The sequence below is a fragment of the Schistocerca gregaria genome, chromosome 1 (assembly GCF_023897955.1).
Source record: "Schistocerca gregaria isolate iqSchGreg1 chromosome 1, iqSchGreg1.2, whole genome shotgun sequence".
Lineage (NCBI taxonomy): Eukaryota > Metazoa > Arthropoda > Insecta > Orthoptera > Acrididae > Schistocerca > Schistocerca gregaria.
In genome coordinates this window covers 542,973,888-543,450,019 of record NC_064920.1, presented here as the reverse complement: position 1 = coordinate 543,450,019, position 476,132 = coordinate 542,973,888, and the positions used below count along the sequence as shown (strand labels likewise).

Below are 476,132 nucleotides of genomic sequence, written 5' to 3'. Positions count from 1 at the left end.
TTTCGATGGCCTGCCCATAATTAATCTGGAATTGAAGATGTGACTACACATCATAACGAAGGCAAAATTGTAAATAGTGTTCATGAGTTTGCCACCGGATCATGTTGTGCTCGTTCCACAATATTTCCTCGGAGCAATTGTCCGACGCCTTCAGGTAGGTCAGCCTTGCTGGTGACTTGTCATTTGCATGTGAGTAATGAAAGACGTGATTTTATTTCATTATGTTGTGCAATAATGTTTATTATGCTGAAATATTTTATTACCTTGAGTTAAAGTAAACCTGATGTTTTAATAAATAAAAGATTACAACTAAATATAAGGCCAGTGTTTAATTGGTAACAACATAGAACTGTTATCTAGAGCTCATCGGTTCAGAAAATGATCCTGGAGTAGACAACTACATAGTTTCGACATTGATGAGAAAAATGTGAATAAGCTAAGTAATTCTGAAATACTCAGCTTTCTCATAAAGTCAGAGATTGTTGCGCTAACCTTGCATAAGGAATGATGGCCCATGCTAATTCCAGTTGAGATTTCCAAGTGTCCTTTCAGCCTTCAGTGCTCACCACAGAGATAAAGTAACATCTTTGTCCCCTTCTCTTATGAATTTACATCTATGCATTCAGAATGCAGCTCATCATTTGTAGTCATCTTATTTCACACAATACTTGTGATCAGCACATCATTCTAGCAATTAATATGTCTGTCAGCAAAACGTTCATGGTAGAATTGCTGAATATTCCAGGTTTCATCTAAATACCAAAAGTTTAGTACGAAAACTAAGGAAAGATTAGTGCTAAAATGTCTGTCAATATCAGGGTTACTGAGGATGAAAAAACTGGAAGGGTAGGAGTAATTGTCTGTGGTGCAATTGAAGGAATCATAAAGGTAGGAAGCCTCCTGAAACTATCAGAATAGCAATCCAGAAGAACAATGGGAAATTAAAATCAAGATCACAGCAGTGATTTAGATCCTGTTCCTACTCAATATGAGTAATCACTGCACCATTCCACTCTGTAAGGATTCTCATCTTCATAAAAACTAACTGACATTGATTTAATCCAATACTTTCAAAGAAGTTATCATAAAACTTATAGCATAAAAAACAGAAAGAAACATTTATTGAAAAAATGATCATTTTACATATTTGGTAATATAAAAGTAGCCTCTTTAGAACCCAGTCTTAAATAAAAATAAATAACAACAAACATAGTGATTCATTTCTCTAACAGATACAAAGATCTGACATCTGGTTGTTCAAGAATTGAACATACATAAAAACTTAGTTTAAAAATCACAAATATCACATAAATTATATTTCAATAAGTTAATGATTAATTGTTCCATAGCTATGAACAATGGCAAGTACAAAGTGTTGCCTCTTAGTGTCAACTTAATATTCAAGACATATCTAGTACAAAGTACAGCTACAAAATAACCTATCTGCATTTATTTCCTGAGAACTGGCAAAAATGTCAAATGATATGACTGTCAGTGTGATATTTATCTATACTACTTTTCCACCATTTTTTTAGTTTCACAGTGCAGTTGATTATGCAGTGTTTGGAAGACAGGCATTTATATATAGAGGATATGCATTACAAATGTGGAACCCATATGCACATACTACTATTGAAACTTATCTTGATCACTGAGATTCCTACTTATTAAGTTGTATAAGCTACAAGGCTTCAAAACAAAGCTTCAGAACATTAGTGTTTTGTGTCAAGCCACTGCCAATCTTACATATCTAATAGTAGCAGTACTGTGTTTGTAACATCGTAGGAGAATGAAATGTATGTTGTGCTATGTTGTCAGTTTGTTTGTTTAAAAATGAGAGATGAAACAATTTCAGGTCCACGTGGGCACCACTTACAACTCTTTTGAGAAGAGGGTTATAGTAATTAGTGAAACATAGGTTAACTTCTGTTTTTGTAGGTGCTTAGCACAAAGTACAAATTGACAGTTTATGTGATGGGTGCAATTACTTTCTCTGGTTACCCTAGCTCCTTTGAAAGAAATCAATAAAAATGCAACAAACACCTAAATAATCAAGTCTATGGGCTCTCATGACACAAATCAAGGCAATGTTTAAAATTTAGAGCAACACCTATTTCACTGTCAACAACACGCACAGCTTAAATTTTCATCTTGCATCATGTAACACCTTTTGTTACATATATTGCTTAGATGATGGATCCTTATACTCTTTCATGCTGAAAGAGTTTGCACTAACAAGCAAAAGTTATGATTAGATACCTGTACAATTTTCTTTTAAATACAGAATTAAATGTTATATATACTATGCATGTTCCTGTAAACTGAGTCTGATTGATCGGATGAAAAAATTTCAAATATATTTCGCTATGACTCAAAGTGTCATATTTAGTAAGGGAAATGTAGTATAGAGGTGAGCAGAACAATTACATTAAAACCATGGGAAGAAAGGTAACTTCGCTTTTGTTATCAATTTATGGAACACTGAGTTGGAGATTTGTGTGAAAAACCTAGATTGTACCTCTTCTTCTATTTGCTGCATTACAATCACACGATGTAAAAATGCAGCCCAGCAAACAAACACCATGGTACTCCAACAACAAAAATTACAAAGGTGATACAGAAACTAGAAGATGCACTTGCAGAGCTAAAGGCCTTTCAAGGGCGCTTGCTAGAATCCTAAGAGGAGAAGGCATGGCTGTTACCAGGGCTTATCACAAAAGAAGTCCACTACAGAGATATTATCTGTAATGTGGAATGAATCCATAAATCCATTTTTAAATGATGTGCATGGTTACATCCATCCTCACTTTGCAGTAAACAAAATGGTTATGATCTAAAAAACTCTTCTGAAATGCTGATGAATAGCTGTTACATCACTTCAGAGAAGTTCTGCGGGAATGAAAGTTAGTGTAAAGGGCTGCACTTATGGCTCACTACTAAGTTAAAAACTTATTTCTGTAGGTGCAGTCTAGTATGTCAGCATGATTAAAGGCCTCGGCCTTTATTACATGAAAACAATCTGGCATTTTTCTTTTCTTAAAACTGAATTAAATATGCCTCACAACCACAGTACAAAAATTGTATTCTTTTCCCAAATTATTACGATTTCTGTACTAACATATGCTGCTTATTACCTAAGAAGATGAAAATGTGGACATTTTTAATTGACATACAGCTGTTAGTTAAATCACAAGATTTCCTTTGGTGACAAAGTTTCGTATGAAAGTATTATAATAAATTTCTTGTGATAATGAATCACTGTTTCCATGGGCCAAGATCTAGCTTTGGAATTGCTGGACTATCACATGGTTTCAGTGGGTTCCTGCAAAAATACAAACGTCATGATAACACAAAGTTACACACTAAAACTGGGTGACTAACATGAAAGACAACATAAAATACTGCAAATATAAAGAATAATGCTAACTTTACAGATAATTAAGTTGCAGAAGACAAATAAAAGCAAAAGAACTGTTCAATCCTTTCAAAATATTTACCAATAACTCAAAAAACTTCAAATTCTCTAAAAAACGGCCAGGGGGTACAAAACAATAGGAAGGGAGCCCCAAGAATAAAAACAGTCACATTATTGGAATACGAAGTGATACACCACTACAACAAAAGAGAGGCCTATTAAGCAGACAGAATTCTACATTATTCAGAGAAATACAACTTACTTATCAGAAACAAGGCGGAAAGCATCAGGTTGAACCATAGTGATATTGTCACCATTGTCGCATAACATCCGAGAAAGTGATGCTTTACGTATCTGCTTCAATTGGGCTGCAACATACAGACAATTACATAAGCTCATGTTGCTCAGAAACAAATTGACAAAAGAATACATTGTGAGATAATCCACAGCTCAACCTGCTAGAGCATAGACGAGAGAAGTTCTTGTAGGCACTATTGTATAGGCATATCTTACTACAATCTTTCTAATGTATTTCAGTCTGTAATCCACTTTTCCCACATGCATACTTGATCACTTTCCATCCTTTACCAGTTTTCCTATCCATAAACATTTAATTGGTTTGAGACTACTACAATTTAATTCATGCCTTTTTTCTTCAATATATACATATTACTCGAGATTTACTTGTGCTCAATAAAACATTATATTTCCTTATTTTCAAATGTTTCTGAGTGATTTTGGATTTTAGTCTCAGTTTACCACAATAGTACATATAAAACAGTCAGGATAAGGAGATGCAGCAATGAGTGCTAGCCTCTTAATGGAAACATTAGTAACTGTAATTTACTCAGGCACTTACATGGATGTTTTGAGTGCTTCCAACGTGTGCTGATAAGCCTACCAAAATAACTGAATACCAGATATTCAGTGATAAACTGAACAACTTGTAATGGGGAAAACTGCAGGATATGTTTGCTCACATTTCCTTCATACACAATTAAATCATCCTGCACTTGTGAACTCAGTGTTAGAGAGCCCTATTTTATTGAACCTATTTCAGATTGGTTAAGGAAGTAGACTAGGTGTTTCTTTCACGATTCTTTTACGGTTTTGGGTGGGAGAGAGCGAAGCTTTAAGTTTTTGTGGTGGCCCTAACTCATTCCTGGACCGATTCCTTAAATAGACCATGCTTGCTTCGTTTCCTGGTCCAGCATGTACTCTAACATCACTGACGTAAGTGTCAATGAGGTGCTGAACTCCAGTTTCTTCCTCACTGTTGATACACATTTTTCACATGCATGAGCTTTAAAGCAGTATCTCCTAATGTCAACACCTGGTATTAGACCTTGTAAGCGCAACACACAACACTGAGTTCTCTCCTGTATAAGGCAATTGTCACTCTGGAACAAGAACTGGAAGGGAGACTCATGTCTCCCTTTCAGCTTATCACTGAATCCATGAGAATTGTTCAGGCTATGCACACTGTTGTCAAATTCATTATTTTAATTCCTAAGGGTCTACAAGAAGTTCGAAAATCACATGAGCTACAGTCTATCTACCTGTACATATTGTTATTAGTCATAGTTACAATATTATTATTTATTTGGTAATGGAAAGTCCTTAGTGAAATATAAATTTTAGAAGTAGTGTTGAATAAGTGTTGAGGTGTGGATTCATTGACAAGGACAAAGACACCGATATTATCCTACAATGCCTCTCTCAGGAAAATTCCCGACGTATAGAACTGGTCATGAATGCCTGCGTCAGATATATCTGTGACGTTCGACTTTTTGATCACATTTCACCAGCATATGCAAAATTGTCCTGGCTGCGTGCAGACAAACGCAGAGATTTCCATACACTCTGTCTCATCTACTGCCTTATAAATGTACACTGTCCCTCATATTTCTCCTCGTCCCTAACGCTCATGTCGAAACAACATGACAGAAACACACGTTCCCATTATAATAAAATCCTCTCCGTTCCACTGCATCGCTCAGTCACATTCTCCAAGTCCTTTACAATAGCTGGAACCCGACTCTGGAATAACCTCCCTCGTTATGTTAGAGAACTTAAAAACATGTCCAGCTTCAAAAAACAGTTAATGACGTATCTACTTAAGCAACAGCAATGCCTTCCTCTGTACATGAATGCACTTCACCTCATTACTTCCCTCTTTCCTCCTCCTTAAATCTCCATTCCCCAATACACGCTATACTAATAAACATCTACTTTACACACCAAGATATTATGTACATCTGCACAAACCTTCATTACTATTGCCAATCCTTCTCATGTTTGTCATTATTATTTGATTTTTTAACTGTTATTATTATTGCTTTTATCATAATCTGTATGTATAGCACCTGTTGTGAAAGTACTGTCAGCATTTACTTTATTAGATCTTAGTCATGTGTATCATTATATATTTTTTACTGTTATTATTATTGCTTTTATCATAATCTGTATGTATACCACCTGTCGTAAAAATACTGCCGCATTTACTTTATTAGTTCTTAGTCGCTACTCTTTATTCATACTGTCACTAGAGTGACCTAATTTTCTCATTTAAACTATGATCATGATGTAACTCTGATGTGTGAAATTCTGCATGTGTGGAACACTGGTCCGATGTAAGAGAGGGCCTGAAGGCCCTAATCTGATCAGGTTAAATAAATAAATAAATACACACCACTGAATACCTTTTCAGTTTTCGGCTGAATCCTAATTCAGCGCCATAAGGTACACGTAAATACATACATACACATGCACAGCTACATTGTCCAGCTACCTACATTGTGCATTCACTGCAGCTCACGTTTGAAACAGTTCAGTTTCTTTTCCTGCAGGTGTGTAAAACATCTGGTGTAATACATTCGTGAGACAGAGCTGGAAACTGGAGCCCCCTGCCCACCTGAACTGCTGATTGGGGTAACAGATTGATCTGATATGAAACTTCCTGGCAGATTAAAACTGTGTGCCAGACGGACACTCGATCTTGGCACCTTTGCCTTCTACAGGCAAGTGCTCCACCGACCGAGTTATCCAATCACGAGTCACGAGCCGTTCCTGCAGCTTCAGTTCCGCCAGTACCTCGTCTCCTACCTTCCAAACTTCAAAGAAGCTCTCCTGCGAAGAGTGCAGAACTAACACTCTGGGAAGAAAGGATATTGCAGAGCTCAGGGCCCGAGATCAAGTTTCGGTCCGGCACACAGTTTTAATCTGCCAGGAAATTTCATGTCAGTGTACACTCCCCTACACAGCGAAAATTTCATTCAAGAAACATGCCCCGGGCTGTGGCTGAGCCATGTCTCCGCAGTATCCTTTGTTCCAGGACTGCTATTTCTGCTACTCCTGTGAAGTTTGGAAGGTAGGAGATCCTTTATTCTAGGATTGCTATTTTTGTTACGTTCGCAGGAGAGGTCCTGTGAAGTTTGAAAGGTGGGAGATGAGGTACTGCTGGAGTTGAAAGCGTAGTGACGGGTCGTGAGTTGTGCTTGGGTATCTCACTCCTTGGAGCACTTGCCTGCCAAAGGCAAAGCTCTCGAGTTCGAGTCTCGGTCCAGCACACAGTTTTATTCTGCAAGTTTGTTTCAGATTGATCCGTAGTAAAGGGCGAGATCTACGTTTTGTTGAAAGGCGATAATTTGGTTGTAAGTTGGTGAAGCGAATGAAAGCGAACGCAAAATAAAGGTTGCAGTTTGGGACTGAGTGAAAGCATAGCCTAACGTCTACGTTAGGACCATCTTTAAATTCACTTTGTCTTATTTTATGCACTTTTCGTCATGAAAATTAAAACTTCAAGGGAAATTCAATTCATTTATCATATTTTGGATACGTCTCCGACGAGTATTTTGATGCATATTATATACATACGTCCTACATAGTCAACAAAAAATTACAGGGCGGGGGGGGGGGGGGGGGGGGGGGGAGGGGTACTAGGTAACTTTTATCCATTCATGATCGTGGAGACCGTACAAAAGTTCTTTTTCTTCTAGAGATACTTCACTTTTAAACTAACTATGAAAGCTATTACGTATGAAAATGCTTAAGTGTGTGAGTAAGCAGAAAATATTAATGGTAGAGCAGACAGTGACAACGTGTAACCCTCCTTCCTGAAACGAAACGTCGATCACCTCCTGCTCAGGCAGCTGCTGTTCAGCCAGAGGTCACACAGCCAGTCAGGTGTCGATGAGTGGTTTGGCGTTACCTGGGCTGAAGGAGTGCGGCATCTGTCCCATCTCGTAGTAGAAGCGGTCTCCGCGCTTCCAGCGGTGAAACTGCTCGGCCACCAGACAGCGGAACGTGGGCCCCAGCAGGCTGCCGGCCACTGGAGGCTCCAGCAGGCCGCCCACAAACACGTCCACGTCCCGAGGACTGTCGTACAGCTGCGACAGCCGCCGCGCCGACTGTGGAAAACCACGCAAAAACTTGTAACACGCTCTTACATCTTACATTGCACTCTTAATTTATTCACTGTCTTTCAAAGTCTCTGGGATATCTTAAGGTCGGTCCACACTTTACGCAGCCATCAAAACACTTCACAATGCATTTAAAATGGTGGCATTCACACAAGCTGTTAAGGGCAGGTGATAGGACGGGACGGCACAGAATGGGATGTCAGTATCACGGTTGCGAGCCATAAACACTTTCGCACAATGAAGTGTAGTTCAGGCGTGTCTGGAAGTATTCATTACAGGCTTAAGTCGCGTAAAGTGACTGAAGATAACACCACGCTGAAGACACACTGACCTACTCATCCAGTACGACCTGAGGAACTGAATCAGGTATGACGAACTACAAGTATTACATAACAGTTCGGAAGGACACATAACGAAACATCCGTTTTCCACCTAAGCACATTAGTTTGTATTAACACTTAAACATTATGTATTTACATTATTCCAAATCAAAAACGAACCCAGTATATTCTACGTACAAACAGCACTGGTGCACTACAACAGCGGTTACATGTGGCGACCATCAACGTTGTTACAGACTTTGTACCTACGAAGCATGTTCTGTACACATTCTCCATCATACCTGAGGTCTCCTGCATTTCTTGTACAGCGACGAGAATTCGTGCCAGCGTATCTTCCTCTGACGCTGCAGCAGTCTCGCAAATTACACTTTGTATACGAGCCCAATTATGACACTTTTCTCTTTTCCCCCAGCAGGAGCGGGCGCGTTGAACACCTGAATTGAAACCTTCGTAGAATGGAAACGGTACGTTTGCGGACATGTGGACTCCCATTCAAAATATTATGTACTCACACCCCACTACAAGTCCTAGAAGTTTGTAACAGGAATTTTTGAACACCTTATACACAACAAAGAGTTGAGGATGTATAAGTGCTACTCTGAAATCAAGAGACTGCCACAGCAAATGACATTGTGGTGAGATGCAACAAACCAGTCAGAAGGCGGGTAACCAAACTGTAGCGCCTAGAACCGCTCGGTCAGCCCGGTCGGCACTTCAATCACACTTGGTACACGTGTCCCTTATTGTTAAGCGACAAACGCTGTCGGGGCTGGCTGGTTCGGGGGAAGGGACCGGACAGCGAGGTCATCGGTTTCATTGGATGAGGGAGGGATGGGGAACGAAGTCGGCCGTGGCCTTTCAGAGGAACCGTCCCAGCATTTGCCTGAAGCGATTGAGGGAAATCACGTAAAACCTACAGCAGGATGGCCGGACACGGGTTTGGACCGTCGTCCCTCCGAATGCAGACCGAGCGAGGTGGCGCAGTGGTTAGCGCACTGGACACGCATTCGGGAGGACGATGGTTCAATCCCGCTTCCGGCCATCCTGATTTAGGTTTCCCGTGATTTCCCTAGATCACTTCAGGCAAATGCCGGGATGGTTCCTTAGAAAGGGCACGGCCGATTTCCTTCCCCATCCTTTCCTAATCCGAGCTTGTGCTCCGTCTCTAATGACCTCGTTGACGACGGCACGTTAAACAGTAATCTCCTCCCTCCTCCCCTCCGGATGCGAGTCCAGTGTGCTAACCACTGCGCCACCTAGCTCCGTCACTGTGGGGGTAAGGACCACTTACCTATCACAGTTTAGGAGATATGACATCATAAACAATGAAATGTGTGAAAAGCTACCGCTTCATGCATGACGGTTAAATTTATTACTAACTCTTATTAGTATTAAATTTGGCTGACGGTATCCACATATGCTGCTAAATGCACCTACAAAATTATGTCATGACGCCACACATATTTCAGGAGATATGACATCGTAAAAACTCAGATGCGTGAAAAACTACCGTATTGCGCATCACGTTTAAATGTATTACTTCTTTGCTACCAACTCTAGTGGCAACACATATTGCAGACAGTATTCACATATGCTGCTATGTGTACTTACAAAATCATACCATAGTATGACACATAGATCAGGAGACATGACATCATAATCAGAGACGGTTGAGAAAATACTGCATCAAGCATGAAGTTTCAATACATTTATCTTTATTACTAAGACACTCCTGTCATCGAGTCAGTCTAAGAAAATCCCTGACACGTTGCAGCGCTTTATACAGCTCTCAACTGCGAAGCGCAAACGCCTGCAGGCGAAAACAATAGCCGTCTATAGAGCTAAGAAGGGGTGTTACCCTAGAGGCACTGTAGACAAGCGGAACAGCTGCTCCCAGAATACAGAAACTGTTTCACAGTTTAAAAGATTTTTCACCAATGCATGGAAATGAAATTCTTTCGATATTCCACTACAAAAAAGTTAATTTTTTCATTTCTAATACAAAATTGGCAAAATGACTACATGGCAACGCCGAGTCTGTCAGCCAATATTTAACGAAGGTCCTAACTGCACAATGCCCTACACTTATCACGAGGAAAGGAAACTCTATGTCGCTACGAAATACAGCCAAGTTCAATACAGTAACACAACAGTCAACAATGGCTGCCATACACAGCGCTTTCGGATCAGCTAACCAAAAATAAATGACTATTGGTCGAACCCTTCCAACTTCTTCCGATTTTTACCTATTCACTATTAGGGAGATGATCGGTCAACTTAAAGTTGTATGAATTAGTTCACTTTTTAGTTGTTTATCACTTTGTTCTAAGATGATATTTAAGAATCATTGTTTAACACGTTGAGCGAGAAGCCGATTTTATTGGGCTTTCCATTGAGGCAGCAGTCTCGCGTGCCGGCGACCACTTGACATGTGTTGAGCTAAACGATCGCGTAATGGTGCGCCTGCAGGCCTGCAACCCGTCTTACGAACACGCAGTATATGCCACCTGGCACACAGGCGTTACCGTCTAAAAAATTCATTAGGCAGCTGCCGCGGAACACGGCAAGTAAACGAAATGTAAGTGCACCACTCGACGATCCATGGGCTGGAGTATAAACGAGCGTGGCATGGTAATAAGACAACCTCCAAGGGACGTCCAGTTTGAGAAAGCCACGACTGTATAAGGAGGGACCAGTTCACATCGATTACTTTCAAAAAGCTTTGTTGCTCGTAAAAGCAAAAATATCGCAAAGAGGATACAGTGATTAATCGAATGCGTTATTTTTAGCATGTAAACGTCACCGTGTAATGCAATTGCCATCATCCTAAAGTGAGAATTCAGCTGGTGATTCAATAAGTGATCAAAGTATGTGGTTTGACCGTCGAGGCAACAAGCCGAACCTTGTGCGTTTTATGAGTGCCGAACGTGCCAAATTGATGAAAATGTGTAGAAACAAAGTTGAAGATTTTTATGGAACTTTTGTCACATGAAATATTTCAGCATATCAATGGACAAACAAGTATTAATGATGCAAAAACGCCAATGGTTTCCAAACGCTTGAATCAATGGATGCCGATAACCAAGGACGGAATAAAGGGTTGTTTGGATTGATTTTGTGGATGTGATTGGTGAAACTCCGACGCATACATTTCTACTGGTCCTACGATCCACCATTTTTCGAACATTCCTGCAAAAGGTAATGAGCAGAGATCGTTCTGAAATTACGTAGAGAATGCAGCACTTCACAGACAGTTCAAGAGTTGATGCTTTAATTCATCTCTCAAAAGTTCAATTCATCATCGACGAGCTCAATGAAATGTTTAAAAAAAAGTTATGATCTTGCCGAAACACTATGTATTGACGAGTCTCTAATATTATATCATTCCGAGGACGAATTATATTCAGGCAATATATGAAACAAGAGAGACGCTATTATTCCATCAGAATGCTTAAATTGTGCTGTAATAGTAGATGCTCTACATTTTCCGAATTTACAGTAGCAAAGTACTTGATGACGAAATGTCACCCGTACAAACGTTGAAAATAATTTGTGTCAAATTGTATGCAATGAAGTCCATACGTCATGATCGATAACTCGTATAACAATGTAGATCTCTCAAGAACTCCGTTGTTGAACATGAGCGAACTGTGTTGGCGGGAGCCTTATGGACCAAACGCACTGTTGTCTCATAAACCATGTTGGTGGTAGAAGTCTGCTCGGTAGTAGTCATTTCTTTATTACGCTACTTGGACGAAATGACACTGTGCATTTCCATCGTGCGCCGAGCGTAAAGGTTCTTCTAGTAGGCTTTTCTTTCTTGATTGTATTTTTCAGTCAGTTTTTGCGTCCCCTCTGTCGCTGGACCTTCACCGGGGGCCAATATCTCGCCCTGCCAGCGATATGGTACTGCTTACGTCATTGGAATATCGATTTTTTGTGAATATTTTCTAACTGTATTTCGTAAGATATTTCTTACTCTGTGTGTAATAATGTGACGATAGAATTTCAGGTTGCTGAATATGAAAAGATTGTATACAATATTGAAATATGCAAACCATTCAGGTATCAAAGTGATACATCGTAAAATTACTCAATGGATAGTTATCCTCCGGTGGAGATACAGAAAACGGTCTAAGTGTACTTTTTTTCATAAAACGCGTCTTCAGTGCTATTGTGTTCTTGGTAGTCTGTTGTATGTCCCTGTACTTGATGTAGGGCTAAATCATGAAGAAAGTGTTTGAGACATGCGTTAGTAGATGGCACATGGTATGCGTGTCAAAATGTGCGTCCATCTGCAGCTCCAAAACTTAAGATATATGAGAAGTGGTGTTTGTTGATTACAGTTCTGCTAGTTAAAAACCAAATGTTACGTTTCTGTACACGTATCATCACAAATAAAGAATTGTGCCTCAGTATTAATGGAATTTGGAGCAAAAACTTTCTTCCAGCTATTTGGTCGAAAAATGACGTTTTTTGAGACAGTTGCTGTATATAAAATACAAGTTGGTCGTTGCAAAGAAGAAAACAGCAACCAGCCACCGTTAATAATGGTATTTATTCGTACAAATAGCACTGTTACCTGTTTCGCACCGATGGCTGTTCACGTTTATATTACATCTGATGTTGTTTACGTTAGTTGTTGGAAAAATCAGTCAACAACTAATGTAAACAACAACAAATCTAATACACAGTCCTCTGATGATGAACCTAACGGTACGAAACTGGTCTGAGCGGCTGCTCCCGGCGGAAGTTCGAGTCCTCCGTCGGGCATGGGTGTGTGTGTTTGTCCTTAGGATAATTTACGTTAAGTAGTGTGTAAGCTTAGAGACTGATGTCCTTAGCAGTTAAGTCCCATAAGATTTCACACAGATTTACCATTTAACGAAACTGGTAACGGCGCTGTTTGTGTAAATAAATAAAATTACTAACAATGGCTGGTTGCTGTTTTCTTCTCTTCGAGAATCAACTTCTAAACACTTTTCTATTGTCACTTAAAACTAGTCAATTTCCTGGTATGGCGATTAGAATGTTCTTAATAAACTTTTTATTTTCTAATTTTTCTCATTACATTTTGGTTCAAAAGGCTCTGGTCGCTATGGGACATAACATCTGAGGTCATCAGTCCCCTAGAACTACTTAAACCTAAGAACGTCACACACACCCTTCCCCGAGGCAGGATTCGAACCTGCGACTGTAGCCATTATATTTTGCAATGACGCAGTGAGCAGCATTATGCTGTGGTATCACAACATCTTCTCAGTTTTTTGGATGCAAATCAGTTACGTACAGACAGATATTCATTGAAACTTCCTGGTGGATTAAAACTATATACCGTGCAGGGACTCGAATCTGGGACCTTTGTCTCTTACGGGCGAGCAGTCTACCGGCTTATTTTGTCTTCTTTCTTTCAATTTCTTTGTTCGTCGTTTCTTCGGCAGTGGTTCTATGTGAAAGTCACACGACATCTTCCAAATTCAATCGATGACAACGTCATCCAGAGTTGTCATTACACCGGGCTACCAGTCCCCTGACCTAACACGCTAAGCTACAGTGCCGGCCGGCTATGTTACTTAAGCACGACTGACGACCCGTACTCATAACTATACATCAGCCAGTACCTCTTCTCCTACATTCCAAATTTCACAGATGTTCTCCTGCATAGCTTGTACTAGAACACCAGAAAGAAAGGATATTACGGACATGTGTTAGCCACAGCCTTGGGGATGTTTGCAGGATGAACATCCTTTCTTCCGTGAGAGCCGCTCCTGCAATTTACGCTGGAGAACTTCTGTGAAATTTGGAAGATAGATGAGCTACTGGCTGGAGTAAAGCTGTCAGGACGGGTTGTGAGTCGTGCTGAAGTAGCTCAGACGGCAGTTTGCTCTTGTCTGTGGTGAGACGCGGACGTCTTGTTTGCGTCCCGACAGCGTAACTGTGCGCGAACAGTTGTTTACTTCATAGCTGTTGCGAGTTGGTAGACACACGTTCTAAATATCTCGCACTCTTATAGACAGGCCACAATCAAAATCACTTTTCACCAGGATTACGCTAGACCACGCGCATATGAGGTTGAACGATTCTTACCAGATGGTCTACATCTGGATCCCCTGCACTTCGTGGGCATTCACTTCAGCCAGTGTCGTTTACGGCAAGGTGATAAATTCTGAAGTGTGGACGACTGTGGTGACCAAATTCGCGAATTAAGTTCAAACAGTCCTATGGTCACATCGGATCGGTTGCAGTGGTCCACGCTGGCCTGGCTTGCGCACCCTTACAGTCCTTCATTTACATCTACATCTACATCTAAATAGCTATTCTGCAAATCACACTTAAGTGCTTGGAAGAGGGATCATCGAACCACCTTCACAATAATTCTTTGTTATTCCACTTTCAACAGCAGACAATCTTCCGGGCATCCTGATAGCAGATGTGGCCCCACACACGCTCTGCCCACCAGTACCTGTTGGACATATTAGGATGTTTTTCGTGGAACACAGCTGTATGTTGGGAGCTACACCGGAGACACGAAATCAGACAGCAAAGATTTATTACAGTGTTCTCCAACGCTGGAATCCGGCTAACGATATTGTACGACACCACCCCAAGGTCGACTGGACGCGGGTGTGGCGAGCCATCGACGTGCCTTTCCTGTCCACTTTAGTACGGTCGACGTAGTATGTGGTCACTAACGAGAAATTTCCGACCCGACAAAGGCTACATGACATTCACCAAACAGACGATGCTATATGCCTCCGTAGTGTGATGATAGATAACGGACGAACACAGACTGAATTGTGTCCCCACACGCGAATGCTGGAAACGGATCCGCCAGATACTGGCTTTCCGCCCTTTGTTTCGATTGTGCCCCTGGATTTCTTTCATCCCGACGCCGTCTATTTCCCAGTGACCTGGATGAATGTAGTCAGTTGGGTACGAGGAATGGCGATATATTACATGTACCGCGACGGCGAAAAGGAAGTCCGCAAGTTGTGGCAATACATGATCGAAGAGTTCCTGGTCTTAACGAAGAGAGCGCAATACCGGAACCTATTTGTTAATTATTTGGGATCGTCATTCATGGACCCACCTCTCAGCTGGGGTGTGCCTGGTGTGAGCAGAAGTTGAATTTCAGGCGTGATTTTCCACGATTCCCATACTGTAGTAGAAACAGTCAGACTGTGTGCAGCGGCCCCGGACAGTCTACAACTACATCTACATCTACGTGATTACTCTGCTATTCACAATAAAGTGCCTGGCAGAGGTATCAATGAACCACCTTCATGCTGTCTCTCTACAGTTTCAATCTTGAACGGCACGCGGGAAAAACGAGCACTTAAAATTTCCGACGGTTGACGAATGGTGAAGCCCATCGAAATTACGACCGCCTCTTACTGGTCACCCGCTTCGATAAGGCGATCCCAGCGGGCAACATGGCCCGATTTCGTTCACCTTATTGTCATAATTTTTGGCATATGGCTTCATTGTATTTACTGATTATATATATCTTAAAAAACAAGGAAAAAATTTGATGGCGCGCTTCGTTGGTAGGGGGAGGGAGACATTGTTGCGTCAGGCCTCGGAATTTGACCCTTCTCGGGAAATGTATTTGTTTTACTGTTCATTTTCCGTTAGCAAGAGGTAGAAGAATTGCCGTTCTCATTTCTTGCTACCAAGCAAAGTTAAAAGCGAAAAAAGTAAAAAAAAAGCCTAGACTATCAACTTACCCACTCGGGTTCTCGGGTTGAATTCTTGCTCATTCCAGCTCTTTCCTCATTTTATATTAATCATCGAAAAAAATATGGTAAAGTGACCAAAAAACAGTCGGTAAAAGAGAAAACAAAAAAGGCGATAAATATACAAAAAAAATAGTAAGGTGGCCGCTCGCGATATGTGGGAAACCCAGGATCGATTCCCGGTCCGGCACAGATTTTCATTGTTCTCATTTCAGTCTACAGCTGCTGGTTGTGTATGTTCGTAATTGCGAATGCATTTAATGTACTTCGGTAGATCAGTTGCATTTTGTAAGCGATCTGTCAATAAAACGCAGTCTTTTGTTCGCTTTCCCCACAGTATTTTCTATGTGTTCTTTCCAATTTAAGTTGTTCATAATTGTAGCTCCTAGGTATTTAATTGAATACAAGCACTTTAAATTTGATTGATTTATCGTGAAACCGAAGTTTAAATGATTCGTTTTACACTGAAGAGCCAAAGAAACTGGTGCACCTCCCTAATATCGTGTAGGGCCCCCGTGAGCACGCAGAAGTGCCGCTCACGACGTGGCATGGACTCGACCAATGTCTGAAGTAGTGCTGGAGCGAACTGAAAGCATGAATCCAGCAGGGCTGTCCGTAAATCCGTAAGAGTACGAGGGGGTGGACATCTCTTCCGAACAACACGTTTCCAAGCCATCGGAGATATGCTCAGTAATGTTCGTGACGGGAGTGTGGTGGCCAGCGGAAGTGTTTAATCTCAGAAGAGTGTTCCTGGAGCCACGACGTAGCAATTCGGGATGTGTGGGGTCTTGCATTGTCCTGCTGGAATTTGCCAAAATCCGTCGGAATGCACACTGGACATGAATGGACGCAGGTGATCAGACAGAATTCTCATGTGCGAGTCACCTGTCAGAGTGGTATCTAGATGTATCAAGGGTCCTGCGCGCGCCTCACACCATTAAAGAGCCTCCACCAGCTTGAACAGTCCCATGCTGACATGGAGGGTCCGTGGATTCATGAGGTTGTCTCCATACCTATACACGTCCATCCATTCGATGTAATTTGAAACAAGACTCATCTGACCAGGCAACATGTTTCCAATCATCAACAGTCTAATGTCAGTGTTGACGGGCCCAGGCGAAATTAATGCTTTGTGTCGTGCAGTCATCAAGGGTACACGGGAGAGCCTTCGGCTCCGAAAGCCCATATCGATGAAGTGTCATTGACTGGTTCTCACACGGACACTTGTTGACTACCCAGCATTGAAATCTTCAGCAATTTGCGGAAGGGTTGCACTTCCGTCACGTTCTCCTCAGTCGTCGTTCGTCCCGTTCTTCCAGGATCTTTTTCCGGCCACCGCGATGACGGAGATTTGATGATTAACCGGATTACTGATATTCACGGTACACTCGTGAAATGATAGTACGGGAAAATCCGCACTTACTCGCTACTTCGGAGATGCTGTGTCCCATCGCTCGTGCACCGACTATAACATCACGTTCTAACTCAATTAAATCTTGATAACCTGACATTGTAGCAGCAGTAACCGATCTAACAACTGCGCCACACACTTGATCCCTTGTATAGGCGTTGCCGAGCGCAGCGCCATATTCTGTATTTGAATACGCATGCCTGTATAGTATTTTTGGTTGGATTGGGTTGGGTTTTTTGTGGAAGGAGAGCAGACATAATCGGATTAGGGAAGGACGAAGAAGGAAGTCGGCCGTGCCCTTTCAAAGGTACCATCCCGGAATTTGTCTGGAGCGATTTAAGGATATCACGGAAAACCTAAATCAGGCTGACCGGACGCGGGATTGAACCGTCGTCCTCCCGAATGCGCGTCCAATATGCTAAGTATTTTTGGTCCTTCAGTGAAACACGCATCATCACACTTTTCATTATTTACGGTCAATTCCGATGTTCGCATCATATAGATATGTTTTCTAACTCGTTTTGTAATTCGTTTTGGTCTTCTACGACTTTAATAGACGATAAACGACGCCATTATTTACAGACAACCTAGAACGACGGCTCAGATTGTCTGCTAAATAGTTTACACAGATAAGGAACATTAACATTATCTTGGGGAACGTCAGAAATTGCTTCTGTTTTACACGATGACTTTCCGATAATTACTATGAATTGTGATCTCTCTGACACGAAATCACGAATCCAGTCGCATAACTGAGAAGATATTCCTAAGCAGACTATTTGATTACAAGCCGCTTTTGAGATAGGTGTCAAAAGCCTTCTAGAAATATAGAAATACGGAATCAATTCGAAATCCTTTGTCGATAGCCCTCAACACTTTGCGAAAGTAAAGAGCTAGTTGTGTTTCAAAATAATGCTTTTTTTTTCTAAAGCCTTGTTGACTTTGCGTTAATAGATCGTTCTCTTCGACGTGATTCGCAATGTCCGAACAAAACATATGTTCCAAAATCCTGCTGCATATCGACATTAATTCTATGGGCCTGCAATTTAGTAGACTACTCCTAATGCCTTGCTTGAATATTGGTGTGACCTTTGCAACTTTCCAGTCTTCGGATATGGATGTTTCGTCGAGTGAGCGGTTGTATATGATTGTTAAGTATGGGTTACTTCATCAGCATGCACCAAAAGGAACCTAACTGATAAACAGTCTGGACTGGAAAACTTGCTTTTATTAAGCGATTTAAGTTGCTTCGATCTCCGGGGATATCTACTCCTAAGTTACACATGCCGGCAGCTGTTTTTGATTTGCGGTGCAATGGCCGACGTCGGAACTGCGGCCTTCCGATCGTATGAAAACGCCATCAGTCGTATGACTGAGAAATGGCAGACGTTTGAGACCTATAAGGTGTACAATTGCGGACGCCAAATAAAAATCGAACGGACAAATTACGTACCGTTCTCCTGGTCATCAGCGGTTGTCGTGCGATAGTAATGTACGATGGTCTGGCTGTGGCCAGGAAGGTCATGTCAGGTCGGAGTGTATTCAACGTGACTGACCCAAACGGCGCCTCGGGCGGCAGCGACGAACCTCCCCCTCACCTACGCCAAAGGCGCGAAGACATTCTCCGTGGACGAAGAAACCATCGATCACATGCGGATGCCAACGTCCTGCGAATCCTACAAGGACATGACCCAGGTGATGCAGCCACCCCAGACGACGGCAACCCCGCAACACCCCCAACTACAGTCGCTGGGTGGACCTGAAGAAAATACGGGCGTCGACAACAGGGCCGTGCCGACATTGGCCTTCTTTACTGAGGGAGCGATGGCGAACTATCAGCACACAGACTCCAACATGGAAATCGATGCCCGTGAGCAAAGATCACCTCACTAACATAAAAAGCGACAGCACATGACTCCCGACGATTGTCTCCTCCTCACGACGGAGCAGGAAACTGATGGCGCCGCGGAGGGCATGGAGGACGGACCCGCCGCGGAGGTTGGCCGACCTGACACCTTCCACTTCCTCTAGACCTGTTTGCTACTACGCCAAAGGAAGCTGACCGTCCATCCGCTGCCCTTTGGAAAGAGATATGGGATCCGAACTTTGGCAGTTCTACACATCAGCAGCTGGCAACTTGCGGCCCGTGAACAGACGGCGACGATGTATATGACGCAGTGACAGAAGAAAGGGAGGAAAATAGGGGTGGTACACAGCGTGCCCTTACCGTTCCAGCGACTAAGTAAGTGTCAGTGTCAGCAGCGTCTCCGGCGCCCTAGTAAGCGGCAGTGTCATCAGCGTTTAGGGGATAATATCCAGTTCTGTCGTCGTCCATGACGACACCACATGAAGTGGAGACAAGGCAACAAACTTTTCGGCTAACAACAATCAACATCAACACGGCAGAACGCTCCGTAAATACTTCATGTTGCAAGACATGCTCAATGCTGCGGACATTGACATCGCTCTCCTGCAAGATGTTCACGTAGCTAGCTTTCCCGACTTCTTCGGTCACACAGCTAAAGTCTCCCACGCTTCGCCCAACGGCAGCGGCGCCGTAGTTCTACTTAGAGACGACCCGGTAACAGGCAAAGTTCGATGACTCCCCAACGCACTGGACATGGCCGCCACGGTAAACGGAGTATGACTCATTAATGTCTCACCCCTTCCGATACAGATGGACGGCGGGAATGCCCCAGCTTTTTTGCAGTGGACATTACACTGCTCCGCCGGAGTCGACTAGACGGGCTGGTGACTGGCAGGGAACACATTCATCCGTAATCTTCAGCTGGCGAACACATGGCACCACATCCACAGCGACAGACACGATTAGATTCTGCAGTCACTCGTACAGCCGACTCGACCGGATTTGTGTCACTCGCTCACTCCAGACAGCGATATGCGATGAGGAGCTATGGTCAATAGCTTTTCCGGATCACTTGGTCTGCATCTGTGCCAAAGATCTAAGTCTTCTCAGGGTATGGCAATGCAGAAGCCCGCGGAAGCTCAAAACCGGCCACTTAACCACCCTGGTCTGTCGAATAGCTGTGGAAGATATACGGAATAAGTATGCCCGTGTTGCGTCTTTATCCCACAGCCCTAGGAAGGCGGATTGACTGCGCAAAATCGGCCCTCAGATGAATCTTCATAGCGTGCGGTAGAGAAGTAGCTGCGTGGCGCAGACACACAATGGACTTTTACTATGCCATCTTCAGAGAATGTTCAGAACAGCAGCCCTCGCCGGACAGACACTTGTTAGTCAACCACGACAACACAAAGATCGTTTCTCCCACGCGTCTGCATTTGGCAGGAGCCGTGGTACGCGAGCACGCACAAGACAGACTTCGGTGTCTCACATACTCACGAACTGTAAAAGGCGGCGATGAGTCCTAGTCCGTATTATCGACGCGGAAGACGGCAGACGTCTCAACGAACGACGCGATGTAGCAAAGGCTTTTTATTACCATTATGCTCCATTGTATTCGGCACAGCAACCGGATCCGGCTGTCGTTAAGTAAGTCTCAGGGTTGATCTACGGCCCCATAACGCAGGCATAGGATCTGGAATGGGTAGGGGACGTGACAGAAGACGACGTCACGGATGCTACCGACAGAGGAGCAGCCAACGAGACCCCGGGACCAGACGGCCTCCCTTTGGAGTTTTATCAGGCCTTAAAGCAGCTATTGTTGCCGTGTTGGACCGAGACATACCAAGAACAGATGTCTCCAGACGTAACGCTGCCTGTAACCTTCTTAGAAGGACTGATAGTGCCTGTTCATAAATTGAATGGTGGGTCCCATGACCACAATTTCCGCCTATTGACGCTGCTGAGTACTGACATGAAATTTTTCACCAGATTGACGGCTACACGTTTCAAGAGCACAATACAGAACGTTCGCAGGTTCGAGCATCGTTGGCGGTTTCCCAAAACATACGTGTAGCTCTCTGTCGATAAATGGACGCAATAACGCTGGCCATGGTTCGATGCATACAAAGTGCGCAGGCATCCACCAATTTCATCAATCATTTGACCTAGTTGATTACTCATTCTTCAATGCCATTCTCCGGAGCATGTGGTACGTGGACCGCTTTATCGAAGTGGTGATCCGCCTACTTTGCGATGTGTCATCGAGGGTGCTCTTGCCATACAGCCTTTTAAATCCGAGCACTTCGTTCTTCGTCGTTAACTCTTATTACTCTTTCTTGACTCTTGTATATACTGTGTATTACCCGTCTCTCCCTATAGGTTACCCCTATTTTTCTCAGAATTTCGAACATCTTGCACCACTGTATATAGTCGTACGCTTTTTCCAAGTCGGCAGATCCTATGAACGTTCTCTAAACCATAACTAAAAGACTTCAGAACATTAACAGGCCTGATGGTACCTTGTAAGTACAAAGTCCGACATTTCTCGTCATAGACGTAGTGTCAGATGGCCAAGACCAATGCCGTCACGAGGATCCGAGGCCACGCAGCCTATTACTTATTCAGTGACAGTCGAAAGAATGTACTCGATTTTTGAAACTACATGCAGGAACGGCATTGCGCGATAGTTAGGAACCACAAATATAGACAATATTTTTCGAAGTACATCTGGAGTGCACTACACAACCCGCTACGCAGCTGCATCACCCATGGCGGGAGACGATGAACATGCTGTAACGCAGATGACTTTAGAAGGAATAACAGTAACCCACCAAAAGACACTAGAATGATGTGGCAACGCGAGGACTCTACTTGGCAACCACTAGTAGAGTGAATGTTTATTTTAGTCAACCGGAGGGCGGACCTCTCTTTCCTTTTCTTTCTTCATGGCACAACGTGACGTTGTATACATGTAAATAAAATAAATAAAAAATTCCTGCTTCTGGGTAGCGTTTAGCTTGATCTTTTTATCCTGAACCCACCTTTCCCTCCTTTTTCCCTTCGGTGTGAAGTCACCGTTGCAAGGCCTCGAGACAACCCCTGCACATTCTGCCCTCCGACCTAATCCTTTCACAAAAAAGTCGGTAGAGCACTTTCCCGTGAAGGGTAAAGGTCTCGTGTTAGAGTCCCGGTCCAGCACACAGTTTTAATGTCCCACGAAGTTTCATACAAGCACACACTCCGTTGCGCAAGGAAAAATTCATTCTGCGATTATATTGTTTATCATTATGCTGACAAATGTCGGATTTGACACTGTTAAGGGGACCATCAGACCTGTTAATCACTGATTCTGTAGAGTCTTAGTTATGTTGTAGAGGACCTTTGCAGTACCTGGGAAGTGGCTTTTCGTGCCAAGGCCCCCAGTTTCCGAGAAAATCGATTCTGAAATCTTATGCGCGTCTCCTATGTGTGCTGCTTTGGTCTTGTTTCTACCAAGCGAGCGTAGAAAAAAATGGTTCAAATGGCTCTGAGCAGTATGGGACTTAACAGCTATGGTCATCAGTCCCCTAGAACTTAGAACTACTTAAACCTAGCTAACCGAAGGACATCACACAACACCCAGTCATCACGAGGCAGAGAAAATCCCTGACCCCGCCGGGAATCGAACTAGCGTAGAGCAGCGAATAAGTTTCATGGCTACCATGCTGGCGATAAGGCTTCAATTCCTGCCCCATATATTTTCTTTTTCAAGTTCACCGTAAAGAATATCATCAAATACTATACGTCATGCAAAATTATTCAATAATAACCATTTTCGCTGTAGTATTTTCATTAACGCTTCCTTCTAGTGTGTACTCCGTTTCTAGTTCTTAGTTACAATTCCAAATACTTGGATAACGTTCGTTTACCACGTTTCCTCGCCTGATGTTCTCTCTTCCCCACGGGCCACTACGGATTTCCTTGGCGGTGTAAACTGCCACCAGGCGTTTATCATCAGCATCAGATGTTCGCAGTGCATCGTCAGTGCAATGCGTGTCAAAACAGTACAGTGAATGGAAGAAGCAAGCGTTTCTACAGAAAAATAGCAACTAGAAAATCCGTCAGAAGTAGAGATGTGTGACGATCAATCCAAGGGCGAACTCATTAACGTCGTCAGATGCACCGATCTAAGTGACATATTGTACTGTATTGTATGTTAACCGGTGACCTAGAAACGACGGAGAGGCTCTGTCCCCGCCGCAGCCGCAGTGGTCCACAACGCCACGACGACTACCGCAGTTCACTTCACCCTCCGCCGCTCCACGCCGAACCCAGGGTTATTGTGCGGTTCGGCCCCCGGTGGACCCCCCAGGGAACATCTCACACCAGACGAGTGTAACCCCTATGTTTGCGTGGTAGAGTAGTGGTGGTGTAGGCGTACGTGGAGAACTTGTTTGCGCAGCAATCGCCGACATAGTGTAACTGAGGCGGAATAAGGGGAAGCAGCCGGCATTCGCCGAGGCAGATGGAAAACCGTCTAAAAACCATCCACAGACTGGCCGGTTCACCGGATCTCGACACAAATCCGCCGGGCGGATTCGTGCCGGGGACCAGGCGCTCCGTCCCGCCGGGAAAGCCGTGCGTTAGACCGCACGGCCAACTGGGTGGGCCTACGTGACATATACTGTATAACGATATTCTCTACGATTAAACTGAAACAAAAGTACTTGGTTAGGATTTGAACCTGTACCGTCAGCATAGTAGCCATTTGCTTTAGCCACTGCGCTTTGCGGTTACACAACATGCACACGAAACTTCAATATAGATTTCCTCAGAAACTAGAGACCGTGGGATGAAAAGCAGGTCCATGTACAGCATCATGAAAATCCGTCTGATGGTCCTCTCGTTGGAACATTTTCCACTTGCCCTCTTCAGATGTTCGACGCTTAAAATATACTGGAGAGAATGGGCCAGGAACTGAGATGGGGAAAACAGCTCGGCAAGACTACTCACGCTGTGGCCCAGCGTGTTGGCGAGGTCCCTCCAGGTGTCGGCGGGTGGCAGGCCGCACAGCTCGCGGAAGGCGGGGTACGGCGGCAGCCCGTGGTCTCGTCCGCGCGTGATGTCCAGGCTCTCGCCGTCCATGCCGAACGCAGCGTCCTCGGCGCGGAACAGCTGCTGCGTCACCTGCACACGCCCTCAACTCACCACTGTCCAGACACCAGCACTCGAGCTCTACCGCGGGTAGACACGACACTACACCGTAGGCTACTCCCACACTAGAGGCACAGCAAATAGTGTCTCGGGTAGATGGATCATCACCATACTCTGTTACATGACTGCATTTTCCAAACTGCCCCGTAACTTATTCAAAAACTGATAACAGAGATGAAATGTGATTCTAATAAATTAATCGTCGCCGGATAATGAACTGTGAATCAGTACCAGAGATTGCGAATACTTAACTACACTATTGGCCATTAAAATTGCTACACCAAGAAGAAAGCAGATGATAAACGGGTATTCATTGGACACATATATTATATTAGAACTGTCATGTGCTTACATTTTGACGCAATTTGGGTACATACATCCTGAGAAATCAGTACCCAGAACAACCACCTCTGGCAGTGATAACGGTCTTGATACGCCTATTCATTGAGTCAAACAGAGCTTGGACAGCGTGTACAGGTACAGCTACCCATGCAGCTTCAACACGATACACAGTTCATCAAGAGTAGTGAGTGACGTATTGTCACGAGCCTGTTGCTCGGCCACCATTGACCAGACGTTTTCAATTGCTGAGAGATCTGGAGACTGTGCTGGCCAGGGCATCAGTCGAACATTTTCTGTATCCAGAAAGGCCCGTACAGGACCTGCAACATGCGGTCGTGCATTATCCTGCTGAAATGTAGGGTTCGCAGGGGTTGAATGAAGGGTAGAGCCACAGGTCGTAACATTTTTTGTGTCCAGAAAGGCCCATACAGGACCTGCAACATACGGTCGTGCATTATCCTGCTGAAATGTAGGGTTTTGCAGGGATCGAATGTAGGGTAGAGGCACGGATGGTAACACATCTGAAATGTCCACTGTTCAAAGTTTCGTCAATGCTAACAAGAGGTGACCGAGACGTGTAACCAATGGCACCCCATACCATCACGCTGGGTGATACACCAGTATGGCGATGACGAATATACGCTTCCAATGTGCGTTCACCGCGATATTGTCAAACACGGATGCCACCACTATGATGCTGTAAACAGAAACCGGATTCGTTTTGCCATTCGTGCACCCAGGTTCATCGTTGCGTACACCATCCCAGGCGCTCCTGTTTGTGATGCAGCGTCAAGGGTAACAGCAGCCGTGGTCTCCGAGCTGATAGTGCATGCTGCTACAAACGTCGTGGAACTGTTCGTGCAGATGGTTGTTGTCTTGCAAACGTCCCCATCTGTTGACTCAGGGATAGAGACGTGGCTGCACGATCCGTTACAGCCATTCGCCTAAGATGCGTGTCATATCGACTGCTAGTGATACGAGGCCTTTGGGATCCAGAACGGCGTTCCGTATTACCCTCCTGAACCCACTCCGTATTACCATCCTGAACCCACCGATTCCATATTCTGCTAACAGTCACTGGATCTCGACCAACGCGAGCAGCAATGTCGCGATACGATAAACCGCAATGGCGATAGGATACAATCCGACCTTTATCAAAGTCGGAATCGTGATGGTACGCATTTCGCCTCCTTACACGAGGCATCACAACAACGTTTCACCAGGTAACACCGGCCAACTGCTGTTTGTGTATGAGAAGTCGGTTGGAAACTTTCCTCACGTCAGCAAGTTGTAGCTGTCGCCACTCGCCAACCTTGTGTGAATGCTCTGGAAAGCTAATCATTTGCATATCACAGCATCTTCTTCCTGTCGGTTAAATTTCGCGTCTGTAGCACGTCATCTACGTGGTGTAGCAATTTTAATGGCCAGTAGTGAACTTCGATTACAATTTCCTGTTTAAATTGGATCCACAGGTAAATGAGAAGTCATTATGAAAGCAAGATGGACTCCGCAGAGAACGTGGAACCCGCAGTAGAGGCCTAAACTGTAGGGAGACAGTCCCCCACCCCTGTTCACAGAACAGGCATTGGCCCCCGTGCTGCGTAACACGCCAGGCAGGTACAGACACAGTCCGGGTTGTGTTTGAAAGCAGGCCGCCCTGGCACCGACAGTCCGAAGTCACGCAGTTCACACTACATCTCCAGTACATGCAGGGACAACAGAGATTGCTTTAAGCAAGCTGTGTAGTCATAGGATGGATGCCGCTTAATGGCAGAATCCAGGAAGAACTGCCATTGGCGAGAGTAACAGCAGGCAAAATTCGCTGAAAAACTCGAGATGTTAAGGTAACATCTTAGAAAGAGGTGTAAGAACAGAAAGTTTAGGGCCACTTTGAAGGCCAACACTGCGTCCAGATGCCACCAAACCAAATTATTAAGGAAAGTAAAAATAGTTTTTTGTAATGACAGGTTCAATCTGCTTTCAAATCCGACAATAGATGCACACACCTATTCTTCTGCATTATTTTCTGTCTCTATGCACTAATCATCAGCAATCACATTACGACTCTCGCAAATGTAAATGTTTTGTCCAGATAGGCTTTCAGTAGAATCACATTCAAGATCTCCTATCCAGTTAGCAAGTTATTAGTCTTCTCACTTTTAACGTTCATTCCATTTCTTTATTATCGATTTAATTGTGTACATGTGTAATTTTATTACACAATTATTGAGGTCTTTGTCTGATTTCAAAGTCATACGAATTCCTTTATGAGTGTTTTGATGTAATGATTTTCTTGTGTAACATATAAAGGGCGAAATTGAGACATTTAATTAAAGAATCCAATTAAGGTGCTCCACCCACGCTTCCACGATAGGGCATAAACTGGCAGCTGCAGCCACAGTATATGTGAGGGTCCATCTACGTCTTCATCTACATGGATACTCTGCAAATCACATTTAAGTGCCTGGCAGAGGGTTCACCTTCACCTTCACAATTTCTATTATTCCAATCTCGTATAGCGCGCGGAAAGAATGAACACCTATATCTTTCCGTACGAGCTCTGATTTCCCTTATTTTATCTTGGTGATCGTTCCTCCCTATGTAGGTCGGTGTCAACAATATATTTTCGCATTCGGAGGAGAAAGTTGGTGATTGGAGTTTCGTGAGAAGATTCCGTCGCAACGAAAAACGCCTTTCTCTTAATGATTTCCAGCCCAAATCCTGTATCATTTCTGTGACACTCTCTCCCATATTTCGCGATAATACAAAACGTGCTGCCTTTCTTTCAACTTTTTCGATGTACTCCGTCAGTCCTATCTGGTAAGGATCCCATACCGCGCAGCAGTATTCTAAAAGAGGCCGGACAAGTGTAGTGTAGGCAGTCTCCTTAGTAGGTCTGTTACATTTTCTAAGTGTCCTGGCAGTAAAACGCAGCCTTTGATTAGCCTTCCCCACAACATTTTCTATGTGTTCCTTCCAATTTAAGTTGTTCGTAATTGTAATACCTAGGTATTTAGTTTAATTTACGGCTTTTAGATTGGGTAGTCATAAAGTTCCGTCGCTTTGAAAAATCAAGTTGTCATCTTGATAGAGTTACTTCTCCACAAACTCGCCGCTCAATTTAATGCATTTCTCCCAATGATGGATGACGCTACAGATGAATAATGAAGATTAGGTATGTAGATAACGTAACTAATGAGGACGTAATTAATAGAACTGTGGAGGAAAGAAATACATGGTGCAACCTGACTAGAAGAAATCGGTTGACACATTTGATGGTTGAAATGGCTCTCAGCACTATGTGACTTAACATCTGACGTCGTTAGCCCCCTTGACTTAGAACTACTTAAACCTAACTAACCTAAGGACATCACACACATCCATGCCCGAGACAGGATTCGAACCTGCGACCGTAGCAGCAGCGCGGTTCCGGACTGAAGCGCCTAGAACCGCTCGGCCACAACGGCCGGCTACACATTTTGAGACATGAAGGGATTACCAGTTAGTACTGGAGGCAAGTGTGGGAGGGGTAAAATAGGGGAAAGAGAGTAAGAGATATGAATATACCAAGGAGATTTAGAAGGATGTGAGTAGCAGTAGCTAATCGCGGATGAACATGATGATGATGTTTGGTTTGTTGGGCGCTCAACTGCGCGGTTATCAGCGCCCATACAAATTCCCAACCGTTGCTCAGTCCAATCTCGCCACTTTCATTAATGATGATGGAACGATGAGGACGACACAAACACCCAGACATCTCGAGGCAGGTGAAAATCCCTGACCCCGCCGGGAATCGAACCCGGGACCCCGTTCTCGGGAAGTGAGAACACGACCGCGAGACCACGAGCTGCGCAGCGCAGATGAAGAGGCTTGCATAGGACAGAGTAGCTTGGAGAGCAGCATTAAACCAGTCTTCGGAATGGAGACCTGGAGACCGCAACAACAAAATGGATGACCTGAAAGAGACATCGGTTTTACAAATATCCCTCTTAGCCAAAACATATTCCATCTCGAGCACATTTTGTCGACACTTTTTTACCACGTTAGGAGAATACGGGGTGGACGGAAGAGGGTGATGGAGGCGGTGAGGTAAAATTTGACAGCCCAAAAAAGCAGCACGTGTGACTGCCCTGTGCGGAATGAGCTGGGGCGTTGTCGTAGATCAAAAGGACTCTCTTTGTACGGATTCTGCATCCTTCCAGGTCAATATATTTGTAATTTTTGTTACATTTGATCGCAAACATATCGATTTCCTTCATCGCAGACTGTATACTATGTTACATTAACTAGCACTGGTTTAGCCGAAGCCAGAATTCTAGGGTAATCGCTGCCCGCTGCAAATGCTTGGGATAGTGTGGTTATTGTTGCTTGGCGCGAGCGCTTACCGTGGCGGTCAGTCTGCAGTCTGCGGTAGAGTTGAGCTGAGTTGAGACGATGTGTGTGTCGGCATTGTTCAGATGTACTTACTAATTCGCTTTTTGCACGATTAATCGCGCAGCGGACTGTGCGCTGTTGGGTTTCATTGTTAAACGATCAGTGTCGTTTTATGCCATATGGAATATTGCTAAACTGAGCGTATTTAAAAGCGTTTGACTTGAGTAACGTTTTCAGTAATAAACCGTACGGTTTGTGATCTGCTAATAACCTGTATTCTTATTCGATCCTGCCGTTATCCGTTTCCTCAAATTATTAGTAAATGAAATAAATGTATCGTTAACTTGGAGTGCAGAGAGGCAACAGCGTCGTAATATAGCACACAAGGAGGTCGTGTTATACCTTGGACAGATCACGCGATGCTTCGTACTGAAAGCCTCCAGTACCCTTGTCAGGACGTTTCGGAAGTAACCTCCTGTGATGGTTTGGCATTTACGATCATTTGCTCGCACTACATCATGACAGTCCCAAAAAATATTCAGCACCACCTTGCTCTACGATGGTTCGGTCTTCGACTATCAGCGGTGGTGAATCCAAATATTTCTACAACTTGCTTTGCTGCTTTGCCTCCGGGAGTCGCAGTTCTACACCGAGCAATCGTCCATGGAGGTCAGGCGACTAAAGAAGCCACCTGGATTAGTCTGACACGGCTTCAACATTTGCGCTGCTGCTTCCGGTCGGTGGGCTTTCTGAATAGGTATGAGCCGTCACGACGGAACCCAACTGACGGCAACATTTGTCATGTTCAAAATGTCGTGCAAGATATTGATATCTGAGCCATCACGACAGCACAGCAACTTCTACACTGGGAAATATAATTCTTGAAGTACTGCCAGTATTGGAACTTACAAAAAATGGTTCAAATGGCTCTCAGCACTGTGGGGCTTAACGTCTGAGGTCATAAGTCCCCTAGAATTTAGAACTAGTTAAATCTAACTAACCTAAGGACAGCACACACATCCATGCCCGAGAGGCGGTCGCGCGGTTCCAGACTGTAGCGCCTAGAACAGCTCGGCCACTCGGGCCGGCTCGGAACTTACAATCAGATAGCAAAAGTGTATGGAAATGTAATCAACGAAGGTTCATTTACTAGATGAACGAATATTCTTGAATAATCAGATCGACCATCGGCTGAAAGAGTGATGAAAAAATTCAAAATTTAACTATTCATACACTGACCTTGTGCTCCCTTAAAATTCCATGATCAGTTCTTTATGAAATTATTGGTGAATATTTCGGCTATATAAAAGTGTGGATTTCTCCTCTTTTAACAGGAGAACACAAAAAACTACGAATGGAAACTCCGCTACCTTGTCTCACTCGGTACGACAACAATGGCGAGCATTTCGTGAACTACATTGTTACTGACGATGAGACTTGGGTTTGGGACCGATGACCGTAGCAGTCTGGTCCCTTCAATCTTACAAACCAACCAACCAGACCTGGATTTCCCCATAAAAGTACTGAAATAAAGCGCCAGTCACTGGAATGACATCATTATGCCCAACAAAATCGAAAAGAGCCAAACAAATTCTGAGCACCAAAAAGGTTATGGCCATAGTGTTTTAGAATCGAAAGGACATCTTACTTATCGGCTTTGCACCTGCAGGAGAGACCATAACGCGGTGGTGACCTGCGTAGCGTCATTAAAAAAAAAGGCATTAGCCTTGTTCACCATAACGCTCGCCTGCATTCTACTGCGTTGACGGCAGTTTTCTTCGACAGTTTAATGAGACATTTTTGAACATCCACCTTATAGCCCCGATTTAGCTCCGAGTGATTACCATGTTACTTCCCAAACTTCGCTTTTTTGAACGAAAGTGACAACGAACTGAAAGAGGGCATTAGTGACTGGCTCAAAAACTTCGTATCAACTTAGTATGGACGAGGCACAGGAAAATTTGTTGAATGGTACGACAGATGTTTGAATCTGAACTACGATTCCGTAGAAAAATTGCCAAGATATCAATATACACTCCTGGAAATTGAAATAGGAACACCGTGAATTCATTGTCCCAGGAAGGGGAAACTTTATTTACACATTCCTGGGGGCAGATATACGACATGATCACACTGACAGAACCACAGGCACATAGACACAGGCAACAGAGCATGCACAATGTCGGCACTAGTACAGTGTATATCCACCTTTCGCAGCAATGCAGGCTGCTATTCTCCCATGGAGACGATCGTAGAGACGCTGGATGTAGTCCTGTGGAACGGCTTGCCATGCCATTTCCACCTGGCGCCTCAGTTGGACCAACGTTCGTGCTGGACGTGAGACGACGCTTCATCCAGTCCCAAACATGCACAATGGGGGACAGATCCGGAGATCTTGCTGGCCAGGGTAGTTGACTTGCACCTTCTAGAGCACGTTGGGTGGCACGGGATACATGCGGACGTGCATTGTTCTGTTGGAACAGCATGTTCCCTTGCCGGTCTAGGAATGATATAACGATGGGTTCGATGACGGTTTGGATGTACCGTGCACTATTCAGTGTCCCCTCGACGTTCACCAGAGGTGTACGGCCAGTGTAGGAGATCGCTCCCCACACCATGATGCCGGGTGTTGGCCCTGTGTGCCTCGGTCGTATGCAGTCCTGATTGTGGCGCTCACCTGCACAGCGCCAAACACGCATACGACCATCATTGGCACCAAGGCAGAAGCGACTCTCATCGCTGAAGACGACACGTCTCCATTCGTCCCTCCATTCACGCCTGTCGCGACACCACTGGAGGCGGGCTGCACGATGTTGGGGCGTGAGCGGAAGACGGCCTAACGGTGTGCGGGACCGTAGCCCAGCTTCATGGAGACGGTTGCGAATGCTCCTCGCCGATACCCCAGGAGCAACAGTGTCCCTAATTTGCTGGGAAGTGGCGGTGCGGTCCCCTACGGCACTGCGTAGGATCCTACGGTCTTGGCGTGCATCCGTGCGTCGCTGCGGTCCGGTCCCAGGTCGACGGGCACGTGCACCTTCCGCCGACCACTGGCGACAACATCGATGTACTGTGGCGATCTCACGCCCCCCTGTTGAGCAATTCGGAGGTACGTCCACTCGGCCTCCCGCATGGCCACTATACGCCCTCGCTCAAAGTCCGTCAACTGCACATACGGTTCACGTGCACGCTGTCGCGGCATGCTACCAGTGTTAAAGACTGCGATGGAGCTCCGTATGCCACGGCAAACTGGCTGACACTGACGGCGGCGGTGCACAAATGCTGCGCAGCTAGCGCCATTCGACGGCCAACACCGCGGTTCCTGGTGTGTCCGCTGTGCCGTGCGTGTGATCATTGCTTGTACAGCCCTCTCGCAGTGTCCGGAGCAAGTATGGTGGGTCTGACATACCGGTGTCAATGTGTTCTTTTTTCCATTTGCAGGAGTGTATGTTGTAGAATAACTTTTCTTACCATATCTTAAAAGTCCGGAGTAACGAACGTTCTTTACTGCTCAGAGTCACTGTCGCTGGGGGATTAGAGCGGATGGCTGGGGTTACCTCGGTGGTGAAGGAGTCGTCGAGCTTCTGCGCCGGCTGGTGGGCCATTCCGTTGAGCAGCAGGTCCAGGGTGTCGTCTCGCTGTACGGCCGCCGGCCGGAAGTAACCGTCGCTGTACCGGTAGTGACGGACCGGGCACCGCGCCCCGTCCACCAGCCTGTGGGCAGACCCCGCCACTCGTCACTAGGCGCCGCACTGATGTGCATTAAGAACATACAAGCTTTGCATACATTAATGCACTAAAAACACCAGGTTTGCATTAGAGTCCTACAAACCTGAACTGCAGTATAGAAAGTACGGCTACCCGCGGGCGTGCATTTCACCCGCGGGGGTGCATTCGAAATGGCAGTCTACTACATATAGGTTGTTTCATATTCAACGAAAGCACGGTCTTCGGCGTTGAGAGGGAAACTGTACTCCCATAAACCGGCACCAAACAGCACATGATGCTCTGACCCGTTGCTCAGACAGTGTGGCAGGTGGTATATCGATTTCAACCAAATGTAAACTAAACTACACTACTGGCCATCAAAATTGCTACGGCAAGAAAAAATGCAGATGATAAACGGGTATTTATTCGACAAATATGTTATAATAGAACTGACATGTGATTAGATTTTCACGCAATTTCAGTGCATAGATCCTGAGAAATCAGTACCAAGAACAAACACATCTGACCGTAATAACGGCCTCGATACGCCTAGCCAAACAGAGCTTGGAAAGCGTGTACAGGTACAGCTGCCCATGCAGCTTCAACACGATACCGCAGTTCATCAAGTGTAGTGACTGGTGTATTGTGACAAGCCAGTTGCTCGGCCACCATTGACCAGACGTTTCAGTTGGTGAGAGATCTGGAAAGGAATAACGTACGAGGACAAGAACAATCAGAAACAGAGATTTTAAGCAACCAGTTTTAAAACTGGAAGGATTCAGTGCCAAGAGGGGAAAGAGAAACTGGCGCGAAGTGATCTGAGGACAGGAAAGAAGATTATAGGAATACTGGAAGAAAAGGAAAGAACAACACAGGATTAAGAACTGAAATTGGGACATGATTCGTAGAAGGCCTTAACACAGAAAAAGAAGAAGAAGAAAAAGAAGAAGAGTGGAGTAATTACAAATAATAGACAGTATCTATTCCAACATCTTTATCAAAGAGCGTATCGATGTCTCTAAATATCGATACTACTATTTCGATATATTTATGAGCCCGACACCTCTTACGATACCTCTCATGAATAAGGATCGATACTTATCGTTCGATACCGTGTCACTAGTCCCAACCACGCTTCACGCAAATTTGTCGGTGGTTGGCCCTAGCAACTTTGATATGTGGGAAGATGTGCGTACTCACGTGAGGTTGCCCTCGATCATGCTGTGGAAGGCTCGGAAGGCGGCGGCGTTGAAGCCGTTGATGGTGGCGGGGTGCAGCGACACGTCGTAGTCGTACGTGTAGCCCTGGCGCTGAGGGCGCAGGCCCAGCTGCCGCATCGCGCGTTCTCCTGCAACACAAAGCCCTCCGTGTACAGAAACATGAACTGCAGGGTATAACAGACATACACCGACACACTTTGACGAGTTTAGAGAATTTCTTGAGGAACAAAATGAGGTTAGGGTCTACGGTATCTTACCAAAAGGACCTGGACACCCTTCGGAATGGAAAGCAATGTGGTTGGAAGCCGCATGTGAGGAGTAATATCAAAAGCCTTTTTGGAACTCTATAAATACGGAATCAATTTGAGAGCCCTTGTACTCTGTACGTCTTGCAAAAAAAGTGTCAGCTGTCGCTCACAGGAGTGATGCTTTTCAAATCCAAGTTGGTTTGATGTCGATAGGTAAAGTGTTTTGGGATATTTCACAACGTTGAAACAGAGTATTTGTTCACGTGTCCTGCTAAATGTCGCCGTCAATAAAATGGATCTGAACTCAGTGGATTACGTTTGTTTTGAGTGTGTTTGGTGGCCTGATGATAGGGCCTCATTTCTAGCAACCTGCAAGTTGGTGGTGTGTGCAACTTTCCATCCCCTTGCCTCATCATAAATACTAGAAAAGTCCTCATTTCATGATATGAAAAGTAATTAAGCAGCTGCATCATTGATGCACAAGATGCATTTCTAAATTGTTAGCCCACTAAAGAAAGACATTGGTGTAGAACCATAATCGTCCTACCACGACTACGATAGGATCGTGATTACATAGTGGAACGTTTCTGGTGGCGATGTGATAGTTTTGCTAATTCCTGGAATGACAGAGACTTAGCTCGCAAGATTCACTTGATATATTCGTGATATACCAATCAAAGGTTCTGAATGATTTCCACTCAAATTGGTTCAAATGCCTCTGAGCACCACGGGACTTAACATCTGAGGTCATCAGTCCCCTAGAACTTAGAACTACTTACACCTAACTAACCTAAGGACATCACACACATCCATGCCCGAGGCAGGATTCGAACCTGCGATCGTAGCGGTCGCGCGGTTCCAGACTGAAGCGCCAAGAACCGCTCGGCCGCCAGCGGCCGGCGATTTCCACTCAGATTGGTGTGTCAGCGACTTACCAAATATATGTTTACAGACAGGGGAGATTACTTTCATGTGGCAACTGTAACTAGTCGCGTTGTCTACATTGTGAATTATCTGACAGGGCAATGAGGGGGCGATCCCGGTAGCTAAGTGGACGCCGGCACGGTAGCTGAGCGTGTTCGGTCAGAGGGCTGCGTGCTCTCTGTGATTTAAAAAAAAAAAAAAAAAAAAAAAAAAAAAAAACTGAGTCACGGAATCAAGGATCAACTTGAACGGATGTCTCGTGTCGTCCGCCGAGACCAAAAGCAACGAACTATATCGAACCAAAAAAAAAGAAAAAAAAAGTGGAAAGTGGTCAGCGCGACAGACTGTCAATCTTACGGGCCCGGGTTCGATTCCCGGCTGGGCTGGAGATTTTTCTCCGATCAGGGACTGTCTGTTGTGTTGTCCTAATCATCCTCATTTCATCCCCATCGACGCCGAAGTGGCGTCAAATCGGAAGGCTTGCACCCAGCGAACGGTCGACCCGGCGGGAAGCCCTACTGACACGTCATTTACATCCCCAGCATGTCGTGTGACATTCTTTGTATGAAGCTATTTTACGGCCGCATTGCAATTCGCTGAGCCAAGATTGAATATCTTGTCTGCTTACTGTGGAGAGAACAGAATACCTAGATTACATCCGTTCCAACTCAAGAGCTAAGAAAATTGTATTGCATTGTTTATTTGCATTGGGAATTTTATCAGTTTATTTCACAGGGCCATAGAGCTCGGTGCCCACGAGACTGAGTAAATTTCAGAGGTATTAATTTCTTTATTGACATTACATACTGGTTTTCCAGATTAAGTTGTTTAATTTTTCCTTGGAGAACACCATTGGCTCAACAACACATTACACAGCAAATTTGAACAACACAAAGTTATATTCTTAAAGAAAGTTACAAGTTTGATCAATGAGGGAGTTTCGTAATCCCTTTTAGGGTCCCGTCAATGAAATAATGAGTAATGAGTGATGTCGACAGGAAAGCTTCAGCTGATTCCATTTCTTCTAGGTTTCCAGAAGTTTTTGACACCACAGAGTGTCGTCTTATTTGTGCGAGTGGGAGTGGATTCGCGATTTTCTGTCACAAAGGTCACACTTCGGAGTAACGGGCTGGAAGTCATCTACTGAAACGAACATGAGGTCTGGGGTTCTCCAAGAGGGTATTATAGGCCATATGCTATTCTTGATCCACGAGGTACGTCTGAAAAGTTCGGTGAATGGTTACAGAAAATAAAACAATGCTTACAGACAAGCTACATTTACTGACCTTCAAAGTAATCACCATGAGCTGCAACAAACTTCTGACTTCGGTTGTAACGGTGTTCGAAACTCTCTGCGAACCACGCTTGTGGAATCGCTCGTCGTCGCGCATTGCTGGAGATCGGCATCACTACAGGAGACGAGACGGGGTGCTACGAATACGATATGGAGTCCAATCGTCAGTCAGTGGTACAGTGTTCATCGTATTCCTAACTTTCCTCGGATAGAAATTCAACTGTGGTTAAGCCCTTGTTGTCGAAAACGACACTAAAAAAAAACACTCCATAAGTGGCCCATCGGGACCATCCGACCGCTGTGTCATCATCAGGTGAGGATGCGGATAGGAGGGGCATGTGGTCAGCACACCGCACTCCCGGTCGTTATGAGGGTTTTCTTTGACCGGAGCCGTTACTATTCGAGAAGCTCCTCAGTTGGCATCACGAGGCTGAGTACACCCCGAAAAACGGCAACAGTGCCGGGCGGCCCGGATGGTCACCCATCCAAGTGCCAGCCATGCCCGACAGCGCTTAACTTCGGTGATCTGACGGGAACCGGAGAAAGACAATCAACATCGTCTTAAATTTGAATTTTGTGAGCCGTCTTTTTATGAGAGGCAGGGAAGACGATGAACACCAAGCCACTTACTGTCGCTTGGTCGCCAGATCGTGTTAGTAGCACCCAGTCTCATTTCTTGTAATAACGCTGATATTTCACAATGTGTGGCCGCGGTGCTTCGAGCGATTGGACGGAAAGCGTTTTGCTAACAGTCTGCAACAGCCTTACAATCGATGTCAGAAGTGTGCCGTTGTAAGTAGGCTGTTTAGGTTTTTTTATTTGTAACACCACCTCTGTATGAACACCACCTCTGTATAAAAATCACTGGCTGTGCTGTGTGCAGTATGTGGCTAGTTTGCATTGTTGTCTGCCATTGTAGTGTTGGTTTGTTGGCTGTTAACAGCGCGTAGCGTTGCGCAGTTGGAGGTGAGCCGCCAGCAGTGGTGAATGTGAGGAGAGAGATGCCGGAGTTTTGAAATTTGTAAGAATGGATGTCATGAACTGCTATATATATTATGACTATTAAGGTAAATACATTGTTTGTTCTCTATTAATATCTTTCATTTGTTAACTATACCTATCAGCAGTTAGTGCCTTCCGTAGTTTGAATCCTTTATTTAGCTGGCAGTAGTGGTGCTTGCTGTATTGCAGTAGTTCGAGTAACCAGGGTTTTTGTGAGGTAAGTGATATGTGAAACGTATTGGTTAATGTTAGTCAGGGCCATTCTTTTGTAGGGATTTTTGAAAGTCAGATTGCGTTGCGCTAAAAATATTGTGTGTCAGTTTAAGCACAGTTTCGTATAATTTTTCAAAGGGGACGTTTCACTGTCATTAACGGTGTTTGTTTTGAAGACCACTAAAGGTATTTTGTTTGTAGCTTTTGGTTCCTTTATTTTCTGAGACCACCTACGAAACTTTTCAGACACACCTTGTATACACATGATTTATGGGAAGATACGAGCAACCCTCTAAGATTGTTTACAGATAATGCTATCGTTTACCGCCAAGAAATTCGTCAGAATATCGATAGGAATTACAAAATGGTTTACACAAGACATATGAATGGTTTGAAAAGTGCTAACTGACGCTGAGCGATAAAAAGTCAGATGTGCTCCACACCAGTACTAAAAACAATAACAATTTTAGATTATACGAAAATTCACGCGAATTTAAAGGCCGATTCCACTAAATACCTAGGGATTACAATTATGGACAACTGAAGTTGGAACGATCACATATATAATGTTGTGGAGCAGGCGAACCAAAGACTGAGTTTTATTAGCAGATCGCTCTGAAGATGCAACAAAAAATGGTTCAAATGTCTCTGAGCACTATGGGACTTAACTTCTGAGGTCATCAGTCCCCTAGACCTTAGAACTACTTAAACCTAACTAACCTAAGGACATCACACACATCCATGTCCGAGGCAGGATTCGAACCTGCGACCGTAGCTGTCGCGCGGTTCCAGACTGTAGCGCCTAGAAGCGCTCGGCCACCCTGGCGGGTGAAGATGCAGCAGTTCTATTAAAGGAACTAGCCTTTGCTAGAGTATTGCTGCGTAGTGTTGTGGGCTCCTCACAGATAGGAGCGACGAAGCACACTGACAAACTTCAAAGAAGGGCAACTCGTTCTGTGCTATAGCGAAATAGGGGTGAGAGTGTTTCGGATATGATACGCGATTTTGAGTGGCTGTCATTAAAAGAAAAGCGTATTTCGCTGCAGCCAGATCTTTTCACGAAATTTCAATTACCAGCTTTCTACCCAGAATGAAAATATTTCTCTGACTCCCACCTACATAGAGAGAAGTGATCATGGACGTAAGGGAAAACAGAGCTCCTACGGAAAAAAATTAGGTGCTATTTGAGAGTATAGCAGTCATGAAACAGCCTGAAAGTGGTTCAATGGACCTTGTAATGTAGGTACCTCTCCAAGGAGCTAGGATTTTAACTGCGTCGTCACAATACATATATTAGCCGTGAGGTCTAACGGGCGGCTTTCCGGACTGGGAAGAAGCACCTGGTCCACGGCACGGACCCACCTGCCGGACTAGTGTCGAGGTCCGATGAGATGGCCAGTCTGTGGATGGTCTTCAGGCGGTTTTCCATCTGCCTCGGTGAATGGTTCCCCTTATTCCGCCTCAGTTACACTATGCCGGCGATTGCTGCGCAAACAAGTTCTCTACGTACGCGTACACCAACATTACTCTACCACGCAAACATAGGAGTTACACTCGTCTGGTATGAGACGTTCCCTGGGGGGGGGGGGGGGGGGTCCACCGGGGGCCCCACAGTAACACTGAAAGAGTGGTTCGGTGTGGAGAGGCGGAAGGGTGAAGTGGACTGCGGTAGCCGTCATGGGGTTGTGGACCACTGTGGCTGCGGCGGGGACGGAGCCTCTCCGTCGTTTGTAAGCCCCCGGTTAACATACAATACAGTACATAGATTGCAATAAAGTTCATCATATGACAATTTAAGAGAGAACAGTGGGGGCCGTAAATACTACTCAAGAAGGAACAATAACTTTCACTACCCACTATTAAATCTGTCAGTGGTTCAGCAACTGGTTCACTTTCCAGCCCAGTAACAAAAAACTTCAAATGCAACCTCACATAAAATCATTTGTCCTGCTGAATTGCTTCTACTCCGTGGACGAATTTCGATTTAAAAACTGTTGGCGCTCTTTTTGTTTTCTAAAAAAGAGAGAGAGAGATCGAGAAAAGAGAGCCGGCCGGTGTGGCCCTGCGATTCTAGGCGCTTCAGTCTGGAACCGCGCGACCGCTACGGTCGCAGGTTAGAATCCTACCTAGGGCATGGATGTGTGTGATGTCCTTAGGTTAGTTAGGCTTAAGTATTTCTAAGTTCTAGGGGACTGATGACGACAGATGTTAAGTCCCATAGTGCTCAGAGCCATTTGTACCATTTTTGAGAAAAGAGATAGAGACCAAGAGAGAGATACAAGTAGAGAAAGAAAGGAGCTAGTTTTTAGTTTTGTTGCTTGAGTAGAACTAAAAAATGACATGTTTTTATTAATGTTGGCACTAACCACATGTACATATTTTGTAAACTGACTCGTTCCACGTAGTTTCGATAAAAGAATCGTGGAAACGATGTATGGAACATATATATAACTAACTAATCTTCTCCAAGCACTTAAAGGTGAAATGCAAAGTACAGTAGAACCCCTCTAACCCGACCTTGGAATGTCCGCCTATTCTCAGGCTCGCGAGCCTGTGCCAACTTGTCACTAACTGGACGCCTGTCGGGCCATTGTTGCGGTGTCTACCGCTGTGCATATTGTTATACTGTACGTTATTATGCTATTTTATCCTCTGTTGGGATTAAACTTCGCTGTTTGCTTTATTCCGTGTTCTCTACTGTAGATTCACTGCGTGTACAGTTGTCTGTTTTTGAACGTGTCTGGATTCGAACGTAAAATCGTACCTCTTTCACTAAATGAAAAATTAGCAGTGCTACAAAGACTGGACGAAGGAGATTCGCTCCAAAAAATTGCAAAGGAACTGAATGAAGGTGTTACGACAATTATGGATTGGAGGAAGAATTGGAAAGACATTCACTCCTATACAGTTACGATTGATGGTAAAAACACTCTGAAGAATCGCAAAACATTAAAAAAGCCTAACTTGAACTGCTTGATAACGCTTTGTGGATATGGTTTTGTCAAGAAAGAAGGAAAGGAACTCCAATATCTGGGCCAATTCTCAAAGAAAAAGTGATAGTTTTGCACAAAAAACTGGAAGCCGAAAGTAAATTTGCTGCCAGTGAAGGCTGGATTGATCCTTGGAAAACTTGTCAAAAATGTATCCCTGACTTTTTTTCCAAGTAATTTGTTTTCGCTTTTACTGTAAAAACAATGCATACAGTATAATCATTTCTTAGTTTATACATACAGTAGTTTGTTTCTTTGAAAAATTACTTTTTTTTTTAAATACAGTGCCATAAAAATTTTTTAGTTTACAGTATATATATCGTTTATACGTTATTACGTACAGTATAGTGCTTGTCGTTTTTCCTTTTAAAACCAATACATATTATAGTGTGTGTAGACGTTTTTTAGTTAATATACTGTTTAACACTGTGTAAAAAACATCTGTTTGTATTACTATAGACATCTTTTAGTTCTTAAATCGTTTAATTTTTGTCACTTAATGTCTTTTTATATTTTCTGCAATAAATATTAGATTTTTCGGATAATCCGACCTTTTTCTCGTTCCTACCATAGTCCCGGTCCCGAAGGTGACGGATTAGAGGGGTTCTACTGTAGTCATGTAGATGTGATAGTGTAGAGCTGCAGTAGACAGCTGTGTGGCTGGCAGCTGCGGCACGTGTTGCTACGCACCCAGTATGGGCGGCAGGTAGTGGCCGTACGAGATGTGCTGGTACTGGGCGATGAGTATGCGGCGGGCCTCCTGGAAGAGCCTCTCGTCGTCCCAGCGCGGGTTCAGCTCAGCCAGCCCCCTGGCCAGGCGGTTGTGCTCGCGGATCAGCACCGTGTGCAGCGACGCCAGCTGCACGTTCTGGTTCAGCCGCAGGTCCGCTGCAACACGCGCGCACACACCAGCGCGTTACGCTCTCGCAGAAGCAAACCAGCTCGTCACACTTCCGGGCACACTAAAACATTGTGCCGCAGGCTGAACTCCAATTCATTCGGAAAACAATTTACACGAATTGCTTACCAAATAAATTAGAGGTAAATTTCGGATTGGAATCCGTGTGCGGCTCCATCACAGCGTTTCAGACTACAGGGTGTGCTAAAAAGAATGACCTGATTTTAACTTGTAATAATATTGAGACGACTGTCACTAGGTAACTGAAAAAGCGCATGGTCTAGAGTTTCAGAAAAAAATCCGCTAGATGTCGCTACGAGCGCTGACCCGGAGCGTGCAGCCAGTCTCGCGCAATATGGCGTCCGCGCAATGGAAGGCGTATTGTGTTATTGAATTTAGTCGTATTCAATCAGTGATCGCAGTTCAGCGGGCGTTTCATATTCGGTTTCGTGCTAAACCTTCCTCCCTTACCTCATGCCATTGGTGACATCAGCTGCTGTAGCTTCAGTGACAGAAGACACCTTACGCTCAGTTTGGCATGAATTCGGCTATCAGCTAGCTGTCGTCCTTGCAGCCAATCGAGGACATATTGAACATTTATGGTGGATTTTTATAAACTTCTGTCTCTTCTGAGTAATTTAGTAAGCAATTTGTTGGTCTTAAGTCAGTCTTCCTAATAAATAATTCTATTTAAAATTGGGTCATTCTTTTTGAGACACCCTGTCTTACGACTGCGCCATCGCAGACAGAACCGTGCACTCCGAGCCGCCTCTTCAATTTTTTCAGTGCCATATCTTCCAGTCGCTCTGTGAACTTAATGATGGATCAAAGCCAAAGCGTTCCCACACACTTGGAATGATTGTAGGGGAACAGATGCAGGAAAAGTGCATTGCCATCCTAGGCAACGTCATAATCGAAGTAGTTTGCCGTTGCCTTCCTCTGACTTGTGTGTCTGAGATTTGTGTCCTATGGATGACAGTGACGAATGGCTATACAGTGTAGGGTTGGGTTTTTATTGTCATGGATAAAGGGACAGGGTGAAACCGTGTACTGGCACACAAACTGTTCCTTTCGAATAGCACCAATAGGGCTGTCGAGCTTAATGTTGCCATCCGATGGACGATAACCATCAACTATGTCACATACTGAGGTGATTAAAGTCTTGGGACTGCGATATGCAGATATAGAGATGGCGGTAGTATCGCGTAAACAAAGCATAAAAGAACAGTCAACTGGTGGAGCTGTCATTTGCGCTCAGGTGGTTAATGTGTAAAGGTTTCCGAAATGATCACGACTGCACGACGGGAATTAACCAATTTTGAACGCAGAAGAATAGATGGAGATGTACTAGATGTGTGGAACATTCCATTTCGAAATCGCCAGGAAATTCGATATTCCAATGTCCATCAGCGTCAAGGGTGTGCCGAGAGTACCACATTTCAGGCATTACCTCTTACCACAGACAATGCAATAACCGATGACCTTCACTTAACGATCGAGAGCAGCGACGTTTGCGTTGAATTTTCAGTGCTAACAGACAAACAACAGTGCGAGAAATAACCACAGAAATTAATGTGGCACGTACGACTAAAATGGCTACGAAGTTTCCTCTATAGGGAGGATATAGCGCGCAGCGTTCGTCACCTGAAGAAGCTGCGCCAAAACAGTCTCAGTTGCTGAGCAATCTGGCTTTTTTACAACGCTGTCGTGACAAGGAGGTAGTACCAAAGTTTGCAGTCATCAAACACCACATCAGAACCGCTGCAGTAAACAGAATTTTACGAAAGACCAGCCGTGCGATTGTGAAAGACAGAATACGTCATACCAGGTATGAACTAGACATGAACGCTCGCCTGTTGTTTAGTTGCCATTTATTTCTGGTCGGAGGACTACGACGTAATAGGCCGATAAATTTGAGTGGCTTAACCGTCATCAAGGAACTACTGGATCCATCAGCATTCACATCACTGTTATCAACTTCTCTGACAAGGAACCTCATGAAGTTACCATCTCGGCTCTCAGTAAAGGATTGAACTTTGCCCCAGCTCCACGTAAGTTGAGATTATTAGTGGAGTGGAACAAGTAATTCGTCATCTTCCTCAAGAAGGACTGGATGACGTGCGGCTTGCTACTAGCCGGATTTTAGCGACATCCAAGCCGCCTAAGTCAAACATCTGCAGAGAGGAGAGACAAGGACTGAAATTGTTGCAGAAGGATGAAGATCTGGTTGTTTTACCTGCTGACAAGGGGAACACCACGGTAATCCTCAATGCTACAGATTACCACAAGAAAGTTGGATTATTACTGGAGGATAGCACATACCGGATTCTCAAGCGGGATCCCACATCGGCACTCAGCAGGAAGATAAGAGAGCTACTAAAAAACTCTGGCCTCTCCGACGACCTGGTGAAGTACTTACAGCCGAGAGCACCTAGGCCACCAAGACTGTACGGTTTGCCAAAGGTTCATAAGGAGAACGTCCCATTGACACCGATTGTTGGCGCTATTGGCTCTCCTACGTACATGCTTGCAAAACACTTAACTAAATTGTTGGCGCCTATAGTTGGTCACTGCCCACATCATATTAAGAATTCAAAAATGTTTGTTGATATCATAAAACAAATGAAGATAGACCCATGGTCAGCCTCGACGTGGTTTCTCTGTTCACCAAAGTGCCTGTGGGTGACACATTACAACTGTTGGCGGCTCATTTTTCCGCAGAAATTTTGAAGTTGTTCCCTGCATACCTTGACGACCACTTACTTCTTATACAGTGGAAATTGTTATGAAATGACGGATGGAACAGCCATGGGTTCGCCACTGTCACCAGCAATAGCGAATTTTTTCATGGAGGATTTTGAAGAACGAGCGTTGAGCAGTGCTCACCTCCGCCCATCATGCTTCTGCAGATACGTCGACGATACTTTTTTAATATGGCCACATGGCAATGACACGCTGCAGCAGTTCGTCGAACATTTAAATGGTGTACATGCAAACATAAAATTTACATTGGAGGTAGAGAAGGAAGGGAAGTTACCTTTTTTAGATGTGTTGGTGGAGTGAAAGCCGGATGGACGATTGGGCCATTCTGTGTACAGGAAGCCAACCCATACAGACTTATATATGCATAGCCACAGCTTCCATCATCCGTCTCAGAAGAGAGCTATGCTGAATACTTAAGTATACAGAGCCAGGACTATTTCCGACAAGGACCACCTCGGTCCCGAGATCAACCATTTGACGACTGTTTTCAAGAGGAGTGGTTATACTGCCGGGAAATTAAATCAGTATTGTCCAAGAAAGTAAGACACGATGCTGGCCACAGACAAGAAGAGGCCGAACACATAGCGTGGCTTCCTTTTTGCGGTGCTACAACAAGCAAGATAGGCAGAGTCCTGAAGAGGCAAGGAATAAAACAAGTTTTCCGACCACCTAGGAAAATTAAGGAAATGTTGAGACCAGTCAAAGATAGTCTCGGCTTAAGAGTGCCGGGAATTTATACTATTCCTCGCGAATGCGGCAAGAATTACGTGGGCCAGTCTGTAAGAACCGTTGCCGACCGCTGCATCGAGCACCAACGCTACCTGAAATACAGGTATTTGGAAAAATCTGCGGTGGCTGAACATAGCCTGCTTAACAAGCATAAGATTTTATTTGAAGAAACCAGAGTAAATAGCCCACACATCGAATTACTGGGACTCTGTGACCCGGGAAGCATTCGAAATCAGACTTATCGATAATAACTTTACCAGAGACAACGGCTATGCACTTAGCAACACTTGGAAGAGTGCACTGGATAAAGAAAAATCGCAGAGAAAAACTTCCCGCACTTTACCTAATGATTCAAGGTATGGCGCTGCAAGCAACGCGGGATAGAAACTACATCTACGGAAGTAGAGGGCACCACTCCACTACGCCCTATATCGCTGTTGCTATGACGTATTCCAGCCAATCAGAAGCCATCCTTTGCATATAAAAGTGAGAGCCTCGCTAGTTCACGACAGTCAGTTTTAGCCCTGACGACGACCATGGAGGTAGTGGTCGAAAGCTTGGAGTTTTATCCTGAATTGACGCGGCATGTACACCGAGAGATTTTTATTCAAGAGATACGTCGCGAAAGACTTCGTAGCTTTATTCATCACAGTCGCAGTGTTCCCCATCGATAATGGATAAAAGTTTTACTTTGTTATGTATCTGCAGATAATAATTAAGGATATGTGCACAATGCTGTATCCCAGAACACTGGTACCACCGTGGATTTAGGGCTGTCCGAATATACACAAAGAGGGAGGACCCCCCACGTCCGATAGTGTTGAACACTATACGTCTGTAGCGCCAAGACGACCCCACGACACCGGTGACAACATGGAAAGATTTCATCACGTTAATTAAACCAGATAATATTTTCGTAACATTTTTTGTTTTATGTGTTCCATCTTTTCATGTTAATATGTATTTTATACGTTTATAATATTTCGATTTAGCCTCTGACCATTTGTATTCCTAGTGCTCCTATTGTTTATCTTTTGTTTATTAACTTATGTTGCCAGAACAATTAACTCTGGTAAATAGCAGTGTAAAATTTTTACGTAGCATGTTCAAATCATTGTTAAATGCGTATGTGTATATTTATAGGAGTATTTGCTCCCCTACAACACAGATAATTGTTAATATTGTAATATTGTTCTTCTATTTTTTCCTTTAAATTACCAAAACCTATTCTAAAATATATTACGTGCATGTTAATCACAGTTAGCTTCTAAAGTCCTTTGTTATACTTGTAATGCTATTATGTGATCAATTTATGTTTTGTAATGTACATCAACTATTTGCCTTTTAAGCTGCTAAATGGCCGTAAGTTGGCGAGAACCAAATAATTAAATAATCTTAACAGTAACAGAGAGTGCGGAAAATGATATCAACCGGAATAGCAAAGCAGTACCCAACATCAGCCAGCTGCGATCAAATAAATCGTAATAGCACGTTCCGTTTCCATGTAAATAGAGCTCCATCACAGGTTCAAGAGAAGTCAAAACCTAGTTGGCAAACAAAATCTGAAAAATTGAATATGAGAGTAAGGAGAGCAATGAGAGAGGCGTCAAATGACTTTGAAAGTAAAACTTTGTCAGTCGATCTGACTAGAAACGCTAAGACGTTTTGGTTTTACGTAAAATCGAAACTGGTTCGCAGTCACCCCTTGCCACCGCAGTGGCACCGAAACGCAAGGTAAAAGCAGAAGACCCAAATACCGAATTCGGTTTTTCATCGCGGAAGATCTTAATACGGTCCCTTCGTTCAATAATTGTAGAAATGTCGAAATGGCTTATATTTAGATAATCGGTCACGGAATAGAAAATCAACTACAACCGCTTAGTAGTGGAAACGCATCAGTACCAGATGAGATACCTGTAAGATTCTACAAAGATTATGCGAAAGAACTCGCTGCCCTTCTGCCAGCAGTTTATCGTAGTTCGCTAGGACAGCGACGTGTGTCTAGCGACTGAAAAAAAGCGAAGGTCATTCCCGTTTTCAAGACAAGTCGTATGAGAGACGGACATATCTATAGGCCTATAGCGTTGACGTCAGTCTGTTGTAGAATTATGGAGCATGTTTTCTGCTCAAGAATTTGACAGTTTATGAGAACGAAAATCTCGTCTATAAATGTAAACATGGATACCGCAAACAGAGATTTTTGCGAAACTCAGCTCGCCCTATTCCTTCATGAGATCTGTGGCGCCGTAGACAAAGGCGCTCAGATTGATGCCGTGTTCCTTGTGTTCAGGAAGACATTTGACTGCCGTTCAGTGAAAAAATTACTAGCTTTTTCAGTATCGGTCCAGATTTGCGAGTAGATTCAAGACTTACTTGCAGACAGAACTCAACATATCGACCTTAACGGAACAAAATCAACAGACATATAGATAATTTCCAGGGCACCTCAAGAAATTCTGTAGAACTGTTACTGTTTACAGTGTTTTTAAATTATATAGTAGAAAGCTTCGAAAGCTCGTTAAGACTGTTCATATCTACATCTACATGGATACTCTGCAAATCACATTTAAGTGCCTGGCAGAGAGTTCATCGAACTACATTCACAATTCTCTATTATTCCAATCTCGTATAGCACGTGGAAAGAATGAACACCTATATCTTTCCGTACGAGCTCTGATTTCCGTTATTTTATCGTGGTATCGTTCCTCCCTATGTAGGTCGGTGTCAACAAAATATTTTCGCATTCTGAGGAGAAAGTTGGTGATTGGAATTTCGTGAGAAGATTCCGTCGCAACGAAAAACGCCAGCCCAAATCCTGTATCATTTCTGCCCCACTCCTTCCCATATTTCGCGATAACACAAAACGTGCTGCCTTTCTTTGAACTTTTTCGATGTACTCCGTCAGTCCTATCTGGTAAGGATCCCACACCGCGCAGCAGTATTCTAAAAGAGGATGGACAAACCTAGTGTAGACAGTCTCCTTAGTAGGTCTGTTACATTTTTTAAGTGTCCTGCCAATAAAACCTAGCCTTTGGCTAGCCTTGCCCACAACATTTTCTGTGTGTTCTTTCCAATTGAAGTTGTTGGTAATTGTAATACCTATGTACGTAGATGAACTTACGGCTTTTAGATTAATCTGATTTGTCGTGTAACCGAAGTTTAACGAGTTCCTTTTAGCACTGATGTGGATGACCTCACACTTTTCGTTATTTAGGGTCAACTGCCAATTTTTACACCATTCAGATATTTTTTCTAAATCGTTTTGCAATTTGTTTTGATCTTCTGATGGCTTTATTAGTCGATAAACGACAACGTAATCTGCAGACAACCTAAGACGGCTGCTCAGATTGTCTCGCAAATCGTTTATATTGATAAGGAACAGCATAGGGCCTATAACACTACCTTGTGGAACGCCTAAAATCACTTCTGTTTTACTCTATGTCTTTCCGTCAGTTACTACGAACTATGATCTCTCTGACAGGAAATCGCAAACCCAGTCACATAACTGAGACGATAATCCAGAAGCACGCAATTTCACTACGAGCCGCTTGTATGGTACAGTGTCAAAAGCCTTCCGGAAATCCAGGAATACGGATTCGATGTGAAACCCCTTGTCAATAGCACTGAGCGCTTCATTTGAATAAAGAGCTAGAACAGATGATATTATGGTACATAAGAAAGAAGCAACGCCAGAAGACAATATGAGTTTGTAACACGACCTGCAGAGGATTTATGAACGGCACAGGCTCCGGCTGTTGATCCTGAATGTAAACAAATGTAACGTACTAAGCTTACATAGAAAAAGAAATCCAGTAATGTACAAGTACACTATTGATGAAAAATTGCTGAGGACAGCACCTGCCGTAAAATATCTAGGAGCAACTATAGAGAGCGGCCTTATCAGGAATGACTACATACAACGAATAGTACGAAAAGCAGATGCCAGACGTAGAGTGATAGGAAGAAAAGGAAGAAAGGAAACGTAACTCATCCATTACAGAAGTGGCTTACAAGGCGCTTGTTCCACTGATTCTTGAGTGTTGTTCATCAATATGGGATCCTTACCAGTTAAGAGTGATATAAAGAAGATCCCTTGAAGAGCGGTGCGGTTCGTCACAGGATCGTTCGGTCGGCACGAGAGCGTTACAGAGATGCTCAAGATATTCCAGTGGCAGTTGTTACGAGAGAGTCGTTGTACATCACGAAGCGGTTTACTATTGAAATTCCGAGAGAGCAATTCACGGGAAGATTGGTGCAACATATTACTTCCTCCCACCTACATCTCGCGAAATAGTGACGACCAAAAGATTCAGAGGCTTACCGACAATCATTCTTCTCAGTTTCTATTCGCGACTGGAATAGGGTAGAGGGGATCAGTTAGCGGTACCACAAGTACCATCCGCCGCCCATCGTCAGGTGCTTTGCGGAGTATTGATGTAGATTGCCAGACAGCTGATAAAATCACCAAGTAATCGCACGTTGAGAAGTTGTTACCCTTCCTTCCAAAACAAAGATTGTCGCTACAAAAACGGGAAGTGATAACGGGCTGTCATTCTGTTGACCAGAATCCACGCGTAAACCTGCCAAAGTAGTCGAGAGCGTCTGAACGACTAGTGGTTAGATTCACGCGCACCTAGTCCCAACGGAGCGGACTCTCCGCAGCCTCCTCAAGGTGACCGCCGCGCTCTCTGTGGGAATGAAAGGGCGTCGCTGATCCGGCAAGGAAGGGCAGTCGTATTTACGGTCCGGGAAACTCGAGAATATACGGAGAGACCGGCGAGACTCGTGGTAATTCCCAGTGCTGGGATTACAACACGGAGCGCCCTGTTTACAGCTTTACGGGCTCCTTGAATGATGCCGAGTAATCAACAAAACCGTCAGGAGGTCACGATTTGCGTGAAGGTCCGACAATAAAGCGTTGGATCCAAGAAAGCGGTCTCGGTCGCTCAGTTTTGCCATCAATAACAGGCTGCGCTGCCTGTGGATAGCGACCACTGGTAGATTCTGCAGCGATATTTCCGGGCTTATAATTTTTCTTTGAAGTAGGTGAGTCTGCTCTAATAATACAACAGCTGCCAAAATGAATGAAGCATCCAGAAGCCATTGCCGGTCCTCAATATGACTACGATTTGCGGCAAGCAGAACGGCCACCAGATTGCGTTATTGTTGTTGATGTTTAGTGTAGTTTCCAGGACTGACAGGGCATAGAAGGAGCGGGAACAGCTTCAGATATTAAGTGATCACCGTGAAGAGCACAGATATGCTGCGTACTCGCGTCAGACAGCGTCATCAGTCCTGAGAGAGATTGAAACGGGCGCCATTGTGGGTCTCCATTTGACCGGTTGGTCGAATAGGGCAATATCCAAATTTATGGGGCATTCAGAAGTGACGATGACTCGATATTGGAATGTATGGGAATGTGAGAGCAGGCGTAGTCGTCGTCAAGATTCCGGTTAATCACATTGGACCATCACAAGGGTGGATCGCCTTACCTACAGAGACTATACAAGCCACCATGCGGTGTATGGCGGAGGGAACCGCGTACCAATACTATTCACTTCCTTTCCTGTTCCATTCGCAAACAGAGCGAGGGGAATGTCTAAAAGCTTTCGTACGAGCCCTGATTTCTCGCATCTTTACTTTGTGGTCCTTACGCGAAAAGTACGCTGGCAGCAGTAGAATCGTTCTGCAGTCGGCCTCAAATCCCGTTTTTCAAAATTCCTGCAAATAGTATCATGTGGAAAGAGCGTCGTCTTCCCACCAGCGTTTACCATTTGAGTTCACGAAGCGTATCCGGAATACTTGCTTGCTAATCGAACCTACTGGTAACAAATCTGCGTGCACACCTCTGAGTTACTTCGATGTTTTCCTTTAATCTTACTACAACAGTAGTCCCGAAAGGCTCGCACTAGCGTTCTATAAGCCATCTCTTACATGGGTGCGCTACATATCCGCAATATTCTTCCAATAAAACGAAGTCGAGCACTCATTTTCCCTAATACCAACCTGACGTGCTCATTGCGTTTCGTATCGCTTTGCAATGTTACGCCTAGAAATTTAACCGTCTGACTGTGTCAATCAGCACCGTACTAACGCTGTATTCGAATGTTACAGGTTTGGTTTCACTATTCATCTGAATTAACTTATTTTTTTTTAAATTTAGAGCTAGCTGTAATTTAGCAAACCAACTAGAAATGTCTTCACAAAAGAAGACGAAGTAAATATTCCAGAATTCGAATCGAGAACAGCTGGCAACATGAGTAACGTAGAAGTAAATATCCTCGGAGTAGTGAATCAACTTAAATGACTTACTAAAAAAAGTCTTCTAGTCCAGACTGTATATCAATTTGGTTTCTTTCAGAGTATTCTGATGAATTAGCTCCATACTTAACAATCATATACAACCGTTAGCTTGACGAAAGATCCGTCCCAAAAGACTGGAAAGTTGCACAGGTCACACCAATACTCAAGAAAGGTAGTAGGAGTAATCCACTAAATTACAGGCCCGTATCGTCAACGTCGATATGCAGCAGGATTTTAGAACATATATTGCGTTCAAACATTATGAATTACCTCGAAGAAAACTGTCTATTGACACATGGTCAACATGGGTTTAAGAAACACCGTTCTTGAGAAACCAACAAGCTCTTCATTCACACGAAGTGTTGACTGCTATTGACAAGGGATTTCAGATCGATTCCGTATTTCTGGATTTCCGGAAGGCTTTTGACACTGTACCACACAAGCGGCTCGTAGTCAAATTGCGTGCTTATGGAATATCGTCTCAGTTATGTGAATGGATTTGTGATTTCCTGTCAGAGAGGTCACAGTTCGTAGTGACTGACGGCAAGTCATCGAGTAAAATAGAAGTGATTTCTGGCATTCCCCAAGTTAGTGTTATAGGCCCTTAGCTGTCCCTTAACTATATAAACGATTTGGGAGACAATCAAAGCACCCGTCTTAGGTTGTTTGCACATTACGTTGTCGTTTATCGACTAATAAGGTCATCAGAAGATCAAAACAAATTGCAAAACGATTTAGAAAAGGTATCTGAATGGTGCGAAAATTGGTAATTGACCCTAAATAACGAAAAGTGTGAGATCATCCACATGAGTGCTAAAAGGAATTCGTTAAACTTCAGTTACACGACAAATCAGTCTAATCTAAAAGCCGTAAATTCAACTAAATACCTAGGCATTACAATTACGAACAACTTAAATTGAAAGGAACACATAGATAATGTTGTGGGAAAGGCTATCCAAAGACTGCGTTTTATTGGCAGGACACTTAGAAAATGTAACAGACCTACTAAGGAGACTGCCTACACTACGCTTGTCCGTCCTCTTTTAGAATACTGCTGCGCGGTGTGGGATCCTTACCAGATAGGACTGACGGAGCACATCGAAAAAGTTCAAAGAAGGGCTGCACGTTTTGTGTTATCGCGAAATATGGGAGAGAGTGTCACAGAAATGTTATAGGATTTACGATGGACATCATTAAAAGAAAGGTATTTTTCGTTGCAACGGAATCTTCTCACGCAATTCCAATCACCAACTTTCTCCTCAGAATGCGAAAATATTTTGTTGGTACCGATCTACATAGGGAGAAACGATCACCGAGATAAAATAAGGGAAATCAGAGCTCGTACGGAAAGATATAGGTGTTCGTTCTTTCTGCGCGCTATACGAGATTTGAATAATAGAGAGTTGTGAAGGTGGTTCGATGAACCCTCTGCCAGGCACTTAAATGTGTTTTGCAGAGGATACATGTAGATATAGAAATTTTTTTCTATGTCATCTTCTGTACTCTTTGAGACACTCGTCGACGACGCCTTCCTGTACACCACAGCTTTATCAGCAAACAGCAGCAGACTGCTGCCGCTTCGGCCCGTCAAATCATTTGTGTATACAGGGTGGATCTCCTAAAACGTGCACCTCAGATATTGCGGAAATGGAAAATGCTACTGATGTGAGGTTTTCACGGAATGGACTGCTAGTCAGGGCTCGTAATGTTAGCCAATAAATAGACCGAAATGATACTCAGAAAGTGCATTTTTTGTGCAATCACATACTTTTTAAATTGGAAAAATGCCTATTGACAATGACAAACTGAAAGTAGGGTAAATTAGGATGTGAGTGATGTTTCTTGCAGGACTCTAATGCGAGGCATTTACGAGATCTTGTATTTTGAAAAGTTCTCACGCTGACACTTGTACAATAGCTGTGGTAGCAGATACTAAAAAACAACGCAAGTGCATACTCTAGTTATGTGCAGTCTGATCAGTAACAAGACAATTGACCGGCGCAGGTTTTGTCCTGAATAAACACTTCCAGTATGGTATGGAACGACTGGCACATACGTGCTAGTATTGCAACGGAGATGTCCGAGCAGGCTGCAGTAGCATGTCATTGAATATCACAGGGTGCAGTTGGTGCGTCCTTTAAGAGAGCGTCTTTTAGCTTCTCCCACAGAAGAAAATCTAAAGGCCTCAAATTCGGGGAACGTGCCACCAAAGGTACGCGTCCTCTGTGTGCAATACAACGATTTAGAAATAATTCGTGAAGACACGCTGTAGAACCCCATGCACTATGCGGCTGTATAGCCATCATGTTGGTACAACAGGTTCCTCCTAGTATGCGGAGAAATGACTTCTAGCGTCTGTGGAAAATGATCGGTTAGGAGAACGCGATACTTGTGCACGTTCAGAGTTCCGTCTAGAAAAAAACGGGCCTATGAGCTGATGATTCACTATCCCACACCATATATTTACAGTAGATGAACGCTGAGGGTCCACCTGACGCAGCCAAAAGTGATTGTCAGCAGACCAGTAGCGCATGTTCCGGCAGTTTACCTGGCCATGACTGGTAAATGTGGTGTCATCACTAAACAAGATACATGATATATCTGGAGTATCTACATCTGCATCTAATTTTATAGTCCGCAAGCCACCCAACGGTGTGTGGCGGGGCACTTTATTTGCCACTGTCATTACCTCCCTTTTCTGTTCCAGTCGCGTACGGTTCGCGGGAAGAACGACTGCCGGAAAGCCTCCGTGAGTGCTCGAATCTCTCTAATTTTACATTTGCGATCTCCTCGGGAGGTAAAGTAGGGGGAAGCAATATATTCGATACCTCATCCAGAAACCCACCCTCTCGAAACCGGGACAGCAAGCTACACCGCGATGCAGAGAGCCTGCCTTGCAAAGTCTGCTAGTTGAGTTTGCTAAACATCTCCGTAACGCTATCACGCTTACCAAATAATCCTGTGATGAAACGCGCCGCTCTTCTTTGGACCTTCTCTACCTCCTCCGTCAACCCGGTCTGGTACGGATCCCACACTGATGAGCAATACTCAAGTATAGATCGAACGAGTGTTTTGTAAGCCACCTGTCTTAACGCCTATGGCAGAAGTTAACACTATTCTCATATACGTTTCGATGCGAATATCACAATAGCGAAATTAGAAAGGATATAAAATCTAGAGTAGCAACAGTAAGAGATAGACTTCAGAAAAACAGAAATTTGTTTACACCTAATATAAATATAAGTATAAGAAAGTCTATTCTGAAAAGTACTTGCATGAAGTGTAGCCTTGTACGGAAGTGAAGCGTGGACGATAAACTGTCCAGACAAACAGACAACAGTAGCTTTTGAAATGTGGTGCTACAGAAGAATCATGAAGATCAGATGGACACATCAATAAATAATGCGGGAGTAGTGAGTGGAACTGAAGAGAAAAGAAATTTATCTCATAACTTGCCTAAAGGAAGGAATTGGTTGATAGGGTACATACTGACGAATCAAGGACAATGGACGATGACGCAGTGAAATCTGTGCCTGGAGCGCGCGAAGCAGGGAGGTGAGTAAAAAATTGTAAGAGTGTGATGTAAATACTGGTCGCGCGGGGTAGCAGCGCGATCACAGGCGCCTTGCCACGGTCCGTGCGGCTCCACCCGTCGGAGTTTCGAGTCCTCCCTCGGTCATGGGTCTGTGTGTCGTCCATAGCGTAAGTTAGTTTAAGTTATACTAAGTAGTGCGTAAGCTTATGGGCCGATGACCTCAGCAATTTGGTTCCATTAGACCTTACCACAAATTTTCAACATGTAAATACTTCAAGCAGGTGAAAATAGATATAGGTTGCAGTAGCTATTCAGAAATGAACAGGCTTACACAAGATTCACCAGTGTGGAGGGCATCCGTCTTCGGTCTATAGATCACAACAAAAAGAACGCAATCAATAAATGCAGGGGATTTAAAAACTTTATCCGGTTTCACAATACTACCACTTCTAAACGAATGAAGATATGAGTTTTAACTTCCGCATAGAAACTAAAAGTTTAGCTTGGCCCTATTCCAAGTTGTCACTTCATTTGATTGCTGGTATAAGGATCCGAATGGTGCACCCAGCTCTTTCGCTCGTTCATTACCCATCGGAGGCCGAGTCGTGATGGCAATAACACAGCTCCGAAAGGTGTCTTACATTTTACATTTCAACAGATGCAGCTCAGATTCAGTTGCGCGACGTGATTTTCGTCTAGATTGCGGCACACTCGACGATGGCGCTGATTGCCACGTCAGTGCCTAAGGCCGTTTGACGTTATGACACGTTATTATTTATTGTCGGGGTTTGTGAAAGGCTTGGTCCATGTACCTCCCCTCCAAACAACTTTGGATGAACTGTGACGGCAAATAGCAACAATAATAAATGCACAGACTTCAGAAATGCTCCCAAAAGTAGGATACGATGGAAGACACATTGACCATTGAAAGGTAAGTGAAAACTTTGATTGTAATCAGAAATGGTTCAAATGGCTCTGAGCACTATGCGACTTACCTTCTGAGGTCATCAGTCGCCTAGAACTTAGAACTACTTAAACCTAACTAACCTAAGGATATCACACACATCCATGCCCGAGGCAGGATTCGAACCTGCGACCGTAGCGGTCTCGCGATTCCAGACTGAAGCGCCTAGAACCGCACGGCCACACCGGCCGGCTGATTGTAATCTTGATTGTATAAAGAATTCCATGGTTGTATGTTAATACGTGTAAAAGTTGTACCTTCTAAAATCGGATTGTTCTTTTGAAAATAAAATCTTTGGAGTCCTATCAGTAAGTTTAGTCCTAGTTTCTATCTTCCTTCAAAATAGTCTTCTCACATCGCATGAATCGTTTTGAGGTACCCCATATAATGTTTTATATCTTTTAACAGTGCCCATCTTAACTCCAGTTTTTTTTATATGCCTATACACATTCCTCAGTTAAAATAAACCGCTTCGTTTTTTTGTCTGCATCTGGAGACTAACGTCAGGAACTACTGAAGGGATTTTGATACGGTTTTGATTAGTAGATGGACTGAACCACGAGGACTTACGTATACGATCTGTTTTAATTATGGTTAATGATGAGTGAGTAATTTATATATTGTTATCTGTTCCATATTTAATTGGCATTTGGAGTGACATCTCGTGTCAGCGATGGGAGCTTCAAATTGGCCAACTACAGAGAAGGTAGTATCTGGCGGGGAAAGCAGTAAAGTAAACAGTCGCCGCAACTCTAGTAGAGAGCGACAATGGTAGACCGAAATCTATATACGTGGACGCCAACAGAAGTTTATCTGGCGGGGTGGAGGGAGTGGAAAACTTAAAACTGCAAACTGCAGCTTTTTATGTAAATGAGCTGGTCAGTCTCGAGCGATGTCGGCCCATAATAACTAAATTTTATAGATAAAACAAAAAACTGATTATATCCCAGAGGATTCTAGAAGTGAATAAGAATTTTGTAACGAATTTAATGAATAAAAACTCTGTATTCCAAATTCTAGTGGAGATAGTAAGCGTTCCCGCTTGTGGACTGCTATGCCTAAATATCTTTACATATCTACTTTAGATGTTATAAATTTAAGACCCCCGCCCTGTTTTGCTGTCTGTACGTGAAGCCTAATTTCTGGAACTACTCAAGGGATTCTGGTATGTTTTTCACCACTATATTAGAGTGATTCACAAGGCAGGTTAATGCCGCTACGTCATAGATGTCCGTCCATAGCTAGTACTACCCATGCAAAACTGGGGCGTGTTGCAAGTTGTATACTACGAGGAACATTTTATAAGCAGTGCAAAACTTTTTTCCAGACAGCAGGTTAGTTTTATTCAGGATTTCAATACACCATATCATTTTCCACGATTTTATGTGCCGCATTACTTATTGAACGGCCCTCGTAATTTAGGAACCCATGTGTGTTGCCCTTTGGCGACTTTTAGTTGCTTGTCATGTCATTTACTTGAATATAGTGTGGCGCACGAACATCCGGCTCCGAGTACAGACTGCTCGCCAATTACAGACGAATGGTTGTCCGCGACGAGCACATACAATAAAAAATAATAATTAGATTATAAAGGAATTACAAATAAGCTATTGCAAGCAACAACTTCGAAACGTTAGACGCCAGCTGACAGGCGACAGTGAGCAGTTTAATAATCGCGACTGATTTTTCGTGCGCCATCCTTTACCAGTTCCAGTACTACTCTGTATCAAATGTAATCATGTAGATTCTTTTCGCTTGTTTTTGAAATATCTGATGATGGGTTCCTCGATGTAAACCAGTAATAGAGTGAAGAAACATTTTTGCAACCAAAGACTTTTAAAAAATTTGAAATAATTGAAAGTTGTGACCCGCAATGTGATTATGTCACAACGCATCACGCTGCACACTAACTATAGCTATAGTTGTATGTAGCCTAGACGACTGATTGTTTCTTAGGGCAGTGACACTATCCGAAAGATTTCCGTGTGAACTTGGAAATGAGCGTACGGCATTGTGGGTCGGGAGTCCCCCATTCGGGTAAGTTCGGCCGCCGAGGGCAAGTACTTACTGCATTCGACGACACATTGGACGACTTGCGCGTCGGAGATGGGGATGAAATGATAATGAGGACAATACAACACCCAGTCCCTGAGTGGAGATAATCTCCTGCCCCAGTCGGGAATCGAACCCGGGCCCCTTGGCTTGGCATTCCGCTACGCTGACCACTCAGCTAACAGCGGCGAACTCCGTGTGAAAATAGGAGTCAACACGATGCACTTTCGCGTGAGCTTCCACCAGTCGACCATTTCCCAAATCGTAAACGGCCGAGCAGTGAAATGGCACAGTAAGCAGGATCTGGTGACGATGTGCCCTGTTAGCAGAGCAGCGGTCCCGTTACCGCCACACCTGGATCCGGCCGTCTGCTGGTGAATCAATTGCAGCCGTCGCGCCGGCATTTCCGCGACCGCTCTCGGCTACCCACAGCCTAGGCGAGGTAACGGGGCCTGACGGCGGCCGGTGTGGGAGGACTCGTGTTGCATGTCTTGGCGAGAGGACAATCGCGCTGCTCCCACCTCTGCTGGTGGCACCAACTCCGCACGTTGACCCTCACCCTTGGCAGACCCTGCAGGAACACAGCTAGACGACTCACAAACACAGCTCTTATGCTGGAGCAGTGGGGTTCATGTTACCATCGGACCACCTCGCTTTACGTTTCCCCTTCACTGCGAACGCTCAGAACCGCTCCGGAAGGCGTTCGGTACAAATCCGCACTGTCGCCTGATAAACAAAGTAAGATCCTACGGAATAGCAGACCAGCTGTGTGGCTGGGTTGAAGAGTTTTTACCAAACAGAACCCAGCATGTTGTTCTTAATGGAGAGACGTCTACAGAAGTTAAAGTAACCTCTGGTGTGCTACAGGGGAGTGTTATGGGACCATTGCTTTTCACAATATATATAAGCGACCTAGTAGAATACAGAGAAGTTGCAGCATAGAAAATTGTAGCGAAATGCAGGAAGATCTGCAGCGCATAGGCACTTGGTGCAGGGAGTGGCAACTGACCCTTAACATAGACAAATGTAATGTACTGCGAATACATAGAAAGAAGGTGGTGGTGGTTGGTGGTGGTGGTGGTTAGTGTTTAACGTCCCGTCAACAACGACGTCATGAGAGACGGAGCGCAAGCTCGGGTTAGGGAAGGATTGGGAGGGAAATCGGCCGTGCCCTTTCAAAGGAACCATCCCGGCATTTGCCTGAAACGATTTAGGGAAATCACGGAAAACCTAAATCAGGATGGCTGGAGACGGGATTGAACCGTCGTCCTCCCGAATGCGAGTCCAGTGTGCTAACCACTGTGCCACCTCGCTCTAGAAAGAAGGATCCTTTATTGTATGATTATATGATAGCGGAACAAACACTGGTAGCAGTTACTTCTGTAAAATATCTGGGAGTATGCGTGCGGACGATTTCAAGTGGAATGATCATATAAAATTAATAGTTGGTAAGGTGGGTACCAGGTTGAGATTCATTGGGAGATTCCTTAGAAACTGTAGTCCATCATCAAAGGAGGTGACTTACAAAACAGTCGTTCGACCTATACTTGAGTATTGCTCATCAGTGTGGGATCCGTACCAGATCGTGTTGACGGAGGAGATAGAGGAGATGCAAAGAAGAGCGGCGCGTTTCGTCACAGGGTTATTTGGTAAGTGTGATAGCGTTATGGAGATGTTTAGCAAACTCAAGTGCAGACTCTGCAAGAGAGGTGCTCTGCATCGCGGTGCAGCTTGCTGTTCAGGTTTCGAGAGGGTGCGTTTCTGGATGAGGTATAGAATATATTGCTTCCCCCTACTTATACCTCCCGAGGAGACCACGAATGTAAAATTAGAGAGATTCGAGCGCGCATGGAGGCTTTCCGGCAGTCGTTCTTCCCGCGAACCAAACGCGACTGGAACAGGAAAAGGAAGTAATGACAGTGGCACGTAAAGTGCCCTCCGCCACACACCGTTGGGTAGCTTGCGGAGTATAAATGTAGATGTAGATGCTCTGAACATATGTCGCTCATGACAAAGACAATGGTGTGAATAATTCACATATAACTGAGCGCCTGTATAAGATCTAAGAGAGGAACTTTGATAAGGCGAAGGAAAAAATATCGATATAATATGACGAAAAGCACACATTTTTTAACGTAACCAGCAACAAAGAAACCAACAGCTCTATTTTCTACTCTGATTTCTTCCAGAGGCAACATGTTTCGTTATTTCATTATTCCATCACCAGGCTCTATGAAAAACATAGTAACATCAGTGAAACACCTGAGGGGACATAAAGTTGTGGGTAAGAAAGTTCACATGAGTTGTATAGTAACTTTACACATAATTATATTAAGGCGAGTATTTCAAATTTGCTAACTTTATGACCCATTTTTTCAAGAAGTATATCACGCAACTTAATGAAATTTTGGAGGTTATTTATGCATGCTTTGTGTACATGTTTCCTCTAGCTTGCCCTAATATATATTCTAGGAGTTAGGATAGAACTTTTTTCTTTTGTATCTTGTTGTTACATTTTTTCCACATTTTTTGTGCATTATACTGGAAATATACTGGCAACATCTACCATTCTAGACATGTAGTATCACAAGTGTATTATAAATTAACTGAAAATAAAACCAGATGTCTAGTCCTATACTTCCGGAGAAAACGGATCATATGTCTAAGAAAATTTAGATTTTCGGAAATTGCAGTTACAAATCATCTTAAACTGAAATTTACATTTTAATAGAAACAACAATTAAAAAGCGGAATCACTGTAGTCTTCATCATCTAGGTTGTTGAAGACGTCCACTCCCCCCTCTTGTAAGATCTTGCCTCCATGGACACTTTTTGGGCTCGTAGCTCAGCTTTGGCAACTCACTCCCTGTCCAGTTCCTCCACTATGGTCTGCGTATTCCAAGCAGTCTTCACTTCCAGTTCCAAGACTTTCAGCCCAGCAGTACTATCATCATTAAATGTGATGACAGTATCATACACACCAAACCTCAATGTATGGAACTCCACAAACACGTTTTCAGGTGTTTTTGTCCACACTGCATTTCTGCATGACACATTCACATTTTTTATTTTCCTGCCAGGCATTTCTTCTCAATAAATCTGCATTTGCAATATGTCTGTAAACTCTAGTAGCCTCAAGTAAAGAGTTTTTGTGGGTAAGCTTCTGATTCAGATTTTTTTCACAAACTACTGGCAATTAAAATTGCTACACCACGAAGATGACGTGCTAACCGACAGGAAGAAGATGCTGTAATATGCAGATGATTAGCTTTTCAGAGCATTCACACAAGGTTGGCGCCGTTGGCGACACTTACAACGTGCTGACATGAGGAAAGTTTCCAAACGATTTCTCAAAAACGAACAGCAGTTGGCCGTCGTTGCCTGGTGAAACGTTGTTGTGATGCCTCATGTAAGGAGGAGAAATGCATACCATCACGTTTCTGACTTTGATAAAGGTCGGATTGTAGCCTATCGCGATTGCGGTTTATCGTATCGCGACATTGCTGCTCGCGTTGGTCGAGATTCAATGACTGTTAGCAAAATATGGAATCGGTGGGTTCAGGAGGGTAATATGGAACGCCGTGCTAGATCCCAACGGCCTCGTATCACTAGCAGTCGAAATGACAGGCATCTTATCCGCATGGCTGTAACGGAACGTGCAGCCACGTCTCGATCCCTGAGTCAACAGATGGGGACGTTTGCAAGACAACAACTATCTGCACGAACAGTTCGACGACGTTTGCAGCAGCATGGACTATCAGCTCGGAGACCATGGCTGCTGTTACCCTTGACGCTGCATCACAGACAGGAGCGCCTGCGATGGTGGATGCACGAATGGCTAATCGTCATTTTCTCGGATAAATCCAGGTGCTGTTTCGCATCCGTGTTTGGTGACATCGCGGTGAACGAACATTGGAAGCGTGTATTTGTCATCGCTAAACTGGCGTGTCACCCGGCGTGATGGTATGGGGTGCCATTGGTTACACGTCTCGGCCACCTCTTGTTCGCATTGATGGCAGTTTAAACAGTGGGCGTTACATTTCAGATGCGTTACGACCCGTGGCTCTACACTTAATTCGATCCCTGCGAAACCCTACATTTCAGCAGGATAATGCACGACCGCATGTTGCAGGTCCTGTATGAGCCTTTCTGGATACAGAAAATGTTCGACTGCTGCTCTGGCCAGCACATTCTCCAGATCTCTCACCAACTGAAGACATCTGGTCAATGGTGGCCGAGCAACTGGCTCGTCACATTGCGCCAGTTACTTCTCTTGATGAACTGTGGTATCGTGTTGAAGCTGCATGGGCAGCTGTACGTGTGCACGCCATCCAAGCTCTGTTTGATTTAATGCCCAGGCGTATCACGGCCGTAATTACGGCCAGAGGTGGTTGTTCTGGGTACTGATTTCTCAGAATCTATGCACCCAAATTGCGTGAAAATGTTATCAAATGTCAGTTCTAGTATAATATATTTGTCCAATGAATACCCATTTATCACCTGCTTTCTTCTTCTGCAGTTCCTCTTGGTTTAGCAATTTTAATGGCCAGTAGTGTATTGACAAGACTCGCCTGAACGAAGGTCGTGGATCGGCTTGTCATATCTTGCTATTTTACGGAAAAAAGGTAGCCTACTCAGCCTTCTTGATAGCATCTAGATTATTTTCGATGCTTCTTATGGCTTAAATTTAGTATTCTGATAGTTGATAGATAGTATTCTATAATAGATGACTCCCGATAGTCTTGCCGTCAGACAGCTCCGCTTCCTCAGATAGTGCATGCACGACGTAAACAAGAACCGTAGCTGTCATGACAGTCCTGAAAACTTATGCAGCTAGCTTTCCACTTGAATTTAAGTCATACCACACACTTCTAGACCTTAACGTTCTTGAGGTGCTAATTTTTAACTGTGCAATGGTTTATTAAATCCTAAAAAGATCTACACATCTACTTAATCTCAAAATAAAATATATTTAGAGTTGCATAATTAATTAGCAAATTTCCAAATAACGTTTTCACATAAAAAATTTAAATTTCTCAAGAATTTGGCTATTTATACTTACCTTAAGGACCCTAAAACTAAATCTAACAATCTGGGATAGTAAAATTTAGAAACAGTACTATACTTTACTGAAAGCAATAAAATAAGATATGAATAAAATAAAATTATCATCCTAAAATCTGGACCAATAAAGGCAGTGAAACAGAAAAAATTACTGTGTGAGTAACCAATAAGAGACATAGATTCACAACGACACGTAAGTCGTCGCTGAAAAAATAGAATATGGGGTGTGTGGCAGATAAAGATTCGTCTCAAATCTAATGTGTGGTGTCAAAGCAAAGAAGATCCTGATCGGATATACATTCTACCCGAGCACAAGAACCGCCCAAGAAAATTAATAGCACAAAAACAAACAAAGTCGCTTCTCAGTTCCGTCAACATTTGCTTATGTATGGGACGTAACATCTGCATCGAACAGTTTGCGACACTGCTCAGTATCATTAAGTAGCAGGCAGACGTAGTACGGAGTAAAAATCCCCATATCAAAAATTTTCAGAAACAATAGAAACACTATAAATACACTTATGAGCCAGAACATTACAACCACAGGTGGAAACACAAGCGGCCAAAGACACTGGTAGCTAGGGAATAGCCACCTATGGTAAACTAACATACGCAAACAGCGGCAAACGTCGGTAAGCCCCTGCACATCGGCAACACTGACTGGCAACTAGCAGCTGCTACTAGAGCCGATCAACAGGCCACAGCAGGGACACCGACCGAGCTCGCCCACAGGCGCACAAACAACCCGCCAACATTCCCTCACACTGTGTCCCCGGTATATGACCTATCGGACACAAGATCGATAACAAACCTAACTGTTGCAGGCTGCTGACGCTGAACGAGGACTCCGTACCAGCACCCAGCGCCAGCCGCCGAGCAGCACAACGCACAACGCCAAGGTATCGATAAGCATGATACCCACTACTAACAAAGCCTATCCTTGCACAACCTATCGCAGGCAGCAAGGAAACCGCTACTGCTCTTACCACCCGACCTCCCTATCGCAGAGGTTTTTTTCCCTTGGCTCTTGCCCTGGCACTTTTTTTCCTCTGCCCTTAGAACCGCTACCCTTCGTAAGATTTCGAACAATCTATCTCCAGATGAGCGCGTATTAATGGTTAATCCTAACCAGACGTACGCAAACATCGCAGTACCCACATCCAGCGACACCTTACTTTAGTGAATACTAACCCTTATGCAGAGATGGCAGTAGACCTTTTGTGTTGGCCATCATGCCGGTTTGGGCGTGGAGGGGCTCCACCTCTACTAAAAAAAAAGAACATTACGAACACCGACCTACTATCGATATAAATTGGTCCAGGCGCTAGCAGCGTCACTTGGCGAGGAATGACTGCAAATCAGACACACGCACAGTGCGTGTCCTGTCAGTAAGCGTGCTGTCCGCCTGTAGAATGGGGAAGGTGTGTGATTTGTCTCAGTTTGACCGAGCGATTGTGATGACCCGGAGGCTCAGTGCTTGTCGGGTGTTCGAGGAGTACTGTGACGAGAGGCCTCAACACCTGGCGAAACGAAGGTGAAAACATATCCAGGCGTCGTGGGGTTGGGTGGCCACCTTTCACTACAGATGTTGGACGTCGTAGGTTGGGCAGACTGGAAAAACGCAACAGGAGCCGAACAGTGGTGGAACTAACGTCAGACTTTAATGCTGGCCAGGTTACAAGAGTGTCTGAACACACAGTGCACCGAACACTCCTAACAATGGGCCTCCACAGCCGACGACCCATACATGTGCCAACGTTAATACCGCGACATCGGCAACTAAGACTGAGCGGTTCTATGCGCTTCAGTCTGGAACCGCGCGACCACTACGGTCGCTGGTTCGAATCCTGCCTTGGGCATGGATGTGTGTGCTGTCCTTAGGTTAGTTAGGTTTAAGTAGTTCTAAGGTCTAGGGGACTGATGACCTCAGATGTTAACTCCCATAGTGCACAGAGCCATTTTTTTTAATGGGCACGTGACCATCGACACTGGACACTGGTGCAAGCTGTGTCCCGCATGGCGCAGTGATCACGTGCCTAGTAGGCTGGAGATATCGGGTTCGAATCCCGGTCTGGTACACATTTTCGCTCTTCGTCGTTGATTCCGCTTAGTGCCCCCCATGCAGCTGATAGCAGTGGTCCCCCTTCAATTTACGTATAGTGTTTCACAGCAGCGGAATCTGCATATGTCTTTCTTAAGAAGGAATAGACACTCGGCTAGCATATTATGGACCACTGATCTACTGTCGATATAAACCCGTCCAGTCGATATCAGCGTCACCTGATGAGCAATGACTATTAGTCAGACACACGCACGGTGCATGTGGTACCAGCGAGTGTGCTGTCCGTGCGTAGAATGGGAAACCCGCGCGATCTATCTAGGGCAAATTGTGAAGGCCCCGAGGCTCGGCACGAGCATTTCGGAAACCGTACAACTTGTCGGGTGATCGAGGAGTGCTGTGGTGAGCGCCTTCAACTGGTGGTGAAACTAAGATGAAACCACGTACAGATGTTGTGGGGTTGGGTGGCCACCCGTCGAACGTGGTAGGCTGGGCAGACTGGCAAAACAGAGCAGGCGGCGAGCTGTGCTGGAACTAGCATCAGACGTCAGTGCTGGACAGAATACAGGCGTGTGTGAACACACAATGTACCGAGCACGGGTAACGATGGACCTTCGTAACCGACGACCCATGCATTTGCCAATGTTAACACCAAGACATCGGCATTGGACGTTGACGCAGTGGCAGATCATTGTATGGTCTGATGAATCCCGATATCTTCTTCATCATGCCGATTGGGGGGAGGGGAGGGGGGAGGGTGCCGAATTTGTAGCCTTCCAGGGACACAGCTCCATGATACCTGTACTGCGGGACGGAGACAAGCTGGCGGTGGCTCCATTACGCTGTGGGGAATACTCATGGGAGCATCCATGGGTCCAGTGGAGCTCGTGCAAGGCACCAGGAGAGCCGAGGAGTACCGTACACTGTTTGCAGAATACGTACACCCCTTCATGACGATCACGTTTCCCGACTGCAGCGGCATTTTTCAGCAAGGTAATGCGCCATGTCACAAGACCAGGAGTGTGAATGGAGTGTTTCGAGGAACATAGTGGCGAGTTCCAATTGATGTACTGGTTCCCCAACTCATCAGATCTGAACCTGATCGAACACATCTGGAATGTTATTGGACGTTGCGTCATAGCTCATGGCCCCCCACCCCCACCCCAGAATTTAGGGAATTAGGTGACTTGTGCACTCAGCTGCTGTGCCAACTCCCTTGAGCGACATACCAAGGTTCCAAGCGCGTCGGCGCTGTTGTCTCTGTTATAGGTGGACGTACCGGCTGTTCCGTAGTTGGTCATATTCTGGCCGGTCAGTGTATTTTATGGAGTAAAGGGACTAAGGACAAATCTGTCGATAATATTTGTATGTAGCCGCAAGCCACGATGTACATGCAGCCAAAATAATGTGTATAAAATAAACCCAGTACATCTGAGAATAAACAAGCTACTTTTTGTGGAATAATGTCACAGTCTCCTTAATGTAATTATGTATAATGATTTTGTAAAATCATATGAAGTTCGTTACCCACAATTTTATGCGTCCACAGGTGTTTCATTGCTGTTAACATGTCGTTTATCGGACCCTTTGTCTCTAGAATAAATCAGAGATGAGTATACAGCTGTTGGTTTGTTTATTATTGCTTATATTTATATCGGCTGTTGTGCTGGCTTCTCTGAGAGTAAGGATGGATGAACTGAAAACATGTTTTCATGTCAGGGCTTATAGAATGAACTTTCTGCAATGAAATACAAGCCTATGTTACCACATGCTTGGAAAATGCATGTTATGCTGGAACTTAGAAGTCACGTTGAATGCGAAAATGTTGCTTAAGTCAGTTGTGCACATTGTTCTGTTCCTCTTTGCTTTAAACACTGCATTGCAATGTCACACCTATACTTTGAAGACCTATGCTACTCTATCAGGACAACAGAAAAAAGTTGTCTGAATTTTCTCATTTTGAAAAAAGCTGAAGAGCGACCTATTTAATTGTTGAAAACCATTCAACAGTCAAGATCGCATAAATTATTTTTTTTTTTAATTTCAGACAGCCGGTTTCAACAGACTATCTTGTTATATCCAGGTCTTAAAATCATTTTGTTGTAAAACATGTTCATTTTACGCTGACTTCGTACACAAGATGTCAAGTGGATAAAAACATCTCATTACATCATTTAACTAATATTTTCCAATAATTTACAAATCAAGCGAGGATCTAATAACTTTTATTAAATAAGATATATTACATACTTCCTTTACAATTACTGTTTGCTATTAAAGCTTGAAAACCAGTCTCATTCTAAACAACATGCTTAAGGCCCACCCCTCCCCCCGGAACACTTGGTTTTATTTCCAACACCGCCTAGCAAAGCTACATAAATTGAGACAAATTAGCAGGAAAAATAAATAAATAAAGTTTTAACTTTGGCTTCTTATATCTCGTTGATTAGGGGCATGATAAACATGGAAGATTGAATACACGAACTAAGCAACTTTAGATTTTCTAACGTAAAATATCATTCACGTACTGATTTGCAAATTTTTAAAAAATCAGTTCAAATTTTATTTTCGTATAAATTCCGAAAAGAGATCACATTCAATTTGCTTTTACAAAATCTGTTTACCACAACAAATTTCAAACTAATCTCAGTCGGAAAGAGCACGTTTTCAAGCATCCAAAAATTCACGTTCGATTTTCCAACGTGCGTAAACAATATCTGAAAATGACGGACAAATTTGAGAAAATACTCCACAGCAACATGCTACATTGCGGCAATCTGTGGTCCGTGTTTCTTGGCATCTAGCGTTTATTGCCACCTAATATCTCAGTATATTGCGTTGGTTCATGGTGACGTTATCTCCACCACTTCAAGAAAATGAACCGGAAAATCCATCGCCATAGGGGTCAGGCAATGCCATCCATAGGTGGTTGTCTTCACCTAGATATTCAAGCCTGTAATTTGGTTTGGAGGAAATCCGTCAACAACTTTTCTATATTTTTTCTAACAACGTTTCCATTGCTGCATTAAATATATATTATATGTTATATACATTAAAATATATAACATACGTCTGCACTAATGTGCTTTGGGGTATAATGTAAAATTTTGAAGTAAATCTGTCAAGAACTTTTCGATACACTATGTGTGCCCAAAAGTTCATTACAGTATCGGGTAAAATTGGGAAGAAAACCGATCATGAACTTTTCGAGATTTTAGGAAAGAAGGTTATTCCTTCATGTATTACATATATTAAAATACTGTATATGGCCATCCGAAAGTTCATTGGAGTATCGTGTAAAAACTTAAAGTAAATCGGTCAAGAACTTTTCGACATTTTTGGTAACAACGTTAAAGAACGATTTGTCATTGTTTAGTAGTATAGATTTTGTATATGTATGTACTACATATACTAAAAGAAAATGTAGGCTTTGCTCATCTAGTTAGTACATTGTCTTGTAAAAATCTGAAGTATATCGATCACTAGGGCAAATTCTTTTCGAGATATTTGATAACAGCATTCCTTTATTATATATATACAAAAAATATATGTAACCCCTGTCTATCCAAACGTTCATTAGAGTACCGTGTAAAAAGCTCAAGAGAGTCGGTCAATAAGGATTCGAGTTTTTTGGAAGAACGTTAAACAACGACTTAAATTTATGTTGTAGAATAGATGTCAATGAATGTATACCACATCGTCACTCATTAAAAGAGACTGACAGAGCAAATTAATCGTATCTGAAGATGACAATCAGGTACTGAAATCGGTAATTTGAAGAATGTTATTTTTAAGCGATTTTGGACGTAATAAATTATTATATAATCCGTAGGTATTTAGATGAATTGACAACCGTTAAAATTGTGTTATTTATCATGATCGTCCCATTTCATGTCATTGGATATTAATACGAGGTGATATGTTCAAGATGTTCACTAGTAATCCTGTAATCAGACACTAAACGGTTCTGTTTCCTTTGATGAAGGCATTCTGCGAAGGAACGTCTTGTTTCGACAACGTTCGCACCTATACCATTAGAATGTGCGTAGCTGGCTGCCTACGACGGAGGAGGGAGCACTTCGCTAATGACGGGAGGGGGAGGTTGCGGTGCCAGCGAGCGGCAGCAACCTGCTAGGAAGTGCTCTTACAGGTTGTCCCGGCAGCTGACTCAGCGTTCTCGCGTGGCCCAGCTGTGGCAGCGGCCGTGACCTAGGAGAGCAGGGCGCGGTCACATGTCTTGGGCTGCAGTTCGCTAACCAGTCCGCCGGCTGGTCACACATTAGCATAACCTGCCCTGCTGACTACGTCCCGTTAGGGTGACCGACCTAGCGACGACCTCGCCCAAGGCTGCTCGTAAACAGACAGCTGGACGCCGGCACAGGGCACTCTAGTCCCCATATGAGATATTAACAACAGCGTAGCGAAGCTGAGGCTACTTGGTCAGTAAATGGTATTATTATGCACTGACAAAATTTTGATGGTATTGTGATTGCTTGCTAAGATTTAAAATACCTAACAACCACTCAACTAATGAAATGTGTAATTGTTTAGTGCCATTACCCGTTTCGAACAGTTAACTCATTATTGGATTAGGAAGGATGTAATCTTCCGCCCCTACTGTTCAATCTGTATATCTAAGAAGCAATGATGAAAATAAAAGAAAGATTCAGGAGTGGAATTAAAATTCAAGATGAAAGGATATCAGTGATACGATTCGCTGATGACATTGCTATCCTCAGTGAAAGTGAAGAAGAATCGTATAATCTGCTGAATGGAATAAACAGTCTAATGTGTACAGAATATGGATTGAGAGTAAATCGAAGAAAGACGAAGGTAATGAGAAGTAGAAGAAATGAGAACAGCGAGAAACTTAACTTTAGGACTGATGGTCACGAATTAGATGAACTTACAGAATTCTACTACTTACGCAGGAAAATAACTAACAAATGACGGTTGGAGCAAGGAGGACATCAAAAGCAGACTAGCATTGGCAAAAAGGGCATTCCTGGCCAAGAGAAGCCTACTAACATCAAACATAGGCCTTAATTTGAGGAAGAAATTTCTGATAATGTATTTGGAACAGAGCTTTGTATGATAATAAAACATGGACCGTGGGAAAACCGGAACAGAACAGAATCGAAGGATTTGAGATGTGGTGCTACAGACGAATGTTGAAAATTAGGTGGACTGATAAGATAAAGAATGAGGAATGAGGAGGTTCTGCAGAGAATCGAAGAGGAGAGGAATATATGTGGAATATACTGACAAGGAGATGGGATAGGATGATATGGCATCTGTTAAGACATCAGGGAATGACTTCCATGGTACTAGAGGAAGCTGTAGAGGGCAAAAACTGTAGAGGAAGACAGAGGATGGAATACGTCGAACAAATAATTGAGGACGTAGGTTCCAAGTTCTACTATGAGATGAAGAGGTTGGCACAGGAGAGGAATTTGTGGCGGGCAGCATCAAACCAGTCAGAAGACTAAAGGCTCAAAAAAATCATAATCTGATGGCTACACTGCATTTACAGGACAAACAATCCGCAAATACATCAAGACTCCACTAGCCGCCTTAAGATGTACCACAATGGATAGTTCATTTATCATTATTACCTCCATCTTTCTTGTTCCAGTAATGAATGCTGTGCAGAGGAACGATGTTGGTACGGTAGACAGAAATCGATTTCGATCAAGAAAATCATCCATGAAAACAGCCATGGATGGAACGGCATACTTTTCAGTTCAACTTAACAGACTCGTGAGAACGAGACTACATAGAGGCTTGACCTCCACATTGCCAGAACTTGTCCTGCATAATAAAGAATGCCCCTACACACGCGAGACAGATCAGAACATAGACAATGTTGAAGAGAATAGACACCAACCATGGCAGAAGCATGGACTCTCTTAGCACCTGGACTAAGACCCCTTCTCCAAAATGCAATTGTGGAGAACCCTTAAAACCGTACCTCACGTAGTTACACAATATCCCAACAGATGGCAACAAACGATATAATTGATTGTATATGTCATTGTTTATATTACGTTTAATATTTTACTGAAAAACCACACGATAAAGGAACAAATATTGTTGTTGTGGTCTCCAGCCAGAATACTGGTTTTCATTTATTTATTTATTTATTTACACGCCCAATTCTACAGGACCAAATTGAGGAGCAAATCTCCAAGGTCATGGAATGTGTCACTACATGAAATTAAAATATAAAAGTAATAACAAATAAAAATAAATGTTTACGAACCCGAAAAAGTCAATCATCAGGTTAAGTAAACGCAATCAACAAGACAACAAGAATCAGCTTAATTTTTTAAGGAACTCCTCAACAGAATAGAAGGAGTGAGCCATGAGGAAACTCTTCAGTTTCGATTTGAAAGTGCGTGGATTACTGCTAAGATTTTTGAATTCGAGTGGTAGTTTATTGAAAACGGATGCAGCAGTATATTGCACACCTTTCTACACAAGAGTTAAGGAAGTCCGATTCAATATTGGTTTGATTTCTGCCGTCTACTAACTGAGTGAAAGCTGCTTATTCTTGGGAACTGTTAACAAGAAATGACCATAAGGAATATATATATTAAGAGAGCAATGTCAAAATACGCAGACTCGTGAACAGGGGTCGAGAAGAGGTTCGTGGACTTACTCCACTTATTGCCCGAACAGCCCATTACTGAGTCAAAAATATCCTTTTAGAATGGGAAGAGTTACCCCAAAATATAATACCATACGACATAAGCGAATGAAAATAAGCGAAGTAAACTACTTTTCGCGTCGAACGATCACTTACTTCAGATTACGTTCGTACAGTAAAAATGGCAGCATTAAGCCTCTGAACAAGACCCCGAACGTGGGCTTTCCACGACAGCTTACTATTTATCTGAACACCTAGCAATTTGAACTCTTCAGTTTCACTAATCATATGACCATTTGTGAAATTAAAAGCCAGGTTTCGTCGAATTGTGTGTTAGGAACTGTAAAAACTAGTCGTACTGAGATTTAGCGTTAGTTTATTTTCTACAAGCCATGAATTTAGGTCATGAACTGCACTACTTGAAACAGAGCCAATGTTGCACACAACATCCTTTACTACCACGCTAATGTAATCAGCAAAAAGAAATGTTTTACAGTTACCTGTAGTACTAGAGGGTATAACTTTTATATAAATAAGGAACAAGAGTGGTCCCAACACTGATCCCTGGGGCACTCGCTATTTGACAGTACCCCACTCAGACTCCACATCACAGCCGTTCCCAACATTGTGCATAATGACGTTTTGCTGTCTGTTGCTAAACTAAGAGGTGAACCAATTGTGAGCTACTCCCCGTATTCCATAATGGTCCAACTACTGGAGCAATATTTTGTGATCAACAAAAAATGGCTTATTTAAATAAAAAATATACCAAGCATTCGAAACCTTTTGTTTAATCCATCCAGTACCTCACAGAGAAACGAGAATATGCCATTTTCAGTAGTTAAATCACTTCTAAAGCACAGCTGTACATTTGATAGCAAATCGTGTGATATAAAATGATCAATTATCCTTACATATACAGCCTTTTCAATAACCTTTGCAAACACTGATGGCATAGAAATAGGTCTAAAATTATCAACATTATCCCTTTCTCCCTTCTTATAAAGCGGCTTTACTTCTGAGTACTTTAATTGTTCAGAAACTGATCATTCCTAAAGGAAAAATTAAAAATGTGGCTAAATACAGGGCTAACATGTGCAGGACAGTACTTTAATATTCTGCTAGGCACTCCATCATAACCATGCGAGCCCTTAGTCTTCAGTGATATAATTATTGACTCAATCTCGCTCTTGCCTGTATCACAGAAGAGTATTTCGGACATCAATCTCGGAAAGTCATTTACCAAGAAAGTTATTTGATTCACTGTAGAAACTAAATTTTTATTTAATTCACCACCAGTGCTCAGAAAATAATTGTCAAATACTGTACATATATCTGACTTATCAGTAACAGAAATATTTTTACTGTGGACTGACTTTATATCGTCGACTTGTGCTGCCCAGACGCTTCCTTCACAACTGACCATATGGTTTTAGTTTTACCCTGTGAATTAGCTATTCTATTTGCACACCACATACTTTTTGCCTTCTTAATAACATTTTTAAGCACCTTACAAGACTGTTTGTAATGGGATACTGTACCTTGATTGTGACTACTTCTAACAGTTTGATATAATTCCCGCTTTGTTCTACAAGATATCCTTATCCCACTAGTCAACCACCCAGGCTGCCTATTACTACTAGTACCCCATTTCTAACGTTCTAATGGAAAGCAAGTCTCAAAGAGCATGAGAAATGTGTTAAGAAAAGAATTATATTTATCATCTGTGTTATCGGCACAATAAAATCCCTGCCTCCATTGTTCCTTGACAAGGTTTAAAAAACACTCTATTTCTGTTGGATTAACTTTCCTACATAGATTGTAATTAAATGTGACATTTGTTTGAGTACTAAAGCCTTTTAGTGTTAAAATTTGTGCATCATGGTCTGAAAGGCCATTCACCCTTTTACTAACAGAATGCCCATCTAGTAATGAAGAATGAATAAAAATATTGTCTATGGCTGTGCTACTGTTACCATATACCCTAGCTGGAAGAAACACAGTCTGCATCAGATCATATGAATTTATGATATCCACCAACATCCTTTTTCTTGCACAATCATGTAGAAAATCAATATTAAAGCCACCATGTATAATTAATTTCTGGTACTTCCTACAAAGTGAATCAAGAACCCTCTCTAGCTTTGCTCTGAAGTCAGAATTAGGGGGCCTGTAAACAACAACAATCAGCAGTTCAGTTTCACTAAATTCAATTGCCTCTGCACAACATTTAAATATCTGTTCAGTGAAGTGCCAGTGACACATCTACAGACTCAAATGGATACTGTTTTTTACGTGCATAGCCACTCCCCTACCCCTCAAGGACCTTGTTGAAAAACAGCCAGCTAATCTGTATCCTGTTACAGGAAGACTCTGAATTGTCAAATTATTTCAGTGGTGTTCTGAAATACCAATAATTTCAGAGTCAACATATATAAGCAGTTCACTAACTTCATCTCTAATACCTCTTATATTTTGATGAAATATGCTAATTCCTTCTCTACTTGGAAACATTACATCCTCAGAAGGCGAGCCCTTAGTTAGAGGGACTTCCTTTAAGCAGGCATACCTGTCAGCTGACTTCAATCTAAAAAAGGTACAGCTCTAACACCAACTACTACTGGAATTTTTCCCCAGCCCCATGTTAACGCGCCTAACAGCCGCATCAAGATGACGCCGACATGATGCTGAAACAGTTGCATGAAAAGCACATTTGCGCCACCATTTTGAGTAGCTATCTTTAGCAGGTCACCACCTACATCATATTTCCCGTCCCTATCAAGACTGTTCCTGCTCCACCCACTATCACTACTAATCCTAATTCGTAAAATTCCTACAAAACTCCCCTAAGCGGTCAGTCACTTGAGCCAACCCTGCACTAGACGTCACAATGCTGGTGACCTGGTACTCACTCTGATTCAGTTCTTTACACTACTCTATCCCATGCAATTTTCTCCATCTCTGTATAACTACTGTAGCCTGCATCCATTCGAATGTGCTTACTGTATTCAAGCCTTAGTTTCCGTCCACAGTTTTTACGTCCACACTTCCCTCCTCTACAGCACTGACGATCTTTTGATGCCTCATAATGACTATCAATCGAACGTTTCTTGTACTCAACTTGCGTAGTGTATTTCTCTTCTCCCAAATTCTACTTAGTGTCTCTTCGTTAGTTACCCCTCTCAATATTTTATCCAGCATTCTTCTATGGCACCACATTTCAGAAGCTTCAATTCTCTTCTTGTCTAAACTGTTTATCGTTCCCGATTCACTTCTGTATAACGCTACACCCTACACAAATATCCTCACACACTATACCCAAAAGCCAAAGAAACTGGTACATTTGCCGAATATAGTGTAGGGCACCCTCGAGCGCTAATAGAAAGCACAGAAGCTGAAATCGTTATAGGTACAGAAAGCTGGCTAAAGCCTGAAATAAGTTCTGCAGAAATTTTTCGAAGTCTCAGACGGTGTTCAGGAAAGATAGATTAGGCAGAATTGGTGGTGGAATGTTTGTGTCTGTCAGTAGTGGTTTATCTTGTAGTGAAGTCGAAGTAGATACTCAGTGCGAATCGGTATGAGTGGAGGTTATACATAACAGCCGAACTAAGTTAATAATTGGTTCCTTCTACCGACCCCCAGACTCTGATGATATAGTCGCTGAACAGTTCTGAGAAAATTTGAGTTTCGTAACAAATAAATACCCCACTCATACGGTTATAGTTGGTGGGAACTTCAACCTTCCCTCGATAGGTTGGCAAAAATACTTGTTCAAAACCGGCGGTAGGCATAAAACATCTTCCGAGATTGTCCTAAATGCTTTCTCCGAAAATTAATTCGAGCAGTTAGTCCACGAACCCACGCGAATTGTAAATGGTTGCGAAAACACACTTGACCTCTTAGCCATAAACAATCCAGAGCTAATCTACATCTACATGACTACTCTGCAATTCACATTTAAGTGCTTGGCAGAGGGTTCATCGAACCACAATCATACTATCTCTCTCCCATTCCACTCCCTAACAACGCGCGGGAAAAACGAACACCTAAACCTTTCTGTTAGAGCTCTGATTTCTCGTATTTTATTTTGATGATCATTCTTACCTATGTAGGTTGGGTTCAACAAAATGTTTTCGCATTCGGAAGAGAAAGTTGGTGACTGAAATTTCGTAAAAAGATCTCGCCGCGACGAAAAACGTCTTTGCTGTAATGACTTCCATCCCAATTCGCGTATCATATCTGCCATACTCTCTCCTCTATTACGTGATAATACAAAACGAGTTGCCCTTTTTTGCACCCTTTCGATGTCCTCCGTCAATCCCACCTGGTAAGGATCCCACACCGCGCAGCAATATTCTAACAGAGGACGAACGAGTGTAGTGTAAGCTGTCTATTTAATGGACTTGTTGCATCTTTCCGGCCGCAGCAATGTCGGAGATTTGATGTTTTGCCGAATTGTTGATATTCACGGTACTCTCGTGAAATGGTCGTACGGGAAAATCGCCACTTCATCGCTACTTCGGAGATGATGTGTCACATCACTCATGCGCCGACTATAACACCACATTCAAACTCACTTATATCATTATTACCTGCCATTGTAGCAGCAGCAGCCGATATAACAACCGCACCAGACACTTGTTATCTATTATAGGATTTGCCGACCGCAGCTCCGTATTCTGCGTGTTTACATATCTCTGTATTTGAATACGCGTGTTTATACCAGTTTCTTTGGCGTTTCAGTGTATTTTCAGACTCGTAAATTTATATTTGATATTAATAAATTTCCTGTTGTTAGAATCGTTCTCTTTACTACTGAGAGTCTTCGTTTTATATCCTCCCTACTTCGCCCATGGCCAGTTACTTTGCTGCCCAAATAATAAAATTCGTTTACTACTCTTAGTGTTTTATTCCGTAATCTAATTCTATCTTCATCACCTGATCTCGCTCAATTGCATTCCATTACCCTTGGTCCCATTTTGTTCATTTCCATTTCTTTTCAAGACACTATCCATTTCGTTCAGCTAATCTTCCAAGTAATTTGAAATTTCTGACAAAATTACTATGTCATTGACAAATCTCAATATTTTTATTTGTTTTCTCTGAACTTAAATTCCTTTTCCAAATTTGCCATTCGCTTCCTACTTGTTCAACGTGCAGACTGAATAACATCGCCTGTAGGTTACAATCCAGTTTCACTCCCTTCTCAGCCACTGCTTCCTTTTCATTAATAATCCTGATCATATTGAGCACCACAGCTGACAGATTTTAATGATTAATGAAAACCACTTCAGCTGTATAATTACACATTTATTACGCTAGAAACGGTTTCGTTCTTAGAACATCAATACAGATCTTCTAAGAACCAAAGTGGTCATGGGACAATAAACGTATAATTATACAAGTAAGGTGATTTTCATTAGTAATTACAATCCTTTTATGTCATTCGGCTCTCATAACTGCAGTGTGGTTTCTGTAGAAGCTGTAGGTAACATTCTTGAGGATGGAGCTCCTCTGTCCGCATTTCCTCTCAAATCGATTTTTTTTGGAGACGATCCGCTTTGAGCAAACCATAGTTTTTATCTGTTCTTTTATTTCACAGACATGTTTCGCTGAAGTTCCAGCATCGTCAGTGGTGTTTCACCATCTTTCTATAAAACCGAAGAAATGCTCATTACTACTTGAACGCACATAAATTTTTTAAAACAGTATTTACAAATTTGAAAAACAGACAAAGTTTTGTTTATATACCTTTTTATCACATGTTGTGGTTTTCCACCATTTTAATGTTTTTTATTGCAATTGTTTTCTTTCATAGTTTGTCGTCTGCAACAGTATAGCACTTAATGTAGAACAATAATTTACTTCGAAATTTTACGTCTGGGAGCTTTATGATTACGCCTAACATTAATAATTCTGTGTGGAAGACTGTGTGCATGTGTGTGTGTTTGCTATGTGTTTCACTTATTTTTTCTGTTTTTACGATTATCTTCTGTAAAAGGTACACAGTAAAGATAATGGGGAAACCAGAAAAAGTAAGTAAAATATACTGCAAAAACACACATAGAATTATTTAATGCTAGGCCTAACCATAACATTTCCTGTCATAAAATTTCGTAGTAAGCACTGTTATACGTTAAATTCTATGTGGTTGCAAAGGAAAAACTGTGAAAGAACACAACTGCACCAAAAAACATAAAAATCCAGAGAAACCACAACATGTGGTGAAAAGGTACACGTACAAAACTTCGTCCGTTTTTGAAATTTGTAAATAATGTCTTGAAAACCCAAATTTATGTGCGTACATGCAATGTTGCTGGTGCAGGATTTTGTGCGCGAACTGACGTCTCAGTCACGTCCCATTCGATCAAATTGTCCAGGTTGTTCTTCAAACCAATCGCTGACAATTGCCACTGCACTGTTCGTGGTGATTGGTGATACCTGAAATTTAGTATTCTCGGCACACTCTTGACATTGTGGATCTGAGAATATTGAATTCCCCAACGATTTCAGAAATGATATGTCCCATGCGCCTAGCTCCAACTACCACTACGCGTTCAAAGTCTGTTAATTCACGTCGTGAGGCCATAATAACGTCAGAAATCTTTTCACGTCAACTGCCCGAGAACAAATGACAGCTCTGCCGAAGCACTGTCCTTTTACACCTTGAGCACACAATACTACCGGCAACTACTGTATAGACGTGTATATCGCTTTTTGTCGCCTCAGTGTATTGGAAAGTCTTGCTCTGTTTTGGTGTTGGTGGCCTTTCAGGGGTTACAATCTATTTCAACTGCTGAACTGGACTTATTTCAGTCTGTAATGAATCAGAGTACTCGTGAAGTACTTCAAGTGCGAGTTGGGATGAGCCTCGCAACGAGGACTGAAGAGAACAATTTTAGAGGATCAATAAATTTTACATTATGACGGTTGTTGTACATTTTAGTAGCTTTGCTGCGTTGGTTTGGACAGTGACAGCCTGACTGTCAGACAGTCGATCCTCGAAACGCGCCGCTGTGTTACACGAATATCGCTTCAAGGGTGTTGAATGCCAGTAAACTATGTTTGAGAGAAGCGCTGTCGGCCAGTCGGCGGTACGTACAGGAGGTGTAGCAGGTGTCGTTCTGCGCCTGCAGGAAGCACTCCTGTTCGGGGCGCGCGCTCGGCGGCGGGAACTCACGGCCGCGGCCGTCTCGCTGTGACGTCAGGAGGCCGCCGCGACGCTGCCGCAGCCGCTGCCGCTGCGACGCCGCTTCGTCGGCGCCGTACATCATGGACAGGTCCAGGAACGAGCTCATCCGGTTCATCTGCCGGCCACACACGCCGCACCTTACTCACACCTCGTGTCGCTCCTCAATATCCCTTACACTATTAATAACATTTCATTAGTAACAATTAAAGCAAGGTACGAGGGTCGGTCAAAAAGTAATGCCTCCCATTTTTTTCCTACTTAAAAAAATTAAGTTAAGTGAAAATTTTGAATTTGGCGCCATTCCTCAAACCTTCTGCAAACCACTGCAGTAGTAACTTTCTGTGTCAACAGGTGGCAGCACAGCAGAAGTTTGTAAGATGGCCGACATCGATGTTCGTTTGAGACAGCGTTGTGTGATTGAATTCTTGAATGCAGAAGGTGAAACGCCCATACGCATTCATGAAAGACTGAAGAAGGTGTATGGTGTTGTGACAGTGGATGTCAGCACTGTTAGACGATGGGTTCGTCGTTGTAAGGAAGCTGAAGGGCAAACACCGTTGACTGACGAAAAGCGGAGCGGCAGGCCGGTGAGTGCAGTGACTCCACACAACATTCAGCAAGTTGATGACATCATTCGTGGTGACCGTCGGGTGACTGCAGATGAAGTGTGTCGCATTATTTCTCTTAGTAAAGGCAGTGTGATCACGATTATTAAACAACTGGGGTACTCAAAAGTTTGTGCACGGTGGGTTCCAAGAATGTTAACCGATCAGAATAAAGAGGCAAGGAAAACAATAGCCTCCCAACACTTGCAGCGCTTCCGTTTGGAGGGAGATGAGTTTCTGAAAAAAATTGTGACCGGGGACGAAACATGGGTGCATTTTTTTGAACCCGAATCAAAGAGGCAGTCAATGGAGTGGCGTCACACAAGCTCGCCGAGGAAGAAAAAATTCAAAACTGTGCGATCGGCAGGGAAAGTTATGGCAACAGTTTTCTGGGATACAGAGGGTGTGATTCTGGTTGATTGTTTGGAGCAGGGATGCACAATAAATTCTGTTCAATACGTCACAACCCTCAAAAAACTTAAAGCACGTCTTCAGCGAGTTCACCCAACAAAATCAATGGCAGATGTTCTTCTTTTGCATGACAATGCAAGACCACACACCAGTCGTCACACCACTGACGAGATTGTCAAAATTGGATGGGAAGTTTTGCCTCATCCCCCATACAGCCCTGACCTGGCACCATCAGACTTCCATCTGTTCGGGCCACTAAAAGAAGCTCATCGTGGGATTCATTTTGAAGATGAGGAGGCCGTCAAAACATCCGTGCGTCAATGGCTTAGGAAGCAGAGCTGTGATTTTTACCGTGCTGGGATACATGCCCTTGTTCAAAGATGGACCAAAACTGTAGAGATGGGCTGAGATTACATTGAAAAATGACAAAATGATCCTCAATGTTGTGGTTTTCAACCTATGTAATTTCATTTAAATTTCCTGGCAATTAAACGTAGAGAAAAAAATAGGAGGCATTACTTTTTGACTGACCCTCATAGTAACATAATTTTTATCTTAATATGCTGATTGGTTTACATTCATTAAAATTTTACAGTCAAATTTTATCTACATCTACATCTACATTTATAATTCGCAAGCCATCCAACGGCTTGTGGCGGAGGGCACTTAACGTGCCACTGTCATTACCTCCCTTTCCTGTTCCACTCGCGTATGGTTCGCGGGAAGAACGACTGCCGGAAAGCCTCCGTGCGCGCTCGAATCTCTCTAATTTTACATTCGTGATCTCCTCGGGAGGTATAAGTAGGGGGAAGCAATATATTCGATACCTCATCCAGAAACGCACCCTCTCGAAACCTGGACAGCAAGCTACACCGCGATGCAGATCGCCTCCCTTGCAGAGTCTGCCACTTGGATTTGCTAAACATCTCCGTAACGCTATCACGCTTACCAAATAACCCTGTGACGAAACGCGCCGCTCTTCTTTGGATCTTCTCTTATATGTTTAATTACGTATGACTGAGCAAGGAGAGGGATCAATAACGTCCCCAGGTTCAGGAGTCACTATACAGTTTGTACATTTTAAGTTGACAAACCAGAATAACTCGAAAAATAAGCTTCACACGAAAAAATGTGTAGAATCCAAAGCTGATTATTTTCGAGGGCGACATCTGCTCGTGCTGAAATTGGCACGCCAACCCAAACCCCTGGGGGTGGGGCGAGAAGCAACTTTAAAATTTCAAATGGGCACCTCATTTCTTATTGCAGAATCAGATTATACGTAAAAAACAACGCACATGTTGTCTCAAACATTTGTTTTGATTCTTGGTAGTTGGCGCTGTAATTCAAGAAAACCCATGTTCTCATTTTTGCGTGGAGAATGGTTACGTATAAATAAAAAATACTTATTTACTTCGTAAATTTTGATTCTCTAAAACTAAAACTCTCCCTCTCTCCCCATTTTACAAATATTGACCCAAACATGAAGTTGTGTGGCCTCATGACCAAGAAACAAACAAAACTTATCTGAATCTGCAGAAAAAATTAGTATTTGGCTCAACATTTGTAAAAGTCCAAGTCCTCTCACTCAAACGCTACCGTATGGGGAGAGAGGGAGAGTTTTAGTTTTAGCGAATCAAAATTCACGAACTAGATAAGTATTTTTCATTTATCCGTAACCATTTTTCACAAAAAAATGAGAACATGGATTTTATTGAATAACAGCGCCAACTACCAAGAATCAAAACAGATTTTTAAGACAAAATGTACATAATTTTTATGTATAATCTGATTCTGCAATGAAAAATGGGGGTTCCCATTTGATATTTTAAAGTTGCCTCCCGCCCCATCCCCACGGGCTAATTTTAGCACCAGATGTACCCCTCGAAAATAATCAACTTTGTATTCTACATATTTTTTCGTGTGAAGCTTGTTTTTCGAGTTATTCTGATTTGTCAACTTAAAATTTACACCCTGTATACAAGATTTCAGTTTGATAAAGTAGTCATTAATTATTTAATTAAAATCCACAAGATGGCGACTGATGAGAAGTAGCCGTTGCACACTTTGATCTCGGCTACTTGCAAGGAAAATTCACTATCGCACCACCCTCAGATTTAGTGGTAGAGTGCGTAGTGGATAGCCTGTCAAAATCTGAACAGAGATCAAGATATGAAAAGAGGAAGAAGGTGCACTTAACTGTGAAAAAAGTAGAAAGAGTGAACGGTCCGAGGACAAAAAGTGCAATATTGCGCAAACGGCAAGTGCAACGGTGTCGTGGTTAATTCCCCACCTGTGCTCCTAGTAAAGAAAAAAAAAAAAAAAACGATCACGGTATTGGACTCCCAAGCGGATGAGCTGTGTTCAAACCTCTGTTGTGTCACTTTTTCTCCCTGTTCGCTGAATTCAAATTTGTGTCTGTGTTGAGGTGTAACGTCCATTTGCAACACTAATATGCAAGGAAGAGATCCATATCGTTAGTTGATTCCGCACAGCTTCTCTATTAGCAGCCGTAAGCAAGTGGCTTTCGAATGGGAATCGCAAACGTTTGATGACAAGACGACGAGACAACCAGAAAACACGTCTGGTGGGTCACACATGGAATTAGTGACAGTACGTGTGTCATATGATAGGAGACTCCTACCGGCACACCTAAAATGGACGCCTCGTAAGTCAGTGAGATTTTGCGTCTTGCCCGATTGAGTTATTCATTAGAATGTGAATGTGACCACTACCAAGAATATGATGAAAACAAAATAGTGTGTCAATCAAGCTGCAACAAGTGTATGCAACAGTTTCACAATTAAATGTTTCTCTTTTTGGAAGTTCTAGGAATTACAATTACGAGCAACTTAAATTCGAAAGACCACGTAGATAATATTGTGGAGTGGGCGAAACAAAGACTGCGCTTTGTTCGCAGAATACTTAGAAGATGCGACAAACCCACTAAAGAGACAGCCTACATTACACTTGTCCGTCCTCTGCTGGAATATTGCTGTGCGGTGTGGGATCCTTACCAGGTAAGATTGATGGAGGACATCGAAAAAGTGCAAAGAAGGGCAGCTCGTTTCGTGTTATCGCGCAATAGGGGTGAGATTGTCCTTGATATGATAGGAGTGTTGGGGTGGCAGTCACTGAAACAAAGGCGGTTTTCTTTGCGGCGAAATCTGTCACCAACTTTCTCTTGTTGACGCCCACCTACGTAGGGAGAAATGTTCATCATAACAAAATAAGAGAAATCAGAGCTTGAACAAAAAGATTTACGTGTTCCTTTTTCCCACGCTCCACTCGAGCTTGGAACAGTAGAGAAGTAGTATGAAAATGGTTCGATGAACGCTCTGCCAGGCACTTAAGTGTGAATTGCAGAGTAACCAAGCAGATGTGGATGTATATGTAGACTTGAATCCTTTGTTGCAAGATAGTTCACTGGAGATACTGACAGGTTTCAGACATATTATATAATGGTAAGACAGAGATTTAGGAACCAGATTTTAAATTGTAAAACTATTTCCAGGGGCAGATGTGGACTCTGACCACAATCTATTGGTTATCAACTGTAGATTAAAACTGAAGAAACTGCAAAAAGGTGGGGACCTGGATAAACTGAAAGAACCAGAGGTTGTACAGAGTTTCAGGGAGAGCATAAGGGAACAATTGACAGGAATGGGGAAAGAAATACAGTAGAAGAAGATTGGGTAGCTTTGAGGAATGAAATAGTGAAGGCAGCAGAGGCTCAAGTAGGTAAAAAGACGAGGGCTAGTAGAAATCCTCAGGTAACAGAAGAAATATTGAATTTAATTGATGAAAGGAGAAAATATAAAAATGCAGCAAATGAAGCACGCAAAAAGGAATACAAACGTCTCAAAAATGAGATCGACAGGAAGTGCAAAATGGCGAAGCAGGCATGGCTAGAGGATAAATGTAAGGATGTAGAGGCTTATCTCATGAGGAGTAAGATAGATACTGCCTACAGGAAAATTAAAGAGACCTTTGGAGAAAAGAGAACCACTTGTATGAATATCAAGAGCTCAGATGGAATCCCAGTTCTAAGCAAAGAAGGGAGAGCAGAAAGGTGGAAGGAGTATATAGAGGGTCTATACAGGGGCCATGTTCTTGAGGACAGTATTATGGAAATGGAAGAGGAGGTAGATGAAGATGAAATGGGAGATATGATACTGCGTGAAGAGTTTCACAGAGCGCTAAAAGACCTAAGTCGAGACAAGGTCCCGGGAGTAGACAACATTCCATTAGAACTACTGACAGCCTTGAGAGAGCCAGTCCTGACAAAACTCTACCATCTAGTGAGCAAGAGACTGGCGAAATTCCCTCAGACTTCAAGAAGAATATAATAATTCCGATCCCAAAGAATGCAGGTGTTGACAGATGTGAAAATTACCGAACTATCAGATTAATAAGTCACAGCTGCAAAATACTAACGCGAATTCGTTACAGACGAGTGGAAAAACTGGTAGAAGCCGACCTCGGGGAAGTTCAGTTTGGATTCCGTACAAATATTGGAACACGTGAGGCAATACTGACCCTACGAATTATCTTAGAAGAAAGATTAAGGAAAGGCAAACCTACGTTTCTAGCATTTGCAGACTTAGAGAAAGCTTTTGACAATGTTGAAAGCAGGGTATAAGATGAACATCAACAAAAGCAAAACAAGGGTAATGGAATGTAGTCGAATTACATCGGGTGATGCTGAGGGAATTAGATTAGGAAATGAGACACTTAAAGTAGTAAAGGAGTTTTGCTATTTGGGGAGCAAAATAACTGATCATGGTCGAAGTAGTGGATATAAAATCTAGACTGTCAATGGCAAGGAAAGCGTTTCTGAAGAAGAGAAATTTGTTAACATGGAGTATAGATTTAAGCGTCAGGAAGTCGTTTCTGAAAGTATTTGTATGGAGTGTAGCCATGTATGAAAGTGAAACGTGGACGATATATAGTTTAAACAGGAAGAGAATAGAAGCTTTCGAAATGTGGAGCTACAGAAGAATGCTGAAGATTAGATGGGTAGATCACATAACTAATGAGGAGGTATTGAATAGAATTGGAGAGAAGAGAAATTTGTGGCACAACTTGACTAGAAGAAGAGATTGGTTGGTACGGCATATTCTGCGGCATCAAGGGATCATCAATTTAGTATTGGAAGGCAGCGTGGAGGGTAAAAATCGTAGAGTGAGACCAAGAGATGAATACAGTAAACAGATTCAGAAGGATGAAGATTGCAGTAGGTACTGGGAGATGAAGAAGCTTGCACAGGATAGAGTAGCATGGAGAGGTGCATCAAACCAGTCTCAGGTCTGAAGACCACAACAATCAGTTCACACCCGTTTATGTGTTATTTTCATTTCTTTGGGAAGTGTGTGTGGTATCTCGCCTGCTCGCACTTTCTGTCACTTTCATGTGTGACGGTAACGTATTATTACCACAGACTCATATTCTATAACCAATGTATAGTTTGCACCTGCCAAGACTATAGAAAGAGAGGAAACATTTCAGTGACCGGACGGACAGTTCATAATGTTGTGAAACAAAAAAAAAATAAGTAGCACTAGAGAGTTCTGAAAACAGCTCCTCCTCTTTGCTGCTCAGTCCCGAGACCACTTACCCATGACGCCGCGGCTGTTCGCGTTGCTCAGTGTTACTCTTCCGGAGCTCTGATCGTTCACTGTTTCTATTTTGCTTTTTTGCGTAGTTCAGTACACCGTTTCCCCGTTTTTTTCTATTTTTTTGGGTTACTTGATCCGTGTTGAGCTTTTGAGGGTCTATCTACTGTGCCATCTTACCACTAAATGTGAGGGGGGTTGCGATGGGGAATTTCCCCACTTAGGAGCTCCTCTCTACTAGGTACAACAGGTGCCTACTGATTGCCTATCCACCAGTTCCTCCCAGTTCCAGATGGTGCTTATAGGGGCGCGTCCATCGTCGCTAGAGGGTTGATAACAAGCAGCCATAAGCACTCATCCGTTTTTCAGAAATCGAACAAATAAAACGGCAAGCACACTCACCCTCACTCTGTTCCTGCTCTTCGTTCAGATCATATCTCACGCAGAGCAAAGAAGATGGACCGTTAGTTCAACAGCCGTTAGCCTGGGGCGTCCGTCTTGGTCTGTTTTCCTGTACAGACTTCAGCGCATGTCTGGCAAGTGTTGTGTAGCCCAGGAAGTGAAGCAATCCTCAATGCATTAAGCCGTGTTTTACCTAATTTTAATTTCGCCAACCGTGACGCGATGTTATTAGTGATCGACTGCCGCCCTACCTGCCGCATCGTCAGATATTGCCGCTTACTAGTCATAACTCGCACCCAAGACAGGTAAATAACCCGTGTCGGGAGCGCACATCTTCATAAGAGTTCTCATCCTTGCCATGCCTCCCTTGCTCTTCCCAACCATCTATCAGTACTTCGGGCTTGGATATTAATCTTAAGTTGTGTTCCTCATATCAGTAGTAGGCTTGGGCCACAACCAATGATGGCTATGTTCACTACCTTACTTGCGATATGGACAGACCCTATTTTAAACTGTCTTTAAAAATTTTCGCTAACGATTCCCATGAAACACTAAGCTGCAGTAGCTGCTTTGTGCAGTTGTCAGTACTGTATGTTGTCACTGCTACGGTCGCAGGTTCGAATCCTGCCTCGGGCATGGATGTGTGTGATGTCCTTAGGTTAGTTAGGTTTAAGTAGTTCTAAGTTCTAGGGGTCTGATGACCACAGCAGTTGAGTCCCATAGTGCGCAGAGCCATCTGAACCATTTTTTTGTATATTGTCAGCGACACCCTCTCTGCACAAATTTCATTATTTATTGAACACTTCAACATTGTTGTTTTCCACATGCCTGCCTTCTTATTACGTTATTTTGTTGAAACTGCTGTACTGGTGTTCTCTTATTTTTTGCCTTGCTTTCATTCCAGCCATTATCAACAAAACGGCCATGTATGTAAGTAAGTGAATGGATCCTATTGTTAATTGCTAACAGTTTTAACGAACAACCACAGCAGTCAGCTTACCTGTCACATATGCAATAATAGCAGCATTTATTCATGCTGTGCCAGTTCAACGATATCGGCTCCTTCCCGCATGTGCATGCATACTGGAAGCTCAGAAGTCTTGAGATAGGTAGATGACAAGGGAAATACCTTCACTACCTTAAATAGTTTTCTTCAAAATGGGATTAGGAACAAGACAGGTGGCATTGGCCGGCCGCTGTGGCCGAGCGGTTCTAAGTGCTTTAGTCTGGAACCGCGCGACCGCTACGGTCGCAGGTTCGAATCCTGCCTCGGGCATGGATATGTGTGATGTCGTTAGGTTAGTTAGGTTTAAGTAGTACTAAGTTCTAGGGGACTGATGACCTCTGACGTTAAGTCCCGTGGTGCTCAGAGCCATTTGAACCATTGTTTGACTGTTTTTTTTTTTTTTTTTTTTGAGCCATAAATTTTCTGACTGGTTTGATGCGATCTTCCGCGAATTCCTCTCTTGTGACAACACCTTCATCCCAGAGTAGCACTTACAACTTACGTTCTCAGTTGTTTACTGAACGTATTCCCATCTCCGTCTTTCTCTACAGCTTTTGCTCTCTACAGCTCCCTCTAGTACCACAGAAGTCATTCCCTCATGTCTTAACCGATGTCCTATCATCCTGTTCCTTCTTCTTGTCAGTGTTTTCCACATATTCTCTCCGATCCTCTGCAGAACCTCCTCATTCCTTATCTTATCAGCCCACCTACTTTTCAACATTCGTCTGCAGCACTACATCTCAAATGCCTCGATTCCGTTATGTTCCCGTTTTCCCACAGTCCATATTTCACTACCATACAAAGCCGTGTTCCAAATACATTCTCAGAAATTTCTTCCTCAAATTAAGGCCTATGTTTGAAACTTGTAAACGGCTAAAATGGCTCTGAGCACTATGGGACTTAACATCTGAGGTCATCAGTCCCCTAGAACTTGGAACTATTTAAACCTAACTGACCTAAGGACATCACACACATCCATGCCCGAGGCAGGATTCGAACCTGCGACCGTAGCGGTGGCGCGGTTCCAGGCTGAAGCGAATAGAACCGCTCGGCCATTCCGGACGGCTACTAGTAAACTTCTCTTGGGTAGGAATTCCCTTTTTCCCTGTGATAGTCTGCTTTTAATGTCCTCCTTGCTCCATCCGCCATTGGTTATTTGACTGCCTAGGTAGTAGAATTCCTTTACTTCGTGACCGACAGTCGTGGTATTAAGTTTCTCGCTGTTCTCATTTCTGCTATTTCTCATTACTTTCATCTTTCTTCTATTTACTCTCAGTCCACATTCTGTACTCATTAAACTGTTCATTCCCTTCAGCATATCCTTTAATTCTTCTTCACTTTTACTCAGGATTGCAATGTCAGCTGTGAATCGTATCATAGACAGCCTTTCATCTTGAATTTTAATCCTACCCTTGAACCTTCCTTTTATTTCCATCATTGGTTGTTTGATATACAGATTGAACAGTAAGGGTGGAAGACAACATCCCTACCTTACACCTTTTTTAATCCGAGCGCTTCGTTCTTGGTCGTCCATTGTTATTATTCCCTCTTGGCACTTGCACATATATTATATTATCTGTCTCTCCCTATACCTTATCCCTATTTTTGTCAGAATTTCGAACATCTTGCACCATTTTACATTGTCTAACGCTGTATCCAGGTCGACAAATCCTATGAACGTGTAATTCTTCTTTAGTCTTCCTTCCATTATCAACCGCAACGCCAGAATTGCCTCTCTGGTGCTTTCACCTTTCCTAAAGCCAAACTGATCGTCAGCCTATCGAGTAGGAATTGCAGAAAAATAAACCAATTTATTTTTTCAGGCCTGTAAAAGAAATTTAATAATGGTATCTGGCAGAAGCTAATCAGAATGCTGAAGAAAGCACGTGCAAAATACAAAAAAACATGAGGAAGTTACCTGGGTTCCACAAAGACGAAGTGTCTGTAACTAGGAATATTCGTAAGGAACAAGAATAAAAACATTAGAACAGGCTCCAGACACGGACGTGTTTGCCCTTCTCTTACATTCAATAACTATATCTATGAAACTATATACTAAGTGCGCGAAACGACTGAGACGAGTATCAAAATTAATAGACGGAAGATGGATTTACTGCCCTATGCAGAAGATAATCGTAGTCCTCTGGTAGCGGAGACGAAAGAAGTGCTAGAGAAGGATCTCAGAATAATGTGAGTGATTTCCCGTAAACAGTATGGCATGAGAATTAACAACAGAAAGGCTGGTGTGATGGTATGAAGTGCTGAAGAAGGAAGTGAATCTCTAAGAATAAGAATTGGAAGAGAGCAGTTAGAAGTACTGCAGGAATCTACCTATTTTGGAGGCAGGATGACAAGGAATGGTAAAAGCCAGAAGAAGAATTGTGAACAGAGTGCAGCAGACTAAAATTTCATTTAATTTGAGAATGAATTTACTAGCAACAGCATCAGCCTGGAAATCCAGAAACGAGCTATGAAAGCATTTAAATGGGGTGTGATCCCATGAGATTGTGAAATTGAGACAACAGGAAACAAGAGAGAACACGGCTAGAAGCCTTGGATATTTGGTTCCAAGAGATCAGAAAGAGAGTAAGAACTACCAGTGAAGATGTGCTGATAAGAATACAAGTAGCCAGATCTCTATAAATGCACACCCAAGTAAGGGAAGAAAAACTCATACATTATTACAACACTAGCAGATTTAGGAATCTCCAGGGACGACCGAGGATGACACACGCAGCGGAGTGTGATTGCTGTAGGTTGTGTAACGTACGAGGAAATCATGTGGAAGGAAGGTAGAAGATTTAATTGGGTTACTGATGCAAAACAACATCAAGGTCGAAGACTAAAGAAGAAAAAGAACAAAAACTTCGATAAAACTTTTCAGTTACGAAGGCGCGTAGTTATGTTGTTTTAGAGTCACTAAGAGACGTATTTGCTACTGGGCCAGTACCGCAAGTTCTTTCATGTTGCTCGCTCAGTCAGTCTGTCCGCCTCCACAGCTGACTAGTCAGCACAGCTCACTCACATGCGGAGGACCCGAGTTCGATTGCCGATACTGCCAGGGGATTTTTTGCTGGTGAGAAAGGCACTGGGTGCGCTCAGCCTCGTGATGTCAGTTGAGGAGCTGCGTGGTAGAGCAGTGGCGGCACCAGGTCACAAAAACTGACAACTGCCGGGAGAGCGGTGTGCTGACCCCACGCTCCTTCCTAGAACATCAAACTGGCAGAAGATGACACCGCGGTCGCTGAGTACCGATGGGCTGGCCACGACCTGTGGAGGGATTTTGCATGTACGTAGAGTCAGTTTGGCAAGAACGTCACTGATCCCGTTTTCTGTGAACTCTTAGATAACTTAATTCTTGTTTCAAGAATCGTGAAAGAAGGTTGTATACATGGAAGAGGCCTGGAGACATTGGAAGGTTTCAGATAGATTATATAATGGTAAGACTGAGATTTAGGAACCAGGTTTTAAATTGTAAGAAATTTCCAGGGGCAGATGTGGACTCTGACCACACTATTGGTTATGAACTGTAGATTAAAACTGAAGAAATTGCAGAAAGGCGGGAATTTAAGGAGATGGGACCTGGACAAACAGAAAGAACCAGAGGTAGTAGAGAGTCTCAGAGAGAGCATTAGGGAACGACTGACAAGAATGCAGGAAAGAAATACAGTAGAAGAAGAATGGGTAGCTTTGAGAGATGAAATAGTGAAGGCAGCAGAGGATCAAGTAGGTAAAAAGCGATGGCTAGTAGATATCTTTGGGTTACAGAAGAAATATTGAATTTAATTTATGAAAGGAGAAAATATAAAAGTGCAGTAAATGAAACAGACAAAAAGTAATACAAACGCCTCATAAATGAGAACGTCAGGAAGTGCAAAATGGCTAAACAGGGATGGCTAAAGGACAAATGTAAGGATGTAGAGTCTTATCTCGCTAGGGGTAAGATAACTACTGCCCACAGGAAAATTAAAGAGACCTGCATGAAAATCAAGTGCTCAGATACAAACCAAGTTTCAAGCAAAGAAGGAAAAGCAGAAAGGTGAAAAGAGCATATAGAGGGTCTATACAAGGGCAATGTACCCGAGGACAATATTATGAAGATGGAAGAGACGTAGATGAAGATGAAATGGGAGATATGATACTGCTTGAAGAGTTTGAAAGAGCACTGAAAGACCTGAGTCGAAACAAGGCCCCCGGAGTAGACGACATTCCATTAGAACTACTGACAGCCTTGGGACAGCCAGTCTTGACAAAACTCTACCGTCTGGTGAGCAAGATGTATGAGACAGGCGAAATACCCTCAGACTTCAAGAAGAATATAATAATTCCAATCCCAAAGAAAGCAGGTGTTGAAAGATGTGAAAATTACCCATCTATCAGTTTAATAAGTCACAGCTGCAAAATACTAACTCGAATTCGTTTTAGACGAATGGAAAAACTGGTAGAAGCCGACCTCGGGGGAGATCAGTTTGGATTCCGTAGAAATGTTGGAACACGTGAGGCAGTACTAACCCAACGAATTATCTTACAAGAAAGATTAAGGAAAGGCAAACCTACGTTTCTAGCATTTGTAGACTTAGAGAAAGCTTTTGACAATGTTGCTTGGAATATTCTCTTTCAAATTCTGAAGGTGCCAGGGGTAAAATACAGGGAGCGAAAGGCTATTTACAATTTGTACAGAAAGCAGATAGCAGTCATAAGAGTCGAGTTTTGATATTTGGGCAGCAAAATAACTGATGATGATCGAAGTAGAGAGGATGTAAAATGTAGACTGCCAATGGCAAGGAAGGCGTTTCAGAAGAAGAAAAATTTTTTAACATCGAGTATAGATTTAAATGTCAGGAAGTCATTTCTGAAAGTATTTGTATGGAGTGTAGCCATGTATGGAAGTGAAACGTGGACGTTAAATAGTTTAGACATGAAGAGAATAGAAGCATTCGAAATGTAGTGCTACAGAAGAATGCTGAAGATTAGATGGGTAGGTCACATAACTAATGAGGAAGTATTGAATAGAATTGGGAAGAAGAGGAGCTTGTGGCACAACTTGACTAGATGAAGGGATGGGTTGGTAGGACATGTTCTGAGACATCGAGAGATCACCAATTTAGTATTGGAGGGAAACGTGGAGGGTAAAAATCGTAGTGGGAGACCAAGAGATGAATACACTAAGCAGATTCAGAAGGATGTAGGTTGCAGTAGGTACTGGGAGATAAAGAAACTTGCACAGGATAGAGTAGCATGGAGAGCTGCATCAAACCAATCTCAGGACTGAGGACGACAACAACAACATTATGCCGTGGTCAAATGGATTTCATATTGAAGACCAACGTTTCGTCTCCGTCTGCGAAGGACATTTTTCAAGGGGTATCGCAACTTCTTCGAGTGTCCAATTCACAGCTTGGCCCGTTGCAGACTGCAGCAAAATTGCGTCTTAGCTCGATGCCACGCAGTGTCGTGACGTCACGTGTTTTGAATAGCCCAGAAAGTTTCATTCATTGTGAAAATGTTCACTGTTTTAGTTAACAGCCAGTACCTACTGCATCCTCATGATAGCACTCAGATGACAGGTCCTGATAAGAAACGAGATACTGAGAGGACTGAAATATATGTGATGTGAGCGCCATGTAACTTACGATTCAGTAACTTTGAATTTAGACCACTTTGTCAAGTTTCTTTTGACGAACTGAACCGCTAAGTGGCTTGGTTATCTATCATTTCTGTTTGTAACGACCACTCTACAGCTCTTATCTTACAAACCGAACGAGGTGGCGCAGTGGTTAGCACACTGCACTCGCATTCGGGAGGAAGATGGTTCAAAGCCGTGTTCGGCCGTCCAGATTTAGATTTTTCGTTATTTCCCTTAATCGCTTCAGCAAATGCCGGAATGGTTCCTTTGAGAGGGCACGGCCGACTTCCTTCCCTAATCCGATGGGACCGATGACCTCGCTGTTTGGTCTCCTCCCCCCCCCCCAAATCAACAAACAACAAAAATTCATCTTCTAAGTCTCAGCACGCCATAGTAACATGAAAGGGGGCGATAGCAGCACGTGAATTCGAACGGGGCAATAACGTGACTATCCAGCTAACGGCTTTGTCGTGCCGAGACATTTCAGGTCGTACAGAGCATGGAAATGGAAATGAGCGTTTGGCGTCATTGGCCTTGGTGCATGTCTTATTACATTCGACGCCACATTGGGCGACCTGCGCGCCGGACGGGGATGAAATGAGGATGAAGACAACACATCACCCAGTCCCTGAGCGGAGAAAATCCCCAACCCAGCCGGGAATCGAACCCGGGCCCCTCATGACGACAGTCCGTCACTCTGACCATTCAGCTAAGGGGCCGGACCGTATAGGATATGATACTAACTGAGAGACCTGAGTACGGTTTTCCACACAACATGTAGAGTAGAAAAAAAAAGAAAAAATATTATCACATTTTTGACAGGGAGACCCCCTGCTGCAAGCTTTTGTATTGGGCGCCAGTTGGGCGACCTGGATACGCAGCGCTGAGGACAGCCGCCAGCGGTGTTGCGTACCGACCTGGTCGGAGGGCGCCAGCGTGCAGTCGGCGGCGGTCAGCGTCCTCACGAGGGTCATGCAGCGGCGGCCGAACTGTGAGTAGAAGGCGTCGTCCCGCGGGATCCGGATGGCGATGCACGTGTCGGGCGGCTCCTCCAGCAGCTGGCCCGTCTCCGAGCAGCAGCTGATGGGCCGGCCCTGCTCTGTGGACACCACACGACAGCAGCTAGCGGCCACTAGCAAAATAGAAACCTTCACGGAGTCGAAAACAGGGTCCTCGACAAACAAAAACCAACTGATACGTGTGCAACAACTTTTAGGAGTGCGACCTGCTCCACTTCAATCGCGCATGTCGCTGAACTGGCAAGTTCTCCGAAGTACATTGCCTGATTAAAAAAGTGAAGCATCCTTAAGACAAGGTTGAATACCAATGTAACTCCGTTGACGTACTCACCATCAGCGGGTCTGTAAATGATTAGAGTTGGAATTCTCTGTGACAGGAAGACCGGTCACTAGAGCTCTTTAATGTTTTTCGTGTTCTGTGCAGTTACTGGTCTTGGTAGGGCACAAAAGGAGCGTGATTAGCGTCAGAAGTTTAGTAATTATAACTGTGACAGTATTATCAGCACCTGAAAGAAGACGGCCGCGGCGGCCGAGCGGTTCTAGGCTCTTCCGTCCGGAACCGCGCTGTTACTACGGTCGCAGGTTCGAATCCTGCCTCGGGCATGGATGTGTGTGATGTCCTTAGGTTGGTTAGGTTTAAGTAGTTCTAAGTCTAGGGGACTGATGACCTCCAGTGTTAAGTCCCCTAGTGCTTCGAGGCATTTGAACCATTTCAACCTGGCAGAATGTCAAGGGGGCCTCATTGTAAGTCTTCATTTGCCCGGTTGGTCCAGTCGTACAAATATCCAGATTTTGGGGCATTCCATTGTGACAACGGCCCACTGCTGGATTGCATGGCAGTGTGAGGGCAGGTATGCTCGTCATCAAGGTTCCGGTCGACCACGTCTGACTACCACAAGGGAGGATCGTAAATACATCGTAACCCCTTCAAATCTGCGTCTGAGATCAGAGAACAATTAATGGACTCTCTCAGAGATTCTGCTTTCAGACTATCAGCAGCCAGACTCCCATGTGTAGGCTGCCGCTAACAACACGACAAAAAAAAAACTGTATTCGGAATGGTGTCGTGACCAGGGAGCATGAATTGCTGCATAATGACGTCGAATTGTGTTCAACAACGAATTGCGGTTCTTCACTATCCCGGATCTTGGTCGTCGTTACTAAATATGGTGGCCACATGGGGAGAGGTCCCATTCTTCTAATGTTTTGGAGAGACACGGCGGTGTTTACTCCTGGCGTCATGTTGTCGGGACACATTGGGTATGACTTTGGGTTATGGCTGGTAGTGACTGAGTGAATTCTGACAGCACAACAGTCCAACGGGCATCTTGAGTTCACAGATGTTACCCCTCATCCGACAGTATCGTGTTGTCACTTTTCAGTAGTCCGACGTTCGTCCACACACGTCGCTACGAACTGCCGGGATATTGTTACGTACTCTTGCAGCGAGCAAGATCCACAGACCTGTCCTTGATAGAACTTGGCAGGACCAGGTTGGATCAAAACTCCATCCCACTGGCAAATCCAGGATATCAAGTACCATGTTCAACAACTATGGGTCAGTTTACATTAGGAGAGATTACAACAGCTCTACGATACTACAGATAACCGAATCAGTGATGCATCTAGGCTAGAGGGAGTCCAACTTCTTACAGATAAGTAGGCACCTTTTGTCAAGTTCTTTGTAAATTTCACTCGTAATTTTTATCACTCAAATAACAACAAACACTCTCTCAACCCGTAAAGTTTCATTCCATTTCGTCCTCCCCTTCTGAGTGCTTAACTTTTTTTTTTTTTTTTTTTTTTTTGACAGATGGTGAACACTCAGGCGACAAAAGTCATAGGACAGGGATATGCACATAGACAGATGGCTGTAGTATCATATACACAAGGTATACAAGGGAAGTGCATTGGCGGAGCTGTCATTTGTGTTCATGTGATTCATGTGAAAAGGTTTCCGATATGATTATGGACGTACGACAGGAATTAACAGACTCTGAACGCGGAATGGAAGCTGGAGCTATACGCATGAGACATTCCATTTCGAAAATCGTTACGAAATTCAATATTCCGAGATCTACAGTCTCAAGAATGTACGAGAATATCAAGTTTCAGGCATTAACTCTCACCACGGACAATGCAGTCGCCGACAGCCTTCTCTTAAATAATTGAGAGCAGCGGCGTTTGCGTAAAGTTGTCACTGCTAACAGACAGGCAAAACTGCGTGATTAGCAGCAGAAAGCAATTTGGAACGTACGAAGAACGTATCAGTAAGGAGAGTGCAGCGAAATTTCGCGTTAATGGGCTATGGCAGCAGATTGAGACGCGAGTGCCTTTGCTGACGAACGACATCGCCTGCAGCGCCTCTCTTGGGCTTTTGGCCATGTCGGTTGGACCCTAGACGCCTGGAAAACCGTGGCTTGGCTAGATGAGTCCTTGTTTCAAATGGTAAGAGCTTGTGGTAGGATTAGAGTGTGGCGCAGACCCCACGAATCCATGGACCCAGGTTGTCAACAAGGCACTGTGCTATCTAGTGGCGTCTCCAAAATGGTGTGGGCTGTGCTTCACATTGAATGGACTGCATCGTCTGGTGCAAGTGAACCGATCATTAACTGGAAACGGCTATGTTCGGCTACCTAAAGACCATCTGTGACAATTCATGGACTTCATATTCGCGAACTACGATGGAATTTTTATAGCTGACAATGCTCCAGGCCAGAACATGGTGGACAATTCGAGCGAATTGGCCACATTGATTGCCCAACTTGTATCTCATAGAACATTTATGGAACATAATCGAGAGCTCAGATCGTGCACAACATCCTGGATCGGCAAAACTTTTGCAAATAATGGATGGCTATAGAGGCAACATGGTTCAATATTTCTAAAGGGGCTTCCAACGATTTGTTGAGCCCATGTACATACACACATACATACATACATTAATGCTTGTCCCATAGATCATGAATACAAAATTTCGCAATGATGTGGAACGTGTCACTTTAAAATTATTTTCCTTTACATAAAATAATTAATTTTTTTACAGTGCTAGTTCATATCTAAGAATTGATCTATTGAGTAGAAGGAGTTGTCATTCAGAAATTATTTAATTTGCTTTTAGACGTTGGTTGACTATCAGTCAGACTTTTAATACTATTTGGCAAATGACCACAAATTTTTGTCGCAGCATAATTTACCCATTTCTGTGCCAAAGTGAGATTTAATCCAGAATAGTGAAGATCATTCTTTCTTCTAGTGTTATAACTATGCACTTCACGGTTATTTTTGAATTGGGATGGGTGTTAATGACAAAATTCGTAAGTGCACATATGTATTACGAGGGTACTGTGACTCTAGCTCAAAATACGCAGCTGGTTCTAAATGATCAAGTACAGTTGAGCAGATCCCCAGTCTTAAGCTTCACTTGATGCTATCAACCACCACATACATACAAACGCTCACAGTGACACATACTGATACACAAAACTAAAACATAACTTACTTTTCTATTCCTTACCCCACAGACTAAATCGATATAACCTGTAATACTTTAATATTGTATATTTCAAACATGTACTATGTTCAATATCGCCCATTGCATAAAAATGATATTTACAAAGTAAAACACATTTGTTTCTCAATATAAGTTGCTACTGCTCAGTTATGACGTCATAACCACATATCCTGTAATAATGTAGGACTCTGTGTTCTAATTAGTGTGTATAATAATGTCTATTCCCTAGAGTTTAGTTTACAGTGTAAAAAAAAACATGTTTGTTGCAAAACATAAATGAAAATTACTCAGTTAAACAGTATCTGAGAAAAAATCCATTTAATCTGTAATACTGTGTGGTTTAAATTTTATCGAGCTTAACATTATCCCTTGTGTAAAGTGTAATTTCAACATTAAGAAATATCTTTGATGCACAACAAGTTATACAAGTCTTTGTATCTTCACCTATAATGTTTGATTACCTAATAACCAGTGTCTCTTCCAGACACTAGTCAGTTGTCTCCCTAGTAAGCCGACAACTAGTTCGAAATAAACAAAAAATCAGTAGAATAAAAACAGTTTATTAGTTACTTAGCCTTAAAGAATGCGCAAAACACTCATAATCTTTATTTCTTGTTTTTAATCATATATGTTAAAGATATTAACTGTTTTAATTGTCTTTTGTAAATTATAACTGAATTTTCTGGATATGGTCCGAACAGATGGTTCAATACAAATATAACTGTTCTAAAGTAATCTATTTACACTGATGCCGTTGGGACACTCCATCCCATCATTAATTAATTCCAAATGCTGCACTCAACCACAACTATCTTTTATTAATAAATGTAATCAAGATGGGATTTAATAAAATTCCATCAGTATATTGCTTAACATTTTAGTCGGTCGGTGTATGAGCTTGTCACACACTGATGACCAAATCATTTTGACGATCTTCTTAACAGCCTGTTGGTTCATCTTTGGGACGCAATACAGCAGCGATTCTGCCAGCTGTGGATTGTAGGTATATGAAACAACTATCAGCTGCATAATTGAATAACGACAGTCAAAATTTGTGCCGGACCACTCGCATAAAGCGGGAAATCCGGGTTTGAGTCTCAGTCCGGCACAACTTTTCACTGTCGTCATTCCGTTACGCAGCTGATGGTTGTTGTACTCGCAAACATTTCATGTATTTCATAACGGCTGTACTCAGCACAGTCACAGGCACTGCAATATCGTGTTTTGTAGGTGCCTGGAGGGTCACGTGTATGGCAGCAGATATCTACGCACAGGTCACGCTGCTCCCATAGGTTTTAGGCTAAGCTGGCGCCCAATGGCGTCCTAGATGTGTTGTATCGGCGAATCTGGTGGCCAAGACAGCCACGTGAGTTCGTTATAATTCTCCTCAAACCACTGTAGCATGATTCTGGCCTTTCGACGCGCACAGTTATCCTGCTGGAAGATGCCATCGCCTTTGGGAGAGACATCGACTGTGGAGGGATTCAGGTGGTCCGCGATAATGTTGGCGTAGTCCACAACTGTCATGGTGCCTTCGATCATCAGCACAGCCCCATGGAACGCCACATGAATGCCCCCGACAGCATACTACCGCCCCCATTGGTCTGAGCCAGTGGCGTGGAGCGCATATCGAGAAGCCGTTCGCCTCGATAACACCAAACGCTGAAAGAACAAACGGAGTTGCAAATTTCGACCGCCTAAGATTATTGACGTAATACCTTGTACTTCTTTTACCTAGTTGCCTTTCTTTCCCGCCGGGCCTTTCCATTTCCTCTCCCTCTCCCCCCTTCACCTCCCTAACTCCTACGCACACCCTTAAAATCTTCCTTTCATGTTTGTTTTTAAAAATTTCTCAAGTTTTAACTGTACTTGAGAAGTATCAGAATTCACTACAATCTCGAAACCTTTTATTACGCAAAGTTTTTAAAAACGTGGAAAAAGTTTTTAAAACAATTTTACAAAACAATAATTTTTACGATTTCAAAGATTTTTAAAGTTTTCGGTTCCTTTGCCGTAAAACAATGACTACTGAATTCTACGGATTGCTTTTTAAAAGCAGTTTTTGTTCTTATTATTCCAATATTCCTTGTCACCATTCGTGCGTTCCCCCAAAAGATCACGGATCATTCGACTGAAACCGCATGTTAGCAGTGCATGTGCGAGCCACCTGTAGCCAAACTGTTTACTTTCATGCCACGAGTAAGACGAACACACGTGGTCGCGTTCCTTCTTCCTGGATTGCTTGTAGACCAGGGAAGCCGTAAAAATATTTTTCAGGTTCCCCTTTACAGTCAGCAACTATTTACTTGATGTATTTTATGAAGGTTACTTAGAATATCCCTCCATTTTGCTGCAACAAATCTTCGTTTTCTCATGATTGCCGCAAATAAGGTCTTAATAGAACGAAATTTTCGCTCCGCAGCGGAGTCTGCGCTGATATGAAACTTCCTGGCAGATTAAAACTGTGCGCCGGACTGAGACTTTTTTTCTATCTCATTTTGGTCGTTACTGTTGATTGCATTTGTTCGGGGTGCATGTCCCATGACACCGATGGAAGTTGATCGTTGATCCCTTCACTCTCTTCCTTTCTATTACAGAGTGCAGCGAATCCTGTAACAGAACTGACTGAGCTGCCGTGCCTGCACCGACTAGCTATCCAAGCACGACTCACAACTCATACCCACAACTTTAATTCTGCTGGTATCTCGTCTCCTACCTTCCAAACATCAGAGAAGCTCTCCTGTGAACCTTCATAGGTCTTGATAGTTTTTCGTGTGTTTTCTCCTTAGGAATCGATCACTATGGTATAATCTGATAAGGCCTCTCTATACGGGTTCGGAATTCAGGGACCCTGTTGTTATGTTCAATGAGATACCGCCTTTTAGCGATGTTTTGTTCGGCCGGACAAAGAATGTTGAGTACAAAAGTTCTGAGCTTTTAGATCTAATGTTTTAGTTATGTGGGCAAAAATATTCTAATATTTTTACATAAAAGTTTTCAGAAGTTTTTAAAAACTTTTTAAGATGTTAAAGTAATTTTAGGCAGTTAAAATATCAGTGGATAACTGAGAGTTGTTATTTATTCTTGCTTTATTGTTATGGAGATGTTCACCTGCAGACGTGCCTCTTAGTGCCATGAACCCGGTAGTGATCTACACTGAAGCGCCAAAGAAACTGGTACACGCAGGAGTATGCAAATACAGAGATAAGTAAGCAAGCAGAATACGGCGCTGCGGTCGGGAACGCCTATGTAAGACAAGTGTCTCGCGCAGTCGTCAGATCGGCTACTGCTGCTTCAATTGCAAAGTTATCAAGATTTCATTGACTTCGAACGTGGTGTTGTAGTCGGCGCACGAGGTAGCGATGAAGTGGGGATTCTCCCGCAATACCGTTTCACAAGTGTACCGTGATTATCGGGAATCCGGTAAAACATCAAATCTCCGACATTGCTGCGGCCGGAAAAAGATCTTGCAAGAACGGCACCAACGACTACTGAAGAGAATCGTGCAACATGGCAGAAGTGCACCCCTTCCTCAGATTGGTACAGACTTCAATACTGGGTCATCAACAAGTGTCAGCGTGCGAACCAGTCAACAAAACATCATCAATATGGGCTTTCGGAGCCGACGACTCACTCATGTACCCTTGATGACAGTACGACACAAAGCTTTACGCATCGTCTGGGCCCATCAACACCGACATTGGACTGTTGACGAATGGAAACATGTTGCCTGGTCCGACGAATGTCGTTTCAAATTGTATCGAGAGAATGGACGTCTACGGGTATGGATACAACTTCATGAATTCATGGTCCCTGCGTATCAGCAGGGTATTGTTGAAGCTAGTGGAGGCTCTGTAATGGTGTAGGGCGTGTGCAGGTGGAGTGGTATGGGACCCGTGATACGTCTAGGCACGACTCTAACAGGTGGAACGTATGTAAGCATCCTGTCTGATCACCTGCATCCGTTCATGTCCATTGTGCATTCCGACGGATTTGGGCAATTCCAGCAGGACAATGCGACCCCCCACACGTCCAGAATTGCTAGAGTGTGACCAGGAACATTCTTCTGAGTGTGTAGACTTCTGGTGGCCACAAGATTCCCCAGACATGAACATTATAGAGCATATCTGTGATTCCTTGCAACGGGCTGCTCTGAAGAGATCCCCCCCCCCCCCCCCCCCCCGTTCTGGTAATTATTTATGGACAGCACTGCACGATAACGGTGTTAATGTTCAGACATTAGTCGAGTCCATGTCACGTCGTGTTGCGGCACTTTTGCGTGCTCGCGGGGACCCTACACAGTATTAGGTAGGTGTACCAGTTTCGTTGGCTCTTCCGTGTAAAAATAAAGGACTAATTAGAGCTGAAACGGTTCATCAATATCCAAGATGTTTCGTGTAATCGCTTTTAGTGCTATAGGGTGCTGGGAGTGCGTGTTGGGGTCGGTACTCACCGTCGGCGGTGGGAATGGCGGAGAAGGCGGTGTCGTGGGCGAGCAGCTGCCCCCACTGCATGTGCGCCAGCGTCAGCACCTCGTCCCTGGACGCCGGGCCCGGCCGCTCGCGGAACAGCTGCGCGCTCAGCAGGCGCGCCGTGGGCAGCGGGCCGCCGCGAGCAGACTGCCGCGGCGCGTGCACCCCTGCAACACCGCCGCACGTTTAGCGTCCGAAGTTAAGACATTATCGCGACAAATACTATATCTAGACAGTGTCTGCAGTGAGAGACAATGACTCTATAGTCTCTTGACTCCAACAAACAACAGGTAAAAAATTTGAAAGTCATGTATAGTACTGTGCATGTCGGGATGTGGCTGAGGTGGAAGTGGGGTCTAAAAAAGAACAAGTTTTAATTTTTCAACTCCGGTCGGCAAATTGCCTCCCGTTTGTTGAGAAAACATTTACTGATTGACCTAGCCGGAGTACATTATGTGAGTTTAGCGGCCCTAAGGCGCAAATACATTGAGCCGGGGCTCGAAAAGTGCACGGAGGCAACCGGCCAATGTGTCTGATCTCGTCGGGGTCCTGTCAGTAAAAAAGAGGGCGATCCACCCGCCTCGTCCGTGCAGCTCGGCGCGGTGGGCGCTCACACGTGATCTCCTGGACCTTTCTGATTGGCTGCTGTAGGAGCTCTGCCTAGGCAAGTGACGCCCACCCCGTCAGCAGAACGGTTGTTTGTTCGTCGAACACGTGAACAAACCGTGGGAAAGCGGCACATACTGGAAAAATCTGATGTGTCGCCAACCCAGGGCCCGTGCACGGCTTTGTGAACATCCATTGGCATCCATAGCTCACGCATTAAAAAAAAAATCCTTTTCTTTTATCTGTCAGCACCTGTACAGTACATAGGGTGATTTTGCTAAAGCGGGATCAAACTGCACGAAATGACCCCTCAGAGGATAAGGAGGAGGAAATCTCGCACGGAAATGTTTGCAGAGGAGCTGCACCCATTAGAGGGTGGAGATGAAAGATCTCTGACAGTGCCCCGGCGTCGACAACAGTCACGTGGGCCGCCAGCATATGGTAAGCCAGACGACAGTGTGGAGCATTCACCACTACAACTGCCTCCTGTTTCATGTGGTATGTAAATAGAGTAGAGGACTGGACCCATTACGGAGCCTTGTGGCACTCCAGCCTCTATCTGTTTGATCGACCTGTTGGATCCTGGTACGTGCTCGTGCACACCAGTTGCAATGCGTGCAGGTCTTATTACCTACGGACAACCCTTCTGGCGACGGTTTTGTCGCTGGTTCGTCGCACAGGCCACTAAGGTGCTGAGATTTGTGCCATCCATCATATTCACAGATGAGGTTGACTTTACAAGGTGCGGTATCGCCAACCTTCACAGCATCCTCCCTTGCCGAATGAACAGTCGCCATAGTACGGTGGTAGCAAACCACGGGCACGCGTTCAGCCTCAATGTGTGCGCAGGCCTGATTGGTGGCCGACTCGTGGGACAAGTCATACTGCCACAATTCTTCACAGACGAGACATATCTGCACTTCCTGCACGTCAACTTGCCTCCCCTGCTAGGACACCTGCCTTCGGTGGCAAAACTTTGAATCTTAGTGTCTTCAGGTCTACGTTCATTGTAACTTCTGTCTGTTCCTAGGCAGTAGAAATAAGAGATTTTTTTCTATGCGTCGCCTATTGTGAAGTATGCCAACGACTCTGCCGCTGTGGTAACACCGCTTCCCGTCAAATCACCAAAGTTATACACTGTTGGGCTTGGCTAGCACTTGATCAGTCACCATCCAGGTCTGACAACTGCTGACAAGCAAAGTGCACCCAGGAACTGTCAGATTGAGAAGTAGCGGCTCTGGTCACGAAACTTGATAATGGATGGGAGAGTGGTGTGCTGATCACATGCCTCTCCATATCCGCACCCGGTGACGCCTCTCAGCGGAGGATGACATGGTGGTCAGTCGGTAGCGCTGGGCTTTCCGAGGCCTGTTCAGATGGAGCTAAGTTCAGTTTTTTCTGTTGTTAATTATCATTGAACAGACTTGGTATTTTCCCTGAAATGTCATCGCACTAGTACATGTGAACCAAAGCAAGTAACTATAGATCTTTACGAAAGTTATTCTTATTTCTAGTATTAATTCCATGAACTGAATTCTTGGCTCGAAAAAGAGTTTTATTATTTACCACATTTTTAATTAAGGAGTAAATATTGTGGGAAGCAACATACTTCACGCCAATGTCTTGAATTAAATTCCCAAACCATGTGCATGGTCTCGTGAAATGGGGATGTCGTAACACCCCAATTATAGAGCCCATAATGAACACCGTTTTGTTGCAAAAAGAAATAGAAAAATCAGTCATCCTGACAGCTACTGACAACAAAATTTAGTCTTGACTGTTTGATTAACAAGAATGTTATGTAAATACTAATGCTTATCATAAAGAAAGGACTGAATGAAATAATACCATATGATATGAAACAGAAATTTTAGAGAAAGAATTAAAAAAATTTTTATATACGAAGGTTAAATAAAGCCCAGACCATAAATTGACCAAAGATAACATTTATTCTAGAAGAGAGTTGTAGCCACATCGAGATGTATGTTCGCTGTGACTACAATTTAACTCGGTAATGGAGATGGTGACTTCACTTCTCTCTAGTACTCTTGCAATAGTAGTACGCATATTAAGCGCTAATACATTGTTTTAAAACCGATCTGCAGTTTAAAAGTCTTACGGCTGGAAGTATTAGTCAGAAGTGGACTGAAGTAAAATCATCTTCGCCGTTTAGACCGATAATGGGATAGTTGATATATCTGACAGAAAAATAACTCGTGTGATCGCTTATTTGTGATTGGACTTAGCCTTAGTGATACTTAATAGTCACGAACATCAAAGGACACAGAAAGAGACTGATCGCCGACATAAACTCAATTATTAGACTTTAGTAGGCAACAGATGAACACGAAGTACTTACAACTGCTTCGTGTTGTCAGAAGCTATCGTCAAAGTCAGAATTGCTGATTCTAACAGACGCTATTCCCTGAATGAAAAATCTGTGTGTGTGCTCAGTGTAGAATTACGAAGAACCATAAACTTTAATTTAACTTCAATTTTTCGTGTCACGTACATCATTTCTACATCTACATCTACATCTACATCCGTACTCCGCAAGCCACCAGACGGTGTGTGGCGGAGGGTACCCTGAGTACCTCTATCGGTTCTCCCTTCTATTCCAGTCTCGTATTGTACGTGGAAAGAAGGATTGTCGGTATGCTTCTGTGTGGGCTCTAATCTCTCTGATTTTATCCTCATGGTCTCTTCGCGAGATATACGCAGGAGGGAGCAATATACTGCTTGACTCTTCGGTGAAGGTATGTTCTCGAAACTTTAACAAAAGCCCGTACCGAGCTACTGAGCGTCTCTCCTGCAGAGTCTTCCACTGGAGTTTATCTATCATCTCCGTAACGCTTTCGCAATTACTAAATGATCCTGTAACGAAGCGCGCTGCTCTCCGTTGGATCTTCTCTATCTCTTCTATCAACCCTACCTGGTGCGGATCCCACACTGCTGAGCAGTATTCAAGCATTGGGCGAACAAGCGTACTGTAACCTACTTCCTTTGTTGTCGGATTGCATTTCCTTAGGATTCTTCCAATGAATCTCAGTCTGGTATCTGCTTTACCGACGATCAACTTCATATGATCATTCCATTTTAAATCACTCCTAATGCGTACTCCCAGATAATTTATGGAATTAACTGCTTCCACTTGCTGACCTGCTATTTTGTAGCTAAATGATAAGGGACCTATCTTTCTATGTATTCGCATCACATTACACTTCGCTACATTGAGATTCAATTGCCATTCCGTGCACCATGCGTCAATTCGCTGCAGATCCTCCTGCATTTCAGTACAATTTTCCATTGTTGCAACCTTTCGATACACCACAGCATCATCTGCAAAAAGCCTCAGTGAACTTCCGATGTCATCCACCAGGTCATTTATGTATATTGTGAATAGCAACGGTCCTATGACACTCCCCTGCGGCACACCTGAAATCACTCTTACTTCGGAAGACTTCTCTCCATTGAGAATGACGTGCTGCGTTCTGTTATCTAGGAACTCCTCAATCCAATCACACAATTGATCTGATAGTCCGTATGCTCTTACTTTGTTCATTAAACGACTGTGGGGAACTGTGTCAAACGGACCTTTAAAGTGTATTTGTGAAAATTCTTCGGATAACATAAAAGTGAAAAGTGATTTAGTGACAATTTAACTGTAAACATCAATAAGTTTACGCCGAAATTCGACGCATTCTGAACATTGCTCAAGGGTATGCTATTTCTGGAATTACGTTGTGTAGTTGTCGAATACAAGACGTAGTGACGCCTTGACGACGGAATAACAATTAACAGCTCAATATCCTCGCAAAAATCATAATGTTACATCAGCTTGGGTGATGGATTGATCATTCACGACGTTTTAATATCCATTCTCAAACTGAGCATAGGAACTACAGTCAGCAAGTTCGCGTAAACTGAAAAGTCTGACGCGAACACCCAACGGAGTTTTGATTATAATTTCAGATCAGGGGAGTCATCGCGTTATCGAGTGGCGCAGTCGCTATATTTATAAGTGGAGAAGACCGATAGTCATCAAACATCATTGGTTTAATTACAAACAAGGGCGGCGCACACACTCCGGCGTGCTGCTCCATCAAGACGTTGATATCAGTTTTGAGAGTCAGTATCTGAAAATTAACCAAACCGTGTGAGGAGTTTGTTTTTATAATATTTACAGGCTAGCATTGTCGTGATCGACGTGCACCGTTCCACGTCATCTCGGCTGGGACAACCATCACCATCGAACCGAGACAAAACGAGACGTCACAATGTGCAACACAGTGATATATGCTGGCACAGTGTTCCTTCTGTCATCATCATACAACACAAAAATGACATGTCGATACTCAATTGATACAACTATGAGACCACTTTGGCTCTTTCTAAAGGCAAAAAATCCCTTTTGAATTAGATGGCTGGATCTACCTATTGGGATTTCCCATCTATGAGAGAGAAGTCTTCCGAAGTAAGAGTGATTTCAGGTGTGCCACAGGGGAGTGTCATAGGAGCGTTGCTATTCACAATATACATAAATGACCTGGTGGATGACATCGGAAGTTCACTGAGGCTTTTTGTAGATGATGCTGTGGTGTATCGAGAGGTTGCAACAATGGAAAATTGTACTGAAATGCAGGAGGATCTGCAGCGAATTGACGCATGGTGCACGGAATGGCAATTGAATCTCAATGTAGACAAGTGTAATGTGATGCAAATACATAGAAAGATAGGTCCCTTATCATTTAGCTACAAAATAGCAGGTCAGCAACTGGAAGCAGTTAATTCCATAAATTAACTAGGAGTATTCATTAGGAGTGATTTAAAATGGAATGATCATATAAAGTTGATCGTCAGTAAAGCAGATGCCAGACTGAGATTCATTGGAAGAAGCCTAAGGAAATGCAATCTGACAACAAAGGATGTAGGTTACAGTACGCTTGTTCGCCCACTGCTTGAATACTGCTCAGCAGTGTGGGATCCGCAGCAGATAGGGTTGATAGAAGAGATAGAGAAGATCCAACGGAGAGCAGCGCGCTTCGTTACAGGATCATTTAGTAATCGCGAAAGCGTTACGGAGATGATAGATAAACTCCAGTGGAGGACTCTGCAGGAGAGACGCTCAGTAGCTCGGTACGAGCTTTTGTTAAAGTTTCGAGAACATACCTTCACCGAAGAGTCAAGCAGTATATTGCTCCCTCCTACGTATATCTCGCGAAGAGACCATGAGGATAAAATCAGAGAGATTAGAGCCCACACAGAAGCATACCGACAATCCTTCTTTCCACGTACAATACGAGACTGAAACAGAAGGGAGAACCGATAGAGGTACTCAGGGTACCCTCCGCCACACACCGTCAGGTGGCTTGCGGAGTATGGATGTAGATGTAGATATGAAGTCGATCAGTTGGGCTGTACAACAACTGTTAAGTACGCGGCCGAGTTGGTACTCACCGTCGCTGTAGACAGGCGGCAGGAGCCGCGTGTAGGGGGTGTTGGCGGCGCCCCAGACGGGGTTGAGCGGGTTGTTGCAGGTGCCGTCCAGCGTGCGGTAGCGGAGGCTGCGCCTGCAGCTGGGCCGGCGGTCGTACTGGCAGGCAGCGGCGGGCACGGAGCTCAGGTTGAGCGCCCCCAGCAGCGAGCCGGCCAGGGGCAGGGGCGCAGGCCACCTGCAACACACGGCACACCGCTCAAGGGGTAGGCGATGCGCGCTGCGCCACACCACGCGATCACACGGCGGGCGCCAGTTGCTAAAGCTACACTACTTATTGCGATACTTTAAACTATGGATCCCATTGTCTGTGGAATACAGCCACATTTACATTTACATCTACATCACAAGGCCGTTGCAGCATCCCTGAATATGGAAGATAATAGGAATATAAAAAATGGAGGAAGGTTTATCTGTTTAGCAAGAGTAATAGAAGGCAGGTTTCAGACTACCTAACAGATCAAAACGAAAATTTCTGTTCCGACACTGACAATGTTGAGCGTTTATGGAAAAAGTTTAAGGCAATTGTAAAATGCGTTCTAGACAGGTACGTGTCGAGTAAAACTGTGAGGGACGAGAAAAACCCATCGTGGTTCAACAACAAAGTTAGGAAACTACTGCGAAAGCAAAGAGAGCTTCACTGCAAGTTTAAACGCAGCCAAAACCTCTCAGACCAACAGAAGGTAAACGATGTCAAAGTTAGCGTAAGAAAGGCTATGCGTGAAGCGTTCAGTGAATTCGAAGGTAAAATTCTATGTACCGACTTGACAGAAAATCCTAGGAAGTTCTGGTCTTACGTTAAATCAGTAAGTCGCTCGAAACAACATATCCAGACACTCTGGGATGATGATGGCATTGAAACAGAGGATGACACGCTTAAAGCTGATATACTAAACACCGTTTTCCAAAGCTGTTTCACAGAGGAAGACCGCAATGCAGTTCCTTCTCTAAATCCTCGCACGAACGAAAAAATGGTTGACATCGAAATAAGTGTCCAAGGAATAGAAAAGCAACTGGAATCACTCAACAGAGGAAAGTCCACTGGACCTGACGGGATACCAATTCGTTTCTACACAGAGTACGCGAAAGGACTTCTAACAGCCGTGTACCGCAAGTCTCTAGAGGAACGGAAGGTTCCAAATGATTGGAAAAGAGCACAGGTATTCCCAGTCTTTAAGAAGGGTCGTCAAGCAGATGCGCAAAACTATAGACCTATATCTCTGACGTAGATCTGTTGTAGAATTTTAGAACATGTTTTTTGCTCGAGTATCATGTCGTTTTTGGAAACCCAGAATCTACTCTCTAGGAATCAACATGGATTCCGGAAACAGCGATCGTGTAAGACCCAACTCGCTTTATTTGTTCATGAGACCCAGGTAGATGCCATTTTCCTTGACTTCCGGAAGACGTTCGATACAGTTCTGCACTGTCGTCTGATAAACAAAGTAAGAGCCTACGGAATATCAGACCAGCTGTGTGGCTGGATTGAAGAGTTTTTAGCAAACAGAACACAGCATGTTGTTATCAATGAAGAGACGTCTACAGACGTTAAAGTGACCTCTGGCGTGCCACAGGGGAGACTTATGGGACCATTGCTCTTCACAATATATATAAATGACCTAGTAGATAGTGTCGGAAGTTCCATGCGGCTTTTCGCGGATGATGCTGTAGTATATAGAGAAGTTGCAGCATTAGAAAATTCTAGCGAAATGCAGGAAGATCTGCAGCGGATAGGCACTTGGTGCACGGAGTGGCAACTGACCCTTAACATAGACAAATGTAATGTATTGCGAATACGTAGAAAGAAGGATCCTTTATTGTATGATTATATGATAGCGGAACAAACACTGGTATCAGCTACTTCTGTAAAATATCTGGAAGTATGTATGCGGAACGATTTGAAGTGGAATGATCATATAAAATTAATTGTTGCTAAGGCGGGTACTAGGTTGAGATTAATTGGGAAAGTCCTTAGAAAATGTAGTCCATCAACAAAGGAGGTGGCTTACAAAACACTCGTTCCACCTATACTTGAGTATTGCTCATCAGTGTGGGATCCGTACCAGATCGGGTTGACGGTGGAGATACAGAAGATCCAAAGAAGAGCGGCGCGTTTCGCCACTGGGTTATTTGGTAACCATGATAGCGTTACGGAGATGTTTAGCAAACTCAAGTGGCAGACTCTGCAAGAGAGGCGCTCTGCATCGCGGTGTAGCTTGCTCGCCAGGTTTCGAGAGGGTGCGTTTCTGGATGAGGTAACGAATATATTGCTTCCCCCTACTTATACCTCCCGAGGAGATCACGAATGTAAAATTAGAGAGATTCGAGCGCGCACAGAGGCTTTCAGACAGTCGATCTTCCCGCGAACCATACGCGACTGGAACAGAAAAAGGAGGTAATGACAGTGGCACGTAAAGTGCCCTCCGCCACACACCGTTGCGTGGCTTGCGGAGTATAAATGTAGATGTAGATGTACATCTATAACTACTGTCTAAAAACTGATACGAAGTGTACCGCTGAGGACTCATCTTTTAGCACTTTTTCCTATTACGAGGGTCACTCCAAAGGAAATGCACACTATTTTCTTAAAATCCATCTTTTATTGTACATGTCTGAAAGTCTTACAAGGTTTAGATACATCCTTTAGGAACAATATTTTCATTTCTCCACATAATTTCCATCCCTATCAACTGCCTTTCACGGTCTTGGAACCAGCGTCTGTATACCCGCACGGTAAAATTCTGGACCAGCCTCTTGGAGCCACTGTTTGGCAGCATTCACCAGGTAATCATCATCTTCAAACCTTGTTCCACGAAGAGAGTCTTTCAGTTTCCTAAAGAGATGATAGTCACATGGAGCCAGGTCAGGTCTGTAAGGCGGATGTTTCAGTGTTTTTTGTTGTTTTTCTTGTTTCTTTGTGAGCCACTGTCAACTTCCTGGGAACCCACCTGACACAAACCTTTTTTTAACGCCAACACTTTCAGTATTCTGCAAACACTTCCTTCCCCTACCCCAACATAGCGTGACAATTCTTTCGCTGTGATGCGTCTGTCAGCAGCCACCATTTCTTTAACTTTCTGCACATTGTTTGAAGTGTGTGCAGTACGAGGCCTGTCGCTGCAAGGACAATCTTCAATATTGCCGTGCCCGCTTTCAACACGTAACCTGCTTGCCCACCGGCTAACTGTACTGCGATCGAGAGCATACACCTTTTTCAACCTCTTGTGGATGTTTCCCACTGCCTCATTTTCACAGCACAGGAATTCTATGACAGCACGTTGCTTCTGACGAACGTCAAGTGTAGCACCCATCTTGAAGACATGCTGTCACGGCGCCACTCACGGTAACAGGTTGAGCTAAGTTTGAAAACAAGCGGAAAGAATGTATCTACACACTGTAAAACTTTCACACATGCAGAATGAAAACTGTATTTTTACAAAAATAGTGTGGATTTCTTTTGGAGTGGCCCTCATACATCCAATTATGGAGTATGGGAAAAATCATTGCTTAAAAGCCTTTGTGTGTGTTGTAATTAGTCTAACATTGTTTTCATGGTTCCTACGAGGGTGACACAAAGGGGCAGTAGTATATTCAGAGATTCCTTACTCCAAGTTCATTCTTGTGGTTCTGCAAGTGAGATTACGCAAATGCTATATTACTCCTCTTTAATGCTACAAAAATCAGGTTGCCTGCATCATCTAATATTTAGAGGTAGGCATTTCAGTAATTTCTGTGTGAGGAAACAAAATGTCATGAAGAATTTCCTTGTATTGTTTAGCAGTTATCAAACAATAGATTTAATTAACTGCACAGCATTATGTGTTCCTTTAAAAATAATCAACAAAATAAAACTATAACCACATTTCTACAGATTCTAGCAAATGAGTAGGTGAACTCAGAAATTTGTAACTGAACCGTAAAAACGTCTCCTAACTTATGAAAATTTCTTTTCACTACCCTTCACATAAATTACATACAGTAAGTGGAAAAATCTGACAACCGTAACCATTATAATCGAATAGATAACGTTAGCATAATAAAAAAATAGTAGTTTCAATCTTTAATCTTGAGTACTGAATACATTCTAAAAAAAGTTTTAGGGGTAAGAGGGGGCAAAGGCGTGCGTAGGGCAAACATCCAAATCTAGTGTCTATCCTACATGTAAGTGTAGCGTGGCAGCTCTGCAACTTCAGTTGAGAGCTTTTATTGTGGAAGAGCCAGGTGTATTGTGTTAGTGGGCTGAGCTTCGAAGCTTTCGGGATATGATTTGAGTTAGGGTTTTGAAGCTTTCGATCTAAGTATTTACCATGTAATTGATGGCCATCTGTTATAACAAAATCCCAAAGAATTACCAACAGCACGTAATTAAATATATAGCTTAACTCACGCTTTAAGCTTCTTGTTAGTTAAACAAGTTGCCATACATGGCAGCTGATACCAGAAATTCAGAAATCAGCACCACGGAGCAAATGTCCACAAGTGTACCTTTGCCTGAAAACGTTTGCCTTTTTTTTCTTTGGTTTTAATATTGAATGAATAGGTTTATTTAATATTTTTAATGAACCTTAATTTGTAGTCCACTATCTCAACATCGTGCAATTCATTTTTTTTACAGGTGAAATTAAATTGGCGGAGCCCTGAATCAGTCTGGATTCTGTGTTGTATGGCCTTACATTTAAACGCTTCCAACATTTAGCAACTCTGTCGAACCAAATGACGTTAAACACCCATTGAATTAGAAACCCAAGAGGCAGGGGAAGACTGCGCTCTCTCATTCATCGCTTGTCATAATTTAATTTTGACACAGCCAGAGAAAATAAGTATCAGGAGGACAGTCGGTTTCAATAAAACAAAAATGGAACCTCTTTCACCATCTTTGCAGTCTAAATATAATTTTCCGCCACATCAAGTCTATAATGAAGACGAAGCAGAAATACGGACTGTACCGGAAAAACTGCAGAAAATGGTGGCACGAATAGGCCAAAGGAAAATAATAATACTATGTTTTTCCTGGTGTTAAAATGCTTTGTATTAAAATTAATGATAGTGCTATGTTTTTGATACTGAATAGGAGCACGATAGTGGAAACAATGATGATGATGATGATGACTGTGATGATTTTGCTATAGTAAAACATTATACACGTTAATAATGACAGTAACTTGACAGATACCGTAATTGTCCTTTAGTCTGTTATAGTTATAATAATTTCTTTTTATGCGGAATTTTGTCCCCTAACAATAGATTGTTTACTCCAGGTCTAGGCAAACGTCCATTTTCTTCATTTGTAATATTTTGTTTAATATAAATTTAATACACCATACAAGCAATTATGAACTTATAGTATCGTGGAAGGTATGATGCTAGGTGTATTATGTACAATTTCCATTGTCATGTAACAAGAGAAGTAGAAATAAAAAAATAGAAAAGTGTTAAGTGCGTCATGGAAAGCAGCGTCTGTAGGCCACCTTACTTATAAGTTCTTGTTAGAAAAGCATTCTAAACAGATAGGTAGAGTATAAAATTGTGATTACTGACAACACAAAACTATTTTAAATCATCAAAGCAGTGGAATTACTGTGCCACATTAATTTAACGAGTAACTGAAGTAAGTCAAAAAATATATCGGTAGTTCCCTTGTTATATGTATATTAGTTCTGACCGCCCTGTTAGTGCTACGCTTTCAACAGTGCTCTTGCATAGCTACAGAGACACATCATCACCTTGTTGCACTCCTGGTTTGAGAAGTGAGATAGTGAATTCACGTTGGTCTCTTTCCATCAAATTCGCCTGCTCTGAACACGAAGGAACGCATCTGAACGCTATTGGGAGTCAGCTCAGCACCTACAAACCACTGGTCCGTAATTTACAGGAATTGCGTGACCTGGACGTAGTTATGTGGTGCCACATACAACTGGAAATGTAGAAAGGACTTGTCGAATCCATGTCACACAGAATGGCGCTCTATTACTCAGCAAAGACGGAGCAGCACAATATTAAGCGGGTGGTTGTAACGTTTTGGCTCCTAGTGCAACAACTCTGCCAACCACTAAGAAGTTCATGGCAGAGAGCACCTAGAATTGTACCACATGTTCGGTTTCCTTTATGCTCCAGTCAGATATTGAAGAATGACTACTTCAACTCCTCTGTGCGTGCTGTAATTAATCTAATTTAGTGTCCGTGATAGTAACAGGAGCAATAAATAGTGGGCTGAAGAATATCTGTGTCCTAATTTAGTACTGGTTCTTGAAACTTTGTAACAAGACTTCACAGGATTTTTGATTCTCCTTTCAGGGGTCTAGTAATTCAGGTTCATCAACATTTCCGTGACAATCTGCCGTGACAATCTGCCTGTCATCGTTCCTGCTGCCCGTATACTTTCCATATCCCCTGATAGTCCTATGTGGTATGGGTCCACACACTTCAGCAATATTTTATAATGGAACGCCCAAGTGATTTGTTGACTTACTTATCCATAATATTAATAATAATTATTATTATTAGATCTTGGGTTTCCTTAGCACGATTGATTAATCGTGTGCTTTCGGGCATTGTTGTGGTTCAATTTTGTGCACAATATTTCGACAACTGACGCAACGACATGCCTTAGGTTGGGCAGGCTATTGCAGCACTCGAGGAGACGCACACAGAACATTGGCGACACACCCGACTGAAACAACCAAGCAAACCAGTTCTGCCTGAACACTGACACAAACACAATCAAAACTGAACACAACGAGACGAGTATCACAGCATAATACTTCCAGCTTCCGGGACAACGTAATTAAGGAGTCTGTCGAAATATAGGAGTCGTTAAACGTATTAAACCATAACGGAGGTTTAGATTTAAAAAAGACTCACTTTACTAACATCACCAAGGCCATCCCATCTAACAAAGCTGGAAAACGCTAAGAGAATGTAGATATGTGTCCCATTGGAAATAAACGTGTACTCTCTGAGTAGCAAAAGAGCATCAAACTTCGTAACGGGTGCGGGTACCCTAACTCATCTATAAATATCGGCTCGACACCAACAGTACTTCACAATCTGGTTGGGGTCCATTCGGCGAGTATGCGTAACAACACAGCTTGCAGAACCTGAAGAAGACGACTGGGCTGGTCATCGAAACGTGCATGAAATTGAGTCTGCTGTACCCCGAAAACATACCATTAATAACAATAATAAATAATAATCATCATTATTCTGAACTCATCGATAATGTCCTGTGAAATTGTGAGGGGTGTCACAGTAGTTAATTCAGTAATTAGTATTCAGAGGAGAGTACTTTAAATGCTAGTCCGTTTATCCATGTTCCATTTAAACTATGCTGGCTTTGAAGTCCACTGCTACATTAGTGGGGTCTAGCAGACCCCACAATTTAAAAATCAGAACGAAGTTTGGGAAAACAGCCTCGATTATTTATTGCAATAAGTATGTACGAATCGTAATTTTCATATAAAAAGCACAAAAAGGGACAAATAAAAAACCACATGTTTGCAGAGGTTTTATTTTTCTGTCAACATTTCACACACACACTTCATATTTTAATTTTCTTTGTGCATTTCCTTTGTGCCTCTTGAAGTTTACTTATATCTAAAAATGAGCTTATGCTCCTTCCTGAACTTTTCACTATTTGCTCTTATTTTGCTACATGTAAGTTAAAATACAATATTTAACAAGCGATATTTAACAATATTTAACAAGCAAATACCAAGCTTCAATGTTCCCAGCAACACCCTGCAGTTGCGGAATTTAACAGAAGTATTTTAAGATTTTTACATCACTTCCAATTAGGAATTTTTCTATAGTACAAGTTTAGATTTGGATTTTTGCCTTTCTTGTCTTCAGGAAACACCTGAAGGTTCATACGACTCATATTCATGATTACCTGCGACCTGCAGCACTTTTGATCTTCATAACTGCAAAAGTGTGAATCACTGAGAATCATTTTCAGAGTCTGTAAGCGACCTGCCAGATCGCGAAATCACATAGCCTAAAACATCTTGCCAATGGAAACTTTTATAAGAAAGATTTTGCGAAGTGGGGCAAGTGGAGGAAGGAAAGGTGTACACCTTCATTCTGTTTGGGTCCAAATTGAAAAATTTTCTGATATTTCACCTTTTAAGAGTAATAATGAAGAACACTTCCTTCAGTGTTCAAATAAAACATTAACTGCTGACGATTTACCCTGCTTTGCACAGGTAGCAGTAAGTAATTATAGCCATATGACTTGTCTGGTGTAGCAGTAATGAATTATAGATTTTAACCTTCCTCGAGAATCAGTCTGTCTGTTAATGAAAGCTGCATCAAAATCCCTACAGTAGCTCATGCGATTAGTCTTTATATTCCGACAAACCTTCTTTGTTAATCAGTGTATCTGTTAGTGGAAAATGCATCAAAATCCCTGCAGTATGTACTGAGATTAGACTTGACATACAGACTTGAATTCATCTGCGTTCAGTCAATTTGCACAAAATAGTTATAAATCTTCCTTTTCAATCAGTATATCAGTTAACTTTCACATACTCAGAAGAAAAACGCAATGGGGCGATGGCTTTAATTTAGAATATGTAGAGGTAGGTACGTATAAATTCTGGTCAGGCTTCACCGCTCTCTGTGACTATTATTCTGCTTTCCCAACCAGATACCACCTCCTCCATAATCGATCGGTTGCACTGTTATGAATCCTTCAGCACCACAGTTGTGAACATAACCTAAAATCAACAGACAGAGTTGCCTGATCAGACCTATTGTAAGTTCTCAGAGCAGCCCAACTTACAATATCAGCAAGAAACTGAATTTGGTTTATAGCAACATGTACAGATTTGCAGAGACACACTCAGTACAAAATGAATTAATGAATGGTATAAATGACATACAGATTCCAAAGACAACTAAGCTCGCATTATTTGACACCACTAACCTTTACACAAATGTAACTGTCAACGAAACAATAGAAAGTATTAACAATGACTTGCTTAAGCATAAATCTTGACTTAACTAGAAATATTTGAGTACATCGATTTGTTAACACTAGTACTATCACACACCTACTTTTCATTTACCAACAGAAAGATGGCCTAGCTATGGGCAACTGCCACGCTAGTCTACTTGCTGACATTTTCATAAACAATTTAAAAGTAAGTTATTTAAAGAAATCCGCCAGATAGTTAATAAAGGTGATGTATTATAAAGGATATGTAGATCAGATATTAATTTTATTTTGTGACACAACAAAAAAAAAATGAGGACCTTGCAAAAGAAATGAATAAAGTAAAACAGAATATTATCTTCATGTAGGAACACCACGCAGTAAAAGATTTAAATATCCTCGATTACCAAAGTAGCTTCAATAACAGATATAAATTTCAAGTCTACAGGAAACCAACATACACAAATGCCACAATCAATAAAACCTCATGCCACTCAGATAAGTACTAATTGGCTTCATATACAGCAATGCTCAAAAGAAAGCACAAAGTCTCATTATAAGCTGCTGACCAAAGTGATGAACCAACACTTAATAGATTCAATTGTTTACTATAATAACTACATTCCAAAACAAATTGAAGAGCTGAATATTGAAATTAATTCTCACATATTCAATCAAAAAGACAAACCAACATCAAATAACAACACAGCCTAACTAACATCCAAATGTGTGAGCAAGCACTTTTTAGGAAAACTGTAGTTTAAAGTATCAAACTTTTTCTGAGGAACAAATATCAGAATAACTAAATGAAGGACAAAGCCATCCTAATATTAACAATAACAGTAAGTCATACAATCTATCAGAAATGCACAAACTTAACTTCATTTCATCTTCGAAGATATACATTGGCCAAAAAGGAAGAAATTTCAGTATACGATTCTGATAATACATGGATGCTCTTCACTTTAAGGGACTTAAAGGAACTTAAGCAAATCCACATTTGCCTTATATATAGCTGAAGACGAACGTTAAGTGACAGACGTAGCACACAATGTACAAGAGCTTCACTTGGCCAACAAAGGTAAAAGAATGAACCTACTCGAGGAAATTTAAATTTATTGTCACAAATGTGCATCCTGAGATGACATTATACACGACCTGTGGTACTCAACAAAGTGCTTCTAAGATACTACCATAATTATTTATATGACTGTTGTCATATCTTTTACGAGCCCATCCAGGCGAACATTAACTAAACTGACAAACTGCAGGTACCGATTCCTGACTGGAAATGGAGGAAAGATGGTCCTGTGAAGATGTGTCCAGAGAAGGACGGTAAACGTGCAACAGCAACAAATCGTCCCAGAACACAGTAAAGAGCAGCACTGCGTCAAAATCACAACAGACGATCAAAGGGTCTCCAAGGGATTTCCAGTGGAAGGGATTGCATTTGTTATGTTTTTGTTGTGGTCTTCAGTCCTGAGACTTGTTTGATGCAGCTCTCCATGCTACTCTATCCTGTGCAAGCTTCTTCATCTCCCAGTAACTACTGCAACCTACATCCTTCTGAATCTGCTTAGTGTATTCATCGCTTGGTCTCCCTCTACGATTTTTACCCTCCACGCTGCCCTCCAATACTAAATTGGTGATTCCTTGATGCCTCAAAACATGTCCTACCAACCGATCCCTTCTTCTGGTCAAGTTGTGCCACAAACTTCTCTTCTCCCCAATTCTATTCAGTACTTCCTCATTAGTTATGTGATCTACCCATCTAATCTTCAGCATTCTTCTGTAGCACCACATTTCGAAAGCTTCTATTCTCTTCTTGTCCAAACTATTTATCGTCCATGTTTCACTTCCATACATGGCCGCACTTTCAGAAAAGACTTCCTGACACTTAAACCTATACTCGATGTTAACAAATTTCTCTTCTTCAGAAACGCTTTCCTTGCCATTGGCAGTCTACATTTTATATTCTCTCCACTTCGACCATCATCAGTTATTTTGCTCCCCAAACAGCAAAACTCCTTTACTACTTTAAGTGTCTCATTTCCTAATGTAATTCCCTCAGCATCACCCGACTTAATTCGACTACATTACATTATCCTCGTTTTGCTTTTGTTGATGTTCATCTTATATCCTCCTTTCAAGACACTGTCCATTCCGTTCAACTGCTCTTCCAAGTCCTTTACTATCTCTGACTGAATTACAATGTCATCGGCAAACCTCAAAGTTTTTATTTCTTCTCCATGGATTTTAATACCTACTTCGAACTTTTCTTTTGTTTCCTTTATTGCTTGCTCAGTATACAGATTGAATAACATCAGGGAGAGGCTACAACCCTGTCTCACTCCCTTCCCAACCACTGCTTCCCTTTCATGTCCCCCGACTCTTATAACTGCCATCTGGTTTCCGTACAAATTGTAAATAGCCTTTCGCTCCCTGTGTTTTACCCCTGCCACCTTCAAAATTTGAAAGAGAGTATTCCAGTCAACATTGTCAAAAGCTTTCTCTAAGTCTACAAATGCTAGAAACATAGATTTGCCTTTCCTTAATCTTTCTTCAAAGACAAGTCGTAAGGTCAGTATTGCGTCACGTGTTCCTGTATTTCTACGGAATCCAAACTGATCGTCCCTGAGGTCGGCTTCTACTAGTTTTTTCCATTCGTCTTTAAAGAATTTGTGTTAGTATTTTGCAGCTGTGGCTTATTAAACTGATAGTTCGGTAATTTTCACATCTGTCAACACCTGCTTTCTTTGGGATTTGAATTATTACATTCTTCTTGAAGGCTGAGGGTATTTCGCCTGTCTCATACATCTTGCTCACCAGCTGGTAGAGTTTTGTCAAGACTGGCTCTCCCAAGGCTGTCAGTAGTTCTAATGGAATGTTGTCTACTCCGGGGGCCTTGTTTCGACTCAGGTCTTTCAGTGATCTGTCAAACTCTTCACGCAGTATCGTATTTCGCATTTCATCTTCATCTACATCATCTTCCATTTGCATAATATTGTCCTCAAGTACATCGCCCTGGTATAGACCCTCTATAAACTCCTTCAACCTTTCTACTTTCCCTTCTTTGCTTAGAACTGGGTTTCCATCTGAGGCCTTGATGTTCATACAAGTGGTTCTCTTATCTCCAAAGGTCTCTTTAATTTTCCTGTAATTTATTTTCATGTAGGATACATATAATCGTACTGTGACTCACATCATGTTGGCGGGCCACTTGTCTGGACTCGTAGTGCGGTTCGTCTTAACGTCCTGTGGAACACGATCCTCCAAATCTGTTGTTCGCAAAATGCGCCGCCTCTCTGCATATTCGTCTGTCTGAAAGGACCCATGATCACACGAACGTCCGGAAAGAGCTTGAAATGTTGTGTAATGCGGTTGGAGTCTGTGAGAGTAGTTGCTTTTCTACAGCCGTGCTGCGTCTCAAACGTTTGCATGTGCTTAGCCGTACGCAACACCAACTCTGCTTGTCCCCGACATGAATATCAGACCATTCAGCTGCTTACAAAGCGCTACGTCAATCACACAGCTTGCAACACACAAGGAACACAGGTTACGTGGTCAGAGACACTGTCATTCGTCAGCCCCGTCTATCGTGGCAATAATAACGCATTTTGAGGGCACATGTTCATAGGACCTTTCTTCCTCCATTTACAGTCAGGAATCAGTGCCTACAGTGTGCCAGTTTTGTTAATCTTCACTCTGTATAGCAACTCTGCAGGACGTAAGTCAGCTGGTCTTCTCCTATCGATTATAAATGTCCCTCCAGAAATGGTAGCCGACATGAAAGTTCCGAAATGAGTTTCTGAAAGCGCAAATGGTTCAAATGGCTCTGTTAGGTTTAAGTAGTTCTAAGTTCTAGGGGACTGAACAGGCAGAAGTCAAGTCCCCTAGTGCTCAGAGCCATTTGAACCATTTTGCAAAACTTCGCCAGGCTTAGGGATTTTGCTTTCTTTTAAATTAGGCATGTTATTTTCGCTGCTTCTGCAACAGCTATCTGATCCGTTTTGTGTACCACGGGGGATCAGTACCATCACTTATTAATTTATGTGATATACACTCCTGGAAATGGAAAAAAGAACACATTGACACCGGTGTGTCAGACCCACCATACTTGCTCCGGACACTGCGAGAGGGCTGTACAAGCAATGATCACACGCACGGCACAGCGGACACACCAGGAACCGCGGTGTCGGCCGTCGAATGGCGCTAGCTGCGCAGCATTTGTGCACCGCCGCCGTCAGTGTCAGCCAGTTTGCCGTGGCGTACGGAGCTCCATCGCAGTCTTTAACACTGGTAGCATGCCGCGACAGCGTGGACGTGAACCGTATGTGCAGTTGACGGACTTTGAGCGAGGGCGTATAGTGGGCATGCGGGAGGCCGGGTGGACGTACCGCCGAATTGCTCAACACGTGGGGCGTGAGGTCTCCACAGTACATCGATGTTGTCGCCAGTGGTCGGCGGAAGGTGCACGTGCCCGTCGAACTGGGATCGGACCGCAGCGACGCACGGATGCACGCCAAGACCGTAGGATCCTACGCAGTGCCGTAGGGGACCGCACCGCCACTTCCCAGCAAATTAGGGACACTTGCTCCGGACACTGCGAGAGGGCTGTACAAGCAATGATCACACGCACGGCACAGCGGACACACCAGGAACCGCGGTGTCGGCCGTCGAATGGCGCTAGCTGCGCAGCATTTGTGCACCGCCGCCGTCAGTGTCAGCCAGTTTGCCGTGGCGTACGGAGCTCCATCGCAGTCTTTAACACTGGTAGCATGCCGCGACAGCGTGGACGTGAACCGTATGTGCAGTTGACGGACTTTGAGCGAGGGCGTATAGTGGGCATGCGGGAGGCCGGGTGGACGTACCGCCGAATTGCTCAACACGTGGGGCGTGAGGTCTCCACAGTACATCGATGTTGTCGCCAGTGGTCGGCGGAAGGTGCACGTGCCCGTCGAACTGGGATCGGACCGCAGCGACGCACGGATGCACGCCAAGACCGTAGGATCCTACGCAGTGCCGTAGGGGACCGCACCGCCACTTCCCAGCAAATTAGGGACACTGTTGCTCCTGGGGTATCGGCGAGGACCATTCGCAACCGTCTCCATGAAGCTGGGCTACGGTCCCGCACACCGTTAGGCCGTCTTCCGCTCACGCCCAAACATCGTGCAGCCCGCCTCCAGTGGTGTCGCGACAGGCGTGAATGGAGGGACGAATGGAGACGTGTCGTCTTCAGCGATGAGAATCGCTTCTGCCTTGGTGCCAATGATGGTCATATGCGTGTTTGGCGCCGTGCAGGTGAGCGCCACAATCAGGACTGCATACGACCGAGGCACACAGGGCCAACACCCGGCATCATGGTGTGGGGAGCGATCTCCTACACTGGCCGTACACCTCTGGTGATCGTCGAGGGGACACTGAATAGTGCACGGTACATCCAAACCGTCATCGAACCCATCGTTCTACCATTCCTAGACCGGCAAGGGAACTTGCTGTTCCAACAGGACAATGCACATCCGCATGTATCCCGTGCTCTAGAAGGTGTAAGTCAACTACCCTGGCCAGCAAGATCTCCGGATCTGCCCCCCATTGAGCATGTTTGGGACTGGATGAAGCGTCGTCTCACGCGGTCTGCACGTCCAGCACGAACACTGGTCCAACTGAGGCGCCAGGTGGAAATGGCATGGCAAGCCGTTCCACAGGACTACATCCAGCATCTCTACGATCGTCTCCATGGGAGAATAGCAGCCTGCATTGCTGCGAAAGGTGGATATACACTGTACTAGTGCCGACATTGTGCATGCTCTGTTGCCTGTGTCTATGTGCCTGTGGTTCTGTCAGTGTGATCATGTGATGTATCTGACCCCAGGAATGTGTCAATAAAGTTTCCCCTTCCTGGGACAATGAATTCACGGAGTTCTTATTTCAATTTCCAGGAGTGTATATCTCTCATTTGCTGTCGATATTATCTCTTTGAGATCATTCCACAACTTTTCTTCGCTTACATGATCAGATCGGAAGAAGTGCAGATTGTTACTTAAAAAGGCGTTGAGAGCATTCTGATCAGCTTTTTTAAATAGATATACTTTGCGTTTCTTTTTGATGGTTGTAGGAAGTACGGTTTTCAGCCTAGCATGGCACGCACAAGGTGCTGCCGCCCATTTGTTGCTCAGTGGCTGGATAGTTACCAAAGCCAGGGAAGTGTCTGGACAACCAACTGCAAGGATTGTGTTTTGCTCTGGAAAGTACGTCTGGGCACAGCCCTCGCGATAAAAACGAACGTTTTTCTCGTCCAGTTCCAAATTACAATGTGTTCCATACATAAAACAATATGAGTCATATAGTCGCCTCCAAATTGCAAACATTAGAAAGTCTACTAGGAATCGGGTGAAGTCTCTGCAGTCATGGACTGTGCGGCTGGTCCCGGCGGAGGTTTGAGTCCTCCATCGGGCAAGGGTGTGTGTGTTTGTCCTTAGCATAATTTAGGTTATGTAGTGTGTAATCTTGGGGACTAATGACCTTGGCAGTTAAGTCCCATAAGATTTCACACACACACACAATCGGGTTAAGTCTATGTTTTCCTTCTTGTTTCCAGTGTCAGAACTGTCTTTGACTATCTTGTACAGATGGCTCTGACGTTTTTGGTCAGAACTGGTAATTGAATTATTTTTTCAAAGTTGAGACCAGTATGTTCGTGGATGTTTGACAAAAACTGGGTGTCAGGTTGGATGTCTCGAACTAGCATTCCGTAAATCTGCACCGTTATTGGGCTTGAAACATACACTCTGCGGTAACTTGATTCTAGGAACAGCTTGGAGCAAGAGCTGCTGTGGAGACTGAGGAAGCTTTAGTAAGATGTGACTTGTGAGAGGCAGAGATGTGCACTCACAGGCTGGAGATGTGGGCGACCAGCTGCCTGGCTCGCCTCCTGACGCTGGCGGCGCGCTGCAGCAGCTGGCGCACCTCCGGGGAGTCCGGCAGCGCCTGGTGGCCGGCGAACACCAGGCCGTCAGCCGTGTCCGAGCTGGGCGCAGACCGCGCCGACGCCGCGCCCTCGGGCTCCTCTTCATCATCAGCCCATGCCAGCCGCGACAGCTGCTCCACGTCAGCTGCACGTACAGGAAAAGAACAACTTGCTGTCATCGTACCTCTCAACAGAATGTCAACATAAGCTCACCGGACGCTATAAAGCCATTCCCTTAAAAGAGCACACTTTTGCTGTGGACCAGTGTTTCTAAACCTGGGGATAATTTCCCCATGAGGGCTAAAATGAAATGTTCTGAGGGATAAAAACTAAACGATTCGATTCTGTTTCACTCACGAAACTAAATTATTTTCAAAATATCATTGCTATTATCACTATTTTGTACGACTCTAATATTAAATATATAAGTTAGCAATTATTACTTCTTCGCAATTAATACTATGGAGGTTACAACTTCCTCACATAGTCCATCCACTAAACACATATACTGCGCTTCGTCCAGCACACCATTGATGATAAAAATGATACATATACACTGAAGCGCCAAAGAAACTGGTACAGCCGTGCGTATTCAAATACAGAGATATGTAAACAGGCAGCGTACAGCGCTGCGGTCGCAATCACCTATATAAGACAAGAAGTGTCTGGCGCAATTGTTAGGTCGGTTACTGCTACTACACTGGCAGGTTACCAAGATTTAAGTGACTTTGAACGTGGTGTTATAGTCGGCAAACGAGCGATGGGGCATAACAACTAAGAGGTAGGGGCGAAGTGGGGATTTTCCCCTACGACCATTTCAAGAGTGTACCGTGAATATCAGGAATCAGGTAAAACATCAAATCTCCAATGCTTTCGGCCGGAAAATGATCCTGCAAGATCGGGATCAACGACGAATGAAGAGAATCGTTCAACGTGACAGAAGTGCAACCCATTGCGCAAATTACTGCAGATTCTAATGCTGGGCCACCAACAAGTGTCAGAGTGTGAACCATTCAACGAAACATAATAGATATGGGCTTTCGGAGATGAAGGCCCACTCGTATCTACTTGATGACTGCACGACACAAAGCTTTACGCCTCGTCTGGGCCCGTCAACATCGACATTGGACTGTTTATGACTGGAAACATGTTCCCTGGTCGGATGAATCTCGTTTCAAATTGTATCGAGAGGATGAACGTCTACGGTATGGAGACAACCTCATGAATCCATGATCCCTGTGTGCGAATAGGGAACTGTTCAAGGTGGAGGAGGCTCTCTAATGGTATGGGATGTGTGTAGTTGGAGTGATATGGGACCTCTGATACGTCTAGATACGACTCTGACCGGTGACGCTTACGTAAGCATCCTGTCTGATCACCTGCATCCGTTCATGTCCATTGTGCATTCCGACGGACTTGGGCAATTCCAGCGGGACAATGCGACACCCCACACTTCCAGAATTGCTGCAGAGTGGTTCTAGGAAAACTCTTATGAGTTTAAGCACTTCCACTGGCTGCCAAACTCTCCAGAAATGATCTTATCTGTGATGCCTGGCAAAGTAGTGTTCAGGAGAGGTCTCCACCCCACTATACTCTTACGGGTTATGGACAGCCCTGCAGCAGTTATGGTTTCAATTCCCTCCAGCACTACTTTAGACATTAGTCGAGTCTATGCCACGTCGTACTGGGGCACTTCTGCTCGCGGGGGCCCTACAGGATATTAGGCAAGTGTACCAATTTCTTTGGCTCTTCAGTGTAGTACCTGCAGTAGAGCAGAAACTGTTTCATTACTTGCTTAGAAGCAGAGAAGTGAATTAATTAACAGCACGACACAGCGGTAACTACATAAGGGCTACTATAGGACTGTATACAGTTTCATTACTACTATTACTATTATTATTAGAATGGTTAGACACAAAGCATTAACAGGTTGAAGTCGTCCAGTTTCTGTTAGTTCAATATAAGGACTGCAGCAACGAAGTGATTTACCAACAGTAAGTATAGCGCACACATCTGAATTTGTTTCCTGTTAAATTGTGTTACAGTGTGCAGGTGAAGCAAGTACACAATGTAGAGGAGTAATGCAGGGGAAACATGTTTTGTATCAAGTGTGTACCCTTACTGTCGATGGATAGCTTTCTCTTCTGAGAAGGAGCTCTGGGTAGCACTTGTGATTCACCACGAACTCCTTCATTGCCTTTCCAACACACACACACACACACACACACACACACACACACACACACACACACAAGACTTAATATCATTCATCTTTCATCATTTTAAAAATAAAAGTGTTCCAAGAAAGGTCCTTCATTCTACAATTTAGTTCGATGCTTAAGTTTGAGATAAAGTTGGGGAGGGGGTCAACAGATGGCAGGGGATGGGGCGGGTGCTAGCTAATACCTGATTGTAATTAAGGGTAATGATCTAAGAAAAGTTAGGAACCAATGCTGTAGATGGTGTACACTTTATGTGATTCTGGAGCACTGATGTAAATCATGCAATGAAATTGCGTGCACTTAGCATTCGGTTGAATGGAAACAGTGTAATAAGGAGGCGTGACAGAATGGCATAAGCAGACTCCCCTGATTGGGCGCCCACGACCACACCGAAAGCCGAGAAACCCGATTTGTTGCCGTTTCAACGCAGACTGTCCAGTATGTCTACAAGGAATGTTTACCACTCACAGTCATGTAAGCCGGCCAAAGTGGCCGTGCGGGTCTAGGCGCTGCAGTCCGGAATCGCGAGACCACTACGGTCGCAGGTTCGAATCCTGCCTCGGGCATGGATGTGTGTGATGTCCTTAGGTTAGTTAGGTTTAACTAGTTCTACGTTCTAGGGGACTAATGACCACAGAAGTTGAGTCCCATAGTGCTCAGAGCCATTTGAACCACAGTCATGTAATATAATCCTAAACATATCCTAACCGACAGGGACTGGAGTCAACTGCCACGCCTTTTCACTAAAATTCGGTTTCAAACAAAACAGAAACTGCAATTCCACCTCAACCAGTTTCCGAGTAAAGATTACGAAGGGAAATACAATGCACAGTCAGAGCTGGGTACCTTGGTAAAGGTCACTACTCACAGTGTTATATAATGCGGAACGTCTCCAGTGGACCAGACAAAAAAAATGTTCAAATGTGTGTGAAATCCCATGGGACTTAACTGCTAAGGTCATCAGTCCTAAGCTTACACACTACTTAACCTAAATTATCCTAAGGACAAACACACACACCCATGCCCGAGGGAGGACTCGAGCCTCCACCGGGACCAGCCGCACAGTCCTTGACTGCAGCGCCTTAGACCGCTCGGCCCAGACAACACACAGAATGGCGGAGAATATTGGGGGTGGATGAGTCGTGACTTTACTTCTCAAATAACGTAAGGCGTGGAGTGCATTGATGAGACATTGAGGCGCTTAACAGACAGACTATAGGGTGTAGTTCATGTGAGAGGTGTTTTCCTTATCGTGACTTGGGTCAACTTATTCAGATTAGCGTGAACATGAACAGAGCTGTTCAGTTCACCTTATTAATGACCAACTGTCGCCTTTACTTCCACTTCCGCGTGATAAATATGCTGTGGATACTCCGATCTTCCTAGCCGACAGCAGTCGTGTTCACAAGGCTGAAAGCATTGGTTTGTCGAGTAATCAGGCACCTTATCACACACTGACTAGCCCCCTACGTCGCCTGTCCACAATCCCACAGAAAATATGTGGGGCTATTTGAAAAGGAGGGTAAACATGGTAATCAATATCCACGCAATTTGGTAGCTCTACGGGATCTAATGAGTGGCTTTAGCTGGATGTTCATACCGGAATAAACTTGTGGGTTCTCTTCCTCGCTGAATCAAGGACATTATGAGGGCTAGGGCCGGTATTACATCGCATTTGCGTGATGTTTCCTATGGATGATTACTATTTTGTCCAGTATGCAGATCTTTCAGACTAAAAATTTCTGCAAGATAAATTCTCTATGATTGGCACTCTGCCACATGGGCAGGTTTTTTTCCCCTGGAAATTTGTCTTGTACAGTGAAGAGCTGGCTACTGCCCGAAACACGGTACTTGCCTAGTTGTGTTCGTAACGTTCACTGAGTGCTTACCGTGTACTAGCCAGACGCTACAATTTTGCAAGGAGTGAGTGAGACGTTCCTGTGCATATGCAAATATCGCTGCAGACGCTTCTGTGGATTCCGTGAGTTTCTTTATTTACCCATAGGAGACAGTGTCTTAGTTTCTGGAAGTTTTGTTTGCAACTTCGCATTCACAAATAGTTTGATGATGTCTGAAATCGATAAAGAAAGTAAGAATTCCATCGTGGAAAGATGGGAACCGATGCTCATATCCTGAGGAAAAATCTCAAGTAAATGAGTGAAGCATTAAGAATGAAAATCTATAGACTTGGTTTTCGACAGTTTATGTATTTAATTGATCATTAATTCAATTAAGCCGCACAATTATTGTAAATACACCACTTCACTTCTCAGTCCCATTTTCCTCACTGTTCAACTCTAAGTGACTTTATACCTTGGGGAAACCAAGCTACTTCCGGAGCTCATCAGCGCCTCAACTCTACCGAGTGTTGACTGATTTTCCTGTAACGAAACTGTTCGCTCCGCGGCCGTAGCGTTTCGTCTGCTAGACATGCGACAGAAGAAATTGCAGCATCTTGTAAGAATGTCAGATGGCGTCAACGTTACAACTCTAACTGCAGACGTTGACCTACGTACCATAATGAAAGTAAGACAGATGATGTATGCTGCTAGGACGCATTCATAAAAGGCACTTTCCTCCAAGTGCGGTTTCCACTGAAGTGATACAATATGCGATGATACCTGATGCGATTCGCGATACAATGCAGAAACAACCCGCATACAAACTTAGTTGAAGCGACTTCGCAGGCCGGAGTGGCCTTGCGGTTCTAGGCGCTACAGTCTGGAACCGAGCGACCGCTGCGGTCGCAGGTTCGAATCCTGCCTCGGGCATGGATGTGTGTGATGTCCTTAGGTTAGTTAGGTTTAATTAGTTCTAAGCTCTAGGCGACTGATGACCTCAGAAATTAAGTCGTATAGTGCTCAGAGCCATTTGAACCATTTTTGAAGCGACTTGACTGATTAAGACTGGGACAACAATGAAACAACGCCGTCAAGTGTTTCTGTCACATCACTCGGCGCAACATGAAGTGCTGGTCGCTCCATGCAACAGTGTCACACCATGGATGGACAGAGGAGGGGAAAACCAAATTGTAAGTACCCAAATTTCCTGAAAAGGAACTGCTATTTGCGAATAAAGTAAAGCTATATCCATCTGTCTACTTAGTCTCTCAGTATATCTTTCACTATTTGCATAAAAAATTAAAAACCATTGGTCTTAGGTTCACCTGTGTTCTTCATTATGCAGTCTTTCTCATTCAGTCCTAAGGAAACTAACCACTGATAAAAAAGATTTTTTCACATTTTATAGTCTGGCATCACAGCTTCATAATGAACTGGATTTATTTTGGCTGGTAATGCTTCAACATTTAGTAAACCATAGCGCATATTTTGAAAAGTTTGCATTGAAAAACCTAGTATATCACCAGTTTGCATTTGGTGGACTTTAAATCATACATTGCTACATACGGAATGTAGCTAATACATGGAAATTATTTTTAATGTTGGATGGAGAGCTGTACCTCTTTCCAGTCTTCAGTACATATCTGATATACAGGGTGTTAGGGGGAAAGGACAGATACTGTGATAATTAGAACCTTAATATGTACCCACTTCACTGTCTAGTTGTTTTTATCTCCATCTAACAGTCTTCCTACAAACATGTTGCATAATCTACCCCCTGATGTTTTCTGAACGGTCTCAACTGCGCCGTGGAGTGGACTACGTTTGTCAGTATATACTATTCACTGTACATCCACACGTCAATAACTGACCTGCCGTTCGGGGGAAAATAAACATTAATGTCTTGCTTGATCCACACCAACTTGGAGGTACTAATCAACATAAAAACATACTACTCATAAAAGCTACAATTATTAAACTGCAAATAATGTAAATGCTGATGGACTGTGTCCCCAGTCATCAGTAGAAATATCTGCAATTACAACCCTGACACCCTGTATAGGTGAAGGTTGTCCTCTATGAGGTCAGCAGTGACACACCAAACATGAGCATGGAGCAATCTCATGTTTCTCTTTCTCACATGCAAATGTTGCCAATACAAGCTGAAGCATTCACTCACGTGTGTGCTTTCAGGTTGGGTAGATGTCTGCACATGTGCAGAGTTCACCGCCCACTGCTACACAGATCGAGCAACGCTTCTCTTGAATACACGTTAAGCTAAGTGGAATCATATGCTACCTTGTGAAATTGAACGGTTGTAGAAATACCTTCTTGTGATAAGTAACTTCTCAAAAGCAGCAACAGTAAGTCAAAAATTTTTGTCATTCTTTGTCTGAAAAGCTGATACTAGTTGTGTAAAAAGTTAAAACTGTCTGGATTAATTTGGTAGAATTCGTGAAATTTGTGTTCATCTCGAGAGAGACCACAAAAAACCACAGCGAAATTACATTTTATATTTGCAGCATGGTATTTGTGCACCCATTACTTCCTTTTTCGCTTTTTGGAGCTGTACATAATGATAAACAACAATAGCGTCCTCTTCGGAGGAACTCATCATTGCAATAGAGGCAGATTCGTGCAGTCTGTTGCTGGTCGTACCTGTCCAGTCGAAACACGAGTGTCACATGGATAACCATCGCGTAGCGCGACCTTTATTGCAGCGTGTCGTACTGCGTATTGCGTCGCCACAGCGCCGACTGAGCCTTGCCGTGTACATCAATGCTCACGCAGCAGACGTCTCGTGGTGTGACCATACCACTAAGGGCTCAGCCTTGTCGCGCGCCCCGTTTGACACAAGCTCGCCAACATGGGGATAAACCGGCACTGGCTGGAACCATGCACTGCTTGAGAATTGGAACTGAAACGCTGCACTAGGCACCACCAATGTTGCGTAGTCTTGCCCTGAGCTGGGGGCTGTATTCAGTTTTTAAGCAATCTCATGCGAAGATTTCACGGTGCGGAGCCCGATGGCACACACAGATCTCTCAGCTGACAGACCTAGCCCCAAAACGTAAACCCACCATTCAAGATTGGTTTTCAAGGGTATGGCATACACTTACCTTGGCTGCCAGTTCCTCTAACAACCAGAAAGCAAGCGAAAAAAAAGAGATCTGGGTAGCTTCAAAAGTATCTTACTCCATTCTACTTACAGACGTGACTCAAGTACGGAATTGTTATATTAATAAAGAAAAAAATATCGTTTATCATTGTTGACTGAGATATCCCACGGGATGGGTTCAGCCGCCTATCGGAAAGGATATTCTTTCTCCATATACACTGATCCGTTTGTCTGCAGGTATGTGAGAGTTGTTCTGTATGTTTAATAGTGGAGTGTAGGCGAGTGTAATGGATGCGTGTGTAGCATAACGCTTTAATTGTGTTGTATAAGGATGATTAGAGAACACAGGGAGTGAAACCTAATACTGCCACATAACCTACTGCTCTCAAATAGCACCAGGGGTAGCCACCGAGTTAACGTCCCCATTAGACGCATGGATCACCATCAACTGTGTCACAAGCCCTCAGTTCATGAGGCACTGCACAGAAGTTTGAAGTTTAATCCAGGACTTTGGCTCAACGACTGGTTATCAATAACTTTACACCACCATATCTCCTCACCTTGTCGCCCAATTATTGGCCATGTAAATACCATCCGTTACCAGGATTCGGAACAGCTGAACACCGAGTCGTTCACCACTGCACAGACGTGCTGGGTAATTAACTAAGGGATGTGGTCGCAAAGGAACGGCGACATCACTAGCATAGTGTCAGGAAGAACTCATATTGGACACAAGAACTGAGATATATTATGCTACAAGTATATGCATTTAATTGAATAATCAAGAATTTTGCACCGAAATAGACGGAAAAGAATACACCGGTCTTCAACACTTGGTTTCACAACTAAAAAAAAACATAAATTTTGAAAAAGTTGCTAGTTGAGCACATTCTGATATATTTATGAGGGAAGTAAGGGATTAAGAGGGGCGAGAGAGACGAATCAGAGAAGTGAGGAGAGGCCATTATAACAGATGAGTAGATGATTCACGTCTGTAAATAGCATGGAGTACAATTCTTCCGATGCTACACAGAACAGGAACTCTTTCCTTGCGTTTCACTCGTTAGAGGAAACGGTGGGCAGGGTAGGTTTATTGCCACGCTTTTTAACGCCACTGTAAACGATCAAACTATTTCTCAACCATCTCTAGTGTGTCGTATTACTTGGCATCGAACGGCTTTGTTTAATGTGTTTGTCAAAGGGGCTGTGACTGATTTGTTTCAGAGAATTTTTGACTGACGGCCGGTTAAGACAAGATGTCGGCCGCTGTTATGCTGATGTTTCGCAGCGCTCGTTCAGTGAGAAAGAGCTTTGTTTCAGTTGATGTGAGTGTATAGTGCGTTTCTATAATTGTGGAAACAATTATCAAGGATAAAAACAAAAGATCACTGAAAATTACGAAAATGGTGGTGTTGGGTCTTTCGCACACTATGCACAGCATGCAAGCGAAAGTGTAATAAAATTAGAAAAAAAAAGAGACGAAACTCTGGTTCTTCGACGGGCGATGTATATTTTCCCACGTTGTAGAGTTTTAGTAAACTTTCATTAGAGGACCATATGCAAACTGATATATTTTCGAATAACTGTGTCTTCTTTTTCAGTGTGAGCGCGAAGTAATTCTAACTAATCATTAAACGTTTGACGCTCCGTGCGGAGTAGGTTGATGACATCAGGTTCTGAGTGTAATGTTACCTCTAGCAGATTTTCATGGATACGTTTATCTCTCAATTTCATCGTTCCCTGGGACACCGCAAGCACGTAGCCAGGATTTTGCACAGGGGAGAGCTTTAAAAAGACCTTCTGTTTTTCATTTTTTCTTAAAATTTGCATAAAGAACGATAAACTATTTTATTCGATAATGATATTGGAGTTTCCATCAAATGAAGAGATAATCTCGTTACTTAGGAGTGCTGTATTTAGGTAAACCACTAAGAATCAGGCACGCTCCAGTCTCCATTCAGCCTCCAGGGTCATTTTTCATTCTTCTTCTTTCAGCCTGCACTTGAGCTGAGGAAGTGATCAGCGCTAATTTTGGGGAAACAGTGATTGTTGTCGACAGGTCTTTTGGAATAAAGAGACCTCTTTTCGACGAAAAAGCTAGAACAAATTTGGTGGTGAAAACGCAAAGCATTCGGAAACATTCAACCTTAGACTTTCCCAAATTTCCTGATTTAATTATGCTTCTCTGTCTTTTTGCAGTGTAAGAAAGGTAATTTTCTGCGTTAAAGAATGTCGCTACAGACACACGCATGAGCCTAAATGTGGAGACTTTGGATTATTATTTATTTATCATATGGCTTTTAGTGCTGGGAGTCTACAAAGAAAATTTCGGCTCACCTTGATGCAGCTCTTTTCATTTAAGCAGAGAGGCTTCATGTTCAAGGAAATTGGAATCTTTCAGAAAAGATAGGTATTCGGAAGGATTTGGTTGCAGCCTATTGTAAGGGACTGAACCTAATATTTGTCTAAACTGAAAATGGGAAACTACAGAAAACCATATTCAATGTTGGTGACAGATGGCTCAAACCACCTCGCCTCCTGAATCCACGGATTGCTAGCTCAGTGACCCAAGACGCAGAGTTACCTCAAGTCGGTGGAGAATTTGGAAAAACTGGTTGTACATTGTTTTAAAATACAATAAAATGCATCACAACAAAAGACTTAAGTCTGACTTTGCTTCTTTTTCCTTTAATTGTTCATATTAAGTCGTTTGATAGTATATGAATGCATGCATACTTTTAGATTTAATTGCACATGGAATTGCTAGTTTAAGTTATTATAGTATTTACAAGAGCATAAATATATTTTGGACGATAGGAGGAGAGAGGGATTCAGAGCGCAATCGTTCGGACGAATTCAAACAACTAAATGGTGTGGAACCGCTACGGTCGCAGGTTCGAATCCTGCCTCGGGCATGGATGTGTGTGGTGTCCTTAGGTTAGTTAGGTTTAAGTGGTTCTAAGTTCTAGGCGACTGATGACCTCAGAAGTTAAGTCCCATAGTGCTCAGAGCCATTTGAACCATTTTTGTAATTTGATTGAGGTGAAACGGCGGCGGGGGGAGAGGCGGATTTCCTGGGCCATCCCTTTGGCTATAACCATGAATAGTGTCATTTTTTCTTCTTGTATTTGATTTAAGTACTAAATACAACGCAAGACATGTTTTGTCTCCATTAGTAGCAGTTCTCACTAGTGTCAAAATATTTCGTCACACGATTTGCAGAGCGTAACAGCTGCTTCAAAAGTGAGGTTAAATTTGACAAACTTTGTCGCTACGTCTGCGCCCTTGTTTGAAAAGCCAGAGGATAGGAAACAGCGAATTTGACAAACAAGTTTGATGGTTTACAGGGGACGTGAAGCCAACCCTGAATGGTTTGTTTAAGCATCTATAATGAGATTGCCTAGCGAGTGTTTCTTGTATTCGGAGTCTACAAACACCGACACCACCGTGTTGACTCTAAACTATGAAATCCTTGCGATGAGCGTATTTGCAGTCTGAATACTGGTTCCTGCTCACGGCCTTCTGTGCTGCAGGCCTATTCAGTACTTGGCGGTGGTTGCCAGGCTACCTTGGTAGCTGTGTCAAATGGGCCACAGGGCACAGCTGCTCATCTCCTGCCTCAAAGGTGACACAGATGCGCACCGAGGCATCATCTCTTGTAACTGTTTCCATACCGAATGATTCCGTTGCAAACGATTTATGGAGATGATGGGCTCCAGAAATAGCGTTTTTTCCACAAAGAAATACGCTTCAAGAATTAAATTTTCACTCTGCAGCAAGAAGTGCGCTGATATGAAACTTCCTGGCAGATTAAAACTGTTAGTCGGATCGAGACTCGAGCTCGGGACCTTTGCCTTACTAGGACAAATGCTCTTCCAACTGAGCTACCCAAGCACCAGTTTTCACAGCTTTACTACCGCCAGTACCGCGTCTCCTACCTTCCAAATTTCAAAAGACTTGCGGAAGCAGAGGTGCGGGGACAGGTCATGAGTTGTACTTGGGTAGCTCAGTTTGTAGACCACTTACCCGCGAAAGGCAAAGGTCCCGAGTTCGAGTCTTGGTCCGGTACATATGTTTACTCTGCCATGGAGCATATCAGCACACACTCCGCCGCAGAGTGAAAATTTCATTATGAGAACATTCCCCAGGCTATGGCTAAGCCATGCAGTAACGCATATCCTTTCTTCCAGCAGTGCTAGTCTTGCAACCTTCGCAGGAGAGCTTCTGTGAATTCTGGAAGGTAGAAGACAGGGTACTGGCAGTAGTAAATCTGTGAAAAGTGGGCGTTAATTGTGCTTGCCTGCGAGAGGCAAAGGTCATGAGTTCGAGTCTCGGTCCGGTACACAGATTTAATTTGCTAGGAAGTTTCAAATAAGCTGCCAACTGATCAGTTGATTGGAAGTTGGAAAAACTTGGACTGATAAAAAAATGGAATTTTTGCAATTTAATTATACAGCTTAACTGAATCAAATACTTTAACTGAAAAACATGGGTGCTAATAGAGTATTCCCTCCGGTATCCTACAAAAATCGTCCTTTTTGTTTTTGGTCATCAATCTTTTGACTGGGCGATATGGGCTGCCACAAGCTTCGCTCCTTTGTGGGCTATATTCGAGTCTCCGTCTTTTATAGTATTTACGCTCTACAGTTCCCACCACCATCATGGAAGTTCTACTCTACGTTCCAAAACTTGTCGTATCAGCCTGTCCCTTCTTCTTTGCAGTGTTTTGCACATATTCCTCTCCTTGCAGATTCTGCGGAGAAACTCCTCGTTTCTTACTTTTCAACTAATTTTCAACATAGTTCCACATCTAGATACTTCGATTCTCTTGTTTTCCAGTTTGTCTATGGTCCGTATATCAGTTCCATACATTACTGTGCCCCAAGCGTAGATTCTCAGAAACGTCTAGGTAAATTTAAGGCAGATGTTTGATACTAGTAGAATTCTTTCAGCCAATTACACCCTGTTCGTGTATGCTACTCTGCTTTTTATGTCTGCTTCGTCAGTCACGTGATATTTTGGTTCCAAGGTACCATAACTCCTGCGCTTCGTCTACTTCATGATTCCCAAGTTTGTTGTTAAGTTTATCGCCGTTCTCGATATATCGTGAACAATCAAAAATCAACTCCATAGAGTTCGGTATGCAGTTTCTCACTCACTTACTTGTATTTTTTCTCAGTGCATTGAAAATTAATGGTTGTTGTTTCCACGGTGTAATCCCTACCATCTTTATTTCTTTCCGCCTCGAATACACCACATTGCACTGTTGCTCACAAAACCAACAGAAACGAAGAATTCGCACCTACACTACACAGCCAAGTAATAATGACGGAAACGCGTGAGTGGCTGATCCGCGTCTGCGGAGGAACGACGTATTTTGCGGCGTTGGCGCAAGTAGTGCCCGCCGACGTGTTGCACGCTGCCTACGGCGTGACAATTAAGGAGCATGCCACGTGGTGATCATTTTTTGTTAGTTCTCAACTGCGCGGTGATCAGCGCCCGTACAAATTCCAATTTTTACACAGTCCAATTTTTCATGCAATCCAATCGAGCCACTATCACGAATCATGATGATGATGAAATGATGAGGACGACACAAACACCCAGTCTCCGGACAGATAAAATCTCCAACCCGGCCGGGATTCGAACCCGGGACTCCGTCATCCAGAGAGCGTGCCACGTGAAGAGCATAGACAGGGCAGCTCCCTTATAGACCCTGTAAGCGATCAAACATTCCAGAATGAATTTTCATGCTACAGTGGAGTGTGGCTAATATGAAACTCCTTGGCAGATTGAAACTGTGCACTAGACAGTAGCACAGCATTGTATGGTAGTGAAACGTGGATTGTGCGAAAAGTGGAACTGGTGAGTATCGAAGTATTTGAGATATGGCTACAGACGAATGCAGAAAATTAGGTGGACAGATAAGGTAAAGAATGAGGAAGTTCTGAACAGAATCGGAGAGGAAAGTAACATGTAGAAAACAGTAACAGGAACTAGGGACGGGATGACGACTGATGACACAAAAAAAAGACGACCTCGAACCTGGGAGCTTGGCCTTTCGTGGCTACGTGCTCTACCGAATGAGGTATCGAAACACGACTCAACGCTTTACTTCTTCCAGTATCTTATGTTCAACCTTCCAAATTTCACAGACGTTCTCTGGCATATTTTTCAGGATTAGCAGTCCTGCAGGAATGGATGTCGATTTAGACTTGCTTGTAAGCTTCGCTGTTTCCCATCCACGGGTTTTTACATAAGCGCGCACATGAGCCAATAAATTTCATCAAATTTAACCTCATTTTTGACGCAAATGTCAATGTGCGTATCGCGTCGAGTTATATTTGACACTACTTTAACATTGTGTATAAAGAAGAAAAAGAAAACAAGATGATGGCTCAGAGGATGGTTTAAATTGAGAGATAAATACACCCCTGAAAACTTGCTAAGAGATTTAGGAGGTTTATTAAAATACCTCAAGATGGGAACGTATACATCGCCTGTGGAAGAACAGGAGGGGTTCGATTTTTTGTTTAATTTTATTGGCTATGTTCACCCTAAAATACCTGTTTGCTTAATAACGTTTCCCTGCCCATATTATAGCTGGGAAAGACGCAACACCTCTACCATTTTAGTAACTGCAAGTGCTCTTTTGTTTTTGTTCATACAATCTTTTGGTAAACGAGATAAATTGTTATAACAATGCTTTCTCGCTAAGCGTGTGCGCCAAAACATCAAACACAAACAACGTCCGACATCTTCTCAAATCGACCGTCTACCAAACTTTCTCACAAACAGATGCAGCCTATGTTTGACAAACGTGTCAAACAAAGCCTCACACAGTGTAATAATTTGTAAGTAGTGAAGTTTAACAAACTGTTCGCTCGTTTACAGGCGCCTTTAGCAGAGACACGGGCAGAACCCTGCACTGTACTGTCACCAGAGCTTTCCTTGCTATCAGACTGCAGTGACAGAACTCACCCTGTTTCAACAGGTCTGCACCGGGACAAGGGGTAGCGGCGCTGCGCACGGTCGCCATGGCGACCACGTTGGGCCCGCACACGCCGCCCCACGCCGCCGCCGCCGCCGCCCCCGCAGCCGCCGCCAGCACCGCCGTCACCGCCAGCAACATCCTGCAACACTGCGCACGCCGCCTGCGCTTTAGCCGCGATCTACTGTAAAGGCGCCGCCGCCGACTGTTTTGGAAGTCCCGGCGCTCACCGGTCTTTATTTCATTCGGCGGACTGCCATTACAGCCGCGGAGGGACTTGCAGCTCGGCGGTTCACGTCCTTCTCCATTTCCTTTCTGTACTGCCCACGAAGAGCATCCCGTCCCCCAAGCGGTCCTAGGTGTAACTGAACGGTAGGCATAAGGTGACAACCGCATATAAGCAAAATGTTGGTATGCGAGGGTAGGAGAATTCGATAGTGCGGGAAATATGTCACAACCTTGTATATTGTCATTTTCTAAACCAATTAACTCATACAGAAAGTGGACAAAAATATGGAAACATCAAAAATAACGGCCCCCCTACCTCCAAGCCTAACACAGTGTAGGAAAACCGTTGGTATTCAAAACATCATGCAGTGGTCTCTGAATTTGTAAACGCAGGTCTTGTATGGCTTTCAAGGACATCTTACACCATTATTCCTGCAAAATAGTGGCGAGTTCAGGTGATGATGATGCGGATGGACAGCGATAGCGAACCCTTCTCCTGACAGTAGACAACAAAGTCTCAGTGATACTGAGATCTGGTGACTGGTGGACAGGAGAGATGAAACAATTGATGGTCGTGCTCTTAAAACCGGTCCTGGATGATGCCGGCTGTATGAAACGGGGTCTTGTTTTCTTGGAACACGGTGTCACCACTGGATTGTTCCATAGGATGGACCTGATCAGCCAGAATGGTCACATAATCCTTAGCAGTAATGCAGCTTGACCATGAGACCCATGGACAACCACGATATGGCTCCCAAGATCATCACAAAACCGCCGCCATATTTCACTCTTGGGACATAAACTGGGCCACATTTCGGAAACAGTGTGGATCAAAAATCATCTGACCATCCATTGCTCCCTTGTCCAGGTTTTATGGGTTCGGCACTTCGTTATCCTGTTGAGTGCATTTGCTTTACTGATCAGCTCGGCCGGCAGGGGTAGCCGAGCGGTTCTAGGCGCTACAGTCTGGAACCGCGCGACCGCTACGGTTGCAGGTCCGAATCCTGCCTCGGGCATCGATGTGTGTGATGTCCTCAGGTTAGTTAGGTTTAAGTAGTTCTACGTTCTAGGGGACTGATGACCTTAGAAGTTAAGTACCATAGTGCTCAGAGCCATTTGAACCAATTTTGATCAGCTCGTCCTGTAATTTTCTGCTTATGGAGCTCCGTTAGCGGTATTTTGGTGCTGCCGTTGTTCTCGAGTGTGACATTCAATTCTGCAGTTACTTTTCCAGGTATAATACTTTTACTTTTCATTACAAGCCTTTCCAATCACCGTATGTCGCGATCACTCAACCACATACTTCGTCCGCGTTATGACTTATCAGATGGTGCTTTTCTGTTTTGCCTGTCGGTGGTACAAGTCTTCGATGTCGTGTCTCTTGAAACACAAATGCATCGCCTACCCTGCTTACGAAGGCACCCACTATACGACCGCATGATGCACTCACTACTACAGAGAACGATTTTCTGATCACGACTAACACTTGCAAAGTATTGAGAACATTGAACAGGTACTGTTCTTCGTGAAACACAACAGTGCAATCTGCAGGCTTGGCTAGCATCTGCACTTATGTTGAAGCACGCATTTGTCGCGATGTTTCCACATTTCTGTTCGGACGGTGTTTCTATGTTAGCAGTCTATAAATGGCGAATGACGCCATTGGTTGCGAGAGTCCACATATTGGGTTCAGCCTAATGTGAAAAAGAACGTTGTTCTTCTACATCTACATCTACATTTATACTCCACAAGCCACCCAACGGTGTGTGGCGGAGGGCACTTTAGGTACCATTGTCATTACCTCCCTTTCCTGTTCCAGTCGCGTATGGTTCGCGGGAAGAACGACTGCCGGAAAGCCTCCGTGCGCGCTCGAATCTCTCTAATTTTACATTCGTGATCTCCTCGGGAGGTATAAGTATGAGGAAGCAATATATTCGATACCTCATCCAGAAATGCACCCTCTCGAAACATGGGCAGCAAGCTATGCAGAGCGATGCAGAGTGTCTCTCTTGCAGAGTCTGCCACTTGAGTTTGCTAAACATCTCCGTAACTCTATCACGCTTACCAGATAACCCTGTGACGAAACGCGCCGCTCTTCTTTGGATCTTCTCCACCTCCTCTGTCAACCCGACCTGGTACGGATCCCACAGTGATGAGCAATACTCAAGTATAGGTCGAACGAGTGTTTTATAAGCCACCTCCTTTGTTGATGGACTACATTTTCTAAGGACTCTCCCAATGAATCTCAACCTGGCACGCGCCTTACCAACAATTAATTTTATATGATCATTCCACTTCAAACCGTTCCTTACGCATACTCCCAGATATTTTACAGAAGTAACTGCTATCAGTGTTTGTTCTGCTATCATATGACCATACAGTAAAGTATCCTTCTTTCTGTGTATTCGCAATACATTACATTTGTCTATGTTAAGGGTCAGTTACCACTCCCCGAACCAAGTGCCTATCCACTGCAGATGTTCTTGCATTTCGCTACAATTTTCTAATGCTGCAACTTCTCTGTATACTACAGCATCATCCGCAAAAAGCCGCATGGGACTTCCGACACTATCTACTAATCTTCCTCTCACGTTGACCCTTTTTTTCTGATATGTGAGAGTTGTGTCGTATGTGAATTTGTAATGTTGCGTCTGTATTTTATGATGATGACGAGAGAAGGGTGAAACCCGGCGCCGTCACATAGCCTACACCTCTCGAATACATCAAGGACCAGCCGAGTTTTACGTCCTCAACCGACAGGTGGGTCCATCAACAGTGTCTAATGCACTCACCTCATGAGGCACTGCCGAGAGGTTTGGAACTGCGTCCAGGAAATTGGCGCAAAGATTGGTGTCAGAAACTTTACGCCATTACATCTCATCCCATTGTCCACGGAACAATGGTGGTGAAAATTTCACCCATCATTAGGATTGTAACTGCCTTATCTCCGCCAGCCGCGGTGGTCTCGCGGTTCTAGGCGCGCAGTCCGGAACCGTGCGACTGCTACGGTCGCAGGTTCGAATCCTGCCTCGGGTATGGATGTGTGTGATGTCCTTAGGTTAGTTAGGTTTAAGTAGTTCTAACTTCTAGGGGACTGATAACCACAGCAGTTGAGTCCCATAGTGCTCAGAGGCATTTGAACCTTTTTTTTTTTTGCCTTATCTCCAAGTTGAGCGCCACCGCACAGGCGTGCGTTGGCTACCTCGGTTAAGGAAGCGGGTCCTTACCTCCTGAAGAGTCCTACACCCTAGTCACTACTGATTAATTATATAACTCACTCAACAGGATGCAGACGCTATTAGTCGCCGGTGATTTAGTGCAGAGAATGATACGTGTTTGTCATCGTTTGTTGTAATTGTTCTCCTGTGATTTTTAACAGGTAAAACCAGTTGTGTAATTTGTTACTGTACGCATAGATAAAACGGATAATCATGTCTGAAAACAGCAACATGCCATCATTTAAACGACTACGCCATACAAAGAGGTGTTGAAAACAAAAGAAGTGGAACGCAACATGAAAGAATGTGCAAAGAGGCCGGCCGGTGTGGCCGAGCGGTTCTAGCCGTGTCAGTCTGGAACCGCGCGACCGCTACGGTCGCACGGTCGAATCCTGCCTCGGACATGGATGTGTGTGATGTCCTTAGGTTAGTTAGGTTTAAGTAGTTCTAAATTCTAGGGGACGGATACCTCAGATGTTAAGTCCCATAGTGCTCAGAGCCATTAGAACTAAAGTGCGAAGATCGCAAGCAACAAAAATTGCGAAGAAGAGAGACAGGTCTTGCTAAGACACACTTTGAGATTGCAAGAGAAATCTTGAATTTTCAACTTCTGAATCTGAATCAGAGATAGGCTTGACCAACTTCTGTGACGACAATGAACTAGATAGATGGTACGGATGATTATTCGAAAAAATAAGTTTGTTTAGCGCGTGATAAATTCGAAACAGAAGAGAAGTTTGACAGATGTGCATCCCACTCTTACCGGAAACTTTTAGAATGCGTTGGATCGGACAGTACAGAAAATCATCTATGTGATCTATGCTTCCCGAATTTCTCAAGTTCTGATTGAATTTATTGAGCACTGGACTTAATTTTTACAGCTCACTTTGATGTGTCCTACTTTTAGAGTAAGCCTAATTCCAATCAGTTAGAAAGCTAAAATTAAATTAAGTAGTCAATGAAACTATATAAAGTAAAAAATGAAACTCGTTACAATGCGCTATTTAACCACACATGATGCATCAATTTTATCACCATTTTCTGGTAAAATGGCGCAATGTAAAAGTTAGGATAGGTATGACGTCAAATAAAAATTACTTATCCATGATTTTAAGAATACTGTCTTATAATTAATAACAACATTCCTTTAGCTGCACCACCTTCCCCCATCTTCCCCTAAACTCTTTAATATAGCGGACATCAATATCTAATACACTATTGGAATATCATTAACATCCTTAGTCAGTAACCCCATACAAGAAAAAAGGCTGGTGACTTAGCTTGATCAAATAATTTCTCTGAGTTTTCCAATTTGTTCCAGGTTGAAATTTCAAATTTCCCTGAGCAAATTTCTGTTGTATGTGACAGCTAATTCTACGTCTTTAGTTTTCTGGTTGCAAAAGTAATTTGTTGAGTTGCACCGTCACGCATTAGTGATTATTCCAAGTTCAGCTAGAATTTACAGTTTTATCTACAATTCTATGATTTATAATTCCTTGATTTCCGGCGTCCGCACCCCTCCCTGCCATGGCGTCTCACATGAGAAATCCTCGCAGAAACGAACTTCGAATTATTGTCACTGGAACGTAATACCAATCCACATTATAACAACGAATCAGAGTGTTTCAAATTCAGCCTTCATCTCACTTTGGCCATTGTTGACTTGAAACGTGACACTGCGATAAAGTCGGCAAAGTACAACTTTGCATAGCAGTTAGTAAAAAAAAAAAAAACCCAATCCTCATTATTCAGAGTTGGTCTGTAAAACATGCAACGAACAGTTAAACAACCCGTAGGGTTTCTCAGCCTTTTATGAGTCTTTCAAATTTCCTCAACTTTTCCAAAAAATTCAATGTTCTGAGAACTTCCGATTCCCCAAGTTTTCCAGAAAAGTCACCGCCCTGGTCAAGTTAAATTCGTATGTTACACACCCTGTTAACTGCGACCCATCGTAATTAGATTATAATTCGGCTATGGACGGAATATATTCGACATGAGATATATTTTCTGAACTCAAAATGATGGATACGACATTTGCATTCGAAAACGTTAAACCCATTTTCTGCAAGAAAAACTGAGGAACATTGCGCTGCCAAGATACTGGATATTTGCAGTCACAAGCACGACTTAGAATTTAGAGGTCTGTTACTATATTTAAAAAAATGCTATAGCGATCATTTCACTTCTTTGTCGGTAATTTATGCAGGTGTGTCATTTTACACGCGAGAATAAACATCGATTAGTGGAACTGAACTGAAAAAAGGAACGTGTATGACTGGTTCACAGATTAGTCATTAAAACAAACGCAGTGGCGATACCAGTTTATCATACAGCTTCGTTAGCGAACGAAACGAAATGGGTCATAAATTTTGCCTTTCGACTTAACCGCGACGGGACCAATCATATTCTCCACCAAATCTTCTTTAAACAACATCAAAAAACTACTTTTCAAACTATGATGCGACTTGTAACAACTCTTCAAATCTACAACATCTTGTGGACGTAAAACTTGGTCATAAGAACCGCCAGGACTACAATGTATTTTTTCCTCTGTTGCGTAAGTTCGAGCATAGCAGGCTCTTGGTGAAGGACGCAGGCACTGGGTGAGAAATATTACGCAACATCCTTTAGCGGCAAAACATGTGAAGAGATTGTAAGACTAGCAAAAATAATCTACGAGTGTCATAAAATTGTAAGTATTCTTCATTCTTCTTTTCATGTTTCATAATTGACGCACTTTTTTTAAGTATTAAAGCGTTACGCCAACTAAAAATATTCTTTGCATTTATTAGTATTTCTTTGCTTTCATTTTGTGTATTTCATTTTTCTGTGGGTGAAAGCTTACGATGACTCGCCAACGCTTTTACATTGAAGATTGTGCTGGAGGGGTTTGCCACAATTGCTCCTGGGAATTAAGATGACGAAGTAAATGCAGAATTTGAGTAACCAATCAAACAATGAGATGAATTTCTTTCGACTGTTGAATAGCTATTTTCCGTTGTAGACACGACAGCAGACATCGCACGAATTCAGACGCGCTCTGCTAGGATCGTCATAGTTCGGAATAGACCACACCGATGTACACGTAACAGTAAATGTCTTGTATCATATTTATTTCGAAAGTAATGTCACGGAAAATAAAAACTGACTCTGATTCACGCGTATATACCCACTTGCAATGTGACCATATAAACAAAACAAAAAACAAACATTTTTGTAACAGCATAATCGTCTGTTTCTCATGGTGGAGCTTTCGCAGCACAACTAAGCAACGTCAGTACGTGGTGGAACGGCCCCTTGTCCGAATGCATGCTTGACACTGTCGTGGGATACCATCGATGAGATCATCAAGCCAGCCCTAGTCCAAACTGTCCCACTCTCCAATGCCATCTCTACATAATGTGTGGTAGCTGTTGTCGTCCAAAAACAGCTCGTTTCAATCGATCCCACATATGTTCGATTGGGTTCGTGTCCGGGATCAGCCAGACCACTCCATTCTGGTGATCCTAGCATGCTGAAGGACCGTGTTGATGAGAAAAGAACCCTTAGCAGGTAAATTTCCGTCCATGAAGATAAAATTGTCACCAAAATATTAACGATATAGTCTGTTGTTTCGGAATCTCATCCCTGCACCATAGAGCAGCAAGACTGCCGTTAACAACCACGAGAGTTGTACTGCAGTCTGATATAATGCCAGCACAGAATATCACTCCATCACCACCTCGTTGCACATCTCGGACGCAGTGTTTGAGGCATGTTACAGCGTTTTCTCGAAACACGTTATTTGCAATTATCAGGTTCCAAACAGATCCGAATTTATGCGTAAACAACACTCAGCGCCAATCCCTAGACCTCCATTTCGCAAGGTTTTTTAACCATCTGTAACGGAGTCCATGGTCTTTCGGTATTCGACGTGGTGCTTACCATGGTAATGAATATTTGCATCATCCCATTGTCTGCTAACAGTCTGATGCGATACAGAAAGTCCTGTAGCCTAATTAAACGGCCATTTCTGTTCTGGAGCACTCAGCCATTGCTCACAGAGCCACCGACAGGTACACAAATGATCGATATCTACAGCTTTTGATTCAATGACTAATCCTCGTTATAAGTCACTGGGCCCCCCTGAACGACCCATTCTGTTGTTTACGCTTCTCTACTGAGAACACAATACATCCCGCCTCCTTTGATACTTGCGGCTCAGTCTCTCGTTATATGAAGTGGTCAGTTCCTCATTACACACGGCTGTCCGGATACTTGTGAGTAGATAATGTATGTGTACGTAGACCTACATGTATATCGCATTACTAGAGGCGCTAAAGGCAACTAGTCCAACGAAAGATCAAAGCGGAGATGGTTCATGGTATGTTTCACCGGTAGTTGTGAGCATAAGACGGTGTAGTTCAAAGCCGACGATGCCGGTCACATGGGGACCAATCCCAACCGACAGTGGTGTCCAAGCTTCTCCAAGACGCCACAGTCTCAAATGGAAGAAAAAGACCTGCACCGTAGATTGTATTCAACAATTACAGCATTTACGTAAGGATATGGCCCAGGAAACGCGCTGGCAGTCCTTTGTACTATACGGGTGGTCACCACGCTTCTTGTTTCACACACTGTGCCCGCAGAGGTTGCTAGCATCGTATGGGCGCTGCGCACACAGGGAGGTAATTGGCAAGGGCCCAACAAGGACATGGTCGACACGGTGGAGGGAGTCCGCTAAAGAGCATGTCTAAGGTCAAGGAACTGCAGCACGGCGCAGCGAAAACCGCTTCAACTGGAGCCAACGCCTCTTATACGCCTGCAGGTGATGGTGCTGGAAGACAGTCGTTGCAGTGACTCAGTATGATCTGCCATTAGCTATCGGCTACTCATTGAGAACAGAAATAGGCAATCACACGAGATACCACGCTTTGTCGTAAAGGATACTTCACGCCAGTATCATCATAATCATCATCATCATCATCATCACCATCTTCTTCGCCCTCATTATCAGCCATTCAAATACACTAGTCTACCCTTTCCTATGCGTTACAATCTTCAGCATATCCACGTTTCTTCTTTTTTGTGTTAACTCGGTGTAGCGGTTACGTTAATTCCTTATCAAACTCTGAGCTTTCAACAATATCCACCAATGTCTCCATGGAAAAACCGACTGTCGAAGAAGAGCATCAGAGTCCCAGTGTATTCTAATATTATACCTGAATGAGGCAGTAGCTACATGGGATTGTCTAATCAAACCATTTCCTACCACTGTACCGAACATCAGAGGCGCATCAAGTCCACAAATGTCGAAACATTTGCTGTCACCGTGCACAGTCTCACGAGTGACGATAAAATTCTTTTTTTTTAGCAGTACGCCCCTTATTATACTTCGTGATACAAACATCATTGCTCTTGACGTCTCATGGTTGACGTCAATCTAATCTCCGGTCGCACTGGGCGGTAGTACCACATCATTTACATCTGCGTGATTTCGTTTCTTCTTCGACAGTCAGTGACGAAGGCAATGGTGAATTTGGTCGTAAGATCCGATTTTCACAGAGAACTGACGAGACAAGCACACAAAGAACATTTGATATAATAGTTACGCCACAAGCGACTTCGTGGTTAAGACACTTCTTTGTTTTACAGTGTCAATTACCCACCTTCCTTCAGGCAATCATCTTGGCCTTATCTCTTTGAGTTCCCTAAGGAACTTCTTTGTGCGCATTCCTTGCCCAACTCCATTTCATGGTCGTTACAATCGTGATTACATATTCCACTGCAGTCTTTTCTTTCATCTTTCTGTTCGTCTTCCTGTCTCTCCTGGTAACTCCCATGATAGATCACACCGTTGCTCACAAAGCAGACCTCAGTAATTCAATGACTTCCACATTTAGGCTGTCTCTTTACTGTAAGTCAAACTGGTAGCATACACTGATTGTAAATAAAACCGTTAAAAGCACTTCGCAGCTTAGATCTGAAGATTCAGCATAGATTACCAGATGCTTTCCAGGCCATTGTTAGATTTCTGCTTAATTCTTCTGCTGTCCATCGAGCTGCTGTCCTCAACTTTTCCAAATGCAAATACTCATCAACTTGATGAAAAAGAAATATTGACGTCAGCCGCATGAGGCCAATGAAATAATTCAATAGCTGCAAGTGAAAATTTGTGCCGGGCCGAAACTCGAACCCGGATCTCCCTCTTTAGGCGAGCGGTCGCTTTACTCGCCTCCGTTATCCGAAAACACTTCACGTCCTACCCAAATTCCCAACATCTCTCACACTACTTCTGTACACCTACATATACATCCATACTCCACAAGCTACCTGACGGTGTACCCCTTGAGTACCTCTATCGGTTCTCCCTTCTGTTCCAGTCTTGTATTGTTCGTGAAAAGAAAGATTGTCGGTATGCCTCCGTGTGGGCTCTAATGTCTCTCATTTTATCCTCATGGTCTCTTCCCGAGATATACGTAGGAGGGAGCAATATACTGCTTGACTCTTCGGTGAAGGTATGTTCTCGAAACTTCAACAAAAGCCCGTACCGAGGAACTGAGCGTCTCTCCTGCAGAGTCTTCCACTGGAGTTTATCTATCATCTCCGTAACGCTTTCGCGATTACTGAATGATCCTGTAACGAAGCGCGCTGCTCTCCGTTGGATCTTCTCTATCTCTTCTATCAGCCGTATCTGGTCTGGATCCCAGCAGTGGGCGAACAAGTGTACTGTAACGTACTTACTTTTTTTAGGACTGCATTTCCTTAGGACTCTTTCAATGATTCTCAGTCTGGCATCTGCTTTACTGATGATTAATTTTATATGGTCATTCCATTTTAAATCACTCCTAATGCCTATTTCCAGATAATTTATGGAATTAACAGCTCCCAGTTGCTGATCTGCTATATTGTAGCTAAATGGTAAGGATCTTTCTTTTATGTAGTCGCAGCACATTACACTTGTCCACACTGAGATTCAATTGCCATTCCCTGCACCATGCGCCAACTCGTTGCAGATCCTCCTGCATTTGACTACGATTGATCAGATGAATCGCGATTTCAGTTGGTAAGAGCTGATGGTAGGGTTCGAGTGTGGAGCAGACCTCATGAAGCCATGGACCCAAGTTGCCAATAAAGGAACTGTGCAAGGTAGTGGTGACTCCATAATGGGCTGTGTTTGCATGGAGTTGACTGTGCCCTCTGGTCAATATGAACCGATCATTGATTGGAAAAGTTTACGTTCGGCTACTTGGATACAATTTTCAGCTATTCATGGACTTCATGTTCCCAAACAACGATGAAATTTTTGTGGATGATAATGCGACAAGTCACCAATTGTTCACAACTGGTTTGAAGAACATTCTGGACAATTAGAGCGAATAATTTGGCCTTCAGATCACCCGACACCCATCTCATCGCATCGATCATTTATGGGAAATAATCGAGCGGTCAGATCGTGTTTGAAATTCTGATCCATCAACGCCTTCGCATTTTTGGAGGGCTACAGAGTGTAGCGACCCTTTTTTCTATCCTGACTTCCCTATCTTACATGAAAGTAGGAATGTTAATTTATCTGTACATTGACTGGTATTGGGGGGTTTTGTTTTATCCAGGCTAGTTCTTAAATTAACCCCAGTGAGTCACTAGACGTATTGTCTTCCCATTTCTGAAGGAAAAAACCATAAGTAAATTAATACTAGTGTTTTCAATAGATTCTCGTTCACTTGTTTCAGTTACTAGCCTGCAGTTTATTCTTGGTGATAATCACGTAACCTAATTCGAAGTAAAGTTCAAGACGAATAGTCAGTTTCAATTAACACGTTATTTTATTTAACAATAATTATTAATAAATCAGTTCATTCACACGATCGGATTCAAAGGGGTTCTTTGAATAAGTATCTAATCTGGAATCCCGTCAATATCAGAGATACTAAACAATGTTCTGTCACTTTCGATAAAAAGATTGTTCCCGTTTAATATCCATAAACTGTCACGAAGTATGATTACTAGTCGCGTGAAGTAAAGCTTTTCCACTATCACAATACAAAGTCCAAAACTGTCCAAAAATAGTTAATTCCGTAAAATATTTAAATCTTCACACGAAGTGACGTTAAAGTCAGAGAGATTATTGATCACCTCCCCGTTCCTCTAATATGACAAAGGTTCTAATTCTGATCTGAAATTAATGCTTCCCAAAAAACAATCTCGTCGCGATTTATTATTGCGCCTTGGTTTGATAAAGCTCCTATTGTTGCTTCCTAAAGCTGTACGCTGGTTGGTTGTTTTGTGGAAGGAGACCAGACAGCGAGGTCATCGGTCTCATCGGATTGGGGAAGGACGGGGAAGAAAGTCGACCGTGCCCTTTGAAAGGAACCATCCCGGCATTTGCCTGGAGCGATTTAGGGAAATCACGGAAAACCTACATCAGGATGGCCGGACGCGGGATTGAACCGTCGTCCTCCCGAAGCTGTACGTCCTAATTGACTTCGAACAGACTAGAAGATAGAGACTGGGGTATCATAATTGCATTGTATGTCTATTTATACTTTAGTAAACGCTATCTTTGGTGTTCAAGACCTACGTTCTGTGACTATAATATTGACTTTCTCATATATAAGAATAACTAATAATTTAACCATTTCTGTCGTTTTCCCCCCTCCCATGCTTCCAAAATTTATGATTAAAATTCTTTTCTTATTCAATTACTTTTGTGCTATAGATTTCCCTCTATTTGTCTCTTATTTCTATTTCGTAAATTACTACTTGTGGAGGGGCTTGGGACATTTTCTGAATTTATATTTCGAGGGCATTGGAGCTAATTTGGGAGCTATTTTGGTTTATTAACACCGAGAGGCGTTGTAGGTGTTACAAGAGCCTGTATGGATCAATATTTCTGGCAGGGGCTTCCAATGACTTGGTTGAGTGCATGTCACGTCGAGTTACTGCACTACGCCGGGCAAAATGAGGTTCGATACGATATTAGGAGGTACCCCATGTCTTTAGTCGCCTCAGTGTAGCTACCTTCTAGGTTTCAGAAGAATACCGCGAGAAAACTACAAGACTTAACGAAAATAAACAGACGTCAGAGGACGGGACACCTCTCCAAGTTTTTAAGTAACATTTCAGGTACTCAGACTGAACACCAATTGTGACTTGAAAACGCCGGTACGGTTCCTTTGAAAGGATGGCGTACTCCTACTTGCCTCACCAGCCTATTGATGAGGGCCCGTATACAGCCACATATGAACCGCGCTTCTTTCTCCACGTCTACCGAGGCCGAGACAGTGTATGCCACGCTGCAGTCGCGGCTTCCGCCGAATGTGATTGAAGAGAAACACCGTTTGGTCCGGTGGAATGCCGTGTAGCGGGCAGTGCGCGCCCCTATTCTTGCGTCAGATGCAGTCCGCCTGCTGCGTGACGGTCAATGGGAAGCACGTTACCAGTCGCGTCTCGGCCGGATACATCTGGCGGCACCGCCATTTTGTACCATGTGTGGCGTGCGAGACGTCGATGACCACCGACTTGTCTGCGACGCCACGAACGATATTCGGCGTTTGGTTCGCCAGATTTTGACGTTCCTCCCACGCACGACTTCTCACAGCATCACCTGACAAATGCTTCTCTTCCCGGACACGGACTTGTTCCCGCGAGCGAAGACCCACTCATTAACGTTGATTAACGGGCACACCGTCCAGTACCTGCTTGGTGGCAGTGACACATCAGTCCTCGATTTCTGGCAATACTTTAACGACCGACATTGTATAGTTGTAAAGAACCCTAAGTACCAACAACATTTCTCCGACTTCTACGGGAATGCTTTCCTCGATCTCCTTGCAGCTGTATCATCCGTGCTAGGAGCAGTTGACATACGTTCCTTCTTCCTTTTTACAGATTCCAGGATCGACTTCCTTTCCTATTCTTGAAACATTCCGAACTTGTGCTCCGTCTCCAATGACCTCTAAGTTGACGGAACGTTATATCCTAACCTTCCTCCCTTCCGCTGTCGCAGTAGACGCAATGACAGAAGCCCTTTTTGGCAGTCGTTTATTTGGTTGCCTACCTGCTAGAGCGAGCTAATTGAATGGGAGCCCTCAAGTGGTTCGCTCTGCAACTATGTTATCATATACAGGGTGTCCCAATCATCTTGACCACCCTAAATAACTGTTTGTCCACAAGCAAATTACAAAATGATTCAAGTAAATGTTCTTTAGCCATGAGGGGGGCATCAATCATAATGATTCCTTTCGTTGTAGCTTTGTTTTTTTACAACAATATGAACAGCGGTATGATTTTTTAAATGCCACCCTGAAACTTTTTAGTCGGTAATTAATTTCCTGTCCTAAAGACCTATTCAAAAATGTATCACAGTGTACCATTCACTGAAACACAACGTTATTAATTACATAACACACGTTGTGTTTCAGTGAATGGTACACTGTGATACATTTTTGAATAGGTCTTTAGGAGAGGAAATGAATTACCGAATAAAAATTACAGAGTCCCATTTAAAAAAGTCATACCGCTGTTCATATCTTTGTAAAAAAACAAACCTACAACGAAGGCACTAATGCTGTTTGATGTGCCCCTGACGGCTGAAGAACATTTGCTTGAAACATTTTGTAATTTGCATCTGGACGAACAGTTATTTAGGGTGGTTAAGGTAAATGGGACACCCTGTATATTACGAATCGATAATTCGAACAGGGGAGATACCCCGTCTACTACTACTTGTCACAGTGTTCGTGTGGTTGTCTTCTGAAATCCTGGAGGTATTTATTAACAAATCTGTACTTTATTTTAACCATACTGTAGCCGTAATTGATTTTCCGCCAACTTTCAAATTTACTCTATGGTTCCTCCATTAGCAAGAGAAGTCTGAAACTTCCTGGCAGATTAAAACTGTGTGCCCGACCGAGACTCGAACTCGGGACCTTTGCCTTTCGCGGGCAAGTGCTCTAACCAACTGAGCTACCGAAGCACGACTCACGCCCGGTACTCATAGCTTTACTTCTGCCAATACCTCGTCTCCTACCTTCCAAACTTTACAGAAGCTCTCCTGCGAACCTTGCAGAACTAGCACTCCTGAAAGAAAGGATATTGCGGAGAAATGGCTTACCCACAGCCTGGGGGATGTTTCCAGAATGAGATTTCCACTCTGCAGCGGAGTGTGCGCTGATATGAAACTTCCTGGCAGATTAAAACTGTGTGCCCAACCGAGACTCGAACTCGGGACCTTTGCCTTTCGCGGGCAAGTGCTCTAGAAACTGAGCCACCGAAGCACGACTCACGCCCGGTACTCACAGCTTTACTTCTGCCAGTACGTCGTCTCCTACCTTCCAAACTTTACAGAAGCTCCCGAGTTCGAGTCTCGGTCGGGCACACAGTTTTAATCTGCCAGGAAGTTTCATATCAGCGCACACTCCGCTGCAGAGTGAAAATCTCATTCAAGAGAAGTCTGCTTGCTCCATAACCAACCGGGCCAATGCAGTCAGCAAAACGAAGATGGTCCAGTCACATTCCATTAATGCAAAATAGAATATTCATCAGTAAATCCCTGATTCCCTAAAAAATTGAACTCCCACGTAGAAAACACCTTCAAGCTCTGTTTACTTTACAAATGAGTTAATATGTTAAATATTTGACGTTGAGCATGTAAGCGAGGAAAAGCATAGAAAAGGTTGAAATTAGGCTTAAAGTTTGTTGTAAGCCGGTAAATGATCTCGTTATGAAACAGTGGGTGAACATAGTCCGGGTATTTAGCACTCCATTTTAAGCAAAAGCATGTTTTTCACACCTCTCAATGTTTGTTGCGTAATATGTCCTGAACTACGTGTCGTACAATGATAAAATTTTTCGGGTACATTCAATACTATATGTCTGCAAAGTGTGTTGCGAATAGATTGCGAAGTAAAGAAGTGATAAATTAAAAGTCATGTCTGGCCCTTAAATATTTACAGCACGAACAGCGAAAATGTAGTAAACGATAAACTTTTTTTTCATTCCTCCTTTTGTGGGAGGTATCAGCGAGAATAGGTTTTCGTAAAGGTTTGAAATTATGTGTGATGTTTGTTGGACGTCACTTAGTGTAGTCATTCTCAAATACTGGATCAGCAAAATTCGGGTATTTGTGCGCCTTCGTTTACACTGCCTCAAGACAAACAGACAGTTTCTAACTGTAATACTTGTCTTAGAGTGCTAAACTGTTTGCGTAACATTCTATCTCTAAATGAATAGATTATGGCGACATCTTAATTTTTTTAACTCGGTCAGTAATTACGCAAAACAATAAATTTTTTCTTGTCCCTGGAAACCATTAGATAGGCAACCTGCAAATGGTATTGGGTCCCAGGATAGTCGCCTAGTGGCCGAGCGGTTCTAGGCACCACAGTCTGGAGCCGAGCGACCGCTACGGTCGCACGTTCGAATCCTGCCTCGGGCATGGATGTGTGTGACGTCCTTAGGTTTTGTTAGGTTCAATTAGTTCTAAGTTCTAGGCGACTGATGACCTCAGAAGTTAAGTCGCATAGTGCTCAGAGCCATTTGGACCATAGTCGCCTAGTAATATAGATTAGTTTCTATAAAATAAGGAAAAATGTAATAAATTACGATATCTCAAAACAGTATGCATATGATGAAACCTCGCTAAAATGTAGGAATGATAACGCAACATACAAAAAAATCATGCAAACACGTATCCAGAGAAAGGATATGAATTTTCAGTCTTAGAATGTCTTTGAAAGATACGAAGTTGATTCATCAGTGTATGCAGCCAAGTAACGTGCGATTACCCCAGTGTCAATCATCATTATCATATCTGGTTTTGGTTTAGGCGTCCTTGCCTGCTGCAATTTCAAGTACGATACAGCTAATATTTGCATCTCTTCTTAGGGCGCCCAACATCCCTTTTTCCTTCAGATGTATATTTGCATATTAATTTAGGTATTCGTTCTTCTGAGATCCTTTGAATGTGCTCGTCCCATTTCTTTCTTACTCCTATATTTCCTGAAGTATCCTTTCTACACTCGGTTCATTCCTGATTTCACTATTTTGTATCCGATCTGTGAGTTTGTAGCAAGTTATAGGTCTTAGGAATATCTCTTCTGCCTGAGTGCTCTTATTTTAATTGGTGTTTAGATTCCAAGTCTCTCGCCCATTCATTAGAACTGGTACAACCATAAAATTACAAAATTTTAGTACTGTCTCTTTCCTGGTTTTTTTGGTGAATCAGCGAGTTATAGTAGCTATCAACTGTTGGAATTTTTGGAGTTTGTATTCTTGATCACTGCCTGTAATATATGAGTTCTCACATACCAAGTATTTAATAGTATTTATTTAATCTAGCGGCTTATCATCAATTATTATTTTTGCTCTTAAATACTTATTACAACGGAATATCATCATCTTAGTTTTCCATTTAGATAATGTCATATCATAATCATTTGCCACCATGTGCAAGGACGAAATTTCTCTCTGTAATTTAACTACTGAGTCCGCTAAGGTTATCTGTTCAAATGTGTGTGAAACCTTATGGGACTTAACTGCTAAGGTCATCGGTCCCTAAGCTTAAACACTACTTAGCCTAAATTATCCTAAGGACAAACACACACACACATGCCCGAGGGGGGATTGGAACCTCCGCCAGGACTAGCTGCACAGCCCATGACTGCAGCGCCTGAGACCGCTCGGCTAATCCCACTTATAACGGTGCACTACATTATTCTGCCATGCCTTTATGACGTCGTCTATGTATATATTACATAATGTGGGTGATAAAGGAGACTTTTCTCTCAGTCCTTGTCTGATGCTTCTCGCAGACGGGCTTCCTTTTTGTATTTTGATTTTGTTGTGTATATACATACTATGAATTACAATTACTAGCTGCTGGGGTATACCACTCTGTTCCAAAATTTCCCATAATTTAACTGTGCTAACTTTATCAAAAGCTCCCTCGTACTCAAGAAAGGCTGTGTATCTGGAATTACTGTATTCTTTGTGTTCTTCAATAATTAGGCGGACTGGGAAAACACTGTCTACGATAAGTCTTCCTATCCGAAATCCATTCTGTTCTTCTGTAAGAAACGTTTCCGAAATTAGTCTATACACAATTATGTAACATTTGCGATGACGGAGTCCAGGAGTTTCGAAGAAATCCACCTACCAAAGTCCTAGAGCTTGGTGCACTCTAAAAACAGTAGGATTCATTCAATATAAGGTACAAAAAGCTGGCAAAAACGTGAATTTGATTGTAGTGAGATTGTTGCGATAAATCTATGTTTACACTGAATTGTCTGGTTCAAAAAATGGTTCAAATGGCTCTGAGCACTATGGGACTCAACTTCTAAGGTCATTAGTCCCCTAGAACTTAGAACTAGTTAAACCTATCTAACCTAAGTATATCACACACATCCATGCCCGAGGCAGGATTCGTACCAGCGACCGTAGTGGTCTCGCAGTTCCAGACTGCAGCGCCTGGAACCGCACGGCGAATTGTCTGGGATGAAGATGTTATACACACACCTTCCATGCGCACTTGGACTTCTGTGCTTAGTACTCAGTAATCAGCCAAAGAATGTAATATAGACTTAAGAGCTCTGATATTACTATACACCAGCTGATCAAAAGTATCCGGACACTACTATGTATTAGCTAACGGATTTCCCAGTTCATGAAATGTGCTAACTGATGGACAGTCATGATGCGACTGATAGCTCTTCATAGAGCTTCATTTCCTTCATTCATTCCCCACGCAAAACGATAAGAGCGGAGACCTCAAGTGCACAATGTACAGTTCCTTGTCCAACATCGTATCCCCTGAACGGGCGTAGTGCTGTTAAACTCGATGTACTTGTTAGAACACACGTAACCGTCAAGGTTTCCGCCTTCTGTTACCTTCTGAAAACGTTTGCCACTCGTTACTGCAAAATCCTGTCCTTTATATTAGCATAAAGTTCCTTTTCCATGTACTGTCTTGGCCTTGCTTTCACTCTTCGTGATACAGAACAAAACTGCAACTAGGTTGTATAGCACAATCACTAAAGCTCAGAGCATTGTGACTATGTGCAAAAATTTTCTGCACGTTTCGGCTCATTTGGTCTCAAACAGCGCATTCGTCCCTCATGGAACTGTTACTATGCTCAGCACTTAAAAAGGAATGATTTTCTTCAGATCTTAATCTTTTGTGAAGGGTAATATGCGGTGCTAATTGCGAAGGAATGTAAAGTTGTGCATTTAACTAAAAGCAAACTTTTTATAGTTTTACCTTATAGTACTATATGGTATCGAGAGTCAGCCACGCAGCGACGCTTTCTGATATCATATATACCAATCATATACGTACAGTTGTAATTAAAACAAGTAACAGGTTTTGTTTCATTGTTATGATATCGGGAAAATTAATGTCGTACAAGAAAGAGAAACTATATGACATTTTTGTACGGTTTTAGTCAGAATAACAAGTAATTCTGCTTCACTCATAACAGGCTGCACTAATAGCGAATTTAAATGAGGCCACTACGAATGGTCAAACAAATATTGATCATTTCGGCCAGTTCCACAAATCAAAATTCATATTCTGTAGAATAAGCCACTTTCTTCTGCCCCCTGTGCAGCTTATCATCACTTCAAAGTTTCAGTATCTCCGAGTCCTGTTAGGATTTCTTTTCTTCGTCTACTTTTGTCACTTCTCTCTAGAACTTTGACACCAAAAATTTGAGTTATTCGTTAATGTGGTTTCAGTTTATCACTAACAAGTATTAATCTGCTTCTACATCTACATGGATACTCTGCAAATCACATTTAAGTGCCTGGCAGAGGGTCCATCGAACCGCCTTCACGCCGGCCGGAGTAGCCGAGCGGTTCGAGGCGCTACAGTCTGGAACCGCGCGACCGCTACGGTGGCAGGTTCGAATCCTGCCTCGAGCATGGATGTGTGTGATGTCCTTAGGTTAGTTAGGTTTAAGTAGTTCTAAGTTCTACGGGACTGATGACCTCAGAAGTTAAGTCCCATAGTGCTCAGAGCCATTTGAACCATTGAACCGCCACCACAATCCTCTATTATACCAATCTCGTATACCGCGCGGAAAGAACGAACACCTATATCTTCCCCTGCGGGCTCTGATTTCCCTTATTTTATCGTGGTGATCGTTCCTACCTATATAGGTCGGGCCGGCCCCGGTGGTCTCGCGGTTCTAGGCACGCAGTCCGGGACCGTGCGACTGCTACGGTCACAGGTTCGAATCCTGCCTCGGGCATGAATGTGTGTGATGTCCTTAGGTTAGTTAGGTTTAAGTAGTTCTAAGTTCTAGGGGACTGATGACCACAGCAGTTGAGTCCCATAGTGCTCAGAGCCATTTGAACCATTTGAACCAACAGTAATGCTGCACCCGGGAGTCGCTACAGGAATTCGCCGACGACCGGTTACACCACAGGTGGCTGAAGTCATCGCTGTTATCACGCCAGACAACGCTGCGCGCTGTTCCCCGTCGTCAGGTAGTGCGCATGCTGTGTCACGACAGTTGAACATCTCGTGGTCCACTGTACGGAAGGTGTTTCGAACCAGTCACAAAAGGTATCCGTACAAGGTCCATATCGTACGACAGCTTGCTCCACAGGACGCACAACAACATGTTGACTTCGCTCTCCATTTTCTCGCAAGGACTGATGTTGACGAGGGCTGGCCCTGGATCATCCTATGGACAGACGAAGCTCATTTCCTCTGACGGGTGAGGTGAACACACAGAATTGCCGAATGTAGTGATCTTCACCTCCTGAAACTGTGCATGAAGTTCCTCTGTATGATGAACGTGTCACCATCTACGTTCGTCATTGGCCAGTACTTTTTTGGACAGATTCGCGCTCAAGGACGAAAGGCGTGCACCTGGCTGATTTGGTGAGGGCAACTAGCAACTCACGCGGGGTGCAGGCTAAGTATCGTACACAAGGTCCTCTGGTTTGGAGCAGAGTGGAAGGTCTAAACCAGAGGATCAGGCGTCTCTGCGACGGTATCGGTTCCGAATTTCTCGACCTCCGCTATCCGGTGCAGAATTGTAGGGTTCCCCTTAATAGGTCAGGCGTGCACTACGCGCAGGAAGCGGCTACTGGGGTATCGGAATACGTGTGGCGTAGACATGGGGCTTTTTTCAGGTTACAGGACCCCTCCTTTGGGAGCAAACACGATTTGCCTGTTAAATCAGCCACAGCGACCATAGAGTAAATATACTCTGGAGTGAGCATTCACATGCGCAGAACAGATTTTGTATTGTCAACATACATTGGCGGGCTGGTCACGTGATCTCGGGACGTCGTGTGTTTGTCCGTATAGCGCCCTGTATATTTAGAATGCCACTACATCCCTAGCACAGACGGATTCTTTTCGTTCGTGTCGTGGATTATTTATGTATGTTGCACAGACATTTTAACAGTATCCATTTGAAACCGGGAATAAACCAGCTACGTAACTTTTAAGGGCAAGTGATATTACATTCTGTTTCTTTGCGATAGGTGTCATAGTCCAGATGCACTCGATTTTTGGTAGTTTTCTGCGTATTTATTTTCTCGTTTCTGCGACCTAAGGCGCAATTTTTCTTATTGGTGGCACTTTGAGGTATTTATTTAACGTATTTTAAGTACTTGTTCCCAGTTTATTAAATAAATAGTAGACTGAGTAATACATAATGGACAAGTCACTGATAAATGCGTGGAGGATAGTATTAACTGAAACAACTAACCATTCCCTTTCCTGTTCCACTAGCAAATTTACGAGAGAAAGCGACTGTTTGTAAGCTTTTGTACGAGCCGTAATATAGTCATAAAATCGTAGAAAAATAGGTCTACAGAATCAAGCATTAATTATAAGGCATCTCAAAATTATTAAACATATACAGTGTCTCTTAATAATATGATAATTATAATTAGAGCTACACGGTATGTACCCATGAAAAGTTACTATCCCTCCTTTGACATATTTTTCTTTGCATCCGTAGCAACAACAGTAATTCACCCTCGCTATTATACTATCAACAAACGGTGAAACACAACAAAAACTCTTGATATTATAAACTTCAAACGCTGCAAAAAGCACACACGCACGGCGAAGTCCCGAAAACACGTGACAAACCTGATTTAATGTTGAAAACATGCGCAGAGCGCAATGCTCACTCCAGAGATATTTACTCTATGACAGCGACCTCAGAGAATCTTGATCCTCGCAGATCAGAGATAGAAAAGATTAATATGATTTTAGTAAACTGTAGGGGCATCCAAGGAAAGGTCCCAGAATTAGTATCGCTTATTGAAGGTTATAATTCACAGGTAGTATTGGGAACAGAAAGCTGATTGAAGCCAGACGTCATTGACAACGAAATCCTAGGTTCAGACTGGAATGTTTATCGTAAGGATAGGTTAGTCACCAATGGTGGCGGCGTGTTTATTGCAGTAAAAAATTCGATAAAATCTAGAGAGGTTATGACAGATTCCGAAGTGAATTAATCTGGGTGAAATTGAGTTTCAAAGAACGGCCAACAATGGTGATCGAATGCTTTTATAAACCACCTGGGTCAGGATCCGTAATTGTAGAGGGCGGCTGGAGTGGCCGAGCGGTTCTAGGCGCTTCAGTCTGGAACCGTGCGACCGCTACGGTAGCAGGTTCGAATCCTGCCTCGGGCATGGATGTGTGTGATGTCGTTAGGTTAGTTAGGTTTAAGTAGTTCTAAGTTCTAGGGGACTGATCACCTCAGATGTTAAGTCCCATAGTGCTCATAGCCATTTGAACCATTTTTGTAATTGTAGAGCGCTTCAGACAGAGCTTGCAAAATATCATTAGTAATTTTCCTGATCATACCGTTGTAATAGGGGGTGACTTCAACTTACCAGGTATAGATTGGGAGTGTTACGGCATCAAAACTGGTGCCAGAGACAGGAGATCGTTTGGCATTGTTCTGGATGTCTGGTCCGAAAATTACCTTGAGCAGATAGTAACAGAACCAACTCGTGAGGGTAATGTCTTAGACCTCCTGGCAACAAACAGACTTGAAATTATCGAATCAGTTAACGCAGAGGAAGGAATCAGTGATCATAAGGCGGTGACAGCATCTATGACGACGGGTCCTACAAGGAATGTGAAGAAAAGTAGGAAGATATATTTGCTGAGCAAGGATGACAGGATACGATTTTCAGAATATCTGAGAAGACAGTATCAAATATTCAGTGATAAGGGCGAAGCTGTGGAGAACAAATGGAAAAAAAATCAGATGCATCGTTCAATATTCCCTAGACAAGTATGTTCCGAGACAGGTTTTAAGGGATGGGAAAGATCCACCATGGTTTAATAGCTGTGTTAGGAAAGCGTCACGTAAACAGAGCACTGAATCTCAGATTCAAGAGAAGTAAAAACGTAGCTGACAAACGAAAGCTGAACGAATGGAAAATGAGTGCAAGGTGAGCAATGAGAGAAGCGTTCATTGATTTCGAAAGTAAGACTTTGTGAACCGACCTGATTAAAAACCCTAAGAGATTTTGATCGTATGTAAAATCAGTAAGTGGATGAAAATCATCTATTCATCCTCTCAGCGACCACACCGGCACCGAAACGGAAGATAACAGAGAGAAGGCCGAAATACTGAATTCGGTCTTCCGAAGTTGTTTCACCGCGGAAGATCGTAACACTGTCCCTCCTTTCAACTGTCTTGCGAACGTCGAAATGGCAGATACTGAGCTAACCGATCGCGGAACTGAAAAGCAGCTACAATCGCTTAGTAGAAGAAAGGCTTAAGGACCAGATAGGATACCTATAAATTTCTATAAAGATTATGAGAAAGAACTTGCTCCCCTTCTAGCAGTAACTTATCGCAGGGCGCCTGAGCAACGAAAGGTACCTAAGGTACCCAACGACTGGAAAAAAGCGCAGGTCATTCCCGTTTTTAAGAAAGGCCGTAAGACATATCCACACAATTATAGACCTATATCGTTGACGACAATCTGTTGTAGAATTATGGAACATGTTTAATGCTCAAGAATTATGGCGTTCTTGGAAAATGAACAGCTCCTCTATAAAAATCAACATGGAATCTGCAAACAGAGATCCTGCGAAACTCAGCTCGCTCTGTTCCTCCATGAGATCCTCAGCACAGTGGGTAATATCCGGAGTACCATAGCGAAGTGTGATAGGACCTTTGCTGTTCACAGTATATATAAATGACCTAGTAGAAAGCGTCGGATGCAGATGATACAGTTGTTTATACCAAAGTAGCAACGCCAGAAGATAGTAAGAATTTGCAGAACGACTTGCAGAGAGTAGATGAATGGTGCAGACTCTGGCAGTGGACCCTGAATGTAAATAAATATAACATACATAGAAAAAGAAATCCACTACTGTACAGCTACATTATTGATGACAAACAGCTGGGGACAGCGATTGCCGTAAAATGTCTAGGCGTAACTATCCAGAGCGACCTTAAGTGGGATGACCGTATAAAACGGATAGTGGGAAAAGCTGACACATGACTCAGATTCATCGGAAGAATCTCAAGGAAATGTAACTCATCCACGAAAGAAGTGGCTTATAAAGCGCTTGTTCGCCCGACTCTTTGAGTACTGTTCAACTGTCTGGGATCCCTATCAGGTAGGGCTGATAGAGGAGACAGAGAAGATCCAACGAAGAGCGGCGCGTTTCGTCAAGGGATCGTTTAGCTGGCGAGTGAGCTTTACGGAGATGCTAAACAAACTCCACTAGCAAACGTTACAAGAGAGACGTCGTGCATCACGGAGAGATTTACTACTGAAATTTCGGGACAGCACTTTTCACGAGGATTCAGGCAAAATATTAGTTCCCCCCACATACATCTCGCATATTTACTACGAGGAGAAAATTCGAGAAACAATAGCCAGTGCAGTGGCTTAGCGACAATCATTCTTCCCACGCACTATTCGCGAGTGGAACAGGGCTGGAGGGATCAGATAGTGGTACCGAAAATATACTCCGCCACACACCATTCGGTGGCTTGCAGAGTATGATGTAGATGTAGATGCGACTGGCCAGCGTTATTAAGATATAATTCGCCAGCATGCCATACCCGCCCGACAGAGAGAGAGACACATTGAACTCAACTGTTTTCATACAAGATGGGCCCCAACGCACATTGATCGTGAAGTTCACCTGCTTCTCCGAAACACATATGGAAACGATCGAATTAAAGCCTATCGTTTCCAAATGCTTGGTGGGGCTACATGAAGGACAGGGTCCACCAGGGGAACATTCACACGTGCGCTGATCTGAAGCGTAACTTACCAAGAGACATAGCCAGTATACCTACGGACATACATCGTTCTGCTGTGCAGAATGCAATCCTGTGCTTTCAGACTCCTCTGTACACTGATGCGTGCCATATTGAGCCCCTTTTGTAGCAGCAAACGGTATGATGTACCGTAGCAGCACATTAAAAGTGTTTCAGTTGAACTGATTCTGCATTATTTCTATTCCCTACGTCCTTGACATTAATGCTACCAAGTATGGTCCTCGTACGGTAATTAGTTTCCCTGTTATAACATGTTAAATAGGGAAGGTTTAATTATAACCACCCTATATTTTCCCCGACTCGATGCTCATGTTTATGTGCGTGTGTGGGTGTGTTAGCCCCTAACTGGGCCCTTCTCCCAGTGGTCTATAGGGAAAAACCTCCCAGGATGGGTGGTAATGGAGAAAAGAATGGTAATCGAGTAACGAACTTACCTGGATCGACAAAAGTTTGCGATGAGACGACTTCAGGCTTCTTTGTCAGACGCGACTGCAAATATCATATTTTTCGAGGCTAAGTGATGGGTGGCAATAAAAACGGAAGACAACGTCAGTCCGTTGCATAAACTTCCCATAAAAGCAAACTTCACACTAGTTTCTTAAAATCTGAACCCGTGCTTTAAGAAACACACAGAATATGTGGCAAGTCTCTACGTACTCATTTCGTAGAGTTAGTGTTTAGCTAAGTAGCTAGTCCCCGGCTGAAAGCTTGAGTCTGTATCACAAAGACGTCAGATGAATAACTCACCCAGAGACGAATAATTAGCCACTTTACTACGAAATACAGTAGTACACAGCTATAATTCGTAGAGGTGAAGACACAAAACTGAGACCAGGATGACAAGTTACTGACACTATATAATTCAGATCGGCATGGAACGTATTGACAGTAGCATAAGTCAGGGCTGAGAGCAAAATCAGCTGAACCGACAGATCATAGGTTTTTATGGTACTACAGTTTACGCCACCGTGGTGTACAGACAGCGTCATTGAGTAACAGTAGAAACGTCCTCGGTTCCGAGTTCGAACACAGTCACTGCTCGGATTTTGAATAAAAGTAACCAGCAATGGTGACCGAAGACTTACATGTAAGCAGTTGCCCAAAGGCCTTTCCGAAGAGAGTGGAGGAGCGGGTAGAGGTTCAGGATACCCTCTTGTCCTTGGGGTAGGGAACAGTGCCTGAAGAGAGAAGAATAAACCATGATCAACGGTATGATGGTACAGTAGCCAATGGAAACTACTGTATTAAAGACGTATAATGTGACCTATAGTTGAAAAGTGTCGTGATGATTCCGGAATCGACAATAAACTACAAATTATTTCCCCGTTCGTACTGACGGCCGCTGTGGCCGAGCGGTTCTAGGCGCTTCAGTCTGGCACCGCGCGAACGCTACGGTCACAGGTTCGAATCCTACCTCGGGCACGGATGTGTGTGATGTCTTTAGGTTAGTTAGGTGTAAGTAGTTCTAAGTCTAGGAGATTGATGACCTCAGAAGTTAAGTCCCATACTGCTCAGAGCCATTTGAACCCGTTCGTATTTCCGGGTGGGAAATGCCAAGCCGAGGCGATCATGAGAAAAGACTTAAAAAAAAGAAACAATAACATTACACACATTAAGTTACAGAATTACAGAAATCAATGAACTTGTCACATATTAGTTTATTAAAATTCAATACATATTGCCTGCATACCTACGTGTCGCTGTTATGCTCACTGGATGTGACGACAACTGCGAAGCCGAAAACAGTCGTGAATTTTAAGAAACTACAAGGTGTACAACTTTGCTTCTGTCGTTTTTTCCCCAACATTTGAGGCTTTAAGGAAACAAATTGGTTACACATGTGTAATTCAAAGTATTTTCCATCGCTGGCCACTACTTTCTCCCATCTTTCGGTCAGTGTACGAATCCCGCGTCGAAAAAATTGTTCATCTTTTGAAGCGATCCACGAATCGATCCAATTTGTGACTTCTTCATGAGATCGGAAGTGTTGGTCAGCCAGACCATGCGCCATTGATCTAAACAGGTGACAGTCAGAGGGAGCAATGTCTGGAGAATACGGCGGGTGGGGTAGGACTTCCAATGTGAACGTTTCCAAGTGCGTTTTGACCTCTTTGCAATGTGGGGTCGAGCGTTGTCGTGTTGAAAAATCACTTTATCGTGCCTCTCGCTGTACTTCCGCCGTTTGTCTTTTAATCCTCTGTTCAGACGCATTAATTGCGTTCGATAACTAGCATCTCTGATTGGTTCACTTGGTTTTAACACCTCATAGTACACGACGCCGAGCTGGTCCCACCAAATGCACAGCATGATCTTGGATCCGTCAATATTCGGTTTGGACGTCGAAGTGGAAGGATGGCCGGAATATCCCCATAATTTTTTCGTTTAGGGTTATCGTAATGAACCCATTTTTCGTCCCCGGTCTCAATGCGATGCAGAAATCCCTTACGTTTTTGCCTCTGAAGCAACTGTTCACAAACAACGTCTCTTGTTTTCAACTCACACAGACCCAAGTTCATTATTTCTTAATCATGCCCATAGGCTTGAGACGTTTTGAAATGGCTTGCTGTGTCACTCCCACTAATCGTGCTAACTCTTCTTGACTCTGGCGCGAGTCTTCACTCAGCAATGTCTCCAATTCTGTATCTTCGGAAACATTCTCTCTTCCACCACTATGCCCGCCTAGACTTTTAAATAACCGTTCTTGAAGCGTTGAAACCACTCACGACACGTTCTTTCACTAACAACGTCCTTACCATACGTACTTTAGAGCATTCGATGAAACGCAGCCCCTATTTTCTTCATATTGAAACAAAACAGTAACACCTCCAGCAAATGACGAGAATTAGACTCGTAAACTGACGTATTCAACCAAGAACAACTTTATGATGCAGACACAAATCAACCAAAGTTTGATTGAGGTTATGTTGACCGAGGTCCAAGCTAACTGCCTGACATCTACGATCTGTTTCTTTCAACTGCTACTTACCGTTGTCACCACCTATCGGCAAACGGCGGAAGCAAAGTTGTACACCTTGTAATATGTGACTAAGACAATGATTTCTATGATATAATTCGTCATAAAGGCACCCGTCTGCTCCGCGGGGCCAAGCGGCATTTCGCAAACATACTAAACATCTGACGGTGGAATATCAAAAGCCTGAATACGGTAGCGATCCTAGAAAATCTGAAGAGGGAACGTAAAGACTCAGTCTGGATATAGTAGGAGTCAATAACGTGAAGTGGGAACATGGTAAGTATCCCTTGAGAAATAAATATAGAGTAATATCAACAGTGGCAGAAAACGATATAAAGGGGGAAAGCTTTGTTACGAGATGGAGAAAAGGATAAGTCATTGTCTTCATTAGAAAAGAGAGAAACCAACGTCAACAACAATACTGCAGATATACAGACTGATGACAAAAACAGAAGATAAAGGGATAGAGTACATGAGGGAACTGGAAGAGAAATGAAATACTAAAAAATCGTACGTAATTGAAACGCCATAGTCGGCGAAAAAATAGAAGATAGAATTACAGAAGTATACGAGCTCGATAGTAGCAATAAGAGACGAGAAAGACTTTGAGTTCTGCAATAAATTTCAGCCAGTTATAGCGAATACACTGTTCAGAAATCATAATAGAAGGAGGTATACTTGGAAAAGAACACGAGTGACGGGAAAATTCCAGCATCATAGTCAGACAGAGATTTTGCAATCAGTTATTGAATTGTAATGAGTACCCAAGAGCAGATACATACTGAAATTTAAGAACATTGTCTGGAAGAAACAATGTGTGAGGGGGTGGGATACTGAACTATTGTGGAATTATGACGTGCGCCTGAAGTTGTTTGAAACTGTAAATATTGCGGTACTGAACACTTCGGAAGGCAGTTCAGTTGAAGAAGAAAGAACATCCCTAAAAATATGATAAAAGAAGTTGGACAAAGGTATACATGGTGAATCAGTCAGAAACTACACCCCAGGCACCTTTGAAATGAAAGATGCTGTTCCCTCATAAATGAAGAGTAACCAAGGGTCCACAATTGCATATAGATTTTAATAATCTCTAGAATGTGTACTTCTTCTGGAAAGTCACATTTCTTTTAATGGAATAATGCCTATTGACATTAGAAAATGAAAATAAATTAAATGAGAAAATCAATGGTCTTTTCTTCTTTTTTCAATAGTCTGTTACAAGTAAATAATGAGAGACCGGAGTTTGAGTACTGTAAATACCAGTAGTTCTCTCCTCTGTATGTCAGCGCTAACTCAAGGAAAACAAGTGAATAAATAAATCTGTGAATCAGAAGAAGAAGAAGAAGAGAATTTGTCTTCAGCAGTTGTATTCAAAACGCCGACCACCAGCTTCTCGCACCTTATGACTGATGCACACGTTGTACCATTCCATCGGACATTTCAGCGCAGGGAGCAGTAATACGTGTCAACTATTTGCAAACAATCGGTGAATAAAAGCTGTAGTATATCGTGCACTATGGGGTGGATAAGCCACCCTGGAAACGCTCTACTCACATCCTAATTTTATCTAGTTTTATTTTGTTAATGTCAATAACTGAGGCATTGGTCCATCTCAAAAATGCGACTTTCTACAAGAAATAGAAATGTTGATGGTTATAACAATCTGTATGTAATCTGTAATTTTATGCCCTTGGTCAAACTTCATATCTGTGGAAAACAGCACATCAATAGTACATTCCATTTCAGTAGAATTTTGAGTGCAAATTTTAAGTGATTCACTCCGAATAGGTAAAATGAAGGTCACTGTGTAAAAAAATCCACGCGCGATAGAACGTATACTCCATTTGGTCGATAAAAGAAGGAAACACACAAATGTTTAGGAAAAGAAAGGAACTCAGCAGTGTTAAGTCACGCATGAAATAAGTAGAATAGGAACGGTAGGGCAGTTAGAAGAAAATACTTACAGGCAAAATGTGAAGACACCGAAAAGAAAATGATCATAGGAGGAACCAAGGACGCCATACGCGGGGGCAATGGAGGCCGCAGCCAATCCTTCCCTAAGCAGTAAGGAAAAGAAAAAAAAATATAGCGTAGACAAGCGTTTTTCTTTGATGAAAATAATTTGGAATTCGGTATTACGCAGGTTTTTAACACAGTCGGAACTGTCGCCATTCGTCTTCCACAATATTAAAAATACTCCTTGCCCCCAGGTACAGCCCTCCCCAACCCCTCTCCACCCCCCGCCCACCCCCCGCTATCGTATAGGCGCCATTAGGTGGAACAGGTTCAGTATAACGAAAATAATACAAAATAGCAAGGAGTGTAAAGATAGCCGTTGTTGAGAAAAATCACACAACAGTTCCTACCACTGCAAGTGAGGTAGGTGAAATATATACTATAAGTATTGTCATAGCTATCAAAAATTCACAAGCACAAATTTTCAGGAATATCTGAATGGTGCTAGGAAACTGTATGGAGCTGGAAGGAATTACTTTATACTTTTTAATCTGTTTTAATTACGTGTTGTATTAAAAAGTTTTTATTTAAATAATTATTTTCTGATAAGATGGATAGTTTTTATGATGCACTCAGTGATGTAGTTGTTAGAGTAAAGTACAAGGACAGTGTTCTGCTCATGGGTGAATTTAATGCCAGGATTGGAAATCGAACAGAAGAGTATGAAAAGGTTATGGGTAAATTTGGACAGGATATGGAGGCCAACAAGAACGGGAAACAACTCTTGGATTTCTGTGCCAGTATGGGCTTAGTAATCACAAACTCCTTTTTTAAACATAAGGACATTCACCGGTATACTTGGGAAGGCAAGGGAAGCAGATCTATCATCGACTATATAATAACAGATCAGGAATTCAGGAAGGCTGTGAGGGACACACGTGTATTCAGGGGATTCATTGATGACACTGATCATTATTTAATCTGCAGTGAAATTGGTATTGTGAGGCCGAAAGTGCAGGAGGTCAGGTCCATATGTAGGAGGATAAGAGTGGAGAAACTTCAGGATAAGGAAATCAGGCAGAAGTACATAACAATGATCTCAGAAAGGTACCAGTTAGTTGAATGTAGTCAGTTACAGTCATTGGAAAAGGAATGGACAAGGTACAGGGACACAGTACCAGCAGTGGCTAAAGAATGTCTTGGAACAGTAGTGTGTAAAAATAGGATGAAGCAAACAGCTTGGTGGAATGACACAGTCAAGGCAGCCTGTAAAAGGAAAAAGAAGGCGTATCAAAAATGGCTACATACTAGAACTCAGGTAGACAGAGAAAGTTATGTTGAAGAAAGAAACAAAGCCAAACAGATAATTGTAGCATCCAAGAAGAAATCTTGGGAAGACTTTGGAAACAGGTTGGAGACTTTTGGTCAAGCTGATGGAAAACCATTATGGAGTGTAATTGGCAGTCTTTGAAAGGGAGGTAAGAAGGAAATGACAAGTATTTTGGACAGGTCAGGAAAACTGCTTGTGAATCCTGTGGATTCCTTGGGCAGATGGAGGGAATATTTTGAAGAGTTGCTCAATGTAGGTGAAAATACGATAAGTAATGTTTCAGACTTCGATGTACAATGCGATAGGAAAGATAATGGAAATAGGATCACATTTGAGGAAGTGGTGAAAATGGTCAATAGATTCCAGTGCAATAAAGCAGCTGGGGTGGATGAAATTAAGTCGGAACTCATCAAATACAGTGGAATGTCAGGTCTTAAATGGCTACACAGGATAATTGAAATGGCCTGGGAGTCGGGACAGGTTCCATCAGACTGGACAAAAGCAGTAATCACACCAATCTTTAAACATGGAAACAGAAAAGATTGTAACAACTACAGAGGTATCTCTTTAATCAGCGTTGTGGGTAAAATCTTCTCAGGTATTGTTAAAAGGAAAGTGAGAGTATTAGTTGAGAACCAATTGGAGGAAAATCAGTGTGGGTTTAGGCCTCTTAGAGGTTGTCAGGACCAGATCTTTAGCTTACGGCAAATAATGGAGAAGTGCTATGAATGGAACAGGGAATTGTATCTATGCTTTATAGATCTAGAAAAGGCATATGACCGGGTCCCTAGGAGGAAGTTATTGTCTGTTCTACGAGATTATGGAATAGGAGGCAAACTTTTGCAAGCAATTAAAGGTCTTTACATGGATAGTCAGGCAGCAGTTAGATTTGACGGTAAATTGAGTTCATGGTTCAGAGTAGTTTCAGGGGTAAGACAAGGCTGCAACCTGTCTCCGCTGTTGTTCATATTATATATGGATCATATGTTGAAAACAATAAACTGGCTGGGCGAGATTAAGATGTGTGAACACAACATAAACAGTCTTGCATATGCGGATGACTTAGTTGTGATGGCAGATTCGATTGAAAGTTTGCAAAGTAATATTTCAGAGCTAGATCAGAAAGGTAAGGACTATGGTATGAAGATTAGCATCTCCAAAACGAAAGTAATGTCAGTGGGAAAGAGATATAAACGGATTGAGTGCCAAATAGAAGGAACAAAGTTAGAACAGATGGACAGTTTCAAGTACTTAGGATGCATATTCTCACGGGATGGCAACATAGTGAAAGAACTGGAAGCGAGGTGTAGCAAAGCTGATGCAGTGAGTGCTCAGCTACGATCTACTCTCTTCTGCAAGAAGGAAGTCAGTACCGAGACTAAGTTATTTGTGCACCGTTCAATCTTTCGACCAACTTTGTTGTATGGGAACGAAAGCTGGGTAGATTCAGGGTACCTTATCAATAAGGTTGAGGTTACGGATATGAAAGTAGCTAGGATGATTGCAGGTACTAGTAGATGGGAACAATGGCAGGAGGGTGTCCACAATGAGGAAATCAAAGAAAAACTGGGAATGAACTCTATAGATGTAGCAGTAAGAGCGAACAGGCTTGGATGGTGGGGTCAGGTTACACGCATGGGAGAAGCAAGGTTACCCAAGAGACTCATGGGTTCAGTAGTAGAGGGTAGAAGGAGTCGGGGCAGACCAAGGAGAAGGTACCTGGATTCGATTAATAACGATTTTGAAGTAATAAGCTTAACATCAGAAGAGGCACCAATGTTAGCACTGAATAGGAGATCATGGAGGAATCTTATAAAGGGGACTATGCTCCAGGCTGGAAGGCACAATCAGCCTTAAGTGATGATGATGATGAATTATTTTCTGCTTTTTCCTCTTGTGTATGAAATTTTTTAACCGATTCCGAACATTTTGATGATATAACAACGTAGACAGGTAGAGACTTGTGGTAAACGTCAGGTTTATTGCAGTTTCTCGTCAGTCGAATCCATCAGTTTATTGCTTCCTCCTAAGTCTATATCACGAAAATATGGCGAAGGTAAAAATTAGATAGAATCGAGCTCACATGGAGGCTTATCAGCAATCCTTTTTACCGCGAAACATTCTCGACAACAGGAAAACGTGGAAACAGCAGCGGTACATAAAGTAATCTCCACCATACACCAGATAATAAAGCGAGTTCCTATAGCGTGATCTCCAGTGCGGAGCTATGTTGAAAGTTCCAGATCTCCAACTATTCGGGGAATTAGTTTAGAATCAATAAAATTTTCTCGGGCTTCCAGCCGCGTCAAATGGTTAAAATCATTCGAGCTTTCGACCGAGCTCTTCCCGGCCATTGTCCAGTGGTAAGACTTAATGCTGTGTCCCCGTGGCCACGTCGTTGTATAGCCGCACTGCTGGCTGTGACGTCACTAATGCTCACTTCCTCGCCATACATGGTAATGTTTTCACCCCGCGTCTGTCGCGCCGTTTCAACCTCGCGATGGCCGGGTCCCAGGCTGTGCTCAGCTGCAAACCGCCGTCCTTGTTGGTGGTGTTTTCAGAGGTTTTTATTTCAATAGCTTCTGTTATGACGCTATCCCAAAATCCCTTCGTCCTCATAACGGCAGATGTTTCTCCGAATAGAATTCGGTGCGCATCTTCTAAGGCGTGTTATGCCACGGCTGATTTTTGTGGATAGCGTAGGCGTAAGCACCTCTCGTGTTCCGTCCGGCGTTGCTCCACGGTACGTACTGTTTGACCGACGTAGTAACAGCCACACTGAGATGGTGTATGGTACACTCCAGGCGTTCTAAGCCCTAGATCGTCCTTCACAGGCCTCATGAGCTGTAGAATTTTTTGATGGGGGCCTGAGCACCGCCGTTGTGTTTTTGCCTTTCTGTGGTACAGTGTCGGGAAAATTAGCCGGCTCCTGAAGAGATATAGCATTTGCTCGGTGTTCAGGCCCCCAGCAAAAGCTCGTGGGATTTTAACCACCTGACGTGGCTGGAAGCTCGAGAAAATCTTATTAGTTCATATCGCCGCGAAACCATGCATTCGTAGTTTAAAATCAGTTGCGTATTTTACACAGAATAAACAGACAAGAAAGCGACCTTATAAAAAAATTGTTAACAAAAGAATTGGCCTGGTACGATCAGCACTCTCACACTGAGGGTTCCGTACAAACTTAATTATGTACAGAGAGAGTTCATCAATTCGGGGAATCGAGAATCTCGACCACTTTTGTCTGTTATTGGTACTGCCAAGATATCGATCCGAAGGATCCCAAGATTTTTGAGAATGTTTTAATTTTAATAACATAAATGTGACATAGAGCCAAGCAGCAGACAGACGACTATTATTATAATAAGTGAGCTGACTGAGTAGAGGCTAAGATCTATGTTACTTGCAAATATTGTGTCGGACGGCTCCGACAGTAAAGATGTGGAATGTTTGAGTAGAAGACGAGCCGTCTGTGAGCATTGTAAACGCTGAGTCTAAAAATGCATAACATTCAAAAGCCGACGTAGTGCTTCACATTTTCGCCTCTGCTTAGCATTGTAAATCACGTGGGCACGTATTTATTGTGCGTCCTTTTGTTAATATACACTCCAAGAAAAAAAAGGAAAAAAAGCACCAAGAAGGAATTATTCAAATGTGACGGAAATCCGTAAATGTGACTTGCATGTGCATACAAAGAAATTATTACAATTTCAGGAAAAATCGCATGATTTTGTCAAGAGAAAGAGCATCACAAACACACCAAGTCAACAACGTGTTGGTCCATCTCTTGTCCTTACATGTCCGCCCCGATAGCGAAGTACTCAGCGTGACGGATTGCCGTCCTACGGACCCGGCTTCGATTCCCGGCTGGGCCGGAGATTTTCTCCGCTCAGGTACGGGGTGTTGGGTTGTCTTCATCATCATTTCATCTCCCTCCGGCGCGCAGGTCGCCTAATGTGGCGTCGCATGTACTAAGACCTGCACTAAGGCGGCCGGACCTGCCCCGCAAGGCGCCTCCCGGCCAATGACACCAAACGCTCATTTCCATTTTGTGCTTACATAAGCAGATATTTTGCCGGACGTTCATTGATAGAGTTGGCATATGTCCTATTGAGGAATATCATGAAAAAATAGTGCCCCATTGGCTCGTTAGCCAATATCGGGTCCAACCGATATGGTTACGAGCTCAGGAGATTCGCTGCAGACGACGTCGTGCTGTTAGCAAAGGAACTCACACTAACGCACTGTTCTAACGGATATGCTCGTCGTACGCCCCACAATCATTACTGCGGTTATTTCACCCAGTATTGCTTGTCTGTTAGCACTGACAACTCAGTGCAAACGCCGCTGCTTTCGGTCGTTAAGTGTAGGTCATCAGTCACTGCGTTGTCCGTGGTCAGAAGCAACGCCTGAAACTTGATATTCTCGGTATACTCTTGACACTGCGCATCTCGAAATATTGAATTCCCTAACGATTTACGAGATGGAATGTCCCATGCGTCTATCTCCAACTACCCTTCCGCGTGCAAAGTCTGTTAATTCCCTTCATGCGGCCACAGTCAAGTAAGAAACCTTGTCATATGAATCACCCGGGTACAAATGACAGCTCCGCCAACGCACAGCCCTTTTATACCTTGTGTACGCGATACTATCGCCATTTGTAAATGGGCATATCGCTATTCCATGACGTTTGGCATTTCAGTGTGTGTAGTCAACATTTCGCGTAAAAGTTGATTCAACTGCTCTCTCATTAAATAGTAAATGCAGGCAGGTAATTAATTGTTCATTTAAATTTTGGGATCAGTTACTATACTTCCTTTATTTATTAAAAATATTTTCCAATGAGACTGACGACCGTAATTTTAACAACCTACGACACTTAAATACAGATTTGTGTGATCTAACAGAAATGATTTGAGATTTGCATTATTTTCCTCACTGAACATGGTATGTTCTGGAGAAGAATAGGTAACTTTAAAGCCGTTTGTGTAAATTAACCGTTACTTACAAGATCACGAATAAACTTTTTTAAAAAAATAACAGTGTATAGTGTTGTGCAAAACGTCATAAATACAATATTTCGAGCTGCGCCGGCCCGGCTGGCCGAGCGGTTCTAGGCGCTACAGTCTGGTACTGCGCGACCGCTACTGTCGCAGGTTCGAATCCTGCCTCGGGCATTGATGTGTCTGATGTCCTTAGGTTAGTTAGGTTTAAGTAGTTCTAAGTTCTAGGGGACTGAGATGTTAAGTCCCATAGCGCTCAGAGCCATTTGAACCATTTCTCAAGCTGCACAAGAAAATGCAAGCGTTCGAGCTACTAGGACACATTCAGTGGAGCCATGGCATTTTTAGCTCTTAGCAGCTATTTGATTATTCTTTCTCTAAATACTATATATATATATATATATATATATATATATATATATATATATATATATATATATATATATATATATATATATATATATGGCTCACCGGCCATTTGACCATCCTCTTATGTACGGATGCACAAACAGTGCCAGAACTCTTACGGGAATCGGCGGCAAAGCCGCGAGTAATGAGTATAATGGGCAGGAGCATTATCAATATAGTTCGGGACAATAAGTTGAGAATGTGGGTCTCACGGGAGGCGTGCCAGAGATAAGTCCCTGCAGTCGCACTATGCTCTGTGTCCTCGGTGGCTCAGATGGATAGAGCGTCTGTCATGTAAGCAGGAGATCCCGCGTTCAACTGTCCCCGTTGATTTATATCGACGCCTGTATGCAGCTAAGGGTATTCATTTCATTGTAATTACAATGCAACCATCTGATGAACAAAAGTGTTCGAAACGGGTAATGGTAAGGTAGAATAATATGTGTTAAAGAGATATGTCATGGAGTTAAAGTTGATAGCTGTCAAGCATTTCACAGTAGTTTTCGGGGAATGTATATAAATGTACAGGGTGTTTCAAAAATGACCGGTATATTTGAAACGGCAATAAAAACTAAACGAGCAGCGATAGAAATACACAGTTTGTTGCTATATGCTTGGGACAACAGTACATTTTCAGGCGGACAAACTTTCGAAATTACAGTAGTTACAATTTTCAACAACAGATGGCACTGCAAGTGATGTGATAGATATAGAAGACAACGCAGTCTGTTGGTGTGCCATTCTGTACGTCGTCTTTCTGCTGTAAGCGTGTGCTGTTCACAACGTGCAAGTGTGTTGTGGACACCATGGTTTATTCCTTAGAACAGAGGATTTTTCTGGTGTTGGAATTCCACCGCCTATAACACAGTGTTGTTGCAACAAGAGGAAGTTTTCAACGGAGGTTTAATGTAACCAAAGGACCGAAAAGCGATACAATAAAGGATCTGTTTGAAAAATTTCAACGGACTGGGAACGTGACGGATGAACGTGCTGGAAAGGTAGGGCGACCGCGTACGGCAACCACAGAGGGCAACGTGCAGCTAGTGCAGCAGGTGATCCAACAGCGGCCTCGGGTTTCTGTTCGCCGTGTTGCAGCTGCGGTCCAAATGACGCCAACGTCCACGTATCGTCTCATGCGCCAGAGTTTACACCTCTATCCATACAAAATTCAAACGCAGCAACCCCTCAGCGCCGCTACCATTGCTGCACGAGAGACATTCGCTAACGATATAGTGCACAGGATTGATGACGACGATATGCATGTGGGCAGCATTTGGTTTACTGACGAAGCTCATTTTTACCTGGACGGCTTCGTCAATAAACAGAACTGGTGCATATGAGGAACCGAAAAGCCCCATGTTGCAGTCCCATCGCCCCTGCATCCTCAAAAAGTACTGGTCTGGGCCGCCATTTCTTCCAAAGGAATCATTGGCCAATTTTTCAGATCCGAAACGATTACTGCATCACGCTATCTGGACATTCTTCGTGAATTTGTGGCTGTACAAACTGCCTTAGACGACACTGAGAACACCTCGTGGTTTATGCAAGATGGTGCCCGGCCACATCGCACGGCCGACGTCTTTAATTTCCTGAATGAATATTTCGATGATCGTGTGATTGCTTTGGGCTATCCGAAACATACAGGAGGCGGCGTGGATTGGCCTCCCTATTCGCCAGACATGAACCCCTGTGACTTCTTTCTGTGGGGACACTTGAAAGACCAGATGTACCGCCAGAATCCAGAAACAATTGAACAGTTGAAGCAGTACATCTCATCTGCATTTGAAGCCATTCCGCCAGACACGTTGTCAAAGGTTTCGGGTAATTTCATTCAGAGACTACGCCATATTATTGCTACGCATGGTGGATATGTGGAAAATATCGTACTATAGAGTTTCCCAGACCGCAGCGCCATCTGTTGTTGACAATTGTAACTACTGTAATTTCGAAAGTTTGTCTGCCTGAAAATGTACTGTTGTCCCAAGCATATTGCAACAAACGGTGTATTTCTATCGCTGCTCGTTTAGTTTGTATTGCCGTTTCAAATATACCGGTCATTTTTTAAACACCCTGTATATGCGGAATGAAACAGCGGCTGCTCACTATCATATGCTCTGCAGCGACGGAGGGTAGAGCTTAACGTCATGTCGACATCGACGACGACTGGATTGGACAAGAATGGGGAAGAAACTGGTGGCGCTCTAGCTTGTGGAAACATACCGGCACGCTACCCATGTGATTTAGAAAAGCCTAATTTAGGATATCTGCACGAAGATTTCTACCATCAGAATTATTAACCATGCTCAGTCTGAGGATCTGAAACTCTCTTATGAGCTGCATACCACTGACAGACAAATCTTGTATACAAGAGAACGGGAACGGTGGAATATTCCATCGTTCCTGCCGCAAATGTAAATGACAGCGGACAGGCAGTTGGCTTATGGACGTCTTCGTTCCACGTCAGCAGTACCGCGACTCATAATTCCACTGCTACTTAATAGCGGGTTCATTGTACGAATAAATGAGACGTTCGCATTCTTCACATGCTTGACATACTGCATATCTTCCGCGGACCACGTACTTGTCAACGAAGTTGTTCCATGAATCATTAATTATTATTCACGCACGTGGCATAACTATGCTAATTTACAGTTTCAGGCTCTCCGAACCACTTAGTGGTACCAGTTCCGGGAAAGCAGTATAACTGCAAACGCGTGTGGGAAAGAGTAACGGTTTTCTTGTATTCTGCTTTCGGCTGAGTTTTCCTAGGGCGATGTGTCAGCGCAGGAAACTGCGCTGCAGGATCATACATTCATCCATCGACCGTCAAAGTTTACAATTTTGCATTTTTCGTCGATACCTGTAGAATATCAGTTTGTGGCCCATTTGCATAACTCGTTTGAGGCGAGCAGGCTGTTTTTTCTTTAAAGTGTCAAATATAGAATGGCTACGACAAGAAATCATTTCTAAGAACGGGAGTTTTTTAACGTCTTATAGAAGTTTTGTTAGAAAGTCGTTTTAGGAAGTTATGTGTCTGGAGTGTAGTACTAAAAAAATGGTTCAAATGGCTCTGAGCACTATGCGACTTAACTTCTGAGGTCATCAGTCGCCTAGAACTTAGAACTAATTAAACCTAACTAACCTAAGGACATCACACACATCCATGCGCGAGGCAAGATTCGAACCTGCGACCGTAGTGGTCGCTCGGTTCCAGACTGTAGCGCCTAGAGCCGCACGGCCACTCCGGACGGCCGCGTAGTATTATATGGAAGTTACGTTAAACGAGTACGGTAAACATTTCAGACAATTAGGTTCAAGAATCTGATTAAAATTCAAGTGAAATGATATGACTATTAAGATTCGCCGATGACTCTACTGTGTTCAATGAAGTGAAGAAGAATTACAGGATAATGTTGAGTAGAATGGACTAATGAGTACAAAATACAGGTTAAGAGTAAAAGGAAGAAAGGCGAGAGTAATGAGAAGTAGCAAATGAGAACAGCGAGAAACTTAAAATCGGATTTGATGATCGAGAAGTTAAGGAACTCTGCTACCTAGCCAGGAAAATAGGCCATCACGGACGGAGCAAGTAGGTCATTAAAAACAGACTAACAATGGCAAAAAGGGCAGTCCGGGCCAAGAGAAGATTAGCAACATGAAACATAGATCTTAATTTGAGAAATAAATTCCTAGAATATACGCTTGGAGGATAGCGTCGTACGGCAGTGAGACATGGGCTGTAGGAAACCGGGAACGGAAGAGAATAGAAGCTTGTGTGATATGATGCTACAGAGGAATGTTGAAAATTAGTTGGACTGGTAAGGCAAGGAATGAGGAGGTTCTCTGCAGAATCGACGAGGAAAGGAATATATGGGAGATAGTGACAACAAGAAGGGACAGGGTGATAAGGCAGCTGTTACGGCATCAGGGATTAACTTTCATGGTGCTAGAGGGAGTTGTAGAGGGTAAAAACGACAGAGGAAGACAGAGATTGGGATTGGGATACATAGAACAGAAAACTGAGGACGTATGTTGCAAGTGATACTAGGAGATGGAAATGTTGGCACAGTTCATGGTGGGCCGCATCAAACCAACCGGAGGACTGATAAAAAAAATGGAGGGGGCAGATGTTTTTGAAATACGCTGCTGCAGGAGAATGCTGAAGATTAGACGGTAGATCGAATAAGTAAACAGATGTAAATGAATCGAATTGGGTAGAGGTTGATAGAAGGCTTGGAGAAACCGTCAGTTTGATAGTGGAGGAAAGTGTGGCTGGTTAAAACTGTAGCTGTAGACCAATACTGAATGCAGTAAGCAGGTTCAAATGGATGTAGCCTCTAGTAGCAATTGGAGATGAAGAGCTTTGCACAGGATAGACTAGCATGGAGAGTTGGATGAAACCACATTTTGGACTGAAGACCACAATAGCCACAACATTTTATAGTTCCTAGCTATAGATATATTTAGGCAACTATTATTTCGTTACTTAACATATTTACAAAACCAGATAATTATTTGACGGGCAACAGTTGGAGTCATCACCCTAAATTACTTGTTTTAACTTCTTATACGATAAGGATTTAAGCTTATTTTTTCTGCACTATCGTTTCTTCTTCTGTGATCGGTTCACTAGTGTATACCTGTCTTGGTTGGTTGATTCGGGGGAGGGGACCGAAAGCACCTATCTTGAATTGATCAAGTAATGCGGTTGTTGTGGCTCTGTTTTTTCTCATCCTGGCGTTTTCTAGCGAAGGTGTACTTTCTATTAGGGAACAATCAGATAGCATTGCTGGCGCTATCTGCTAAACCGTTTACGTATGCCCCATTACAATTCCGTTCAGGCACGCCTTACGTTACTTCTATTCAACGTTTGCGGCCCATTTTAAGATAGTGAGTTCTGGTCGTTTAAAATGCGTCGAGGCAATCGCATATCTGTCAAGATACTCCGCATGATCGTAGTTTTAATCAGTAAACCCCAGATACATTAAAGAATTGAACTCCCTTGTATAAAACAGCTTCAAACCTCTGATTACGTTACAGATCAATTGATACGTCAAATAGTTGACGTTATGCACGCATGTTGCAAGAAGTTTATAAAAGGTTTGATATCATGTTTAGAGCTTGGTGTTGCCAAATGCTCTAATTATTAAACGCTGGATGAATATAGTCTGGGTAGTTTACGTTCCATTTTTAGCGAAAGCTAGTTTTTAACGCATCCCATCAACCATAAGTTGTACAGTTATATAATTTCGTAGGTTCATTAAGCATTATGTGCGGATTTTGTCTACAACATGTGGCGTAAATAGTGTTCGTACAAAGGAGTAATAAATTACATTACCTCACGCGGCAATTTTACTGCACGAAGATCGAAAATGTAGTAAGCTACAAACTTTTTTCCATTTGTCATTTTGTGAGGAGGTGTCAATCAAAGAAAGTCCCTTATAGGTTTGAAATTATGTATAAAGTTTGTTGTCAGTCATAAAGTGCTCTCATTCTTTAACACTCGAAGAATTTAATCTGGGTATATGCGAGCGGCGAGTTACGCTGCCTTAAGACGTATACACAGTTTCTAAGAGTAACATTCGTCTTGTGTCGTAAACCTTTAATGTAAGATTTTGCCTCTTAATGAGTACATTTTGACAGCATTTTAAATTTTTAGATTCGGTCAGTAATAACGTGGAATATTGAAAATCAAATTTTTGGTTGGAGTAACCTTCAGTTGGAACTGTGAGCCACAAACCATGAACCATAAACGATGCACCGGAATAGCCAGTTATAAATATAGAATTATAGACTATTCTGCCTCGTATACCATGGATCTCCATCCGGAAACCTGTGCATATGGGATCCACCTGTTCGCCCCTATCGATTGTTTGCACAACAACATTTGCACATAATGTGAGTTGTACTTCCTGAATCTGTGCTGTTATTAGAGAGATGCTTGTTTACCTCCAACAACGTCATAATGTTGAAAGGGACGTACTGACATCAGACACATGAGTGCACTGAACTAATTCAGTGGCGAAAATTGAAAATTTGTGGTCGACCGGGACTCAAACCTGGATTTTTCACTTGATACGAGCGCTCGCCTTAAGCGCTTCGGATATCTGAGCACGCCTCCCAACTTGGGTACACTACCTCTGTAGCGACCCCCTATCCATTTTCCTCAATGCTCGCATCATCTCGCGCGGTTACTGCAAAAGGCGGACCTAGGGTGCATCTGCACTGTCCGAAAAGTCTGAAAGAACAGACATCACATATATAATAGTAATGTCGTAATATTTGCACTTAAAAATGCTCTAGGATTAAGATCTTGCAACAGAGGGACATCAGCGGCATTGGAGACAGAAGGCACGGCACCCGTTCTGGTGACAGGCAAAGCGCTATTCACGCTAGAGGAAACAGAGCATCAAAATATTCCACAACACTCATCAAATGGTGACAGTCACACAGACAGTCAACTAAACGGGACGCCAGCGTCAGGATTTTCAGTGTCGTAAGTTTTTACGTTGGTGTTGATCAGTGGACAGCTGTGACATGTGCTAGCATCGGAATTTAAACCTACTCCAACCGTGGTCACTACTGTCATAGCAGTGTATTTTGTTCTTTTGTATCTTCTCACTCTTTATCGTTTGCTTTGTTCTCGCTACACACTGAAAATGTCCCATGACGACTCGGATATTTTTTCCACGAGTGTTCTTCCACAAAATAGACCAGATATCGCGAATCAAAAAATTAAATAGCAGAAAGAAAATCTATGGTGAACTTAAATAAAAACATAAATATGAGCTTCCTAGACAGTATGGGCTTCCAAAACTATATAAGTAAAGTTTACTCATAAGTCCAGCTGCATCGTCATGCATTGCTTTATATCACGAACTGGCTAGTAAACTCGACACTTTCATTTAAAGTAAGACAAAATTTAAATCAGAGCTTGGTATTTGAAACTCAGCAGGCCTGTAAATAAGATAAGAGACCTTTCTGTCTATTTCACAAAGTGTTAAACCGGTATCCTCTGATTCCCCAATTTATTTTCCAAGCTATTGGAAGGGCATGTGATGATATTCTAACAGAGTTGGCCTACAAATCTAACTTCAACTCTGTGGAAATGAATGATTTGTGACTGGCCACTCAGACATGCTTCGCAGAAAACTATTTTCAGTGGCAGGGGACTAAGTATTAGTACAGTACTGGTCATTAAAATTGCTACACCGAGAAGAAATGCAGCTGATAAACAGGTATTCGTTAGGAAAATATGTTATACTAGAACTGACATGTGATTACATTTTCACGCAATTTGGGTGCATAGATCCTGAGAAATCAGTACACACAACAACCATCTCTGGCCGTAATAACGGCCTTGATACGCCTGGGCATTCAGTCAAACAGAGCTTGGACGGCGTGACAGGTACAGTGCCCATGCAGGTTCAACACGATACCACACTCCATCAAGTGTAGTGACTGGCGTATTGTGACGAGCCAGTTGTTCGGCCACCATCGATCAGACGTTTTCAATTGGTGAGAGATCTGGAGAATGTGCTGACCAGGGCAACAGTCGAACATTTTCTGTATCCAGAAAGGCACGTAGAAGACCTGCAACAGGGGGTCGTGCATTATCCTGCTGAAATGTAGGGTTTCGCAGGGATCTAATGAAGGGTAGAGCCACGGGTCGTAACACAACTGAACTGTAACGTCCACTGTTCAAAGTACCGTCAATGCGAACAAGAGGTGACCGAGGCGTGTAACCAACGGCACCCCATACCATCAAGCCGGGTAATACGTCAGTATGGCGATGACGAATACACGCTTCCAATGTGCGTTCACTGCGATGTCGCCAAACACGGATGCGACCATCATGATGCTGTAAACAGAACCTGGATTCATCCGAAAAAATGACGTTATACCATTCGTGCACCCAGGTTCGTCATTAAGTACACCATCGCATGCGCTCCTGTCTGTGATGCAGCGTCAAAGGTAACCGCAGACACGGTCTCCGAGCTGATAGTCCATGCTGCTGCAAACGTCGTCGAACTGTGGGTGCAGATGGTTGTTGTCTTGCAAACGTTCCCATCTGTTGACTCAGGGATCGAGACGTGGCTGCACGATCCTTTACAGCCATGCGGATAAGATGCCTGTCATCTCAACTGCTAGTGATACGAGACCGTAGGAATACAGCACGGCGTTCCGTATTACCCTCCTGAACCCACCGATTCCATATTCTGCTAACAGTCATTGGATCTCGAACAACGCGAGCAGCAATGTCGCGATACGATAAGCCCCAATCGCGATAGGCTACAATCTGACCTTTATCAAAGTCGGAAGCGTGGTGGTACGCATTTCTCCTCCTTACAAGGGGCATCACAACGTTTCACCAGGCAACGCCGGTCAACTGCTGTTTGTGTATGAGAAATCGGTTGGAAACTTTCCTCATGTCAGCACGTTGTAGGTGTCGCCACCGGCGCCAGCCTTGTGTGAATGCTCTGAAAAGCCAATCATTTGCATATCACAGCATCTTCTTCCTGTCGGTTAAATTTCGCGTCTGTAGCACGTCATCTTGGTGGTGTAGGAATTTTAATGACCAGTTGAGTAGTTAGATGGATGAGCTATGGGGTCCACTGTAATTGCATTTTTCGCTGAAATATTCGCAAAAAATTTTGGACAATATGTTTAATAAAGAACCTTTGAGTGCAAATATTAAATATAGGTCCCATACGTACTGTATATGTTGACATGCACTATAAGGCAGGTCAACAAATTTTTTCAAAGTTTATACATTCAACATAAAAATATTCAGTTCGAAATGGAAACTGCCAGCGAATACACAAACTTACTCAATCCGAACATTGACATCATAATACAGACACATTTTTTCAAACTTTATAGAATAACTACACCTGTAGACGGAATAAAATCTTTATGCTCACACCCCGTAACATACAAACATGTAACTTTCCACTCAATAGCGTGCTGTTCCAATTCAAAGATTATTACAAAACAGAGTTAGACATAACAACATTTATCATTTCAATTGGTTCAAATGGCTCTGAGCACTATGGGACTTAACATCTGAGGTCACCAGTCCCCATTTATTGTTTCAGTCAATAGCTACAACTCTTTCTTCACTGACCACATCTTGCACAGAAAACAAACATTGAAAATTACACCCATTGTAGTTTCTTAATTATGTTGCGATTGAGAGGACCAGCGAGGTGGATAGCGCGATTCGGCGAGTTGAGCACCTTCCTTCTTAGTTCGAGTATCTTTGATCTTTCTCGGTGGTGGGAAGGAAGAAATGGAGAGGGAGAGAGGAGATGCCGAGACGGACAGTTGTGTCCGTCGGAGAGAACGTGCTTCATGGTGAACAACTGGCCAGAATTGCTGGCGTACGGATTTTCTGGTGCGAGAGTCATGAGCCGGCGTTTACCGTACTAGACGGGGCGGTTGTTGACGTGGCGGGCTTGGCGAGGCTGTCCCCTGTTCCGGCCGCGCTAGTTCGCGTGGTTTCCTCCTGCAGAAGTCCGCGCGATTCGGCGAAGCCTACGAATCGTGCCCCGGGATGTCCTGTTCGCTCGGAATGCCTTCATGTGGGATTTTGCCGCACACCGAGTCAACATTTTTTTTTTTTTTTCTTCTCTGGTCGTGCACAGAGCCGCGTACTGTCTCCTTCTGTTCGTTGGTGAGCGTGATTTTTTATGTTCGGCGGGAACTTACCTGCCTTGCCTGTAGTTTGTCTGAAGCAGCTTGGCTTTTACCTTCCGCTTGTTTTTCAACTTCAGTTTGTGCTGCGTCCCCCCGCATTTTGCATTTAATTGGTGACTATTTGAAGTGGCGTCTGGCAAGGGGTTATCTTGCCCCTCCTCCCTCCCACTCACCGTATGTTAATTCTCTTATCTGTTAAGAGTATATTTTCTAAAAGAATTTTAAGTAATAGTTGAGAATGTTCTTTTCTTGTGATTCTGACTTTAAGGCTTTGCGGCGTGTGCTCAATTTTACTTTTAGATTTCATCTTGCGACTTTGTTGAACTCAAGGAAAGGGATCCACTTTAGTCAGTGGCCGTGACTTGGTTATTGTAGCCAATTGTATCTCCATGCTGATACAGCACAACTACTCTTTAGCAGAATTAGTGGAATGATACTAATACTGAACTTTCATCTGTTGAAATCGCTTCAGGCAAATGCCGGGATGGTTCCTTTGAAAGGGCACGGCCGATTTCCTTCCCCATCCTTCCCTCACCCGAGCTTGCGCTCCGTCTCTAATGACCTCGTTGTCGACGGGACGTTAAACACTAATCTCCTCCTCATCTGTTGAATCACACATGAAATTGTACACCCGAAGGAAGTACTTAAAAAACCAGTCAGACTTAAGAAACGTTTTGTGTTATGGATACTAATTTGAAAGGGGCTTTTGCATTTGTCAAGATTTAGTGACATTTAAAGTACAATTAATCTATGAATTTTGCATACTCCCGTGTTCTTAGCCGCTCTCAGTGTGATATCTTTTAGACCTGGGCCAAAGGCTTCAGTTTTGTTTCAGCCTTTCACTGTTTAAGAGTATTTGCTGTACATGCTGTAGCGACCTACTTACTTTCGTTTGCATTGTTGTCGCCGGGGGTCCTGTGCCCGAGATCTACGCCTGGATTCTGTTGGGCCGCCAGCGGGCTAGTGCATCGATATGACGTCGGGTTGGTCAGTTCTGATTTATTCATCTACACCTACATCTACATGGATACTCTACAAATCACATTTAAGTGCCTGACAGAGGCTTCATCGAACCACCTTCACAGTTCTCCATTATTCCAATCTCGTACAGCGCGCGGAAAGAACGAACACTTGTACGAGATCTGATTTCCCTTATTTTATCTTGGTGATCGTTCCTACCTATGTAGGTCGGTGTCAACAAAATATTTTCGCATTCGAAGGAGAAAGTTGGTTATTGGAATTTCGGGAGAAGATTCTGTCACAACGAAAAACGCCTTTCTTGTAATGATGTCCAGCCCAAATCCTTCTGTGACACTCTCTCCCATATTTCCCGATAATACAAAACGTGCTGCCTTTCTTTGAACTTTTTCGATGCACTCCGTCAGTCCTACCTGATAAGGATCCCACACCGCGCTCAGTATTCCAAGAGAGGACGGACAAGTGTAGTGTAGGCAGTCTCCTTAGTACATCTACATCTACATGACTACTCTGCAATTCACATTTAAGTGCTTGGCAGAAGGTTCACCGAACCACAATCATACTATCTCTCTACTATTCCACTCCCGAACAGCGAGCGGGAAAAACGAACACCTAAACCTTTCTGTTCGAGCTCTGATTTCTCTTATTTTATTTTGATGATCATTCCTACCTATGTAGGTTGGGCTCAACAAAATATTTTCGCATTCGGAAGAGAAAGTTGGTGACTGAAATTTCGTAAAAAGGTCTCGCCGCGACGAAAAACGTCTATGCTGTAATGACTTCCATCCCAACTCGTGTATCATATCTGCCATACTCTCTCCCCTATAACGCGATAATACAAAACGAGCTGCCCTTTTTTGCACCCTTTCGATGTCCTCCGTCAATCCCACCTGGTAAGGATCCCACACCGCGCAGCAATATTCTAACAGAGGACGAACGAGTGTAGTGTAAGCTGTCTCTTTAGTGGACTTGTTGCATCTTCTAAGTGTCCTGCCAATGTAACGCAACCTTTGGCTCGCCTTCCCGACAATATTATCTATGTGGTCCTTCCAACTGAAGTTGTTCGTAATTTTAACACCCAGGTACTTAGTTGAATTGACAGCCTTGAGAATTGTACTATTTATCGAGTAATCGAATTCCAACGGATTTCTTTTGGAACTCATGTGGATCATCTCACACTTTTCGTTATTTAGCGTCAACTGCCACCTGACACACCATACAGCAATCTTTTCTAAGTCGCTTTGCAGCTGATACTGGTCTTCGGAGGACCTTACTAGACGGTAAATAACAGCATCATCTGCGAACAGTCTAAGAGAACTGCTCAGATTGTCACCCAGGTCATTTATATAGATCAGGAGCAGTAGAGGTCCCAGGACGCTTCCCTGGGGAACACCTGATATCACTTCAGTTTTACTCAATGATTTGCCGACTATTACTACGAACTGCGACCTTCCTGACAGGAAATCACGAATCCAGTCGCACAACTGAGACGATACCCCATAGCTCCGCAGCTTGATTAGAAGTCGCTTATGAGGAACGGTGTCAAAAGCTTTCCGGAAATCTAGAAATACGGAATCAACTTGAGATCCCCTGTCGATAGCGGCCATTACTTCGTGCGAATAAAGAGCTAGCTGCGTTGCACAAGAGCGATGTTTTCTGAAGGTCTGTTACATTTTCTAAGTGTCCTGCCAATAAAACCCAGTCTTTCGTTAGCCTTCCCCACAGCAGTTTCTATGTTTTTCTTCCAATTTAATTTGTTCGTCATCGTAATACCTAGGTATTTACTTGAATTTCGGCTTTTAGATTAGACTGATTTATCGTGTAACCGAAGTTTAACGAGATCATTTTAGTGCCCACGTGGATGACCTCACACTTTTCGTTATTTAGGGTCAACTGCCACTTTTCGCACCGTTCAGATGTGGTTTTTAAATCGTTTTTCAGTGTGTTTTGATCTTCCGATGACTTTATTAGCCGCTAAACGACAGCGTCATCTGCAAACAACCGAAGATGGCTGCTCAGATTGTCTCCAAAATCTTTTATATAGATAAGGAACAGCAAAGGGCCTATAACACTACCTTGGGGAACGCCAGAAATCACTTTTGTTTTACTCGATGACTTTACGTCATCCTGTGACCTCTCTTACAGGATATCACAAATCCAGCCACATAACTGAGAAGATATGCCATAAGCACGCAACTTCACTACGATCCGCTTGTGTGGTACAGTGTCAAAAGCCTTCCGGAAATCCAGAAATACGGAATAGATCTGAAATCCCTTGTCAATAGCACTCAACACTTCATTAATGTGTTTCATCTCTCATTATCCTTTTGCAATTATGAATCATGTCCAAACTGTTTAACATTTGGCATTTGGAGTTTAATAATTTTTCTTCTAAATGATATTCAATAATTTCTTTTCCTAGTTAAATACAAAACATTGATCATTGTACCTTATTACTCTTCTGGAAAAAAATTCTTACTGCCTAATAAATTTTTCGGAGGAGGTACTTGGTGACAAAGGATGTTCAAAGCTTTCCCCAGTCCTTCCTCTAGAACCTGGCTGTTTGTGTCTTCTAACTAGGCACAATCGTTTGTTGATGGTATCTCGTAATCTGACTTTCGCCTTTCCGTACTGTGCTGAGTGAAGCGTCGTTGTGTTGACGTTACTTCCAGTATCAACACACCGTCATTTGCGTTTCGTTGGCATCCAGAGTGAGCCGACGCTAACGGCCCTAGGCACCGGCGGGCCCTCAGGCAGAGTTTTTGTGTGGTGTGCGGCAGGAAGCGGCGTGGCCCCGTGCCATCCTGCTACGCGTCACTGAGCAGACCAGAGCACGGCAAAAGGACGAGCGAGGGTGCCCGAGCTCCGCTCCCGTTACTCCGCGACCTGCCTCCATCTGGAGTCGCGTGACTCGCAAAACCGGCCGAAACAGACGAGACAGCAGCCCCACTGGCGACTCATCCTGCTTCCTCCTCATCTCGCCGGGCTGCGCCATTTTCCTCTTTCTTCTCCGTTCCAGCCACTCCCAGCAGCGCGGTCATTACCTCTGTCTTCCCCTCAAACATGACCCCGCACGGTGTCTCGGCCCCTAGCATTCTCTGATCTGGTTTCGCCACTGCCATCTGTCGTCGAGTTCGTCCCAGTTGCTACACATTCGCCTCGTTCAGTACGTAGCTTATCTCCTCCTTGTGCACGTATTACACTACTTCTTTGTCAAAGATTTGAACAGAGATGTGATCAAATATTCCCTCAAATATATTTGACAAAGATCTTTGACGTAGCGCTGGAAGGGGTATTACACTGTCATCATATTGTTCGTCAAAGTTCAAGATGGCTGACAACAACAACTTATTAACTGCAGCAGTTGCATGTTCCACAATTGCACTGTGTGCACGTGCGGAAGAAAAGCGGGAAAAAAAAAGGAAACGTACCTGGGTGAACCCGTTTATTTTACGACGACACGATAAAAGCATTCAACAAAACCTGGTACGTGAGCTTATAGTGGAGGACGTCAAGTCGTACATCAGTTGCTTAAGAATGGATGAGCATGCGTTTCTGTATGTGCTCAGTGAAGTGTATCCTCATATCACAAAGCACAATATTCATTTAAGAACTGCTACATCTGCAGAAGACAGGCTCAATGTAACACTCCGATTCCTTGCAACAGGAGAGGGTTAGGTCAGGTTAGGTTAAGTTAGGTTAAGTCTCCAATCTTCTTAATCTATTTTTGTATTCAGGATGCCTCACGTTGTAAAGCGCCTCTTCAGCTTTATATATCTCTATTAATTTTGTAGTTGTTGGTACACACCAATTGTATTTACCGGCAATGTTTATAAAAACACTAGAGATGACAGAACGCTGCAGCGATGCTAGCACTCCACGTGGTAACATGTCACATTGCAGTAAACAGAAGACAAGCTACTTCTTTGATCAAATCTACAGCTAGGTCCTAGATTTGATCAAATATTTGACGACATCTGAAAAAGTTCCCTATTACACCATCAAATTTCTTTGACAAAGATATTTGACATAAATACTGGAAAAAGAAATTTGATAGTGTAATACCGGCCTTAGGCAATACCATCTACCCCCTCGATAGACCTCGCTGCGAGCTTTGCACTAGGTTACTTGAGTATGGTCTCCGCCACTCCTGTAACAATCCACTTGAGTTTAGGGACATTGAGGAAATAAAGTTGTAATCGCACCAGGGATCGTTTTGAACACCACAGTGTTGGGATAGCGATACACACATACACAGACGGCGCTAATATTACGTACACAAAGTATAAAGGGACAGTGCACTGGCGGAGCCATCATTTGTAGTCACGTGATTCATGTGAAAAGGTTACTGACGTGATTACGGCCGCACGACGGGAATTAACAGACTCTGCTCGCAGAATGGTAGTTGGAGATAGACGTATCGGACATTCCATTTCGGAAATCGTCAGGTATTTCAATATCCCGAGACCCACAGCGTCAAGAGTGTGCCGAGAATACCACATTTCAAGCATTATCTCTGACCACAGACAACGCAGCGACCGATGACCTTCGCTTAACGACCGAGAGCAGCAGCGTTTGTTGGAGTTGTCGGTGCTAACAGACAAGCAACCTTGCATGAAATATCCGCACAAATCAATGTGGGATGGACGACGAACTTATCCGTTAGAACACTGTGGCGAAATTTGACGTTAATGACCTATGGCAAAAGACGACCGACGCGCGTGCCATTGCTAACAGCACCTCTCTCGGGGTCGTGATCATATCGATAGTAGCCTAGACGGCCGGAAAACCGTTTTCTGGTCAGATGAGCCCCGATTTCAGGAGTCAAAAGCTGATGGTAGGGTTAGACTGTGACGCAGATCCCATGATGCCATGGACCCAGGTTGTCAAGAAGACATTGTGGCTTCATAATGTGTGGGCTGTGATTACGTGGTACAGATTGGGTCCTCTGGTCCAGCTGAACCGATCGTTGACTGGAAATGGTTATGTTGGGCTACCTGGAGACCATTTGTTCCCAAACAACCACGGAATGTTTATGGGTAACAATATGTCATGTCAGGTGGCCACAATTATTCGAGATTGGTTTCAAGAACATTTTCCACAATTCGAGTTAATGATTTGGCCACTCGGATCCCCGACATTTAGAGGATAGCGCGACTGCAGGGACTTCTCTCTGGCACGCTCCCGTGAGACCCACATTCCCCACATTCCCAACTATTCACTATATTCATAGTGCCCCTGCCCATTATACTCATTACTCGCCGGTTTTTTGCCGATTCCCGTAAGAGTTCGGACACTGTTTTTGCATCCGCACAGATGATTGTCAAATGGCCGGTGGGCCTTAAATATAAAGATGGTATCTGTTCTTTTCGACAGGTCTGAAAGAACAGATACCATCTTCATATGTATAAAGTTTATTTTTGACATAGTGCAGCACAGTGAAAACGTGTGGCGCAATAAATAACAGTGTATGGTAACAGTCGGTGTCGACACATAACAGAGGAAATAATGAGTGATGAGGCAAAAGGAATGAATGTAAGTCTCTCTTATTTGAATAAATCATTTGTCAGCAAATTTACCTCAAGAAAGGATCGACGAACTCCATCGCATTTCAACCCCTCTTATTTAACACAGAACCGAATTTTATTGCGTCGCTTGGAGCATAGTTCTACAGACGAAGAAGATTCTCAAGAGAACGACTTGTGGATGCCAGAGGTGTTCCATGTCGCACAAGCACTTGCAATCAAATTTAATCCATAAAAGCAGTCACATTCCGTAATAGAGACACACACATAAACTCTGTTGGACGTAAACATTAGCATTTTTTCCAGAAAGTTACAATTTACTTGGCTTGCCGTAGCAAACAGTGCTTAGCAATGAAGGGAAAGCAGAACGATGGAGGAGTATATGGAGGGTCTATACAAGGGCAATGTACTTGAGGACAATATTATGGAAATGGAAGGTGAAGGTGAAATGGGATATATGACACTGCGTGAAGAATTTGACAGAGCACTGAAAGACTAAGTCAAAAGAACGTCCTGGGAGTAGAGAACATTCCATTAGAACTACAGACATATGTTCAAATATGTGTAAATTTCTAAGGGACTAAACTGCTGAGGTCATCGGTCCCTAGACTTACACATAACTTAAACTCACTTATGCTAAGAACAACGTACACACCCATACCCGATGGAGGATACGAACCTCCGGCGGGAAGGGCAGTGCAATCCATTACATGGCGCTTCAAACCTTACGGTCACTCCGTGCGGCAACTACTGACAACCTTGGGAGAGCCAGGCATGACATGGTGAGCAAGATGTATGAGACAGGCGAAACCACCTCAGACTTCAAGAAGAACATAATAATTCCAATCCCGAAGAAAGGTTTGGAATCTGCAGAACTATCAGCTTAGTAAGTCACGGCTGCAAAATACTGACACGCATTCTATACAGGCGAATGGAAAAACTGGTAGAAGCTGACCTCGGGGAAGATCAGTTTGGATTCCGTAGGTATGCTGGAACACGCGAGGCAATACTGACTCTACGATTTATCTTAGAAGATAGGTTAAGGAAAGGCAAACCTATGTTTCTAGAATTTGTAGACTTAGAGAAAGCTTTTGACAATGTTCACTCACTTCTAAATTCTGAAGGTGACAGTGGTCAAATACAGGGAGCGAAAGGCTTTTACAATTTGTACAGAAACCAGGGGGTAGTTATAAGAGTCCAGTGGTACGAAAGGGAAGCAGTGGTCGAGAAAGGAGTGCGACATAGTTGTAGCCTATCCCCGACGATATTCAGTCTGTGTATTGAGCAAGGAAAGAAAAGAAAAATTTGGGGTAGGAATTAAAATCCATGGAGAAGAAAACTTTGAGGTTTGTCGACGGCATTGTAATTGTGTCAGAGGCAGCAAAGGACCTGGAAGAGCAGTTGAGCGCAATGGAAAATGTCTTGAAAGAAGGACGTAGGATGAACACCAACAAAAGCAACACGAGGATAATGGAATGTAGTCGAATTAAATTGGGTGATTCTGAGGGAAGTAGATAAGGAAATGAGACACTTAAAGTAGTAACTGATGATGGTCGAAGTAGAGAGGATATAAAAGGTAGACTGGCAATGGCAAGAAAAGCGTTTCTGAAGAAGAGAAATTTGTTAGCATCGAGTACAGATTTAAGTGTCAGGAAGTCGTTTCTGAAAGTATTTGTATGGAGTAGAAAAGATTGGAAACCGAACAAACACAGCAAAATATGTTCTCAGCATTTTCGGGAAGAGGACATAGGCGGAACATCAGTTTCATCAGCCCATATTAAGGAAAATGATGGATTAGGAAAGCACCCTTTCCACATCACAGTATTGTGATCTTGGTTACTCGAAACATACAAAAGAAAGAAAGTTTCAATGACAAGGCGAAATATATCGTAGTATTGGACCATACACATATAAGACTACAAAACACTTGAAAATGTCTCCCTGATGCTGTGTCATTCACGAAAGCATTGAAACATTTCTATTTGAAACAAATGTTAACTGCACAAGACAGAAATTAAGAACAAGAATCAACCGTAAATACTCATCTCCTGATGTTTTGGAGCATCTAACATGACGGCGGCGGCTTCAAAGCAACATACAACGTATGTAGTGCCGTCTGCCCTTACTATACCTCCAACGCAGAAATTACATGGAACTCATCTCACTGGCTGTTGATCTGAAATTTCAATGTTCAATCACCAGTGACCATAGTAGTGTTATACACACTCATATATGCGCACTCACAAACACTGAGGCTTCATATTTCTGTGTGGGAGATATTGTGCTGGAAATCAATTAAAAATAATTCCCAGTCCCAGGTCCCGACTACGGCTTTCAGGAGACTTCTCTTGGGTGGAAGGAACTGGAAGTCCATCCTCAAATATTTCCAGATGGGATGCAACCTGGCATAATTCCATATCCCTGGAATTTGGCTGAAAAAAAAAGAAAAAACACTCCGTTTCAGAAACAGAGAGCTGAGAGGACAGACCAAATAATGAGAAAAGACGATTGAAGGAACAACCAATGGATTTTAAATGCTGCAGCTCTGTGTGTGTCTGTCATCCATCTTCGTGGCACTGATTCGTGTGCTGCCTGCATCTCTAACTCTGCAGATGATGAAGAAATTGAAAAAATGTATGATTAGATAAAATAAATTATTCATGTAGTGAAGGGAGACGAAAATTTAATAGTCATGGGTGACTCGAATTTGACAGTAGGAAAAAGGAGAGAGAAGGAAACACAGTAGGTGAATATGGATTGGGGGAACGAAATGAAAGAGGAAGCCGCCTGGTAGAGTTTTGCACAGAGCATAACTTAATCACAGCTAACACTTGGTTCAAAAATCATGAAAGAAGGTTGTATACTTGGAAGAATCCTGGAGATACTAGAAGGACGTAGAAGCTTATCTCACTAGGGGTAAGACAGATACTGCCTACAGGAAAATTAAAGAGACCTTTGGGGAAAAGAGAATCACTTATACGAATATCAAGAGCTCAGATGGAAACCCAGTTCTAAGCAAAGAAGGTGTCAGAGGTCCATGATTAAAGAGTTTGTTGCTAGCGCACTCGAGCTGATGTAATTTCGATGTATTGCTCACGCGCTGCCCGCTATATGTAAGCTAGAAGAGAATCTGAGACCAAAGAGCAGTATTGACTGCAGTAGGAACTGTGTAGCAGTAGGAGTAAGTTGTTGCTAGCGAGCAGTCGTGTCTGGTGTATCGTGTTGGCTGGGCTGGTCGTGTGCAGCGATGGCGGAGCCTGAGCGTTGTAGGATAAGGTAAAAGCAGCCTCGGGCATATATAGTATTGTTACATCAAGTCCCATGTAAATGTTTTTAAAAAAATCTGTTAATAATAATCCTTCTCATAAAGAGTAACTTTTGACATTTATCTCAATTTAAAGAATTCACTAATTTCTCCAATCCTTGGCAATCCCGATTTTGAAAAGAAAAGTCAGTTCTTTCCTTTTATATAAGACAAATCTATCGGCCAGCATTGCACTTAGCTGCGCCAGGAAAATTTCTTATAGGAGCAGATATATATCCGTTATCCGGCGATCTAACTAAGTTTATTCAAAATGATTTATCAGGGCCATGACGCAGCATTGCTGAAACCCAAAATTTACCTAACTAAGGTAAGATTTTTCAGTTTATTCAAAATGATTTATCAGGGCCATGACGCAGCATTGCTGACGTCCAAAATTTACCAGGTTAAATTGACTGTCAATTATTGAAAGGTTATAGGTTTGTCACATTGTATTACATTTTCACTGTTGGGTAGTTACGCTAAATGAGAGTATTATTAATATTATTTTATTTTGTGGGGAGGTTACAAAGGGAAAGCAGAAAGGTGGAAGGAGTATATAGACGGACTATACAAGGGTTATGTACTTGAGGGCAATGTTATAGAAAAGGAAGAGGATGTAGATGAAGATGAAATGGGAGATACGATACTGCGTGAAGAGTTTGATAGAGCACTGAAAGACCTTAGTCGAAACAAGGGCCCGGAAGTAGACAATATTCCATTAGAACTACTGACAGCCTGGGGGAGTCAGTCCTGAGAAAACTCTACCATCTGGTGAGAAAAATGTATGCGAGAGGCGAAATAGCCTCAGACTTAAAGAAGAATATAATAATTCCAATCTCAAAGAAAGCAGGCGTTGACACAAGTGAAAATTACCGAACTATCACTTTAATAAGTCACGGCTGCAAAATACTAACGCGAATTCTTTACAGACGAATGGGAAAACTGGTAGAAGCCGATCTCGGGGAAGATCAGTTTGGATTCCGTAGAAATATGGGAACACGTGGCGCAATACTGACCCTACGACTTATCTTAGAAGGTAGATTAAGAAAAGGGCAACCTACATTTCTAGCATTTGTAGACTTGGAGAAAGCTCTTGACAATGTTGACTGGAATACTCTCTTTCAAATTCTGAAGGTGGCAAGGGTAAAATACAGGGAGCGTAAGGCTATTTACAATTTGCACAGAAACTAGATGGCAGTTATAAGAGTCGAGGGACATGAAAGGGAAGCAGTGGTCGGGAAGGGACTGAGACAGGGTTGTAGCCTCTCCCCGATGTTATTCAATCTGTGTATTGAGCAAGTAGTAAAGGAAACAAAAAAAACAAAAAAAAATCGGCGTAGGTATTAAAATCCATGTAGAAGAAATAAAAACTTTGAGGTTCGCCGATGACATTGTGATTCTCTCAGAGACAGCAAAGGACTTGGAACCGGCCGCGGTGGTCTCGCGGTTCTAGGCGCGCAGTCCGGAACCGTGCGACTGCTACGGTCGCAGGTTCGAATCCTGCCTCGGGCGTGGATGTGTGTGATGTCCTTAGGTTAGTTAGGTTTAAGTGGTTCTAAGTTCTAGGGGACTAATGACCACAGCAGTTGAGTCCCATAGTGCTCAGAGCCATTTGAACCATTTTGAAAGGACTTGGAAGAGCAGTTGAACGGAATGGACAGTGTCTTGAAGGGAGGATATAAGATAAACATCAACAAAAGCAAAACGAGGATAATGGAATGTAGTCGAATTATGTCGGGTGATTCAGAGGGAATTAGATTCGGAAATGAGACACTTAAAGTAGTAAAGGAGTTTTGCTATTTGGGGAGCAAAATAACTGATGATGGTCGAAGTAGAGAAGATATAAAATGTAAATTGGCAATGACAAGGAAAGCGTTTCTGAAGAAGAGAAATTTGTAAATATCGAGTATAGATTTAAGTGTCAGGAAGTCGTTTCTGAAAGTATTTGTATGGAGTGTAGCCATGTATGCAAGTGAAACACGGACGATAAATAGTTTGGACAAGAAGAGAATAGAAGCTTTCGAAATGTGGTGGTACAGAAGAACGCTGAAGATTAGATGGGTAGATCACATAACTAACGAGGAGGTATTGAACAGGGTTGGGGAGAAGAGGAGTTTGTGGCACAGCGTAACTATTAGAAAGGATCGGTTGATAGGACATGTTCTGAGGCATCAAGGGATCACCAATTTAGTATTGGTGGTCAGCGTGGAGGGTAAAAATCGTAGAGGGAGACCAAGAGATGAATACACTAAGCAGATTCAGAAGGGTTTAGGCTGCAGTAGGTACTGGGAGATGAAGCAGCTTGCACAGGATAGAGTAGCATGGAGAGCTGCATCAAATCAGTCTCAGGACTGAAGACCGCAACAACAACAACAATAACGAGCTTTGGTTGCCAGCAGATCGAACTGTCTACGCAAAGAACGACTGGAAGTGGCGCAGCGGTGCTTCTGCTCCACCGGTGGCGATAGTCCGCCACTGCGCGTCACCGAAGCGCAGCCTCGCTGTACGTCTGAAGGCACCCACTTAAATCAGTGCTTCGCCAGCGGAAGCGCCACCGAGCAACGCTTCTCAATGGGGCCACGTGGAGAGGCTCTGTGGCGTCTGTGGCGCTTAGCAGTGGACTGCCACCACCGGCGGGGAAGAAGCACCACTGCGTGCCACCACTGGCAGAACATTGTTTCCAGTCGCGGCCTTCACATGACTTCAGTCGGTGGAGCTGGGATTGTTACTCATCGTTATTTGGAAGCACGATCCTATTAGTCACACCGTTAGCTAGAGATGAAACTCGGTACAGATGATTTCATCTGCGAAGTTGAAAACATCCAATAATATGCAACAGAGTGCGAGGAATATCCAGAGAAACGGAAGAACAGGTAAAGCAAGGAAGGCAGTCACCGGTCTTTTTGAGGCAAAAGTGCTTCAGAGAAGAGTGAGTGTCACGACAACAGTGGTAAACTAAAAAGACGTGTACTACGTTTTCATTTTTATTAGGCGGTTGAGAACAAAAACGCCTTAATTCAAGTGAGATTTTTTTTAACTCCCACAGCAGTTTCTCTCAGGAACGGATCGATGTATCATCTTGAAATTTATATGACATTTTTAAGATCTACGGTCCCTTGGAGTATAATAAATCAAAAGATATGGCAATTTGCGTCACATACTTTGACACTCGCAGCCTCACTCATCAAACCTAAAGGGTACTTCCCGTCGACCTACAATCGTGAAATTTGCGAAGAAGCATGGTTTCAAAGTGCAATGAAAGGAAAAATGCGCAAATTGTTAATTTTTAACTATATAATACGAATATACATCCGGTTGTTTGTCTGTCCGTCTGTTACGAACCCTTTTTCTATTGAATACATTAATGTATCAAAGTGAAATTTATGTCACGTACTAATACTATGGTCCCTTGGAGGTATAATAAACGTTAGCTTCTAAGTCAGTTCAGCCAAAAGATACGGCTATTTATGTCACATATTTTGAAACTTTAAACCTGACAAATGAAAACATTTGGCAAGAACAAAATTTTCACACCTTAAGAAAAGAAAAAAATAGCAACTTGTTAATTTGCAATTATATCAGAGGAAGAAAAAATTGTTTGCGATTTGTTATCTACCGGCATCTTGCCAGTATCAATGTCGATAAGGACGGTGGCATACTGAAACCTGCATTACAAACGATTCTAAAAGGAAGATAATCAGAGGCTTCACACAAGTACCTGCTTCGAAAAAATTTGATTTCACCCTCAATTAGCTTCATGTTAAAGCATCGGAGTTGTATCCAAACGTATCAGGGGTCCCATATCACTTTAATTGCACACGCCCCACACCATTACAGAACCTCACCAACTTGAAAAGTCCTCTGGTGACAAGCAGGGTCCATTGATTCATAAGGCTGTCTCCAGACCATACACGTCCAACTGAAACGCGACTCGTCCGACCAGGGAACACGTTTCCAATCATCAACAGTCCAATGTCGGTGTTGACGGGCCCAGGGGAGGCATAAATCTTTGTCGTGCAGTTATCAAGGGTACACGAGCGGGCCTTCGGTTCCCGAAAGCCCATATCGATGATGTATCGTTGAATGGTTCGCACACTGACACTTATTGGTGACCCAGAATTGAAATCTGCAGCAATTTGCGGAAGGGCTGCACTTCTGTCACGTTGAATGGTTCTGTTCAGTCTTCTTTAGTCCCGCTCTGTCAGGATCTGTTTCTGGCCGCAGCGATGTCGGAGATTTAATGTTTTACCGGATTCCTGTTATCCACTGTACACTCTTGAAATGGTCGTACGGAAAAATCCCCACTTTTCATTGCTACCTCGGATATACTGTGTCCCATTGCTCGTGAGCCGACTATATCACCACGTTCAAACTTACTTAAATCTTGACAACCTACCATTGTGGCAGCAGTAACCGATCTAACAAGTATGCCAGACACTTACGAAAGCGCTGCCGACTGAAGCGCCGTATTCCACCTCTTTACATCTCTGCATTCGAAAACGCATGCCTGTACGTTTCTTTGGCGCTTAAGTGTATGTCGCTACGGTGTTGCAAAGGACTGACTGTCTACCTCGTCTACTGAAGGTACGCATTCCAATCCTGGCCGTGGTACATGATTTAATTCATCTCTTCAGCTTTTATCATTATCGTAGATAAAGGTGAGACTAATATATCTCAATAAAATTTAATTACATCAGCAATATGTCACTAGAATCATTACGACAAGCTACAATTTTTGAAATAGTTGAATAGTATTAACGTCATTTGAGCGCAGAGTATGATGAGCCGTCGGAGGACTAACTGTATATAATACAGTATATATATAATACTGTATATAATACAGCTGATTTCGAGAAAATGTTTAGATAATATTTAGAACTTGGAAAAGTGCATGTATTTCTCGTCGTAAAAGCGTATTAGGAATAGTTTTGGTTTTTGTAACTTCTTTTTAGTTACAGCAATCCAAAGCGTCGAACTTACTTTATATCGGCTTTGAGGCAATGCACACTTCCCTGTTCATTTTATGTAGCACTCCAGCGATCAAAGCCCTGGACTTTGTCTGGGCAGCATGACTAAATGCTACGAGACCATCTGTGGAGGAAGACTCGGAAGTATGTAGGGTTTAACGTCCGACCAGTGAAGATGACAGAAGCTCACATTAGGGATGGAGGGGAAAAAAAATTCCACCCTGCCCCCTTGAAAGGAATTATCCTGGCATCCAGCTTAAGCCATCGTCTATAGATGACGCCAGGTTAGTGCTGTTACTCCGCTACCTGTGTGAGGTGAGCATGTCATCTTGGCTGTTGCAGAATTGTTAACATCTTACTTTCACACTTCTACACGCACAAATATGAGAGCAAGCCATGTTAATCTGCGATCTTTGGTTGTGTTATTACACAGTCTCTGACTGAGAGCGCTCAGAGACAGCATCATTATTAGTCGAGATGTGTTGAGAAGCAGACGTGGAACTGAATGGACTGGAAATTGTTATCTAGGATTGAGCATCGTGAATACAGATTTGCTGGAAACAGTTGACTAACATCATGATGATGGTATTTATGGATTATGAGAAGAGTTTTTTGAAGAATTGTGATTCAAGGTAAACCCGCAGCTTTGCATACTATCGCGTACTTGGCACTCTCTTGTAAAATTAATTATCGTACATAGATTTGGTTGTAGCATTCATCTCATGGATTGTTCACAGCTAGAGAAGTTAGTTCTCCTCCCCTACGTATATATTTTCTGAAAAAATAGAGATCATTTTGGGTAGGTTAATTTTTTTGTGCAAAGTAAATCTTTTAATAATCAGTCAGTTAGAACTGCTTCTGTAACTAGTCACTTTTGTATAAAGTCAATATTGTTAAAAGTGAAGTAATTGTTAAAAGTGAAGTTGTTAAGTAATTCTTTGCTGTAAACGTGTTTTAGAAAAATCATTTGTAGAGCGTTATCACCCAGAATTATTCCCATGCAAGAAATTTCATGTTTCTTGCGTCCACATTGCATGTGGTGGTATACACTCTTTTGAATATCATCTTCAGTTTTCTGCTTTAAATTAGCATTCCTGTGGCGCTGTTTGCTGTGCTCCACTTCCAACAGAAAATTTTTACAGTATCAAGGTACGCGCAAGAATAGTTCAGGGCCAGAGTCATACAGTTATGCTATACATACAGATCAATGTCATCACATAGTTTATCAGTGATTAAATCAAATAGCTTAGTTTCAGTTAGGAAGTTATTTTCTCGTTATACAAAGTACATGTATGCGAAGAATGTGATTTATTAGTGGGCTTTAATTAAAATAATTTGGATATTTTATTCAGAAAAAATTTAGTAGTAAATTCGAAGTGTAATTTTTATTGGTTTTACTTTGTCGTATTTCTGAGATGTTAAAAACTATCCACGGTGACGTCAGGCAACACACCATTGTTGACTCGACTGCAAAATAGCTGTACCAGGCAACTCACGATTGTTCACTCGACAATACGGGGCTTAAGTAACCACATTTTCCAAGAATTATTTTTGTCCACTTTACACTACACGCAAACATAGAGCTATAGTGAAGAAAAGTTTCACGTGTGGAGATTCGTTATCATGGTTACGCGGACAGTTTGTGGGTATCTACTAGTGAGGCCACTGTAGGAACCGCTGTAATTATAACCTGCTTACACCACTGTAATTACTTGCCACAAGGTGCTTGGGTTTTAAACCACAGAAATATCACAGTTTGTGGAAGTCCTGTTTCAGAAGGCGTAAAGGAATTGTACAAGGTGCTTCTCACGCTTACGTAACATTCACCACCCAGGACATGAATATCTGCTTCCTTTCAAAACCTTTGTGTTGATGTCTTCATGGTATCTGTGGGTCCAGAAAACTCTTTTGGAATTTGAATTTTTCCTGAGAAGTATGAAGTCAAGATCAGGCTCCTGGATCGTTTCTTAGTACTTTATACATTACCAAGGCAATATGAAAAATATAGTTTGAAGTATCTTAAAGATAAAAGATAATAATTTAGATTTTTTGTTTTTATAAATTTATCATGATAAAAACTGTTTGTTATCTCTAGAAAACAGATTTTTATAGTACACTCTAAGTCAAAAAATAACAACCATGAAAGAATTATACGAATGGGACACCAAATCGGTAGATGTAATGTACGTCTGCAGACGAACAAATGATTAAAATTTCATTAATATTGGGTGATTTATCCCGAGAAAGTGTTTCACAAGTTGAGGAGGTCAGCCGGCCGGTGTGGCCGAGCGTTTCTAGGCGCTTCAGTATGGAACCACACTGCTGCTACGGTCGCAGGTTCGAATCCTACCTCGGGCATGGACGTGTGTGATGTTCTTAGGTTGGTTAGGTTTAAGTAGTTCTAAGTCTAGGGGACTGATGACCGCAGATGTTAAGTCCCATAGCGCTTAGAGCCATTTCATAAAGTCAATAACGCGCTGATCCACATCTGGCCCTTATGGTCAAATGGTCAAATGTGTGTGAAATCTTATGGGACTTAACTGCTAAGGTCATCAGCCCCTAAACTTACACACTACTTAACCTAAATTATCCTAAGGACAAACACACACACCCATACCAGAGGGAGGACTCGAACCTCCGCCGGGACCAGCCGCACAGTCCATGACTGCAGCGCCTTAAACTGCTCGGCTGATCCCGCGCGGCTCTCTGGCCCTTATGAAAGCAGTTATTCGGCTTAGCATTGATTGACAGAGTTGTTGGACGTCTTTGTGAGGATTATTGTGCCAAATTCTGTCCAGTTGGCGCGTCATATAGTCAAAATACCGAGCTCGTTGGAAACTGCTGCCCATAATGCTCCAAACGTTCTCAATTGCGAAGATCTGGTGACCTTGCGGTTCAAGGTACGGTTTGAGAAGCACGGAGAAAAACAGTACAAACTCTCGCCGTCTGCAGTCGGGTATTACCGTGTTGAAATGTAATCCCTGGTTGGCCTACCATGAAGGGCAACAGAACGGGGCGTAGACTATTGTCGACGTACCACTGTGCTATAAGGGTGTCGCGAATGACAACCAAAGGGGTCCTGCTACGAAAAGAAATAGCACCACGGACCGTCACTACTGGTTGTCGGACCGTATGGCAGGTGAGAGTCTGGTTGGTATCCCACCACTGTCCGGGGCGTCTCCAGACACGTCATCGGCCTGAAATTTCATTGGCTGTAGGAGAACTTCTTTCAGTGAGTCCCGCTAAGAGGTGAGCTCCAACAATCCCAACAACCCGCGAAGTACTGTGCTGGGATGGAGAGGGGGGGGGGGGGGGGGGGGGAGCGACAGTTGGCAGCAGGAGGAAGGAAGAGTGGTGTTGTGAGAAAGGAAAAAAGGAATATGTATCAGAGTTTAGCGTCCCGTCAACGACGAGACCGTCAGAGATGGAATACATGTCAGGATTGGGAAATGACAAGGAAGGAAATCGACCGTGTCCTTTCCAAAAGAACCATCCTTTTTCCTTAAGCGGTTTAGAAAATCCACAGATAATTTACATCTGGATGGCCGTACGAGAATTCTAACTGTTGACCCTTCCGACGACTTTAATACTGCGTCATCTTGTTCAGTTGCTGTGATGAGCAGAGTGAAGATGGTGTCGGTGGGTTGGCGATGCGTATCATGGGAAAATGGGTGGCAATGACCTGGGTTTTGGGACAGAGATAGCTACCATGGTAGCCAGGCAATGATTATAAAGAGGGAAAGAAAAGGAAACCCTGACATAGAAAGGGATGGTGAGGAATGGGTCATATCTTATTGGAAATGTCTTATTAATAAATGCCAAGGCAAACATCATTATCTTCCAGTGGGGAGTCTGTTGGAATTACATTGTACAAGGCGTGCAGATGAAGAACCAGTAGAATTCGTTGGTATTCACTCGGCAGATTGAATGGGTTGATAACTAGGGACGTGATGAGGCTGTTGGAACTGACTTTTCAGTATGCACAGTACATATGAGAGTTTCAAAATGCATAAGAAGAGAAAGGAATATTGGCGAATTATTTGGGTATAATTATGCAACCAGTCGCTTTATTGGATTTTTGATACGTTTTATTTTCTTAACTACTTTTCTAGCCGCTGCAGGCTCCTTGTTAGATGGGGGTGTCACAGGAACGTTATCTGGACCATGTGCAACTGGGCAGTGCAGTCGTGGTGCTGGCGGAAATGATGGAAATTTAGTCGTCGGTAACCAAGAGCTTATGAAGCGAAAGGGTTGTTACGTTTTGGATACTTACAGTGCACTGCCTCGTCATATCCATGACAAATGCATTCTCAAAACATATATTTCCAGGTTATACACATTGACATACACAGTATTTATCTGCACTCGGTTTTATACTTACATTAAATAAATACTCAGTGTGAGAACAATGAATATGAATATAATAAATGTCAACCTTTGCGATATCGTGATTCTTAGCCTGAGATACATTGATTTACAAAAAATGGTTCAAATGGCTCTGAGCACTATGGGACTTAACTCTGAAGTCATCAGTCCCCTAAAACTTTGAACTACTTAAAAATAACTAACCTAAGGACATCACACACATCCATGCCCGAGGCAGGATTCGAACCTGCGACCGTAGCGGTCACGCGGTTCCAGACTGAAGCGCCTAGAACCGCTCCTCCACAGCGGCCGGCTTACGAGCCAGGTTCTGGCCTTTTATGCCATTTTCAAGTGCCTGAGTTCATACCACTAACATATATCGAAGGACATCAAGCTTAAAATTGCCCATAAATTAAGAAAATTATTTTTGGCCAATTTTGAGCTTACGTCCTGCAATATACGTTAATGACATAAACTCTATCACCTGAAAAGGGCATAAGAGGCCGATCATACAATGAAGGTTTTCATGACCGGATGTTTCAGCTGCCGAGAATTTTTCCGGGTTGTATGAGCGTGCTCCATGGAACTCTCCTATCTCTGACGTTTCGTACAAAGCTACGTTGGACATCTACGGAGGTGGTCCAGATTGTGCTGAGTCTTGCCAACTGACGAGTCGGACGTCGAAGAAAGGCCTAAATACCGTGGAAATTGGGCGTGGTCTGCATTTCACGTGATAGCAGAGATAAATCTTGTCAAGGATAAAATATAGCTATCGCGTCATAGTACGTTAAAGATAGAAACTTCTCATCGATTCTGTAGCGCCACTGTCCATATATCGTCGAGTTTCATGGCTTCTTCTTTTCTGTTAAAATTATCCCCATGTTTATATATTCCTATACATATTTTCTATATAGCCGTGGATAATAGTTCGTCACAGTACACAAAACTTTACCCTTGACTAGGATTATCTCTGCTATCACGTGAAATCCAGACCACGCCCAATTTCCATGTTTTTTAGGCCGTTATTCGAGGTCCGACTCGTCAGTCGGCAAGACTCAGCACAACTAGGAACACCTCCGAAGATGTCCAACGTAGCTTTGAGCGAAACATCAGGGATAGAAGAGTTCCATGGAGCACGCTCATACAACCCGGAAAAATTCTCGGCAGCTGATAAAAGGCCGAAGCCTGGATCGTAATTAAATAAACAACAATACAGGCAAATGGCGGTGTGTTCATGTAAAAATTATAGTATGACTGTTGCTCAGCAACATCAAAAACTGTTTATTAACTCCTGCTATTCCGTTGTTACTCCGCTGAAGATAAACTCTAAATCTCACTTCATACGCGGCACGCTCTATCCCAGGATTACGTCCAACGACTGCAAATTATGATTTAACCTCCGGTCACTGGGTTCGAAATTTGCAATACGCTGAGAGGGAAAGGAGACCAGACAAAGAACATAATACAGAAGATATTTCATTTTGATAGCACAAACAGAGACAAATAATAGAGATTATCTTTAGTTTTCTCAAACAGTTAGAAGGCCAGTTGAGAGTTTAAGGGTTAACTTCGTAATAGGCTTGCATCGTCGACTACACCATCGCGTAAAGGAAGACAGAAGTAAATGTTAGCAATGGTTCAAATGACTCTGAGCGCTATGCGACTTAACTTCTGAGGTCATCACTTGCCTAGAACTTAGAACTAATTAACCCAAGGACATCACACACATCCATGCCCGAGGCAGGATTCGAACCTGCGACCGTAGCGGTCGCTCGGCTCCAGACTGTAGCGCCTAGAACCGCACGACCACTGCGGCCGGCAAACGTTAGCAATGGCAAATCCGTATTTCGTACTGAAGGCAATATTTTTTCTGTTGTAGACGAAAGCCATTTTAAACTAAGTTATTCATTTGACGAGGATCTCCATTGTTATCCTTTTGTGAAATGAAAAGTACATGAAAGATGTCTTAAAGCTCGCAGTATAGTTCTAATGAAAAGTAGTACTACAAAATAGCAAATATTTGAAGGCATTTGCCAATAGCAGCCAAAAGAATCATCACCAAAGATGACTTATTAATTAATAAAATGATAAAAATAACAATTCCAGAATAGTATTATGGAAGCATACTCAGAAGACGTTGAATTACTGTTGAACTCTTACAATGGATATAAAAAGATAACAGAGCTATATCTTGTTTTCAAGTTCCTCAGATACATAAAGAACGTGTATCATTACAAAATAAGAGAATTACAGGGAATATTCCATTGAGTAGTAAGCTGTCAGATAAACTAGATCACTAATACCAAGTGACGGAGTGGTTCCAGGCGCTTTAGTCTGGAACCGCGCTGCTGCTAGGGTCGCAGATTCGAATCCTGCCTCGGGCATGGCTGTGTGTGATGTCCTTCGGATAGTTCGGTTTAAGTAGTTCTAAGTCTAGGGGACTGATGACTTCAGATGTTAAGTCCCATACTACTTAGAGCCATTTGAACCGCTTTTGAGCCGGCCCGGATAACCGAGCGGTTCTAGGCGCTACAGTCTGGAACCGCGCGACCGCTACGGTCGCTGGTTCGAATCCTGCCTCGGGCATGGATGTGTGTGACGTCCTTAGGTTAGTTAGGTTTAAGTTGTTCTAAGTACTAGGGGACTGATGACCTTAGAAGTTAAGTCCCATACTGCTCAGAGCCATTTTTTGAACCACTTTCGAACTTATAGAAAGTAAGTAATTTATGTTATAATAGTATTCATATCATAAATTGTAAGACGCGACTTCAGCTACAAAGCACTTCTGTACTGATGCTTGGTAGCGTGGCAAAACGTGATCGCACAGAACTTATTTCAAAAGACGAATTTTTTTTTCCACTATATAATTTGTTGGCAATTACTTTGAAACCAAAATGTAAGTCGTAGGATCTAGAATGTACTAAATCTGACTGCGCAGGCTACAACTGTAGCTGTATTTCACTTGTTTACTCAAGTGACTGCTAAATCCTTTTTTTTCAATTTTTTTCGCTTTCAGGACGTGCCCATACATCCATCTCAATAGTGTAATGTCAATTACGACGATACGAACTTAAGGCCAACACAACACCCACTCCCCGAGAGGAGAAAATATCCGACCCAGCCGGGAATCGAAAGTGAAATTCTTTATTCTGTACATTTCCGTCTAGCACGTGCAGTTCGATGGCGAAATATTTACTTTCTGGGACGAGAATGGTAAAAATGGAAAACGAAGATCGAGAAACTGTTATTAAGAGCTACGCAAACAAAAGCTGAAATCTGTAAGATCTGTATATAAGAGGCAATGGACTAAATTTCAGAATAGGAATGAGCTCGTGGACGACACAGTCCTGTTAGTTGGAAGTAATGGGGTGTTAGTAAACCTGAAAGGCTACTGAGCACGATTTTTTAAATTATTATGGTATAAACAATGTAAATATGAAAACGAGTCTCTCTCTCTCTCTCTCTCTCTCTCTCTCTCATTACGGTTGCTGTTGTTTGTTTCACCCAGAAACTCCTAATGGCAGAAAAAGAACAGTAGATTAAAAGATTATGCAAGACTAGCTCTTCCGCATCTTCTACCGGGTATTAGATACTTCTCCAGCCGTCAAACACAAGTCTTTGGACAACCTCTTTGAGAGCAAAATTCAATCAGTCAGCTGTCCCTTGAAAAGTCTCATTAGTCCAGAGAAATTAAGTATTATGGCACTGATCTAAATGACCAAACGCTCGACTGGTGTTTATTTTACTTCAAAAAACTTCATTTCCAGTGAATGATATTATTAGTTTGCAATCAGACTTTTCAGTAAAGGTGTAACGACATAATATTTCAAGTAAAATTAAAGTTGCTAATACATTCATTTCGTTCTTAAATACTGCAGATAGACAGTTATTATCAGCTAATAGATATGAACAGTTCGTTAGAGCTTGTCAGTGTGCAGAGGCTATTAAGGCAACGTAATTGATGACGTCACAGCATACTGCAACGCTGTAGCCCTTGTTTCCTGTCGGTGGCAGATAGCGATCTCTAGAGAGCAGACAAAACAAACTGCAGTTACGTCCATGAGGACTACAGTCGTAAGTTGTTACGGTCCGTGCGCAGCAAAGAATGAAATAACACCGTCTTCAGTTGCATGTTTTACAATAATTAAGCTAAGATAGGAAAAAAACAACGTTCAAGCTTGTAACAAGCCTGATTGTCGGGGTTTTCCAGTAGCGCTAAGGCACGAAAGTTACGATTCATACTTACTACCGTGCTGGCGGACACCTGCAGGCTGCTCACCATTCCCGTAGTTTGTAGGGAAATACCAAGGGGAGGTAGGGATACCGGTAGAGGTGAAAAATGGCTTGTTTAATGAATATAGGGAGTTAAGCAGATTATCAAGGATTTGAAATAAAAACTATGAGAAGAAATGCGGACTTTCTATCGCGAAGTAGTCTTGGATCAATTTACAGAGAGAATTTTCTAGCTAGTCGGTATAGGGATGTGATTTACAAGATCACGCATAGGATGATAAGAGGGAAAACAGAAGTTCTTGAATGTCTCGTCCATTTTGAAGTGGAGAAGTAAAGGGAATCGTTGAGAAGCCCATGAAGTACTGTATACGTTCGATTAACCAGTACATCGGGGTATTGTTGTTGTTCTGGTCTTCAGTCCTGAGACTGGTTTGATGCAGCTCTCCATGCTACCCTATCCTGTGAAAGTTTCTTCATCTCCTAGTACCTACTGCAACCTACATCCTTCTGAATCTGCTTAGTGTATTCATATCTTGGTCTCCCACTACGATTTTTACCCTCCAAGTTTCCCTCCAATACTAAATTGGTGATCTCTTGATGCCTCAGAACATGTCCTACCAACCGGTCCCTTCTTCTCGTCAAGTTGTGCCACAAACTCCTCTTCTCCACAATTCTATTCAATACCTTCTCATTAGTTATGTGATCTACCCATCTAATCTTCAGCATTCTTCTATAGCACCACATTTCGAAAGCTTCTATTCTCTTCTTGTCCAAACTATTTATCGTCCATGTTTCACTTCCATACATGGCTACAATCCATACAAATACTTTCAGAAACGACTTCCTGACACTTAAATCTATACTCGATGTTAACAAATTTCTCTTCTTCAGAAACGCTTTTCTTGCCATTGCCAGTCTACACTTTATATCCTCTCTACTTCGACCATCATCAGTTATTTTGCTCCCCAAATAGCAAAACTCCTTTACTACTTTAAGTGTCTCATTTCCTAAGCTAATTCCCTCAACATCACCCGACATAATTCGACTACATTCCATTATCCTTGTTTTGCTTTTGTTGATGTTCATCTTATATCCTCCTCTCAAGACACTGTCCATGCCATTCAGCTGCTCTTTCAAATCCTTTGCTGTCTCTGGCAGAATTACAATGGCATCGGCGAACCTCAAAGTTTTTATTTCTTCTCCATGGATTTTAATACCTACTCCGAATTTTTCTTTTGTTTCCTTTATATGTAACTTATAAACTCGAAAAAATTTATGCCTTTGCATTTTGGGTGGCTGAACCTACATTTTAACTTACAAGCTTTCCACATGTTACACTTTCTGACTAATGCTCTTTCTGTTTGCTGGTGCGGAGCGATAGTTAGACACTTAAATCGTTCGATAGAAGAAGGGAGTTTTTTTATTTCTTTAAAGAAATAATTATGGAGACCAAGTTTATAATGACACTCAGGTTGGTTAAAACTGCTACCATTAATACTTTTAAAAATCCCGGTACACGCTTGCTTGTGAACAGTACAAGAGATTCTACAGTACATTGTTACAGGCTTAGGTACTATTACCTAATGTCGATACTCTCTAATGCAAATAACACAGAATGTTCTCTACCATACGTCAATTCCAGCGTTACTTAAATGATTCTTCATTGTTTTGTAATCAAGGTTATCACACTAGTTGTTAGTCCAAAATTCAAGTTTATGAGCGTTTCCTTGTCTACATATTATCATTGATATTCACTGTGATTTTCCTGAACCGCTTCAGGCATGGTTACTTTCAAAAGGATACCGCCGATTTACTTCCCTAATCTTGTTCAATATGAGCTCGTGCTCTGTCTCTAACGAACATGACTTTCTCTAACAGTCCTTCCTTCCACTTCTGTGTGGCCAATTTGTGCCCGATATAAACCTTATTATGTCTTCAGCCCACCAAAAATAATTAAACAATACTAAAATTTGGTTCATAAATATAAAACATGAAACAAAGCTGCATGCTACACGTGGCACTTTTCCTACAGACAGCGTGGCATGGTTAGAGAGGGAAGCGCGCACTCGGGCGAGACAGATTGGCATACATCTACAACCGCCAAATGTGAAGAGACTTCTTGCCTGTCCCTGAATTAAACCCTCAGTGCTGTCAGAACCTGCGAAGATCTTCCCATAATCAGGATTTTTAAAGGAAATTTTAAGTTGGAAATAAATTTGTGAGATATTCTAGCACGAAGCAACACTCTGCAGAGGACTGCAATTATCGGGAGAAGGGGATAACTTTGTTGCGAGAGTCATTTCCGCACGAAGGCTGGTTTTACTTTTGAAATAATCACTTTATTTCATGATTTTACCGTGAGCTAATTCGCACCTGGTCATTTTCAAACAGTATGATATTACAATAACATCAAAACTTATAGGACCTTGAAGAACAGATGAAATAAAATAAAAATAAACATATATCAAAAATTTACACACGTTTGTTACTTGTAAAAACTGTTATCATACAGGATCTTACATTCCACATAGCTATGTGGACGAAGCAACATCTGATGGGATCCATGTAATGGTATATTACAGAGCATGGCAGTCACGGGCACAACTTGTATATACACTCCTGGAAATGGAAAAAAGAACACATTGACACTGGTGTGTGAGACTCACCATACTTGCTCCGGACACTGCGAGAGGGCTGTACAAGCAATGATCACGCGCACGGCACAGCGGACACACCAGGAACCGCGGTGTTGGCCGTCGAATGGCGCTAGCTGCGCAGCATTTGTGCACCGCCGCCGTCAGTGTCAGCCAGTTTGCCATGGCATACGGAGCTCCATCGCAGTCTTTAACACTGGTAGCATGCCGCGACAGCGTGGACGTGAACCGTATGTGCAGCTGACGGACTTTGAGCGAGGGCGTATAGTGGGCATGCGGGAGGCCGGGTGGACGTACCGCCGAATTGCTCAACACGTGGGGTGTGAGGTCTCCACAGTACATCGATGTTGTCGCCAGTGGTCGGCGGAAGGTGCACGTGCCCATCGACCTGGGACCGGACCGCAGCGACGCACGGATGCACGCCAAGACCGTAGGATCCTACGCAGTGCCGTAGGGGACCGCACCGCCACTTCCCAGCAAATTAGGGACACTGTTGCTCCTGGAGTATCGGCGAGGACCATTCGCAACCGTCTCCATGAAGCTGGGCTACGGTCCCGCACACCGTTAGGCCGTCTTCCGTTCACGCCCCAACATCGTGCAGCCCGCCTCCAGTAGTGTCGCGACAGGCCTGAGTGGAGAGACGAATGGAGACGTGTCGTCTTCAGCGATGAGAGTCGCTTCTGCCTTGGTGCCAATGATGGTCGTATGCGTGTTTGGCGCTGTGCAGGTGAGCGCCACAATCAGGACTGCATACGACCGAGGCACACAGGGCCAACACCCGGCATCATGGTGTGGGGAGCGATCTCCTACACTGGCCGTACACCTCTGGTGATCGTCGAGGGGACACTGAATAGTGTACGGTACATCCAAACCGTCATCGAACCCATCGTTCTACCATTCCTAGACCGGCAAGGGAACTTGCTGTTCCAACAGGACAATGCACGTCTGCATGTATCCCGTACCACCCAACGTGCTCTAGAAGGTGTAAGTCAACTACCCTGGCCAGCAAGATCTCCGGATCTGTCCCCCATTGAGCATGTTTGGGACTGGATGAAGCGTCGTCTCACGCGGTCTGCACGTCCAGCACGAACGCTGGTCCGACTGAGGCGCCAGGTGGAAATGGCATGGCAAGCCGTTCCACAGGACTACATCCAGCATCTCTACGATCGTCTCCATGGGAGAATAGCAGCCTGCATTGCTGCGAAAGGTGGATATACACTGTACTAGTGCCGAAATTGTGCATACTCTGTTGCCTGTGTCTATGTGCCTGTGGTTCTGTCAGTGTGATCATGTGATGTATCTGACCCCAGGAATGTGTCAATAAAGTTTCCCCTTCCTGGGACAATGAATTCGCGGTGTTCTTATTTCAATTTGCAGGAGTGTACATCACTATAGAGCACACTTGACATCAAAAACGCAAAATATAGAATTATTATGGGCTTACCGCCAAATTCTGTTGTAACCTAATATAACAGACGTGAATTCCGTATGAAAAAAAGAGAAAAATGGGACCCTTAAGTAGCTTTCGTCACTGTACCAACGTACAGCGTATTTAAACGTGTTATTTTCACATTTCAAATAAAACTGCAGATAGTGTGGTCAAATTCTTAAAATTAAATCGAGTTCATGTCAACGAATTTAACAGTACGACTGTGTCACCAAACATGCAAAAAACTTAAACATAAAGGAATACACTCTTGGCCATAGAGATTAGTACAATGACTGTATGTAAGAGATTAAAAAGAATGGCTTCTCACAAGCCATACACTTCTGTACTCACTGCTAAGCAACTCTGGACAGTGGACAGTGACTGGAAATGAGTGATTTGGAGTGATAAATCGTCCTAAACACTGTGACAATCTGATGGAAAGATTTGGGTTCGGCGAACGGCTGGACAACGTTATCTGTCATTATGTGTAGAGCAGAAACTGAAATACAGAAGAGATGGTGATACGGTATGAGAGCATTTTTCGTGGTTAGGATGTGGTCCCCTTACTGCGCTCAAGCAAGAGGATGATTGTATCAGCATGACAATGCACCCTCTCATAATGCAGGACCTGCAGGAAATGTCTTGTGGACAATAACATTCGCCACGCTGAGTGGCAGCGCGGTTTCAGGCGCCATGTCACGGATTGCGCGGCACCTCCGCCGGAGGTTCGAGTCCTCCCTCAGGCATGGGTCTGTGTGTGTTGTTCTTAGCATATAACTTAGTTTAAGTAGTGTGTAGGTCTAGGGATAGCTGACCTCAGCAGTTTGGTCGCTTAGGAATTCACACAGACACAATAACATTCCTGAAATGGACTGATCTGCCAAGATCCCGGCCTGAGCGCGATAGAACGCCTTTGGGATGATTTAGAAAGTATACTTCGTTCCAGATCCCATCATCCAACAGCAGTTCAAATGGTTCAAATGGCTCCGAGCACTATGGGACTTAATATCTGAGGTCATCAGTCCTCTAGAACTGAGAACTACTTAAACCTAACTAACCTAAGCACATCACACAAATCCATGCCCGAGACAGGATTCGAACATGCGACCATAGCGGTAAATAAAGGGCTGCCGTTCCTTCACAGACATACAGACATTTTATTGAAAGTATCTCTAACGGAGTTTAAGCCGAAAAGTGGACACAGGCAGTATCAACATCTAAGTCATACGCGTCTGGCTACGTTTGATCAGACAGTATACTCTACTCGTACTCATCATAGTTATCCACTCGAGGACGATGGTTCAAAACCCGCGTCCGGCCATCCTGAGTTAGGTATTCGTGATTTCCCTAAATCGCTTCAGGCAAATGCCAGGATAGATCCTTTACAAGGGCACGGCCGACTTCCTTCCCCATCCTTCCATAATCCGTCGGGACCGATGACCTCGCTGCTTAGTCCCTTCCACCAAATCAACCATCCAACCTACTATCCACTCGAACGAAGCGACTGAGTCCTCCCTGCTATTATGTCAGAGTTTATTTAGACCGTGTGCCGTGTCAGGTGATTACGTTTTCGACGAGACACTAGTCTGTCACTTTCGGTCGCAATTCCGTTGTCACAAGCGAGCCGCAGGCAGAGTTCGTTACGTACAAGGCTGGTGGCAGGCTATCAGGCAGATCGCTGCCGCATTTCCCCATGCAAATTGCCCCGGCCCAGTCACTCTCTCACTGCTCCGCCACGGAATGCAGCCTTGGATCCGCGTCACGATAGCGTAGCCTGGCGCACATCCGCGTCTCACTCGTCCTTGCCCTGCCCCCCAGCCTCAACTTCCATTCACAAATCGCGTCCACCGAGGTCTTGTGGAAGTAAACAAGGTGTGGAACTAATGAGTCTAGAAATATCTGTAACTTCTTTGTCCTGTCATCTTTACTTGCGTGCTTTATTATGCTTATAATTATCACTTTAGGTCTCTCTAATTACAACTTATTGAGAATTGTCATGCGCATTTCGCCGTTATTATGTGAACGGCATCATCTGCTGACTGAAGTACGTACATATTTGTGTTTGTACTACGTTGCTTCACATAATGGAAACTGGGCACCGAATATTCAAGTTATAATCAATAAGCCACTTTCTGATTTTTTCTATGACGTAATAATAATTTAAATTTCTATTTACAAAAAAATTGTTAAAATGGCTGTAAGCACTATGGGACTTAATATCGGAGGTCATCAGTCCCTAGACCTAACTAACCTAAAGACATCACATACACCCATGCCCGAGGCAGGATTCGAACCTGCGACCGTAGCAGCCGCGCAGTTCCGGACTGAAGGGCCTAAAACCTCTCGGCCACAGCTGCCGCATTCTATTTACACATTTAGTATATACTGCTGTATATTTATTATTGTTCAGCCGGCAGCGGTTGCCGAGCGGTTCTAAGCGCTTCAGTCGGGAACCGCGCTACTGCTACGGTCGCAGGTTCGAATCCTGCCTCGGACATGGATGTGTGTGATATCCTTAGGTTTAAATAGTTCTAAGTTCTTGGGGACTGATGGCCTCAGATGTTAAGTCCCATAGTGCTCAGAGACATTTGAACCATTTTTTTTCCTTGTTCCGGTATTATAACTGTTCTTAGACATTTCATTTGTAAACTGATGTGTATTTTGGATGCTGACGCCAGTGTGTGTGTGTGTGTGTGTGTGTGTGTGTGTGTGTGTGTGTGTGGCAGAGACAGAGACAAAGAATTTGTATTTGCTTTACTGTGGTTATGCGTGTGTACGCATACTTCTCTTTCTTTTTTTCTTTTTTTTTCGAATGGCCTTAAGCAGAAGTACAACTCCATAACTGGAACAAAACCGCATGTAGATCAGCATCCATGAAATTTGTAAGGAGATATGTAAATTGCTACCAAGTCATAAAAAATCGTAAAGTGCCAGAACTGTTTATAACCTCTGTGTACAATACTCATTATGTGAAACCAAATATTATAAACACGAATATGTACATATTTCAGGCTACTGATGATACCTTTCGAATAACACGTACAGCGCGAAGAAATCGTTTTACACAGTTCTAATTAGACGGACATAAAGTGATGATTATCGATATAAAAATGATTCCAGAGTTTCTCTGTCCGCGGTGTAAATAAAAAGTTAAAGATGCAGAATAATCATCTTTCTGAGTTTATAAGCTTCTGTTTCTGTTTTTCCGAGTTTGAAAATTAAATTTGATTTCGAAAAATTCCTCTTCTTGCAAAAACAGAGTTCTTTCTATTTCTTATTCTTTATGCCTATGTATCGTCTTAAAGGTGTTTCGTTGGATTTCTGGAAAATATTATGAAAACTTTTGGTTGATTCTCTGTTTTAGGCCTGAAAATTATAAGGGATGCATTTTATATTTTTATTACCACTTACCTGAAACTGTGTTAGCCGGCCCGGGTAGCCGAGCGGTTCTAGGGACTACAGTCTGGAAGCGCGCGGCCGCTACGGTCGCAGGTTCGAATCCCGCCTCGGGCATGGATGTATGCGATGTCCTTAGGTTAGTTAGGTTTAAGTAGTTCTAAGTTCTAGGGGACTGATGACCTCAGAAATTAAGTCGCATAGTGATCAGAGCCATTTGAACCATTTGAAACTGTGTTAATATGAGTTATTGTATTGTACAAATTAACCTGGTCTCATGCGTTTTATGGCATGCCAGCATCTAGTATGTAAAATCGCCGGAAAAACACAATGATCAGTTAGAACATCATGCCCACCTATCTACTATCAATATAATCCCGTCCAGGCGATAGCAGCGTAGCTGGCGAGGAGTGACTGCTATTCAGACACACACACGGCGCATGTAGTATCACTGAGCGTTCTGTCCGTGTGTGAATGAGGAAGGCGCGCGATCTATCTGAGTTTGATCAAGGGCAGATTGTGATGGCCCGGAGGGTTGGCACTAGTATTTCGGAAACTGCACGACTTGTCAGGCATTCGAGAAGTACTGTGGTGTGTGTCTTCAACACGTGGCAAAACCAAGGTGAAAGCACGAAAGAAGTCGTGGGTTTGGGCGGTCATCCCCCATTGCAGACGTCGGACTTCGCATGCTGAGCAGACTATGGGCCTCCGCAGCCGACGACTCATGCATGTGCCAATGTTCACAACCTCGACATCGGCAACTTCGCTTGAAATGGACATGTGACTATCGACACTGGACGTTGACGCAGTGGCAGAGCGTTGCATGGTCTGATGAATCCCGATACCTTTTGCATCATGCAGATGGGAGGGCGCGAATCCGCCGTCTTCCAGGGGAAGAGTTCCTTGACATCTGAACTGCGGGACGGACACAAGCTGGCGGCGGCTCCGCTATGTTCTGGGGAGCATTCACGCGGGCATCTTTGTGTCCAGAGAAGCTCGTGCAAGGCACTATGACGGCCAAGGAACATCGTACACTGTTTTCAGACCACGTACAACCCTTCAGGACGATCACGTTACCCAACGGCAGTGGCATTTTTCAACAAGATAATGAGAGATGTCACAAGGCCAGGAGTCTGATGGAGTGGTTCGAGGGACACAGTGGCAAGTTCCAATTGATGTGCTGCCACTCCAGCTCGCCAGATCTGAACCCGATCGAACACAGCTGGTATGTGATTGAACGTGGCGTCAGAGTTCATCTCCCCGTCCCTGAAATTCATGGGAATTTGGTGACTTGTGTGTGCAGATGTGGCGCCAACTCCCTCCAGCGACCTTCCAAGGCCTCAATGGTTCCCTGCCACGACGCGTCGCCGCTGTTATCTGTGCCAGAGGTGGACACACTGGCTATTGCGTAGCTGGTCATAATGTTCTGGCTGATGAGCGTATATTTCTTTGCTCAATAAGATATTGTTTTCTATATTCTCCAGGGGCTGACAGTGCTGGTGGTTCCATGCTTACAGATTTCGTCACGTTGTGCGTTCTTTGGTGTGCTTTACGAGCTCTGCATAAGAATAACAATCCTTTCTGCAGAAGGCGTAGTTTTTAAAAACCGAAGGAATTTCACAATTCGCTATGCTTATTTACAGAATTTATGTAAACCAATAGATAAACATTTATGAAATAAATAAAATAATTTTAGAAGGAAATAAAATAAACTCTCATTTGCAATTTTTGATGTTCCTCAGACACTATTTCTTTTTTCTTTTTTTTCCCTTTTATGGCCCACACTGACTGCTTCACGATGTTACATCGGTATGCGTTAGACTTGGTAGTCCAGCATTCCTCTCTGTCCAACGAGTCAGAAGTGCCTAGTTTTCCTGGAAGAAGTACTGGTGGAGTTCTTGGAAGGAGTACTACTGAATATTCGTGATTATACAGGACTGCGCGCCAGCAAAATTCGCATCACTACCACTTCGAAGCAACATTCGGAGAAAATGTGAAAAGGTCAAGGTGGATCACGTCGTCAGCAGCCAATATTTTCTAAATTTTATTTCTCTAGAGGTTGGGGTTGGTTGTGGGAAGAGACCAAACTGCGAGGTCATCGGTCTCGTCGGATCAGGCAAGTACGTGGAAGGAAGTCGGCGGTGCCCTTTCAGAGGAACCATCCAGGCAATTGCCTGGAGCGATTTAGGGAAATCACGGAAAACGTAAATCAGGATGGCCGGACGCGGGATTGAACCGTCGTCATCTCGAATGCGAGTCCAGTGTGTGTTTCTCTAGACCTTTTCTTGTCAGGGTACATAAGGAGATCGTTTTTGCAACGCTCATTCACGTACTAGGACTTTATACAGGATGAACATTAATAAAACCGACAAAATGCAGGATGGATTAATGACTGGAAATGGAAGAAAAAATGTCCTAAGAACATGTTTCTGGAAATGCATCGTTGCCACGGGAGATGGCGCTGACGAATGATACTTCCTCTGACCACGTGCCGTGTGTTTCTTGGGTGTTGTAGGCTGTGTGATTGACGCAGCGTGGTTTAAGCAGCAGAATGGTCCGATATTCATGTCGGGAAAAAGTCGAGTTGGTGATTCTTTAGGGACGGCCAGGCAGATGGAAACAGTCGAAAGGCAGCACGGCTATACAAAAACGAGTAGCCTCACAGACTCCAACCATACCTCACAACATTTCAAGATCTTTTTGAGCTTTTGTGTGACCGTGGATCCTTTCAGACACACGGAGGTGCAGGGAGGCGGCGGACTGTGCGTGCACCAGACTTGGAGGACTGGGTTCTACAGGATATGGAGACGAATCATAGTACAAGCTCCAGGCAAGTGGCCCGCTTACATGGTTAACCCAAAATACGATTATGTGTATCCTGCATGACAACCGCTACGATCCCTATCACCTGCAATGTGTGCGAGGATTATAAGCAGCGGATTTCCGTCTACGGGACGAATTTTGTCGGTGGATTTTGCACCACACCATCGCAATTATGGGATTCTTGTCATCAGGCCTCTTTAACGACGAAGCAACCTTTACCAGAACTGGCATAATCAATCTGCATAATCGTCTTCTGTGGACTAAAGACAATCCTCAAGGAATGCTTGAGGCATTTCATCAGCTTCGGATCAGCATCAAAGTTTGGGCAGGGGGTTTTGGTGACCATATCCGTGGACTGTTTATTATTCCACAATGCCTCGACGAAGGAACGTACCTGTTCTGCCTGGGCTGCTTGAGAATGATTCTTTGGCAATGTGACGTATTATGTGGTTTCTGCCTGACGGAGCACCACCCCACTCCCTCATTGCAGTTCGCCGATACCTCAACATCTTCCTCGGGAGCTGGATAGGACGCGGATGCCGTGCTAGATCTCCGGACTTAAGCACCCTGGATTTTTATCTATGGGGGCAACTGGAAAGCATCGTGAGTCCTGAACCAGTTCCTGACGAGCAGGCCCTTCAACAGCGTGTTCACGATGCCTGTGACGCTAATCGGAGAGAGACTGGAATGTGCGAATGTGTGTGACTATCCATGAAGCGACGTGTGAACGCGTGCATTGCATGCCAAGGCGGCCACATTGAACATCTGTTGTAACGTGGATGCAATGCAGCTCTGTACTGTGTTTCGGGACGATTTGTTGTCGTTGTTGTTTGCACGCACTCCGTCCATTTGCAGTCAGGTTTTATTAATTTTCATCCTACGTATAGATCTAGACATATCGTTTGTAATGGAGCGAAATCATCAGATTTTAGTGACTTATTAGCAGCAAGGCGTCCGCCTCCATAGCTGCGTGGTCAGCGCTTTTCCCTGTCATGCGGAGAACCCGGTTTAAAGTTCCGACTGTGCCAGGGACTTTTCTTTGGTGAGAGGTATAGAATGGGATGCACTTCGTCTCATGAAACCAACTGATGAGAAGATACATAAAAGAAAAGTAGCGGTTCAGAGATCTGGAAAGCTGGTAACTGCGAAGAGAACAATAGGATGAAAGGATCCCATCCACATCGCATCCATATGAAGACATATGAGAGAAGATGACACGGCGGCCGGTCCGCATCACGATGTAGTGACAGCCTGATCGCGGCGTTATCTTTTTCTTGGGCCAGCGCATGATCTGTGTGACGATCCGTTTTCACCTCGTTTATCTTTCATTACAGTAATCATACCAACAACAAGGTAAGTGAATTTTGCTAAAGATATGTGCCTACATTAGCCGCGCCAGGGTGTACAAAACTCCCAACACGCTCTGTCATGTGTGCACAGAACATTAATTGGAGCTTCGATACGTGTCTCGAGAAGGAGAAAACTCCGGGCATCTTGGATAAAACGGCATCAACAGAGCATTCGACTGGGACCTACGGACTACAGATAACTATGCCAGACCAAAGAAGAGACTGAAACTTTATTAACACGAGAACAACGACAAAACAACATAGAACAAAGTATTTAAACTAGACAGATCCTTTTCTTGTCATCGGAATCATGGCTAGTAAGTCATTTTGTACAAGAGACTGAGCAAGCTGAAGGAACAAATTGACACTAGTATAACCAATATGATGTGAAAATTACCGAACTATCAGTTTAATAAGCCACGGCTGCAAAATACTAACGCGAATTCTTTACAGACGAATGGAAAAACTGGTAGATGCAGACCTCGAGGAGGATCAGTTTGGATTCCGTCGAAATGTTGGAACACGTGAGGCAATACTTTTCTTTACAGACGAATGGAAAAACTGGTAGATGCAGACCTCGAGGAGGATCAGTTTGGATTCCGTCGAAATGTTGGAACACGTGAGGCAATACTGACCTTACGACTTATCTTAGAAGAAAGATTAAGAAAAGGCAAACCTACGTTTCTAGCATTTGTAGACTTAGAGAAAGCTTTTGACAATGTTGACTGGAATACTCTTTTTCAAATTCTAAAGGTGGCAGGGGTAAAATACAGGGAGCGAAAGGCTATTTATAATTTGTACAGAAACCAGATGGCAGTAATAAGAGTCGAGAGGCATGAAAGGGAAGCAGTGGTTGGGAAAGGAGTGAGACAGGGTTGTAGCCTCTCCCCAATGTTATTCAATCTGTATATTGAGCAAGCAGTAAAGGAAACAAAAGAAAAATTTGGAGTAGGTATTAAAATTCATGGAGACGAAGTAAAAACTTTGAGGTTCGCCGATGACATTGTAATTCTGTCAGAGACGGCAAAGGACTTGGAAGAGCAGTTGAACGGAATGGACAGTGTCTTGAAAGGAGGATATAAGATGAACATTAACAAAAGCAAAACGAGGATAATGGAATGTAGTCAAATTAAATCGGGTGATGCTGAGGGAATTAGATTAGGAAATGAGACACTTAAAGTAGTAAAGGAGTTTTGCTATTTAGGAAGTAAAATAACTGATGATGGTCGAAGTAGAGAGGATATAAAATGTAGACTGGCAATGGCAAGGAAAGCGTTTCTGAAGAAGAGAAATTTGTTAACATCAAACATAGATTTATGTATCAGGAAATCGTTTCTGAAAGTATTTGTTTGGAGTGTAGCCATGTATGGAAGTGAAACATGGACGATAACTAGTTTGGACAAGAAGAGAATAGAAGCTTTCGAAATGTGGTGCTACAGAAGAATACTGAAGATAAGGTGGATAGATCACGTAACTAATGAGGAGGTATTGAATAGGATTGGGGAGAAGAGAAGTTTGTGGCACAACTTGACTAGAAGAAGGGATCGGTTGGTAGGACATGTTTTGAGGCATCAAGGGATCACAAATTTAGCATTGGAGGGCAGCGTGGAGGGTAAAAATCGTAGAGGGAGACCGAGAGATCAGTACACTAAGCAGATTCAGAAGGATGTAGGTTGCAGTAGGTACTGGGAGATGAAGCAGCTTGCACAGGATAGAGTAGCATGGAGAGCTGCATCAAACCAGTCTCAGGACTGAAGACAACAACAACAACAACATAACCAATATTCTCGCATTAGAAACTGCATCAACTTACCGCAAGATTATGGACGTCTGAGTGATCAGTACCTGTAACCAAGTTTTTGTATGGTATTTTGCAGGCGTAAGGGCCATATCTACGTGCTGTTAAATCTTTATCTTATGGAAAGCATTTTATGATTCGAATGTTATGTAATAATTTCACGTTGAAAAAAATTAGATCACTTGATCTATTCTCTACACTTTTCAATCCTAAATAAAATTAGAATTGTGTTGATTGGCAGTTACCATGAACTCTTATCAGCTATTATAGGCCCTGTATGTCTTTACAGATTTTTTTTTGAAAAGGTCATCGTACGTTTCCACTATGTAAACAAGAGGTGACTGTAAAGAAGGTAAACCAAAAACACACACATCAAAAAAAGTTCTGCATCACCCCGGTTCCCAGAACTCCTGACGTTGACTGTGGTTATCGTATCACAGACACAGTCCGTTTGGCTGTTCAGAGATGTCACTAAACCCGCCGAATGATGTAAACAACCACGCATGAGTAGCGCCTACTAGACGGAGGGGGTCCGGTAGCCGATCAGTTCCAGTCATTCCATCAGGAAGAAGGTATGCGGCTCGTGTTGTCTGTAGTGCAGCCATGCCTAGACGGTCAATACCGCGCTTCGATAGCCTCCGAATTGTTACTTTGGTCCAGAAAGGGCTCTCAACAAGGAAAGTGTCCAGGCATCTCGGAGTGAACCAAAGCGATGTTGTTAGGACATGGAGGAGATACAGAGAGACAGGAACTGCAGATGATATCCCTCGCTCAGGCCGCCCAAGGGGGTACTACTGCAGTGGATGACCGCTACCTACGGATTATGGCTCGGAGGAACCCTGACAACCGGCCGTGGTGGCCGTGCGGTTCTAGGCGCTGCAGTCCGGAACCGCGGGACTGCTACGGTCGCAGGTTCGAATCCTGCCTCGGGCATGGATGTGTGTGATGTCCTTAGGTTAGTTAGGTTTAAGTAGTTCTAAGTTCTAGAGGACTGATGACCTAAGATGTTAAGTCCCATAGTGCTCAGAGCCATTTGAACCATTTAAACCCTGACAGCAACGCCACCATGTTGAAAAATGCTTTTCGTGTAGCCACTGAACATCGTGTTACGACTCAAACTATGATCAATAGTCTGCATGATGTATAACTTCACTCAATCTTTGCTACCACGACACCTTGCAGCGCGGTACAGATGGGCCCAGCAACATGCCGAATGGACCGCTCAGGATTGGCATCACGTTCTCTTCACCGACGAATGTCGCATATGCCTTCAACCAGACAATCGTCGGAGACGTGTTTGGTGGCAACACGGTCAGGCTGAAGCCTTAGACACAATGTCCAGCGAGTGCAGCAAGGTGGAGGTTCCCTAATGTTTTGGGATGGCATTATGTGGAACCGACGTACGCCGCTGGTGGTCATGGAAGGCGCCGTAACGGCTGTACGATACGTGAATGCCATCCTCCGACCGATAGTGCAACCATATCGGCAGCATATTGGCGAGGCATTCGTCTTCATGGACGACAATTCGTGCCCCATCCTACACATCTTGTGAATGACTTCCTTCACGATAACGACATCGCTCGACTACAGTGGCCAGCATGTTCTCCAGATATGAACCCTATCGAAAATTCCTGGGATAGATTGAAAGTGGCTATTTATGGACGACGTGAACCACCAACCACTCTAAGGGATCTACGCCGAATCGCCGTTGAGGAGTGGAAGAATCTGGATCAACGGTGTCTTGATGAACTTGTGGATAGTATGCCACGACGAATACAGGCTTGCATCAATGCAAGAGGACGTGCTACTGGGTATTAGAGGTACCGGTGTGTACACAAATCTGCACCACCACCTCCGAAGGTCTGGCTGCATGGTGGTACAACACGCAGTGTATGATATCCATGAGCAATAAAAAGGGCGGAAATGATGTTTATGTTGATCTCTTTTCCAATTTTCAGTACAGGTTCCGGAACTCACGGAACCGAGGTAATGCAAAACTGATCTTTTTTCCAATTTTCAGTACAGGTTCCGGAACTCTCGGAACCGAGGTAATGCAAAACTTCTTTTGATGTGTTTAAATTACAAAAAGAGACTTTCTCGCCGTATAGGACATACGTCGGCACAGCACAATTTTCCCATGTAATATTCGATGACGTCATCTCACAACGTCCATTGCAAGGGTACGAATTACCAATTCAGCTGTTTTATTTTTAATATGTGGACAGCAGCTGAAACGTCTGACAGAAATATTTGCCTTGGTCTACCAACAATAGCAAAAAAAAGGATAGTTGTTAATTACAATATAAATACCTGGCTTTGAAAATCTGAACTTTAGGAACGTTGTTAGATATTCTTCAGCCATCCTTATCACAGCTTTCAAGAACTTGCGTGACAAAAACCGCATGGCCTTGGACAGAGTCAGTGGCTGGGACGCAGGATCCTGTAAAGTGTCCACGTCAGCGATGGTTTGACCTAACAAGCGTCTATAAATACCCCTATAACTAGAGATCCAGATGATTAACATCTGGTGAACGAGCAGGCTGTGCTGCTGAATCTCCTTGACTAACACATCGCTCTTTAAGGTTGCGCTGTATGACTTGTATTCTCAGCAAACATAAATGATTCATTAATTAGGGTGAGCGGAAGTATGAGACTGTACGCTGACGACACTGTTATCTGCACGGAAGTATCGTCGGTAGACGGTCTAAGTCAATAATAAATGTTTAAAGACTTGAAGAAAATTTCCATCTGCGCTAAAGAACGGCAAATTCCTTTAACTTCCATTAAATACAAAAGAATGTCTATAGTGTAGAAAAATAACCCTGCAGTGTCTGATTCCCAGATAAATAGAGAAAAATAAATAGAGAAAACCAGGTGTCACTTCGTGTAATTGTTTATAGACAATAAAGAATAAAAATCGATATTAAATGGAGTGAAGGCGTAAAATTAGTAGTAGGGAAGTGGAATGGAAGACAGTGTTATTGCAAGAGTTCTGGAATACTGCAGTGCATCTGTGAAATGCAGTCGCGTACAGTACGCCACGATGGTCGATTCTAGACTATTGTTGCAGTGTTTTTGGCCCTTATCACTTAGGAATGACCACATGCATCGAACGACTTTCCAGATGCCCTCCTAAGATTGTAAAAGATCGGCATAGTCTGTACACAACTACAGGGGCGGGGAAAAAACACGTAAACACCGCGAGATATGCCTGCTTGAACATTAAAACAGATGCTAGCCAAGTCTACAGGCTGCGCTGTTATAGCAAAATTGGAAATTTGTAGTAAGGTCTTTGGGACCAAACTGCTTAGGTTATCGGTCCCTAAGTTTACACACTGCTTAATCTAACTTAAACTAACTTACGCTAAGGACAACACACACACCCATGCCCGAGGGAGGACTCGAACCTCCGACGCGGGGTGCCGCGCGAACCGTGACATGGCGCCCCAGACTGCGCTGTTATATGTGACCACGAACGACACCTGTACAATGGCCTCAATAAGCTATAAGTGTCATTCGTGTTCAGAACAGTGTTCTGTGTAGCTGTGAGTGGATTATATCGGAGCGCAATGCATTCCGAGCACGGCCAAATTTTTGGTGCTCGTGTAGATGAGTGCTTGCGCAACCAAATGTTTGGGGTTTCGAGATGCACCTTATCGAAGATTTATATCGCATATGAGGAAAGCGGGGAAACATCATTCCCCGTGTCACAACGTGGACGAAAGTGTTTTGAGTGATCGTAGCATACGGTCATTGTGGAGGACTGTGGCGAAAAATAATAGAACGGCAGCTGCAAAAATCACTGAATGACTGAATGTTGCACTAGCGATCACTGTCACCACCAAAAGACACGAAGGAAGCTCCAGAAGCAGGGAATTGCAGAGTGAGCTGGAATTCCAACACCAGCCATGAGCGACGAAAACGCCCGTAAAAGGAAAAAGTTTCACTGAAGTCAAAATTCCTGGACTATGGAGAAGTGGAGGAAAGTCATTTGGTCGGATGAGCCTTGGCGGTGATTCGTGGATGATCTGGACAGTCATATTGTTGTATTCCATGGGTGCTATGCCTACCTTGCAAGATCGCTTTACTGCCATGGATTAAATGACCATTTTGCCTGATCAGGACCATCCCTTGGTAAAATGTTCGTTCCACAATGAGGAAGCTGTGTTCCAAGACGACAAGGTCTCCGTTCGTGCTGGACACATATTCCAGGACTCGTTTTTTGAGCACGAGAGTGAATTCTCGCATCTCGTCTTGTTACAATAGTCGACATATCTCAATATGATTGAGCCTTTGTCGTCTAATTTGGAGATAAGGGTGTGTGATCGCTATCCACCTCCACCATCTTTAGCCGAACTTGCCACGGTGTGCGGACACTTGCCACGATTTTACCTGCTCCGAAGGGCTGGGTCCCTTGTCCCTTGTCTCCCCCCCCCCCCCCCCCCCCCCCACTCCTCCTCACTCACCGCCCGACCCGCAATAAAGGTACTTACTGAACCTTTTCGCTGGTTTTCTTAACATAGGACCAGAATATCTGTGGATAGTTTCGTTGCGGTAACTATTAAATGCATCTCGCATTGAAATCCGCACCAATTTCGAGCCACAGTAAAACTTTGCCAATGTTGGAGATTTTGCGCTCGTCTAAATTATATGTGCCTTTCTCGGTGCTCCTGCAGCAGCTTTTTGTCATATTTTGTGTACCATGGGGTATCAATGATATTAATTTATTTGGTATAAATCTCTCGAGTGCTGTTGATACTGTTTCTTTGAACTTACGTAGTTTGGAAGGATTGGAGACTGTCTCTTAGAAAGACGTCAACCGAATTTTTAGTTGCTTTCAAATAAATATATATTTAGCGTTTAGTTTTGGTGAATTTCTTTGTTACGGAATTGAGCCTCGCTACGACTGAGTGTTGACTAATTCCTGTACCCGTCGTGATGCTCAGGATTATTTGTGGCTAAGAGGTCAAACGTGTTTTCTTAAGCATTTACAATTTGAATGGCCTCGTGAACTAATTGTTCAAAATAATTTCATCAAAAGTATTTAGAGCAATTATGGAAGTTGTTTTCTATCTACAGTATGGTCTGAAAATGTATTTTTGTCAACATACGGAGGTAAATTGAAGTCACTGCCAACTGTAATTGTATGAGTAGGGTACCTATTTGCGATGAGACTCGAGTTTTCTTTGAAATATTCAGCAACTGTTTCATCTGAGACCGGGGTTTGGTAAAAGGAGCCAGTTATTAATTTATTCCGGTTGTCGAATATAACCTCTGTCCATACTATCACAGGAACTACCTGCTTCAATGTCGCTTGTGAGCTGGAACACCCATTACATTATTTTTCCTTAAGTTGGGCTTCTTGTTTCTGTAGTAGTGGAGATCATTGCAATTACGGTTTTTCCCTCCAAAACCTAAGATGCTTTCTCTGTGACCCAGTAAATACCAGAGCTAAACAATGTAGAACAACAACGTACGGTTCAAGCATAGCATTCTGTATTACTTCATTTCCTTATTTCTAATATTTTAAAATTGTACGTCGACTTTAGATGACATGTCAATCATAGATGTCCTTATCTCTGTTCATGAACGTACTTTCAGTCATGTTTTGAACATTGTCCCGCTACACTTTATTAACTATGTTTCGCAGCAAGGGATATCGGATTTTGAGCAAATTAATATGCAGTATGTCGTCCTTCTTTTCAAACATTCACATACCCATTTCTTCTTTCCTTATTGTCTTTTGGGCATGCAGTTGTAGTAATTAAAGTAAGCACAAATGCAGCGATCAAAAAGAAATGATTAGCGTACATGCGCATTCTGTTTACAGCGTTCCTTTCTTGTTGCTCCCATGGCGATGGACTGTTTCTATCGCAATCAGTAAGCGTGAAAGGAAGCTACCGTACAGACAGAGGGATCTATATTTATACTTGGCAGAACTAATTACATGCTGACATAATCATCGGAATTGCTACTGTTTCGCAAAAGATATAAATATTTCGATTTCGGAAAAGAAGCTCTGTATTTCCCCAAGATGTCGAAGAAGAAGATCCCTTACGTACTGGTTGTATCGAGTAAGATATGGAGACGGCGGTTTGAAAGCGGACAGAAGAAGTACGAGGAAGGGCGTCCCTTGCCGGCCGCGGTGGTCTCGAGGTTCTAGGTGCGCAGTCCGGAACCGTGCGACTGCTACGGTCGCAGGTTCGAATCCTGCCTCGGGCATGGATGTGTGTGATGTCCTTAGGTTAATTAGGTTTAAGTAGTTCTCAGTTCTAGGGGACTGCTGACCACAACAGTTGAGTCCCATAGTGCTCAGAGCCATTTGAACCATTTTTTGAAGGGCGTCCCTTACTTGAGGGATCGCTACCTGGCGAAGGGGCAAGTGTGGCAAATGTCCGGCGTGGCAAATGTCCGGCATTCCTTGCCACTAGTTAGCGGGGAAGATGACACAAGATTCCCTTTGAAAGCGTACGGGATCAGCCTTTATCCATTCCGAGACGACTAGAAGCTGTTTTGAATGCCAACGATTTTCCTAAACCATATTAGGCCTTTTAATGTGTTTGTGGTGTTTCATTATTTTGGTTCAACCTCTGTACAAGAGAAATGCTCAGGAAAATTAAATAGGAATCCTTGTAAGAAAGTCGACGTTGTTCTAGCGATACCATGTTGGGGAATTTAGAGAATCGGCAGAGTAAATATGTAGGAATCAACTGAACATTGTGTACTGTCGCACGAGTCGTAGAAAATGGGATGCTGCCCCGTCACACATAACTCACATTCGTTGTATTTCAGAAATGGCACAGTTCTCTAGCACCGTGAGTGGTTTTTCTCTCAGAAATTCTTGATAAACTGCACATCCCAACGTATCAGGTAAAAATAAATAAATAAATAGGCAGAAGTATTTATTTTCTATCCGTTTAGAAGGAACATGCGTGCATCATCAGAAACATATTAACATAAGAATCTCCACTGCGTGGAAAGCACTGCAGGGATGTACTTTCGTCATAGTTTTATTATTACTTTTGTTATTTAATTATTAATGTATATTATACATTTGGTTTCCAAAATTATTTCTTTAGAAACCTCTTCTACTCCAGAACAAATCTCGTGTCTCTATCGCCCCGTACCTACAAACAGAAACAGAGTTCTTAGAAAGTGGACCATCTGGAAAACTTGTAAGTTAAAATATACGTTTAGCCTGCCAAAATAGAAATGCATAAGTTTTACGAGTTTATAAGCTACATACAATCACAGAATTACCTTAGCACATGAATCTGCATAACATGGAAAACGCTAGCGAAAGTTTATCCGTATAAAGCTTTGCATGTAATGCAGATTCGCATGCTAAGGCAATTCTCTGACTATATGTAACTTGTTGTTGTTGTTGTTGTGGTCTTCAGTCCTGAGACTGGTTTGATGCAGCTCTCCATGCTGCTCTATCCTGTGCAAGCTTCTTCATCTCCCAGTACCTACTGCAACCTACATCCTTCTGAATCTGCTTAGTGTATTCATCGCTTGGTCTCCCTCTACGATTTCTACCCTCCACACTGCCCTCCAATACTAAATAGGTGATCCTTTGATGCCTCAGAACATGTCCTACCAACCGATCCCTTCTCCTGGTCAAGTTGTGCCAAAAACTTCTCTTCTCCCCAATCCTATTCAATACTTCCTCATTAGTTATGTGATCTACCCATCTAATCTTCAGCATTCTTCTGTACCACCACATTTCGAAAGCTTCTATTCTCTTCTTGTCCAAACTATTTATCGTCCATGTTTCACTTCCATACATGGCTACACTCCATACAAATACTTTCAGAAACGACTTCCTGACACTTAAATCTATACTCGATGTTAACAAATTTCTCTTCTTCAGAAACGCTTTTCTTGCCATTGCCAGTCTACACTTTATATCCTCTCTACTTCGACCATCATCAGTTATTTTGGTCCCCAAATAGCAAAACTCATTTACTACTTTAAGTGTCCCATTTCCTAATCTAATTCCCTCAACATCACCCGACATAATTCGACTACATTCCATTATCCTTGTTTTGCTTTTGTTGATGTTCATCTTATATCCTCCTCTCAAGACACTGTCCATTCCATTCAGCTGCTCTTCCAAATCCTTTGCTGTCTCTGGCAGAATTACAATGGCATCGGCGAACCTCAAAGTTTTTCTTTCTTCTCCATGGATTTTAATAACTACTCCGAATTTTTCTTTTGTTTCCTTTATATGTAACTTATAAACTCGAAAAAAATTTATGCCTTTGCATTTTGGGTGGCTGAACCTACATTTTAACTTACAAGCTTTCCACATGTTACACTTTCTGACTAATGCTCTTTCTGTTTGCTGGTGCGGAGCGATAGTTAGACACTTAAATCGTTCGATAGAAGAAGGGAGTTTTTTTATTTCTTTAAAGTAATAATTATGGAGACCAAGTTTATAATGACACTCAGGTTGGTTAAAACTGCTACCATTAATACTTTTAAAAATCCCCGTACACGCTTGCTTGTGAACAGTACAAGAGATTCTACAGTACATTGTTACAGGCTTAGGTACTATTACCTAATATCGATACTCTGTAATGCAAATAACACAGAATGTTCTCTACCATACGTCAATTCCAGCGTTACTTAAATGATTCTTCATTGTTTTGTAATCAAGGTTATCACACTAGTTGTTAGTCCAAAATTCAAGTTTATGAGCGTTTGCTTGTCTACATATTATCATTGATATTCACTGTGATTTTCCTGAACCGCTTCAGGCATGGTTACTTTCAAAAGGATACCGCCGATTTACTTCCCTAATCTTGTTCAATATGAGCTCGTGCTCTGTCTCTAACGAACATGACTTTCTCTAACAGTCCTTCCTTCCACTTCTGTGTGGCCTCTATTGTCGTGTGCGGCTGACAAACATTGCTATTTCCAATACGTTTATGCGTCACTTGGGAAACATTTCGTTGTTAGCATTCCCTATTTCGCCTAAGGACGTGTTCGGATTTAGACATAACTGTCCGGCTTTCGCCGCTGTTCGGCCGTGGCCACGGTTCTGAATTGCCGCCGACTTCGAAAGCTCTCTTGGCGAACTGGTTGAAAGCCCTACAGTAAAGAAATACCCGTATCTTTCATAATGTATTAACAGTTTATCATCAGCAGCAGCATCTCAAAAGGAGGTCAAAACCATTGGTGAAGAAGACTGGGACATGATGGGAAAACGATAGTGAAAGTTGTTTACCTCGTGTACTTATAAGAATATTTATTACTCGTCTTCTGCAACGGACGTTTATATTCTTTCTTAACCAAACACGCTTTATACAATTATTTTAGAAACTTTCATTTTTACTTCTCCTATGTAACTTTGTTCGAAGTCCACGTTAAACTTTTAGTCCCTCCTATAACTAGCTGTGTAAATCCTTTCAGACGTCGGATGAATCCAATGGTAAACTACCTCCAATGGACAAAGTATGTGGTGTTCAAACCTGTCTATGTATTGACAGCAGTTTTACTATATTTTATATGTTCTATGTATGTCCGTCTGTCAAACATGAAAAAGAAAAAATTTATGAAAATGCCTCAACAGTTGGATGTATTAGTCTCCGTTACGGAAAAAATGTAATCCATTTGGTAAGACAACTGATAATTATTTTTATCTACAACATTAACAGCGTTGAACCAGAAAATGAGGAAAAACGAAGACTATCGACTGAACAGATGTGTTGGCGCTCTGATCGGCCTCTTACCACTCCGCAGTGAGACAGGTTTTCCAGTGAGACAGGCTTCACCCAAAAACGTTGAGTATGCAAGTTGAATCCGAATCTCTTCTCGAAATATAAATAGAATTCGGTGCCTTCAGCTCAAGTTCTCTTAGCATTTGCACAGTCAGAAGTGGATAAAATAACGTGTACAAACGTTAATATAAGGGGAACAAGTTCGAGTAAAGAAAACTGGCTGTTCGGTTTTTACAAGTATCGTCTGTTCTCCGACGACTGGCGCTTCATTATCTAGGCGTAGGCGTTTCTCTATATCTGAAAAATGATGTCTATTAAAATCTCGGAGCAGTCGAATAAGAGTGGCGCTAGCTGAGCCACGAGGATGCAAATCAGGTTTCCTGTAAATAAACGCTGTCACGGTCGTGACACCTCTGGTGAGTTGATGCTAGTGAAGAAAGCCTTTAAGGCAACAAAGACGACTTATCTGCTACATTCATGTATTACTTACGTGTGCTCAGTGCTCACGCAATACGGTTTTCCGACACATGGTTTATTTACGAAATATATTTAAGGCACTGAGAACCATAAGGGCCCAAAACACAAAATAAAGTTTTGAGCGAAATAGATGTTTGTGAAAATCAACTTTGTAGCAAACTACTAGTCTCTTACATTTGACTTGTTTTTTTAACCAAGTCTCAACATCCTTCTTTGCTATAAAAAATTATCTACCTATTTTCTATTATGAAATTTTAGATAAGTTTTAGGATTGTTAACAATGATAATCCACACAATTTTCAAATGTAGGATAATGGCAGTGGCGTCCTTTTGTCTGGACTAGTTTGTAATTAATGTGAAACTAGAATCATAACATAAAGAACACAAACTAGATGCTCCAATTACACAATTACGCCCTATCTGAACGCTTTATGGTCCTCGTTATCATTTTCGTGAAACAAATTCTCATGCTTGAGGCTTAGATAAAACTGCTTATTCACTTTAGGCAAAAAATCTACTTTATTGTCAAGTCTTTGTGTTTCAATATTGATATTTGCATTCCACCTAAGTATTTGGGCACTAACTTTTGCAAGGAATCTACAAACTGTGGGAAAATGACAAATTGTGGTCTCCCTCGACGTGGCTTGAAGAAAATGGTGATCTCCCTCAGCTCCAACGAAGAATATGTTACTTTAAACAACCGTTCATGGCAACCTGCTGAAAACTTCGTCTTTGTAAAATTTCTGAAATGTGCATTGTTACGACGGATATCAACTTTTGGTTGGGTAGTACGGTCGGTAACATTCTTAAAGGTTCCGTAAAGTGTAGCCAGAGAGCGTTCCTACAACAATTAAAGTTTTTGCTTTGGGCCGTTATGGAAGTGAATACCAGACAACTCCCAAAAGTTCACATACGGAATGTAGGTGTACAACACTCATAAAACTAGTTTACCATAAGATCAGCAGACGTCAGGAGCATGCATACATGCTACAGTCTCAAAATCGACAACAGTGTTCTTCAGGCCCTCATGGTTCTCAGCGCCTCAATTTTTTTTTTTTTTTTGTGTGTGTCTCATATCATTCGTGTTAGTTTGGGCACGGAATTTTTGAACACCATGTGTAATTCTTTTTATGGTGTGTTTAGAGCATGTTGGATTTAGATGAGTTTGAAGGAGGTCGTGTAACAGGGCAACGAGAAGATGGATGTTCCTTCTGTGATACTGCAGAAAGACTTGGCAGGAATGTGACCAGTGCATATGAATGCTGGCGGCGGTAGTGACGAGAATGCCCAGTCACAAGAATACCGGCATCCGGACTGCCTCGTGGCACTACCGAGACACAAGAGCACCGCTTGCGGCGTATGTCTCTGGCGCATAGTACTACATCTTCAGCAGCAATTTGAATACCAGTTGGCACCAAAGTGACTCAGTGCATTGTTACAAATCGATTACTTCAATGAGAGCTCCGAGTCAGATACCTTGTAGTGTGCATTCCACAGATCCCAAACCAAAGCCATTTGCGACTTTAGTTGTGTCAAGCGAGAGCTCATTGGATGGCAGGATGGAAGTCCCGTGTGTTTTCTGATGAAAGGTGCTTCTGCCTCGGTGGCAGTGACGGCCGTGTGCTGGTTTGGAGGAGGCCAGTTGAGGGCCCGCAACCAACTTGACTACATGCTGGACACACTGGAGCTGCACCTGTAGTTACGGTCTGGAGTGCTATTTCGTATGGCAGCAAGAGCACTCTCCTAGCTATCCCACGCCCCCTGACTGCAGATTTGTACGTCACTCTGATGCTTCGATCTGTTGAGCTGTCATTCACGAACAACATTCCAGGAGGTGTTTTCCAACAAGATAACGCTCGCCCACGTCCTGCTGCTATAACCTAACATGCTCTGCAGGTCGTCGACATGTTGCCTTGGCCTGCTCGATCACCAGATCTTCCTCCAATCGAGCCCATATGGGACACCATCGGACGACGACTCCAGCCTCATTCAGAAACGGCATTAACCGTCACTGTATTGTCAGAGCAAGTGCAACAGGGACGGAACTGCATCCTGCCAACTGACATCCGGCACCTGTACAACACAATTCATGTACGTTTTTATGCTTGCGTTCAACATTCTGGCTGTTAGACCTGTTATTAACGTACCAGCATTTCATATTTGCATTGGCTTATCTCGTGCTTACATTAACCCGTGATCTTGCAGTGTTAATGACTTAAATACGTTATCTAGACAAAAATATTCCCAAACTTTCATTACCCTACAGTAATTATTATTCGGTGTTGCGATTTTTTCCGTCAGTGTATTTCACTACATTTGTTTTGGGCAGAAATATATATAAAAAAGAATGTCTTACTTCATCATTTACACGAACAAAAATTATTTTATTGTCACCATTATTACTTTTGCTGTTACGATTACTATTATTATAACTATTATTGTCATTATCACTCATCGTGCCACTTACCTCTCTAAACGGCTTTGGGAAGAGATCCGATTATTCAGCTGGGATTCTCAAAATGATTTGCAAAATATCGTCGGCTATGAAAAAACTCAAGGTTCGTGTTACATTATGTGGAAACGGGTGCACAATTTATCTCAGGAAGGACACTTTACTTATTACATGCTGTCGCTCCCACGACTCATATGCCTGTAATCATTCTTTTAAGTTTTATTTCCACTGACGTTTCCTTCAGAGGGTACTAACTGAATGCCACGAATTTTAAACCTGCTGTATTAAATTTATTGTAATTACTTTTGAGCATACACAATGAGCTCTCATTTATCGCCATAGTAAGTTACTTATATGTTGTCATTACATGTCCTTTCCGGAAGGGAATAACATTATGCTATGATTTTAAACTTATTTTTATTTTAATTGATAAATAATTTAAACGTGGTGCAGGAGAGTGGAAATCATCTGAAGCTTCTGCTAATCTAAAAACGACAATAAAGATTGATCCTAGGGCTGCACGAATATTAGAATTCGGGAAACTCATGGAAGTGAGAAAGAAGCTAGACAGGTTTATTACATAAATCTCTGCACTCGCTACCTAATTCAGCTTTGTTGCAGTAAAGCCAATAGAAACGAAGAAAGCGGAAAGAAATAATATTGTGACAGGCAAATAAAATGCACGAGATTTTCTAATGTTCTGAGATTGTACCTCAGCAAATTCCGAAAAGTGTGAATTATATGTTAGACTAGGTGGGATACACGGCTTCGCGCAGGGAGTTGATATGTGATTGTGTGGTAGTTGGAATAAAAGGATAAACTTTAAAGTATATGAGGTAAAAAAAAATTATTGAAGACATATCCTAATTATTAACAATACTTGTTTACGTTTAAGAGGTAACAAAAGTTACTGAAAACATATTCTATTTGCTATACTTGACTATAAACAACATTTTTCATTTTGTTATCCGGGCTATATATGTACATTTTTTTCGAATTTCCTGTAGGAGAGCAAGCGAGGTGTAATTCACCGTGAGAGAAGCAGGAGGCTTTGAGACTAATCCCACAATATTTCAAAGTTTTTCCCTGCGCTTTTATAATAGTAGAACTGTAGGCTAATTTGATTGGAAATTGTAGTCTTTTAGATTAGAATGGCAGTTCAGTAGAGATCCATGGTGTTCTGGGATAAAATAGTATGTGGAGTATGAGTAGAACTCCTTCCATCACTTCAGAGTTTCCTTGCAAGTATTGTATTGCTCTGTCCATGCCTTCGAGTGACTTTTTATGTGGCATTGTGCATTCGTCCCATAAGATAATTTTAGCTTTAGAAGTTCACCTCGTCCAGATACTCTTGAAATTTTACATACCGGGAATTGTTCTTCGGCTATATTCAACGGCAGTTGTAGGGCGGAATGGGCAGTTCGTTGCAAGTTTAGCATACAGATAGCATCTTTTCGGGGTGCTTGCATCCCAAGTTGTACTAAGATCTGGTTGTTTATAGTTAAACATTTATCTTCTAGAAGAATGAATGTTTCGTTGACGATGTCGGCGTTGAATTCGATGGCCCTTTCAGGATGAGCTTGTCGGATTTGGTACAGTATGTCATCACTCATAGACTCTTTGAAGGAGTCCCATAGCTACTTTGGATTGTACAGGTTACATGTTGTTAGAATAATGGCGAAAAAGTCTCTCATTTGTTCTGCTGAGGCTGTGAGTCAGTCTTCTTGTAATATTAATTCCCAGTTGTTGTTGTTTCCCTGGGTAACCGTCGTCAACAATCGTGAGAGCTCTGAAACTTGTTGGTCCCTGTATTTCTTGTTGCAAGATCGGGAGATAGAAACATTCGGCGTTGTTCGGATGTACGATGTATACTCGGCCTAGTACGCCAATTTTCATGATTCCTCGATGATATTCTACTGGAAGTTTTCGTCGTCGACAGATTTTTCTTACGTTCCACGTATAGTTGGTAGTGACGTCGACCTAATAGTAATATTTTCGCGAATGGATCCGTTTGGCATAGTTGGTAAAAATCTGTTAATGTTGAGATGTGAGGTAGTTCACTTGAATTTTTTCTTGCGGTGTCTTTTTGGAAGTAAACTCTCTGTCCACTCTTCATATGTACTGCCAGATGTTGCAGAGTTGGTTCGCGTTCGTATAAGAGAAAACCGAAAATCCACCACGCTGCTTCGTTACTGTCGATCCATCTTCTTATTTGGTACATGAGGATCTAATCGTTTCTGTTCTGTTGTTCGCTGTCTTTGGATATTTGAAACACTGCCATGTCACATCCTTTGTTCACATACTTACAGACATATTTGATGGATTTCACTGAATTGCAATATTCTACGTTTATGTGTCCTTGGAACCCTTTAGAAAGTAGTGCTTTATATAGTACTACCCATCGACTATCTATTTCCAGTTCGTCACTGCCATCCGCAGCTCGTGGCTGGTTGCTAGCTTGCTGCCTCCGGATCCAGAGGTCGCGGGTTCGATTCGCGACCGGGACGGGAATTTTCTATCCCAGTAACTGCATTGCCGTTACCATTTCTTCATCATTAGGGAAAGTGGCGGGACTGGACCGTGAGAAGATATGGAATAGCTCCACAAACCAAATAACATCATCATCATCGTCGCTGCCTCTTATTTGTATTTTTGCTGTGAAGACGCCATTTTTAGGTGATCGTCTACTGCATTTGAGATAGGTATCAACTCCGGTTTATGTGTCACCCAAGTATGGTTTTGAGCACTGTTTTGTAGATTGTCACCGAGCGAGGTGGCGCAGTGGTTAGACACTGGACTCGCATTCGGGAGGACGACGGTTCAATCCCGCGTCCGGCCATCCTGATTTAGGTTTTCCGTGATTTCCCTACATCGCACCAGGTAAATGCCGGGATGGTTCCTTTCAAAGGTCACGGCCGACTTCCTTCCCCGCCCTTCCCTAATCCGATGAGACCGATGACCTCGCTGTCTGGTCTCCTTCCCCGAAACAACCAACCAACCAAAATGTAGATTGTCCATCACTCTTACGTGGCGAATTGGGGTTTACTGGCCAGCATGATCCGCGAATCATGTTTTTCTCTATGTTGTACAGTTCCGAAACTTCTTGCAGATTGAGAAATTCAGTTTAGATGATTTTGTCGATATCCATTGGGTGAATTCTCTCATGCAGCCACATGAGATTGTGCGTGTGGGGCAGTCCTCGTTTTTGCCGTTCGATTGTGCACAACCAGCATATAACGGTTCCAAAGATGAGCTATTTTTTTGATGACTTTAATAAATCTCGTTTGGCTTTGCCGGAAAACTCGGGCTATTATGTCGTGACGATGCATTGCGTATTGTCCGTATCTCAGTTGTTCTTTGATTCCTGCCACGACGACTTGCATATGAATGTCACGAAAACGTCAGGTGTCATGGCACCTTGAGTGTAGTCGTGCACATGTCTCTGACTACCTATGTATGATGAAGGTAAGATTATCATTGCTCCAAATTTGTCAGTGTTTCTGTCATTTATGATTGCGTCTCGAAGGTGGGTGTAGTTTCTTCTGATTCAGTCTTACGTGAAGCAACGTTCCGCTTCTATTTTTCCATACATATCTACCAAACTTTCAAAACAGAAAAGGCGTCTCTAAATAAAATGAATTCTGCTATTTCGATAATTCACTTATCAATGAACATTATGGAAGAAACTGAAATTACCAAGTAAAGGCTTGAGACAAAAATAAGATTTTAAAAGGAATGTGTAAAGAAGTTTGTTCGAGAGTTCCTATCTTATGCATAATCTCTTGGAATACAGAAGAGGAAAAAAATTGTTTTAGTAAAGTGGATACGAAGAAAAATGAAAGAAATATCTTCGTACAAAAATACTTCGATTGACAAGTACTGAAATGCATAAATGAACAATTTTAGGAAAGAGATAAATAAAAATCATTGCACATCTCATTGAGATGTACAGTTCCCTCATATTACGCGTTTTTAGACGGAGTAATCGAGGACAGTAAGACAACGAGTAAATCCAAAAGATCAAAATTACATAATTTTAAAGACTGTCAATTTGAGAGCACCAGAAGCTACTATGTAAAAATATCTGTATTGTGACAGTTATCAGGGGCGACCAAAAAGTTTCATTTAGAAAATGGTTCAAATGGCTCTGAGCACTGTGGGACTTAACGTCTGAGGTCATCAGTCCTCTAGATCTTAGAACGACTTAAACCTAACTAACCTAAGAACGTCACACACATCCATGCCCGAGGATGGATTCAAACCTGCGACCGTAGCGGTCGAGCGATTCCAGACTGAAGCGCCTAGAACCGCTCGGTCACAACGGCCGGCTTTCCGTTCGAAGGCCATACGGAGCAGAGTCCATAATTTCCTGCTTCACATCCTTGTCCGACAAAATTCATCGATCTTTGAAGGTCTTGTTTAAGGGACCGAAGACGTGACGGTCGCATGGGGAGAGATCTAGAATATAGGGCGGATCCTCCCACTTGAGCTGGTGCGCCTTACACTGAAACAGTACCTCCCCTTGTCCCCCTTTCCACAACGCTCGTTTTCGACGCACAAGCTGCCCCACACACTTTCTTCATTCTCTGATGGATGACTATCGCAGTGTGTCCTTCTGCAACCAACAAAAGAATAGCAGCACCATGGACGAAATTGGTAATAGGTCACCTTTCCGCATTTACCACACGTTACCATGAATCACCTTTCCGCATCTACCACACGAATGTTTCACTAATCCCATGCCTACATATCGGTGTTTAAATACCCGCATAGAAGTCGCGCTACTATACTTATTTTATACGCTTGAGCAATGCCCCCAAAGGAAACTTTTTGATTGACCTTTGTACTTTCGATTTAAACTACTGGCCATTAAAACTGCTACGCCAAGAAGAAATGCAGATGATAAACGGGTATTGATTGGACAAATATATTATACTAGAACTGACATGTGATTACATATTGACGCAATTTGGGGGCATAGATCCTGAGAAATCAGTACCCAGAACAACCACCTCTGGCAATAATAACGGCCTTCATACGCCTGGGCATTGAGTCAAGCAGAGCTTGGATGCCGTGTACAGGTACAGCTGCCCATGCAGCTTCAACACGATACCACAGTTCATCAAGAGTAGTGACTGGCGTATTGTGACGAGCCACTTGATCGGCCACCATTGACCAGACGTTTTCAGTTGGAGAGAGATCTGGAGAATGTGCTGGCCAGGGCAGCAGTCGAACATTTTCAGTATCCAGAAAGGCACGTACAGGACCTGCAACATGCGGTCGTCCATTATCCTGCTTAAATGTAGGGTTTCGCAGGGTCGTAATACATCTGAAATGTAACATCCACTGTTCAAAGTGCCGTCAGTGCGAACAAGAGGTGACCGAGACGTGTAACCAATGGCGCCCCATACCATCACGCCGGGTGATACGCCAGTATGGCGATGACGAATATACGTTTCCAATGTGCGTTCACCGCGATGTCGCCAAACACGGATGCGACCATCACGATGCTGTAAACAGAACCTGGATTCATCCGAAAAAATGACGTTTTGCCAATCGTGCACCCAGGTTCGTCGTTGAGTACGCCATGGCAGGCGCTCCTGTCTGTGATGCAGCGTCGAGGGTAACCGCAGCCACGGTCTCCGAGCTGATAGTCCATGCTGTTGCAAACGTCGTCGAATTGTTCGTTCAGATGGTTGTCTTGCAAAAGTCCCCATCTGTTGACTCAGGAATCGAGACGTGGCTGCACGATCCGTTACAGCCATGCGGATAAGATGCCTGTCGTCTCGACTGCTAGTGACACGAGGCCGTTGGGATCCAGCACAGCGTTCCGTATTACCCTCCCGAACCCACCGATTCCATATTCTGCTAACAGTCATTGGATCTCGACCAACGCGAGCAGCAATGTCGCGATACAATAAACCTCAATCGCGATAGGCTGCAATCTGACCTTTATCAAATTCGGAAACGTGATGGTACGCATTTTTACTCCTTACACGAGGCATCACAACAACGTTTCACCAGGCAACGCCGGTCAACTGTTGTTTGTGTATGATAAATCGGTTGGAAACTTTCCTCGTGTTAGCACTTTGTAGTGTCGCCATCGGCGCCAACCATGTGTGAATGCTCTGAAAAGCTAATCATTTACATATCACAGCATCTTCTTCCTGTCGGTTAAATTTCGCGTCTGTAGCTCGTCATCTTCGTGGTGTAGCAATTTTAATGGCCAGTAGTGTATATGGATCATCATCTGGTAGATTTTAGTTACAGCAAAAGAAAGTGTAACAAAATACATAGGTCTGAAGGGTCATGTATATGTTCGAGCGGAAGAGTACCTACAACCTCATAACATGAAAGATATAACTACGAAACATCGCAAAAATATGGAACAGACATTTCGATATTGGCGATGTCGGGGTGGGGGTGCATAAAACAGAATGTCAGCTAATGCATTATACTCCACTGAAATCAACACTGAAAGCAATATTGAAACGTAATAGTTAATATAGCTCGAGTTATAACTTGCTGACTGTGGAAGTCGATTACTGGTACTAATCAATTCTTTTATCCTCTTTCAGTTTCTCAACTTCAAGTGTTACGCTTTTATACCTACTCACGTATACAACTTAGCTGACCTTGTCTATCAATGCCACTGAAGACCCTTACGTTCCTGTGCTTTGGAATTAAGTAGTCCACGATTATTTTAAGTCTTTTCTCATTCTAAAACATAAACAAATGACAGCCGTTTCTAAAACTAGTTGGCAGTGGGAGTGGGAGTTCGACAGTGTCGCAGCATTATGGTTCATGTTCGTAACGACGGTTGATTGCAAGATGATTGAACATATGTTGTATAAGATGCGTCTTCGATATTTTCGTGACATTTCATGATTATGGTCTGGATATCAATAGGTAAGCAAATGATATTGCTATGTTCTTGCAAATACTGTTTCTTTAGTACATATGTCTGACACCCCAAACGAGTACTGTTTGTGCTCATTCTTTTACTACTTGCGTTTACGTTCACAGGATGATGGCCAATACAGGTCGAATTTAATTGTCATAAGAAATCAGCTCATGATGCTCCTGAAATGTGGTCTTTAAATTTCTTACAGCTTTGGAGTACCGTCTATATAAGACAGCCTGAAAGCTTAGGACACGCATTTGAACTATATAATTATTATACTCGTAGTTTAGTAACAGTAACTTATCGAAAACAACTTTCACTTATAAAAAGCCAATAGTTAAATAATACCTTAACGCTGTACTGCAAAGAAATAAGACTCACAGAAAAGTCTACTGATTTCATCACTTTGCGAAACATGCACTATGTTAACGTAGTTGTAAAGCACAACAACGGTCAGATGGCCAGAATCGCGTGCAGTCACAACCATGTAAATAACGAAGCACGGTGGACAATTGCTGTGTATATCTGAATTCCATTGATGTCTGAGACTGGAAATGGAGGCACGACAAACACTTACAAGTGGTTCGAAAAAAGTGTGAGACATTCCCACTCACGCACATCTGTTGTATAATTATGGAACACGTTTCACGCTCGCGGATTACGACCTTTTTGGAGAAGAAAAACCTTCTGCATAGAAATCAGCTTGGGTTTTGTAAACAAGGATCTTACGACTCAGCTCACTCTGTTTGCGTGTGAAATCCAGGGCGCAGTAGATAACGGTGAATCCGGAGTGATTCGATGAAGTTACGCTGTGCAACTAGGATCCTTATTGTTTAAAGTTTCATCTTACATAAAGATGAAATAAGTCTGCTTCAGACAATGACGTTATTTTCCACTCAAAAACATCACAGCACTTACGTTTGTGTTGTCTGCATATTGTACATGCTTTATATTTCTCCGCATACAAAACATCATCGTCCTACACCTAGTTGTACTGCGGGCGTGTGGTGAAACCTTCAGCACAAGCAATGTTTTCCAAAAAATTTAACTTTGTGTACGCAAATTAAATGCAATTAGTCTCGGTTGTCCGTTTCTTCGACAAAGATTAATGTGAAGCTATATACACTCCTGGAAATGGAAAAAAGAACACATTGACACCGGTGTGTCAGACCCACCACACTTGCTCCGGACACTGCGAGAGGGCTGTACAAGCAATGATCACACGCACGGCGCAGCGGACACACCAGGAACCGCGGTGTTGGCCGTCGAATGGCGCTAGCTGCGCAGCATTTGTGCACCGCCGCCGTCAGTGTCAGCCAGTTTGCCGTGGCATATGGAGCTCCATCGCAGTCTTTAACACTGGTAGCATGCCGCGACAGCGTGGACGTGAACCGTATGTGCAGTTGACGGACTTTGAGCGAGGGCGTATAGTGGGCATGCGGGAGGCCGGGTGGACGTACCGCCGAATTGCTCAACACGTGGGGCGTGAGGTCTCCACAGTACATCGATGTTGTCGCCAGTGGTCGGCGGAAGGTGCACGTGCCCGTCGACCTGGGACCGTACCGCAGCGACGCACGGATGCACGCCAAGACCGTAGGATCCTACGCAGTGCCGTAGGGGACCGCACCGCCACTTCCCAGCAAATTAGGGACACTGTTGCTCCTGGGGTATCGGCGAGGACCATTCGCAACCGTCTCCATGAAGCTGTGCTACGGTCCCGCACACCGTTAGGCCGTCTTCCGCTCACGCCCCAACATCGTGCAGCCCGCCTCCAGTGGTGTCGCGACAGGCGTGAATGGAGGGACGAATGGAGACGTGTCGTCTTCAGCGATGAGAGTCGCTTCTGCCTTGGTGCCAATGACGGTCGTATGCGTGTTTGGCGCCGTGCAGGTGAGCGCCACAATCAGGACTGCATACGACCGAGGCACACAGGGCCAACACCCGGCATCATGGTGTGGGGAGCGATCTCCTACACTGGCCGTACACCTCTGGTGATCGTCGAGGGGACACTGAATAGTGCACGGTACATCCAAACCGTCATCGAACCCATCGTTCTACCATTCCAAGACCGGCAAGGGAACTTGCTGTTCCAACAGGACAATGCGCGTCCGCATGTATCCCGTGCCACCCAACGTTGCCTGGCCAGCAAGATCTCCGGATCTGTCCCCCATTGAGCATGTTTGGGACTGGATGAAGCGTCGTCTCATGCGGTCTGCACGTCCAGCACGAACGCTGGTCCAACTGAGGCGCCAGGTGGAAATGGCATGGCAAGCCGTTCCACAGGACTACATCCAGCATCTCTACGATCGTCTCCATGGGATAATAGCTGCCTGCATTGCTGCGAAAGGTGGATATACACTGTACTAGTGCCGACATTGTGCATAACTCTGTTGCCTGTGTCTATGTGCCTGTGGTTCTGTCAGTGTGATCATGTGATGTATCTGACCCCAGGAATGTGTCAATAAAGTTTCCCCTTCCTGGGACAATGAATTCACGGTGTTCTTATTTCAATTTCCAGGAGTGTATAATACATCCCACCGTGTAAACAACTGCCACAAAGATTTCTTGCTAACGCTAATTTCGTATTTCGTGTAACACTTTTAAAAATTTACGGTGCTGCCAGGATTCCAACCTGGGAGCATGCACGCTGCACTTTCTCAAGTGATTGTCTTGTATATGTGGATGTCATCACTGTGACTTTCCAAGCATTTCATTGTGCTTTGGATAGTACTTCATGACTAATAGTCCGCGTCCTAGATGCAAGATACGGACTCACTTGCAAAACGTTCTAAAATCCCATAGTTTTGAGCAAGTTTAATAATGTTGCAGAGAGCAGGGAAAAGAATGTCCATTTTTGCACATATCGCTGCCTAAATCGGTGGAGCGAAAACGCATCAACTTTCGGAAGGTTTCCACTATCAGCATTCACAAATTTCCTTGCTATTGTTACGTAAAGAATGTAAATGCGTTTACCATCACTAAGTACTGACCTTGAGCCAATAAGCGTTTTCGTTCACGTGACCCACAAATCTTCAAATTTAAACATTTTTAAGCTTTAATTGACCGAAAATACTGTTTGAATAATATAATCATTCAGAATATCAACAGTCCGAACCATTTTTTTAACGAAGGGAAATAGCCTATGAAAGTGAGACTCCACAAGATCATCAAAATCAAGAAGTTTGAAGTAGCAGTTTGCAATAGCGACAAATTGTTCTCAATAAGACTAGGCAAAACTTTCTGAAACTATATCTGGAGCACAGTGTGAAAGTAGAACATAGGCTGGCTATGAAGAAAAGGAGGGAATGAGATTGAAGTACTGTACGTGAAACGCTACAGGATGGTCATAAAGGCGTGAACAAGTAAGCTTCGATATAAAGACTTATTTGACAGAATAAACTGGGAGGAAATATGTGGACAGCATTTAATAGAAAAAAATACAAGTTGGCGATGTATATCCCAAAGCATCCCGGAATTGTTCTACAGGAAGTGCAGGAAATGATAAAAAGGAATAATAGGAAGTGCTGGGGGCGATTGCAATATGCAGTGCGAGTGAATTGTAGCCATGACGTTATTCCACCGCGATTTTTACTGCAAATGACAAATTCTCTTGTACATCTTGTACTAGCAGCAGAGTTGACATACCATAGATAGACAGACAGATAAAGACATAGAGGATATATAGAAATAAGTAAAATGCAATATCTAAAATCAGAAATGAAATAATTGTCTTACAAAGTATTCTTTACGATAGTGTTGAACAATTACACAATGAAATTTCTAAAAACTCTGACTGTTTAACGAATAAGTACCACCAGAGGAACTTACCCTCATTGGGAATGGAGCGAATGCTCAACAGCGCAACGTGTGGCGCTAACGAAGACCCACTGTCTTTTATTGGTAATACAAGAGTGTCAAATAATGGCAACTTAGAGCACACGAGTTTGCTGCTTGTGACTAAAGGCACTCCATCTTCTGACGATGGTGGCGAAAATGTGAAACAACGAGCTGTGCGCCTACTGTTTTACGCGATTTCGCAAAGCAAGTATCTCGCACAGAGCGGGACGGCGTAAAGTCTGTACACTGCTCTCTGGGTCGGTAGGAGCAGGGGTTCTAACTTGGCACAATCGAAATTTTAAGTTTTCGTGTTTTCCTAAATCATTCAAGGGGAATATGGGATTGTTTGTTTGAAAAGAACACGTCCGATTCCCCCTTCCCCGTCCCCTGAATGTCCCTAACGACCTCATTGTCGTCGGGAGGTTATGATTTTATCCTCCATTCTACCCATTGTTTGGCTTGTTCCGTTCTCCCGCTCAGAAAATCCAAACTGCAGAGAATAGTGCTGATTCTCAGCGGATAAAACCGATACAAATGGAGGGGGGGGGGGGGGGGGGGAGGGACGACCTTAAGAGCATCTGAATGTCGATCCGACTGAAGGAAGAGGGTTCCAGGAACTTACAATTTTACAGCGCACTTGAAACACGAATAGGAAAAACATTTAAACATAATACAGCGGTCACAGTTCGTAGTAATTGACGGAAAGTCATCGAGTAAAACAGAAGTGATATCTGGCGTTCTGCAAGGTTGTGTTATAGGCCCTTTGCTGTTCCTTATCTACATAAACGATTTAAGAGACAATCTGAGCAGCCGTCTTAGGTTGTTTGCAGATGATGCTGTCGTTTATCGACTAGTAAAGTCATCAGAAGATCAAAACAAATTGCAAAACGATTTAGAAAAGATAAGTGCATAGTGCAAAAATTGGCAAGTGACCCTAAATAACGAAAAGTGTGAGGTCATCCACATGAGTGCTAAAAGGAATCGCTTAAACTTCGTTCACACGATAAATCACACAAATCTAAATACGGTAAACTCAGCTAAATACTTAGTTATTACAATTAGGAATAACTTAAATTGGAACGCTCACATACATAAAGTTGCGGGGAAAGCAAAGCAGATCTTCTTTTTATGTGCAGAGCACTTAGAAAATGTAAGATGTCTACTAAAGAGACTGCTTACATGACGCTTGTGCTTCTTCTTCTGAACTATAGCTGCACGGTGTGTGACTCGCATCAGATAGAACTGATAGAGTACATCGAAAAAGTTCAAAGCAGGGCAGCGTCTTTTGCATTCTTGAGAAATAGGGAAGAGGGTGTCACAGACATGATACCGGATTTGGGGTGGACATCACGATATATGGTTTGGGGTACACATCATTACAACAAAGGCGTTTCTCGTTGCGGCGGGATCTTCTCACGAAATTTCAGTCACCAGTCCTCAGACTGTGAAAATATTTTGTTGACGCCAATCTACACAAAGTGAAACGATCATCATAATAAAATGGGAGATATCAGAAATCACACGGGCAGACATAGGTGTGCGTTTTTTTCCGTGAGCTGTTCGAGAGTGGAGTAACAAAGAATGATTGTAAAGGTGGTTCAATGAAGCCTCTACCAGGACTTAAGAGGGGTAGGACGCCAAACGGACCGACTTGGAGCAGGAGAGGCACCACAGAACATTTTAATTTCCACTGTCTATCCTTTTACAAATAAATACATAAAACTTTGTCAGCACGACCAGGAAGGATGGAGGATTCACACTCATAGCAGTGGAAGTTCGAAAACATAACGAAATGATTTTTTTACATATGAAATTTAATCATTTTTTTCACTTACTAATGGCAGTATTTGTTGCTATAGGTACAATTTTCTTCATAAGTAAGAGAGATTCTCGGATGAATTGTGCACAGCATACAAACCACATTTAAAGGTAGATGAAACTCTAGAATTTTCCAAATCTATTAAAAACTGTGGTAAAAATTGAGGTAATTAACTACAAAATTTGTGTTTTTTCTAAACATGAAGTTTAAAATATAATAGCACATTCGTTTTTTCGTAATTTAATAAATCCTAGAGTTTCATACACTTGTAAGTATGGTATGTATGCTGTGCAAAATTCATCGAAGAATCTCTCTAACTTATGAAAAAAAGTGTACCTACAGCAACAAATGCAGCCATTAGTAAGTGAAAAAATGATGAAATTTCGCAAGTAAAAAAAATTATTTTGTAATTTTTTCGAACTTCCACTGCAATGAGTGTGAATCCTGAATCCTTCCTGGTGATGCTGACAAACTTTCATGAATTTATTTGTAAAAGTATAGACATTGGAAATTAAAATGTCTTGTGATGCCTCTCCTGCTCCTAGTTGGCCCGTTTGACGTCATACCCCCCTTAAGTACGATTTGCAAAGCAGCTATGTAGATGTAGGTCTGTAGCGTAGTCCGACGTCTAGGTTACGTTGAAAGGTCACAGTCTGGTTGTGACTACTAAATAATGGTTATGGTAAGAGACTGACGTGTAGCGTAGCCGAATGCTCGCGCCATATTTCGCTGATGTGTTTCCGCCTAACGTCAGCTGTACAGTTGTCATTTTAGTTTCTCGTGGCTATCAGGAGGAGGAACGTGCGAGTGGGAAGGCGGTATCCCGCGGAGTGCTCCTTAACGCGGCGTGCTGTGAGGCAGGGCAGCGCAGGCGAAGCTAGCGGCCGTGGGCGATGGGTACTCACGCAGCGCATTCTCCGGCAGCCGCTGACGTCTGGGCCGCGTGCCGCGCGCAGACTGCGGAGAACCGCGAGCCCACCACTCACTGCCCTCGGAAGGGGGAGGGGGGGGGGGGGCGGCGCAAGAACTGGAGCTGGAGCGGCCACCCCCGGACAGCACAGGTGAGGCCAGGACGCTGAACTTGCCGCCCAGCCGGCAACGTGGGCCCCGCGAGGGGCTTCCGGCGAAGGCGACCTCACATCCGTCCGTTAGGCCCCGTCTCTGCACCAACAAACTGTCACTCATTTTGTACCCTTCGCCTCTCAGTTTGTTGGCAACCGCGTTCGCACTGCCTGCTGGCGATTACAATTGCAACACCATAAAAGCGGCAAGCAACAAACCGCAAATTTCCATGAAGTATATACACTACTGGCCATTAAAATCGCTACACCACGAAGATGACGTGCCACAGAAGCGAAATTTAACGGACAGGAAGAAGATGCTGTGACACGCAAATGATTGGCTTTTCAGAGCATTCACACAAGGCTGGCGCCGGTGGCGACACCTACAACGTGCTGACATGAGGAAAGTTTCCAACCGATTTCTCATACACAAACAGCAGTTGACCGGCGTTGCCTGGTGAAACGTTGTTGTGATGCCTCGTGTAAGGAGGAGAAATGCGTACCATCACGTTTCCGAATTTGGTAAAGGTCGGATTGTAGCCTATCGCCATTGAGGTTTATCGTATCACGACATTGCTGCTCGCGTTGGTCGATATGCTATGACTGTTAGCAGAATATGGAATCGGTGGGTTCAGGAGGGCAATACGGAACGCCGTGCTGTATCCCAAGTGCCTCGTATCACTAGCAGTCGAGACGACAGGCATCTTATCCGCATGGCTGTACCGGATGGTGCAGCCACGTCTCGATCCCTGAGTCAACAGATGGGGACGTTTGCAAGACAACAACCATCTGCACGAACAGTTCGACTAAGTTTGCAGCAGCATGGACTATCAGCTCTGAGACCATAGCTGCGGTTACCCTTGACGCTGCATCTCAGACAGGAGTGCATGCGAGGGTGTACTCAACGACGAACCTGGGTGCACGATTGACAAAACGTCATTTTTTCGGATGAATCCAGGTTCTGTTTACAGCATCATGATGGTCGCATCCGTGTTTGGCGACATCACAGTGAACACACATTGGAAGCGTGTATTCGTCATCACCTTACTGACGTATTACCCGGCGTAATGGTATGGCGTGCCATTGGTTACACGTCTCGGTCACCTCTTGTTAGCATTGACGGCCCTTTGAACAGTGGACGTTACATTTAGATATGTTAAGACCCGTGGCTCTACCCTTCATTCGATCTCTGCGAAACCCTACATTTCAGCAGGTTAATGCACGGCCGCATGTTGCACGTCCTGTATGGGCCTTTCTGGGTACAGAAAATGTTCGACTGCTGCCCTGGCCAGCACATTGTCCAGATCTCTCACCAATTGAAAACGTCTGATCAATGGTGGCCGAGCAACTGGCTCGTCACAATACGCCAGTCACTACTCTTGATGAAGTGTGGTATTGTATTGAAGCTGCATGGGCAGCTGTACCTGTACATGCCATCCAAGCTCTGTTTGACTCAATGCCCAGGCGTATCAGTGCCGATATTACGGTCAGAGATGGTTGTAGTGTGTACTGATTTCTCAGGATCTATGCACCCAAATTGCGTGAAAATGTAATCACATGTCAGTTCTAGTATAATATACTTGTCCAATGAATACCCGTTTATCAACTGCATTTGTTCTTGGGGTAGCAATTTTAATGGCAAGTAGTGTACTACATACACTACCTGTCCAAAAAATTAGAACCACCCAGAAGGCGACGAGGAAACGAAATGAAATTCAACGGATTAATAAGCGATTGCTGTTACTTCAGTGAAATTTCAAGAACTTGGCGGTATGACCCCACTTATCAGCATGACGTTTCATCCCCTCTGCCTCGCTTCCAGCTGGAGAGGGTGTTATAACGCTGTTGTAGACATTCCTGAGGCGACATGGCCCACACTACACTGAAGTGACACAAGTCATTGGATACCTCTTACTATCGTGTCGGAGCTCCTCCTGCATGGATTAGTGCAGAAAATTGGCGTGGCATAGACTCAACAAGTTGTTGGAAGTACGCTGCAGAAATATTGAGCCATGCTGCCTCTGTAGCCATTCATAATTGCGAAAATTTTGCACTGCAGAATTTTGTGTGCGAACTGACCTCTCGAACATGTCTCATAAATGTTTCATGGGTTTCGTGTCGAGCCATCTGAGTGGAATAATCATTCGCTCGAATTGTCCAAAATGTTCTTCAAACCACTGACGAACAATTGTGGCCCGCTGATAAGACGCATTGTCATCAATAAAAAAAAAGTGGTTCAAATGGCTCTGAGCACTATGGGACTTAACTTATGAGGTCATCAGTCGCCTAGAACTTACAACTAATTAAACCTAACTAACCTAAGGACATCACACACATCCATGCCCGAGGCAGGATTCGAACCTGCGGTCGCTCGGCTCCAGACTGCAGCGCCTAGAACCGCACGGCCACTCCGGCCGGCATCAATAAAAATTCCGCCATTGTTTTAGAACATCAAGCCCGTGAATGGCTGCAAATGGTCTCCAAGCAGCCGAACATAACCATTTGCAGTCAATGATCGGTTCCATTGGACCGGAGGACCAAGTCCATTCCATGTAAACACAGACCAGAGCATTATGGAGCCACCACCAAATTGCACAGTGCCTTATTGACAACTTCAGGCCATTGCTTTGTGGGGTCTGAGCCACACTCGAACACTACCATGAGCTCTTACCATCTGAAATCGGGACTCATCTGTCTAGGCCACGATTTGGCAATCACCTAGGGCCCAACCGGCAACGTCACGAGCTCAGGAGGGGTGCTGTCGGCGACGTCGTGCTGTTGGCAAAGGCACTAGCTCGGCTGTCTGCCGCCACAGCCCATTAATGTCATAGAGACGTGGGACATAGGGAAAGCAGGAAAAGGTGTGAACGGAGCCAATTCAGTTACAGTTGACTGCGCAGTAAACACGCACACTTTATTTAAGGAAATAACTTTTTAAAAACAATCATTTAAAAGAAATTGACTGCAACACCACAAGCAATTGGAATAATCTTAACAAATATTATTTTTAAACAATTGACACAATCAGACCAAATGCACAAGGGAGTGATCCACAGACAGTGCTCCAAGGATCGACCTGAGAAAAGTCCCTACAGCTGCGTAAGCGGTGAGACAGGCAGCCAAGAGTTATGCTCACCCAACAGGATGGCAACTCAAACTAGAGACAGTTTAAGATCAATCCTTTTACCAAATCCACCTAATGTGTGATAACCAGTACAACAACGGAATAATTCAAGCGAGGACGAAGTGACAGATAGCACTGTGTCTTCAGAATTCGGTCTTTAAAACACCAATAGGCCGAAGAAACCACTACAACCAAGGTAGACAAAAGAAACCACAATCCACACCACAATCAAGGAGGCTGTTGAACTACACGTCATGCCGGACAGCATTGGCAAGACGAGGAAAAGTACACTGCCACAAAAATACGCTAACCTCCATAACAGGTAACTGGGGCATTAGCGGCCACAAGGCAGTAAAATACCACTGGTTGCACTTCACCAATAATAACACAAAATACAAAAACTAATGACAGGCAGTAGAAGATACAATATAAGATACAATACAGCCGCCAACACGACACGCTCCACTTGTTGCCGTCATCTCACAGCGATCCTGCGAGCAGCAGTGCACGAACAAATGGCGTGATCACAAAATAGTGGAGGTTTCACTACTGGATTAATGTTCACTCCACTCATCGTTCTGCGTTCTGGGCCCGGTGGACAAAGAGGTTGTGGCCCTCGCAACTACAGCCCCTCGATCCGGCAATGCCTGCGTGCCGCCAGCTGTCCCGGCATGTCCTCGCGCTGCTGGACCTCTCTGATGGTCCGTCCCAACCGAACTACCAACATACCCGACCCGGAAAACACTTCACTTCCTTCCAAAGATAGCACAGGTACTAGATATAGATAAACGCTACTGCTACCATTTGTGGACAGACAACACTAGCAAATGTAGTGGCGCCAGTAAACAGAAGAAGAAAACGAGATGTCACTATCCCTATCATTCAGTGCCAACCTACCAACGGCACCAAAGCGAGCTGCACACGGCTCAGTCACATTTCGCCGCACTGTCCTAACATCCCACATTGATTACTGCGGTTATTTCACGCTGTAGGGACTGATGACCCTAGCAGGTAGGTCCCATAAGATTTCACATACATAACATTTCACGCTGTCTTTCTTGTCTGTTAGCACTGACTATTCTACGCAAACGCCACTGCTCTCGGTTTTTAAGTGAAGAACGACGGACAGCGTGTTGTCTGTGGTGAGACGTAATGTCTGAAATTTGGTGTTCTCGGTAGACTTCTGAGACTGTGGATTTCGGAATACTGAATTCCGTAACGATTTCCGAAATGAAATGTCCCGTGCATCTAGTTCTAACTGCCATTGCGCGTTTAAAGACGGTTAATTCCCGTCGTGCGGCCTTAATCACAGTAGAAATCTTTTCACATGAATCACCTCAGTACCAATGATAGCACCGCCAAAGCACTGCCCTTTTATATCATGTCTAACCGATACTACCGCCATCTCTATATGTGCACATCGCTATCCCATGACTTCTCTCACCTCAGAAGTTTGTCAGTGGTGCTTGATAACCTCCATTCCAGCACCGTGTTGAAGCTGATGTCCGAGATGGTCTTACAGCTGTTGTGTTGCTCATAGATGTGGGCATATTTTTGGTCACTGAAGTATCTCAACATCACACGCACAGTTCACAGGCCCCGTGTGGACGAATATTGTTCTGTTGAAAAATGGCACCACTATACAGCCGCAAGAAAAGTAACACATGGGGAAGTGGAATGTCCTTGAAGTTCCGCTGTGCGATCAGATCTCCCTGAATCACTACTATCCGTGACCTTACGCAACACCAAATGGTTACTCGCACCATGACGCTAGTAATATACCGCTTTACCTCTCCAAACATTCAAAAAATATGACCAGCCAGCCGGCCCGGGTGGCCGAGCGGTTCTAGACGCTACAGTCTGGAACCGCGCGACCGCTACGGTCGCAGGTTCGAATCCTGCCTCGGGCATGGGTGTGTGTGATGTCCTTAGGTTAGTTAGGTTTAAGTAGTCCTAAGTTCTAGGGGACTGATGACCTCAGATGTTAAGTCCCATAGTGCTCAGAGCCATTTTAACCATTCTGACCAGCCAGGTCGCCGCCATGGTACTGCGGAACCGTGATTATTCGCTGAACGCAATGCAACGTCATTCATCAGCAGTACGCGCTTTCCAGTCACAGCACCACTCCGAATGCCGTGGTGCTTACGATTTCCTGTGCGTTGGACGATAATTAACTAGTCTAGCTGTTACTAGTCTTTAACCAATAGTACAGGATGACACAGAATATCCAGAGAGTCCACAACTTGTTTTCGGATGGCATGTGCAGATGTGAAGGGGTTACAATGTGCATGGTGCATAATCGATCGTTCCTTGTGGTACAGACATAGTTGATCGGAACCTTGATAACGTATATGCTTACTCTCACATTCCTATGCAGTCCTAGACTGGGCGACTGCACGCCCGAATGCCTCAAAAAATGAGTATGTTGGAGGATTCGACTACCTGACCAAATGGAGACACACAATCAAGCCCTTTCAAACTCTGTTAGGAGCTGATAACGCTGCCTCAGACGAGTACGTAGCATCTCCCTGTCCTCCACTATGATCACTCAAAATCTGGCACTGTTGACGCACTTATTATACCCTCCCAGGCCTGGTTACAACACTAAACACAAACAACACTGATGGACCCTCGTGACCTTTCTACTTGTCAGAGAACAGCAACTCTTATTAATCATTTACATTCTTGCTGATGGTGTATACATGTACAATGTCACCCTGACATCTGACAATATCTCCCAGAAGCTTCACTTTTTTTCTCTAGGAGTGTACTTGGATATTTTATTTATTTATTTATTTCCTATTTTCTTTTAGTATGTGATCCAGATGAAATATTGCATGTGAATTATTATGTGTGAATATAGCTCATGATACTTTAATATAAAATTTGAAATATATTACTATAACTCCGCATTCTGGTGATTAAGAAAAACAAAAAGAGAAATATCTACATTTTAAAAAAATCTACCACTACCCTAGCGGAGATGTGTGCTCATCGGTATCCAGAAGACACATTTAACAGCTCTACTGTACTAGAGCCCATGGTTACAATACATATTTTGTAGTTTATAGTTTTAGACTAGACACTGCACTATATAACACAACACTACATTATACAGTACCATAATACTGCACTTGGTACTAGAAGAAAAAGTGGACTTTCTCATTTTGTCTACATTGTTAGCCCTTAGCTAAGATATAAACCGATTTGTGTGCTGCTGTGCAACAGTTTCTAAAGTTTCAAGGACTTCCCTATTACTTTTCTCTAATTTATCCCTTGTGCTGGTAGACACTATAATTATCAGATCATTTGAATAGGAGATGGAGTCCTTCATATTGCGAAGGTGGATCAGAACTTTGGACCACAAATCAACAAGTCCTGTAGGCAGCCTATGGTCATGTTTTTCACAATTTTCTTCCCTGGGCATCGTTATGGGTCGTAGGTATCGTGATATTGAAGCGATACGACGAGAGTTCCCCAGAAAGTAAAGTACCGCATTTTTTTTTCTCAGCCGAAAACAAGGCTGCGAATGCGAAACGTTACATATGTATTCTCCTGAGTGAACACGCCTAGTTTCCGTCACGTCCAACAGATAGCGTAGCTGCAGGCAGTTTCAAAATGGCGTCTGTAGGTGAAGTACGTTACAAGCAACGTGCCGTCATTGAATTCCTCAGCGCAGAGAAAGAAGCTGCGGCGAATATTCACAACTCTTGTGCAAAATCTATGGAACATCTGCTGTCGACAGAAGTACACATAGTTTCTGGGTATGGAGGGTGAGGTCATCAGAAGGCGGTTCGGCGGCGATCCACGATTTGCAACGTTCGGGGAGACGATCCACGGCTGTCACAACTGACATGTTGCAACGAGCTGATGTCATTCGCGAGGACAGATGCATTACGTGGAACACATTTTGAGGACGATGAGGAGGTGATTCACACAGTGAAGCAGTTACTCCGCCATCAGGACAAGGATTGGTACCGACAGGGCATAACGTCCTTGTTTCGCACTGGAGGAAGGCCACAGAACAGGATGGAGATCACGAGGAAAAATAGGATGTGTAGATAAAACACGATTCTTTCGTGTGTGTAATTCTCATTATTTTCAATAAAGAATTGTTGAAGAAAAAAATGCGGTGCATTACTTTCAAGGCAACCCTCGTAGTAGTACGCTTGATTGACGAAACTCGCTTGTGAGCAACATGAATGACAGTTGCGGATAGATAATGAATTATTGGTTAATTACAAGTTACTTTTAATGTAACATCAGTCTTTATTTTTATTTCTGTATTTGCACACTCCAACTTTTGGACATAGGAATGGAACAAACCAGTGTTTTATTTTAATAAACGTCTTGCTGCCTCACATTTCTTGATCCTTTCTATGACCCTCCTACTATGTGTGAGGAAGAAATATGTGTGAAAGAAATAAGAACTAGTAGGGTGTATGTAGCTCCAAAGATAGGTAGTAGGGCAGTAGGCTTCTCAATGCAGAAACTATCAAGGCTCAAAGCAGGAATGGCCTGCGATACTTGACACAGAACAGTTTGGTTAGAGCAGAGAAGGCACTGGTAGAGCAAGGGTCGTTGAGTCGTGCCAGGATCCCTCTAGTGTGACGGTTAGCTCTAGCTACAGCGCGCTGGACAGAGGACAAGGCGCTGCGGCTGCGGTATCGGAATATGTCGTAAATATACGATATTCTACTCGATATGTTTCTGGGCATTACAGTTAGTTTCAGTCTGCTTGTAGAAGTACTGAACGAGGCAATAATAGTTCCAGTTTTGGCAGATTGAGCGCTTTTCTAGGTCACAGTCATAACGGCTTTGTACTAGTATGAACAAGTAGCTCTTGGGGCGTTAAGACGAACGGCAGATAGCCGTACGATTGTCTTTCGTTATAATTCAGATGGTTTCAATTATTGGTATAAATTTTGTGGGGAGAAATTAATATTTTAAGGTATTTTCTTTGTGATGTGTATCGGGGCGCAAGTTGGCGCGCTTTTCCACGTGGCACCTTCAGTGTCCAGAGGAATGCATTCTGTGAGCAAGTAAGGATAGGAAGTGGTGTAGGTCAAGGATAAGAACTGTGTTGCAGTAAGTTTTCCGTGGTTATTTTGTGAATTTTGATGTGTTTCTTTACGCGTTCTAATGAATGAGTAACAGTATTTCGCTTCTGTAATGTTTTTTCGTGTTAAAACATTAAGATAAATTTTATGAAATGAGAGGGACACGTTTACTGCAAGTTTTGTAAACTTCCAGTAGACTTTCTTCGTGCGAACATCGACGGTTATTACTCACATACCACGTGGCATGTGAGCGTGCCTCCTGGCTTAGTAGAGACATGGGCATCATACTTAACCACTCCGAGAACTCGTTAGCGCAATTCTTAGTGCAACCATTTTATTTTGGAAATTTTGTGTCCGTGCCCGCCATGTTTACGATACTGGACGTTCTGAGCGAATGACCATCGTCTTCAGCCATCCATGTCGTGTTCAATCCAGAGCTTTTGCTATAATATTAGCGATGAGACAAGCGTCTTTGTTCGCTTCTGCCAACTTGTGCTGGAATCGGCTGAGCCGCGACGGCACAGGTCACGGCAGCTGCTGTAGAAACGCACTTTTTTTCGTTTTACCAACTAATAAGTTGGATTATGTGTCATTCTTTTTGTCCGGTCTTTCATTTTGCTTGTGGAACTCTCAACTTGCAGCCCATTGCATAGCCTAACTGACTTTTTTTTCATTTGCGCTTTGCGTAGCCAATAGAATATCGGCGCTGTGAGTAAATTTATATGGGGGGAGGGGGGAGAGGAGGGGGTGCATGTTGTTTCAAATGAAGTTATCGGGTTGGTTAGAAAGAGACCAGAATGTTCATCCCACCAACTTCCGCATAATGTGGCCCACGGTAATATGAAATAAGAGACCACTTGCATAGTTCATTTAGATTTGTGTGCAGAATGAAATAAACTAGAGTTTTGTTTAGATAATAAATATCAGATCTTTCACAGTCAAATTTATGAAGTAGTAACCGAAAATGATACCCCCTTCCTTATCAAATCCACTTAATAACCAACAATAAGCAATGAAAGATAGTTACTACCCCCATAAAAGATGTTCAGTGATAGTAATTGTCATAGACAGTATTCTCATCATGTTCAGACAGTAGTTATATCCCTAGCTGAGGCATGCTTATAGCATGTGATTACCGCCTCCCCCACATGTGCGTTGGTTTAGTGTGCAAGGATAGTTATCCGTTACCCACATTGTTTCTTTAAAAGTTATCAGATTCATTTAGGGTTTAAATAAATTGCCTTGCACCCATAACCTCAGTACAGGGTACGAGAGACACTTGGTAGCACAGTATCATAATTAAAGAGAAATAGGAACATCCAATGAATCCACAAGCTTTTGCTGTATCTCTGCCAAATCAAAATATTAGAACCACCGACAACAAGGTGCAATATTCGTAATATCCCTCATGCCTCATTAACGAATTAAGGTATCGAATGAGTTTTTGACAAATGATGGTTCAAATGGGTCTAAGCACTATGGGACTTAACAACTGAGGCCATTAGTCCCCTAGACTTAGAACTACTTAAACCTAACTAACCTAAGGACATCACACACATCCATGCCCGAGGCAGGATTCGAACCTGCGACCGTAGCAACCGCGTGGTTCCGGACTGAAGCGCTTAGAACCACTCGGCTCAAAATGGCTCAAATGGCTCTGAGCACTATGGAACTTAACATCTATGGTCATCAGTCCCCTAGAACTTAGAACTACTTAAACCTAACTAACCTAAGGACATCACACAACACCCAGTCATCACGAGGCAGAGAAAATCCCTGACCCCATCGGGAATCGAACCCTGGCGCGGAAAGCGAGAACGCTACCGCACGACCACGAGCTGCGGACAACCACTCGGCCACCGCAGTCGACGACAAATGATGGCACACATACCAAAGAGTAATCTGGCTTATGTCTAACAGGCGAAACTTTATCTAACGCGATATACGAGCAACTGCAGAATTTTTCGAATAACGTAATTACTTTGAAGGCCATCCATACCTGCTGAAAATAGAATTAGTAATGGTATGCATCAACGTTAAGTTAAGAAATTACACGTTTACTTTTATACCGAGGATAAGCTTTTCATGAGCTACTGACCTGACCTTTCTTCAGTTGTTTGTTTAACAGTTACTAAGCGGAATTGTTGTACAATCAAGGAACATGCACATTATGTCCAATATCAGTAATTCAGAAAACAGACGTAGGAATGAGTCACAGGTAGCAAATATATGTAATAACCATTCCTCAAATGTAATAGAAAATATAGAGACAAACAGTTCAACAGCAAAAACACAGCAGTATGTTGAAAAAGCAACTCTCGCAAAACTCATATGAATGTATCACCAACTTTTCTCTATCTGAAATTAAGAAAGTTATTTATTCTCTTAAAAAGTAAAAGCTCATATGGCTTTGATGGTATTTCTAACAGGGTATTAAACAGTTGTTCTCATACAACAAGCCCTGTCTTATTTGAAATACGTAATGCATACTTACTCAAGACATTTTTCCAGACAGATTAAAATATACCATTGTTAAAGCCTTCAATAAGAAAGGTGATAGAAGAGATGTCAATAACTACCGATCTGTTTCACTACTGACGTCACGTTCCAAAGGTGTTGCATTCTAGAATAGTATCCTACCTGAGCAACAATAATATCCTCAGTAAATCACAGTTTCGGTTTCAGAAGAAATGCTCTACTGCGAATGTTATTTACATGTTCACTTAGCAAATTTTACAAGCATTAAATAACAAAATAGCAACGTTTGGAATCTTCTGTGAACGCATTTGACTGTGAACCATGCCGTCCTGCTAGATAAAATGAGGTTTTACGGAGTTGATGGTACAGCCAACCACTAGATGTGATATCTATCCAAGAGAATGCTAGAAGTTGTACTTAGTAATGTAGCCATGGGAGATTTGTCTGACAGGAGAGAAATCACGTATGGAATTCCACATGGCTCAATATTAGGTCCATGACCGATTCTCATATATGCAAACGGTTTTCTATCTAATATACGATTAACAGAATTAGTTCTCTTTCCGAATGACACTACGACTGTAGTCAGCCTAGGCATGTATAAAGCAACAGAAGAAATGGTACACAATGTTCTTAAAGTGTCATTGACTAGTTACAGCGTATGGTCTCACACTCAATTTTAAAAAGACACAACATATTCAGTTCTTCACAACCAGAGACACTATACCAATGACAAGTGTGACACACGGTGAGGAAGTAATAAACTGGATGAAAATTTCAAAGTTCTTAGGCATCCATACTGATGAGAATTTAAGCTAAAAAACACATTTTGGAATTCCTAACACAATTTAGTTTAGCCACATTTACACTTAAAATCATTGCAAATTTTCGCGACAGGCGAATCAGTTAGTTGTCATATTTTGCGTATTTTTATTCAATTTGTCATATAGAATAATGTTCTGGGATAACTCAACTTTAAGAAAGAAAGTCCTCATTGCTCAAAAACGTGCTGTAAGTAGGGGAGAGCGGGGCAATGCCGTACAGCGGGGTAATACCGTGCACCGCTTTATCCAGTTTCCCAGAGAGCGCAAAGAGCGCTGCATGGTGCTGCCACATAGCGGAAGTAACTATAATCAGATACAGAGGGGTCTATATCGTTCAAGGGCGTAGACGTCTTCGACAATCGGTTTCAACTGATTTCGACTGTTTTCTTATAAAATCTGAAGATAATAAGTCTAGAGGTGAGCGAAATATGTTAATAGCAACAATATTGAAATTAGGTCTATTTAATTACGCATTTCTTGATCTTCTTTTAAACATCAAATCTTAGATGATGGAGAAGAGTGAGCGTGTCAATCTGAGATAAGGGAGCCTGGTTCAGAAACGACCGAGTCGAAAGCAATAAGCGAAAATTGTTCATCTTCACTACTGTGAAAATCGTCTCTGCCATTGAACAAATGCTCATGGCTCTTAAGGTATGCATGTTAGAGCCCATGTTTAGTGGATTTTTTCCTTGTTTCGGTTCATACTACTACCTCTGAAAGTTGTCTACCCTACAGTCTTAGCAGTTAACAGTACTGTTATAAGCTGTCAGAGGTATCAGTACGATTTACGCTTATAACTTTCGACTTGATGATTTCCAGACTATATCTCTTACCTCAAACTGAACATTTACCTTTATCCATCACTGAATTCATCCGCATAATGACACATACATACAATGCTTATGGAATGTCGATTTTTTCCTAGGACTCTTGGATAATATTATAGAGCTTTGTTTAGGGTAGATGCTGCTAAAATAAAAGAATTCTGACATTTACCCAACCCAGACTGTGACACTTGTTTCTAGCATGATTTCACGTGGAGGGGCTCCTACTGTTAATAAATATGTATGTATGTGGTAACTAATATTTCTCCTTGTTCTTCTACGGTAATTTATGCCTGCTTCCGTTACTTACGAGACATTTTTGCTTCTTTCTAGGTGCTGTCAATGATGATGTGGTTGTGGTGTGATGAGTCAATGCCACTGCTGCAGAGATGCGAGTACACCTGAATGACTCATTCCAAGTCATGATGCCTTTCTCTAGCATGAACTTCTGAGGAATGCCGGAAATCTTCGACGGGCAGATACCTAAGCGTAGTAGTAGTAGTTTATTTTTCCTCTTCCACAACAAACATAACTTTTTTTATAAACTTGCATGCATTGCTTACGAGATTGTTTTGTTTCTGGATGCACTCGATAACGATATTGTGATGGAGGAGGACGATTATGATCTGGGAACACTGCTAAGTGACAGTACACCGATTGATGATGCTGTGAGAGCCATGTATTTGAGCAATGCCGACGCTAACAAATTACTATGCAAGTACCAGAAAGTATTAATATAGACATCAGCGTGTGACTGCTTGAAATAGTTACACATGGCACTTATCAATTTCTTTTCGTTTTCTTCCTTTGCAGGAGTACTGGAACCATCCAGAGGCGGATTTGCACCAACGACAGCACAGCCAGGCCCGTCGATGACGTGTTCATTAATGTTATCCCAGCTGGGACTGTCAGCGCTATGTTCGCCTCAGCCTTGTCCATTGATGATGCATTCGCCCCACCTTGGACCATCACGGCATCGGCCATCGCCTCGAATCGGCCATCACCTCGCCCTGGACATAGCAGCAGTCTGCTGTCCCCTGGCAGTACTGTTAATGAGTAGCAGGTTAGACACACATCCAATCTGAACTACTCTGTGGTTGCAGCAGCTTATGGCGACTGGATCTAATATGCATTCATACAAAACTCTACTGTGGTCTACCAAGGCCCAACCTTTTTCCTCAGTGCGTGTCAACCCTTTTTGGAAATGATGCTTCCCACAACCGTTAATGACTCACAGTGCAGTTCTACACTGTAAGCTCACGCACCTCATCAAAGACTTTAGCTGTGGTGCTGAAGATAATACTAATGGCTACATTTGACGGGATAATTATGTTATATCAAAAATGGTTCAAATGGCTCTGAGCACTATGGGACTTAACTGCTGAGGTCGTCAGTCCCCTATAACTTAGAACTACTGAAACCTAACTAACCTAAGGACATCACACACATTCATGCCCGAGGCAGGATTCGAACCTGCGACCGTAGCGGTCTCGCGGTTCCAGACTGTAGCGCCTAGAACCGTTCGGCCTCACCGGCCGGCTATGTGATATCACAGGGCAGCTCAACTGCAGATGGTTCAGGACTTTTTTATTAACGTTCATACTCAGTCATTTTTCCGAAATGCATGAAAGAGGGTCCAGTATGGCACTCAGCTGTTTATTCACCCGCAAGTGTATTCACGTGTCGGTGATCCAGTAAATGGGAAGTACAGTTCCATCCCTCTTTAGAAAGATATTTCTGCTATAAAAGCATGTAGCGATGTCCAAAATACTACTTAGGAGAATTACTGTTGCTGTGCATGGTCGCTTCTGGCGACGTTAACGTTTGTAATCGTCATAACTTCAGTGGCATCTCATTCCCCATTAAACATCAGGACCAACCAAAATTATTCAGTTCATGTTTATGGCCTGGAAGTATATGAAAGAAGGACATGAATAACACACTGTGCAGAACAAAAAGATGTAAATCATTAAATTGTTGGACGCCTCTATGACGCATGGTTAGACGCAATTATATGTCCGGATCGAAGACATCCCACCTACTCTCCTCCTACCCGAGTTAAGACGGTCATAAGTGTCATTATTGCTCCAGGTACCTTAAGTCGTTTACTACAAACGAGTACTGAGGATAAAATATTCTTAAAGTTTAAGAACGTTCACCACCAGAAGTGCAGCCTCTTTATAATTTATCTGGATTTCGAGCACCTGCTAGCTCCTGTGGCTGTGTTGTAAAGGTAACCTGACTGCCTCCCATAGTACTTTCACAGAACGACACAGATCATATGCGGCAGTGAATCAAGTTGTATGATCATATGAAATGAATTCTAACAATTAGAATCATGCATCGGGTATACTCGTGTGAGATGGTGGCTCTTTGAACTCAAATATCAATAATCTGGTAACATCGGATTTAAATATAGATTCTAGGAACTCTTTTCTGAAGGTATTTGTCTGTAGCATACCCTTGTATGGAAGTGAAACGTGAAGAACAGGCACTTCAAACAAGGTGAAGATAAAAAAATTTCAAAACTGGTCCTACAGAAGAATGCTGAAGATTAAATAGTAAACGATTAAGAAATGAGGAGGTCCTGAATCGAACTGGAAAAACATTTATGGCCCAACTTGACGAAAAGTAAGGGTCGGTTGACGGTACAAACCCTGAGTCATCAATGAATTACCAATTTAGTAAGAGAAGGAAGTGGGGTGGGTGAAATACAACAGAGGGGACCAAGGCTTGAACAAAGTAAATAGATTCAAGTGGGTATAGGTTGCAGTATTTACCCACAGGTGAAGAGTCTTCCGCAGGATAGACTGGCGTAGAGAGCTGCATCAAACCAATCTTGGGACTGAAGATGCCAGCAAGAATAAATCAAGTTTAGTGACAGCAGTCGCTTTCATAGAAGAATTTACACAAAATTAGTGTATTCCTACCAAAATACCAGGCTCCATACATCTCAAAAGTAGGTTACACATGGTTCTGATTCCTACAGCAACAAAAATGGCATTTCGAATGTCACACCCCTGAATGTTGGGTTTACATTTACACTGAGGTGAAAAAAGTCGTGGGATAGCATGCACATAGACAGATGGCGGTCATATCGCGCGCACAATATATTCAAGGGCAGTGAAATGGCGGAGCTGTCAGTTGCACTCAGGTGATTCATGAGAAGAAGTGTCCGATAGGATTAAGTCTGCACGACGAGAACTAACAGATTTTGTATGCGGAATGGTAGTTCGAGCGTGACGACAACGCAGTGGCCAACGGACTTCACTTAACGACCGACACCAGCAGCGCTTGCGTAGAGTTCTCAGTTCCAACAGGCAACCAATACTGCGTGCAATTACCGCAAAAATCAATGTGGGATGTACGACGAACGTATCCGTTAGGACAGTGCGGCAAAATTTGGCTTTAATGGACTATGGTAGCAGATGACCGAAGTGAAAAAAGCCTTTGCCCACATCATGACATCGCCTGCAGCACCTCTCCTGGACTCGTGACAGTATCGGTTGGACCTAGGCAACTGGAAACCGTAGCCTGGTCAGATGACTCCCGATTTTAGTTGGTACGAACTGCTGGTAGGATTTGAGTGTGGCACAGACTGCACGAAGCCATGGATCCAAATTGCCAACAAGCCATTGTTCAAGCTGGTTGTGGCTTCGTAATGGTGTGGGATGTTTACATAGACTCGACTGGGTCGTCTGGTTCAACTGAACCCATCACTGACGGGAAATAATAATGTTCGACAACTTGGACACAATTTGCATTCCTGGACTTCATGTTTTCGAATAACGATTTCTCTGGGCCACAACCGTTCACGATTGGTTTGAAGAACACTGAGGACAATTCGAGCGAATTATTTGGGCACCCAGATCGCCAACATGAATACCATCGAACATTCATAAGACGTAATGGAGAGGTCAATTCGTGCACAAAATCCTGCACCGGCAGCGCTTTCACAGTTATGGACGGCTATAGAGGCAAATGACTCAGTGCCTCTGCGGAGGCACGGGGATGTCAACCTCGTCCCGTCTGTCCCCAGATCGGTCTGCCACTGTGGTTGCCCCGGTTGCTGCCCGCAGTGGGGCTGAGCCCTCGCCTATGGTTGATTGGGAGGTCGTTCCAAGGCGTGGCAGGCAGCGAAAGGCGTCCCCGGAGGCTGATCAGAAAGCCTCCCCTGTGCGTCTGACAAACAGGTTTCAGGCACTGTCTCTGGCTGAGCCAGATGCAGCTGCCTGCCCTGTTTCAGAGGATCATTCTCAGCCTTCAAGGTCCGGGCAATCGCAGAGGGTGGGATTACTGGTAGTTGGGAGCTCCAATGTTAGGCGCGTAATGGGGCCCCTTAGGGATACGGCGGCTAAGGAGGGGAAGAAATCCAGTGTGCACTCCGTGTGCATTCCGGGAGGAGTCATTCCTGATGTGGAAAGGGTCCTTCCGGATGCCATGAAGAGCACAGGGTGCAGCCAGCTGCAGGTGGTGGCACATGTCGGCACTAATGACGTGTGTCGCTTTGGATCTGAGTAAATTCTCTCTGGATTCCAGCGGCTATCTGATTTGGTGAAGGCTGCCGGTCTTGCTTACAAGATGAAGGCAGAGCTCACCATCTGCAGCATCGTTGACAGAACCGACTGCGGACCTTTGGTGCAGAGCCGGGTGGAGGGTCTGAATCAGAGGCTCAGACGGTTTTGCGACCGTATTGGCTGCAGATTCCTTGACTTGCGCCATAGGGTGGTGGGGTTTCGGGTTCCGCTGAATAGGTCAGGAGTTCACTACACTCAGCTGGCGGCTACATGGGTAGCGGAGGCTGTGTGGCGTGGACTGGGCGGTTTTTTAGGTTAGAAGGCCTCGGGAAAGTGCGGGATGGGCTGCAATGTCAAAAGGTGCTTGGCAATTACAGGACGTGCTTGGATCAAGGAACAGTCGGAATTATAGTTGTAAATTGTTGTAGTTGCGCTGGAAAAGTCCCTGAGCTTCAAGCGCTAATAGAAAGCACAGAAGCTGATATCGTTATAGGTACAGAAAGCTGGCTAAAGCCTGAAATAAGTTCTGCAGAAATTTTTACGAAGTCTCAGACGGTGTTCAGGAAAGATAGATTAGGCAGAATTGGTGGTGGAGTGTTTGTGTCTGTCAGTAGTGGTTTATCTTGTAGTAAAGTCGAAGTAGATACTCCGTGCGAATTGGTGTGGGTGGAGGTTATACTTAACAGCCGAATTAAGTTAATAATTGGCTCCTTCTACCGACCCCCAGACTCCGATGATACAGTTGCGGAACAGTTCAGAGAAAGTTTGAGTCTCGTAACAAATAAATACCCCCTCATACGGTTATAGTTGGTGGGGACTTCAACCTACCCTCGGTATGTTGGCAAAAATACTTGTTCAAAACCGGTGGTAGGCAGAAAACGTCTTCCGAGATTGTCCTAAATGCATTCTCCGAAAATTATTTCGAGCAGTTGGTCCACGAACCCATGCGAATTGTAAATGGTTGCGAAAACACACTTGACCTCTTGGCCACAAACAATCCAGAGCTGATAGAGAGCATCATGACTGATACAGGGATTAGTGATCACAAGGTCATTGTAGCTAGGCTCAATACCATTTCTTCCAAACCCATCAGAAACAAACGCAAAATAATTTTATTTAAAAAAGCGGATAAAGTGCCACTAGAAGCCTTCCTAAAAGACAATTTCCATTCCTTCCGAACTGACTATGCGAATGTAGACGAGATGTGGCTCAAATTCAAAGATATAGTAGCAACAGCAATTGAGTGATTCATACCTCATAAATTGGTAAGAGATGGAACGGATCCCCCGTGGTACACAAAAAAGGTCCGAACGCTGTTGCAGAGGCAACGGAAAAAGCATGCGAAGTTCAGAAGAACGCGAAATCCCGAAGATGGGCTAAAATTTACAGACACGCGAAATTTGGCACGTACTTCGATGCGAGGTGCCTTTAATAGGTTCCACAACGAAACATTGTCTCGAAATTTGGTAGAAAATCCGAAGAAATTCTGGTCGTATGTAAAGTACACAAGCGGCAAGATGCAGTCAATACCTTCGCTGCGCAGTGCCGATGGTACTGTTATCGACGACTGTGCCGCTAAAGCGGAGTTATTGAACGCAGTTTTCCGAAATTCCTTCACCAGGGAAGACGAATGGAATATTCCAGAATTTGAAACACGAACATCTGCTAGCATGAGTTTCTTAGAAGTAGATACCTTAGGGGTTGCGAAGCAACTCAAATCGCTTAATACGGGCAAGTCTTCAGGTCCAGATTGTATACCGATTAGGTTCCTTTCAGATTACGCTGATACTATAGCTCCCTACTTAGCACTCATATACAACCGCTCGCTCACCGATAGATCTGTACCTACAGATTGGAAAATTGCGCAGGTCGCACCAGTGTTCAAGAAGGGTAGTAGGAGTAATCCATTTAACTACAGACCTATATCATTGACGTCGGTTTGCAGTTGGGTTTTGGAGCATATACTGTATTCAAACATTATGAACCACCTCGAAGCGAACGACCTATTGACACGTAATCAGCATGGCTTCAGAAAACATCGCTCTTGTGCAACGCAGCTAGCTCTTTATTCGCACGAAGTAATGGCCGCTATCGACAGGGGATCTCAAGTTGATTCCGTATTTCTAGATTTCCGGAAAGCTTTTGACACCGTTCCTCACAAGCGACTTCTAATCAAGCTGCGGAGCTATGGGGTATCGTCTCAGTTGTGCGACTGGATTCGTGATTTCCTGTCAGGAAGGTCGCAGTTCGTAGTAATAGACGGCAAATCATCGAGTAAAACTGAAGTGATATCAGGTGTTCCCCAGGGAAGCGTCCTGGGACCTCTACTGTTCCTGATCTATATAAATGACCTGGGTGACAATCTGAGCAGTTCTCTTAGACTGTTCGCAGATGATGCTGTAATTTACCGTCTAGTAAGGTCATCCAAAGACCAGTATCAGCTGCAAAGCGATTTAGAAAAGATTGCTGTATGATGTGTCAGGTGGCAGTTGACGCTAAATAACGAAAAGTGTGAGATGATCCACATGAGTTCCAAAAGAAACCCGTTGGAATTCGATTACTCGATAAATAGTACAATTCTCAAGGCTGTCAATTCAACTAAGTACCTGGGTGTTAAAATTACGAACAACTTTAGTTGGAAAGACCACATAGATAATATTGTCGGGAAGGCGAGCCAAAGGTTGCGTTTCATTGGCAGGACACTTAGCAGATGCAACAAGTCCACTAAAGAGACAGCTTACACTACACTCGTTCGTCCTCTGTTAGAATATTGCTGCGCGGTGTGGGATCCTTACCAGGTGGGATTGACGGAGGACATCGAAAGGGTGCAAAAAAGGGCAGCTCGTTTTGTATTATCGCGTTATAGGGGAGAGAGTGTGGCAGATATGATACACGAGTTGGGATGGAAGTCATTACAGCATAGACGTTTTTCGTCGCGGCGAGACCTTCTTACGAAATTTCAGTCACCAACTTTCTCTTCCGAATGCGAAAATATTTTGTTGAGCCCAACCTACATAGGTAGGAATGATCATCAAAATAAAATAAGAGAAATCAGAGCTCGAACAGAAAGGTTTAGGTGTTCGTTTTTCCCGCTCGCTGTTCGGGAGTGGAATAGTAGAGAGAAAGTATGATTGTGGTTCGATGAACCCTCTGCCAAGCACTTAAATGTGAATTGCAGAGTAGTCATGTAGATGTAGATGTAGATGTAGACTTACAAAGGCTTTTTGAGTCCACGCCACGCCGAGCTGATGCACTACGCCGGGCAAAAGTAGGTCGGATACGACATTAGGAGGTATCCCGTGACTTTTGTCAGCTCGGTGTATTATTCGCCTTACGCATAGACTACCGTCATAGCACCAGAGTGTGTTCTATTGCCTGCACCAAGGGGCTGCATAACCTGTCAGTAAATTCATGAGCGAGCACCGCTCTTGGTGGTGAAAGTGGCAGTTGCCAGATTAGTCCTGGAAGAAACTGGCAACTGCCCTACAAGTACACCCAAAATCAGTTCCCCGTTTCCTGTCCATCACCGTAGTGCAGGGCACGGTTACGTTGATTCTGTTCATATGATTTTACTTGCCAGAATCAGTCAATTTAGTTATTATATATTGTGACATACTTACTTATTCAGAAGTGACAGAAAAGCTACAATATCACAACCAGTTCAGCACGATACAAAGAAGAGGTGTTTCGGCGAAAAGAGCGCTCGGTCATCTCTAACGTAATTACATCTTGTGTTAAAGAGTTGGCTAATATTGCCAGTCCTAATCAAAGGGCTGCTATTTATACATAAATCATCCTTGCCGCCCATATAGGACACGCCGGAAAGGAATCCGAAAATATACCACATGGTTTACTGGAAACTACAAGAAAGAGCGTTAAGAATTTTGGAAGGAAACCCGTCGTCATATACAGCTCTACAAAAATTGGCAAGTCGACCAGCAATGGAGAACTTTTGCATAACTTAGAAAATGGTGGCGACACTGTACAAACTACTTATTATTGTAAAACAAAAAATCGATTTTCCTTGGCAGAAATATATTTTGGACAAGACAATGCGTGAAATTGGATTTATCTGCTAGAGGTTTGTAAGTAAACGAAATATTCTGGTAATGAAAAATTAGGCAACTGAATGGCGATACAAATAGTTGGTACTAGTAAGGAAATTAAGAAAGCATGGTGGAAAGTTCTTTTACATAGACTAAACTTGGACGGTCAACAACCTTACTTTTAGAAAATGTTGTCAGTGACCTGTCGTTGACGACATCCGGGACAATGTTAGTGGAAGCAATAGGATTATTATTGTGAGTTATTGATCTAATATTGGGTTTATTTATTAGTCTACATCAGTGTTATCTTCTTGAAAATATTCGCCGTTAAATATTACATACTTATGCCAGCTTGTTTTCCAGTTTCCGAAACACTTCTTGAATTCTATCACTGGGATAGCTTTTAGCTCTGCTACCGACCCGTTTTTAATCTCGTCTATGCTTGTAAAATACTATCCTTTAAAGTTTTCTTCATTTTTGCGAACTTAAGAAAGTCAGCAGAGAGATTGCGGAGGTTACGGCAACACTACAGTATTCTTTTACTGTAGATTATCTGTTTTGAGCTGACTCCAACCTAATTAAAAAGAATTACACCAGACGCGTTTCGCTTTTATTTACAAGCCATCTTAGGTGGTTACTGATGTTTCTTTACATAGTCTGCTCCTTCCCTTCTTGCTAGCAGTGGTTTGTGTCGACAGCATTCATTTCATATCTGCACATAGCAGTTTTTGGCATTGTGCGTTATTTCCAGCGCTGCACTATTTGCAGTTGAATTTCTTAATTTTTTTTTCATTCTTCACTGCCACAGGATTGAAGTTGGCGACGTGTGGCCTTGGAACAATTTTCGCATTTGGGTATCATCAACGCTGACGGACCTTCATAAAGTTCTCCTGAATAATGAGCCCGTCACTGTGTGGTGTGATTTCACAGCACTGTTCATAACTGTTTCATTTTTCTTTGAGGAACTAGGAATCCGCATGAAACGGAAATATTACTCTGATCCGCTTCGCCAACATGTAATCCCTGCCCTACGGGAAAGAGGTGTTTTGGACTCAACTGTTTTGATTCACGGTGGAGCTCCACCTCATACTGCTCGTGAAGTCACTAGGTTACTCCGTAACGCATTTAGAGAAATAGGATCATGGGCCGATCGTTCCAAACTGCGTGGTCGCAGAAATGGTCAGATTTGAACTCGTATATTTTCTAGCTGTGGGGTTACCTGAAGGGCAGGGTTAATCATTGCGACACTAACACGTAGGAGACTGAAGATGAGCATAGCGAGAGAGGAAGCAAACATACCGCTTGAGATGTCTCGGGCAGCAGTACAGCAGACTGTCTTGAATGGAGACGGTCGTCACATTGAGTAACGTTTGTTGCCTGAACGTAAACATGGTACGAAATTAATAAATGTTATCTTCTCATGCGGAAGCTAAAATTGATTCTTTCAGCGGTTTATTTGTTATTTCTCTGCCGCATGCCCACACAAATGTTGGCAAATAGTTTAATTGTCTTACGATCACTCGCTTTTCATTGGGGGAGAGGGGGTCTTCTCAAATAGTGTAAGTTTATTTATAATCACCCTACAGCACTCATTATTGTTCGCTTCACCGTGTAGCGAGAATTAATGGCGCTGCGAGCTAACATCCCAAAGATGTCCCGGCTCACATGTGGTTCCTCTTCGTCGTAATGTCTTGGCTCAAACTCGTCTAGGGGTTGAACCGCACGTGTCGCATTACACGCCCTAACTTAGACACTTGTGACCCTTTGGTTAAATTGTCTGGCTGATGGCAAGTTTGCGAAATACGAAGTTAACATAGCATATAATACAGTAATAATAACATCCGGAACTAAATTAACGACCCATAAATGATGGATGCCACACAGTTGCGATTTGGTTAGACTAATGTTTATTCAGAGAGCAAACTAATAGCGAAAGTGGTCGAATTTAGAGTTAATGTTACGCTTGAGTGCAGATCCATTTGACACAGTTCGATCATCCACAATCTCATCGCGAAATACAGGTTACGCGAGAGGGCGCGAGGCCGCTCACCTCTCAGAGACTTAAGCCCACACAAGGCGAAATGTTTTTCTAAGTCTTTTCACTTCGTAGCTGCCTAAAGACCGACCGTCCGCTGCAACAGAACTGTCGCTCTGCCCGTCCCCGGCCGCGCTTCCCGCGCGCCCAACATCTTCGCCCAACTGTTTCTTCACGAGCAGCATTGTCTCTGACCACCTGTTTGTTTGTTTCATCTACTCAGGCCACGTAGTTCCTTTTATTTTAGTCTGTGCACTGGTATTCATAAACTCCCGCTTAATCATTACTTCATAACAAAACAATGCTGAATTGGTCTAAACAGCAGTTGTTTGTTATGACAATACAGCTTCTGCACCATGGACGTCAAATACAATAAAGCTCTGTATTACAACGATACTATCTTTACTGACATTACTGATCTTTTCTTGTACCACCTACTGCCTACTTTACTGAAGCTATTTCAATTTACTCCTTACTATGCCTAGTACAGACGCTGCGCTCTACACTATCCAGCTGCCACCAGATCTACTTTAAATAAAGTTAAATGGAGTATTGTTTCTTCAGAGCTCATGTGAAAGCCTATAAAACATCGTTACCACTTTGCTTCCGTCGATCTACGTGAGAACACCATACACTGATAAACAAAATTCTCCGACAGTTCACTGTCTCACATTTTCTACATGAGCAACCCAAGCATGAACACAGAACAGTCATAAAGATAGAATAATTATAATTTACTAGTATATGCAGTTTATATGAGTATTTTATTTACTAATTAGTGACTGAACTTAATGCATTAATGTCACGAAGAATTTCTATTATGTATAGATTTCTTATTATCTCGCACACGCTGTGGTCGGCTTGAGTTAGTACAACGTCAAAGATGTCACAAATCACTAGCGGCACTAATTACTCTCTAATCTAAATCTGTGATGGAAAATGTACAGTGCGGTCAGAAATAGTTTGCAAAGCTTGCAAGGGCTGGTTGTGCTGAGAAATAATTGTTAAGAACAAAATTCGATACATTGCACCGTTCCCTAGCTGATTAGCAATAAAATTAGCTGACCAAGCCGTTGCGGCTGCCCGATGCAATTAGTGCGATAGCGTAGGCGGCAGCACACAAGATTGCTCAGAATTCGGCTCGGGTTCGATACTTACTGCCGTTCCGTGTTCGATATTTATATAGCTTTCTTATTCGGTTTTAGGAAACCAAATGAAGAACATATGAGGGGACTCCGTCTCCTGCAGCCAAACTAAATTTGTATGCACAACGGGCTGATTGCCGAACTTCAGTGCTGATGAACTCGGAAACAGCGCAATGTATCGATTTGTTTTTTCTTAATAATTATTTCTCAGAACTACCCAGCCAGTAACACTTTACAAGCTTCCCAGGCTGTTTCTGCCCATCGTGTATAATCTGTCTTCTAACTTTCTCATGAATAACACGGATTTAACTGGTTATACCTATACAGAAATTGTATGGCACTGGACTACAGGAGAAATTACAGTCTTTATATTCTACTAGTCGGACCAATCACTATTTGCAAAGTTTTGTACTGGAAGCTAAATTTACTTTTTTGTATCTTTTTTCTATTGCATACAAATGTTTTCAGGTTTAGTTAATTCACTTGTCTCAACTGATTTCATGATGATGGCGGTGTTCATAGGCGTAAGAAATACAACTTCTGATCTCGTACTTGTGGATATTTGTGACAGCTTGAACGTTCTATGTGGTACCTCATAGTCTATGGAGGAAAGGCAGCCGATTTTCCCTAAGGGGCCAAAATCAGAAAAGAGAGTGATTTTAGATGCTTGGCCTGGAGTGTAAACGACATTCTAAAGCATTCCAAACGTGTTGCACAGTCGTCAGGACGGGAATCTGGGCGGGTCAGACCATTTCAGGAGTTTTGTTATCCACAGAGCATTGCCTCAAGGATGATGCTTTATACCACGTTGCGTTGTTATGCTGATATAATCGTCGCTGAACTGTTGCTCTACTGTGTGCAGTACACAAAACTATACAATGTATTTATATCTTTCCGCATTTAGGGTTGTCTTAAGCGGGGACCACATCCTGTCTATCTAACCCATGATAATTTAGGCAAGTATTTGACCCATTTCTGAAAAAAACTACTTGATACAGGACCTTAATATTTTTACTGTATGTTACATGATGCGAATAGAGTCAACTGTACTAAACTCTACTTTATCCATTTTATAGTTTTTAAGAAATACTTTTTTAAATGTATTACCAAAAAATATTAAGTTTTTTTCTGCAGAAAATATTTTTGTGAACTTCCTAATGGGGGAATATTAATGAATGTAGTACCAGAGGTTGCTTTTTATGTTATGCAGGATCTCTGAAAATTTCATTCATTTATCTATGATGGTTTCTGATATAATCAGGCATATGTACTGAAAATTTTAGTTTGTGAGAAATACACTTTACAGGAAAACTTTTGAAATTTGTTACTTACAGTCAATTAAAACTGTCCTGCTGCATATGATGGCCCTTCTTTGGCCTCTAGCAGGTCTTCCGGCTTCTTTTTCACCTTCCTAGATGTTTGTCTTGCTTTCTTGGCCATATTAGATGCACACCTGTCTGCATCGGCTATCCTCATTTTATCGCAATGTTGCAGTCCAGTGATCATATTTTCACCAAGATTAATTCCCAGTTTTTTCAGTACCAAACACTTTCCAATATTACCACAATTGAATGTAATAACAGCATCATGAACTCCTAGTTTCATTGTATGCATGCCTACAAATACAGTTTTAGGAAGGCAGTTCCAAATTATGCTGCTGAAACATTCATTTGGGTTCTGTGTCTGCCCATGGAGACTTTTCCTTGGAAGGTCAGATTGAGCCACGTCTCTGAAAATAGGTTAATTGCTGTAATAACAGCAGGAATAAGGGAACCCTGGTGCGAATAATATCCTCCAGTTGCCTGAGCCCTATTGTATTTGCACCACGAATTTTCTCCTGATGGACACTATCCATGACATGGCTTATCATCAGCAGAGGACTTACGGAAGAATATGGCCCAGACATCTTTCTTCATTGCCTCCAGATTTTCTTTATTTCTCCTAATTGCCAGCCCGTAGTATACCTGCAAGTTTTCTACTTCAGTTTTAGTTAACTGACACTGTCAGGTCAACAATTTTCCATTTCCTAATTTTTTCCCTCTCATATTAACAGTTAATTTTCTCAGCCTTGTTCCCAAACGTTTTTGAACGTGCCCTACACATTCTATTTTGCTAATAATGGTATCTCCATATGGCTTAGAGTTAACAGTGGGTGGGTTGACAGTAGGTGACAGAAAAGTGGGCGTGACACATCAACACACGTGGTAGGAAAAGGCTCTTTAAAAGTTCGAAAAAAAAAATTCAGCAAAATCCTTTTTAGAGTACTTAAATAAAACCTTAACCTTTCAAAATATGATGAAAACCGAAAATCAATTTTTTTCGACCTGAACCACGTTGTGGTCCCCTTAAGCGGAATGGCCACACAAAACTGTAGAAAACCACATATCATCCCTGATACATTGGAAGAATATTAAAGAAATGTAATTCATCTGCGAATGAAGTGGTTAACAAAACAAACTTTCGAGCGAGTCTTGATCATTGTTTACCTCCCTGGAACCTGCTTTGAACACTTGCTCAGTAGGGGAGATGTGTTTCACATTAGCGAAGATGAACGAATGGTCGTAGCTCCTCAGGTATGCAATTAAAGCCCACGTTTATTGGACATTTTTTCTCGTTTTTGACCACCCTACCACCACTGAAAGTTACCACCCCTACACTCTTCGCAAGAGCCGGTACATGTATTCAACTGTCAGAGGTATCAGAACGGTTTTCGTTTATAACTTTCGACTCGTTCGCTTCCGGTACAGGGATCCTTACTTCAATTTAATACATTTATCGTTCCCCATCATCCAAGAAAGTCTGTAGCATCATCACGGAATCACTCCGTGTATACGTACGTTTACAGACGACCGCGCCTATAGCTTTGACGCCCTGTAGTCTCGTTGGATGACGTTTCCGGACATGGGTTCCTGTTCAAAATACGATGTACTCACTCCCCTCTACAAGTCCTAGAAGTCGGTAACGGGAATTTCTGACCACCCTGTATAGGCGTTGCCGACCGCAGCGCCGTAATCTGCCTGTTTACATACCTCTGTATTTGAATAAGCATGCCTATACCAGTTTCTTTGGCGCTTCAGTGTAATTCGGGGTGTTTTGGTTCATACTGCATCTAAAAACAACGTTTACTACCGGTCTGAGGGTCCGACATCGCTGTAGGTTTGGGTGTGAGCTCTCCTGATGGACCTACTCTGCTGTTACTACTTCTCAACTGAAGCTTCCTGGCAAATTGAAACTGTGTGCCGGACCAAGACTCGAACTCGGGACCTTTGCCTTTATCGGACAACTGCTCTACCATCTGAGTCTCGGTCCAGCACACAGTTTTAATTTGCCAGGAAGTTTCATATCAGAGCACACTCCACTGCAGAGTGAAAATTTCATGCTACTTCTCTACTATAAACTCAGTATTACCTAACGCCTTTTATACCGGCAGGTCCTTCTCTCGTGACATCTAGTAGTCAGTCCCGCATTACTCAGCGGTGTCTGGTTAGCTGTCATAAGATGGTGTACTTTTGTTATTGTTTTCTGGCTGCTGTAAAAGATGTGTTTTGAGAAACCTCCTACCTCTGAGTGCAGAGTGTCTTCTTTCGCCGGATGATGTATTACTGGATCACTCTGGCGTCACTGTGCTGAGATAGCTGCGAAAAGATAAAGTATCCAACTCAAATTACCAAAACTAAGCTGAAAATTAATACATTCGAAACTGCTCCGGAGGACAGTCTGGTGAACACTAAACATCTTGGATAATCCACAGAAAGCTCCAGAAAGGATTTAGATGAGGTATACTGGTAAAACACAACAGTTATTTCGTAACAATCAGCACTCGCTCTATTGATATATTGGAAGAGGCAAAGTGCACATTTCACATTTATTGAAAACTTCACTTTCGACAAACAAAACGCATATTAAGTCCTCGCAAGTGATGAAACAGTTCTAACTTTGTAAATGTTAACTGTCCATTTAAAATGTATTGCCAAGCAACAACATAATTGGTTGTTCTTGCCAGTACAATCTTCAGTCACTCTTTCTGACAACACGAATTCAAGAGTTCAAACAGATGATAATCTCTTTCAAACCTAAGTAACTGATGCATACGATTACGGGAAAGTCTGATATCTCCTGGTCTCTTGTTTCTCGAAAAATCTTCTCCATGTCATTAACTCATCTACTCCTGTCTGTCGATCCGTCTATCTTCATTCTTGGTATGCTTTCTGAGCGTAGCACCTGAAGTTCACCAACACATTCTACCACAATGCCATTACTCGGTGTCCGACAACACTTTTCGCTACACTGACAAATTTTCAAATTTTCATCATTTCATCTGCATCTCATTGCAACATCTCCTCCTGTATTCTTCTCATCGTGTCACAGTCTAAACATTTCTACAAAATACTTCTCCTTGACCACATGATCATCCTTCCAATAACGAACTTCCATCATCTTTACTCATCAGTATCAACAATCTATTTCTCTTTCCTCAAATAGAAAACACAGATATTAATTTTGATCTACTTATATCCTTGCTACTTATATCATAAAATTTTCATTGCATAAATTTAAAAGATCAGAATTCATTTACAAATACATTTTCACTACAACAGGATATAACAATTAAATTTTTATGATTGTATGACCAAACATAGGTAAATAAATATGCAATAACTTCACATTGCAAACAAAGTTAATTAACAAAAACAGAGACTGTTGTCAAATTAACGCATATAAACTACATGACTAGAATCTTCATCACAAATGGACATGAAAGGGAAGCGATAGTTGAGAAGTGTAGTAGCCTGTCTCCGATGTTACTTAATCTGTACACTGAACAAGCAGTAAAGAAAAGCAAGGAAAAATTTGGTGTGGGTATCAAAGTTCAGGGAGAAGTAATAAAAATTTTGAGGTTTGCCAAAGATTTTGTAAATCTGATGGGGACAGCAAAGGACTTGGAAGAATAGCTGAACAGAATGGGTAGTTTAAGAGGTTATAAGATGAGCATCAGTAGAAATGAAACAAGGGTAACAGAATGTAGCAGAATTAAGTCATATGATGCGGAAGTAATTAGATTAGGAAATGAAAAATTTAATATAAATTTAAGCGTTATGAAGTCTTTATGATGATGTTTGTCACGATTTAAGCGTTTTACGGAAGTGAAACATGAATGTTAATCATTTCACACAAGAGGAGAAACAAGCTTTTGAAATGTGTGCTTCACAAAGATAGTGAAGATTATTTGCCTGGATCTCTCAGCTAATGAAGAGAAACTGGGCCGAACTGGCGAGAATAAAATTTATGGCACTACAGCAAAAGATCGGTTAGAAAGTCATCAATCAAATATCACCTTGGTACTGGAGAGAAGGTGGGCGGCAAAAAATTGTACAGGGAAATAAAGGGTGACTACAATAAGCAAGTTCAATTAACGTATGTTGCTGAGGTTACTCAGACATGAAGAGGCTTAGATGGGATAGGCTGGTATGGGGAGCTGCAGCAAACCAGACTTCAGTCTGAAGACCCCAACCAGTATTTATCATGACTGGTAGAATGTAATATTTTCTCATGAACCAGTATTTTCCACAGTGAATGGTGGTCCACTATGAGCTATTGCCGCATTATGTTGATTTCGACCTCACAGTGACTGTGTTTCTGTGGCGGTTGGGGACTGGATGTGTTCCTATGGACTTGGGATGCTTCGTTGACTTGACGCGCACGGTGCACTTATACTGTAGGTAATACTCTAGCCCAATCAGTGTGACAACCTATCTTGACGAATCCAGCTGGATCAGTCTCCTACACGCACAATAGCTATGGCGTAAAACTGTTTTGCAGAACAGAATGATGTTTCTCTTTTCTACTCACATCTTGCAACAGACCGATTGAAAACATATGCGAAAAGAAATGTACCATGCAAGAAAAGTGGCCTCACTCCATGCCAAGAACCCGCAATGACCTTTGGAAAGGAGCCCTGTCTGCCTAGGAGGAGGTGGCACAAAATGATAGATTTATAACTCACTTCTTATCTCCCCCTTTCTCACAGGACGGAGATGGTCGTCGAAGCGTAAGGCCTTCTGACAAAATATAATTGGTAAAGAAACCATATGTTGTGTCATTTTGGGGCCTGAAAAAGTCTTATGAAGGACATCGGACTATATGTTCTCTTAATCTCTAGTTTTCTATGGACTAAACATATTAACAATGAAAAACAGAAGACTGGCGAAAGTGGGATTTGATAAGAATTCTGTTTTCAAGTAATTTTCTTATCAATCTGTGGACTACGCTAACAAACTATGAGGTTTCTATACAAACTGCCATTACATTCAGGTATGTGTTTCACCACTGACTCCAACTCACGACTTCGAGTGCCTCTTCAGTCTCTGAAATCCTACTAATGACAGGGAGCGTAATTCATTGTTTGATGGGTGTATGATTTGTGTAGAGTGTTAACAAGCCGTAGTTTTCTGAATTACTGTTACAAAGTTATCTACTTTTATGAGCAGTAATATGTTCTATAATGTGATTGGCTCCTGCGTAACTTGTTAAATATATTATTATTATTGTTATTTCTTTCTTATCTCAGACGTTATGTCTGGTCAGAAGTAGAAAGTGGCGCGGACCTTGATCAAGCGTGACTTCCTTTTAACTTTACGGTATATGTTATATTGCATTTAGGAACTTTCGGGTAATTGAACATGTATCAATAATTACGGTTTTTTGTAGTTGTGTATATAAGTTTGGATGTAGCTGTATTGCATTGATGTACTGGTGGATATTGTGTGGTATGACTCCTGTAGTTGACAGTATAATTAGTATAATATCAACTTTATCCTGATGCCACATATCCTTGACTCCCTCAGCCAGTTGGATGTATTTTTCAGTTTTTTCTCCTGTTTTCGTTTATATATTTGTTGTATTGGGTATGGATATTTCGATTAGTTGTGTTAATTTCTTCTTTTTATTGGTGAGTATGATGTCAGATTTGTTATGTGGTGTTGTTTTATCTGTTATAATGATTCTGTTCCAGTAGAATTTGTATTCATCATGCTCCAGTACATTTTGTGGTGCATACTTGTATGTGGGAACGTGTTGTTTTGTAAGTTTATGTTGTAAGGCAAGCTGTTGATGTATTATTTTTGCTACATTGTCATGTCTTCTGGGGTATTCTGTATTTGCTAGTATTGTACATCCGCTTGTGATGTGATCTACTGTTTCTATTTGTTGTTTGCAAAGTCTGCATTTATCTGTTGTGGTATTGGGATCTTTAATAATATGCTTGCTGTAATATCTGGTGTTTATTGTTTGATCCTGTATTGCAATCATGAATCCTTCCGTCTCACTGTATATATTGCCTTTTCTTAGCCATGTGTTGGATGCGTCTTGATCGACGTATGACTGTGTTAGATGATACGGGTGCTTGCCATGTAGTGTTTTCTTTTTCCAATTTACTTTCTTCGTATCTGTTGATGTTATGTGATCTAAAGGGTTGTAGAAGTGGTTATGAAATTGCAGTGGTGTAGACGATGTATTTATATGAGTGATTGCTTTGTGTATTTTGCTAGTTTCTGCTCGTTCTAGAAAGAATTATTATTATTATTATTACTAATTTATTATTATTATTGGTTACTTAATTCAAAATATTCTTTATTTATTTACTATCATAAATAATTATTCTTTATGTGTGCTTTTATTTTAATTACTGGTTTAGTTATAGGTTTTAGTTGGTTCCTTATTTCCGTTAATCTTTACTCTCCTGAAAACCTGGAAAATATAAATATTTCGTTTTAAACACCACAGGAGAGCAATAGTTGTACTCCACGGCATCGTTATCTGCTCAACCAGAAATCTCTAAAACCTTTTCTCACTACGCAGGTCGTTCGGCACACATGTGTGCTATGCTGTTTGATGAGTATGAATGACAGGTACAACAATTTAGCAAGTTAAAGTTTAATAATGAGGAGATAATCTCTTGACTAATTCTGACGGCGGAAAATGCAGGTTCGCGTTATCGTGTGTGTGTGTGTGTGTGTGTGTGAGTGTGTGTGTGTGTGTGTGTGTGTGTGTGTGTGCGTGTGTGTGTGAATTCCTAAGGAACCAAACTGCTGAGGTCTTCGGTCCCTAGCCTTACACACTACTTAAACTATCTTACGCTAAGCACAACAAACACACCCATGCCCGAGGGAGGACTCGAACCTCCGGTGGGAGGGGCCGCGCAGTCCGTGACATGGAGCCTCTAACCGCATGGCCATTCCGCGCGGCAGTCGCACTATCGTTCCAAACTTCACCTCCGAGCGATCTACGTCTCGTAATATCGTGATAATTAACTAATTTCGGTATGGAGATATACCCACCTTGAATACTTTATGATAGTTACTGGATTTTATTTTGTGCAAAAAACTATTTAAACTTTTACTATATACCGTAACGGCGTCTCGCAACAATACAATCTCTCTCCCCCTCTCACACGTCTGATCTCTCCATTCCCTTCACAAAGTGTCCCTAAAACGAAACCTTTGGCTGGGTAAGACGCAGAGATGCGTTCGTATCACGGAACGGCCGATTCTCGCAGTTGGTATATGCCGTTCATCACAATATCAATTCGTCGCACCCAAGAGCATGCTAAAATGCGAAAATCGATTCCTGAATCGACCATTTTTGCTTCTTTAATTTTCGTCAATCGAGCTCTCCTTGATACACTACTATGACAATTTTAACCTCACTTCTCGCCCCTTTCAGTTCCGTCACGTGTACAGGCTTAAACCCAGAAGATGGCCATATTCTTTAAGAGTACACGTACCTAATGCGAAGATCTATTCCTCAATTGACGATCCGCTCTATGTCTCCACCTACATGTTGTTGCATGGCAGTTTTTCCCCAAAACTATCAAGCAACATATTTCATGATATAAAATGCTCATCCCCTTGCTCAACGTAGTTGCACTCTTATGTTGCTTCGTAAATTCAGACACTAATCAGTACTTCCAATGACTGTTCTGCATATTGCCTATTTTTTACCATTTTCTTTTATGGTGGTGGTTTGGTATTTTCCGTATAGTTTAAACCGTCCAAGCTGGCTAGGACAAGATAGGTTATTTAAAGTAATACACATCTGCATCTGAGCAGTTGAGGAGAATATGGTGGAAATAAAAGGTTCGCGAATTTTTCGCTCTGTAAATTATGCCGATAACGAAAATGTTCCGTGTGAAGAATGTGTAAAAGTTAGTTTAGAGAATCCAGGAATGTGCCACCGTTGTTATTTGAAAGTTAAAAATTCAAAAAGAAATCGTAACTAGGTCAAAACCGAAAAGCAAAACAGTCACAGATGCAAAAACGCGAGTTATTCATATTTGTGACCAAAGCGTCGATTATCGCCGCATGTTAACGGTAAAAAGCAGTGAAATCAACGAACTAAAAAAGTTAGCTGACGCTTTAAGAAGTCAACTGCCAGAGAAAGAAGTCATCAATGGGACACGTGAAGACCGTAACCTCAAGCAAACTACCAACTACAACGTAAGCAACGATCAGAAAAGAGTCCACATAGCGAAAACGAGTTCAGAATCTAACCCGAACGTAAGTCTTGCACAAAACTACATTTCCCAAGCTAAGACCGCAAATATTATAACTAAAAAACGTTCACTTTGTTCAAGCAATAAAGAACAGTCAGTGTTGTGTAGTGAAAATTGTCCAGATCCCAGTTTGTCAATAAACAGCATCACCCAAAAATGCCCATCTGTTTCAAACAATAAAAAATATGCAGAAACGTGCATTTCTGGTACCGCTATGATAAACAACGCAACAAAACAATACAGACTAGCTGAGGCTGAGCAAAAAGGATCCACAGGTCCTTATACTCGCCGACAGTCACTGTCGTCAAATTGCAGAAAGAGTGTCAAGCCTTTTACCGAGCTACAATGTCATGGGTTTCGTGAAACCAGGAGCTCGTTTTTCCGAAGTAACAAAACCAGTTGAAAACTCTTGTAAAAATTTTGGACCATCAGACTACGTGGTAATTTTTGGAGGTGCGAACTATGTTGCAAGGGATGAAGTCAACGAAATAAAAATAGCTCTTAAATGTGTACTGCAGCAGACAATCCACACGAATGTGTTAGTTATTAACCAACCACACAGGCACGACCTACCTTCCTGGTCATGTGTGAATAAATTAGTGATTAAGATAAACTCTGACATAAAGTATGTTTATGGAAAATTTGAGCATGCAAATGTAATAGATGTAAGCACTCTTGAAAAATCCATGCACACCAGACATGGACTTCATCTAAACTATGCTGGTAAACAATACCTAACAGAGAAAATATATAATTTTGTTAAGCATTACACTAGAAAACTTACCAGTACGTTGGATAATTGGCTCATAACAGGCAATGAAAGCCCAAAAACAAAGCAGAACATGGTAAAGGGGTCCAAATTGACTCACAAGGAAGAATTAAAGCCAAGGAAAGAACGAATAACACAAAAATGGTCCAAAACACATTGGATAAATGGCAGGGAAGAAACACACACCAAGGGACAGGTAGATGTTTTTTAGACTAGCTGAGGGTGCCACAGGGGAATGTGTTACAGAACAAATTTACACATGCACTTTAAAAGTAGTTCACCAAAACGTACAATCTCTACCAAACAAACTTGATGAAATAAATGTGCTTCTTAACAATGAGTGGAAGGAGATATCAGTTTTGTTTTTGTGAGCACTGGCTAGAGAAGGACCATTTACAGTATTCAAACATAACCGGTTTCACTCTGGCAAACTACGTTTGCAGATCAATATCAAAGCTTGGAGGAAGCTGCATTTATGTAAAAGAAAACATAGACTATACGATAATAGACTGTGTAAATCAGTTAGGAAGTGAAAAACACTTTGAAGCCTCAGCTATCAAAATAACATCAGGAAAAGATATAATAATGTGTGTTTACCGATCACCCAACAGCAATGTTAACATTTTCTTTAAAAAACCGGACCTTACACTAGGGAAACTTAAAAATACTTGCAAAACTATAGTTCTGTGTGGCAGATTTTAATATTAACCTCTTAACACAGCTCCCAAAGAGAAAAATTCCTTAATATTATTCAAGAATATAACCTGTGCACTAAAATAAACTCTCCTACACACATAACAAAAACTAGTGCTACACTTATTGATCAGGTCTTTATAAACACAGACATGCACGCCTCAGAAGACTTTAATACTGGCTACAGTGACCACAATCCACAGCTACTTGCCGTGTGGGGAAGCAGCGACTTGTCTAGGAATGGAAGTGTTATCTACAAGAGAAAATTCAGCATGCAAAATTTTGAGCACTTCAAACATATGCTAAGTACCCACTCATAGAATAAAATCTACAACAGTTACACCACAGATGAAAAACTGGATAATTTCGTGGTTATTTACAGGCATTGTTTTGAAATTGCATTTCCAAAAAAGAAAATAACTTGTAAAGGCCCCAGCAACCCAAAACTTGGATTACATCAGGGATCAAAGTATCATGTTGAAGAAAAAGAGAACTTATTGCACTATCAAAAACAGATAGCAGCCCTGAATTTGCTCACTACTTCAAAAAATACAAGTTAACTCTGAGCCATGACAAACTTATTATGGAATCAGCAAACAAAGCTAAGACAATGTGGAACACGGTACAGGGACTTACTGGAAAGTTGGAAACACACAAAAATATTGTATTGTCACAGGTGGGCAACAAGATCATTGATCCAAAATTAATTGCTAACCAATTCAATACTTACTACACCAATATTGCTCGTGAGCTAGTGAAGGAAAAAATGGGAAAAACATCAAACAAATTGTTACAGGAAATTTCTGAAAAAAATTTTTATTAATAAGTTAATTTATGTTGTAACAATATAAAGATGTAATTTAACAATATAATAATGTAACAATTTAGAAATGTGATGTATACAATCAATGTAACAGTATATTAATGTAATGTCATTTTGTCCAACATCTAGGGTATAGTATATGTACCTCAAAGATTCATGACGTAAATAAATAAATAAAAAGGAACAGGACTAACAAAGTTGTAGGGCTGAAGACTGAGTCCCAGTGCAGGTAGGAGGGGTGGAATCCGCTTCACCCATCCCCCACATTCCAGGGGGCCAGAAACCTCCAAAAAAACTGTTCTGTTCGAAGAACATTTTTAGGAAAATACAAAACGAAGTATGTGGTAAGATTTCAGACACAGCAATGTAAGAAACACTGGTTGCCTCAATAGCCACACTATGGAAGAATTTTTGGTTTAACCTTTTGGAAACAGACTTCTTCATTAGTTCATAGTATTATTTTCTGTCCAGCACGACAATTTATGTGCACATCTATGTGTGAGATATTCTATTTGTCAGCTTCAGAATCGTACTGTGGAGTGGGAATGTTCTGTAGCCTCCACCCCACTCCACAACATCATTGGTTAATAACAACAAAATTTCCACGAGTACAAGTTCGTTCAACGTTTCACATAACTATTACTGGACAGAACCTACAATGAATAATGCAGCTGACTGTCGATATTCCTCCTCTGACATAAACAGTCAAGTTCCAGAGAGTTAAGTTTACAGGACACTTGCTGCTCAGGCAAGGAAGGATAGTCACTTGCCGCTGGATGCTTGAAGAGAACACTTGTGGGTCAATGGTGGAAGGGTACAGACCTACTGCCAGATGAACCTTGCGGTCCTAGGCCAAGATGACTTCGCTTTAGCAATGAGTATAGAGGGAGGCTGAACTAAGAATCTCCAGCCACTACTGCACCTGCTGACTGCCACATTCATGCTGCACGAGTGTGGCAGGAACGGGCTCTGCACTGCAGTCACCAATTCCACAGGTGTGCAATGTTAGTTAACCTCCTTCAGGAGCCAGCTGCACAGTTTTAATATCTCCCAGCCAGGTAGTTGCTTTTATCATGTGCTTTGGCAATCTTACTGATATTTTCCTATGTTCATTCTTTAACCATTAACGACTCATGCTGTATTTATTCTCATAGTCGTGCTTCCATCGCTCTCACTCACCTATGTCAAGGTTACATTTTTCAGTGGCAAATCTTCGTTCAGTTATATCAGCGGGTAATTCACATGTTGATGGTTTATGACGACAAATCTGATTGTTATAGTTATTACCTGTTTGTGACACACATAAATGATCCCTCCTCTCGTTAACATATCAATTTGCATGGTGTGGTAACCATATTTTCAAATTGATTGGACCATTCCTAATAATTATCATTTCAGTACTGCGTTTCCATTTCCAAGGCACTATTATTTCCTCAAAATTAATTTGCATGCTCCTATAGAGTACTTCCTTTCTCCACAGCTACAGCATTTTACAGGAAATCTAAACAGCACAATTGACACCCCACAATATATCCAACAACAAGTATGGTATACATTGCTCCAGTCTTAATACACTGGTGGAATAAATTGCAACACAAAAAAATTAATGTAGAGTTACGAATTTTCTGGAGTACATTTGTGTAGGTAACATAGATAAGCGATTGCAAATGCTAAATCCTTGTACATTAATAACTTGTGTAACTGACGGAATATTAAATGCAAGCATCCATTCCATTAGAACGTTCTAAACGGGGTACTAGCAGTAATAGGCAGCCCTGGTGGCTTTCTAGTGGGATAAGTGTATAATGTAGAACAAAGCGGGAATTATATAAAAATCTTAGATGTAGTCACAAACAGTACAGTAAGGTGCTTAAAAATGTTATTAGGAAGGCAGAGAGTATGTGGTATACAAATCGAATAGCTAATTCACAGGATAAATTTAGTACCATATGGTCAGTTGTCAAGGAAGTGTCTGGTCAGTAGCACAAGGTCGACGATATGAAGTCGGTTCATGGCAAAAATATTTCTGTTACCGATAAATAAGATATATGTGCAGTATTTAACAATCATTTTCTGAGCATTGCTGGTGAATTAAATAAAAATTTTGTTTCTATAACGTTCTTGGCAAGTGCCTTTCCGAGACTGATGTCTGAAATACTCCTATAGGATAAAGACAAGAGAGATATTGACTCAATAATTAAATCAGTGAAGACTAAGGACTCTCATGGTTATGATGGAGTGCCTATAAAAATATTAAAGTAGTGTGCTGCACATGTTAGCCCTGTATTTAGCCATATTTGTAATTTTTCCTTTAGGAATGATCAGTTTCCTGAACGATTAAAGTACTCGGTAGTAAAGCCGCTTTATAAAAAGGGAGAAAGGGATAATGTAGACAATTTTAGACCTATCTCTATGCCATCAGGTTTTGCTAAAGTTATTGAAAAGGATGTGTATCTAAGGATAATTGATCATTTTATATCACACGATTTGCTATCAAATGTACAGTTCGGCTTTAGAAGTCGTTTAACAACTGAAAATACTATATACTCTTTTTCTCTTTGAGGTACTGGATGGGTTAAACAAAACGTTTCGAACGCTAGCCATATTTTTTTATTTAACTAAGGTGTTTGTGTTGATAACAAAATATTGCTCCAGAAGTTGGGCCATTACAGAATACAGACACTACCTCATAATTGGTTCACCTCTTACTTTAGCAACAGACAGCAAAAGGTCATTATTCACAATGTTGAGAATGGCTGTGATGTGGGGTCTTAGTAGGGGAACAGTCAAGTTGGAGGTGCCCCAGGGATCAGTGTTCGGGCCACTCCTGTTCCTTGTTTATGTAAATGATACGCCCTCTAGTATTACAGCTAATTCTGAATTATTTCCTTTTGCTAATGACACTGGCTTGGTAGTAAAGGATGTTTTGTGCAACACTGGCTGAGTTTCAAATAATGCAGATCATTACCTAAGTTCAAGGCATGTAGAAAATGAACTAATGCTAAATCACAGTAAGACTCAGTTTTTACAGTTTCTAACACACAATTCAACAAAACCTTACATTTTAATTTCATAGAATGGGCATATGATTAGTGAAACTCAACAGTTCAAATTTCTAGGTGTTCAGTTAGATAGTAAACTGTCATAGAATACCCATGTTCAGGATCTTGTTCAAAGACTTAATGCTGCCATTTTTACTATTATAACGGTATCTGAAGTGAGTGATCGTTCAGCACGAAAATTTGTCTACTTTGCTTACTTTCATTCTCTTATGTCGTATGGTATTATATTTTGGGGTAACTCTTCCCATTCTAAAAGAATATTTGTGGCTGAGAAATTGGTGGTTTGAGCAATAAGTGGTGGAAGTCCACGAACATCTTATCGATCCCTGTTCACGAGTCTGGGTATTTTGACATTGGTCTCTCAATAAATATATTCCTTACTGTCATTTCTTGTTAACAGTATTAGCTTGTTCCCAAGACTGAGCAGCTTTCTCAGTTAGTACTCGGCAGAAATCAAACCTGCATTTGGATCGGACTTCCTTACCTCTTGTGCAGCAAGGTGTGCAGCATACTGATGTAATCTTTTTCAGTAAGCTACCACTCGAATTCAAAAATCTTAGCAGTAATCCACGTGCTTTCAAATTGAAACTGAAGAGGTTCCTCATGGGTTATTCCTCCTATTCTGTCGAGGAGTTCCTTGACAAAGTAAGATGATTCTTGTTGTGTTGTTGATTGCATTTACTTAAACTGATGACTGACTTTTTCGGGTTCATAAACATTTAATTTTTATCTGTTATACTTTTATGTTTTATTTACTATTAAAAACAGTCTTATTAACGATTTATTTATCAAGGTGACCGGCTTCGACTACTACTGTGTTTATCTTCAGACCTACAAGTCCTATACAAAGCTTTAATTAGAGGGCTACATACATTAAAGAAAATACATAAAGTTATAAAGCTATAAAACGATGAATTACCATTGATTAGGTTTGGCAACCCATGTACTGCCAAACCGAAGTTCATTTATCCTACATATTTAAATATTTTTAACGCTTCTTAATTGACAATAGCTGTTTAATAACCTAAATTTAGTATGTGTTTATTTTATTTTTTGACAATGTTCTTTTTTAACTAAGAAATTTTACATTGTTATTCGACTTATAACCCATGGTTAGTAATGGCATCATGCCGTCAGAAGTGGGCGGAGCCTCCATTATATATAGCAAGGCGTGCATTGGTTTCTTCTGTAGTGATTATCCAACAGAAAGATGTTCCTATTCAATGGCAATTCATCGTTTTATATCTTTATAACTTTATGTATTTTCTTTAATGTATGTAGCCCTCTAATTAAAGCTTTGTATACGACTTGTAGGTCTGAAGATGACCACAGCAGTGGTCGAAACCGGTCATCTTGATAAATAAATCGTGATCAAGACTGTTTTTAACAGTAAATATTTGTAACCCACTGATCACTGTCACTCCCATAATGTATTCAAAAGTAATTTTATGTTTTAATTTCATGTACTGACACGTTCCATTACCTTGGAAATTTGCTCCTCAATTTGGTCCTACTGAACTTAACGTGTAAATAAAATAAATAACAAACGTGCATGCATTATGATATACAGATGCCGAATGTCTGTTTGTGGGATGGGGATCCATGCCTGCTGCACTTGGTCAGTGCATACAGGGACAGTTAATGTTGTTTGTGGATGATGCTGGAGTTGTCATCTGATAATATCCCGTAAGTGCTCGACTGGATACACATCTGGTGATAGTGCAGGCCAACGCAACATGTCGACAGTCTGTACGGCATGTTTGGTTACAACAACAGTATGCGAGCGAGTTTTATCCTGTCGGAAAACATTCCCTGGACTGCTGTTCATGAACGACAGCATAACACCTGGAATCATCAAAATGCCTTACAAATTTGCAATCAGGATGTTTGGAAAAGCCCTGGAGTGCTCATGCTGTCATATGAAATCGCAGACCAGTCCTTAAATCCAGGCATAGGTCCAATGTCTCCAGCAAACAGACAGGTTGATTGCCGGTTCTCAACTGGCCTCCTCCTAACCAACACAAGGCCATCACTGGCACCGAGGCAGAACCAGCTTTCATTGGGTACTACAACAGATCTCCACCCTGCCCGCCAACGAGTTTTCGCTTCACACCACTGAAGTCGCAAATCGCGATAGTTTGGGGTCACTGAAATGCACGCTAAAACGGGCACCTGGCTCAGAGTTGTTCTTGAAGTAACCAATTTGTTACAGTTCATCCTGCCACTGTGATGCCAACTGCTGCTAAAACTACTGCAGCAGACGCAGTACAGTGTGCCAGACGCATACACCTAACACACTGATGTCTGCAGCCCAGTATTCTTGTGACCCTACATTCTCGTGACCAGCTGCCAGCAATTACACAAAGTGGCTATGTTCCTGACCAGTCTTCCTGCAATATCACGGAAGCAACAGCCAGTTCCTCGCGGCGCTATTACGTGACCTAGTTCAAACTCAGTGAGCCTGTTGATAATAGCGTCTGTCATGTTAAAGGCATTCTTGACTAAAACTGACTCATCACATCCAACGTCAAAAGTGACTAATGCTCACACCCATTACTATGTGTATTTAAAGCAAACCTGTTCTGCATCCACATAGCGGCGGTGCTAGCGCCACTTTTATGTGACTGGCGCAAAATTTGAACATATATCAGGTTTCAGACGTAGAAACACATCTACCAGCTTTTATTTATTTCGCACAATTACTTATTGGGGTTACGATTTTCATCCCATGCGCTTAGATCCAATACGTGATATAACGCTGATAACTGTAATTTCTTAGAGAACACCCAAAGATTTGCAATTCGCCTTCTTCCTGATGCTTCTCTATTCTATTAATATAAGGTTTACCGTGTCTTCAAAGCTCAATTTATTTCCCAGTGTCCCTAGTGTCGACAATCCATTCTGATATAGCGCTATGTTCAAAGTGAGTCTCAAACTTGCTTCACAAGCCAAGCCAATATATCATTAGATCTTTGTAGTTGAAGGCCTTTATTGCAGGCATCACGTCATTTCCAACAGATGTACATTGTCTTTCATTTCTATGACGTCAATCAGTTGATGGTTCGCCCCCGCATTCACTTTCATCTTTTTTTTAAACCCTCCGCCACACACCGTCAGGTGGCTTGCGGAGTATGGATGTAGATGTAGATGTAGATGAATGAGGTGGAAGGACTGTGAAACTACCTCTAGGCGCTAAGTAGCTGAACGTCTACACCTCTTCACAGAACGTAGGGTTTGGAGCCTTGTCTGCTGTGTAAAGTAGGACAATGCCAGTGCACGCACATGTGTGTCGGTCCACACCGTTCATCGTACATTGTAGAACATGGAGCTCCGCAGCAGCCCATCCATACCTGTTCACATGTTGACCCAACGATATCGTCAGTTACGATTGGAGTAGGGCGAGACCGTCGGGATTTGACCGTCGGTCAACGGAAATGGGTCAGCTCTTCGGGGAAATCTCACTCTTGCTGCACTAGGTCGTTGTTCGCCTCCACAAACGCCTTCATCGATGAGAACGGCAACTGGAAACATGCAGTGAGCCACGGACACAGACTTGTGGGAGCCGTATTATGCTACGGGAGATATTTTCCTCCGCTTCCATGGGTCCTGTGATAGTAATAGAAGACACTTAGACACCTGCTAACCAGGTGCATCCCTTCTTGCATGATGTCTTCCCCGGTGGTGGTGTCATGTTTCAGCAGTAAAATTTTCCGTGTCTCGGAGCCGGAACCAAGCTAGAGGGGTTTGAGGTGAATTAAAGTTAACTCACTTTGATGTCTTGGCGACCAAATTTGCATGATGTAAATCCTATGGATCGCTTCTGGGTCGTTATCGGGTATGCAAATAATCAGTCAATTATTTACAGGCATTACATGGCCTGTGCGTAAACATCTAATGCCACATATCTCCACAAACCTATCACTAACTTTCGAATTCCTGATACGCAAAATCAAGTGTGTGTTTCCTTCCAAAGACGTATAAACAAGATACTATGTAGAGGTCGTAATAATTTGGATCATCAAATAAAATTAAAGCGATGTAAATACAGTTATTATTTCTCTTATTTTGACAATGTGACCATTAAAAATGAAAATTACAAAACATTTCAGAACTTTAAGAAAATAATGCTGCTGTAGAGACATCAATAATATTTTTTAAAATTTATGTAAGTTGTCAAGTTTCATTACCAAACAAGTTAGCAAAATTCTGAACAAAATATGTCTTCTACTTACATATTTCCAAATACGGTATTTAATACTGTGTTACGAAAACGTCACCGGACTAGTAATGTTAAATTAGTTGAGCACATTAACGAAGCGTTATCCCTCCTGCAATGTCCCGCCACTTCTTTAAACCGTTTTGATCCGCGCTACGTCCAGTACCCTAAAAGAAATTTCCCTTGAAAGCATCTCGTCAAATCGAAAAAGTCTGTCGTCGCTAACCAGCACATCTTCTTCGGTAAAGGTCTGCAGAGCATCCACTTGTTTTTCTGAAGCGGTACTAAGTGGCTACCTGAAATATCTAGCTTTAGACTAAATGAATGAAAATGCCAATACTGAGCGTTGAATTTGAGTGGTAATTTAGCGGTCGAGCGATCACACGATTATTCGGTACTTGCAGCAGAACGCATGCAAATTAATTCGAAAGGTGGTATTTTGTAGCACATGTTCTTTTTTTAGCTTTGCTGCAGCTCGATACTGCTTTAATTAAAGAAGGAAGTGCTTTGATATCTAATTAGTTTTCGATTGGTGGTAACAACACCGATACATTTCCTACGAACGCCAGTTGGATGTTGGTAAACGTAGGTATCACTGCCCTAAAAAACTGTGAAGAAGTGGTGCAAATGATGTAATATAAATCAGTGAACATCATTTGCCGAACTTTGTTTGCTGAAATAGCATTAGGAGTACTAACTGAGGAGAGTTCGTCACTGGCTACAAGCGTTAAACATTGTACACCAGAGCGCATCAACTACCTTGTCCTAAAAACGTCTGGAAAAATGAAGAAAAATAATCCTCAAATTCGTCAATACCCTGAAAATATCGAGACTGTCATAAGCAGCTCCCTTGCCTTCCGTATTAACATGAAAAATATTCCTCCTTTCAATAGTTAATTGCGTGTTTGATATTGCAGAGAAGATGTGAGAAGTACATAAGGAAACAACCTTAAAAATCAATTAATTTCAGTAATGCAAATAATCGTGAAATAATAGACAAATCAGTTAAGGAAATAAATTCAAACAGAACATCGGAAAATGCGACCTAAAAATATCACGTCCGTACACATATTTGTCCTTCGCAAAATCTCTAATAGAGTCTCCTGACTATTAAGGCTTAAGATACAAGAGTAAGCTTTTATATGAATGACAAAATACAAAAACAAAATTATCCAAATCACCAAAACTGGCACTCAGTTGCCCCTAAGCCTGGTATGTGCAAATGTATTCGCAACCTATGAGAAAACTGATAGCAATTCGGTCTAAGAACTCGTGGATGCATTCCATCTGAATAACATTAACAAATCACGTCTACCCATATATAGTGTCCAGTTACAGCCATTCTGCAAACACCATCGAGGAAAACGTTCAAGTTCCATGTCGGCAAACAGGCATTAAACGTGATCATCCTTAAAAAACAGAAATGTATAAGGTTAGACTATATTCTCAGTCAAAGCGAACTCGCATAGAAGTTTAGGGATACAAAATTTAATAATACTCCACTTCAGTCACAATTTTTTATTTTCTGTTTACTGTCCAGCGCGTTTCAGAGTTTCGATCGATTTTTAAGTATTATCTAGGCATAATTGTCATTACATCTGCTTCAGGTTTGCACTTGCGTTTGATCAGGTAACATTCCTCTTCGGAATTTGTGGAAACCGCCAGATTTGAAAATACATTTTGAAACAAATTAAAGTGTTTATGATAATACTGTTATAAACATGGTAGATGTGAGGAAATAATTTCTGTGAACGTACATATGGACCACAGCATTTTATAGTAGTGAATGATGGACCCTGGGACAACAATGAAGCAATTTCATCAAAGTCTTTGACATGTGGTGCTATAGAAGAACTTTGAGACTAGCAGGTATTTGTTACTATCTTACTTCTCTTAGCCAGGAATCCTCTCTTTGTGTTAGTCTGCTTCCTACGACCTCGTTCCTTCGTCCGTTGTGTTACGTTGCTTCCAAGGTAGTAGGACTCCTTCTCAGCTACTTCGTGGTCCCCAACTTTTATATTAAGTTCATCACTGATCTGGCCTTGCAACATTAACCATATTTGTCCTGTCAGCAAAATGGTGTTTCACTGCCATTATCGATGCTTTTCCTTCCTCTCAAGACTTGCTCTAATACACACTCATAAACAGTTGAATTGGAGACAGCAGCTCAATTTCATAGTGTTTCTGTCAAAAAAGTTTAGTTAATGATGTTACTGGGGTGTTTTTAGCCCTTGTGACGACACAAAAGGATATAAGCACATTTGACCGCAGCCACACCATTGGTATATCACACATCTTCTAGGTCTCTGCGTGCCACTTCAACTTGTTCGTTGGTGATCTCTTTCATATGGCTGCATTTTTTTTAAGATCCCCACTCACAGTTAGAAATTTAATTAGCATTAACAGCATATTCAAATCACTAACATACACTCTGCATATTTCCTGCATTAATACTATCTCAATGATGTTCTTTGCTGAAATCCTTGGTCTATTAAATTCTTACCTGTGAACAATACACTGAGGTAAGAGAAGTCATAGGATAGCCATGCGCACATATACAGATGGCGGTAGCATCGTGTACAAGAGGTAAAAAAGGCAGTGCATTGGTAGAACTGTCGTTTGCACTCAGGTGATTCATGTGAAAACGTTTCTGAAGGGATTATGGCCACACAGCGGGAATAAACAGACTTTGAACGCGATATGGTAATTGCATCCAAGTGCATAGGACATCCCATATCGACAACCATTAGGGAATTCAACATTCTGACATCAAGTGTCAAGACTGTGCTGGGAGTACCAAATTACAAGTATTACCTCTCACACGAACAATGCAGTGGCCGACGGCCTTCACTTAATGACCGAGAGCAGCGGCGTTTGTATAGAGTTGTCACTGGCAACAGGCAAGCAATACTAAGTGAAATAACCGCATAAATCAATGTGGGACCTAGGAGGAACGTATCCATTAGGACAATACGGTGAAATTTGGTGTGGCTGTAGCACCAGATGACCGAACGAATGCCTTTGCTAGCAGCACATCACCTGTAGCACCTCTTCTGGGTTCCTGACTGCATCAGTTGAACCCTAGATAACTAGAAAACCGGGGCCTGGTTAGAAAAGTTCCGATTTCAGTTGCTAAGAGTTGATTGTAGGGTTCGAGTGAGGTGCAGACCACAAGAAGCCATGGACCAAAGTTGTCAATAGGGCACTGTGCAAAGCAGTGGTTGCTCAATAATGGTGTGGGCCGTGTTTATATGGAATGAAGTGGGTCCTCTGGATGTTCGGCTTCCTGTGTGTGTGAGATGATCCACATGAGTTCCAAAAGAAATACGTTGGAATTCGATTACTCGATAAATAGTACAATTCTCAAGGCTGTCAATTCAACTAAGTACCTGAGTGTTAAAATTACGAACAACTTCAGTTGGAAGGACCACATAGATAATATTGTCGGGAAGGCGAGCCAAAGGTTGTGTTTCATTGGCAGGACACTTAGCAGATGCAACAAGTCCACTAAAGAGACAGCTTACACTACACTCGTTCGTCCTCTGTTAGAATATTGCTGCGCGGTGTGGGGTCCTTACCAGGTGGGATTGACGGAGGACATCGAAAGGGTGCAAAAAAGGGCAGCTCGTTTTGTATTATCGCGTTATAGGGGAGAGAGTGTGGCAGATATGATACACGAGTTGGGATGGAAGTCATCACAGCATAGACGTTTTTCGTCGCGGCGAGACCTTCTTACGAAATTTCAGTCACCAACTTTCTCTTCCGAATGCGAAAATATTTTGTTGAGCCCAACCTACATAGGTAGGAATGATCATCAAAATAAAATAAGAGAAATCAGAGCTCGAACAGAAAGGTTTAGGTGTTCGTTTTTCCCGCTCGCTGTTCGGGAGTGGAATAGTAGAGAGATAGTATGATTGTGGTTCGATGAACCCTCTGCCAAGCACTTAAATGTGAATTGCAGAGTAGTCATGTAGATGTAGATGTAGATCATTTGCAGCCCTTCATATACTTCGTGTCCCCGGACGGTGATGGCATTTTCATGGATGACAGTGCACCGTGTCACTGGGCCACAAATATTCGCGTTTGGTTTGGGGAACATAGTGCACCATTCAAGCGAATGATTTGGCCATCCAGATCACCCGACATCAACTTTATCGAGCATTGATAAGACATAATCGAGAGGTCAGTTCGTGCACAAAATCCTGCACCGGAATCACTTTCGCAATTATGGACAGAATAGCTCAATATATCTGCAGGTAACTTCCAACAAAATGATGTTGAGTCCACGCCACGTCGATATGCTGCACCACGCCACACAAAAGGACGTTGGACATGATCCTATGAGGTCCCCCCCCCCCCCCCTCCCCCATCCCATCCCATCCCCAAGATTTAAGTCACTTCATTGTATTTGAGAGAGGCAAATACTTGAAACAGGAAAACATCATATTAAAAAACAACGGGTAAAAAGGTTGATTAAAACAATGGAAACCAACAAAAATAAGTGTTTTAAAACTTTATTACCAACATAATTAATTAATAACACACAGTTAGAATATAGCAACTTACGTTATACTAAAGACTGGAAAATGTGATAAAAATGAATGCTTATTCTTGCAAAACAGCTCGAAACGTGCCTTAATGCGCATCACTGAAGCTCTCATGACACACGTAATGGTCTTAAGTCCTAAATTATGGTTGATTTAATGACGCCATTTTAAAGCGATACTTTCCACAAAGTAAATCGTAACAAGCGGCAGAATAAAGATCATTGTTAAATCCGACTGTACCACAAATTCTGCCCAACACAGAGAAAAAAAAAAAAAAAAAAAAAAAAAAAAAAAAAAAAAAAAAAAACTAGTCAAGATTTTTCTTCTACATTAAAGTTTGCGATATGAGTTACAGGACAGTTCTGCAAATTCTTCCTGAAACATTAGCAAGATCCTTCACATATTTCGTTCTTATGGCAAAAGGATTCTGATTTCATTGTAATCACTTATTAAAGCCTGGATTTTTATGTCATTACATACTCTTTTCCTTCACTCCTATGCACATGAAAAACGTAAATCTTCACAAACGAGTTCATTTCATTCCATTTTCACTGTAATTACATGCTTTTACATATTTTAAATTTACTTGGGTAAAATTACATATTTGTCTATCTTTTTTTTAAGTTTCGATTTTCCCTACATCCTCGATAGGCCATCAGGAAGCAAACTACAACCAAAAATAATGTTCTAGTGCAAATCGTTATTGCACTTAGAGTTGGATTATGAATGTTTTAAGATTCGAAATCTTATTTCTCAAAAGCATAGCAGATACAGTTACAATACTGTGTGTTAGCACTGCAGTAGTCACTATTATATGTAGAAAGCGGCTTGATGTGCTGTCTTTATGGGAGAAGATATCTTCAGGGGCAGTAGTTGTACACTCATGAACAGCTATCCCTACTTCCACAGAACTTCAATGTCCGAGAAAATAGACAAACATTTTCACCAGTTGACAAAAGTGCTGGACAATTACGAATACATGTCATTTTGACCTACCTTCCTACTAAGATTGAGATGAAACTTTCCTCTCCATATCACGATTGTCAGTGGGATGAACAAATGACCGAGATCTGCAGAAAGTGACCAACGGCCTTAAGTTTTCCAACGGCTAGTGACTTCTAAAAATTCAAAGTAGAGAATTCGTGCATCAAGGATAGTCAAATAATACTTCTGAAGAATTCACACCTGTTTGTGTCGCTGATGGTGCATCGGAAATATACGAAAAAAGAAGCAGTAACCCCATGGACGCCTCGGGCATATGTATTTTCCTACGAAGCTCGTACTAGTGTTAATACACACTACAAACATTTAGACGACTAATAGATAGCAGCTCTGTCAAACCTCTGGCATGATGCCTCGAATTCCAAAACTATCATCTAAACTAAGACCTTGGGCTACGATGAACGACACTTTCAGTACTCATGGAGAGATTGATCTCTTCTTGTAGTTGTTTTTGTTTAGTTTTGTTGTGTCATTGATCAGAGGCCTTCTGCGCCCCGCTGGTAATATGTTGAGTCACGTCTTCTCGAAATTGATGCGTTCTGTTCAATTGTTCAGAAATGTTCATTGGTTCAAGTAGGAAACGTTCTTCTCTCTTGGCTTAACACATTCCAGCTGCGAGGCGGGTCGTGGAAAGCACTCCCAAGGAAGTTCGAGAAAAATTGTCTGTATTTAAGCACATCAGGTGCCCTACGATCGCTGGCGGATGCGGCCGAGCGGTTCTAGGTGCTTCAGTCTGGAACCGCGCGACCTCTACGGTAGCAGGTTGGAAACCTGCCTCGGGCATGGATGTGTGTGACGTCTTTAGGTTAGTTAGGTCTAAGTAGTTCTAAGTTCTAGGGGACTGATGAACTCAGATGTTAAGTCCCATAGTGCTCAGAGCCATTAGAACCATTTTGCTCTATGATCCCAAACTCAGCAACATATACGTAGTGATGTGTACTCAAATAATAAAGCAGTACGATCATCAAAGAAGCAAATGTTAGACGCAGAAGCAAAAGACTCTAAATTCCACAAATGATTTTCTTGACGATCTGTGTTCCGCCACGATTGCTGCAGACATTTCATGGCACAAAACTCAAGAGACGGAGCGAAGCACGTTTCTACAAAAATACAAGGAAAAAATTACTAACATTTTTGTAATCAGGAGGTTCTGAAAAGTGTTTTGTGCCGTATAAGCAACGAATAAACAAACATGTGTGGACACTTGATTGGCAAGCTCTGAGACTAACTCTCGAAGCTATTACAGATATCCTGCAAAGTGTTGAAACCACAAATGAACAATAGCTCATTTGACGAATGACGGTCTTAAAATCCTGTGTCCTGAGGTAATTCAAGAATAATTTCTCGATATGTTTTCGGATACTGTGGTCTACAAGTTGAAACCACAAATGAACAATAGCTCATTTGACGAATGACGGTCTTAAAATTCTGTGTCCTGAGGTAATTCAAGAATAATTTCTCGATATGTTTTCGGATGCTGTGGTCTACAAGTTGGAGGCGACAACTGCCCCCATGTACTCTATCCACATTTAACCCACTTCAGCTGCATGTCCCAAGCAATCCAAGCAATCACCGAAGAAGTGCGCAGCAACTACCCAGGAATAAATAAAAGTAACTGCTATACCAAGAAACTTTTCTCAAATTATCACATCGTTTGACGACGCTCTCTAGAGAACAGCTGCCAAACATAGCATTGCCATCAAGTCTGTTCTAACGAGAAGGTGAACATGAACTACAGTTGCTGGTCTCTACAATAAACAATTTCAAGCTGTGAAATCTGTAATTCATTAATTCTGAGAGAATCTTCAGTTTCAATACGCAAGGCACAAATTTTCACTGAGCCTAAATTCGAAAATGCTCTGGCGTAGGATCCATAAACCTTCAGCTTCCCTGCAAGCAGAATTAACCAATTATAATCTATTGTGTTGCCTTTGCAGAAATCGTAAGAAATTGTTGCGAATGTTGATCGCAAGTTGACTGGTCTTAGGGGTTATACTGGACAGAGGGTTTATAAGTTTACCACTGTTTTGCAAGATATCCTGCATACTCGAAGATTGCCATTGCCTGCAATATCGCCAGTGAGAAGGAAGCATTGGACATCTCTCCAGGATATTTTTATCTCCTAAAATTTGCACCATCAACGTCCAGTGACACGAAGAGATCATTTCCTTCCTGAAAAAATATTTTTTTCTGATTCGTGAGACCTCTGAGAAGTACCCTGCGGTTCACTGCACTTCAAACTGAAAGGTTAGGTGATGATTGACATTCTAGTGAACACATAACACTTTTCTTTATTAGCAAAGTTTACACTCTCAAAATAAATTAAATACTGTGAAATGTACCTTTCTAGTGTACTTTGTGTGTTTCAGTAACTATTTTGAGACAAAATTAGTACTACTTAATTTTTCGACTCTAAGAACAGCTTCAGAACTCATTCCCTTGACAGCCATTGCGCTTCAATTAGCATAAGGAATATCAAATAATTCGATTCCATTTTGTTATGTGTCTGTGAATAGATGGATGCTATATCACAAGAATTCAATTCAAGTTATGACTCCGAGAACCATGAGGACCGCAGAAATTTTAGTCGCCACTAATTCTTGTAGGCGAGCCACGTGAGCAGCAGTAATAAGAACAGTACCATTGCCTACGTATCTGAACTTAACATGAAAGCTAGCTATTATTTCCGTCAGTGTCACCATACTATCCGTCACACTTATTCCATTCAAAGAGTGTTTCATTGAAAAATTCGTTCTCTTTTTTAAAAATATTGTCACTCCAAACAGGACCTGCTAATGGCTGTCAGAGCTTTATGTATACGCTCAGCAAAACAATAATTGACGTATGCCAACAGATGTTTGAAGTTTCTAGCACAAGCCGATCCATGATTCTGAATTGCAGATATCGAAGTTCCCTTAATTCTTACTTTGGTATCCCCGCCAGACACAGGAGCATCAGACAATGACTTGCTCGAAGTTAAGTGACAATGATGCATAAGCAACAAGGGTATTGCATATATTGGTTTCATATTAACTTTCATTGTTCGCTGTGCAGAAATTCGAAGTCAGACACATGGTAGTCATTAGCCATGATTCTAGTTTGCTAGGCTTATGCTTGTTAGCTTAGTCATCCTATGATAATCTTTGTTTGTCCCTGCCCACACTTGCAGACCAAGTGCTTGACAGTTAGGTTGACTCTCGGTGTTTATTGTATATTGTTGGCACCATGCGACTTTGACTTCCATGCTCCTTTCCAAATGCAATCATCTCATTACACAAGACATAGGAGTTCAGGACGAGCACTTTATCTCGTAAGTTCCTTCAGCAAAGTCAGCTGCTGGCCCCACAGCCAGTGACACGAAAGTACACTGTGCAGCCTCTGCCACCAGCCCCATTTCCAGGTTTTCGAGGAACCACGAAAAAATGCTAAGAGTTATTGACACTATTTTAAACTATGCTGCCAGGTAAGAGGCATCACCGAGCCTGTAGACCAGAGCTCTTTGTTTTTTTTCGAGTAGCACTACCTTGTATGAGGTACTACCACAGAACTCGAATTTGCAGAGGTGTCAAATACTGAAACATTACTATAGTCAGCAGATGCACGTGGTAGCTGCCAACTTAGAATTTCTGAAGCGTACTGAGCATTCATATGCAACATAATTAGCAGGACTGTAGCGGTTAGAACACAGATGTTATTTTGTGTGTAAACATTGAAACACTTCCTATGCGGACTCGATACATTGTGAAAAAGTGGTACGAGTGATGCCAGACTAAAGCATTAGCACATTATATGATGCAGCACAAATTCCAGGGTTGCAATGCAAAATGTTCTTTCGGACGAATGGCAGGTAGCAAAACATGAAGAGTCACACAAGTAGCATGGGTCCATATTGGAGGCTGTTCAGGCTTTTGCGACACAGAGGTGACTGGACAGGTGTAGTATCAGTATGAGTACTCCATCATCTTGGGGCATGTTTGCTGCCAAGGAGGAGGCCACACTGAAGTACTCACAATCTCTGCTATGTTAGCCTCCCACTGAGTTCACAGCAGGTGTAGTCCACCATACTTCCACAGACACACAGCCAGACTCTCCCTTGTGGGCAAAATAGCTGACATTGCATCGTGCACCATCACCTTCACCTTTTCAAGCAATTAATCACCATAAAAGGCCAAGATGAAGGTACAAGTAGCAACCCTATTGTCCTTTAGCCCCCTACGTACACGATGGCGAAGTTTACACCGTGTCACTCCAAGTTGGCGTGTAGCTCATCATCAGATTGTAAGAGCAGGCCTCTGTGTAAAATGATGCACTTAATTAAATTTAGACTGTGATGTGGAGTGACAGTCATGGGTATGTCACCTAGCTTGATACAAGCGAGCAGTGCCTGTGACAGGCCTGGGGATGACATCTTGTTTAGGATTTTTCATTTTAGAGATGGCTTCCACTTCCCCAATAGCCCTACATTCCACCTGTGATGTAGTTAAGAAGGTGAACATTTTAGGGCCACCTCTCGCTGCTTTGAAAGAGAACTATTGTTTCACAGAGACTGCTAGGCCATATGGCCGCCAGCGGGAGACAACATCTGCTTCATTTGCAGCTGATCTGCCATGGTGTCACCCACTGTAAATGGGGGCTCTCACATGGGTATCGCCCAGCCTCAGCAATTGGTACCTGGCTAGTAACCCGGTACTCAGAGGCCTCATGCCCCAGTGACAAAGAACACATACTCTGGCGTACGACTGATGACCATAGATGTTAAGCCCCATAGTGCTCAGAGCCGCTTTGGCATGCATGGGGAGTTCCCAGTTCAGGCACTAACAGCGCGATCCCTGCTTAGGTCAGGAGGCTAGCACCATGCAAGTACTAAATGACCCCTTCCACATCTGGATGGCTACCATGCTGGGTTTTGGGTGTATTACTTTATTAAGGGGAAAGTTACACAAAGATGGAGCTCACACCACATTAGGCGACCTCAGGTCAGACTCAACCGTGGGAGGGGGGGGGGGGGGGGAGGGGAGGGGAGGAAGCACGCGAGTGTGTGTGTGTGTGTGTGTGTGTGTGTGTGTGTGTGTGTGTGTGTGTGTGTGTGTGTGTGTGTGTGTGTGATAAAAAGTTATAGAAAGGGAAACTCGAGGCCCAATCATAAACCAAGTCCAAGCAGGGTCGCCACCAGGAAAACCATCTGATGGAGAGGCAGAGGGAGGATGGGTTAGAGGAAGTATAAGCACACAGCACAAAAAGGAAGTAACGGTACAAATGCTGTGGCTCTGTTGTAGCCAAGCACATGCTCACAAGAGATTTCCGAGCCCCCTGTACGGTGCTTAAAATCTAACGAGTCAACTCTGGTTAGCTGTACTGTGTATTCAGTGCAGGGTGTAAACCCAGACAAGGAAAAAAAAATTACCCGATTTCCCAGTTAAAAACACACTTTCTCCCGGGTGAAAATACACTTTTTCCATGATAAGTGAAAGTATACTTTTTTTGAATGGTTATGGTTTTACACACTGCATAGAATTTCCCGGCCCTTTAGAAACCTTAACTCAGAGAGCAAACACGTTTTGGGAAGATCTTTGATGTGCAGCAACATGTATACTGCATAGTTTCGTATTACGAAAGTATAAATTCGAATTCCACCAATCACCATCACCACATGTTACTTTACGAAGCATTGAAATCGAATTTGCATACGCGCTGTTGTAAGTCAGTCATACCTCGTATCAAGTGATCTCGCCAGCCGATGACAGCGGGTATTCAGAGCATGGGACACGCGATGTAATCCGCCAATAGCAAATCACTGTTAAGTAGTACGAACACAGAAATAGGAAAAGGTAATAGTTTAAATTAATGTACATAGTACTGATACAAGAAAAAAAACGTTCACATATAATGTTAATCTCTTTTGCGGTTGTTATAATTTAAGATAAATAACACACATGTGCCAGTAAAATTTTTAACGACATAAATCTCTCATCTTCTGGGCTCGAAATTCTTTTAAATGGCTCGTCATCAAGGATTTGATTTTTAAATGAGAGTCAAACGCTCTCTGATTTAAGAAATTCGTCGTACATCATCGCACATAGTTCTTCTCGCGTGAAAGGAAATTTACTTTGCAAGTAACGCTTTTCAGTTATTCGCAGTATTTTCCCGCGACCCGTTAGAAATAAGTTCGTTTCAACAGTTGCCAGAGAGCGCCAGAAAACAGGCGTCAACGCGCTTGCGCAGCTACGATGACGCAGGAAGCCCGTATGTTCGTATGTATAAAATATTAAAAGATCTTTCATTACGTCACAAAAGAAACAAGACATTGGAGGCCACTCTAAGAACATCAGAATTTCGTGAACCATACTAAAATGCATAATTCGGATTAAAGTGCACATTCGTATGTCAATATTCGGATGTAAATTTTCTTGAGAACCAGTACCGTATTAATCTCATGTTTGGTTCTTTATTGTTATAATGCCATAGTGCTACAAGAGGAAAACGTGCACTTGAAATGCAGCAAACAGTTGAAACTAGCCAATAATGTGGAATTAAACACTTCATTTCAAATAAATGGACTGCCTCAGGCAAATTTCGTTGGCAAACCAACAAAAATAACTTCATTGTTTTGCAAGGCGATTAATGCTCGACTGTCATAAAGGCGTACATAAAATTAAATCTAAAACTAATACCATAATATATTTTAGCCTTCCGTAATTATGTGAATGTATTTCAATTCACTTGATAGCTTCTGGTCACAGAAATACGTTTTGTTTTCATTTGACGTGAGAGCAATAAACGAAGAGAAAACAGCAAAATCACTAAACGTAGACACGGGTCACGTGGAGACTACCGGCTCGTCAAATACAACTAAGACTACTCGCGTCTGAGATAGGACGCCAAAAATGTTAAAAATGGCTTTTCATAAATATGTTCATTTTGTAGCGCAGAGTCTGAACACAAAATGTGTGTTCGAGGAAATATAAGAAACGTTACGAGAGTACAGCGCCACGCCCCTTCACACAGCATACCTCTATGTTACCCGTGGTGCCTCTCCTGCTCCCAGTCGGCCGGTTTGACATCCTGATCCCTTTTTTGAAAAGTCGCAATTAATACTGTGTGGGAGTATTTGTAACCGCGAGAACAAGAACTCTTCAGAAAATTTGCTCTCTTTGTTGTCTATTAGGTAATAACTTGCTGTTTTGTATGACAATTTTAAATGTAGGATACATAAAACAAGTAAATACAAGAGACAAACAAGACTACACACATTTCTTCAACCCTAAAGTCCTGGCATTTCTCTTTCTCTCTAATATTGCTACAGCTTGCGTGTTTTCCTTTCTGTGAAAGTATCACCTCGTCAAAGTTCGTCAAACGTTTGTTAAAAGAAAAAACGAAATTTCATCGTCTAATACTGAAAAAGCTGTTAATAACAAGAGTACCTAAGATTGATTACACGTATTTTGTCACTGTTAGTTAAAACGAAACAGGCCTGTCTAATATTGCAGCAATTTTAACACCACCAAATAAACGAGACTGTTTTGGCACAAATTGTCATTTTCATAACACGACAGAATATAATCCACGAAGCACCAAAGTCAAAAGCCTATTAGGTCTACTACAAACAAAAAGCTTTATATTAGGAAATAGCTTCACATTTCATTCATATGCTCCAGCTTCTCAAGTATGAGACTGAAAGGTAGTAGTAGTAGTAGTAGTAGTAGTAGTAGTAGGAAATTTTTTTTTATAAATTTGGAATCGTTCTTATTCTTCCATAATTTGCGTGATGTCCCACTTGTTCTTCTTCCTCGTTCTAATAAACAATCTTATCACTAATACTACTCCTGCGAGTGTCAAAACGTATTCACCAGTTAACTTAACTAACCCTGCCACAATCAGCAGTTTAGTTATCCCGCAATTACTCTCCAGTTAGGCATTATTACGTGTTAGTATAAAGCGTTTTCCACGCTATTCCCAGAATATAATTTAAGTGGCTGCGGGGTTGGGACTGTACAACTAGCACCGTGGGCAAAAACTTCCTGTCAAAGTTTCATTGTCTTGGATACAACGAGAAGATAATACGCAATCTTTCTCAGCTGTTATTTCTGTTAGTCGTTTACTTCCACTCAGGTAGTCTGAATTTATGGATTTCGCTAGCAATTATGACAACGCTGATGATTTGCAAACTCAGTCAATCACATAGACGAACAGCGATTGGCATTCATCCGTTCGGTTTTATTCCGCTCAGCTCGTATAGCCCCAGCACTATTTGTGGGCAGGAAAGGTGCGACGAGGATTGTCCTGGCAGAGACATCACGTACACTAAGGACGCATTCAAAAATCAACTTATGATTCATTCAGAAATCAGCTTAGAATGAGTTCAAAAACCAGTAGGGATGCATTTCAAAATCATGTGAATAGTCGTTAGACCAACATGTGGTGGATGGTAAGTGCTTTGTGAAACAACGTTTTTTTATTCAAGAATATGAATTTGCCCGCCCGCCCACGTTTTTCCTTTATTTTGCACAATGGTCACTGGCATCATCTTGTCTTAGTCCCTATGGGTATGAGCATTGCTTTCTTAGGGTTTATTGGCACTTCTGATGCTCTCTCATATATGTTTACAACTGTTAGCTTTCACGAGTCTTCGACATTTGTAGTAAATGTATCTAGATCATCTGCATAAGATGTCAAGGAATTTGCAGTCAGTAAATTAATTTTTAAGTATTTTGTATAGCTGTTGCTAAAGAAGTCTGTTCTTTGAGAGAGGCATCTAAGTATCTGTAAGCTTTACAAACAGTGTTCAAGTTTCCCTCCACTCAGATCCAAGCAAGAATAATGCTTTTTTTTTTGCGGAATAATGGTTGAGCAATATGAAAAAAATGGCATACTTAATTAGCATCCTTGCTTTACTGAGCACCTGACAGGAAAGTTATCTGTTGCTTCTTCATTGACAACCAGTCAAGAACTAAATTTGCTAACAGATTAAAGACTGCAGATTCATATTTATGTTCGGATCCAAGAACATTCATGACTGTCGTGAAATATTCATAGCTGTGGGACTGCGTGGATGTTGCATATCAAATGCAGTTGCAATATGTCAGACTATGTCAAATACTGATTCACTGTGCATGGCACAAATTTGGCTCGTACTAATAATTTTGTTCATGTCCATCTTAAGGGTCTGGCAGATCATCAAGCTATGGTTTTATAGTTGGGTTTAGAAGTGTGATGCACCAAATATTTTCAATTTCATGCTAATTTTGACTTTTTGGGATGAGGACAATTCCACCTTCAAGGACATATATTCCATTTGCGACTGTTAATGATTTGTAGAAAGGTCTCTCTCTCTGGACATTCCCGATTTCTAGGTACAGTTCCCCTTGCAAGACATTGGTTGTGGGTGACTTTCGTATTCCACTCTCTCCTCTGGAAGATTTCTGTAAAACGATGTATTTCATGCAGTGTCTCAATGCATTCTCTATTCGGTTTGCATAGCTTAGCGATTTTTTGTCATAGCGTAGTTCCCTCATGACGTAAGTGGTATATCGATAAATCATTTGTCGAAAGAGCCTAGCGGCACACTTGTTAAGTGTCATTCCTTGTGTCTTTGATTTTATATGTAACAGCGCCATCTTTATTTATGAGAACCTAACTGTTTGCTCCTATGGGATCTTTAGAGTGTCTTGCAGGCATTGCATTTAAATTCCAGTGTTCATCTCCTCCAAAAAAGGTTTTCTGGTGTTGTTGAGTTTGTCGTGTGGCCAGTTTCACACAAAGTCGAACACATCAGGATGCTGCTTTAATTCACTCTTTTATGCTAACTCTGTTCACGAGAATGGAAGATCATACTGCAGCGAGTAGTGTCCAGGAGAAGTTGGAGGCTCAGTTACCAGACACCCTGGTAGCTGTATTTTGCTATGCTAGGACGATATATGCGGCAGGAGTATGGTAAAACTAGGTGGTTGACAATTTGGAGTGGACAGCACTGCGATTTGTAGAGATGGTCCATTCTGATTTGTCCTCGTAGGTAGTGAACTCTGTATTGGTAGGTGGCACTGCTGCCATCTGTCTACCTCGTGAAATTTGCCCACCAGTCTGCAGCTCACATTTGTCTGCTGTTGATACCTGGTCTTCTTCAGACAGCACACAGTTCAAGTTGCCTCCTATGGTAGTATGCTCAGTGAGGCTTTGAAGCAACTTGCAAATTTCTCTACTGAAGAAACAATCACACACTTCTCTGTGCCCAAGATGTTAACAATGTGTGTGTTTTCAATCATGCATGTAATACCTCATCCACTAAGTAAAGAAGCTGCCTGTGTGACTATGTCCGATTTCACCAAGATTACTGTACCACATTGTTTCTAAGTCTATATTTGAGTAAAATAGTCCAATATCTTTCCTACAGAGTTACTTGTTATTTCCTGTAATCGTGGCATCAGTTCAGGTATAGCATAAGTCTGCTAGTGCTAATATTTTATAATGGATTTTCATTTTGCTGGCGTTTATTGGAAGGCTATTACACTCACATGGTTGAACCTTTAGACTGCATTAAAACTTTGCATTACAGCTATCAAAGGAACAAAATTTGATGTCTGAGATGAGGTGAATGATTTACTTCTCCATAGTTAGTAGTTGCTTCACACTTTCTATCTGACATTGTCTTTATCCACGTATTTTATCACAAATAAAATGGAAAGTACGTAAAACACAATACTAACCAATACAGAACAATTCATGTGTTGACGCTAACACTTATTGACAGTCGCATTGCCATGGTGCAGCGTTTTGCTGTCTGTATGTTGTGTGCACCACCATCAGAGAGCTTGCCGGTACTGCTCCGATGGGTTTGTGACTGGATTTTCCTGCACTGTCGGTCCCTGTGTCGATTGCATGCCTGTATGCAATGTGTGTGACACCTGGGGTGTGTAGCAAGTGTCCCCACAGCCATTGTCATATGTTCGTTGCACTTATGTTTGCATTGTTGTGAGAAAATTGTACAGATTATTTTTCTTGTAGTTTCTAAATTCATGGTGTATACGTGGACAAGGAAGAAAATACCCGGATATCCCGGTTAAAAAATAGACTCTCTCCTTGGTGAAAATACAGTTTTTCCGTGTTAAGTGACAGTAAACTTTCCCTTGGAATCAGAAAACTTATCGATTCTTTGAATGGTCGAAGTTTTATACATCAGCGTGGTAACTCCCGCCCCTTTAGGAAACTAACCACAGAAAAAATGCGTTTTCGAAAAATACTTGATTTGCAGCAACATGTACGCTGCATATTTTCGTATTACGAATATATATAATCGAATTCCACCAAACACAGAACGTTAGTTTCCGAAGCATTGAAACTGAGGTCGTGATGCGCTTTTGTAAGCCAGTCAAAGCTCATGTCAGGGGATCTCGCCACCTGATGGTGGCAGATATTCATCGCATTTACATGGGGCACCCAAAATCGGATTTCGTAAACCGATCTCCCAATACCGGTTCTCGGTGGTCACGTAAGCACTTCAAAATCGATTCTGGAAATACGCTTCTGGTTGCCGGTTTTCCAATTCCGCAATCGATTTTCGCAACCGGTATTAAAACGTGCTTGGGCTGTCAGATTTAGTCCTGTTCTCAAAAATTTCTGCTAATATTCACGTAGTGGCTTTTTCTGCAGTGAAGGACAAGTAGAAATATTAGACTGAAGCTGTTTATAACTCGTCTAATTGAAGAGAAATAGCGATTGTGCTGACTAGATCAAAAAATATCTCTGCTGTTTTCCAGGCGCCGTAGTTAACTGGGCTAGAAAATCCGCTTCAGACAGCGAAAAACGATTTCCGAAATTCGGTTTTCGTCCTTCAGAAGACGTGTCGCATATAAACGTAGTGATTCAGAGCATAAGACACGTGATGCAGTCAGTCTATAGCAACATCACTGTTAAGTTAACACACAAATAGGAAAATCTAATGGTATAAATTAATGTACGTACTGTAGCTACAAGAAAAGCTAAGCATTCACATAATATATTTGTCTTTTTTGCATGTGTTACAATTCGATACATCAAAAAATGTGCCAGTAAAATTTTAAGTTCCTGGCTCGAAATTCTGGCCATCAAAGAGTTAAGCTTTAAATGAAAATTAAACGCTCTCTTATGTACGAAATTCAAAGAACGTTCGCACACGCAACAAACTCATATTGCGTAAAATAAAATGTACTTTGAAAGTAACGCTTTTTCAAACCATCGATCGCAATATTTTCCCGCGACCTATTAGAAATCATTCCAGCAGTTGTCAGAAAGCGCCAGAAAACGGCGTTACTGTGACTGCGCAGCTACGATGACGTAGGTTGGCCGCATATTCGTACACATATAACATTAAGAGACCTTACATTACATCATAAACTAAACAGGACATCAGAGGATGCTCCAAGTGCATCGGAATTTCGTAAACGATAGTAAAATGCATAATTAGACTTGAATAGAACATTCGTATGTCCAGATTCACAAAGATGTACGCACACCTTTCAGTGTGGTTTTTGGGACGGAAATGTTCTTGGATTACCAGAACTGTATTATCTCATGTTTAGTTCTCTATTATGGCATAATGCCATAGATCCCAAAAGATACCAATAGCACTTGAAATTCATTTGAGACTAACCAATAGTGTTACCAATTAATTGACTGTGTCTGAGGAAAAGATTAATTAAGGCAAATTTTTATATCAAATAGAAAAAATAACTTCAGTATTCTGCAAGGGAATTAATGCCTGACTGCCAAAAATCTGGAAAGAAAATTATGGCGTCTCTGGCACAGAGCGCTCTATCTTTGTGACTTTCCTTCTTTGGACTGTTTTGTTCCAGTGTCAACTTTCGGCGCATAACATGTTCAACTGCCGTATTTGTTATATACAAGTTATTAATAAATGTGTATTGAATACTTAGTGCGTGATATCTCTCCACTAATCCTACCTGATAACCACAGTGGTTACCCCGACACCAACGTCATCTCATCGCGAGTTATTTTGTGCTTGTTTTCGTCATTTACGAACTCCGTGCGTCAACCCGCATTGTTTCCGCCAAAATGGATCTACCAGTGACTTTCGGTGCAAGCGTAATGGGCTCCATTAACTATGACACTTGCGACCCCGAGTGGATAAGTGTACCTACTTCGAAATTGGTTAAAAGATAAATATTATTTACGCCTGGCCACCCCGGTGGCCAACTAACATTACCCGGCTCAACACAGCCGCCATCTAGTGTGGCAGCACAACAGTCACAACGTGGACAGTGCCTGCCACCTAATCACAATGGGGACGACCTTCCAGTTAAAGACATTCTGGTTTATCCTCCATGTACAGTGTAACCTTCAGAATGGCTTGATGTGCCGACAAAGTTCCAAAACTGTGAATCTAAAATTTCTATGCATGGGGGTAGAGCATTCTAATATACATGGTGTTGCAGTACTCCCCACAAGCCGTCTCGGCGACGCCGGTAGCCTCGACTATCAAGTTTCCGCAATCGTTGCACGGTGGCTGCACCACGACTGCCTTCTGCTCGCCTTCATAACGGCGCCAGCTGTTCCACCAGCGACAGTTAACGGGTCATCTGTCCCGTCACTCCACCACGACCACCCCCCACCCACTGTTGCAACAGCACTGGGCGTTACACCCACACCGTGTTCTTCGTCACAGTTGCAGATTGTACACACTGTGCCAACTTATACGCCCACACCGTGTACTGCATGCGGACACCGCCCCACACATACCTCAGGTGATGCACAGTTTACCGCTACCACACTTCTGGCATCTGAGGTCTCCTGCTTTATCCACACTAATCCCCATCTGCCAGTGCTGCCTCAACATGTGTTACCTGACAGGTTTCCAAAACTACCTGCATTACAAAACGACAATCCCAAAATTCTGTTTGCATTATTGGACCACCTACTGGACAACCATAGCATTTTGGATGACTCCCATTTTGTCTGCCTGGTGAGCCACCTACACACACATATGGACCTCATCAGTGACTTGCTTCTCTCACCGCCCATCTACAGCCAAAGCACTGCTTATCAAGTGCCTTTCCTACCCTCTGGCAGAGCCTATTCATCACAATATTCACGAGGAGCACCTCAATGACCGTACCCATTTGCAGCTTTGGCAGCACCTACATGCATTAATCAATGATCAAGCTTTACCTGATGCTGCACTTTGAACATTTTGAATAATTAAAGTGCCTCCATCAACTGACTCACATTGATGACCCACCTGGGGTTTGGTTACACATGGCGGATCAGACTTATGCTGTCATTCATCACTGCCATTGCCTATTACAAACATGTCCTCCATCATCCTCAGGTGCCCTGTTCTGTGCCCTGCTGGCAGAGGCCAGCGCAATCACCTCTGCTGCCTGTCAGGAGCTGCCACCTAGTGGCCTACAGGACAGTGCCAGCTGACTCCTGACAGCCACCGACCTCTCCTGAGCAGCAACCCAATTGGCTACTGGCTCCAAAGCAGTTAGCTGCAACCTCCTCCCATACCGCACCACCACGCCAACTGACATACATGCTGTTCTGGTTCCACACTACTTACGGAGACACTGCCCGCAACTACCACGGGCCTTGTACCTACCCAAACGAGACCAGTGAGCTTATATTAGGCACCACATATCTTCACAGCGCCTACCGTCTGACACTCCATCGTTTTAGCGATGCTATGCCTCTATGCCACAGACATCTCGATGAGCATCCGTTAGCATAATCCTGGCCAAGCATGCTGTCGACGCATTGTCCCCTTCTACCCTTGCGTTGATCGCGGCCAATCGTTCTCCTGTTGAGGTCCATAGCTCCATCAAGATGTTGCTTCACACCTTCCCTTGGATCTTCCACACTGCTTATGTGGATGAACTTGTGATCAGTTTGGATTTTCTACACCATTGTGAACCTTTCACCAGACCTGCAGGACGCCATGCTCTGCCACACGTCTGACTCTACAGTTCCGTGCTCAGGAGTTCAGCACGACGTCGCTGTCTGCCTCCTTGGATACGCTTTCCACGTGTGCGTCCCTGGTTGAGCGCATAACACGGTTCTCTGATCTGTCAGACGTGCACTCAGAAATCGACAAACACCACATCCAGAACAAGGCCATATGGACCCGCATCATCTCTGCAGAATTGTCACATGCACGGCATACCATACATCGCCTATTTGCAGTCCCACAGCGAAGCGGATCATCATATGTCTCTACAGTGCCTTCTCACCAATCTGCTCCTGTGTCTATCATTCCACCACCTGCTTTTTTTCATACCGCCATGGACGAATCCACAAGATACACCTGCATGTGCCCCTCCAGATCCTTCACGCCGCTTTGCTCCTGCATCATGCCTTCCATCGCCGACACCCCGCTTATGCCACCCCAGTTCACCAAGGTCAGTGAACCAACGTTGCCTGCAGTTAACTTCTCAATCCTTCTTGCCAACCTCCTACTCGAGTATCAGCCATCAGTAATGGCACTTGTCATAGGATTCGCACCATCAATGGTCCACCTGTTCGTTATAAGACCAGTCATCTTAACACTTCCAAACTTCTGCATGCAAAGGAGATCGTTCAGGATCTGTTGGCATCGGGTGTCCTCTGTCCTTCCGACAGGAACTGGTCTTCACCTATTCTCCTTGTTACCAAAAAGGACAGCACCTTACCCATGTGCTGGGACTACAGGTCCCTTAATGCTCACACCATTATCAATAACTATATCATTCCACATATCCCAAATTTCACAGTACTCCATAGTTGCACCTTTTTCTCCATTTTAGATTGTTCGGAGGTATCATCAGATTCCTATGCATCCACTAGATATTCCAAAGACAGCCATCATCACACCCTTTGGCCTATTTCAATACTATTACATGCCTTGTGGATTGAAAAATGCTGCACAGACATGGCAGCAATCCATTGATTCCATTTTGTTCCCTCTGACATTTGCCTATGCTTACTTAGATGATATACTTATCTTTTCGTCCTCTGCTGAGGAGCATCAGGCTCACCTTGATGCAATCTGTTCAGACCTCACTGTCAGTGGCATGGTGAGAAACCACGACAAATCTCAACAGTTTTCCACATCCATTAACTTCCTAGGCCATTCTGTCTCTGGCGATGACGACAGACCGATGAGTTCACATGTCGAAATCATACTTAGCCTTCCTCTTCCCGAGGATTATGCTCAGCTCCATCGTTTTCTTGGTATGGTAAACTTTTACTGCCGCCATATTCCTCAAGCTGCCTCCATCCAAATGGCCCTCACCGATGCTCTCAGGCAAAAACACCACTGGAAAATGGAAGTTGGAGTGGACCGCTCGATGCTTTTGGTAATCTCGCCAAAGCCATCACACTCGCCCACCCTGACCCTGAGGCCCATGTCTTGATCATGACTGATGCCAGTGACTCACCTCTGCTCCTTTTCCAAGAAACTGACTAAGAGCAAGTGCAAGTGGTCGGCTTTCGACCATGAGCTACTCGCTGTGACTAGACATTTCTGTAGCGACCTCAAGGAGTGACCCTTCACGATCTATCCAGATCACAAGCCACTCATGGACGCTATTCGTAATACTGTTAAGGACCTTCCGCCGATGTATTTCCGCCATATGGACTACATCTGTCAGCACTCTTCCGACTACAAACGGATGATGATGATAATGATGATATACACGAACTGATCGCTCTCTGTCCAGTCCCATGTCCGATGATCCCTGTCCTTTGCGACACCTCTATATGGGCACACTCCGCCCCCTGGTCCCTGCCGTCCTTCGTTATAGGGTCTTTACACCTTGCCCAGCTTAGCTCACCCTAGGACGTGAGCCACGATGTGGCTGCTTATGGAGCACTTCATCTGACCTAGCGTGAAGCACAACTGCCCTACTTGGCGCCATGCGTACATCGGGTGCCAGCGCCGCAAAGTCGGCAGGCATGCTCAACCTCCATTGGGCAAGTTTGGAACTCTAAAGGGACATTTCCAGCCCACCATATTAATGTCGTTGGTTCCTTCCCCCCTTCCTAGGGTTACAGATACATCTTATCGATATGAACCATGTGACCCACTGGGTCAAGTTGGTCCCCTTACTGATATCATGCCTGAGACCGTCGCCCACTCTCAGCTTGGGTAGCTTGCTTTGGCTGTCCTGTCTCTCGCATCTGACAAGTGATGCCAGTTTGAGTCTGCCCTCTTCACTCGCCTCTACAAACTCTCCGGCATCACAGATTTCATACCACAGTGTACCACCTGCAGGCGAACAGCCTGGTCGAGCAGTGGCACCGTATACTCAAGGCTGCCATAATGTGCTACAGAGGCCTGTAGTCGGAAGCCCTTCCATTGGTCCTGCTAGGTATTCGCTCAGCTCATGAAGGTCTTAACACCTCGCTCACCGAGGTTCTATATGGCGAACCTCTCCTTCTCCCCACTTAGTTCATTGAGGATTCACCTTCAGCTGCATCCGAGGATCTCCCCACACTGGTTGAGCAGGTATGCCCACCTCCAACCCCCTTGCTCCGCCCTCACCCCACCCCACCCCACCCCACCTGTGTTTATCCAGAAGGACCTAGCTACGTGCGACTGGTATGCTGCGAGACGACACTATGCGAGCAGCCCTACAGTCACCTTATTCGGACCCTCCCCGTGTGCTACGTCACGGTACAAACGTTTGTCATCCACCTCCAAGGACAGCCACAGTGTCTGTTAATCGACTGAAACCAGCATAGTCACTCACCAATCTGTCTCCCAACACAGCCGACCTGCCTATGGCTGATTCGTCTCTACCTGTACAGCTGTTGGAATCACGGCACTGCTGCACAGCAAACACTGACTTCCTGCACCGGCCACTGCCTACAACCATTGCATTGGTACCAAGATTAGGAATGCGTGCAATGAGGCTTCCCACCACCATGCTCCGCACTACCGGCGGATGGAGGCGCTCTGTGGCGTCTCTGGGGCAGAGTGCCATTTGTTTGTGACTTTGCTTCTTTGGACTGTTTTGTTCCAGTGTTAACTTTCAGTGTGTTAACATGTTCAACTGCCATATTTCTTATATACGAGTTATTAATAAATGTGTATTGAATACTAAGTGTATGTTATCTCTCAACTAATCGTATTAACCACATAATAAAATCAGGAAACAAACTAATACCATATTTTAGCCTTCCATAGATAAGTGAATTTATTTTAATTCACTTTATTGACCCGACCACAGAAACCCATTTGGTTTTCATTTGACTTGAGAGCTGTAAAGCAAGAGGCAACAGCAAAATCACTAAACATAAACATGGATCACGTGGAGACTACCCCTCACCCACTTCAACTCTGCGCATGTGTTAATCTGGCAGCTTTGGCACACAAACATGTTTCTGGGTAGCATCTGGCTGCTTGTTGCTACAGCTGGTACAGCTCGTGTCTACTTACCTTGAATACAGCTAACAGCCGCACTTCAAGTAGCCAGAAGCGGGAGAAGGTACTGCTCATATGCGCTGGTAACTACTCAAACAAAACTAATGAAACCGTTGTGACGTCACACCCATTAGAAGCAGTTTGTTGTTATGAAGTATTGCATAGTCTTCGTCCTAAAGTCTTTGACACATTTTGCTGTTGGCTGACACTTAGATGTCCCCTGCGTTTTGTAGCTGTAAATGGCGCATTTCCTTCGCAAATTAGGGTTCTTTTTTTTCTCGTTTACGTTTTATTGCTGCAGTATTATATTCCAGTAGTGTGCTAAAGTAAAATTCTTTGTCAGGGTATCAGTTCTTACCAGTCAAAACCACAAAAATTTAACTGAAAACTAAAACAACGAAAAATTTCTGGAATTCTACAAAATTCCTGTTTTTTTCCGGCTGTCGCGAAGCATATACACCCTGAAATAGTCAGAAAATGGGTTAGGTCTGCAGTTCTCTATTACATGCCACCTCGATGTACAGCAATATTATGGAATGAGGGAATTTTATTTCTTGAAATTCATACCAATGTCTCTGACGTCATTGTTACTTTATATCTAACTGCAGCACTCTATTTTTCGTTGGTTACCAAAAATACTGTTCCAAACTATCTGGCAACTGCCTCATTTCGGAATTTCAAGTTAGAAACCCTTACAATTCAAATTCTGTATCCAGCAAGCAATACAGCTACGTTAGTTAGAGAACTACCAGTACATCACATTTGCCTACTTCCACTGTTGTCTATGATCGGTCTTTCACATAAGTCTGTCGATTTTTAATAAATCGAGAATTTTGCATGAAATCCATTTTGAGTCCTACCAGGTTATCCTCAGGGTACCTTTAGTTCCCAATTTATTCATTTGTGAATTTTGTAGACAGGCGGGCCATGCTCCTATCGAATACACACTGAATAGTCATTCGATTTTGCAAGTGATGACACATCCAAGCAGCTAACTTCCATGGCCATTGCAAGATGGCAGAGATAAAAATGAGTTGTACACAGGTTCAATTAGACACAGAGGACTGGCAGTCTAATCAATTTGGGTACTTAACACCAGCTGGATCCCCACCCCCTCACCTTACAGCACTCTCAGCACGAGGTTGTATCTACAGTGGGCAGCAGGTTCCCTTGAGGAGACAGCTACTACCTGCAGCCAAATACAAAAATGTGGAATGCCACTTCACACTTTTGGTTGTAAATCTGCAGTTGACAGAAGACATTTTCTGACTTGATGCTTTCGCTATTTATGCATTTGAAGTAGTCTATAAACTTAACATGGCCTGTCAAGTAGGAGCATTTCAGAAATTCAAAGAATTGCAACTCTGGTTTTATTGACTATTTGGTAAAGATCTGGGTAGAGAAACTAGTTTTGAGTCCATACATTGGCAGTTCTGTCTAGCCTACCTCATGCCCCTTGCCATGCAAGAGAAAGTGAAGGCAGAATTTGACATATGGCAGAAGATCAAGTTTGTGTCACTGGTTTTATCAAGCCCATGGGCCTCCCCCTTGCTCAAACACACAGAAATACGACAGTGATGCTAAGGCTCTGCAACAATTTCAAGCACATGATCAATGCACAAAGTCAAATGGATATTTATCCCATACCACATCCTGAGAAATTGTTGACCAAGTTGGCCAGCAGTCAGCATATTTCCAAAATTGGTCTCAAAGATGCATACTTGCAGTCGCCATTATGTGCAGTGTCTTCGCAGATTTTAGTATTAACACTGCTTTTGGGATTGCCGGTTGGGGTAGCAGACACACAAATACTCCAAAGTTTCCACAGGCAATGTATCAGCCATTCCATGCTGTGTCAGCTATCTGGACAACTTTTGACTCACTCCAGGAAACAACTGCCTTTGCAAAATATGCAGGCAGTTCTTCAGTGGCGGCTGGATAATGCCCTGTGTTACATCCTTGAGAAATGGTAGTTTTTTGCTCCAAGAGTGCGATACTTAGGGAATGTGTTAAGTAAGGATGGTACAGTACCAAGAGTAGAGCAAGTTGCAGCAAATCAATGAATTTCCGGTTCTTAAGAATATTACCAAATTGCAGTCATTTTTAGGGAAGGCAAGTTACTGTGTGAAATGCATTCCACAGGATGCTCACCTTTGTCATCTGCTGAATCAGCTCCATAAGAAATAGAACAAAGTTTGAGTCACTGGAGGCCTGCCAATCAGAATTCTAAAATTAAAGCAACACCTCCACTCCTTGTCTGAGCACATTCGCCCATGGTAATCCTTTGAATACCTGCTGATGAATCCCAATGCAGCATCGGCACTGTTCGCTCACAGAACTCCTGATAGTTCATGGCAGCCTTATGCATTTGCCTACCAGACTGTCAGCAGCACAAAGGAATTATTTCCTGACTGAAAAGGAGGCACTTGCAATACGTGTGGCATTAAAAGGTTCCATTTCAACTTATACAGCACTAAGTTCCACCTTCTTAATGATCATAAGCCATTATCTCCTCGTTTGGTCCCCAGTCCACCCAGACACAAGAGCACAGCATTTACTGTGTTGAGTCTTGTTCCTGCACTCTTACAATTTTCACTACCGACTGCCTTCCATTACATGAATGCTAATACTGTTACAGTTACCAGTGTGTCACAACATCAACAAGCAGGAAGGAATTTGTTTTTCACTGGACAGAATCCATGGATACCCTCAACTAATTTCCACTGACATTGTTAAAAGTCACATCAGCTACAAATGAGGATCTCCTGTGCAGTCATTGCAGTGGTCCTGTAGGGAATGTGGGAGCATTTTCTTGTAGGGTCTGGCCAGGCACTCCCAACGTATTTCAAATTTCATAATAAGCACAGCGTTGTCAGTGGTGTCCTAATGCTAGCTACAGGAGATCGGAATTGCCACATTGTTATTCCACTGTTGACACATAAACATGTTCTGCAGATGTCACGCGAATCTCACTGGTCGATGTACCGAACTAATCCACTCGCGCTGCGACTGATTGATTGACTGCGATTGATTGATTGACTTCGAGGTTTTATGGGACCAGATGGTGAGGTAATCAGTCCCATGATTCGTAAGTCACTCACAGAAGAAAGAGGGACTGCTTAAGAGTTCATGGATCCAGTCATGGGAGTCAAACTATAAAACAAGGAAGTTAAAACACACACACACACACACACACACACACACACAGTAAAAGCCATAAACGGTTAGAACAAACTAAAAACTGGAAAAAAGAGCAGTTTCTCTGCAGGGGACCAGTCATGGGGTTCCAGACCGAGAAAATATGGAGAGGCCCCAAACAACCATCCTGCCCCTGCTCCAGGAGTAGAGCAAAACCTTTTATGAGGAAATAAAAACCCATTTTCACGTAGCAGACAGAGGACCAGTTCAGCAATCCGTGAATCGTCTCCTAATATTAAAATTGATGAATCTGGAAGACTATGCTTAGCACGAAGGGCCAAAAGAAGGGAACATCCCACCAATATGCTGGGATACTGTCAGTCTGGCTTCACTTCCACTTTGTGAGGGTGGTTCATTATGCAAAAGGCCACAAGACTAAACAGAACCTCCACACATTCCCAGAACCCGTTTATTTTGAATCTCGGGAACTACGACCACAACCATAGATGGAAACATAAAAGACCAAAAGACATACTTGTAAGGACCCAACATCTATGGCCAAGCATACGCAAACAGAACAGTACAGGCGAGCCCCTGTTAATCAGACGCCATTACTGGATATCTAGCTGGAATACACTGCCGAATAACTGGCACCACATAGGGAAGCCGTACTGTACACTGCACGCAGACAAGCTCCACACATCCCCCACACAGTGAGATGATCTATGGCCGATCTCCCACTACTGTATAACGATCTTGACTGTTCCAGGAATGTAGCAGCTGCAGCAACTGGGATACATCACCATCGCTTGCCACGGTAATGTTGCATGATAACTATACTAACAAATCCAACCTTGCATGAACTATCGCAGCTAGTAAGCCACTAATGCTCTTACTACCCATCCCACTGTCGCAGAGGTTTTTTTCCCCCACGGCACGAGCCATGGCACTTTTTTCCCCTCTGCTCTTCAAATCGCTACCCTCACTCGCGTTTTGTCCACTATCTATCACCTGACGGACCATGTTAATGGGTAGTCTTACCCAGACGCATGGATAACATCACAACCCAGCATCCTGTGATCCACTAACATGTTTACGGAGGTGGCAGTAGAACTTTTGGTTTGGTCACCACGTTGGTGCGGGCGTGGAGGGGCCCCATCTCTGCAAAAAGGAAACAATGAGCTAGTCTGGTATGACCAATGCGTAGACAGCATAACAGTGTATTCCTTTCGAAAGGAGTGGAAAGATGAGCATCAAACTGCAGTAGTCTCCCTGATTGCGTGGAGTTTATTACTGAGACCAGTAGCGCAACAGATGGAAGGTAAGTATCAGCTTCTCTAGCAAACAGTCAGCTAGTTCGTTCCCTGGGATACCCATATGCCTTGTGACCACCAAAAAAACATATGGGCAGGCAGCACAGCGATGGGGGCAGAAAAGGTCACAGATATTAGAGACCAAAGTACGGCGAGATTAGCATTGGTCAGTTGCCTGCAGGCTGCTCATTGAGTCGATACATATTAAAACACTGTGTAGGGAAGCCTGAGTAACAAAATGGAGGGCTCTGGTAGTGTCTAGCAGCTCTGCTGTGGACACACTACATGATCCCAGCAATAAATCGTGTTCTAAGCCAGTACGAGATGTGAAAGCATATCCTGCTTTATCTATCGTCTTAAAATAAGCAGTGTAGGATATGGTAGCAGCATGGAACGTACAAGACCATAGAGGCGACAGAGACCTTGGGACCCTAGAATACATTGGTCCTAATCGTTGGTCTAGGCACCATCCAATTGGGGGGGGGGGGGGGGGGGGGGGCACAGAGAGGAAATATACAGGGCACATTCCAGTGAGTGGAAATGGAGATCCTGAGAGAGAGAAGTGAGATTCATTCCAACTGGCATTCCCACCCACAGGTGGTGATGAGGAAGGAGACATCCTTCACTTTGCAAAGAGGACAGGGTACATGGGATGATCAAGGAATCTGTGAATGTTGACTGCGTAAGAAACCAGGAGTTGGCTTCATTGTATCTGTAGAGGGGGAATCCCCACTTCTGCGAGGAGACTGCTAATGGGAGTAGAGTGACAGGCACTGATAGCCAGATGCATCCCACAATGGTGAACAGAATTAAGTATTTTCTGAGTGGAAGGAGCTGCTGAGCCATAAACCTGAGTTCCATAATCTAGTCTGGACAAGACTAGAGCCAGTAAAGATGGAAAAATGTAGCACAGTTTGCACTGCAAGATATGTGGACCAGGAGGCAAATAGCATTAAGTTTCTGCATGCATGTAGTCTAAAGGTGGCGAATATGGGACAGCCACATCCGCTTTTTATCAAAAATAAGGCCAAAGAAATGGGAGTTTGTTACAACATCTAGGAGCTGGTTGCTTATATAAAGTTCTGGATTGGGGTGTACTAAGGGTTGACAAAAATTCATATCCCGCATTATGGAAGGAGAAAACTGGAAGCCATGGGAAGCAGCCCACACAGAGGTCCACTGGATGGCGCCTTGGAGACGGCACTCAGGAGACGGCACTCAGCAGACGCTACGCAGTGGAAGCTGTGCCAGATGCAAAAATCATCGCCATTAGGTGCCAGGGTAACCAGAAACCCAACAGTGGTTACAAGCCTATTGATGGCTATGAGGAAGAATGTGACATTTAATAAAGAACCTTGTGGGACACCATTCTTCTGAATCCGAGGGGAGCTGAGTGAAGTGCCAACTATAACCCTGAACGGCTGATGGGATGAAAACTCGCAAATAAAAATCAGAAGGTAGCCACAAAAGGCCCAGTCATGGAGGGTAACTAAAATGTAATGACGCCAAACCGTGTCATATGCCTTATGCAGGTCAAAAAAGACTGGAACAAGGTGCTGGCGGTTAGTAAAAGCACATCGGATTGCAGCTTCCAATCTGAGGAAATGGTCAGTTGTAGATCATCGTTCCTGGAAGCCACACTGATACTGGGACAAAAGGCCCCAGGATTTGATTACCCAATGTAATTGGAAGCTAACCATCCTCTCAAACAGTTTACAGAGTACGTTCGTCAGGCGTATCAGGACGGGGATAACTATACTGTCTCGCCATTGTGAGTGGAAGGCACCGTTGAGCTAAATGCATTTCAAGACTAAGTAGATACTGCCTCTGTGTAATGTCCAAGTGTTGGATCATCTAGTTGTGGAATCCGAGCCTGGGGCCTTGTCGCGAAGAGGTAAGAGACTGCAAGAATTCTCATTCAGTGAATGGTTCATTATAGAGTTCAGCTTGATGAGGGTTGAAACACTGCGGGGTCTGTTCAGATTGGACTTTCTGCTGGAGAAAGGTAGCATGATAAGGAAGAAGATGCCAATGCTGTCACAAAGTGTGTCACAAGCTGTTCTGCAAACATCAATGGATCAGTAGACAAAGCACTTCTGAAGATAAGGCCTTGGAAATTTGACTGTTGCTGGTGGCCCATAAGGCTATGGGACTTGGACCAAGCCTGCAATGAAGAGGCAGACATCCTCAGGGAGGAAACAGTTTCCAGCATTCCTTTTTACTCCGCTTAATATGGTAATAAGCCTTAGTATGGAGACATAAAAGCAAGGACGTTGGTCTGTGAAGGGTGTCATTTAAATTGCTGCAGCACCGGTTGGCAGTCTTGGACAGTGACTGCTACAGCCTTTGCACACTGCAGTACCAGCTGATGATGAGCAGGACCTGTGGATAGCAGGAAAGCAGTGCCTGCAGCATGAAAAATAGTGCAGAGATGCCCTACATGACCGCATCAATACAATTTGAGAAAGGGGTGTTGAAGTGCACAGCAGACGTACGTAATGACCAACTGGTCCTGCGGAATGCCTGTCTGGCAGTGGCAGGGGAATGATTGAATCACATCGGATAGTGGTCACTGTCACAAAGATGATTATGGGGCAACTAATGTAGCGAAGCCACCAGAGCAGGGGACGAGATTGTGAGATCAATAGCAGTAAAGGTGCCATACGTGGCACTGTGGTGTAGGGGAAAGTCATACAGGAGACACAAATCAAAATCTGTAATAAGTTGGTTACGACCCCAACCTGACGAAGTGGTACTCCCCCAAAGGGGTTGGTGTGCATTCAAGTCCCCAAGGAGAAGATGGGAGGTGGAAGTTGCATTATTAAGGTAGACAGTTCAACATAAGGAAGTGGGCTGCCTGGAGGGAGGTAGACATTGCAAACGGCGATTGCCAGAGTCATCTCCACTAACCACTATAGCTTCCAGGTTGGTATGGAGGGGGGGGGGGGGGGGGGAGATCCAGTCACTCCAGTCACTAATGACATCAGTGCAAACCTAAGGACAGACCCCTCCAAATGCTCCTGGGGCTGGCATGTTTCCAACAGAACACCCGATAACCGCAAGACGTTGGAGAGTGGTCGTCACAAAATTGTGTATCTTGAAGAGCAAGACAGAATGAAGAGGAGGAGCAAACAAGGCACTGTATTTCCAGTACATGACGGTAATATCCATTACATTCCACTGGATCATCATGTGGTGAAGAGTCCAGGTGAGACACGAAGGTGAGGGGATCTCATATCACTCTACCGGTGGCCATTGCCAACAAGGATGGGGTGACATCCATAAAAACTGGGTCTGATTCAGGAGGAGGAGGAGGAGGAGAATAAAGGCTGCAATAGCTTGAGGACCCATGTGCGCCACATACATATCCACAAGAGAGCTTTGGGCCCTTGAATTGCAATTCAAGGTAAGTAATGGAAGCCCTAGTGAGGACACTGTCCGGTAATTTGGTGTCTTACAGATCAATTCCAAGCCACTGGCATAACTCAACTGAGGTACTGCATGGTGGTCAGCTTCACATTCACAACTATTACAGCTAACACCAAACACCCCTGACTCAAGGGCAGTGACACATTACATGCACATTCAGGTGGACAGTGGGACAGATTCAAGGCACTGTGGTGAGGAATAAGGTGCAACATCTTTATATTGTTGCATTGGGTCAATAGAACCAAAACTCAGTCACACAGGCAACATTCATGCAGGCATGAGGGACCAACCACTCCTTGTCCCCAAGCACTAGGTGGCACCTGCCAACATTCCCACTGCCTCTGCACCTCTCGTCATATAATCTGTGCCCTGATCTGTGAATCCCACCACCCTGGAGAACTGTTTGAAATGTGGGATCTGGTGGAGGTGAAGTACTTCCCTCCCTCATAGCAACTGGCAGGGCAGGAGTTACCATCCCCCATCCAGGTGGAGCATTAGCTTGTCACCACCCAGTATCGCCCTTGACGTCCTCCTAGAAAGTGCCCAGGCAGAACCCATGGCACGTATCTCCATTGTCTCCCATCCTTTGACTCAGCAATTCCGGCACAGCCCTGAGCATTTTTCAGCCCTAAGTGCTTCTTAAGAGGGGGGGGGGGGGGGGGGGGGGATTTGGTATCCCAGCCAGATACTTGGGGTGTCCAGTGAGTTGTTTGCAGTTGAGAGTGAGTGACCCATGACTCCACTGTAAGCAGTGTCTCACATACACAGGGAGTGTATCTTCACAATTGTAGCTTTCTTGGTTTGTTTGCATAGAATCCAAGAGTCAGTTGCATGCTAGCAATTAGCCAGGATTTTATTTGCTAGGATTATGGTCAACTGCATACTCGTGTTGCGATTACTTCAGGCTGTCACACTTTTATAATTCTTCAGACCATCTGTTTGCCAGTTATGACACTACAAGTGTATCGCGGCATAATGCACATTCTCCGCACTCATTCCAAGTATTTTCCTGAAACTAATCATCTCACTACAAGTGATATAACAATAGCATTAAGTTTTTCACGTTTCTCACATGTCTATCTACTATAACATCTGACAATGGCACTGTGTTATTTTTCTCATGATTTTGGCCTTGAAAATTTTTCATTCATTCTCACTGATACAATCTTCACCTCGTGTGTTGTTTCTTGGACTGCAATTAAGTAAGATGTTTTCTAGGCTGTGAAGTCCTCATCGACCAAATGTATGGGATTCAACTGATTTTTTTTGTGTTTTCCATAATTATAATAGCTGTTCAAAAACTTTATAGGGGTACTGGAATAGGAGCAAATTTTGTAAGAATATTTTTTTCTAATTTCAAGAGTTTCAGGATTACAGTCCTCTAGCATTCATTCAAATCAAGAACACTGGTCTTCAAACTGTCTCCAATACTTATGGAAATAAAAGTAAACCCATACTGTAGAAACATTTAATTTCAGTTTCATTCTTTTGCATGCAAAGACACATTTGCAGTTTTATGTACATACCTGTTACAGTTGGATGCTTCCAGTGTTGCAGAAACTGTAGCTTCAGTAATACCTGTTTTTGACAGGTAGATTTAACCACTTATTCTTATGGATTATATATGAAGGTAGTATCTGTTCCCAAAACAACAGTTACTGTTGACGACCATGCAGCTTTGCTAGAAATGAAATGATAAATGGACACCCTAGCTACAAACAGGCATTGATACTCTTCATTGGGGACATGTTGAAAATGTGTGCCCCGACCACGACTCGAACCCGGGATCTCCTGCTTACATGGCAGACACTCTATCCATCTGAGCCACCGAGGGCACAGAGGATATTGCGCCTGCAGGGACTTATCCCTTGCACGCTCCCCATGGGACCCACATTCCCGACATGTCCACACAACTACATTTGTAGTGTGCCTAATAGATGTTTGCCCATCATACTCATTACTTGTGGGAGATGAATCTACCAAGTCCCATACGAGTTTGGGCATAGCGTGTGCGTTTGCACAAGAAGGTCAATCACCAGGAAGCCATATTTTAACTATATATGGCAGTAGTACCTGTTTCTGAAAGAACAGTTACTGTTGATGACCATGCTGTCTGATGGGCAAATATCTATTACTACTCTGTGCACCCACAGAGTATTCTGAAAAAAATATTAGTTCCACTTTCTGCCATCTGGTGAAAATATGGTGCTGTAAGTAATCTGAAGTTACATTTTGCTTAATATTTAGCCCTGACACAGCAACATGCTGTGTCCTCATTGTATGCTATCCTTCAGGTCAAGAGTCCAGGTACACCCCTGACAAGACACGATCCTAGAGATATCCCACAATCACAGTTACATGAATTTACGTCAAGGGTTCTGGAAGACCACACACTTTTAAATTGCCTACAGACGACGCGTCATTACAAAAGGTTTCTTGGAGCAAATCTTTTGCTTGTCAAGTGACGTGTCATCCCATCTCATCTTGCAAATGATGATGATTGGTTTGTGGGACACTCAACTGCACAGTCATCAGCACCTGTACGAAGTCCCAATTGTTACACAGTCCAATTTTTTTTACACAGTCCAATCTAGCCTGTCATGAATGATGATGATATGATGATGATGATGACTGTGACAACACTAACACCCTGTTCCCGGGCACAGAAATCCCCAACCCGGCCAGGAATCAAACCCGGTACCCTGTGATCCAAAGGCAGCAACACTAGCCACTAGACCATGAGCTGCATATGCATTCTTGCAAAGCTGGAAATCATGTGTTGCACAAGAAGGTCCTTATTAACGAGCAGATGTGTTTGCACACCTAACAGGCCTGCAAGTCAACCGTTCCTACATCACGCAGTCATGTAAGCTGAGTATAGTGGGTATTCCTCCACAGCGTGTGTGGAGTAGAACCCCCATATGCAAAAATGAAGAGCAAAGTCATGGCACTGTGGCCTATCATGAAGTTTCTTTTGATACGCATTATGAATCTTCTAGGGATACCAGTGTAAAATGTGCCACAGTCTTCTGAACTGTTGACCAGGGGAGGGAGGTGATGCACCTTTTGCATTTCTTGCTTTTATTTTTTCGTTTTCTTTAAAGGCAAATAAAAAAGGTGAAGCGGTTGCCCAGTGTAGAGCCTGCACCTATCAACACGTATTTTTTTTAATTTTCATATGTTAAAAAACATAAGATGTTTTCTGTTCCTCGGTAAGAGGAAGGACTTGCTCTCTGCTAATGAACGAAGGCAGATGCTCGTTAATTTAGAGAGAAATCAGTGGTAGCCATTTTGGGTTGAGAGAACAACTTTAAAAAAATCTGTATTTTTCTGTGTGTGTAGAATAAATAATACATTTGTATTTCAAAAGTGAAAAACTGAGTTGTTATTCCAAGTAGCACTGTAATATAGAAAAATTCAGGAAACTCACCTGTGTACTTTGGAGCTACTACGAAGATCCGATTACAAAAGGAATGATGGACATGGAGAAGATTTTGCAGGTGCAGGAATCAGACGTAGTATTATTAATTGGTAAGCATAAATCTACAGCAAGAGAAAGACTATTTCGTTCACGCAGAATTAATATGAAACCATTTACAGGCATAGCCCAGCTTCTTATGATTGTTCGAGCACTGAAAAATTAATCTCATTATTTCCGTATATCTTAACATTTATTATATACCTAGAAACAAAGTTGATGTGACTTACCAAACAAAAGTGCTGGCAGGTCGATAGATACACGAACAAACAAACACAAACATACACACAAAATTCAAGCTTTCGCAACCAACGGTTGCTTCTTCAAGAAAAAGGGAAGGAGAGTGAAAGACGAAAGGATGTGGGTTTTAAGGGAGAGGGTAAGGAGTCATTCCAATCCCGCGAGCGGAAAGACTTACAAGCCGACATTTGTAAAGGCAAAGAGTTTGGGCAGAGATGTCAGTCGAGGCGGAAGTACACAGGTAAAGATGATGTTGAAAGACAGGTGAGGTATGAGTGGCGGCAACTTGAAATTAGCGGAGGTTGAGGTCTGGCGGATAACGAGAAGAGAGGATATACTGAAGGGCAAGTTCCCATCTCTGTAGTTCTGACAGGTTGGTGTTAGTGGGAAGTATCCAGATAACCCGGACGGTGTAACACTGTGCCAAGATGTGCTGGCCATGCACCAAGGCATGTTTAGCCACAGGGTGATCCTCATTACCAACAAACACTGTCTACCAGTGTCCATTCATGCGAACGGACAGTTTGTTGCTGGTCACTCCCACATAGAAAGCTTCACAGTGTAGGCAGGTCAGTTGGTAAATCACGTGGGTGCTTTCACACGTGGCTCTGCCTTTGATCGTGTACACCTTCCGGGTAACAGGACTGGAGTAGGTGGTGGTGGGAGGGTGCATGGGACAGGTTTTACACCGGGGGCGGTTACAAGGGTAGGAGCCAGAGGGTAGGGAAGTTGGTTTGGGGATTTCATAGGGATGAACTAAGAGGTTACGGAGGTTAGGTGGAAGGCGGAAAGACACTATATATATAATTATGTTATAAAGTGGCGACAAGTGACAGGCATGATACGCAGTGGGCAAAACAGTGAGTACTAGTATTGTTAAGACAATGAATACATGTTTATGTTAATAATTTCTTTACGTTCCATGTATTCTGATGACATGATGGAGACAATGATGTAACATTGGAAAAAAAGCTAACTCAAAGAGAAAGAAATACTAAATAAGAAGGAAGAGAACAACAATACCAAGAGTGGACAACTAAAAGTACAATAGAGGGAAGTACCAGACAACAATAAGTTAGGACCATGCAATACACGTAGAAAATGTGTTCCTAGTAGACACATTAGAAAATCCAAGCACCTATTTCCTAAAATCCACAGCCTAAAGCATCAGAGGTTAACACAACTGCAATCAAGTAGAGAGAACGAGATTTCTTCATCAGTATGAAAAGCATATTGATTGAACAATAATTGACATTAAAATTACATACAGCTGTAAATGCATTCTGTTGTGCGTGAAATAGCGGGGAAGAAAAATCCAAACAGAGAAAATATTACTTTTGGTAACTGCAGAGGCATAAAGATTTCTGCAATGGATGGACAGAACAATAAGGAAACTTCATTACAAAATCAAAATGCCAATGTAGTAGAATTGCATTTGCAAAATGTAAAAATGACTGGTTTGGAACCATCAAGCGGTGATTATTTGGATGCGAGGCATGACATGCCACTGTTGCATTCAAAACCCGTAAATATGGAACGTTTCATTACAAGTAATACGTTGATTACAGTGGATGAAATCAATGACACCTCATGGCAAAAGAATATTTTAAATGAAAGTAGTACGCGTAGTACAGCCACAGATGCTGACAGGCATAGGCCAGAAGTGACTAGAGAAGATATGCAAGCCTTATTTTGAGCCTAAACAGAAATACAGACATACATGAATGCAATGAAAACAGACGTAAATTCAAGATTGTCAGGTTTAGAGACTAATTTGAAGACAGTAAATACAAAATTATCGGGTTTAGAGACCAAGCTGAACACAGTAAATTAAAAAATATCAAATTTAGAAACAGTACAAGCAGACATGAACACAATCAATTCAAAGATGTCAAGTTGAGACACAATACAGACAGACATGAATAATATGAAAGCAGACATGACCACATTTAAGTCCAATATCGGGAAGGTAAATACAAATATGACACACATTTCAGGCGAGGTAAAAAAATTTGCACACAGAACTCAATAATCTGGATACGAAGTTCACTCAGCAGATTTCGCTGATCTCCATGGAGGTGGATAGGAAAATTAACGAACAAGCACAAACTTCAATTCATGATATGAATGAGAAATTAAAAGGCACAGTGGAAGAAAACTTTGAAACAATCACATGTACGTAAGGACAGGAGCTATCCAAAATCAGAGAAACTCAGGATAATTTACAGGTAATGCAAAAGGATACACAGGTTAACATAGATAATGTACAATCAGAAGTAGCAAAGCTGCATTCTTTCTGTGATGACTTACCAGAAAATGTAGAGAAAATCACTGTGGAGATAGGATTACTTAAGTTACAACACAACAGAATCAACAGAGTTATTGTCCAATTTTATGAAACAGTAAAGGATAATACAAAAGATGAAAACACAACGTTAGCCGAAAAATGCTTAAGCGAACAGCGTACTTATATGGAAGCAGTAAAGGAAGTAATGGGGGACAAGGAAAAAGAAATTCTAAAGCACATAGAACATGATATCACACAGTTAGAACAAAAATTAATGGAAGAAATAATAAGCAAACAAAGTATGATAATATCACCACCAGGGGTGGTAAGCAGAGCTATTAACAGCCGTCCGCCAGTGAGAGAAATCAGTGGCATGGACTACAATGCCCAACCCAAGCCACGCGAGCACATGCAGACGCACAATCTGAGCAACAGGCAAAACTTTTATGAGACAGATATGCACGTAAATGCTGTTCCATCCTGCTAGACAGTGTTGTTAATGGACAAGAGTTTCTTGTATTTTCAAATGAAATAAAGTGAACATACCCAGTCGTGTTTGTGCAAGCCTTTCGGACTTGGACAAAAGCTCAAAAGATCAAATATGTGGTAGGACGCACAGAAGGCGACGCCCTTTTGTGGGCTATAGAGATGTCAGTACTCTGCGAGACATATGATCAATTTCAGAATTCATTTTTAGATAAATACTGGTCAAAGGCTATCCAGGGGAGATTAAGACGAGAGGTATTCAACCCATTATCATATCGTCCAAAATTTGGGGAGCTAAGAAACTATTTTGAAACATATCTAAACAAGACCCACTACTGGAATAATCAGATAACATGTCGCTGTATTAAAAATCTGAGAGAACAAGTTGCCTGCAAATATTAGGGAAAAATTAGTAATCATTCCCAAATATCACTGAGTATTTTCTCTCGGTGCTCACAACAGCAATGAACACAATCCAAATGGGAAGAACAACTACGGTAATGGCAATGGCTTTGGAAACTATAATGGTCGTGTGCGTATGAATGGATGGCATCCTTATGCACTGCTGCAACGCAATGGAAATCCGTACAGTTGGTTTATCTATCAGCCATAGGATGACTGAAGATACAAAAATAAACATTAGCCCCATTGGTATAACAGTGGCCGAGATAGGAGAAATTCAAGAGAAAACTTTGATACTACGCCACAAGGAAATGCAAATTACCAGGATCAGAATGTGGAACACAAGGATCTGAGAGAGAACTGGCAGCCCGTACAGTCAAACCGAAACAACCAGGACATGAACTGGTGAACACGCAAACATAGTAGAAGTGACGGCACAAAATGAAACAATACCTTTACCATCCCCATGAAATAATAATAATTGAACACGACTAGAGGAAGAAGGTAATGTACTGTCAGTGTGCGACAGTAATAATATTAGCGACATAAACACTAACATGAACAGAAACAGGAAAGAGGAAGAAGACACTGAAATAAACTTACACGTACAGCATATACGTAACCTATTTTTAAGGTATGGTAAGCAAACATGAATGAAAGAAGATTTGTTCATTGAAAAGAAAGAAACAACACGTAAGGTAAGTGAAATTATTCAAGCAACAATAAAGGTAAAGGTGGGAAACATAAATATAAAAGTTGTTTTGGATACTGGTGCGTCAACAAGCCTCATGTCAACCAGCTTGTTTAAAAGGAGAGTGCGGGAAGTAAATGTACCTATGCTACCCGCAGGGAACTGTAAGATTGTAACAGTGATGGAAAGTAAATCTAAAGTTATAAAATCACAGGCTAGCATACCCATTAGAATATGTGGTGTAATTTTGCAGTGTACTTTCTTGTTGGCAGAAACTTATAGTGAACTGTATACTTGGTATGGAGGTATTCAGAAGATATGGGGTAAAAAAAGACATCGGCAGCGGGGAATGTCAATTTCACATAGGAGAGCGCACGCTGACAGTAGACTTAATAAGAACTACAATGACAAATCAGACTAGGCAGACACCTGACACTAATGTCAAACTTATCTACCGTCAAATTTTAAAGGTAAATAAAATAGAACATCATGATGTTGGCAAGGAGATCTTTGATGAGCAAACAGTAGACAGCAAAATGAGTAAATCCACTGGTCTTAACAATGAACAGTGAAGTGAAATGACAAAATTACTCTTTAAGTATCACAGCATTTTTTGTAAACAAACCAGTGTCATTAAGGGATATGAATATAAAATGGAAGTGTATCCACATAAAATCTATTGTAGAACATCAAATGGCATTCCTTGGACTGAGAAAGAGGCAGTAAGAAAACAAATAGAGCATATGATTAGATGAAAGGTTATTGAAACATCGCACTCGCCTTACTTCAGTCCGATTCTCGCAGTTGGTAAAACTGATGGAACAGTGCAGATGGTGTTAGGCGTGAGAGAAATAAACAAAATCATCTTTCCTGAAAGAACAAGGCCAGAGAATTTAGAAAAGTAGTTAAACACCCCACAAGTTGAAGCCTTCATACTGGCAAATTTTATTATATGAAGAGAGTAGTAAGTATACAGATTTCATAAATGCCAGAAGGAGCTACCAGTTTAGGTGTTACCTGTAAGATTAAATGTGAGTGTTGGTGTATTTATTTAAGCATTAGATGGAAATGCTTAACCAGGTTACACTCTACGTTGATGACCTATTAATTGCAATCCAAACATGGAATGAACATGTGAGTATTTTGGAAAAGATTTTTCAAAGATTTGATGCATATGATGTCACAGTTAACTTTAAAAGGTCTGAATTTGGGAAAGACAAAATAAAATCCTTAGGGCATATCATTTCACCAGTAAACTAGATGTGATACGCAATTTCCCAACACCACACACATAGAAACAATTGAAAGGTTTTCTGGGACTGGCCTCATTTCTCAGGAAATTTCTGCCACAGCAATTGTTGAACAGTAGTTCACTATTAAACTTACTGCGTAAAAACCACAGCTGGTTGTGGACTAAAGAATGCAAAAATGATTTTCAGCAGGTTACGCAGGCAATGATTAATGCACCTATCCTTAAACACCCAGATATGGAGTTGGACTTCTGTTTAAGTACCGATGCTTGTTATCACGGGCTCGGTGTGTGTCCATTTCATATAATAACAAATGATGATGAAGAAGAAAATATAATCAGTTTTACTAACAGAACCACTGTGATCATCAAGCTTTGTCCTTTCTTCTCACGTGTAAGTTGTTACATAAGAGGATAGCGAGGTGGCGCATGTATGTTTAAGACTTCGATTTTGAAATAGTGTACGTAAAAGGCAAACCAAATGTTTTGGTACATGCATGATCATGGTTACACCAAGAGGCACTGATTTCCGCAAGTTGGAAGAACAAACATCAGATTTCAGGATACTTTTAATAGACGATGGAAGTTTTAAACAAGATTATACCAAAATGTGCAAAAACATGCAACACTTGCAGGAAGAAGATCCGAGATGGAGCCAGGCAACAAAAAATTTGCAGTCTACAATACACCACATGAACATTTAGAGCAGCATTATGTTATACATAATGGTGTACTTTTTTCACAGAAGAGATCAACAAATGGATAAGTAGTGTGTGTGCATATCTCAGGAATATGTGGACAATTTAATTCAGCACAAACACACCCCGCACATGGTGTGCTAAAGTTGCTGCCAAGATACGTAGTGTTACTTCCCTAATATGAGGCGATGTACAGAGCAAGTTATCAGATGCTGTGTGGTTTGTCAAGAGATCAAGCATCAGAATAGGACACATATTAACATACTAAACCCAATATTACCAAAGCAACCACGGGATCTTGTATCTACTGATGTGGCAGGACCTTATTCCCAAGCCCGCGGCGGTGTCAAATACATCATAGACCTGTATGACGTTTTTAGTAAGTATCTCCAGCTATACATAGTCAAAACAGTTAGGTCTGGACCAATTATAAGGCGGATTCTGGAAGACTATATATCACGTGTTGGGAAACCCTGTACCATAATAACTGATAACACATCAAATTTTACAAGTAACCAGATGAAATCATTTTTGAAATCAAAAAAACACGTCATATTTTAGTATCGAAGTTGCAGCCGGAAGCAAGTCCCGTCGAACAATGCTTTCGTGAATTTAATAGATTTATTCAGACGTATACACCACAGAATCAAAAGAAATGGATAGAATACCTGGGTCCGTTTCAGCACATAGTAAATGATCTACCGCACTCGTCAACAGGGTACACACCAGCCGAAATTATATTTGAAAAGGTAGATCTAGATGAATGGGCAAAACCGATACCTAAATTAGGGCACAAAGACGTAGCCTTAGATGAGAAAGTACAGCGAGCACTAATAACATTGGAAGGGCAAGCTCAAATAAGGAAAGGAATTTACAATAGAAAACTGAAAAACTTAACAGAATTCCAGACTGGAAAGGGCGTACTAATAAGAATTCATCCAAAAACATCGAAGTTAAAAGAACTGAATAAAAAAAATGGCAATTGTTATATGATGGCCCATATACAACTGTTCACAAGCCACATTCTGGGTGCTACTTGATAGGAAATGTAAAAAATGGTAAAATAAAAGGCGTATATACACACAAAGATTTGTAGAAATTTATTAAATGAAAATTCGAGTCTCATTGTTTCCCTATCTGTTGTATCAATAAAACACAAGAACGTAGGAGGTGTGTCGCCTTTTGATGAATAAACCAACTGGCACTCGGTTCCTCTCCAGCTGGGGGTACAATATTTTTATTTCCGGTACCCTCTCCCTCTTCTACTATCCTGTTTACCCAATAAGGAATGTTCCATTTCCTCTTATTATCAACTCGTTCTTTTCCTTGTATTTTGATATTGTACTTCATTAAGACTTAAATGTCTATAGAAGCAAAGGAAACTTTTTGATATTCCTTAAGGAAACAAAGATTATACTACAAGAACTAAAATAACTATACATAATACTGAACGAGTGAAAACCATTAAATGACGTATTATACTAAATCAGGCACAAAAACTTGCCTGAGAGGTATGGAAAAGGAAGGAATTCACAATGCACGAGGCTTAAGCAAGAGTCAAGAGTGGTGAAATGTTCTGAGACGCACAGCCGCACTGAAAGCTGAGTGTACATTAGCAACTACATGTGAAGCGGCTAACAGCTGATCATAGGGGCAGAGTATGCAAAATGCAAACTTGAGTTCAGTGTCCCCTTTAAGATGCACAAAGACACACTATGCACTGCAATGGAAACCATTTTAGAATTTAAGCGAATCAGAATCCACAGCATGCTGCCAACTGGACAAACCAGAAATGATACAAAATGGAGTAACTATCAACTGATTACTGTAACATAAATCAGTTACACAAACAAAACGAATACACACATTTATTCTCAAGCTGGAGACTATACTGTAAAGAAACACTAATTTTAAGAGTATATCATTAGATTAAGCATATGTAGTTTTAAAAAAGGAGTGCACTGACACAAATTGTAAGGAGCGTAGAATACGCTAAATTTGTGAACTTGTCATAGGCTACTGCATGTACATAGTTAGGTATAAGGACTCAAAGCAGAAGAGAATATACACAAGAAATGGCCTATCGGACTATATACAACAGGATTAAGAAAAGTCTGAAAGAGAGGTAATGACATGTACACTTGAAAGAAAACTATTGGCACAGAACTTAAGAACTATGTGACTTACATACAGTATGCAGGTAAGCGACAATGAGAAAGGTAGAATGAAATATACACACAAAAAAATATGTGGAAGATGTAAACTATAAAATAACAAAGTACAAGATTTAGCGACAGGAGCAGTTCTGCACTTACAGAGCTACACTTCTCTACAGACAGCGTTGAAAGTACTGGGCTTAATGTACATGGAGAATACATACCCACAAATTTGCTATTACAGAACTCACTTTTGTTAGTTGCTATTAATAACACAGTACCTTATAGGGGAAGCAGAAGCAGCGTAATAAAACTGTGAACATGAATTGTACAACACATGGAAGTTAAGCCAATATGCACACAACGTAATTACACAAACTTAAGCAAAATAACTGAAGTAAGTACTGTATGTTTAAAAAGTGATATAGAAAAATAAATGAAATTTCACTTCTGGATGATACTTCGAAGTAGAGAGAGTTTGAAAGACTTTAGATTTAACTGGAGGTATTAATTGATGTTTGTGGTGACATATCATATGGGGAGCGAAACTAGGAAGAGAATGAAAGTATATTATAGCAATATGAGATTATTTTGTGGGAAGAAATAAATAGGGTGGTGGTGGTGGTGGTGCCAGTGTGAGAACCCCACAGGTAATACATGGGTATAAAAGGAGATTTATATGGAAGATTTTTAATGAATAATTGTATGGGTACACGGCAATGAATATGAAGGTGGATATTACAGGGATACCTAGGAAAGGGTCACATAGGTGACGTAGGAAAGAACAGATTATATGGTTTTAAGTCTTAGAATGAGTGATTGTATGAGCATGGAAAGTGAAGTATGACGATACATGTATGATAAGTAATTGTGAAAATGAGCACCTTGAAGAAGCAGTGAAGAGTAAAGAAGAAACAGTAAAGTCAATAGCAACAAAGGTACATGTACATTTAACATACACCACAGCACAGTAATTTGCTACACATACACCAGAATGAAAAACAACTTAGAATGAAAACTATTTCTTTAGCGACTAACTGTTACAGCTTGAGCAACCATAAGTTGGATATAAATGAAAATATGATATACAATTCGTACAAGGATGAACACAAAATGCAGTGGAACAATATTTTCTGCACTGAATTCTTGACACGTGCAGAAGCAACAACAGTACATTTAGCATAAGCACCTTTTTCTTTAGTGGGAATGAATAATTAGTGGAATTACACATGACAAAAATAAAGTAAAATTACCGGTCACATGTTTTGAATGTAAACATGTATACTTTGTCACACCAATAAGGCAGATATAAAGCTTGAAATATGTGTACATGAATATGAAATATTACGACAATCAACAAGTAGTGATTAAGTCGGGATTGTCAAGGGATAGAACATTCCTCATACTCCCCCACAAACAAGCACTTATAGATATTGTACATAGTATGAAGATTTATCAAATGCCAAGGATAGAATAAGTACACTAACGATTCACTCCAAGTAGCAATCCTAGAAGTAGCTTGATCTCTGAAGTAGACCCTAGCAAATCCTCTTTTTCCAGTGCTGTGTGCAGTTGTGAAGGTGTGAAGGTAAAAATGCGCAGGTCGGTCCTACAAGACAAGGAAAAAAATGCACATATTCGGAATAAAGGCAAGATTACTTCTAAATTGCATATTTGTGTGTAAAATGGTGCACGTCATGGAGACCACGTATGAAATTTGAATGCGAATTGTACATTTCTTTGCCAACTTTTTTAACGTCAATGTCCATGTCTATGTGAAATGTATGTACTAGTAGTGTCAATTTTATGTGGAATTTTATTCTTGAAGGAGAACCATTTATGTATGTATGTATGTATGTATGTATGTATGTATGTAAAGAGCAACGCACCAGATGAGTAAAATACTTGCACATGTGAAGTTATACAAAAATAGTAAGGCCTAATAATAGTGAAAATAATGGCTGTTGCTGGCGGTAAGTACAGTGACCAATGAGAAAGCGTGTGCCAGAAGGACACATCCTTAGAATTGCCAATGAACCGAAAGCAAATGAGAAACAATTTTTAAAACATGATGGACAGTTTAAGAAATTTAATTTTTTTCCCCTGTTCACACCGTAGAGCTTAACAAATGTAAGGATAAATAAACTATGACAGTGGCACAACATGGACATGCAATTATGTACTATAAATACATGTGAATGTATTTATGTGTACGAATTTGCAATGGACAAAGAAATGAAGCTTTGTAAATGTACTTGTAGTAGCATAAGAGTATTAAAACTCCACTGACTTACACCAAGAGACCAAACTATGAGCCCCAATGTAAATAAGGCTACTGTATACTGTCTCCCTAAATAAAGAGACTTATTTCCGGCAGTATACAGTAGGGGGCATTTGTGATGTACCTTTTGCACTTCTTGCTTTTATGTTTTTGTTTTCTTTAAAGGCAAAGAGAAAAGGTGAAGCAGTAGCCCACTGTAGAGTCTGCACCTACTGTCATGTATCTTTGATTTTCAAAACATATGATGTTTCTCCTGTTCCTCAATAAGAGGAAAGACTCCCTCTCTGCTAATGAACAAAGGTCCATCCACATTAATTTAGAGCATAATCAACAGTAGCCACTTTCATTTTAGAGAATAATTTAAAAAAACTGTATTTTTGATGTGTGTAGAAGAAAAAACACATTCATATTTCACCTGTGAAAAATTGAGTTATTATTCCAAGTAGTACTGTAATATAGAAAAATTCAAGGAGCCCACCTGTGTACTTCAGAGCTACTACGAAGATCTGATTACAAAAGAATTGATGGACACAGTCAAGATTTTGTGGATGGATACAGTGATTGCACATAGTATTATTAATTGGTGAGCATAATTTACAACAAGAGAAAGACTATTTTATCCATGCAGAACTAATATGAACCCATTTACAGGCATAGCCCATCTTATTGTGCTAGTCCAAGCATTATTATTATTATTATTATTATTATTATTTTTATTATTATTATTTCTTTCCTATCTCAGACATTATGTCTGGTCTAAAGTAGAAAGTGACGCGGACCTTGATCAAGCGTGACTTCCTTTTAACTGTACGGTATATGTTATATTGCATTTAGGAACTTTCGGGTAATTGAACATGTATAAATAATTACGGATTTCTGTAGTTGTATACATAAGTTTGGATGTAGCTGTATTGCATTGATGTACTGGCGGATATTGTGTGGTATGACTCCTGTAGTTGATAGTATAATTGGTATAATGTCAACTTTATCCTGATGCCACATATCCTTGACTTATTATTATTATTATTATTATTATTATTAATATATATTTTTATTGTGTTATAGAGAGAATTATACCCATGACACAGTTTGTGCACTGGGGGCAGAATTTGAGGTATGTGCTGCACAGTCAGCTATAACTACAGCAACTTCATCAACAACTGCCATGGGAATGGGCTGTCTCCTCCTCTCTGCTGCACCACCTAATTCACCTGTTTCGTCGAACAGCCGATTTATTGACATGGGGGCTCTTCATGGCTGTTTTTGTTGGCAATATTCCTACAATGCAGTGTTGATATTGCCACTGTTCTGATAAAACAATTTTACCAGCAGTGCACTCTTCCTTCTCAACAGTGAATGCAGTTAGTACAGAGAATTTTAACTTCCTTGGCCTTTTACACCAACAGTCACTTCACAAAAGAAATAAACAGAAGTCGCCCTGTAACCCATGTCCTCAAGTAATTAGCTCTACAACACTGCTTTGTAGTACTAGTCGAGACCACATCAACGTATTTGACAGAGAAAATACTATTAACAGAAAATGAAGTCGGAGCTTGCAAATATTATTAAGTAATGGTATTATGTGAATTTCCATACTTGGTTGCTGTCACACCTAAATCAAATGTTGATCATAATGTTACAAAAGGTTAAGACACAAGTTTAGCTTGAATTAATTTCTGTGTGCTGTTCTCTCATTGGCTGTTTAAGACCAGCTGTGAACATGAACTCTCATGTTTGTATTGCACCTCACAGAAGGCACTGCCAACATTGCTCTGGTAAACACTCCTGTAATAGCAGTTTTGAAATGACCCAAAAAATAAGTGTCATATGTACTCTCACAGTCACTGACCGGCACAGTGGCAACTCTGTAGTGCACGACAAATGTCTCAAAACAGTAGGTTTGATCAAAGGGTAGCTTCAGTTCCTATAAACTGTGAGCAGTCATTATAGTTTTCAAAAAAACGTATATGCTGACTACTTTTGAGTACTATGTCGTGCACTGATTAAAATTTCTCTCTCTGTCATTGTTATCACTACATTTTTGACGATAAAATGAAAGAACAACATTGACATGCGCTAGTGACAGACTAAGCATCTGACAAAACCTCAGAAAAATGTAGGAGCAGGTTAGATTCAGTATATGTTTACCATAAAAAATGATGAAATCATGGGATTAACTTACAAATTAAATGTAAGAATGCAGGATGTAAATAAATTGATGAAACCACAGCACAAATTTTGCAACTCCCATTACTCTCCAACTCTAGTGATAGGCAATATTGACAAAAAAAATTTCCTGGCCAACGATCCTTAGGCCACCATTTTCCTACATTTCTCCTCCTCAACTCGTGCTAGCATAACTTGACAGAGCAGTTACCTATGAACACATTTCACATTATTCCTCTTTTCTCATGATATATACACAGAACTTTAATTTTCACCAATTTGAAGAATTACTCCGTGTAATAATCAAAGCCACAATGTTTATTATAGTAGCTCAATACATCAAATCTGCACTACAAATTTAAATAAAACTTTTACATAGGCAGCCTCACTAATCTCAAATGACTAAGGGTTACCATTTTTGGTACATCCTTCAAGTGCACCATCTTCAAGGAAAGTACAGCCATGTCCGAATTCAGCCACTGGTTTCTCAAATTTCTGGAATAATGGAACAGATCCCTTATAATTTTTCACCAACTTGGGAGAGATCCCGGTATTGATAAACAGTCAAAAATAAAGCATTTTCTGGTGGCATGGTATCCCAGTTTATTAATTTGAATGGAACAAAACAACCCAATTACTTAAAAAAGATGAATAAATAAAGCAAAACAGCTTATCAAACAGATGTCATGACAAAAATAAAATGTCACTGAAACTATTACCTTTATACCAGGTTGAGAACTCCATGTCCACTAAGAGTGTGACTCCTTTAGTTTTTATGGCGGTCCTCAGGCGTTAAGTGTAACATTTGTTGCAACTTTCAGTGCAGTAGGCCTTCAGCAAGCAAGTTGAACATTCTGGTGATTGTTGTGCAGTATAGTTGGTAGTGTGTTCGTACATAGTCGTCCAGCACTGTCACTATTGTGATAATTCAAAGCATCTTGGTTGGTCTGTGGTGGTCCAGGCAGAATAGGATGCATCTGGGTTGTTTTGGGGGAGGAGACGAGACAGCGAGGTCATCGGTCTCATCGGATTAGGTAAGGACAGAGAAGGAAGTCGGCCGTGCACTTTCAAAGGAACCATACCGGCATTTGCCTGGAGCGATTTACGGAAATCACAGAAAACCTAAATCAGGATGGCTGGGTGCAGGATTGAACCATCGTCCTCTATTTACTGTGGCTCAAGCATCCCACCAACCACTGGATGAAGCTCGCACCTTTTGCGAGTGCTAGGCAAGTTTATATTCTACAATAACACAAAAACACCTCTATTCTGGGATGTCTATCTTGTTTAAGTTGTGTGAGTCTAGTGGCATGAGGAGGTAGCCTTAGTGTTCGGTTTCACTCTTACGTATTTAGTTCACCTTGCAAACAGTGGCTCATTAATTCTCTTTTGTCTCTGCAACCTGTGCTAGTAGTCTCCACCCTCCCCCTTCCCTGCCCCCCCCCCCCCCACCCCTTTCCCCTACCTACTGCCTCAAAACAAATCAAATATAAATAAAATAAAGTATTACCGGCAACAGTCTAATGTGTCAGTTAATGATAAAGAAAAGCATTTTCAGTACATGAATAATCTTGTTTAAAGACATTTTTGTGTTGGCAGTTTCTGCAGCATTTTCGCTTGAATGGCAATTTTCTAGCACAATAGTAAAAGATGACTGTAAAAGGATTAAAATAATAATGCAACAGATCTAGAATTTGAGAAAGTGTTTTGCCACTAGTCGTGAAAAAATACTTTGTGCTCATGTATTATTTTAAATAATTTAAATAATTGACTGTATTCCACAATTATGTTAGAAATCTCCATACTTTGATACACCAGCAATTTGCTGCTGACAATCATTGGCAAGTTTAAATATAACTAAAAAGCAAATGTAAAAATGCTTTTATAAACAGTCATTAAATTGTTTTACTGATTACACTGTATAGAATACAATTTTTAAAAATCATTCCTGTGCATATTTCAAAATACTATTATGAAAAAACTGTTCACAAATATAAAATCACTAAACACAGAACACGGAAAACTTTGAAATGATATGTATAATATTCCGAAATTTCACATCAAGTAGTGCCCAATGAACAACATTAATACATGTGTAATGCAAAAACATATTAATATACTTGAGAATATGAGTTTCTCAGGTATTTCTTACTCTAAACTTCACAGTTTAAGCACAAAGGTATATATGTAAAGGAACAATCTAGAAACAACATTACATATACACAAGAAAATTATTTTTCCACACAATATACCTTATTGGAGTGAGAATGATTGGTGTTAACAACATGAGGAACTTTAGCAAGCTTATGGAGACGTAGTTATGGGCATTATTCCCTTGTGGCAAACAGATGATATAATACAGAAAGTGGTTAATATTGGTATGAAGTAAGGTGTGCCAACCACTCTACGACACACAAAAAAAGCCACCACATATTTCACAAAGAAAAAAATGCAACGAACACATACTGGAAAAAAATATTCATCAAACTTCACAAGCTTTTCATAGGCTGCTATCCTTACACCAAAAGAGCCTCACCTTAACTCTTTTTGTAATCATGGTGACAGTATCTATTGTAGTGTGCTGATCCCAGCCAAGTGAACTTTTTCGGCCATGGCAATAAGGAGGCAAGTAGCCCTCGACATTACGTCATTGCAATAGACAGTGGGGTCGAAGAGGAACAGGATACAAAACTCGGCAGCGAGATGCTCCAAAACAGACAGTCTAGGAGTGAAGAAAGTAGGCAGTAAGCGGTCAAGGGAATCAGGAGACGAGACAGAGTTCTGACATGAGGTGTTGCAGGGAGAGCCAGGGCTTGTTGCGGAGTTAGCACTCAGAGCTGATGATCAGATAGGCAGCAGCTGTGAGACTCTTAAACTAGTTGTGTGGGTTGCAATCTAAGAGTAGACAGAACAGCGGTTGTCTTGCACCGTCTCTGCATCAGACTTGGCTGCTCATTGGAAAGGTCTCACCCAGAGCAGTTAGGAAGTCATTCTGTATATGTTGAATAAACTTCAGATAGTAAAACAATTCTGGAGAATACTTCAGTTATCTCCCAGCCTTCTTCCACTTTCACACCAGGGATTGTAACTTCTTAGCTAGGTCAAAGTCTCCCTCTCAGTAACGCCAAGCAGCTAATCTGTGGTTACAAACTGTATCACGCAATCTCAAGTGAAACCTGTGCTTAGGATGTGACAGCATGCATTCTATGTGATGTTGTTTACTAGAAATGACATCAGAATATAAAATGTTCCAACGTTTCGGCCACTACCTTTATATATAGTGGGACATACAATCAAAAATACATCATCAGCTAAACCTTTAAAATTTAGCTTCTTCATTGAAAACAAAGAATATTATCGTTTAACATTCTGAATACAACAACCTACATTTAACAAAATACTGTTTTCCATGTGATCACAAAGTATCCCAGAGGCCCTGTGTACACAAATACCAATTAGTGTTAGTATTCATGATCAACAGATCCAAAAGTGTTTTTAAGTATGTTCTTACTAACCACTTAGTCATATTTGTGGCTAGCAAGGTTTTTGCCAGGAGAAAAAGTGTAGAATGTGGTATGGAATTTATTTCACATATTCTACCACCAGTTTCAAAATTATGGTTAGCTACAAATTTAGCTGCTCACTTGCAACTTACTTGTTTGTAACAAAATAAAATCACCGCATAACTGAGCTGGTATTCAGACTTATCTCTGTTTGGGATAGAAATCTGTAATAGCTATAAAACAGAAAATGTTTAAGCACTATATTCCAATAAAGATAAAAATATAAAATCATTAATCACTGACACAATGAATCAAAATCGAATTGACAAAGAACTACAGTAAGCTGGAAATCTGGAAATGAACTGATTTATCCACAATGTGATCAACAGAGCAGTCCAATCAAAAAGAAGTCTGTTTGTATAATGGGATACGAACAAACCTCCTACCATGAAGGTACAAGAAAGGTTTGATGATCAGATGATCAGATCAAGTCACAATTACCATGTGTCACACTGATTTGAAGAATCAAAGCCAGAAGTAACTGCAGAGAGTGAGTGAGAGTGTGTGTGTGTGTGTGTGTGTGTGTGTGTGTGTGTAAGTAAATGTAGTCTCTAGAGCTTTCACAACAATATTTGGATTCTTAATCATTTCAGTTAGCATGTAATAACAGCAATGTTGCTGGATTGTATTTAATCACATTTGTCTAAAAACAGGTATCTGGCAACTTACTTGTTTATAACAAAATGAAATCACTGCATAATTGAGCTGTCACAAATGGGAAAAATAGTAATTTTTGCCAATAGCTTAAGATGAGGGAGATAAAAACCTTTTATGAATCAGATTAAATACACTGTACTTTATCATGGCTCCATTTGCTCAGCAGCAGTTCCTTCTGATTTCTGATGTTTGTAGTACGTATCAAGAACTTTCCAAATAACTTTTTTCACAAGCATCTACATACATTACAAAAATAGAACTACAGCACCTTCACAAACAAATGTTTATGGTGACAACATTATTTCAAGTACAGTAGAGAAAGTGTACAAAGATAAAAAAAAATAATTTCCATCTCAAAATGTAATTCTTCACAGCCATAAAATTAAGGTAACAACTGTTTCCCAATGACCGTATCAGCACCTCTTAGCAGTTTTTGGCCAGATACGACTGTGTCCTAACAACGTCAGAAGTACTTTTTCAATGAAACATTTGCTGTCGCCTCTTTGCCAAATAAAAGTTGGCAAATTCATCAATTAGCTTGTAATACATAATTCTTTCTACTACTTTGCGTGCAGTTTCAGCATAAGACTTAGGTAGACGAGGAAATATTAAATCGCGACGTAAGGTAGAATTGAATGTTGGCATCATGGCTTTTCTTTCACCATCCATATTAGCATGGCGGTCACTCACCCTACCAATAACACGAGTGAATATTTTCGTAAGATCCCTTTGGGTTCCTTCACTCATCATTTCATTCCAGAGTGATTTGACGAACCATGAACCGTGAACCTGAAAATATAATATGAATAAACAACAAAATGAAACAACAATAATGCATGATAACATTTCCAATGACAAGTTCTGATTAACACATAATAAACAGAATCCACAGATAATATCAAGCATCACAGTACACAATTTTGTTAACCTTAGAGAAGAATCTAATTACAGACTCTAAAATAGAAATTTCTAAAGCCATGGCACCAGTAGAAAATTATACAGGGAGATAGAGGGAGGGGCGCCTCTAAAATTGCCACTTTGTTTTGTATAAATGAGTTGGGTCAGTTTCAAGATTTATCATGCCACATGGACTACATTTTTATTAGTGACAAAAAAAATTAATACATTGGAAATTTGTTATATTAATTGATTGTTATCCACGATGTACGAGAATTCTGTAACTAATAAAAACCTCTGTACACCAGATTAAGGGAGTGGGGGTCTAGTAGCCAGAAGGATTTTTCTGATTCTCGTCTCAGGTTTCTCAATATTTTCTAGTGCCTATGTTCAGTCGACAATCAATATATCTGCTGCATACAAGGTGTCTGGTTCTGGCCTGATGGCACTGTTGTGATTTCTCACTTTAACAACATGTGACAGGCATTATGTTTCCAGTCTCTTAGTACGCTCTAATAATATCCCGATTTCTCTGTTCATGAACTACTTTCTCTATCCCATGTGTCCATATCATTTAGTCAGTAACTGAACTTAAAGACTCTTGATCTCAACATTTTTTCATAACCATTTTCATGTGTATTTTTGGTTTCATATGTATTCTCTTATGGAGATTTGTAGACCTACCTTTGCAACTTCCGCTTTCAGAACCTCTATTTGCTTTACTGTAGTTTCTGTATTATCTGTGAGTATGGCAAATTCATCAGCCTGGCAATTAATATCTAGTCCTTCAGTTCTCCACCTCAGCCTGATTGGTTTAATAAAGACCCCGTGTCTTCAATTCTTTTTGCAGTTCTCTGACAACTTCACCTAATAGTAAGTTGAACAAGAGCAGTAAAATACTATTGCCCTGTCTCACTACTGTTCTAAACTTTAAGGACTCTGATAACTATTCCATGAATTCTATTTTTAATTTGGTGTTTGTTAGTGACTGACTGATAATGTTCACTGTCTTCTCATCAATACAGCTCTCTTGCAGTTCTTGGATCAGTGACGGTGTACCTATAGTGTCGTGTGCATTCCTGAAATGTGAAAATATGCATGTGATCTCTCTGCTCTAGTCTTTACACTTTGAACAGGATCTTCCTCGTCTGAAGCGTGCTTAGTATTCTCCGATCTTTTTTTCCAGTTGAAATGTGTCCTATTTGACAGGCAGTAAAGATAGCCCTCTGAAATTGGTATCATCAGTCCTACCCTTTTTCTTACGTAGAAGATGTATAACTGCGTACATCCTGTCTGCAGGTATTACCATGTCTTACAATATCAGTTATGCCTCTGATGGTATTAGAGCCAGCTTCCTTTAGGCATTCAGCAACAATGCCACCTTCTCCTACCATTCTATCATTTTTCAGTTTCATGATTTGTCTCTTTATCAATTCATTGGTGCTTTTGATTTATTTCTCTTGATCTCTTGACTCCTTGGGATCTATCTGCTGATTGAGAACAATTCGGTAATTCATATAAATACTGCACCAGTATGTTGCAGTTCTTTTCGTCATTCAGTGTGTCCGTACTATTTTTCTGAAACACAAGATTTTGTGGTTGGATCTGCACATCTGAGCGACAAGGAATTTGATGAGAAGCTGTAAATCCATCAGCTGGGGGGTCTCTGAAACAGGGAAGTGGCACTAAAATGGGCAGGCAAACTATCATAATGGTTCGCAAAAAACTGGTGTGTAAGGAGAACCTGACTAGACAAAAAAGCATTTCCTCACAAGGGGGAGGGAGGGGGGGGGGGGGGTTGCTGAAGGAGGGCAGTTAAGGCAGCAGACATAGGAAGATAGAGACTGGAAAGAGTGACTGCAGAGTCCAAGTGGACGAGGACAGCAGCTGTTCCCTCTTTGGGACAAAGGGTGATGCATGTACTAACAACATCCAGAAGGACCAACATGCAAGCACCTCTGGAAGCCATCAAACAGTACACCCAATTCAGACAGAAAGCACGGAACCCAAAAGGATCAGTGAGTAAACATCAATACAATGTAGAATGACACAAGCTACAGAGTAAAAGGAAACAAAGAATTGCCACTCTGGAAGGTGACTGTAGTATCTGTTACAGTTCCACTGAATGAAGATGGCACAGGGATCCAAATGGGAGGCAAACGGTCCGAGGACAGACACACTGCTGGGTCACCAACCATCACCAACAAGGGTGGGGTGATATCCATAAACAATAGATCATATTTAGGTTGCAACATTCTGGAGGCACTGGAGGGAACTTGTCCCAGAACTTACATTTCTCCTTCTTTTCTTTTGTATGTCAAGTAGTGCAGGGCCCGAACAGAGATCAGGTGACCTTGGTGTGCACAGATTTTGAGTCCCGTGGCCAACGTGTGCAGCAGGTCTCCATTCTGGACAATGAAGGGAGAGAAAGTATCCCGAGAGGGGGACCCATCATTGGGAGATGCCTCCCCAGAGGGGAGGAAGTGGGAACAACAGGAGAGGGGAAAAGGCGAGTGCAAAAGGGGGAAAAAGGCAAGTGCAAAAGGAGAGGGAGGGGGCAAGACTGAGATGAGGAGGGAGGAGGGGTAACAGAGGCAAAGTTAGATGTCATAGCCACAGGGTGAGTATGGTCATATTTCTGACAAGCCTCAGTGTAGTATAAATAATCAAGGGACTGATCCTCCTGCCTCTTCTTTTCCTTCTCATTCACTTGACAATCTGGCAATCATGGAGAGTGATGGTTGCAACAATAAATGCACAAGAGCAGTGAAACACAGGAACTCTCCCCAATGTAGTGTGTGTCCACATTCAACACACAAATGGTCCACAGTACAGCAGGAAGACATGCACAAAACTTGAACACCAAAAGCACCTCTTAGGTGACATGATGTAAGGCTTCACAGCACACCAATAAATGACAATCTTGACCTACTCCAGAACAACCCCCTCAAATGAGAATAAAGGCACCAGTATCTACATGATTGTCCATACAGCCTATCTGAACACAATGAACAAAATGAATGCCCCACCATTTCAGACTGGCTCGGAGTTCCTCAGCAGTTTGAAGGATTAATTCCCTATTAAAAATGACTTGCAGAACCATATTCAAAGACTGGTGAGGAGTAACATACACCACAATGTTACCAAGATGGTCACAGGCATACAGATCCACAGACTGGACAGCAGAGGAAGTTCTGATTGACAACTAATGTGCCTGCATCAGAGGCCATCGCTGGGAGTTCCAATGCTCCAGAATGACAGGTCGCCACTCCTAGGCATACATGGGGAGGAAGCAGCTCAGGTATCAAGCTGTAAAGGTGCTCAACCGATAAGATTACGTAACAATCCTTCATACAGACTGGCTACCATGCTGGCCGTATAGTGTTAAAAGACAATGATGTCTAGGAAAAGATGGAATAGGTAGTAAGGCCACATGCAGAAGACTAAATAAGGTGTTCTTCCTCAACTTTCTCACACTATGGAGATGAAATTTGAATGAAGAGGTTGAAACCCAAATGGAAAGAAAAAAAGAAATTAGGAAGGGGGGGGGGGGGTTGCACAATCTTCTTAATGGATAACAGAATACACGAGGATAGCCGGGTTGACGTAAACAAGGACACCAAAAGAGGAGGAGGAGGAGGAGGAGGAGGAGGAGGAGGAGGAGGACAGAGAGAGACAGCCGCAGGGAAGAGGATGCAGCCTGGGATATAAGAAAGGGTTGCAATAGTTTGGTGGACCATGTGCACCACACATGAAATCATAAGAGGGCCTAGAGAGTCTCATGAGGGGGGAGGTCCTGGTATTGATTCTGGTGAGATAATGATCTGAGCTTGTGTCTGCCACTCTTCTGACCTCTACATCCCTGAGTCCTCTGTGGTTCTTGTGTATAATTAGTACACTTTCAAATTTGGATTCTCCTCAGGATTTGGGCAGTGATCTCCACATCTTGGTTTTCTAAATCTCTTTCTTAAAGGGAGTTGACATTATCCTGATACTGTACAAGTAACATAGCACAACCTGTCTGACCATTCTCATTAGTGAATCTATATCCTGATTATTGACCTACTGTTCCTATGCATCTCTTCTCTGCTGAAGAAGAGGGACACTTCCCTGGTCAGGAAGGGGGAGCAGCAACCAGAGGGGAAGGAGAGAGGAAAAGGCAAGGGCAAAAGGAGAGGGGGGGCAAGACTGGAATGAGGAGGGAGGAGGGGGTAACAGAGGAAAAGTTAGAATGTCATAGCCACAGGGTGAGTACAGTCATATTTCTGACAAGTCTCAGTTACAACCTAACAGAATTTTAATATCTTTAGAATTTTTTTTCATGGTTTTCTCTAGTTTGTCCCAGCACTTACTGACTACTACTTTGTCCCTCTTGTTATCTTTGTTTCCTGGTGCAAGTGCATCAGTTATCATTTAAGACTTATTAGCAAATTTAAGCCTCATTGTCATCAGTCTGTCTATTGCTTTCACTTCTATTACCAACTAGAGGATCCCCTTGTTGATCGAAAAGGCCATTCCCAGGAATGCAGCTCCTTCACCTGCTTTCTTGTCCGCTTTGTTCTTGAGCAGACTGTAGCTACCGAAGCCCAGAGTGTTGTCATCTGTTATTCAGGTCTCCGATTTGCAGTATCAGGACCTTTTGATTGTTCACCGTCTTTTATAATTCACGCAGTTTCCCTGCTCTAAATTAGAGCATGGTCGCTGAGTGTCCCTTTGGTTGAAAGCTTTCCAGAGGAATTTTTTTGTGTGGATTTCACAGAATGTTGAAGGACAATCAATTCAGATAAGACATTATGGTGACAGAAACATCATTTAAAATTAGTGAGACATGGACGCTTCAATACTACTGTCACATTTTTGTTCAATAATGCTTAGCCACACTGCATGGCAAATGAAACTTGTTGCGTCCATTAAAATGAACATTTTTGAAAATCCACATTGCAACCCAGACTCGGCCCCCAGTGACTTCCAAGTGGTCTGAATTCCAATAGTCAATTTGATGGGAAACTTCAAAATACTGTTTTAAATTGGCTGCAGCCTCTGGTGTCAGAACTGTGCGCAAGATGAATTTGTCAACTTGTTACGAGTTACAATACATGCTTGAAGGCGAATAATGAGGATGTAGAGAAATAATACAAAGGTAGTGTTTTAATATTCTTCTAACAGGTTTACTTCTATTATTCCAGCACTTTATTTATAGAGTAATGGAGGCTGCTTTCAGATAATGATGATGATAATAATAATACTAATAATAATAATAATAGTGATGAACAGTTCTGATACCTTATCCCGGAAAGCAGCATATCCTGGAACAGTTGACCAAAATGTTACCATATCACCAACTTCTGGTGCAGTCCTTACAAATGCAGGTCCATCTGTCACAATGTCTTCATAGGGAACAGCTACAGAAAACAAAAAGAGGTCACAATAAATATCGGACACTGAGTTTTCTCATTAAGTCCAACAGAATGTGAATAGTTACAAACTACTGTTATAATTTATTCATTCACAAGACAGACCAAAGTAATCACAGAATATTGTCAAGCCTATACCACACATCACTAATCCCCCTTTTCAGTGGTAACCAATGCACATTTGATACCATTTATAGCTTCAAACAATTTATGTAGCTACATCTACATCCATACTCCACAAGCCACCTGGCAGTGTGTGGTGGAGGGTACCTCGAGTACCTCTATCGGTTCTCCCTTCTATTCCAGTCTCGTATTGTTCTGGAAAGAAAGATTGTCGGTATTCCTGTGTGTGGGCTCTAATCTCTCTCATTTTATCCTCATGGTCTCTTCGCGAGATATACGTAGGAGGGACCAATATACTGCTTGACTCTTCGGTGAAGGTATGTTCTCGAAACCTTAACAAAAGCCCATACCGAGTTACTGAGCGTCTCTCCTGCAGAGTCTTCCACTGGAGTTTATCTATCATCTCCGTAACGCTTTCGCGATTACTAAATGATCCTGTAACGAAGCGTGCTGCTCGCCGTTGGATCTTCTCTATCTCTTCTATCAACCCTATCTGGTATGGATCCCACACCAGTGAGCAGTATTCAAGCAGTGGACAAACAAGTGTGCTGTAGCCTACTTACTTTGTTTTCGGACTGCATTTCCTTAGGATTCTTCCAATGAATCTCAGTCTGGCATCTGCTTTACTGTCGATTAACTTTATATGTTCATTCCATTTTAAATCACTCCTAATGCCTACTCCCAGATAATTTATGGAATTAACTGCTTCCAGTTGCTGACCTGCTGTATTGTAGCTAAATGATAAAGCATCTTTCTTTCTGTGTATTCGCAGCACATTACACTTGTCTACATTGAGATTCAATTGCCATTCCCTGCACCATGCATCAATTTGTTGCAGATCCAGTACAATTTTCCATTGTTACAACTTCTCTATATATTACAGCATCATCTGCAAAAAGCTTCAGTGAACTTCCAATGTTATCCACAAGGTCATTTATATATATTGTGAATAGCAATGGTCCTACGACACTCCCCTGCAGCACACCTGAAATCACTCTTACTTCGTAAAATGTCTCTTCACTGAGAATGACATGCTGCGTTCTATTATCTAGGAACCCTTCAATCCAATCACATAATTCGTCTGACAGTCCATATGCTCTTACTTTGTTCATTAAACGACTGTGGGGATATGTATTTTTGCAATACGTTCATACTTCGAAACATGAACTCTTTCTAACTAACCATTAGATCACTCTTAGGTTAATGTAACTAATTTTTGTTAACTTGTCAAGAAAGTGCACCAGGAATTAGAGAAGAATGCAATATACGTCACACACACACACACACACACACACACACACACACACACAAACTGTTTATGCATGATATTTACTATACCAAGATTGCCACGCGGGGTAGCTGTGCGGTCCAAGGCATCTTGTCACAGTTTGCGCAGCTCCCCCTCGAGCGTGTGTGTGTGTGTGTGTGTGGTGTGTGTGTGTGTGTGTGTGTGTGTGTGTTTGTTATTGTTAGCGTTAAGTTAGTTTAAGTAGTGCAATAGCCTAGGGACTGATGACCTCAGCAGTTTGGTCCCAGTCCTTACCACAAATTTCCAAAATACCAAGACTGACTTAAAATTTCTCACTCACCTTGTTGGCGAGTGGTACCCTGGCAGGCTTGGATGATTAAAATCTTGGGTTTTCCAAACAATGGCTTACACTGTGAGCCATGTAGCATACTTTCTATTTTATCAACATATACTGGTAAGCTATTGCTACCATAAACAACATCTGAAATGAAAAATGAGAGAGAATAAATTTCATTTTGTCAATGGAATGAAATACACAAGAATGCTGAGTACTACAATCTAATGTCACTGCATTTTTTTAGCGCTACTTATGTAACCATCAAGAGGGAGAACGGAAAGGGGAGAGGACTATGCATAAAACCTGATATGCAGTATACATGATAGTCACCTGGTCCATACTGCCCACTAGTGGGCATTTCATGGTGGGTGGTAGGTAGGGTTTTTCAACATATTTTCATTTGCTTTTTATACAATTTTGGCATAACATAATTGGTAAGTAATTATCATCATCATCATCATCATCATCATCATAAACTTGCTGTAACTCTACTTTCCAATTCTTAAAATTAATTTACTTCCCTATTTAATAAATCACCATTACTGCATAACCATTGGGCTGTTTGAAAATTTTACTACTTACAAAGATACAAAAGTGGGCAGTAGCTAAAAAAGGTTTTCTACGCCTGTACTATATCTACATATGACAATACAAAGCATGTGAATCATGAGTGGGAACCTAATCAAAAATTTCAAATGTTTTGAATCTTTGTATGAAATCAGTGCTTGCAAGCAGGTGTGATGGATGAAGAAAGAAAGGGGAAGAAAAGATAGTGAGGTACTCTAGAGCTTCTCTCAACTGTTCTTGAGAAATCTCAATGAGTCACAAAGTTCCTGAAGCAAAAGAGAATTGTTGTCTTCAGTCCTGAGACTGGTTTGATGCAGCTCTCCATGCTACACTATCCTGCGCAAGTTTCTTCATCTCCCAGTACCTACTACAACCTACATCCTTCTGAATCTGCTTAGTGTATTCTTCTCTTCGTCTCCCTCTACGATTTTTACCCTCCACACTGCCCTCCAATGCTAAATTAGTTATCCCTTGATGCCTCAGAACATGTCCTACCAACCGATCCATTCTTCTAGTCAAGTTGTGCCACAAACCCCTTTTCTCCCCAATTCTATTCAATACCTCCTCATTAGTTATGTGATCTACCTATCTAATCTTCAGCATTCTCCTGTAGCACCACATTTCTAAAGCCTCTATTCTCTTCCTGTCCAAACTAATTATCGTCCACGTTTCACTTCCATACATGGCTACACTCCATACGAATACTTTCAGAAACAACTCCCTGACACTTAAGTCTATACTCAATGTTAACAAATTTCTCTTCTTCAGAAACACTTTCCTTGCCATTGCCAGCCTACATTTTATATCTTCTCTACTTCGACCGTCATCACTTATTTTGCTCCCCAAATAGCGAAACTCCTTTACTACTTTAAGTTTCTCATTTCCTAATCTAATTCCCGCAGCATCACCAGAGTTAAGTCGACTACATTCCATTATCCTCGTTTTGCTTTTGTTGATGTTCATCTCATATCCTCCTTTCAAGACACTGTCCATTCCGTTCAACTGCTCTTCCAAGTCCTTTGCTGTCTCTGACAGAATTACAATGTCATCGGCAAATCTCAAAGTTTTTATTTCTTCTCCATGGATTTTAATACCTACTCCAGATTTTTCTTTTGTTTCCTTCACTGCTTGCTCAATATACAGATTGAATAACATCGGGGAGAGGCTACAACCCTGTCTCACTCCCTTCCCAACCACTCCTTCCCTTTCATACCCCTTGACTCTTATAACTGCCATCTGCTTTCTGAACAAATTGTAAATAGCCTTTCGCTCCCTGTATTTTACCCCTGCCACCTTCAGAATTTGAAAGAGAGTATTCCAGTCAACATTGTCAAAAGCTTTCTCTAAGTCTACAAATGATAGAAACATATGTTTGCCTTTCCTTAATCTTTCTTCTAAGATAAGTTGTAAGGTCAGTATTGCGTCACGTGTTGCAACATTTCTACGGAATCCAAACTGATCTTCCCCGAGGTCGGCTTCTATCAGTTTTTCCATTCGTCTGTAAAGAATTCACGTTAGTATTTTGCAGCTGTGACTTATTAAACTGATAGTTCAATAATTTTCACATCTGTCAACACATGCTTTCTTTGGGATTGGGATTATTATATTCTTCTTGAAGTCTGAGGGTATTTTGCCAGTCTCATACATCTTGCTCACCAGATGGTAGAGTTTTGTCAGGACCAGCTCTCCCAAGGTTGTCAGTAGTTCTAATGGAATGTTGTCTACTCCGGGGGCCTTGTTTCGACTCAGGTCTTGCAGTGCTCTGTCAAACTCTTCACGTAATATCATATCTCCCATTTCATCTTCATCTACATCCTCTTCCATTTTCATAATATTGTCCTCAAGTACATCGCCCTTGTATAGGCCCTCTATATACTCCTTCCACCTTTCTGCTTTCCCTTCTTTGCTTAGAAATGGGTTGTCATCAAAGCTCTTGATATTCATGCAAGTGGTTCTCCTTTCTCCAAAGTTCTCTTTAATTTTCCTGTAGGCAGTATCTATCTTACCCCTAGTGAGATAAGCCTCTACATCCTTACATTTGTCCTCTACCCATCCCTGCTTAGCCATTTTGCACTTCCTGTCGATCTCATTTTTGAGACATTTGTATCCCTTTTTGCCTGCTTCACTTACTGCATTTTTATATTTTCTCCTTTCATCAATTAAACTCAATATTTCTTCTGTTACCCAAGGGTCTCTACTAGCCCTCGTCTTTTTACCTATTTGATCCTCTGCTGCCTTCACTATTTCATCTCTCAAAGCTACCCATTCTTCTTCTACTGTACTTCTTTCCCCCATTGCTGTCAATTGTTCCCTTATGCTCTCCCTGAAACACTGTACAACCTCTGGTTTAGTCAGTTTGTCCAGGTCCCATCTGCTAAGGTATCCATACCTAAATTGGAACATTCATGGTCTGTGTCCAAAATGCTCCTGAATGGGCATTCTTTTTAAATGCTTAGTGAGGAGCGTTTTCCACTATCATTATCACAAATTAATCATGCTTGTGAGAAAGTGGCATGCACCACGTGTGCTTGGTGGAAGTTTGTACCACCCCACGTGCTGTCAGCCTACCTATGATGAATAATATTCGCTTCATCATCATTTCTTGTTATAGCTCTCCATAAATTTATCATTATGATTTCATTATTAGTGTTGGTTTCCAAAGAAACTTGATCCATTAGAGAGATTCAAGTCTTTGGTTGAAGATTAGGAAAAAATGCAAGACCCTTACAGCAATGCGTATAGACTTCTAAGTGTGCAACCACAAACAGTTATGCTAACACTACTGCTCGACAACTGACACTTTCTTCTGCTATTCGATAAGCTTGTAAAACTGAACCTGAATGTCTAGATGAAAACCCCTGAGAAATGCACCCTAATAGAGCAGCATTTGTTACATTTAATTATGCATCACAATTGTGTGAAACATGAGCAAAATCTATAACTTTTTCGGTGCTTACTTCCCATAAAGTCTCTTACAAGCCCATCTTTCCTGATTACAAACATACCGTAATGCTTTGTTGGAGTGCATCCTTCTGCAATATAGGCTATCATATCTCACAGCTATAAATGACCAACAATGATTAGGGGAACAAAGCCAACAGTGCCATTACTGGTCCTACAACCAGTACTTTCCCAATCTTATTTTCTTGGCTTGATGTCATTAAGAGCACTGAGATCCACATCTCCTCATTTATTATGCAAGCATTGGCCAACATATGGTGGGCAGTGCTTCGTACCAGTATTATCGACAATTCTGGTCAACTAAAGGTACAACATGGCCTTTAATGTGGCAAAAATCCGTGAAGCATTTATTCAAATTTGTTGCCTTATTCCATTTGTGTATTGAGTGAGGGAAAAGTGACACTATATGCCTCTGTAAATGCATTAATTTATCTTATATTACTCTCATGATCCCTACACAAGACATGCAATGGTTAGGGACATAAAAATATGGCATTAATTTTTTTGGTAAAATTTACATTTCTGAAGTTTTTTCTTTCTTTATTTATTTTTAATGATTAGACATACAAATTTAAAGAATAACACTTTGGGCCTGGAGATTAAGTCTTGGTGCTCTGAAGCAGGCTTTAAAAAAGTTTGCTGAACTTTCGAGTGGAATGTTTACTTTTGCAAAAACTTCAACTGTCTTCTTTTCTCCCCCAAAATGGTCTGCTCATTTTCTTCTTCTGAATGTATTTAAGCTTTCAACAAATGTTTTTTTGTTGAGAAGCAGTAACATTTTCCCACCAGGTTACCATCCTAGATAATCTGAGGACTCCAGGCTGGCTAAGTCAGTGACATGGTGGATCACTCGTAAGATGTGGTCCACTCATTCCCGGATGCTGCCCAAGTGCTCAGAGACAGCCAACTGGCTGACCAGTGTACAATTAGCTCTCAGCTGACCATCTATTTCAGCAACTTCCTTTCAAGCAATGCTCCATCTGGTAGGTGGACCCACAGTGGGAAGCAGTCACTGGAATGTAGGTCATCAGCCATTTCCAAATAAGCAGTTTCTGAGTGCCAAAGGGTTTAAAAAGAGGTCAGTGACTAAGAAGACCCAGTAACACTCGAGAAATAAGGAGGACTGTCCATGTTGATGCACAGCTCCTGAAACAGCACAAGGCTCTCCAAAACGTGACCCCTAGGGTAAGCTGAGTTCGAGCTCCGTAATACATTATAGACACTGACATCAGAAGTAGGAGAAATGGTGTGGAAAGTTTTTCTATAAGGCCTGTGAGAGTCTCAGAGTTTATCACATCCTGAGTAGGTAAATACAGTGCACTTCAACAGCTACTGCTTGTAGGTCAATAACCAAGGAAAGAGCAAAGGAATGGCGTGTGTGTGCATGTGTAACTGAAAAACACAACAAACCTTCCCTTGGCTCCTTCCCTAGCCAGGTCAACCTAGTGGTAGAGGGTACAGCCCCACAGCACAAGGCATCATAGATTTACAATGTGTTTCTTGTAAACACATGCACAGGGGGTGTGCCTGGTGTAGGGGCTTCTGTTTTGGCATACAAGATACAAGTTCTGAACCCATTAATGTTCCTCTGTAGTATTGGTAGTCATATACCACACAAGTACCTTTTTCACCGTGTCTCTCTGCAAGGGTGGGGAGTCGTAAAAGGGTGGAGGTTCAGTCTTGGGGGCAAGAAGATTGCCCCAGCAGACTTCATATTCCATTGGCTCTAAAGCAGAAGCAGTTTAGCCATAAAGTCAAAGGACATTGACATGGCCTGACAATTTACTGCCTGCTTTCCCCTGCAGTGGAAGCTTTCTGTTTGCTTTTCTTTGGCTGGGAAGACTTTGTATTAACTATTGCAGCAACGATAGAGACAGTCCTGGACTGTTTGCCAGCCTCTGGTGGGTTTTTCTGATGTTTTCAGGATTCTTTTTGGGGGGGTGGAGGGGGGGGGGAGATGCAGTGCCAACACTAGCAACATCTGTTTGTGCAATGGCATCAGCTGTCGGCTGAGGCTGCATGGCCTTGCAGATCTTTTTCACTTCATCATACAGGATACACTTTGTTGCTTCAATCTCCTATACTCTCTTTCTTTGAGGAAGACACTACAGCCCCTACTCTAGACAGGGTGATCCACAGAGCAGTTTACACACTTCGGAGGAGGTAAAAAAACCAACACCTTCGTATGCAGCCTAACCATTATTCCATTATTTTCCATAAGTGGTTTAGACCTTACATTCTAAAGTGGTATGCCAAAAGCACTGGAATTAAAAAGAGTGCACTGAGTTGGGAACAGAAGGCCACACGTTTGAGCAAAGGAAAACGCCTTGATATGCTCTGGGAGTTTCATGCTATTTAAGGTAAAGATAAAGGAACCAGATCTCCATCCATCCTTTTCATGACATTTTCCACATCAAGGATACTTTCTTAAGGCCAATCATCTTTCAATTCTTCTTTCAGAATATTGACAAGATCTCGCAACACAAAGCCTTTGCTGTAGTTCAAGGTGGTGTATAACTCCATTTCAGTGCTGTATTCACCAAGGCATTTAAATTTCTGGAGGTTTGTAATTTGTTGGAAACTAGAAGTTTCAACCAACAGTGTTCCATTACAAAATCTCTTGTCTGGTTTTGATGTGCCAGCAATTTCCTTATTCATTTTTGGATATAAAATGTTGAAACTTTCTCAAAGCTGCCCTCTTTCCTCTTAAACATCTAAAACCTTCTGATTAGCAGCTCGCATTCTGTTACTACAAATACAAGAACTCTGAAAAATTCGTAAATCAGGACGACTGCTTACATGACCCCTCTTGTTAAATTAGGTGTTGATGCATCCATTATAATGAAAGTTTTGGAGTTTAAGGTTGAGGGTTCCCTCTCAGTCCCGCGAGCAGATAGGGGTATGAGGTTCCAGACACAGAGCTACACTAGTCTGGATAGGCCTTATACAACTGAGGTGCAGCAGGTTCCCTACAAGTTGCTTGCTAACAACTGTTCCACCTCAACAGCCATGCATCTCATCAGCACACAACACTTTGAAACCAAGAATTTATTTTAGAGAGATTTCGACAATCCTTGTGATCCAGGCAGCTAACAAAGATCCCTGGCCCCTGTGACACTGAACCTTCCACAGACATGCTGCACAGTGGTTGTTTAAACATGTCCACAGCTTATGGTTACAGAGGACTGGCACCACCTATCTGTCACCTGCTCAAAAAACCAGGGTTCGCCAAGCTCACACCCAGCAAGCCAATGCTGATCTCCCTAAGGTAATCACTATTTAGCACAACATGGATGACTTGTGGTTCATCCAATGCCATGGACACTGTAACGAGTACCTCCCCCACCCACCCCCTCAGTGCAGTCGAAACATGTAGAAGGCTTCTGGTCACTACAGAACAGAGTGCGGAAACAATAAACTGGCAGTGTGAACAAACTAGAACTAACATTGCTACAGAGGAAGGGAGTGGGGGGGAGGGGGAGGAGAGGAAGGTGAGAGGGGGTACCAAACCCCACCTCCCTCTTGCTGGGCAACACTGTGTTCTGCACAAGCAGAATGGACGTATGGTCAAGGGGATCAATGATCCCTTCTAGTGTTGTAAAATCTGTAAGCCAACTCTGTGATGGACCAGGACGAGTCTCTTCACTCATTTCAAAATACAGAAAGGAAACAAGAAGAAACACTGACACAAATCATTCAGCAAGGGCTACCAACACAAATGCTTACTGATGTCAGCAGTGTCATAAACGCGGTAGTTCAGGCTCAGTCTCTACTAGTATTTGTTGCAAACACAATTCAGAACATTTTGTATCTTAATCTACTACCTTACAAGGGTTCGTATGAGACCAACTTTTGAACTCTAGCTAATAGATATACATATGTGTTTATTTTAAGAGAATAGGTCTCACAGCTCAGTAGCAATTTGCATAATGCAGCTTGTATCCTAACCCACACCATTCAACAGCCGGTAATTAGTGTGGTAACAAAGCATCGAGTCCACTGATATGTTGTTGCATTCATGCACTTTTTATTTTGCAAACACAGTATGACACACATTATCTTTCCAAATCTGGCTTCACCACATATGCAACACCAGCAACCGAAAATTGGTTACATTTTCAATATTTATCTGCACAAAATAAAGCTATTTCAAATCATCTCTGATAAAATAATTCATCTAGACAATTCACTGTCAATCATCATCTATTGACTAATTTCACGCTTTCGCATTTTGATGCAGAATTTGCATCTGTATACACATTCACCATAAAATGGGAATTTTTGAGGCTCCTAGCAATGTCACAGTGTTCTTCGAACATACTTTTTCTAAAAATACTGAACAGGGTTTTGCAAAATTTATGTTATCTTTCTTCTAAAGATTTCCATTTAAACACCATGAGAGTTCTTGAGCTGCTACAAGTTCACATGACCTATACCATTCTGTTACAATCGTAACAGTGTATCTCACAGTAGACAGAGGGATGGGTGGGCAGGTGGACTGACAGATGAATGGGCGAGCGGACTATGGGCATTTCAGGGTTCAAAGCACTGAGGACGGACATATCCACTCTGGATATGTTAGAAACATGACAGGATTTTTTTTTTTTAATTACAAAGGACGGTAAAAGATAATTGGCATAGGACAGCCATGTGAGGTATTAAGAATAAATTATTAAGAAATTTGGGGGAGAGGGTAAAAGGTAATAGTACTGGGTCGATGTCAGCTGCGAACAATTCAAGTTCCACAGCTGGTTATCATGCAGTGGAAGATATATCCCCACCCAAGCAGGCTTCCCCACTCAGTCAATAGTTAAGTAGGCTGTCTAATAAGAGAAGCATTAAGACATTGTTAAGAACAAACTAAGTGTCAAGGTAATGGCATAACTGAGCTGAACTGAGCTGGGACGTCAGGAATCAATGAAGCCTCATCTGGAGCAGCCACAAGTTCCGAGGGCTGAAATGCAGCAGGAGGTAACACTCCTCTGCTGTGTGGCAGCAAGTATGATCATAATGAAGCTTTTAAGTACAACTATGCAATCCAGTGAAACGGATAAAATTTAAAACTTTTTTTTCCATCTTGAGATTATCTGCTAGCATTTAAAGGAGTGACTCAGCCAGTCATGAAGTCTGTCATGTAGCACTGGAGGAGAGCACTCCAACTGGATGTAGACAACTGCCCCACGAGCATCACAGCTACAATAGGGTGAGAGAGAGCTGCTTGTAGACTGTACACATAGGTCAGACTGGTGAGACCGATATGGAGCCAGCCGACATTGCGGATACACAGTAACAGGGTTGTAGCAGATCACCACACAGTCGGTAACTTTTTGATTGTGGTTGTGACATGATTCGCTGTTTCGTGCTGCTGAGAGTCAATGAGGTGATGATGTCCTCATGGCAGATCACAATATCTGTATTTCCAGAGCACTTTTCCAGTCAGCCCACTCGGCAAGTTGATCCACGAGTTTATTCCCTGGGATGCCAATGTGACTCGGGGGACAAAAGGAACACAACCTAACTCCTGTTGTTGTTGATATCCTACGAGGATATCCTGTATTTGTGTTACCAATGGAGGCTGAGAATTTTCTGTAAGCTGCTCATCGAGTCCCTGCAAATTAGTAAAGCCTCGTGTGAGTGTGGGTGTACTGAAGGGCACACATGAGTGCCATCAGTTCTACCAAAAAGTTTCTGCTTAGTGTACGCAGGAATGTTGCTTCCTGCTTTCTTGTTCTCTTACACATAAAGGTACAGTCTGTCCAGTTTTCAGCTCTTAAGCAATTCGTATAAATGATATTTAAATTGGGGTACTCACCAAGTACCAAGATGAGCAACTCAAGAAAAACCAATGGGTCTAACACATTGCCTGGACCAAGAGAGAAAGACCAAAACAAATTTGTGGATAAGGCATAGGGGAGGGCGACATAGTGAGAGGACAAAGGGTAAGCAGAAGTAGGAATTGACAGGTTGTAACTGGGGCAATACATGAATTACCAACTTGAGGCTGCTTTTCCAGAAGTCTTACTTCCATATCAGGAAGCAGAAGGCATTGATATGAATGTTGTGAATGGCTATGAATGTGCACGATGTAAATGAGCAGTAGCTTCTGGCATCTCATCTGTACAGGGAAGGGGGGGGGGGGGGGGCACAGGATCCCTGCTGTTACTATGAGCTTGCCCTCCAGGCTCATGCGAAAGACACCAGTCACATACCTGATTGCTGATCCCAAAATGGTGAATCATTGCCAATGGTGCTGCTGGTCTATAGAAACAGGCTTCTATATTGCAAATGTGATAAAATGAAAGCTTTGTGGAGTTGATAAATGGTTGAAAGATCCACATCTCGGGTGATGTTGCTAAGACAACGTAGGACAGTAATTTTTAACTTAAGCTGTCACATATGGGGAAACAAAATTAACTTGTCAGGAATAAAAATCCTAAAAAAGTGCAAAGTCTATAACACATCAAACAACCTATTATGTACATAGGATTCTGGGTGCATATGAACAGTTTAATATTGACAGAAATGCACTATGTAAGATTTTGTTGTGGTAAATTTGAAGCCATATGCATGTGCTTTCCTTACAGTGCCCAGCAGTAATAGTGGTAGTGGTAGTGGTGGTGGTGGTGGTGGTGGTGGTGAGTAGTAGTAGTAGTAGTAGTACGGTGACCCTCACACTTTAAGGACTCTAGTAGATGTAGAAGTCATCAACATGTGAGGATAGTAAAACTAAAGACCCCACTGTTTTTCTGAGAGTGTTTAGCATCATTAAGAACAGGGTCACACTCAGGGAAGAGCTTTATGGGACTCAGTTTTCCTGTATGTGGAAAGCACTGTAGGAGCTACCAACTTGGACTCTGAAAAATCACTGAGGGGGGAAAAAAAAGAAGAAGAAGAAAGGAGTGAACATTTGAAGAGATTCATTGAAGGCCCACTCATGTAAGGTGTTGAGGCTGCAGTGGCACTGTGTGGTGGCATCACAGACTTTATGCAGGTCAAAGAAGACAGCAGTAAGATGCTGATAAATCAGAAGCCATTCCAATATGACTCCAGGTGGAGCATGTGATCACTAGAGTACAAGGCCTCCCAAAACCCACTCAGACAAAAGCTGTTCCTCCAACCACCTCCAGTTATAAAGAGCAAGATTGTGGTGCTCGCATTTTATGCATGGATGACATAACTGATATGTATTCAATCACAACTGTATTTTGGCTCATTCATAAGTGTGCTGAGGAGTTTCCATTACAGAAAGAAGTCTACAGCACTCCCAACTACATACCTTGAAAGACAGGGTGACGCACACTGCTCACATTTTGTGGAGACAAAAGACGGGTGGATGTCGGGCACCTATGTTTGGGCAAAGTGCACAGAGTAAGAGCATATACTCCCTCCCAATGGTAGTGTGAAAAAGATAAAATTCTTAATCACAATTCTGTTTGGCTTAGCACTACGTGTTGGATGATTTTGGTAGCGGTGGAGGCTGTAGGGGTGGGGCCCAGGGCAGTCATGGCTGCCAAGTCTGTCTTCACATCTGATTTCATCCCCTCCTCCTCCTCCTCATGGATTTGAATTCGGTATGAGTAGTATCCACATAGGAGAGCAGTACAGACAAGTATCATGCTGCTCTGAGACCTATGGCCACACTTCTGTTGGGGGATGATGATGATGATGATGATGATGATGTGGTTTTGGTAGTAGGGCTGGAAGGGAGCAACCCTCAACTAGGGTGTGTCAGGCAGGTAGTCTCTCTTACAGGCATGTAGAGGGCCAAGGTCCCCTGTGCAGATGTAGAGATAAGGGGAAGGGGGAAGAGCCCTTCCCTTAAAAAGGAAGGGACTACAGTGGTCGCTAGGGCAGAATGACAAGGAAGGAAAGGGGATATTCACGGAGTATCTGATGGAAGCAATACCTTTTGGGAGAAGTTTGTCATCTGGACAGAGAAAAGGCAATTGCACTTGTCCCCTAGATGTCTAGCGCATTTAACAGCCGATCTTGGACCTCATGTTCCCTTCTTGTGATAAGGCACACTGGTAATCGAGAGGAGTGATCCTCTCCACTATTGGTGCAATAAAGTGACTGTACATAGGGCAATCTAGGTGTTGTAGTAATTTGCAATCTCTGCAGATGGATTCATTAAGAGATTTTGCTGATGATATCACCAAATTTCTTACATTTGAGGCACCTTATGGCAAGCAGTACATCAACTTTCATGTCACACAGGCAGAACATTATCTTAACTTGATCAGGTAGTAACTCATAGTCAGAAACCAAGAAAATGCTCTGGTGCTTACTTTTATATCTTTAGATCCTTGTTAGACCAAGGAAATAAAACACATGCCCATTACAAAGTAGCGTGTGATTCCTCATCTCTTTGAAGTGTAAGGTTCCTGTGGAAGATTTTACTGTTGACTGTGTAGAGTAAATACTTTAAGAATTTTGCCAAGTATGACACAGCTTAATAATTGTATCTGACTCAGTAGGAGAGGCTGTTTTAATCCATGTGGAGCCATTTCACATTTTCCATCAAGGTAACCTTGTTGTACGTGTGTGTGATATCCTCCACACAAAATAATAGCTTGGTATTTAGGAAGCACCCACCATCAGACCTTATGCAGATCAGGAATTAAGGTAGATAACGTGCTTGCCTCCAGACAGTGGGCCTGGGTTTGATCCCCCAGCAGGGTTAAAGATTTTATCCGTACACGGACTGGCTGTTGTGCTGTCATCACCACCACCACCATAATCATTATCAACATGCAAGTTGCCCAATGTGGCATCACCTTAAGTAAGACTTACACCCAGCGGCCGAACTCCCCCAAAAGGGCCTTCCGGCCATCAATGGCACACTATCATTTCATTTCATTTCTGATGAGAACTCAAGAATTATATGGTGAAAATCATGGTTCACCACGATTGGTCCACCACTATGCCATCCATTCTAACAGGGGGCTCTCCATGTATGCAACCTGACATTGCAAATGGCTCTCATGCATGTCCCAAGTAAGATAGGCACAAGCTGCCTGGCATTTGCAGGGAGGAAGCAGCATAAGCACAAACAGTGCATTCCCTGCATGGTCTGGTGGCTACCATCATACAGGTACCCGATGACTGTCACATGGACTGGCTAACGAGTAGGGTATTTGGTGACCACCTGTATGGACTGCACTAATGAAAAAAAATTTGAAGAGAGAGATCACACCCGTTAATTGTGGCCTGTTGTAAATAAATCGAAAGGGGTACAAGATTTAACAAAGAACGTAAAACTGAGTAACAGAAAGCAGAGACCGGAGATACAACCGAGTCAATATCGAATAGGACATTCATTAGATTGGAGTACAGGAAGATGAAACACCAAAATGGCTAAGGGTCCTGAGCTTGCCATGCACATGCACATTGTTTGCCACCTAAGGGGCACATCTCTATTCGTTAATTCATTCAAAACTTGTTGTTGTGCGAACTCCTAACACTGGAACAATACTCTAAAACTGGTTGCACTAGCATTCGAACACACTATTTCCTTTACAGATGCTCTGTACTTCCCCAAAACCCTTCCAATAAATCTTGATTATTCCATTCCTTTCCCTAATACTGATTTTGTGTGATTGTCCCATTTCACATCACTTCATAATATTATCACAGGAGAAGCTGAGTAGCTCCATGGTGTAGTGGTTATGACACTAAGTTGTTGCATGGAGGTTTGCGAGTTCAAAACTCACCTGGACTGTACAATTTTAATTTCTAGATTCAGTTCTAGTACATTCTAGAAGTAGCCCCAAACGTTAAGAATCATTGTACTGGAATGTTCTGTAGGTGTAAATATACTGTATGTGTTCTGGCCCGAGGCAGTTTGCTCTGCGCTCTTGTATGTGCAAGTGCTAAATAAAACTTCATTAAGATAAGTCAGTGTTTGTCATTCATGTAATTACACCTTCTTCTTCGTGACAATATTACCCGTAAATACTTTTACAATGTGACATGCTTAAAATGTCCACGACTTATCTTGTCATTAGGTATTATCAGGCTCTTTCACTTTAATAAAGACATTATCTTGTACTAATTCCCATTTAAAAGAGAGTTACCATTCATTGCTCCATGTGGGAACTTTATGTGATTCTTTCTGATATTCCTCATGACAGTCCAACAATACTCTCCTGTAGACAACAGCACTGTCAGAAGTCTGTTGGTGCTGCTGATTCTACACAATAATTCATGTATTTTTTTTTTAATTTATTTACTTTCTTTCTTACTTTCTTTTTAATTACTTACTTATTTGTTTGAGATGTCAGTTTGGTTAATGGTTTAGTACTATGCCAAAGAATATGAGAGCATCGCAGAGGTCACCCAATGTTACTTTCATTTCTGTAGAACATTCCCCAACCCAAAGAACATACAGTACTGGGTTTTCTAAACCAAATATTAAGTCATACATCTGCAAAGATACTCTGTATTATCATAACTTGGTTAGAGGTTAACAGTGTGGTACACATCTATCATAACAATCACCCTTCAGACTGCTTGCAGGTATCTGTCAGCAGTCACAGTGTGGCTTGGCATTAAATTTATAAGTCGTTCAAGGAGCAGGTGACACATTTATTACACTACCCCTCAGTGAAATGGAAAAGAATGACATTTCTGATTTTCATTTATAAATACATAAACTAGACGCACTGTTTTTCATTGTTCTAAATGAAACACAAAATTTTTGATAAATCCTTTCACAGTCTCTCTCACACTGAATTAATTGGTATATATAAGGTGAACTCAAAATATCAAGATGTTATCTAGCTTCTCATACTCACTTTTCTTTCCATGACTCAGAATGCAGAGAGCAAAACACGAATGATATGGCAGGGCTTTATTGGCAATGGTCTTCACCTCTGCCTCCATTATTACATCTGTAAGATTTTCACGAACACGCACAAGAAATCCTAATTTCGTAAATATTTCAATCAGGCGATCCCTGTCGAGATCTGTACCCATACGAGTATCCAGGGGCTCTTCTGGCAAGAGATGCTGTCAAAAGATAAGTTTGAATCAGAAGTATGAAACCAAAACACAAAATATTATATTTCAAGTGACAATTTTTGAAATGTGGGAAGAAAATAGGGGATATGGAGAGGGGGAGGGGGTGGGAGGGAGGGAGGGAGGGAGGGGGGAGGGAGAGGGGGAGAGAGAGAGAGGGGGGGAGAGAGAGAGAGAGAGAGGGGGGGGGAGGGAGAGAGAGAGAGAGAGGGGGGGGGGGGAGGGAGAGAGAGAGAGAGAGAGAGAGAGAGAGAGAGAGAGAGAGAGAGAGAGAGACTCAGAATGGAATATACTAACCTGGGATGCTGGAGTCATATCTCTTGTAAACACTTTCTGGTTTATTATTAAACACATCCCAACATGCTTTGGGTTAATGGGATATCGGAAATCGTCATCACAAACTGAAGGCACCGCAGATATTTCAGTCTTCAATTTGCTTGGGCTGGTAGACGAACTCTTAAAACTCATTTCACTGGCAGTTGACAATGACTCTTCACCTTTCCTTGAACATAGTGACTGAAAATTTTCAGCCAGTTTAGGGGCACCAACAGCTTTTAAACCATACACAAACCCTGCTGCATCTGTGTACGTGTGACTGCCAACATTCAGGAACCTATAAAAAATGTGTTTCGTGTGAATAATCATACCACAAAATTCACTTTTAGAGTGTGTGTGTGTGTGTGTGTGTGTGTGTGTGTGTGTGTGTGTGTGTGTGTGTGTTTTTACATGGTAACTTCAACCAGTAGCAGAAGGAAGTGCTAACCTTTATAAATTAAAAGATAAGAATAATTGAACTTCATATTGTGGCATGTCAGAGTGGACTAGGGCTGAGCTAACTTTTGTTTTGAAGATACTGAAAGTTCATAACTCCATGTAATATGTTTGGCTAAATCCAAAAGCAACATAAATGAGACCAAGCAATTTACAAAGCAGACTGTATTTTCTGTGGTACATAAAAATACTTGTAACCAGCATACAGTGCATGAGAGAAAGTTATCACATTAATCCTTATTAAATTAAAGGTTACCACATTTGTCCAACAACCCCTCACAGTGCTGTGAAGCACAGTAAGACACTACGAAAGACCAGGAAAATAGCAGAAAACTTGTCTAGGATGGATACATACATTTTTCTGCAGACTGCATTTGTCTTCCAAGGTATGATAAATTTTGGTGCACAGACTTGCTGCTATTGAATAAAAAAACTGGAGCATTGCATTAACATTACAAGCTGGAGCTATCCCACTTCTATGATTGCACTCCTATCAATTTATTTCTTTTTATATTCATTTTTCAGTTTATAGTTTACATCCACATACATAAGAAGTGCAGTCATAGTATATAACTGAATTTATTAAAACATGAATCAGACTTTGCTTCACTTGAATTTATTGACCAGACTACTTTACTTCACTATATGCCAATACCAGTAGAGTATTTATTTTTCACAGACACCTTATTAATTAAAAGATAAAACTAACACTGTTTTGAAAATACTGAAACCATTCATTATAAAGCTCGAGATTCCAACCCTTGAGTAATTTGTGTGAAACTAACTTACCAGATAATTAATGCTAAATTTCAAAAGTATCTAGATTGTCCATCACTGACTGAGCCAATACACTTATTAGATTCAAGAGTTTACTGCTGTACTTTTGTTACCCTATTTTAACTGAATCAGATGACACCTTTCACTAATTGATTGACCCTTTAAGGGATTACATAAATTTGCACTGATTATAGATCTAAAGATGGCGCCTGTACTCATAAATGAATTAATCCCAATGCGATTGTACAAAACGGTCCCATGGTGACCTGCATTTTCCGAAACCACTACATATTTTATAAACCAAAATAACTGCCATAACATGTAGACCATCCAAACCTAGCTGTTTTTCAAACCAAAACAAATTTTGCAGAATTGGAATATGTTCATATGCCAGTCTTTATAAGGGTAAACCATAAGCTCACAAGCAACCTCTAAGTGGAAATCTGCTGCTGGTAATCACAAGAATAACATCTCCAAAAAAAGTCTGTCACCTATACCATACATCATGTAATTTCATATATGGTATTTTCGTTAAGTTGGTTGGTAAAGTTTAATTTGCATCTGAAATTCAGTCCTGCAATACTTCCAGGTTAAGATCTGTGCAGAGTATGATGAAAATTTTTCTACGTAAACTACACACATTTCTGAGCATTTTTTTCTGGAAGTGTCTCCATTACCAGTATGATCCGATACAAACTTCGGATTGTCCATCCGGATTTCAAGTACAAAAGCACACTGTATCAGCTGCTGCCATAAGGTTTCTTGGGATTGTGAATATATCTGTATAAATAACTGTTTCACTTGGAAACTGGAACTGCTCACCGTACCAGATATAATGACAATAAATGTTGTAATAATCTAAGTTTGTTAAAAAGTTGTGTGGAGTACGTCATCAGAATATTTCCCATAGTAACAATTTTCCAACAAATCTATAAACATCCTTCAACCAGACATCAAGGGCAGAATAAAGGTTTGCAGATGTATCATGTACCATATGAAAAAAGCAGCATAAATTTGAACATCAACTGAGCTGTGGCTGACCACTAGCAGCAGCATGGTCAATAAAGGCAATATGATCTATCTGATCAGCTAAGATGTTAGTCAGTTTGGAGTTTTGGTTTGGCCATTTCTCACTGACTTGTACAAACATACTTACAGGACTCTAGCATTCTTTGATAATTACGCATTTTGTTAAAATCTCCAATATAATGTAGGTCTAGACACTCCCCAGGGGATTGCTTGGCAGCACCTCAGGCCAAGTCTGCGACCATGTTAAAAGAAGACATCATCCAAATGTGAAGTGGTCCATGGTCTCTCCACTGACCCTGGTTCCCAAGAAGAGTGGACATGGTGTCCATGTGATGATTACAGAGAACTTAATGCAAGAATTGTACCAGGAATTACCCAGTTCCATTGCTGCAGGATTATAATTATGCTTTACATAGTGCAACAATTTTTAATGTGCTGGACTATTCCAAGGCTTATATTCAAATGCCAGAGCCAGATACCGGCAACCATTATACCATTCAGGTTGTTCGAGTGCATGTTTATAACCTATGTCAGTTCCACAGGATGCTATTTTTTTTTTTTTTTTTTTTTTTTTTTTTTTTTTTTTTTTCTTTACTGTCGGCAACTACTGTGGGCAGTACAGCTAAAAGAACAACTGCAGCAGTTTCTTGCCCTAAGATTAAAGAAAAACTCTTCTGTACATTGGACTGAGCCAATGAGCTCTGCCTTTGATGCTCCAAACTAAAGTACGGCAAGCACTGTACTTCTGGTGCATCCTAAGCTTGATACACCCTTGTCAATGGTGGATGATGCAAGTTTAACGGTTATAGGTGCCGTATTACAACAATGGACAGAGGGCTCATTGTCACTGCTAACCTTTTATTCTCAAACTGTCACTGTCACAACAGAAGTGCTCGCTGGGTACAAGGCATTCACATACCTATAGCAACAGCAACAACTGTTCACTGCAATTATATCACGAATTTATCACACAATGTACATCCAACATCAGGCCCATCTCTTGTACAGGCAACATGGTAGCCAACTGGCTTTCGTGAATGAACAGTGTGTTAAAGCTCATGGACCAACACACTCACCCAGGTGCAACAGACTAACCAAGAACCAAGAGACTAACCAAGAACTTCACACTTTCCTGAACGATGCCAACTTGGCATTACAGTTAAAACTTGTTAATGTCTCTGGCGCATTTGTTAAAATATTTGTGACATTTCACAACTAAGATCCAACCATTCCTAACAGCTCAATTTCACATGCAAGCCTTCAATAATGTGCCATCCCAGAGCCCAGATGTCTGATGTTTAAGCACTCTCTCTTGCCAGAATTGAGGACTGCCACGAGTGGATGTGCATGTTTATGCTATGCCAGCACAGCAAAGTGTCCCCCCATGTACACGGACCAGTGAGAAAATTCCCCAACATCACCTCACATTTTGTACAAGTAAATCTGAATGTCATGGGTCCTCAGTCACATGATCAGAAATACTTATTGACTACCTTACATCGTTTCACTCTATGGCCAGAGGCAGTAACATTGGACAACACCTTTGCAGGAACACTAACCTCCACCTCCATGTCCACATGTTTATCAAAATTTGGTTGCCCACTGCACATAACAGGTCACAACAGGCAATACGAATCGGAGCTATTCGCCCAGCGTATAAGTTTCTGCAGGTACTTCCATTATAAAACCTTAAGTTACCACCGACCAAGCAAGGATTTGTTCTCTCAAAGCTGCTCTCAAACGCCATGAATTGTCTTGGACGATTGCTCTACTGATTGTATTACGTGTTCTACAAAATACTTATGAACCACACACAGATGCTTCATCCGTAGAACTGGTTTTCAGTGAAGCAATATCTTCCTGGCCAATTCATCGACGTCCATTTCTGCAATACATCACGCACGATCAGACAGACTTTCTGCAGCACTTGTACAAGCACATTGCTTGTTTTCATCCGCATCAATGTTCCAGACTGGCATCAGACTTTTGCATGTACTATGACATGGCCAGTTGTTCACACATTATGCTGTGCTGTACATGGACACACACCCTGTGTTACAAAGCAGTGCACTGATATTAAGATACTGCCGTCAACGGCAAGTTCACAATTGTCTCCACTGACTGCATCAAACTGGTGTACATCTTTCACGGCACATCACCAGCAAAATTTTCACTCTGGATGGAATGGGCACATAACAGAAAAATGTATCTGATAAATCCTTGTCTCACAATCGACTTTCTCGGGGCCGTCTTTTATTTCTGCCTTCTCTCCATATTTACAAATAACGGTTTACCATGGGTAAAGGTGCCCTCTTGAAAGACACACAGTTGTTGAGACAGCAAAGTAATTTTCTGAAAAAGCACACTTGAATGCTGTATGGTTTAGTTTCACATTGTGGTGTAAACAGCAGCCAGCATGTGTTAAACGGGTCGTGTACACTGTAATAAGTCAGTTATTCTGTACCATGCTTGCTGGATGTTTCATTGAAGGAAAAACCTAAGCAAAGCAATAATAGTAAAAGTGTTCAGTACAATTTACTTTTCGACTTTAATCTTTCCAAAATGGCTGATTACACACCGTTAGAAATAGTCAGAATAATAAAAATTGTTGGCAAGTTTCATGACAATTATGCAGCCCCGCAAAGATTGTATGCCGAAAGGTATCATGATGCCTGTCATCCCACGAAGGTTAGAATTACGTATCTGGTAAGACGAGCTGAAAGAGAGACCTTTAAGAGGCATAGACGAAAGACGGACGGAGAGAGGCGATTACGCTGGGAGTTCATGCTATCATCACTAAAGATTCACACCTTTTGACTCTTCAGATTCAGCAAATGCATACCGTGCCGCAATCAACGATATCTCTTATTTCAAAATACTTTAAATTTTACTCATATCGCTTAAATATCACTCAGCAATTGAGCCTGGGGATCCTGAGAGATGCGTGGCATTTTGTTGATGGGATGATACGCAAATATGTCGTGATCCCTTTTTCTTCGCATGCACTCTCTTTACATACGAGGCAAACTTTGACAACATGGTAGGATTCAATCTCCATAACGCTCACTACTGGGCTGCTTCCGCCCAATGCTGGCAACGAGATCACCGAACGCAGAGATGGTGGTCAATCAATGTCTGGGTGGGCATAGTTTGAGATTACGTGATAGGTCCTGTTTTTTTATGGTGAAATGTTGAATGGCTTGTGCTATCTTCATATTCTCCGGAATCTGGTGCTTCATTTACTAGAAAATATCCTCCTAGACATACGAGCATGTATGTGGTTTCAACATGACGGCACCCCTTCATATGAAGCCTTACCTGTCAGAAGGTACCTTAATGCAAGTTACCCAAGTCCATGCATTGGTGTTGGTAGTGCAATTCCTGAATTCCCGCCAAGATTGCAGACTTAACACCACTGGACAACTACTAACGAGGAGCTGTGAAGCAGAAGGTGTACACCAGTCCCACTGACGATGCCAGAAGATAAGAGAGAAAGGACTGTGGTGGCTTTCCAAGCAATCATCCACCAGACATGGAATGACGACGAGACCAGTTTCCAACAGTGTGCAAATTTGCATTAGCAAAATGGGCAGTTGACCCTGCATATGAGATCTTAAATTTCCAGGAACAAGCCCTTTGCAGGGCTAATGATGTGCAAAGTCCACTGCGCAACCTCCACGTGGTTCACATTGGTTTCCGCTAATGCCAACAGTATTTGCCTTCCAATTAATCACTACTGAAAAATTTCAAGGTCATTTAAAGTTCACAAAAACAGTGGACAGAGTTCAGAAACCAGATAAGATTTTCACTGAAAATTTTTCCCACTCTCGCTTTGTTCTCAAGACACTGGTAACCTGGGAGTTACAATGAAGTACCCCTGGTGACAAACCATTAGTTTTTCGAAAAAATGTACCTTACAAACAATGCTTTTTTTTGTGTAGAATACGAATACGGAATAAAAAATAGGGTTATTATTTGTAAAAATGGACTTGACCTTGGTGTGACCTTGAAAACATGGTTCAAGGTCATTTTGAGGTAACCACTCCATGACCCCCTTAAATATTACAACTTTTACTAAATACTCCTCCAGAGATATCGGCCAGTACAGATTAAAATGGGGCACCCTTTATACAGGTATTGAAATTTGGAAGCTTTCGGAGCCAGCTGCTGCTGCTGCTGCTGCTGCTGCTGCTCCTGACAGAAGGATTGAAAGGGAAGGAAGACAGGTGAAGGAAAAAGAAACTGGTGAGGTTTAGGAAACGGGGAGAGTTCAGGAAAGTCACTCAGTACCACTGTGTCAGGGGAGACTTGCTGGACGGGATGAGAAGGAAAGACTGAGTCTTGGACAATGTGTAATTTGAAAACCTAAGAGCATAAAGGTGGAAGACTAGGTAATATGCAGGACAGTGATTACTAACAAAACATTGTGCACGAGTTAATAAGAGCTGAAAGCTAAGTGCATTGCATTTGTTAGAGGTAGGACAAAGTAGACAGGTCAAATAAAAGATACAGAATACTAAACGGTAGTGAAGAACGGAATAGTTACTGAGAAGGAATGCTGATATGGAGGAAATTAACGTAAATTAAGGCCAGGTGGATGGCAAGAACCAAGGACATGTTGTGACACAAGTTCCAACTGCAGAGTTCTGAGAAACTGTTGTCCGAGAGAAGAAGACAGATAGCGAAGTCCACTGAGCAACCTCCATTTAGGTCATGACTGTTAAGTTGTTGAACATGTTCTGCAACACGATACTGTGTATTGTTAGTATAAACCCCCCTGCCTACGCCCATTCATCGTAACTGACAACTTGATGACAGTCATGCTGTGAAAGACCCAACAGTGTTTATTTACCAGCTGCTACACAACATGCAAGTCATTTCACAGGTGGCTCTTCCTTTGATGATACTTGTTTTGCCAGTTACTGGACCGATATAGGTGATGGTAGGAGGGTACATAGATAAGTCTGAACAAGGATGTTTGCCTCAAATGCTAAGGCTGTATGGGTGGGAACTTTTAACATGGAAAGGAGGCAACTGCCAAAATGTAAGTACTGTTGTTTGGTACATCTACATCTACATTCTACATTTATACTCCCCACCCAATGGTGTGTGGCGGAGGGAACTTTACGTGCCACTGTCATTACCTCCCTTTCCTGTTCCAGTCAAGTATGGTTCGCGGGAAGAACGACTGCCGGAAAGCTTCCGTGCAAGCTCGAATCTCTCTAATTTTACATTCATGATCTCCTCAGAAGGTAGAAGTAGGGGGAAGCAATATTCGATACCTCATCCAGAAACGCACCCTCTCGAAACCTGGACAGCAAGCTACACCACAATGCAGAGTGCCTCTCTTGCAGAGTCTGCCACTTGAGTTTGCTAAACATCTCCTTAACGCTATCACGCTTACGAAATAACCCTATGATGAAGTGCGCTGCTCTTCTTTGGATCTTCTCCATCTCCTCTGTCAACCCGACCTGGTACGGATCCCACATTGATGAGCAATACGCAAGTATACGTCAAACGAGTGTTTTGTAAGCCACCTCCTTTGTTGATGGACTACATTTTCTAATGACTCTCCCAATGAATCACAACCTGGCACCCGCCTTACTAACAATTAATTTTATATGATCATTCCACTTCAAATTGTTCCGTAGGCATACTCCCAGATATTTTACAGAAGTAACTGCTACCAGTGTGTGTTCCGCTATCGTATAATCATACAATAAAGGAGCCTTCCTTCTATGTATTCACAATACATTACATTTGTCTATGTTAAGGGTCAGTTGCCACTCCCTGCACCAAGTGCCTATCTGCTGCAGATCTTCCTGCATTTCGCTACAATTTTCGAATGCTGCAACTTCTCTGTATACTACAGCATCATCCGCAAAAAGCCGCATGGAACTTCCGACACTATCTACAAGGTCATTTATATATATTGTGAAAAGCAATGGTCCCATAACACTCCCCTGTGGCACGCCAGAGGTCACTTCAACGTCTGCAGACGTCTCTCCATTGATAACAAGATGCTGTGTTCTGTTTGCTAAAAACTCTTCAATCCAGCCACACAGCTGGTCTGATATTCCGTAGGCTCTTACTTTGTTTATTAGGCAACAGTGCGGAACTGTATCAAACGCCTTCTGGAATTCAAGGAAAATAGCATCTACCTGGGAACCTGTATCTAATATTTTCTGGATCTCATGAACAAATAAAGCGAGTTGGGTCTCTCACGATCGCTGTTTCCAGAATCCATGTTGATTCCTACAAAGTGGATTCTGGGTTTCCAGAAATGACACGATACGTGAGCAAAAAACATGTTCTAAAATTCTACAACAGCTCGATGTCAGAGATATAGGCCTATAGTTTTGCGCATCTGCTCGACGACCCATCTTGAAGACTGGGTCTACCTGTGCTCCTTTCCAATCATTTGGAACCTTCAGTTCCTCCAAGGACTTGCGGTACAAGGGTGTTAGAAGGGGGCAATTTCTTTCGCGTACACAGTGTAGAATCGAACTGGCATCCAGTCAGGTCCAGATGACTTTCCTCTGTTGAGTGATTTCAGTTGCTTTACTATTCCTTGGACACTTATTTTTATGTCCAGTTTAATGTGAACAGAAGTGTGTAGCTCACCTTCGGTGAGGACAAGGTCAACAGCAAGGGAAGTGGCATGGGATTCGGAATAGATCACTGAGAAATATACTTGAGAGAATGTACATAGTTACACACAGCTTGACTACTGACTCATTATTCTGTTTCAGCCTTTGAAGAGACAATTCTGCACTCAAGTAAAATGTCTCCGAACTGTTCATAAGCAAGTTGAGTGCCACTGTCCACTGTTCTGATAAAGTTATTATTCTATGTAATTTGGAGAGTGGATCATTTACACACTAGCTGGGTTGGAAGATGCACGTCTAATAATTCTCTAACAGTCCTAAGCACAGCTGCACTGACAACACTATCAATTATACTATAGTTCCAGCACAACAGCAGTACTTTATGTGGCATACAATTTCTACAAATGGCTAAAGGCTGTAACCACAGCAGTCATTATCTGATATTTAACTGTAGCAAATCATACCAAAAATGATGCACTTTCGATAAATAATCACTGCACTGTACATTTGAAATAGCATACTGTCATAGCATAGACAAATTTAACTTCCTGTCACTTTTTTGCAGCAAACCACACCATCAATTATGTGTTTGGGAGATCTTCAATATGCAGGTCCATTGAATCAGCATATTTTCATAATACCCATGTCAAAATACAAAAACCACCAAATACAAAGTTCATCTCCACATGACTTAATCCTATATGATTTTTTCCCAAGTCCTGCTAATGATGTAAAACGTATGCAGCACCTCACTGGCTACATTTCTGTCCATGAAGCAAAAATATAACTTGGGAGATACTACTTTTCTAAATTCGCAATGTAGTGGAATGTGAAATTTCTCAGCGTGACATTGTGAAACTCTACTAGCTCCTCATTCAGAAATGCCTTCACATACTGAGAAAGGATGCTTTTGCACTGCTGCTTTAACCACATGTTTGGTGGATTAACTTTGATGGGAAACTTTACTACCCATCTTGCAATCCAGAATTTATCACTTAATGATTTTCTTCTTTTCATGAAGCTTTCCTGGGTGGTAGTTAATGTTTTTCAAGTGATGCCAATGTTAAAAATGCAGTGAAAACACAGGAACTCTACAGTTCATGGAAAGATCTCTCACATTTATAAATAAATTAGGTATTGCATGGATAAATAACGCAGGCTTCAGTTTTGTACAGGACATGCTTTCTGTTAGTGAAATATTTGGCGTTTAAAAAAATTTAACCAATTTCACACATCTTTCATATATCTTCTACATGCATTACGGTAGAACCTTAGACAGAATTAAGTTACACATGAAAATTAAGATTTACTCTGGCACACGTTGTAAGTTGTCCGTTTATTTGGTTACCATTAAGGGTCTCCATGGTGCAGCAAGCTCAATCACTATCTCGTTCATTCTTAACCCTGTATCTATCATATTGAGATGGCAACAGAACAGCAATTTTGTTTTGTCAGTTTCAGTAAGCGCAATTCATAACCACACAGCACGCGAGTTGCTTTGCGGAAGTTTGTGAAACACTATGCTTTCAGTATTGCATTTAGTATACAATCATCAACTAAACACCAGTTTGGCCACAGGCCTGACACAACAGCTTATATACGGAGAGGAAACAGCAAAATCACTAAATGTACACAAGGGGCACTTGGAGACTATCCACCTCCCAACTACAACTCAGATTGCTTTGTGCATAAGCCCCGGATCAATTATATTTCCGAACCACAGCAATACTAGATAGAAGTGTCTGCAAATGTAATACAACCCTAAACTTTTCAAGTGACAAATTTTGGGAAAAACCTCATCTTATAATTGGATAAACACAGTAAGTAGAAGATACATTAAGGCACCGCAACACTGCACTCCAACCATCACGAGACTGAATGCAGCTTGGTGGCGTTGCATGCATATGACAAACTGATTGAAGTATGTAAGAGGAGTAGAGATGAATCTGGAATGATTCTAGCAATGATTAGGGTTGCAAATGAGGAAGTCCACTGAAATAAGCAACTTTGTGAAAGGACTGATTGTCATGTCCTAACACCTCTGTATGGGCATCTCCAAAAATGGCAAAGCTGGTCAGCTGATTACATGTTACTGTCATGAAAATCCATGAAAAGTGGTTGAAGGATAGTAAATCCACAAGCGGGCAACAAAGAGTTGGATATCCACACTTCATCACAGAATGTAGAGGTTATTTGTCCATTCTAAAGCAGAATAGGTGAGAACCTGTAGTAGAAATGATGACAGTAAAATGCTGGTAAAACATGGCAGTGTCCACTGCTCAAGGGACACAGCTGAACATGGAGTTCAGCAGCAAATAACCCCAGTGTGCTCCATTTGACCCACCGGGTTTTGGGTACACTTTATTTGGAGCGAAGAGTTGCTGGAAACATTCAACTTAGCACAGGCTGGTGGGTGCAGTATTATGCTATAGGGGATATTTATCTGGGTATCCATATGACTGGAAATAGTAACCAAAGACAACAACTGCTGCTGACTATATGAACATTATTACAGACCATCTGCATCCCTTCATTCGTCTATTTCATGGGGCTGACCAGCAAGTTTGACTCTCAATGATTTTTTTTTTCTAGAGGGGTTAGGGTGCGAGTGACTGGTGGGGTGTAGGTGCTTTCCCAGCGACAACTTGGGACATCCTTGTCTGCTAGAATCCAAAACAGAAAGTAGCTGATGCAAAGCAGGAAGACTGCAAAGCAGGGAGACTACAAAGCATTAGGCAGTGCAAGAAAACATTTTGGGATCTGTAGCAAACAGACTATAAGATCCTTTTGAAACAGCATCAATTAAACAATTTTTAATATACTGGTCAGACCGGACACTCAACCAACGCCGGATGATGCATGAGACATACAGGACACTTGCCACGACCCCAACAAGGAAGAGCTACTTGGCACCTGGCCACAAGTGCCTGCTTGAATCGTGGAACCAGAGGCCACGAAACATGTGACACCACACCCCCTCCCCTTCTCCTTCCCAGCAGTAATTGCCCTGCCATGTGGCCAGACAGTGACCAGGTCAATACGGGCACTGCTGTGGCTCCTGATAAAATAAGAGCCAGCAATTGGGGATGCTATCTGCAAACTCTCGTGCACAGCTTGGGTTGTCCCACAAAACTTTAACACCATCACTGCCTAGTAACAGCATGCATTTAGGCATTGTCACAACCCATATGATAATTCCCTTTATCCATGAACAACAATTAATAAAAACCATGGTAATGAACCTGAGGCACTCATCAATACAACTGGCATGTTACTGTTTTCTCACTTTTAACAGCAACAGCACAAAGAGCATTTTTATGGTAAGAAATGATTTAATGTCATCCATTTACTTTCTCCTCAGTTGGCACATCCAATCCTTTTATTTATTATTAAGATGCTGATGCTACACTCAAATGCAATAACATGAACATTAACATTAATGAAACAGTCAGGAAAACTAATAAAATACATCACTATTCAAGTGAAAGGCAATCACCTTCACCAAAAGAAGCTGTAGGGAACTCAGAATTACCAGGGTACGGTTGAAAGAAATGCCTCCTGCAGATCATAGTATTAAAATCCTAATGGTAAACTGCTGAAGCACTCTCAACAAAGTGTCAGAGTTTGAAGCACTCACGAAAAGCAGTGAAGCTCACATAATACTAGGTACAGAAAGCTGGTTGAGACCTGCTATCAAGCAGCGAGATTTTTCGGGAAAATTTAAGTGTATATTGACAGGATAGGCAAATGGAAAATGGTGTATTTGTCACAGCAAAAAAAAAAAAAAAAAAAAAAAAAAAAGCATCAAAATAGAAATTTAAGCTGCATGCAAGATAGTTTGGGCAAGCCTCTATCAGGGGTGGGATAACATTATAACTGGATCCTTCTATTGCCCACAAGACTCATCTCCTGATGTGATTAAACACTTTAAGGAAAACCTCAGTTCACTTGTACATAAATTTCCCAATCATATTGTAATCATCAGTGGAGACTTTCATGATGAAACAATTAACTGGGAAAATTACAGTTTTGTTAGTGGTGGGCATGAAAGCCACCCTGTAAAACATCACAAAACATCATCTCCGAAAACTATCTCAAATAGAAAGTTATGGACCCCACTCATAACGGAAATATATTGGATTTAATGGCAACAAATAGACCTCAGCTTCAGGTCTCTGAGGATGTCCACATTGAAACTGGTATAGTGACCCTGACACAGGTGTGGCAACAATGACTGCCAAAGTACAAAGAACAATTAAAACAAGCAGAAAGATACGTATGTTCATTAATTAGATAAAAAAATCAGTAGTGTCACATCAGCTCGTGGACGAGTCAGGGATGAAACTGAAAATAGTAAAGCAAAAGCTGAAATGCTTAACTACATTTTCAAATGTTCCTTCACAAAGGAAACCCAGGAGAATCACTCCAGTCTAATCCTCATAAAACTGAAAAGATGACTGAAACAACTATTAGTGTCAGTGGTGTTGAGAAATAGCAGATTTGTTAAAACTGAATAAAGTTCCAGGTCCCAATGGAATTCCTGTCAGATTCAACACAATTTGCGGCAGAATTAGCCCCTCTTCTCACTTTAATCTATTGTAGTAATACCATGCCCAGTTCTTGGAAAAAGGCATAGGTCACACCCGTCTACAAGAAACATAGTAGAAGTGATCCACAAAACAACTGTCCAGTATTCTTGACATTGATTTGTTGCAGACTCTTAGAACATTTTCTGAGCTCAAATATAATGAGGTATCTTGAACAGAATGACCTCCTCAATGCCAACCAGCATGGTTTTTGAAAATTGGGTGAAACCCAACCCGCACTTTTTTCACATGACATGCCTTGGATAAAGGCAACCAAGTAGACGCAGTGTTTATTGATTTCCAAAAAGCAGATGACTTTGTACTGCATCCACACTTAATGTCAAAAGTATGATCATAAGGGGGTATCAAGTGAAATTTTTGACTGGATCAAGGACTTTTTGGTAGGGAGGTTTGGATGGAGAGTCATCATCAGAGATAGAAGTACCTTCGGTTGTGTTCCAGAAGTGTGCTGGGACCCTTGCTGTTGATGATGTATATTAATGACCTTGCAGACAATGTCAATAGTAAAAATCAGGCTTTTGGCATATGTTGAAGTTATCGATCATGAAGTACTCTCTGTGAGAAGCTGCATAAATATTCAGTCAGATCTTTACAAGATTTTAACATGGTTCAGAGATTGGCAACTTGCTCTAAATGTTCATAACTGTAAAACTTTGCACTTCACAAATCTAAAAAAACTTAGTACCCTACGACTATAATATAAATGAGTCACTGTTGGAATCTTCTAATGGTTCAAATGGCTTTGAGCACTATGGGACTTAACAGCTATGCTCATCAGTCCCCTAGAACTTAGAACTACTTAAACCTAACTAACCAAGGGACATCACACAACACCCAGTCATTACGAGGCAGAGAAAATCCCTGACCCCGCTGGGAATCGAACCCGGGAACCCGGGCGAGGGAAGCGAGAATGCTGCCGCACGACCACGAGCTGCGGACTTCTGACTAATACAAATACGTAGACGTTACACTTTGTACAGATATGAAATGGAAATATCACATAAGAGCAGTTGTGGGTAAAGTGGGTAGTAGATTTTGGTTTATTGGTTGAATACTAGGTAAGTGCAATCAGTCTATAAAAGAGATTTCTCACAAATCACTTGTGCAAGCCATCCTAGAATAATGCTCAGTTGTGTGGGACCCGTATTGGATAGGTCTAACAGGGGATATTGAATGTATACAGAGAAGGGCAGCTCAAATGGTCATAGGTTTGTTTAATCGATAGAAGTGTGTCACAGAGATACTGAAGGAACTGAAATGGCAGACTCTAGTTTCACGAACCGACTTTAAATCATTGTTCTAGGGATATGTTAAAATCCCCTAAATATCGCTCCAACAAGGATCATGAGGATAAGATTAGAATAATTACTGCACACAGAGGCATTGAAACAATCATTCTTCCCATGCTTCATATGTGAATGGACCAGGAAGAAGACCTAATAACTGGTACAATGGGACGTACCCTCCGATATGCACCTCACTGTGGTATGCAGGGTTTAGACGTAAACGAAGATGTAGAAGCAGCTTGGGAGAAGGTAGCATAACCAAGATAAAATTAAAGTTGTAAAGATATTGGACCAAAGAGCTGACTTTTGAATATTATCACATATTACCATACTAGGAAGACAGTGAACAGGCTTACTAACCCAGTTGTGCACCTTCATTGTGTTAGCCCTATTTCTTGCAAGCAAAATGGATTCCACACCCGGCAACCCACACTGTGCATTTTAACTACATTACAGCAGGCACATTATCAAACCAAATTATAATTTTTATTCGACACTAGGGTCCTAGTTCAAATAATTAAGTTTCCTTACCGCAATGACATCATCTGCAATAGCGTTATCTCCAATAAATCTGGATCGAAGGCCCACAAATCTTCTGGTGCATGTCCAGATTCCACTAACTTCCTTTTCAAGTGATTTAAGAGTTGGACTGATTGACTTCCATCAAGTGACTCGCACAAAATGTACAGAGCCTTGCGAACAATATGCACATATACTGAAGTTTCATTGTTGTCCGGAAGAAATCTGGAAAAAAAAGTATAATACATATTTTTAAATAAACCACTGTATACATATAAAACATTTTTTAGTCCCTTATACTTGCACATCCCTGCCCTAAAATTTAATCCATGAAAATTAGGATTGCACTAATCAGTTCCATGACAACCTTCAACAAACACCATACTGCACTAACTGTCAAATTCATACAGAGAGTTGTGCACAGGCTTCGCTGTAGCTAAGACATTTCCCCTGTACATTCCCTTTTACTACTAGTGGTCGGTTGTTCCGCAGCAATTGGCAGTTTTCACTCACCAAGTGTTCGCCATCCCTCACCAAGTGTCAGATGCCCACAGCATCAAGCAGTGTACGAGGGGTTTTCAATAAGGAGAGCAACATGTTCTTTTCTGAAGGTAGATTGGTTTTATTCACTATTCCAATATTAATATTATTCTGCACTCTTTTGGCTACAAAACCTTGTTTTTCAAATTAATCTCCATTCAATGCAATGGTCTTATGCCACCTTACTGGGATGGCTTTTATGCCTGCATGGTACCAACCTACCAGTCAATGCTGGAGTCAACGTTTTCCGTATCATCAAGTACTGCTTGTCACAGAGTACATCATTCATTGGGCACACAGTTTGAAGTCTGGAGGTGTGAGAGCCAGGCTGTAAGGTTGATGAGGAACAACAGACCAATGAAGTTTTATGAACTCGTCTCAGGTGCGCAGACTTTTGAGAGGCCTTGTGTAGTTTTGGAGAAGGAAAAGTTAGTTTGCAGTTTTGTGGTAATGAATACACTGAAGTCGTTTCTACAATTTCCTGAGGGTAGCACAATACATGCCCAAGTCGATTGTTGCACCATGGAGGAGGATACTAAACAGAATAATCTCCGAGTCCTAGAAGACCATTGTCATCATGTCACTGGCTGAGGGCATAGGTTTGAACTGTTTCTTCACGGAAGACGTGGTGTGCCACCACTCCATGGACTGTTGTTTTGTTTCTAGTTCGAAGTGATTAACCTGTATCACCACCTGTGATTATGTTCGAGAAAGAATTGTCACTATCAGCCTCTTAACACACAAGCACAGATGTTTCTTCATTACTCTTCAGGACCTCCTGTTAGGCAGCGAAGAACCCAGCGGGCACACACCTTTGAGTACCCAACTGGCAGACGACTCTTAGCACTACCAACAGAGATGTCCAGCTGTGCAATAATGTGTTTCATTGCGATTCATCCATCACGTCAAATGAGATGGTCTGCACGTTCCAACATTGTAGGGATCACAGCTGTGTGTGGTCAGCTGGCACATGGGAAATCAGACATGTCTAGGCAAACCTGGATTGCAATGATGACAGATGCCTCACCCAATGACTCATCATGCTATTGTTCACTGCCAGGTCTCTGCAGATGATGGAGCACAGTAAATTGCTTTTTCTAGAATTCACATTGTGGCAACACTGTTGGTTGAATAGAGGGGAGAATGGGCGTGGTCGATAGGCGCTGTCATTTTATGAATTGTATTTCTCAAATTCCCATTCAATCATTGCACTAGAGGGTGCTTTTCATTTGTGATTTGTAGTACCCCCACACGGATGTGCTCCTGGATGGCAATCAATTTTAAATTGGGTAAACGCATTCACGACAACAGGAGATGTGTCATCTGTACGAAGAGGACCTAAGAGAAACATTACAGCACCACAAAATGCCACAAAATGAAGAAAGAGTTAGAGCAGCAGTACTTCAATGTCCGAAACGCTCAGCTCAGAAACACACACTTGCTCTTTGCATTTCATGACACTCTCTCCACCAGCTTCTTAAGGAAGAACTGAATTTTCATCTGCATAAATTGTGTGTGGCCTATAAACTGTCAGTACAGGATTGTGTAACACAAAGAACATCTTGTGAAAACATGCTTGCAACCGTACCCCGTGACGCAAATGTGTCCTTTTCTGATGAGGCCCATTTTCATCTCAGTGGGTGTGTAAACAAAATATGCACTACTGGCATGACACAAACCCAGGCAAATTCATCAGAGATCCCTGCAATCAGATCGTGTCACTGTGCAGTGTGCCATACTATGAGTAGGCGTCAGTGGCCCTTACTTTTTCCAGGAAAATCGTCATGCTGTATCTGTGAATTCGGATTGTTACTTAAATACGCTGCAAGAGTTTTTCCAGCCAGCTTTCAAGGCTATGCAATTACAGGATACCTGCTTTCAACAAGATGCTGCCACTGCACACTGAGCACACTTACCATGAATTTTTTGATGTAAACATTTCCTGGAAGGCTTATCTCTCGGATGAGGGATCTCAACTGCACACTCACCGGACTTAGCCCCATGCGAGCCAGATATACTGTTCGAACTATGTAGTTAGAAACTTCCATTATTGTCCATTATGATAAAAATAAACCTGGAAGTTTCTAAGTGTTAATTATTTTTTATTTCACTCCCAAATCAGCAATTTACAGCGCTCCACCCTGTACAAGCACAAAGAATATCTATGATTCTCTGTTTTTCTGCCAAAAGAAACTTTTGGAGCACACCTCTGTAACAGATGTCATTTTGTAGGCTACATGCACCACCACCACCACCACCACCACCACCACCACCACCAATCTCAACTACCTGAAAGAATAGTGGCTGAAGCAGAAATGTTCCACAACAAATTCTGCATTTTGTCAACCAAAGAAAAGAAAAATGTGTTGCATTACTTATCAAATGCCCCATGTAGAGCAGGTGATATGGTTGGCCACACAAACAATCTCTTGTCTGTAGAGTTCTGCTCACACTATTCGGAAACAACCTGGGAGCAATGGGGTAATTCACTAAACTACTGCAAGTCCATGTCTTCTACTGGTAGTTGTAGCCAAACAAATTATTCAATTCACAATTGCATACTAGGTTTCCATACAGTTTGCTCGCTAGAGACAGAGATACATGCAGTCTATTTCATCACATATTAACATACAATACACGGAAATATTTCGTCATATACCCTAATAGAATACTATATCAAGCAGGACACATCGCACTGCTTCAAAGGGAATTCAATGTACTCATACCCACTTATTAGTAAGCACCGACATGTAAAATGACCAATCATCCAGGCAAACTTTCGACGAGCTTTCCATGCTCAGCGGTAGCATTCCCGAAATAATATTTATGTTGGCTCCCGTTAACATATAGTGGGCACTAGTGCAAGAATGAACTGGCTACAGTATTCTGTAACAAGATGGTAGTTCTACATGGTATGGTACTCACTAGCTGTTGCTGTTCTTCAATAAATTAACAACTGGTTTGCTACACTAAGGAATATTTATCTGCTTGAAAACTATTCAAAGTACTCATCTACATCCACAACACAGCAGTACACGAGGCTCAAGTGTAAGGTACTCATGATCTGATAACAATAAATCTAAATAATAAAACAAACCTTACCCATCTTGCACTGTCATGCTCTGTGTGTGTGTGTGTGTGTGTGTGTGTGTGTGTGTGTGTGAGGGGGAGGGAGGGAGGGAGGGAGGGAGGGAGGGAGGGAGGGAGGGAGGGAGGGAGGGAGGGGAGGGAGAGGGAGGGAGGGAGGGAGGGAGGGGAGAGAGAGAGAGAGACTACTGTAAAAAACAAAAATTCAGTAAATAAATGATAAATATACTATTACAATGCAATGTAGGCCACACTACACAAGAAGAAGACTGAGTCTTCCTCTATGTCTACATGGTTACTCTGCAAATCACACTTAAGTGCCTGGCAGAGGATTCACTTAACCACCTTCACACTAATTCTCTATTTTTCCATTCTTGAACAGCACAAGGACAACATGAACAGAGCTTGGGCAAAGCAGACACTTATCTCTTTCTGTGAAAACTCTGATTTCCCTTATTTTATTATGATAATCATTTTTCCCTATGTAGGTCAGCATCGACAAAATATTTTCGTAATCTGAGGAGAAATTTCATGATGAGGTCCTGCTGCAACAAAAAACATCTTTGTTATGTCCACTCCATATTCTGTATTGTATCTGTTACACTCTCTGCCCTATTTCTCAATAATACAAAGCATGCTGCCCTTCTTTGAACTTTCTCAATGTACTCTGATAAACCTATATGTGGCAAGGGCTCCATGCCATGCAACAGTACTCCAAAAGAAGATGTAAGCATAGTGAAGACAGATTCTTTAGTAGGTCTGTTGATCTGTTGAATCTTCTAAGTCTTCTGCCAATAAAATACAGTCTTTGGTTTGCCTTCCACACATTTTCTGTGTATTCTTTTTTATTTAAGTTTTTCATAATTGCAATTCCTAGATATTCAGTTGCATTTACAACCTTTAGATTTCACTGATTAACCCTGTAACTGAAGTTTAATAGATTTCTTTTAGCACTCACATTTCTAGTTATTTATGGACAACTGTCAATTTTCGCACCATACAGATATTTTATCTAAATCATTTTACAATTAGTTTTGATCTTCTAATGACTTGACTGGACAATAAATAGCAGCAGCATCTCCAAACAACCTAAGATTATTGCTCAGACTGTCTCCTAAATCTTTCATATAGATAAGGAACAGCTTAGGGCCTGTAACTCTACCTTTGGTAATATCAGAAATAAATTCCATTTTACTCAATGACTTTCTGTCAATTACTATGAACTGTGATCTCCAACAGGAACTCTAGAAATACAGACTGAGTTTGAAATCCTTTGTTGAGTGTGTGTCAAGAGACCATTCCCTTCGAGGTAATTCATAATGTTCACACACTATGTGTGTTTCAGAGGGCTGCTGCATATCGACATTAATGATGTGGACCTGTAATTAAATGGATTATTCCTACTGCCTTTCTTGAACATGTGTGGGATCTGTGCAACTTACCCATCTCAACTTTCCAATCTTTGAATACAGATCTTTTGTCGAACGAGCAGTTGTATATGATTGTTAAGTATCAATGTATTGCATCAGCATACTCTGAATGGAACATAATTGGTATACAATCGGGAGCAGAAGACTCAATATTTACTTTGTCTTCTTTGGTGATCGAATTTCGGAAGGCTGTGTTCAGCAATTTTGCTTTAGCATCACTGTCATTGATAGTATTTCCATTGTTATCATGCAGACAAGGCACTGATTGTGTCTTGTCACTACTTTACATACAAACAGAATCTCTGAACTGTGCTTCAGGTTTCGAGATAAAGTTTCGTCATGGAAACTATTATAAACATCTTTCACTTAAGTCCTTGCGAAATTCTGAACTTCTGTAGATCACCAATCTTGGGAATCGTGCATTCGTTTAAATTTGGCATGCTTTTTTCATTGTTTCTGCGACAGTGTTTTGTGTACCATGGGAGATCAGCTCCGACATTTGTTAATTCATTTGGTATAAGATTATAAATTTGAATGAAATATCTTTTAGACTGTTTACTAGTATTTGCTCTAGTTCCTGTACCCACTGTGTTTTGTTGTTCTGCCCTTAGTTAATACTATCTTTATCTATTTGATTTGCCTGTTTCTATTTCAGTGGAGGAAATTCACTCATGTTTCTTTCCTCTATACAGAATCATAAGTAGGTGCATTTTTCCCCACAAAACCCTACCCTGTAGTCTTATTAATATATGTTACTGTTTTTTATATGATGGTCTCCTAACCACTGATTACCATTATTTTTTTTGTTCTGTAGGAACAGCCAAAATTTGACCGTTTCCAATAAATTAATGTTTAACTAAATTAATGCTTTGTATTTGAGGATATTTCTATCTTCAAGCACATTACAGACTAGAAAAATCTAGATAATAACATGTCTTTCACTTAATGGTAACTGACAAAACAACACAACTTCTCTAATTCTATATAAGTAATTTTATCACCCATATGCCTTGTAGAAAGTCAGAACCATGAACTTACAAAAACTACTTTAAATTGTTTTGTATTACAACTGAAAAGTAGTTGCAGATTAAATTATGAATGAAAAAGTTCTTAACAATGAAGGGCTGAAAATATGCAAACCATGAATAACTACTCTGAGAAGTTTAATCACAAAGATATTGTCAAAAATGCATATTCTTATAAAATGAAGATAAAAGTGATTACATATAATTCAATGGAGTAGTCTGAAGAAAAAAAAAACCATACCAAGAGCAATATGAACTATTCTGTAGATGAGCTTCAGTAATTTATATGTACATTATTAAAATTTTTAATGTTTCACAAGACACTCTTAATCCAACCAGTTGAATGCTAGTGACATTTTAAATAAATTGGAAGACCTGCCTATGAAGGACCATCTTCTATTGTGAATCAGTGACATACCATAAGAGAAAGAAGTTAGAAAATGTACAGTGTTTGATGAGAGCTTTGAAAAAGTTTTTTTCAAACACTGTCTCACTAGAATCAATGGCCACAATGGTGACAAAGGAAGACAGGACACACTTAATGCCACTACATCTTGAGGCAGGTATCCACGGAATGTACTTTTATTCTGTAGCAACCAGAACCATTGCCATTAAGCAATTAATGCATTATCAGTTGTTTTTTTCAGACTGCAACAAATATTAATTCTCGTCTGACTTCCCCATTCAGGACTAAGGCTACCAAGCATGCCAATGAAAATTACCGATCAGTATTCCCAACAGTAGGTAATTGCAACCATTAACTCAATGACCCACAAGCCAAGAAATACTAATACAAAAACTGAACATCTGCTGCATCAGTACCATATCTGCACAGAACAATGCCAGAAGCCAGGAAGAACATTGAGTCAAATTCTCATAGTGCAGTTCGAGTATGCACAGCTGGAGTATGCACAACTTACTGAGCACAAAAACATCAAGTCCACAACAGTATTTGTCATGTTGTAAGAATGATCTGTTTTTCAAGAATCCTGCTGAAATTGTAAACATTGTATAAAAGCTAGGACAGTGTCAACAAATATAGTTCAAGAAATTCAACATCAAGCAAGGTGGACTTGCAGGGGGTTGGATTGTCCTGAAGAAGATCCACTCATAACATGGAAATGTCAGCCAAAGCACCTGACAAATTTTAACAGATTTATGTATCACAGAAATCTCAGAAGACTATATCTAAAATGTCTATCATTACCTCTTATTAACAATAGGTGTATGATGTGGTGATTATGATCATATACTGGGTGTCTGAAAAGTGTGTAGTTTTTTTTACAGGGGATTATCAGACCAAATTGATTGTGCTGAGGTACTCAGTGAATAAGGCTGTATTCCTATTGACGTTCATTTGTTATTTATTCAAATCACATACAGCGTGTGCTAGTTCTCGGGCCATAAGACTACCATGCCATATTACAGTTTTGCCAATGGATTCTAAGACGGAGCACTAGATTCACAAAAAATGGGATAATAAATTACCACAGTAATCACAGATTGACAAATTATTCAAATCCTTGAGAATCATGGCAGCAAGGTTATCAGATTCACTTTAGTACCAATGTGGTGGCAGGAACTGTTCCTGCAGAATCTAAGAAAAATTAACAGGCAACTGTTTATCAACAACTGCTGCGCAACAATCTCACACATTATTACAAAATTTTATTCTAGCAAAAGATAATAGATAGTTTTATGCACACTGGAGCTCCACATTTATTTTCTATGCCCCATAGAATAGTACCAAATGCAAATATTCCGTGAGATATGGATTGGTTGATGGATTGTTTGGTTTTAGGATGCAAAAACAACTGTGGTCACATTCACCCAACTCAAAGTATAGAACACGAAGACAGAGGGGAGTTAAAAAACTACTACACATCAATCCCAGTCAGCATAAGAGAAGACAGCTAAAAACAGAGACTTGGTGAAAGGTACATAAAATACACCACAGAGAAACAAAGGGAAAGAAAAGGCCTTCACCACATGTTAAGAATAAAAAATAAAACGCAGTCAACAACCCATGCATCAATTGCTAAAATGGCGGATAACTTTGATGTTTGATGGCAAACCCAAGTGGGAACATAAATGGTTAAAACATGGGCATTCCACCAGGAAATGGAGGACAGTTAAAACTTGGGCACAATGTGCACGAAGTGGTGGGGGAGCACCACTTAAATGGCGATGGCTAACATGCAACCTTATTAAAATGACCTCTCCCAGCGGCAGGGCCAAGAGTTGGTCATCCAAACCACTCCAAGAATCTTAATAATCTGGAGCTTCTGCCCATGAAGGGAGGACAAATGCCAGTGCCAAAGTGACACCACCTCCTGACAGATGGCAACACAGATATCACCGGAGGGAATATAGGAACTAGTGGGCAGAGGTATGAGGACTGTAGCCTTGGCAGCAGCCTCATTTCCTGGCAGATCGACATCACCAGGAACTTACATAAACATCACAGTGCCTCCATCAACATTGAGCAAGTCACAGTTTTATTGGACTCATTGAACTAAGGAATGGGGGTGTACACTGCACAGAGACTTTGAATAGCGCTGAGAGACTAGTCTGAGCAGAGGACACCACAATTTAAAGCCTGTGTCGCCAGATGTACTCTGTGGCCTGATGCAAGTCGAAGAGCTCTGCTGTAAATACTGAGCAGTGTGCGGGAAGCAGATACTGAAAAGTGTTGGCACCAATGATGAAGGCACACCTGATACCACAGCCAGTCCGAGAGCCATCAGCATGCACAACGGTACTATTGTGAAGTTCCACACAAAGGTCATGGAATTGAAGAATATAGAGTGAGGCCTTAGGAATTGAATGAAGGCCAAGGTAAACATGGGCCGCTGCACGAAGCCAAAGTGGTGAAGGATTCACACCCACCAGAAAAGCTTTAGGCAACAGAGAAGATGGACGCACCCCATACTGGTGATCAAAGGAGTCATCAAAGGAGGAGGCATAGGGTGTGTGGCCATGCACGGCAGACAAACGGCATGCACACCTGCTGAGGAGATAGTCATGGCAGTAGGACAATGGTAGTTCAGAAGCTTCGACTTACAGACTCTCAACCGGGCTAGTGTAAAAGGTGCCAGTGGCCAGACAGATGCCACAATGGTGGCTAGTGTTGAGAGATGCAAAAACAAAGCACCTGTAGCCTAGTTTCGAATGGACAAGGAACCTGTAAAAACAGAGGAGGGTGGTTCAATCTTCTCCCCAGGAAGTACCATTGAGGGCACGTGGGACATTAAGGGACCTCGTACAGCGGGCTGCCAGATAAGACACATGGGAGGATCAGGAGTGTTTCCTATTGAGTATGAGTCCCAGGAATTTTGCAGTTTCAATGAACTAAACAGCAATAGGCCCAAAATGTGAAGACGGTGGAAAAAACCAACTGCACCGCCAGAAATTCAGACCAACAATTTTTTTAGTGAAAAAACAAAAGCCATTATCGATGCTCCACGAGTACAGACAATCGAGACATCGTTAAAGACATCATCACTCAATGAGACAGATCTGCAGAGAACTGCAATGGATGGCAAAATCGTCAACAAAAATGGAGTCAGAGTTGCTTGGCAGGAGACAGGCCATTACAGGGTTAATGGTGATACCAACGAGGACAACACTCGGGATAAAACCCTGAGGCCCATCATTTTCCTGGGTAAAGGTGTCCAACAAGGCAGAACCCACACACACCTTGAATACTCAGTCTTTTAAAAATTCCTCAAGGAGACAGGGCAGGTTGCCATGAAAGCCCCACATGTAGAGAGTACAGAGGATACCAATTCTCCATCAGGTGTTGTAGGCCTTCTTCAAATCAGAAAGCACAGCCACAGTCTAGGATTTCCACAGAAAACCATTTGTGACAATGGTGGACAAAGTGACGAGATTGTCAACTGCAGAACGGCGCGCTCAAAATACACACTGTGCAGTGGTTAGTAAATGCAAGCCAGGCATGAATCATACATTCCATCACCTCGCAATCACAACCGGTGAGAGAAATGAGGCCTTAACTGGAAGGAATGTGTTTGTCCTTACCGGACAGGGGCTTCATGCCAGTGTCTGGGAAATGTACCCTCTGCCCAAACGTGGTTGTATGTATTAAGCAGAAAGTGCTTGCCTGTAAAAGAAAGGTACTGCAACATCTGAATGTGAACAGCGTCTGGCCCTGGGGCAGAGGATCGGGATGAAGTGAGAACACGATCTAGCTCCCTCATAGTAAAGGCAGCATTGTAGCACTCAAGTATGAGAAGAGAAGGGTGTCGCCTGGGCCGCCTCCTTCCGATGGAGGAAGGGAGGGTGATAGTATGAAGAGCTCAAAATTTCTGCAAAATGGTAGCCCAAGGTGTTTGAGATAGCAACAGGGTCCACAATGAGATTGTCTGCTACTGTCAGGCCAGAAATTGGGGAATGGATCTTGGTCCCAGAGAGCCGTTGGAGGTTGGCCCACATGACAAAGGAGGTAGCGGGGAGGGGGGGGGGGGGGTTGGGAGGGAGTGGAACTGTTAAAAGAACTAGTGAATGAAATCCAGCTAGCTTTTTTGCTACCCCAAACAACAAAATGACACTGTACACAAATTATGTTTTATTATGAATGCAGTTTGCCACTGAAGGCGCACAAATCATGTCACGGCATGCCTCAGTCCACCAAGAGATTGGGACATGTTGTGGTAAAGAGGGAGTGTGAGGAATAGAACATTCTACAGCAGTAAGGATAACATTTGTAAGGTATTCCACCGAGTCATCCCAACTGGGAAAATCTTGTTCTTCGAAGGTTGACATAGAGGAGTAAAGCCGCCAGTCAGACTAGAAAGCTACCATTTGGGTGTGCACACAGGTGGGGCAGGAGTCAGCAAATGGATAGCACATGGGAAATGGTCGCTTGAGTAGATGTCAGAAAGGACGGGCCATGCGAGATGATGGGCAAGTTGGGCAGTGTAGAAGGGCAAGTCCAAATGGGAATAGGTGTGTCAGGAGTCGGAAAGGAATGTGGGTGCTCCTGTGTTACGTTAGAAGAGGTTAGTTAAGTTTATTAAGGGGGTCAGCCAAAGGGACACCTCTGACAGGTCCTGGGAAAACCCCAAAGGGGATGGTGCACATTAAGGTCACCGAGCAGCTGAAATGGATGAAGTAGCTACCCAATAAGCTGGAAGAAGTCTGCCCTGGTGACATAGAATGATGGAGGGATATAAATGGTACAAAGGGAAAACGTCACATAAGGAAGGAAAAGGCGAACTGCAGTAGTTTGAAGATGGGTAGGCAGGGAGATAGGCTGACTGAATGTCATCCTGTATGAGCAGACTTTACTCCCGCATGAAATGGAATGCTGACCTCCCACATGAAATGGAATGCCAACCTTAGGCTGAAGATATAAACGGACCAGGAAGAAATGCAAAAACTGAAAGCCATCATGAGGACACAATTTTGTTTCCTGAAAGCAGAAGACAAGGGAACACTGCAATTGTAAAAGCAACAATAAATCCTCTTTGCTTGATGAAATGCTGTAAACTTTGCATCAGAGGAAAGTCATGATGAGGAAAAAATGAAGAGGTTTAAACTCGGCAGCTGTCGAGTGCCAGCCTGCAAAGACTCGCTTCTATAGGGCACAGAGGCAGGAGGATCCTGCTCCATGAGGCCTACTGAAGCAGCAGCTTTCTTGTGCTGTTGGTCTGTCCAACACAGAAAAACGATTGGTGGTGCACACCTGCAGCAATGAGGCCGGCTGGGTGAAGGTGTTACGTGGTGACACACTGTTAAAGAGGATCTCTGAGTCAGGGAAGTAGAGGACCATTTGCCTTTGTTGGACATATTTGAACCTTTCCAGTTAGCAGAGGAAGATTCAGGTTTTGGTTGGCTGGAGGGCTTTAGGAAGTCTTCACGAGAGTACTACTATGGTCCTTTCCAGCCTACTGGTTGTGAAGCAGGTGACTTTTCCCCTCGAGGTGAGAGTTTGATGGCTTGTTGCACAGCTGGACAAGGGGATGGTGATGCTACCTTGACACTAGGTGATTTCACAACCTCGGAGCTGAATTTCAGGTCGCATGTCTGTGTGGTCATGTCCTTCAGAGCGAGATGTAGCAAGCACAGTATTACAAGTCTCACATGGTAGAACGCAGGGTTTGGAACTAGCCAATAACTTGCGAGCGACCGGGTAAGAAACTTTTTCTTTTACTTGCATCTCCTGGACAGCCCACTCTTCGAGACACAGGGAACGCTCTCCGGAGCAGGCAGTATGGTCGGCACTGCAGTTGATACAGTGGGGAAGAGGAGGCAGACAACCATCCTCGTGCGCTTCCCTACCACATGATACACATTTGGCTGGGTGTCCACACGACATTCAAGTGAGGTTGAAATGACGACACTGGTACCAGTGCATCAGAGTCGGAATGTACGGTTGGACTGTGATAATTTCTTGATCTGCTTTGATTTTTCATAATGGACGGCAATGACACTCTGATCAGAGAGGTATGATTGGATTTCGGCCACAGGCAGACCGTCAAGCAGCCTAGTGTAAATAACACCACAGGAAGAATTCAGAGTTCTATGGGCCTTGACATGAACAGGATAGCCATGGAAAAGCAAAGTGGCAAGTAGTAGTTGTGCTTGAGAACCAGAAGTAGTCTCCAAAAGCACAGTGCCATTCCGTGAACAAGAGCAGGATTTCACAGGACCAGCAATTTCTTCAACACCTTTCTGAATAACGAATGGATTTACCATTGCAAAGGACTGACTGACTTCAGTATGTGAAACAATGAGGAACCGTGGTGTAGCTGAAAGGATGTTTGAAACATTAACCTCATTCATTATGTTTCATAGACATTATTTGTGAAAATGATTAGCTCATTCTGAGAAAATCCTCCACGATTGCCAGTGTCTCTAATGGTACGCTCCTTCCAACTGGAAGCCCCCTTCACAAGGGATGGGAGGACCATTCGGCCATTTGGGAAGGTAGCAGCTCAGGCAGTGACGCTTCCCTAGGCCTGGCCTATACTGGGAGTATGTGAAAAACCCTACCTGACAACCCATGGCTGGGAATTATGCATTACCCAGTCACCTGTAACATGTCAGACACTTGGGCCAGCCTTCAGGAGCACAGAGGGAGGAGGAAGAAAAGGAGGAACCTCAAACGCCAATGTGGAGGAAGGATAGGAGAAGATGAATAAAGAAAGGAAAAGGGAATGGGAACGAAAAATAGTAGTGAGACTTCTTATGTCAGCGACAGACAATGTGGAACATTCCCAATAACACCCCAGACATGTTCACCAAGGGAGGAGAAAAAATAACAAGAGGATGGACATGCAGCACGGAAGGGAAAAGATGCTGCAAGGGCTGGGGCCCTGTGGTAGCCAAGCACAAACCCGCCAAAGAGTGGCGAGCCCCCGGGAGGTGGATTGGTTGAGGAGATCGAAGAGAATAATTTCCCTCATTCACCTGATATTAATCCCTAAATTTTTTTTTGTTATGGGGCCATTTTAAGGCAGATTGCTATCAGAGTAGAACTGCCCATTAGTCAAGAAGTATTTCTTTCTGAAAACGTTTAGTTTTGACCAAAGTCTATCTCTTGCAAAAATAGAGGACACTATTTTTAAACATTCTGCACCATTTACAGCCTGTGTAAAATGTCCTTTGCATGGAACAGTTGATACAGCATTCTATTTTTCATTTTCCATATCTGATTTTTTACCCTGACACACAGAAGTAATTACTACAGCTAATGATGGTTCCACAATATACTATCTTTAGGTCATCAATATGCTAAAAATTAAACTGAGTATTAATCACCTAACTGTTACCTCGAGATACAAGGTGGTTATAATTACTGTTTTGCTGCTTGAGTCAGTGTACATTGGGAACTATTTACCATATGAGTACCACACTTTATAGACACGATGTTCATATTGTGTACTGCAGGATTTGCTTGTGTAGTAAAATGTCATGACACGGTATTTATATGGAGACACTGGTTAAAATGTGTCAGAACATATTACAGGTACAGACAGTAACCATGGGTCTGGGCAACATGAACAGCAATTTACTCATCATGGTTTTTTTTTATCAAAACAATAGCAGTAGTGCTGTTGCTCTTCAGAAGTATCGATGGGTTAAAGGAATATGGAGAAGTCCTCTTTCCACACCCAAGTTTAAAAACGTGGTTCCGAAGTTAAAATTAACTGGAGACTTGAGACTTGAGACTTGCTCCTGGGAGAGGTAAATAGCCAATTGCACCATGAACTGTTGAAGTTATTGTTGGCATGGCTGAGAATGCTTGATACAATGTGCAATCTTCAAGCAATACATGAGCTGTGTCACAACAGCTGAACATTTCAGGGTCCACCATTGGAAAAGTGCTGCGAACAATTGTGAAATAGTATCCCTAGTGTGATTCCAGGCTGTTGTGGACACAGAAGGTTATCACAGTGAGCAATGTTTGTAATCTGGTATGTACACATTGTATACAATTAACAAATATTACCTTCATGTAAAAACGAGTTTCTTTCAATGCTTTATTCATTGTTTCTCTTCTGCATGTCCTTGCGAACGTTTCCAGAAAGTAAAACTGTCCTACAATCACTCTTTTTTTTTTTTTTCATGGTAGGCCTCATAAATAGCAGAAGTGTAATTATAAACACCCTGCCCTGTACTGTACTGTACTGTACTGTACTGTGTGTGTGTGTGTGTGTGTGTGTGTGTGTGTGTGTGTGTGTGTATTACAGCACATAAATATTTTACTTGAAGGGAGTGCCAATTATAATAAAGTGAAAAAGGAACATGAAACTAAGAGACTACCCACCCAAAACCATCTCAATCTACACAAATTGTGCACTACAAAGAAGGTACAAAGAGAGCTGATAATTACAATGATGGATGTGTCAGGGCATTAGAACCAAAGCAAAACACTACATTTCCCATTTCTGTAAGAAAGGAAAATGTGACTTACCACACGAATCCACTTCATCAAAAAGCAGTATTTCATGTGTATGAAGTAATGTTTGAACACACAACAAAAACTGAGCTTCCCGCGTATGTATTAGCTCTACTGATGAAACCTATGAAAAATTGATTGAATGTTTGAATTTGAAAGAAAGTATAGAACCCAATACAAATTGTGTTAGAAAGGGACTGGTGCAACATTTTAAACTTCTATACATTTACAGAATGTAGTCTCTGTGAAACGCGCAATTAAAATTTAACTGTAGTAATTTGCAAATAGTGTGGCTGAAACAGGGGCTAAGTAATGAAAATGAAATTGGAAAATCTGGATACAAAGAAGTAAAATTTTTAATTAAAATTCATATACTATGATACATCAAACTCACTAAAAATGGAATAATAGCTGAAGCTCTTTACAGGTACAAGAGAATTATTTATTGCATTAACATAGAAATCAACTTGGCATCTGGCTGCTATAATTTAGTAGAATGCTTAGGCTACATTCTACAAAAGCTGAAATTTAAGTGTTAGCTTATATCATCTCCATTAAAAAAATAAATTAAAATTTGTAAATGCTGCCGCTAACCTGTAGATCAACAACACTGGGCTGACAAGCTCACCTTAAAAACAGAAGTCCAAAGCTTTCTTTTTTTTCTGCATCTTAGAATTCCTGTTACCACCGCAAATTTTATTGAACTTGTATGGGACTTGGGAGTAGTTGTCCACTTATTTTTTAAAAGGGGTATATTTAATGCATTTGGCATGTTGTGTGGTGCTGTATAGCATTAAATATGCAAACTATAATTACTTTTCCTCAAGGTATTAAGAATTCCTTACAGGCTTCGTGACTCCAAAGTCTGGGAAAGACTGATTTAAGAACTTCAGTTAAGGTATACGCATAAAACTTTAATTCCATTTCATCTGTGCTACCACAAGAATTTTTTTCTTTTTTTACTGTGACAATTTATTCAGAAATTAACTCTAAAAGCATTCGTTTAACATAATATCTCCTAAGAGTTGAAACTGGAGAGGGGCCTCTTTACTGATGATACAGAAAGAAGGAAGCTGTAAACTGAGTAGAAAAGATGGTTTAATATTTGACTGACAATGAGGGTAAGAGATATGGAGCACCAACTAGGAAAGCAATAAATAGGTAAAAATCTGGTTTTCTCTTATTGAAGAAACTATCATTTGCCTGAAGTACTCTAGCAAAAACGTCGAACATGTAAATCAGGATGACTCCTGAAAACAAGATTGGCATTTATACTATAATGTCATCTTCCTCACAGCATCACAATACACTGACCCTCGAAACAAACATGACATTATTACGATACCAGAAAGTCCCAAGGTGGAACACACAATGGAAGGACTAGTGTAACCATTCGCTCTATAGTGGCACTGTTGAGTAGTCAATAGTCTAATCGAGGCTGCAGTTCCAGAACAATGGGTCTCATTGGGGGAAGTGGGGCAGGGTAGTGGGAGTGGGAGGGGGAGGGGAGGGGAGGGGAGGGGGGGCGGCGGCAGTGTGCACAGTATGTAGGACCACTTCATCCTAAAGATCAGGAACATTTTTCATCTGCTTTATGTTGTCTGTCAACCTTTCAGTGTCTCAAACTGAGTCATTACATTTATTATTATAAAGCGCATTAGCACAAACAACCTAATAAATCATCTGTGTGTAGTTTAGTGAAGGTAAGTATTAACAACCAGAAAGTTAGAAGGTGCTACCCATTTAAAATAAAATAATTTTTTATGGTTGTGTAATTATCATCACCTAAAATTAAAATTTAAAATTAGCTAAAACAAAAATATTAAACACCAAATATTGTTAAGAACTTCTTTCAAAATTTCATTTCACTGAGTCCTCTGCAACCCTTTCACAGTTCAAGGTACAAGTCAGCATACAATTACATTTTGTTATAAATAATCCACCAAATTTACACTCCAAAAGAATGGAATGTCCATTCAAATTTCTCACAAAACATCCTTTTCTGTAAATTGTGTGTGATATTGCTCTCACCATTAAAACTTTTTTTATTTTCTGCTTCTCAATCTCTTGATGAAAGATCAAACCAGTATCCTCAAATATTCTCCAATATACTACTTTTTTTCCTCTGTAAATAAAAACTTAAAAACTAGTAGCAAAGCACTGAAACCATTTTATTTCTCACCTCAGATCAACATCTGATCGAGAAAATCCCAACTTCCGAATCAATTTATAATTCTGAATAATACATAAAGCTTCTAAAAATTTGTCATGCCAATGTGGATTGGTGCTGCTTTCCAACCTGGCCCAATCAGAGATTAGCCCAATTCTATTGGACTGCTTAGCAACCTAAAAAACAAAACAAGAACAATGGCAACGCATTTTCATTTGTGTACTTAGGTGGAAAAACTTTCACAAATACCTAAATTACTTCACGTTATGATAACAGCATTATTTTCCTGCAGATTTATCTTTACGCTAAGTAGGACAACTAGTGAATACTACATATAATACGGGTTCAACTGAATCAGAAGGATGTTATATTAACAAACAGTCTGAGCAGGTACACGGGGGAAGAGGTTTACTAGTTATCGGGAGCTTCAACATTAGGCACATTATGAAGCCCCTTAGGCATTTGGCATTCAGGGCTGGAAAGTAAGTCAATGTAAGTTCAGTATATCTGCCAGAGGCTCTCATCTGAGATGTGGAGGCAGCCTTACCTGTGTCTACAGAGTGTGCAATGTGCAGATGTCTGCAAGCTGCAGTTCACATCAGTAGCAAAGACACCTGTTGCAGGGATTCTGGGGCCATCCTTTGTTCATACAGATAGCTGGCAGAAGTGCCATATGCTGGCAGAGCTTGCAATTTGCAGCATCGTTCCCAGAGTTATCAGACTCCTTTGGTTTAAAGGCAAGTGAGGATCTCAACCAAAGGACTGGCTGCAGATTTCTAGACCTGCATTATTGGTTGGGGATTTGTGGAATTCCCCTGGATAGGCCAGGGATGCAATACATCAAGGAAGCAGCTTCTTGGGTAAAAGAGTACTCATGGATTGCACATGAGGAATTTTTATGCTAGGCAGTAGTCTGAGGGAAGACAGATGGCATTTAAAGTAATGACACTTCAACTGTCAAAATTTCCTATGTAAATCGTCTAAGTATTCGTAACACAGTTCCTGCATTTACCGCCCTCCAGTAAAGTTCTTGTGCTCAAATTATTCTCAGGACCGAGAGCTGTCTAAAACCTCAAGTGGAAACCTCCAAGATATTTAGTGAGTCATGGAACATACGTCAAAAAGACAGATTAGAGGCCATAGGAGGGAAGTATTCATTTCAGTTGACAAAAATATTCTCTATTGAGGTCAAAGTTGAGTGTGACAATGAACTTATCTGGTCACATATAACAGGTCTAGATCAGATGTTTCACCAGCCAGCTGATTCTACTGTGACAGTTCTACTGTTATTCAAAGAGTCTACAGTCAGCAGTGCATAAATATCCAGATTATGCAATACTAGTTGGAGGTGACTAATCTTTATAGAGTGGCGTATCTGTGGATTCATTACAGGGGACAGGCAGACAATTGTGTGAAGTACTTTTGAACACATTTTCAGTAAACTGTCTTGAGCAGCTGGTTTGTCAGCCCACACACAATGGAAATATCTTAGACCTTGTAGCTATACATAGGCTGAACCTTATCGACAAGGTCAGTACAGAAATGGGGATGATCAATGATGATGTCTTAATAATGAACTTAATAAATCAGTTAAGAAGGCTAGAAAAGTGTTTCTGCAAAAAGGGGCACCAACTGGCAAACAGTTAACTGACATCACTTAGTTAAATTATGGTGAACATAGAAGAATTATGTGCAAAGTTTAAACAGATTGTAAACCACGGTCTGAAGAATTATGCACCTAGTAAGCAGATTAAGGACAGAGAAGACCCACCATGGTTTAATAACACGATTTGGAAAAGGCTGAGGAGGCAGAAGCTGTTGCACTCTTGGTTCAAAAGAGAATGTGCAAATGATGACAAGCAAAGGTTAGTAGAGATTCACAGATGAAGCACTGAACTATCACCCCCATGATATGCCAGCAAAAGGTCTGGTGGAGAACTCAAGAAAATTCTGGTCTTATGTAAAATTGATTACTGGGGTCTAATGTTTCCATCCATTCACTGGTTGATCAGTCTGGTGAGGCAGTTGAAGATAGCAAAACAAAAGCCCAAGTTTCAAATTTCAGGTTTAAGAAACTTTGCACGCAAGAGAATCATACAAACGTGCCGCTGTTTGACAATCGAACAAACTTCCACATGGACGACATAGTAAGAATATCTCTGGCACAGGGAAATGGCAGAAAGAGTTGAAAACAAGTAAGTCTAAGTCGCCAGGTCCTGACAGAACTCCAATTCCGCTTTACGAAGAGTGCTCTACAGCACTGGTCTCTTATCTAGCTTGCATTTATCATGAATATTTCTCCCAAGCGACTGGAAAAAAGCACAGGTGACTCCTGTATACAAGAAAGGCAAATAAATGGACCCACAAAATTACAGACCAATATCCCCAACATACATTTGCTACATAATCATTGAAAGCATTCTCGTTTTTCTTGAAACCAAGAATCTTTTGTCCACATATCAGCATGGTTTTAGAAAGCATCGCTCATGCAAAACTCAGCTTGCCATTTTCTCATGTGATGTACTGCAAACTATGGATGAAGGACAGAAAGGAAGATTCCATAGATCTAGATTTATGGAAGGTGTCTGACATTGCCCCATTGCAGATTGTTAAAGTAGGTGCAAGCAGATGGGAGATTTTTACAAATATGTGAATGCACAAAGACTTCTTATGTTATAGAACCCAGTGTGTTGTCCTCAATAGCAGGTGTTCATCAGAGAAAAGGGTATAGCCAGGAGTGCCTGAGGGAAGTATGAAAGGACCACTATTATTCACTATATACATAAACAATTTGCAGGGCAGGGTGCGCAGCAATCTGCAGTTGTTTGCTGATTATGCTGTTGTAAACAGTAAGGTATCAGCATTGAGCGACTGTAGGTGGATACAAGATGACTTGGACAACATTTCTAGTTGGTGTGACGAATGGCAGTTACCTCTAAATGTAGGACAATGTAATTTACAGTGGATGAATAGGAGAAAGAAACCCATTATGTTCGAATACAGCATTAGTCATGTCCTGCTTGACACAATCACATCGTTTAAATATTGGGCATATTCCAAAGCGATATGAAAAAGAACGAGTATTTAAGGATTGTGGTAGGGAAGGGCGAAAGGTCGACTTCGTTTATTGGAAGAGTTTTAGGAAAGTGTGGTTCACCTGTAATGGAAACCACATTTAGGACACTAGTGTAACCTACTCTTAAGTACTGCTCGAGTATTTTGGGTCTATACCAGCTCTGATTAAAGCAGGACATCAAAGCTATTCAGAGCTGGACTGTTAGATTTGTTACTGGTACAGTAAAACAATACCCAAGCATTACAGACATGCTTCAGGAACTCAGATTGGAATCCCTGGAGGAAAGGTGACATTCTTTTCGAAAGCACAAAGAAAATTGAGAGAAACAGCATTTGAATCTGGCTACAGAATGATGCTACTGCTTCCAACAAACATTACATGTAACGGCCACCAAGATAAGATACGAGAAATTAAGGCTCATACAGAGTTGTATACTGTAGACAGTTGTTTTTCCTTTGCTCTTTTTGCATGCGTAACAGAAAAGAAATGATTACTAGTGGTATGGAGTACCCTCTACGACATGCAATATGGTGGACTGCAAAGTATGTAGATGTAGACGTAGAGATGCCTCAGGAGGACATCCAACAGCTCTATCAATCAATGCCAGGCTAGATAGCTTCTTGTGTAACAGCCATAGGGAGATGACGGTGTTGTTGACTTGCTCAATTTGTGAAGGTCTTCCTCTTAAATAAATCATCCAATCTTTCTAAAACTTAATCTCTTGTTTTGCTGTATGTGTACTTCACATCTGCAATTTTTCCATTCTATTCGGATAATTCCTTCTTAGTTTTTGTCCGAGCATATTACACTCTTTGCTCTGTAATATTCACGCATTCCAGAAATCTGAACTCTTCGTATTCATATTCTCTTTTCTACATAAATCTCTAATTTTCCTACAAGCAGTATTTATCTTTTCAGTAATCATGCATGCATTTAAAGGGTCACACTTCTATTCTGACATTTTGCACTCTGTCAATCTTTTTTCGACTATTCTCTCTAACTCATTTCATTTGCTACATTTTTATATTTTCTCCTTTTGTCAAATAAGTTCAATGTGTGTTCCCATTGGTTTTTAATAGTCTTCTCTTTTTGCATTTGTGACTCATTCCTGCCACTCTTTAAATGCTATCCACTCATCTTCCATTGTATTCCTTTCCCCGTTTCGGTCAATTGTTGCCTAGCACTACCATTGGAACTCTCAACATTCACTTCTCTTAATTTATCAAGATCACATCATCTTAATATCCTACCTTTTTGGAAATTCTTCAGTTTTAAACTGCATTTCATAACCATAAAATATGGATGAGTCCACATTTACCCCTGGATATTTTTTCAATTTTAAAATCTGGTTTCAAAATCGCATTCTTGCCATGATACACTGAAGTGCCAAAGAAAGTGGTATAGGTACGCAAATTCAAATACAGAGATTATATATAAACAGGCAGAATACGGGACTGTTGTCGGCAATGCCTATATAAGACAACAAGTGTCTGGCCCAATTGTTGATCGGTTACTGCTGCTACAGTGGCAGGTTCAAGATTTATGCGAGTCTGAAAGTGGTGTTATAGCCAGCACAGGAGAAATGGGACACAGCATCTAAAAGGTAGTGGAGAAGTGAGGATTTTCCCATTTGATCATTTCACAAGTGTACTGTGAATATCTGGAATTCAGTAAAACGTCAAACCTCCAACATCGTTGCAGCCAGAAAAAGATCCTGCAAGAATGGGACCAATGACGACTGAAAAGAATTGTTCAATGCAACAGAAGTCAGTGTGTGAACCATTCAACTGAACATTATCAATATGGGGCGCAGCCGAAGATCCACTCGTATATCCTTGATGACTGCACCACACAAAGCTTTATGCCTCGCCTAGGTCTGTCGGCATTGGACTGTTGTTGACTGAAAATGTGTTGCTCGACATGTCCACAATCTCGACATGTGACATTGGAAGTACAGCAGGATGACATATGACCGAACTTTCAACATTTAAAGCACCGCATTGGAGGGATGAATATAGGGTTTTACATCACACCTTTAGACCATCACCTTGACCTCCTCAGGTAATGGATCACACTCAAAGGCCAAGATGAAGACACCGGTGGCAACCTGATTATCCCTCAGACCACGGTGGACACGCCAAACAAAATATACACATAGTAGTTCTAAATTGGTTCGCAGCTCATCTTCGGACTGCAAAAGAAGGTCCCTGAGAAATATGATACTCTGGACCACATTTAAGCTCTTATGGGTCATGATGGTTACAGAAACATCCCCCAGCTTGACCACAAGTGAGTAAAGCCCGTGACTGGCAGAGAATGCTGTTTTAATCAAGACTGACCCAGATCTCAGTTTGGACAAGCCCTCAACCTCCCCAAACTTGTCCTCTAAATGCTCAACAAAAAACTGAGGCTTCATCGTCATGAAAGATTCCCTATCAGCTCTCGAACATACAAGGTACCCGGGCGAGTAAGAGCCGCTGCCATCCTTAGCCTGATGTTCCTCCCAAGGTATGGCCAAGGAGGGGAACGATTTGGGGTCGTACTTCTGTGCACTGAATTGAGCCCGTGAGCACTTAGAGACTGCTGATGTTTGACCAGCAGCAAGAGGTGATGTACTATGCTTCATCACGTGTCATCCACCCTGATCCCACCCACTCCGACCAGGGGGCCTCCCCACGGGCGCCACCCAGCAGCAGCAAAAGGCCACCTGGCAGGATGGTCACTGGCAGGAGTCCCGATGCACCAGGAGAATGGGCATCTACCCTTTGGTATATATGGGGAGTTAACGGCACAGGCATCAGCAGAGAGATCCCTGTGTGGTCAGGGGGCTACAGCCAACAGGGTAGTTGGCAGCCCCACCACAACAGACTGGCTACCGTGCTGGATATCAAGTGTAACCAAGCAAATAAGTCCTTTATCATCATCAGCGTAAAAAAACGATAATGCACAGTTGATAGAAAAATATGCACCCAGGAGGGTGACCTCGCCTAACAGTTTGAGAATGAGCAGAAGTGCAGATCCACAGTGAAGGATGCGATAGGTCTCAGCGCCTGATGGAAACGATGCACCAAGTAAGGCGCCCTTCCCAATTGGCTCGCTCTTCGGGAAAATTTTGTAAAATGAAGGTCAAACCCTACAGGGGACCATCACAAAGGCCGAAACGTGTAAGACTCCTTTCAGTCGCCTCTTACGACAGGCAGGAATACCTCGGGCCCATTCTAACCTATGGACCTGCAGGGGGGTAGCTTGCATTTATCATGAATCTCTTACCCACGTCAAAGCCCCAAAGAACTGGAAAAAAACCATCAGTGACTCCTGTACATAAGAAGAGTAAAAAAATGGACCTGGAAAATTATAGAGCAATACCCTTAACATCATTCTTGAACATACAGTTTGAATACAGTAAATTTCCTTGAGCTGAACAAGCTTATGTTCACAAATCAGCATGGGTTTTGCAAGCACTAGCTGGTACCCGGCACATTGTTGCTACAGAAGAAGTAATTGCAAGAATACCATCTGAATTTTGAAAGAGTTATTTTGTTTAATAATGAATGACAGAAAGAATGAAATTTATTTCATTGTCAATAATGAATACATTTAATGAAATTGAGTGATATATAAAGAAAACTATAAATGATGATTTTGCTCACTTTAGTATTCCAGTGCTTTAGAATAGACAATTTTTTTTTTTTTTTGTTTTTCCATCTTCAGTAAAAACAAATTTCTTGGATGTCAGACTCTTCAGCATGCAACATACAACAGGATGTGTGAAAAACATGGATTTTGTAGATTCAATCCATAAGCTTCAGGTGACTGACCTTTGCCTTGTTGATGGCCATTGAGAATGTAAGTCAAATGGGGAAGTGCAGTCATTTTAAATCAAATGGCATGCCGAAGGGAACGATGGTAATGCATGGAATGAGTACATCATCTCCTTTTGACTTTCTAGTAAGAATAGTTGCTTCAAGGAAAGTCGGCATCAGTTTCTTTAGAGCAAGTCTTGCTTCATTACACGAGTGGGGTGGATTAATGTTCCACACGAGATTAACTGCCATGCTGACTTGTGCAGTGCATACTAGGAATATCGAACAAATTTCAAAACCCGACTGGACAATTAACTACTTTGTTCACATGCATGATGCTGTCAATCGATTTGTAGGTAACAGAATAGTCTGCAATTTGTACTTTAAGTGCACGGTTGATTGTATTGATGTTTATGCTTTTTGTTGCCAAAATAGCACATTTGCAAAGCCCTCTGGGTTTTATAACTGGTGACAATTCATGGAAAAACTTTCTGAAAGAGATGTTTGATGTCTGGCACAAAGACGCAAAAATTCAATCGAAATGAAAGACATTTTGTGGTAGCATCAACTGGTACTTTTCCTTCATTAGTGTTTAATAGCTGCTCTGAATATGTGGCTGCCAACACATCACACTGCAAATGTACGTGAACATTGGTCTTTAATGTGAGTTTTCTCGCGTCTCCAAAGATCCTATGCTTTGAAAAAAACATTGAGCTTACCTGCTGGTGTTGATGTAGGTATCACTGGAAGATTTTGACGAGTTGCCAGACAATAAAAAGAGAGTGGCTGTACATTTGATCATAAATATTTAAAGAGTTCAATCAAGTGTTACAAGTGATTTCTTAAGCTCTATGTGCATTCATGTCAGAATGATCTTGCAAAGTTTCACAACTTTAGTCACACCAGATCCTTCTGAACTGTTACTTGTTGGAGCTTCTGAGAAATGCATATCCAATGGCAATTTAAGTGCCAAATGCATTATTCACCCACCATTTAATAATGGTGAGATTTACTATGAGCCAATAGCAAACTGATGAGGAGTGTTTTTCCCATGGCGCCAGGCACATTGAGTAAGAACAGAAAAACCTCTGCCATTTAACACTGCAATTTTATGTGAGTTTCACCATAAATGTGATGCTTCACAGATAAGTCCATCAATTTAGTGAGTTTTTGCTTGCATATTTGTGCAGTCAAATCATGTCTATCACACGGACAACAGAAGTTTTTATCTCGGGCCATGCTGGATTATCATGGATAAACGAAACAGTTGGGTCGACCATATGAACATATGTCATAGCGTCTTGTGCATATTCATGCACATGCCATGTGGCAGGCAGTGAAGTGTTGCAGTTTAGATGGAGGGTAAGAGGGGGGGAGGGTAGGAGAGAGGGGGGAGGGTAGGAGAGAGGGGGGGAGGGTAGGAGAGAGGGGGGAGCATAGGAGGGGGGGTGTAGGGTAGGAGGGGGGGGAGGGTAGGAGAGAGGGGGGAGCATAGGAGGGGGGGTGTAGGGTAGGAGGGGGGTAGGGTAGGAGGGGGGTAGGGTAGGAGGGGGTAGGGTAGGAGGGGGGTAGGGTAGGAGGGGGGGAGGGTAGGAGGGGGGGAGGGTAGGAGGGGGGGAGGGTAGGAGGGGGGGAGGGTAGGAGGGGGGAGGGTAGGAGGGGGGAGGGTAGGAGGGGGGAGGGTAGGGGGGGAGGGTAGGAGGGGGGGAGGGTAGGAGGGGGGGAGGGTAGGAGGGGGGGGAGGGTAGGAGGGGGGGAGGGTAGGAGGGGGGGAGGGTAGGAGGGGGGGAGGGTAGTAGGGGGGGAGCGTAGGAGGGGGGGAGGGTAGTAGGGGGGGGAGCGTAGGAGGGGGGAGGGTAGGAGGGGGGAGGGTAGGAGGGGGGAGGGTAGGAGGGGGGAGGGTAGGAGGGGGGAGGGTAGGAGGGGGGAGGGTAGGAGGGGGGAGGGTAGGAGGGGGGAGGGTAGGAGGGGGGAGGGTAGGAGGGGGGAGGGTAGGAGGGGGGAGGGTAGGAGGGGGGAGGGTAGGAGGGGGGAGGGTAGGAGGGGAGGTGAGGAGGGGAGGTGAGGAGGGGAGGTGAGGAGGGGGGAGGGTAGGAGGGAAGGTGAGGAGGGGGGAGGGTAGGAGGGAAGGTGAGGAGGGGGGAGGGTAGGAGGGAAGGTGAGAAGGGGGGAGGGTAGGAGGGGGGAGGGTAGGAGGGGAGGTGAGGAGGGGGGAGGGTAGGAGGGAAGGTGAGGAGGGGGGAGGGTAGGAGGGAAGGTGAGGAGGGGGGAGGGTAGGAGGGAAGGTGAGGAGGGGGGAGGGTAGGAGGGAAGGTGAGGAGGGGGGAGGGTAGGAGGGAAGGTGAGGAGGGGGGAGGGTAGGAGGGAAGGTGAGGAGGGGGGAGGGTAGGAGGGAAGGTGAGGAGGGGGAGGGTAGGAGGGAAGGTGAGGAGGGGGGAGGGTAGGAGGGAAGGTGAGGAGGGGGGAGGGTAGGAGGGAAGGTGAGGAGGGGGGAGGGTAGGAGGGAAGGTGAGGAGGGGGGAGGGTAGGAGGGAAGGTGAGGAGGGGGGAGGGAGTAAGTAGTGGAAAGGAGAGAAATAAAAATAAAAGAAATTAAAAGACTGGCTGTGCTGGTGAAATGACTGACTGCTGTGTAATGCTGGAATGGGAACAGGGAGAGGGCTGGATGGGTGAGGACAATGACTAACGAAGGTTGAGGCCAGGAGGGTTACGGGAACGGAGGATGTACTGCAGGGAAAGTTCCCACCTGCGCAATTCGGAAAAGCTGGTGTTGGTGGGAAGGATCCATATGGCACAGGCTGTGAAGCAGTCACTGAGATCAGGGGTAGCATCTTTGGCAGCGTGTTCAGCTACAGGGTGGTCCACTGTTTTTTTCGGCCACAGTTTCTCGGTGGCCGCTCATACAGACAGACAACTTGTTGGTTGTCATGCCTACATAAAATGCAGCACAGTGGTTGCAGCTTAGCTTGTAGATCACATGACTGGTTTCACATGAAGCCCTGCCTTTGATGAGATAGGTGGTGTTAGGACTGGAAGAGGGCACTAATCATCCCTGTATTCAAGAATGGAAGGATTGTAGAACCTACAGGGAAGTCACACTGCTACCACACTGTGCACAGGTATACAAAAAGAACCTCGAGGACAGAAGTTGAAAAAGTGTAGAGAACAAATTCAGGTAAGAGCAGTATGGCTTCAGTCATGGGAGGTCAACTATTGACTTCAAATTTGCAGTGAGGCAGCTCGTGGAGCAGGCAGCTCGAGGAGTATCACTAAGAATTTGTGGACCTTGAAATGGCCTTTACAATGTAGGAAAGGCATCTGAGTCTGTAGAAGAAAGGTCTGAGAAGCACTAGGAAAGAGAAAAGTGGAAAAGAGAGATAACAAGCAGGGTACTGTGGAAATCTGAGTTGTGTGTAAGTGGGATATGAAAAGATAGATTGCTTCCAGCAAACAACTGAAGTGAAACAGGGCAGTGCATAGTCACATTTCCTCTTCACTGTGGTCTTGTATGAAATAACGACTAAGTTGGCAAAAAAAGCTGGAGAAGACAAGATGAAAGCAATGGTGCTCGTGGATGACGAGATGATCTGGGAAAACAGGAAGGCCTCTGAAACATAGGTAATGAGAAAAATAGAAGTAAGCAGGTTTCTGGCATGTGAAATGAAGTTCCTCGAAAGCAAGATAGGAGTAATGAAGAAAGAGAGGATGAGGAATGAGACAATAAGGAAAATAGTGAATGAGAAGCGCTTGCAGAACAGGATAGTAACATGTTATGGAAAACAAGAATATTTTCAAGAAGATGCATGAAACAGAGATGCAAAGGAAACTACCAAGAAGAAGACCAAGGGGTATATGGCTGAAAGTTGTGGAAGAGTGTGTTTCATGGGGAAAAAATAAAAAGAGGGGAGGACTGGCAAGGCTTATGTTCCAAACATATCCAGCCTGGGACTGGAAACATCATGATGTGATGATGACGATGACACATAAGAAAAAAAAATGAAGTGTAGAGACGGCAAAACGTGGGAGACATTTGAACAGGAGGAAAACTTAACTACTAGAGTTTATTACTTCTACACTTATGAGAAGATATTAAAAGAATTTAAAAAAGCAGAACAACAATGCCATGGGCTGAGCTTGTGTTGTATGCATTTCTGCTGCTAGGCACGTATAGCACAACTCATTGCCAGTTCAGTGCCCCAAGTGGTGTCGATCTGGCTTGTTCTGCTCATCTGCAGTGATCGTTTTTGCTAGCACTGTTTTGTTCTTATGTCATTTTTTATGGTGGCAAGTTTAAGTGAACAATGTGCAGCTGTGAAATTTTGTTTCTACTCAGTAAAAATGCTGCTGAAACTTAATTCTGAAAACAGCATACCAAAACGATACTATGGGAAAAACTCAAGTATACAAGTGATTTGCTCGATTTAAAAATGGTGACATGTCGATTGATGATAAACCTAGTTTTGGACATCCATTACCTACCTGAATCAACGAAAATACTGAAAAAACTTTGAGAGCTTGTGCTTAAACCTTTTATTTAGAAGTTTTAGGAAGACTGTGCAACAGTGTTCATGAAAAAAGACCCGATTTGTGTCAGACAAGAGACTGGTTCTTCCACAACAACAACGCACCTGCACATATCGCAATCTTTGTTAGATAGTTTTTGATGAAAAATGGCATAGTTCCTTTTCCCCATGCACCTTACTCACCTGACATGGCTCCGTGAAACTTTTCTTATTTTCAGACGTGAAAAGGGGCATGAAAGGACACTGATTTAACAACACTGACTAAGTCAAGAAAAACATTATGGGGGAGCTGACAGCCCTTTGTTAACACTATGCCGTCCGGCGACACCACAGTGGTGTTGTGCACAAAATAGTGGTCAACGGCCAGAGACACCACAGTAGTGTCATGTGCATAGTATCGCGCAGTGGCTGGTGACAGCATTTTAGTATCTTTTGCATTCTGTTGGTGTTTTGATTAGGTAACCCTAAGTTACACACCTGAGGAAGTTTTTTTGTTTTTATAAGTACTTGTGCCCTTTCATCATGACAGACAAAAGAGATGATACAATTATTTACAATGAATACGTAGATGTCTTGTCTGACATTCCAGATGACTTGGCCAATTGGGAAGAAGACACTGTATATATAAAACGAAAATGAAGCAGAATCTTGGGAAAATAGTGAAATATGTCTGAGAAGAATTTGGTAAGCGCTACGGTTGCGAACTGATTCCGATGAATCAGACAAAGAAGACAGTGCACAGTGATCAGACTTTGATTTACCAAGGACCAATAATAAATCTGAAGGATCTCTTGTGTCCAAACATATTTGCCAAAGATACACGAAGCATCAAGAATATTGTAGAATTATATATTGGGATCAATATATTTCAATATATTGGCAATGAAACCAACAAGTACTCCAGTCAAAATTGCAACAGGAGGAAACTGGATTTAAAAAAAAAATGCCAAATTTTCCAACGTTATGGGACACGAACTTAGAAAATGCTTTGGACTTGCTATCCTTATGGGAGTTGTAGAAAAAGCAAAGACCAATGATTGTTGGTCAGTGAATCCATCGATAGACACATCAATATTTCGCAAAACGATGTCCTGCAACCCATTAAGGCAAATATTATCATCTTTACATTTTTCGGACAACAACAATAAACTGGATAAAGCCAACCGGCTTTTCAAACTGCAATTTGTAATTGATTATTTTTCCAAAAAGTGTAAAGAAACTTTTAATCTAAGTCGAAACATCTCAACTGATGAAGGAATGATATAGTGGCATGGATGGTTAAATTTTAAAGTTTACAATCCATCGAAAATTACGAAATATGGCATACTCATTCAGATGCATTTCCTCATTCAGCCTTTAGCAAAAACAGTGATGGAACTATTGACATCATCTTATGCAAAGTGGCATCACCTCTAAATATATAATTATTGTAACAGTGCAGAACTTGCAGAGAAGTTACTTGATAAGAAAATTCAAGTTTGTGGAACAATATGGCAAAATAGAGGATTTCCGGAAAAAATAAAGTGCACAAAAGTCAATTTGTTTGAAGCTTGTCATCAATGGAAAGGTGAAGTACTCTGACATGTACAGAGAGCTTTGAAAACTAAACTGATACAAAAGATCTGTACAATACACAATGCCACTTTGATTGACACTCAAAGAAAATGTAGAAAAACCAAATACACAATAATAATAAAAAAGAACCTGAAAGTGTATTAGACTACAACAAATACATGAAAAGAATGGATCAGGCAGACCAATATTTGATTTATTACCCTATATACAGAAAAACTATAAAATGGTCAAAAAAAGGTTTGCATGTACCTCTCTAATAGTGCGTTATTTAATGCATTCCGTACATGTCAATATTTCAATACAGAACACAAGAGTTTCTGATTTCACGATTTTTTGCGGAACGTGTGGAGTTCATGGATGTACCTGCTTCTGAGCAAAACTTGGAGGTTTCCACTACATCACGTACGTCTCATCATAATCCAGATGACAGACTTTCTGGTCACAAATAAAACCAACTAATACTTATTTCTGAAACAAATAAACGAAAATGAAGAAACTGCCATGTATGTACCAAATCAAAAACGGGAGAACAATGAACTTAATGTGCAAGTCTTGTAGAGTTGCGTTACAACTTGGAGACTGTTTTGCTGCATATCAGATAAAAGAGAAATACTAAATACCAAAGACAATGCAAATAAACACATATATGAAACAACAACAAAAAATATATTTATTTACGTACGCATATCTTTGAAATTTCATGAATGTTCGGGAACAGGGTTGTGAACTTATGAGAAGTAACGATGAGATGAGTAAAACTTAACAATTTATAATTTCCTGATAATGTCAAGAATGTCAGCAACAAGCCAAGTAATCTGAATTAGCACTGTCGATGCCAAGCGAATAAATTTGTACAAGACGTGCAGACAGCAAAATGTTAAGATGACTGCAAAAAATGTTTCGAACAGTGGAAGCACCACTGGGACAAATGTATTACATGTAATGGAGAGCATTTTGAATGGTATAAGATAGTTCTTGAAAATATATAGCCTTTAAAAAACAATTCCGTTTTCTTTTTTTTTTTTTGGGGGGGGGGGGGGGGGGGGGGGCGTATTCCCCTTTGTACAAACATACTCTGCAAGCCACCATATTGTACATGGTTGACGGTAACACATACTACTACTAATTGTTTCGTTTCCATTCCATACGCAAATGATGTCAGGGAAAACATGTCTATATGCCTCGAAATGAGCACAAAAACTGTATACTTGTTGAAGTAGAATCATTCTGCAACCAGCTGTAAATGCCTGTTCTCTACGATTTGTCAACAGTGAAAAGAACATTGTCTTTCCCCCAGCGAATCCCCTTCAAGTTCACAAAGTATCTGTATTTAACACATTTAGCTGAAAAATCTGGCAGCACCCTTCGGAACCACTCTGATGCCAGCCTTTAATCCCACCTGGTGGGAATCCCAGACACTCTAGCAATGCTCAACAATGGGTTGCACAAGTGTTCTATACATGGTCTCCTTTGTAGATAAGCTAGTTTCCAAAAACTGCCACAATAAAGCAAAGTTTACCATTTGTCTTCCCTATTATTGTCCATATGTGCTTGTTCAATTTCATATCGCTTTGTAACATTATGTCCAGATATTTAATAGAAGTGAATGTTTCAACCAAAATACCACTAATACTATGTTAAAACATTACAGGATTGTTTTTCCCACTGTGTTAACTCCTTACTTTTCTACATTCAGAGCAATCTGCCATTCATCACACCAAATTATTTCTAAGTTATTCTTCACCCCTGTATCAGTCACCTGAAAACTATACTTTCCTGTACACTACAGCTTCACCAGCAAACATTCACCAACTGCTGCTCACCCTATCTATCAGATCATTCTGCAACAAAAAGTTATAGAGAAATGAATATTCAAATCACTCTGACCCATTCCATGGACATCCCTTGCCTAGAACGCAGATGAGGAAGCTCTTCTCCCTTTAAGTTTTATCTGAATCTATTACAGTATTCAAAACCTCTATAACTGTAAAATTTCAATATCACCAGGAGGACAATTGTGTTTACACAATCATCAGATTAAGTAAACAAAATGGACATAAGGTAATCTGATTTGCAAATAAATATCTACAATGAATATTAAGGTAGTTGTATCAGTCACAGACACAATCATATTCTAGGAAAGGTGTTCCTACTTCACAGTCAGTCAGCACATGACAGACTGGCAGAAGAGAAGCGTTGTGGCTTGATACCAGTACCCAGGAAAAGTCTTACTGGAAACTAAAATGACAAGCTTGCTTCTGTTGGCAATGACCTATCTTGTTGTTGGGTATAAATAATTTGTGATAATAAAACAAAAAAATCAGAAACTGACTGGCAACCTGCATTCACCATAAATCATAACTTTCAACATTTAATATTTAGGTTTAGCACAGGAAAGAAGTGACAGGTTACAAGAATGAGATAAATATTCCCACAACATTTACAATTAGATAGGTTGTACTTTACAAATAACAATAATTCCAAGTACAAATAACTTACTTTTATTCTCTGAAGAGCGAGGTCTTCATTATCATAAAGTAAAAAGACAAGTGCAATCTTCTCATAGAAGTCCAGTTCTTTCTCAATATCAGACACCTGATCTGGTGTTATATGATTGCCTGTTAGTTGCCACCGTGGATTCACTGTACTCCTTTGATGACCAACATGTCTCACAGGATTTTCATGATCATTTGCAAGTTTTACATTATTTGGCTGTAACATCAATAACAAAGGCACATGATGATAATGTATCAATACCAGTAATACATAAAAAAATAAGTTTGACCCACCCCCTGCCCCCCCCCCCCCCCCCCCCATGAACCATGGACCTTGTTGTTGGTGGGGAGGCTTGCGTGCCTCAGCGATACAGATAGCCGTACTGTAGGTGCAACCACAACGGAGTGGTATCTGTTGAGAGGCCAAACAAACGTGTGGTTCCTGAAGAGGGGCAGCAGCATTTTCAGTAGTTGCAAGGGCAACAGCCTGGATGATTGACTGATCTGGCCTTGTAACACTAACCAAAACGGCCTTGCTGTGCTGGTACTGCAAACGGCTGAAAGCAAGGGGAAACTACGGCCATAATTTTTCCCGAGGACATGCAGCTTTTATTGTATGGTTAAATAATGATGGCGTCCTCTTGGGTAAAATATTCCGGAGGTGAAATAGTCCCCCATTCGGATCTCCGGGCAGAGACTACTCAAGAGGATGTCGTTATCAGGAGAAAGAAAACTGGCGTTCTACGAATCGGAGCGTGGAATATCAGATCCCTTAATCGGGCAGGTAGGTTAGAAAATTTAAAAAGGGAAATGGATAGGTTAAAGATAGATATAGTGTGAATTAGTGAAGTTCGGTGGCAGGAGGAACAAGACTTTTGGTCAGGTGACTACAGGGTTATAAACACAAAATCAAATACGGGAAATGCAGGAGTAGGTTTAATAATGAATAGGAAAATAGGAATGCGGGTAAACTACTACAAACAGCACAGTGAACGCATTATTGTGGCAAAGATAGATACAAAGCCCACGCCTATTACGGTAATACAAGTTTATATGCCAACTAGCTCTGCAGATGATGAAGAAATTGAAGAAATGTATGATGAAATAAAAGAAATTATTCAGATAGTGAAGGGTGACGAAAATTTAATAGTCATGGGTGATGAATTCGGTAGTAGGAAAAGGGAGAGAAGGAAATGTAGTAGGTGAATATGGACTGGGGCTAAGAAATGAAACAGGAAGCCGCCTGGTAGAATTTTGCGCAGAACATAACTTAATCATAGATAATGCCTGGTTTAAGAATCATGAAAGAAGGTTGTATACATGGAAGAATCCTGGAGATACTAAAAGGTATCAGATGGACTATATAATGGTAAGACAGAGATTTAGGAACCACATTTTAAATTGTAAAACATTTCCAAGAGCAGATGTGGACTCTGACCACAATCTATTGGTTCTGATCTGTATATTAAAACTGAAGAAACTGCAAAAAGTTGAGAATTTAAGGAGATGGGACCTGGATAAACTGAAAGAACCAGAGACTGTACAGAGTTTCAGGGAGAACATTAGGGAACAATTGACAGGAATGGGGGAAAGAAATACAATACAAGAAGAATGGGTAGCTCTGAGTGATGAAGCAGTGAAGGCAGCAGAGGATCAAGTAGGTAAAAAGATGAGGGCTAGTAGAAATCCTTGGGTAACAGATAAAATATCGAGTTTAATTGATGAAAGGAGAAAATATAAAAATGCAGTAAATGAAGCAGGCAAAAAGGAATACAAACATCTCAAAAATGAGATCGACAGGAAGTGCAAAATGGGTAAGCAGGGATGGCTAGAGGGCAAATGTAAGGATGTAGAGGCTTATCTCACTAGGGGTAAGATACATACTGCCTACAGGAAAATTAAAGAGACCTTTGGAGATAACAGAACCACTTGTATGAACATCAAGAGCTCATATGGAAACCCAATTCTAAGCAAAGAAGGGAAAGCAGAAAGGTGGAAGGAGTATATAGAGGGTCTATACAAGGGCTATGTACTTGAGGACAATATTATGAAATGGAAGAGGATGTAGATGAAGATGAAATGGGAGATACAATACTGCGTGAAGAGTTTGACAGAGCACTGAAAGACCTAAGCCAAAACAAGTCCCCCAGAGTAGACAACATTCCATTAGAACTACTGACGGCCTTGGGAGAGCCAGTCCTGACAAAACTCTACCATCTGGTGAGCAAGATGTACGAGACAGGCGAAATACCCTCAGACTTCAAGAAGAATATAATAATTCCAATCCCAAAGAAAGCAGGTGTTGACAGATGTGAAAATTACCGAACTATCAGTTTAATAAGTCACAGCTGCAAAATACTAATGCGAATTCTTTACAGACGAATGGAAAAACTGGTAGATGCGGACCTCGGGGAGGATCAGTTTGGATTCCGTAGAAATGTTGCAACACGTGAGGCAATACTGACCTTACGACTTATCTTAGAAGAAAGATTAAGAAAAGGCAAACCTACGTTTCTAGCATTTGTAGACTTAGAGAAAGCTTTTGACAATGTTGACTGGAATACTCTTTTTCAAATTCTGAAGGTGGCAGGGGTAAAATACAGGAAGCGAAAGGCTATTTACAATTTGTACAGAAACCAGATGGCAGTTAGAAGATTCGAGGGGTATGAAAGGGAAGCAGTGGTCGGGAAGGGAGTGAGACAGGGTTGTAGTCTCTCCCCAAAGTTATTCTATCTGTATATTGAGCAAACAGTGAAGGAAACGAAATAAAAATTCGGAGTAGGTATTAAAATCCATGGAGAAGAAATAAAAACTTTGAGGTTCGCCGATGACATTGTAATTCTGTCAGAGACAGCAAAGGATTTGGAAGAGCAGTTGAACGGAATGGATAGTGTCTTGAAAGGAGGATATAAGATTAACATCAACAAAAGCAAAATGAGGATAATGGAATGTAGTCGAATTAAGTAGGGTGATGCTGAGCGAATTAGATTAGGAAATGAGACACTTCAAGTAGTAAAGAAGTTTTGCTATTTGGGGAGCAAAATTACTCATGATGGTCGAAGTAGAGAGGATATAAAATGTAGACTGGCAATGACAAGGAAAGCTTTTCTGAAGTAGAGAAATTTGTTAACATCGAGTATAGATTTAAGTGTCAGGAAGTAATTTCTGAAAGTATTTGTATGGAGTGTAGCCAAGTATGGAAGTGAAACATAGGCGATAACTAGTTTGGACAAGAAGAGAATAGAAGCTTTTGAAATGTGGTGCTACAGAAGAATGCTGAAGATTAGATGGGTAGATCACATAACTAATAAGGAAGTATTGAATAGGATTGGGGAGAAGAGAAGTTTGTGGCACAACTTGACGAGAAGAAGGGATCGGTTGGTAGGACATGTTCTGAGGCATCAAGGGATCACCAATTTAGTATTGGAGGGCAGTGTGGAGTGTAAAAATCATAGAGGGAGACCAAGAGATGAATACACTAAGCAGATTCAGAAGGATGTAGGTTGCGGTAGGTACTGGGAGATGAAGAAGCTTGCACGGGATAGAGTAGCATGGAGAGCTGCATCAACCAGTCTCAGGACTGAAGACGACCACAACAACAACAAGACAAAAATTGAAAGAAAACAGAATGCGAAGGTATGATATTGACTAATCAGGATGTATACATGGACAAGGAAAAAAATCTTACATTTCTTGGTTACAATACACTTTTTCCAGGATGAAATAAAACTTATCAATCATTTGAAGGGTAAAGATTTTATAATCCAACGTAGAACTTCCCGACGCTTTAAGAACCAAAACCTCTCAAAAAGCAACGTGTATTGAAAGCTCTTTCGTGCATACACTGAATATTTTTTCTATTTTTCCCAATCGGCAAGACTCAGCACAACCAGGAGCACCTATGAAGATGTCCAACGTAGCTTTGAACAAAACATCAGGGATAGAAGAGTTCCATAGACCATGACCATACAACCCAGAAGAATTCTCGGCAGCTGAAACATTCAGTCGTTAAAGCCTTCATTGTATGACCAAAGTTAATGTTTCCGGATTTACTGTAGACATGTCAGCAATGTGCGAACGTCTCATCAGTCCCTTGCTGAGATATCAGTGCTTATATACCCACATCAGGATCACACTAGATTGCAAATATGTTGCAACAACTTTTTGGTCACCTTCATAAGTTCCATAATTTTCCTACCTGATAAAGGGGCCTAACATGCCACACACGAACCCACAGAATGCCAGTATTTTTTCCTGATGACAATCTCCTGAGTAGTCTCCACTCAGAGATCTGAATGGGGAACTTGTCTCCATAATTTTTTACCCAAGAGGATACCATCATGAAGACAGACAGTAGGCTAGAAATTCTTATTTTAAGTGATTTGAGTTATAGGTTTATCCACAAACTGCACATTTCTTATCAAACTAATTAAAAAAACAGGAAATGAGCTAATGTTTCAAGCGATTTTTCTAACATTTCACCAACACAGTGTATTGTCTTATGGCGACACTGCTTGTTGACTAACCACTAATTCTACGGAATGAAATCACAGGAGTTACTCAAGAATGGCCAAATATTGTTTCCAAATACAAAGTAATGCATAGATAACCAACCAGAATCTTTGTCTTGAGGCAATGGCATTCATTTTTAAGGTGCGAGAGTAAGCTGATAGAATTGGAGTATATAGTTAAAAAAACACACAAGAAATGCTTTCATTTTGTCATTGGAGAGGACGTCTCCTCACCACAACACACACACACACCCATCGCCCAATGCGCATATGGGCCATGCGATATCTTGCTGAGAATGGACTAAAATAGTTTAGATTCTTAAAAGATAGTTGGAGAATTTCCCATTTTGAGTATCGGTGCAGCACTTGATTTTGATCTGTCAGGAAGTTTCAAATCCAAATACACATTGTTTATCTTGTTGTACAGTAAGCAATTCTGTTTCAAGTTACATAAGTAATTTGGTTTTTATAATCCACTGCTCTTGTATGCATGGTAACCCTCCCCCCCCCCCCCCCCCTCCCCCTGTACACACATACGCACACAAGCACTACAGAACAACCAAATGTTTTCTTTTTCCGTTCACTGACTGCTTGCTGTTAATCACTGACAAAAAGGACCTGGAAAAACAAAACAAAAACACTTACCTCCACATTATCTATTTCTATATCGTCATCAGAACCATGCAGAAATTCTGATGAATTATGATCAGATTCTGCGAGGTCAATTGCCTTCTTCACAAGAGATGCTACTTCGGTACTAGAGAACTCTGAAGAACAGTTTGGTATCTCCATCCTGTGACAAAGATAGTCATCATATTGATATCATTACAACACTGTAAATATCAATAAAAGTTACTAAGACATGTTAATTAAGAATGTTTATGAAATTAAACAGCTGACACGGCCAATATCAAACTGAGAATGGACTAAAATGGTTTAGATTCTTGAAAGAGAGTTGGAGAATTCCCATTTTGAGCATCAGTGCGGCACTCAATTTTGATCTGTCAGGAAGTGTCAAACCCAAATAAATATTGTTTATCTGATTGTACAGTAAGCAGAACCGTTCCAAGTTACATAAGAAATCAGGTTGCTACAAACGACAGCTCTTGTATGCATGGAGAAGTAGTTAAGTTCCTGCATTGTTCTACATAACTTTCTAAAATCAGCAGGAGTTAAGAGTGAGTAGCTCCAACAGGAAATAAATATGAATTAAATGTGCATTCCGTGACACATGCGAGCTGAATATAGCTCATGAGAAAGGGAAATTAATTGTCATGAAATTTCTAAAACAAAAAAGTAGGAATGTACAATTTCCTGCCACTGAATCCCCTGTCCCTCCTCATCCAGGTGCTTTCCTTCATTCCTTATAGCCAATTGCCCCTTCCTTTTCTCCTGGATTTTCTGCCTCCCATCTCTAACTTGTGCGTCTCCCATGCATCTTCACCACTCTGATTAAATGCCCATATCATGTTAATCTTTTTTCCACAAATCACCTCTTGTTGGGGGTACTCTTGTGTTACCTCCCTAAACCATTCATTTCTCATTCTTTCCCTTTTTTGTTACACCTACCTGACTTCTCCAGGACTTAATCTCACTAGCTCACACCAAGTTGTTCTCTTTCCTTCATGTCCCACTTTGTAGCAGAATTTAGGACAAATTGTACATAACACATTTGGTATACCACCTATTTACTTGTTTAAAGGGCTCCTTTGTTCCATACCTTCCTCTCACATTGCACATAAAGCTCTCAGCTTGCCTTGCACATTAACTTATTTCTTTAACATTTCTTCCCTTTTCCTGTATTATGCTCATCATATACTCTAAATTCCATCAGCTGCTCCCCACCCAGTGATATGTTTAGTATTGGTCTACACTTTTTGTTATTATAACCAACAGCTCACACTTGTTTGCATTAAATTTTAGGTCATATTCTTATACATTTCCTTTCCAACTAATTGCTCCTGAACTTCATCCTCCTCCCAGACACTCCCAAAATTCCTCTTCATTATAAGCTCATCAGCAAAGAACACTGGTGTCATCTTACCTCCATTATCTCTCACCATTTGTGTCACTGTTGTTGTTGTTGTCTTCAGTCCTGAGACTGGTTTGCTGCAGCTCTCCATGCTACTCTATCCTGTGCAATCTGCTTCATCTCCCAGTACCTACTGCAACCTACATCCTTCTGAATCTGCTTAGTTTATTCATCTCTTGGTCTCCCTCTACGATTTTTACCCTCCACGCTGCCCTCTAATGCTAAATTTGTGATCCCTTGATGCCTCAAAACATGTCCTACCAACCGATCCCTTCTTCTAGTCAAGTTGTGCCACAAACTTCTCTTCTCCCCAATCCTATTCAATACTTCCCCATTAGTTACGTGATATACCCATCTAATCTTCAGCATTCTTCTGTAGCACCACATTTCGAAAGCTTCTATTCTCTTCTTGTCCAAACTAGTTATAGTCCACGTTTCACTTCCATACATGGCTACACTCCAAACAAATACTTTCATAAACGACTTCCTGATACATAAATCTATATTCGATGTTAACAAATTTCTCTTCTTGAGAAACGCTTTCCTTGCCATTGCCAGTCTACATTTTATATCCTCTCTACTTCGACCATCATCAGTTATTTTACTTCCTAAATAGCAAAACTGCTTTACTACTTTAAGTGTCTCATTTCCTAATCTAATTCCCTCAGCATCACCCGATTTAATTTGACTACATTCCATTATCCTCGTTTTGCTTTTGTTGATGTTCATCTTATATCCTCCTTTCAAGACACTGTACATTCCGTTCAACTGCTCTTCCAAATCCTTTGCCGTCTCTGACAGAATTACAATGTCATCGACGAACCTCAAAGTTTTTATTTCTTCTCCATGAATTTTAATACCTACTCCAAATTTTTCTTTTGTTTCCTTTACTGCTTGCTCAATATACAGATTGAATAACATCGGGGAGAGGCTACAACCCTGTCTCACTTCTTTCCCAACCACTGCTTCCCTTTCATGCCCCTCGAATCTTATAACTGCCATCTGGTTTCTGTACAAATTGTAAACGGCCTTTCGATCCCTGTATTTCACCCCTGCCACCTTCAGAATATGACAGAGTATTCCAATCAACATTGTCAAAAGCTTTCTCTAAGTCTACAAATGCTAGAAACATAGGTTTGCCTTTTCTTAATCTTTCTTCTAAGATAAGTCGTAAGGTCAGTATTGCCTCACGTGTTGCAACATTTCTACAGAATCCAAACTGATCCTCCCCGAGGTCCACATCTACCAGTTTTTCCATTCGTCTGTAAAGAATTCGCATTAGTATTTTGCAGCTGTGACTTATTAAACTGATAGTTCGGTAATTTTCACATCTGTCAACACCTGCTTTCTTTGGGATTGGAATTATTATATTCTTCTTGAAGTCTGAGGGTACATCTTGCTCACCAGATGGTAGAGTTTTGTCAGGACTGGCTCTCCCAAGGCCGTCAGTAGTTCTAATGGAATGTTGTCTACTCTGGGGGACTTGTATTGGCTTAGGTCTTTCAGTGCTCTGTCAAACTCTTCACGCAGTATTGTATCTCCCATTTCATCTTCATCTACATCCTCTTCCATTTCCATAATATTGTCCTCAAGTACATCGCCCTTGCATAAACCTTCTATATACTCCTTCCACCTTTCTGCCTTCCCTTCTTTGCATAGAACTGGATTGCCATCTGAGCTCTTGATATTCATACACGTGGTTCTCTACTCTCCAAAGGTCTCTTTAAGTTTCCTGTAGGCAGTATCTATCTTACCCCTAGTGAGATAAGCTTCTACATCCTTACATTTGTCCTCTAGCCATCCCTGCTTAGCCATTTTGCACTTCCTGTCAATCTCATTTTTGAGTTGTTTGTATTCCTTTTTGCCTGCTTCATTTACTGCATTTTTATATTTTCTCCTTTCATCAATTAAATTCAATATTTCTTCTGTTACCCAAGGATTTCTAGCAACCCTCGTCTTTTTACCTACTTTATCCTCTGCTGCCTTCACTACTTCATCCCTCAGAGCTACCCATTCTTCGTCAACTGTGCTTCTTTCCCCCATTGCTGCCAATTGTTCCCTTATGCTCTCCTTGAAACTCTGTACAACCTCTGGTTCTTTCAGCTTATCCAGATCCCATGTCCTTAAATTCCCACCTTTTTGCAGTTTCTTCAGTTTTAACCTACAGGTCATAACCAATAGATTGTGGTCAGAGTCCACATCTGCCCCTGGAAATGTCCTACAATTTAAAACCTGATTCCTAAATCTCTGTCTTACCATTATATAATCTATCTGATACCTTTTAGTATCTCCAGGATTCTTCCATGTATACAACCTTCTTTTATGATTCTTGAACCAAGTGTTAGCTATGATTAAGTTATGCTCTGTGCAAAATTCTACCAGACGGCTTCCTCTTTCATTTCTTAGCCCCAATCCATAATCACCTACTATGTTTCCTTCTCTCCCTTGTCCTACTGACGAATTCCAGTCACCCAAGACTATTAAATTTTCGTCTCCCTTCACTACCTGAATAATTTCTTTTATCTCATCATACATTTCATCAATTTCTTCATCATCTGCAGAGCTAGTTGGCATATAAACTTGTACTACTGTCGTATGCATGGGCTTTGTGTCTATCTTGGCCACAATAATGCGTTCACTATGCTGTTTGCAGTAGCTTACCCGCATTCCTATTTTCCTATTCATTATTAAACCTACTCCTGCATTACCCCTATTTGATTTTGTGTTTATAACCCTGTAGTCACCTGACCAGAAGTCTTGTTCCTCCTGCCACCGAACTTCACTAATTCCCACTATATCTAACTTTAACCTATCCATTTCCCTTTTTAAATTTTCTGACCTACCTGCCCGATTAAGGGATCTGATATTCCACTCTCCGATCCGTAGAACGCCAGTTTTCTTTCTCCTGATAACGACGTGCACCTGAGTAGTCCCCGCTCGGAGATCCGAATGGGGGACTATTTTTACCTCCGGAATATTTTACCCAAGAGGACGCCATCATCATTTAATCATACAGTAAAGCTGCATGCCGTCGGGAAAAATTATGGCTGTAGTTTCCCCTTGCTTTCAGCCGTTCGCAGTACCAGCACAGCTAGGCCGTTTTGGTTAATGTTGCAAGGCCAGATCAGTCAATCATCCAGACTGTTGCCCCTGCAACTACTGAAAAGGCTGCTGCCCCTCTTCAGGAACCACATGTTTGTCTGGCCTCTCAACAGATACCCCTCCATTGTGGTTGCACCTACGGTACGGCCATCTGTATCGCTGAGGCACGCAAGCCTCCCCACTAATGGCAAGGTCCATGGTTCACTACGTATATCAATTATCAACACATTGAAAAGTTGTACAGATAACGCAATTCCTTGTTTCAGAACATTCCTTTGTCTCACCCCCCCTCCCCCACTCTCTCTCTCTCTCTCTCTCTCTCTCTCTCTCTCTCTCTTCCCCCCCCCCCCCCCCTGAAACAGTACTTTTATCCTCAGAGCAGTCTATCCCTTTCCTTATTAGTGCCTTCTGAACTTCACTTCCAGATACAAGATACAGCGTCACACTTTTTATAAATCCAGGATGATAATCAGTAGATTTATCCCATACTCACAGCCCTGTTTTTGCAGCTATCTCACTGTAAGCATGAGATCTAGTCTACTGTTTAACTCTCCAGTCTGGAGCCATACTGTTTCTCTCCCAGTTGCTTTTACATTGCTCTCCAGATTCTTATCAGATTTTCGCATAGTGGCATTAAAGAATGAAACCCCTATAGTTCTGAAGAATCCATCTATCTTGTCAAATTAAAATAACATACTGAGAATTTTTGTCAGATAGGATAGATTCGAATGATGTAAACTGGACACACAATGAGTTTTGAAAGTGTTTCATCACAATTTATTTGCACAGTATTACACTTGGTGTCCCATTCTGGTAAATAGATGTGCATCACCTTTGTGATCCCATAAGGAAGTAAAATCATCCAACTACTAAGCACACCATGGATTTGGTTAACATTCACAGTGCAGAAAAAATAACAGAATTATGGTTGTTCAGTTAGAACTTCTGCACTGAGAAGCCATGGTCAGTATAAAACTGCTTCTTGATGTTTCATCTCCAATTGCGGGAGACATCATCTTAGGTAAAAAAAAAAAAAAGCTACTGCCATTAAGGTTTGAGGGGCTCTAGCTTTTATATAGTGCACAGAGGGTACCACAATATGCCATGTAATGCTGACTGTGAGACTGCATTTATGAATCTCTATAGCTTTTCTACACATGTGTGCATGATAATGTGATGTCTTTGTTAAAATGTTCATCATTGGAGCCAGAACATCAGAAAGCAATTTTATACATTGACAATAGCCACTCAGCCCAGAAGTTTTAACTTGAGACAACACTGGCTATGAGAGCCTACATTGTATAATTATGATTCTGTCAGTGCCCAGTGTTCAGTTTGCAGATAATTAGGACTTTAAAGGTTAATATTTACTAGTTCAGAGATTTTCTGACACAAAGTTATTATAAACTTTCATATTCTTTACAACAGACTATTTATTGTGCATGTTATTTCAAGGTGGAGAATTTCACCTTAACCGATACTGGGCTAGCAATACGCAAACTTTCACACAAACCACCACGTTTATGTTTTATGTATGATCGCTAATCACAAACTATAATGTGAACTGACATATAGATTTTACAAGTGTACCAGTCTAATGCAATCTGGCAGATGTTAGTGGTATACTGATCAGACAAGTATTTTCTTATTCAAGCCGACAAAGACGTTTAACGCTAGGTGGGTTCAGACACTTACACAATCTGACATAAAAGTTTTTGTCTGTATGCTGGCTGGTCAGGGAGTGCAGACTCTGGGACAGGGGTCACTATAAATTCACAGGCATATGAGCACATTTTAAATTCTGAGATTACATAATACTTTGAAATTCTGCAAGGTTTGATTTTACTATTTGCACAGATTCTTAAGACTTAACTGTTTTTTTGGTTTATGTAAAATGTTCCAGGTTAGCAATTCACAGCAGTATACTGAATACAGTTATTAGTTGGTTTCTTAAATCCCCTATTTACAACTATGGCATCCATCTTTAAGTAAATACTTCAAGATTCTAGATTAATCAAAATCTTAATTACTGACTGAATTAGAGAGCTGTCTTGTCAGATTTAGGGAAAGATGCAGCAATAAGATCCTACTGTCAAAATTCAGAATATTGCAGTCATTAAGGCAAAATAGGTGATTGAAATCTGGAGGTTCTGATCTTTTGAGTCAATTATTTCATAAGTTAATTACTTTTAGGTAATTCCAAATATGTTCTTTTGACGTTGGGAGTGTCTGCTTTTGGATCAGTGGTAACAATACTACTACTTTTGCTTAATGGCTCACAATGTTTCTCTCATTGCAAATATAAACAACTGAGCTAGAAATTTACATGACATTTTACATGAACAACAATTCAACATATTCCTATACATACCACACATTAAACATGCATCTGCATTAATATATAGCACAAAAAAGTTCAAAAAATTGGTTATCTTAGGAACAACAAACAAATAGATGGGTAAGTCCCAACTCGCTCCATCTCAAAAGGCTACCATTATTCCTTTCTCTCAGTCTACTTCAGTCTTCATTTTCTTTCACACAGCTCTCATAACTCTATTATACATCTCTTCTACTCTGACCCTGAGTAGTACCATTTAGATAATAGCACAGACTGTAACCATAACAAACATGAAAAAGTTCCACATCCCATATCCTGTGATGCATGCCTAACATGGATCACTGGAACACAAAATAAATGAATGAATAACATAATAAATAAAAATAAATTTCCACAGTTTATCCAAACGCTTTTCCTCATTTCATATTCTTCAATGCCTTTTCAACTTCTGTCCTCATTAGTTCTTTTTCCCATTCCACCTTAACTTTTATGTGCTTTACCCCTAAATCCCTGTAATTCCTGTACTGTTCCACCCAGATTCAGCAAATTAGAAATATGTTCTCCATAGCTCTTTTGAGGTCCTCCTACTCTACCTCAATCTCATCTTTATCAACAATTTTTACACACTCTGCTATTCTTCTTCCCCTATTTCTGATCATTTCAGATAGTATTTTCTTATTTCCTTTACTACCCTGTTTCCAAGTCAATGACCCATTCTTCCATCCACTTTATCTTTCCCTCTATCACCTCTTTTGTGCCACCCTCTTCCTCACTTTATATTATTCTTGCACCTCTGATGTCCTCTGTTGAAAGCATACTCTAAATGAAGTTTTCTTTAAAACTGCTTCTTTAACTTTAAAATTCCACCAATGTTTCCTCTTATCTGTTCCTATTACCAGGTCTTCCACAAATCACCTCTGCTGATTCTCCAAATCACTCTTCAAACTTGTGCATTATTCTTTCACAGTTTGAAGCCCATTTAGTAGGATTTTGTTTCTTCTTTTCGTCCGATACTGTTTCTTGAACTCAGCTCCTTTTACATGCTATGCCGTATTTCATCTACCTTACTTCTGCTTGCCAAGCCATTTGCTCCAAGTACGTTTTGACTTTCATGTCTCTATACTAACATGTACACTAAGATTTCCCACTACAATTTCTGCCTCATCACCTGCAGGAAAGCCATTAAATTGGTACAGCGGATTTAATTCCAGCAAAGCTCAGGATGGTTCAAAAGAAGAATAAAAAACAGGAGGACGAGGAAGGGACCAGAGTAGGGAGCACCCCAGAGCCACCACACATGTAGGGACACCCAGCACTGCCATCTACCAATTCCAATCTCCACAGCATACAATGAACAATATCTACGGAAGAGGGGGGGGGGGGGCAATCCGGGGGCGAGAAACTGAGTGGGGAGAAGGGGGGAGGGGGTGTTCAGTGGAGAATGTAGGAAAAAGGACAAAGAGGGAAGGCAGAAAATCCCAGCAGCGAGAAGCGAGGCAGAGCCCAACCATTAAACTCACTCGAAATGAAGCAGCAGACGGGCAATGTCCTGAAGCTGAGGAATGAATAGAACAGGAGGGGTGAGCAGGATAACAGCAGATACAGATAGAATAAGAAAGCAAGAGGTACTAATGGCCATATGAATACCTTACTGGAGGACTGGGTCCAAGAGGAGCAATGTCAAAGGGGCAAATGGGCCACAAACTTGAGAACTACAGATAAGACGGGACAGAACTAATGCCTGATAAAAATGGAGGAAAGTCTATTGATGCACATCCCAAGAGGTGTGGGCAAGAAAGTGAAGGATACCGAGTTTCCAGAAACAACCAATCTTCAGAAGGCAGTTATGGGGCAACCAAGTAATCTAGTTGTAAAAAAGGACCCAAGAGATGGAACTAGCAGATCATGGTCAGGTGCTGGGAGTCTGGTGTAAAGCTCCCGATTGACGTGGACTGGAGTATTGTGTCAGAAATATGCCACCCAAAATACAAGGGGGAGAGAATTTAAAAATGTTTGAGTGTCCACACGAAAGTGCACCAGACAGCACAGAAGTTCACGGGAGTTGTCACTTGGCAGAGGCAACTGAGTGGGACCTAGCCCACAATCACCACATACTGAGTAGGTGTGACCAATGGATCAACGGAGACCACAAGTCTGTTAATAACGAGGAAGAGGACACTTAATACGGAACCCTGTGGATCACCACCCTCCTGGGTCTGCAGAGAACTGAGGAACTGCCAAACTGAACTCAGAACAACCAGTGTGACAGGAAATGGCAAATAAAAATTGGGAGGGGCCCCTGAAGATCCCAATCATGGATTGTAAGTAAGATGTGATGTCTCCAAGCAGTGCCTTAGGCCTTACGAAGATTGGGGGGGGGGGGGGGGGGGGAGAGAAAGACTGCGATGAGATGGCAATAATGAGGAAAGACCTGCTGAGCTGCAGTTTCCAACCGAAGCAGATGGTCTATCAGAGACTGTCCCTTCGGAAGCCTGTAGTAGTAAGGGTACAAAAGGTCCCAAGATTAGGAGACCCAACAGAGCTGATGAGCCACAATCCGTTCAAATAACTTACAGGGGACACTGGTAGACTGATCAGCCAATAACTATCGAGGGACAACAAATCGGTAATGGACTTAGACAGGAACCACAATACAGTCCCTCCATTGAGAGGGGTAAATGCCTTGATGCCAAATACAGTTTAATGCCCAGAGAAGATGATGTGGAGAACTGAGGCACTTAACTTATTGGTGTGGATGGTTTGGTTTTGTTTTGCTTTAGGGCACAACTGGGGTCATATGCACCCAAGTCAAAACTATAGAACACTAAGATCAAGATGAGTTAAAAAATGTCCATCTTCAGACCCAATTCACATAATAGAAGATGGGTAAAAACAGGCACATGGAAAAAGGGCTAGAAAAGACACCATACAGGAATGGAGGCCCAAAACTGAAACTTAAATGGCCTTTGCCATATTGCTTTGGTGGATAAAAAGGAAAACGCGGTCAACAACCCATGTATCATTTGCTAAAATGGCAGATAACTCAGACGTCAAACCCAAGATGGAATGTAAACAGCTAAAAATGGGCATTCCATCAGGAACTGATGGACAGCTAAAACCTGGGCACAATGTGTACAAATTGGTGGGGTAGCACCACTTATCGACGATGGCTAAAAAGACAGCGCCCAATACACAGCCTAGTCAAAATTACCTCCTCCTGGTGGGAGCGCCGAGAGGTGGTCATCCAAGCTGCAGGGAGAGGCTTAATAAGCCAGAGCTTACTCCAGTGAAGGGAGGACCACTGGCAATGGCAAAAGGGCACGACCTCCTGACAGGAGGCAACAAAGAGATCGTCTGAAGGAATACAGGAACTCAAAGGTTGTGGTACGAGGACTGCAGCCTTGGCAGCAGTGTCAGTAGCCTCTTTTCCTGGAAGACTGACACGATCACGAACCCACAAACATCACACTGGCTCCACCAATAGTGAGCAAGTGACTGTTTTCCTGGACCCACTGCACTAAGGGATGGGCAGTGTACAGCACACAGACTTTGAAGGACACTGAGTGAGTCCGAGCAGAGGACACAATTGAAAAGGCTGTGTCACCAGATATACTCTGTGGCCTGATACAGGGCAAAGACCTTGGTTGTAAATACTGAGCAATGTGAGGGAAGCCAATGACAAATGCACACCCGACACCACAGTCGGTCCAAGAGCCATCAGTGTATACAAAGGTACTATTGCTAAGTTCCTTGTGAAGGTTGTGAAACTGAAGGCGATAGATCGAGGCTGGAGAGGTGTGCTTAGGAAGCAAATGAAGGCCAGGGTTAACGTGGGCTGCTTCACAAAGACTAGGTGGTGAACAGTTCACACCCACCTGAAAAGTTGCAGGTAGCGTGAAGTTAAGCTGCCGTATCAAGTACTGAAAGTGGACTCCAGGAGGTAACAGAAGAGGGTCATGCCCCATACTGTCAATCACGGGAATCATCAAAGAAGGTGGCATAGGACGGGTGGCCATGTATGGCAGACAAACGGCATGCATACCTGCTGAGGAAAAAGTCACAGCAATACACCAGTGGTAATACAGCAGCTTCAGCATACAAACTCTACCGAGCTAGTGTAAAAGGCACCCATGGCCAAACGGATACTACAATGGTGGATAGTGTTGATACGGCGTAAGAGGGATGCACGGAGGAGGGTGGTTTGATCAGCACCTCAGGAAGTACCATTGAGGACACACAGAACATAAAGGAACCGCATACAGCGAACTGCCAGGTATGACACATGGGAGGATCAAGACCATTTCCTATCGAGCATGAGGCCTGAATGACCTGCTTTTTCTTTTTAACCTTCCCCAATCTGTCACTGTTATCTCAGTGAAGAAGGAAGTATTAGTTCTGAAAGACACGTAGTGCATCATTGTAACAACCATATAAGAAGTAACTCCTTTTTAAACAGACAGAGTGAGGGAGATCAATGCAATTGAAAAATAGACACCAAAGAGCAAAACAAATATCAAAAAAAGATGTGAAAGATAACAAAGTGAAGGGAATGAGCCCACAGACAAATAGGGCAGGCAAAGCCAAGGGCACCTCTGGTGTTCAACATGTGACTTGACCCACAACTATGCTGAAAGCTACAGAGAGATCTTAGATATCCAAAGCGGTTGTAACGTGCAAGCATGAAACATACTCTCGCTCCATAATTCTACAACTGATCAACATCAGCAATAGGGTGTCTAGTTATCAGGTGACCTTCATGGAGAAGTGAAGCACGCTGTGTTTTCTTCCTATCACTTGTCAAGCTTTTTAGTCCAGTGACCTATGATATACCACTGCTAGAATGGGCTAACGCTTGTCATATAATCTGTATAGTTGCGACAGTTATCAGTTCAACTCCAGCAGTTAGTGAGCTACTAAAGATTATTTGCAATTGCAGAATCATTCCATCTCAGTGTCATTTTAAAAAGTTTTAAAAGTTGATGTGCTCACAGTAAACAGGAGCATCTTCCTTGCAGGAAAGAGTTATGGTATACAGAAGTCAGTATTTCAACCTGCTCTTTGCCAATACGCATTTCAGTGCCAGCACAATGCACGAGTGATTATACAGATAATTCTGAAACAGAATTAATATTTCTCACACTGTCTCCAGCAAATCATTCAGCTTCTGTTCATATCCTTGGCTTCAACTTTGTTCATGACTGCCAAGAATCTCTGTGGTTTTCTAGCAACTTTAAAAGACAGCTGCTGAACCACAACCAGACTTTCTTGCTCCTCATAACACTGCTCAAAACAAATTTTTCTTAAGAGTGTCAACTCCTGCTGCACATTTTCAGATCCAGAGATGGATTTCACACTTCCACTGTCTATTTAATCAGTAATGTGTTTCTTGCCGCACTTGCTGAGGGAAAATTGATTCATATTGTTCTTAACCACCCCTTTATCACCTGCAATCAATGATGCTACAATAGCTGTTTTTCTCCAGTAAGGTAACTAAATTGTGGCTGTGGCTGTACCTGTAAGGAGGAGGAGGAGGAGGAGGAGGAGGAGGAGGAGGAGGAGGAGGAGGGGGGGGGGGGGGGGCAACTAACACAACAATCTCACTGTCTACAGTTACACCAATTTTCATTAAGATATTTAGTACAATATCACACACATTCCTGTCTCTGCTGCCTATGCTGAATACATATTGTTGGAAGATGTGGAACTAAACAGGTTGTTCATCAGCCGCTCTTGACCGAGTTATGAAAAGAAGTAGGAGTGATAAAATAGAGGCATTGAAAGAAAGTGATGCCAGGGATGTGAAATAATTTAAGAAGTGAAAGTACATTATCTAATCAAAAGTATTCAGGCACCTATTAGTAGACATTAATATGGAGTGTGTCTACCCATTATCTTTACCATGGCTTGAACTCTGCTGAGGAAATTTTCAATGAAGTGTCAACGTCTGAGGAGAAATGGCAGCCCATTCTTCCCGAAGAACTTAAACAAAAAGGTAGTGCTTAATTTCAATTCAATTCACTGCCGCAAATTTATGACTTGTTCAATGTTCCTTATTATTTTATATGAAGTTCTCTTAATTAAATTTATATACGCCTATCATTACCTATAATGGAGGATTGCTTCTTTGATCTGTTGACATTTTGATATTCAGAGCATCCACTGTATCTTACAGACAAAGCTGTCTGTTACATATTCAATCTGCAATCATTAACTGTGGTCCCCAAGTTTTGGTCACTTCAACTGTTTGCAGATGAATGCAATTTTCTCTCTACTTGGAAAAGTGGGCATCTAAGAACAATACGATCAGCACAGCCTTCCTCTTCACATTCACTGAATGGTGTGTTACTACACCCCACTTGATGCAACTGTTTGGGATATGGACTGTGACCTGTTAACAGGTGCACCATACCTCAAGTAGGGGTGATGTCACACAGTTGAGCCTGTTCTTGATGCATGGGAATAGATTGTAAACCCACTCTGCAGTGCTGCTAGTGTCCCGGTCAGACTGCCATTCATCTAACTTCCAGGTAGTGATGCTGGACACTAAAGTCTGTAAAAAAGTCATTTTAACTCTTCGCAAATGTGCTCCGATGGGATCATGTCTTAACTCTGAGAAGGCCAGTCCATTTCAGGAATGTTAGTCCACAAACCATTGCCTCACCGATGCTGCTTTACAATAGGATGCACTGTCAAGCTGATGCAAATAATCACAGTCTGTTCCTTTGTTGTACACAGAATGCAAAGCTGTAAAATGTGTTCATACCCTTATGAATTTAGCATTTTCTAAAGTGCAATAACAGGACTACAACCTAACCATGTAAAACACCACCTCTGCAGTACTTCACTGTTGGCACTACACTTTATGGATCCAATTTCCATAGGGTACAGTGTGATTCATCACTCCAAATAACTTCTTTCCAGTCACCTTCCATCCAATGACACTGCACTTTACACCACCTACGCCAGCATCATTAACCACTAGTTACAGATATGTATGGCTTATAAGGACATGCTCAACCCTGTACCTCCCACTTACTTTAACTCTTCACGCACAGACAATGTCTTTCTACTGGTGGGTCAACCTCTCACGACTTTTAGCAGTCATTTCTGTATGACATAGGGGTGTCCAGATACTTTTTACCAGATAGCGTACATTGGTTGGGGCAGTATGAAGCTCAGAGCAGATGAGGTGTCTCCCAGTGCTTAAATATTTGTGGTGAGAGACCTCATCTGCATTTGGGTTTTACTTTGTTTTAGACTTTGAACAATACTAAATCACCACTCGAAAGGAAACCATTTCTAGACAAATAAAAGTCAAAGATCAAGTAGATGGAGTCTGAGTAACATTCAGACGTTGAATCATCCTTTTATAAATCTAATCAGGGCCTGGGGTTGTGTTGTTTGACGAGTAAAGCCTGAAACAGTGCTCAGTGACTGAAATGTTCACTATACAATTTGGCACGATTGAGTTAAAAACACAGAGATGTCTTCAACTTTCTACCTTCTAAAGAAGGCCGGATAAGAAGAGAGAGATTCTGTAGCAACATAGGTTACATGGTGCTCACTAAAAACTTCATGCATCTGTACAAATATCATGAAGAACGAGACCCAGAACAGCTGCTGTTCTTTGTTACCCAGAAGATTACAAAGCTGGGTCTACATCTGGGATGAAGAGGCATACGTTCTCAGGGAGCAGATGTAGCACTCCCAGCATTCCTTCTTACTACTGAATTAGATAGCAAGCCTTAGCATGAAGATGCTTGAAAGTGAGTAAGGTGGTCTGTGAAGGGTGTCATTTGAGATATTTCAACACCCTTTGATGATCCTGGATAGCTGTTGCAATGTCTGGTCCAACAAAGCATTGGTCAGTAGTGGAGTGGGCCTTTAGGGAGGGGAATAGCAGTTCCAGCAGCATGGGTGATCACATCAGACACATATCTCACAACTTCATCTATACAATCTGAAAGAAGGACGAATGTGACAGCAGAGGTATGCAACTACCAGTTGACTGACTGAAGAGCCCAACATTGTAAACGGTCCATTGGACAGTGAGAAGGAAGTAACAGGATCGGTGAAAAGTCGTTACTGTCACTAAGATCATTATGTAGCAAACACTGGAGGGAAGCCATGAGATTAGGGAAGCAGATCATAAGGTTAACAGCCAGAACGATCCTGTAAGTAGCACAGAACTGGTAAGAGGACCACCAGATAATGTGATACTTCCACACAGGGGGTGGTACACACTGAAATCTCCCAAAAAGGAAAGCAAACAGGGATGAAGGGGGGGGGGGGGGGGGGAGGGGGGAGGATTTTTAGATTAGGTTGGTCATTTAAAGGTATGTAAGTGCCCTGTCTGGAGACAGAGAAATGTCACAAACAGTGATCACTGGGGTGATTTGTACTCTCACTATTTGCTTCCAACATGGGAAATCCATCCACTGATGACATATACACAAACCAATGTATAGACCCTTCTAGATGTTCTTTCTGAGTATGTACAGTAATCTCTCAGAATTTGGGAATTTTTGTCAGTAATATGTATTGCTTGGAGAGCAAGAGCAAATTAGTTATTGTAGTTCTGGCAGGAGATAGTAACATACATTGCAGTTTCACCTGGATTCTCACATTGAGGGTGATCTGCTTATGAATGAAGGGGTAGGGAAGACTGGTCATATACCAGGATCACTGCATCACTGGTGGGTATGGATCAACAACAATGAATTCTGGATCGGAAACATGTGTGAGGGGATCTGATGCCTCCGAAGTCGCCAGAGTAGCCTTGTCACACGGTTTCCAAGCCTTCCTCCTCCTCTTTCTCTATGGTATGGACTTATTCGCTCTGAGTTTCAGAACAGAAGAGAGCAAGCAGCCCTGGGGGCCACAGCCCATGGCTCCATCAGCTACTGGTTCGTGTTAGGCTTCTGATCTGTGGATTGCTGCAGAGATGATCCCAAGTGGAGGAATCTGCTTTTTGGCCGGGTCCAGAGAGTAGTTCCACGTGAGGGGATGGCCTGTGCCACCATGCCCAACTTTATTTGTGCAACTACTAGAAGTCAGTCGTGAGGGCATAAGTACACTATGTACTGCTGATGACCTGACCATAATAGCAGCAAATTTTGATATCACTGCAACTGGATACAAAAAAAAAAATTTCCAAGGTTCAAAATATGAGAGAGACTGTGTGCTTCAGTTCCTTGATTTTGCATTCCTTTAGTAGGTTAGCACATTTCTGAGACTATGAGTGGTTGTCATTCATGCAACTGTCGCAGGCAGGTGGTAGCATAGTACTGCATTTGGGTCATTCCTCACTTCAAAGGTACCAATATTAAAATCTGATGAAATTTGGTGTGAAGGTTCTATATGGTATGATGGTTGTATACCAAATTTCAGTCCAGTACCTTCAGTGGTTGAATTTTTAGGGGCTTTTAAAGAGATGCTACTCATCTCTGCATCACATACGAAGCTGCAAATGTGCAAAGTTTGCTAGACTTTTAAAAAAGTTCTAGCAGACTTTTGATCCTTTGCTTTAATATACATAGACAACTTTTTATGCTGAATCACACATCGGCAAAAATCTGATTTAGCCACACCTAAATATAGATACAAGCCTCTGAAGTGGCTAAAAAATTCATCGTGCTATTTCGAGAAACCAGGTTTGACCACCACTGCTACTTTTCATATGAGCCAATCACACCAAAAATGCAGAGGGTTATTGCCACCTCTGATGTCTATATGTGGATCAAATTTAATTAAGATTAGATGCCTAGATAAAAAGATATGCATCTGCAAAGATAGCTAAAATTATCTACGTGCAAATTTTAGGGGTAATATCTTAACTGTGTCTTATTCAATCCTTTTGTCCTTACCACAGCTGGAAAGAGCATGCTTTAAGCTTTCCAAGCTATATTGTTTAATTTCTGGATCTTGCATATTGATGAGTACGAATACCTATCAAAATATGGAAAATGAATTATCGATAAATTAAAAAAATTAATATAATTTCAAGTTGTAAATAAAAGAAGTGTAATTGTAGTGTCTTAATAGATTTGTCTGTGGTTTAGGGAATGTAACTATGCTAATAAGAAGTGTTTTTACATTATTTTCCAGTATAGAATATAAATATAGTGAAACCTCAGAAAATGCTCTTCAGATAATAAAATCTGAAAGATCTTGACTGAAAGCAATCTAGCTTTAGAACGTTTTAACCCTACAAGGCATGGTGGTGCATATACACATTGTCAGCCATTTTCCAGTGGCATTATAAAGCAGCAATAGTTTAGTAATGGTCTATTCTTGCAGCAATGATCCATTGCTGGATCACCACTTTCAGTTGTTGCTTTCATTATTGGCAGTTTCCATAGTGTCACTCTTATGAGCAGTGTTTTGGTGTTGAATTTTACAATGTTAGTGTCTGAATAATCAATAATCATTGTAGCTGAAGGTAAGCTCTAAAACAATATGTTTTGATTCACTAATTTGTATATTTTTTTATACAAACAAATCTGAATTTGCCATGCTTCAAACCAGGACATTCATGAGCTTTCAAAATTGTTTGTTATAAGTTAATCAACTATTGTATAAAATGAACCAAGAGATCCTTGCGCCCTGCTCTTTGGTGGATCAGATGGAGCTGATTGTCATTAAGTCATCACCATTCTATTGTGGGAAAAGTTAACTTCGTTCAGTTAAGGAAATGTCACCAGTGGACAAAAAGCTTCTACAATGTAGGTCTGGTCTTGATTTTATTGAAGATGCCCAAATTTCTCCTACCATAATGCCTTGTTGATGAAAAATTTCAATTTCTGTAGAAGACTTGCTGCAACCCATTTGGTAAAGAAAAACATGAAATCAAGAAGGCTTTAACAACAGTAACTACTGCAATGTCCAATAGGTTGAAGTTACTGACTAATGAAGTTTTTAAACCTGGTCAAAAATTTGTACCAAATGTAGACATGAAGTGGCCCAAAAAGAATCATCCCACCAAGGTAAGTAAGAATCCCCACCCACTGAAGATATGGATGTTGATGCTTGCTTTACAGCTAGAGTTCATTATCACCACTTGGAGAGTCACCATTAAAGCTTCAACGGATCAGCAAAAGGGATTCAATGGGATACATAAAGCACCAAGTTATGAAAGCCTAAGGCAGTATTACTAATGTAATTGCCACAGCAGCTGGTGTGAGCTGAGTAGATATTGTGCAAATACAAACAGAAGAGTGCCAAAACAGTAAAGATATGGACATCTTAATGGAAGAACTTAAGATTAAGCTTCAGACTTCAAGTAATTGCAGTAAAGTCCAAATTTTGACCCTGGCCCCAAATAGCTGGACTATTGAAAAAGTGGCTAAAGAATTTGCTGACTGAACTAAAGTGGTGAAGAAGGCTAGGAAACTAAAGATAGAAGATGGGATTTTGGCAACACCGGCAGACTGAAAAGGGAAAAAGCTCAGTGTTGATATAAAAAAAAATCCCCCTTTTTTAAGAAGATGAGTTTTCTCATTTATGTCCCAGCAAAAAGGATTGTGTTGCAGTATGAATAAATGGGGAAAAGATTCACAAGCAGAAATGCCTGCACCTTTGTAACCTGAGAGAAATGTTAATTGCTTATTGTAAATAATATGGAAATCAACTAAGCTTCTCAAAATTTTGTGAGCTCAGGCCGAAATGGTATACTACAGTTGGCACTTCTGAATCACACTCAGTATGTGTTATGTGCAATTCATGAAAATGTCAAATTAATGCTGGCTTCAGCAACATACATTCAAGTTGACTATAACGATTTGATGGGAAAAAAAAAAATGTATGCAGTTTGGAATCAAAAGACTGTATGCTGCAACATTGTGAGGAATGGCCAAGAAAAATGCAACTAGAGGCTTTTCTTGAAGATGCTTGTAAGGTATATGACTCTGAACAAACAGTAGAATACAAGTAATGGGTCCACACAGACAAAGATACATTTAAGACACATTAGAACGGTTGAAGATGCCGTACAGAAGATATCGCCGCCGTTCTAAATAAACAGTCTACAAGATCATCGAGTTTGCTACAACAGCTGGAGACAAGAAGAATCGTATTCCAGTTAAGTCTGTCGCTGCACAAGATCTGCTGGATGGTCCTGCTGTTTTAGTCAGTTGCAGACTTAATTTTAGTTTAGATATAAACGATTCGTTTGGTCATGGTAACGGATGGTTTACCATAGCCATTGTTCGTGGGGTACAGGAGTACCAAATGTTCCTGGACTTGAAGGCACTAATTTTGTAAATTACAAGTTTGAGAAGCCACCAATTTGTGTCAAAACAAAGAAGTTTATACCTTAAGCAGCTAAAGAGAAATCTTGCAGAAAATGAATTAATTATATTGATGGACTTTGCCGATCATTATTCATTTGTTGTTCAAGATGCTGTGCAAGAATTTCATTGGGAGAACAGTCAGGCCACATTATATCCATTTGTTGTCTATTTTTGTAGCAAAGAATGTCATTGTATTAGCATTTGCATGATCAACAACTGTCTCCATCATGATACCACTGGTGTTCATGTCTTTCAAATGAAGTTAATAGCATATTTAAAGACAAAGATTGAAAACATTAAGAATATTTATTACTTTGGTGATGGTTCAGAAGCCCAGTATAAGAATTTCAAAAATTTCATCAATTTATGTTTGCACAAAAAGGATTTTGGCATCACTGCAGGACGGAATTTTTTTTTTTGAACAAGCCACGGTAAATCGCCTGGTGATGGCATTGCGGTAACAGCAAAAAGACTAGCAGCCCGTGCTAGTCTGCAGACACCCTTAGATAACCAAATATTGACTCCATATAATTTATTCAAATTCTGTGATGTCAGTATTCCGAGGATAAAGTTTTTTTTTATGTACCAAAAGAAGAGATTGAAAAAATTAAGCATAATCAAGAAACAAGGTTTGCTGTGGGACATACAATACATGCAACAAGAGAAAATCATCAATTTAAGCCAATTAATTGTAATCAGCTGCGAGTAAGCAGAGTTTCCAATGATGCTACAGAATTCACAGTTCATGCCTTTGAAGCAGATGAAGACACTCCAGCAATCTCAATTCCAAGTTTACAACCAGGAAAATATGTTGCATGGATGTATGACAATTGTTGGTGGGTTGGAAACGTGTGTGAAGTTTCACATGAACAACAAGATGTCATCAGCTTTATGCACCCACATGGTTCTGCTCATTCCTTCCACTGGCCAGCTGCTAAAGGCACCTAGTGGATTCCTGAGCAACATATTTTCATGACTTTAGAAGCACCATCAACATCATCAGGAAGACAATACAGTTATCCACAATCTGCCCTTGACAAAATTTTAGAACTGTTTAACCAAAAATGGACTGACTCTTGGCATTTTTGGTTTGCAAATTTGCTGTGTAGTGTATTACACTTGTTTTCATGACGTGTTAAATTAATGTTTGAAACTGATTTAAATACTGCAATAAAAAAAATTATCACGGGACTTAATCAGCAAAATATTTCACTTTTCAATCTCCTGAAAGTGCTAAAATAATAATAACTTTTGAAACATATTCTTCCTCAAGAAAATGCAAGATCCAGAATTTAAACAATGTAGCTTGGAAAGCTTAATGTATGCTCTTTCCAGCAGCAACAAGAAAAAAAAGGACTGAACAAGACACAGCCAAGACATTTCCCCCCAAAAATACCCTAAAATTTGCATGTAGGAAATTTTGGCAAACTTTGGAGAAGCATATATTTTCATCTAGGCACACAGTCTTAATTAAATTTGATCCATATATAGGAAACACAGGTAGTAATAACCCGCTGAAGTTTTGGTGTGATTGGTTCATATGAAAAGCAGCAATGGTCAGTCAAACCTTGGCTCTCTGAATAGTGTGCTGAATTTTTTAGCCACTCTAGAGGCTTGGATCTATATTTAGGTGTGGCTAAATCCCAAATTTCTGCCATGGAGAGATTCAGCATAAAAATTTGTCTGTGTATATTAAAGAAAATGATCAAATGTCTGCTAGAACTTTTAGACAAGCATAGCAAACTCGGCACATTTTCACCTTCACACGTGATGCGAAGATGAGTAGCCTCTCTTTAAAAACCCCTAAAAATTCAACCACTGAATATACCGACTGAAATTTGGTATACAACCATCTAAGACCATACACCAGATTTCACAGATATGGAGAGGGTTGAGTGTGGACCTCTGTACAGCGTGGCGGGGTTTGAAAATTCCATGTGCTGTGCAGGATGCAAATTAGAAATTCACCTACCTCAGAACAGCGTCTGCTCGATGTCCCTTCACTCGGCAATGTAGGTACTTACAAGATGATGTAAAAGCAGTGTTGATAAGAGACAGCATCTAACACAACTCTAGTAATGAAATAAAGTTCTGTAGAAAAACTATCAACGAAAAATTTATCGGGCAGTAAGATAATGGATTGGATTCTACAAAATAATGTCCAAAATTTCCACACAAAAATATTTATTTATTCTTATAACTAAAGAAACTGTACTAATCTGTTCAGTTTAAACTATTGGTTGTTTTCATCACGTTCACAATTCATACACTCATTTCGTATGCACAGCAGCCAGAAATCAGTCCAAATCCGACCGAAGTTAAACATTTCCTCAGTCATTATTTCCACCACTAACAACGAGATATTACATTCGATCCTTCTGGTGGATTTCAAAAAGGAAATTGCTCACCAAAAATTCTCAGTGGTTGAATACTGAAACATGCCACACAAATACTACAACGGCCAAATTTTCACACATGAATATCATTCCAACAATAGAGTTCCGAAACTTCCAAACTTCACAAAACTGTCCGTAACTATGTCAGCGTTAGTCACAACATGTATCAAACGTGAGGAACTCAATATTACGTCATTTTACACATTATTTTGACTCACACTCGTGACATGACAGTCCATGTTCAAAGCTATCGAGTCACCCTTCTTGTGGCCTCACTCCCAGTATAACTATCAGATAACGAGCGGGAACTGTCTCAATTCTGATTGGCTAACCATACTCACTGCCAATCGGAATGCTCGCTCATGATCATACTTGCGCCAAAACTGGCATGCAGACGCACCTACGTCAAATTGGTTCAAATGGCTCTGAGCACTATGGGACTTAACATCTGTGGTCATGAGTCCCCTAGAATTTAGAACTACTTAAACCTAACTAACCTAAGGACATCACACACATCCATGCCCGAGGCAGCATTCGAACCTGCAACCGTAGCGGTCATGCGGTTCCAGACTGAAGCACCTAGAACCACACTGCCACACCGGCCGGCGCATCTACGTCATTCTGATATAGAAATATTAAAGTAATATTTAATACATGAAAACGAAAAGGCAATAAATCTGGAAATATCCTTTAGATACAGATAATACTCCAGCTGATGTTCTGGGTGCTCTGTTACAATAGCAATCACACCTAGACGTACATCAGCAAAGTTGATAAATTCCCTATGTACATTTTCTCCACAACAGGCTTGCGTAGCTCTTGCAGGTTACTTAAGATGGTATATAATGGAACAAGAAAATTTGATGAATGTCCCACATACGAGGGCTGCTATATATATTTCTGGCCTAGGCAACACTAAGTGTTGCCAGGTGCAATCTGACATTTCCATTGGAAAGTTTGACATTTTTTAGCATAAATGTACTCAGAACTTTTTGACTTACGACAATTTTTTTTTCTTTTACAGGGACTTGAAGAAATCAATTTGGCACAAAAATGGAATTAACTCGTGAACATTTTCGTGCGATCATTTTTCACAACTTTCGACGTGGATTATCACGACAAGAGTGCATCGATGAACTTAAATCTTTGTATGGCGACGAAGCACCATCCTATAGCACTGTGAAAAACTGGTACAACGAATTCAATCGTGGCCGACACTCGCTCAAAGACGAATTCCGTGAAGGTCGTCCAAAAACAGCCGTTGTGCCAGAAAACATCGATGCCGTACGTGAACTGATAATGCAAGACCGTCATGTGACATACCGTGAGATAGAGGCATGCCTAGGCATTTCTCCCACCAGCATACATTCGATATTGCATGAACACCTGGCCGTAAAAAAGGTTTGTTCTCGTTGGATCCCGCACAATTTGACAATCGCTCAAAAGAAAGCTCGTGTGGATTGGTGTAAAGAAATGCTGAAAAAATATGATCGCGGTGCTTCAAAAGACGTTCATATGATGGTCACAGGTGACGAATCATGGATCTATGCGTATGAGCCCGAAACAAAACAGCAATCGACCGTGTGGGTCTTCCAAGACGAGCCAAATCCAACGAAAGTTGTTCATGGAAGAAGCACTTCGAAGCAAATGGTCGCCTGTTTCTTCGGCAAAACTGGTCATGTGGCGACTGTTCCGCTTGAGCAACGTAGGACGGTTAATTCTGAGTGGTACACCACCATTTGTTTGCCTGAAGTCTTCGGAGAAATTCGAAAAATGAACAAGAGAAGACGAATCATTGTGCACCATGACAATGCGAGCTGTCACACATCGGCTCAAACCAGCGCCTTTTTGACCGGCCAAAACGTCGAAGTGATGGGTCATCCGCCGTACAGCCCTGACTTGGCACCCAATGACTTCTTTTTATTCCCACACATCAAGAAAAAATGTGTGGTCAACGATTTTCGTCGCCAGAAGATGCTGTTGCAGCATTCAAAAACCATGTTTTGGAGGTGTCTCAATCGGAGTGGAAAAAGTGCTTCGAAAATTGGTTTGAGCGCATGCAAAAGTGTATAAATCTTGATGGAGAATATTTTGAAAAACAATAAACCATTTTCGTTGATAAATATTCGTATTTTCATTATTAGGCCAGAAATATATATAGCAGCCCTCGTACACATACTCATTTGCTCACATATACTCCAACAATTTTAGGCACCAATAATAATTTTGTCTGATTTTTATATTACAAAAACGAAAAATTAAAGTTTTAATGTGAAAACCTCAATTAATTAATTCTGCACCCTGCAAATTTTGTTTATGCTTTTAGATAATACCACAGGATAAATTATTATATTTCCTAACTGAATTTAGTTTCCTAAATGTTGGTTTTTGACTTTAGCAATTTTTTTTCTATATCTGAAACTGTCATATTTATTAAGCTTAAATTTGGATACAATCTTCTCCTGAATGTCAAAAGGTAGTGTACCGATTTTGAAAATGATTGAATAATATTTAATATTTGTTTAGGTTCTTATAAGTGGTGAATGTACGTGTCCAGTAAGACACACTGGATAGCTTTCCCATGGCAAGTAGTGACAGACGCACGTGTGTCTCCCAGTTAGGCCGGCAGTTGTCAGCCCCCTGAAGTTACGTGCAGCTAGCTATCCTAAAACAAATTTTTGCTCAGAACAAACTTGCGACACTACATCTGGTCCCCTCGACGAGGAATGACCCACTTAAAATACCATATTAGGGGTGGTAAATACAGCTTCGCACAGCTTCGCATTGCCTGTTTGCAGAATTAGGTCCCAGTGAAAAATTGATCCCTCTACCTAGTTGAGGTTCTTATGGGGTACTTCATTAAGTTGTTTACAAGACAGTAACACCCAAGACTCTAGAGGATTGGTTGACTTAAGACAGAAACTCTTCGAAATTTGCTAAGTGAGGAGAAACCACTGTATGGTGCTTGGTTGAGGAAGCCTTATACTGGAACTATTATTTTTCTCTCTTGTTCTGCTCACAGATGGAGACAAGGAAAAACAACTATACGCCTCCATACAAGCCCTAATTTCTCCTCTTGACTGTCCTCACACAAAATGTGCATTGGCAGAATCATTCAGCAGTGAGCTGCAAATGCTCATTCTCTAAAAATTTTTAATAGTCATCTTTCCTCCCAGGATTCCCATTTGAGTTCATGAAGCACCTTCATAATAGTTGCTTCTTGACTGAACTTATTGGTAATAAATCTACAGCATGTCTCTGAATCACTTTGATGTCTTCCTTTAATCTGACCAAACACTAGCCATATTCACGAATGGGTCTGACTAATGTCAGATAAGCTATACTTACCTAGCATTCTCCCATTAACAATCTTTTGTGCTCTTCCCATTTCATGTCACTTGGGAATGTTACACCTAAATATTTAATCAATTTGACTCTTTCGAATAGCACACCACTAATATTGTGTTCAAACATTATAGGATTGCTTTTCCTACTTATTAATATTAATTTACATTTTTCCATATTTAGGACAAGCTGCCACTCATCACACGAAATAGAAATTCTATGTAGATCATCCTGTGTCACTCTAGTCACTCTACAATGACGTGTTCCTGTATACTGCAATATCATCAGCAAACAGCTGAATATTGCTCCTAAATCTATCCATAGGATCATATATGTATACAGAGAACAGAAGTATTCTTAGCACACACTCCTGAGGCACTTCTGACAATAACCTTGTTGCTCACAAACACTCAATCTACTGAATTCTATTTCTTACGAAATCTTTGACCAACTCTGATATTCTGAACGCTCAGACCTTGATTAAATGTCTACAGTGGGGTATCATGTCAAATGCTTTATGGACATATGGGATCTGCTTGCTGCCCTTTATCCACACTTTGCAGGCTATCATGTGAGAAATGGACAAGCTAAGTTTTTCATGAGTCATACTTTCTAAATTCTTACCAATTTGTGGACAGAAGCTCTCCTCCCTAAATGACATTTATTATATTCAACTTTGAACATGTTCAAGAAAATGGCTCTGAGCACTATGGGACTTAACGTCTGAAGTCATCAGTCCCCTAGAACTTCGAACTACTTAAACCTAACTAACCTACGGACATCATCACACACACCCATGCCCGAGGCAGGATTCGAACCTGCGACCATAGCTGTCGCGCAGTTCCACACTGTGGCGCCTAGAACCACTCTGCCACCCCGGCCAGCGAACATATTCAAGAATCTGCAGCAAAAGGTCACTTATATGTAATTTAGCGGGTCCATACTTTTACCCTCTTTGTATACAGGAATCACCTGCGGCATTTTTTAGTTGCTTCAGATCTTACACTGGGTGAGACACTCATGATTAATGCAATCTAAGTAAGTGGCCAATGTAAAAGAGTATTCTCTTTAAAACTAAACTGGGATTCCATCTGGACCTGTCAAATTACTTGTTTTCCACTCTTTCAGCTGCTTCTCTATGCCATGCCTGCTTATTACTATGTACTCCACAGGAAGTCTCTGTAATGATCAAACATGAATGCACGACTTAGAAAGTTCATGCTTCTGTTGCCACAGCAGACTGATCAACGAGTGACTGGACAGAAACCTTCAACCTGCTTAGTGACTTTACAAAGAGCCATACTTTTCTCAGGTTCTTCACAAAACTTTTTGCTACGGTAACGGTAGAAGTTGTGTATTTCACATATCAATATTTTGTTTTAGATGCATGAAATTTTACTAACTTTTGTCTGTCTGATGAGACTGATAAAACCTGTGGCTACTGGTTGATAACTTTGGCTGCTTTGATGCCACCTTCTCTGAACAAGGGTTTGTGCCACACCACCCAGCCAGAGCAAAGGCTGGAGAGTTATTAGGGGGAATGAACTGGACTCAACACTTGAATTTTTACATCTTTAAGGAGATCAGTTCTTGGGGTAGTACATAATAAATAAAGTAAAGTTTATATTAAGCAGTTCACATTTAGGTAGTATTTTTAATTGTACTATACTACTGCAAAAAATTAAAAAATTGTTTTCAAACACTGTGCCTAACTCCAGCAGACTTTTTTCAAATTCTGAGGGCACTTTAAACACTTGTCAATATGCTTTTCCATTTTGTTGGTGTGTGACTGTATTCCTTAAAACAATATTTACAAAATACTCCTTTCCCTTTTAAATTGAAAATAAGTCCCAAAAGGGTCCTTTCTTAACCTTCTAGCAACTGTTCGTAGCCAATTTCCTACAAAAACTGTAAATAACACAACAACGAGGTTATGTTTCTGCTCACTCAACCACATAGCAATAAATGACTATCACACAGTCAGATCTGTGTCGTCAATTCCAATTAACTAAATAACCCAGAGAATAGGCTATTTTCTTAGGTAAAAATATGATCCGGATTTTGTTATTCTGATTGATTATAGCATATAAATAGCATTTATGGTCAATATTCTCACAAAATATCTATTTTTTATGTAATTACAGCTTGCAAATTATTAAATATCAATATCTGGTAATGTGAGCGAAAACACACTGTTATTGGCTGACATTATGACGATGTCAAGAGACAGAGTATGACGAAGCTATACATAAGTTAAGAAGCGTCAGTCGAAGTTATGAGGTTTTTTTACATACTATTTTTCTGCAAACAGTTTAGCTATTTAGAGATGGAAAACACAATTACAACTTCATAATACACAGGAATTCTGTGAACGCTGATATGGAAGGACATTTACAGCAATGATATGTGCAACGATACACATTCTTTTCACTGCTCCTTGAAATATCATTAATCTTGCTCAACACTAACAAATTTTAAAACTTTTGCAAGAGGGTTCCTATATTGCAACTAGATTGTCTACCATAGTCATTAGCAATGGCCCAAAGCACAATAAAATTATTTTTGGCAAAACTTCATGCTGATTTCCTTTGCAGAAGACCCTCAGCAGGTATACTGACAATGAATAGCACATTTAACTGCATATTAAGAGGTTACATGTTCGAAACTTGAAGCGTCATATCTTTTAAAAAGTTTTACACGAAATATGAAAATAGCATTAGCAAGAACTGAAGTGGCAGTTGTTTCGATTGTGGGATGTATTGTATACAGCTTCACATTAGTATTAATATGAGAAATTGACAACAGAAGATACATGCATTTCCTGTGCAAACAGCCAAGTCACTTTTTTGGAAAGCATTGCTAGTAATGAAGATATCACCATACATCCAGAGTACAACACGGTGTAGAGCGATGAGGTTATACAGAGAGAGATAAAGCATGTACAGCATGCTGGTGACACAAACTTAAGCGCTGTGGTGATAGTGAAGGTAAACTAATTTTAGTGTCTGAAGCAGACTTTCTTCATATTTATGCAAGATGAGGAAACAGCAAATGTTTAAGAAATATGGATCTCAGCTGGACAGTACGATGATAAAGCGCTGTTTCTAATAAAGTAAAAGGTGTGTGGTCACGTTAAGCAGAAAATATCTTTTCAAACATGAATTGTGTGAGTAGCAAATGCAAATGTAAGTGCATGTAAACAGCAAGGAAATTACGATAATATTCAGTTCCTGATCAGTGTGATGCAGTTTTGTAATTGTAATTAACCGAATTATCGAATAATTGAGGCAGTTGGGTAAAACAATTTTCACTAGGTGCTTAATTTCGCCAATGTTAACTTCACAGTGTATCATGTTTTAGGTAAGTTAGTTAATGTGTGTGGCGAGATGATGGCAACTTGTCAGTACAATGCAACCGCATTTTAAACACCTTATTCTCTGAAACGCACGAACACAATTCTTCAGTTTTTATAAATGTATTTGTACAAGATGGTGCTACAGACCAATTTAACCAATTTTCCAAAATGTAAATTCCAAAACAAGGTATCACTGAATTACCATTATGATGGTGGGAGCAGCAAGCTACCTAGTTACAACACAGATGTCACAACTCGAATGGAGCATTTTAGCAGGCTTTCAAATCATTTGTATTTCTTTTCTGTTTTTATAAAAGAATACTGAAATTCAAGTGGGGAGAAAGGATGTCAGGAGCATAAAAACAACATAATTTATCATTTAAGACAATTTCCAGAAAATAATCAAATATCCTATTGCATGAATTACCTGGAGTTACCATCCACTCACTCAAAATTTCATTTACTACCTATCTGCAATAGTAGCAATAGCGCTAATATTTACTTAAAATAATTGTAATTACAGTAAAAAAGGTTATCCATAATGTTTTAATTAGGAATGTGCCACATACTGATTCTGATTCCACAGTTCCAAGAATCACGGATTCTCCAGGAATCGACTAGTATCAAAATCAAAGAATTCCAACATCTCGTGCATTGATTCTTTGTTATTAAATCTTTATGTCAGTGTTCTCACTTTATCTTGAAAGTAGTGCACCCATACAAAAGCAGATAAAGAGAGGAGCAAAATAGGTAACTACAGTCTGTCTCAGATGTCACTACTAACAAAGAGAGAGAGGGGCTGGCCAGTACTTACCTCAGCTCAGTACAGCCAACAGAAACACAAAAAACAACCGAAAATTTAAGCTCCTAGCTTTCGGAATAAATGTTCCTTCATCATGGAGGAGAGAGGGGAAAGAAAGGGAAGAAGGGAAAGTGGATTTAGTTACTCACAACCCAGGTTATGAAGCAACAGGGAAAGGAAAACAGGGAAGATGTCACTACATCTGACAAAACTCCCCCCCCCCCCTTCCCAAATGAAAAAAGTTTCACATTTAACAATACATTTACCATCATGAAAAACATGTCAGCTATTTAATACATACAGTAACAATTTGTTGTCAGTAATCATTCTTCAACAATATTCAGAGATTTGACACAGATTATAAAGTGTGTTACATTACAAAACGATGACCTAAGAATAATGATTTTTATACTGGCTTTATCACTACACAGCCATTCAACATGTGTGTGTGTGTGTGTGTGCGTGTGTGTGCGTGTGCGTGTGCGCGTGTTTTCATGAATGCAAGAGAGCCGAGAGTGAAGAGCAGAACCAGTAAAAGTAACAAGAAAATTACAAATAAAAAGAAGCTACCAGCAACATGTGCCCTTCCTTAGTACAGCAAGTTGGAAGGCTGCTAAAAAAAATTAAACTATGTTTTTCTCTTCTTTCCTTTCATTCTCAGTAATAAAGGCAAGTGTAAACATTTAATAACTTTTGATATCTGGAATATCATCCTAGTCCCTTATTTTAATTGACAAATTATACATTCCAGCAATAAAAACTTTAAAATTACTTTGATTTTGTGCCTTTAAAACTGCTCTGGGCAAATGCCATTTATAAATGTCCCACCAAATGGGCATTGGACTGTGTCAGCCCACACCATTCACTACCCATGCTGGACAGTGGGCAACCTTTCCCACATGGCCCACAAATCTGTAGGAAGTTCTGAAAAGGTGGAGGTCAAACATTAGCTGTGGGGGCCTAGCATAAATTAGCCGAAGAGCAAGGCCAAAACCTACATCTTACAAATGAACTACATTGTCAATAGAGAATCTGTCCTACAGAAAGTGAGAGAGGATATAGTCAGAGAGTAAGATTGCAACACCAAATAAGAAGTACTGCAACGGCCTGGGGTCCCAATTCACTGCACTCATACACAACAAAAAGTGTTTGCGAGCCTCCTGATGGATACACACATTCATTTGAAATCTCCCAGCACACAATGAGATGTTTATGTCAGCAATCTCTCTGTTCTACCTGAAGTTCTGGTACTACAGCACCTGTGGTAATGATATATGCAAGCCTTAAAATACATTGCATGATGTACATTCACTACAGTATTTTCATGTACATTATTTTGCGTTTTGAATTGGTACAAACGGCATTCAGAGACCTTATCCTGGATATTCCTGCTTTCCTCCCTACAATTTAGACGAGTGACCTACACTTATCAGTGTGTTAGTTATTTGACATGCTGCTCTAAATAAGAAACCAATATGTACACACCATACACAATGCGCTACCTGGGCAGCTTTCTATTGAGTGCACAGCATACCAGACAAAGTGAGGCCCTAAAACTGACACCCAATAGCACAAACTTTCAAGCCACTGATTTCAGCGTTTCTCAGTCTAAAGCACAGGATGAAGATAACTTCTAGGAACAATATGCAGTTCACGAGCTCTGCTTCCTTGCTGCATGCCATTTCAGACAGCCGTCTAAAAGATATGAAGGAAAGGCTCTGAACTCTGATGTCAGCCACGTATTAGCCTTTCCCACACTATGACAGGAAAAATGAGCGTCTTTAAATGTACACATTATCCCAAATTTTTATACTATTTTTACTGACTACTTGCGAGATATCTAACGGTGGCAATATGTATATGTACCTGGCTTGTATCAAGTACCAGTTCTTTAAATTCATCCAACACAATTTCACTGTAAAATTGTGTAACACTCCAACTTCCATTCAAACAATGAGCATTTCAATTACACTGTTACACACTATACTGTCTCATTAAAAAACCTAATAGCTTTACTTTAAGCTCCTTTGGATGTCTTTTGCATGACAAACTTTACAAGAACACAAAATACTCTAACGGTACTCTAAAGACTGTCTCACAAGAGTCACATGAGTGGTCTCATACCAGAAGCATGACATTTTGTCATAATTTCCTCACAAATCTATGTCTTACTTATTCTTCCTCAGTATATACTACAAGCATAAGTTCCATTGCGTGTCACTCTGTAGCAAACCATACGTATTTAAATCATGTGACGGACAGCAGGTTTGTTTCATTACAGTCGTTATGCAGTGATAGTCTGCTGATACAGCAAACAATTCAGTTTTTCTGCATCTACCTGATTAACTTACCATGTATACTGCAATCATTAGAAGATATTATCACTACCTTACAAGCACCCAATGTTGCTTTTATTTATACCAAATTTTTGCTCCCCAATGAGAATACAGAGGACATTGTGCATGAAAGGAACGGAAAGCTGCATTTCAAGTATGTAAAATTTCCTGAAAGAGTGACATGTCCTTTGAACAAATAAAACATAAATGTAACGAACATACAAATGATACTAAATTTACTCAATAATTAAGTCAAAATTTTCCTGATAGTTTATTAACTGAGTTACTAACGTTTTAAAACAAGCCATAAATTGAACTGAGCACATATCTTGGTTTAACACAAATTTTGTACTATAATTACATATCAAAACACACCTCAATGGCAAGTATCTGAGGACCCAAGAAACTGAAGCAGAACTGCAGGAGAAAATAAAATCCCACAGCGTAATAAAAGCCTGGCTTATGAACCTGCAAAATAAAACAGTCTTTTATCCTGGATCAAAATAAAAAACATATAACAGAAATATTACATTATATACATGACTTTTCCAAAGCAATGTAGCCTTTAACATGACACCTGTTATATATTTGAGCATTCTGTACATAAAACTGGAAACTGCTTAAACTTCCTTTATACATACACATGTTCCTAATGTAAGGTGTCAATGATTAGAAGGGGGGGAAAAATGATCAACTGCCACACCAATAGTGCTTCTTCTCCCCCCCCCCCCCCCCCCCCCCCATTATCAGACCTTCCTTCAATATCAGGTTTCTGTATCACAGATACACAAGGCAGTTTGGATATGTAATTGTACTCTGTCCCACTAGATATGACATTTTCCACAACTAACTACACAATTATGATTAACAGGAGTTGGTTACGAGGTGCTCTAGTGCATTTTATTTTAAAAAATGCATATTTTATAACAAGAATTGCATGACTACTATGACACCTGGTCACAGAAAAACCTCTGAAGACACCTAAAGGCACTACACATACTAAAAACAGTGTTACAGAAAATCACTGTCTTTGGAGGTTTGTCATTAATGACATAACGGTGCAGAAAGAAAAATGAAACTTTAGGGATGACTAAAAACTTCACTAGGACGTGACTTTATTGTTACCAATAACCAAATTAAATATGAAGCTACAAACAATTCTGACCACTCGTACACAGCAATATTTCACAACTAAACATACAGATCACTTAGATAAGTTATCAGCATTTAATTTCACAAGGGCTCAATATTGTTTTACATTCTCAAACTTCAAGATCAAAGCAACACACATTGTAAATCAACTACTTACAATATCAATGTCTGCACTACAAGCTACAAGTACTGCAGAAGAATTAAAAAAAGAAACATTCATTGGCAAGATGGAAGCCTATAATTTATTATTACAAGACAAAAACTGAACAGTGAAGAAGACTAACAGCAATAAAAATTCATGGATAGAGCAATATGTAAAATAAGGGTAAGGGAACCACTCATCTACAGCAAACTGATATGTGGGGGCACAGAAAGATGTAACAGAAAACAATGTTTACACTAGTTATTGAGCACTAGCCCTTTGTCTAGCTAACATATATGTATATTCATGCATACAACCACAAAAGACACCCCAAACATACACCTCCGTGGCTGCAGCAAGGCTGATTGATACACCCACACGTCCTGATAAAGAAAAATTGCTTCTACATAAATTACATATGCATATTAAGAGAAACAGGCAGTTTTGGAAAAAAGGGTCACTGATCCTCCTCAAGACTATTCAGCTTATACTTCATCTAATACTTCAAACAAAACATTTACTTTAGACGTGTTACCATTAGCTGCCAATGCATAAGGCAATATCAAAATCCTTTCAATACACACAATGGACTATCAATATATGCTGGTGGGTGTTCTGTCGGACATGTCCAACAGAACATATATATAAAATGAGAGAGTGGTGTGAGGGGGGGAGAGACGGGGAGAGAGAGAGAGAGGGGGGGGGGGGGGAGAGAGAGAGAGAGAGAGAGAGAGAGAGAGAGAGAGAGAGAGAGAGAGAGAGAGAGAGAGAGAGAGAGACTGCCTTGATAAGTTGAGAATTTGGGCCTGACGGGAAATGTGTCTGGATGGCTGCACTATGCGAGAGATCCAGATCGCGCCCCAGTCCTGCAAGATTTTCAACTTTCACCATCACATTTCAATGCCTGATTGTAGCTCAAGCCAGTCTCGTCTTCAAAACAATCTACATCCCTGAATCAAAATGCTTCGGTAAGTTGGAGCTGCTGCTGATTTTTTCTTCTTTTTTAAATGTCTGGGATTTTTAATTTCCTGCCTGCTTCACACAATACTCATATTTTTCCACCTTAGATGCCCTGCAACATACAGTTATGACACACTGTCATACCGACTCACAGTTTGCCAAGTATGCCAAATATCCTGTCAGCATGTCAATACAGAGAGAGAGAGAGAGAGAGAGAGAGAGAGAGAGAGAGAGAGAGAGAGAAGCCAACTAGATAATGGAAAATACTGTAATTGTGACCCAGTGGTAAAAAGTCAAAACCTGATCACTCCTATGACGTTTTCCTCTCACTTATCACTGTATTCACTTCTCGCAATGTTTGTTAATGTGAAAAATGCTGAGTTGCACCCTGATTTGAAATCCGTGTCAAATGCCAGGTCTCTCTATTATTGTAGATGCTCTTTTAACATATTCTCAGTTTTCAGAATATTTACTGTGTCAGGTCTAACATTAATTACTACTGTTATGAAATCATATACAACTTGCCGAGCTACATAAGTCACTGCAAAAGAATTATTTTCAAGGTGCCACCAGACAAAGCAAACATACTTTTATGTCTCAGTGATTCAAAGGAAAAACACATAAATTTAACATCTCCACAATTAAATAGATCCTAGAATGGAAAGTCCCTTTCGTAATACTGTCACCCCAGACACACATCTTAACATTCTTAGCAAATAAATCTATTGCTAGATTACACTTGCCAGAATATGCCTAAATTCTAAAAGTAAATCAGCACCAGTTTTATTTTACCACAAACATCCAAAAAGTATGAGGAAACTTGCTAGACAGTAATACTTTACATAGAAATTCTAACTGAAATTTCTAAAAGTAAAAAGATATGAAATAAACAAATAGGGCTTTAGAACAAGCAGGTAATGCATTTGGTAGTAACAGTACGTCTTATGCTCCCAGTGCAAACAATTTTGCAGGAGGAAAGAGCATAAACTGGGTGTTTTTGTCAGCAGGGCAATCCCAATCACATGCCAGCCTAACTCTGTATTCTAGTCATTAATTCAACAGTACAGTATACACTTCACTGAGGACTGAAGCCTATATCCTGAATTTGATTTTTGTGGTCATACGAGAGGATCAGATGCACAATATTATTCATCAGTTATTCACCTAACAAATTTATAAAAACGTTCGGATTAAAGGAGACCAGTCCCCAAAAAAGAAGTGTTGCGTGGTCGATCAGCACACACAAAAGAATATGTCTGTTCCTTTGATAAAAGCAACAAACTGTACTGTTGTGCGCGCGCACACACACGCACACACCTACCTTACACAAAGCCAACTGGACTAATGTCGTAATTTGCCAGCTGAACTGCTTAGGATGAGGATGTTATATGATGGTATTGATATAGGGAGAGATACTGGGGCTGAGTGGCAGCCAGTATGCCAGCTAGGAATGCAGGTGGGGCACATCGGCCCATCCCTCCACCACCAGCTCCTCTGAACTCCACATATGGGAGTTATCCTTAGAGAACACCCACCACTCCCATAATTGTCCTGGCCTTAATCACAGGTTACCCCTTCCTTCATCCTATCAAAACTTCCCAATTCTGGTCCCCTTGCCACACTCAGCATGGGCCTCTCTCCACCTGCCCCCAACAACCATGCATTACACGTCCAGCCCATATAATCACCCCCCCCCCCTCCCCCACATTCCTAGCTGGCTCCCTCCGAGCTATTAGCCAGTCATTTCCAGACCCTCTCCCTACCCCACACAACACTAACCCAACCACAATCACTCCACATTCTGAGATACTGTGGAAATCCAGCCAGCACCATGTAGGAGCATAGTTATGTCCATTTTACTGAAGTTCATCAAAGAGTACCTCCAAAACCTAACAAGTTTTCTTTCTTGTGTACATGTGCCTATTAACAACTCAACACTTCTGCTCTTTGGTGAGAACTGTCCTTTAATCAAAAAGTATTTACATTCTACAAGAACTTTCCTGTTTCAAAATAGGCCTATATTGTATTTTGTAATTTTGGATGCTAACTGCATTCACCAAGTAAAAATTGTGTACTGAGCACTACAAACACAGTCTTCATATTTATGTTATTTATAATTTTCCTGTATTTTAACTACATCTATTCACTGTATACAATGTCAGCTATTTTTATTAAGATATATATACCAAATATGGCAAATTTCATCTCATATGATCAATGAAGGTTCTTAATTTTTGAAAAACAATTTTTGTATCAGGACAGTATGTCACACAGAAAGCTGGGTACTGATACAATGCGAACTATGAGGTTCAGTGTTCACCATATGGTAGTAGTTCATCCACAGTACCTAAATTTTATCACAGTCTTCATAACATACATAAAAAACGAAGCACAACCTATAGATTTCAATCAGTAAAGTGTTAGCTGCACAAAAAGCATACATGAACTTTTATTGGGGTATTCTGAAGTTTCGTAATCAAATGCATCACAGTGAAGGTTGTATGGTGTGCTTTTAAATGACATGTCTCCTTTTTCTAAGCATGAATTCTGGGTTTGTGGTTAATTTACATCTTCTGTTTTTGTTTACCTTTTATTACCAAAGGTCTTTATAATATTACCAAATAACTGTTTATCAAGGCTTTAAATAAACACTAATTAAGAATATCAAGTTATAAATACCACATCATCAAAGCAGAACATGAATCAGGGACTAAGATTACATGTACTTGCATAAAGGAAACGAAGAAATGTTACACATCAGAGTAACAAATGACATTCTCAATCACCTAGCCATCCTTTTTTTCCTTGTGTCACCACATAAGTTGGTAATATCACTCTGTACACTCTCATGTGTTAGTATATCACAAATTTTGCAACAGATAAGGTATTAATACAAAAAATGAAATCTGAAAAAATAAACAGGCATTCTTACACATAATAACACTCGGGTTTCCCAAGCAAAAAAGAAGCAGGGATAAGAATGTTCCATATACTGACCGAGCATCTCAGGAATTTGCATACACAAAATGTAGTATAAAACAAGTCCACAAAAAGCTTTAACACAAATGCTGTAAGGCACTCCAACACTTGAATTTACTAAAATGGTAATGCCAATTCCAGAATGCATTGGCTGATACATAAACAACCACACTTAAGTAATGACAAAACTATTCATAGTGATTAAATTATATACCGAAGCATTAAATCTGAATTGCTTAAAATTACAAAATGTTGACAGGAAAATTATTCTATCAAGGTCAAAGCTCAGAACACAGGGAACGGTCCAAATGAATGAAGTGGGAAGTGTAGGGAAACTGAATTAAAAGTAATGGCCTACATATCCCACAAGCTTACAACACAAATGGTTGCTGAATCCAGACGTTATCATGGCTATAACACAAATGAATGAACTACTAGCATGCCAACCAAGGACACAGTTAAGTGATCAAAACTTGTCATTAAAAGAAACGAGAGGATATCATCATCATCGATAAGATTTTTTAACATCGAGATTGTTGGCAACCGAGTCCAATTTGGAGATAACTTTTAAACACGATATGCTAGGCTGTTTTACACAACATCACAAAACTAAAAAATCAACGATAATGCCGTTCAGAAACGATTTGTGAGAGTAAATGAAGTCGAACATATTGCACTTTAGGACACCAACTGTATTTGTGCATACCTACTCTGAATGTTACAAGGTACAGTAAAACACGCTACTATAAAGTATATTTACTTTGGACTCGCGCGTTTCTCCCAATTGCGATTCACAAATTGACAATTTGCAAACAAACTCTGATGTCGCTAGACACAAACTCCAATCACAAACAAACTATATTTTCATGCTGCAGCCATAACTTGACGTCACTGCAGTAACTAGATATCACAGCACAGGCTAACTTTCGCGTTAAAAACTAATTTTGCCTTTTTGTCATTAAACTAATAAAAAGATATTAACATTGGCCTTCTGTTCTAAAACAATAAAGCTACTGCATTACAAGTTAAAAATAAAACTGTAACAATACATGACATATCTTCGATAAGGATAAAACGAAAGTTTGTACCTGAGAACCAAACTTCCCCGCTCACCCAACATGTGCGTCACCACTGTGTACACACTTCCTCGTAGATTGACAGTACTACCATCACTCACCAAAGACACCCCGCAATTCTACGAAGCCAAGCCGGTACGGTACCTACGGTGAATAAGTTGCCCGGTGCGGTAAAATGTGAAATGTACGGGCCATCACAAATGGGAATAGACAGCTGTAATCCGATGCACCTTTCGCTCGTGTTGTTGTGGGCGAATCGCAGATCGCAACAATCGATTGATGATAGCATGGACCTCTCTTACATTACGATGAATCGCACACGTCATAAGACAATCTGTCGGCGAATCGTTTTCTTGGTATTAAGTGCGGTTACGGTTAAAATAGTTTCGTTTCACTTCGTTGTACGCACGTAGAATAATAACCGTATTTTACAATTTATAGTTATTCGGAGAATAAAACACATTCTGGAAAGTGAAGCTGAAGCCGGAGTTACTACTTTTATTAAGAAGAAATACAAGTGTAAAAACCTCAGATTTTGTAGTGATGAGCATTTGTAAGTTCGGGCTGTAGGAGTAGAAAGTCATACAAAGGTCATAGCTGTTGTCACCAAACAGAGAAAAAAAGCTGCAATGCATCTTCATACCATACACAACAAACAGCAATTAACCTCCGACTATAAATCTATTTAAAAAACAATTATAAATTGTAAAAGCAACAAAATTTCTAGGAATATGGATTTAGTTAAGTATGAAAAAGTACATACATATCAGTTACATTAATACGAAGCTAAGCAAGATATGCTTTGGCATAAAAATAGCCAGTAAGTGTGTAACAAAAGAAAGGTTAAAAATATGTAAATGCCCAAGCAGAATCATTACTGTGTTAGCCATTAGGTGATAATTTTTTGGAGTAACACGCGAACAAGAAAACCCGAATTTTTTGGAGTAACACGCAAACAAGAAAACCCGAATTTTTTGGAGTAACACGCAAACAAGAAAACCCTTTTCATAGCACAAAAGCAGGTCATAACGGCAACAAAAAGTACAACCCCGAGAAACTCTTGCAAGCAACATTTTAAAGCACTCCAGTTGCTACCATCGTCACTCATTGATGAAGTTACTTATAGAAAGGAAATTTCAGAGGCTAAAGCCAATTTAGTGTGCACAGATCAAGCAGTCTATACATATAACACCACGCAAAAAGTGGACCTTCACAGGGAGCATGCAAAGTCAACTCTCAGACAAAATGGATCACTGCAAACTGGGAAAAAGTTTATTATAAACTTCCATATCACAACGAGACACAAAAAGAATAACAAAAATTCAAAGTGGTCCAAAAACACATTTGCAAGATGGTTCTAGTACAGTGTAAGTGAATGTTTGTTGGTATAAATTTAAATTATTTTCTTATTTCTATTTTGTTTTTAAAATCGCTTTTGTTATCTACTGCACTATACAGGGCACTTGGAAAGCGGGGAGCAAGTACATAATATTTTGAATAGGAACCCTCATTCAGAAACGCACCATATCCGTTCTACGACAGTTTCAGTTCAGATGTGTAACGTTTGCTGAGAGAAAGAGAAAAGTCTCTGAGTTGACAGTTATGGTATGCAATGGGGTGCACAGGATGATGTGTATTACTTATAGTGGGGCGATACGCAACCTTCGATCTTACAGACTCCTATAGAGACAGAGGAAGATCTGCTGCCATGAGTCCTGGGTGCTACACTAGAAATTCAAGAGAGACCTGGTGGAGTGGAGAGTGTGTACCAGTTATTTTTGAATTAGGATGGGATATTCATATCAAACGTCATAAGTGAATATATGTACTGCAAAGGTACTGTGAACAGCCCAAGTCCCTTAAATGTCCAAAGCGTGATGTTGGGTGGACGCCAGCTATTATTGTGACTACACACTTTTGGGCTGTGAATCCCTTTTCTCTTAATGATGAATTAGCGCAAAATATAGTGTCATATGAAAGCAGTGAATGAAAATAGGCATAGCTGGCAAATTACTGATAAGTTTATAATCAAAATTTGCAGTAATGCTAACAGTGTAAGTAGCTGAACCTAACTGTTTCACCAGATCATCAATGTGTTTCTTCCAATTCAATTTCTCATCAATGCAGTCACCCAGACGTTTTGAATATTCTGCCCTAGCAACAGACTCCCATTCAAAGTCTGTATTTAACAATGGTGTTACGCCATTTACTATACAGAACTGTATATTTTCTCAAAATTTAGAGAGTCAATTTCCTCAAGTAGAAGTGGCTCAGTTTAACATCAGAATGGAAACAGAACAGAAATGGCATGTTTCTCGACCTGGATTCCTGTTAGAAATATTATGTAGTCACTTCCCTCTACAAGTCCTAGAAGTCTGTAACAGGAATTTATGAACACCCTGCACATAATATTAGGTAATACTATTACCTTAGTAGTAGAGTTACAGGGGTGTCGCCCCACATTCCGTTGTTGCCAGATCTATCCAAGATGGCGGTGATATAGTCATCAGAGATGGCATCATGTAGACTTGGCAACAGCGCATGACATCATTCAAGATGACGGATTTTGGTGGGAAGATAGGTCACTTGGGCTACCCCCACTAACCTAACCCTCCAGAAAAAATGGCGGGAAGTTCAAATTCCAACAGGATAATGTGTCATTCCTAAGAATATCGCTGGAAGATAGGTCACTTGAGGTTTCGCTGCTTATCTAAGAAAATCCTGGGAAGAAGGTAACTGGGATACCTCCTCTAGCCTAAGTCACCCGACCACCACTTCCTCCTACAAGCTGGTGCCAAGTTTGAATTTAGGCAGTAAAGAAAGCTAACTTGGGGTTTCGGTACCAACGTAAGAAAATTGTTGCAAACGAAACTCACCACCACCATTAACCAAAGTCACCAGGCTACAACCTCTTCCAAGAGGCAGGTGGAAAAAAGACTCACCCGCACTAGGCTAAACGGAGAGAGGAAGGAATGTACTTCATTTATCTGGGGACTATTTATTTACGGATGAAGAATATTTATCACAGAACACAAGCTCTGACATGCTCCACAGCATACAGAACTGCTAACTACTCCTACATAACTCATGTATAAGACACACACATGCTTGGTAATTGTAAACTGTCAAAAATAATACATTGCACAGCCAACAGACATGCGAACCTCTCGTAAATAATGCAATATAATTACGTCCATAGAGCCAAACAACTGGTAAATAATAATAATAATAATAATAATAATCCATCTAAAAGACTCTGCTTGCAAATCATCAGCTGGATAAATCATACAATAGTCTTTATTTAAACAATTAGATGCAGCACCACCACCACTCAGTGTGTTCGCCACTGTCTAAGTACATTTTGTCGCCATCAGAGGACGCCGTAGTGATGACTCAAGTACCATGTATCCGCCATGAGCTCCAGAGCACAAGTGGTAAAGTTCATATCACTATCACCAGAGAGCACCACCCTAACATCAGATCATGCCACATGTACCGTTATTCAAGATGGAGCCATACATTGTGTCCACCACTTGGTGTTCACCTAGTTCCTATTGCCGTCAGGACTTCGGGTGATGACTGAGGATCATCAGATTTCTCTCTCACACTGCTGTCATCTCAGCCAGGGCCATATACTCGTGCCAGACAGTCTTCTGGAAATATTCTCTGAGACTATGATCATGCTACTCTTCATACGTAAAACATATACTTGTTTCCTCCTTGTAGTCAATATAGCTCAATTGTATAAGTGATGGAACTATACTGACTATACACACAAATACTATTATTATCCTTCTAGGTGTATTTTCTATATATAGCTCAACTACATGACCATGCACGACTCATTTAGTATAATGGCGGGTTGGGTAAAGCACCCTCGCCATAAGAACTTTGTTGTCACTGACTGGTCATGTGAAAATTCAAGTGAAGAGCTGCAGAAGAAGAAGAAGAAGAAGAACAACAACAAAGGAATTCTCCTTCCCAATAATATACAAGCAATTATTGTAGGTCCATCCAACTGCGGCAAGACTAATGTCCTCATGACTCTGCTAATGCATGTAGACGGTGTCCAATTCGAAAATGTCTGTGTATTCTCAAAAACAATCTTTCAACCCAAGTATCGGCTATTGCAAGAGATATTGCGAGGTCTAGATGGTGTTACATACACAACATTCCGTGAAAGAGGTGATATCCCCCCAACTGAAAAAGCAAAACCAAACACTGTCTTCATATTTGACGATGTTAGCGTGGAAAACCAAGACCAAATTCGAAAATATTTGTGTTTCGGTCGTCATATGTGTGCTAACGTATTTTATCTAAGTCAAACATATTCAAGAATCCCCAAACAGCTTGTTAGGGATAACACAAACCTCATTATAGCCTTCAAGCAAGACAATCTGAATTTAAAGCACTTTTACCAAGCACATGTGGGAACGGACATGTCGTTCAATGATTTTGTAAAGATACGTTAAGATTGCTGAAACCATTCACAGTATGGCTAAAATGGCTCTGAGCACTATGGGACTTAACCTCTGAGGTCATCAGTCCCCTAGAGCGTATAACTACTTAAACCTAACTAACCTAACTAACCTAAGGACATAACACACATCCATGCCCGAGGCAGGATTGGAACCTGCGACCATAGAGGTCGCGCTGTTCCATACTGGAGCGCCTAGAACCGCACAGTCACCTTGGCCGGCCATTCACAGTATGGTTTTCTCGTTATTGATAAAATAAGAAAACTTAATGATGGTAGGTACAGGCGAAACTTTCAAGAGTTTTTGCATGTATAGCACGGTAGGAGAGATTAGGACATCAGTCTACGCCATATCATGGACAAATACGCGCTTACGTCCACCTCTCAACACGAGAGTATGGGTGTACACAGACAGAACATTCACTTGTACTTGGTTGCGAAAATTCAGGCTATGGCGCATAAAGTTGCAGGTATGCGCAGGGAACTACAGACGTATTACCGGACTCTTCTGAGAATGGTGAATGCATTAAATGAGCTAGTTAATCAGGTCAGTAAGGAAGTCACCGACTTAACTGAAAATGTTGATGCTATTCAAGGGAAAATAGATGTAGACTTCCTGGTTGTTGAGAAGGGCAATCAGGATCATAGTAAGAGGACGAAGAAAGTGACTGGGTATATAAAGCATCATGGCTCAGAGATATCTAATTAGTATACGCAGAGATGTCGACGACGAAGCAGAAAGTGATTAAAGTACGCAAAGCAGTTCGTGAGAAATTATGGCTGCTGAGGTTAGGGCATATGGATCGACAGCAAATACTAGGAGAGACCTTTGAGCTGGTTACTGAATCTCTCCGACAGCTCTCAGCAAAAACAAAAACACACGATAACGAAGGTGTCGCCATTGATGACTTCATTATTAGTCACGCTCCAGGTCAGGTAGATAGAACATACGGCGTTAGCAGGGGAAGGCCGTACATGTTGGGTGTGCATCCCATAACTGTAACTGAATACAAAATACAAATCGGTGATAGGCAGTTTGACAGAACACCCGGCTTAATTAATCTTATTTTCCTAATACCCATCATAAAACCCATAAATTATTCAGTTAATGATAAGGACATGTAATGTGAAATACTGCACATAACTGGTGTACACAAGATCACGAAGAGCCTCACCAACAGGAAATATAAAACATTATAAAACCAATACTTGAAGACGAAAACATCAACCACGACGGCAGCAGCGGTGATGGTACTGACATTGGGCTTAAAGCAGGGAACAATCGAATCCCGCAGTATATATATTATGACGACCCCAGCAAACTAACAGATCGACTCCGCTTGGTCATGGCATCAGCTGCTGCAGGTAATACAGCTCATTCGAATGAGGTTGCTTCGATAATCTCCGAGCTTCGAGAGAGAGGTATCATTGAATAAGTATGGAGATGGTAGTTGGAGAACTACACAAACCAGTACGAGAAACATACCTTCGCATGCGTGTTATGATTAAAGGGCTTGATGACTTGTGGCAAGGCCATCTTGTAGATATGCGGCAATATTCACATGAGAATAATGGATTCAAATACATTTTAATGGTTATTGACACATTCTCGAAATTTGCTAGGACATTACCGGTCAAGACAAAAACGCGTCCAAATGTTGCTGATGCTTTTGAACGTTTGCTACAGACAGGAACTTATCGATACCCGAACAATCTCCAAACCGATCATGACGGGAAAATCTACAATAGATATTTCAAGACAGTGATGCAGCGGTATGGAATACATCACCTCCCAACATTCACTCACCTGAAGGCGAGTATCGTGGAGCGCTTAAACAGAACAATAAAAGGCCGAATGTGGATGCGTTTTAACTTTCACGGCTCATAAAATTGGAGAGATCCTCGCAGAAATAATTGCTCATATAATAGAACCAAACATAGCACAATATAAATGCGGCCAATCGAAGTTCGTGATAATGGCCTCCTGGATACCGTATACTTCCACATTAAGACGCTGGATCCACGAAAACAAATTCAATGTAGATGGTTTGGTGCGTATCTCAAAACACAAGACAGCATTTGACAAGTCATACCTACCGAACTAGTCAGCTGAGATATTTACAGTCTCAAAAGTGCAGCGAACGATTTCTAGAACTTATATATGAAGGACAGTAAAGGTGAAGAAATTCCGGGATCCTTCTACACTGCGGAGATCCAGAAAATCTCAGAACCAGTCGTTTTTCTCGTGGAGAGTCATAAGACGACAGGGAAATAAGACACTAGACAAATGGCTTCGTTTTCCTTCTAAACGAAATAGTTGGATTGATGCCAGCGATTTACTATACAGGGTGAGTCACCTAACATTACCACTGCATACATTTCGCAAATCACATCAAATACTGACGAATCGATTCCACAGACCGAACGTGAGGAGAGGGGCTAGTTTAATTGGTTAATACAAACCATAAAAAAATGCACGGAAGTATTTTTTTTAACACAAACCTACGTTTTTTAATGGAACCCCGTTAGTTTTGTTAGCCCATCTGAACATATAAACAAATACGTAATCAGTGCCGTTTGTTGCATCGTAAAATGTTAATTACATCCGGAGATATTGTAACCTAAAGTTGACGCTTGAGTACCACTCCTACGCTCATTGATCGTGTGTATCGGAAAGCACCGAATTACGTAGGGATCCAAAGGGAACGGTGATGGGCCTTAGGTACAGAAGAGACGAACAGCACATTACGTCCATATGCTAACACCTTTCTATTGGTCTTTTCCACTGACGCACATGTGCATTACCATGAGGGGTGAGGTACACGTACACACGTGGTTTCCGTTTTCAATTACAGAGTGGAATAGTGTCCCGACATGTCAGGCCAATAGATGTTCAATGTGGTGGCCATCATTTTCTGCACGCAATTGCAATATCTGGCGTAATGAATGTCGAACACGCCGTAGTACATCTGGTGTAATGTCGCCGCAGGCTGCCACAATACGTTGTTTCATATCCTCTGGGGTTGTAGGCACATCACGGTACACATTCTCCTTTAACGTACCCCACAGAAAGAAGTCAAGAGGTGAAAGATCAGGAGAACGGGCTGGCCAATTTATGTGTCCTCCACGTCCTATGAAACGCCCGTCGAACATCCTGTCAAGGGTCAGCCTAGTGTTAATTGCGGAATGTGCAGGTGCACCATCATGCTAATACCACATACATCGACGCGTTTCCAGTGGGACATTTTCGAGCAACGTTGGCAGATCATTCTGTAGAAACGTGATGTATGTTGCAGCTGTTTGGGCTCCTGCAATGAAGTGAGCACCAATGAGGTGGTCGTCAATGATTCCGCACCATACATTTACAGTCCACGGTCGCTGTCGATCTACCTGTCTGAGCCAGCGAGGATTGTCCACGGACCAGTAATGCATGTTCCGTAGATTCCCTGCCCCGTGGTTTGTGAAACCCGCTTCATCGGTAAACAGGTAGAACTGCAACGCATTCTCTGTTAATGCCCATTGACAGAATTGCACTCGATGATTAAAGTCGTCACCATGTAATTGCTGACGTAGCGACACATGAAATCTGTGAAAGCGGTGACGATGTTGTATGCGCATGACACTACTTTGACTCAGTCTACCGGCTCTCGCAATCTCCCGTGTACTCATGTGTGGGTTCATGGCAACAGCAGCTAACACACCAACTGCACCCACTTCTCCTGTGACGGGCCTGTTACGGACCCGTTTGCGTGCTACGACCATACCTGTTGCATACAGTTGGCGGTAGATGTTTTGCAATGTGCGGCACGTTGGATGCTCTCTGTCCGGGTACCGTTCTGCATACACCCTGCAGGCTTCAGCTGCATTTCGTCGACACTCGCCATAGATGAGTGTCATCTCCGCCTTTTCAGAGTTCGAATACACCACGGCCACAGTTCCTACAACACTACACAATCACAGACGTCTGGTAACACGGTGTATTACAGTTAGTCTGCGTGCGGAGACGAATGCAGAATAACATTAGCGGCAAGCGCTACATGCGGACACTGCGAGAGCTAGACCAAACCACAACAGTGCACTACAGCCACACTCGTAAACAAGGTCGTCATTGTAAACATGTCCCTGCAGATGCTGCTCGCCGACCGTGGCCCGTGTTTGTTACAACACGCAACTGAACGTCGGAGGTTTCAAGCGTCAACTGTAGGTTACAATATCTCCGGATGTAATTAACATTTTACAATGCAACAAACGGCACTGATTACGTATTTGTTTATATGTTCAGATGTGCTAACAAAACTAAAGTGGTTCCATTTAAAAAAACGTAGGTTTGTGTTAAACATACTTCCATGCATTTTGTATGGTTTGTATTAAACAATTACACTAGCGCCTCTCCTCACGTTAGGTCTGTGGAATCTGTTCGTCAGTATTTGGTGTGGTTTACGAAATATATCCAGCGGTAACGTTAGGTGACTCACCCTGTATGAGTGTGCATTGCCCGCAATCACCACAGTAGCGTAACATGCACAATCGAAGACACATTAGAGGATGGGGTGGTGTTCTAGCCAACTACCTGTGGAATTACACATGCCTGCGTATAACTACTGCGGGCCTGGGACAAAGCTTCAGAAAAGCTTGGCGCGAAGTGATAAGGGAGTGAATCTGCTTCACGAAGCGTGTATGGAACACGACATTGCATACGCAGCAAATAAAGATCTATCAAGTCGTCACATTGCAGACAGGATTTTAGCTGACAAGGATAAGACGATATGGTAAAGAAGGTATTGGTATAGGTCAACGCATTGCAGCATTTGCTGTTGATAAAACCATACGCGGAAAAATCAAGTTGGGTTTAGGAGTGATGGATTTCAAGTTAGTTATGAACGCTGCACGTTGCGCACTAAACAAGAAGAAGAAGGAAGAAGAAGAAGAAGAAGAAGAAGAAGAAGAAGAAGAACAACAACAACAAGGCTTCTGTGAAGAATTGCATCCTGAGAGCGATGTATGCAGCTAAAAACGCAATGAAGCACAAAGATTCCCGAACAAGAACAAGTGGATCGGTTGAAACACCTTGAGTTCTACCAATACCCAAGACATCTGGTGGTTTTATTCCTTTTCTCATACAGGCCCTCTCCGCGCTCTCGGCTGTAGGGTCCCTCGCCGGTAGTGCCGCAGCAATTGCTCAAACGGTCAAGAATGCGTAAAACTCCCAAGTGCAGTTAGAAGATGCGAGAAGACATAACCGCGTGATGGAAGCCGCAGCCACCGGTAAATGACTATACATGAAACCCTACAGGAAGGGCCTTGGTCTACTCAAAATTAAAAAAAAAAGAGCCCATTAGCTGTCCTACCAGATCGGCCACTAACAAATAGACTTTCTTAAGTTTTTTATACATAAATTCATGATACCAAGATTCCGTGGTTTTTTCATGCAGGAATATTACCGAAGACTGTGGAAAACTGGTGAATGTGGTATTATGGATTTAGATCTTGCTGGAGGTCCCACTGGGTGGCGAAGTTATGAAAGATGCTGGGACAGTGTATTATTTCGACTCATTTGACGACCTGCAGCCACCTGAAGAATTACAGCAATACTTCACTCACAGAAGACATGTATTTTACAATTATCTACGCTCTCAGGACTTTAATATGCAACTCTGCGGACATCTGTGCATCATGTTTCTCTTGACGTTCACAAAGAAAGAGCATGCTATATAAGGAGTATATTTAAACATTCATTCATCAGTTTAGGTCCAGATACAATGTCATACACTTTGACATTGAAAGGACGGTCATCTTTATTGTGAGCAAATTATTTCCGCCAACTGATTTGAGTGCTGGTCAATGGAGTATTGCATTGATTGGACTGGGGACGTACAACAGCATCCCAAATATCACCGAGACCAACAATAAACTGCATCGCGATATTAATGGTGAAAAAGATATTCTGGAAATAGAACCTGGTGCATACGATATTCACGATTTAAACGACATCTTAAAACAATCTGGAAAAGGTATTGAACTACGTGTAAACATCAGTACACTTATATCTAAAATAAGAACTGTAAATGCAACGATTGACTTTAACCAGAAAGGTTCAATAGGACGCCTGCTTGGATTCACAAAAGGACAGATTTTGAAGGATCCAACTAAATTTTACAAGTCGAATCAGACAGTAGATACACTCTGTCAGTAAGATATGTATCGAGTGTAACATTTCAACAAACTTCTATCTCAACGATTCTCAAATACACAATATTTACGGATTCTTTCCCTCAGTTGCAACGGGGTATAAGATTTTTGTGACCCCAGCCGATGCAATATACCTTCCAGTGACAGCTCAGACATTAGACTATTTGGAGCTGCGTATTGTGGTTCAGAATAATCAACTTATTGACTTTCACGGTGAGGAAATCATTGTACGGTTACATCTAAGACGAGGTGGGCGTTCAGTATAAAACAAGTGCACGCCACCCACAGCACGCCACTTCACTCAGCAAAGTGATAACACCTGCGAACGAACTAAGAGTTTCTTGAAACAGTTGGACTCAAGCCGGGCAATGACATCATTCAATGTAACCAGTCCAGTAGAGTATGATGAGAGAATTACACACCAGGAATACTTCTCTCATAAACCTTTTGCCTCAACCACGTTTTACAAGAATGATGAAATCAGAATTGTCATACAGCATCAATAGACAATCATGCTTCCATGCAAGAGCTTAATACATCTCGAGGGGTCATTCAAGAAAACTGACGGCAGCGAGACAGTGGGATCAAAGCTGACACGCAACGCATTGGCATTCCTCTTCCAAGACATTCGCTATGAACTGAACGGTTCTGAGATCGATCGTACACGCGATATTGGCATAACATCGACCCTCAAAACATACGTCTCAGCATCACCAGCATATCTGTATAGTTTAGAAAATGTATGATGGTTCTTAGATGAGCCGGCGGATAGAGCAGTTCAAGAGTACAAGCTACTTACTGTATGCATACCTCTAAAAAGGCTTATGGGGTACTTTGGGGATAAGAGACAGATTATGATGAACGCTGAACAGGAACTCATTCTGGAGTGCGACGGACAATAACTCATACATTCAAGTAGCTCAAGAAGAGAATATGATCACCATCAACAGGATAATATGGAAAATGCCTCACATCAGTGTATCTGACGAGGAGCATTTGAAGCTTTTAAAGGTCCTGAAGTCAGGTACATTTCTCTCACTGACATTCCGCTCATGGGAGATCTTCGAGTACGCAGTTTCACCGACTGCGGGCAGACAAATATGGGCTATTAGGACATCCAGCCATCTAGAGACACCCAGATTCATCATACTTACATTTCAGACTGACAGAAGAGCAAATACAGCAAATGATTCCACCGTGTTCGATAACTGCAAGTTAACTAACGCCAAAATCTACCTTAATTCAGAATTCTACCCATATAACTATCTACATCTCCAATGGAATCAAAATGTATACAGCCTGGCGTATGACATGTATGCTAGGTTTCGTCCTTCTTACTATGAAATTGCTGAAGGAGAGGGAGTGGGGTGGCTACTAAGTCCGTGTAAGTTCAAAGAGATTACAATGATCATTGTAATAGATTGCTCTAAACAGGAAGAGATAATTAAGTCTGAACCTATAGATGTGCGAAGTGAATATGAATCATCAACTTTCGCGGAACACAACGCTGCGTACACTTTAATTCTACACGGTCAGTATTTCACACTATACGTCCTTATCATTAACTGAATAATTTTTTGGTGGGTCTTCGGAAAATAAGATTAATTAAGCCGGGTGTTCTGTCAAACTGCCTATCACCGATTTGTATTTTGTATTCAGTTACAGTTATGGGATGCACACCCAACATGTACGGCCTTCCCCTGCTAACGCCGTATGTTCTATCTACCTGACCTGGAGCGTGACTAATAATGAAGTCATCAATGGCGACACCTTCGTTATCGTGTGTTTTTGTTTTTGCTGAGAGCTGTCGGAGAGATTCAGTAACCAGCTCAAAGGTCTCTCCTAGTATTTGCTGTCGATCCATATGCCCTAACCTCAGCAGCCATAATTTCTCACGAACTGCTTTGCGTACTTTAATCACTTTCTGCTTCGTCGTCGACATCTCTGCGTATACTAATTAGATATCTCTGAGCCATGATGCTTTATATACCCAGTCATTTTCTTCGTCCTCTTACTATGATCCTGATTGCCCTTCTCAACAACCAGGAAGTCTACATCTATTTTCCCTTGAATAGCATCAACATTTTCAGTTAAGTCGGTTACTTCCTTACTGACCTGATTAACTAGCTCATTTAATGCATTCACCATTCTCAGAAGAGTCCGGTAATACGTCTGTAGTTCCTTGCGCATACCTGCAACTTTATGCGCCATAGCCTGAATTTTCGCAACCAAGTACAAGTGAATGTTCTGTCTGTGTACACCCATACTCTCGTGTTGAGAGGTGGACGTAAGCGCGTATTTGTCCATGATATGGCGTAGACTGATGTCCTAATCTCTCCTACCGTGCTATACATGCAAAAACTCTTGAAAGTTTCGCCTGTACCTACCATCATTAAGTTTTCTTATTTTATCAATAACGAGAAAACCATACTGTGAATGGCCGGCCAAGGTGACTGTGCGGTTCTAGGCGCTCCAGTATGGAACAGCGCGACCTCTATGGTCGCAGGTTCCAATCCTGCCTCGGGCATGGATGTGTGTTATGTCCTTAGGTTAGTTAGGTTAGTTAGGTTTAAGTAGTTATACGCTCTAGGGGACTGATGACCTCAGAGGTTAAGTCCCATAGTGCTCAGAGCCATTTTAGCCATACTGTGAATGGTTTCAGCAATCTTAACGTATCTTTACAAAATCATTGAACGACATGTCCGTTCCCACATGTGCTTGGTAAAAGTGCTTTAAATTCAGATTATCTTGCTTGAAGGCTATAATGAGGTTTGTGTTATCCCTAACAAGCTGTTTGGGGATTCTTGAATATGTTTGACTTAGATAAAATACGTTAGCACACATATGACGACCGAAACACAAATATTTTCGAATTTGGTCTTGGTTTTCCACGCTAACATCGTCAAATATGAAGACAGTGTTTGGTTTTGCTTTTTCAGTTGGGGGGGGGGGGGGGATATCACCTCTTTCACGGAATGTTGTGTATGTAACACCATCTAGACCTCGCAATATCTCTTGCAATAGCCGATACTTGGGTTGAAAGATTGTTTTTGAGAATACACAGACATTTTCGAATTGGACACCGTCTACATGCATTAGCAGAGTCATGAGGACATTAGTCTTGCCGCAGTTGGATGGACCTACAATAATTGCTTGTATATTATTGGGAAGGAGAATTCCTTTGTTGTTGTTCTTCTTCTTCTTCTTCTTCTGCAGCTCTTCACTTGAATTTTCACATGACCAGTCAGTGACAACAAAGTTCTTATGGCGAGGGTGCTTTACCCAACCCGCCATTATACTAAATGAGTCGTGCATGGTCATGTAGTTGAGCTATATATAGAAAATACACCTAGAAGGATAATAATAGTATTTGTGTGTATAGTCAGTATAGTTCCATCACTTATACAATTGAGCTATATTGACTACAAGGAGGAAACAAGTATATGTTTTACGTATGAAGAGTAGCATGATCATAGTCTCAGAGAATATTTCCAGAAGACTGTCTGGCACGAGTATATGGCCCTGGCTGAGATGACAGCAGTGTGAGAGAGAAATCTGATGATCCTCAGTCATCACCCGAAGTCCTGACGGCAATAGGAACTAGGTGAACACCAAGTGGTGGACACAATGTATGGCTCCATCTTGAATAACGTTACTTGTGGCATGATCTGATGTGAAGGTGGTGCTCTGGCGACGGTGATGTGAACTAAACCACTTGTGCTCTGGAGCTCGTAGCAGATACTTGGTACTTGAGTCTTCACATGACATCCCTATGTAACCTCCCCTCACTTATCGACCTGAATGACAGTGAAAAATTAAACCACATGCACCTAATGGAAATTTGGGAAAAGCAATCGTCACTGAAGTTAATTTGTCGGTTAAGAGGGAGGAAAGGGTTACATCTAAATGAAAGGAAAAATGCAAATGAAATTGGTGGAAATTGATTTTGGAAATGTGTAAAGTTAATAAAGAAAGTAAATGTGCCGTCGTTACATTAACAATTAATTGGCGTTAATGAGATATTTGAGATTTGGGGAAAATTATGGTCGCCAGTCCCATGGACAACTACTATAATAACTGAAAATGAAAGATTAATGCACATATATTTAGCATTACAAGTGTGGCAACTGAAGGTTGACACGTATTGTGTGAAAAAGTTTGTCTGAAGTAATAAATTTCGCTACACTGACTTAGGCTGGTTGGTTGGTTTGTGGGATTAAAGGGACCAGACTGCTATGGTCATCGGTCCCTTGTTCCATAAAAACTAAAACCACCCAAAGAGGATAAAAAACGAACAACAGGGAAGACAGCAGACGAAACAGGAATTGAAATACTCTATAAGAGACCAGACAAAACAAATTAAAACACACAGTGTGACGGTTGTTGGCCGACCGTAGAGAAAAAGAGGAAAAGCCAACCAGCAAGAACACTTTAAAAACTCTGTTTAAAATCAGAGGCTAAAAGCCAGAATCAACACTAAAAAACAAACACTCAGATTAAAAGATAAAAACCCCCTGCCCGAATAAAACACAAACCAAGTCCACCATGGCAGAGACATCTGATAAAAGAGCAGAGAGTGTGTCAGGCATTGCAAAAGTCTGCCTGAGCACGGTTAAAAGGGCGCACTCCGACAGAATATGGACCACCGTCAAGGACGCCCCACAACGACAAAGAGGGGGATCCTCACGACACAGTAAATAACTGTGCGTGAGTCGGGTGTGGCCAATGCGGAGCCGACAAAGGACGACCGAGTCCCTGCGGTTGGCTCACATGGATGACCGCCACACAGTCGTCGTGTCCTTGACGGCACGGAGTTTGTTAGGGGTGGCCAGACCGTGCCATTCAGCATCCCAAAACGAGAGAACTTTGCGGCGTAAGACTGCCCGCAAATCAGCCGCCAGGAGGCCAATCTCCAGAGATGGCGCACTGGTAGCCTCTTTCGCCAGGCGGTCAACAGTTTCATTGCCGGGTATACCAACAAGGCCTGGGGTCCAAACAAAGACCACAGACCTGCCACTATGGACCAGAGTATGCAGGGACTCCTGGATAGCCATCACCAGGCGAGAATGAGGGAAACACTGGTCGAGAGCTCGTAAACCGCTCAGGGAATCGCTACAGATAACGAAGGACTCACCTGAGCAGGGGCGGATATACTCTAGGGCACGAAAGATGGCGACCTGCTCAGCAGTGTAAACACTGCAGCCAGTCGGCAACGAACGTTGTTCAGAATGGTCCCCTAGAGTTAGTGCATAACCGACTAGGCCAGCAACCATCGAACCGTCGGTGTAGACAATGCCAGAGCCCTGATACATGGCCAGGATGGAATAAAAGCAGCGTCGGAAGGCCTCCAGAGGGACTGACTCCTTCGGGCTATGTGCCAAGTCGAGCCGAAGGCAAGGGCGAGGCACACACCACGGGGGTGTACGCAGAGGGGCCCGGAAAGGAGGTGGAACAGGGAAACACCCAAGCCAGGAAAGAAGCTGCTTTACACGTACAGCGATCGGACAACCCAACCGGGGCCGACGTTCTGGCAGACGAACGACTGACTGCGGGAAGAGGACACGATAATTTGGATGCCCGGGCAAGCTAAAAACATGGGCAGCATAAGCAGCCAGTAATTGTTGGCGTCGTAACCGTAGTGGAGGGACACCTGCCTCCACAAGTATGCTGTCCACAGGGCTGGTTTGGAAGGCACCAGTGGCAAGGCGTATCCCGCTGTGGAGGATTGGGTCCAGCACCCGCTACGCAGATGGGTATGCTGAGCCATAAGCCAGACTCCCATAGTCCAGACGGGACTGGATTAACGCCTGGTAAAGCCGTAGGAGAGTAGATCGGTCGGCGCGCCACCTGGTGTGGCTCAGGCATCGCATAGCATTTAGATGCCAACACGCCTGTTTAAGCTGCCGAATATGAGGCAGCCAAGTCAACCGGGCATCAAAAACCATCCCCAAAAACCTGTGAGACAGCACCACTTTAAGAAGCTCGCCGTCAAAGCCGCGGCTCCGGGTGAACAGTGCGTCGCCGGCAGAAATGCATAACGCAGGTCTTGGCTGCCGAAAACTGAAAACCATGCGCTACAGCCCAGGACTGCGCCTTGCATATTGCGCCCTGTAGCCGACGTTCAGCAACTGCAATGCCAATAGAGCTGTAGTAAAGGCAGAAGTCGTCAGCATACGGGGAAGCGGAGACAGTATTTCCCACGGCCGCAGCGAGCCCGTTAATAGCTATTAAAAACAGACACACACTGAGAACAGAAGCCTGTGGCACACCGTTCTCCTGGACTTGGTAGGAACTATATGAGGGCGCGACGTGCACGCGGAAGGTACGATACGACAGAAAATTGCGGATATAGATCGGCAGAGGGCCCTGAAGACCCCATCCATGAAGCGTAGAAAGGATGTGATGACGCCATGTCGTATCATACGCCTTCCGCATGTCGGAAAAGACAGCGACCAGATGCTGACGGCGGGCAAAGGCAGTACAGATGGCCGACTCCAGACTCACCAGATTGTCGGCGGCGGAGCGGCCTTTACGGAACCCACCCTGAGACGGAGCCAGAAGGCCTCGAGACTCCAGTACCCAATTCAAGCGCCGGCTCACCATCCGTTCAAGCAACTTGCAAAGAACGTTGGTGAGGCTAATGGGACGGTAGCTGTCCACCTCCAAAGAATTCTTCCCTGGTGTCAAAATGGGGACAACAAGACTTTCCCGCCATTGCGACGGAAACTCACCCTCGACCCAAATACGGTTGTAAAGATCGAGGAGGCGTCGCTGGCAGTCCACTGAAAAGTGTTTCAACATCTGAGAGTGGATGGTATCTGGCCCAGGGGCGGTATCAGGACAAGCAGCGAGGGCGCTGCGAAATTCCCACTCACTGAATGGAACATTGGACAATTCAGGATGGTGAGTGCGAAAAGAAAGACTCCGACATTCTATCCGCTCTTTAATGGAGCGGAAGCCCAAAGGGTAGTTGGCAGAAGCGGAATTCATAGCAGAGTGCTCTGCCAAGCGGTTTGCAATGACGTCGGAGTCAGTACAAACTGCTGCATTCAGTGAGAGCGCAGGGACACTGACAGAAGTCCGATAGCCACAGAGGCGGCGAATCTTGGCCCAGACCTGCGATGGAGTTACATGGAGGCCAACGGTGGACACATACTGCTCCCAGCACTCCTGCTTGCGTTGGCGGATAATGCAGCGGGCCCGCGCACGCAGCCGTTTGAAGGCGATAAGGTGGTCGATTGAGGGATGTCGCCTGTGACGCTGGAGCGCCCGCCGGCGAGCTTTAATCGCTTCAGCGATCTCAGGCGACCACCAAGGCACAGTCCGCCGCCGAAGGGACCCAGAAGAACGGGGAATGGCAGAGTCTGCGGCAGTAACGATGCCTGTGGTGACCGATTGAACCACTGCATCAATGGCATCGTTAGAGAGAGGCTCAATAGCGGCAGTGGAGGAGAACAAGTCCCAATCAGCCTGATTCATAGCCCATCTGCTAGGGCGCCCAGGAGACTGACGCTGTGGTAGTGACAGAAAGATCGGAAAGTGGTCACTACCACACAGGTCGTCATGCACTCTCCATTGGACAGATGGTAAGAGGCCAGGGCTACAGATGGAAAGGTCAATGGCGGAGAATGTGCCATACGCCACACTGAAGTGTGTGAAGGCACCATCATTTAAGATCGAGAGATCGAGCTGCGCCAATAAATGCTCAACGATGTCGCCTCGACCTGTTGCCACCAATCCACCCCACAGATGGTTATGGGCGTTAAAGTCCCCCAGCAACAGGAAAGGTGGCGGCAATTGAGCTATCAGAGCAGCCAGGACATGCTGTGCGACATCACCATCCGGTGGAAGGTAAAGACTGCAGACGGTAACAGCCTGTGGTGTCCACACCCGAACAGCGATAGCCTCTAAAGGTGAGTGGAGAGGTACAGACTCGCTGTGAAGAGAGTTCAGGACATATATGCAGACGCCACCAGACACCCTTTCATAAGCTGCCCGGTTCTTATAATAACCCCGATAGCCACTGAGGGCGGGGGTTCGCATTGCCGGAAACCAAGTTTCCTGCAGAGCAATGCAGAGGAAAGGGTGAAGGCTGATAAGTTGGTGGAGCTCAGCTAGATGGTGGAAGAAACCGCTGCAGTTCCACTGGAGGATGGTGTTGTCCATGGCTGAGAAAGGCTTGACGGGACTGGGAAGGGAGATTACGCCGCTGGGTCACCTGCTGCCTCCGATTTAGCACCTGTGATAGTGCTTTCCATGGCGTCTGATGGACCAGCGAGATCGAGGTCCTCAGCGGACGCCAGAATCTCCACCGCATCCTCAGACGCAGAGCTGGAAGGTTGCGGTGGGATGGCTGGCACCGCGAGTTCCTTGGGCTGAGAGCTCTTCTTGGGTTTCTCACGCCGTTCCTTGGGTCGCACTGGCTGGGAAGGCTTCACCGATTCAGTCTCCGGGACGGAGGAGGATCGTGAAGCCCTACGACCAGCTGATTGCGGGCACTTACGCCATTGTCGGTCGTCAGCCTTCTAGCTGGCGGAAACCTGGGAAGGAAGGGGCCCAAGGGACCCCTTGCGAGCGTGAGAAGCCGAAGAAGTTGGACACTTCTCCGGCTTAGAAGTGGGGACGGATGTCCCCGATGGGTGGGATGGTGTTGCTGCTGAGGTAGGTGGCGCAGGAGCAACCCGGTGGATAGAGCCCCCACTGGCGAGGGGGCAGGAGGAGTTTTACTACTCGTCGATCCGGCCACAATTGGAGAAACAGACGGGGCTAGCACAGGTGTTGTAGCAGCAGCGTAGGAAGATGTCATTCTCACAGGATGGAGTCAGTCGTATTTCGTTTTAACCTCAGTATAGGTTAGTCGGTCCAGGGTCTTGTATTCCATAATTTTACGCTCTTTCTGGAAAATTCTGCAGTCTGGCGAGCAAGGTGAATGGTGCTCCCCGCAGTTGACACAGATGGGAGGCGGGGCACATGGAATATTGGGATGTGATGGGCGTCCGCAATCTCGACGTGTGAGGCTGGAAGTGCAGCGAGAAGACATATGGCCGAACTTCCAGCACTTAAAGCACCGCATCGGGGGAGGGATATAGGGCTTAACGTCACATCGGTGGACCATCACTTTGACTTTTTCCGGTAATGTATCCCCTTCGAAGGCCAAGATGAAGGCACCGGTAGCAATCTGATTTTCCTTCGGACCCCAATGAACGCGCCGGACGAAATGTACACCTCGGCGCTCTAAATTGGCGCGCAGCTCTTCATCAGAGTGCCCTATGGTAAATAACCCCCTGGACCACATTTAAACTCTTATGGGGTGTGATCGTAACGGCAACATCCCCCAACTTGTCACAAGCGAGTAACCGTCGTGACTGGGCAGAGGATGCCGTTTGTATCAGGACTGACCCAGAGCGCATTTTTGACAAGCCCTCCACCTCCCCAAACTTGTCCTCTAAATGCTCGACGAAGAACTGAGGCTTTGTGGAGAGAAAAGACTCCCCATCAACCCTCGTACAAACTAAGAAGCGGGGCGAATAACTGCTACTGCCATCCTGAGACTTACGTTCCTCCCACGGTGTG

The 476,132-nt window shown here is 42.2% G+C and overlaps 2 protein-coding genes across 5 annotated transcripts; both read right to left on the bottom strand.

Annotated features, from left to right (window-relative positions):
- Nucleotides 1-1,091: 1,091 nt before the first annotated feature.
- Nucleotides 1,092-246,816, bottom strand: LOC126355825 (peroxidase-like). Its single transcript, XM_050006275.1, has 14 exons — nucleotides 246,768-246,816; nucleotides 137,733-137,892; nucleotides 123,496-123,715; nucleotides 107,635-107,849; nucleotides 101,553-101,738; nucleotides 93,484-93,665; nucleotides 78,815-79,019; nucleotides 41,387-41,584; nucleotides 34,006-34,153; nucleotides 32,655-32,811; nucleotides 24,184-24,357; nucleotides 7,626-7,824; nucleotides 3,678-3,783; nucleotides 1,092-3,322 (listed from the first exon to the last, which is right to left on the bottom strand). The coding sequence occupies exons 1-14, from the start codon at nucleotides 246,774-246,776 to the stop codon at nucleotides 3,256-3,258; spliced, it is 2,226 nt and encodes a 741-aa protein (XP_049862232.1). The 5' UTR covers nucleotides 246,777-246,816; the 3' UTR covers nucleotides 1,092-3,255.
- Nucleotides 246,817-339,920: 93,104 nt separating this feature from the next.
- Nucleotides 339,921-456,464, bottom strand: LOC126355834 (caspase-8). Of its 4 annotated transcripts, none has more exons than XM_050006304.1 (11): nucleotides 456,421-456,464; nucleotides 449,960-450,052; nucleotides 418,234-418,381; nucleotides 413,082-413,294; nucleotides 397,618-397,781; nucleotides 380,440-380,652; nucleotides 365,128-365,443; nucleotides 364,608-364,821; nucleotides 350,287-350,427; nucleotides 348,444-348,562; nucleotides 339,921-343,052 (listed from the first exon to the last, which is right to left on the bottom strand). In XM_050006304.1, exons 3-11 carry the CDS (start codon nucleotides 418,378-418,380, stop codon nucleotides 342,741-342,743), a joined length of 1,839 nt encoding a protein of 612 aa, XP_049862261.1. In that variant the 5' UTR covers nucleotide 418,381; nucleotides 449,960-450,052; nucleotides 456,421-456,464; the 3' UTR covers nucleotides 339,921-342,740. The 4 variants fall into 4 exon arrangements, with proteins under 4 accessions (XP_049862261.1, XP_049862254.1, XP_049862244.1 ...); XM_050006297.1 differs by having other exon boundaries at nucleotides 455,906-456,438; XM_050006287.1 differs by lacking the exon at nucleotides 456,421-456,464 and adding an exon at nucleotides 455,995-456,345.
- Between the last annotated feature and the right edge of the window lie 19,668 nt (nucleotides 456,465-476,132).

Bases quoted from the DNA above. Each gene is read 5' to 3' on its own strand.
- LOC126355825 (XM_050006275.1), bottom strand. The intron at 93,666-101,552 runs GTGAGTACCGAC...TGGTGTCCACAG, and splicing joins CGCCATTCCCACCGCCGACG to AGCAGGGCCGGCCCATCAGC. The intron at 34,154-41,386 runs GTGCGTAGCAAC...TTTGTGTTGCAG, and splicing joins CTACCTGCCGCCCATACTGG to GAGAACGCGCGATGCGGCAG.
- LOC126355834 (XM_050006287.1), bottom strand. From the start codon at position 456,182: ATGCTATCATCAATCGATTGTTGCGATCTGCGATTCGCCCACAACAAC. The intron at 413,295-418,233 runs GTAAGTGTTTTT...TTGATGTTACAG, and splicing joins TAGAAATAGATAATGTGGAG to CCAAATAATGTAAAACTTGC. The intron at 343,053-348,443 runs GTATCAGAACTG...TTATATTTTCAG, and splicing joins ATGCTGCTTTCCGGGATAAG to GTTCACGGTTCATGGTTCGT.